This window comes from Micromys minutus (assembly GCF_963924665.1).
Source record: "Micromys minutus genome assembly, chromosome: 12".
Lineage (NCBI taxonomy): Eukaryota > Metazoa > Chordata > Mammalia > Rodentia > Muridae > Micromys > Micromys minutus.
In genome coordinates this window covers 9,378,128-9,954,843 of record NC_137981.1, presented here as the reverse complement: position 1 = coordinate 9,954,843, position 576,716 = coordinate 9,378,128, and the positions used below count along the sequence as shown (strand labels likewise).

General features: G+C 41.8%; 3 protein-coding genes and 2 pseudogenes across 5 annotated transcripts; 2 read left to right on the top strand and 3 right to left on the bottom strand.

Moving 5' to 3' along the window:
* Positions 1-104,124: 104,124 nt before the first annotated feature.
* On the bottom strand, positions 104,125-104,992 carry LOC308428026 (small ribosomal subunit protein uS2-like; the record flags this gene model as incomplete). The annotated part of the gene is made up of 3 exons (XM_080926316.1): positions 104,125-104,546; positions 104,590-104,811; positions 104,863-104,992. The coding sequence occupies 3 exons, from the start codon at positions 104,990-104,992 to the stop codon at positions 104,125-104,127; spliced, it is 774 nt and encodes a 257-aa protein (XP_080782442.1).
* Positions 104,993-330,129: 225,137 nt separating this feature from the next.
* On the top strand, positions 330,130-572,419 carry LOC308427799 (ubiquitin-conjugating enzyme E2 E2). The gene is made up of 6 exons (XM_080926017.1): positions 330,130-330,241; positions 335,253-335,436; positions 347,396-347,446; positions 519,484-519,616; positions 546,087-546,234; positions 571,654-572,419. The coding sequence occupies exons 2-6, from the start codon at positions 335,261-335,263 to the stop codon at positions 571,749-571,751; spliced, it is 606 nt and encodes a 201-aa protein (XP_080782143.1). The 5' UTR covers positions 330,130-330,241; positions 335,253-335,260; the 3' UTR covers positions 571,752-572,419.
* LOC308427980 (aurora kinase A-like) lies at positions 368,625-379,390 on the bottom strand (annotated as a pseudogene). Its single transcript has 3 exons — positions 379,316-379,390; positions 370,875-371,018; positions 368,625-369,623 (listed from the first exon to the last, which is right to left on the bottom strand). The product of its transcript is annotated as an aurora kinase A-like (transcript).
* On the top strand, positions 538,871-539,074 carry LOC308428184 (protein transport protein Sec61 subunit gamma-like; the record flags this gene model as incomplete). The annotated part of the gene is made up of 1 exon (XM_080926571.1): positions 538,871-539,074. The coding sequence occupies one exon, from the start codon at positions 538,871-538,873 to the stop codon at positions 539,072-539,074; it is 204 nt and encodes a 67-aa protein (XP_080782697.1).
* LOC308427979 (large ribosomal subunit protein uL23-like) lies at positions 554,187-554,661 on the bottom strand (annotated as a pseudogene). The gene has a single exon. The product of its transcript is annotated as a large ribosomal subunit protein uL23-like (transcript).
* Positions 572,420-576,716: the final 4,297 nt, after the last annotated feature.

Here is a 576,716-nt window from a genome sequence, read left to right as displayed (position 1 = left end):
ATGAGGATGCTTGTAGCTAAACATCAGAGTGAACACAGAGACCCCAAGGAAAGAGCTAGAGAAAGGACTGAAATAGCTGAAAGGTCTGCACCCTCATGGGAAGAACAACATTATCAGCCAAGGCACTGAGGTGGAGAGGGTGAGTGGGAGAGGGAGCACCTTCATGGCACCAAGTTCAGGGGAAGGAGTGAGGGAAGTAGGGGGAGGGTACAACATTTGTAATGTAAATACAGGAAATATCCAATAAAACTGAAAAAAAACTCAAGAAATCACATGACTGCAGATGCTGGCAAGGATGTAGAGAAAGAGGAACACTCCCTCCATGCTCAGTCTGATGGTTAGCTGCAAACATCCTCAACTGTATCTATGTGACTCTGGTAGAGCCTCTGATGAGGCATCAGTATCTTGCTCCTGGCAGTAAGCACTTCGTGGCATCAGCAATAGTGCTTGAGTTTGGTGGCTTCATATGGGATGGATTCCCAGGTGAAGCAGTCTCTGAATGATCTTTCTTCAATTCCTGCTCCTCTATTTGTTCCTGTATTTCCTCTCTTGAGTGCCTTATTCTATCTTTTAAGAAGGACTGAGGCATCCACATTCCGACCTTATTTCTTTCTGAGCTTCATAAGGTCTGTGAATTGTTTCGTGGTTATTCAGAGATTTTGGGCTAGTATCCACTTCTCAGTGAGTGCATACCTCATGTGTTCACTCAGGAAGATTTCGTCAAGTTACATTCATTTGCCTTGGAATTTCATAAAGTCATTGTTTCTAATAGCTGAGTAGTGCTCTCTTGTGTAAATACACCAGAACTTTTATATTATTCCTCTTTTGAAGGAAATCTGGGTTCTTTCCAACTTCTGGCTTATTATAAATAACACTGCTATGAACATGATGGAGCATGTGTCCTGGTTATATTTTGGAGTGGTTTTTTGAGTATATGCCCAGGATTGGTACAGCTGGGTCCTTGGGTAGTACTATGTCTAATTTTCTGAAGAACTGCCAGACTGATTTCTAGAGTGGTTGTACCAGCTTACAATTTCATGAGCACACATGCAGAGACCAAAGGCTCCAGTTGCATATGTAGCAGAGGATAGCATTCTCTGGCATCAATGGGAGATGGGCCTTTTCATCCAATGAAGATGCATTTTTCCCAGTGTAGGGGAATGCCAAAGCACTAAGATGGAGAGGGTGTTTAGGTGAGGAAGCATCATAATGGAACCAAGTGGATTGGATGGGGGATGGGAGTAGAGGGAAAGTGGACAACATTTGAAATGTAAATAGAAAGAATATTCAATTAAAAAATCAAAAAAAATCTATGTCTGAATGATATGATTTCCAAATATTGAACAGGATCTAATGCTTTATGAAAATACAACTGGACAAAGTCAGTCATATACCAAAACACTTTTAGTTTTATTTTAGCACAGGAAGATACTTAATAAATATTAAGCATTTCGATAAGCATCAGCAATCTGTATAGCTAAAAGAAAAGAACTAAGTCTTTATATTTTCAGGGTTCAAATAGCCCAATAAGAGTAAATTATTATGCCAGTATAACAGTAAATTGAACCAATATTGTGCTGGACTGATAATCACTGTCTATGGTCACAGGTTTTATTATATTTAGCCAAAGATTATACACAACTAATCTTTCTTTGGTTTGAAAATAGATAATTCTTCATGATTCAGAACAGTTTGTAGAGGCAGCCTTAGAAGGAATCGAAAGGTTATCTTAAGATATTCTCTATATTTTCAACTTCTTGAAGTGCTTTATAAACAGAAATACTCTGACATACTATCAATCGTGTGTTGAATGCATGTGACATATCAATAAACTCAACTAAGAGACATTGATTTATGCCCTGACATCACTGGATTGAAACATAAAGCAGCTAAAAAAAATAAACAAATTTTGTTCATCAAATATATCACAACCATATAGTCCCAGTGTAATGAGTCGTTCTCTCCACTCAAATACAATGTTTAAATGGGTATTATTTTAATTACATATATCCTCCTAACATCCTTTTTCTGAAGAGAAAATTCTTTGCTACTTTCAGCTGAGCTTCTCTGGACTTGGCTCCTAAAAGCAGCCAGTGCTGGCAGCTGAAGCTCAAGGTACAACTTTCACAGCATCATCATTTGCTTCCATAGGTCATATGGGCCAAGACTCCATTGGCCAAATCAAGTCCTCTGACATTGTACAAAGTCAGTTCCCAGAAATGTACACCAAACCCTGATGCAGGTGGAAGGAAGAAAGTGAACATTTGCTGAACAACTGCCTAACCAATTTTAATAACCTGAATAAAATCATTTTTATTTAATCAAGGAAAATTGAGAAAAAATCTAAAGAGGGGAAATCACTCTAAGAATATCATTAATCTAAAGAAAGTCTTTTGATGTGGTTTTTGACCACATGATGCACTTGACAACTTGGTAGTTCTGATCAGGATAGAAAACGAGGAAGAAGCACAGAGTCTCTGCTAACAATTGTCTCAATAGGAGCAATGTTAACAACACGTATATAGATTCATCTGTGTCATGAGAATAGTAATTGAATTTCTTTTCATACCCAAACCTCTTTATTTCCTTCAATATCTTATCCAACAAACAGCACCTCAGCTACAACCTCAGCCCAAATATGGGAGGCCAGTAATAAACGAAAGATACTCTAAATACTGACAACTTCTGAGATGCTTCTAATTCAGTGGACACCAATTAATACATCACTTTGGAGTTGCTATTGGAAATCCCATAGAGGTTGATTTTTCTCATAGCAAAATCTTCAAACCGTATCACTTTCCCAGTATACTGTTTCCTTGTTTGTTTTCGTGATTTTCTGTTTCCCTGGAAGCATGATCATCTTTCAAAAGCTGTTGATCCCAGAGTTGAGTTTTGTGTCCCTAAATGAAGTGACTATACCTGAGGCCATCTACATTTGTGAAGAATTGCATCAGTGCACTTTGGACCACACAAGGGAGCAAATTCTCACTCATTCCTCGTGGCCACTTAAGAGATGGGCATAGGGGCCAGAGCTAAGCTAGCCTTTAAAATAATCATGGGCAAATTGTGAAAAGTCTTGCTTCAAATTTCAACAAAATAAAAGTGGAAAACTAAACAAACAAAACATTGGAGGTATTTTCTATAATTTCATGTGTTTCTATCACTCCCATACTTAAGAAGAGAGAGTGGTTTATAACCCACACATCAAAACAAAGTCTCCATGAATAAATAATGTTATCTAGGAGAGGGTGAGAAAATGGGGACCGTAAGGGAATCATCATTTATTACTGCATTAGTGTGAGCTGCTAACCCAGAATCCTGCCTAGTCCAAATATATTATATAGTTAATGACTAAAGATTGAAGCAAAATAACCATTTTAAAATGGGAAATATTTGGTAGTGGGGTGTTTTTACTTCAGGAAGAGGAAGATAACCATTTTTCTCACGCCTAAACATAAGGTCATCATTCTCCATTTTCAATTCAGAAGACATTTGTTGTCAGAATAGCCTGCATAAGCCTTGCAGGTCTGAATGAACACAACGCTGTGCACGCTTCAGGCTCTGACATAATGAATGTATAACTGCTTGCTTCTGAGCTATACCCACTGCTAGGCTAAGAACTTTCCAACTCAGTTTGCTTTCTATCTCTTGCGTCAATATAGATGGTTCACATTAATGCACGCTTGGAGTCTCAAGGGTTGGAAGAACAAATGCTGGGGTTCAACAGTGCATGATATGAATGCAAGCAACTGAAATTGATGTGAGGGGAGGTGAAACAAAACTGACCAAAGGTTTTCAAAATATGTCCTGACGCATAGGGACTGTGGGGAGCTAGGCGGCCTTATCATTATCTTTTTAGTCCATGGAAGTGCTCTGTTGTTTAGTTCTATTTTTAAGTTGTCATTAAAAAGAAGAAACCTCAAGGAGTCACCTAGGTCAGATTGGCCTGTGACTGAATCTTTAAGAAGCTGTCTGTGGTGGTTTGGATACACTTGGCCTAGGAAGTGACACTATTAGGAGGAGTGGCTCTGTTGGAGTAGGTGTGGCCTTGTTGGAGGAAGTGTGTCAGTGTAGGGGTGGATTTAGAGACAGCTTCCTCCAAGCTGCCTGAAGATGCCAGGCTTCTGTTTGGATTTAGAACAAGATATAGAACTCTTAGCTCCTTCTTCACTACCATGCCTGCCTGGATGCTGCCATGTTTCTTGTCTTGATGATATTGGACTGAACCTCTTGAACCTGTAAGACAGCCCCAATTAAATGTTGTAAGCAGCACTTCTCTGTGGTTTTTCCTCCAGTCACCTGCCTTGAGGATTCATCCTAACTTTCTCAGTCATAAACAGCCACCTGGAAGTATAAGCCAAAGTAAACCTTTTCCACCCCTATGTTGTCTTTGGTTGTGAGTCTTACAACAGTAACAAAAAAGGACCAGGGCAGATCCACGACATGTGCACAATTTCTAATGCACTATTCTGGCAGAAGACAGAATAGACCTGTATCAGATTACCTCATTTCAAAACGCAGTTAAAATACTGGCTCCTCAACTGAGTTTTCAAGCTCTCGTGGCTCTTTCTTCCTCACAATAATTCTCAAAGGAAAGACACTGGATTCCCTTGATTCTCTCCCTAGGCTGCGCTTAGTGGTAGGCAGCTGTCATCCTGGAGCGATTAAGGCAGAATGATCATTAACTGGAGGCCAGCTTGGGTACACAGCAAGTCCTTGTCTTAAATTAAAAATAAAATTCCCTTCCCTGGAACACCTTTACATTAGATACCTGGGGGAATGGAGAGATGTCTCAATGATCAGGAGCATCTCCTACTCTTCCACGGGACCTGAGTTCTGTTCTCAGCATACTCTATCTAGTGGCTCACAGCTTCCAGTAAGTCCACACCAGGGGATCAGACACATCCTTCTGCCCTCTGGAACCAGTTTCACACATGTAGCATATATTCATGAAGACACATACACATCAAATTCATAATCTTACTTGTTGTCTTCATTTTCATTGCTGTTGGTGTGTTTTGTTTTGTTGTTGTTGTTGTTGTTGTTTTAAATTTTGCTTTATTTTTTGTATTGGTTTTTTTTGTTTTGGGGGGCTTATGGAGAGATTGGCTTTTGTTATTTATTTATTTATTTATTTATTTATTTAGGTTATCTGAGATGAGGTTTCTCTGTGTAGCCCTGGCTATCCTAGAACTTGCTCTGTAGACCAGGCTGGCCTTGAAGTTCAAGATCTGCCTGTCTCTGCCTCCCAAGTGCTGGGATTAAAGGTGTGCACCACCACTGCCCAGCTAAAATAAATCTTTAAAATTGTTTATTTTTTTTAATTTTCCTATAACTCATGAATAAAAATCTCTTTCTTGGACCTGACAAATAAAGCTGTTCCCATGACTTGTGTAATGTTTCTCATGATATTTTATTCATTATGTTATAAAATGAATTTCTTAGGGAACACAAACATACTGATGACTGGCAAAGGCCTTAATGTGTCACTACTACTTATAAACCCTTCCGCTGTCTGTGTTCTTTTGTTTCCTGTGGTCTCCTAATGGAGGCTGACTTTTGACTATTTGTCTTATGGTCCTGACATGAATAACATGACTGAGATTAGCTCTCCCTGTTCCTGTGTCACTTGCAGAGGCTTCAGACCTGGTAACCTATGCATTGTCCTGTTGTTGTTTTAACCCAAGCTGAAGTGCGGATCCAGCTTCTCTTTATGCAAGTCTACCGAAATTATCTACATTTTCACTCTGGCTGCACGTGAAGTGAAATGGAAAGCAAGATGGAATTAAAACTTCTTTTTCCATTTTAAGCAAATCCAAGCTCCATGTTTTCTTCTAAACCTTGTCTCTAATGTGTTCTGGTGTGAAAGACGACATGTTGCCTAGATTTTTATCTGACAGGAGGTCTGATGGCTACTGTTTGTATTTAAGTCAATTGTCTTAGCATAGAGAAGAGGTGGATGTTTATTCAGAAAGCATGTTTGCAAATTAAAATGATGTATGGCCTTAATTTTGCTGCTGCAAGATACAGATAACCCGGACACTACCTAGTGTTATATCTTCTGACAGATGCTGAGCAGTTTCTCCAAACTGAATCACACTCTCTCTTTGAATGTGCATTTGCTCACTGTGGCCAAGAGCTACTATTGTCCAGACTCAGTCTCCTGAAGCTGGGGCTATTCTGCCATGCAGTGCTCCTGGTGCCTGAGAAACTGCAAGTCCCCAGGGAGGAGAGAACCGTGAATACACAAAGAGAATGGGAAAAGCAAGACTCATCAAAAGTGAGGTAGCTATGAGAGAGAACCTCAGGGCTTCCCTCTGGTTTAGCTAAACCCATTCTTCAAAGACCACCCTTTTCTGGGCCTGCACACCCTCCTCTGGCTTTCTCCCCTTTTGTTTTATTTCTGTGTCACCAGTTGTCTCTTTGTGGAGCACTTCATAAATGCATCATCTAGACATGCATTCTACAGTAAGAAGAAGTGGTTCACTGGGGAAACTGTCCAAACACAGTCTATATGACAAAAGTATTTTGTGACTGTCACAAATCATTCTGTCATAATAAGTGGTAAGTTTGTTAACAACATAATTATTTTGCTCTAATTAAAAAGAATGTCTTCAGCTATGCATGAAAATAATCAACATTTTATCTATCAAATATGTTAGAGTAATTAATAAAATACATTGTTAAATCACAAAAGTGGAAATAAAATCACAGTATGCTAAATATTGACTACGAATCAAAGAAAAGAAAAAAAAATTCATATAATTTAATTCTTACAGTTGAATGTCTATACTCCGTCCCTAATTCAAATGTTGTTACTACCCAGTCCAGCTGTATCTGGAGGATTTATAAAGAAGGGATAATGTCATCATGAAGTCATAAGGGCTGGTTCTTATCCCAATAAGGTTAAAGCCTTTACAAGAACAGGACGGGTCTCCAGGGCTTGTCTTAGCTACAGGAAGATGCTTCAAGGTGGCTCCCTGCAGGTCACTAAGGTGAATTACCCCCAACCACATTTCTCACCACATCAATAATAATAGAATGTAATGGTCACTGCTTCATCAGCATCACCAAGATCCTGGGGAAAAAATTCAAACGGAATGAATTTGTTTTACTCGTGGTTTCAGCAGAGTCCTTCCATGCTGATGGAAATGGTATTTCAGAAGCAGGGCCATTCACATCATGGTAAACAGGAAGCAGAAAGGACAGCTGGCACTCTAGATGTCCTCTTTTGCATTTAGTTTTATCTGGACCTGCAACATAGGGCATGAAGTCTTCATAAAAATGACAAGTTATTATTTCTGGCAACACACTCACAGACACACCCAGGTATGCTGTGCCTCCTTCTGCGCTGGATAGTCTTGTGTCAACATGATATAAGCTAGAGGCATCTGAAAGTAAGAACCCTCAATTAACAAAGTGACTATAAAATTGGGTGACAGGAAAGCCTATAGGGTGTCTTCTTCTTTTTTTTTTCTCTTACAACTTTATTTTTAAAAGCAAACATAGATACATGTACAGATTATTAAAAGCATTTTAGTGTAAATATATATGAATATATTTTTGTCAGTACTCGATTTTTCTGTTAAAGGTGTGACAGTATGCATTTAAGTCTTACTATTTACAAAGATCATAAAGTATATGTAAAACAAAACATAACAGATTAAACATAATGATTTTTAACTACCAAAAATTGCCACAAGGCTATCTTCTTAGCTCTTGAGTTATTAATGATTTAAGGTCTAGGTGTACAGAATATCTTCTTAATTAGTGAATAATAGGATAGAACTTGGCCCATGGTGGATGGTGTCATCCCTGGGCTAGAGGGATGAGTACATCATGAGGAGCAGGCCAGGAAGCAGCACCCCTCAATGACCTCTGTATCAGCTTCTGCCTCCTGATTTCTTCCCTGGTTGAGCTCCTGTCCTCACTTCCTTTGATGATGGACTTAATGTGGAAGGGTAAGCCAAATATACTCTTTTTGTTCTAATTTTTTTTAATCATGGTATTTCACTGCATCAATAAAAGGCCAGAATGCAACAACTTCTTAGGCATTTTTTATTCCAATAAAAGTTGACCACCACATGGGTTTCCCAGCCTACATAGGCAGAAGAAAAAAACATATTTGTTTTTTAAGCTACCAAACCTGTAACAAGTAGATATGATAGCCTATGTTTAATAATGCAATATGTATTTGTATATATTATAAAAACAATGATATAAATCTTAATGTTAAAGTACATCATGATAATAGTAGATCAGAAGCTCTGGCACAAAAAAAAAATACAAAGAGTGACTGATAAGACCAAAAGCATAAACACATCAAAACGGTTATCCATCATGATCAAGAGTGCTTCATCCCAGGAATGCAGAGTAGATTCACTAAATGGAAATCTATCAACGTAATCCACTATATAAAAAACTCAAAGAAATAAACCACATTATCATTTCATTAGATGCTGTAAAAGCATCTGAAAAAATTCAAAATCTTTCCATGATAAAAATCTTGGAAAGATCAGATATACAGGCCCATATCTAAACATAGTAAAATCAATACACAGCAAACCAGTAGCAAACATCAAACTAGATGGAGAGAAACTTGAAACAATGCCACTAAAATCAAGGACTAAACAAAGTTGCACTCTCTCCCTACCTATTCAATATAATAATTGAAGTTCTAGCCAAAGCAATTAGACATCAAAAGGAAGTCAATGGGATATAAATTGGAAATAAAAAAAGTCAAAATATCACTATTTGAAGATGATATGATAGTATACTTAAGTGACCCCAAAAATTCCACCAGAGAATTCCTAAACCTGATAAACAACTTCAGTGGTTGATATATAAAATTAACTCAAACAAATCAGTAGCCTTCCTCTAGTTAAAGGATAAACAGGCTGTGAAAGAAATTAGGAGAAGGACACTCTTCACATTAATTACAAATAATATAAAATATCTTTGTGTCACTAACCAAAAAAAAAAAAAAAATGATCTGTATGACAAAAACTTCAAGACTCTGAAGAAAGAAGTCAAAGAAGACCTCAGAAGATGGGAAGATCTTAAATGCTCATTGATTGGCAGTGTTAATATGATTTAAAAAATGCCATCTTGCCAAAAGCAATCTACAGATTCAATACAATTCCCATCAAAATTCCAACTCAAATCTTTATAGAGTTAATAAGCGCAATTTGCAAACTCACTTGGAATAACAAAAAACTAGGTATAGCAAAAACTATTTTCAACAATATAAGTAGTTCTAGAGAAATCACCAACCCTGACCTCAAGCTGGATTACAGAACAATAGAGATAAAAATCCCATGGTATTGGTACAGAGACAGGCAGGTAGATCAATGGAATAAAATTGAAGACCCAGAAAGAACCCACACAACTATGGTCACTTGAGCTTTGACAAAGGAGTTAAGACAATCCAGTGGGAAAAAGACAGTATCTTCAACAAATGGTGCTGGTTCAACTATTGGTCAACATGTAGAAGAATGTTAATCAACCATTCTTAATCTTCTTGTACAAAATTTAAGTCCAAACAGACCAAGGATCTCTACATAAGACCAGATACATTGAAACTAATAAAATAATAAGTGGAAAAAAGCTCAAACATATGGGAACAAGAAAAAATTTTGAACACAGCAAAAATGGCTTATCCTCTAAGATCAAAATTCAAGAAATGCCTCATAAAATTGCAAAGCTTCTTTAAGGCAAAGGACACTGTCAAGATGACAAAATGGCAACCAGGAGATTGGTAAAAGATCTTTACTAATTCTACATCCTATACAGGGTTATTATACAATATATACAAAGAACTCAAGAAGTTAGACACCAGAGAACTAAATAACATTATTTTAAAATGAAGTACAGAACTAAACAAAGAGTCCTCAAGTAAGAAATACCGAATGGGTGAGAAACACCTAAAGAAATGTTCAACATCCTTAGTTATCAGGGAAATGCAAATCAAAACAATGCTGAGATTCCACCTCACAGCAGCCAGAATAGCTAATGTCACAAACTCAGGTGACAACAAATGCTGGCTAAGATGTAGAGATAAAGGAACAGTCCTCCATTGATGGTTGGATTGCAAGTTGGTACAACCACTCTGAAAATCAGTCTGGTGGTTCCTCAGAAAATTGGACATAGTAATACCTGAGAACCAAGCTATACCTCTCCTGGGTATATACCCAAAAAACGCTCCAACATATAATCAGGACCCATGCTCCACTTTGTTTATAGCAGCCTTATTTATAATAGCCAGGGGCTGAAAAGAACCCAGATGTCCTTCAACAGAGGAATGTATACAGAAAATTTGGTACATTTACACACTGAAGTACTACTCAGCTGTTAAAAAAAAATCACGTCATGAAATTCTAAGGCAAATGAATGAAACTAGAAAATATCATTTTGAGTGAGGGAACCCAGTCACAAAGGAACACACATGATATGCCCTCACTGATAAACTGATACTAGCACAAATGCTCAGAATATCCAAAATACAATTCACAGAACATATGAAGGTCAAGAAGAAAGAAGACTGAAGAGTGGATACTTCAGTCATTCTTAAAAAGAGTAACAAAATACTCAAAGGAGAAAATACAGAGACAAAGTATGGAGCAGAGACTGAAGAAAAGACCATCCAAAGACTGACCCACATGGGAATCCATCCATATACAATCACCAAACCCAGACACTATTAAGGATGTCAAAAAGTGAATGCTGACATGAACCTGACATAGCTGTCTCCTGAGAAACTCTACCAGAGCCTGAAAAATGCAGAGGTGGATGCTGGTAACCAACCATTGGACTGAGAACAGGGTCCCCAAAGGTGGAGTTAGAAAAAGGACTGAAGGATCTGAAGGGGTTTGCAATCCATAGGAAGTACAACAATATCAACCAACCAGACCCTCTCGAGCTCCCAAGGATCCATCTTCCAAAGAGTGCACATGGAGGGACCCCATGGCTCCCACTGCATATGTTGGAGAGGATGGACTTGTTGGGCATCAATGGTTGGAGAGTCCTTTGTTCCTAGGAAGGCTTGATTCCCCAGTAGGAGAATGCAAGAGCACAGAGGCAGGAAGGAGTGGATCGGTGGGGGAACAACCTCATAGAAGTATGGGGGGAGTGTGAGGGGGGCTTCTAGAGGGGAAACTAGGAAAGGAGATAACATCTGAAACATAACTAAAGAGATATCCAGTAATAGAAAAAGACCAAAAGCATAAAACTGGAAACCAGTAACAGAAGCATAAGCATGATGCACATATAGAGAAATTCAACAACACGTTTATAAAGAAACAACAGGAAAAAGGAAAACTACGAATTAAAGGAACTGCCGTTAAATTAAGTTAAAGCAAATGGGACACATTACTAAATATGCTGTCACTTTGAGGTATTCAGTTGAAGAATTTTGCCTGGACAGTTGTTCTTAAACACATTAAAACCAAAATCATAGCATGGATTTTGTTACAAAGAAGTGGTTGTAATTGTCACAACTCTGGCTTGTACAGTAACTTAATTAACAACAACAAACTCTTAAGGTATTCCATTTGTCTTTATATTTTTTCAGCAAGAATCAATGCTGAGTGGACACAGAACTGGAAGCTGGGATGAGGTTAGCTCAAAATCACTGTGTATTGGAAAGTATAAAAGGCCACATGTGTAGGACAGAACATAAGCCACTATGGCTTTGACTAGAACAGTCACCAAGACTTTATAATTACCCAGCAGTTGATTTGGTGGATGTGATACCAAAGTTCATATTTCCAGTCATGAGATACATTCAGGGGCTACAGATGGGAAATGACAAGTGTTTGCAAAATCAAAGCATGGGAAGTGTTACAATAGGCTGCAGTGTTTCTTGAAATAAACACCCACACATTCAAAGAAGTAAGATTCATTTTTTTTCTAAAAAATCATTAAGAACTTTTCCAAAGTCAAGAAAAGATGAAAGCTAGGCCAAGCTGTCCTCAGTCACTGTCATACCAGTTATCAGTGTGAAGAAGTCACGTCAGAAGCCAAGAGCAGGACTCTCCTGAACTATAACTGCAGAAGTTAAGAACACACTAGTAACCTGAATCTCAGGACATGTAAGGGCAAATATTCACCAAGATCCCCATGATCAATAGGATTTACCAGTAGAGTGCAAATTTACTGTAATGTGCAGTTTTAGCAGGTAAAGGACAAAATAATGAGCAATTATACCATAGAAGTACCCCAGTAAGGAGCAGAGAGCTCCCCCAACCTAGCAAAGAATAGTCATAAAAACATCAAACTTTTGAAAAAGTCAAGTTGGTAACAGTAACTTTAAGAATATAACTTCAAATACCCCTGACAATTAGATGCTGTCTCTAAACTCTATACGCATTGAAAAGAGTCAAGGTTTTGGGGGGAAATGACAGATTTATTCCAAGCCTGTTGACAGGCAATGAACACGCAGAAGTCAGAGCACACAGGAAAAGAATCTTGACAAACACTGAATCCTCATCTGAAAGTTTTGAAGCTGAATAGAAATTTTAACATATATAAAAATGCAGCTCAGATGTTGAAAAAATTTTAAATCCATTAATTCATAGTACTATGAAAATCGTATTACTCACTTTTGGAGAAAATTAAAATAGAAATAACTAAATGGCAAAGTTAAAGAAAATATCAAAGATTTCAGTTGCCTTTTAATATATAATCAGATGAATAATCAATTAAAGACTGTACTTAAGAAGCAACATGATTCTAAATACATTTAATAAAATAATGACCATAATAATAACTAATAATTATTCATAATAAGGCTTTCAATTACTCCAGATGGAAGTAAATATCATAAAAATCATGTCTGAGCCTGACCAAGCATCTTATAACCAACTGATTAAAACTACAAAAGAGAGAAAACGGTTAAACACAACAGACATGGACCAAGCAGACCAGAATGTAAGAAACTGCAGAAATTTCTTCAGAGCTGATGATCTATTTTCTTCAGCAAATACCTGACATATAGTACAAAAGATATGAGGGTAAGGCAGATGTATTTGTAAATATGACTTTTGTCACTGCACTTACTATGACATGTCTGTCAAAGTTAAACTATAACAAATTACTAAGAACAAAGGAAAGAAGGTATGATTGATTGCCTCAATGGATATTTAATGGAATCAATAATACTCAACATTGAGAAAGGAAACAAGAGAAGATATGATAAATATAAAGACTATAAAAACACAGAAATCTAAACTCATTTATTGCAACAAGTATGTAAAATAAGACTATTTGCACACCTACAAGTAAATTTGAAGACTTCGGATTCGTTACAAAAACAAGATCAAATGATAAAAAGCATAAGGTGGCCAGTTAAAACTGTACTTTTGAAATACTAATCATAAGAAAATTAGAGAAGCTGCATTAAGCATCAGATAGAGGACATGGCAGGAAAGGAAAGCTGTCAGTAATAGGATTATTTCGCAAAGATCAAGATCCACTGACCAAGGAGACATCTCAAGCATGAACACACACAGTTGTTAGAGGAAGACTTTGAAATGGGTAGCCTGAGCAGAAAGGAGAAACTGACATGGACAATTACCTTAAAACCTTAACACCCTCCTCTCAGGAATAAATACCATTGGGATGCAAAAGTCCAAACATGGATGGAATACCTTCATAGCTCCACAATACAGCTTCCTCTACCACATCTCAGAACCCTTTAACCAGCTAAATGAACAGGCTTCTTCCAGATGCAGATGGAACATCTACAGATACAGAGTCTGATAAAACACATTTTCAAAAATTGAAACCACGTAAAGCATATGTGATAACTACAAGAAAATTTACCTCAAATCTAGTAACAAAAGTATGAGGACATTCTCAAATACTTGGGACTAAATATCCTGTGGAACAAAGAGAAGCCATAGAGAATTGAGATACATTTTGAATTGAGTGAAAAAGGAAAACACTTGTCAAAATGTTTGAACTGCAGCTGAAAATAATAAAGATAAATTTTAACATTAAGTATGTAGGTGTGAATCCGAGTGCTTTAAAAATAATTCTTAAAGATAACTTTTAATATAAATATGTAAGTGTGAGTCAGAGTGCCTTCAAGTCAATAACATTACCTTATTATTAGGACAGAGAGGGAAGAGAGATAAAGACAGACAGACAGACACACATACACACACACACACATTCACAAGAGGGAGGGAGAGAGAGAGAGATGCAAAGCAAGCAGTAAAATTAAGAGTAAAAAATTCTTAAAACCTGATGACACTAAGAGGTTGGCAGCCGGTTTTGGAGAAGGACAGATGGTAGGTGGCATGCTAGCAAAGCTGACAAAGGAAAGAATTGACACTCCTAGAGAGGATCAAAAAGCATCATATCCCGGAAGTACCAGAAGAATCATGAGGACTGATTTTTATGCCAGTGAGTTTGAAACTTAAATAAAATAAATTTCTTACAAAAAAAAACATATAAAAGATCACTCAAACTGAAGCAGATAAAATGAATAACCTTTTCTCTATTAAAGGTATATGATTTAAAAATCTCCCAACAAAGAAAACTCCAGGCCTAGATGATTTCACCAGAGATTATTGCCAAACATGGAGAACAAACCCTTAGAGAAAACCGGTGGAAGAAAAAAACCTCCTGTCAGCTTAGATGTTTTAAGCAGTACTGTGCCAAAAGAAAAAAAATCACATAATATGTCCCAAGTGATAAAAATAGACACTTAAGAAACTAAACTATTAAATTAAACTTAAGATTTATGTTCACCATAAGATCCATGTAGATCACTTGGGTCTGGATATTAAGATACGAATAGTTTTATACACCATAATAAATACACAGTCCAATCTTAATACCTTCCACCCAATTACTTAGCACAGGGCATGGGTTTAGTTTGCAAATGAGAACAGGAACTCCACCTGAACTTCACATAAGGGCTATTTAGCACCTCCCTATTAGGATAGACAGAATGCCAAATGATTTGTTATTCTGGTGTTTTCTACATCAAAGGGCAGACATATTTCTCAGTGAAAGGCAGATTGATAGATAGACAGTTGAGACTTTGAAGATCATGCGCTCAGTGTCACATGATCATGGGTGTGTGTGTGGTGTGTATGTGTGTGTGAGTGTGTGTGTGTGTGTGTATGTGTGTGTGAGTGTGTGTGTGTGTGTGTGTGTGTGTGTGTGTGTGTGTGCATGTCTGTCTGTGTGTGTCTCTGTGTCAATTTTATTTTCAGTATTGTGTCCTTGCAGCTTGGTGATTGTTTAACACCTTGTTTACAAACTTTAAAAAAGAAGAAATGAAAATTTCTCAGACTTGAAAGTGCAGGCCACAAGCTGAACTTGGGACTGGGCTAGGCCATACTGTCTTTTCTCAGTCATCTGGCCTAGATGCCTTAATAGGCTAAGGATAGGGGACAACGTGGTCAGGCCTGACCAGAAAGCATGATCCTCACAACTGCTTCATCAGAAAAAGCAAAAAGCTGGTATTTTAAATCTTTGAAAGCTGCATATAATCCATGACTTCAATAACAGTTAAAGAAAGCCACATCAAGGTACTGAACACAGACAAGAGAGTCAAAAAGCTAAGGCAATTTTCCTGTCCTAGAGTTCTTGAAGCACACAAAGTCAAGGCTGTGCTTAAGCCTTCTCCCCTACTCAATTACCTGCATGTCATAATGTGAGCTGTAAATTTAAATCATGCAGCAAAGTACATACATACACACACACACACACACACACATACACACATAGTTGTGCACATACACACACGCACACATACATACATGTATGCATACACACACACATGCACACACTGCTCAAGGACTTTGTATCTATCTTCTTCCATCCCTGGCACACTTTCCCTCATTGCAGAGAGTTCCTTGGCAGGAAAGCAGAAGCAAGAAGCAGTGTTGGGGTTCCTTTAGGCCTTGACATCAGGTCTCAAGTCCACAATAGAGACAGTGGGTTATCACTTCAAAATGCCTGACTTGAAAAAGAGCAATATAAAGAAGTCATCAAAGATGACAGTCCCCTGAGGTCTTGTTCTACAGAAGAAAGGGAGAAGATGAGGGAAAGGATGTCTGCCTAGATGCATCATCTTCTCTCTTGATGTGGATCGCAGAGCTCAACTTCTCTGAAAGGACCAAGATCAGCATCCTAAGAGTTGGTTGTGCCAAGAACATCCACAGGAGCTTGCTGGTCTTATTGTTCAGCCAGCAATACCGATACACATGGTTAAGAGAATTTACTTTTCGAAAGCCAAACTAAAAGGGTGAACAAACTAGAACCACTTAAGACCCTTCTGTCACCCCCTCACAGGCATTCCCTCCAACAAAGACTAAGCCGGACTCCTGCCTCCACGTGTTGCCTGTGAATGCACAAAGGACTCACCACTAGCAAAGAGCCCAACAAATCTTCTAAGACTAAGGTTCTGAATGTCTGTATTACATCAGCCCCCGACCTCATTCCATCCCTAAATTCCCAGAGTGACTTGTTTTGTAAAGTAAATCTTGCTAGAATATACTTTAAAAGCCTCATTTGTCACTAACAGGAGTTCCGGATAGGCATCTCCAACACACCTGAAGTCCCCTGGGTATGCAGTTCACTGCATCCTCACCGCCACACTGGGAACACACTGCAGCCAGCAGCTGGTTAATTCACTTTCCCAAGGTCACACTGCAAGTAACAAGCAGCGTCAGAACTAAGTCCCCTCAGGCCAGTGCCAACGTGTTCTTTCTGCTGCAGCACGCCCACAATCAAATATGCACAGAAAAAGAGAGAGCAGACCACACTGTTTCCTTAAGGGCTCTGTTTATTTTGTGTAAAACAAACCGTCTACTCGAACAAGTGGTTGACTATTCCTCTTCAATTTCTTGGCCTAGAACTAAATATAAACTCAATTTGTTTTGCTTATAATGCTGGTCTTTTACAAGTAACTTGTCTTATTAGATTAGGTTCCTGGCATTAATTACTTGCAGTAATTCCCAGCACAGGGTTCAGATGCATAAATACTGAGAAACGAAGCAAGGGCAGAAAGAAGTGAGCCGTGGAAAGGAGACCGTCAGTAACTGAATTTAGTGACAGAACAGATACAAGTGTCTGCCAGGGATACACGGTCGACTTCACATAACAGTGTAAAGCGGCACTCAGGATTTTACAAACCGGTTTGTTCTAATTTTTGAGTCAAACTCCCTGTATGGAGCAACATTACTTAGCTTTATCCATGATCAATTTAACTCGTTGGTTAATCTGACCAAATTCAATTATGTCTTTCATAGCCCAGGGAAGGCAAATCAGCCTTCACCAGTGCCCCCAAGTGGTCACATGTCTGAAACATTGTGGTATTGTTTACATTGACCAATTTTAATCAATAAATCTAAAAATTAATGTTTTATGGAATCCCCATTGTCATCATCTGTAATGGCTTCTTTAAGATAGCATTACACTGTAATAAAAGAGTTTTATGTTTTTAGAGACCATAGGCTCTGGTGCTCCTTCCAGTGAGCCAGAACAGGTTTTAAGGTTGTACTAGGCTAATAATGTGTTTTGTTTCTTTGCCAGAATCACAGAAATGTACTGGAGTGACTAATGACAAACACAGGGAATAATCAAAGAGACAGAATCTGAATTCCCCTCAGCACAAAACGAAACAATTTTTTTTCCATCTGAGTTTACTCAATCTCCACCGCCAGATTTTCACCAAGCCACAGGGTGATTGTTTTTTAATCCAGCACAAATAAGAGGATGCAGCAGCCATGGGGTGAGCAAGTGCTCGGCACAGCACCCAGATGGCAGGGTCATTCAGTCTCTGTGGAAACCAATCAGCATCAGTGTCGTGGAGGTTATAAAGAAAGATAAAAGCCAGGTTCCTAATTTTGTGCCTCTGTTTTACACTCTGGGAAACTTCCCGGTGCCTCTGTAATGAATCTCCACGGCACACAAACATCCGTCTACTTAAAACATATGGGTTAATTTTGAGTTTGGGTTTGGTTTTATTTTGGTTTTGTTTGTTTGTTTGTTTGTTTGTTTGGTTGGTTGGTTGGTTGGTTGGTTGGGATAAACTTCCCACCTCTCCCTCCTCAGTAATGCTGAAATTACAAAAAATACATGACCTTTCTCAATCTTGATATACAAAGCTGCCCCATTTTAACTTCGTGCTCACTGTGCTTTTTAATGAAAGTTTAAGTAGCTACAACTGACATTCATAGGGATTCACAGAAACATGTTGGACCAAGTGGATGGCATTTGTAAAAGCCACAAGAGGCACAAGGTTACATAAACCAACACTTTTCCCCCAAGGTCTACTCTGTCGCTGCCCTTCTTATCCGGCTAGATATGCCCACACTTATCTGGCCAGGGCCAGGCAGAATTCAGATTTGGCTCACTCTAGCACGTAACTAACTCCAGCCCAGTATCTCTTGATATCTCACAGGTAACCAATACATTCTGAGTGAGGAGACACAAAACCTCCTACCAGGTTCTGACCATGCAGATTGGGAGCACTACTGAGTGATGCTTCCATCTTTTTAACCTCTGCTGAATATCTACTTCAGAGCCTACTCCCCCATTTCTTACCAAATCCAATTTCCATTTCATTTTGACATACACCCTTAACCCTTGAGTTTACTCTCCCTTAAGCTACTCTACAAAGGGATCAACTTTCAAGTCTCCATCCAAACTGGAAAGTTGATACACTCCTGGGCAGGTGCAGACACATACATCTTTCCTCTTCAGTGTAACTCTGGCTTTCCAGATGATGACCCAAGCAAAATGTTCATTCTGGGTGAGTCACTTGCTCAGTTTCAACAGTACCAGCTATCTGTGACTGGCTGGCCACCATAGAGTGGCCCTTTCTCTGCTCTCCTCAGCCTTGTGTTCCAAACACTGAGCAGGCTCACTGACCTGGGACTCGTCCTATTATTTTTGCTTCTGCCTATCATGTTAAGACACAACCTTGGAGAGCCTCTTGGTCACAACCCCAAGTTCTTCTCTTCTTCCCAGTGAACAGTGTGGGCAGCTGTGGGAGTTTTATGAGAGTGGGCAAATCCGATGTCAATGTTAACAAGCTTTGGAAATTTCTTCAACTGAAATAGAAGTATTAGTGTCTTGATGGTCTTACCTGTCTACACGATGGCGCTCCAGCATCCATTGGGAAGGTTTTCAGGAGAAAGCCACATGCACAAGCACATTGTTTCTCTCCATACCTGCTGACAAGGCTAGAAAAAAAGAAAATGAAGTTTTAACCTTCCACTGCTGTACCCAAAGCCACTGAACATACATGGCAGATGTATGCCAATTGGTTTTCTAAATTAGCTAACAAATCAGATGACAGATGACACAGATGTTTGAAAAGGTCCCTTCCTCAGCAAACGTGCCTCATTTTTATACTTAAAAAAAAAAACATGGTGTTGAAATATGATCCAATCTAAGAAGCTTTTCTTCTTTTAGTGTGTGTATGTGTGTATGTGTGTGTGTGTGTGTATGTATGTGTGTGTAGATATGTGCACATTAGTGTGTGGGTACCAAACTTAGGTCATCTGCAAGGCTGTGTGTGTTCATAAACACTGGCCCTCTCTCTAGCACCCACAGTGTCTTCCATCACGCTTTATGACTCTGCAAAGAAGAAAGCACAATGACTTTTCCAGAAGAAGATTTGTATTTGGGGAAAGCCCTGCATTCTGCTGTTAAATAACTGTGGCTGAAACCCGGATAAGCACCTCTTAGAAATTCCCACAAAGGGCTTTGCAATTGAAGCCACAGGCTCCTCTGAGAAACTCTGTTTCAGAAGGTTTTTACAGCCCCATCTGGCTTCACTTCCAGACTGAAAGCATCTCTGATGTGATTTTCCACTCATGAAATTCTATGATTTCATGAAAGAACTGTGGGAGAATTACAAGGAAATTTAATGCAAGGCGTGCAGAAAGACACGATGGAAAACTCAGCATATAAATTTAAGACCTTCAGCTTTACCAAAAAAATCGACAGTATCCAGTTTACATAAGATTGTGAACCTAGAAGGAAGATGACAAAGTATCTCTTCTATCAAAATGTTTGTGTTTGCCTAAAAAAAACCTTGTAGTTTCATTACCACTCGTGGGAGGCCTTTCATCTCTGATGACATTGTCCTATACTGGTCCCTTCTGTCTTTACTTCCGTGCTTGGAGGGAGCATGCTGTCTTAGATCCTCTCTTCTCCCACTTCCACACACTTTCCACCAGGTATATACAACTCTTCTCAACATGAATTTACCCACGAGTCTGTCTAACTCCAGACCGTCTCTGTAAAGTGCTGTGCTAAGCCCCTGTAGATTTGTGATCACATGACAAATTATTGCCAGAAACAAGTAAGGAAGATGTTACTTCCAGCAAAATCCACTGACGTGGGAAGGAGGGGCAAGAAGAGTTATATTCTGTACATGTTGGTGAGTGCTTTCAGCAGTTAGCCCCTGAGCAGGAGTTAGCATGAGGCAGCCAAAGGTAGCATTATCCAAGACTTCACCCACAGTGACTCATTTCCCCAAGCTGTATCTTACATACTAAAGATTCCACGGTTTTCCAGAAATGAGAAACTAGCTCTGAACCAAGTGTTCAAATACATTTCTTATTATAAGGAAATTTTAAACTCAAATGCGAACAAATTTTTATATTGTACATGTTCCAAACTGGAAAGCCAGCTCTCCCCTTGATTATATGCCCTAGGGAAGGACATTCTAATTTTTCTAAATCAAGAAACCTGTCTAAACCAACACTAAACCCTACCCCAGTTCCAAGAGCTATCAAATCAGTAGATTTTGAAGATTTTTGTATGAGTCAGGGTTTCCTAGAGGAGCAGAACTGATGTAACAATTAGATATTAAAAGAGAATTTATCAGACTGACTTACAATTGGAGTATTCCAATAATATCTGTCTTAAAATGGAGAGGCTCTGATTCATAGGACTGAATGCAAAATCCCAATCTGGTGTTAAAGGCCTGAAGGGTTCCTGGGAAGCCCGTGTTTCAGTCCTAAAGAAGTCGGTTCTTACTCAGCAGAGGAATGAGCAATAGCAGCAGTAACAAATGTGCCAGTAAGAATAGATGTGCATTGACCCAAGATAGCAAAACTTTCCTTCTTACACTTCCTTTCAGCTAGGACACTATCAGAAGGTACCAGCACAGTTAGGGTGGGTTTGCCTTCACTTCAGGCAAACCAAGCCAGTGCCCCAAAGACGTGCCCACTGGATAACAGGATGCAAACAGTTCTCCCTTGGGTTCTGTTCTAGGGGATTCTAGGTGGTACCAAGTTGACAATTAAAGTTAGCCTTCAGACTCTTCTTTATAAAATGCTTCTCTAATGTGTATAACTGTCTCCATCTTCTACCCAGCTTGAAGCAATGCCTGAGAATCCTCCTGAGTTCAGGTCTTTTCCTACGTTCATTCTAGAGCATGCACATTCTTAGAGCTAACCTGATGTACCAAGGATGTTAAGTTCCTTGTCTACACTCTAGCAATAAGTTCCCAAAGAAGAAGCTCATAGGATCCTCCAGGTTTCTGCAGTTGGATTAAGAGACCTCACACAGGAATGCCCAGATTTCTAAGTGGGAGTGAAGAACCTTCTTGGAGACCCTTTCTTCTGAACATTCAGAACTCCCAGGGTGGCCACCCCTACTTAACCACACTATAACATAAAAACAAGGTAGAAAAAGCCAGGATGGAAAGCCTGAAATAGATAAAAATCCTTGATAGAAAAAAAGGCAGAAAAAGAGAGGCAAAACAGTGCCTCTGTGTTTCTGTGGACAAGTCAAATAGGTGGAGAATTTAGTTTGGTTTGGTTTGGTTTGGTTTGGTTTGGTTTGGTTTGGTTTGGTTTGGTTTGGTTTTATTGGTATGCAGTCACAAAATGATGTAGATTTTTAAAAATACATATTTTAAGAACAAATCAGGAACGTGCTTATAATCTGAGCACCTAAGAAGCTGAGGCAAGATAATTATATTGTGAGTTCTAGACCAGACTTTGTGCATCATGAGACTCTGATTCAAGACAGGGAGACAGATAAATACATGCATACATTAATGCATGCATATATATATACATACATATATGCATTCGTGATAGGTAAATATAAATAATAGAGGTAGATAATAATGATGATAGAGAAATGATACATACATACATAATACATACATAAATTATAGATAAATATAGTAAAATGAGGGAAATGATGATGCTGATGACAATGATATATTGATGACTGATGAGTAGAGATAAATATATGAGAGATAAAGTATTGTCTAGTGAAAAATAAGCCATAAGCTGGACATGTTTGAAACCAAACCTTTGCTCTACCCCCTACTAAATGCTAATAACATGCATTTCCTCTGAAGTTCAGTTTTCTCTGCAGAGAAAACAAGAAGAAAAAAGAAAGTTAATTGGTTCTGCAAAAGAGCTGTAACTTACTGGTAGAGGATAGAGAGGGGTGAGAAATTCAGAATGGTGGAAAGACAGAACCACTGGTCTTGTAGGGAAGGAAATTAAAACAGATAAAAACAGTTCAAGGACAGTCAGTCTGTGGTTTATAGGAAAGGCTGGACCTTCCCAAAAGATCTGCTTCTGCCCTGGCACAAAACACAGAACACAAAACACTTGTGCATCAGGGAGAAGTTGTTGAAGAATCCTGTAGTAGCATTTTAGTTTTCCTGGAAGGTGTGGAGATAACATTAATTTTAAAAAAAGGATGCCCAAGCTTAGTTGAGCTTTCTGCCTAGACCATTGCCTACAAGAACAGAAAACTATATTAGAGTCATGTAATATGATCTTTTATATGTCCTTCAGGAAGTGCTTCTAACTGTGCTATCAAACGTGTTAGTACTACTTAGCACAGTGTTTGAGGACTTCAACTTGGAGGCTGGGCATCCTAAATTTGAATCTCAGCTCCACTTGCATAGTGCATTCACACCGCATTCTTCCCAGAACTGAAGAAGATTGCCATCCCAGCTGTGCTCAATGTTGCCGGCTGACGTCAGTCAAGTGGCTTTCTCCTAAAACTATGCTGTGCAGCAGAGCACTGCTTCTCCAAGATCACAGCACCTTCCAGAGAAACTTTCATGGATAAAAGCAAGACCGCCTGTTCCAGTTCTTTGGAAAGTGGAGGAGCACCCCTTGTCCCAGAGGTCACCTATGGGAATAAGAGATACCTCTGTTGAGTCTGCAGAGCAGCCAAAACATGTCCACTGCCCACATCACTTCCAAAGACCTAACACCATGTAGAAACCTCCATGGTAGATTTGCCTTCCTAGGACATACCTGCAACAGCAGCTCACTTATAGTCCTTGTACTAACTCAATTTCCCTGTATCTGGATTTCCTATCATCAAACAAGCATTACTTTTTAATTGGGTGATTTATTTATTTATATTTCAAATGTTATCCCCTTTTCCAGTTTTCTTTCTGGAAACTCCCTATTACATTCTTCCTCCCCCTGCTTCTATGAGGGTGCCCTCCCACTCCTGCCTTCCTGCACTAACATTCCCCTAAACTGGGGCATGAAGCCTTCCCAGGACCAAAGGCTTCTCCTTCCACTGATGTCCGACAATGCCATCCTCTGCTACATATGCAGCTGGAGCCATGTGTACTGTTTGATTGGTGGTTTAGTCTCTGGAAGCTTTGGGGTGTCTGGTTGGTTAATTCTGTTCTTTCTATGAACTGCAAACCCCTTCAGCTCCTTCATTCCTTTCTCTAACTCCTCCACTGGGTACCTGGTTCTCAGTCCAGTGGCTAGCTCCAAGCATTTGCCTATATATTTGTCAGGCTCAGGGACCACAATAGATGCTTGAAAAACATTTATTGAATTAATTACAGTTGCTGAATGTGGGGCACTGCCTGCACATTCTCCATTAACAAGATGGCGCTGACATCCGGCTGGAGTTAGCAGTAAACAAGTCATGTGCGCACGTGCTGGGTAACTTTCCACTCCTTGAGCTCTGCCTCTCCTGTGGCGTCATAGGGCCTGATGAGTTTCAACCAATCAGGGGGCTCCACATCCAAGGCAAGGACTGATCCCTTTATAAGGGGATGGGCTAGATAGTTCGGGGTCTTCGTCTTCACGTGTTGCAAGCTTATGCTCTGCCTCTAGAGAGCATTAAAGCTATACTGCAGAAGAATCCTATTTCATGTGCCGCGTCGTTCTTGCTGGCGAGACGGTTGCACGGGACATCTGGTGCCTGAACCCGGGAACTCGAACACTCCATCGTCTGCACCACTGAAGACCCCCTGTCTCCGGGCAGGGAGGATCCAGAACTGCGGGGAGATAAGTTCGGCAAGGTATGTCTGACCCTGGATCTTTCTTTAAATTTGGTTTAAATCTTCCACGGCCGTGGGAAGGGTCTGTAGAGGCTCTGGTCTTTGTTAGTGCAGTTTTTATTCTCTTCCTCTTAATTTCTTACTGTGTCCATCAGGGTCGGTGTTAATTTTGTGCTTAAGTCGGACATAGATAAGCCGCGGCACCCCTGCGTTCCATAAGTCTTTTGTAGATAAAAAAATCGGAACTTGCTGAGACTTGCCTTTCAGTTTCACTTTGTGCCACAACGTAAATAAGCCGCGGGCATTACATCGCTGTGATGGGCTCTTCACACTCGACTGTTACAGCCCTGCAGTCAATTCTTTAGCAGAGAGATGTAGATTTGCCCACTCGCATCTTACAGAGTTTCGTAAAAGAGGGAGAGCGTGCTGCCCCTTGGTTTGCAGTCTCTGGGTCTCTCTCACCAGCCTCATGGAAAAAATTGGGTAGAGATTTAGACTGTGCGCAGACTGCCAGAGACCTCGGGCCCGGAACCATGGCCATTTGGACGATGGTACAAAATTGTTTAAAAGATGAGAGTTGTAGGCCTGCTACCGCTGCGGGGCAAGAGGCATTGAGTGAAGACTATCAGAAGCCGAACAGAGCAAGAGGATGGGCGCGCGCAGGAAAAGATATCCCCCCCTAAGGAAAACGGACCTCCAGGTACGCTGTACAGCGGGAGAGTTGTTACCCACAAACCTTCAGATTTTCATTCCCTTATGCCCTCTAATATTAAGAAAAGTCAGCTTGTACCCTGTAGAGGACCTTGAGGCTCTTAACATTGATAGCCTTGAGACTTCAGATGATGATGAGCGAGAAGGCTTAGACCCAGAAGAAGAAGCAGAGCTAGATAAAGAAGCTAGATATGAGGGGAAAAGATACTATCCTGATGAGGGGCGAAGGCCCATGCGCTTGTCCCCTATTGTTCCGACAGCGCCTCCTTTACCCGTACCCCACCCCTTATGCAGCAAGCACGCCTGTAAAATCCTTCTCGTTCCTCCCGGAAAGGGTGAGAAGGCAGATGCATCTTGCTTTCCCTGTGTTTGAGACAGCTGAGGGTGGCCGCGTTCATGCCCCCGTAGAATATAATCAAATAAAAGAACTGGCAGAGTCTGTCAGAAAATACGGGGTAACCACCAACTTTACTATCACTCAGCTTGACAGATTGGCTATCTCTGCCTTAACTCCCTCTGATTGGCAGGCAGTTGCCAAGGCTGCTCTACCGAGCATGGGACAGTATATGGAGTGGAAGGCTCTTTGGTATGAGGCTGCCCAAACCCAAGCAAGAGCCAATGCTACGGCCCTGACTCCTGAACAACAAGAATGGACATTTGATCTGCTGACTGGCCAAGGTCGCTATGCAGCAGATCAGACAGCTTATCATTGGGGTGCCTACGCCCAAGTATCAAGCACAGCCATTAAGGCCTGGAAGATACTTTCAAAAAAGGGAGGGGCCGATAATCAGCTTACAAAAATCATTCAGGGATCTCAAGAGCCTTTTTCAGATTTTGTAGCCCACATGACCAAGGTGGCAAGAAGGATCTTCGGGGATCCTGAGCAGGCTGCCCCTCTTATTGAACAGCTTGTTTTTGAACAGGCCACCCAAAAATGCCGAGCCGCTATCGCCCCTAGAAAGGGCAAAGGTCTTCAAGATTGGCTTCGAGTCTGTAGAGAACTGGGAGGGCCACTCACTAATGCAGGTCTCGCGGCAGCCATTTTGCAGTCCCAGAGGGGCCCTCCACGAGCCCCTGATAGACGGATCTGTTTTAGATGTGGAAAATCTGGACACTTGAAAAAAGATTGTTGGAGGGTCACTAGAGACCCTCCACCCCTTTGCACAAGATGTGGCAAGGGGTACCATAAAGCTGAACATTGCCGCTCTGTCAGAGACCTCAAAGGCCAGCTCCTCCCTCCACTAGAGAGCCAGACCGCCCAGACCAATGAGATGCCAAAAAAACGGGCCACTGGGCCCCCGTTCCCAGGGCCCTCAAAGATATGGGAGCAAATTTACCAAACCCCTAGGGGAGAGCAAAGTGAGCATACAAACAGGCCAACAAGAATGGACCTGCGTGCCTCTTCCTCACTGGTATTAATGCCTCAGATGGGCGTTCAGCCCATCCCTGTAGGAGTGGTCACCTTGCCTCCAGGAACCCTAGGACTGATCCTCGGACGAGGATCCCTTACAGCACAAGAACTGATAGTCCACCCAGGCATAGTAGACAATGACCACTCCTCTGAAATACAGGTACTGTGCTCCAGCCCAACGGGCATATTCTCTGTAACTCAGGGCAACAGGATTGCACAGTTATTGCTCCTCCCTGATAACTCTGATAAAAAGACTAAGGAAAAAGCAGAAAAACAGATGGGTTCCTCTGGGACCGACTTAGCCTATTTAGCAGTATCTTTGAATACCAGGCCAAGGCTTAACTTGTGGGTTATTGAGAAGAAATTTGAGGGCATCCTCAATACAGGGGCTGATAAAAGTATTATATCCACTCATTGGTGGCCCAAACACTGGCCTGTTGTAGAGTCATCACACTCCTTACAAGGATTGGGTTATAAGTCCTGCCCCACCATTAGTGCAGCCTCACTCACCTGGAAAGTCCCTGAAGGCCAATGTGGGCAATTTGTCCCCTATGTACTCCCTCTTCCAGTTAACTTATGGGGGAGAGATATAATGCAACAAATGGGGCTAATTCTATCCAATAAATATTCTGCACAGGCTTATGATATTATGGATAAGATGGGATATAAAGAGGGAAAAGGCTTGGGACGCTATGAACAAGGATCCCTAGAGCCTGTTTCACCTAACCCAAACAAAGAAAGGCAGGGTCTGGGTTTTTCCTAAGCACCATTGAGGCAGTACGGCCCATACCATGGAAAATGGAGGATCCAGTATGGGTTCCTCAATGGCCCCTTACCTCCGAAAAATTAGAAGCTGTTACCCAATTAGTTAGAGAACAACTACAATTGGGTCATGTAGAACCCTCTACTTCACCTTGGAATACCCCCATTTTTGTGATTAAAAAGAAATCAGGAAAATGGCGATTGTTGCATGACTTGAGAGCCATCAATGAACAAATGCATTTGCTTGGCCCTATACAATGTGGCCTACCGGTTCTCACGGCGCTCCCAAAACATTGGCCTTTAATGATAATAGATATTAAAGATTGTTTCTTTTCCATACCTTTACATTCTCAAGATAGGCCTAGGTTTGCCTTTACCCTTCCTTCTATTAATCATGCAGAACCTGACAAGAGGTTCCAATGGAAGGTCCTGCCTCAGGGCATGGCTAATATCCCGACTATAATATGGCAAATAGATGTTACCCATGTCTCCTCCTTTGGTAAGCTGCAATATGTACATGTATCCATTGACACCTGTTCAGGTGTAATTGCAGCCACTCCCTTATCTGGAGAGAAGGCCTCGAACGCCATCCAACATTGCCTAGAGGCCTGGAGTGACTGGGGTAAACCAAAGTTCTTAAAGACAGATAATGGTCCTGCTTATACCTCACAAAAATTCCAACAATTTTGTAGCCACATGGCCGTGACACATCTCACAGGTTTGCCTTACAACCCACAAGGGCAAGGCATCGTCGAACGTGCTCACCGCACCCTCAAATCCTATTTAATAAAACAAAAAGGGGGAATTATGCAAGCTCTACCCCCTGTGCCTAGAACTGCAACTTCCATGGCACTATTCACCTTAAATTTTTTAAATCTTGATGACCACGGCCATACGGCAGCTGAAAGGCATTGCCTACCCATGGACAAACCAAGAGAGATGGTGAAATGGAAAGATGTCATAACTAATAAATGGAAAGGACCGGATCTTGTGTTGATCAGATCCAGGGGAGCTGTTTATGTTTTCCCTCAAGATGAAAATAATCCCTTCTGGGTCCCCGAGAGGCTCACTCGAAAAATGGTGGAGACTCCTGATGACAGCCCTGCTCCTGATGCTTTGGAACCAGAGAGTCAGAGGAGAGGTGAGATGGTCGATTCTGTCGGCATTCCCGAAACCAATTCCAGTGGAACATGATGCTACAGTCTTCCCTAAGTTTTTCACCACCGATATCAAATTGGGTGGAGGTGGGACTCTTTAGAGCAATCCTTTGCTGCGGACTTGTGTTGCTTCTCTGGCTGGTTTGTAAGCTCAAGGCCCAAACAAAAAGAGAGACAAGGTGGTTATTGCCCAAGCGCTTGTCGCTCTAGAACATGGAGCATCAGCCGATATCTGGTTGTCTATGCTTAAGCAGTAGGTCGCCAGCCAGACAGCTCTTGCACTCCTAGAACTTCGGTTCATTGCACAGGATTAGAGTGTCTGGTTTGAGCAGCCCATGAGGGATGCCGAGCAAAGCATGGCACTGAGAGCCCCTTGTCGCAGGGTATCTCTGGGAGATATGTCATCTGGCGTGAGGGTTGCCTGCCCCAGTGTCCCTCCCTCAGAAAAACGGCAGAGTGACAGGTCAAGAGTACTAAAGGCTACAAAAAGCCTAGCGGTTACTCCTGTACATGGTCTTTATACACCTTAATGAGGATTTGACTTCTATCTCTGCCCTCCTAATATGGGTATCCTACTTTGCTTAAAGAATAAAAGAAAGGGGGAGAGACAGAATTAGCCCCATTTGTTGCATTATATCTCTGATGTCCCGTGCAACCGTCTCGCCAGCAAGAACAACGCGGCACATGAAACAGGATTCTTCTGCGGTATAGCTTTAATGCTCTCGAGAGGCAGAGCATGAGCTTGTAACATGTGAAGACGAAGACCCTGAACTATCTAGCCCATCCCCTTATAAAGGGATCAGTCCTCGCCTTGGATGTGGAGCCCCCTGATTGGTTGAAACTCATCAGGCCCTATGACACCACAGGAGAGGCAGAGCTCAAGGAGTGGAAAGTTACCCAGCATGTGCGCACATGACTTGTTTACTGCTAACTCCAGCAGGATGTCAGCGCCATCTTGGAATGGAGAATGTACAGGCAGTGCCCCACAACTGAAGACTAAATATTCAAGTCTAGACCCAGACCAAACTGACAAAGATAGAATCAGCTGAGACGGCTATGCTTGGAACACCATGATACTCACTCTAGTGTATGCTATCTTATTTTATCTAATTCCCTGCTCTCTAAAATATACTGTGAGTGACACATAACCTCAATGTTTTTATGATCTCAAATTTTTAAATTATAGAAATAAACTGTCAAGAAAACCAAGTTCAAACTGAGAGAGAAAAAAAGATTGGCGGATGGGGGAAGAGTGTCAAATTTAGAACTGTCTTCGGAATCTGTCCTCTTCCTGTAGTCTAAAACGTTGAAATCACAAATGCTCATGTGTGTGTGTGTGTGTGTGTGTGTGTGTGTGTGTGTGTGTGTGTGCGTGCACACACTCTCGAGTGAGCATGCACTCACATCTCTCACACATAAATATGATTGGTCCTGAGACCTCCTTGAGTCACATAATTATGATCTGTTTGTATGAACTAGTTGATCACAGGCATCATACTCAACAACTCTGTTTCAGCTTTTCTCTCTGCAGGTAACTGCTGTATCTATGTTCCTCACCTTCAAGAAGATGGTAGGAAATAAAAGGCATTTTAAGAAATTATTTGTAGGCCATCCCAGACTCTCATCAATAAAAACAACTTTCCAAAGGTCAATTTCATTGTTTCCTTAGAATATAGAAAACACACCAGATTTTTTAAAAATAATATGTTTTGTTTTGTCTTGTTTTGTTTCCTTTGGCTCACTAACTATGAAAAGAAGGGATTGTACCAGATGGCCTTCAAAATCTCTGCCAACTTGAACCTCCCAGAAACCAACAGAGTGGAAAATATACAGGCTTTGAAGTAAATAGCCCCAGATTGTAACAGTTAAACTCTCTCAGCCTTTACTATTATTATTGCGTAAAATTGACTTAATAAATTTAATCCTAAGAGTAGCTATAGAGACTAATATGGTACTTAGCACAAGGCCCTAAACACAGGTATTTTATAAGTGATGACCATTATAATTGCTATGAAGAGATTTGTTTTCTCCTAACATGACAAATTAAAGCACCAAGTTCATAAAAATGTCATCCTACTTAGAAATGATATTATTGCAGAGATAAAAGTTCAGATGAAGTCATTAGACTAACCATAAACCACTAGAACTGGTTTACATATTTAAGGGTGAATCTGAGCACTGGGATCAATGAAGCAGAGGTTGATGATGACAAGAACAGAGGTCAGGGTGATGCCACCACCAAAGAACACCTGGGTAGTCGACAGCCAGTCCCAGGAGCCAGGTAAGAGGCCTGGGTAGAGTATCCCCCATCTTCCTCATGGGGAATCAACTGTCCTCCCCTTCATCTTGGACTTCTGATCTCCAGCCTTTTTAAACACAAGTTCTGGTGTTCAAGCTCCCATTTTTGAACACTGTATAGTGATACCCTACAAATTAAGACATGGCTTGGAACTGCTCATTCTTCTTGGATTTGTAATGTTTTTTCACTTTATAGTTAGTATTTGTCAAGGTGTTTTGACAACCAGCTCTACAATAAAAGAAAAGTATTTTACTTGACTATATATGCATATATGTGCACACACAAAATACAAAAAGACTGATAAAAAATAAAAAAGACTTTTCATTCTCAAAAACACTGATATTTTCAGCTATAATACTTTTTAATCTAGTCACGAGCCATAACTTGACATCACAATCCCCATGTGAGAGATACTAGCAGGGCAAAAACTCCTGCAGCCTGTGGCTGTGCCATTCATATTAGGCTCTCCATACCCATATGAGCCCCTGGCTTCTCAAGCCAGCACATACTTGATGCCTCTTTATGTCACAGCTTTTGGGCTGCCAAGATACCCAATGTCATACGTGCTGATGGCTGCTGGATGTTCTTCGATGTTCAGATTATACTATGGTGAAAGGACATATTAGATATTTGCTTGATACACAAGCTAGCTATTAGAGATGATACTGACTCTCTCAAGTGATCTTCAAGTAGTGTGATGAGAAAAAATATCATCGTTTTGTACCAGGTATCCACTTTAGTAGCATTGAGCTCTGATCTGAATTTCTGAAAATCCTGAGCCATTACCCACTCTTCAGAACTCTGTAGCTTTTGTGAAATGATTAACCAGTTGCTCTGGCTTCTGTGCACTCACTTATCACTGTAGGCAGGGCACTGAGATATCAAGTAACATAGCTGGCAGCATGAGGCAGTTCTTCACATCCCATACAAATGGAAAGAAATCATAATTTTCAACTTTAACCTTCCAAATACCCATTTCCATGCAGCATGACTCTGGTTTGCCTTAGAAACCATAATCCTTCCAGCAATTGTTACAAATGTGGCTAATTATAATTGATACTGGGTCTGTGGTCTTTTCCTGATGGCCTTGAATGCCATAATATTCTTAGAGGCACCAATGACATTCTGAGGGACCCCAGACTCAGATATGGGGATCCAGGTTGGCCCCTAAGTAGGTGCAAGTCCAAGAGTAGCTTGGAGGACCAGGGGATACTGAGACCACAACTACTACAAAGTAAAGACAGTAGTCAGGCCTTAGACAGAGCATGTGCCATGACTAAGAGAAAAAGTACTGAACAGCCGCGGGCTGGAGTCAGAAAATCCCTGGACTTGGAAGCCCAGGGAGCCTCAGAAGGTGACCATTAAAACAAAACAAGAATAAAAACGGTTGGCTGATACACATTCTTAAGACAGAACTGATTGATCAGGGAGTTGTCTTCTTTCAGTCATCTGGAAAGGCTAACTAACACACACTTTAAGACAGGACCAGTTGGAATGTTATCCTGAGAGTCCAGACATCTGGGGAGACATTGGGGAGATCAGACACAAGCATAGACCCAGTCTCCAGGGCCAGAGCAAGAGACATACTCCCGTCTCCCTCGTTTGGACATATGAGTGAAGTTGGCCATTATATGCCCTTTTGCCTGGCCTCTGGCTGCGTGAAAGTTCTAACTTCTATCTCTTGGGGTTTATTTGTGTCTGGTAATTTTTTATTTTTATTTTTTCGGGGGGTGTGCTTATAAGTTTTGTTGCAGAAATAGGAATCTGACAGGGTACAGCCAAGTTGCCCCGGACTCGCACCCTGCAACATTCCCAGGAGTTTTTCCAGGTAGACTGTGAAGTTAAAATGTCTTCTAAAAAGCTATGCACTCCCTATGAGCTAGAAGGACCAACTTTATTTCTTCTCTAAGCTTTTCTATACCTTCTTAGACAAAGTTTCTTTATAAAATTACATAATAGATGAAACATTAAACAATAGGGGGGTTACAGAAGAATATCAATAGTAAGTTCAAAGCAATGTTTCATTGTATAAGTTCATTATATAGAAATGCTGATTAAAATGTTTCCAAATTAACACATGTGAGACATGTTGACTACAGTTATGTTAGCTTATGTACGTTGCATCAAACACACAGGGAGAGAGAGAAGTGCATGCTTGTGGCAAAAAGGAAGTATTCAGTATTTCATATCATATTGGTGTATGTCAAATGAAACTGCATAAAATCAGCATAAAACAGGTGATAACAGTAAAAATAAATGTAAAACTAGACTTGGACATGTTTTCAAATATTTCAATATAAAAGGAACTTTATAGAACTTTTTTGTCAAATTTAACAATCTCAAAACTGTATGTATCATTCATTACCAAGCAAAAGTTGAAGGTTGACAAAGGTTTTTAATGATCTAAAGATAAAATATGTCAATTACAAAAAGAAAAGGCTAATGTGTCTTTTTGTAAAGAGAATCTAGACACGGCGGGCAAAAATAAATTCTAGAGATATGTCAAGGAATATTCTAGAGACAATTCTAGCATTGTCTATACAGGGTCAGCCTGAGGCAGGAGAATTCAGAAAATACACCCAAAATCTTCCATGAAGGATGGTTTTCCCTGAATAGTAACCTACACATTTGCCAGAGTTCTCTGAGATTAGAAAGACAGAGAGGAAGAGAGATCAAATAGTCATGAGAAACACAGGCAAAAGGGTTCGAGGATAAGAGTGAAATATTCTAAGGTTAGTGCATTTCAGAAGAACACCAGGACTTAGCAAATGTCCACAGGTCGCTCCTGCAAACAGCAATGCTGAGAAAAGCAATCCCTTCTCTGTGGCTCTGTGAGCAAGTCCTGAGACAACAGCGCTACAAAAGGTATTGGCAAAAGAACAGAGTCTCAGACAGAAGCCTTCCTAGACTCAGCTCTTGTACTAAGGAATAACAGTTACCAAGTATTTAAAGAGTGTTAATGTTTGGGTTTTCTACAAAACAAACTCACAGAAACAAAGCAGGAGGGGAAAAAAGACACAACCAATAAGGAAGGGATGACAAGAAAAACTTAAAAACAAAAAGCATTATATAGATAAGAGAAAAACAGGACCCAATTTTAAAGTCATGGAAAACACAACAAAACAACAACAAAAAGAACTTCAATTTCCTTGGACCAGCATTTTTCTATGTCCCTACTCTAACCACTGCCCTTACTTGACTTTTAATCTCCAGGGCTCTTCATTCCTAACTGACCTGAAAGTTTCCCAACAGTCTGGGCTTAGTCAGGAAAACTAGAGACCTCTCCAGAGCACAGAAGTTACTGTCATTGTGCAAGCTAGGAACCCCGGAAACTACCCACCACATATTTTAGCCTCAGAGAATGCTTTCTCTGGCCCTCAATTTTCAGCTTTGCAGCTATAACAGTAAGTTAGTGTTTGCATGCAACTTGTCAGTGGCTATAAATCAGCATCAAGACAACTTCAATCAAATAAAAAAGAGAGAGAACACTTCCTTTGTTTAGAAATTATTAAAATTTCAAAACGGTCAGAACAGAACTTAAAATGCACAAAGGATTGTGAAATATACCATACCCATATAGCTGACCCTGGCTAAAACTTTGATATAAACATGTAGTTATAAACACTAAATCCTAATCAACTTCACTGAGGGAGTGGAGAGAAAATTACAGTAGCAGGCAATACCAAGGGCTTAAGCATAAATTGTAGTTTGTTAAAACATAAAGGTCTCCAGGTTAAAGAGATGGCTCTGTGACTGTAAGCACAACATACACTGTGCATGAAAAAAGATTCAAAGTCAACACCATACAGCCACAACCATATCAGGAAGTTCATAGCTTTGGGTAATTTCAGCTCCAGGGAATCAATACCTGCTTCAGACCTCTGTTGGTGCATAAACTCACACCCAGACAAACACATATAAACAAAATTTTAAACATAAACTATGGTGGCTCTCATCCTTGGGAGAGATTCGTGTTCTGTCTCTCAGCAGTTACTAGTTTCCTGTTGTTTTTTCTATGAATCTTCTCCCCTTCCAGATAAATGTTATGCCCAGATCTCAAAGTACCCACAGACCACCAGACACTACCAGAAGTCCAAACTGGTATGCAAAAGCAGAAACTTCATTCAAGCTTGAACTCCAACCCTCCAATTCTCCAAGACAATGGAAGGTGTGGAAGGTCCTGATCTGGAATAAGTCTTGCCTATTTATCATAGTAGCAAGGTGAGGAACTTCCCAACTTGGCAGTTACATGATTGGTTGACATTTGCTTAGTGCACTTCTATTGGCTAGTAATGATTTCAACTTGGTATGAACAATGGCTGGTAACTTAATCAACCTAGTTAGTTTCCTCCTAAGAACCAATTTGTTGTTGTTAGGACTAGCATGGCTTTTTGCCCAGGGATATTGTGATTGTTACCAGTGTGACATGGCTCCTGGGAATAAATTGTGATTTTTCCAGTATCTGAGTTTATTCAGAGAGTAAGTTAATCATAAAATGGAGTCTGAAAGCAAAATGGTGTTTGTAATGTTAAGGGTGGGTCCTTCAAGCTGGGCCCTTCAATGACCATGTCCACTGATATTTTAATTATTCCTCCTTTGTTTTTTTTTCTCCAGCCATTTTTGGAAGAGGCCCTTTCACAGCAGACTTTCTGGTCTTCAGATTCTTACAATCTTTCTTCTACTCCACCCCTGCCTCATACAAATGGCCAATAAAAATAGACTTGGCAGGCTTTATTATTTGTGCATATAACACACACACACACAAAATAGTAATAATAATAATAATAATAATAATAATAATAATAATAATAATAATAATAATAGAAAAAGAGCTACCAACTTGAGAGAGGAGAGGAGGAGAAGAGGTGAGAGGCCAAACCCACTCCATCTTGGGACTGACTTCCACCTTTAAAAAAAACAAAGCCTGAAAACTTGACCTGCAGCAGAACCCAAGCTGTACCCTTTTATTAGGATCCCAAAGCTTGTCCTTGGCCAGAGTTACTCCCTAGCCACTACCTAGAAACAGCTAACCAAAGATTAGTCTGATTATTTCATATGTACTTTCAGACCATTCCTACTTCAAAGCAACCACCTGTAGGCTTACAGTCATTCTGTTAGATGCTTGCCAAACTGGACACTCCCTCCCTCACCCCCTAACTTGCTTCTATTTTTCTATTTTAAAAAAAGAAAGAAAGAAAAAAAACTTGTCCTACTGAGGGTTTGGGCTGCTCTACATTCCCTTCCTGTCTTGTAGGTTGGTTTGGAGGACAGCCAAAGCCTAAGTTTCTAATAAAGAGACACTAATGCTACTACATTAGAAACCACTCCTTGATGGTCTTTCGACATTAATGAACGCTTCCGGAAACAACAGAGGAAAGGCAGCAGGGGGAGGCTTGAAGAGTGAACGGGGAGAGTAATATAATTCTCTTTCAATTAAAAATATATTAAATAATACAAATCTTTTAAAAATCATTAAAAATCTAAACCAAATATAAAAATTAAGATTTGATAAAGCTAGGTAGTAATATTTAGATGCTTCTTATACTTTCTACCGGTTTATTCTATTTTACAGTAATATCTGACTATAAACAGATAACAGTTTTCCAATAAAAGTTAAAATATTCCATAGAGAGCTCTAAACAGATGCAATTTAGCAGACACAATCAAAAAACCTTGTGATAGGTTTTAAAACATCATGATAGACTTTTAAACCAAATTAAAAATTAAGGGAAATTATATTAAAATATGAAACAAAAAAGAAAATAAAGATTGTCAGAGGCATGAGGGAGGAAGAGATAGGGCAGCTGCTGTTCAAGGGGAATTGGGTTTCAGTCATGCACTGTTAAAAGGTCCTGTGCAGAGACAATAGCTCAGCAAGGACAGACACCTGCCACCAAGCAAGATGGCCTGAGTTCAAGTTCCCAGAATCCACTTGGTAGAAGACAGCACTGACACTGGTAAGCTGTCCTCCAACTCCACAGGCATGTCATGACATGCATACTCATCCTTTCAACACACACAGAATAAATGGATACACAAAAGTGTAATTATAATTAAAAACTCTGAAGACCACGCTGGACATCATTGTGTTGCTAGTCAGCAGTGTTGCCTGGTACACTTTAAAAGCTAAGAGACGGGAGAGAGGATGTGCCCGGTCCTGCAGTCACTTGATGTGCCAGGCTCAGTTTGTACCCAGGGGGCCTTCCCTTCTCAGAGGGGAAGGGAATGGGGGATGGGTAAGAAGGGGTGCTGGGAGGAGTCATGCAGCTGTAATCAGGATGCAAAATGAATAATAAATAAATGAATAAATTAAATAAATGGATGGATGGATAAAAATGTGGGAAAACTTTGCTAATTGAGGTTGAAGGTTATCATGATTGGGTAGCCTCTGAGCTCAGAGAAATATGGGAGACTCCCTTCTTTAACAAGGTTTCTTCTTCTCTGGTCTTGTCTGGGGAATTCTAAGCCCCCATATACTCCTTTACTTGATAAACGTTACATAACTTCAATTAGTTTATAGAACCAATTTCCTTTCTCCTGACAAAACCTGTTCAGTCAGCAGCGGAGATTCCTGAAATGCTTCCACTCCCTAATGAGACTTTCCAGATACCTTAAGCACCAGCTAATACCCTTTGTCCCTCCTAAATGTCTCTACCCTCAACCCCCCAAAACTTTATAACTCCTGAATCAATAAGTAAAGTTGAGCTGTTTACTGACTGCTGGTCTCAGTGTAGTTTATTCATCATCCTAAGGACTCACAGAGCTTCCAAACCTCTAGACCCACTTGCCATCTCTGTTCCCCTTCCCCATGTAGATTGTATTGGCCAATGAGCCACAAGAGTGGGGAGACACACAGGAAAATGAATAAATAAATAAAAGCTAAGAGGCTAGATTTTACGCTGTGTGTATTTTTACCTAAATAAAATTTAACCCCAAATCAGAGAATGGAGCAGAACCCCCAAGCTTCAATTTGAGAACACTTCATAGCACTCTGCTAGGAAGTAGATGGTCATGCATTGGATAGGGAAACAATCTAGAATAAAAATTTCTGTTGCTGTTGAGACAAACCCTAAGTTCAGGTGGGACTTGTTTTGGCTGGTGGCAATGGAAGTGGAAAATTCACTCCTGCAATTTCATTTGTCTGCTGAATGTGGGGATTCACCACCACCTCTGCTGCTGTGGTTCACCCTCTAGTTCCCTACTATAGATGACCTTTCTAGATACCTGTATGGTATACAGCTATCCAGGAAAACTGTGGGGAGCTGAGAGATGACCAGCACTGCATGATATGGCATTAAGAGTCTCAAGCAAGAATTTTCCTGTCACAGAGACCTGAAGTGTGGAAACATCTCACCCACACTGAGTGGCAGCAAGGTATGAAGACCAGGCAGCTTCCAATCCACCATGAAGAGAAGTCAGAGCAGGAACTCTGGGCTTGGAGGCAGGAGTTGGTGCATAGGCTATGGATGGGTGCGGCTTACTGGATTGCTTTCCATGGCTTCTTCAGCCAGTGTTCTATATAACCCAAGGCCCGGGGTAGTCCTGCCCACAGAGATGAGCCCACCCACAGTAATCATCAATCGAGAAAATGAAATACAGACTTGCCTTCAGAAAGATCATTTTTCCAGTTGAGAGTACCACTTCCCAAACGACTCTTTTGCTGAGTTGTCATAACACTAACCAAGACAAGTACCATGATATTCTCGTCAATATACCCACAGAAACTAGTTGCAGCAGGCAAAACCAGGACAAGTTATAGTGAACTTTTCCTTACTTGGAATTAAAACAAAAACATATCCTTATAATATTTCTGTGCTTTTTTAAAAAGAATTCTGCTAATGCCCCTTGACCTTGTCCTCTACATTCAGAGACAAATATGGATCCCCACGATTGCTAGCCTAAGGATGCTAAGTTTCTACTTCTCAAGACATTCACCTTGAATGTCCCACTGATGTCTCCTTGGGAGAAAGGGAATGAGAGAAAGACAAATACAATATCAAAGCAGGGAAGAGACACAGGCAGAAAGATCCCCATCAGGGACCCAGTCACCCTTCTCCTCCCAGTAGTACTAATGTCTCTTCTATTGTGAGGAAAAGCATCAGTATCAAATAAAGTCAATTAAACAAATCATTATGTATATCACATTTAATTATTGCCCACTTTAGAAATTTTTGTATTTTGCAAAATGCTTTGTTTATTATTATTATTATTATTATTATTATTATCATCATCATCATCATCATCATCATCATCATCATCATCATCATCATCCCACTTTTCATCACTGCTGGAGGAAGCTAACTTTATTAAGAGAGTTTATATGGGTCATAGTTTGGGTGGCTCAAAGCCCTATTGGGTTGGTGTCTAACAAGCAGAAGGGTGTGGGGTACAGTGGCAAAGCATGCCAGGAGTTCATGCAGTGACTATGGAAGATTTCACAGCAGCAAACAGTCAGCTGGAGAGACTGGGGTCCTGCAGTTCCCTCTAAGAGTGCAGGCCCCATTGTCCGTCACTGCCATGGGCAGACGTGAATCACAGTGGACCCTTTGAGGACACGCAGAAGACAGTTAAACTGCTCCCAAGCTCAAAGGTCACCTTGTCATTTATAATTCACCTGTCTCAGATCAATGAAAACACACCTTGGTGCCAAATAACCATGTGCCTTCCAACAATATACTTCCAGAGGAGGCAAGAGAGCTTTGGGACTTAAAAGGCATTTCTGTGGCACCAGATCTACTTCCTACAAGCATCAGCTTGCCTGACTCACTCTGTGACCTCACTGGACAAACCATGGCTTTCTCTTCCTAGCAGCCTTTACTGAAAAGTAGAAGAGGTACATTTACATTAATAATGTTCTGTGCTCAAGAAATTGCCCTTCCTACTCTCAATTATAAACATAAGGGCGATTTCCAGGAAGCAGTTATTCCCTGTGGTTTTTATCTTCTTTCTTTATATATAGAGCCCAGAGCACCACACCCCCAAACCTCTCCCCTCTCAAGTCCCTACCCCGAGCACCACACCCCCAAACCTCTCCCCTCTCAAGTCCCTACCCTGCCCATATATAAACTGGCTGCCAGGATAAGCTTCCCTTTGATGAGTCAAAATTCTTGGTGGCTTTCACAGGCACGCTTAGAGAACTCTCACACTGCTTGGCATCAGGTGGTTCTGTCTCCTGCATATGGACTGTTTTTGCTTGAACTTCAGAAATCTCAAAATGGAGACAAGTATAAAACAAACCTCATTTAGTTATAAACCAAAAATTGAGAGGCCTGACTCTCTAAATATTTTCACCCCCAAAATAACTGTAATTTTGGATTTGAAAGGGTTTTCAAAATATGTGAACATTTGATGCCACACTTAGAGTTTACAATGCTCCCAGGTAATTTTCAGGGCTTTCTCTCTTTGGAGCTTTCACTTAAGTTAATTGACATGAATTATCTTTGTTCTACAGCAGAAAGCATTCATGAAGATGTTTTGTTTGTTTGCATATGATGAGCCACAAAACATCTCCATTTTCAGAGGGATCATCAGACAAATCTGACTCACAGGCCTGAAAACACTCCCAGGAGTCTCAAGAAGAGTCCTGACTAAATATACAAGTGATTAAAATAATTTATCTGTTTTCTTTCACTTTCTAAAGTTTCAGGTCTGGAAGACAAGGAGCAGTAAAGAGTGATATTGTTTTCATGGCAGTAGTGAGAGTCACATCTTTTTGGAGTGAGATTAGATTTCCTTTTGGAGTGCCTTCCCTATTTGGCCAAAGATACACTGTCAGTGATTAAACAGGTCTGCATCCTATACTATGGGTTGTGTTCTAGTGTCCTCCAGTAGATGATCTCAAAAGTACTGCTCTGCAGAATCTCTTCACACCAGGACACTGGATGCTGTGTGAATTCTGGGAGGCAGCCCACTGGGAAGAAACAGCCTTCTCCCATCTGAGCTACAAATCCTGCAGGGTTTATGACACAGCCGAAAGTGATCAGGCTAAGCAGAGAGGACTCGAGATGCCCAAAGGTCATGCTAAGCATACAGGGCTCATAGCATATTCAAAGACCATAATTCTAATCAGAATCCTAGGGCCATGAATTTCCATCATGTCCCTTCTCTTCCATCCACAATGACAAATCTTCAAAATGATGTGACTGATAGGTTGATGTTGCCATGTAAAAATATAGACCAAGTCTCATTTTACACCTGACTTTAGGGGTCATGGCAGTGACAGAGCTGGGACAGAAAGCCAAGCACTATAGTGGCTGGAGAGGTGGGCCAACTGTTAAGAGTGCATGCTGCTCTTCCAGAAGACCTGAGTTCAGTTCCTGGCAGCCACACAAGGCAGCTCCCAGCCAGCAGGGACTCCAGGTTAGGGCATCTCTGCCTTCTACTGGCCTCTGCATGTTCTATGTTACAGCCACACAAACAAACATAGACAGAAATGTGGCTTTAAAGTAAATCTATTAAAAGAGCAGATAAATCACTCGGAATCCATGGTCTTTCATTGGCCTGCAGCCATCAAGAAGTTCTCTGGAGTGATGACACTTGGCTCAGCCTGTTACACAAAACTTTGTAAAGATAAAGGAAACATTTCTTTTCTTGATGAAGAAACCCATCTGATTTTCTGACGACTCCTAAAGGAAACATTGATTTTTCAAGAGCTCGGTTTTTATGTTTTGTGTTCTCCGTCAGGAAGAAGTTTCAATAGATAGTACACGTGGTTTTAACAATACCCTAAATTGCTCTTGTGCCAGAGAAACTAACAACAGCAAAGCTCAGACTCTCTTATTTCTATTTTAAAGCCTCTCTTGTTCCCACAACAGATGTTGAATCTTACATCAGAGCAACTATCCCAATTTTGATCCAGAAAATAAAATGTGACTCAATCTAATTGAGACGTTAATGTGCAAGGGTGATAGAAGAAGTGTAGAGGGAGCTTCAAACTGGGGTACCTCAAACATGAGGACACCAGGAGTTGGCTCCCTCCCCACTCTCAACCTGCAGCCATAGAGCCACCTCCCAACCAGCATCCCTAGTAAGAATTTATTACCCTGACAGTTATCAGGCTTCACTTCCTGGCTGACCTTATACGACGCCCTTATAGGCTCTGACCTCATCTTCCCCTCCACCCTTCCTCACCGTGGACCCTGAGTATCCAGATGAAATCTCTTCCAAGACCCTTGCCCTGACCAATGGTGCCTTGCTCCAGAGAACCTGTCCATCTCCCCAGAAGTATCAATACCTCTTTCCATACACACTTCCCCCAATAAACTGAATCTGTTGTCCAAGACTGTTCCTGGGTGTGTTCTTTGCCATGCACTCACGACCAACGAAGATCCTGCATTGATCCACCTGCACCCTGATAAGCGTCCCTCCCCCTAGTCCAGGTGTTCAATGGACCTGGATACCTGAAGGAGAAGCTGACACAGGGCAGCAAACCTATGGAATGACAGAAGGTGTATATGAAGAGGGTTTCCGAATCTGTTAGATGCATGTGAATAGCTTGAGACAGTGAACATGTGGATTGTTCACTATTTCCTTATAGCACTTAAGAGTGACATAAACATAATAGTGTCTAATAGTTCACAAGTGTGGAGTGAGTGTCCTTAGTGTATGCAACTGTGCTACACATCTCTGATATTTCATAAATGCATCTTTCTTAATGCATACAACCCAAGATAGCTGAGTGAATGGAGAGACGCCTCAGTGGTTAAGATGTTTGCAGTATTAGCAGCTATTTTAAATGGCCATAATGGCATTATAACCTTCATATTTTGAAATAGCTATCAGTATTTGCTAGGCATGGAATTCTGTCTCCTATCTAATCCATTTCATGGTTAGTCCAAAGATTTGTTGTTACATCTGTGAATGGATCTGAGATGTTTATCATGTGAATAACACATAAGAACTAATAAAAACTGGATTGTAACCCTTAAGGAAATACTGTAATTAGCTGTTAATTTAAAATTAACACTATATTCTGAATTGAAATAAAATAAATCCAATGGCATATACCTAAAGCAAAGAAGTTATCAGTTAGTAGTAAATATGAACAGAAATATGACCATGTAGGTAGGCTTCCATATACATCTTGTGAGAACTTGATTACAGTCATAAGTATAAGGTGTTAGTTTCCAGAGATACCAATCACGACGATAGCTGAGTGAATGGAGAAAAGTCTCGGTGGTTAAGAGCACTGCCTGCTCTTGTAGAGGAGCTGAGTTAAGTTCCCAGCAACCTCATGGCAGCTGAAATTTTTCCAGCCTCCATTGGCACTAAACACATGTTGTGTACAGACAATACATGTAAGTAAAACACCAATAAGTATAAAATAAAATAAAAATAAATAAATAACAAGAAGACAGCTGAAGTCCCTTGAATAAGAACGCCCCCCCATTTGGGATCCTTCCACCATGCTTATAAACAGAAACAAGCTACAGTACTCAAAAGAATATGTGAAGAAACTTGTATACACGGATGTGCATGAGCATGAAATGACCCCATGTCCATGTACACACAGACCCACAGAACCGCGCACATCCTGAGAGAGGTTAGGTTCAGTTTCTGAAGATCTATATGAAAGGTGAAGCAGAGAAGAGACAGCTGTGGTCTGTGTTCTACCACAAGAAAGATTAGGGTGCTTTGTCTGCTTTGACATCATACTGAACACATCCAGAGTGGCTTAGACACAAAATCACTGGAGCCCTGGGTACCAACAACCCCACAAAATTGGGGTGTAATCCTCCTCTTCCCAGACCTCACTAACAGTACCCATGCTCTTCCAGCAAAACTCTTGGTCTGCACAATTTTGCAACTTTTGTGAAAATAGCAAAGTGATCTCTATATAATGTTTATCTATATGAACTTACTTCTCTGCCCTTTAGTTAAATATACCTGGTTACACTCACTGATTGGCCTGGGTTCTCCATCAATCTGAGTCTACTATTTTTAGTTGTCATTACAATGATCAAATAATCATCCAAGATAAAAACCTGCCAAAAAGCTTCACTCTGAAATGTCTTATTATGAACGTGCTACCCACTTTGAAGACTCCGTAACTTTGCATTTCAACAAACTCTAGGAAAGCCTCTGCTCCAAAAAGCCAACAAATTACTGCTGTTATAGATATTACTGTGTGAAGAACACATCACTCTATGACCAGGCAAGAGAACAAACTGGGTTCACTTGTTGCATGGTTATAGAAGGCAAACTCAAACATGCCAGGACACTCATACTGCCGAGCCCAAGATCAGAGGTTAAGGAAATCTATACTGGGTATCAGGCAATGACAACAGGAGTATAGACAAGGAGGATAGGGGTGTGGACAAAGAGTAGAAATGACAGAATCTGTCACAGCCCACAAGCCAGCTAGAGGAAACCATGTGAGCAAACAGAAAGCCTCTATTCAGGTTCCTGTTTATTCATCCAATACCTCACTTGCCATCCCCCTGAGCTCCAGGTGACTGCACCAAAGCCTTGGCACTAAGGAGTAGGAAAAGTGAGGAACTTGTAGGCTCATCACCACTCACCTCAGACAAGTCCTGTATTCATCCTGTTCATGGCCTTAGGAGCCTGAAGACTGAGTGTCAATATTTGACAGTTGGCTTCCTCTTGAACAGTAACTCATCTCAATCAATCTTTCTCCTACTGTCTGGAGGAACCTACAATTAGCCTCTTTTGTGTGTCTCTCTAATCTTAACATTTATCCTTAATCCTTAATTTTGAAAGATTGCTCTAGAAGGTCTCCTGATTTTTCTACAAATTAGACTAATAGTTTTTTTCTAAAATATTCCTTCTCCAAACTGCCTTCTAAATCTTTAACAATTTCCTCCCCACTGGTTAAATTCATTGAAAGATCAAAATCTTTTCTTTTCTATTCTACCAATTCACTTAAGCAAGCAAGATTATCAACAGAAACTACCCACGGTGTGGAAGTGCTTCCTTCCAGATTTGTGACATCAATCTTTTTTTAAAGGCCATACACTTTGTCTGCTCACATTAAATAAGCACTTGAGCTCTATGTTGGTGTGGAGATTTTTGCCCAGTTGAAAGGTAAATGAGGAAAAATAAAAACAAAGTAAAAGAAAAGAATATGACTGACCCGTTTTCAGTTCTTAATAAATTAGAAAAAGAAATAAAAAGGTAAAGGGCATGACTGCTCCTAGGTATGATGGAGGAGAAAGTTTATTATAGACATGTGGGAAAGCAGAGCCAGAGAGAGCATGACCTTGAGCCATATGAGAAAAGTGGGAGGGAAAAGGAGAGAGGAGAGGTGAGACCAGGTACAATGTCAGGAAGCCCAACATTACAAAGACAAAGAATAACAAGAACTGGTTAGACTATATCAGAAAGAGCAACCCAGCCCCTGAGGCTGAAGGTTCCAGGGTAAAGGGCAGGATATGTCTGTAAGGAGGATCCTGTAACAGGTAGAGACTGAAGGATGCTGGGAAAACCTAGTAGTCAGGTTCCCTTTGATGTTGAGTATGTACCTCCACAGTTTGTCATAGGTCTGAAGCCTAACAAATAGAAACCAAAGGTTCATATTAACCTAACATAATGATGATATTTGATAGCTTACTTGTCAGCTTGATAGGACATCAGTCAGTTCTCTGTCTAATCCAAAAACTATTTCTTGACTTTCTTCAGTCAAACTGCTTAAAATATCCAGCTTTCCAATATCCCCAGAAGGAGCCATACCTCACCCTATACTCATTAAGAAATGAGAAGAGTGAAGCCTTTGATAATTGTTTGCTTCTAATTTGTAAAATAGCTATGAGGTTTGTTTTGTTGTTGTTGTTGTTGTTGTTGTTGTTGTTTTAACTTATGTGTACCCAAGTTTGTTCTCTGTTGCTGTGGAACTGAACTCGGGTCCAGTGCAAGAGCATTCAGAACTCTTAACAGATGGGCCATTCATTTAGGTTACTGTGTTTATTGCTAAAAGCTGCATTTTAATGTTTGGAAAGAATGCTGTTGTATAATCTCCTTCTGAAAAGGTTTTGCTCATTCCTCCTCAGTTTCTACCCACTGGGGGGTGGAGCTTCCACTTCTCATGCCACTCAAACCCAGCCTATCCTGTTCTTCGCGAAGCCTCAAATCCCTGAAAAGACCTTTGGGCTGGTCAGACTTTGGTAGCCTAGATTATTACTTTTGCTTCTTTGTGATTTTGTTTAATTTTTAATGTGTATTCTGTTTCCTTGATTAAATGAGAACTCAGCAAGCCTCCTGCTAAATTTTTAATTATAACAAAACAAATTAAAAGTGTGTTTAAACACTCATATTCATGAGTACACAGAAAAAATAATTACTATGAGACATTTCACCAACTTCTGGGAAATGTAATAACTGTTATCTTGGAATCACAGTACAGAGTACATAAGAAAGAGGTGGGGTAGAAACAAGCAATCTTATGTCAACTGTGTACTGTTTAGCAGGTTTATTCCTCTTTAAACCTTTCTAGACCTTGCAAAGAAAAAGGGACTCAACATAGGCCATGAGAGGGAGCAAGACACAGCTGCAGACTCAATTGTAGTGAGAAGTTTTCTTTTAATGAGTGTTTGGAAATTTACAAAGCACCACATCATGTTTTTCTTGGGGGGAAAAAACAGCAAATTCCAGCCAATCCCAGAACCAGAGGCACAGTAAACCTGAACTTGATCCTGGATAGACGGATGCCTTCTGACTGTATGCTGAATATCAGTCACCCAACGAGCTGGAAAGCAGTGGCCTGGAACAGTGGGAAAGCACACGACTAAACTTTAATTACATTTTCATTAAAACATCTTCATTATTAGGTAGATGTTTCTACTGAGGATATAGTTAAGAACACTTCCCAATATGAAATTGAGAGGCTGAAATTTGGGCTGGAGAGATGGCTTAGTGGGTGGGGAAAAGAAGAGAACTAATACTCAAAAGTCACCCTCTGTCCTTCACAGCACTATGGCATGTGTTTACAAATATATGTGCAGACAAACAGACAGACAGACAGACACACACACACACACAGAGAGAGAGAGAGAGAGAGAGAGAGAGAGAGAGAGAGAGAGAGGAGGGGTGAAGAGCTGGAGTGAGAGAAAGAGGGAGGAAGGGGGGGTGAATGAGAGAGGGATAAGGTGTTAGTTAATCCATCTCTGTCTCTTGACTTCACCTAAGTATAATCATCTTAAAATGTGGATCCCCATCTTTAATTCACTAAATTCCTCTTTTAAGAAACTTGTGTGACATTTTAATCAACTCTGAGTGCATTTGCTTAAAGGAACTTGAGGAAATGGAGGGAGGTCAGAGCCACTGGTAAAAATCAGGTTTGCAATCTTTGTGGGGGGATTTTATTAGGAGTAATGTCAGGACAATTACTCTGAGGGAAGGAAGGAAGAGGGAACTGACTCTAGGGGAACTTGGGCAGTGGAGGAAGCAGGCTAAAGCCTGGCTTCTGGGCAGTCTGTTCATCCCAGAAAGGAAGCCATATTTATACTCTAAAATTGGATGTGTGTCATCCAGATAGGAAGGACCTAGGTTGGGCAGTTGTCTTTAGTAGAGTAAGCTCTAAGAGAGAACCAAAGAGACACCTCAGAAGGCAATCAACAGCTGAGAAAATAAACCCCTGAACAACATGGCTGATATGGCACGTCTAAGATACCAGTTCATCCACTGTCGTACTTCACACAAAGGTTTAGTTTTTCTTAGTTTAACATGCTAAAATTCTGGGGGAAAAAGTTCATAGTTAACACTGGTTTTGAATTTTCAGTCACTATGTATCTTACGCATGACCATGTCCACCAACATACTTTAATTCAATGAGGCAAACAGCAATCTGATTCCTGTTTCTTATAGAGTTTCACTTGTTTTGGAACATGCATCATGGAGATTCCCTTGCCCCAGCAGTGCTTTATCTCTTCCTCTATCCCCTTGGCTGTGCTGCAGAGGATGACGCCTGGTAAGCCTTATGGCTAGAAAGTAATGATGCAGCCACAGGAAACACAGCCAGTCACCTTGAGAAACTCTTTTTATTCATACAGAGCTTTCTGAAGTTCAGCAAATATCTATGAAATTTGAACGAACAGGATGATCTAGTGTACAGTGTGGGCTTATTTGTCTCTTTGAAATAACTGCTCAGTTTCGAGTCTTTGTATTAGAATCTATAAATTATTTTATTATAAATTATTTTGTCACATTGTCAGTGGTTCATAGGTCTTCAGTGATTTTTTTTTTTTAACTTCTCACAGAAGGGAAGAAGGAAACCTTGGATTAGTGGCCCCAGTATAAAGCATCAGCTACCTCCACTATCGCTGTGAGATTGTCACAGATCTTAAGACAAAAGTCACAGGGAAAGTCTGATCTACATTTATGCACAAGAAAGCACTGTCTGCACAGACTTTTCTCTTGTTCATCGGTGCTCTGAATGTCTCTCTCCAGCATGACAAAACAGCTCACAGAAGAAACCGGAAGGCTTTGACAAGCCCATGAGCATGGGTTTTGTGTGTGTCATACTTGAGGTGACTTAGTGACATGTAGCAGGGAGTTACTCTGCAACCACTAGTATTTCTTTACATTTACATTACATTACATTTACATAAACAGATCTGGAAGGCTCACTGCATTCACTTCTAGAATGCCTTTCCAAAACAGAGCTAACTAGGATGGAGAGGGGGCGCAGCGAGTAAAAGCTACACTAATTCTCACAACAGAGATAACCATATGCTCTTTCTTCTAGCACTTTGTAGCCTGCCACTACGCATAGTCAGATCTGCACCCACATCTCATTATTTTCACTCTTTCACATGTTTCTGTGGCCCAACAGCACTGTACAAAATGTTAAGTTTAGGAAGTTAAACTCAGAGCACCAGTGAGAATACTTGTATACTAGAGATTACAGGATCAACATCCCCATCAAAGTGCACTGTTGTACTAGAATAAAGAGGAACAGTACCAAAGGAACTCGCTTCACTTGTCCATCAAGAACATTGGGATATAATAAACTTGCCATTATCATACACAATTCTGTTTTTGACAAACAACAATCTCAAAAATAGCAGAAGAATTCTAGTAGGCATTGTAATCTGTAGACCTGGACAAGTTTTATATTAGAGTAAGACTTTCTCAGGGGCTGGAGAGGTGCCTCAGTGGTTAAGAGTACTGACTGCTCTACCAAAGGTCCTGAGTTGAATTCCCAGCAACCACATGGTAGCTCAAAATTATCTTTTATGTGATCAAATGCCCTTTTCCGGTTTGTCTGAAAAGAGCTACAGTGTACTCAAATTGAATAGATGATAGATAGATAGATAGATAGATAGATAGATAGATAGATAGATAGATAAATAGATTGGGGTTTCAGAACCCTAAGCAGTCTCTATTAGGTGAGGCACAGTTCTTGATTACATACAACTTAAAAGGAGCCTACCACCAAACAACTAGTGTCATCACTATTAGATGATGAGAGGACTCTTATCACTAACTTCAAAATCCAGTCAAAGCAACAGCAGCTCTTAAGAAAACTCATCTACCAGGCAGGTGGATTATGGGGGCCTAGCTTAGAGAAGCAGCACCCTCATTTAAATTCTTACCCAGGTCCACTATGACAATGATTGCAGTATATCATGGAAAACTTGAATGCTCATTGAGCTGAGCTTTCTAAATGTGTCCTACTCTATCTCAGATTATTAATTTGCCCTCCTTCCATGAATGAAGTGTGCAGAAAGAGACAGAAAAACAATGAGATTATGTGTTTACTCCATGGGAACAAATGTAAATGGGTTAGTGAAAATTTCAACAAGAAAGTTGAAACAGTAGGCCAACCAATTGGGAGAGACTTGGGGTATTACATTTCCAAGTTTTCAGCACACCTCAGGGACCTAGCTAGGATGTTGATAGTATCACAACCCTAGCCCAGAACTGCATGGCAGGGTCTTTGACTTTTAGAAGGTCCCCAAATGTTAAACAAGCTGCCCTACTTAATAGCCAAAGTAGCAGGTCTCTGCCTTTCGTGTCTGTTGATTCTCATACTGGAACAAATCTTCCTTGTAGCTGAAGCTAAGGACTTTTTAAGGGGGTGTCTATCTCTGAAGAGTCTCTAAAGACTCTTTGGCTTTCTTCCTTGAAGAATATCTCCAGCTAGGAACTGGACAGAGAGCAAGACTGCAGTTAGGAGACAGAATATTAAAAAAAAAAAAAAACTTACATGTATTCTTTTATAGAGTCAAGTGTACTCTGATTGGCTAAGTGCTTGTATGAAAATGAAGTATGAAATAAGCCCAATCTGGAAACAGTGTCAAATCTGATGTAGATAGGGAGACCCAAACCATTTGGGGTCTTTTTGTTCCATTTCCCTACTTGGCACTGATAGGGAAGCAAGTACCTAGCAGAGAAGCTCTCTCTGAAGGACAGTTTGAAAGGGTTTGCTGTTGCGGCAACGATCACCTGTATCAGGAGCTGCCCCACTACTGCCACAGTTGGTTCTAATAAATGTTTGTTGCTGGGCCCTGGGGTCTTCGATGGTTGATATGGGTTATCAATCAAACTATTCATGTTTCCAAAGACTATGAAAGTTCTACAATTGTTTTTTATGTTCCTTTCTGGATGATACTTAGATAACAGGTAAGACCCCTCCCTGACAACTGTAATCAAGTACTTTATAAGTATCATTAATAAAATCATTTATAGGAAGTATATATTGCAATCCCATGCCCCAAATGAGAATGGCTGAGGTTCACAGAGGGTACAAAATTTTAGATGCCTAGAGATGCTGAGTTCCAGAGCTGGCACTTGACTTTCTCCTCCCAAATCCCTTTTCTGTGTTGTCACATGGCAGATTGTGAAGTTGATCAATACATGACTTTGCAGAGTACTAACACACTTCCCAGTCTGGACGTGAAGGTATGTATGATCCTGTTCCAGACTTTATTCATACAACAGAGTAAACCACATCTTGGTTCTCAGAAGGATCGTGATCTGAGGAAAATCTGTTCTAATTAACATTGAACTCTGTATGTAAACACTTTTTTTTCCTTTTTATTTCCAAACTTAGACACGGAGTCTTCTTTCAGTAAAAGACAGACTCCACTGGTTAAACCTAATATCATTCAAAAGATAACCAAAAAGAAAAAGAAAGAAAGAAACACTGTCTACAAAAATAACAGAGCAATTAAAATTTGGATAACTAAGTTCTGATGTTTTAGTACTCCCAATGTAGCCTTGCACTGTAATAATAATTCTCCAAATGTGATGTAATCATTTAAGAATAGCCACACGTGTCCTTTCAAAATAAGAGTGGAGGAATTACAATACAAAAATTAAAAAGTCTGATAATTATATGGATAGTTAAAGTAACAATTATTTAAAATCTCTGGTTGGCCACTCTACTCCTAACCATATTTACAATGACTTCTCAGGGAAGTTATTTTACTATTTTACATGGGGCTAATGTGATTTCAGAGGAAATCAAGGGGATACAATTTTGAACGGAAGAATTCAAACTACCATTATTTGCAAACTATATGGTAGTATAAACAAGTGACCCTAAAGATTCCACTAGAGAACTCCTATCCTTACTCTCAGTTATGGTTTGTGTTAAACACTCATGTAGTAGGCCCTTAATTATGTAGATTAGTTGCTTAAAATAAGGGTGTCCAATAAAAATGTAATACAAGTCACAATGTAATAATACATTCTCAAATATCCACATTTTAAAAAGAAAGAAGGGGCATCGCTGCCGCTGGTCTCGCGTTTTCATCGCAGACACTTCTACTGCAAAGATGGTCAATGTACCTAAAACCCGGAGGACTTTCTGTAAGAAATGTGGCAAGCATGGGCCTCACAAAGTGACCCAGTATAAGAAGGGCACGAATTCTCTGTCTGCCCAAAGAAAGTGGCACTAAGACCGGAAGCAGAGTGGCCACAGTGGACAGACAAGCCGATTTTTTGAAAGAAGGCCAAAACCACAAAGAAGATTGTGCTCGGGCTGGAGTGTGTGAGCCGGATGAAGGGGATGCTGTCCATTAACAGATGCACCTCCCTGCTTTCATGTCTTCTTTATCAGTGTTTTATTAATTTATAACTATGCTCACTCATTTTAATATGCTTTTTACTAGTTTTCTAACACGAAATAAGCACATATATCTGTAACTTTCCTGTTAAACTAGGATTTTGATACTTTAATTTTATCATTCTTTTCAAAATACCTATTTTTAAATCTTTTAATTTTTTGTTTAGTTTGTTTAAAAGCTACATTCATTTTGCTGATCTTTCTATTTAATTATATTGTATTCTGAAAACATTAAATGAATGTTATCTGTTCTCTTAAATATGTTGACTTATATTTCATGGCTCAGACTAAAATCTATTTTGATGTTTCTCAGGAGTTACTAAGTATAATGTGTGTCTGGTTATTTCTTTTTCTTTTTTTTTAATTAAACAACTTTATTATTAAAAACAGACATAAATGTACAGATTTTAAAAGCATTTTTGCATAAAAGTACATGAATACATTTTAGTCAGTACTTGATTTTTTTAAAGGTTTGATACTATGCATTAAAATCTTACTAGTTACAATGATTACATAAAGTACATGTAAAGCAAGATGTAACCTGGAAATAGTCAAAGTTTTCTTGGTGTGTAAAGATTAAGCATAATGATTTTTCTTTTTTTTTTCTTTTTTTTTTTGGCCTTTGTTTTTCTTGAACTTCATAGAGTCTGTGAGTTGTTTCTGGGGTGTTCAGAGCTTTCTGGGGCTAGTATCCAATTATCAGTGACTGCATGTTATGTCTGTTCTTTTGTGACTGGGTTACCTCACTCAAAATGATATTCTCTAGATGCATCCATTTTCTTAAGAATTTCATAAAGTCATTGTTTCTGATAGCTGAGTAGTATTCCATTGTGTAAATGTACCACAATTTTTGTATCCATTCATCTACTGAAGGACATCTGGGTTCTTTCCAGCTTCTGGCTATTATAAATAGGGCTGCTATGAACATTGTGGTGCATGTGTCTTTGTTGTATGTTGGAGCTTCTCTGGGATATATGCCCAGAAGTGGAATAACTGGATCTTCAGGTAGTAGTATGTCCAACTTTCTGAGGAATTGCCAGACTGATTTCCAGAGTGGTTGTATCAGTTTACAACCCCACCAACAGTGGAGAAGTGTTCCTCTTTCTCTGCATCATCAGATCCTACTACAAAAGCCTGTACTCAACAAAGCTGGAGGAAATGGATGGATCCTACGCCAGGAATCGTACTGTCCACATTCAGGCTGGATCTTCCTGTAACAATGAAAATAACCAAAACAATCCAGATCTCCACAGTCCTTCATTAAGTATCTCTGCCTGGGTGAGTCTAAGTTGTGTCCATCTGACAATTAAAGGTACACATAACAGTGTTCATGTGGAACTTTTCTGTTGTTTTAGTTATGGACTCAAATACTTGGCACTGATAATCCTTGAGAAGCATCACTGTTCATTCTCCTAACAAAAGCAACAAGTAGATTTAGAAGACAATCAGACTGCTGGTCCTGATTATGACCATGCTATGGTGTTTCAAGTCAGCAAGTTAAAATGTGAACTCAGATCTGCTCCTTAACAAATCAGGGGAACAAATGGACATTCTCCTCATTCAGGCTTTGGGAGAACTGAGCAGGAGAAAGATGTTCTGGGTGCCTGGGAGGCTGCCCAACACAATGAGAGCACATATTTTAAAATTAACCTTCCCAAACATCCTTCTATGGTCACTTTGGAATATTTCTGGTTACGTATGATGCTGCTCTTTGGCTATTTTTTAGCAGTCTCCTCATGCAAATTGCATCCAGTGAAAGCTGCTGGTTGGCAGCCAGACCTGTGATTATCTCATTGTGTGTAATTCATTTTCACAACCTAATGTGCTCTCATCTGCTGCAAGAAAGAGCACAAAAAAATAACGCATTTAGCATTTAGCCAGTATTAAATGTTATGGAGTCTTGCAACCTGAGCATCAGGCTTAGAACAGTCCCTTAGATGAAATTCCATACCCTGTGCTGCCCAAGGCCATTAACTTACTCTGTATAGGTTACTCCAGTCTGAAGCTGTCATTCCTTCCTTAAAGTATTAGAGCCAGCAACAAGCTACACAGGAACCAAACCTGTTTCCAACATCTGCAGGCTTATAAGAAATTTAGATCTGAAGGCCCCTTATATAGCTGAGAACAAAAACCTGCATTTTGACAGAAATCATCTGATGTTTTGAACAGGAGTGGCCCCCATAGCCTAACATATTTGAATGCTTGGTCTTTAGGAAGTGGTGCTATTTGGCCATATTAGGAGGTATGGCCTTGTTGAAATAAGTGTGTCACTGGGAGTGGGCTTTTGGGTTTCAAATGTTCATGCCAGGCTCAGTGCCACTCGCTCTTTTGGCTCCCTGTGAATCCAGATGTAGACTCTCAGCTCCTGTCCAGCAGTATGCCTGTCTGTGAGCCCTGGTCATGAAGATAATGAACTAAACTTTTGAACTGTAAGCTAGTCCCAATTAAGTGTGGTATTTTATCAGAGTTGTTGGGGTCCTATTGTTTCTTCACAGCAATAGAACTATGACTAAGATAATTCCCAAATAATAAATTGTGTCTAAGTTTGACCTGTTCAGTACTGAAGCACCAAACAACATTCTTCTCAGGTGTTGTTTGGATGCTGGAGATTGATCTGTGTAAGGTAGATTAGCCCCTTTCTCATAGCACTTACTCTTCTGTCTGTCCATAAGTCTTCAAGCCTTATCTTCCCATCCCCACTAATGAACTGAAGCCCTTGCTTTTGCTCCTATCTTTGACTCTGCACCCGTTGTGGCTTAAACATAAGATTACAAAATGATAATAATGATGTGTGAAAAAGGTCATAAGGAATCACATTGTCTGCTTATTAAAATTACATGTAATACACGCACACACACACACACATATGCACACACATATATATATGAAATTTTTCAAAGTTGACCGGCAATGCTCCCTAAAGGACTTTTCTTTTGCACTTCCACTTCCTTGAGGTAGTGCAGCTTCTGCTGACTTAACCATTAGGTCTTGCCAGTGCATGAATCCAGACTGGGAAGCATGGGAACAAACCGCAGCAGGATGCTGAGATTAAGTCTGGGTGTGCAAACTCTGGCCTAAGCTTGTAAAAATAACGGTAAGCAGGGTGCTGAGACTAAGATCCCATGCCACACCAGGGCGTGTGAAACCCAGCCTGAACCCTCAGAAACAATACTAAGCCAGTGAGGGACCTCGCACAGGGCACAGAAACTCTTGGAAGCTCTCTTGGAACAAAGAAACTCAAGCTGAGGAAAGATTTCAACACATGTCCTTTACTTTCATACTCTGCTTCTCCTTTTGTACAGTTTGTAAAACAGTTCCGGGTTCTGACCACTAGCTTCCCATTGAGTTGCCTCAAAGATTGGGGAAACCTTGCTTACATATTTTAGGTGGTCCTCTTCTGTCTAGGGCTTACTTAAAGTCCTGTCTGTGTACAGGGGAGGGACTTAGGGAGTGGCTGATCTGGCTAAAGTATAAGTCACATCCCCTTATGCAGGCAGAACTTGGGGGTGCGGCTGGTGCTTTATGGGCTGACCATGGATTTTATGAATTCTCACACTCATAGGACGCTCCTTCTGTGTCATGTTTTGCATGCTGGGGGCTGTCAACCAATGTTGATTCAAAAATCAGCACTCCAAACATAGTCTATTTGCCCCACACCAACCAGGAACATCCAGGAAATCCAGGACACAATAAGAAGACAATACCTAGGGATAATAGGTTTAGAAGAGAGCAAAGACTCCCAAATAAAAGACCCAGTAAATATCTTCAACAAAATTATAGAAGAAAACTCTCCTAACCTAAAGAAAGAGTTGAACATGAACATACAAGAAGCCTACAGAAGTCCAAATAGATTGAACCAGAAAAAAATAAATAAATAAACTCCTCCTGACACATAATAGTCAAAACACCAAATGTTCAAAACAAAGAAAAAATACTAAAAGCAGTAAGGGAAAAAGGACATGTAACATATAAAGGCAGACCAATCAGAATTAACTTCTCAATAGAGACTATCAAAGCTAGAAGATCCTGGACAGACATCATACAGATTCTAAGAGAACATAAATGCCAACCCAGATTACTATATCCAATGAAACTCTCAATTACTGTAAATGGAGAAACCAAGAAATTCCAGGTCAATACCAAATTTACACAATGTCTGTCCACAAACCAGCCCTACAAAGTATAATAGATGGAAAGCTCCAACACAAGAAGGGAAACATACCCTAAAGAAAACAAGAGAATAATTTTCTTGCAACAAACAAAAAGAAGAAAAGCATATAAACATAATTCTACCTCTAGCAACAAAAATACCATGAAACAACAATCACTATTCCTTAATATGTTTTCATATCAATGGACTCAAAACCCTAATAAAAAGACATAGATTATCAGATTAGATACTTAAACAGGATCCAGCATTTTGCTGCATACAGAAAACTCATATCCCAGACAAAGACAGACACTACCTCAGAGTAAAAGGCAGGGAAAAAAAGCTTTCCAAGCAAATGGTCCCAATAAACAAGCTGGAATAGCCATTCTAATATTGAATACCATAGATTTTTCAACCAGAAGTTATCAAAAAATAAAAGGAAGGACACTTGTTACTCATCAAAGAAAAAAAATATGTCAATACAAACTCTCAATCCTGAACACCTATTCTTTAAATCCAAAGGCACCCACATTCATAAAAGAAATCCTACAAAATCTGAAAGCATACATTGCATCACACGCAATAATAGTGTGAGACTTCATCACCCCACTCTCATCAGCGGACAGATCATGAAAGCAGAAACTGAATAGAGACACAGTTAAACTATCAGAGGATATGAACCAAATGGATTTAATAAACATCTATAGAACAGTTCACCCTAAAACACAAGAATATACCTTTTCCTCAGCACATTACTATACCTTCTCCAAAATTAACCACATAGTTGGTCACTCAACAATGGGACTCAAAAGATATAAGAAGATCAAAATACTCCCATGCATCCTATCAGATCACCATGGACTAAAGATGGTCTTTAATAACAACAAAAACAATAAAAAGCCCACATTCACGTGGAAGCTAAACAGTGCCCTACTCAATGATAACATGGTCAATAAAAAAAAGAAATTTTTTAGAATTTAATAAAAATGATGGCACAACACACACAAACTTAGGGGATCCAATGAAAGCAGTGCTGAGAGGAAAACTCATAGCTCTGAGCACCTCCAAAACGAAACTGGAGGGAGAATACGCTAGCAGCTTGACAGCACACCTGAAAGCTCTAGAACAAAAAGAAACAGATACACCCAAGAGGACTAGACCACAGGAAATAATGAAACTCAGAGGTGAAATTAACCTTGTAGAAAGAAAAAGAACTATACAAAGATTCAACAAAACCAGGAACTGATTCTTTGAGAAAGTCAACAAGATTGAAAACCCTTAGCCAGACTAACTAGAAGACAGAGAGAAAGTATTCAAATTAACAAAATCAGAAATGAATGCAGAGACATAGCAACAGAAGGTGGTGAAATTCAAGAAATCATCAGATTCTACTACAAATGCCTATACTCAATAAAACATAATTTTTTCATTTTATCCAAAACAGCACAGCATCAACATCCTCAACAATACATAAACCTATATATAAAATATAGAATATCTTCACTATTTTTTATATGGCAGCATGAAAGTATATGCAAGTGAATATGCTGTTGATAGGACCCACAAGGACCCTTAGCTGAGGAATGTCCCAGTTAGTCAGTTAGCATTCAATGGCCAGTAAGAGCAACGGTCTGAAGAGAGTTTCTGCAAAGCTAGGTATACCTCATTCTGCACCCTGCCATTTCCTACACAGCCTGACTCTTCCCGATCACACCTCTTAGCTTTGGAGTGGTACTATAAAGAAAATGCCTTCCTGATACTCATTTTTCACCAAGAAAATTCAAAATGGCTTAAAAAAGAATATACTGGATTTCAGAAGTTATTTACCTTCATCTGAAAAAAAATTACCATAAATTCTTCCAAAACTACAGGGCTTATAACACCCTGCATTTAGGAGTAAACATTTGCATTGTCAAATTGTTTAGTAACTTCTCATTATCCTTCTTCTCTGTCAACAACAACCTGACTTCTTTTCTATCTGCTGCTGTCCACTTTTAACAATGGGAGAAAGAACTGCCATGTTCTAAGTCAGCTGCTTTTTCTTAAGTCTCAAAGTTTATGTTCTGTTTCAGTGTTACCTTATTGTATACATGCAGAAGCAATCTCTCAGCTATCAAAAATGGAACAAAGAGCCTTCCAGTTTCAGGTTTTACAAAGGGAACCCTTATTTAAACAATTTACTTTAATTTAAACATATAAGACCAACCCAAGCAAATTAATCTATTTTTTTTCTCCTTGTACAAAACTCACCTCCAAGATGATCAAAGACCTCCACATAAAACCATGTACACTGAATCTAATAGAACAAAAAGAGGGAAAAACTGAAAACATATAATTATGGGGGAAAGTTTCCACCCATGTCTTATGCTCTAAGAGCAAGAATCGACTAATGGGACCTCATGATACTGTAAAATTTCTATAAGGCTAAGGACACATATAATTATGGGGGAAAGTTTCCACCCATGTCTTATGCTCTAAGAGCAAGAATCGACTAATGGGACCTCATGATACTGTAAAATTTCTATAAGGCTAAGGACACTATCAAGAAGACAAAATGGCAGCCATAAGATTGCTAAAGAACCTTTACAAATCTTCATCTTATAAAGGGCTAAAATTCAAATTATACAAAGAACACGAGAAGTTAGACTCCAGAGAACCAAATAATCCTACTAAAAAATGAGGTATAGAGCTAAACAAAGAATTCTCAACTGAGAAATCTCAAATGGCTGAGAAGCATCTTTAAAAATGCTCAACATCCCTAGTCATCGGGGAAATACAAATCAAAACAACCCTGAGATTCCATCTCACACCAGTCAGAATGGCTAAGATCAAAAACTCAGATGACAGCAGATGCTGGCAAGAATGCAGAGAAAGAGGAACACTCCTCCATTCCACACCTTCAATTCAATGGTGGAATTGAAGACTGAAACAAACACTCTGGAAATCGGTTTGATGGTTCCTCATAAAATTGGACATAGTACTACCTGAAGACCAAGCTATTTCACTACTGAGCATATACCCAAAAGTCACTCCACCATCAAACAAGGACACATGCTCCACCATGTTCATAGCAGCCTTGTTTATAATATCCAGAAGCTGGAAAAAACCCAGATGTTCTTCAACAGAGGAATGGATACAGAAAGAGTGGTACATTTACAAAATGGTGTGCTATTTGGCTATTAGAAATAATGACTTTATTAAATACCTAGGAAAAGGGATAGAACTAGAAATTATCATCCTGAGTGTCGTAATCCAATCACAAAAGAACACCCATGGTATGCAATCACTGATAAGTGGATACTAGCCCCAAAAAGCTCTGAATGCCCCAGAAACAATTCACAGACCTTATAAAGCTCAAAAAGATGGAAGGCCAGAATGTGGATGCCTCAGTTCTTCTTAGAAGGGAGAACAAAACACTCACAGGAGGAAATACAAGATCAAATAAAGAAGCAGGAATTGAAGAAAAGATCATTCAGAGATTGTTTCACCTGGGATCCACCCTATATGCAGCCATCAAACCCAAGGACTATGGCTGATGCCAAGAAGTGCTTACTGGCAAGAGCCAGATATAAATGCCTCATCCGAGGCTCTGCCAGATTCATACAGATATAGTTAAGGATGCTTGCAGCTAACCATTGGACTGAACACAGGAACCCCAATGAAAGAGCTAGAGAAAGGACTCAAAGAGCTGAAAGGGTTTGCAACCTTGTGGGAAAAACAACATTATCAATCAAACAAACCCTCAGTAACTCCCATGAACTAGGACAACAACCACTGAGCACACATGGAGAGACCCATGGCTCTAATTGCATATGTAGCAGAGAATACGATTGTCTACTATCAATGGGTGAGGAAGCCATTGGTCCAGTGAAAGCGCATTTTTTTCAGTGTAGGGGAATTTCAAGGCACTGAGGCAGAGAGGGTGACTGGGAGAGGGAGCACCATCATGGAAGCAAGTGGAGGGAGAAGTAAAATGGGAGTGAAAAACAAAAGAAATAAGTTTGAAATGTAAATACAGAGAATACCCAATAAGATAATAATAATAAAATTAGTGGGCTATTGGATGTAGGATTAGTAAAGATCTAATCCCAATATGTTGATTTCTATTTTGTCTGATTAACAGAGTCCTGCTATGGATTGTCTTACAGCTGTTTGTATTTTTATGCTAATTCCACTTCCCCTAAAAAAGCTGCCTAGTCACATACTCAAGTGACTTCATCAGAACCTTCTTCCCATTTTAATTAGTAAAATAAAGGTGAGAGCAGGTGATTGGGCAGGGGAAGGGAAGGTGGAAAGAGAAGGTCTGCGAAGGACGAGAAGAATGTGGAAGAAGATGGAACTGGAACATGTGGCCTGGAGAAACTGCAAGTTATAAGAGATCACATAGCTGGGGAATAGAGTAGTGTAGTGGTGGATCTGCTCAATCTAGGCACACATCTTGTATTCATATTTATTGAGTTGTGTTTTCTTTGCTTGGGCTTATTTGGGTTGAAGAGGTTACTGCAACAAATTGGTGCCCAACCTATGAATTAGAACTCAACTATCCTGAGTCTGAAGTTCACTGCCTCTCCTTCATCTCCCAAATAGGCGTCTGTCAGGGATCTGGGCTGGAACAGTATTGAACTGAATGCTGACTGGGTCTGAGGGGCCAACAGAGAACTGCAGAAAGGCTCCTTTCCCCAAACCCTAGGCAGAGAGTTACAGTCAGGTGCAGCATCAGGAATTGCAGGGAGGGACAGGAGACCCTGAGGTACAACTGCTTCTCAGGTAGTTTTCTTACACACAGAGTGAGCAGGTCTGGGCATCTATGCTCTGGAGAGCCTTGCTGTGTGCGATTCCCCGTATTCCCCTCACTCCCAAGTCTACAGAGGAAACAAACAGTCAGACTGGGTCTCTGGACTGCAGGTTGTCTGCACACTATCAAGCGCTGCCAGCTGCAACCTAAAGAGTTGCCCCTCTGGGAATATAGAATCTGTGAGGACCACAGTATGCTGAATTGTACAGCAGAGAGAGTGAAAGGTACAAAGAGCTCTGGATCAGGTATTTTAATATTTAAAGATGAGAAACACAATAAGTATACTTTGGGCTTTATGGGATGATATTTTGAATGGTCTAACAGAAATGGATCTTAAGAAAATTGACACCTTATCATTTACCATTACTGTAATATTTATTCTCCTAATTTACTATGTCTTCTCAAAAGACAGGGCCCTAGAAAAAAAAATCCTTGCCTTAGAAAAGAAATTACAAGTAACATTAGAACTGAAGGCACAGGATTTTATAGCTTGGCAACACGGCCTAGAGGAACTAAAGGTGCAGGATTTCATAGGTCAAAACAAGCAACAGGAAAAAAAAGAGTGAATGCTGGAGACAGAAGTTAAAAGAGATGCTAAAATAGAAATTCCTGAAGTTTATAGATTAGTCTGAGCAACAGAGAGATAAGCTTAAGACTTGGCAACATGGCCAAGAGGAAACACTAGAACTAATGGTTCAGGATTTCATAGGTCAAAATAAGCAACAGAAAGAGGAGAATGAAGGCTGGAGACAGAAGCTAGAGAGACTCTAGCAAAAAAAGAATTCAACAATTCACAAATAAGACTAAATGACAAAGAGATATGGATAAAATTTGGAAGCAAAGTCTAAAGGATAATCTACTGAAGCTAGCAAATCAAAATAAGGCAGATGCTGCAATATCAGAATTGCAACATAAAGAGCAGCTAAGATTGTGGAAGCAAGGCTTGGAACAGAAAATACAAGAAATTACAGAGCAGCATGAACAAAAGAAAGAGAAATTTAAGACTTGGCAACACAGCCTAGAAGAAACACTAGAAATGAGGGCACAGGAAATTATAGATCAGAATAAGAGACAGAAAGATAAAAATGAAGGTGGGAGACAAGAGCTGGAAAAAGAGAACAAAACATACAGCAGCTCAGATATCAGACTGAGCAACAAAGAAAAAATAATGAGGTTTGGAAGCAAGACTTGGAGAATAACTTTTTTAAATTAATCAATCAAAAAACAATGGACAGCAGACTATCAGAGTTGCAATATAAAGAAAAACTCAAAATGTAGAGGCAGAACCTTCAACGGAGAATACAGGAACTCAAGGAACAGGAGGAGAACAATAAGATATATATGAAGCATGGACACAGACCTTAAGAGGGGAACTTAAAATTTCAATTAATGAAAATGCTCAGGTAGAGACAGAAGATAAGATTAGAGAAATCCAAACCAATGTTGTTAGAAAGCAAACTTTAGACTATCTGGATAATATACAACAAAGACCTCTGGGTGATGATCATCCACAGGGTTATAAAGAATTTGAATGGCAACCCATGGATGTGCTAGAACTGAGGAAATTTAAGAAAAGTGTTACTAATTTTGAAATGTATTCTCCATTTATAAAACAAATCCTAATTTCTTGGGCTATTAAAAATAGAATAATCCCCCAAGACAGGAGAGATATGGCAAGAACAATACTAGAGCCTGCTGCAAATTTACAGTGAATTTTATGGTGAGAAAAAGAGGAGAGGGAGATAGCACAACAAAATAGAGCCAGTCAGGGGTAGAGAGATTTCCACAGATCAGTTGCTTGGCAAAAGTCACCTTGCTGAGGTAGAGTTGCAGGCTGTGTATGATGAAGAAACTCTGGGATTATGTTGATTGTCAGCCTTAAAGGCCTGGGACAAAGTCGAAGAATCAGGGAAAAAATCTTGAACCATTCACTCAAATCATACAAGGTCCTAAAGAAACCTTCCCTGACATTTTACAAAGGCTAACCTCAGCTGTGAAAAGGAGTGTATCAAATTCAGCAGCAAGAAAGCAATATTGAATCTTTGGCCTTTGAAACTACAAATACTGAATGCAAGGAAATAATCAGACCACGGAGGGCAAGGTCAGCATCAATATATGAGTGGATTAGATAAACAGCTGATGTTGGATATTGCTTACCTAATATAACTGTAATAGGAGAAGCTGCCACTAGACAGGTAGAGATAACCCCAGATTTCAAAAGTTTTAATTGTGGTGAGCAGGGTCATCTCAGATATAACTGCAAGAAAACCCAAAATAATACTGGGGGGGGGGGGCTATGCCACCTAGAATATGTCAAACATGTGGCAAAGGCCAACATTTGACTGGGGAACGTACATCAATAACAGACAAATGGGGCAAAACCCTGCCAAAAAAAACAGCCAGGGGTGCTTCTTGCACGCCCCAATGCCAAGTAGGGAGAGTTTTCTTCCTCAGAACAATTAAAGACGTTCTGAGATCAGACAAGGCTGAGGCAAGTTTTGTGGAAAATTCCAAAAGCCTCAAATTGAGCCAAAACCAAATATTTTGGCAAATTTCTATAGAGGATCAAAGTCCAAAACTGAAAATACTAGTAAACAATATTGAAATTGAAGGAATGGTTGACACTAGAGCAGATGTCACCATCATATCTTCAAAATCTTGGCCTGCTAGTTGGCCACTTCAAGAAGTGGATATACAATTTCAAGGTGTTGGCACTTTATTTTACATAAAGCAAAGCACCAGGTGGCTTAAATGTATAGGACCAAAAATTCAAGTAGGGAAATTGAAGCCATACGAGGCTGATATAGCCATTAACTTATGGGGAAAAGACCTATTACAGCAGTGGAAAACCAAAATTAATATCCCCTCAGTTTCAGTGTCTGGCCATGAAAACCATCATACTCCTAATAAAAATTTTAAATTAGTCAGGGAGTGTTATCAAAGGCAGTTACAGACTGTCCAAGCTGTCCATAAACAAGATACAACAGAGGACGACAATTTAGGTCTAACCCAAGGAGCCATGGCTGATAAGACACCAGCAGTCTTGCCACTAAGATGGTTAACTGACCAACCTATTTGGATTAATCAGTGGTTTATGGCAAAAGAAAAATTACAGGCCTTAGAACAGCTAGTCCAGGAGCAGCTAAAGGCTCAGTATATAGAAGAGCCTAAGAGCTCTTGAACTTCTTTAGTATTTGTCATTAAAAAAAAATTCTGGCAAATGGAGGATGTTGACAGATCTCAGAGAAATTAATAAGATTATTCAACCAATGGATCCGCTGCAGCCTGGGATCCCACTGTCTTCCTTGCTACCTAAGAAATAGCCTATTATAGAGATTGACCTGAAAAAATTGTTTTGTTTTTCCCCGCAGTTCCTTTACATGAAAGTGATAAGGAAAGGCTTGCTTTCTCAATACCTACCTTCAATAGAGATTTCTCAGTAAAAAGATATCAGTGGAAAGTGCTGCCAGAAGGAATGTTAAATAGCCCTACCTTGTATCAACATTTTGTACAACAGCCATTCTAAATGATTTGCAAACAATTTCCCCAATCTATTATTTATAATTATGTAGATAATGGCTGATTCTTATATAAATATCCCAGAAAGAATGTTTGATGAAAAAAAGAAAAACCTTTCCTTGTTGGAGACTGCAAATTTCCCCTGAAAAAATACAAAGAGGGGGCTCTATTAATTATCTAGGGTACCAAATAAGTCTGCAAAAGGTTAGGTCACAAACAGTGCAAATTAGAAGAAACAAATTAAAATGATTTTTAGAAGCTACTGGGAGATATTAACTGGGTGAGGCCTTCGATTGCCTTGACCACTCAAGGGTTAAGCAATTTATTTTTCAAACCTCACAAGGTGATAAAGATTTAAATAGCCCAAGGAAGCTACTAGCTGAGGCTGTGAAAGAGTTAGCTTTGGTAGAAAGGAAATTGCAAAATGCACATCTAGATCATATTGACCCAAAGATAGCCTGCATCGTAGTCATTTTACATTCCCCCACAGGAATTCTCATGCAGAGGGAAGATTATATCTTAGAATGGATATTTTTCACACATAAGCAGAGTAAGAAACTAAAAGTCTACACTGACAAGGTCTCTGAATTGATACTAAAAGGAATAATGAGTCTTCGACAATTAGTTGGAATGGATCCGGCTGAAATTGTGGTACCTTTTATTAATGCAGCAATTGCCTGTTATGGGCGCAAGTTGAACACTGGCAAAGAGCATGTTTGGGAGAGAGTAATAACAGATACCCTAAAAGCAAGCAACTTCAGTTTATAAAAATAACTCATTGGATTCTCCCTCATATAATAAAAGGAACTCCAAAATTTGAAGCCCCTACATTTTATACTGATACCAGTAAGTCAGGAAAAGCAGGATACAAATCCTGCTTTTAAGTAAGGTGGCTGAGAGTCCCTATAATTCAGTTCAAAAATCTGAATTATATGCAATACTCTCAGATTTTCAAGACTCTCTTAATATAATAACTGACTCACAATATGCAGAAAGATTTTTTTACACATAGAAACTGCTGAACTTATTCAGGATGATTCTGAATTGACTTCATTACTTATTCAACTACAACAAATGATCAGAAATGGAAGTGATCCAATATATACAATGCGCATAAACTCTTATACAAGTCTGCAAGGTCCTCTGGAGCAAGGTAATAATGAAACTGACCAGCTTGGTAGGAAGTTTACTAGATGCTTCAGAATTTCATAAAAAACGCCACGTTAACAGCAAAGGTTTAAAGAAAAAAATTCTCTATCACTTGGCAACAAGCCAAGAAAATTATGAGGCAATGTCCTACTTGCTCATTATATAACCAAACTTCATTGCCTATAGGAACTAACCCCAAAGGCACACAAAAAAATGAAATTTGGCAGATGATGTCTTCCATTTTACAGAGTTTGGTAAATTGAAATATACGCACCATACTATAGACACATATTCAGAATTTCAATGGGCAACTAACTACCTTAGCATCAGAAAAGGCTGTTTCTGTAATTACACATTTGTTAGAAGTTATAGCCATTATGAGAATACCCATACAAATTAAAATGAGCAATGGTCCAGTGTATATCTCTAATAAGATGAAGCAGTTTTTTAAATATTATAAAACATGTTATAGGTATATCACATAATCCTACAAGTCAAGAAATTATAGAGCATAAGACTTTGGTGTTTGTTGAGGAAATTTTTTCCTGTGCCTATCTTTTCAAGGCTCTTCCCCATTCTCTCTTGTATTAGTTTTACTGTATCAGGTTTTATGTGGAGGCCTTTGATCTACTTGGACTTGAACTTTGTACAAGGAAATAAGAATGGGTCAATTTGCATTCTTATACATGCTGACCTATACTTAAAACAATACAATTTGTTGAAAATGCTGTCTTTTTTCCACTGGATGGTTTTAGCTCCTTGTTCAAATTCCATAGGTGTCTGGGTTCATTTCTGAGTCTTTAATTCTATTCCATTGATCTACTTGCCTCTCTCTATACCAATACCATAAAGTTTTTTTTATCACAATTGCTCTGTAATACACCTTGAGGACAGGGTTGGTTATTCCCCAAGAAGTTATTTTATTGATGAGAATAATTTTCTCAACCAACAAATTAGGAAAAGATCTTTACCAATCCTACATCAGATAGGGGATAATATCTAATATATACAAAGAACTCAAGAAGTTAAACTACAGAAAACCAAATAATTCTATGAAAAATGGGGTACAGAGCTAAACAAAAAAATCTCTACTGAAGAATATCAAATGGTCAAGAAGCATCTAAAGAATGTTCAACATCTTTAGTCATCAGAAAAATGCAAATCAAAACAACCCTGAGATTCCACCTCATACCAGTCAGAATGGCTAAAATCAAAAACTCAGATGACAGCAGATGCTGGCAAGGATGTGGAGAAAGAGGAACATTCCCCCACTGTTGGTGAGATTGATAGCTGGTGCAACCACTCTGGAAATCAGTCTGGCAATTCCTCAGAAAATTGGATACAGTACAGCCTGAGGTCTCAGCTATACTCACTCCTGGGCATATACCCAAAATATGTTCCAACATATAACAAGGACACATGCTACATTATGTTATACTGCTATGTTATAGAATCCTTATTTGTAATAGCCAGAAACTAAAAAGAACACAGAAGCCCTTCAAAAGAGGAATGGATAAAGAAAATGTGGTACATTTACACAATGAAGTAAAATTCAGCTAATAAAACTTTATGAAATTCCTAGGCAAATGGATGTAACTAGAAACTATCATCCTGAGTCAGATAACCCAGTCACAAAAAAACACACATGGTATACTCTCAGCCCAAATACTCAGAAAATCCAATTCACAGATCATATGAAGATCAAGAAGGAAGACCAAAAGGTAGATGCATCAGTGCTTCTTAGAAGGATGAACAAAACATGGGGAAAAGTACAGAAACAAAAAATGGAGCAGAGACTGAAGAAAAAAATCATTCAAAGACTTCCTCACCTGGGCATTCATCCCATATGTAGCCACTAAACCCAGTCACTATAGCTGATGTGCTTTCATACAGGAGCCTGATATAGATGTTTCCTGAGAGCCTCTCCCATAGCATTACGTATACAGATGAGGGTGCTTGCAACTAACCATCAAACTGACCACAGGGATCCCAATGGAGGAGTTAGAGAAAAGACAAAAGGAGCTGAAGGGCTTTATAACCCTATAGGAAGATTAACAATATCGACCAAGTAGAACCCCCACATCTCCCAGGGACTAAACCACCAACTAAAGATTACACATGGGGAACTCATGGCTCCAGCCCCATATGTACCAGTGGATGGCATTGTCTCACTTCAATAAGAGGAGAAATCCTTGGTTCTGTGAAGGGTTGTTTCCCCAGTATAGTTGAATGCCACAGTGTTGAGGTAGGAGTGGGTGGGTGTAAGCATTGTCATAGAAGCAGGGCAGTGAAGGAGGATGGGAGAGGGCAAAGGGGATAACATTTGAAATGTAAATACATAAAATATTTAATTAAAAATGAATAATAAAAAGTAAAATGGAACCTGCACATTAAGAAAAGAAGTTAATGGGCATTAATAATGAAGATGAAGCTGGCTGTTGCTCCATTAATGAAGAAAGTTACAAGACTTTGAAGAAACAAGAAAAAGGTTGTAAGGCTGGATATATGGCTCTGCCATTAAGAGCACTGGCTGCTCTTTGAGAGGTCCTAAGTTCAAGTCCCAGCAACCACATGGTGGCTCACAGCCATCTGTAATAAGATCTGATGTCCTCTTCTGATGTGTCTGAAGACAGCTAACGTGTACTCATATAAATAAAATAATAAAACTTTTTTTTCAAAATCTTGATGCTCTGTATGAAATGGCAAGATCACAAACTCACACAAAAGGAGGAATGTGTTCTGGTTTCACAAGGATGACACCAATAGTCCAAAAGACTTGTTAATGTGAAAGGGGGAGATCCTACAGAGCTTCAGCTTAGGCCAAACACTGCAGGCAACTAAGGAATTTTTGGAGCTGGTAAAATAGTCTTTCCCAAGGAAGAGAACACTAATTAGTTATCTAATACCATGAAATCTTACTCCTCCCCTTCCTAAGACCTCAGCTTTTCCTAATTCTCATTTAAGAAGCCAACCCTCCATTCATAGACTATAATTTTCAAAATCCCTAGCTGCTGCCTTTAGGTGGCCACAGGATGGCTGTCATGAAAAAAGCCCCTGGGATAGTTTGAGGAACCCACACCTCAATAGCCGGAGTAATTATTGTAAAACTACTGGAAACTCAAGTAAAAAGGAGTGATTTGAGAAATTCTTTCCCACCTTCCCCCACAAATGGTCCCAATGACCAACTGAAATATGATTTCACCAAAGGTCACTCTAAAGAACCAAAACTTAATTACAACACATGGACAATGAATTACTTGTAAGAGCATACAAAGCAGCCATGCTGGAAAATCTTTACCCAGCATGGATGATGTCTTCCCTATATCCTCATATATGGAACTCCTCTTTAACTAATCTCCCTCAGACTATATATTCAGTGGCTCCTGAGACCCTGAGACCATGTGCAAGAGAACAGAATTGAATAGGAATGACAGGAAGGACTAGCTGTAATCTCAGTGGATAGTACAATAACCTTGTCTACCTCACCCCCTTCTATGAGAGAGTGTTACCAATCAGCAGTCCAAATGGTAATAGACACTTGCAAGCAGATATGGTTGATCTGATGAAGATGGTGGCTGTTTTGCTTAGAGGCCAAATTCTAGAGCAAGTAGATTCTTTCTCAGGTCACCAAGCTGCTAAGATGGAAGTCTAAAATCTCTGACTACTCCTGCCTCTTCCCAGAGAAGGCTGAGACACAATACAGCCAGTGTAATTTAACAGCTTCAAAGTGAATCAAATACCCACAACCTTGCTTGAGCTTCTGGCTGTTCCCACCCATATCAACATATTCTTCATAGGCAGCATTCATGAGAAGAAAGTTAAGAATTCATGCATTCTCCTAAAAGAATGGCTTGTGGGTCTGAGGCCAGCCTATAGTGAACCACAAGCTCTTGGTTATTTTTTCTGCCTTTTTGACTGATATATTTCCTAAGAACTCCATGTTGGAGACTTCTTTAAACTTAGTAGAGAAGAGTCACCTTGCAGCAGTGTTGCTAGAAGCAAAGTAACCCTCAAAGTTTGTAATGTTCTTTCTAGAAGATCCATTTTCATGTTCTCCACAGGCATCAGGTAACAGCTGTTAAGCAGACAGTATGGCTCAAAAATACTTGTGTCTGTGCCCTAGTACTAGTGTCTGGACTCTCTAAGTCAATAGGTAATTTTCTACTAAACATCACCCTACAAATCTTCATATTCTATAGACCATGACTGTCATATGAGGTTCATTATTTAATGTATGGGGGTCTCAAAATATTTGACAGCAGTAAAATAATTCTAAACAAACAATAACCAAAAATAACTTCAAAATCAAATGTAACAAATCGAGAGTGGTTTTGGCACTATTTACCATGTTGTGTCATGTGACTTTATTTCAGACTTGGTTCTGAACACACAGTATATGCTCTGTGCACAGCACATCTTACAATACCCCAAATGTCTCAGGCAATGTTTTTACTATGCAATACAAAGTAGAATGTTTCATTATTGGAGAAGAAGGGAGCTCACAGTATTTTCTTACCACCATTCTTCAGCATATAAATATTACATTAGCATATTGTTAGATTATATTGTTAAGCCAACAAGCACACCTAGCACATTCCCATGCCAATTTTCTTTCCTTTTCAGTAAATAGTAAAATTATCTGTATCTAGAAAAAAATGTTTTAAAGCGTATTTCTTTTTGGCTTATGATCTGTAAACATTTAATGTGTGTTTTTTTTTATCCCTGAGTCTATAGAAAAAACTGTTGGGAATTAGTAGGAAGACTTTAAGAAGCCTTATCCCAGTATACAACTCACATACTCATGTACAAACGCATAGCTCAAGTGTCTTGGAAATATCCTGGCCACGGGTTGTCTCATCTGTCACAGCGCCTGGCTTCTTGGGAATAACAGTAAATCTGTCTTACTTGGCCATGATCCTCTTAAGGACAACTAAACATTCAAATTCACAAGAATTTTACATATGTGGTGATTAATTTCATCTGTTTGGTATAAACTAGAGTCACCTAGGAGAAGGGACTAGACCATCAACTGAGAAATTGCCTCGATCAGGTTGACCTGTGGGCCTGTTTGCTGGTTGGTTTTAGTCAAATGGACACAAACTTAGACATAGCTGAGAATGAAAAATCAAGCTGAGAATATGCCTCGATGATATGACTGTAAACAAGTGCATGGAGGCATTCCTTAATTAAGGATTTATGTGAGAAGGCTCAGACTACTGTGAGTGGTGCTACCCCTGGGTAGGTACCCAGGGTTGTATAAGCTGAATGAGTGACAGAGAACAAGCCAGTAAGCAACATTCCCTCATGAATTCTGCTTCAGTTTTTGCCTCTACATTTCTGTCTTGAGTACCTGCCCTGGCTTTCTTTGATGGACTGTGACCCAAGTTATGTAAGGCAAATAACCCCTTTCTTTCCCAAGTTGTTTTTGGTCATGGTGTTTTATCCCAGCAGCAGAACCCCAGAAAAAGACAGCATTTCCATAGAACATTTTCCTGAGTAATGATTGAGTTGGGAGGGCCCATCCCACTGCACAAACTGACACCTCTGAGCAGGTATGACTGTGTTATAGAAGGAAAGCTGAGCAAGCCATGGAAAGTCAGTCAGTAGGCAGAGGTTTTCCTCATTCTCTGCTTCAGTTCTTTCCCAGAGATCTCCATTTTTTTTTTTTTTTGATAAACTATGACCTCTAAGCTAAAGAAATCCCTTTCTGTCCCCAGGTTTCTTTTGGTAACAATATTTATTTATCACAGATGCAGGAACTAAGAATCTAGGTCATATTTGCAATGGTCTAAGGGCTATAGACAAAAATCCAGTGCTTTCCAGAAGGATAGTCGCAAGCACTCTGTCCATAAGACTTTAATAACAGTCTAGTAGGTCAAATGAAAGGAAATAAAACCTCCATCAGGGAGATATAGATCTACCCAGCCTAAAGCTGTGATTCATAAAACTCATGGTTTCCACTGTTCTTACATGTTATACACACAGATTAAATAGATGACACTCTGTAAGAAGCCCAAATGACAGATTCTCTATTGAGCATATATAACTCTTTACAGCTCTTCTACTCTTGATGAAATTTGCCTATCAAAAGATACTTCCTTACAGAGCAATGTTGCCTAAAATACTGTTGTCATTTTGTTCCTGATCAGTTCACCAGGTGAACTAAGCTGCAGAATTACACAAAGGGCAAATTCTCATTCAGAAGGGAAGTGGGGTTGTTAAATGTGTAGCCATAAAGTTTTAAACATGAAAATCACCATCTTATAACTTAAAGGGAATCTGTACTTACTGCTCAATCATTCAGATGGGAACAGCAAGCAAATAAAAGCATAACCAGTTCTCATTTAAAAGAGCATTGATTATCCACGTGTGCTGGTTCATGTCTGTAATCCCAGCATTTGAATGGTAGAGGTAAGAGAATCATGAATTTGTGGTCACCTTAAGCCAAAGAGTGAGACCTCTCACAAAGAGACAAAAGAGAGGGACGAGAAGGGGAAAGAGGAAGACAGGGAGGAGAAAGGCAACTTTGTAGTAGGACTGGGATTCTCTTTATGAGGTCACCATCAATAAAATACTCCACTCAATCAAGTTTCTGTCTTTTAACCCTAAACAAAACAAATGATATGCTACTTTTTCACTAAATTTACCCTAAATACATCATTAAAAGTCACTTGACTTTGGGGTGGTTATATAACTGGACTTGTGCCATAGGTTGTATCTGCTGCCATTAAACCAACTGAAGCACCCAAGTTAGCAATGAAGGCAGAAAATGAATTTTATTCAGTGTGGCCATGTTAGGACAAAGAGATCTAGTAACCTCCTCAAGTTCATCTTCAGGGGCTTTAAATGAGATTAAAGTTTAAATAGTGGATCAAAAATGTTATGCTGGCTAACTTTATATGAACTTAGCACAAACTAAAGTCATCTGAGAGGAGAAAATTTCACTTAAGAAAGTGCCTCCATAAGATCAAGTTGGAGGTAGGCTTTCTCTTAAGTAGTAATTGATAGGAGATGGCCCAGTCCATTGTAGGTAGGGCCATCCTTAAGCTGGTGATACTGGGTTCTATAAGAAAGCAGGCCTAGTAAGTCATGGAAAATAAGTCAGTAATCAGCATCCTTCCATGGTCACTGCATCAGCTCCTGTCTCCAGGTTCCTGCCCTGTTTTAGTTCCTGTCCCAACTTCCTTTGATGATAAGCAGTGACGGGAATATGTAAGCTGAATAAGCCCTTTTCTCCCCAAGTTTCTTTGGTCATTGTGTTTCATCTCAGCAGTAGTAACCTTAACTAACACAAATGGACACATCTAAGTAGTCCCAGTCAAGGTGTCGTCCCTTCCAACACTAACCTGTTCCTATCTGGTTTTTAGTCTCATCCTATCTGTTTGTCTGACCTTTGGATAACACAGTTAAAATTTCTTATGTATGAGTTTGTGTATATTCCAGGAAACTTCTTCAGTAGTAGTTTTCATAATTTTTCCAAAAGGTCTTTAATAGTCTTCCCTTTATAAACTGAATTGAAGCATGGCGGAATTTTTGTTTTGTTTTTCTGTAAGACTATGAAAATCAGTCTGTTTCTTGGGTAAATGTGAACAAACATCTAGTCATATCCAGGGTTCTGTGGAGCTTGAGGGAGTCAGTGGATCTTTGTTTGCTATGACTATACTGTCAATATCCAAGCAAAATAGGACTAGATTACCCCAGCTAATGTTGACCTCCACACATGCAATGAAATAGCTACAAATCCCCCAGAGCTTCCCAGAACTCTGCATGTATGCATGTATGTGTGCTTAAATGTGCATATACAAGACACATATACAGTATTTCCTAGCAGTTTTCTCAGAGAAAACAACTGTCTTGGAAGGAACCTCTTGAAATAAACAATTTAAAAGTTTCAAGAAGTCCCTGAAACTTACATGATGTACAGTAATTCTTCCACTTTAGCTGATATACTTGGTCCCACCCAGTTTATCTAGTCAGTAATCACTGCTGAGAGACACTCTCAGACCAGTTGTGCTACCTGGAAGAGATAATCTCAAACCTCTCAAGCTGTTTACAAGTTGTGTAGTGAGCTCTCAAGTTTTGGTTTACATTAACTATCATTTGTGATTGAGTTGGCTTTTGATAGTACAGGTACAGTTAACTTATTCATGATTCTCTAAGTAACCTCTCATCCATAATTCTGTCATTAACCCAATAAAACTCGATGCACGGCAAAATGGCCTATGGTGGCATCTTTACTTTCATTTATGTTCATATCCTTATGTGGAGTAAATAAGCATCTGTGTGCACCTCTCCAGGAAGAGTGCCACACTACAAACAGTGAAGAGAAACTCCAAGTATGTTCTCTGGCCTAGTAAGAGAGCAATAACATTACTTAGCTTCCCTAGAAATGGAGTAACATTGTAAATTCCCATCTAGTTATCAAACCATGACAAGGACTGTCAGACAATCTGCGTTTCTCAACTTTTCACTTGGGTAGTTGTATCACGTGCTGCCAATACCTCCAACTGTCTGAAAGCATGAAGGCAGTTCAAAGAACAGAAGCAGCAGGGCCACTATTAAACACAGTGCCATGAATATAGCCAAATGACATTTAGCTCCTGGTTTTTATACCCACAGGACTACTCAAATGTAAGGTAGCTACTATAGTCAGCTCCATAGAAGTATGTCTAAAGCTATACTATAGTTATGTGACCCATCCCTGTGTGCTGACTAATATGTCAACTTGATGCAAGCTGGTGTCACTGGAAAGGAGGGTGATTCAATTGAGAAAATGCCTCAACATAATCAGGCTACAGGAAGGCCTGTCTGGTATTTTTTAAACTAGAAATTGATAGGGAAGGGCCCAGTCAATTGTGAGGAGGGCCACCCCGGTCAGGCAGTCTGGGTTCTGTAAGAAAGCATACTGCACAAGCTATAGACTGTGAGTCAGTAAGCAGCATCCCGCAATGATTTCTCAATGATTTCAGCCCCCACTCCAAGTTCCTGCCCCATTTGAGTTCTTGTCCTGACATCCTTCAGTGATAAAAAGTAATATGAAAGTCTAATACAAATAAACCCTCTTCTCCTTCTCTTGCTTTTGGTCAAAGTGTTTCATCATTACAATAGAAACTGTTACTATAGATAACTGTAGATGAATATTCTCTTGACCTCCATCACTACTACTCTCCTGCATTCTATTGATACTGCCATTTAAACACACACATATAAATATCCGAAGCTAGAAACCACATAGGAGAGATGTCTTAGTTGGGTTTCTATTGCTAGTGTTATGATTAAACACAATGAACATAATCACTTCAGAGAAGAATATATTGCAGTTTATACTCAAGTCACATCCCATCACTGAGAGAACTTGGGCAGGAACCTGAAGGCAGGAACTGAATCAGAAAACAAGGGAAATGCTGGTTACTGACCTGTTTCTCTCTGAGGCTCTCAGACTGCTTCTAACAAAACTCAGGGCTAGCTGTATAACACTGACGCCTCTCACAGTGGGATGGGCCCTTCCACGTCAGTTATTAATCAAGAAAATAGCCTACATTCTCACTTGAAAGCAATCTGGAATGAAGCATTTCCTCAACTTGGGTTCTTCTTCCCAGATAACTCTAACTTATGTCAAGTTAACAACAACAAAATAAGAAAAATTGATCACTTGTCAACTTGACACACAAACACATCACTATTAAAACTATAACCTTTCCTTTTTTGTTGTCCCAAAAAATGTCATGTTAAAATTAATATGACAATTTAAAATATTCCACCTTAAAAGTCTCATTGTTTTTAAATCTTTCAAGATTTAAAAGTCCAAAGACTCTTTAAAATATTCAAAATCCCCTCTGAAAAATCTGAAGCCTTCCTAAAATATCCAACATCTCTCTAAAAATATTCTAAGTCTCTCTAAAATATCCAGTGTGTCTCCAAAATACCCAAAGTTTTATAACTCTGGGTTTCTGTAAGATCAAAATAAGTTACATATCTTTGTACTACAAGAAAAAAACAATCAGTGCACAGAAACGCTCAAATCAAAGCAAATGGAAGTCCAATAGTATAAAGCTCAGTGTCTGACATCTGGGACTCACTCCTGATCACCTGAGTTCCAAAGGGCTTGTAAGGCCATCTTCTTCTCTGGCTCTGCCATTTATACCATGCATAGCTTGTCTTGTAAGCTCACAATAGACCTACTCTATAACAGATGGTATACTTGGCAATCTTCCCATGGTGTTGGCATCTGCAAATCTTAGGGTCTCTACTGAAACTGAGGCTATACCTTCACTATAGCTTCTCTTGCCCTCTTCACAGACTCAACTCCTGACACACAGAGCCAAGTCACAGCCTCTTTCCATACTTTGGTTCCTGGGTTTGCAAAGCAACTGAGACTGAACCTTCACCAGTGACCTCTTCTGGTCACTCTTCAGGAATTCCAACCCGCCACATAGAGCCAAGCCTCAAATGTTCTCTGTGACATCTTCAATCCTGCAGCATCTCTGCTATCCAAAACTGTGACTCTTACAAAATTACCAAGTTTGGCTGCCATCATGAGATGCAGCTTTGGCTCCATCTAAACCAAAGCTTCCATGTACTAACACTGAGGGACTTTTTCCAGAACACTTAGCCTTAACGATGCCATTCTTCTCTCAATCATAGATGATTGCTCATCCACAGCTAACCAGTGTAAATTGTCCCGGTGAACCAAAGGTTTTACTTCAATGGTGCTAGTCTCTTCTTAATCACAGTTAATTTGTCAGTCTTAGCTGATCAAAACCATGTTTTCTCAATTTAAAACATAACATGAATAGCATCAATATAGTCTTTAGGGGACTCTTAAACTTCCCTCTGAAACTTCATAAAACAGGCCGACATCCTTTGTATTTCTCTCCATACTTTTCGAAGCTCCCACAGAACAGATAACTGAGCTCTGACCATTCAACAACTTTTCCAGACCAGAAAAAAATGCTACCATAAGAGATGATGTGTGGCATTTGACTTTCTGGGACCAGGTTAATTCATGATAGATGATTACTTACAGCAATATTCATTCAGAAATTTTATAAATTTTTTCTTCACTTTTCTTTGTAATTGAATAAATTTTATGCATGCCCCGTATTTTCATTATATATTTATCCATTGGTGGACTTTGAAGCTGCTTCTATTTGCTGGCTATTGTGAATAAAGAAGATGATAAATGTGGATGAACAAGTATCTGTATAGTAAGCATAAATTTCTTTGCTCATATGCCCTACAGTAGTTTAGCTCAATCATACAGTAGATTTATTTATGATTTTTAAAGGAACTGCCACACTGATTTTTACAGTGACTATACCAGTTTATATTCTCACCAACAGTGACTAAGCAATTCCCCTTCCCCACCTCTACGTCAGCATATTTTTGCACTCTATACCCATACCCATACCTGGGGCATTTCTCGGCCCTCATCAATGAAGAGTTTTTGCATTGTTTTACTTTGTTTTCAGCAACTGGCTGTTAATATGGATATTGAAAACTGGTCACCGAACAGAGAACAAAGCCTGGGGAGTGCTGAGCTCTATCTGCAATATCAGTACCATTCCATCTTCACGGGGCTTGGGAACCATTTCAGAGGAGAAGTAGGGAGACTGTGAGAGGCAGAAATAATCAATAACTGTAAGAAATGCTGTTTTCTACACATGAGAGGGCTGCTGCACACATGAACTCATGGGAGCTGTGGCCACATGCACAACATTTATACAAAACCAAGCTAGAAAAACTACACAGTCGGGGAAAATCAACAAGTTCTACTCCTGAGGAGCTATCAGCAATCAATCGATGCTGGAGGCTTTATCATTCTCTGACTTCTTCTCTACTTCCCACTGACAAAGAGGTGAAGAAAACTTCTCCATTGTATAGTTCTGCAGCCAGGACACACTATTGCCTAAGTAGAGAATCACACAATGATGGACTGAACACTGAAACTGTGACCCAAGATAAACAAATATTCTCTTTGTTTTGTTAGGTATTTTGGTCACAGTGATAAAGATCTAAATAACACACTTTTAGAACTAAAGCATTTAAATTATATAGAAAATAAAATAAAATTTCCTTCTAAGTTTACAAGACAAAGGTATCCATTTTAACATTTATAGTCAATATACATTTTAAATTTATTTGGAGAAATTGGGCAAGAAAATGAAATATATGTGAATATAGTGATAAAGGAAGTCAAAGTCAGATGAAATGATTCTATACATAGAAAACCAAAAATAAAATATTTGAATATATAAGTTCAGTAAAGTAGCAGAATAAGCATGAAATATTCACTAGCTTTTCAATATACTATCAATGAAATTTGCCAAAGTAAAGCCATGAAACAAATTACATTCATAATATCCTCAGGAAAACATAGCACTTAGAAATAAATTTATCTAAGAAATTTAAAGGTTTCTATAATGAAAATTACAAAGCACAAGAAAAAGAAAGAAATTGAAGAGGCACTAAAATATGGAAAGGCTCCCCACGTCCATGAATTAGAAGATCTTAAAATGTCCAAACTACTCAAAAAAATATGTTACTTATTTATAATAGTCATCAACATATCAATACCATTCTTTACCAAAAAAAAAAAAAAAAAAAAAAAAATGGAAGAGGGAATCAATTCTAAAAGTTCATGTGAAAACACAGAAGATCCAATTACTCAAAACATCTTAAACAAAAACAGCACTGGTGGTACATTATAATGACTGATTTTCAGACAAACTACTGAGTCATTATAACAAAACAGCATGGTGCAAGAGTGAAAAAATACCATAAAATAAATAAACCAACATGGCTACAGTTAAAGGCAGAAAGAGAGGGAGAAAGGGAGAGGGGGAGAGGGGGAGGAGATGGGGATGGGAAGGGAGAGAGGGAGAGCGTGCAACCTTTAAGAAATGTATCTGGAAAACTAGATATCCATAGATAATTAAATTTTAACTCATGATGATTTATCTTTATTGCCAACTTAACAGAACCTAGAACCATAAGAGAGACAAACCTCTGGTAACATCTGTGAGGAATCAACTAGTTTGGACTAAGGTGAGAAGACCCACTCTAAATGTAACACTAGGGCTCTAACGGACATAAAAAGGAGAAAGATAATTAAGCATTTGTGTTCATGTGTTCATAATGTCTGACTTCTATTTGTGGATGCTATGTGACCAGCTGCTTCATGCTTCTTCTGCCCTGGTGTCTTAGTTAGGATTTCATTGCTGTGAAGAGAAGCCATGACTCAGACAATTCTTATAAAAGTGAACATTTAAATGGGACTGGCTTATAATTTCAGAGGTTCAGTCCATTATCATCATGGCAAGAAGCATGGAAGTAGACAAGTACCCAGGGTGTTGGAGGAGGAGCTGAGAGTTCTACATCCCGATCTGCAGACAGCCAGTAAGAGACTGACTCTACCACACTGGGTGAAGCTTGAACATAGAACTACAAAGCCCACCCCCACAGTGACACACTTCTTCCAACAAGGACACAACTACTCCAATGACACACCTCTCAATGGTGTCACTCCCTGTGGGCCAAGCATTCAAATACCATCTATGGGGGTCAAACCCATTCAAACCACCAAACCTACCTTTGTAGCCATGATGGACTGTAAACGCAAACTGTAAGCCAAACTAAACAATTCTTCCCTGAGTTTTTTTCTCAGGTATCATGTGCAGCAATGAGATTAACTAATAGAACTCAACTCAAAACAGCTCAAAACAGCTCAAAGATTCTAATATAAGCCAGAGAGCATACAACTACCAGAGGAAAACATGGGGAAAATATTATAAACTACTGATACAGGCAATGGTTTTCTAGGTGGGACTCTAAAAGCATAAAGAAACAAAAAAAAACATGGAAATGAGACTAGATCAAATTAAGCTTCTGCGCAACATATGGAACCATTAGTAAAGCAAAGAAATTACCTACAGAATGGAAATTGTTCATTAGCAGAACATATAAGAAATTCAAATGACAACAAAATGTAAGTAAATCAAATTGAAAAGAAGAAATGATCTGAATAAGTACTTCTTAAAAGAAGTAATAGAGATGATTGGCAAATATATGGTGGAAAATGCTCAATAAAATTAGGTAAATACAAACCAAAACTACAAGAAGACTACATCATCTTACCCTATCTATCAAAGGTGATAGATGATAAGTAGATAGATAGAAAGACAGATGAATAGATAGATAGATAGATAGATAGATAGATAGATAGATAGATAGATAGATAGATGGATGGATGGATGGATGGATGGATGGATGGATGGATGGATGGATGGATGGATGGATGGATGGATGGATGGATGGATGAACAAGATGATGGATGGATGGATGGATGGATGGATGGATGGATGGATGGATGGATGGATAGATGGATGGATGGATGAATGGACAAGATGATGGTTGGATGGATGGATGGATGGGTGGATGGATGGATGGGTGGATGGATGGATGGATGGATGGATGGATGGATGGATGGATGGATGGATGGATGGATGGACAAGATGATGGCTGGCTGGATGGATGGATGGATGGATGGATGGATGGATGGATGGATGGATGGATGGATGGATGAATAAAGAATCCTGTTAACAATGTAAAAAAGAGAAACTCTTATAGTTGGTGTAAATATTCATTAGTGCAAACACTATGAAAAACAATATTAAAACTCTTCAAAAATCTAAAAATAGACCTACTGTCAGACCCAAAATAGGTGTCTGGGTATGTGACCACAGAAATAATCAGCACACAGAAAAGATAGCAGCATACCTGAGTACTGCTATTCCGCTACCTGAGATATGAAATTAGGGGCCCTCCAATGAATGCTAAAGAAAATAAAGTATATATTCACAGTGGCATACTATTCAATTGAAAAGGAAAGAGAGAGAAATCCTGTAATTAGCAAGAATAGAAAGATAAAGCTAGGGGACATTGTGCTGAACTAAATTGAGCCATACACAAAAACAGAAGAATCAGCTATTCTTTTCTGTGTTTGAAATCAAAGAAATAAATCAGAAGGGTCAGTAGGAACCAGAGCATGATAGGACAAAGGTTGCGGACACTAGAAACCTGAAAGGCAGGAAAGTATTCATCCCAAGCCCCTGCAGAAGGCTACTGTGACCTCAGAAGCAGGGATATGGGGAGAATGGGCTGAGAGCAGTCAGAAGGAGGCATGGTGACCTGGAGATGCACTGTTTGACCTCTATAGAAAATGCAGCTTGGCAAGACTGTGAGTCAACAGAGCAGTGTCTGGTAGGGAAAGATCCCTCTGGTCCTGGGTACAGAAGAGATGCTGCCTGTATTACCATATTTATTTACTGATTCATACAAGCATGCCAACATGAGCACACAGAGTGGTGCTAATTTTAGCAAAGACCGAAGAAGCATTTTGCCTTTATATTTAAGTAAATATTGCTTTAATACATTATCAAAAGCCAAGTGCTGCAGAAATTTAGGTTTTGTTAATTTTTAATTTGATGTTTGAGCGCCTCCTTGTGGCTGGATATGAACAAGCTCCTTGATAAAGTCAATTTTTTCAGACAGCAACAAAGAAACTAAAAAACAAAACAAAGAGCAGCAGCAACAACAATCTACCTTCTAAGTAAAATGTGGGAAGCTCACAATATAGCTGATATTTAATTAGGGATAAAGAGAATCTTACTGTCAGCTTTTGTACATAGATAAGATGCTATCAGTCTACACGGCATAATTCACATTGCGTGGAATACATTGTGTGGTGTGTTGTCCATGCTTGCTGTTGTCCAGGAAGCCTTCTTGCTGACATCTGCTACAGATTAAAGTTATATATAAAATATGTGTCCCTCTCTTCAAAACTAATTTCACCAAATAATAGAATGTCTTTAACAAATCTGCAACGAGTCAGAATGAATAAATCTGAATGCTCCATCTTCTTAGTAAGAAAGAGTATGATGTTATGTATTTATTGACCCAGAAAACACAAATAAGAATAAAAATTCTCTTTATTAATCACATTCTATAGCTGGTGACAGACTGAGTTGTGAAGAAAAATGTAAGTAGTTGGGAACCAGGGACTTTCTCACTGGTGTATTCCCCACTTAATAAGGATTACTACCTTGAAACTTGCTCTCTGAAGGCATGTCCACTCCAAAGTATCTCATTTTCACTCACTGTGGTGTGTAGAAAGCTTCCACACAGTGCAGATAAGAGTGGGAGAAGTGGTTGAGCTCTAGAGAGCTGGAGCAGGTTACCTGAGCATAGATTAGATTTTTGTCAACTTAATTCTCTGACTCTGTCTTCTTGGTTCTATTTAGTACTCCCTATGTATTCCCAGTATATTTAGAAATTTCACACAGAGGCTGTTAAAGTGATTTAAAACAAACCCACTGGGTAGATCCTGGGACCAATAACCAGAAGATAACCACAGAAATGGTGCCTTCCCTTAGAAGAATAGAAATACCATGAGGAGCGATGCTTGAAATCTAAGGAGGTCCTCAAGGCTGCACTGCAGTCAGAGACTGTCTAAAGTAAACTAGCACATCAGGTGTTACACGTGTGTACTGCACATGACAGCACATTGCATGTGCCCATCTTCTGGCCAACTTTGTGAACTACCCTGGGTGATGTACGGAGGGAATTGAACTTGGCCATTGAGACAACATTAAGTGAAAATGCTACAGAATAGTTTCCAGAACTGACTCATGAAGACGGCCGTAGCCTGAAGAAAAAGACTTGTTGTTGTCTGCATACAGACACTGAGAATAGGAGGAATCTTTATGATGCAGTTCTGGTTTATGTTCTATAAAGTGCAAAGCAGCACAACCCCAGCCTTCGCATCATTCTGGCTGTCACTGCCCTCTAGGGGTTCATATGTTGGTCACCTGGTCCTCAGTATGTCACTGAGGTGGTGATAGGAGGTGCAGCCTATAGTTTTCATAGTACTGGCAGGTGCTACCCACAATGCTGGGGAAGAAAAGTCTTCAACACTGTTATGGAGCTGTGAACACTGCAAACCATGGTAACAGCTGGGATGGCAAGCTAGGTCCATAAGAGGGAGAGTGGTATGCTGGTCACGGGAATAAACAAGCCCTTTCTGATTGGATGTAAGCCCAGTTTCACAGAAGAAAACACATGGCTAGAGAGCTCATGGGCCCCAGTGGGAAACCTATTGCTATTGTTTGCTAAATAGACATAGTATTAAAATTCACTAAAATTTGTATTCTCTGTACGTATGTTAGTAAAGCTCTCAGACTTCATCAAAGAAGCTGCCTCCCGCAGTGTGAGATTAATGCAGATTGCTTAAAGTATGAACAATAACTATGCAATGTTCGGCCACAGATAGAGGACATCTATGTCATACCCCTTCTTGCATGGCTTACGCGCTATCATAGAAAGGGGAGTGGAAAGATTGTAAGAGCCAGATGTTCTAAAACAGTGTCTTCTGGGTGTGGCAGAACTGTATTCATGACTTCATCAGGTGTGGTTGCCTGCAGAAGGCCTGCACGTGATTGAGCCAGTCAACTTCCACTATGGATGAGATAGGGCACACAAGCCTCCACTTCATGCAAAGGCAATATTGGCAGTTGAAGGCTTTGAGGGGAGGAAGAGTCAGTTTTCTTTAAGGGTGTGGTCCCTGATAAGCTGACTGTGTTCCAGGGGATAGCTCCGCACCCAGTAGTATGTGAGTACAAAGATGGGCAGGTTGATTTTTGTTCTACAGTGCCTGGAGTCTCCACTAGGAGGACCTTAGTTAACTCAGTTGCCATGGTAACTAAGTCTGCATGTGGCTTAAGATTCTCTACCTTCAGAAGCTGTGAGGGAGCATTTCTGGTATTCCTGTTGTACCAGAGCTACTAGACACCCAGCCACATTTGAAAAGAAGGGACTCGAACTCAACTCCTGTATTGAAGGGACAGAAAAGAAGCCTTGTCCCTGTTCTTCAATTTTTGGTTACTCCATCTCAAGGGCTACTGTGTGGTATGTTTTGGGCTCTAGCTGTGGTATTGAGTTCTCCACTTTCTTCCTGCTCAGGATGTCCATGAAGGATAAAGTAGATCCCATAACAGCTGGAGTTCTGCAGGATACTGGTGTAGCTGGGAGTGAATGCTGGGGGAAGAAAATGGGGCAAGGGGGTGGAGAAGGCCTTCTTCAATGATCTTAGTACTACAGGTCTTTCAGGTAAAGACCTTCTTCAGTGAACTTCAGTGAAACAAAAGCTATCTGAATCAACCTTAGCTTGTGTATATGTCCTTATTCAAGGTGGGCTTGTATGCATAAACTTTATTCAGAGTGAACCAAGGCCATGTAGTTTTGGGAAAGGCAGTAGAATATCCAGGGTGTGCAAAAGCCATTGGCTGAAGGCTAAGGTACTGAGATGCCTCATTAGCATGGGGGAGGTAGCTCAGGTGCAAGGCTACAGGGCATTCCTCAGGAAGGCAGTGTGAGTCATAGGATATCCCAGGTAAAGAGGCCCCTCTGACAAAGGGAGTCTACCATTTTGCACCAAGCTCAAGGCTTCCCAGTAATGTCAGACTTTAACCTTAGCAGCAGGGTTTTTCAACACTACGGAGACATCCCAGGTAGCAAGTGCATAATTGTTTATTGACATGGTGGATCCCCACAAGAGCTTAGCCAGTTTGTAAGGAGATATTAGGTGAACAAAGGTTATACCTAGAAATGATTAGACTCATAGTATCTCTCATGGCCAAAGGTCCAATATGGACAGAATAAACAAAATCCAAAGGCATCGGCATCTTCTTCGTAATAATACTTCTCCACTTGCAAAGACAGCTGGGAAAGTCAGAGCAAAAGTTGGCAGTTATTGTTCTATGAATAAGAATATAAACTGAGATATTTGAATACTCGGTCCCCAGTTGGTGGCACTGTTTAGTGAAGTGTTTGGCCTTGCTGGAGAAACTGCACCACTAGGGGCAGAGTTCATAGGCTCACCCACTTCCAGTTTAAGATCTCTCTGCTTTTGCTTCTGTTTGGACATGTGGTCTCTAGGCTATCTACTTCTGCCAGCGTGCCTGCTGTTTTCTGCCAAGCCCGTCCACCCTGAGAAACTCTGATCACTCTGAAACCGTAAACCAAGGCAACCTCTCACTTACTTATGTTGTTTATCACAGCAAAGAAAGGTAACTAACTCAGGGAGACAAAGCATACACATAAAATTATTCAGACAGGGGATGAAGAGATGGATGAGAGGCTGAGAACACATAGGGCTCTTCTAGAAGACACAAGTTCAGTTTCCAGCACCCATGTCAGGTGGCTCACAACTACCTGTAACTGGAACTCCAGGACAGCTGATGTGCCCTCTTCTGGCCTCTGCAGGTTTCTGCAGTTAGCCACATAATCATACACAAATAAATAATTGAAAATGAAAAAATCTAATAAAAAATAAGAGAATGTTCAGACAAAACAAAGTAACTAGGGCAGGGATGCACAGAAACCTACAAAAGACAAAATTTTGAAGTCCTGCTTTATGTAATGACTCCCAAATCTGGATGACTCCAGATTGAAAACTAGACAAGCCCTTTTGCTTCATGAAAACAAGGAAACAAATAGATTTTCTTATACCAGGTCTTTAAACCTGCCTCAAGTCTAGAATCCTAGGCATAATGTTTTTTGAAATGGCAGCCATGAGGGGTTGTGGAAATGCAAACACCATGTGCAGAGTTGAGGAAAGGCTTTCAACCACACCTCCATGCATCTTCAAAACTAAGATAAGCCAGACAAAATAGATGGTCAAGCTTTTGAACTTTCTGAAAGATCGTAGACAGTTGGGGCTGAAGGAAGGAAAGTTAGCTTCACTCCAAAAAGAACAATATTATCTGTCCCATAATTTACGGAAAACAAAAGCTACCCAAGCCAAGATCTCCTGGCTGTGTTGTTTCATCTAATTAAATGGTTATAGGAGCCTCAGAAGGCCGTGTCTCTTGCCAAGTGACCTTATTCCCACGGCCTTCTTTGCACAGAGTTTGGAGGAAGAGGATACTTGAGAAAAACATTACATTTTTTTTTCCTTTAGCACTAAATTCTACCAGGTTATTTATTTATTCACAGACCAAAGTTTTTCTGGCTCCTTCTCACAGAGTTCCTTCCCCAACCCCCTTATCTTTGAGAGGGTTGCCCCCACAATGTCCACCCCACATCGATCCACCCACCCTGTCACATCAAGTCTCTTCCAGATTAGGCACATCCTCTCCCACTGAGACCACACAAAGAAGCCATAGAGACTGAAATACATGGTGACTGCATATGGGTTGGGGGCCTTGTTACAACCCTGTTAATTCTTTGGTTGGTGGCTAAGTCTCTGAGAGCTCCCAAGGTCCAAGTTTGTTAACTCAGTTGGTCTTCCTGTAGAGTTTCCTTCCCCTTCAGGGTCTTCCATTCTCCCCCAAACTCTTCCATAATTGTCCAGGAACCCTGGTCAGTGTTTGGCTGTGGTTATCTGCATTTGATTCAGCTCACTACTGACAGAGCCTTTTGGAGGACAGAATGTTAGGCTCCTGTCTTCAAGCATGACAGAGTATCATTAATAATGTCAGAGATTAATATAATAATAATGATGGTGATGATAATGATGATGATGATGATGATGATGATGATGATGATGATGATGATGATGATGATGATGATGTGAGGGATTGATGCTTACACATGTGAAAGGTTTCCAGTTGGGCTGGTTCAGATATTGGTTGCTATTTCCCTCAGTCTTTGCTCCCTACATTTCTTCCAGACAGAACAATTTGTTTTAATTTTTTTATTGGATATTCTCTGCATTTACATTTCAGGTGTTATCCCCTTCCCCCAATCCCATTTACCCTTTCCTTCCTATTGACTCCATGAAGGTGATCCCTCTCCCAACCACCCTCTCCCACCTCAGCACACTGTTGTTCTCCTACACTGGAAAAACGAATCTTCACTAGACTAAAGGCGTCTTCTCCCACTGATGGCAGACACTGCCATCCTCTGCTACATATGCAACTGGAGCCATGGGTCCCTCCATGTGTGCTCATTGATGGGTGTTTTAGTCCCTGGGCGCTGTTGCAGGTTTGGTTAGCTGATCATTTTGTTCTTCAGTCCTTTCTCTAGCTCTATCATTGTGGTCCTCATGTTCAGTCTGATGGTTAGCTGCCAGCATCCTCCTCTGTATTAGTATGGCTCTGGCAGAGCCTCTGAGAGGCATCCATATCAAATTCCTGCCAGTAAGCACTACTTGGCATCAGCAATAGTGCTTGGGCTGCATATTGGGCAGATCCCCAGGTGAGGCAGTCTCTGGATGATCTTTTCTCCGATCACTGATTTTCAATTTGTCCCTTTATTTTAGTCCCATAAGACTTTTGTTCTCCCTTCTAAGAAGAACTGAGGCGTCCACCATCTGGTCTTGCTTTGCTTTGAGCTTCATAAGTTCTGTGAATTGTTTCTTGGAAATTCCAAGCTTTTTGGGCTAATATCCACTTCTCAGTGAGTACATACCATGAGTGTTGTTTTATGATTGAATAAACTCACTCAGGATTATAGCTTCAAGGTCCATCCATTCACCTAAAAAGTTCATGAAGTTATTGTTTTTAATAGCTGAGTAGTACTCCATTGTGTAAAAGTATCACAATTTCTGTATCCATTCCTTTTCTGAAGGACATCTGAGTTTTTTTCAGATTCTGGTTATTATAAATAAGGCTGCTATGAACATGGTGGAACATGTGTCCTTGCTAGATGTTGGAGCTTCCTTTAGGTATATGCCCAGAAGTGGTACAGCTGGGTCCTCAGGTAGTACTATGTCCAATTTTCTGAGGAACCGCCATACTGATTTCCAGATTATACCAGTTTACAACCCCACCAACAGTGGAGGAGTGTTCCTCTTTCTCCACATCCTTGTCAGCATCTGTTGTCACCTGAGTTTTTGATCTTAGCAAATCTGACTGGTGTGAGGTGGAATCTCAGGGTTGTTTTTATTTGCATTTCCCTGATGACTAGAGATGTTGAGCATTTCTTTAGGAGTTTCTCAGTCATTCGATACTCCTCAGTTGAGAATTCTTTGCTTAGCTCTGTTCCCCATTTTTTAATAGGATTATTTGATTCTTTAGAGACAAATGTCTTAAGTTCTTTGTATATATTGGATAGTAGCCCTCTATCAGATGTAGAATTGATAAAGATCTTTTTCCAATTTGTTTATTGCTGTTGTGTTCATTTGACAATGTCCTTGCCTTACAGAAACTTTGCAGTTTCTTCAGGTTTCATTTGTCAGATCTTAGAGCATAAGCCATTGGTGTTATGTTCAGGAAATTTTCTCCTGTGCCTATGTGTTCAAAGCTCTTCCCCACTTTCTGTTCTATTAGTTTCAGTGTACCTGGTTTTATGTGGAGGTCGTTGATCCACTTGTACTTGAGTTTTGTACAAGGAGATAAGAAAACATCGATTTGCATTCTTCTGCATGCTGACTGCCAGTTGAACCAGCATCATTTGTTAAAGAGGCTGTCCTTTTTCCATTGAATGTTTTTAGCTCCTTTATCAAAGATCAAGTGATCATAGGTGTGTGGGTTCATTTCTGGATCTTCAATTCCATTCCATTAATCTACCTGCCTGTCTCTGTACCAATAGCAGGCAGTTTTTATAGCAGTTTATCTGTAATATAGCTTGAAGTCATGGATTGTGATTTCCCCCAGAAGTTCTTTTATTGTTGAGAATAGTTTTTACTATCCTGGAGGTTTTTCATTTGTTTGTTTGTTTGTTTGTTTTTGTTATTCTAAATGAATTTGTAAATTGCTTTTTCCTAATTCTATGAAAAATTGAGTTGGAATTTTGATGGGGATTGCATTGAATCTGTAGATTGCCTTAAGCAAGATGGCCATTTTTACTATGCTGATCCTTCCAATCTATAAGCATGGGATATCTTTCCACCTTCTAAGGTCTTCAATTTCCTTCTTTAGAGTTTTGAAGTGCTTGTTATACAGATCCTTCACTTGCTTGGTTAGGGTCACACTAAGGTATTTTATATTCTTTGTGACTATTGTGAAGGGTGTTGATTCTCTAATTTCTTTCTCAGACTGTTTGTATTTTGAGCAGAGGAAGGCTACTGATTTGTTCAAGTTAATGTTATATTCAGCCACTTTGCTGAAGTTGCTTGTCAGCTGTAAAAGTTCTTTGGTGGAATTTTGGGGGTCACTTAAGTATACTATCATATCATCTGCAAATAGTGACATTTTGACTTCTTCCTTTCCAATTTGTATCCCTTTGACCTTTTTTTGCTGTCATATTGCTCTGGCTAGAACTTCCAGTACTATATTAAATAGGTAGGAAGAGAGTGGGCAGCCTTTAGACAGAACAAATTTGAGGGCAGAAAGGTTTGTGGGTAGTTTGGTGTCCTTAGCCCTCCACTGGGGGTTCTGCCTGGCTATAGGAGGTGGCGTCTTCAGGTTCTCCATTGTTAGGCTTATTGACTACTATCACTAGAATTGATTCCTGGGACCCTCCCCTATCCCAGGTCTTTGGGACTTCCTGGAGATTCTCCACCTCCACTCCCCATACCCAACAGTTGCAGATTCCCATGTATTCTCCTGGTAATCTAGGCATCTCTCCTCTCTCTCCCCACAACTGATCCTGCCTCTACACTCAGTTTCTTTCCTTTTTCTGCCTCCTATGATGATTTTGAGTGAGACTTAAGCATCCTAGCTTGGGCCTTCCTTCTTGTTTAACCCCTTTGGGTCTGTGGGATGTATCATGAATATCCTGTAATTTAAGGTTAATATCGACTTCTCAGGGAGTATATACCATGTATGTCCTTTGGGGTCTGGGTTACCTTACTCAGGATGATATTTTCTAGTTCCATCCATTTGCCTACAAAATTTATGATGTCCTTGTTTTTAATAACTGAGTGGTATTCGGTTGAGGAGCATCTGGGTTGTTTTCAGATTCTGGCTATTGTAAATAAAGCTGCTATGAACATAATGGAAGATGTGTCCTTGAGGTATGGTAGAGCGTCTTTTGGATTTATGCCCAGGAGCAGTATAACTGTCTTCAGGTAGAACTCTTTCCAAGTTTCTGAGAAACTGCCACATTGATTTCCAGAGTGTTTGTGCCAGTTTGCTATCCCACCAGCAATGGAGAAGTGTTCCTCTTTCTCCACATCCTCATCAGCATTTGCTGTCACCTCAATTTTACATCTTAGACATTCTGACTGGTGTGAGGTAGAATTTCATGGTCATTTGGAATTGTATTTTTCTAATGACTTAGGATGTTGAACATTTCTTTAAGTGGATCTCAGTCATTGAAGAATCCTCTGTTGAGAATTCGGTTTATCCCTGTGCCCCATTTTTAATTGTATTATTTCGTTTGTTGGAGTTTAACTTCTTGAGTTCTTTGTATATTTTGTATATTAGTTCTCTGTCAAATGTAGAGTTATGAAGGTCTTTTCACAGTATTTGGGCTGCTGTTTTGTCCTGTTGGCAATGCCCTTTGCCTTTCAGAGGAGTTTCAGTTTTGTGAGGTCCCATTTATCAATTGTTGATATCATGGCCTGAGCCACTGGTGTTATGTTCAGGAAATTGTCCCCTCTATTAATGTGTTCAAGGCTATTTCCCAATTTCTCTTCTGTTAGATTTAATGTATCCAGTTTTATGTTAGATCATCCAGTTAGATCAGCACCATTTGTTAAAGATGTTATTTTTTTTAACCATTATATAGTTTTGGCTTCTTTGTTGAAAATCAAGTGTCCATAGGTGTGTGTGTTTATGTATGGGTCTTTGACTCTATTCTGTTGATCAACCTGTCTTTTTCTGTACCAATACCATGAAATTTTTATCACTATTGTTCTGTAGTACAGCTTGAGGTAAGGAACGATGAATCCTTTACAGGGTCTTTTAATGTTCAGGATTGTTTTGGCTATCCTGGTCTTGTTTATTTGTTTTTCCATGTGAAGTTGAGAATTGTTTATTGAAGATCTGTAAAAAAAAAAATGTGTTGGGATTTTGATGAAGATTGCATTAAATCTGTAGATTGCTTTTGGTAATATGGTCTTTTTCACTAAGTTAATTTTACTGATCCATATGCATGGGAGATCTTTCCATCTTTTAATATCTTCTTCAATTTGTTTCTTGAGGTACTTGAAGTTCTTTTCATACAAAACTTTATTTGCTTGCTTAGAGTTACACTAAGATATTCATGGCCATTCTGAATAGGGCTGTTTCCCTAATTTTTTTCTCTGCCCATTTATTATTTGTATAAAGGAAGACTACTGGTCCTTTGTGTTAACACACACTTTGCTGAAGTTATCAGCTGTAAGAATCCTATGGTAGAATTTGGGGGATTGCTTATGTATAGTATCACATTATCCACTAATGGTGATACCTTGACTTCTTTGTTTCCTATTTGCATCCCCTTGATCTTGCTTTGCTGTCTACTAATTCTAGCTAGAACTTCAAGTACCATATTGAATAGATATGGAGAGGGCGGGCAGCATTGTCATGTCACTGATTTTAGTGAGACTGCTTCAACTTTTCTCTCCACTTAATTTGATGTTGCCTATTGATTTGCTGTATATTGCTTTGATTCTGTTTAGGTATGTGCCCTCTATCCATGATTTCTCTAATATTTTTAACATGAAGCAGTGTTAGATTTTATCAAAGGTTTTTTTCAGCAGCTAATGACATAATCATGTGATTTTTTTTCTTTCAGTTTGTTTCTATAGTGGATTATGTTGATGTATGATAAACCATCACTGCATCCTGGGATGAAGCTGACCTGATTGTGAAGAATGACGTTTTTTATGTGTTCTTAGATTTGGTTTGTGAAATTTCTATTACAACATATTTTACTGGGAGTATTTTATGTATATGTTCATAAGTGAAATTTATTTGAAGTCCTTTTTTTGAGTCTTTGTATGGTTTATGTATCAGAGCCTTACACAATGTATTAGGTAGTATTCTTTCTGTTTCTATTTTGTAGAAATTTTTAAGGAGTATTGATATTAACTCTTCTTTGAAAGGATGGTGGAATGCTGCACTAAAACCATCTGGCCCAGAACTTTTTTGGTTTGGAGAGTTTTAATGTCTGTTTCTATTTCTTCAGGAGATATGGAACTATTGAAGTAGTTTACCTAATCTTCATTTAATTTTAGTATGTGTTATCTGTCTAGAAATTCATCCATTTCATTTAGAATTTCCAGTTTTGTGGAATATAGGGTTTTTACATAAGACCTAATAATTTTTTTTATTTTCTCATTTTCTGTTGTCATATCTCCCTTTTCATTTCTGGTTTTGCTAATTTGAATGCTGTCTCTGTGCATCTTAATTAGTTTACCCAAGGGTTTGTCTATCTTGTTGATTTTTTCAAAGAACCAGCTCTTGGTTGTATTGATTCCTTATATTGTTCTCTCTGTTTCTAATTGATTGATTTCAGCCCTGAGTTTGATTATTTCCTGTCATCTATTCTTCTTTGGTATGCTTCTTTTTCTTCTTGAGCTTCCAGGTATTTTTTGAGTCAATAATATGTGATCTCTCCAAATTCTTTATGAAGGCACTTAGTAATATGAACTCTTAGTACTTAGTTTCCTCTTAGCAATGCCTTCATTTTGACCCATAATTTTGGGTATGTTGGCCTTTGTTTTCATTGAATTCTAGACAGTCTTTAATTTCTTTCTTTATTTCTTTACTGACCAAGTTATCATTGAGTAGAGAGCTGTTCAGTTTCTAGGAGTACGTGGGCTTTCTGTTGTTTCTGTTGTTACTGAAGTTCACCCTTAATCAATATTGATCTGATAGAATGCAAAGGGTTATTTATCTCTTGCTTTGTGCTTGATTGTGTGGTCAATTCTGGAGAAAGTTTCAAGAGGTGCTAAAAAGAAGATATATTTTTGTTTGTTTGTTTGGTTGGTTGGTTGCTTGGGGTGTGTGTGTGTGTGTGTGTGTGTGTGTGTGTGTGTGTGTGTGTGTGTGTGTGAAAGAGTCTGTAGGTATCTGTTAAAACCATTTGGTTCATAACATCTCTTAGTTTCAGTTTCAGTGGTCTATTGGTGAGAGTGAGGAGTATAAAGGCCCCAAAAGTATCGGGTTCAATGTGTGCTGTGAGCTTTAGTAACAATTATTTTATAAATGTGGATGCATTTGGGGCATAGATATTCAGAACTGAGACATCATCTAGTTGGATTTTACTTTTGATGAGTATGATGTGTCCTTCCTCATCTCTTTTTACAACTTTTGGTTGAAAGTCTATTTTATTGGACATTAGAATAATTACTCCAGCTTGTTTCTTGAAACTGTTTGCTTAGAAAACCTTTGTATGGCCCTTTACACTGAGGTAGCATCTTTCTTTGCTTCTGAGGTATGATTCTTTCTTTTTTATTGAAAAGCTTTATTTTAAGAAACAAAGATAAATGTACATTTTTGCATAGAAGTATACAAATACATTTTTTAAGGTTGTAATTAAGTATCTGTGGGTACATATACATACACATATGTATATATGTAACAATAATATAGGAAAAGATGGTATTAGTTTGAGGGGATGAGAGAGAAACTGGGAGGGGTTGTAGGAAGGAAAGGTGGATGTTGTATGTAGCAGAATGTTGGATTCTTCTTACATATCCAGTCTGTTAGCCTGTGTATTTTTATTGGTGAATTACATCTATTGATGTTGAGCAATATTAATGATCAATGGTTGTTGGTTCTTGTTATTTTGTTGTTGGAAGAGTGTGTGTGTGTGTGTGTGTGTGTGTGTGTGTGTGTGTGTGTGTGTGTTTTATTCTCTTCTTTTGGTTTTGCTATGAAATGATTACTTTCTTGTGTTTTCCTGGGTGTGGTTACTTTCCTTGGGTTGGAGTTTTGCTTCTAGTGTCCTCTGTAGGGCTAGATTAGCAAGAAGATATTGTTTAAATTTTGTTTTGTCATGGATTATCTTGGTTTCTCCATCTATGATGATTGAGAATTTTGCTGAGTATAGTGGGTTGGACAGGCATCTGTGGTCTCTCAGGGTCTGCAAGACATCTGTCCAGGATCGTCTGGCCTTTAGAGTCTTTGTTGAGAAGTCAGTTGTAATTCTGATAGGTCTGCCTTTGTATGTTACTAGGTCTTTTCCCTTGCAGCGTTTAATATTGTTGTTGTGGTTGTTGTTCTGCACACTTAGTGTTTTGATTATTATGTAATAGAAGGATTTTCTTTTCTGCTGCAATCTATTTGGTTCTTTGATTTTTGTTGACGATGTTTTCTGGCTCTTTAACTGGGAATCCTCACCCTCTTCTATTCCTATTATTCAGGTTCAGTGTCCCAAATTTCCTGGATGTTTTGAGTTAGGGACTTTTTACACTTGTAATTGTCTTTGATACATGTAACCATTTCTTCTATGGTATCTTCTACACCTGATATTCTCTCTTCCATCCCTTGTATTCTGTTGGTGATGCTTGCATGTGTAGTTCCTGTCCTCTTTTCTAGGTTTTCATCTCTATGGTTGTTTCCATGTTTGTGGGGGGGGTTGTTTTTTTTTTTTCTTTTTTCTTTTTGCTTCTTCTATTTCCAATTTTAGGTCTTATACCATTTTATTCATTTCTTTTGCTTATTGATTATATTTCCTGTATTTCTTTAAGGGATTTATTTATATCTTCTTTAAAGGGCTCTATTATCTTCATGAAATAAGCTTTACAGCCACAGTCTTGCTCTTTAAGTATGTTAGGATATCCAATGCTTGCTTTAATAAGAGAATTAGGTTCTGATGGTACCATAGTGTGTTGGTTTCTGTTGATTATGTTCATGCACTTGTCTGAATGTCTTTACTGATGTATGGCCTAGGTATCTCTAGTTGGAGCCAGCCTCCTGGGAAGCAGGCAGAGCTGTGGGTGTGCTGACCTGTGACTGCTGTAGGTGTAGCTGTGGTCAGAAGAAAGATGGTGCTCTAACACAGCAGAGCAGAGCCAGGGCTGCTAGGCTAGCTGGGGTCCAAGCAGGTGGTTGGATTGAATGGAAGAGTGTCTCACCTGTTTGTGTTGGGTTAGAGCTGGTCTCCTGGGAAGCAGGAAAAACTGTTGGGTGAGGTACAGTGCACTGATCTAAGACTGCTGCTAGTATAGGTGCTGACTGGTGGGAAGATGGAGCTCCAACAAGGCTACTAGGCTTCATTCATGAATTTTTCAATCATTTGAATATATTAAATATGAAAATAGCAATACTTTTACATATAGATACCCATATGACCACCTTTCCCATCAAGGTACCGTATACTGCTTGGAATGAAAAATATATTTCCAGAATTGTGAGCATTTTCATATTTTAGTTAATGTTAGATTGCTATGAAGAGATTCTATGGCAGCATTTAACATGGGCCTTGCTTATAGTTTCGGATAGTTAGTCTGTTATTATCATGATAGGAAGCATGATATAGGCAGGCATGGTGCTGAAAAAGTAACTGAGAGCTCACATATGATCTGTAAGATACAGACAGGAAAAACAAGAAACTGAACCTGGTATTTTGAGCCCAACCCTCCCAAACAGTTCCACTAACTGGAGCCAAGCATTGAAATATACAAGTGTATGGGGGCCATTCTCATGCAAACCACCACACTGCACTTACAGAGGTTCAGTCCCAACACATGTATCAGTACCTGTTTGTAACTTTAGTTAAAGGAATTCCAATGTCCTCTTCTAACCCTCAAGGGTACCAGGCACATACATTATATACATATATTCAGGTAACACATATATTGTGTGTAATCTTTAAAAGCAATGCTTTCTCCTTGCCTGGTGCTAAAGCCTGAACACGCCAATGGCCATCTCACTCAGCCCACGTGGTTTCCTTTGCCAAGTCATGCTAGGTTTCACTCAGCTTTACCAAGCCACCACCTAACACTTTTCCCATGGATGCCAGGAGCTACAATAGCTCTCCACCCCTTGGCTAGCTCCACCAAGCCACCAGTGTCCACCTGGTTGTGTCTTTTCTCTGCCCACCTTTTCAAAATGGGCTAGATAACACAACTACTGGACTCAGAATCTATTATCCTAAACCTATCAGTATTCCTGTATCAGAATTGTGCCAGTGGCTGCTACCGCTTCTAATTGTCCTCAGGCCTTACATGGCGTTCATGCTCCTCCCACAGAAGCCTGTTTGAAAAGCACCACCCCCATCTCATGCCCTCCTCTTCCTCCTGGGACCTGGAAATTCCACCTTTTCTCCTTTGCCCAGCATTTGGTTCCCACTATCTTTATTGACATAATTAAGAACCAATTATGAAAACAATACCTCCACCTACTGACATATAAAAAATGACAAATTAAAATGTAATTAATAATTTCTTAAAGTAGAAGTTTCTTAAAGATACAAAATCTCCCCAGCATCTACAAGGTCCTCATAGGTCCCTTCCCAATAAAGAGCCTCCATTAAAGTATTTGCCTTTATGACTTTAGCCACCATAGATTTCTTCTGCTGTTCGTAAACTTCATGTAAATAGAATCACATGGTTGTTTCATTTACTGCCATGACTCTGAGACACACTCATCCTGTTGTGATGTATGAATATTTAGCAGATTGTTGTGAATATTCAGTAATTATTATGAATATTCACTACCTTGTTGTGAACACTCAGCTGCTTATTTGGAGACATTTTACTTCAGCAAGTTGACTCTGCTTCTGAGAAAGCCCTAAGATTTTCTCTCCATTGTTTTTTCTTTCCAGATCTAAATCCTATCAACAAGCTTTCTCTAGAGTCTTCTTGAAGTTTTGAGTTATGCTGAATTCCATAAGGTGGATGGATAATGAGGATATTCAAAGTTTTGAACCTTTGTATTAAAGGAGCATTTTCCCTAGAGTCTTCCATGCATAAAACATAATAGTTATGATGGTTTGTTGTGATGGTTTGTGTATGCTCAGCCCAGGGAGTGGCACTATTTGAAGGTGTGGCCCTGTTGGAATAGGTGTGTCACCTGTGAGTCTGGGCTATAAGACCCTTATCCTAGCTGCCTGGAAGCCTATATTCTGCTAGCAACCTTCAGATGAAGATGTAGAACTCTCAGGTCCTCCTGTACCTATATGCTACCATGTTTCTGCATTGATGATAATGGACTGAACCTCTAAACCTGTAAGCCAGCCCCAATTAAATCTTGTCTTTTTTAACAGTTGCCTTGGTCTTGATGTCTGTTCATAGCAGTAAAACCCTGACTGTGGCAATAGTAATAATAAAACAGGTTAATGTTAATTTTTTTTTAGAGTTTAATTCACATATCTTCCATTTTATAGCAAGAATTTTTCAGGTTCCAGAAACAAGTCATGTGTGGCAGTTATAGGACACATTTATACATTGGTGAAAAAAATCCATGGACAAATTTAAATGTGGCAGTAATGTGTAATAAAATGCCAGGAAAGAAAAATCAGTCTATAAGGAAAGCTCAGAACAACAATAAATGGGCAACTTAAGGAAGATTAGGGGAAGCCATGAAGAGGAAGTCCAAACAGGGAAGGTAACAATGCCAATGCTCTTAAGTGAACAATGAGTTAAACCTTAAAGAACAGAGAGCAGGCTCTTGAGGCAAAACAGAAAAACGCTGCAGAAGATAAGGTCAGGGAGGGGCAGAGATCCCTGGAGGAGTTCAGAGGTGGGGTAAGAAACAGAAGGCGTTGAACAGGAGACAGACTCTGGAAATTGATGGGCAATGGTTTGGAATGGGTTAGGAGTAGAAGAAGGTGCTAACAAAGAGGAATTTCTCAACAATGGAGAGGGGAGGGGAGAGGGAGAGAGAGAGAGAGAGAGAGAGAGAGAGAGAGAGAGAGAGAGAGAGAGAGAGAGAAGAAAAGGCAAAGAACTGGTTCACAGTGAGGCAGCAGATTGTGCTGTGGAAAGATCTGCCATATGCGAAGGACATTTCTGTCTTCTCGCTATGTCTTATTTGAAGCTCCTTCTAACTGCTGGGATGCTAGAAGAAAGGAACTAAAGAAAATTAAAGGAAAAAGCCCAACTTCCAGTAATAAGTTCTGTTGTCTCATGACACGCACAGGTTGGTCACATATATACATTCTCATTTCATTCCTGTGACAATGTTATAAGGGGAGAAAGAAGGTGTAATGAATTTACTCTGACAAATAAAACAAATCCCTAAAATTTGCAGGTAATCTTAGGCCTAGCACAAGGACACACATTTACTAAGTTATCAGTTCAAGGTTACACACACCCTTCATAGACCTCTCTATGTTATCAATTGTTATCTAGAGATATTTGGTATAAGAGTTGTGATAAATTTTATTGTTCTTCTTATCTTTGACATCCAAGTGACTCTAGATATATACCATTCACTTCAGTACAACAAAGGAAGTGCCATTGTAGCTTGCCTTACTTTAGAGACACGTGAACCTAAGATTCTGAGAGTTTAAGTAAACTTTTAAAGCTTTCACACATGTTAAATGCTGGAGCTAGATTTCAGGCAAGATAAACTCTCTCAAAGGCTGCTTGGCCATCATAGAAGTAAGCTATTACAGATTGAAAAGTTCGATCTGCTCAAAGTCCATTTTTCAGTCTCTGGTATAAGAGCATAGACTCGGAGTAATGCCAAATGCTAATATTCTCTCAGACCTTCAGTAACTCTATACAGACAAATGAATACACAAAGATTCCAGATATTTTGCTCCTCATTATCAATATTAACTAAGAAATATATTTTGGTAGCTCTTCTCTTTACCCTCTTCATAACTGTCAAGACACAGGACTGATGACCCACACACACAAACACACACTCACCTTTGATCCCTAGCAACATCTTTCTAGAGTCTCCAGTGTAATCGTAGAAGCTCTGAATTACCAGGGCTGGCAGCAAGGCTGGCTTTGTAATTTGCTCAGAAAACATAAAACATCTGTTACGGAACCAACAATGTTTGATCATAAGCATTTCATAAAGACATAAGTTAAACAACAAATGTGCCAGCTCACCTGGATATAAAAATAGTATTCAATAGACCTCCAGGGGGTTTTCTGTCTTTTAGTCAAACACTGCCAAACACTCTCAGAATTCCTCTTGTGAAAAAATAATTTGGGTTTTACAAATCCTGAGTCTACTCTTCCAGTTTATTCTGTCAAATTATCATCCGCCCAAAAGTGGAAGATGTCAGGAAGAATAGAATCCAATGACCTCTAGTGATAATCAGAGATGGTTGGTCTCACAGTATTTACTCTTTCTGTTCTAGGGAGGCTTATTATAAAACCAAGATGATGGTCCTGACCTCTGAGCAGAGCACAGTCATGGCACTGTATTCCCTTTGTATGTATTCCCTCCCCTTGCACATTAACAATCTGCCTCTCCATAGAAAAGGGGGCCAGACCTTTAGCCTTTGGTAATAGAGTTAACCGCACAGCCATCTACACAAGATTTTTACATACTTTTGAATATATAAACTCTTGAGATCCATTCCATCTGCTGTTACTTTGACTTCTTTCAGTAGGATGGGTCATTCTGCTATTGTGTGTCCAGAGAATTCTGTTCATGTCTCAACAGTGGTCACATGCATTCTGCTAAACTCTCACTTTTACAGGCCTTGAGCTCATCATGATAAAGGTTGACTTAATCCACCTTCTGTGTTACAGCAGCACACATGAAATACCGTGCTTCCTGTCAGCTTCAAGTTTCTATGATAGAACACCTGAAATAAACAATTATAAAGTCATCCAGGAAGCAAATAGTTGACAAGGTACCACTATCCCTTTTGTTGACCAAATGGTAAGAAGTCTGCTGGTCTGCCTGAGGCGAGGTAGTCCAGGTTGCTAGGCAGGTAGCAGCTCTTCAGGGTACCAAGAAAGCATAGCTGGTGAGTGGACCTGCAGAAAGTCACAGTACCAGTGTCAGTATGAGGCTTAGCTCACACAATGTCCCTCAGAAGACCTACAAAAAGCAAACTGCTGAAGTAAAGGCCAGCAGAGGTCAGTGGAGCATGCAGATGAAGTCACGAAAGATCACGATCATGCAGAGCTTTACTGAGCCAGGTACCCTTTTAAGCCCAGGCTGGGTCAGCAAAGTTGGTGAAGGATTGTCCACCTAGATGCACACCTGAGGCAGAGCACTACCAAATGTCCCTAATACACACATTGCTGAGTTAAAGAAAAGAGACAGCAATGAAAACCATAAACAGAAACAAATCCCTTCTCCTTGCAGTGCCTCCCCAATTCTGTTCACTTAATATGTCATGGAAAAATAACACAAAGTGTCTCTATACATTTTCTTCTCGGTAAATTGTGGACAGTGTGTTGTCAGTATGAAGTCAACAGAGGCACTTAGATCTGTAACAACCAACGCAAACTGGCTGCTTACAGCGGTGGGGTTTACCATTTGGAAATACAGCGTGAGATTCAGGGTACCTGAGTTCTGCTCTAGCACAGCTATGAACTGATGCTTACATGCTATCCCCACCCTAACACTGAGACCCGGTCTCTGCTGTTGTAAGGTAGCCCTTTCCTCTTTTTAATTCCTATGTTCTCATTTCACATGCCCAGTATCCGTGACCTTGCTCCCATACCACAGATGAACAATGAACCTAATGTTTAGAACAACAGATAGAAGGCATGATACGTTGGATGCTATACTAAAAGATTGAAAAGCATCAGTATTGTGGTTTTGGAAACCTTGCTGTACTAATTTTATGTCAACTTAACACAGCCTAGAGTCATCTGAGAAGAAGAAACCCCAGTTTAGGAACTGTCTTCATAAGATCCAGCTGTAAGCCAGCCTGTAGAACATTCTTTTTAATTAGTGATTAATGTGGGACGGTTTAGCCCATTGTGGGTGGGTTCATCCCTGAGCTGGTTGCCCTAGGGTCTATAAGAAAGCAGGCCATGTCAACCATGGGAAGCAAGCCAGTAAGCATCACTCCCCCATAGCCTCTGCATCAGCTCCTGCCTCCAGGTTCCTGCCCTGCTTGAGTTCCTGTCCTGACTTCTTTAGATGATGAACAGTGATGTGAAACTGGAAGGTAAATAAACCCTTGCTTTGGTCATGGTGTTGCATCACAGACATACTAAGCCTGACAGAGACACTTACATAGCCAGAATATTTTCCTCGGACATTTCTGCTGAGACATTTTTCTCTTAATAAAATTTTGTTGACCAATTAGATATTTTAAAATGTCAGTCTCAACTAATCACAAAGAAAATGCAAATCAAAATGACAATGAGATATCACCTCCCTCTAGTAGAAACTACTATCATCAACTAGACAAAGATGTCTGCTCAGAAGTGGGAAGATTGTTTAAGAGAAAAATGGTGGACATCAAAGAAACACTGCCTGCCATTCATAACAGGAATGATGCACATAGTACCTCACAGTTATTAAGACAGCCCACAGAAGCCATGTACAGGGGGAGTTAGCCAACCCAGAACAGACTCCAATGTGGGGTTTGCATGTGTGTGTGTGTGTGTGTGTGTGTGTGTGTGTGTGTGTGTGGTGAAGAGTCAGGTGCTCTTTGCATGGCTTGATTTGGGAATTTTTGTCTTGTCTGTTTTTTGTTTGTCTGTTTTACACTTTGATTTTTGTTGTGCTGTTGTTGTTTGTCTTTAGAGGCTTTTTTTCAGGGAACAAAAAAACATTAATTGGGTGAGGAGGGAAAAGAAAAAGAATGTCAAAATATATAGTGTGTAAAACAGTTAATAAAAATTATATTTTAGGGTTAAAGATGGCTTAGTGGTTAAAAACACTGACTACTCTTCCAGAGGTCCTGGGTTCAGGTTCCAGCAACCACGTGGTGGCTCACTACCATCTGTGGTGAGATCTGATGCCCTCTTCTGGTGTGTCTGGGGGCAGCTATAGTGTACTCATACATAATAAATAAATCTTTTTAAAAATTATATTTTAAAAAAAGGTCCCATGAGGCACATCGCAGCAGGCCAGACGCCTGAGCTCAGTCTCCAGACACCCTTGACAGAAGGAGAAAACGGACTCCCACATATGTTCCCTAACCTCCGTGCATGCTGAGGTGTGTGTGTGTGTGTGTGTGTTGGCATGGATGCAGAGGAAGAAGAGCCCTTGCACACTATTGGTGAAATATATTTTGGTACATGCCATTAATGGACTGCAGATGGCTCAGCTTTGGTGGATGTGTACAAGGCTGTGGACACACTGCTGCTGAACTGCGCATCAGAACATGTCATTGGTAAAGTGTATAACAGTGCAATCCCATTGGTGGAATGTGTTTCCGAAACATCATTATAGATGCAGCCTGGGTTCCTCGGAAACACAGAATAAGAACTACTGGGTTTATGTCCACATGAGATGAACTTGTCAGCTTGTAAGCCTAGTGTCTGAGGCCTTCCAAGGTGTGCTGCCAAGGTTACGAACTGTAAGATCATGCCTGCCACAGACTGCAGTAGGTGGCCAAAGTAAAAAGTTTAAAAAGTAAACGGGAGTAGCTAATAAATATTTTTAAATTTCCCATGTATATAGAAGAGAAATCAGCTATTCCATGGATTTCTGTAATAAAAATATACCCATCTTAATATGAGAATTACTGGAATAAGATGGTATGATCCTCAGAAGGAAAATTATGTTCCTGCTATTTTGCCAGTAACGATATATCACTTTTGCTTCTGAATCAAAGACTTAGTATCTAATTAATTATTCTTTCCTGTTCTTCCATTCACTTTCCATTTCCTTGACAATAGATTTCAAATTAAACATAAGGAACAATTTTGAACATTCAAGCTTTACAAAGAAAGAGAAACTTGATTGATTCAAAGTTTTACTTTATGTACCTACAATTTCCCAGTAGTCCTATTTCTCAATCAGAATTTGAATAATCTTTACAACACATATTCCCCCAAACTCATATTTAATGACTCACTGGGTTCAGAAGGAGAAATAACAGCTGTAGCTTGTCCCGCCGCGCCATTCAGTAATGACAATGTTATACCACATTAGCAATTGTGACATTAATAAAAAGGAGCCCACAGGACTAACCAGAGACAGCTGACTGTAGTCAAATGTAGGTCAGGCTTTGTTTGCTCAGAACCTGGTAATAAATTCCCAGGTAAGTGCTCTCGTGTGTCATGTATATATGTCAGGAGCATAATTCTAGCCTTACTAAATGATTCACACCTTTAAGTTCCTGTAAGCCATTTTTGAATTATTGTTAAGCATTTAATTCCACTGCCAAGCCTAGAGGCTCCTTAAAATTATTAACTTATGTGACATTACAGTGTGATTTTCCTTTCAGCAACACTCCAGAGCACGTTAGAGGGTTCCACATTCACATCCTTGATCCTGAAGTTTGTAGTAGAAGAAGCTAGGGGGGTCACCCCTAATTTACAACATAATCATGGGAAAATAGAACTCATACTAAGAAGACATCTGTCATTGCAGAGTGTTCATTGTCTCAGTCTAACCTTGATGTCACAATCTCTACATATCCTTTCAATTACATGTCCATAAAACAGGCACAAACACAGATGTTCTTAGCCACTGGATTGATAACGGCTCAAAACCAGAAGCAACCCAATTGAACAGAATAGGGGTAACAGTGACACCCCTCACACAGCAATAAAATACAGACCCATGTAAAACTCAATGAAAACTTTACACAGTCGGCAATAGTAGGAAACCACAGAACCGCATAAGAATCAGGATAAGTCTCTAAAATCATTATAATCAATGAAGTAGCTACACTCCAAACACTATGCACTTTGAGTGATGCCGACCAGTGCAGAGCAGGCATTGTCTGCAAGGAGCAGGACAGCCCTTTGGGGAACCGGGAAATGTTTTAATCTTGTTCAAGTGATGTTATATGAAAGCATATATTTGTCAGACTCAGCCAATGACCTGAGATCTACAGCTAAACTACACCTTAGGGAAAAAATTTAAATACAGTCGTGATATGAGCCCTTCAAATCTACACTGACACTATCTTAAGTAAGCTTCCTCCATTAAATCCTTGAGTAACTCTAGAGCATTAGGCAGTCTTTGGCCTCATGGAGCAACAGGAGATGCTTCTTGCTCCTGAATTAACAACCCAAGAGAGTAAGTGGTATCTTTAAAACGTGAACTAAAGAGACCATTTCTGTTAACACGCGTTTTCATTTCTACTACTTGTACATGGAATATGTAGATACACCAGAGGCTAGAAGCAGGTAGCTTTTGCTATTTTGAAAATAAGGTATAATTTCAGTTTTAGAAACCACAGAATGGTAAGGAGTACGTCGATATGAGGCAAAAAGAGTCTGGTTTACAGAGTAAGAAAAAATAATAAAAAACACATAAAAATGGACAGTCTGTTCAGGTATGTACCAGAAATAAAAAACAATGTCCATAACCAAGCGTACATGTGCTGCTTAAAGAAGCCTCATTCATCCTAGCCACAAATAGAAACAATCCTAACAGGAAAATGGAGAAAAAGAATATGTCTGTGCCTACCACAGAAGATCATGGGGAAATAAATAGAACTCTTTTTACAGGGTGAAAACATGTGTGGGTTGCATATCATAACAAAGAGTAAAAGAAATCCCAATACAAAAATACATACACAATGTGAGTGTATCTCCAAGAACCCTATCTTATGGTGTCTATTGATGCAACAAAACCCCATGACCAAAAAGCAAGTTGGGGAGTAAAGGATTTGTTACACTTATCTACACTTCCATAATGATGTCCGTTGTTGGAGGAAGTCAAGGCAGGAACTCAAACAGGCAGAGCCCTGGAGGCAGACACTGATGCAGAAGCCACCGAGGAGGCTGCTTACTGTCTTGCATCCTGTGGCTTGCTCAATCGTCTTATAAAACCCAGGACCACCAGCACAGGAATGGAATCACCCACCATGAGCTGGCCCCTCTCTGATAACTAATTAAGTGAATGTCTCACAGCTGGATCTCATGGAAGAATTTTCTTTTTTTCTTTCTCTTTCTTTCTTTTTATTTTCCTTCCACCTGTGTTTCCTTAGGTGTATGCAGAGCAGCTCAGGAGCACTCCGTGGTGGCTCCAACCCATTCAGTGGCCTGCGCTGTGAGAGCTGCTGTATTCAGTGGCTGGCTGCGCACTCCTGTCTTCTGTGGGGAACTGACAGAGGGCACCTGCCCACCCTCAGACCAGTCTGCCACCTTGGGCTGAACAGCAGTGACCTCAGGAGCTGGTGCGGTCCATTCACCCTGGAATTCCTCCTTGGTCACAGCCTTCTCAGCAGCAGCCTGTTCCGTCTTCTCAATCTCCTCTGGATCTCTGTAGAAGTAAAGATCAGTCATAACCTCCCATGGGTGCTCACGGGAGATAGTACCTCGCATGCAGAGTACCTCCCGGGCCAGCATCCACCCCATCAGACCCCCTGAATCATCTTCCTTGTTGTTGCATGGGATGTCAGTGTCCACATAGAGAAGGGGAGAACCTGTGTTACACAGAGCAATGGTGGGTAGGTTGACATAAAAGACTTGTGAGGGGCTGGTGGTCAGCCCCGAGATCAGTCACCACAAGAAGCCGTGGCTCCCTGAAGGCTGCTTGGATCTGGTTAGTGACGGTCCCAGGTGTGAGGTGGCCAGCAGTTGGAGTGGCTCCTGCGGCAGCAGCAAACGTCAGCACAGCTCGCTGGCCAGTGTTCCTGGAAGAGATGACGCTGACGTCGGCGGGGTTTTCAATGGCAACAATAGCACGAGCTGCGAACAACAGCTTCTCCCGGGTCCTCTACAGACTTATGATGTGTTTACCGTCTCTTTTCCTTCTGTAGATGTGCTGCTCCATCTGAAAGTCAAGGTTGGTGCCATCTAAGTGGGTTCCTGCAGCAAGGAATTTGAGGACATCCTCCTTCATCTGCAGGACCTCAAGGGCTCCGGACATTGTGTAAATCTTTCTTTTAGGTTACAATGGGAACCAAGAACAACGCCATATGGACTTGTCCCTGGGTAGCGCGGAAAAAGCAGGAGAATTTTAACTGAGGTTCCTCTCTGAGCACTCTAGCTTATGTCGAATTGACTCACAACCAGTCAGTATAGACCCCTTCAGGCTGCTTCCCCGCCATAGTTCCAGGAAGGAGATCAATGATTCCTGTTGAAGCTAAGGATAAGCCAGGCTGCCAAGATACTTGGGGGAGAAACGCTAGGAGACAGAATGCCCTGCCTCTTGGTCACAACGTGGTTTCAAGGGTGTAGACATAATTCCGTGAAAATTCACTAGATTGTAGACTTTAGACTGTGCGTTCATTTTTTTTAATGTAGCAAAGCTGTATCTGGTAACTACAACAGATACAATGTGTCTACAGCTCAGAGAGATCTGAGAGAAGCTGACAGGATGTGCTGCTCGACTGAAAGCAAATAAAACAAAGAGTTAAGTAAGCATCCTATGACATCCCAAACTCCCGAGTCTTGTGTTCACCCTGACTAACCTTTGTAACCTTTAAACTCGTCTGAAAAAAAACCTAAGAGCTCAGACATCAGCTCTATGTTGAATGAGCAGGAGTGTGTTAGATGCACAGTAAGAATTTAAGGTTTGTGACAGGCTAAAATGTAGCTTACATAGAAGACCCAAGCTTAGTGAACAACTTCTTTCCCCTTTTCTGTTTTCATTATGTTATCATGAAGCGTGGGCAGGCTTTAAACTAATTGGTAGCTAAAAGATCAAACTTCTGATTCTTTAACTTCCAAGTATTGTGATTACTGGCAGGGATCACTACTCCCAGTTTAAACACAAATTCATTACTATACATCCCAAACTGAGGCAAAATGTAGTTTCCTAAGTTCATGCTGAATGTACACATATTGCCTTGAGGGTATAGATAGTTATAAGGTCATTGACAACCACGGATAAGTTGTAACATCTAAAGAACTTAGCAAGACAGTAGGTTATATCACAGTATAAAGTTCAACAGAAAACAGAGGTCTTGTTATATCCACTATAATAAAGTTAATAGTTAAGTTCTGAGTAAGCAGCTGAGTTGGGGAGTAGATGAGAATTAGAACAGAGGGGGGAAATAACTAATAGCCTTTGTATCTTTAAGCTCCCTAAAGAGAAACTTCATATTCTACTGGCTCAGAACCACTGGTACCTGACTTCATTCCTGATATGATCATAAAGAATGGTGTCCAAGGAAATAACGTTGTTTCCTGACTCAGCTTGACTAGATATCACATAAGTAATGGAAAAGTGACAATGGTCTCTTCTCTAAAGAATAGAAGACAGGAAGGGAGTCACTGAGATGGATCTGTTAGTAGATCCAGAATCCTTGTTACTTCCTCCAAACAAGCTATTTCTCCAGCACCTGAATCAAGGCTGAATCTGTCACTTTAATCAACTAAGTGAAGGGAAACTTGTTATCCTGACAGTTCTGAACCCACTGGTGTAAGAAAACTGGAAACATTCATTCTCTATTACCTGGAAGTCCATCCACCATTGTATAAGGTAGCCCGAGCGGGCACCAGGGAAGGGTCATGATTGGTAGGATTAAAATAACCAAGCCACTAACCAATCTGATCATTTCTACCAAAACACAGAGGCCACTCAGCCCATGTAAAGGGATTGGAAATGGCCCCATGGCTTATCCAGCCACTTTATTGAGCAAATTCACATTCTCCTACTGAGTCTTGTATTAAACTTTTAACAAAATGTTATGTTGTATAAAAGTACTAGTAGCACAGTTGACATTAGGCAGTCTTTTGGAAGTAGCCTCTTACCTCATCAAGCCATCAACTACAAAATTTTACCTTTTCTACTGAGTCTTATATGAAATGGTTAGTTAAAACATCATTTGTGTAGTATAAAACCGAAAGTGAAACTAAAACTGAAGTGGGCTGTAATGCAGCAGGAGACAGCTTTAACAGTAACCACCTAAGATATAGAAAAGCCACCATTAGCACCTTGAGTTATAATAGGAATCAATGTACAGTTTTAGGGTCAATTTATGTGTTGTAGAAATTTCTTCCAAGATTTCAACTGTCCTCCTTGAAGGAAAGCCTTAAGAAAGATGGAGATAACACAATGGAAGTCTTGTCTCCAAAGGTAAAACATTCCATTCTGTAGGAAAGATCATCAAGCCAAGGGCATAACTACTCAAAGTCTTCAGAAGTCCCTGAAACTGACCATATTCACTAGGTTCTTCACCTTAGACATATCCATGCAGTAAGCACCACTAAGATACACTCTTGGGCAAGCTGAGTTGCCTGAAAGTGGTTCAGACCAACTGAGACATGCGACAACCTGTAGAGCCACCTGCAGTGTGCTCCAACTTTCCAGTTTCCTTGAACTGTTACCTTTGTTTGGTGGTCTTTAAAGGTATTGTTGTCTCCAAATCATTTCTTCTTCTGTAAGGATGTCTCACCAATTGTCCTCATTGGTTTTATTTTCTTGTCACCTTGACACAGACAGAATTATCCCAGATGAGAGAATCACATCTGAGAATGCTTCCCTAATATTTTCCTATAGGCAAGCCTATGGGACAGTTTCTAGATAGTAAGATGAAATAAAGGCTTTGCTCCACAAGTTGCTTTTCACTAGTGTTTTATGATGACAGTAGAGACACTAAGATACCCATACTCCTGTAAGTATCCCCAGTAAAACTCACTGGTTCACTGGTTCATAAAGTTGGACTTTGGTAATATCATTGCTTTGGGCAGTTCCCTTTCTGGGGTGAGTACACACTCTTCCATGTCTCCACAGAAACGCTGTCAAATGATTCCTATGACACTTAGTGACTTTCAATGAGAAGTCTGGAATCACAAATAGCAGACCAGGCAGACACACTCAGAAGAGAGTTACAGAACTCGTGTGTACTATAAGTAGTCTCAAGGAAATAAGCCAAGAGTACAGATTAGAGTACTCAGAGGGCTAAGATTCAACTCTGATGCTGTCAGTGCTCGATGGTACCATGTCATGGCGGATGTAGCATGACAGTGGTAGGGGGCAAACCATACAGGTTACAGAAAGCCCATTCACTAAATAGTGAGGGACAGGAACAAGCCACATAGCTGTCTAGTTCTTGGTTAAGGCAACATTCAGAATGGGAAAACAATCCAAATTCCCCCAGAGAATCAAAGATTCATGAACCAGGCATGTAGAGAAGAGACCATGGGGGTAGGATGGGGACTGTGGAATGGGACATACCTTAGACCTTCCAGTCACCACACACTATCTTCATCCCAAATGTTGTGGTGGGAATGCTGATTCTAATGTGCTATCAACTAATTTAGGATTGGCTCAAAAACCAACCAATTGAGAGATTGTTTAGGGAACCAAGATAGACAAGTAGATAGGGAGGTAGAAAGGTTTTTTACACCCTTTAGCTGACTAGGTCTAGGACAAGATCTTTCCAAGGGGAGCTAGGAGGCACAGGTTTTTAATTAATGAAGCAATATCCTTTTAATTTTTAAATTTTTACTTATTTGTATGCATGTGTATCTGGGGGTGTGGGGGATGTACCTGTGCATGAAGCTGATAGTAGAAGCCAGAAAAGGGTATCAGATCCCCTGGAGCTGGAGTTACTGTTGTCAGATATGTCTGATAGAAAACAAACTCAGGTCATCTTCATGAGTGGTACATACTCTTTACTGTTACTTCATCTCTCTAGTCCCAGGATGCACTTTTTTAGTCAGAGGGATATGACCCCATGATTATAGAAATAAGGAGTTACTGCCAGATGGGAATCTACAAGAAAGATACATTCAGCTGATAAGAATAACCCCAAATTTTAACTTTGTTTTCAACTCAAGATTTTTTTGGCAAATACCTGATGTGAGAAGCAACTGAATACATAAGTGTTCAACAGGGGAAAATAGATGCATGAATGGATGGATGCATTGATGGGAAGGCAGATGGACAAACAGATAGGCACATAAGTGGATAGATGAATGGATGGATAGATGGATGGATGGATGGATGGATGGATGGATGGATGGATGGATGGATGGATGCATGGATGGATGGATAGATGTATGGGAGGGCAAACGAACAGATAGATTGGTGGGTAGGTAGATGGATGGGTGGGTGGGTTAATGAATGGATGGATGGGTGGGTGAGCCATAAATACATTCTAGTACCAAATGTCTAGTGCTGCCTGTCCACACTAAGAATAAGCTGAATCACATATAAAACAAATCAAAATGCGTTTTTGTTTCCAAGAACCAGCCAACCACTTATCTTTGGATGGCCAGATATATGCTTCAATTTTATGCTTGTAAATGTAATTTTCTAAGAAAAATGAGAACTTCATATGAAAATCCTCTCATTTGTTCTGACTGACTCGAAGCCAAGGTCACTGTGGCCTTGTCTCCTGTAAAACTTGATGCACTTAACACAGCACTACTCTGTTATGAAGCCAGACACCAGGGGTGCTGAGTGCAGCCAGAGTCCTCATTCCCCATCACCTCTCACTCTTCCTCCTTCTTCTTCCCATATTGGACATCACACGCCTTGGGCCTCTTTTCTAAAATAATGGCCAGTCAGCAGCATTTTCTGGGATTTCACACAGATGGAGTTACTTCATATAGGTACTTTTTGTGCTGAAATTTCTTCACTCTGTGTTAATAATTCTGAAAGTCAACCTATATTGTCACTGTCAGCAGCATGCTCTTTGATGTGAGATGTTTCTTCAGGCCTCTGGCCAATGTGCACTGTTCTCTCAGTAATATGACTTTTTATTTATCTAGGTTCTAATTCAATAGACTTTCCAGCCCTTCAAACTTAGTATATTACTCTCTCTAAGAGTTAGGTTCTCATACCCCAGAGACACTTTAATACACAACAAAGATATATGCACCACAATGTTCATAGCGGCTCTATTTATAATAGCCAGAAGCTGGAAGGAACCCAGATGTCCTTCAGAAGACGAATGGATACAAAAATTGTGGTACATATACACAATGGAATACTACTCAGCCACCAGAAACAATGACTTAACCAAATTCTTAAGAAAATGGCTGCATCTAGAGAAGATCATCCTGAATGAGATAACCCAGTCACAAAAGAACAGACATAATATACAGTCACTGATAGTGGGATGCTAACCCCAGAGGCTTGCACTCCCCCAGAAACAACTCACAGACTGTATGAAGTCCAAGAAATAGAGAAAACAAAAAATATACATATATTCACAAAGCAAGAAGACTTTGACTATTTCCATGTTTCGTTTTGTTTTGCATGTACTTTACGCTTATTGCAACTAGTACGTTTTCAATGCATACTGTCAAGCCCTTGAAAAAAATCAAGTACTGACTAAAAAACATATTCACATGGTTTTATGTAAAATTTATTTTAATGTCTGAAAAAACAGTACTGACAAAAATGTATAATTTTAAGCAAAAAAAAAAAAAAAAAAAAAAAAGAATACCTGAAAAAAAAAAAAAAAAAAGATAGGCTTGTAAAAAAAAAAAAAGAGTTAGGTTCTCTGTTCTAAGTAGTGGTATGCAAATTTTGGTCACTAGGAATTAGATTTTAAAGTTTACATTTGTTATCACAATCTAATACCCAGAATATAATGAAAATTGTATTTATCTATTATATACTTTCTGTTCTGGTATTATCTATTCTGTTTGACTTTTTTAAGCAGCAGTGAGACCCCACTAATTTGAGTTTATGGTGAATGAGTACAGAGAGAGATAGAAAGTAAGAAAGACTCTGTCTGGAAGCAAAGGAACTTTATCATATAGCAACACTTACAGGGGTTATGGCAGAGGCCAGGTGCCCCCAAAATGCACTAGAGACAACATTCTAGCCTCAAAAACCTACAAATAATGTTGCCACTTTTAAAAGAAAGAAACTAGAGTTCCTATATAATAGATACAATAAACTAAACAAAGAGCCACCTTTTAAAAAATCTAGAGCTGCCGAGATTTCAAATAAATCTGACTGCAGGTTTGTGAGGGTCTTCAGGGGTTATAATTGACTGTGGTTCAAATGGCTCTCAGAGATTCATATGTTGCAATATGTGGTTCCCAGCTGGGGCAGTTTTATGAGGTTGGAGGACCTTTGGGAGTTGGCCACTGTGGGTGGCCTTTCCAGTTTACAGAAGTTGGTTAACTTCGTAGCCTCTCTCTTTTCCCTGTCCTGGTGGAGATATGATCAAACAGTAACTACATGCTCATATACCAAAGAACTGCTGCTACTATTCAGTCCCCTGATGACTGACCTTATCCCTTGAAAGCACACACCAAAATGAACCTCCCTTACATTGCTGCTTGTAGAGCATCCGGTCAAAAATGATGATGAAAAATAATATATAACTCTACTGTGAAAATTTGAAATTGATGGTTTCATATTCCTTTATCTGAAAAATATCCCCCTTACTAACAGAGTAACAGACACTAACAATTACTGGGTTCTGCAAGTTGGAAGTCAAAAGGTAAGAACTAACCAGGTGTGGCTACATGCCTGTAGTTTCAGTGCTCACAAGGGGATGGTAGAAGGGTCATGAGTTTCAGTCATAAGCTCAGCCTGGGCTACACAGAGTTCCAAGTCAAGCTGTGTTGTGAGACCTCAAGACGGAAAAAACACACAGACCTTTTAACAGGGAAAATAGGACTATAGCTCCTCATTACATCACCCAGTGTACCTGGCAATTGAAAGCCAAAGGGAAAATTGTGCCTAAGGCACTCAGAGCTTAGTGACAGCCACCTGCTTCTCTCCACCCATATCCACTAAGCATTGGAGAATTTAGACATCAGCTTCCCTCCTGTGTCTTCTAACAAGGGAAGAGCGCACTGTTCAGCTCATCCAAGTGTCTCATCTGCATGCCAGCTACACTTCTCCTTGTAAATTAATAGACAGGGATCTTGATTAATACATGTCAGTCTCATGGGTTTGATTACATGATCCTTTCTGTGCTGGATAAAAGTTTAAGGCTGTGGAAGCACTGAAGCAAGCCTGGAGTCAGACAGCACTTCTAAAGTGATGGCACTCCAGAGAGAGACATGCGGGCAGCCAGCCAGCCTTTCTCAAAGAAATCTCTCTCTCAGCTCTATCACTCTGCTTGTAATGAGTTACTCACGGTTGTATGTGACAAACAGGATGACAGTGTATTGGTGTCCAAGAGGGAAGCCTTGGCTGAGGATCCCTGCAGCAAGCTAGAGTAAAGAGCTGGCCCTGAACTGCTGACTCGCCACTGCCTGGTACTTTGAAAAGAAGAAAGATTGTGCCTTGTAGCCTTCATATTTCTAAACAATATGTGGGCTTAATTTTTCATTACTTGTCGTGATGTCATTTATGCACTGCATAAACGCTCTGTAGAACCTGTGTTCGCTGGTCACAAACCTGATAGTGGCTCAAGGGGCCATAAGCCCAGAGAAAATAAATAATTACACATCAGTGTTAGAAACAGTGCTATGTATAACATAAAGTTAAACTGAGAAAGCTAGACTGAGTCCATGACAGACTTCAAACTGGCAGTTTAGGAGACCAGGCCTAAATTTCTGTTTGCAGGCCTCACACCTGCCCTGCTGCCTGGCCCTAGGCAAGGACAATGGGTCAGCAGCAGTTTCCAGACTTCCCTAGCAATAGTTTCCAACATCCCCAGGCCCCAGCAATGGTTCTGAAATATTCTTAGAGACAGAGAGAAGATTAACATAAAGGTCACCCACCTTTCACTGGAATTTCCCTAATGTGCTTTAAATTAAGCCTGCGAGCTCACATCAGGGTCTATCTTGGTATTGGGAGACCCTAGCATGCTGGACTCCTGCAGAAAAAAACACTCTCTGTGTTTACATACTAGTTGAGTCCACAGGCTACCATTCTTCAGTGAATCATGGACCCTTACAAGATCAACTCAGCCAGAGCGAAGTTCATACATATAGTCTCAGTTACTGAGAAAGCTGGGGCAGGAGGATAACTTAAAGCCCAGAAATTTGAAAATAACTTGACCAGCATAGCAAGACTCCTATGTCAAATAAAACAAAAACTTAGAAAAACAAAAAAGCAAACAAGATGAACGACTTCATGGAAGTCATGGAGGAAGACTGTGGAACAGCTGCAGGTCTTGAAGCAGGCTGGTTAGAGAACAGCCAAGACAGGGCAACACGCAGGAGTCTGGATTAGATAACCAGCCATGGATGCTCTAAGGAAACACATTTGTCTTTAAAAATTTGCTTTAATTTTGAATAAAATAGTGTTGTGATCAGACTTGGACATTTCAATAACCCTCCAGGCAAAGTAGTGCCTGAAATGGAGTACATTAGAATGCTAGAGACAGGGTCCAGTAAGATTACTTAATATTGAACACATGATGCTTGCAGGGATGGAGGCTATTTAGAAGCTAACACAAAAAAACAGAGTTGTTTGTCTTGCTTTGGTATTATGGTTTCTAACAAAACCAAAGCTACAATTGATAGGAACTCTTGCACTGGGACACACAAGTGTTTCTGATAATGATAGGGACATTAAAATATATTTATTGCTCATTTTTAAATGTATGATTTGTCTGTTTCATACAATTTTAAGGCATGTGATTTTTGTAAAGGGGGTACTGGTTGGAAGTGTTGATTCCTACCTAAAAAGTTCTACTGTGTTTGTTAAACTACACTTTAGAGGACCAGCCTACATGGCTATCACATACACTGGGATCCAGCAAACTGTGAGAACAATATGTATCTAAGTCAGTGCTGTGTATCCACCGGTACAGTTCAACTTGCAACATACCATAGAGGAAGCCATGAGTATGAGGGTAATAGGTGGGACACAGGTCATTAGTTAAAAGCAATGGCCAGGATCACAGGCAGTGACATTTTACCTCGCAGAGTAGAATCCCCTGTAGCAAGTGGGTGACACGGAAATAATCTCTCTGTATGGTTTAAAGGAAGGCATGCTTCTGTCAAACACAGACCCTGTTTCTTACTTTGTGAAATTAAGTCCTTTTATGGTAGCAGAAATAAAATGTAACTAAGCTATTCATTTCTAAAATCAAAGCATAATAAAATCCAAGAGCAAAAGAAAATTGCATTTACTTAACATTCAAAGCCTGAATATTTCCTAGAACATATTTATAAGTTCCTTGTATGTATCAAAATAAATTTCGAGTAAGATAACTTCCGCTCTGATGTGGTGATGAGGCCAGGCAAGCTGCCACCTCTTATTTGCCCTTGCATTTATTTCTTAGCTTGATTTCATTAGCCATAACTTGTTCTATGAGGAACTAGGCAGTTTCTTCAAGTGAACAAATTCAATACTTCATATTCCATCTTCTTTAGCTATGTATGGGTTGAAGGCTTGAAGATCCTTTATCCAAGGTACAGGGATATATATCCACCTCATTCACATCATCTAAAGGTAGCCATATATATCATCATTTGTACAGATGCATTTTTTAGGGTCATGTGGGGTCAGATACTGAATTTTCTTCTTGTGTGCCAATGTTGATGCTCAAAAAGGTTGAGGCTTTAAAACATTTGGGGTTTTGAATTTCTAGAGTAGAAATGCTCAGGCCATAGCTAAGACACACAATTAATGAATGTAAAATGTGTTTAAATAGCCTGGGGATGATGGCAAATATTTGGTCCCCATGTTGGAGACAGAAAGAGAAGGAACACTCATGTGACATCAGAGCATCTATCTCACAACTGCCATGTGATGGCTACATAATAAATAGGTAGACAGATATGTAGAATGATCAATTTAAATGAAAAGATTGGATTTAAACATAAACATAAAATACTATGGCACTAAGAAGAACAGCGCTTAATGTAACACCTTCATGAACAATGTGTGTAGTTGCTGGAGGTGTTGATTTTCTATTTGAACACTTGGATGAAAATAAAAAGGCATGTTATTAAGAACAGATTTTATCAGAGTAGTTCAATAGATAAATCAATAGGAACAAAGCATTTGAGAATCCTGACTGACATGCTACATAAAAGTGATTTTGAGGATGTGGATTATTTTCTTGGATCTTAAGAGTCTTGTGTAAAATGTCAGCCTATGTTAAGGTGGCTTTGTGCTAAGCCTTAGAGTGGTACAAAAAATACTTACTCCACCTTTCCTAAGGCAAACAGCCTCAAAGCAGCCCCTGGAAGCTCGAAGTGTGGAGAAGAAGAATGGAGAGGCTTTTGAAAGCAGAAATCACAAGGTCCAAACACAGACACAGAGGACACTTGGAAAGTCCCTATGGACACTGCATTTCTTTCTAAGCTTTCCAGGTGATTTAATACACGAAGTCCTTTTACTTTTAAATTTTGCTTCATTGTTTGAGAGTTTTGTACATGCATGTAATTTGTTCAGTCAAATGTACTCCCCATCACAAATTCCTCCTCATCTCCCATCACCTCCACATTCCCAACTTTATGTTGGTTTTGGTTGGTTGGTTGGTTGGTTGGTTGGTTGGTTGGTTGGTTGGTTGTTTTGGGATTTGGGTGTGTTTTTGTTGTTTTGTTGCTGTTTTTATTTTTGTTTTGTTTGTTTGGTTGTTTTGGTTATTCAACACAGTGTTTCTCTGTAACAGTTCTGGCTCTCTAGGATTCATGCTGTAGACCAGGCTGGCCTTGAACTCAGAGAGTTTCACTTGCCTCTGCCTCCCAAGTGCTAGGATTAAAAGTATTCACCACAACTGCCTGGAAACTTTATGAGTCCACTTGTTCTTCACGGATATAGAAACATCTACTAGAACCTGAGTAGCCTTTCAGAAATTGTATCCCAGAAGAAAACCGACTCTCCCTCAGCAAGCATCAATTACCAAAGGCTCCCCCTTGAGTGTGGGGCTTCATCAGCTCCTCCCTGGCCATGCACCTTGTGCAGGCATCTCCTTTCTAGAGTGTTCATAAAAGGTTGAGATATCATTTTAAGATCTAATTCTATTATGTCACTTACAGAATTTACTTTGTTCTCACAACATTTATTCCTACCTGGATGATTTCTGTAAAAAGAAATCAAACTTGTATTTCCTCTGCTCCAAGACTTTTTGAAACCCATTGAACGTTGCTTACAGTTTCATGAAATGCAGAACAACCAATAAAAGAAACTGAAATAGGAGGGGTTTACATTGGGTCACAACTTGAGGATGCAGTCTATCGTGACATCTAAAGCCAGGATGGTTGTTCACGTCCACCCAATCAGGAAGCAGCATGATAAAACATGGTACTTTGCTCATGTTCTTCTTGTTCATTCTAAGATACCAGCCTGTGGAGTGGTGGCACTGATGGTACTCACTCAGTTAAATCTCTACACAAATGCCCTCGCAAACATGCCTTCTGAGATATCAAATCCAATAAAAATGAACTATCATAGTAGTCAACTATCTCGAAGGCTAAGGAGTAAAGTAAATATAGTGCTTTCGAGTTGCCCCTGTAGACTCAAATGCTTGAATGAAAATGGCCCCTGTAGGCTCATTTGTTTGAACACTTGGTTTCCAGTTGGTAAGAAAGATTAGGAGGTGTGACCTAGCTTGGATAAAGAGTGGGCTTGTTTGAAAATATGTTATTGGGCATGCGTTGGGGTTCTAAAAGCATACACCAGCCTGTTTCAAATATTTTTTTCTGCCATGTCCTTACGGGCAGGACGTAAGCTCTCATTCTGCCATGATGATCACGATCAACCTTCTGAAACTGTAACAAGTTCCCAGTCATGCTTTCTTTTATAAGCTGCCTGGGTCATGACATCTCTTCACAACAACATCATGGTAACTAAATCAACTCCCATTTTTAATAAGCAAAATACTATTAATAACAGCTACTGCTCTGTACCCTAAAACTTACAAATGTAGTGGCCTCAAAGAAACAAATAATCATTTCAAAGTTTCAAATCAATAGCCCTTAAGTCTACTAAAGAAAAGATTGAACAAAACCTTTGCCATTCTTAATAAACATATTTTAGGCAAAAAATACACTTCGCAGTGACAAGATAATCACATTTACATAAGTGACAAATGTACAGTATAAAGATTTCTTCTTCCTTTCTAATCCTCTCACTGCTTTGCACCTCAGAAGTGCTTATGCTAATACTTCCTTGTGTTTTTTATTAGTTAAGACCAAAATTCCAACTGTAAATTAGCAAAAGGAAAATGAATGAGTCTAGAAAAGAAAACAACCTTATTTCTGCACTAGCAAATATCATTTTACTCATTAAAATAAACTGAAAAAAAAGACCTAGCAATATAGTCTTTCCTGTTTATGATGAGTACACAAACTTATGGAATCTTTTGAAAATGTAGCAGGATAGACTAATGTCTCCATCCTGACATCTATTGTTCTGTTAAACATTGCCATCAGATAGATGTTATCCTATGTTCTTCTGTAGGTATGGAGTTGGGTGATTTCTGTCTTTCAGGAAGCTCGAGTTGGAACCTTGGCCAGGGCTGAGTTCATCTAAAACATTTTCTGTGGCTATCGTGTCTACTTCTGAAATATCTCACTGCCTAGACTAGGGACAAATAGGAGACTGGAAAAAGGTGATTACATGGTTCTTTCCACAGGCTCAGCGTGAGAAAAGTCTTCAGCATGCCCTGAAACATGTTAGCTGGCTTGCACAGGACAAATGGCCAGAAGCAGTCTACTGGATTAATGTCCAATGTCATGGTCTCCTGCTTTTGCCACTGTTTGTTCATTGGAAAGTGGGTCAGCCAACTTCTCACACTCAAGAGGAGAAAACAGAGACCACTATTTAAAGAAAAGAGAATCAAAGAAATTTTAGACAAATTTTATTATCAGAACAAGCTGCTATTATATAAGAAAATGTAGATTAAAAGTCTTAAAATGAAAGTTAAGACATTTAAAATTAGTCACCTTTGTGTATTGGAATTGAATGATCATATTACCCATCAACTTTCAATATTCTGAGTCTGGAATACACTGCTATGCAGCCTGTATTTGATGTTCTTTTAAGACTTGCAAGTGTTACATTTGTTTCAGAAGTTTCCTGTTACTTAAATCTTAATAAAAAGATTCCTCTTTTCTATTTTAAAATTATCCAATCAATTTCATGATTTAAATTAGAAAATCTCAACCCGAAGGACACAACAAAACAGCCATTTTAAGTTATTGCCAGAAGTGAGGGGAAGTCATGTATACATGTGGATGAATACCCACAGCCTCACAGGTCCTGTCAGGCAGCTGAGAGGAGAGGGGAGGAGAGGAGAAGAGGAGAGGGGAGAGGGGAGGGGAGAAGAAGGGAGGAGAGGAAAGGAGGGGAGGGGAGGGGAGGGGAGGGGAGGGGAGGGAAGGGCAGGAGAGGAGAAGAGAGGAGAGGAGAGGAGAGGAGGGGAGGGGAGGGGAGGGAAGGGGAGGGGAGGGGAGGAGAGGAGAGGAGAGGAGAGGAGAGAAGAGAAGAGAAGAGAAGAGAAGAGAAGAGAAGAGAAGAGAAGAGAAGAGAAGAGAAGAGAACAGGACAGGACAGGACAGGAGAAGAGGAGAGAGGAGGAAAGGGGAGCAAAGGGAATGGAAGGGGACAGGAGAGGAGAGGAGGAGGGGGAGAAGAGGGAGGTGAGAGGAGGGAAGGGAGAGGAGGGGAGGGTAGAAGAGGAGAGAGGAGGGAAGAAAAGAGGGGAGGGGAGGGGAAGAGAGAAGAAGAAAGGAGAGGGAAAGAAAGGAGAAGGGAGGGGAGGGAAGGAGATGAGAGGACAGGAGGTGAGACATGATGTGATTGGCAGCTGCAGGCCAGGTCTCTGAGTATAGTTGAGGTATATAGCCAATCCCAGGAAAGAATTTCTTGACCAGAGGCTAGAAGTGATCCCTTGTGCCAGCTCCCAGGAGCTTACACTGGAATTCCTAGAGCTGTTCCTCCGAGCACTGAGAGCTTTCCAGAAAAACAGGTCTGCAGAGAAGCACTGTGTGATCAGACAAACTCACTGTCCTCCTTCTTCCACAGTACATCTGCCCATCTGTTCTACCCTTGTTCCCACTGTGATGTTGCACAGACCTTGCCTGAGCTCTGCACAGCCCTCTGGACTCTCTGACCAGTGCTGAGTGTCATGCCCTGGCTCCTGGGTGGTTTTCTTTTGGTGTGCATTCTCAGAAAAGCTTATAGCTACTATTGTCTTCAGAGATAAAGATTTCCTTTGAGCTGCTGAACCACTTTTCCTATAAGTAAGTACAAGCAGCTGAAAGTCTTGTACACGTCTGCCATGACCCTTTGCATGAAAATACATATACATACATACACACACAGCAACCACACACACATAAAAAATGCCATCAATAACAACAACCTTGCATTGGAATATCTCAGCCAATGACTGCTGAAAATAGGCCTTGTGTCAAGCCTGTCTACACTGACACACCCTTCTTCTTTCATTCTCCTCTGATCCACTTGCCTCCTGTCTGTCTCAGTTTTCCTGGGATCTCTTCCTTAATAAGCTCTCTGCACAAATTTTGCTTCCAGCGTTTGTTTCTGGAAGTGAGAGCAACCAAAAGGACTAAAAGCCATTAAACCATTTGGAGGACAGAGATAAGACTTCCAATGCACAGAACATTCCACATAGAAAAAGCATTCCAGACTTCAAAAGGCCATGGCATTCAGGAAATTCCAGGAGGGAATTTCAACCCTGTCCCAAAAATACTTTCATCTAGGTTCTAAAGAACAAAACTAGAGTTAACTTCAAAATTTAGACTTTATTGGGGAAACAGTCTGCTGACTGTGAGGGAAAGAATGCCTAGAACAGAAGAGGCAGGCACCAGAAGAATGTGATGGATAGAAACCACAGGGAGTGTTTCTTAAAGAGGGACTTCCACCTATATTTGATGATGCTGAGGTCAAAGAAGAACAGAGAACCACTGGGAGCATCTTTTAGAGGCCCTGACACATGCAATTCTATAGAACAGTGTGTAGGTTGCAGAATGATGAAGCACAGGAGAGAGGAGGCAGCTCATGACAGTGATTGCTGGAGAATCTGAGACCAGAGGAAAAAATGTGTGAATGTTGAAGGGTGGAGCCAGAGCTCACAAACATCCTTAAACCAAGCCTGGCTTCTCCCCAGCTTACCTCTGTATGGGTTTCAAAAAACACTTACCGTCCCTAAGTAACAGACTGAAGTTAAGCTGCACATGGGAGGTTTACTTTATTCCCTATGTGGTCAAGGCAGGCAGGAGACGGAGGCCTTGAAACTAAAAGAGTAAATTTTTCCTCCCTTGTTCCCCATGGTTTTCTGTGCATAATACATCTCACTTCAGGAAAACATTAGCTAGCTGGGAGGTAGTGTGTGGACAGCATCTTTGTGATCCCAAATGCTGCTCATCTCCTGGACCCTCTCACAGAGTTCCTCCCTCCATCCCCTCCTTTTCAATTCTGAGAGGAAAATTCTTCCCCCACCATGTCCCAGGCTGGGCATTAAGTCTTCTCAGGATTAGGCCCATCATCTCCCACTGAGGCCAGATATGACAGCCTCTGCTACATATGTACAGAGGCCTCAGACAAGCCTGTGTATGCTCTTTGGTTGGTGGTTCAGACTCTGGGAGCTCCCAAAGGTCCAGGTTATTGACGTTGTAGGCCTTCCTTTGGGGTTGTTATCTCCTTGCGGGCCTTCGATCCTTCCCCCTAACTCTTCCGTAGGGGTCCACAACCTCCATCCAATGCTTGTCTGTGGGTATCTGCAACTGTCTCAGTAAGCTGCTCAGTACAGCCTCTCAGAGGACAGCCATGCTAGGCTTGTGTCTCTGCCAGCTGTCCTAGAGGACCCCAGCTTGCTCTTTTTAAGCAACCCAAAACCAGTGCCAGGGCTAACACTACTCACATGAGCTGCGCCCTCCCACAGCAACCGTCAAGCAAGCAAACGCCCAGATCAACAGGCTGAAGTAGTTTTCAGTTGAGGGTCCCTTTTGCTAGATGACTCTAGCTTCTGTTCAGTTGACAAAATTCTAGCCATCACGTTCCCAGAGCTGCATTGCCATCTTGTAACTATCCCTCCCATTTCATACTTAGACCCTGATCCCAAGAGTCTGCCTCCTTTGTGATCCCTCCATTAGCCTCCACAGATGGACTCCTATAATGAATCTTTCACTCTTCAAATTCCACATTCCAGAAACTCTGTTCCCTGGAGATCACAGAAAACACAAATTCCTCCTCCTCTGGAGACCCAGAATGTGCTTAACATTAGTTAACCTGCATGGCACCAGCGTCAGCCTTTCCCATAACCATACAGCATTGGTTTTCAACTAAAGATTTGGCACATAGGAAGTGTTAGTTTTTCATCATTTCTAGAAGTAGATGATTAAAAATTACTGCTCTTGGTAGCTGCGCTCGTTTGTAACTGATTGTCATAAATTCTGAGATCCTGGCGCCGGCTTATTGCTCTCTATTCCCCACTGGATAAGCAGAGCTCAATAGACCATTATTCTTCCTGTTTGCTCTTTTCCAACACATGAATCACAGTGTACAGCTGCCAAATGAATGGGCCAGAAGAATGACATGATACAAAGGCAGGAAAACGTGCCACCTAAGCATCCCATGTCGGCGGGGACTTTGGCTACAAGCACTGACTTTACTTAAGCAGGGAGGAATTTAATTTATCAGTATCATTGAGGGTGAGAAGAAGAGGCCTGAAAGAATCAGCGAGGAGAAGCAAGCTTGAGAATTTTCCATTTTTCTGCTTCAGGGTCTTTTCACTTGTTCCTCTCCCTCGGGATTAGAATAGTTCAGGGCACCAGAGCAGTGGTGATTCCTCCCCACAGGAGCCGGACTCCACCGAAGCCCCAACCTTGTGCTCATTCTCTTGGGTTATGGCCCGAAGCTGGTTGGTGTAAATACTTAATTCCTATTCTCCCAATGTCCAGTGGTTTGAGAGGAAGCTAAGGGCATGCCCAGGAGAGAACTGTCTGTGTCTTGTTTCTCCCCAGGATGGGGAAGCTACACTACTTCCAGCTTTCTACTTCTGGAGATCTATTTTTGCCAAGCCTTCGCACCGAGTAATCGCTAGTCTCTGGCTGCTCTTTTCTTGCTCTTTCTGCCAGCTTCATCAGGAACAAGTTATACCACCCTACCGGTTATCACCTTGAAGATTCAATCTGAAGCCAGCTGCTTCCCAGAGGTGTTAATCCCAGTTCTCTGGGGTGCAGAGAGTATAACACCCTGTTCCAGTTTCCTTTCTGTTTTTGTGATAAAACACTCAGACCAAAAGCAAAATTTAGAGACACAAAGGGTTTGTTTGGCTCATACTTCAGGTCAATGTCCATTACTGGAGAGAAGTCAGGGCAAGAGCCAGAGCAAGAACTTGAAGTAGAAATCACAGAGACACGCTGCTTGCTGGCTCACAGTTTGGCTCCTTCAGACTCACATTCATGTTCAGCTAGCTTCCTAGACAACCTTCCCAGGAAATGACCCCACTGATAATGGCTGGGGGGGGGTCCTACCTGATTTAACAGTCAAAATAATCTCTCACGATATGCTTCCGCACTCACCTGATAAAGGAAATTATTCAGTAATTATTTTTCAGATGACTCTAGGTAGTGTTAACAATTAGCGCTAACTAGAACAGTCCCCAACAGCATGAGCCACCTGAGCCTATGGCACAATACTGGGCGGACTGGGATGCAAACATGTAATCAGAGGTTATTTCCATGTGTTCTGAATGTCAATACAATACCATGATGTGCTATGGCCATTGCCTCATAGGAAGGGGTGGTCTTCAAATCCTAGGGTTTTGTTTTGCCACTAAAGAAGACTGTTGAACAACTACGAACAGAAATTGCCATAAGTGGCTGCTTCAGCCAGAATGGTGGTACAGTTGGAGCACTGGTCCAGTGGTACAAGAGATCCCCAAAAGTTTATCAGTGGCTGCATTTTTCAAATCTATAGTGAGTAAAGGAAGTCCTTGCTTGTGCCTAGCAAAGCATGTGAATGAGAAGGAAGGGTAAGCGTTGCCAAGCCCTAGGCAGAGAACCTGAGGATCCAGGATAGGCTCAACTGAACATTTACTCATTGGGCTCCCTCTTGGTTTTGTTGGTTTTGTTTCACTTTGTTTTGGTATCCAAGGCTAGAATTGAGAGTGATGAACTTGGGGTTTGCTTACAGACACTTTGACAGCTCTTGGACTGCTATAAGCACCATGTGCTTTAAATCATGAATCCCTTCTCTCAACATGTCTCCTACAATCACCTATAAACCAACTAGAGTTTCATCTTGCAGTGTTATTGGTCCTTCCAACACACATTTAGTCGTATGTCCTTTCAATGGTGTGACAAAGCCAGAAAGTTATCTGATCTGATAGCCAAAGTTCTTACCTTCTATTTACTCCTGCGCCTAACTGTAGTATCCTAGGCCTAGCTACTGTGAAACACGGAAGCTTAGATCCACATGACCCCATTGTGCACAGACTCAGACAATCCTTTGGAATCAAACCTCACCTTATGAAATGAAGGTGTTCTAGTTTGCTATCCATGAGACCATAAGTGGGAGCTGTCATTGTGCCTGTGTCATGAGTGGCAGGTGAGAAGAGTGTGTGGCACCTCTGCAGGAACAGACATTTACCATTATCACATCTGTGTCATGAATGGCAGGAGAAAAGAATATTTGGAACCTCTGGAGCCCCACTCCACCCGATAAGTTTCTGTTGCTTGCCCTCTCAGACTCTTGACAATATTTCTAACTTGCCACCCAAATTCGCTTACTCAGTCTTGCAGGATTTTCTGCTGCACACATGATATACCAACACACACACACACACACACACACACACACACACACACACACTGACTCTCCTCTGGCCTGCATCTCTGGCTCCTGCCCTACTTTGCTTTAAATCCTTGGCTGAAAGCCAGACTCTCTCACTCCCACACCAAGTCTGGAAACACTCTGTGCAGATCCCCGGAATTTCCAGTTACCTAGGAGAGGAAGACAAATATAGGCAAGGAAACAGGGCCATGGAGGCAGAGCATTCTCTGAACATGTGACTGAAGCCCAGGCAGGCACAGTCTGAAATTCAATGAAGTCACACAAGCTGTGACCTTGGGGAAGTGTCAAATCCTGAATATGTCTCTGTTTCTCAGCTGCATAGAGGACATGGTGATGAATCATTTCTTTCCAGAGGCAAACATTAAATACACTGTGTGTCAGTGAAGTGTAAGGGTAATGCTGGGGTTGAGCTAGCTGTCATAAATGCTAACTACCATTATTACCACTGTAAGGTCAAAGGATGATTAGATGATGGGGCTAAGAGCTGGATCTTCTGCCTTTTATCTTTAATAACATGCAATTACAAAAAGTATATGATGGTGCACAGACACAGTTACTAAGTAGTTCTTGACTAAATATGGATACATTGATTAAGAGCTTGTTAGAAGTCAGGAAAATATTACTTGACCTAGATAAATAATACTGAGAAATTTCTATCAGATTTTCTCTTTTAGGAGACTTATCCCGAGTAAACAGGAAGAGTGATCCTCTTTCTATGGGTCTTTGATGTTATAAATGAGCACATAATATTGAATGTGATGCTGTTTTTAGATTCACAATGTCACACTGTGGAAAGTACTCAGAAGGAGGGATTTCTCCTCTTGCAGATATATTTTTCATAAATGGAGTCATAAGGTCAACTAACATGAGCAGTTTGGGGAGGTTGAGCTTGGGCCAGCCAAGGCATCAATGTTTGTGACTACCCTGAGTCACAGAGGCCACTTCAGGATTTTGCCATAAGAAGGAATCCATTAGCGTACAGGTACACATTTGAGCTCTCAGGCCATTTGAAATGCAACATCCACTGAACCCCATGAACTCAAGGCTCTTTCTTAGATCTTTGGAATTCTCACCTTCATAGGCAAACAACTACAGCTTTTCAATGTTCCTAATACTAGTCAATTTTTTGGGCTTGGGCTTTGTTTTCATGATAGCATTTATCAGTCCCAAACATATACATATTTAGTTATTCACTCACCCCATTTTCTCCACCAGGAACAAGCTTCAAAATAATAGTTGTCCTTCCAGTGTGCAAAATCCTCCTCTATAAAGCAATGCCTAGAAAAAAACCTATATGCTAAGTGTGAGTGGATTAATGGATGCATGACTGGGTGAATGAACATATGAATACATAAATGAATAAATGCTTGAATGAGTCAATCAAAGAAATTTTCCCATACAAAGCCAGGAGGTGTACTGAGGACATTAGTGGCAGTTCTGCATCTAAAGAGAGGAAAATCTAAAAGCAGCAGCCTCCCAGTTTCCACACAGAGGTCACTAAAGGTAGCAAGTTAGAAGTAGAAAATAACAGCTTGGTGACAGTTAGCTCTCCCTTGCTACATAGGCCATGTAGGACAGGGCTACCCCGTTTCAGTTACTGCTGGGGAATTCTAACGATCCTATACATCATTTGTATTCACTGTTGCTATTCTAAACATGATGCTTTACTTGTGTGGAATTCATTCTCAAGAACAATGCACCCTCTCTGGTCTTCTGAATCCTACCCCATCCTCTGGGTTTAAACACTGGTGTCCCTGGGGGAATGGGAAGCAGAATATTTTCTGCCTTCAAAGGCAGCGTCTCTGCAGATTAGCACCATGCTGTATGAGATTCCCGCCAGCTTCCTACCAGGCATGTGCAGTCGGTGTCTGTGCTTAAATCATAGGTGAGCCATTTCTTGCATTCTTTGAAGCAGATCTATTATCCTCCATTCTGGTGACAAGCTGAATATCGGCCTAGGCTTTTAATGTTAATCTCCTCTTGCTTCATACTGAGTGTGCAGAGCCATCAGGAGGGACTGGAAGAAAATCCATTAGCATGGATTTGCACATGCATTTGAAAATGCCCATACCCTTTCATATGCAGAGCTATGGCCTGCCTACCCATCTTCAGGCTCTTTGCCTTTTCCCCTTCATCTGCCCCTACTGGTTTCTCTTTCTCATGAGACCATTTTTACTGTTGCTATATTATTTTATTGTTGAAACATTATTTCAATAACTTAAAATAACAGTTGAACTCAAAGGATTTTAATTAATGTCTACCCATGTGTCTTAGGTTTTATACTGCACTGAACAGACATCATGACCAAGGCAACTCTTATAAGAACAACATTTCATTGGGGCTGGCTTACAGGTTCAGGGGTTCAGTCCATTATCATCAATGTGAGAGCATGGCAGCATCCAGACAGGCATGGTGCCGGGGGAGCTGAGAGATCTTCATCTTCATCTGAAAGCTGCTGGAAGACTGGCTTCCAGGGATCTAGGATGAGGGTATTAAAAGCCCACAATGACACACTTTTTCCAAAATGGCCACACCTACTCCAAGGCTACACACACCTCATTAGTAACCACTTTCTGGGACAAGCATATTCAAACTCTCTTGAATGCCTCATATCAAGGTAAATATTTTTACGCCTAAGGATATCTCTCCTTTGTGCTCACCCTCTCAACAGCAGCTCAACTGTTAACTGTCAACTTCTAACACCACAGAGCATCTTAGTCCTACTGTTCTTTCTTGCCATTTTTAGAATGAAGTACTCCAGTTAAGATGCTGCAGTCTCCCCACCCTGCCATAAAAAGTAAGGTGATATGGCTGAGAAGAATGTGCAGTCTCTGTCATTCTGTTCTCTTACAGCAGTGCCTCTGGACTAGGATCTCAAGAGTGGCAATATCTATATACAATTTTCACAACTGAAGGCTGAGGATGTGAACACTGCACATACCTAGTGGTCAGACTCTGCTCAGCATCTTTGCATCTTTGGTGCACAAGGCCGAACCCACACTGACCCAGAAGGTAAGGGCACCTGCTGCTAAATCTGATGACCCCAGATGGCCTCGGTTGGATCCCTGGGACCTACGTGATAGATGAAAGAACAACTCCCTCAGAAAGTCCTCAGAACTTCACATATGTGCTATGGCACACACACACACACACACACACACACACACACACACACACACACACACACACGAGCACAAACACACACTAAAATGAATAAGAAGAGTAACAGAGTCAGTAGTACCAACGTCAATGATGTCAAGGTTGAGAAACTGAATTAGAGGCGACTTTTCAGTATACGTGGCCTGAGAGTTCTGCTCTTCCCTTCACTTTAGAGATGCAAAAGGAGGGCAAGGGGACATACAGTCCAACTGTCCTACTCTCAGTTCACCTTCATCGATGATAATGGCTGGAAATTGCATCTGAAATTTGACTTATCTGCCTTTAAATTTCCTCCTTGGCTGTCCTGTCAGTTTGGACCTTTCCTGGTCGTCTTTTCAGATATTGTGCCAGGTGTTAGGAGAAGGTACTTTTTTATTGTTCTCCCTGTTTATTTATTTGGTTTTTGAGACCAGGTTTCTTTATGTAGCTGTCCTAGAGCTCCTTCTGTAGACCGGACTGGCCTTGAACTCCCAGAGATCTACGTGCCTCTGCCTAGCAAGTGCTGGACTTTTCCACGATCCCCTGGCAGGAAAAGGTTTTACAACAATGGTTGGGAGAGGGGTTATCAGACATCAATACCTTGCTATGTGTTGATTGGCTGTTCTTGGTTGTCAACTTAGCTACACCTGGAATTAACTAAAACCCAAGGGCACACTTTAATCCAGGTCTTGTGAGTTGGTAAAACCCACCTTTAATGTGGGCCATGCTTTCTGCTGCCATTCTATATAAAGGACATGGAGACACTTGCTCTCGCTGGCAAGTCCACTTCTCCACTGGCATTAGAGCTTTCTTCTTCTTCTTCAGGATTCTAGCATGTACTGAAAACCAGCTGAGCCATTCACCCTTGTGGACTGAACACCTACTGGATTCTTGGACTTGACACTGATAGACAGCCATTGTTAGACTAGCTGGACCATGTCTTGTAAGCCATTCTAATAAATCTCCTTTATATATAATAGATAAATTCATTTAATCTGTTATGTTCCTCTCAAGAACCCTGACTAATACACTAAGATATATCTGTAAATTCTTATGTATGACTTTTACATTAAAACAAAGTTAATATTAGCAGCATTGTTTTTAGTGAAATGCTTTTGTATGAAACAGGGATCTATTTCATCTGACAGGGATTCCAGAAGAATAAATCAAATTAAACAAATTGTTTTCTCAGCTGTCACGTGCAGCTTTTCATACAGAAAGACTATTGTGAGGCTCCTTTTAACAACATATCATGGACCAGGTTTCTGAGATCTCTAGCTCTGCAGTGTGGGGCCGACTCACAAGTTAAAAGTGATCAGTGATGCCTCTTCTCTAAAAGACCGCCACAGCCAAGGATGATTTGTTCCCCTTTCCTCTCCTGCACTTTAGGAGCTTCTCTTGAGTCTCCTTTTGAGATGTAATTTTTTGTGGTTGTTGATTAGGTTTTGGTTTTCTAAACAAACAAACAGGGCTTCTCAAACAGACTCTGTAGAACAGACTGGCCTTGAACTCAGAGATCACCCATGTCTGTCTTCCTGAGTGCTCAGAATAATTGCGTGGATCACAATTAGAATAAAAAGGCTTACAGAACCAATTATTCTTTTGTTTTATGTCTATTTAGCCTAATCAAAACAAAATGGAAACATGCTAACAGCAGCAAAACAAACCATCTTCTCTCCCTCACCCTCACAGCAAGTTCCTTTGAATCTCCATTGTCAAGCATTACTGAGAAATGGAGTGCTGGGACTGGAGGGAAGTCTCAGAGTTTGTCAGTACCTTTTGCTCTTCCAGAGGACCCAAGTTCAGTTCCCAGCACTCACACTATGCAGCTCACCTCCATCGGCAAACTCCAGCTCCAGGGGGTTCAATATCCATGGATCCAAGGACACCTGTACTCATATGTACATACCCATGCAGACAGACAGACAGACAGACAAACACACACACATACACACAATTTAAAAGAATAAAATTGACTCCTAAAAAGAGGATTTTTTTTTATAAAAAGAGAGAAATGTGATGTTTTATGTAAACAAACTTTCCACATAGATGAAACTTGACTTTTCAGGTCAGGAGAATATAAATGATTTTTTTTTAACATGGAATGTTCTTGTCTGCAAAGCACCAATTCTATTTGTGCTTCAAGACCCCTTCTCTTCTTCATGAGAAGACTTACCACATGGGCTTCTGGTGGAATTCTTATGGCATCTCATCATTTCCATATGTTGTGTCAGTTCCGAGTATGAGTTCAAAACCATGAATAGACTAAGAGTTTTCTCGTGAAAATAAACCATGGAACCAACAACACGTGACAGACAAAATGAGACAGAAATAGACGCTTGGAAAAGAATAAGGTGGGCACATTCAATGTGCTTACCTGTGCCCGGCACGCCACACAAGTAAATGCTTCTGACTGCGATTATTGATTATGTTATTAGACTTGAGTAACACAGACTCTTCGTGGAGAACAATGTGTAGCTGCAGTGGGAAGGAATGTGTCCATCAGCTGGCAGATGTCCACCCTTGAAAGTCAAGACAAAAGCGCTGGAAGCCATTGCTGGTTGGAGTCATGCCAGCAGTGTCTGGGAGAGGGAGTCTTGACTCAGGAGGCAGCCTGCCCGACTAGGGATGGGAATATCTGATGCTCATATGGAAAATCTCATTCTTCTTGTTTCATTCCATACTCACTGCTCTGATTTATAAGTGTATTTTTCCAGTTGAGAGACTTTGTCTGTGCCCAGTGGATGGCAATATGGATCTAATTTTCAAAAGCTTGACCAGTTGAGATTTATATCATAATTTGGGTTAGATCAGTGTTAGATGAGCTGAACAGAAAGTGACAATTGGATTTTGTGTTGACCTTCTGGAATGGCTAATCTCCTGTCTATCATTAAATTGACATCTTACTTCAGGTTCTGTGAATTCTCTGGGTTGGGAAAAAATTCACTAAGGTATCCTGTGTGGAACACTTCTTCCACTGCCAAAAACACACCTACTCCTCCTTCAAGTTCAGCCAGATTTGAGGCACCATTTTGGCCGCTTTGTATTGCAACCATTCATATGGTCACATTTGGTTGTGAACTCCAGAAGAATAATCAGCATCCTTGTTAGCATTACATAAGGTTTTCAATACATAGAGTGTTGATGAATATTGCTATACATTCATTGCAGGCATGTACCAACTGAGAAACATATTAGACATGAATTATCAAGAATTATATGTTCACACATTTTGACAAATTCCAGCACTCAACATGTATTTAGAGAAAAAATTATAATTGTCCACAATAGATGTGAAAAATTCTGAGGGTTAATAAAGGAATGGTTTCATCAGTAAAATATTTGCTACAGAGGCATGAGGGCCTGAGTTCAGATTCCCCAGAACATACAGAAAGAGCCAGGTGTGGCAGCAATCCCAGCACTAGGCCAAAGGAGACAGGAGGATCCTGGGAAGTTTGGTTCTCAGCATCCATATGGTAGTTTTCAACCAACCATAACATCAATTCTGAGAAATCCAATGCAAAAGTTTGGCTTCTTTAGGCACGAGACATGGACATAGTGTGCTGACATATATGTGGGCAATAAATAAGATGATTGAGAACATGCACATGCATGAGCATACACATATATGCATACACTCACATACAAAAATGCAATTTTGAGTTATTTACATCTTATGAGATGTTACACACCTATCAGCAGACAAACTACCACATATCCCTTCTGTTACATGCTAGTGCCAAGTTTAGAAGAATAAAAGAAATATAATGTGCTAACACTGAAAAATCTCTAAGCCAAAATTTTAAAGGCATATGCTGGGGGAGGGGATTTGGAACATGTAGACAAAATAAATCATAAAAATATCAAGATCCTAATCTCTTCTGGGTATATGTACCCATATGTCAATGACCAGGAAAGTTTGGATTCTATTGTTTACCTCCCTAATTGCCGAGATTACTGACAAGAAGCAGTTTAAAGGAGAAAGGAATTACTGTGGCTCATAATTGGAAGAGAGATAGTCCATTAGGGCTAGGATGACATGGTGGCAGAAAGGAGGGGCACAGCATTCTCAGTCCGGACATGAAGGAGATGGGCACTGTCACTCAGCTAATTTTCCCCATCTTATTCACTCAGCCCAACACCTTAGCCCAAGAAACGGTGTAGCCACAGTGAGGACCAGTGTGCCCACCTTAATCACTCGCATCTAGAAAACCCTCTGAAACATACGCAAGTCTACAACAAGCATTAGTCATAAGGAAATGAACACCTCATACTGCTAGTGGAAAGAAGTCTTTCAATGGGAAAACGAAAGCATAACTTAATTTTTTTTGTCATGTCTATGTGTTTTGATAAAGAGTTCATGTTCTTGCATGATGTGTGGGATCATAATTAACTGTTGAAATTATAAACAGTTACATAAGAGGGTAGGGAAATAGATGAAGTGACATCAGAGCTTGCATGGAACACAACTCATCTGAGTTCCACATCAGGCAGCAAATTAATTTACAGAGCTTAAGTAATTAAAATTAATATTCTAGCTATTTCTGAAATTTATATAATACTTATATGATTAAAATACCCAAACCCTTCAGATAGATGGATTTTTAAAGTAATGCTATTATGAGGTCTGGCAAGATGGTTACTCTGGATGGATTTATGCCAGCTATACACAAGCTAAAGTCATCTGAGAGGAAGGAACTTCAATTAAGAAAATGCCTTCTTAGACATTTAGACAGGAATGTATACAAGCCTGCAGATTGTTTTCTTAGCTCGTGATTGCTAAAGAGGGCTCACCATTTGTGTGTGGTGCCATCCCTGAGCTGTTGGTCCGCAATTCTACAAAAAAGCAGGCTGAGCAAACCATAAGAAGCAAGTCAGTAAGTAGCACCCCCCCCCCTAAGACCTTTGCATCAGCTCCTGACTCTGGGTTCTTTTTTTTTTTTTAACGACTTTATTTTACAAAACAAAGATAAATGTACAAATTTTAAACATTTTTTGCTTTAAATTATACATTTTTGTCAGTACTGTTTTTTCAGACATTAAAATAATTTTTACATAAAACCATGTGAATATATTTTTTTTAGTCAGTACTTGATTTTTTTCAAGGGCTTGACAGTATGCATTGAAAACCTAATAGTTATAATAAGCATAAAGTACATGCAAAACAAAACACAACATGGAAATAGTCAAAGTCTTCTTGTTTTGTAAATATATGTATATTTTTTTGTTTTCTTTATTTCTTGGACTTTATACAGTCTGTGAGTTGTTTCTGGGGGAGTGCAAGCCTCTGGGGTTAGCATCCCACTATCAGTGACTGCATATTATGTCTGTTCTTTTGTGACTGGGTTATCTCACTCAGGATGATATTCTCTAGATGCAGCCATTTTCATTAGAATTTGGTTAAGTCATTGTTTCTGGTGGCTGAGTAGTATTCCCTTGTGTATATGTACCACAATTTTTGTATCTATTCATCTTCTGAAGGACATCTGGGTTCCTTCCAGCTTCTGGCTATTATAAATAGAGCCGCTATGAACATTGTGGTGCATATATCTTTGTTGTGTATTAAAGTGTCTCTGGGGTATATGCCCAGAAGTGGAATACCTGGGTCTTCAGGTAGTACTATATCCAATTTTCTGAGGTATCGCCAGACAGATTTCCAGAGTGGTTGTATTAGCTTGCAACCCCACCAACAGTGGAGAAGTGTTCTTCTTTATCCTCAGCCTCGCCAGCATCTGCTGTCATCTGAGTTTTGGATCTTGGCCAATCTGACTGGTGTGAGGTGGAATCTCAGGGTTGTTTTGATTTGCATTTCCCTGATGGCTAAAGATGTCGAGCACTTTCTCAGATGTTTCTCGGCCATTCGGTGTTCCTCAACTGAAAACGTTTTGTTTAGCTCTGTACCCCATTTTTTAATAGGGTTATTTGATTCTCTGGTGTCTAGCTTTTTGAGTTCCTTGTACACCTTGGATATTAGGCCTCTATCTGATGTGGTTTTGGTAAAGATTTTTCCCATTCTGTTGGTTGCCGTTTCATTTTCTTGACAATGTCTTTAGCCTTACAGAAACTGCAATCTCATTAAGTCCAATTTGTTAATCTTTGACCTTAGAGCTTGAGCCATTGGTGTTTTGTTCAGGAAATTTTCTCCTGTACTCATGTGTTCTAAGGTTTTCCCTACTTTCTCATCTAATAGTTTCAGTGTATCTGGTTTAATGTGGAGATCTTTGATCCACTTACACTTGAGCTTTGTACAAGGAGATAAGAACGGGTCTATTTTCATTCTTTTGCATGCTGAGTGCCAGTTGAACCAGCACCATTTGTTGAATAGGTTGTCCTTTTTCCATTGAATATTTGCGGCTCCTTTGTCAAAAATCAGGTGACCATATACATGAGGGCTCATTTCAGGATGTTCTATTCTATTCCATTGATCCACATGCCTATTTCTGTACCAGTACCATGCAGTTTTCAGAACAATTGCCTTGTAATACAGCTTGAGGTCAGGGATAGTGATTCCCGCAGATGTTTTTTTGTTGTTGAGGATGGATTTCGCTATTCTAGGTCTTTTTTTATTCCATATGAAATTGCACATTGATCTTTCCAATTCCATGAAGAACTGGGTTGGAATTTTGATGGGGATTGCATTGAATCTGTAGATTGCTTTTGGTAGGATGGCCATTTTTAAGATGTTGATTTTTCCAATCCATGAGCATGGGAGATCTTTCCATTTTCTGAGATCCTCCTCAATTTCTTTCTTTAGAGGTTTGCAATTCTTGTCATACAGGTCCTTCACTTGCTTAGTTAGAGTCACACCAAGGTATTTCATAGTTTTTGTAACGATTGTGAAGGGTACATTTTCCCTAATTTCTTTCTCCACATGTTTGTCCTTTGAGTACAGGAAGGCTACTGATTTGTTTGAGTTAATTTTGTATCCAGCCACTTTGCTGAACTTGTTTATCAGCTGTAGGAGTTCTCTGGTGGAATTTTTGGGGTCACTCAAGTACACTATCATGTCATCGGCAAAGAGTGATGTTTTTATCTCTTCCTTTCCAATTTGTATCCCCTTGATCTCCTTTTGCTGTCTAATTGCTCTAGCCAGGACTTCCAGTACTATGTTGAATAGGTAGAAGGAGAGTGGGCAGCCTTGTCAAGTCCCTGATTTTAGTGGGATTGCTTCAAGTTTCTTGCCATTAAGTTTAATGTTGGCTGTTGGTTTGCTGTATATTGCTTTTATTATGTTTAAGTATGGGCCTTGGATTCCTGTTCTTTCCAGGACTTTTAACATGAAGGGGTCTTGGATTTTGTCGAATGCTTTCTCAGCGTCTAGTGAGATGACCATGTGATTTTGGTCTTTGAGTTTGTTTATATGGTGGATTACGTTGATGGATTTCCTTATGTTAAACCATCCCTGCATCCCAGGGATGAAGCATACTTGGTCATGATGAATGATTGTTTTGATGTGTTCTTGGATTCGGTTTGCAAGGATTTTGTTGAGTATTTTTGCATCAATGTTCATAAGTGAGATTGGTCTGATGGTCTCTTTCCTTGTAGGGTCTTTGTGTGGTTTAGGTACGACGGTTATTGTAGCCTCAAAAAATGAGTTTGGTAATATTCCATCTGATTCTATCTTTTGGAATAGTTTGGCGAGTATTGGTGTTATATCCCCAATAAATGTCTGATAAAATTCTGTACTGAACCCGTCTGGACCTGGGCTTTTTTTGGTTGGGAGGCTTTTGATGACTTCTTCTATTTCTTTAGGTGTTATAGGGTTATTTAGATGGTTTACTTGGTCCTGGTTTAACTTTGGGACCTTGTATCTGTCTAGGAATTCATCCATTTCCTCCAGATTTTCCAATTTTGTGGAGTATAAGTTTTTGTAGTAGGATCTGATGATTTCTTGAATTTCCTCAGTTTCAGTTGTTATGTCGCCACTTTCCTTTCTGATTTTGTTAATTTGAATACTCTCTCTTTGCCCTCTAGTTAGTCTGGCTAGGGGTTTATCAATCTTGTTGATTTTCTCAAAGAACCAACTCTTGGTTTTGTTGATTTTTTCAATGGTTCTTTTTGTTTCTATTTGGTCTATTTCTGCCCTAACTTTGATTATTTCTTGCCGTCTACTCTTTTTAGGTGTATCTGCTTCCTTTTGTTCTAGGGCTTTTAGCTGTGCTGTCATGTTGCTGATGTGAGTTCTTTCCAGTTTCTTTTTGGAAGCACTTAGGGATATGAGTTTTCCTCTCAATACTGCTTTTATTGCATCCCATAGGTTTGGGTATGTTGTGTTTTGGTTTTCGTTGAATTCTAGAAAATCCTTAATTTCTTTCTTTATTTCTTCTTTGACCCTGCTATCCTTTAACAGAGCATTGTTTAGTTTCCATGTGTATGTGGGCTTTTTGTTGTCTTTGTTGTTGTTAAAGACCAGCCTTAGACTATGGTGATCTGAGAGGATGCATGGGAGTATTTCAATCTTCTTATATCGATGGAGGCTCGTTCTGTGTCTAATTATGTGGTCAATTTTCGAGAAGGTACTATGGGGTGGTGAGAAGAAGGTGTATTCTTTTACTTTGGGATAGTATGTTCTGTATATATCTATTAATTCTAGTTGGTTCAAAGTCTCTGCTAGTTTTGCAGTGTCCTTGTTCAGTTTCTGTTTCCCTGATCTTTCCATTGGTGAGAGTGGGGTATTAAAGTCTCCCACTATTATTGTGTGGGGTGAAATGTATTTTTTGAGCTTTAGTAGGGTTTCTTTTATGAATGTGGGTGATTTTTTATTTGGAGCATATATGTTAAGGATTGAGAGTTCCTCCTGACAGATTTCCCTGGTAATGAGTAAAAAGTGTCCTTCCTTATCTTTTTTGATAACTTTTGGTTGGAAATTTACTTTATTCGATATTAGAATAGCCACTCCAGCTTGCTTCTTGGAGCTGTTTGCTTGGAAGTTTTGTTCCCACCCTTTTACTCTGAGATAGTGTCTGTCTTTGTCTCTGAGATGAGTTTCCTGTATGCAGCAAAAGGCTGGATTTTGTTTATGTATCCAGTCTGATAGTCTATGTCTCTTTATTGGGGAGTTGAGACCATTTATGTTAATAGATATCAAGGAATAGTTGTTTCTGTTTTCTGTCATTATTGCTTTTTTGGGTTGAGGTGTGTCTGTGTTTTTTTCTTCATTTAGTTTTCTTGTTTAGGAGTTTTCTTGTTCTTATTAGGCTGTATTTTCCCTCATTGTATTGGGTTTTCCACCTATAATTCGTTGCAGTGCTGAGTTTGGGGTCAGATATTGTGTGAATTTTGATTTGTCTTGAAATATCTTCGTCTCTCCATCGATGGTGATTGATAGTTTTGCTGGGTATAGCAGCTTGGGCTTGCACTTGTGCTCTCTTAAGGAGTGCATGATGTCTGTCCAGACTCTTCTAGCTTTCATAGTCTCTTTTGAGAAATCGGGTGTGAGTCTGATTGGTCTGCCTTTATATGTTACCTGACCTTTTTCCCTTACTGCTTTTAGTATTCTTTCTTTACTTTGGGCGCTTGATGTTTTTACTATTATGTGTCGGGAGGTATTTCTTTTCTGGTCCAACCTATTTGGAGTTCTGAAGGCTTCTTTTATGCTCGTGGTCATCTCATTCTTGAGGGTAGGGAAGTTTTCTTCTATGATTTTGTTGAAGATATTTACTGTGCCCCTTAGTTGATACTCTTCTTCCTCTTCTATTTCTATTATCCTTAGGTTCGGTCTTCTCATTGTGTCTTGGATTTCCTGGACATTTTGGGTTAGGAGCTTTTTGTTTTTTGCATCTTCTCTGGCTGTTTTGTCTATGTTTGCAATGTTGTCTTCTGCCCCCGAGATTCTCTCTTCGATCTCTTGTAATTTATTGGAAATGCTTGCTTCTGTGACTCCTGATTTCTTTTTTTGGTGTTCTGACTCTAGGGTTATCTCTTTTAGTGTTTTCTTTATTGTGTCAATTTTTGTTTTAATTTCCCTCTTCCATTCCTTTATTTCTTTGGTTCTGTTTTCCTCTCGTTCTTTGAGTGTTTTTCTTGTTTCTTCTTTAAAAGCTTCTGAATCTTTTTGCTTTTCTTCCCTTTCTTGTTTAAGTAACTCTATCAGTGTCTTGAGGCATGATTTCAGGTCTGTGTCTTCTTTTTCTGGAGTGTTTGGAATTCCGATGTTTGCTGTTATGGGAGAACTGGGCTCTGGTGTTGCTAGATTGTCTTGGTTCCCTTGGGATATACTCTTTCTCTTTCTTCTTGCCATTTTGTTGCCAGTGATATGTTCTTACCTTTCCCTTGTATCTGGTCTGTGTCCCTGGTTCTCCACTGGTTGAGGTGTCAGATGGGTCAAGCCCTGTTTTATGCCTCAGAGTTGTCGGGTGTGAGCAGAAGTTCCAATGTTCTGTTTCTGTTTGCTGGATCAGGCACAGCAGGGCAGGGCAATGCAGGGGGTGCACTTTCCTGGTGTACTCCACAGAGATCTTTCTGCTCCCCTGCAGCCCAGGTCTCCCACCTACCAGTTGCTCAGCTTCTATGAGCCTCAGTTCCGGGTGGCAGATGGGCCAGGCTCTGCTCTATGTCCTAAAGTCGCCTCCGGGCAGAAACAGAAGTTCTAATTTTCTGTTCCCAATTGCAGTTGCTCAGCCTTTATGAGCCGCCGATCCGGGTGGCAGGTAGGCCAGGCTCTGCTCTGCGTCCGGAAGTCGCCTCCGGGTGGAAACAGAAGTTCTAATTTTCTGTTCCCAATCGCTGGATCAGGCAAGGCAGGGCAGGGCAAGTTATGGTGTGCACTTTCCGTGTGCACTCCGCAGAGATCTCTCTGCTCCCCTGCAGTCTTGGTCTCCCACTCACCAGTTGCTCAGCCTCTATCCTGACTCTGGGTTCTTGTCCTGTCTAAGCACATCTTAAAATAAAAAGTCCTATCTATTTTTGAAACTTATATAATAATTATATGACTAAAATAGCTAAACATCTTGATGTAGTTGAATTTTTTTAAAAATAATTCTATTATAAGATCTGGCAAGATGGTGGTCCTTTAATGGTGAACTGTGATATGGAAGTGTAAGTTGAATTAACCCTTTCCTTCCCGGCTGTTTCATCACAGCAATGGAAACCCCAATCCAAAAAGACAAATTGGTAGTAGAGTGGTGGGGGTGGTGGGGCATTGCTCTGACGGACTGACTGTGTTGATTTGGGGAAGATCCTGAGAGGACTTTGGAACTTTGGGCTAGAAGAATCACTGGGTGTTGAGTGCTCAGTGGACTGTGCTGTTTGAATTTGGGAGATAAGACTTTTGAAAGCAGTGCAGACAATGGAGACCTGGCTTGAGAATTTCAGAGGAAAATGGAGATTCTACTGGGCCATTTGTGTGAAGAATCCGTGGGGTTTGGTCAGCTGGAGCTGAAGGACCGTCTGTAATTAACAAGAGAACATAACAACTGAAGTGAAACCTTTGCATTGCTGGGACATGCTAGTCATCTGGGGCTGAGAAAATGGTCATCAGAAGAGATGAGCATCACTGAGGTGACACTTTGGGGAAGTGTTTTCTGAGAGCCAGCATTCAGAAGCTGTGCTCCATATCACAAAACTTGGTAGTGTAAATGCCACATGGGTAGTACTGGATTTGGAGGCATGAAGGAGCTATGGTGATCACCTAAGTCTTGTCACTATGGGAAGTCATGAGAGGCCATCAGGGATGGTATAGCCTCAGTATCAGCTGAAAATCCAGGATTGAAGGGGTCACGCAGAGAAGTTGAGGCTTGGTACCATGGAGAATGCCTAGGAGAGACTGTTGGTAAAAGTACACCCAGTTTCGACAGAGGACCCACGTGTTTGGATATACCAGTACCATGAGATGGACAACAAGAACAGTGGTGGGGAGAAAACTAGCCTGGGCTTTAAGAGAAGAGATATTTGCTGCAGAGGGCAGAGCAGAAAAAGTTATCTAAGCCCTTTGGTAAGAGCCAGAGGCCTTGTGCAGATCCCAGAGACTGGGCATTTATTCATTTGTACTGTTTGTTAGTAGGTTGATTTAGCTTTGATTTTATTGTGCCCTGGTTTTTCTCTCTTGAAGTAAGAAACTATTTGACTTAATTTTGATTTTCATAGGAGCTCAGTGAAAGATTTTGAACTTTTAAAAAAAAGTGTGGATTTTTAAAGAGACTAGACATTTTAAAGAGACTCACTTTTAGTATGTTTTATTTGTAAAGACTGTGGGGCTTTTAATATTATTTATGTTCTTAATGCGAGGTTTGAGGGATAAATGAGAAAGAAAAGATTATGGATTAATGGTGATGTGTTTGTGTTTTGATCTGACATAGAGTAAGTTGTGCAGGATAGTTTGATGTCAATTTGACACAACTACTGTTGTCTGAGAGTAAGAAGCCCCAGTTAAGAATATGCTTCCATAAGACCAGCTGTATACAAACCTATATGGCATTTTTTAATTAGTGACTGATTGGGGAGGACCCAGCTTTTTGGAGGTGATGCCAACCCTGGGCTGATGATTCTGGTTTCTGTATAAAAACAAACTGAGCAAGTTAGTAAGCAGCACTCCTCCACAGCCTCTGCAGCAGCTCTTGCCTCCAGATACTTGCCCTGTCTGTGTTCCTATCCTGACTTCCTTCACTGATAAACAGTGATAAAAAAGTGTAAGCCAGATAAAATTTTTCCTCCCAACATGCTTTTGGTCATGGTGTTTCATTAAAGCAATAGAAATTTAACTTAAAAAAAATCTACATCTGATAAAAGCATTTTTCCATTTGTCTGAAGACCTAAGTTCAAGGCCCAGAACTATCATATAGGAGAAAACCAACACCTCTACAATTGCCCTCTGTCTTTCACATGTGTGCTGTGGCACTTGCATATTTGCACAGAAACTTACAAATAACTATCACATCTACACAGACATACACACAAAACACATAAATAATTAAAAATCTTTTTAATGATGTCATTGTAAATAATTTGAATTATTAAACTAGATTATAAAACAGCAGAATGTTAACAATGTGGAAAAAAGTGAACCCCAAAACATGCAAAGGAAACACTGCAAAAATAAGAACAAAAAAGGATAGTCCTTTGATAAAGGACAAACATGCTGAGAAAGAAATTAGGGAAAAGGTACCCTTCACAATAGTCACAAACTATATGAAATACCTTGGTGTGATGCTAACTAAGCAAGTAAAGGACCTGTATGACAAGAACTTCAAATCTCTAAATAAGGAAATTGAAAAAGATTTATTATCATATATCCACTTAATATACATGGGAAGAGAAATAAGGAAGAGGAATATTATGTGAAATTAAAAAACTCACTGGGATATAAAGAAGGAAGCATGGTAGTTATATAAACAAAAAAAAAAGAGACCTACTGTATGAAGGTCGATGGGAAGTGTTGCTTTTTGGATAAAAACTGTAATTTGCGTAGAATATTTATGACTTAGAGAGAAATTGCTATAAGTTTCTTTCTTTCTTATTGAAATAAAGGAGATGTCATGTCACATAGAAGAGTCACACTGAGACAGAATGAGTAGAATGCAAATCACATATTTGAGAAGGAAGAATGATATAGTGCAAGGGCAATCACAGTTATTACTGCATGAAGAGTCTTAAAAACAAAACTCAGGACTCTTCAAATTCAGAAAACAGAGGATCTACTTAACCAGATTAGAAAATTGTGCTGAATGTTCAAAAATAGAGAATTGGATACCATTAACATACAGAAAACATTGCTGTACTCAAAGACAATGATCAACAATTTCTTGCAAGGGAAGATGTTCATGAGATACTTTAAAATGTCATAGCATAAACAATAATTTCCTTGATAACAAATCAGTACACATAATGTAAGCTTTGTTTGGGTAATGAAAAATATGTATGTTTTCTCTATATGTATTCTCACAGGAAACACTTGGAAACTGTGTTCATTAAAGAGTTTAAAATGGTTGTTGAAAAATGGTTGAAAAACATGGGTCTCTCCCTCCCTCCTTTCCTTCTTCTCTCCCTTTCTGTCTTCCTTGTTTACTAAAGGCCCATTTTAAGAAAGACCATCTTGACTGCCTACAGAGGACAGTCTCCTGCTGCTGTCTTTGGATCAAGATGAAGAAATCTCAACTCTTCCAGCACCATGTCTGCTTGCATGTTGTCATGCTTCCTGTCATATGATATTGAACTGAACCTCTGAAACTGTAACCAAGCTCTAATTATAGGTTTGCCTTTATACCATATGCTTTGGTCATGGCGACTTTTCACAACAACAAAACCCAAACTAAGACAACATTCTGCTTTATCTATTCTTGGGAAATCCAAGGAAGTTTTTTTCTGGTGTTATGGTATAAACTGATAAGAACTGCTTTTAAGAAAGTTTCTTGACCTAGAAGTAACAGCATGTAATAGATACAAGATGATATAAATGAAGATCTGGTGAGAGTTCAAGAGACTCTGTTACAGATTGATGAGGTGAGAACTGTGTTACTAACATCACTAGGATGTTTTCTGTCTTTTCTAATTTTTCTAATGCTCAATTATAACTTTATAGATTACATTATTATAGACTCTTTCTAATATAATGGAAAGAAATAAATCATTGTGCATGACTGGGGTTACTGACATTCAATCCATGGCACTAAACGAATTATTTTGTTAATTTTCTTTAATAGCATTTTCTTCTATGCTGCCAATTATAATGCATTGTTTTTAAATGATATAGCAGAAACGTTGCTAGTCAAAGAAAATGTCTGAATCATTAAAAAATACTTGGATATAAATAAAGGAGTGCTCAGATATGTGTTCTCTATATGAACTCCCCTCATCCAAAGCTCAGGAGACTTTGAGGAAAAGGAGGCAGAAAGAATGTAAGGGCCTATGTGAGAAGAGCTATAAAATGATGACCTCTAAAAAGGACATCAACTCACAGTAAGTCTAATTACTCACAAAAGAACTGAAAAAATTAAGCCAGTCAAAAAGTCTACTATAGATAAGGAAGAGGCTCCTGAAGATGCACACCGAGAGAAAGAGCCCTTGGCAGTCATTGTCTCCTGAAGGAGGAGGGATCAGTACCCTTTGTGGACAAACCTACTAAACTGCTCATGCCCCATGAGCAACAGGCAGCAGTAATTGGGTTCTAGGTGCTATTAATAACAGTCAAATAAAGCTGACATGAAGTTACAAGAGTGAACGCACCCAAAATGGTGGAAGAAAGATAATGGATAAATATGGTCACTATACATTTTATAAATGTATGGTATTTTTAAATAAAAAATATATTTAATGATACAGATTCCCTGTCTCTATCTGTCTGTCTGCCTGTCTGCCTGTCTGTCAACCTGTCTATCTATCTATCTATCTATCTATCTATCTATCTATCTATCTATCTATCTATCTATCTAGATGGTATGCTTAGCTGCAGCCTTCAACTTGAGTACATTACAGGTCATAGTTAATCTTGTAACATATTACAGTGGTATCATTAAGGTTCAAGAGCTGCTGGCAAGGTGGGTCCTTGGGATAACATTTTATTAATTGCCCACATTGTTTTAAATCAGTAGCTAACCCCTAATTATCCTGAAAGTTTATCCTTAAGCATGCACACTTTAAATAACTTTTATTATTTTTTCATATAAAAATTAATAGATGTTGTGTTTGAAATTATATTGAACACTGAGAAGCAAAAAGAACAATTCAAGTCACATGTGTGTCTCTCCTCCAGTTAGGTATTTTCAGATTTTGGTAAATGTTCTTTTAGTTGTTTTGACATGAAAATTTATGCACACATTCTTCTCACATAGCATGCACACTGTAAATGTATGCACCCATTCTTCACCTATAGTGTGAGCACCATTTTGTAAATTTGTCTTTCAGCAGTATTTTCCAAGCATGCTTGTTTCAAGTGTGCACCTTGATTAGTGTTCACATTATTTGAAGTTCTCTAAACATGTTCCTACCACTTCCTTAGCAGTGGGTTGTCCTGCTTGACTGCAGCAACATCTATTCTGTTTAATTCGATTCAAGGTAAGACAAAGTAAATATGATTGGAAGGCAAAAGTATGAAAGATTAACAATTCAGAGTTGCTAGTAGGCTGGAGTCAGAGGGGTCATAATATGAACAAACATGTATGCCAAGCTTCACCCCAGTATCTGTGAACCCTTGACTCTTACCTCTATTTTTACATGGACAGAGAGCAGTCAAAGCTATGCATAATGTGTAGAAATCCTAAAGTTTTAAGGCCAAGCTGTGTTTTAAAATATATCCTGCCCATATACATACCTTTCCCTCAGACAGGTTGAAGTAATGTTTGATTCAGGTCCCTTGATATTCAGGATGCATGATTGGGGATAGTGAGGAAACAGGCCATTTAGAAAGGTTCGTCTTTGCTAAAATCATTGAGAACAGGATTTAGAAGCATTGAGTCACAGGGAGAAGAAACAGTACTTTGAGAATAGTAAAAGTTTTGGGTTGGGAGCCCAGGGAGTACACAGAAGTGGACTACTCTTTGAGGAAATGATTTATTAGGTGAGTTTGAATGCCTTTGACAGATAGGCAAATAGCAACATAGCACAAAACCCACATACAGCCTTGCTTTTAAGTTTCAGAAGAAATGGGAGGCTATGTGTTTAGTAGTCAGTAGTCTGTGCTTATAGTCAGGGTGTGTCTGACTCAGCTATGGGGGTAGGAGGGAAGGCAAGAATCTAGACAAAGAAGTCACCTTGATTCTGGAAATAAAATTAGAGGAGTTTGGGGGATTACCACAGTTGACAAACAATGGAGAGGTTTATGAAATGGCTGACTAAAGGATCTGCTCTAAACCTCTCTGGGTCAGAGCCCAAAGCCCACAAGCAGACTCAAGCTCTTGAATGATTGAGTTGGGAGGAGCTCTTAGTTGGTCACTGGGCTCTTAGTGATGAAAGAGCCAGTCTCTCACAGTCCCTGTCTTTCGATCCATTGTCTTCTATCTCATACAGAAAAACACCTCATGCATGCTTGGTTATTAAAATCAGAGCTTGCTAAGAAAGTAAGGTCATATAGTCTGTGAAAAAAATGTTTTCTGTACTTTTTGCAGAAAGACAGTATTAGGGGCAAGGAAAGCAAAGTGAATGGAAAGAGAAATTTTCTGGTAAAGAATGGACACTAGGTATAGACACATCATTGTTAATTGTTTAGCCAAGGCTCCATGCTTCAGGAAGGAGAGACTGCACCTGGAAGACTAACCTTAAGCTGTGATTAAAAACTAGACAATGATTATCCCTTTAGTAAGATACTGTATTCAGAATTCTGCCTCCCTCTGAGTGGCAGCTTGTCTCCAATGTATCAACCCTCTATGCTAGTTAAATATGAGTTGTTTCCTCCTTTTCTCTTCCAGCCTGCTTAGGAGTTTTTCTTTTAAACACTAATAAAATTGTCTTTCAGCTTCCACTTACATCTGTTCTTAAATTCCTTTTATTGATGAGACAAAGAACCCCATGAAGAAACTCCAGTTTGTCTGATATCAAAAGGGGAGAGAATTCACATTTGTTAAGAACCAACTAGTAATCACAGAATTTAAGAGGCTGAGGTAAAAAGTTAAAAAAAAAAAAAAAGGTTAGAGGCCAAAAGGTTAGATCATGCCTCAAACAGAACACACCCAGACATACCAGCTGATTCCTAAAGATCTCAACGGCTTTCTCTGCCTACTCTGTGGGGAGATGTTAGTATTTTCACATTATAGAGGGTTACTGAGGGTGAGAGATACTCGAAAAAGCAAGCTTGAAACTGTAATTTAATTACTTCAAACCTCTTCACTTCCAAGTGTCCAACTTAAGGACAAGGGAGGGGAAGGCAGTGAAGGACACTGGATTGGAGGTGAGGGCTAAGACCAAAGGAGTACTACTTCTAATATATTTTTAGATTGGCCTTTATGTTTGTAGCTCATTGCAGCAATATATCTAGAAGAAAATTACAAATATGTGATTTCTGATTAATTAGTCACCTGACAAAATGGCAACTAATTAGGACTAAATCCATATCTGTTTCTCATGGAGCCATATTCTTTGCATTACTATAAGCATTTTATAATAATTCATCGCATCTCTACCCACCTACTAAGCTTCTATTTACCTATTCATTTTTGCTGTTGTCTATTATTTAGTACATATAGATAATATAAGCATTAACATACATTTCAAAGACCAATTTTACCCCAGGAGGCATCTTCGGTTTTTCTACATTGTCTAAAAATGATGCAATATTTTCTGTCTACAAATATATTTTCCACTGGGGAATAACTTGAAAGGGCAATGGAAGTAGAAATCACTTGAATAGAATGAGCTGGCAGACTCAACTATCTGCATTTCAGTAAAGTTTCTTCTTTCTAAGCTGCATAGGCACTTTTTGTGTTGAGATGAGTATAGAAACTTCGAAAGTCGATGTGATGAGAATAATACGGAGTGTTCAGTATATACTTCGCCAAGTTAAGGTCAATAGTTACATTTTATAATAACTATATCACAGTACTAAAGCTCTGCAGTTAGCAATGGTGTGCTGTGTGTACATAATCCAGTGCCATCTACCCCATAGATCTGTGGAACCATCACAGGACAATTCTATGTAGCCTTGATTTTCTTTACACTTGCTGTGATAAAATACTCCTTCCTGCCAAACTACATTTAAGGAAGAACGGGTTTGTTGCACTTATAATTCTAGCTTATCCTGGAGGGATGCTAAAGCCACAGGAACTTGAAGCAGCTAGTCATAGTCACAATCAGGAGCAGAATGCATGCCTGCCTGACATCGCGCAATTCATCTATTTTCTCCTCTTAAAAACCAGTTTAACCTTCCCACCACTTAGTATCATCAAGATAATTTCCTACAAACATGCCTGAAGGTCAGCCAACTCCAGACTGTCCCTCTCAGAGACTCTTCCCAGGTGACTCTATGTTGTGTCAAGCTAACACATCACATTTATGTATTTTTAAATTAGGGGCTAGAGATATCAGTGGTCAAGAGCACATTCTGCACAGGAACCTGAAGATCTTTAATAGCACATATATTGGTGACTTATACCCACCTGATCTAGGTTCTCTTCTGGCTTCCTCAGGAACTCACACTCAAATGCACATACACACACACAGACACAGACACATGCAGACACACACTCACACACACACACCACCACCACCACAACCATCAACAACAACAACACATACACACACACAAATATAAAACTAAAATAAATCTGTAAAAAATCCATATCATACTGTATAATTGGTTTTACATTTTTTTCTTGGATGATTGCTTTAGAAGACCTGGGATCAGGTGGCTAATGGCTAGGGATGGTTTAAAGGTACTTGCTGAGTATTGCCCAGTCATTTCATGGGATACATCACTTTATGCTTAAATGACCAAAGCAATGCCTGTCACTACTTGGTGACTTGGCCACTATGAATACTTGTGTTACATTAGTACCTACTTGACTGGTGACAAATGTTATTTTTATTCTGCTTAAACTGCCTATATTGAACTAGTGAGTTGACTACCTAAGTTCATTTAAAATGTCTATACCTTTTAATGAACTTTTCTTCTTGTATTTCAGTCACATTTTTGTATGAGAGAGTTTTCGTTCCTTCATTCAGTGTTTGTGGGTCTTTTGTGTGTGCCGTTTTGTATGTGTAGTGCTTTTTATTCGCCTCATCTTTATGTTGCAGTTTTAATTTTGTTTATAACGATTTTGCTGCATAGAAGCTAAGAATATTTGTGTTATCAAACCTATCAATCCTTTCCTTGTGTTTGGTTTTCGCCTTTGGAGACTCCTTCTCCCAAACTGAAATAATGAAATTGTATTCTCAGTTTGCTCTTATATGATTATCTTGTTTTGTGTATTAAACTCTTTAAGCCATCTGCTATCTATTTTATTATATGTTATTTCATAAGCATCTAATTTAATTTCTCGAAATTTTTATCTATCACAATAGCAGCTATTAAAAACAAATCCTTTTCATTGATCCGAAATGACCCATTTATTGTATATTAAAATCATGTGTGTACTGCATCCAGGGTAGAAAATGGATTAAATTTTTCTCAGATTCATTCGTTCATCATCGGTTCCTTCTCTCATTTGTCCATCCCCAAACACTTAGCACCCACTGTGTGCTTTCTTGTCTTCTGTTGTGCTGGGATCAAAGCCAGGGCTCCGTTGGGCTAGGCAAGTGCTCTCCCTGGGTGCCACTCTATCCCTTCTGTGCTTCAGGTGCAGCGGATACTGTAATGAATGCAGACAGACAAAGGAGGTCTTTCAGTTATCAAGGGAGAAGTTGGAGAAGGGAAATTTATCTCTGAGAAGGACTTAAATGATGAAGTGAGATTTTTAAACCCTAGATCCAGTTTTAGAAGAACCTAATAAAGATCTTCTAATGGATCCAAGAGTTTGTCCATCTGCAGATATAAGATATTCAGGAGTGGCACATGTTATATCTGCATGTGTAGAGGCTTGGTAAGCTTGTAATGTGAATTCTGGTCCCCCGGTGGTGGTGTTATTTGGGGGTGTTCTGGAAACCTGAAAGGTGAGGCTGAGTTGGTAAATTCATGTTCCTTTCCTTTTACCTTAGAGGTCAGTTTAACTGCAGGATTCTGGTGTTAGCCAAGCGGTCATGGCAGGCTCTCTGTTGATGTAGCAGTTTCCTGCAGGAAACTTGGGATCCTGATATGCCCAAGGGGATAATCTTACCATCCTGAAGATCAAAGGTGTTAATAGGAATAAGACAAAGTAGCTCCTCACCTAACTGCAGAGCCATTGGTGGTTAATGGCTGCTGTGGTAGGAAGAGTCAGTTTTCTCTGGAGATGTAGTGACACATAGGTTTCAAATGCTCCAGTGGATTGTGCCCCACATGTGTGCAGATGTGCAACACTAATCCCACATAGTGGATTATTTAAAAAGGGACATGAATGTCAGGGGATGTGGTGGCAATCTAGGAAGAATTGGAAGGGAAAGTAGAAGGGAATATGATAAAAATACATTGTATACATGTATGAATTCTCAAACAATAAATGATATATGTATCTAACTGAGCTTCCCACCAGCATTAATCTCTTCTGTGTTCTGACTTTGGATACAATGTGAATAGTTATCTCATGGTCTTGCCGACATCCCTTCATGATGGATTGAACTCTCCAATTATGAACCTAAACAAACCATTCCTGTTTTAAACAAAACGAGTGATTTATAGATTAGTCTCAATGCTGGAGTCTCCCAGTAGAAATGACATACCTGCTCTACTTAGGCTTAGAAAGATTTGTCTGGATCCTAAGTGAAAAAGGAACTTTGTGAAGAATCCAATCTCTAGGAGTCAGCACTAAAAATACACATAAAAACACTCAATGGAATCAGTATGCTGCATTTCTAAACATGTTTACATACATTATATATATATATATATATATATATATATATATAATTAATTAATGTAAATATGCATATTGTGTGTGTGAGAGAGACAACAGTAATTAAATACTAAGAGGCCATAAATTTGAATTTGAAAAGTTGGAGGCAGACATGAGAGATTGGAGGAAGAAGAGAAAAATGGTGTCATTGTATTTGAATTAATGAATAAATAAAAATAAAAATAAACCCTAATGAACCAATTCTGCTCCCTATGGACACATTTTGAAAAGTTATATCACTTTATAATTCCTCTTGATTCCCTGCCAAGAAAGCTGATGGTATGTTTTTTCCATTTTTTGTTAGGTTTTATTAATTTTTTGGTAGAGTGAGCTCTAACATCTGCAAATACGATGATGTAACATGAGGAATGTTTTCAAGACTTTTATTTTTATAAGTGTGTGCGCAGTGTGGCTGGCTGCCCCATCAGCATGCTCAGGTTAATGAAATTGTGTGAAAATGAGGGTGACTCTACACTTATGGGCTCAGAGGTCACTGGGATGGTCCCCCTAGCTCAGTCATGACAGGGACTGCCAGCTCCAACTCAGGCTGCTGACCAGGAAGTAACCACATCCTATTTGGGAGATGAAGAAGTCCTCATGAGGCATAGATGTAACATGCATGCACTGATACTGCCCTTCCCTCCCAAACTCCTGCTGTCCCCATTACCTAGCATTAAGGACAGTGTTACATCTTGAATCAGAGACCACAGACTTGCCTTTCTTCAGAGAAAGGACTGTGCCTTCTTGGTCCTGGCAGTTTGTGTGTCCTTCCTGAAATATGGAGTTCTAACCTTAGGCTCCAAGGACACCCTCTACCTGCCAGCTCCTTTCTGCATCCAGAGGAAATCTCCGCCCTCAGCAGCCACATAGTTGACTCAGTGGTTACTCTTTGAGAGAGGACTGTACTTAAGCCCCTCCTGAGTCCGAGTCTACCTGCTGCTGCTAGGCCCCCAAAGCCAAGGGCCTTTCCTAACTACCCATTTCATACAGGACTAAAAGCCGAGGGATAGGCTTGGGCTCTGCTATTCAGAAAGGCTGATGGCTTCCTGGAGAGATGGAGGCATCACAGGACAGGGGAGACCAGGCAGAGTCCAGATTGTGTTTCCTTCAAATTGTATAGGCTAAGGCCAGAACTGCTTGCTGTGGGCCTGCGCTTCTGCTCCAGAAGACAAGAACCCATCTGACTGGGGCCCCATCCCAGTAGTCACTGGGCTTCTCTCAAAGGCCATCCAGCACATGTCTCTGTTACCTGCTGCACTGACCATGAAGCTGCTGGCCACTGCCCTGTGTGTTGCACACATGACATCATGCCCTTCCTGATGAATACCCTGCAGGAAGTCACCCAGCTATTTCTTAGTCCCAGGGCTGGTGGGTGTTGGTTTTGGATTTGTGTTGACTGTTGATACTGTAAAAATATAATTTATCATATGTATCATAAAGTAAGTGTGTGCACACATGGGTGCATGAACATGCATGTAATAATGCCCAGAAAGGCCAGAGAAGGATGCTAGAACCCTGGGGCTGGAATTATAGGTGGTTATCAGACATTTGAAGTGGGTGGTGGTAACTGAACTTCGGTCTTCTGGAAGAGAAGCAAGTTCTCTTAACTACTGAGCTATCACTTCTGCCCTTAGCAGTTTCACTGGTTCTTGAAATGGTCTCAAGGAACTTTGACATGCTGGGAAAGCTCTTATGAGACCATACTCTAACCTCTGGATTTTAAAAACAGGATTTCCCTGTGTAGCTTAGGTTAATGTGTTGGTCCTCCTGCCTCAGCCTGCTGAGTGCTGGCATTGCTAGCTTGTGCAACCATGCCCAGCTACACTGGAAGATAACCAGAGCCTTGTGCACAGATGCTGGGCTACAGCTGGCCAGTGATGTCCCAGATCATTTCAAAGCCAATCTTTACTACTGTATTATATTGTTTTATGATTTTGTAGAGACAGCTTTGTGAGGGTGCTTACTTTTCATCCTTAAGCTTTCACCTATCTAAGTGGATAAACCAGTGCTTTTTAGCATCTTCACCAGTTAATGTAAACACCAGTTTTGTAATTCATCCATTCCCATCACATGAGGAAAAAACCTTGTGCCCACTTTCTCTCTTGCTTCCAGTCACAGGCAGGCATCGGTCTATTTTCTGTCTTTATAACCTTGTCTTCTGTGGACATGTCATGGAAAAGCAATCATGCAGCAGGTCCGCATTTTCTCAATTATCCTAGTATTTGTGAAGCCCATTCACATATTAGCATATATTAGTGCCTCATTGCTCCCCATTGCTGAGCAACGTTCCACTGTAGGTCTCCAGTACATTCGCTTAATATTCACTGTTTGATGGACAACCGAATTTTATTGCTTTAGGAGCACACCCCAAAGAAATCCATGTCCTTGCTCACCAGAATGAAGCGAGGAAAACATTCATGGGAGAGTCAACCCTGCTTTCTTTTTATTATAATAAACAGGGCACTCACTACAGCTGCCATGTGATCTCCAGATAATTGAAATGCACAGGATGGATATATTTATATTTGGAAACACTGCTGGAGATACTGAAGAACAAAGTGCTTTATGTGCAATATGATTGAGCTAAAGCAATCCCAGTCATGAGCAAATATTAGCACCACACCTCTCTTGGCGCCACAGCCAGTCCTGCATACCAGCAGGTTGTTCCCGAGAGCTGGATGCTTTGGCAATGTCTTCACACAGCATTTGGACCTAAGATCATATTTATATGCATCTGAGTATTACAGTGAGTTTCCTATTTGATAATTAGTCCCACTAAGGATCAAACCATCATCTTAAATTACAGTTGATAGCACCTTGAAACCCACTTCATTTATTTTAAAATACAAGGTCCTTGCTAAAGTGAATTAAACATATCAGCAGCTAAAACTATGGGAGCAGAAATGGTTGTTCTGTGATATTCAAACCTCTTGTTCCATAGAAGACTATTTTAAAGGCAGAGAAATTACTCCATATGCCGTGTGTGTTAGAATGGGAATATAGGGAATATCTTCCTTCTTAAGGCTATTGGACTAAATCACAAATTGAGCAGTAAGAAAAAAAATACTCATGTACACATAGGAATTATTTCTCAATATTTGAAACCTGCATTACACGAATATATTTTTTTATCTTAATAAGGTACAATTTCAAAAGTATTGCAAAACCTGGTTTCACATATCCATACGTTTAAGTGTAAACTAAGCGTGGTTATATTGGGGATGGCATTTTCTGAGATCACATTTCAAAACATAAGGAAGCAACATTACAGCTGGGTTGTCTTGGTTTTAAAACTTTGAATATCGCTGTAAAAACAAACTTAGCAATTCTTCTTCTCTCAGAAGGACTCTGCACACCAGAGAAAGGAAAACACAAAGCTTTGTGTAGGAAGGACAAATGCAGAAAGACCAAGCACATGCGTTCATGTGTGTTCTCACATGAAGCGGAACTGCTGAGCCATGCAGAGGTTAAATCTCTTCTCAGAGTGCATTCCTGGGATCTAGGAGTACCCAAGCTCTGCTTTCCTGTGATGGGTGCAACTGGCAAGAGCATTTATGTAAGAGCAGCAAAATGGATGGATAAAAATTGAGGTCTTAGTTTGTGTGGGCTGCTGTAACAAAATTGCCTGGGTAAAATTGCTTTAACGACATTCATTTCTTAGAGTTTGGAAGCTGCAATGTTCAAGATAAAGATGTCACCAAGTCAAGAGTATGGTAAAACTCTATTCCTTGGTTCATAGACAAATTCCTTTTATTTCAGTGGTAGAAGAGGAGGAGGAGCTCTGTAGAATTTCTTTTATAAGCTTCAATCCCATTTCTTGCTGTTCCACACGCATGACTTAGTCACCTTCTCAAGGCTATGCTAACAAAATGGGGCTTCAATTTTCCACTCAGAAAATTGGGGTAGGCACAGAAGAATTTAGTCTGTGGTTGGTGGTCTATAGAAACAGCAGGGAACTACACAGCGATGAAAATTAACTGTGTAAGTTTGAAAAGACAGGAATGAATTTCAAAGGTACGTTAGGAGACACAAAGTGAATTGTGTTATGTGGTTCTAATTGTGTAAAGTTCAAAAAGATGAAACGGTGTTAAAAGTCAGAGTGTTGATTAATTTAGGGTAGGTAATGAGGATTATGGCTCAAACACACAGAAGAAGAATTTCTGAGAATTAATAGTGTTCTGTATTTGTTTATTGTCATTGATTCATTATAAAAAGGAATTGGTTCCGTGATGGCATCTTGGTATAATGTAGTGTCTTGGTTAGGGTTTTATTGCTGTGAAGAGACACCCTGACCAAGGCAACTCTTATAAGGGCAAACATTTAATTGGGGCTTTCTTACAGCTTCCGAGGTTCAGTGCATTATCATTATGGTAGAAATCATGGCAGTGTGCAGGCAGACATGGTTCTGGAGTTCTACATCTTGATTGGAAGGCAGCCATCAGGTGACTGTCTTTAGCAGGCAGCCAGGAGCAGGATCTCTCTTCAACAGTGGGCAAACATGAACATTCTTATGATCCCTCAAAGTCCTACCTCCACAGTGACACATTGCCTCTAAATGGCTACACATCCTCTAATAAGGCTACTTTTCCTAACAGCTGCTTCCCATGGGCCAAGCGTATTGAAACCACATGCAGTGAGGTCATGCTCATCCTAACTGCCTTCTCTGTTCCTCTCCCACTGGTCCTCTTTCCAAAACACCCCCTTTCTACCTCCATGCCTGAGGATCAATCTAAATTCCACAAATGAGAGAAAACTTGACATAGTTTTCTAAGTCTGGCTCACTTCACTCAACACGATGCTCTACTCATCTTCCTGAGAGCACCTTGATTTTCTAATTTGTGGTGGATTAATCCTCCTGGTGATGATAGACTGCATGCCCAGCAGCTTTTCTTCAGTTCTAGATGGTTCCTTGAGCTATAGCTTATGATTCTTTCAGCTTTATGGAGAAAAATTCAGCTCAGACTGAATAATTTTATCTTGCTTTAATTTAATTGTAACATAGATATGAGCTTAGGTAGAATCAGAGAAATAAAACTTATTAAGATTTTATTTCAATGTTTATATATGAAGATGGGAGTTTCATTCTTTATCAAAGAACTGTTTTTCTTCCTTACAATTTTTTAAAAAGATATATGTACAGATTTTTAAAAGCATTTTGGCATAAAACTATATGAATATATTTTTGTCAGTACTTGATTTTTTTTAAAGGTTTGATAGTATGCATTAAAATCTTACTAGTTACCATAAGCGTAAAGTACATGTAAAACAAAACGTAACATGGAAATAGTCAAAGTTTTCTTGCTGTGTATAAATTAAACATTATGATTTTTAAATACCAAAAATTGCCACAAGGCTATCTTCTTAGCTCTTGAGTTATTAATGATTTAAGGTCTAGGTGTATCCCACTCTGAGTGGGTGCTATATACTTGTTGGTTTTTCTTTTTCTAAGTAGAACTGAAGCTTCCATTTTTTGGCCTTTCTTTTTTTGAGCTTCATATGATCTGTCAGTTGTTTCTTGGGTATTCAGAGCTTTCTTTGGCTAGTATCTAATTATCAGTGGCTGCATATTATGTTGTGATTGGGTTACCTCACTCAGGATGATATTCTCTAGATACATCCATTTTCCTAAGAATTTCATAAAGTCATTGTTTCTAGTAGCTGAATAGTACTGAATTGTATAAATATAAAACAATTTTTGTATCCATTCTTCCCCTGAAGGACATCTGGGTTCTTTCCAGCTTCTGGCTGTTATAAATAAGGCTGCTATGAACATGGTAGAGCATGTGTCCTTATTGTATGTTGGAGCATCTTTGGGGTATTTGCCCAGAAGTGGAATAACTGGGTCTTCAGGTAGGACTATGTCCAATTTTCTGAGGTATCGCCAGACTGATTTCCAGAGTGGTTGTACCAGCTGACAACCTCACCAACAGTGGAGGAGTGTCCCTCTTTCTCCACATCCTCTCTAGCATCTGCTGTCATCTGAGTTTTGGATCTTAGTCATTCTTACTGGTGTGAGGTGGAATCTCAGGGTTGTTTTGATTTGCATTTCCCCTAATGACTAAAGAGGTCGAGAATTCCCTAGATGCTGCTCAGCTATTCGATATTCCTCAGCTGAGAATTTTTTGTTTAGCTCTGTACTCCATTTTAAAAATAAGATTGTTTGATTCTCTGGAGTCTAACTTGTTGAGTTATTTGTATATATTGGATATTAGACCTCCATCAGATGTGGAATTGGTAAAGATTTTTTCCCAATCTGTTGGCTGCTGTTTTGTTTACTTGACAGTGTCCTTAACCTCACAGAAACTTTGCAATCTCATTGAGTCCCGTTTGTTGATCCTTGATCTTAGAGAACAAGCCATTGGTGTTCTGTTCAGGAAAATTTCCCCTGTGTGTATGTGGTCTAAGGTTTTCCCCACTTTCTCTTTTAATAGTTTCAGTGTACCTTGTTTTATGTGAAGATCTTTGATCCACATGCACTTGAGCTTTGTACAAGGAGATAAGAAAGGGTTTATTTTCATTCTTCTGCATGCTGAATACCAGTTGAGGCAATACAATTTGTTGAAGAGGCTGTCCTTTTTCCATTGAATGATTTTAGATCCTTCCAATCCATGATCATGGGAGATCTTTCCATCTTCTGAAATCTCATTATTATGGTACCATTATTATTTTTAAAATATACTCAACCTATTGAGTTGTGTGTTTTACCAGTTAATTAACCAGTATGTAAGTCAACAACATAAAGTCTCAGATAAATTATTCCTTAATTTTTCTAAGCCTTTCAACATCTCTGTTCCATATGCTCCTGTAGGCTTTGTATTCCCTCTCAAACAATTCTTCAGATTTGGGCTGTTTCGTTTTTTGGTTTGTTTGTTTGTTTGGTTGGTTGGTTGGTTGGTTGGTTGGTTTTGCTTTCTTTTTGTCACTTCTACTATTAAAAAGGACAAAGAGACTACATAACATGAGCTTTAAACACCCAAACGAAAAAGGCAGATATCTCATGAAAGTCAAAGAGAAGCCACACACACACACACGAATGGACACATGGAGAATGATAATGTGTCTATATCAAAAACCCAAGAAATGAGCTAAACATCTGTGAAATGTTTTTTACAGGAGGACATGGCAACCATAGAGGGCAAGAGAAAAAACACAATTGCTTTTAAAGGCATGGGTACTCCTCTATAAATTTTCTCTATCATTTTTAAAGGCATGGGTACTCTTCTATAGATTTCCTCTATCAATCATTTCACTTGATGCATGGTACAGGGAAATGGTGATGGTTACCAATGAAATGGGGCCTTGTGGACCATGAAGCACATAAAATTCTGAAAAGTTTGAAAATGCACAATGCAGGTGGTACAGTAGAGGATGGTAAAAAATATTCTACTGAATATGATGCATCTGTACTGCATAGGTAATTGGTTTACAACCCCAAGTTCTCATAATCTGCTGCTGTAAAACATGACAAACATTAAGTCCCAAAAAAAGAAGAGGGCTCCACCCATAGAACTGTGCCTTCCAATGAGAATTGCTCACATAGATTTGCTCAAAAGACGTGCTGGCACACCTCTTTAAGTAAAGCACCAAAGAGACTGAGGCGCAAGGATCATGGGTTCAAGGCTAGTCTATGCTACTTAAGAAGAAATTCTCAAAAAAACAATTGTCAAAGTTACCTCACCTAAGATCCCATTTAAATCTACATAAGAATTGTATCTACTTTCTTGCTTTTTCTTCAGACAATCCTCTCATCAAATAGCATAAAATATCATCAATGTAAATTTTAAATTTAAAGTAATTATGTGAACAAGTATGATAGTTAATAAAATGACTACTATTCTTCAAATATCTATTGTGAATAAGGCAATCTCAAGCACTGTCCATGGACAAAATTCTATGGAACAACTGCAGGGAGTTGGCCTTAGCATGCTTTTACACAATAAAAGGTCAACTCTTAGGTAAAGTAGCTTTGACAAAGAAAACCTGTGCACCCATGTCTAATTTCCAATGGGTAGACACTACATCTGACTCTATCTTGTGAAAAAAGGGTGGTGTTGCTGCAGAATGTTATTAAATTATGGTTTACCTACTGACATGGAAATGGAGACTCATTCACATGGTAATCACTAAACCAACTCCAAAGAATTACACATAGAGTAACTGTGGTGGTTCAAGTAAGAATAGCTGCTATAGGCTCACATATTTGAATGCTTAGTCATCAAGGGATGGCACTTCTTGAGAAGGCTTAGGAGGAATGGCCTCGTTGTAGTAAGTGTGATCTTGTAGGAGAAAGTGTGTAACTTCCAGTGGATATTTCAAAATCTCATGCCGGACCCAGTGTCTCTTTCTTCCTGCTGTGTGTGGTTTTGGATATGGAATTCTTAGTTACTTCTCTATCACCACCTCTGCCTACATACCACCATGCTCCCTACTATAATGAACTAAGCTTCTAAAACTATAAGTAAATCCTAATTAAACGCCTTCTTAAAAATAAGAGTGGCTGTAGTCATTGTGTCTCCTCACAGCACTAAAACAGTGGCTAAAGCACTAACTAAACCCAAATAAAGATAAAGCATTTCTCTAAAGAAGGATGTCTACCTTCAAAATAGATATTAAAAATGATACATTATTATCTGACTTAGAACTTTTGCATTCTTTTCAACTTAAAACATTTGAATCTCAAACAAAATCCTATTGGAAAGAATTCTGTAAAAACTTATCTATGTCTACCATATTGAAAGAATTCCCTGTTCTTGATCCACTGAGTTTTGAAAAACCTTTTTTCTCTTATGTAAAAAAAATAGACCTGACCATGTCCTGTAGCTAGCCAGTGGCGTACATGTACTTCTAGGCAACTACTTGGTGGCTAATGAGATCCACACATATAATTCCAGAGACATGTTCTCATTTAAAGAAAGTTTTGATGAGAAATAGTCAATCCACATCCAGTCTTGTCCAGCGGCCTTATCTCACAACAGAAACTTTACTAACACAGCTATTTTACCACCTACTAGAAAGCCTTTAGCAAAATTATACTCTCTTAGTGGTAACAAGAACCAAAGTCAATTCCAGTCCTGTGAAATGAATAACCTTAGTAACCCAGAAAAATCTTACACAAAATTTTCTTTGATAAACTAACTCAATGCTAAAAATTCTTCTAATTAAATTATTGACAAATCCCATCATAACCATTCAGAAAAGGATCACTGATATATGTTTGCTTGCACTAGGCAAATCCCCATAGTTAGCTAAGTATTCCTAATCAAGCAATAAGCTGCCATTGAGAGACTAAACTACCAAAAAGTAATGTTCATAGTCAGGCACAGAAGAACTGCCATCTACAGAGTATCAGTTCCAGGCATGGCTCTGCATGTCTTCAATCCAAGCATTCAGGAAGCAGAGGTAAGTGGATGTCTGTGAGTCTAAGGCCAGGAAGCACTACAGAATGAGCTCTAGGCCAGCCAGAGCTGCGTAGTGAGACTGTGTTTTAAAAAACTAAATAATATACATAAATATAACTAGCTAAAAATCAGTAAAGCAAATGTTTTGCCTACTTTTTCAGAGAGCATTTACTGTGGTTAAGATTCAGGAAGGAGAATACATTAGTGTGGTTGATATGCAGGTGAGGGCAGGCACAAGATAAGTCAAGGCCTGTGATTGGGCGATGAAGAGGGCAGAGACAGAGTTTTGGAAAGGTGGATGAGAAAGGAGGGGAAGAAGAGAAGATTGAGGATGAAGATGATACACCCCCATATGGCTTTCAATAGTTACAGGTAGCTATGAATATCTTATAAGGGATAGATTATTACAGGACAGTTTGTCTTATCTAAGTAGGCAGTTTGTATCAATATCAACTGGTTCTGAGTTTATTATGTGGGCATTTTGTGGAGTGGGAATTTACTGATATAAATCTGATTGATACATTACAAGCTTCTGGAGTTCTTATTTTACCAGGTTACTGGGAATGTAAGCAGAGTCCACAGCAGGGAGCTACAGGAAGGCTGCCTCTGCTGGGACCAGAGAGTAACCTGCAGCAGAAATTAGGGTAGAAATTAGGAACTTAGGGAGTCCTTTAGAGACGTTTCTGCTGATTGATATGAAAATACCCTGCTAGTGCCATATGGTGCCAGCAATAGTGAGGGCTGGTGTTCCTTCTTCTAATATTTACCACTACACATTAGTTTGCATTTCTCAACAATTTCTCTCATCTCTCAAATAAAATTACTGCTTAAAAAAGAGGCATTTTCATTGGCACATAAACAATTTCACATACAAACCAAACTCTGGCTCATGCACACATTGTACAATGACTCAGAGCAATAGAAATGACTACATTTCTCTATACTGATCAACAACCTATTACGCTGAGTAACTGGGAGGTGCTGCACCCTATCCAATAAAAAGATAAATAAGATGCTCCACACCTGCCTCCAGGGTGTCATTTAATAAGTACAAGGAGGCTTTGAACATGCACACAACCATCATTAAGCAATAAGGAAGGCCTTATGATAATGCTGCCTTATTTAGTGCTTATTTCAGGCATGGAAAATCAACTAGATATAAAGAAGAGGCTCACAAATGAGCCACTGGTTCATTAACATTTACAATGTGAAATGAATAGTGTGGCATGGGAGCAGAGGAGGCAAAGGGTTCACAAAGCTCAGGACAGTATGGGGACAGAGCGAGCAATGCGAAGTGTGCATTTAGGTATTGTAGACTCAGCTGGGGGGGGGTCTCATTTCTCTTTTAAAGGTGTCAAGCAAGAGGAACATGTTTTTACTTGTCCATAATGAGGTACTTTCATAAAAGAGTACCAAAAGGCCTAAAACTGTAAGAGGTCAAAAGTCTAGAGAACCTCAGCCAAGGTAATGATCAAACATATTCTAAGTCAAGCTACCTAATGGCCCCATGTCTCAGTGGTATAGCGTACATGTTCACAGCATCCTTCGGATAACTGAAATATTAACAGGGAAAGCAAAAGTCCATTAACTGGATTTGGGATGCATATTCATCTTAGTGAACAGTAGAAAGGTAAGCAAATAACTCAGAAAAGGAGTTTCCCTATCTGTAAGGGTTTTGTGCAATACTAAATTAATATTTGTGCAATTGAATTAAAGAACACTTTGGAGGGTTGAGAGCATGAAGGAGCTCACATATGAGCCACTGGTTATGACATTTGCAATGTTATTCAGTGAGTTAAATATTCCATGCTAACCTAGAATTCACTATGTAGACGACTTTGCCCTAAGTTCATGAGCCTCTTGACTCTTCTTTTAATACTAGTATTAAAGAAATATGCCACTATGCCTAAATAGCAGTTATTCATATATTAAAAATAATAAATATGTATGCTTTTAAATTTTCTCAAGTTAAGATGCAGGATTGATTTATTATAGTAAAATTTGCTCACCTTTAGTGAGAGCTTTAAAAAAATCTAGGGTCATTCAAACTGGCCCTTTTATTTATTTATTTTAATATTCTTGTTTCTCTGCTAAATATAAATGTGAGTGAAACTGTTGTTTTTAAAAATAAATAATTTTATATATGATTCTCTTTTCTCTGAATATTACCGTGAGATGCCACAATTATTTGGTAAGATATATTGTATAAATATAATGATTTTAGAAGTAAAAGCCTATTAAATATATATGAATTTGAAATTTCACCCTATAATATATATAACTCTGGGTTAATGCTGAATCGATGGCTTAGTCACTGTAAAGGTGATGGTTATTCTTGGTTTTCAACTTGGATACATCTGGAAGAATAAAGCAAGAAGAAGGAGGAGGAGACGGAAGAGGAGGAAGAGGAGGAAGAGAAGGAAGTCCAATTTATGTTTTTCACTGAAGCATGCTCAAATTCCTAGTGGCCAGGCCCTTAAAAAAAAACTAAGTTCTTCCCTACCCTCAACCTCTCCAGAAGCCATCAACTATGAAGATCTATACTTCAGCATCCTTATCACTATTTTTAAGAGTTATCTTCCATGGCTTATTGTCTAAATTGTTTATTTTTTGGATGGTAAAGAAGAGAAGTTGTCACAAAAGCCTTCTGTCTCTTGTTTTCAACTGTGAGTGTACAGTCATCAATACCACACAAAAAGAAACTTTCTTGCCCTTTACCATAAGCATGAATCATGGATGTCCACATGTGATATGACAGCATGAATCACAGACCTCAACAAAACCTCCAGTGGCACTACAGACCATGGGCATTAATATGGCCAAAACAGACACTATCATGGCCCTTGGCAGCATTACAGGTCACATTTTGAAGAACGAATGTGTGGTGCAGATATGAGAAAGATGGGGAAACAGACTGCCTATGCACACACAAGGGAGAATAATCTAGCTATGTGACAGCGGTGACAAAAGTGCAATGTATCACACTGTATATTGCATATATTATTTTACACCAGTTCTACATGCAAATACTCACTGCAGTAAGTCATTGGTCTGGTTCAAGCTTTCTGATTTCTGAAGCAAAATAAATTCTGGATCATTGGCAATTCTGGGATATCCAGCTGTTGTCCAAAGTTAGAGTGATCTTGAAACTTGGGAGGGCATGGGGACAGGATTATAGCAAACTCCCAGCATGATGCACAGCAGCAGTGACTTTATGCTGAGACTGAGGACAAGTCCTATTCAGTAATGCCATATTCTTTGTCGACTATGTCCATACTCCCATATTCTACCCATACCTTTGACGCCATTTCTCTAGATTCAACATTTACCAATGTGCTTGAAGTCCTGCTTTCCTTTCATTTTCATGAGTTAAATTTTTAGAACCATCTTCCCATAAGTCCTGCCTTTTAAAAAAGTTGTCCTGGTGCCAGAGCACTCTGTACCCACACCCCGCTGAAAGAGAGCCTGTTTCTCAGATGAGCTGACACATCATAGAGCACAGGAGAGACCACTGCCCCTTCTCAAATTTGTGTACCAGGAGGAACCCACCCTGAGCACTCAGAACACTGGAACCAAGGAGCAGTCTGGGACAGAATCCTTCTGATTTCCATCTGAGTTGGGAGCTGACCCTGTGCTATAGGTCTTTATACCCAGACTCCACTGGGAGTGAGCTGGTCTCCCAGAAGTGCTGACACACCTGAGAGCACAGGTAAGACCACCACTTCTGCTCTGTGAGTCCTGCCCAGAGCCCTCAGGACACAAGAACAAAGGAGTGAGGAACAGTCTAGGACAAGATCTTTCAGGTTTCTGTTTGTGCCCTGTGCTGATCCTGTGCCACAGTTATCATTATGCAGACCCACCTGAGAGAGAACGAGTCTCCCAGTAGTGCTGACACATGGGCTTACAGGAGAGTCAAGCCACTGCCAGAATCAGCAAGACCAGCTAACACCAGAGATAAGCAGATGGCGAGAGGCAAGTCCAAGAAATTAAGGGACAGAAACCAAGGCCACATAGCATCATAGGAACCTAATTCCACCTCGACAACAAGTCCTAAAAATCCCAACACAGTGGAAAAGCAAGATTCTGATTTAAAATCACAACTCATGATTGTGTTAGAAGACTTTAAGAAGGTCCTAAGTAATACCCTTAAAGATATACAGAACGTGGGTAAACCAGTAGAAGGCCTTACAGAATTTAAAAAAAAAAAAAAGACAAGCAAACAGGTAAAGTAATTGAACAAAGCCATCCATGATCTGAAAATGGAAATAGAAACAATAAAGAAATCAAAAAAGGAGACAACCCTGGAGATAGAAAACCTAGGAAAGAGGGCAGGAATCATAGACACAAGCATCACCAACAGAACACAGGAGACTGAAGAGAGAAAGACTCTCAGGGGCAGAAGATAGCATAAAAAACAATGACACAATCGTCAAAGAAAATGCAAAATGCTAAAAGCTCCTAAACCAAAACATCTAGGAAATACAGGACACAATGAGAAGATCAAACCTGAGGAAAATAGGTATAGAAGAGAAATAAGATTCCCAATTTAAAGGGCCACTATAGAAATTATAGAATTCAACAAAATTATAGAAATAAACTTTTCTAACCTAACAAAAGAAATGCCCATAAACATACAAGAAGCCTACAGAACTCCAAATATAATGGATTAGAAAAGAATTTTTTTTATGTTACATAATAGTCAAAACAGCAAATGCACAAAACAAAGAACGAATACTAAAAGCAGTAAGTGAAAAAGGTCAAATAACATACAAAGGCAAACCTATCAGAATCACACCAGATTTCCCAACAGAGACCATGAAAGCTAGAATATCATGGACAGAGGTTATACAAATCCTAAGAGAACACAAGTGCCAGCCAAAGATACTATTTCCAGCAAAACTTTCAATTAACATAGATGAAGAAACCAAGTTATTTCATGACAAAACCAAATTTGCACAATATCTTTACACAAATCCAGTACTACAAAGGGTACAGATAGAAAATTTCAACACAAGGAAGGAAACTAAACCCTAGAAAAACCAAGAAAGTAATCTTCTTTTAACTAACCCAAAAGAAGACAGCAACACAAACATAATTCTACCTCTAACAACAAAAATAACAGAAAACAACAATCAGTAGTCCCTAATATCTCTCAATATCAATTGACTCAATTCCCAAATAAAAAGACACAGATTAATGGATGGGATACATAATAAGTTTCCAATATTTTGCTATATACAGAAAACATAACTCAGGGATAAAGACAGACACTACCTCAGAGTAAAAGGCTGGAAAACAATTTTCCAAGCAAATAGTCCCGAGATGAAAGCAAGAGTAGGCATTCTAAAATTGAATATAATCAACTTTCAATCAAAAGTTATCAAAATACACAAGGAAGGACACTTAATACTCCTCAAAAAAAATCCACCAAGGTGTATAATCTCAATTCTGATATCCATGCTCCAAATGTAAGGGCACCCACATTCTTAAGAGAAACCTTAATAAAGCTCAAAGCACACGTTGCATCGCACATAGTAATAGTGGAAGACTTCAACACACCACTCTCATCAATGGATAGATCATAGAAACAGAAAGAAAATGGAGACATAGTAAAAAGAACAAGTTATGAACCAAATGGATTTAATAGACATTTATAGAACAGCTCATCCTGAAACATAAGAATATACCTTCTTCTCAGCACCTCATGATATCTTCTCCAAAACAGACTATATAACTGGTGACAAAACAGGCCTCTATACCTACAAGAATATTGAAATAATCCCATGTATTCTATCAAAGACTGGTCTTCAATAATAACCAAAATGACAGAAAATCCACATGCACATAAAAAACTGAACAATGTTCTACTCAATAATAACTTGGTCAAGGAAAAAATAAAGAAAGCAATTAACAACTTTTTAGAGTTTAATGAAAATGAAGGCACAATATACCTAAACTTATGGAACACAATGAAAACACTGCTAAGAGGAAAACTCATAGCTCTGACTACCTCCAAAAAGAAACTAGAGAGAGTATGCTCTAGCCATTGACAGTACACTTAAAATATCTAGAACAGGAAGAACAAAAGGAAGGAAATGCACCCAAGAATGTATACGGCAGGAAATAATCAAATGTAGGGCTGAAATTAACCAAGTAAAAACAAAAAGAACTATACAAAGAATCAACAAAACCAGTAGTTAATTTTTGAGAAAATTAAAAAGATAAATGACTTTAGCCAGACTAACTAGAGAGCACAGAGACAGTATTCAAATTAACAAAATCAGAAATAAAAGGGATGATATAACAACAGAAACTAAGGAAATTCAAAAAATCATTACATCCTATTACACAAGCCTATACTCAACAAAGCTGAAAAATTTGGATGAAATGGACAATTTTCTAGACAGACACCAGGTACCAAAGTTAAATCAGGATCAGATAAACCATTTAAACAGTCCCATAACTTTTGAAGAAATGAAAGCAGTCATTAAAATTCTCCCAACCAAAACAGAACCCAGGATATGAGGGGGTCAGTGCAGAAATCTATCAGACCTTCATAGAAGACATAATACCTATGCTCTCCAAACTATTCCACAAAATAGAAACAGAGGGAACTATACCAAATTTATTCTTTGAAGCCACAACTACACTTATACCTAAACCACACAAAGACACTACAAAGAAAGAGAACTTTAGACCAATTTCTCTCATGAACATTGATGCAAAAATACTTTTAAAAATTCTTGTAAAGTGAATCCAAGAACACACCAAAACAATCATTTACCATGATCAAATAGGCTTCATCCCAGAGATGATTCAATATGTGGAAATCCATCAATGTAATCCACTATATAAACAAATTCAAAGGAAGAAAAAAAATGATCATCTCATTAGATGCTGAGAAAGCATTTGACAAAAGTCAACACCCCTTCATGTTAAGAGCCTGAGAAATATCAAGAATCCAAGGCCCATACCCAAACATGGTAAAAGCAATATACAACAAACCAGAAGCCAACATCAAACTAAATGATGAGAAACCTGAAGCAATCCCACTAAAATCAGGGACTAGACAAGGCTGGCCACTCTCCCCCTACCTATTCAACATAGTACTGGAAGTCCTAGCCAGAGCAAAAGGAGGTCAAAGGGGTGCAAATTGTAAAGAAAGAAGTCAAAATACCACTATTTGCAGATGATATGATAGAATTCTTAAGTGACACCAAAAATTTCACCAGAGAATTCCTACAGATGATAAACAACTTCAGCAAAGTGGCTGCATATAAAATTAACTCAAAAATAAATCAGTACCCTTCTTCCACTCAAAAGATAAACAGTCTGAGAAAGAAATTAGGGAAATTACACCCTTCACAAAAGTCCCAAATAATATAAAATTCCTTGGTGTAATTCTAACCAAGCAAGTGTATGATCTGTATGACAAGAACTTCAAGTCTCTGAAGAAGAAAACTGAAGAAGATCTCAGAATATGGTAAGATCTCCCAGGCTCATGCATTGTCAGGATTAATATAGTAAAAAATGTCCATCTTGCCAAAAACAATCTACAGACTCTACACAATCCCCATCAAAATTCCAACTCAATTCTTCATAGAGTTAGAGGAATTTGCAAACTCATTTTGAATAACAAAAAATACAGTATAGCATAAACTATTCTCAAAAATAAAAGAACTCCTGGCAAAATGGCCATCCCTAACCTCAAGCTATATTACAGAGAAATAGTGATTTTAAAAAACTGTATATTATTGGTACAGAGACAGGAAGGTAGATCAATAAAACAGAACTGAAGACCCAGAAATAAATCTACACACCTGTGGTCACTTGATCTTTGACGAAAAAGCTAAAACCATCCAGTGGAAAAAAGACAGCATTTATAACAAATGGTCCTAGTCCAACTGGTGGTCAGCATGCAGAAGAATGCCAATTGATCTATACTTTTCTCCCTATACAAAGCTCAAGTCGAAATGAATCAACAATCTCCACATAAAACCAGATACACTGAAAATAGTAGAAGAAAAAGTGTGGGAAACCCTTGACTACATCAGCACAAGGGAAATTTTCCTGAACAGAACACCAATGGCTTATGCTCTAAGATCAAGAATCAACAAATGGGGCCTCATAAAATCGCAAAACTTTTATAAGGCAAAGAATACTCTCATTAGGACCAAAGGTCAACCAAAGATTGGGAAAAGATCTTGACCAATCCTACATCCTATATAGGGTTAATATCTAATATATACAAAGAACTCAAGAAGTTACACTCCAGAGAATCAAATAACCCTGTTAACAGAGCTAAATAAAAAATTCTCAGCTGAGGAATATTGACTGGCTGAGAAGCACCTAAAGAAATATTCATCATCCTTAGTCATCAGGGAAACTCAATTCAAAAAGGCCCTTAGATTCTACCTCACACTAGCCAGAATGGTTAAGATCAAAAACTCAGATGACAGCAGATGCTGGCAATGATGTGGAGAAAGAGGAGAACTCCATTGTTGGCAGCATGCAAGCCAGTACAACTATTCTGGAAATCAGTCTGGAGATTCCTCAGAAAATTTAACATAGTATGACCTGAGAACCCAGCTATACCACTCCTGAGCATATACCCAAAAGATGCTCAAACATCTAACAAGAACACATGTTCCTCCATGTTCATAGCAGCCTTTTTTATACTAGCCAGAAGCTAGGAAGAACCCAGATGTCCTTCAACAGAGAAATGGATACAAAAAATGTGGTACATTAACCAAAGGGAGTACTACTCAGATCTTAAAAACAATGAGTTCATAAAATTCTTAGGCAAATGGATGGATCTAGAAAGTATCCTGAGTGAGGTAACCCAATCACAAAAATACACACATGGTATGCACTCACTGATAAGTGAATATTATCCCAAAAGCTTGGAATACCCACGATACTATTCACAGACCATGTAAAGCTCAATAAGAATGACAACCAAAGCGTGGATGCTTCAGTCCTTCTTAGAAGAGGGAACAAAAATATTCTCAGGAGGAAATATGCAGACAAAGCTTGAAGCAGAAACTTAATGAAAGGCCATCTAAAGACTGCCCCACCTGGGGATCCAACCAATATTCATCCACCAAACCCAGACAATATTGCAGATGCCAAAAAGTACATGCTGACAGGAGCCTGATATAGTTGTCTCCTGAGAGGCTCTGCCGGAACATAACGAGTACAGAGGAGGATGCTCACAGCCACCCATAGATCTGAGAATGGGGTCCTTAATGGAGTAGTTAGAGGAATAACTGAAGGAGTTGACGGGGTTTGCAACCCTATAAGAACAATAACACCAACCATCCAAAAGTCTCAGAATTTACACCACTATCCAAGGGTACACATGGAGAGACCCATGGCTCCAGCTGTAACAGAGGATGGCCTTGCTGGGCATCAATGGGAGGAGAAGCCCTTGGTCCTGCCAAGGCTTGATGCTGCAGTGTAATGAAATGTCAGGGCAGAGATGGGGGAGAAAATGGGTCATTGGTTGACCACCCTTATAGAAGCAGTGGGAGGGGAGTATGAAGGGGAATCTGGGAAAGGGGATAACATTTGAAATGTAAATAAAATATATCCATGAAGGAAAATAGTTGGTCTAGAGCACTTTGGACTTTATAGACTCCCTGTAGTTAGAACATACCCACATCTTGTGCAAGTGAGTTGGCAGTGAACAGGCATCACACAGGCACCTAAGGCTTAGGATCTGGCAGGCTTCTAACTGTTTCTGCTGGGCAACCCACATTCTACTTCCTAGATGGCTAGCCAGGCAATGCCTTCAGGAGATTGTTTTTCTAATTTAAATCATTTGGAGTGGGAAGACCCTTTTTTTTTAAAAATCCAGAACTGTTGAGGTGGGAAGATACAGTTTTAATCCAGATCTTTTGAGGTGGGTAGAGTCACATTTTCTCTGGGCCACATCTTCTGCTGGCAGCTTATATAAAGAACATGGAAACAGGAAGCTTGCTTTTGTTCTTGTTCTCTCTGGCAAGTCCATTATTAGATGGTACTAGAGCCTACTTCTTCAGGATTCTAGTGTATACTGAAGACCAGGTGAGACATCAAACCCCATGGACTGAACACCTGCTAGGTTCTTGGACTTTCAGTGGTAAAGTTCAAGCCATCGTTGAACTAACTGGACCACAGCATGTAAGTCATCCTCATAAATTCCCATATATATTTGTTATTCATTATATGCAATATATGTTCATTCTATAAGTTCTATTTCCCAGAGCAGTGGTTCTCAACCTTCCTAATGATGCAAGCTTTCTTACAGTTCCCCTTATTGTGGTGACCCCAACCAAAAAATTATTTTCATTGATACTGCATAGCTGTAATTTTGATAGTGTATGTAAATATCTGTGCTTTTTGACAATCTTGGAACACTCATTAAAGTGTCTTTCCCTAGGTTGAGAATTACTACTCTAGAGAACAATAGCCCTAACTAATCTGACAAATATTAGGAAATATATTGAACTTCTTTACAAAGTAATGACTTTAAATTTAAATTTGCTGATGAGTTTTTAGAAAAAAAAAGAAATAATTCTTTTCTCACCCTCTGTATTAGTCAGAGTCTCAGAACTTATGGAATGTCTATATATTAAAGGAGTTTATTTTAATGACTTATAGTCTGTATTTCAACTAACTCCACAATGGGCAGCTGTGAATGGAAGTCCTAAACTCTTCTCAGTCCTAATTAGGCTCGTAGAACAATCCCATGAGGCTGGCTCCAACAGATGTGCTGGCTGGCAAGTATGTGCAAGCAGTTGAAGAAGGGAATCTTCCTTCTTCCAATGTTCTCATGAAGGCTTCCAGCAACAGAGACATTTCTTTCTGGTCTAGGTTCTTTAGCATTCTGTAAGCTTCAAGTACTTTGATAGGCATCTCCTTCTTTAGGTTAGGGAAATTTTCTTCCATGATTTTGTTGAAAACATATTCTATGCCTTTTGACCTGTATTTCTTCTCCTTCATCTATTGTTGTTCTTAGATTTGGTTTTTTTCAGCTGTCCCAGATTTTCTTGATGTTTTATGCCAGGAGTCTTTTAGATTTGACATTTTCTTTGACCAGTGTATCTATTTCTTTTATTATGTCTTCAATGTCTAAGATCCTTTTTTCCATTGTTTTTTTTCTTTTGGTGAATCTTGTCTCTGTGGCTCCTATTTGAGTTCCTGAAGTTTTTACTTTCTGATTTCCCTCTGTTTTTTTATTTAATTTTTTCCTACTGTTTATCAGTGTTTTTATAGATGGCTGGTGCGTTCCTTTTGTTCTCTATTATGTTAATACTATATATATATATATATATATATATATATATATATATATATATATATATATATATAATACTAAATGGATCTTTTGAGAAAAGAAACAAAAAAATTCAGAGAACTAATGAAATAAAAAATATGATTGAGAAACTCTTGTCCAAATTAACTCAAAGTCAGAGAAAAAATAACCAAATTAACAAAATTAGAAAGAAAAGGGAGGACATAACATCAGACACTGAGGAAATCCAGAGAATCAATGAGGTCACTCTATAAAAACATGTACTCCACAAAATTGGAAAATTCTAGAAGAAATAAATAATTTTTTCAGTAAGTACCATTTACAATTAAATCAAGAGCATATAAGCAATTTAAATAGACCTATAACCCCTAGTGTAATAGAAACAGTCTTAAAAGTTTCCCAACTAACCTAAAACCAGAACGTTTTAGCTCAGTATTCTAACAGACATTCAAATACCAATACTCCTCAAAATATTTCACAAAATATGAACATAAAGAGAGCTGTACAGTTCATTTCATGAAGCCACAGTCTCCCTGAGACCTACACCACATAAAAATTCAACAAAGAGACCAATTTTTCTTATAAACATAAATGTAAATATACTCAATAAAATACAGGCAAATCAAATCCAAGAACATATTAAAATCATCATCCAACATAATCAAGTAGGCTTCATCACAAAGATGCACAAATGATTCAATATATAAAAAATCAATAAATAATAAAATAAATATAAATAAAATATAAATAAGCTAAAAGACACAAACTACATGATAATCTCATTTGATGCAGAAAAAGCCTCTGGCAAAATCTAACACTCCTTCATAATAAAAATCCTAGAGAGATTAGGAATAAAGAAGAATAGCTCAACATAAATGCAGTTTACAGCAAACCTGTATATAACTGAGCAGTTCTACTAAAATTGAAGAACAAGACAAAGTTGTCTATTCTTTTCATACTTACTCAATAAAGTCTCATTTAGACAATAAGACAACTGAAAATCAAAGGGATACAAACTGGAAATAATATGTCAAAATATCTTTATTTGCAGATGATATAATAATATAGTTCAGTGACCCTAAAAATCCTACCATAAAACTCTACTTTCACCAAAGTAGCTGAATACAAAATTAACTCACAAAAATCAGTAGCCCTCCTATTTACAAATTACAAAAAGAAATTAAAGAAACAGCACCTTAGCCTCAAATAAAATAAAGTATCTTGAGATAATTCTAACCAAGCAAGTGAAAGACTTAAATGATAAAAATTTCAAGTCATTGAAGAAAAAAATTATAGAAGAGATCAGAAAACAGACTGAATTTCTTCATGTGGAAGAATCCAAATAGATCCATACCTTCACAAAGCTCCAAATGAATCAAAGAACACAATATAAAACCAGTTATACTGAACCTCAAAGAAGACTAAACAGGGAATAGCTTTGAACTCATTGACACAGGAAAATACTTTATAACAAGAAAACTATCAGCAAAGACACTAAAATCAACAATTAATTGTGGAGCATGTGAGCTGTGTGACCAAGGCAGCTGACCTTGCTGGAGATGTTTCCAAATCCCAAAAATCTCATTATGAGATCTGCAGGAGTATGAATCGCTCTCTCCCCGCTACAGGTCTGCATGTCCCAGTGAACATAGACTGCATGAATCTTACCTCTGTCCTTCTTGAGGAATTCACTTAGCCTCATAGCCAAATGACAGGTTTAAGCACCTGGAATTATAAATGAAGCATTTCCAGGACCTCAGCCCCAGCCAATAATGTTCACTCACCCTGAAAATCTCTACCCATTCCCCAAGATTAATATAGCCATTGCTACCCCATAATGAAGGAAGAATAGTTTCACTGAATATCTACTAGGAAAGTTTTGACATTGAAAACCTCAGAGAAGGCCTCTTCCCCTGGCCCTCTCTGGGCTGGACTAATGTCTGGAAACCCACCCATCTGGAGAAGCTTCATTCCTTTCATTACAGCCCAGCTGGCAATGGTGCCTGAATACTCTAAGAGAAGAAGCAGAGCCAGGCCTGCCATTAATAAATAGGACCTCATGAAACAAAAAATCTTATGCATGGCAAAGGATATTGTCATTCAGGAAAAGTGGCAGCCTACAGAATGAGAAAGGGTATTTACGAAATTCATGTCTAATAGAGAGTCAATATTCATAATATATAAAGAATTCAAAAAAACTAGATATTGAGAAAACAAATAACCCAATTAAAATTATGTACGAATTTAAATAGGGAATTCTTAATATAAGAAACTCAGATGGTTGAGGAACATTTAAATAAGTACTCAACATACTTAGCTATCGGGGATACGCAAACACAAACTACTTTGAGATTCCATTTTACAGCGGTCAAAATGGCTAAGTTCAACAAAACAAGTAATTGCTAATGCTGGAGAGGATGTGGACTTAGAAAAGGCAATGGATGCTTTGCTGGTAGGAGTGCAAACTTGTACAGCACTATGTAAATCACTGTGGCAGTTCCTCAGCAGATGAGAACCGATCTACCTCAATATCCAGCTATAATAATCTTAGTCATATACCCAAAGGATGCTTCATCCTACTACAGAGACACTTGGTCAACCATGTTCACTGCTGTTCTCTATATAATAGCCAGAAATTTGAAACCTAGATGTCCCTCAACATAAAGACAGTTGAAGAAATTATGGTATATTTACACAATGAAGTATTGCTTGACCATTAAAACACTGACACCATGAAACTTGTGGGTAAATGAATAGACATAGAAAAAAACCTGTCATTCTGAGTGAGGTATCCCAGACCCAGAAACACAACATGGTGTGTATTCATTTATATGTGAATATGAGCTATTAAGTCAATGATAACCAAGCTACAATGTGTAGAACCATAGAGGCTAGGTATAGAGTAAGAGACTAGCATAAAAAGATAAATCTTGTAAAGAAAGGGAAATAGAATAGATACAGCATTGAATGGGCAGGAGATGCTGGAATGAAAGGATAGAATGGGGAAAAGAGACAGAGGCCCAACTGGTCATCTCTTGTCAACAAATGAAGCTTTCAATACTGAGGATTATGTTACATACAGTTGAGTCATTAGCCAAGGGGGGCCCACAATTATCCCCAAACAACCCAAGTTGTTGTCATGACTGTAGGTTTCTCTCTACTAAATGATAACAAGGCCCCAGTGCTGAAGACAACACCTGTACAACTCATTGAACATGAAGAGCTGGTGCCTACACAGCCCTATATCCCAGCATCTTTGGTATGGAAAAGTGCTCAGTACAGTAAAGAAAGGGAGTGGGGAGAAACACCAAGCCAGCCATAAACCCTTTATCTACAGTAGTGTACTACCTATAATGATGTCTAATAATATTCTGTTGTACTCAAAGATCAGTGCCTGTTCAGTTAACGTCAGAGAAGTTTCCTCCTGCAGTACATAGAAACAAGGACAGAGACCCACAGCCAGTCATTAGTAAGATGATCTAGGGCAACAGTGGCACAATGCTTATAGGAGGAACCAACCAATGACTGATTTGACTTATTCACTGATTTGACAATTCATAAAATGGAACCTGTATCCATCACTGCTTGCTGAACAACAACCTGAGACTAGATAGCCCAGGGACTTATGGTAAAACCAAAAAATACTGGTCTTAAAAGTGAAAAAAAAAAGAGTAATACAGTGATAAAAAGACATCTAGTGATATTCAGTTGTACGCAAAGAACAGTGCCTTGTTCAGTTAATATCAGAGAAGCTTCCTCCTGCAGCACATAGAAAGAAATACAGAGACCCACAGCCAGACATTATGAATAGGGTAAGACACCTTGGAACACTCAGCCCTAAATGAAACGTGTATCAAATCTCTCCCCTCAGAGCCCAGGGAACCCTGTAGAAGAGGAAGCACCAAAGAGTGTGAGAGCCAGAGGGGATGAAGGATTCCAGAAGAACAAGGCCCTCTAAATCAAGATGATCAAATGAGCTCATGTGAACTCGCAGAGACTGGTGCACAGGGTTCTCTGGGCTTATGTTATTTATGGCTTCTAGTTTAGTGGTTTTATGAGGTTCCTGAAGATGCTAATGTGTGGAACCTTGATTCTTGGGCCTTCTCTTGGGCTCTTGTTGGTTTCTCTTGTTCAGCTTCAGGGTGATAGTTCTTGTTTTATCTTATTATGTTCTATTTGGTTATATTTCTTGAATGAGTAAATCAATAAATGAATGAATCGATGAATGAATTAAGCAGTCAATTAATGAAACTAGGATCAAAATTAGCAACTGAACTCTGTCATTTATACCTGCTGGGAGAGGAAAAATAAGTTTTCTCCAATGGAGTGACACAGGGTATATCAACTCCAGAGCAGGCCTCGTGTTCAAGAGTAATTGACCAAAATGTAATGGACTCCATGGTGTGTGTGTGTGTGTGTGTGTGTGTGTGTGTGTGTGTGTGTGTGTGATTTATTGTGTTTTTATTTGATTACAGTTTAGTGGGGGTTTTTGTGGGGTTTGTTTTGTTTTGTTCTTTTTGGTGGTGGTTTAGTTTATTGTATTGGTTTTGGGAGGTTTTCCTTTTGTTGTTGGTTTTTCTTTGCTTGAGAAAAGTGTAAATTTTGGTGGGGAGGGAGAGAGAGAAGATCTGGAAGGCCTTTGGAGAAGAGAATAATGTCAAAATATATTTAAATTTTAAAATTGTTTTAAATTATAAAACAAAATAAATGCAAAAACATAAAAGTTTTAATGTGAAAAAATAAAAGTGCCATGATGGCAATGAAATTTTCTTTTAATTATAAGTAACAATTGTGCAAAGAATGGGCGATGAACTTTAAGTAACACATTAAAAGCCAAGCACATATACATTTTCTATATAAAAAAATTCAAATTAAAAAATACTGTTTTCTATGAAATAGCAAATGAATATAATATAGTACCAAAGAGTAACCTAAGACAATTTGGGGTCTTGGGAAATGATGACTTTGTTTAGAAGAGCAAGTATAAAAAATTGGATATTCAGAACTATTCCAAAAAAAATTATGTGAGAAAACACATTATGCCAGGTTTTGAAATATATTTGAAAACTACAAAAATTAAAGGGGCTTGATAAGGGAGTCAGAACAGACATGAAATCACTTAGCAAACAGTGGCATGAAGTGGCTGATGGTGCTAAGAAAGACCTCTGAACCCGAAGCCTTGTGGGTGTCAGAGGCATTGCTGGAGGAGTTGAGAAAGGCATATAAGATGTTAAAAACCTTGTACTTCATGCATTCCCTCAGTGGGAATAAAAGCCAGGTGAATTTATGATAGAAGCCCAGTTCATTCAGAAATATAGAAGAATTAGCTTGTATGTCTGTACACATACATACATTATAAATATTTATCATCAGATTGTTTATTAACATGAGAATATTGTAATAACTAAACATCCATTACTGGGAGAGTGATTAAATATACCACTGTATTTATAAAACGAACTGGAATGTTTACAGTAAAATTGACTAAGTTCATATTCCTTAACAGGGAAAGACAGTGGCAATGAACCATCCATAGGAAAAAATTACTATATAGAAGAAAATATGTGCAGAAAACAAATCACAAAAATACATGCCCAGAGGAAACGGTGTAATTACAGACGACTTCATTGATTAGGTTTATTTTTCTAGGTATGCATGTTTTCAAACAATAATATTAATTATTACTGAACAGTATTCATTGTAGGGAGAAAAAAAGTGATGTGAAAGTAGCTCTAACTATAGATATTTGGGGTACTTCTCGATTTAGTGTCTTGCTGGTTTCTAAAGGAAAATGTGTGTCCTTCGCTATTGACCCAAAAACTGCAGATATTGCCTGGTCATTGAAGGCCATAGTGATTTGAGCGCTAAGTGAGAAAAATATAAATATTCATGAGAGAATGGTGGTTGGTGAGGAGAGAAGATGGTTTTAATGATTGGGGAAAGTACATTATGGTGGTGCTTCTCCCAGAAAAGCAGCAGGACTGTCCCTCATAGATGAGTTTTCTTTCTGCAGCCTCTAGATACAATGTCAGCCTCAGCGCTCAAAGCCACCCTAACTGCAGTAGTAATTTCCCGATAAATCAAAACAAGATTAGCAAAGCTTAAATGTCAGGCAGCATGACACCACCTACCACACTGTTCGTATTTATGGACAAGCTGAGGTTCTGAGAAAGAAAACCCGTACTGTCAGCACTATCAATTAGATTAGCTACTCCCTTTTTACTATTAGAGAAAGGCAATTTATTCATAGAGGTAATAAGAAAATTAGTCTATGAAATAAGATAACGCATTTCTCTGGAGCCTTTGTTTAAAAACACAACTTCCAGGTCCAAATTAAAGATGACATTGACCAATGTGGGGTTGCAAGGAAGCCTTGTAGAAAAGACAGGTACTGGGAACAGGAACACTGCACAACATGTGGAAAGGCAGCTCTAAAGACAAGGCTGAGCTTGTGTCAGAACCCCTAGATGGCTGAGAATTAGAAGTTAAGTCATTGGAAAAGGAGTGATGTGTAGGCTAAAAGTAGCAAGACCAATGCAAGTAAATATGGCCACCATTTTCTAAAATGGCTTCCATGCTTCTTACTTCCGTAGCTCCTTCCTGGATTAAATGAGAGGTGGTCTTATGTGACCAGCAGAATATAGCAGAGATGACAATAAATGACGTCTACAGAAAAATCATTAGAGGATTCCAGCTTGTTCTTTTGACTCATACACTCTGGAGAAGACAGGTGTCATGCTATGTGGATTCCAGAAGCCTCCCAAAGAACAAAGGAGGAGATGAGAGGGACAGAGTAAAAGGGAGAATATCAAAGGGACAAGGAAAAAAGCATGTACACAAAGCAACAGAAATGTTACCGAAATCAGGGCAAGAGTGGCCAGATGTCCATTATGACCCAACCCATCAAGATGACTATAATCTTGCCTGGGGCATGGGGATTTTCTCTACTGGGGAACACAGAACTCCAGCTTCGTGCCTCCAACCCTATTCTAACCCTCTACCTCCCACTTCCCACATCCCAGCCTCCTACCCCACCACCTCTCATCCCTCTCTGTCCTCTCAGAGACCCCTTGTCTTTCTTTGTACTTTTAGGGAGACTATTCCAAAGCTACTGCCTAGTATCTTTGGGGAGAGACGTTTGATGACAATAGGCACAAGGAAGCTGGGCCTCAATGATAACTTGTCCAAGTCACAGGAGTATCAAAAACAAGCTTAAAATGAAACTGTGGGTCTCAGTAGCCTTCGTCCTCTATCGAACCTTTTAAACCCTGACCTTCTAGGAGCAAGGGCCTGACCAGCCAAAAAACCCAACACTCTGGCCAGTCTTCAGTTAAGTGTAGACAGCCTGGGTTTCACTGCTGGTATCCACTTGTAGTTTCTTACAGGAAGAAGAAACATTGCACGGAAATCCACATGCCTTGTGATCCTGGAATGCATTTGTTTCATAAAGATCATATCCAAGCACCTTAGAACCATTGAAGCAATCACCTACAATTTATCCTGAAACTATCATCTTCAGCTACTAGGGTAAAAGTGAAGTTCTGGGGATTTGAAACCAATGCCTTTCTGGAAGTGATGTACAGAAAGCATACTGGTCCTCAACCAGTGGTTCTCAACATGCCATGACCCCTTTGGGAGTCCAACAACCCTTTCTCAGGGGTCACCTAAGACTATCAGAAAACACAGACATTTACATTATGATTCACACTGATAGCAAAGCTACAGTTATGAAGTAACAAGATAATATGATGGTTGTGGTTTACCACAACATGAGGAACTGTATTACAAGGTCTCCACATTAGGAAGGTTGAGAACCACTGTTCTGGGCAGGGGGTGAGGTGGTTATGAGCCTACTAGAACTGGACACAGCAGTGAGACTTGAGAAAGAAGACCCTGACTGAACTGCTTGAATTAGCAAATCGAACGCCAGTCTAAGCAGCTGCGGAGCCAGTCTGGTCTGTACAAGCTCAGTTACTAGAGTTCATTGGATTATTTATTCTCCACACTCCACAAACATCTCCTAAACTCTGACTTACATCACTTCCTCACTTAGGAGTTAACCTTTTTTTCTCACCCAGTAAAACAAAGAAGTATATTGGTTAAATTGCCTTCCAGATTACCAAAAAATTTACATTGATAATGCCAGGTTCAATGATATTTTAATATAATACTAAATTGTCTTAGATCTTAAGAATAAAGGTAACATCTGTTTATTCCCCTGTCACCAAGAGACAGCACTAATAGTCATACATTTGCTAAAACAAAAAGGTTAAAATGTTTTATTGTATATTGAATTAATTTTATTACTTATATACAGAATTGTGTATTTTAATAAGCTTCTTAAAACAAACTCTTTTTCCTATAATTTATTTTCAAAACAAAGAGAATATCATCAATATTATAAAGTTATAAAATCTTATGGCTGATTACTCAATTTATCAATATTTGAAATGTGCTCAATGACCATATTCCCAATTAACAGCAACATCTTAGATGTATAGATCCAGCCAGGACAGAGCCAAAAAGAGAGTTCACACTAATGACTACATTCAGTTTGAGCCTCTGTCCTTAGCAGATAGAGTAATATGGTCAGCCAAGCACAGAAGTCCCCATTCTGAGAACATACCCAGAATAAAAGCTCTAGAAGGATAAAGCTTAGGACACTAATATGCGTTCCTATGGAGTATATGTTACTGAGAACTGGCAAGAGCACATGGAGGGAAAATTGAGATATGGGTATGTTTGCTCTAGATATGGTTGATCATCATAAAGATGGAGTAAGAGAATCTAATGTCCGGAAACATGCTGATAACTGGGAGGCTAGAGAGAATCTAGGTACACAAATGAACTAGGTATTGAAGCCAGATATGCATATAGCCATATTAGTATAGAGAGATGTGATCATCAGTTAGGAGTGCTTGCTTGCTCCACAATCTTGAGGACTAGGGTTCTGATTCCAGATCCTGTGGAACATGCCAGGTGGCTCTGCAAACACATCTAACAGCAACTTCGACTGAATTGAAGACAGAGGAATTGGTGGGGTTTGCTGGCTTCCAATATAGCCTAGAGAAAGCCCCAGATTCAAGGAGAGACTCTGCCTCAAAGGAACAGGCAGATAATGATAGAGGAGGACCCTACACTGGGACATATACTGGCAAATGTGCAGTATCTTACACATAAACAAAGCTTACAGAATAGAAATGATTGGGCAGCTATCTAAAGTAATTAAGAACCCACGGTAACAAAAATCACTTTAAGCACAGCCTTAATCTTCCTAAGCGTGGAGCTTTGTGCCAAAAGCCTTACCACACAGAGTGAAAAGCTACCCTGACAGGAAGTGTGTGTTAGCTGGCAAGTTGCTGACAAGAAGCATCCGTTTCTTTTGTTTAGTTATCATTAGAATAATGTTATTTTTTTTTTCTATATATTGAATTTGTTTCCAGTTGGCAATACATTCCTAGGTGACAAATAGTGGAATAAACATTGTCTTGGCAACATGAGCATTTTATGACCCCCTGAGAAAAGATGCCCCACTCTGGAGCTCTTGGCCTCAGTCCTGCCAAAGTACTGTTACCCAATCAGTCACCACATTCCAAATGCCCACCCCTTACCCCTGTAGATGCAGATCCAGTGAGATTAGCCAGGGTACAGGGCTTGACGGCCTTTTGTAGCAGCAAGAATTCCAGTGTTGAGTTTGACTTCTGGAATCTAATTTTCTTTCAAAAATAACAAATTTTCATGACTTAATCATGACTGCATGTCCTGTGCAGGGGAGGTGCACCAGTTTGTGACTTTGACTTTTATGTTCTGTTTTGGGGTTGTTTTGTCTATTTTTACCCATTAAATTCATTCCCTTCAAAATAGGAAATATCCAGGCTCTGTTTTTGTGCAGTCAGATAATATTATGCCTGTCCCAAGGCCAAGAAGAAAGTTTATAAACAGGGACTAGGGAATCTGCTGAACGAGTGATGTGTCATTTCTATGTGTCATTGAGACATTGCCTGGCACACTGTTCTGGGTGTGTGGTTCCAGGGAAAACAAAATACTTGCCTTGCAAATCAAAGATCTTGGGTTCTATTCTTACCACTGCAAAAACAAAAATCAAACAAACATGATCTCAAGTGGTTTTAAGTGGAGTTTGTTGTTTCCATCCCCCAAACTGATTAATTAAAAACAGTGTGACATGTAACTGGCAATCAAATGGACTCACTGACAATATCTTTGTCCAGGCAAGCAGAACACCCATCATGGAATCGTTAGTATAGGTTTTCTGCCATAAAGCATCCTTGTAGATTCTCACTCCCAAGTGTGGGCTATGCACTGGAATAGTCTGTGGGAACAAGTTCCTGACGCTGTTCCCCAGCTTGCTCTTTCTAAAACTTATAGCATCTGTTTGTGTTTCTCTGTTCTTAACTTTAGGACCAAATAACTCTTCATTCATAATGTTTAAGTCTAAAGAAAAACATCTCAATTCTTAGCAAGTCGTTATTTTAATTTGATGTCATCTTCAATCTGGCTTCCAAATCTTAACAAGATGTGGAAGGGTGGTTAAATAAGTGTTTGGATGGTATATAGGTTTTTGCTAGTTATGCTGTGCCATCAACCCTTCAAATGACCTTTAAACTGTTACCCATTCTATTCCCATTCCAAAAGAGAGAACCATGTCAGACCCCTGCAGAGCAACTAGTTCAAATTCAGCTCACCAGTGTTCATCAACCCAGAGGTGAAGCACAGTGGATAAGGGGAAACTTTCACACAGGGGAAAGAAAGATCGGAAAGATTTACCTATCTGAAAAGCCCTTACCTTATGTCAGCTGATGTCTCCGATGTTTCCAAACTGCAGTAACAATCCACCAAATCAAGTAATTATCTCCCTTGATGCTCAGAACTGGTGGGACATTCGGATAGAGCAACCACGGCAATCTCTGTACACATAGTGCAGATGTAGACACGCAGGTCCTTCCACCCGAGATTAAGCCACAGCTCTGTGCATTTCAGCAAGATTCTAGGTGAGCTGTAGAGTCATGCAAGCTTGAAAGACATACTATAGTCTAACCCAACCCTTTCCTAGGTTGGTTCAAGGTAGCATGTCTAACCTAAGCAAAAAGACCTGTTGGAAGGTCAGAGTGGATCCAGGTGTCTCCAAGCAGCTGTAGCCCTTGATCCTTGATATTTATGTCCAACCCTTTATGGCTTTCTGCCATGACTTCTCATTAGAAAACTGGAATGCCCACTCCTTAGTTTACAGTCTATAAATCCCACATTGAAAGCAAAGCACTTAGGAAATTTTCTGGGTCAGAATTTGGTTATCACCATGAGCTAATCATGATATAGATATTTAATATATAAATTTAGGTGACACCAATCATCCCAAAGGTAGATGGCTCCACATACAGAGAGTAGCATCTCTCTGTAATGGTCTAGGGAAGTCTCAAGAATTTTGCTGGACACTCCTGTAGGTAGAAAGTTTGCTGGAATTTAACTTTATTTCACATGTGAACACAATTTCGCAAGAATGCTATAGTGTGCAAATTAAGGGAAATATAGTTTCTTTTAACCATTTTTTTTACCAATAATTGTGAATTGTTCATAAGGATAACACTGTACCTAGTAATTGAATGGCCGTTCAATGACTTGTGCCAGCCTACACATGCAGACCTTTCCTTCTGCCGTGCAGTACTTTGATGCTGCCATGGTTGTGAACTTAGAAAGCTACTAGAAATGCATTCCAGGAGACCATGGCATCAACATTGCCCATGAGCTTGTTAGAAATGGAGACCGGAGGCCTGCCCCGTGGCCACTTGTGTTAGCTAGCTTTGTGCTACTATGGTAAATAACTGAGATAATCAATTTGATAGCAGGGTTTTATTCATAATTATATGGTTTATTCTTTAATAATATCAGGATAAGAGGTTTATTTTTTGGTTCACAGTTTCAAAGGTCCATGATTGATACCTGTTGCTCTGAGCCTGTGTCTGGGTAGCCAATGAAGGGGTGGAATCCAAGAATTCCCTCCAAGGTCATGACCCCCATGATCTAAATCATTCACTAGGCCCCACTTACTAAATGTTCTATTACCTCCCAACTACACCTTAGCCTAGGGACCAAGTCTTCAATGCATGAGCCTGAGAAAGATAACAAAGATTAGTACAGAAATTTGTTTTTTAATGTATATAGCATAGAGTTGGGGAAGCATCGTTCCAATGTAACTGCAAACAAATATTATAATATATATATATATAGCTTTTAATTTTTGTTTCTTTTTTTTAATGTTTTGGGTGTTATTGTTGTTGGTTTGTTTTGACTTGTTTTTGGTTTTTTGGGACAGTTTCTCTGTGTAGCCCTGGCTGTCCTGGAACCCTCTCTCTCTAAATTTTGTTTCTGTTTCTATTTTGATTTTCTATCAATTGACTATAAGTCTAGACCTAGGGGATCTAGTGCCTTTTGTCCTCCATGGGTGCATGCAGAATGCACACAAACACACACTCCATTATTGGGAAAAGCCAAAGCAGGAACCTTAGAGCACCAGAACCGTTTGCCCAGGGATGGCATCACCTACACTGAGCAAGTCCTTCTATACCAATCACGGATCAAGAAAATGCGCCAGAGGCTCTCCCACAGACCCGTCTACTGGCAGCATTTTCCATGTGAGTCCCTCTTACCACAGGACTGTAGCTTGTGCCAAGTTGCGCCAACACAAACTGAACTGGCACAACTATGAAGTTTGACCTTCCTGTCTCTGCCTCCCAGCTGCCACCGCCATGTCTGGCCTTTGAAGCTTTGCTTCTGTTGTTGTTGCTGATATTGTTGCTATTGTTGCTGTTGTTGTCTTTTTTTGTTTGTTTGTTTATTTGTTTTGGGGTTTGGGGGGTTTTGTTTTGTTTTGTTTGCCCTCTCTTTTTGGCATGCTCTTTTCTTGAAGGACAAACCTTTATCGAAGTTAATCTCACTCTGCTACAAAATGTTCTTCTAAACCCATTCAATCTCCTCAGTCCCCAATATACTCTACAAACGATCCCTCAGGAGTGAGGAAAAAAATGTGAACATGGCCCACTTGTATTCAAACTCAATTGATTCTTTATGAAATTTTCTGCTGCTTTCACCTGCATCCAACTAAACAGGAAAATACATCTTCAAAGCAAGATATGGGTGATTTGGCAAGGTTGCCTGTATTAGGTAACAACACTTGTGTGATATGTCATCTGACTGTGGCATAAACATTTTTTATAATTTTAGAAACCGAATAGATTGATCAGGGTTTGAGTTTTTGATGAAGAAAATTTGCAACCTACTATCTGAGTTTGTGCACAGTATTTCAAACTTGTAGTTATTTCTAAATACATTTAATGCATATATTAGGCATGGTAAGGTTATTGCAAAAGGAAACTGTGGGGCTTATATAATGGTAACACTTTTGTATTACCCAAAGCCACGTCGTTTTATTTTATGTATTTTTCAGCAATCATAGAGAAATGAGCAATATTCCATTTTCATATTCTGGGTGTGAGCATGTTAAAAATCATTTACAAGGGTATCTTATGTAAATTTTTTATGAGTATTAGAAATTTTTTAAATTCTAACCTCCCTATTCTCAGTCACCTTCAGACTTGTGGCTGTACCAGGCAGAGCCCTTGTTTCACAGAACAGACTGAAGACGTCCAGACAGGGCTGGAGAGACAGCTTCAGTAGTGCTGAGCACTTGTTGCTCTTCCTGAGGACTTGAGTTTGAATTCTAGCACACACATTGGGTGGCTCACGACTGAGTTCCAGAAACTCTGACATCCTCTTCTGGCCTCTGCTGGGTCACATAAGCACACATACAAATAAAAATAAGAATGAGCCTTTAAAGGACCTCCTAGGCTGCACAGCTGTGAAGCAGGAAAGTGCATTTTAAAGTCAGGCAACCAGTGCTCATTTGATTCTGTCACATGTCAGTGATACAAACCGGTTTTCACTTTCAGTGCAGAAGAGGATGGATCAAATGTTTTCAGCCTCCTTTTCATCTGTCTTACAGTTTCCAATGCTGTGAAGAAACACCATGACCAAAGCAACTCTTCAAAGAAGACATTTAATTGGAGCAGTAGGAGACTGTATGCCACACTGGGCATAGCTTGAGTATATATAATCTCAAAACCAGCCTTCACAGTAACACACTTCCTCCAACAAGGCCACACCTTCTACTAGTGCCACTCCCTGTGGCCAAACATTCAAACACATGAGGCTATGGGGGGGGGCATACCTATTCAAACCACTGCACCATCCTTGCCACTTTGTGATTATATCCAAAAACCAAGCATTTGGATGTGTTTGGTGCACTGTCAAGCAACATTGCCATAGCTTAAGCTCAACATTGATAGTCATTCACTTGATTTTTTTTATGAAAGTTCTCTCAAGCTTTGATAATATTTGCAAGGTTATACATGACAGAAAAATTATACAGAATCAATTGCTGAAAATGGTGTTTTAGCATTTTACCTTCATGAAGAAAATTAGCCTTTCTAACTAAGTAGAGTTCAGAGAGGCAGGCCTCTGCAGGTGGGCCTGGAACCCCACAGCAAAGGGAGGGTGTAGAACAGACTACCATGAAGAGTGTTAGGGAAAAAGTAATGCATGCAAATTATGTAGCTATCCTCCTAAGCACTAAGGGTCTAAACCTGATCTGTTCAAGAAAGCCTAATCATACAAGTTATCAACTAGGCTTTTTTAATTCTAAAGGTTGCTCATAATTGTACAATAACATCAAATAGATGTTTACCAACCTCTTTTTGGTAATACAAAAAAAGAACCACCAAAATATAAAGTACACAGCCCTTGACTCAGCTAACAGCTCTGCTTTTTCAACTCCAGTCATCAATAATTCAGGTTCTTGTACAAAAAGCTAGGTGTGTGGGTGTTTTCTGTAGGAGTGTAAGAAAAAATGGGAGACGGTCAAATAAAGGGCATGCAATAAATCAGGTTTCACCTAGGCTGTGAAATACTCTACAATTAGTACAAAGCATTCTTGTATATTCTCAAAGACATGTAGTTTGTATTCATGTGTCTTGCATATGTGAATACATACATGTGTCTTCAAATATATTTATCATTTACAGTAAAATGTAGAAACTTGTTTCTCCTTGTGTTTCATTATCATATCCTCCACTCTTTAATAATTCCTTGGCTTTCTTAACTTTTTGTGTCTCTAATATTTTATAATCTGGTTATATTGTAGAATTCTCCTCCACTAGAATATGTCTGATATTTGCCCATGATTAAATTATATGGCCATTTCCATTTAAGTATATATATATGAAATGACATTGAAGACCTCATGATATTTTGCTAATGAGATAAGGCAGCGGATTTGTTCTGGTCACTGCAGGAAAGGATTTATCTGTAATGGTTTTAATGAAGAGACAGGGTCTTTGCAGAGGACAGGGTTAAAAAAACATCATAGTTTGGGGAAATCAGTACAAGATGATAGTATCCTCAGGGACTGGCCACAGTGGAAATTTTTTCAAGCCTTAGACTGAGGGAAAGGAGAAAGGAAAAATAGTGGGCTTAAACAGACAGACAGACAGCAATGGCTGTAACCACGAGGATCCTGGGTTAAAATGGAGGACCAGGATTATAGACTCCTGGCTCCTCATCTACCCACTCAGCAAATCTTCTACCTGTGCCTTTCTTTAGTCAAAACTAACCAGATGTAAGAAGGCCAGGTAGTCTATAGAAGTCAGCTTTCTAGTAGACACTATATGCATAAAAGCTAGGAAATGAATCTTGGCCACAGGACTAGTGTGAGAGCTGATTCCGCTAACTAGAGTTATGAAACAAGATTTCCACTTGTATTTCCTCATCGTGCTGAACTCCAGACAAAGGTTAGTGCTAAAAGAAGAAGAGAGGTTAGGGGTAAGTCAGACTCCATATCTTCTGCATCACCTCATTTCCTAGAGATTTTAAGTATTTCTTTAATTTTGTCAATTATAGGGTATCCGGGGCAGAGAAAAGCATATGTGCACATGTGTGCACATGCCTGCAGACCCCAAAGGCCTCAGATTATTTGGATCTAGCGTTACAAGCAGTTGTATGCCATGAATGTGAGTGGCAGGAATTGAATACATCTCCTCTGGAACCCTGACACCTGATCTTAACCACTAAGCCATCTCTTCAACTATCTCCTTCAGATTTTAAAGGAAGAAATTATGGATAAATACAGAACCTCTCTCTACCAGAGTTCATAGCAGCTTTAATTATAATAACCAGAAGCTGAAAACGACCTAGATATCCCTGGACTGAAGAATGCATTTTTTAAAAAGGCCTTATATTTACACAGTGGAATACTATTCCGATATTAAAAACAAAGACATCATTAATTTTACAGGCCAGTGGATGGAACTTGAAAATATCATCCTGAGTGAGGTAACCCAGATCCAAAAGTGTGTGCATGGTATGTACTCACTGGTAAGTAGATATTAGCCATAAAATAAAGGATACCAACACTACATTCCACAGACCCAAAGAAGCTAAACAAGAAGGAAAACCCAAGGAAAGATGGTTAAGTCTCACTTAGAAGGAGAATAAAATAGCTGTAGAGGCAGATGGAGGGAGAGAACTGTGTGGGAGAGAGGATGGGGAGGGAACTAGGGGGTGCAGGATCAAGTGTTCAAAGAAACAAAAGAGAGGGTCAGAGGGCCAGGAAAATTAATAGAAATCTGCAGCCGGCAGCAGTTGGAAGAGTGTCTCGAGGATGTGTCAGAGACCTGGGATAAGAGAGACTCCCAAGAATCAATGGGGGTGACATTAGCTGAGACTCACGGCACTGCACCAAGGCAGGAACCTCCATGGAGGGACACCAACCTGACCACAAAACTTTGACCCAAATATTTCTCTTTAAAAGAAATGCAGGGATGGGGAATGGAACGGAGCTTGAGGAAATGGTCAACCAATAACAAGCCAAACTAGAGATCCATCCCATGGGCAGCACCAATCCCTGACACTATTAATAATACTCTGCTACGCTTGCAGACAAACGCCTACATCACCATGCTCTGAGAGGCTCCACCCAGCAGCTGACTTAAACATGCAGAGACCCCACAGCCAAACATTGGATGGAGCTCAGGAACTCTTATGGAAAAGTTTGGGGAAGGACTGAGCAATTTGTAAAGGGGTGGGAACTCCACAGGAAGACCAACAGAATCAACTGACCTGGACCTGTGGGGCTCTCAGAGACTAAACCACCAAAGAACATACACACCCCACCCCAACAGCACATATGTAGCAGATGTGTAGCTCAGTCTGCATGTGGGTCCCAAGCAACTGGAGCTGGGGCTGTCCCTAAAGCTGCTGCCTGTCTGTGAAATTCTTTCTTCCAGCTAGCCTGTGCTGTTTGCCCTTAATGGAAGAGGATACACCTAGCCCTGCAGTGGTTTGATGTGCCAGGGTTGGAGAATACCCAACGGGGCCTCCACCCTCTCAGAGGAGAAGGGGAAGAGGGAAGAGATTGTGGGAGAGAGACCAGGAGGGAAGGCAGCAAAGAGGATATAAAGTGAATAAATATATTTTTTAAGGAAAATAAAAAAGACAACAACTTTAAAACAAACAGAATGTTAATAGCAAAACCAAGTCACTTACAGACTGAGAGTTACAGTAACACAAAAGAGATTTCACTAAAGAAAGTACACAGAGCCTAACTAAAAAATAAATAAATATATAAATAAATAAAGTGTAAATGTCACACTTAGGAGAAAGAGATTTCTCAAAAAGTAGTTTCACATTTATGTTCAATGAATTGTGTTCAATAATTTCATCCATCCATACTTAAAATGTTAAACATTGCTGGGTATAGTGGCACGTGACTTTAATCTAAACACTTGAGAAGCAAAGGCAGGTTGGTGGATATCTGAATTCAAGGCCAGCCTGGTCAACAGAGCTAGAACTATTCGGAGAGACCCTGTTTCAAAACAAAACCAAACAGAACAGAGCGAAACAAAACAAAAACAAGTTAAATGTATCTAAACTTATTATACATATAAGAAAACTGTTTCTAGTTGCTGGTAGTAATTATACACCAGAAGGAAAGGAAGATTAGGGCTAAAGATAAATCTTCTTACCCCTGCTCCTCTGCCATTTGAAGCTCCTTTGTCTATTACGGAATTATTCTAAAGGAAAAACAAAGGGTTTTCTGGAATTTTCCATTAGACATATTGTAGGCTCAGGTACTCGTACTGATTTGTGGGGTCAGAGGAGGTGACTCATGACAAAGCCCTTAGCATTAGCCTTGGTAGGAAAGGTGTCCCCACTGGTTCTTCGCCCTCATGCCCACCACCCCCATTGCTCCTTTCCATCTGCACCTTGCCCAATATGCCATAATTCTTTTACATGGTATTTTTAGAGATCAATAATAGACATATTCTCCATCACTGAACTTAACATTTTCCCATGTTCTTTGATGTCCCTATTCTCACCAAAGTCTCCTGGCTCCTCTTCCCTACTTGGTTCTCACATTCCCACTCATCCTGACCAACCTTTCCTCATGAAATCCTAAAGGCCAAGCACGTGCCACTGGAAGAACATACCAGGAAACCTCAGCCACTTCTTCCTGTATTTCTTCTCTCATGACCTCCTCAGCTGTTCCTGCTTCCTTTCCAAGATCACATAAAGATTATATATACTCCCGGCATTCTGTGACCAGCTGCCTGTGGCATCAACTGGAGCCACCCTGTGACAATCCTACAAATAACTATGGAAGGCGTAAGAAGTACCCAGTCTGGTCTAGAGGTAGGGAGATAAACAAAGTAAGCCCAACTCTTGCAAGCCACACAACTCATGTTCAATCTTTCAGGTCAATATGGTCTAGTCTCCACTGCTCAGCATGGATACCATCCCTTTAATATACTGATGTCTTCAAAAGTGGATGCCATGGTGATATTTGGTGTTAATAGGATAGCTTGTATTGATTAGCAGAGAGAGAGAGAGAGAGAGAGTTTCTATTTTCTGCCTATGATAGCCTGTCTCTTGTGATCATAAAATGTTGGCAAAATGATCCTATTTTGTGAAAGCTGTTAACCATGAGTTCTAATGGATGTTTAACATAAACCAAGATTTTTGGCACAACTGTAGCTACGATCTTTAGTAATGGCAGTCACAATTGCCAATAAATATTTACAAGTTCAATTCAGTTATGCGATGAAAGTCTTTGTCACAGAGGTACTTGTGGGATGTGAGTGTGACTCGGGGCTTTGTGCTGTGGTGGTGACTGAGCACAGGGCCAGACCACAGCTCTGCTTACCCAGCCTGCAGTGTCATCTTGAAACAAATGGTTTATTGATCATCCTAGCATTCTGCTAATCTGTGCTTTTGAACAAAATTTTATATTAATCCAGATGAGAGCATCTTTAATGAACTTCTAATTAATTCCTGTCTTATCAAAATGAATCTACTGATAAGTTGTTTTTCTACATTTAATTTCTTTCATTTGAGAATAAAAGAAATAAGATTTCAAGAAAACGAAATTAGTTTAGAAAAAAATAGATATGACTACTTGCCACGGAAAATGGAAATGCACCTCTGACTCTTTCTATAGGACAGACATTGAGAGGTGTCTGTATAACGGTCATCTTTGAGTCCTATGTGGTGATAGACAGTCTTACTGTGTGTTTCAAAAGTCTGATCAGGGTGTTTTGTGATTCCCTTTAGCAATTAGCCAATTGTCAAAGAATAAATAATACTTATAGCTAAACTGAAGTCTTTGTCTGGCTGAAGCCATATCAAGTACATATGATTTGCCATTTTAAGACTACTGCTCTTTCTGTCATCTCAAAGTCTGTTTCTATCCCCTTCCACTCATCTGGGGCTGACAGTGTGCTCTCCCTCTTAACTGGGGATCTGTCCAACACTTGCTCTTCCAGCAGCTCTCACCAAACTGCCTTGACAAGATTCCCATCGTGCCAGACCAAAACTTCCAAGACAGGGAACATGACTGTGAACCAGAGCCTTATCTTTTTATTGAACAGAATAAAATCCACGGCTATTGACCTGCCCCGAGTCACGCTCACAGCCAACATCACATGCATGAGTTTCCACTAAGACAATCTGGAAATGAAATACCCCAGGTAAAAAGAGCCACATGGAACTGCTAGGCATAACAGCACTGCAAAGTCCTGCAACAAATTTAATTTAGCCACCGAATTGCAACCCGTAATTGATAATGGAAGTTAAAAAAAAAAAAACTGCACAAGCTGAACCTTAGGCTTTATGCTTCAGATAGATATTCAATTATAGCATGAAAAATGCATATAATAAAATATACCAGGAAATTAATTCTTATGAAACTATTAGCCTCTTCAACATCTAGTCCATTTATTTCAATATGTGTAGCAAAGCATCAAATAGAGATGAACTCATTTGTAACCTGCAAAATTAAGCATTACTTTGTATGGTACATGCCTGTCAACCCAGAGCTCAGGAGCAGAGAAAGGCCGAGATTCAGGCTAGCCTAGGCTACACAGGAATTCCTTGTCTCAGAAAAAAAAATTAGTTGTGATCATAGTCCATGATCATTCTAGAGAATGCAAGTAGTTGACAGGATTCTTTTTGACCCCAGTAAAAGCACAACCATGACTTGAAAGTATAGCTTACTCACAGCAGTACTGATTAAAATCTCAAAGGAATCGCAGGAGGGCTGGAGACTTGCCTCAGTGCTTAACAGTGGGCACTACTTAGCAGGAAACCCAAATCCAGTTCTGAGCACACAAACCAAACAACTCACAATTGCCTTTCACCCAGATCCAGGGGATCTGACTTCTCTAGACTCTGTGGGCATCTGCACTAATGTATACACACCCATACACAAACATATACACAAAGACACACACATACACACAGACACACACACACACATACAAAGACACATATGAACACCCCCACACACATGAATATACACAAGTATAGATATACACAAACACATACACCTATACACTCACATACAGAATGTGATGGTTTGTATATTCTCAGCCCAGGGAAGTGGCACTATTAGAAGGGGTACCCCTCCTGGGGTAGGTTTGGCCTTGTTGGAGTAGGTGTGTCACTGTAAGTGTGGGTTTTAAGACCCTCATACTAGCTGCCTGAAAGCAGTATTTTGCTAGGAGCCTTCAGATGTAGATGTAGAACTCCCAGATCCTCCTGCACTATGCCTGCCTGGATGCTGCCATGTTCCCACCTTGATGATAATGGACTGAACCTCCTAACCTGTAAGTCAGCCCCAATTAAATGTCTTTATAAGAGCTGACTTGGTCATGGTGTCTATTCACAGCAGCAAAACCCCAATGCAGATGTTGGTACCAGGGACTGGGTTACTGCTGTGATAGGCCTGACCCTGCTTTTGTTTGGCAGACTGTTAATATGGAGACTTTGGATTTAGAAAGCAATAGAATGCTGCTGTAAGTCAGCTGTCTTAGTTGGGGTTTTACTGCTGTGAATAGACACCATGACCAGGGCAAGTCTTAAAAAGAACATTTAATTAGGACTGGCTTACAAGTTCAGAGGTGCAGTCAGTTATCCTCAAGGCAGGAACCTGGCAGTGTGTGCAGTTATCTCTAGGCAGGCCTTGGGCAGGAGAAGCTGAGGGTTCTACTTCTTCATCTGAAGGCCGCTAAGAGAGTACTAACAATACAGACAGCTAGGATGAGGGTCTTAAAGCCCACACCCACAGTGACACACCTACTTCAACAAGGCCACACCTACTCCAGCAGGGGTACCCCTCCTAATAGTGGCTGCTGTCTTAGTCAAGGTTTCTATTCCTGCACAAGACATCATGACTAAAAAACAAATTGGGGAGGAAAGAGTTTAATCAGCTTACACTGTTCACACTGCTGTTTATCACCAAAGGAAGTCAGGACTGGAGCTCAAGCAGGTCAGGAAGCAGGAGCTAATGCAGAGGCCATGGAGGGATGTTACTTACTGGCTTGCTTCCCCTGGCTTGCTCAGTTTGCTTTCTTACAGAACCCAAGAGTATCAGCCCAGGGATGGCACCACCCACAATGGGCTGGGCCCTCCCCCTTGATCACTAGTTGAGAAAATGCCTTACAGCTGGATCTCATGGAGGCATTTCCTCAACTGAGGCTCCTTTCTCTGTGATAATTCCAGCTTGTGTCAAGTTGACTCAAAACCAGCCAGTACACTGCCACTCCCTGGGCTGAGCATATACAAGCCATCGCACCAGCCCCAATTAAATGTCATCCTTAAAAGAGTTGCCTTGGTAATGGTATCTATTCACAGCAGTAAAACCCTAAGACATATAAACACCCAAAGACACACACAGAGATACATACAGCTACACACATACACACACACACACACACACACACACACACACATACACATATAAAGCAACATACACACTCATACATATACATATATACATATACAAACACATGTATATACATACAGAGACATCCACACAAAGACATACACGCACATGTACATAAATACAGAGATATACATGGACACACACACACAAGACACCACATATATACACAGATACACAGAGAGATATACACACCTACACATATATTTATTTACACACAGACACATATAGACATAAATACACAGACACATGCACATACATGCAGAGATCTAACCACATATACACATATAGAGACACACATTGACACTTCCCCCCAAATAAACATATACCACATGTACACATAAAGAGACACACAGAGACATGGATATACACATAGAAATACATAAACACACAAACACCAAAACACACACACAGACACACACCCACACACAAACATGCATACACATATACATACATACAAAGATACAGACAGACACTATACAGATACATGCACACATATACACAAAACAGCACACACATATAAATACACAGAGATACATGCAGACACACAGAGATACCCACATTCACATACATACTTACACACATACATAGACACACACAAGTACATCCACACACATTCAGAGACATACACGTACATACATACCCACAAATACACATGTATACACACACAGATACACACACACACACACACATATACACATACACACACACACACACACACAGAGAGAGAGAGAGCTACCTCACACACACATATACACATATACACACATACACACATATACACATAAAGAGACACAGAGAAATACAATACAGAAATAAAGTATTTTTTAGAATAAGTCTTTTTTAAAGAAAATAAATTGTCAAAAGTACAGAAGGCTATGGGAGACTACTCAGTGTTGTACTAAACTGTTTAATGAATCAGAGGTAGAGTCTGCAATTCCAGTCAAATTGTAGCCAGGGAAACACTTGAGCTACTTCTTAAAATGTGAAATTAGCAGGTGAAAATTAATTTTAGTAGTATACTTCATTTAACTCAATGTATCCAACTATCAATTCTTTAAAACAAAATTCTCAGTATTAATGAAAGTCAGGCATAGTGGCACACATCTGCTGGCAAGCCTGAGACAAGAGGATTACTTGAGTGGAGAAGTTTGAGGATAATGTGGATTATATAACAAAAGCCAGTCTCAAAAAAAAAAATTAGTGATCTCTTTCATTTTGTGTTTTATGGTGTCTTAAAAAGTCTCAAGCACATTTTCATAGCTACTAACTTATAATCTATTGCTCCCAGCTTAGTACTAACCCTGATTCTCATGTCTTGGGTCATAAATTTATTAGAGGTAAACATGAGAAGCAGAGACAAGGCAAAGGGGAAAATATCGAGGAAAGGGAACTGTGGTAGGGAGTTGCCCACACTTGGACACAAGTATAACTAAGTGCTCATCCACCCTGTTCCTTCATCTTTCTGAGGCAGAGGTGGTCCGTCTGCATAAGGAGAAGGACGTGCAATTCTTCTTTCATCTTCCATCTCATACTAACCACAGCTCACCTCTAAAAACTGCAGAGCACTGACTCCTACCTATGCTCAACTCCAACTCACCTACCTGATGCTGTTCTGACTCCACCACATCTCAAACACCCTGAGGACAGTCCAAGGCGGCCTGCAGAAAATCCGCAGCAGGTAGAGCAAGTGCAGAGCTACGGGGTGGTACACGGGTAAATCCAGTTGCCACAACAGGTAAGGAAATATCCCACAGTCCAAGGAACAGGGATGCTAGTGAGATTAAAGGGCGGGGCTGCCACAGCTGGAATAAAATACTGAAATGACTAAGTCACCACGTGTGCCTGCAGGTTACCAAGCAACCTCATTCCAGTTACAACTTGCCTGGATCTACATCCAACCACCATCTGCTTACTCTTTCAATCTGGTCTTTGTGACATGGTTCTCAGCAGCAGCCGTGTCTGGGAGTTCACCATGGCCTCAGATGGACAGCCTGGCTACTCCATCTTTCAAATCAAGTCTGCTTGGTTCTCAGTGCCTCCACATAAGATCCAGAGGAAGTGGGAGAGATGATGCTCAAGGTAAGCGTTGCTCAACTTTATTTGAAGCCCTTGCTGTTGACTTTCCCTCCCCTGAAACAATGCCTGTTGTATGGATTTTGTTTTGTTAGAAGTCTGTGGTGCTCTTTGAAAGCAGCTTTGCTCACATGATTCCATAAATTGATCTATATGTCCCTTTTCAGCCAGGTTCTCAGTTTGTAATACTCTTGATTGGAATACAGCTTCCTCATCAAATGCACATAAACCCAAGTGGTTTGTCCTTCCTTTAATGGAGATTACTGGTGCTCACTTTACACTTGACCTTGATCAAATCACTAAATGTCTATTGAAGGTTACAGGAGAGAAATCAGTATAAATGGGGCTATGGAACTCATAGATCTTAGGTGACTGACAACCTTCAATCACAATCTGTAAATAGTATGGAGTACAATCTTGTGACCTTGGTCTCCTGATACTTGCATATCTATTGTCCTATGGTACCTCCATGAATCAGCACCTACAGTAACCAGTAGTGCTTCATCAATGCTGGCTTTTGAAAATATTATTAAAATTGAGTTGTTATCTATGGATGACAACCTTTAATTCTCTCTCTCTCTCCCTCTCTCTCTCTCTCTCTCTCTCTCTCTCTCTCTCTCACACACACACACACACACACACACAGTACTGAAACTCATAGGCAATTTTGTAGATTTAAAACCTGTATAGACATAAGATCCATACTAGCCAAAGGTTAACTACAGCCATACATGGCTATAATCTGGTGTGTGTTATGTGGGTAATTCAAATTAAGGTAAGCATGTATATATGTAAAATGTACGCTGGTTTGTAAAGATTTGGCACAATATGTATAAGATCATGAATCATTTTATATAGGTTGTTTATTATTAACTTATTATTAATTGCGCATTGTATATTAAACATGAGACTAGATCTTATCTGATTTTTCCGTCTTTAAAATGGTTGTTAAAACTCTAATTCCATGTATGGACTAAGTATGTAGCTCATGCATGTTTCTATTGCATAGTCACTTCCATACCATCAATTCCAGATCATCACCAGGACTCTTCTCAGAGATTCTTGTTGCCCTGTGTCACAGAGACACAGCAGCTTACAATCTGCACAACTGACCCTTTTAGACTCTCCGGCAGATCACAGAAAGGGTAGATGTTAGGGACAGACCAACTCATAGCCCTGGATCTGGGCCTCAGTGGTAGCTGAGCTGGTCAGTCTGCCAGCTCTTTTGCACCTACACCACCAGGACAAATTCTGCAGTACTGCCCTGCCTAGCTCACCCAATGCTGCAGCCAGCAAGAGGCAGGGATAGCGCTCCTGCTCCCATGCCCTTGGGACCAGCTCGCCTGCACTCATACCTCCAGATTCAGCTCTACTCCCAAGTACTACAGCCAGTGAGGGGCAGGGTCGGGTCTTGTACATCAACATGGTCCCATGTGGTAGCCCAGCCAGGGACATCCACGGGCCCTTTGGTAGCCATATGAGCCACAGACATCAGCATAGTCCCCTGCTGCTGCACAGGCTTAGACTAGACAAGATCCTCAGCAGTAGCAGGGGCTGGGACTTCACCATGGCCTCAGAAGGCCTGGCTACTCACAACAGGCTATTCCTCTCCACCTTACATCCTCAGTTCCATCTCTGTTCATAATGCTCACACTGTTCCTTCTCTTTCTCTCCCATCTGCCCACCATAGACTTGCACGTTGTAGTGGCTCTTGCTGCAGGAGGCTCATGCAGCTGTCAGGTCTCTAGGTATCCGTTGTCTACCTACACTCCATGATGTGGCTGTGGATGGGCCTCTGGATGTCTTTTGCCTTAAAATAATGAACCTTACAGAAGTTTTAAAAAAACTTGATCTGGGTTACAGTTAATAATCAGGAAAGCAAATAAAATCATGTCCCGTGGGCTCTCTGTTCTCATTCATATTGTGTGCCTGTGGTGTGGGGCAGTTGTCAACTGTCTATTTCATCTGTGGAAGACCCATAGAACTAGCAAGGGTACCAAGAAATTTTTCTACACATAGTGGACTTCGGTAGGAGGTTTCTTAGAGGACTCATCCTCATGAGTGTGCCCTAAATGTATAGACCCATTTCTAAGTGTGTGTGTGAGAGAGAGAGAGAAGTGGGGGGAAGGAGAGAGACTGACAGAGACAAAAAGGAAGGAGGGAGGGAAAAGAGAGAGGAGTAACAGGATGTCCTTCCAAGATTGGGTAATAAAGACTTTGCAGGCTCTATCTTACATGATAGCTGGCTTCTGTTCTCTCTCTTTCTCCCTCTCCCTCCCCCTCCCTCCTCCCTCCCTTCCCCCTCCCTCCCTCCCCCTCTCCCTCCCTCCCTCCCTCCCTCTCCCTCCCTCCCTCCCTCCCTCTCTCTCTCTCTCTCTCTCTCTCTCTCTCTCTCTCTCTCTCTCTCTCTCTCTCCCCCCTCTCTCTTATTCTCAATTGTCACCAAGCAGTAGGTAGTGGGGTGTCTTTTGCCTTACTACAGACGTGGACTCAGAAAACAAAGAATTGAAAATACCAGAAGCAGAAAATACTACTGGGGAAAGTGAGGCAAGAAAAAGGGACCAGACAATAAAGAATGTGGGAACAGATAGAGCCCAGACCGTTGAGGCAGCCTTCCCAGAGCCAGGGGGGGTAGAACATCAACAGCTAACTGCTGCCAGTCACCTTAGGGAGACCATTGATTCTCCTGCTTCTCTCCCTTTGAAGCCATGCAGATGCCAATAGAGTGCCAAGGGACCAGGAGTGTGACAGCAGAGCCTCTGTCACAGACAGACCTCCTGACACAGCATACAATCATTTGATCAACAACTACACAGTCTCACTGACAGCAGCCATTGAAAGCTCTTACGGTTGGTGAAGGTGGGAGAACGGGCGTTCTCCAGGCTTGCTTTAACTTTTTATTTTCTGAAACATTTTATTCTATGACTAAGTACTGAAAGAGATTTTAGTGTTACACTAGAAATTCTTACCATGCTGGAGTGGACAGTTTAACTTTGGTATAGAAAGCTTAGATGCAATGTTTGTATAGGAAGAACAACCTGGATTTGAAGAAACTGACATGGTTACTAAGTGCCTGCTGTATCTTTTACCTCTTATTATAACTGCCGAGGAGCTTGTTTTGCCTGCTGCCCTGGTATTTTACATTACTATACTTACAGAGAGTGGAATATAACCCAAAATACTTTCCTGGAGTCTTGAAATGAAGCTCTGTTGGTAGATGCACTCACAACTGTGAGTTCAGTCCCTCAGAGGACATGGAAATATGTCAGTTCATACCTGACATCCTAGCTCTCGGGAGGGTAGGACAGGAGGATCCACAGTTCAAAGTCAGGCTAGCATGAGCTACATGAGACTCCACCTAAAAACAGTAACGAATTTGGTCTATCTGTGGGAGGCTTGCGTGGGGGCAAGTTCAGGTATTTTCTTATACTAGCTCTTCTAGTCTCCCTCCCTTCTGCTGTGCCTCATTGCTTTCAAGTCTCTGCTGTTCTGTCCATTTGTCTACTACAGTGTTTGTTAGATGCTTGCAAAACTTTGAAGTCAGTGATGCAAAGTCCAAGTGAGCTGGGGCAGCAGAATTTTCAAAGTCACATGACTAAAGGGTCTCTGGAATGCACACTTATGTGCTCCTGTGCACATACCAACAATAAACTCGTCACTACTTAAAGGTCTACCACTTACTGTATGAAGTTCTTTGGAAAAGGCTATTTCTAGAATAATGGCTCTGACCTATTTGCAAAGAGCATGGCTTTGTTTACTTTGTGATGTGTGTGTGTGTGTGTGTGTATCTGTGTGTGTACATGTGTGTATGTGTGTATTTGTGCATATGTATATGTATGTGTGTGTATGTGTGCATGTGTGTATGTGTGCATGTGTGTGTATATGTGTGTGTATGTGTGTGTATGTGTGTGTATGTGTAACTTCTTTTTCTGGTGCTATGTCAGTATCTCTTTTAACTCCTGATTTGTGTCAGAGGACTTTGAATGGATGTTTAATACAACAGATTCAAGTCTTCTTACTATATTAGATCATGTGCGGTAGAAGGGGTATTTTTTAAGAAGTGACATTCAGGCAGATATTACTCTAAAAACACATTAAATGACAAAGATGGTTTGATGGGGTGACACTTTCAATACAAAAGAGTGCAGGGTGAAATGCAGTATCATTTCATAGTAGGCAGTTGTGAGCTTATTACAAAATGCTAACAATGACTGTAAGTCTTGAGACACTCTAGAGGTATTATACAAATGCCTCCTGGTACTTTTCTTCACATTCCAGTGTTCAATAAAATTAAAAATCTAGTGATGCTTTCAGGCATATCAAAGCAAAACATTAGTATTCCTTCATGCTTTTTTCTGCGAATTTTTCTTTCATTACAGCTGTTATTTGTAAGTCACACAGTCAGAATGGTCAAATGTTACATTCTGGTTATTTAAAATAAACTGTGAACTTTATTTTTTTTATAGTACAGAATAGAGTTTATTCAGAGCACGGGGAGGGGAATTAAAGGGGTAGTAGAGGCACAGAGAGAGAAGATGGAAGAGAAGTAGAGGAAGAGAGACCAACCATGAGCACTTAGAGAGATGGGGGGGAAGAGAATGGAGAGAGGAGAGGCAAGGGGAGAAGAGCAAGAGAGCAAGAGGCCAAGAAACCAAGAGAGCAACTTTTCACTTTAAAAATGAAGACTGACAATGTGTGTGAGGACACAGCTCTGTTGTACGGTGCTTACTATTTTTGCAAGCATGAGGACTTGAGTTCAGTACCCACCCCCAGCATCCACATAAGAAGCTGGGTGCCTGAGAACATGTCTGCAGTCCTGATTCTGGGGAGGTGGAGGCAGGCGTTTTCCTGGACCTCAGTATAGTTGAATAATGAGCACCAGGTTCAGTGAGAAACAGTGAGTCGAAAAATAAGGAGTCAGAGATTGAAGAAGATACGTAATTCTGACCTGTGGCCTCACAGGAGTGTGCAAAAACCATGCATCCATACAAACAGGGACATATATCTGCAACACATGAATACAAAGAAAGACAGAGAAAATGGATAAATGGCAGCTGGCATCCTTACATTGTAAAGGCATGGGAGCACACCCGCAATTGACCAATAAGTGGTTTAGAAACAGTTTGAAGCATCTCATCTACAGTCTATGAGTTTGCTTCTGGAAACCACAAAACTAGAGATAAACTTGAATTAATGAAAGGTGGCCGAAGAAACCAGGCACATTTAATTGGTTAAAACAAATAAAGGTACAATGCTTATCTGAGAAATGAACATTATATTCTTGTAAGTGTCCCAAGCTGCACAAAAATGCCTCGAACACCCTGAAAATCTGTGATAAACAGAGATGGTTTGTAAATCACAGCTGAGTGTAGTGGCATAGGCCTTTAATCCCAGCACTTAGAAGACAGAAGAAGGCAGGTTTCTGTAAGTTGAGAGAAAGCCTGGTCTACGTAGAGAGTCCAAAGACAACCAAGGATACACAGAAGTCCATGTAATAATAATAATAATAATAATAATAATAATAATAATAATAATAATAATAATAATAGTCATAGTAAAGTTACCTAGACCTACTGTACTTTGATAGTCAGCAGTATTTATCTGTGATATTTTGTTTACTTCCCTGGAGTCCCCAGCCCTCTGACATTGCTAAAACTCATGAGTTCTCCTCCATTCATGGGCGGGTCTGCATGACTGTTAGAGGAAGAGACCCAGACAAGGATTTCTCAGGCCCACCTCCAAGCCAAATCAGCCCAAGCCCCGGTAGGGGGTCAAACAAAGTTTTTGGAGAGCAGGGGGCTATTTATTTAAACATAGGCAGAGCAATAAGGGTCGGCTAGCCTGGGCTCTACCTTCCACACAGCTGGAAACAGGTCTCAGGGTTCCACAAACGGAGCCTGGGTGAGCAAGGGAAATGAAACGACTGAGAGGTTATGGCTATAGTCCCTAAGGTTTCTTCTTGAGACAGTTTTTTTACTAAAGCAGGCAAAACCAAGTTAGCAGAATAATAAAAACAACAATAATAATAATAAACAAAAACAAACAAACAAAACCACAAAGTTTCCTGGCAGCTTCTGCTGCTGTCCTGTGTGTGAACCTATCATGGGACAGGGAGACAAGAGCTCAGCACACTCCCCAGTTGCTTTCACGTGGGTTTCATATCCATCAGACCTTATCCGTTAATCTTTCCTGGAGAACATCTCATTGAACATGAGGATCCCTAACTAGTAAACAGCAGTCTGGTTTCCGTATCCAAAACTAGAGAGCGAGACATTGCGTTGCCACTTTCTAAAAATAAATGAGGTAGCCCAGCACAGTTCCACTGGGGATTCAAAGTCGGGAACACCCACTGCTATGCTTTGCCTGGCCTCCTCCAAGCTCATCCTGAAGTGACCTGCCAGCCTGTGACTGTACACTGTGCTTGTATGTCAGTGATCACCAGTGGCCTCCCAGGATCCTTTCATCAAATTGTTTTCACAGAGCTGGAGACAGTTCTATTTGGGGAGTTGCTAAGTAGCGTTGCCCTGATCATCTTGGGTTCCTGTTTGCTGGGGCAGTGAGCAGCCCATTCACTGTCAGTGTGGCAAGAGCTCTGTTCAGACACAGCCATTAGTTCCATTGGAGAATGCCTACTGCGCCATGTTTTACAAGAGGAGAAAAGGAGAAAACGCTAACTACTTCTCTGGCCTGGCATTCCCCTTGGTGGAAATGGTTTTATTTATAAAACATTGATATAAATTTAAATATGGTTAAATACTAACATTATTCTGGAGACCCCCTTGCCACCGGGTTAGCACAGTGGAAAGCTACAAGTATGTGTCTGTCTTCTAGCAGATAGCTGGATGATTCCAACTACTATGTTCAGCCCAACACAACACCAGTAACACCCTGGTCTGCATTTGCTACCAGCACAGTCTACTCTGGTGAATGGCTACTTTTATTGGTTTAGGATTAGTTTTTGTTTGTTTTGGTTTTTGGTTTTTGGTTTTTGTTTTTTTTTTGTTTGTTTGTTTGTTTGTTGCTTTTTGTTTTGTTTTGTCCGTGTATCCCATGGCTATGATGAAATACCTGACAAATACAATGTAAGGGAGAAAGGGCTTATTCTGGCTCACAGTTCAATGGTATAGTCTGTATCAGCAGGGGAGTCAAGGCAGCAGGCCCTCTAAACAGCTGGTCCCAAGTCAGAAGACAGGCCATGAGCTTGCTTTCTCATTTGTGTTCAGCCCAGGACTCTGAACCCAGGGACTGGTGCTGCCACCTGGTTCTTCTTGAAGGCATGGTTAGGAGCCTGTCTTCAGATGATTCTGTCCACTTAAGAATTAACATTTCCATTACTGGTCATAATAAGCAAACAACAACAACAATAAAGTATTATTTGTTACCAAAATATTTGTTTGCTTTCAGTGCTAACTATAGAGCTTAAAGGAACAGTCAAGAATATGAAATCGTAGCTCACTTTTCACCAAGAGATCTTATTTCAATATAAACACTAACCACCATTCCACACCCCTAGCACACAAATCCATCATCATCCTCTCTGTGAAGCCAAATGAGCACTGTCTGACTCTTTGCCTTTGGTTACGACACGGTGACCTGCGGATCAGACAGATACTTTAAGCCCAGATATTTAAATTCCTTAAACCTACAAATCCCAAGCTACTAAACAAGTCTCAAAGTCCTTTGAGCTTCAGTTGAATTGTCTGTAAAATTTAAACGACTCATGTAAGAAGCACTGAGTGTTTAATGAACATCTATCACTTTAAGGAAGCAAAGAAAACAAGCAATAAAAAAAAAACTCTAGGCAGTCATGAAGGTTAATTTTTGTTGAATTTTTTCAAGATTGTCTGGACAGAGTACAAGAAATAACCTATCACAAAAAATTATTACCATATAGTAGACATGTAAAGTTGGTGTTAATGTCTATGTAATAAAAAACCCCATATGCTAACACATAATAATAATGTTAACATTATAAACACATAGTAAGTACATGTTGCTATTACGAGTTTTAAAGGTACGGAGTGCTGGATTGCTCAATCTCCTACACACATTTCACTGTTTGATAAGAGGAAATGATGACACAGAGCCCAGTGGGAATAGAAGCTGACAATACACAATTTTTGTACTGATATCAGTATATCTTATTCAAATTTCAACTTTACCCTATTCATACAAAATCAGAGCCTTCTAGACAATTTACTCCTCTTGACCATTAATCATATGAATAAATTTTATTTCTAACCTTTAATGTGCTCATTGAGGAAGCCTCCGGTATTGATAACAAAGGTAACATGTTTGTTACCAGTAGACACTTCTGAAGGGTATTCCTTAATTTAGTACTCCTTAACAACATCAAGATGGTATTTGCTGGCAACTATAGCTGATAATATTAATTAAAATAAGCATAAATATATGTGTTTATTATGCAAACAGATTGAACACTCTCTCTTTTTTATTTTCTTTTTTTGGATATTTTCTTTATTTGCATCTCAAATGTTATCCCCTTTCCCAGTTTCCTCTCAGGAAACCCCCATCTCTCCCTGCTTCTATAATGGTACTTCCCCACCCACCCACTCCTTTCCACCTCCCTGCCCTGGCATTCTGATACACTGGGGCATTGGGTCTTCACAGGACCAAAGGCCTCTTCTCCCACTGATGCCAGACAATGCTATCCTCTACTACATATGCAGCCAGAGCCTTGGGTCCCTCCATGTATGGTCTTTGGTTGGTGGTTTTGTCCCTGGGAGCTCTGAAAAGTCTGGTTGGTTGATATTGTTGTTCTTTCTATGGGGTTTCAAAACCCCTACAGCTCCTTCAGTTCTTTCTCTAACTCCTCCAAGTGGGGTCCCCATGCTCAGTCAAATGATTAGCTGTATTTGTATCAGTATGGCTCTGGCAGAGCTTCTCAGAAGACATCTATATCAGGTTCCTGCAAGCACTTCTTGGCATCAGAGATGGTGACTGGGTTTGGTAGCTGCATATGGCATGCATCTTCAGGTAGGGCAGTCTCTAGATGGTCTTTGCTCTACACTTTGTCTCTGTATTTCTTCCAGTTAGTATTTTGTTCCCCCTTCAAAGAAGGACTAAAGCATCCACATTTTGGTCTTCGTCCTCCTTGAGCTTCATGTGGTCTGTGAATTGTATCTTAGGTATTCTGAGCTTTCAGTGCCTTCCTGAAATTCTTAGGCAAATGGATGGATGTAGAAAATTTGGTCCTGAGTGAGGTAATCCAATCACAAAAGAGCACACATGGTATGTACTCACTGATAAGTGGATATAAGCCCAAAAGCTAGGAATACTCAAGATACAATTGAACACTGTCTTAGTTACAGTTCCTATTGCTGTAAAGAAAAACCATGACAACTCAAAAAGGAAACCATCAGGTCTGGCTTAAAGTTCATTGTCATTGTCATCACAGTGGGAAGCATGGGGGCATGCAGGCAGCCACGGTGCTAAAGAGTAGCTAAGAGTTCTACCTCTAGATCAGCTGGCATCATGAAAAGAGAGAGCCATGCTACTGGGTCTGCCTTGAGAATCTGAAACCACAAAGTCCAACCCCAGTAACACACTTCCTCCAACAAGGCCACATCTCCTAATAGTGCCACTCCCTAATGACCAAGCACTCAAATATATGAGCTATGGGGCCATTCCTATCTAATCTACCACAAACACTTTTCTACAGTTTTACAAATCAAGTATCTAATTATCAATAGTTTGAAAAAAAAATCTATTAAGTCTTTAACCTACTGTTTTAATTAGGATTGCTATTACTGTAGATAAAACTTTGGGCCAAAAGAAACTTGGGGTGGAAAGAGTTTATTTCAGGCATAGTTCCATATAACAGTTCTTCAAAAGCCATGAGGGCAGAAACTCAAGCAGGGCAGGAACCTGGAGGGAGGAGCTGATGCAGACACCATGGAGGGATGCTGCTTATTGGCTTGCTTCCCATGGCTTACTTAGGCTGCTTTCATATAAAAACCCAGAACTACCAGCCTAAGGATGGCACCATTCACAATGGACTGGACCCTCCCCCATCAATCACTAATTAAGAAAATGCCCTACAAGCTGGCCTCAGCCTGATCTTCTGAAGGCATTTTCTAAATTGGGTTTCCCTCCTGTCTGTTAACTCTAGCCTGTGCCAAGCTGATATAACATTAGCCAGCACATACTCATAGATTGGTGCCTAGCACAATTGTCATCAGAGAGGCCTCATGCAGCAAACAGTGAAAACTGATGCAGAGACCCCTCCCCCCCCCAGCCAAACATTAGGCGGAGCTTGGTTCAGAATCCTGCAGAAGACAGGGAAGAAGGATTGGAGGAGCCAGAAGGATTAAGAACACAAGAAACCTATAGAACCAACTAACTAATGTGGGCTCATAGTATTCACAGATACTAAACCACTAACCAGGAAACCTGCATGGTGTGATCTACCCTCTCAGCGTATGAGCTACAGTTGTGTAGCTTGGTCTTCTGGTGGGACTCCTAACAGTGGGAATGGGAACTGTCCCTGACTCTCTTCCCCGTTTTTGAAACCCTTTTCCTCCTACTGTGTTGTTCCAGCCTTAATAGGTGGGGAGGTGCCTAGTCATGCTGTAACTTGATATGCCATGTTGAAGGAGGGGTGGATGGGAGGGAGGCTGGAGGAGAGAGACTAGGAGGAGAGGAAGGATCGGAAACTGAGTTATGATATTAAATATGAGAAGAATACTTTTTAAAAAACTCAAATAAAAAACCTAGCCAGCACACCTACCATAATATTTTTGAAAACCTCTTATATTCATCACTGAAAAATATTGCTGAAACTTTTACCACTGAGTTTGGGTCTTGTCGTTTTCCCCTCCATTAAATGGTACTTTTGCAAGCTTAGATAATCCCCACATTTTAAAGAAGTCAAATCCAGGAAGGAGATACTGTCATCCCCTGTGTGTAACATAAAGGGATATAGTTTTGAAAAGCCTGTCTTCAGTAGCAAAAAGGACCAAAGATTGTTGCATGGAAAGATCAGGATGCAAACAGATACAGAAGAGGATAAAGTTGCTCTAAAGTGACAAGCTCGTGTGTGACAGACATTAGCACAACACAAGTCAAGCAGTACAGCAACTGTACGAGTGAGACCGGGATCTTTGGGCGGAGGTTTTCATCTGCCAACCTGGTATCGAACCAGTCTCAACTGTGTGCTTCACTGCCTAGAGAAACACAATTGAAAGGAAACTGGAAATGCATGAAGGTTAGTGCTCACCTGACCCTGTGAAACAGTGACTCAAACAGTGCAAAAAATGCACAGATAAAAACATGCAACTACCATAGACAGAAAGTCCATGAGTTCTCCGAGAAAACAAGGAATGATTTTCTTATAAAAGAGAACCTGTATTGTGCAAAGAGACTATCTCTTGTTCTCTGTGTAAAAATCACTCACCTGTCAATAAGAAAAAAAAAAAAAAAAAAAAAAAAAAAACCTTTAGCTAATGAGCTAAGGCAAGAAATTGTAGGTGATAGTTCCTGCAGAGAGGGAGGAGAACAGATAAACAGACAGAAAGAGGGAAGGGAATTCTGGGAAATAGACATGGGAAATTTGCCCTGATCTCTGAAAAGGATACAGATGTGTGATACTGAAAAAAAAGATAATTAGGCATGTAGCACACTTAGAGTAAACTAGATTAGTGAGACAAGAACTAGTTAGGGAACAGAGGCAAGGTTTGGTCTAATCATTTATTCATATGTAAGAAGCCTCAGAGTCGCTATTTCAAAAAAGAAAAAGTGGATGACGAAGCATGAAATCACAATACTGCAATCAAAACAAAAATAAGTTGAGTGTCTAGGACTAAGGGTAATCAGGATTACAGTTTAAAATACCTTTTTTTTTTCTTCTGGGATATAGTTAGAATTTCCTTCCCAGCATCCCTTGTAGCACATAGGGTCATATTGCTATGGCCTGACAGTTGCTGATGAATGTAATAAACTTCATTTTGTATCTTACCAATCTCAGACACCATAGCATTTACCTTAGCCTGAAAGACTAGAGAGGCCAGAAAGCTGTGAGAATCTCAGTCACAACGAAGCTGGGTTTCTGAGGGAGAAAACACAAAGAAATTCAGTGTACAAAAAAAATTACGTCTACCTATTAATGTAGCTTTAGAGATAACTTTTTCACTTCTTTTTTACTTCCTTCACCTCTCAAAATTTATATATCAAACACCATAAGAGACGAGTGTTATTGGCTAGTAATTTTAATAAATATTAAAATAAAAATACTATTTGAAAAGTGATTGTTTTGTCCTTTGTGAATTTTGATGTGCTTAATCATAATATATTTCAAGAACTCAGAAAAGGGCCAAGAATATTTTCAGTAAATGCAGTTTGAAGGAGTAAATAGATTCTAATGTCTTCAACACTTTGTTCATTTGTCAATTATCCACTGAAAATATTTCTTCCTCAACTAAATAAAATGGTGCAAACAAAGATTACTTAGACCATATCTTGACAGGACAAAATGTCCTGCAACTGTTGTCCTTGCCTCTGTCTGGTATCTACAGAACAGTCAAATACAGCTTCTGGGATTCTGGGTTTGTCTATCCTTAGAGGACATCACAGGGCCCACTCTTGTTGATCTTAACCAACTAAAACCTTCAAGTCTTTTTCACACAATTTGCCCATTTTAGAAGATGTAAAGATTGACAATCTCCTGTTACTCTTGGAGGCTCCAAATATTATTCATCCAGATTGAGTGATCTCATGTGAAATTCCCTCTGTATCCTGAAGTACTTTTCTTTTAGATGCATAGGTGACTAATGCTATATTGCTTAGCAGCCCCCCCCCCATGCCAGTCGGCCACTCCCTAAACTATCCTTAACAAGTATTCAGCTTGGTTGCTATAAAATCCAAAAGAAACTCAGAAACAGCTAGCTATGGTGCCTACTAACATACCAAGTGTCTGTTGGCCTTCAAGCTCATTCAGTACCTGTGGCTCCTCTAAGCCCTTCTTACCCTGCCCCCAAACCCAAGCTTCTCCAGTTCATGGGCTTCCTTTCCCCCAGCTTCTGATTCTGGTCTAACCCCGCCATCTCTGCCATGTGCCCTTTTTGATCTCTTTTCTTCCTATTGACCCCCACCTTCTTAGCCCCTCTCTCTCTTGGCCCTCTACCTCTTGGCTCCTTCCTCTTAGTCCCCTCTCTGTTGACCTTTTCCCTTTTGTCCCCCTCTTGGTCATCTCTTATCCTTCTCTCACCCCTGCCTTCCTTTTATGGTCTGGTTCACTCTGCTGACTATGTTTAATCTACTACTTTCCCTACTCTGGACTCTTCCAGATGCCTGTCTGCACCCCACCCCCACACCGCATGTATAGCATAAAGAACTTTTTCCTAACCATACCTTGGAGCAGTCGTGTTTCTACTTCTTACAGGAGGAAAGCTAGAAGACCACCTGGAACTGAGCACCTTGCTTCTCTGACTCTGCCATCTGTAATGCTGTGTTCTGTGCCCCATGTAGCTGCTGCCTTCCTGTGACCAGTACCTGATCGCTGGCAGTTTCATTCATGCTGTCACTACTAAACTGAGCCTGGCCATGAAAAATCCCATGGCCTCAGAGGCAGTAGGCAAAAGAAAGAGATGAGTTCTATGACAGGAGGGCTCATCCAGCCCCATGCCTGACCCTGGAGTGGAAATAACCAAGTTCAACACTGAAAACCCACAAGGCTGTACTAAGACATACTTGACTACAGATACTGTTGATACTTATGAGTTTCTAAGGCCAACAGTTAAGTGAGTGGTTGAGTTCACTGGGCCAGATAGTTCATCATCACCACCGATTGTACATATAGAATCGAGGGGAGACAGGGTTTTCAGCTCAGACACTGAGCAGGGCAACCAATGTAAGACACCTAAGGAGAGGTACAGGTTTAGGCTCAGAAAAGAGTCCTCTCTTGACCCATGATAAGTTCATTATTCTGGTGATCCTGTCAAGAAAACCCTGAAGATATATGTAAGGTAGAGGTCCCCAAGAAAGAGAGACGCCACGCCTCATCAAATCAGCTGAATAAAAAAGCAGTCCAAGGAAATATTTAAATGTTACATTTAAAAAGCTAAGATGGGATCCTTCTCCTGAGTATGTACCCTAGCAAATGGCATTAGGCAGTCACTGAAGCACATGATTTGTGAGCCACCAGCTTCACTGCCGATGCCAGAAACTTCCAAAGGTAGCATGGAGCCCCCATATACACTTACAATGAATCAACTTAGTTTTCTATGTGCTTTTAGTCCCATGGTCTATGTTCAATGGGAACTTTACCTGTATTTTACTAGAAAGCTGAGTTTCACTTGTAAAATATTTCCTTTTCTACTTACACTTCCTTTTGCCCTTCCACTGAAAAATTATAGTCATTAACTCTAAAAGATTAAAATTTAAGTTATTTTTTATTAGATACTCTGTATTTACATTTGATATTTTTTCCCTTTACCCCCCCTGCTCCCATCCACCTTCCCCTCCAGTTGCCTTCTCCAAGGTACACTCCATTCAGATCTCCCTCTCCACCCCACTGCCTTGGCATTCCCCTACATTGGGAAAATGTGCTGTCTCTGGAACAAAAGACTCTTCTCACATTGATGCCAGACACTGCTATCTTCAGCTACATATGCAACTGTATCAATAGATGTCTCAAAGTTCACACAAAGGTTGGTGTTTTGCTCCATGGGAGTTTTGGGGGATTTGGTTAGTTGATAATGTTGTTATCTGCCCATGAGGTTGCAACCCCTTTCAGCTCCTTAGGTCTTTGTTTAGCAACCTCATTGGGATCCCAGAGTTCAGACAGATGGTTTGCTGCAAGCATGATCAACTGTATGTATATGATTCTAGAATAGTCCCTACGGGGGCATCTCTGTCTGGTTCCTGCCAGTAAGTACACTTTGGGATCAGCTAAAGTGCTTGGATTTGGTAACTGCATATGTGGTGGATTCCCAAGTGAGGTGACTTCTGAGTGATCTTTTCTTCAATCCCTGCTCCTCTATTTGACTTTGCATTTTCTCCCATGAGAGCTTTGTTCTCTTTTCTAAGAAGGACTGAGACATCCCCATTTTGGCCTTCCTTCTTTTTGAGCTTCATAATATCTGTGAATTGTTTCTTGGGTATTGAGTATTCAGAACTTTTGAGGGCTAGTATACGCTTATCAGGAAGTGCATACCAATTGAGTTCTTTTGTGACTGGGTTACCTTACTCAGGATGATAGTCTCTAGTTCCATCTATTTGACTTATAATTTCATGAAGTCATTGTTTCTAATAGCTGAGTAGTACTCCATTGTGAAAATGTACCACACTTCCTGTATCCATTCATCTGTTGATGGACATCAGGGTTCTTTCCAGCTTCTAACTACTATACATAAGGCTGCTATAAACATGGTGGAACATGTGTCCTTGTTATGTGTTGGATCATATTTGGGGTACTGGGTATCAGTAGTAGAATAGCTGGGTTTTCAGATAGTACTTTGTTCAATTTTCTGAAGAACCCCCAAATTGATTTCCAGAGTTGTTGTACCAGCTTACAACTCAACCAACAGTGGAAAAGTGTTCCTCTTCTCATCCTCACCAGCATTTGCTGTCACCTGAGTTTTTTATCTTAGCCATTTTAATTGGTGTGATGTGAAATCTCTGAGTTGTTTTGGTTTGTATTTCCCTGATGATTAGGGATTTTGAGCATTTCGAGCATTTCTTTAGGTGCTTCTCAGCCATTCAATGTTCCTCAGCTGAGAATTCTTTGTTTAGCTCTGTACCCCATTTTTTTTTGTTGCTATTCGGGTCTTTATTAAAAAAAAAGTTTGTGTAATCTATGTTATGCCTCTGATTTTAATGAGTAGTTTTGAATATGTGTTTTTTTAGGAGATTGGTTTATATTTTCTCTCTCTCCCTCTCTCTCTCTGTGTGTGTGTGTGTGTGTCTTTATCTGGTTGGGTATCAGGATAATTGTGGGTTTGTAAAGTGAATTTCATCATGTTCTTTCTCTTTCTACTTTATCGAATGGTTTAAGAAACATTGATGTTGCCTTTTTTTTTTTAAATGATCTGGTAGAGTTTAGTAATAAATTTATCTGTGTCTAGGATTTTCTTTTCTTGCAAGATTTTTTTTTAATAATTGTTGCTCCATCTGATTGCTTGTTACAATTAATCTGAGTTGTTTATATCCTCTTGGCAATATTGGAAAGTAATCTATCTATCTATCTATCTATCTATCTATCTATCTATATCTATATCTATATCTATCTATTTATCTATCTATCTATCTATCTATCTATCTATCTACTTAAAAATTTAACTGTTTCTTCAACTGTCCCAAATACAGGTTGTCAAAATGCATTCCAGTGATCCAATGAATTTCATTATTGTCTGTGATAATGGGCCCCTTTTACTCTAATTCTGTTAATTTGGACTCTCTTTCTCGCTCTCTCGCTCTCTCAGTCACACATTTTCCAGTCATGTTTATATTTTGAAAGAGTCAACTCTGTCTCATTGATTCCTCGGATTCCTTCTACTTCCCTTTCATTGTATCTGGATTTGGCTTGTCCTCCTTTTACTATGACAACAAAGAGCTGGATCCGTAAGGTATTCATTTAAGGTCTCTGAGACTTGGAAATGCGGGCGTTGGCAGCTCTATGCAGCCACTTGTAAGGATGCTTCCCTTGTATCGCTCAGATATAACAGTATCTGCCATGGTACATTTTCACTTGACTCTAGGAACTGAGAAGAATGACTTTTGATGTCTTTAACAACGCACTAGTCATCCATCAGTGTGTTGCTCAGCTTCTGTGAAGTAGTATGTATTACACAGTCTCTCCTGCTGTTATTTCAACTTTAATTCTCTTTTAATCAGATTAAAAGTAGAACAAGTTACTTTAATTTTTCTGTATTTAGAACGATTTACTTGGTGTCCTAAATATACCGTTTTAAGAGTAAGTTCCATGGGCTACAGAGAAGACTCTGTATTTTATTGTGTTTGGGTAGAGTTTTTTGTAGATATTTGTTAAGTACATTTTAATCTATAATTTCACATATTTATTTTGGTTGTTCTTTATGGGTCAAACGACCTTTCACCGATGTTGCCTAAGACCATCAGAAAGCACAGATATTTGTATTATATTTCATAACAGTAGCAAAATTACAGTTATGAAGTAGCAATGAAAAGAGCTTTATGGTTGGGAATGACCATAACACGAGTAACTGTATTAAAGGGTCTCAGCATTAGGAAAGTAAAGAACCACTGCTTTATTTATGTATATGCATGGCTGTGAGTATGTGTTGTATTTACATGTGAGCAGGTGTGTGTGAGCACTTATAAGGGTCAGAGGTTCACACTGTCTTTCTTAATCACTCTCCACCTTAATTTTTGATAGGTCACTGATCCAGGAGCCTACTGATTTGGGTATAGTGGCTGGTCAGTGAGCCATAGAGATCTTCCAGTCTCTGCCTCTCCAGTGCTCGGGTTACACACGTTTGCTGCTTCTTTTTATATGGGGGTTTGAGGATCCAAACTCTGGCCCTTGCGCTTGTGAGGAATGTTACTGACTGAGCCATCTTCCTAGCTGGCGTTTGATACCTTCATAGTCTTCATTCAGTTATATGTGCTTTAGTCCAAGGTCTCCATTCCTCAGTCCTCATGCATGGGCTCATCTTCTAAGTATCTTCTGCAGTGTTCTGATTGCTTATGTATTTCTCCAGCCTCTGTTCATCATGGACAATCTTCCTTTTTCCATTGGTGAGCTCAGCTTTGATGGATAGAATAATCTGAAATCAACAGTGATTGTCTTGTAGAGTTTGGATGCATCATTCCATGCCCTTCTGGATTTTAGAGGCTCTAGAGACATTTACTGGTGTTCTGTGTGCGGTTTCCCTCTACTTGTGATCTGGTGTTCTCTCTCCCTTGAAGCTTTTAATAGTTTTTCTTTGTTCAATATGTTCACTATGTTAGCTATGGTATGGCATGGCATGTTCTTCCCGTGGCCTTGCTTCCTAAGTTCTAAGTGTTCTAAGTGCTTTCTGTATCTGGGACATCTCTTTCTTTACACTGGCAAATCTTCTACTATAATTTTATTGAATATATCTTCCACCATTTTAGCTTGAATGCCTCCCTGCTATGTCCCTGGTACATAGACTTCTCTTTTAATTTTTATTTTTATTAATTAATTTATTTATGCATATTACATGCCAATATTAGCCCCCTCTTCTCCCAGGACCTTCTCTATGACATCCTATATATCTCAAACATTCTGCTCATACACTCATTATTTTTGTCTCTGTTGTCAACTGAATGTCCTAATTTGGGCACCTTGTCTTCATGCCCTGATATTCTGTCCCCTATTGCTACTTCACTGGAGAAGATTTCCATTGAGTTTTAAAATTCAAGCTGTTTATTTCAAAAATTGGATTTTCAGAGTATTTCTGCCTCTGATGGAATTTCCCTTTCATATCTTGTATTGACTTTCTTATTTTCTTTAGCTGTTTGATTCTGCTTTTGCATTGTTCAGGAGTTTGTCTTTCCCTTTGATTGTGCTGACACTCTTTGTAACTATTCCTTTGAGTTCCTTATCATATTTTTTCCTGATTCACAGCCACTGAAGTCAGTAGATAACTCCCTTTTAGCGAAGTCATGTGACTTGAATTTTCTAAGTTTTTGGGTTTTGTTGTTGGGACTTATGTATCAAGGCTAAGGTCATTGGTTTCCTCTTTTCATTTCTGTGTGTGTGTGTGTATGTGTGTGTGTGTGTGTGTGTGTGTGTGTGTGTGTGTGTGTGTGTGTGTGTAATTTTTGTAGTCTTCAGGTGGGACTGGAGTGCCATATAGTTGAGGTGTTATTTCTTCACACTGTACCAGAGATGTAGCTCAGTCAATAGGACATTTAACAAACATGCTCAGGACATCAAGTTAACCTCCAACACTGCTCAGTCAACTTCTCTCTCAGAGATCTGTGGGGCTGGAAAACCTGGGGTCCTGGAGCACTTTTGATTGGAGTTCGCTGCTGCTGAGATGAGGAAGCAAGTTTCAGAGGTTCAGTCCATCATCATTATGGCCGGGAGCATGGCATTGTGCAGGCAGACATGGTGCTTGAAGAGCAGAGGGTTCTACATCTTGATCTGAAGGCAGCCAGGAGGAGACTCCTGTACCCCATTTTTAATAGGATTATTTAATTCTCTATAGTCTAGATTTCTGAGTTCTTTTTATATATTGGATATTAGCCCTCTATCATATTTAGAATTGGTAAAGATCCTTTCCCAATCTGTTGGCTGCCACTTTGTCTTCTTAACAGTGCCCTTAGCCTTATAGAAGCTTTGCAATTTCGTGAGGTCCCATTTGTCTTGATCTTAGAGCATCAGCCATTGGTGTTCTGTTTAGGAATTTTTCCCCTATGCCTATGTGTTTTAAGCTCTTTCCCACTTTCTCTTCTAATAGTTTCAGTGTACCTGGTTTTATGTGAAGAACTTTGATCCACTTGGTCTTGAGCTTTGTACAAGGAGATAGGAAAGGGTTGATTTGCATTCTTTTGCATGCTGACTGCAAGTTGAACTAACACTATTTGTTGAACAGGCTGTCCTTTATCCACTGAATGTTTTTAGATCCTTTGTCAAAGATCAAGTGACCATAGGTGTGTGGGTTTATTTCTGGGTTCTCAATTTTGTTACATTGATCTACCTGACCATCTCTGTAACAATACCATGCAGTTTTTATCACAATTGCTTTGTAATAATAACTTGAGATCAGGGATGGTGATTTACCTAGAAGTGTTTTTACTCTTGAGAATAAATTTTGCACTTTTGGGTTTTTTGTTATTCCAGATAAATTTGAAAAATTTCCAATTTTATAAAGAATTGAGTTGGCATTTTGATGGGGATTGCATTGAATTTATAAATTACTTTGGCAAGATGGCTAGTTTTGCAATGTTGATCCTGCCAATCCATGAGCATGAGAGATCTTTCCATCTTCTGAGATCTTCAATTTCCTTTTTCAGAGTCTTGAAGTTCTTGTCATACAGATCATTCACTTGCTTGGTTAGGGTCACCCCAAAGTATTTTATAGTATTTGTGACTATCATGAAGAGTGTAAATATCCTAATTTCTTTCTCAACCTGTTTATCCATTGCATAGAGGAAGGCGGTTGATTTGAGTTAATTTTGTAGCCAGCCCCTTTGCTGAAGTGGTTTATTAGTTGTAAAAGTTCTCTTGTAGAATTTTTGGGGTCACTTAAGTATACTATCATATCATCTGCAAATAGTGATATTTTGACTTCTTTCTTTCCAATGTGAATCCTTTTGATTTCTTTTTTTTTTTTTTTTTTTTTTTTTTTTTTTTTTTTTTTTGTCTTATTGCTCTGGCCAAAACATCCAGTACTATGTTGAATAGGTAGGGGGACAGTGGGCAGCTTTGTCTAGTCCCTGATTTTAATGAGGTTGCTTCAAGTTTCTCTCCATTTAGATTGATATTGGCTACTGGTTTGCTGTATATTGCTTTTATTATGTTAAGGTATGGGCCTTGGATTCCTGATCTTTCCAAGATTTTATCATGAAGGGTTGTTGAACTTTATTGAATGCTTTCTCAGGATCTAATGAGAGAATCATGTATTTTTTTTTTTCTTTGAGTTTGTTTATATGATAGATTACTTTGATGTTTTTCCATATAATGAACCATCCCTGCATCCCTGGGAGAAAACCTCCTTGGTCATGGTGGATGACTATTTTGATGTGTTCTTGGATTCAGTTTGCAAGAATTTTATTGAGTATTTTTGCATTGATGTTCATGAGAAATTGGTCTGAAGTTCTCCTTCTTTGTCTTTGTGTAGTTTAAGTATGAGCATAATTGTGGCTTCAAAGAACGTGTTAGGTAGTCTTCCTTCTGTTTCTATTTTGTTGAACAGTTTGGAGAGTTTAGGTATTAGGTCTTCTATGAAGGTCTGATAGAATTCTCCACTAAACCCATCTGGTCCTGGGTTGTTTTTGGTTGGGAGGCTTTTGATGACTGCTTCTATTTCTTTAGGTGTTATGGGACTGTTTAGATGGTTTACCTGATCCTCATTTAACTTTGGTATTTGGTATCTGTCTGGAAGTTTTTCATTTACTCCAGATTTTCCAGTATTGCTGAGTATAGGTTTTTGTGAAAGTACTTAATTATTTCTTGAATTTCTTCTGTTTCTGTTGTTACATCTACCCTTTCATTTCTGATTTTGTTAATTTGGATACTCTCTCTTTGCCCTCTAGTTAGTCTGGCTAAGGGCTTATTAATCTTGTTGATTTTCTCAAAAACCAGCTCTTGGTTTTCTTGATTCTTTGTATAGTTCTTTTTGTCTCTATTTGGTTGATTTCTGCTCTGATTTTGATTATTTCTTGCCATCTACTCCTCTTGGGTGTATTTGTTTCTTTTTGTTCTAGGGCTTTTAGCTGTGCTGTCAAGCTGCTAGTGTATGCTCTCTCCAGTTTCTTTTTGGAGGCACTCAGAGCTATAAGTTTTCCCCTCAGTACTGCTTTCATTGCATCCCATAAGTTTGGGTATGTAGTGGTGTCATTTTTGTTAAATTCTAAAAAATCCTTGATTTCTCTCTTTATTTCTTCCTTGACCATGTTATCATTAAGCAGAGCATTGTTCAGCTTCCATGTGTATGTGGGCTTTTTGTTATTTTTGTTGTTATTACAGGCAAGTCTTAGTCCATGATCTGATAGGATGCATGAAAGTATTTCAATCTTTTTGTATCTCTTGAGGCCTGTTTTGTCACTGAACATTTGGTCAATTTTGGAGAAGGTACCATAAGGTGCTGAGAAGAAAGTATATTCTTTTGTTTTTGGATGAAATGCCCTTTAGATGTCTGTTAATTCCAGTTGGTTCATAGCTTCTGTTAGTTTTGCTGTGTCTCTGTTCAGTTTCTGTCTCCATGATCTGTCCATTGATAAGAGTGAGGTGTTGAAATCTCCCACTATTATTTTGTGTGGTGTAATATATGGTTTGAACTTTAGTAAGATTTCTTTTACAAAAGTGGGTGCCCTTGTATTTGGAGCATAGATGTTAAAGATTGAGAGTTCATCTTGATAGATTTTTCCTGTGATGAGTAATAAGTGTCCTTCCTTATCTTTTTTGATATTTTTTGTTTGAAACTCTGTTTTATTTGATATTAGAATAACTACTCCAGCTTATTTCCTGGGCCCAATTGCTTGGAAAGGTTTCCCCCCCCCCCAGCCTTTTACTATGAGGTAGTGTCTTTCTTTGTCTCTGAGATGAGTTTTCTGTATGCAGCAAAATGCCAGGTCCTGATTACATATCCAGTCTGATAGTCTATTTCTTTTTATTGGGAAATTGAGTCTATTGATGCTAAGAGAAATTATGGAATAGTAATTGTACTTTTGGTTTTCTTGTGTGATTTTTTTTTTTCTTTGCTTTTCTTTGGGTATAGTTTCCTTCCTTGTGTTGGATTTTTTTCATCATCCTTTTTAGGGCTGGATTTGTGGACAGATTTTGTTTAAATTTGGTTTTGTCCTGAAATATCTTGGTTTATTCATTCATGGTGATTGAGAGATTTGCTGGATATAGTAACCTGGCCTGGCATTTTTGTTCTCTTAGGGTCTGTATATCTGTCCAGGATCTTCTAGCTTTCATAGTCTCTATTGAGAAGTCTGGTGTAATTCTGATTGATCTGTCTTTTTTATGTTACTTGTCCTTTTTCCCGTGTAGGATTCTTTCTTTGTTTCAAATATTCAATATTTTGACTATTATGTGTCGCGAGGAGTTTCTTCTCTGGGTCAATTTATTTGGAATTCTGTAGGCTTCCTGTATGTTCATGGTCATCTCGTTCTTAAGGGCAGGGAAGTTTTCTTCTATGATTTTGTTGAAAATATTTACTGTGACTTTTAGTTGATATTCTTAACCCTCTTCTACACCTATTATCCTTAGGTTTGATCTTCTCATTGTGTCCTGGATCTCCTGAACATTTTGGGTTAGGAGTTTTTTGGTTTTTGCATCTTCTCTGACTGTTTTGTCTATGTTTTCTATGTTGTCTTTGGCCCCTGAGATCCTCTCTTTCATCTCTTTCAATCTGTTGGTGATGTTTGCATCTGTGACTCCTGATTTCTTTTTTCAGTTTTCCATCTCCAGGATTTTCTCTTTTTGTGTTTTCTTTATTGTTTGTATTCCCGTTTTCAATTACTTTATCTGTTTGGTTATGTTTTCCTGTAGTTCTTTGAGTGATTTTTTTCCTAGTTCTCCTGTAATTGTTTAAGGGAGTTATTCATGTGCTGCTCCAAGATCTCCATCATCATCATGAAGTATGATTTCACGTCTAAGTCTTGTTTTCCTGGTGTGTTTGGCAATTCACTACTTGCTGTAGTGGGAGAGCTGGGTTCTGATGTTGCCACGTTGTCTTGGCTTCCATTGCTTAGGTTCTTTCAATTTCCTCTTGCCATCTTGTTATCTGTGATTATAAGTAATCTTGTTGTCTCTGAGTGGAGCCTGTCTCTCGTGTGGATCTGAGGACCCTTGGACTCAGGAAGGAAATTGCTTCTGGGCGTTTGGCTTTTTGTAGGCAGGCAGTGAGTTCTGATTGCAGTGACTCCATTCTGTCTCCTTAGGCTCGGGTGGGAGAGCTCTTGTGAGGCTATTCTGGGAGCTCAATCAAGTTCAGGCAAGTCCTGAATCTTGATGGCTGTCACCCTGCCCTCTCACTGGGCTGAAAAGGATCTGATCCAGGAGTGCACCATGCTAGCTGTTCTCCAGGGACTCCAGGCTATCCCTCCCAGGGCATCCTGAAGGATGTGTAGCAAGCTCTCTATGGGCTCAATCAATCGGAAGAGCACTAGCAATGCTGTTCCAGGATCTCAGCCATCTGCAGGCGGGCACCGAATCTCACATGGAATCAGGTGGGAGAGCACTTGCACGGCTTCTCTGCAGGCTCAGTCATGTGCAGACTGGTACTGAGTCTTCCTTCTGCTTAGGATGGAAAGCGTTCCTGGCACTTTTCCCAGCTTCCACGGAGCTTTCCGCAGGCGGGCCACCCATCCCGATGCAAGTGGGCCAGATCTGGTCTTGGTCCGGAAGTGTGCATCCCAGTTCAGTTCCGCTGCTTGAACCTCGAGAGTTCTGGGTAGCCTTTTCCGGGGTAGAACGTGGGCAGAAGTTGACTCATCCTTGTGCTTGGGATGGAAAGTGCTCCTGCTGCTCTCTCGAGTTCCCAGTGACCTGTGTACAGGCGGGCCACCAGTCCAGATGCAAGTGGGCCAGGTCTCTTAAGTTATTTTTAAAATCCCTTTTACATTTGTTTGTTTGCTTTGTGTTGTGGGGGAAGGGAGACGATTGCAAAGCAAGACTACCATGGCACATATGTAGTCAGAGAACAACTTGTGACAGTCTGCTCTCCGTTCCACATGTGGGTGCCTGGAGAAAGCTTGGTGGCAGACATCTTATCCAACAACCCATCCCCAGGGCCCATAAGCTAAGTTCCTGGGGAAAGAGGTGATGATGCTCACAAGCTGTGCTTAAAAGTAGATCTTAGTGAAACAGAATGCATTTATAATATTAAATAGAGTGGGGATAAGGGAAAGTAATAGAAGTATCGATATGAACAAGGTGCAGTGATGTGTGCAAGGAAGTATCATAAGGAAATCCATTATTAGTCAGTCTAATAAAAAACTAACTGAATTAAATATATGCATATAAATAGAGGGTCACTAGCAGGATGTGGGACTTCTCCAGTTTGGGTTAAATCTCGGGTGAGTCCACATTCTACAACAGTGAAGAAAGGGCAGGAGAGATGGCTCAGGGGTTAAGATGCTATTTGTTGGAAAGGACCTGAGTTCAGTTCCCAATACCTATATCAGCTACAACCACCTGTAACTTCAGGTCCAAGGAACCTGATGTCTTCTTTTGGCGCCTACGCACACCCTCCCCAACAACTAAAGCTAAAAAATGAACGGACATCCAATTCATTTTAAAATGACTAAAAAGCTAGTCTGAAATTCCTATTTCCTAAGTTTCAAATATAATTGCCTCTTTCTGATTTTTTTTCCTAACGCTATGGCATAACACAACATGCAAACTTAAACAAACAATTAGAAGAGAGCATCTGCCTCTTGCCCTATTATCCTGCTTCTCACCCGCTTTCAGTGCTGAAATATTTGCATAATTAGGATTCTCCCTTTACTTGCCTCTGTCTCCACAAGCACCACCCTTAAGTTTCATGTGCAGAAAGCATCCTTGGAGCCAAACAGCCTCTTTCTCCATCAGTCTTGCCTGCTCACAGGAGATCATCCCAATAAGCACCTACTGACTGCTGATATTCCTCATAAAATAAGGAGACGGGGCTGAATCCTCACCTCAGATTGCAGCCACTCCTGCCAACCGTCTGTATGCCCAAATTGCTCATAGCCTGGTACTTCCATATGTAGGCTGGTAGGGGAAAATAGGAAGAGGTTCCATCCATCTATGCACCAATGGGAATGCCATTATCCATGCTGTGTCAACCCTTCCCAGTACTGTTGCTTTGGGGTCACCCATACTCCCTCCAAACATGTTCTATGAATTAGTACAATAAACTAGATAAAAACGTTGTTGAAATTGTACTTTGTTTTTTCTATGGGACCTTACGAGGAAGGGATAAATGTTGTTTACGTCTCCCCAGGGAAGAAATGTTCATGCCATCCCCTTATCTAACATAAAAGTGAGCATGTTTGTAGTGCGTGCACCTCTGTGTCTATGTGTGTTTCTGTGTTTGCGTGAATGCTTGCATGCATAGCTGCATGAATGTACATGAAACAGAAGGGCATGGGTCTACTTATAGGGAAATCAATCATTCATAATGAAATAATCATGTTTTTCCTTCTCTCCTAGACAACATAAAGGAGAGAATGCATAACCCCAGAGCTAGCCCAAAAGTAATTCTCACTTTAGCCTCTAAATATGGCCATTAATTGGGAATCAGAGCAATGTTTGTTCAAATAACTACAAAACAATTTTTACTTAAGATCTCTTATAAATACGTCTTCTAGGTCATTTACAGACTTGTGACACAGTTCTTTCTCCAGATGAAAGCAGTTAAGTGGTTATAGTTGTGTTTTTGAATATGGCCCTTCCAGGTATACAAAAATGTGTCTGTCTATTGCAGAGAATTTTTTATTCTTCGATGATTCCTACTGTGTGTTAGCCACACTGGATTTGGCTTAATGTAGTAGTTTAGGTTAGTGGTGTAAATCTCATTCCCACATATCAAACATAACCATTTGAGCAACTCATTTGAAGTTAGGACTAAGCAGAAATTAGTGATGGACTGGGTCACTCTGGGCAAGGTGGCTGTTTTCCAGTCAGAAACGATGGTGTTACTTTATCGTTGTGTGTTAACCTTGTGAAAATAATGGCATTTGACATTGGACTTGCCTCCCTCCCAGAGAAGGGAAGGACTGGGCTATTTGAAGGTAATACTAGCCCTTTTAGACTGTCTGAGATGAAAGCTACATGGTTTTTTAATCTACACTTCAAATGTTTTGTTCACTTTGGCTTTTGGCCACTACTAAGGCTCATTAGATTTATGTTTGCTTTGTAAAATATACTAAAATTCCTTCATGAAGGTCACTAACATATAAACCAATGGTGAAAGAATACTATAGTCTGTTCAGTAGTCCACAGCAAAAAGACAGAACTCAATTCAGAAGCAAGGCAATTCTGTAAAACCTAAAGAGAGCAGTTTTCACTTGAAATCCCAGGTAAAGGTACTTTAAACTCGGAAAAACCAGGGATATTACATTGAAGCACCCCCCCCCCCACACACACACACACACCTCCACCTCTGGGTACCAAGGCATCACATGACTTTTATTCTGGGAAACAATGGAATTGATGCTGTAGATCAGTGAGCATCCTTGCGTCTTTACACTTGCATTAGTCACAGAGGAGCTTGAGAGCAGGAGCTCACAGAAAGTCTGCATCTGCATCCTCTGTAAACACTAATACGCTTACATCATCTGTCTTGCCTATCCTCCAAGCATAACTCAGAGGTGAATGTGGAAAATTATGGGAGAGGGGTATAGCTAGTAATGGGATTTACATATTTTTAAGAACAATTTCTGACAGAAACAAATGTTCCTGATGGAAGTTTCCTCTCCACAGATAAAGCACATCAAGTTGAGGTGGTTGATTTAAGATGCACATGGAAAAGCTTGCTTGCAAGAGGCACAAAATTATCAATCAAACTGAAGGCTGCAGTGGCTGTTTAGAACAATTCTTACTGCAAGCAGCATAATCACCTTTTGGTACCCACGGGAGGCTGGCTCCAGGACATCATACAGACCGCAGACAAGGGGCTGCTTCAGTTTTTATAAAATGCCATCATTTTTTAAATTAACCTATGCACACCCTATACTTTAACTGCCTCCACCCTACCCAGATTCCATGCAGTATAAAACCTGACATTATGTAAATACTTGTTATGCTGAATTATATAAAGAATTAAGAAAACAAGTACAAATGTTCAGTACAAACATTGTTTCCTAATATGTTTTTTTTTCTTTTTGCACTTGATTTAATGCATGAATTTAGAACCATTAATATAGAGGGCTGGGTTGGCTATATTACGGATATATTTGTATATGTTATATATCTGCACATAAATATAGATGAATTCATTCTTTAAAAAATAATCCTGTTATCTGGGAGAAAGGAAACATGTCCATTGATAATTCTTGCACAAAAGGAATGCTCTGTTGAGCAGTAAAATGTGGAAAACAATGTGTCAATGAATCTTTCAGGGAAGAGAGGCCAGCATGGGGTGTGAACCATCTGACCCATACCTTCCAAACCCTGATAGCTGGTTGGCTTTTGCTAGGGTGTGAGAACTTATTGAGAATAACTCCATTCATATGCTGTTCGACTGCTCTTAGCACTTTCATGTGATTACTGTGAAGTATTGGACTCTCCCTCAAATACTTGCTGCCCCTCCCTGAATGGAACCTCATTCGCCAAGAGAGAGCATCCCTTTTGCTCCTTTGATGTTAGCAACAGCTGCTTTGCTCCCTTCTCCATCTGCTAACAATGCTCTACAGGGGGTTCCCAGAGTGAAGATTTCACCAGGCACCGGGTCCCTGTCACTAGCCACAGCTTCCTCTCCCCTCCATAGATTTGTGGCCATTAGTCATATAAGGGCAATGCCCCAAGTCCCTCCACATGTAGATGAGGAAAGGGAGGTGACCTCTGATCACATAGGCTCAAGACAGGTCTCCATTCCATACTAATGAGGTTCCTGAAGGTCTGGAGAGCATAGCCAATAAGCTTCCCTTCCCAGAAACTCCTCCTTGCAAATGGTATTTTATCTGAGGCCCACCCTGAAAAGTGGAGTATGGTTTTACATATCTACTTTCCAATTGATAAAAAATGCCTTAAAACCACAGACAGTCTCTTTTTATCAGGGTCCACTGTGGGGAGCCATAGAGAAGGCTTTCACCTACAGAGCTGCCTTCTAGTCTCCCATAGAAGGCACTCCCAGCCACAACCACTTGGCAAAGCTTGTATCACCTTGGGACCAGCTGGAGCTCCTCCTTGTTTCCCCCACTCCTGGGGAGCTATATTCAACCACCCCCTGGGGAGGCAGAGGTCTCACTCCATTCTCAGCTCTTCTGTGGCTTCCAGTGTTGCTTGAATGTCCAAGAGTCAGAGAACCAGATGACCGGGACCTTCTTGCAGTCCCGGGGACCCCCCAAGCCGCCTCCGGCTGTCCCATGCCCAAAACTGGTGCTTCTCTAAGGTCCAATACCTGCCCCTGTGACAGCGTGGGGTAAACACTGTCAGCTTCCTGCATAGCAGCTTGAGTCCTGTGGCGGAGCAGACATGGGACCCACAACCTTACAGAGCCTCAGTTATGAAACACTGTGAATTGAGGTGGAGCCGTGAAGATTGTCATTAAAGCAGAACAGCCTAAGCTTGCTGACACAATCAGACTGATGGGCTGGACTTTCAAGTGAGACTCAGAAAAACGAGGCTTTCATGTTCCCAGTTACCCAGAGGAAGTGGTTGGTCTTGGCCTACCTAGGATTTTCTACTTCAGGCCTTCATTTTCTTTCCAGTATGTTCAAGGAACTGTAAGACATCACCTGTGAGCTCACTTCATTTCCCACCTTCTATCTTTGTCTAATTTCTCCTTCCAGACTTGGGCTCTGAGGGGATGCTTGTATAATATTTACTAGTGGATTAAGTTACTATGAAGGAAACCACGGAAATTACTTTTAAAATTCTACAAACGCTACAGGCAAGTTCTCTAACATGGGTTCTCACATCCTGCTACTCTACGTGTGGACGTGTCGATCAACCACAGGCTCCACTCCGATTGCGGTACATGCTCTTCTGTAAGACACATGGGGTTTTTTCTTTACCATCTCTTTTATGTGCTAAGCATCCTTCAATAAACACTTGCAAAACTTGCCCCTTAACAAATAAACTCGTCATTCAAAACCAAGGACTGGGCTCAGGAAACTGAGGCAGGAGGACTGCCATTTCAAGGCTCCTTGGGCCACTTAGTGAATTTGAGGGCAGCTTGGGGTACAGAGAGACTGTCTTAAAAGAGAAAGGAAGGAAAGAAGGGAGAAACAGATGAACAGATGAACAAATGAAGGAAAAACTGAACAGTTTTGTTTTGTTTTAAGGATGCCAGAGCTATCCAAGAATAAAGCATGGGTTGTGAGGACTTTAAGTTTGGTATAAAATTTTGTCTATATTCTTCCAATCATCTAACTCCCTCCTGTTGACGTAGATGTGGATCTGAGCAAGGCTTGGAAGCTTGTGTAATACAGTAAAAGCAAGTCACTCGGCGTGCCATGATGCTTCCAGACCTGTCCATCAGAAAGAGTGACACTGCTTCCCCTATTCCCAGAAACCCTCACTCTCAGAATGTGAACACTTTCAGTTCCCTGCCAACCGATGAGGACCAGGCCACAGAAGAGGACACAGGACAACCACCCCAGGAAACTGCCCCAGAAGAGCCTAAGTTTGAGATCATCTCAGATATATACCTGAAGAAGATTCTAGAGGATTTCAGCATTGAGGTATTATGTCATGCCCAGTTATTTGAAGCTTCCTAGTATGTGTAACAGATCTTTCCTCTGCCCTGTGGAAATCTCCAACTCATAAGGTCCTTGAGTATAATGAAATCATTGTTTTACATTACTAAACTTGGGGTTAGTTATGCCAGGGAGGGTAACTGGAGCTGCCTGTACAAGGTGACCTGAAACAGAGCATCAACACAGACAACCACAGGAACTGTGTGCACACATGGTCTTTTGCTTTGTTTATTTTGACTGGGATGTAACAGCCTATTAACTATGGGGCAAATACTCCCTAGTAAGAGCAATCTGGAAAACAGGAGTTTTAAAATGTCAGGCAGAGACACAGTTGGATTATTAGCAAGTTCTCACAGCACAATAAAGGAGTAGGCGCAGACAGACTCCCAGAGCCTATTACTTCATCCCACAATTGCAACCTAAGGAAAACACCAGTCAGAGATGTGCTCACATCAATGAAATCAATACAGCCCCTAAAATACATTACAGAGCACTTTAAAATAAATACATAAAACCTGCTTTAAATTGATTCTAGCTCAGTGTGGAGCAAAACTGTTGTAACACTGTTTTACATTAGAAGTCAAGAATCAAAAACAACCTGCGGCAGTTCATGAAGATGTCCAGCACTCCCTTTAAACTCACTCTGTGACATGACTGTGTCCTTCATACTGGATACTGATGTGTGTGCTCCAAAATTCTACTTGAGAGAGGAGGAAAAGCAGCCCATTCAAATTAACAGGTAAGGAGTGGAAAGAAAGGCACATGCTCTTTCATGTTGGTTCAGTTTGCTAAAAAGACACACAGAGGGAATGATCAGAGCTTGGGTCCTGGGTGTGGCTTTGTGTGAGCTTCTTTTTCCCCAGACATTGGATTTAGTTTATGTGCACCTTCCATGGGCTTCCTGCAGATCACACAACAAGGTTTTTTTCCACTATGACCATGGTGGTCAGAGCATGACCTAGGCCTCAGGTTTGCATATTAATGTAGGTTAGTGTGTAAACTGAGGATATGACCACTCCAAGGTAAGGTTAAGAGGGAGGTTTTTATTGTAAATATGAGAAAAAATACAGCCAGAGGCATCAGGAAGAGTCCAGAAAAAGACAAAAGGCAGTAAACAGAGCGTGACTATGGTGGAGGTGGGGGGGATCAGGATCAGGAGTGGGGGTGGGGTGATGGTGAGTACAGCAAGAGCTGAAGACAAAAGAGAGGATTAAGAGAGAAGACCAGAAAGTGCAGGGCCAAAAGTGTAGGACTATTTGGGAATGAGAAGCTGGGAGAAGAAAAACCTCTGAGCTAGAGAAGGTAGGGTAAGGGGCAGGGTCAGATGAGCCAGGATGGCAGTGTAAACTCTCTAACAGGTGCTCTCAGTGCTGAGTGTGCTTGTGGCCAGCATGTGCTTTGGTTTGTGAATAGGTACCACAGCTATTTGTTCTGACAGTGAGACAGGTGAGGCTGTGAGTAATGACTCCAGCTAGAGAGGTGTCTCAGCAGTCTTTCAAAGGACCGGAGTTCAGTTCCCAGCAGACCATGCTCAGTGATTTATTATAATCCCCTGTAGCTCTGGCATCAGAGACTCCGACCCTCTCTTCTGGCCTCCCAACACACTGAGCTCATATGGGCATGTCCACACAGAAGTAATAACACATAAGAAAATCAATCTTTTAAAAAACTCTGATAGAAGTAATTCCTGTCCAAAATAGGTATTAAGAGCTAAAAGAAAGAACTATTTGCTAAACAAGGGGAAGTCTGTCTCTCAAGGATTGAATTCAATCTGGACAATAAATTGTGCACCTCATATACTGTAAATCTATGATATCAATTTATACACACATACACAAACACCATACTGACATATACCCACACACCACACCATACACACACACACACACACACACACACACACAAATATACTTCCCTTTTAGGATGTCAGCTTTCCCAGTGTTTGAAGTCCCTCGAAGTGTCCTTCAAGTCTCTTGCCTAATAGCGGCACACAGTAATTATTAATCAGTGAATATGGAATATTTGATGTAACACGAATAGAGACAGCAGCCCAAGAAAGCTTGAATTTCGATGTCCCCAGTTCTCTGAACTGACTACCAAGGTGTGTTGCCTTTATGACCTTTGTTATTTGATATTTCTCATGAGTTGTGTGATATGAAGATTTAGTTCTTGGGTAAGCAAATGGTATTAAGCTTCCTGTTGAATTTGAAATCCCATCATAGACAGCGGAGGTGAGTTTCATCTGCAAATATGAAGAGCCCAGCTTTACTGTCCCGTTCGCAACTGGAAAGGAGACTCCCACAAAGGGTTCATTTAGTGTCTCAGGCTTAGCAAAACCCTTTTAGATGTTTGAGCCCTAATGAAACTATAATAGCAAAGCTGCAAATGAAAAATGGTTACTGAATGCTTCAAAGCACAACATTCTATCACCTAGGTGACCACACCTCGGTGCTTATAAACATGTTCAGGATCCATATTCAATATGAGCTTCGTGGAAGGACCACGCCATCAGGATTCCAGAAGCACTGCCATTTGTGGCCTCTGATCCCATCACCCCACTCTCTTAGAACCCCAATATTTCTCTCTAACAAGGTTCTTCCTTTCATTTGATTTCCTTTGTTGCTTTGCTTGTTGGCTGTTGTAGGGATGGAATTCCCTAGTGCATGCCTTGTGCATGCTACAGAAGTGCTCTACTGCTGAGCTATAGACCTGACTCAGGGCTCTGATTTTTCCAGATAATCACTGCCCCCTCTTCCTCAAAGCAGCTACATCATCAGCTCTTGAAATAATCTTGAGTCCTCTAAAGCTGCTATCATCACCAGAAGTGACAATCAATTTAATTTGTACTAACAAGATAGAAAGAGGATCCTGCTGGGGGCCTGAGAAAAAGTGTGGTACTTACGAGCACTTCCTGCTTTTAAAAGGACCTGAGATCAGTTTTCAGCAACCACTGCTTATTGGCTCACAACTGCCGGTAACCCCAGCTTCCAGGCATCCGATTCCTTCTTCTGATCTCTGCGATACACACACATACACATAAGTAAAAATAAAATAATGTTTAAAAAAAAAAAAAGGAAGGAAGCCTATACAAGAAGACTGCTTTGGAGAAAGTTTCTTCTCGTCTTGAAGAGAGATGGTTCCTTGGCCCTTGTGTGATTTGATGAGATGTCCACAGTAGTCTCAGCATGAATACTTGGCCCCAGGGGGTGGTACTATTTGGGGTAGCTAAAAAGGCATGGCTTTTGTATAGGAGGAATGGCAGTGGAGGACGGCAGAGTGAAGACTTGCCATTGATAGTGTGTGCTCTGTACTTGGTATCTGCTTTTCAAGCTGTAAGCTCTCAGCTTCTGTTTTTGTCACGCTTGTCCTTGGCTGTCATTGTAGACTCTTGGAGAACAGTAAGCAAAAATAAGCCCTTCCTTGTACAAGTCATCTTGGTGACGATACTTCATCAGAGCAATTGAGGAGTATCTAAAAGAGCCCCAAACTTGTTTTCCTGGGCAGAATGCGACATCTGTAACTAGGAATAAATTATGCCAAAGGCTGAGGGCCATCTCCACTGAGGATGTCTGAGAGACAAGAGAGAAAACAAATGAGTTTCTCTTTTCATAGACAAGGCACCAAGTGTTCCTGATGCAAGGTCATCCTCGATCTCTGTTTAATCCAGCTTCGGTATATCCCTGTTGCTTTATCTACCTCTGCCCTGTGAACACCCTTTCTATCACAGACAGGAAGGGTCCTAGAAAGCTGGATATACCTGTGTGTCTAGGTAATACTCTCTCCCATTCTGCTGCAGTACAGACATGTGGGGCAATATCTAACTTCAGCCTGTGGCTGGGTTCAGCAGGTCAATCTGCACTGGATGTACCCAGAGGACCACTAGAATTCCCTTCACTTTAAAGCATCTCCATCAGGTACCCACCATTAAAGCCACATTACTGCAGCCTAGTGCAGTAGGAGCTGCCCCTGACTGTGACCACTGGGAGCTCACCTGGGACTGAGGAACTGTGTGATAACAAGTGGGCACTATAGGAAGTCACTATGTTTATAATTTGCCGTATGGCATTAGAAAATACAATGTAAACCATGAACAACAGTTTTAAAGATACAAAACTGATAACACACCTGGGACCAGCGGCCTTCAGTACAGCCAAGACAGGCTAAATCTTAGAGAGTACACAAGCAAAGAAAGGTTCACACATTTTCAAAGGTGTGTAAAAATTAAGAGGAGCTGGAGAGATGGCTTAGCAACTAAAACCACTTGCTACTCTTACGTAGGATGTGTGTTCAAGTCCCATGTCGGGTGGCTCACAACCAAACATAACTGCAACTCCATGGGATCCTGTACCCTCTTCTAGACTCTTCAAGCATCTGCACTCACAAGTACACACACACACACACACACACACACACACACACAGTTAAAAATAAAAACTCCCTTAAGCTGGAAAATAAGTGTATGTACCAGAGACTGGATGTGGTCCACAAGACCTCTCTGCAGAAGTCCACTGGCTCTGCAGAAGTCCACTGGCTCTGCTAGGTGGTATGAGATGTGGTTTTCCCTGTAGGGAAACGTGTGATGAAGCTTCTTGGACACTCCAGACTCATAGCATTCTCCTCTGGGTTACTTCCCAACACTTCACCAGTCCTAGGAGGCTGGTCTATTGAGGACCAACTTAGTGTCTGTGCATTCTGATTGGGTATATGGCCCACTGCCAGGAGACCAAAGGGTGGGTGAGGATAAGTGTTGGGATTCTTCAAACCACACCCCTCAGTTACCTAGCAGCAGCCAGGTAAATCCCACGCCTTAGTTACCTAGCAATATCCAGGTATGCTCTGCCCTAGTGACCTGACACTATATAAAAGGAGCTGCGTGCCCCCTCCACTCTCTCTCTCTTGTTCTCTCTTGTTCTTACTCTCCCACCCTTCCCCCTCCTCTCCTCCTTCCCTTCCCCCTCTCCATATGTACATGGCCGGCCTCTACTTCTCTACTCCTCTATTCTTCTATGCCTCTCTTCTCTCTCTCTCTGCCTCTACTATCCTCTTAACTCCCTCATTACCTAAATAAACTCTATTCTGTACTATATTGTCGTGTGGCTGGTCCCTCAGGGGGAAGGGATTCCAAACATGGATCCCCCAGAGGCATTCCCCTGGCCCCCAGTACTCACTCGCTGAACCCCCATGGGCCATATCCCCACCCCACCCCCCCACTCTCTTCATCCTTTTACTAACATTGGTGCTGAAACCTGGGACATCATCTTTTAACAACATTGGTACCCACTAAGAGTATTCCTCTGTTCACTCTCTGTGACTGCCTTAGAAAGGCTATGTCTTCAACCACCAGAGGCACTATGTGAAGGATGAACACTCTACATAAGTCTACGGATCGCAGAAAGAGTAATGCTGAGAGAAAAGCCTGTGATGAACTATGAACTCTAGGCTACAAGGATGTGCTAACACAGGTCATTGATGTTAAAGAACAACTTTCATCAGGGATGATAATAAATTGGGAAGGATAAGTGTACGTGGGGGTTGGAAGCATTTCAATGTATGAAAAATGGGTTTCAGTCAACTGCAAAAGTCAATGGATGTTTTTCATTTGTATATGGGAAGCAACATTTAGGTGCAAAAACTTTATAAATTAAATTAAAATTTTAACGTGTGTCAAAAATAAAAATTAAATAAATAAAAAACAATCTCAACCTATACCTAAACTCTTCACAGGGCCATTAACATTGTGATATCCATTGTGACTTTCCCACATTCAGGCACATGACTGTAATGGTCTCTTTAATGAACGCTTGCAGCAAATCATGAGGAAGGTGATGTCTGCTTCTGGCAGTGCCCTGACTGATAATAATCACTTATAGTGGTGGGATGCGACCAAGACATGGCGGGATGGCTATTCTTGGTGGTCAATTTGATTATATCTGGAATGAACTGCAGTCCAGAAATGGAGGGCACACCTGTGAGAGATTCTCGGCTTGGTTTGAAATGAGGGAATCCACTTCTAGTCTGAACCTTTGAGGGAAGAAGATATACAACTTTCATCTGGATCTTGAGGCTGGAAGACATGGGTCTTTAATCCAGATCTTGAGGAGGGAAAACACACTTCTAACCGGGGTCCCACCTTCTGTTAAAAACCCATACAGGGATGTGGAAGAAGGAAGGTTTTGCTTTTTTGCCTGTTTGCCCTTCCCTGCTGGCTAGTCTGTCCCTTCACTGGCATCCCTTAAAGCCTTCAGGACTTACAGCACATACAGAGAACCGGCTGAGACACCCAGTCCTGTGAGACTGAGCACCTACTAGATTCTTAGACTTTCTGTTTACAGGTAACCATTGTTGGATTAGTTGGACTCCAGCCTGTAAGTCATTCCGATATACATACATACATACATACATACATACACGCATGCATGCATGCATACATACACATATGTAGTAAGCTTCAAGTGCCAGTGAAGAAATGAGTGTGCAAGCAAGGAAGGATAAACAGGCAAAGAGCTAAAGCTTCCTTTTTCCATGTCCTTATATAGGCATCCAGCAGAAGGTGTGGCCCAGAATAAAATGTGTCTTACATTATGTGTGTGTGTGTGTGTGTGTGTGTGTGTGTGTGTCCCGACACTATAACTAAGTGGAAGTATCATACCAGTCAGGGCACTGCAGGAAGCAGATGTCACCCTCCTCATGATTTCCTCCTGGGTCCCTTAAGTTCTCAGACTCTAGAGAACCCTGACTAATACACATGGGAAACAGAATAACTGGATTCATAGCATGCCTACCCTTCAGTTACATAAGGGCTTGGATTTTAAAAGGGCAAATTTTTAACATTAACTTATTCTGTGTGGCATACACAGATAACATTTCACCTGGTATTGCTTCATGTTCTAATGGTTTCAAGTTAAGGCTTTGCCATCTTACTGATTACTCTGGTGGTTGATGCTACTTTTCTGAAATTTTTAAAAGGGTAAGTTTAAAAGTGACATGGTTAATGTTGACTACTACTGTTTGATATTTACTGTGTGATATGTTAATAATAGTATACATCATTTATTGGGGATGCACATCCATTTACACAGTACATGTGTGGTGATCAAAGGACAAACTGAGGTTTTGGTGATCTAACTCAGGTCAAAGGTTTAGTGTCTTTTTCTTCTGATATACTATTCGGGGTCTCTGTCTGTATTTAACACCCACAGTGCACCTCAGCAGCCCCAGCTGGGCCTTATTAGCAGGAGTAACTTTTACATGGTCACTTGTTTATCGTAGCCAGTAGCTCCCTGATCCACAAGGCTTGTCCTTCTGGTCCCACGGCAGCCCAGGATATCTCCACAGTGCATTTCCACAGCTCTGTCTTCCTGGACCTCCTCAGCAGGCTCTGTGTGCTGTTTGGGGAATGAAGTAATCAACTTTCCCTGCCAGCACTTATAAAGTATTCTGGCTTTGTGGGACAGCATCTCCTGCTGCTTCAGGCGTGCATCCAGTTAAAGCAAAATGTGGAAGGAGCAGCAGCAGAAAGGAGTCTGTTCTATAACCATTGTGCTTAGAACAGTAGGGGGTTGAATTAGGTTCATGGTGATGAGAGAGAGGGGGGGGGAGGGAGGGAAGGAGGGAGGGGGGAAGGGAGGGGGGAGGGAGGGAGAGAGGGGGAAGGGAAGGGGGAAGGGAGGGAGGGAGGAGGTGTCTTTGGAACATTTTTTTTTTCCTTAAAAAAGATGACTATTTTGGTCTAAATGAAGATACAAACAGAACATGCTTATATATTTATGAACTTTATATGTGTGGGAAGACAGCCACCCTGACGCACAAAGGTTGTACCATCTCTTCCCCTACTGCCACACAATGCCATCATCTCTACCCAGGCTGACCCTTCTCCCCCGGTCTTGCTCAGAGAAGGCTGAATTTTAGGAAAAGGCCTTCGGTGAGTTATGGGGACTCAGTGCTTTCACATGTACTTCATTTTTTACTAGCTCTGATCAGATTTTTAATCTTCATACAAGAGAAGCCAAACCCATGCAAGAACAACCTGTCAAGAATACGTCCAGTGTCATAGTTAACGCTCTCCCAAGTGTGATTAAATCAGCACGGTGCTGCTGAACACACATAAGCAGGCAATGCCAGTGCTACAGGTTGGTGCCTCTGTGAGCACTGCAGGAGGCACTGTAAAAGGGAGGACTGAGACCAGTAGTTAGCATTTATTAATCCTGGGTGTCGTGTTCGGCTCCGAAGAATGAATCACCAACAAAAACAGATGGCCTCTGGAAGCCTGTGCACTCCTTAACAAGAAGGAAAAGGCCTTCACTGACTCTAAATAAGAATACATAGCAGAAGCATCCTGAATCCATAAACAAAGACAGAAAGTAAAATAATAAAAGCCTAGTGGATTACTGGTCTTGGAATCCTTCAGTCACAACTTACTTTGTGTACAGGAAAATCTGTTGTGTGTAGATGATGGGTCAGGCAGACACAGCTTGGGACTGTACGTCAGTTTTCACGAAGCTTCCCAAGAATGCATCCGTTTGTTTGCAGATTGTGTATGACAGAGTTGAGGGCTTGTGACAGAAATAGTACACCAGGGGTGTACAGTTGCCATCTGACCCTTTACAAAAAAGGTTTCTTGACCTACTTGACTAGAAAAAAATCATGTTTTCAATCAATGATTTTTTATAGATTAATACAGTAACTTGTATATATTCATTCAAAATCAAGACCCAGTTTAATTTATGAATTCACCAAGAACATGTTAAAAAGCCTGTGTATTAGTGATTAAACTGGGGATGCACACCACAGTAACAGCTAACAAGGGGTCCATTAGAATAAAGGAAGTATGACCACTCTGTCCTTATGGAACTATGATACTATTTCTGCAACCTGAGACTCAGGAATTTCTAATGAGAAACACTTAAGACTCAGGAAGTCAACAACTTACAACTCTTAGGGTGTCCCTGAAACTTACAAGATGCACAAGATCCCACCCTCCTTCGGGTTAAATAAGCAGTAAGGACTGCTGAGGAGAGTCTAACTTATGAAGCTGCCCATAACTTATGCAGGGAGCTACAGTATTATAGCTTCACAAGTTGTTGCTTATGTTGGGGTGTGCTTTAATGCAGCTGCATTTGAGTCATCTATGTTCCTGTAGGCAACTTCAGTAAACATTGGTTTACCAAATTAAACTTTGGTAGTATCTTTGCTGCTGTCTGCCATCAGTTCCCTATATGGGGTGAGGAGACATTTGTGCACATCTTCCCAGGAACCACGTCATCACACAGCAAAGATGTTCTCCCAGACAAAGCTAGTTGGCCTTTATCCTATTTCATGGTTTGAATAAGATTGTCCCCCACAAGTTTAGATATTTAAATATATGGTTCCCAATTGGTGGGACTATTTGGGTAGGTTTAGGAGGCTTGACCTTGATAGAATTATATCACTTGGGAAGTGGACTTTGAAAGTTAAAAGCCTGTGTCACTTCCAGTTCTTTCTCTCTCTCTCTCTCTCTCTCTCTCTCTCTCTCTCTCTCTCTCTCTCTCTCTCTCTCTCTACCTCCCTCCTTCCTTCCCTCCCTCCCTTCCTCCCCTTTCAGCTTTGTACTTGTAGTTCAAATTTTCAGCTCTCAGCATCTAGATCCTGCTACTTTAACTACTGCCTGCTACATGTTGTCCCCACTATCCAGGGCCTTTGGAGCAGTAAGCCCAAGTAATCCTTTCCTCTTCTAAGTTGCCATGGTCATGGTATTTTATCACAGTAGTAGGAAAGTACCTAAGATCCTTTCTCTTTAAAAGCCCAAAGATCTGGATATACACCTAAAAGAAATACAAGCTCATCTCAGATATCACTTTACATAGGATAACAAACTGCCTAAGATTTAATTTCTAGAACAACTATAAGTAGCACTTGAAAATTATTCAAGCACAGAGATACTTATAAGGATTAGTTCAAGGTCTGTGAGCTCTTGAAAAACAAACAAACAAACAAACAAACAAAATATGTCATTTGCAATCTGCTTGTTTAGCCTGTGGTGATAGTGTCTGAGTCAGGAACATGATAAAATCAAAGGACGTTGTTTACTCAAAGGTCACAGATGGCTTTCTTTATAGGAATGCAAACATTGCTTAGAAAGTTCTAGCCTGAAGGTTTTCTCTTTAAATCTTCTTTGAAGAATTACTTTTATCACTTCAACAAATGTAGGGCATTGGAAAACTCCCTTTTATCTGAATAAGTGAATAATGGTTTAAGTCTTTCAGACACTGGAAGGGATGTGGCAGCTGCTTCTCAAGCTGAGGTGAAGCTTCAGAGCTGTAGTTGGCTCTTCAAATACCAAACTCTGAGACTTCATTTCCAAGTTTAACTCCCAGGGATGTGTTCAAGGTTTCTGACAGCTCTCAGGTGCGTCCCGTGGCAACTGCATAATAAAACCATATAGTTTGAAAAGGGAAGAAAAATCAAAGCTTTACAGGCTCTGTTGCATCGTGAAACCATTTTAAAAATAAATATTTCTTTATTTTGCAACAGTTTTTAAATTTCCATTTCAATGGGTTACCTCTCACATCAATTCTGAACATAGTCACTTTTGCAAAAAGAAAAGATATAAGTATTCTCAGATTTATTTAATGTGTGTGTGTGTGTGTGTGTGTGTGTGTGTGTGTGTGTGTGTGAATATCTGCATATATGTATGTTTACCATACACATGTATGCTGGTGTCTGAAGAGGTCAAAAAGGGTTCAGGTTCCTGGAACTGGAACCAGTTGTGAGCCACCATGTGGGTCCTGGGAACTTAATCCAGGTTCTTTGTAAGAGCAACAAGTAGTCAGCCTGTTCTCCAGCCCTGTGCTTGTTGAAATATGCTTGGCCCAGGAAGTGACACTACTGGGAGGTGTGGCCCTGATGGAATGGGTGTGGCCTTGTTGAAGTAGGTGTGTCGCTGTGGGTGTGGGCTTTAAGACCCTTATCCTACCTTCCTAGAAATTAGTCTTCTAGCAGCCTTCAGATCAAGATGTAGAACTCTCACCTCCTGCACCATGCCTGCATAGAAGATGCCATGCTCCCACCTTATGATAATGGACTGAATCTCTGAACCTGTAAGTCAGCACCAATTAAATGCTGTTTCTTTGTAAGAGTTGCCTATAAATGTTTCTTTCCACTACTACCCCACACAAACATTACTCAAAGGCCCGGTAACTTTTCATGCAGGTTTATATATTACATTCTCCAACCACAAACCCTTTATAACATAAGAGTACATCAAATAGACAAAACTTTCATTTTATGAGATAAAAGACCTATAAAATTCCTTAAAATATTCATATCTACCTAATGCCAATTACAGCCACCAGGATCCAGGTCTGCTTTCTCCAGCTCCATCTTGATATTTTTCTCTATTCAATCTCTGTTCCTCTTCTGTTTTCCTCCCTTTTCTCCACCTACCTTTTCACTGTCCAATCATGTATAGCTTTAACATAAATCTACATTAAGGCACAAGAAACTTATTTTCTTCGCACAAGCTTTGACATTTACTCTATGACTGTATCATCCAAACAAATATAATTGAGGATGTTTTAAAATAATTTAGAACTATATGGAGCACACAGCTCAACACAGTGGTACATCTCAGTCACCCATAGCATAATAAAACAGAGGTCAGTCAGGGATGCCTAAACAAAGCCTTACAAATTTAGTATATGACAAAACAAGTTAGCAAAAGGTTAGCTCAAAATCCTTGGCCCCTGGCCAACTAAGCCCAGCTTATGCCCCAACATAGGCACAAAGGCACCCCAGAATGTCCCAAAACACCTCTGACTCATTACAATACTAACTGTATAGATCCTGGGTCTTCAAGAAGTTAATGAGACATGTGATGCATGAAGTTGTATGTATAACTACATGTAACAGAGCCTAGTCCAGAAAGTCCACCCTATGTAGATAAGCCATGAATCCCATGTTCTATAGCATAAAAACCCTCATCTTTGCCCAGCAGTTGCCATTTGAGCTTCTGACCTTGAGCTTCTGAACTTTCTTTTTGTCCTCTCCAAACCTGCCTCTTCTCTTAAAAGCAATCATGTTCTAGTAAGTGTTGCTTACAGATAGATAGTGCTCCTATCTGTGTGTCTCTAATTCCTTGTCCCAGAACACAAGAACCTAGAACTCCTGCAGGCATACCTACTGAATCCACTGATATCACTATGAAAAATTACCCCCCAAAATAGAAGGTTATTGGGAAACTTGACTGATGAACTTAATTTAATTAATAACCAGGTTGGGGAACTTTGTCGGAATGACTTGAAGCCTTCAGTGTCTCTGCTATCAGGAAAAATCAGGATCATCCAAGCAAAAAGAAAACAATTAGGCAGCCCATCTTTGCATTGCAGTGATGAAAAGCCCTCAGGAGGTGAGGGGTCTCAGAGAGACAGAAGTAATCAAAATCAGTCATCCACATATTACATTCAACCATGGGAGTCTGAGAAAAGGGAAAATGGCTGACAGTATCTCAGATCAACAGTAGCTGGCAGTCCACCGTAGAAAACTCAGATAACTCCTGCACTTTTGTTTTTTCATTTTATAAGACTTTTTTTTTTTTTTTTTTTTTTTTTACGTAAGTGGCCCAGACTGGTCTTATGCTTGCAATCCTTCTGCCTCAGCATCTTGCGGGCTGGAAGTACAGGTGTGTGCCATGATTTTAAGCCTAAGCAATCTTTATGATATATGCTTCCAACCCCACCCAGATTACAGAGCTGCAAGTGACCTGCTGTGTGGCTGCTCTCTGTGCTATTGCTCTTCCCGCCCTGCTTCCTCCCACACAGCTCTGGATCTCTTTCCACCGGCTCTAGACTCTCACACCAACTGTGCCCATACACGCCCATTGCCTCACAGCACTCTAAGTCTTCTATTTTCTTTAACCTTTATTCCTTAACAATTTTGTGCATATGTATACTGATCCACTCCCCAGCACACCCCCTTCATGTTCTTATTTCCTATTGTATCCCACCAAGTCTACTCAGTGCTGCCTGCTGGAATGTTGACTAATCTTACAGGCTCCCTCCTATGCAGGTCACCATAGTTACAGTGGTTCATTTGTGCAAGGACCACGTCATGTCCAAAAGATGGCACCCACCCTCATGCCCTTCACATTCTTTCCTGCCTCAAATAGCTCATCGTCTTTCAGCTCTCCGCCTGAAGAGCATCTCAATGGAGCTGTCTCTTCTGTTCACCAATCTAAATAAATTCTTTATCCATGTAAGTTTTGTGTAGTGTCACAATTGTTTATTTCTCCACACATTTGAATGTGCACTCCATGAAAAAGCTTGCAGTTTTTCCACTCCATACTATGTAGTGTGAAGAGCACATACTAACCCTTGTTAAAATTCTAAGAAAGAGTTTATTTATGACAATTGGGGTAAGGGTTAAGACAGGACAGGAATCAGATGTTACTTCAAATAAAGCCAGGCCCAACAGCAGACTCAAAGCCAGGAAATAGAGTGACAGAGTCCACAATGGAAAACAACTGAGAAGGACATCAAGGAGATAGATCCCTGCTGGATTCTTGTGAAGGCAAGCTGAGGTGATCAGAGATCAAAGCCTGGAAGAAAACTTCATAGGCCTCCAACATGGGACTGGGCTTCAGGAATACCAAGGTTGAGTCAACCTAAGAGGAGCATGCAGAGAATCTAACTAACTTAATCAAGTGGAGAATCTTTGTTAGCAAGAAGTAAATGCTCGAAATATCTTAAGTTATGGATGAATGAACTGTTTCTTTTGTTCCAAATTAAAGGAATAAAACTGTCCTTAAATATTTATATTGTTTTACTTTCTACTTTGACCTCAAGCCCATTAACAGGGGTACAAACTAGAGTAAACAAGGAACTACAGCCAATTAATAAACTGTCTATGATATTGCAAAACAATACTCAAATAGCTTAATAATCAATGATACCATTTATTATTCAACTACTCCTCAAGTGTTTGTAGAGAACTCACTAATACAATGCACTGGTTTCGTTCCAGGCAGACAGGCAAATCCAAAGGGAAGAGTCTGTCTTGAAGTTCATTATCTACTAAGAACATTGTTATTATTTATGAACAGATAGGGTTCAAAAACAGTGTGACTGAGGTGAAGAACAGAAGTGAAAACTGCTTGACAATGGGAAAGAACATGATTCCAAAAAAAAAAAAAAACCATGGTGAGAATTTCCTAAGCCAACTGCCTATGAGGCAACCAATATCAGAAATTATAAGCAGTCCTGTCCATCTTCCATAACAGCACAACCCTAAGTTATGGCCTACATGAGTCTCTTTCTCCAGAAAGCTAGGACAGGGGAAAATGGGTCGAGTCAATGCTTTGTGTTGAGTTTAGCAATGGAGCAGATGTTTTTCCGTGCTATGTTAAAACTGAAAATTATGATTAATTGTGAATAAGATGGTCCAATTGTTGCACAGAGTCAAAGCAGAAATCCTGGCCTACCTACCCATAAGAACACAGCCTCCTAGTAAATTCAGAGAGGCAGGCAAGGAAATGAACACCTCACACAAGGTCTTGTCACTGATAGATGTCCATACTCCCTATAAGAGAACATGACAGGAGGGAGGATAGAAGCTGAGGTGCTCAGTCCTGGTGCATTCTTTGCATGCTTCCTGTTCTCCACATAAAGGAGATGCTGGAAAAAAATGCCTATGCATTTTAAATTTTCAACATAACAAATATCAATTATCATGATGTTTTCTAATATTTAGAATAAAAAGAAGATTCCTATGCTTCCCTGCTTTATTTGAAGAGTGTCACAACTCAGTCACTAGATTCCAAACTGGAAGAGTAGAAAGACTCACAAGGAGAAGACTCACTCTTTGCGAGAAGCAGGACAGATGGCAGCAGTGACTTCAACACACATTTTTGGGAAGACTGTTGAGTAGAAGCTCTGATTCCCCCAAGTGGAAGCAACTAATAAGAACTTGATAACACTAGTACAGGTATCCGAGCCTCGGGAGGAAATTACAGATGGAATAGATACCTCTGGGTATACACAAGACTTTTAAATCTAAATTGAATCTTTATTTAGAAATCAATTTGTGTGGGTAGACTCATGGCCCAAGGGTATTTGTTTGCTAGTTTATGAATGTTTCAAACCAGTGATTTCTTTTCTTAAGGTTATAAATGCCTCTAACTAAATAAAATATGAGCATAGATTTGTGTAATAAATATGCTCTGACATTATCTATTTGTCCTTTGAAATATACAGACTCTATCTCATAACAGTTATTTAACTATCAAACCTTTTATTTTATTAAATTACATTGTCTGTAAATAGCTCGTTTTCCCCTGTGGCCTTGAAAGGAACTAAAATCATAGGACTTTAACTTATTCTGAAGGTTGTGAGATCAACCTGAGACCCAACTCCCAAGTAAAGGAAAACTGTATAGAAGATTTAACCTCTATTTCATGTAACACAATAATTTACAGAATTTATTTTTTAAAAAAGGATTGGTAATTATCTCTAAATCTTTAGGAATTGGCTCTTTTTAAATCACATCTTTAGATTCTGAAATCTGTAGTGTCCTGGAGGCTGGAGAGGTGACTAGGAGGTTGGGAACTCTGACTGCTCTTCCCAAGGACCCAAATTCAGTTCCCAGCACCCATCTTGGCTACCTCAAAGCTGCTTGTAACTCAAGATTCAGGGGATTCTGTATCCAAACATGCACACATACACACAAACAAAAATTAAGTAAATACAGATTTTAAATTTAAATCTTATTCTGGCTACATCTGCCTGTTGTTACAGGCTAGTGGGGAAGGTGTTCTCAGAACCACACAGAACAAGAGCTCTGGGGCCAGGTTCCAGGGCTGCCAGTAACCAATGCATGCTTCCTTTGCCTAAGAAGACAACTGCATCCAGTTGACATGGTACCCAAGGAGTTTAGAGTAGTGCAGATCAAGTTATGGTGGCCTCATAGGTTATCGTGTCCAACTGGCTTAGGAACAGAGTGGATGGAGAGTGGAGATCTGCAGAAAAAGCATGTCCTCACTGGCTAGACAAGATTACAGCAGAGATATGTGGTCACAGAGGGATTTGCGCATACATGAGCAAGGCAACCTCACAGCAGCAACAGTAAAGACAGAATCCTCATTCCACTTCTCACTCTCACCAAGTCATAAAGGAGTGCTCACTTAGCGATCTGGGATCCTGTGAGAACACATAACATGAAGCCTTCCCAAAATACAGTAAGAAAACATCAGCCTCCTGGGGGGGGAAATGTAGAAACCAGAAAACGGAGCAATAATGTATCGAGAAAATAATGGATTTTGAGCTATTCTCTCCAGAAATCAGAATGATGGGTGCTTGGTGCTAAGCCCAATGTCAAGGCTTGCAAAGCCCCATTTCTTCCTCAACATCAATTTTTCTATTTAAGGTTCTCTTTTCCAGAAAAATCTCCTGCTGTGCTTCAGTATTTCTTAATTACCTAGTCATGATTTCTGCTACCATGGCGGAGTGCTACAGAAAGTAATTATAAAGCTAATAAAAGAATGAAAACCTTTAATTTTCCCAAATGTATGCACACCCAGGCAAAGCTGCAAACAGAGGCTTATATCATTTGTTCTGTATTTACTTAAACACAATATATTTTTGATATGTTTATAAATATGGACAATATCAACACTCGATGAGAAGAAACAGCACCACCCATGTGCTCATTTCGACACTGAGGAGTCATAGTAACCTTAATTGCTTCATAAATGTTTTCTTCTCACACAAACTGTCAACGTGTCCTTGTGCCAAGTCTTCTACAGCAGCGTTTTATTGGCTACAACCTATTTTAATAATAGAATATTATTTATTTCAGCTAATACCTTATTATATATAGTTTATTTCCAACTTCTCCTTATTTTATATGTTCTATTTTATATATACATGCTTCAGCAAATATCAATATATCTTAAAATTATATACACACATATACACACACACACACACACACATATATATATATATATATATATATACACACACACACACACATATACATACACACACACACACACAATCATGGCTATTCCTTCAGGTTACAGTCTTAAATATAGCATAACTAAAATGATACCCAACTGTGTGACACTTGGCTCAGCTGGGCAGAACAAGCCTGAGGTGACCCCAGCCTGGTGTTATGCAGGCCCAGGTAGACAGATCACACCAAAGATGACCCCTGCCCCTATAGCATAGTGTTCCCGGGGTGACATCCAGAGGACCCTGATGTCTCTAAGATGAACAAAGAAGTGGTGGAGAGATAAAAGAGAAACAGAAGGATGTATGCATAGCTAAGAGAGATGGAACCAGATATTAGAGGGGAGTGACAAACAGCTTGATGTTAGGAGCCAGTGGTGCTACTTAAGGCCATAATAAGGTCCTGGCCTAGGTTGTCACTGAGGGCTATGTCTAGGTCCATGGTCCTGCAGCAGAGGGGGATCTGTTACCACCAAAGGCCAGGACACATCCAAGGTCTGGGCTGCCACCTGGGGCTGGATTGATGTACGAAGGCAGTGCGGAGCTGGCCCTACCCCTTGCCTGAGCATTGTTGGAAAGCTAGCTCTAAAGATATGAGAACAGAGCTGACCTCACCCCTTGACAGCTCCTCCACTTGGGAAAGCAGGCTGGCACCTCATCCAGGAGGCACAACAGAGCTGGCCCAGGTTGTGGGAGTGGAGGGTGGGGGTGGGGTGAAGGTGTTGCCAGTGAGCAGGCTCCAAGGACAAGAGCACAGATGAGCTGGCCTTGACAGTCATCTGCTATAAGGTGGCAAGGGAGAGACAGCCTCACCCCTCCCCACCTACTGCAAGAGAACAGGCCCTGCCCCTTGCCTGAGCAACTCAGCAGAGCTTACCCTGATGGCGGGGCATGAGTAAGCAGGCTAGAAGGAGCATGGAAGAACTGGCCCTGAAACTTATCTTCTGTGCAGTGGCATAAACGAAGAAGAGATCCCCTTCTCCCCATCTCATTCCCCACCACCTATGGCTGACTGGTGAGCTGGGCCCTAAGGTCATGCATGAGAACTGGCCTCAGCCTTTATCAGCTGCAATACTTGGGAGAGCAATCCTGTACCTCACTGAGGCAACACAATAAAGCTAATCTTCCTGACAAGAGGGCAGGAGCAATGGCTCTGCCCCCTTGCCGGCTGCGGCTGCTGCATTTGGTGAGTGAGGCAGGGCAGTACTGAGAGCTTGCCCTGCTGGTGGGGGTGTGAGAGATCTAGCAGGCTGACCCGCTACTACTCAGGCCCAGGACTTTGAGTCCTTCCCCCCAAAGTGTACCACCCCCCATCTATGAACCGCTAGAGCTGGTGAGGAAGCTGGTCCTGCAGATCCAAAGCTACAGTGTCTCCATGATCCTACAACAACGAAATATCCAAGAGGAGTCCTGGTGAGGCTCTGGTATTAATGGTGTAGCAGAAGCCAGGGGTCTTGAACCAGACAATGACTCATTGCAATAAACATTTGCAAGTAAAGAATGGTGAGGGAAGGGGTGTGCTGTGGGACACATTAGAGCTTCCACGATGAATTTTTTTCTTTTGGGGAGGAGGGCGCAAGGGTGGAAGGTGGCTATGAAGGGCTGAGTAGGTAAGCAGGATTGGGGTGCATGAGGTGAAATTCACAACAAATCAATTTTAAAAAGTTAAATTTCTTAAAACATAGCATAACTACACTCAAGGACATGTGCGTGTAAACCCTTTGCTCTGTATTGGCCAATCACTTTTCAAAATGGTTGTGCCGACTTACGCCTGCCCTCCCCTGTAAGGAAAAGGAAGAGGAGTGTCCATCTTCTAGTATCAACCGTAACAGTGACTTTGTTGCTTAAAATTTCTGACAAACCGGTAAAAGACAATATGGCATCACTTGCATGTGCCCTGTCATAAATCCCAGCTGAGCCGTTTCTTCTCTCTCACCAGCCAGACTGATCTCCTGTTTACCAACCTACATACATCTGTTCCAGTTTCATTTTCCTTGCTAGAATAAAATACCCCCAACAAAAAGCAACTTCGGGGAGAAAGGGGCTTATTTCAACTGGCAATTCCAGTTTACGGTCACTGTGGGGAAATCAAGGCAGAACTTCAAACATCTCCACATAACTAGAGCCAAGGGCAGAGAATGGATACATGCTCACTCCCTTGCTGGATTATCTGTTCATTTGCTTATGCTAAGCTCATTCCCTCACATTTATACAGTCGGGGACCTAAGGGATGGTACTGCTCACAGTGGCTTAGAATACATCAATTCATTTAAGACAACCCCCTACAGGCCAACACAGTGTAGACATTCTTTTGTTGAGACTCTCCTCCCAGGCAATTCTAAGTTACATCACGCTAACAACTAAAGCTAACTATCCCATGTCCTTTGTCACCTCCCCAACCTTCTTTCAGTCAGGGTCATACTGTAGCTCAGGTTGACCTGGAACTCACTTAGTAGACAGATTAGAGTCAAACATGATCCTGCAATTGCTGCCTCAGTTTCCTGAGTGTTGGAATTTCAGATGAGCCTCACCATGTCCAGCCCCAAGATCATTTGATACCTGCTAACACTTCCCTCTTTAAGTTCTCTGGTAGTTCTGGGTTTTGTATTTCATCTTTTATCTATCTGGAATTTATGTTGGCCTTGTTTTATCAGGATTTCAATTTGATTTCTTTCTTTATCCCTAAACACTTAACTATACACTTTCTATTCCTGTGGTTTTTCGAGCACATTTTAAAAATAGTTCGACACTTACTTCAAGCAAAATCTTCTTACACAGAAGCCATTGCATATATTTCAAGTGATAATGAGGCTGCACTAGCTGAGGCAGAAATAGGTGATGGTCAGAAGGGACTTATCCACTGGTCTAGGGGAGTCTACAGACTCTGTCTGTGGTTCATTAATTCTTACCTCATCCTTATACGAACTTTTCCTAGGGAGATATGAATAAATGTCTACGTATCCCTGATAGAATGCAATGATAAATCACAGTTTGATTCAGCCAAAATCCAGTTTGGCAAACAGATTAATTTATTGGGCTTTCTTACACAGCACTAGTGAAAAGTGACTTACAGGCGTGTATTCCTCCAAAGCAACCTCACTGCCAAGTTCTCACCCCAGCATGGATGACTATTTTCCCACAGCTGCATAGGCAGAGCCCTTCAGTAAGTTAACCTTTAACAGACTATTCACCTCCTAAGACCACCTCCATGGCTTGGACAGGACGATACATGGCTGAAAAGAAAGCACAGGACAGGAAGCTAGAATCTCCGGCAACAGTCCTCCTGCAGCCCCTTCTATGAGGGAGGACCTCCGTGCAGACAATCAGAGGCACTAGTGACAGTGAAGTTATGTCCAAAGAACAGTTGTGTCCAACAGTCACAGACTAAAACTCCACTGCTGTGTTACATTCTTACCGGGTTTGGATCTGTTCCAATCTTCACGGTTTATCCAATTTGTTATTCGCCTATAATTTTGCCAGTAACCCCATTGCTTATACACGTTTTCATGTATACTGATACACAGGGCATTCTTTCGAAAAATATCTTTGATGCTGTGTTCTGTCATATTTACATCTAAAATTTTTAATCAGTTATTGACCACAGAGCTACTATGATGGTTTGACTAGAAATGGTCCTCATAGACTCATGACTCGTGTATTTGGATGCTTAACCCATAGGAGATGGCACTATTAGGAGGTGTGGTCTTGTTGGAGGAAGTGTGTTACTGAAGAAGTGGGCTTTGAGGTCGTCTGGGCTCATGCTACATGCAGTTGCCTTCTGCTGCCTACAGATCAAGATGGAGAACTCTCAGCTCTTTCTCTGGCATCATGTCTACCTAGACACTGCAGCGCTTCCCACTAGGATGACAACGGAACCAATCTCTGACACTGTAAGCCAGCCCCAATTAAACATTTGCCTTGTAAGACTTGCGGTGGCCATGGTGTCTATTCACACCTGTAAAATTCTAACTAAGATGGTTATCAATAATATTGCAGGGGCTAGAGAGATTAAGTGGTTAAGAGCACCAACTGCTCTTCCGGAGGCCCTGAGTTCAAATCCCGGCAACCACATGGTGGCTCACAACCATCTGTAATGGGATCAGATGCCCTCTTCTGGTGTGTCTGAAGACAGCTACAGTGTACTTATATATAATGAATAAAACCTTTAAAAATAATAATAATATTTCAAAGGGATTACACCGAGTTCATAAATTAATCGGAGACTGCCTAACATCCTCATTTTGAGTCTTTTGATTAAAAACAATAATCTGGTGATGCATTTTTGTTTCAACTCAGTTTTCCTTTCACAGAACTTAAATACATTTTATGGATTTTTTAAATTATTTTTCTACACTCAGACTGGAGTCATTATGAAACATTACCCATCTTGTTATTATCAGTTGACTTAAGGGGGGAAAAAACTATAGTTCTTTATGTTTTTCTTAATGATTATCAAATTAGTGTGCTTTTCTGTTTCAGCTCAGTAAGCAAATTCCTATGACTCTGCTGCTTCCTTTTCAAATCTAACTTCATATTACATCGTACAGGTGCTAGCGACAAGGGTACCTCGGGGTGAGCTACTAGCTGCAGTATGAACTGTTTGAGATAAGCTTTGTAGAACATTTGCTGAGACATACTTTTCTACCCTAATGTCTCGATTGGGATCTCTATTCCTGTGACGAGACACCGTGACTTACAAAGGGAAACATTTCATTGGGGGCTGGCTTACAGTTCAAATGTTTAGTCATGGCAGGAAGTATGATGACAAGAAGGCAGACATGGCACTGGAGACGGAGCTGAAAGTTCTACATCTGCATTCGCAGAGACTGCAGGAAGGGAGAGTAACACTACCTCAAAACCTGCCCCCAAGGACACACTTCCTCCAACAAAGCCATACCTCCTACAAAGTCACTCCCTATGGGCCTGTGGGAGCCATTTCCACCCACACCACCACACCTAACTTTAGCCTTTTTTTTTTTAATTTTTAAAAGAACTAAATGGGAGGTAGCAATACTTAGGAGGTACTCAGCTAGTAAAGTTTTTGCTTAGCAAGCATGAAGGACCCCAGAATCTAGGTGAGGGAAAAAACAGAACAAAACAGGAATGTGGTACAGGATTGTTATGCTCAGTTCTGGAGAGCAAGAGACAGGAGGATTCCAGAGTTCACTGGGCAGCCAACCTAGCCTACTGAACAAACCCCAGGTCCCAGTGAGAAACTGAGAAAACACTTCTTGAGGAACAACACCAGAGTGACCTCTGGGGTACACAGATGGGGGTGAAAAGAAAAACAGAGATGAAGAGAACAAAAGCAGTATGGTGGTTGGTGGGTGACTGGTTGGTTGGTTGGTTGGTTGGTTGGTTGGTTGGTTGGTTGGTTGGTTTGAGTTAGGAACTCCCTATGAAACCACTTTGCCTCCAACTCACAATTCTCCCATTTCAGCTTCCCAAGTGCTGGGATTAGAAGTGCATGCACTCCCACACCTGATAGACAGTGATTCCTGTCAGATCCTTTCCCCACAGGTACGGGTGTGATTAATCATGTTGATATGATAAGTTATTTCTCCACTGGTGAAATAAAACAAATTAAGCCATATTTTAAAATATAAATGCAGATTTATTGAAAATCTGTTCTTGGGCAGTTGAGTTCACTGTCCCTAAAAGAGGAGGCCAAGGAAGTTGCCATGGGAAGAAGAGAGGGGAGAGGGAAGCAATAGAGAGAAAATATGCACAGAGAGAAGGAAAGGGGGAGGAGGAAGAAAGGGAGGACATGGAGAAACCAAGATGCCAAGATGTATGGGTTATATAGCAAAGAGCCTTTAGGGAAAGGGGACAGGGTATGCTAGGTAAAGACTAAGGGATGCTGGGAAAACCTGGAGACCAGGTCTCCTTTGATTGTAAAATCTGCACCTCACCTCATTGTCCTAGGGTCTGAACCCAAACAGATACCTTTCTCTCACCAAATCTTCTCTAAATTTCTGGAAGGCATTGATTAATTTCATACTGTTCTCTTAATGCTGGATTTTATTTGCTAGACCAGTTAAACAAATTTTGATTCTCTGTGTGAAAGAAATGAGCTAATGACACCTGAGTTTTGATACTTTGTTAGGAACTCCTATTACTGTTACATTAGCTCCTTAAAGGATTTAGGAAGCTAAATTTGCCAGCATCATTTTAATGAAGTATGCGCTTCGAGGGTAAATTGCAAACACTGCTCATTATCAGTTAATGATAAAATATTCTATTTACATCTAAGAAGTTCCATAAGACAAAAGATTTCCTGGTGAGGCTAGGCAATACATTGTCCTAAAGATAATGGGGGAAACTGAGAGTTATGAGAGTAGTCTACCATAAAAAATGAGTATTAAATCTGAGTTGTGATTTTCAGGCATGCGAACCTTTAGAACAATCCAGGTTCACTGAAAGGGTAAAAATAAAAGTCACCATGAAGTGATGTACTAGTTGTGAACAGATTATACTGCCTTCAGGGTGCTTGTTGAATACAGTTGCCTCCCTGGATACCTTCCTAAGCCTCTGTGACAGTGCCATGATATCTCTTGGGACAGTTGCCTAAGGAGGCAGAATTATTCTGTGGTGATGCCAGACATGCCAAGAGTCCATTCCCAGCTAATGTTATCTGCTCTGGGTTCAAGATGCCGTGACAGAGAGGCTCCCAAGTGCAGACAAGGCAGACAGCACCAAAGGGAAGGGCTGTGAAGATCCAGTTTCCACTTTCATTCTCTCCTTCTTCAGACATCCTGAAAATCGATCAGAAAGAAGCATTTCCTCTAGGGTACTGGCTCTTCTCCTCCTCCAGGCAAAGTTTTAAACAGGAAGAGAAGACACGGCCCTTCTCCAAGGGCTGTGATTTCTCAAAGTGACACACTGTGGGAAAACACATTTCCTTTACAGCTTGATGATGAAGCTTGAATGGGAAAGGAAAGGAGAAATAGTGAGGAGAGGAAAAAAACGAAACAAAACGAAACAATAACCAAAAAGCAAGATTCCTGAGCCCTTTCTCAGATCCAATAAGCCTTATTACAGAAGTTCTGGCTTCACTTTCATCTTCAGAAAATCCAGGAAGCTCTTGTTGCAAGAAATACACAAGTCAGTGGGCTGCACTCAGGGCCCTTGGCCACCAAGCCAGGGACTAGCTTCCAAGGTCTAGGCTTGAGAGCCTACACTGGAGGGGCCAGGATATACCAACAGAGGATACTCCTGAGCCACAGCCCATTCTGAATTTCTTTCTAGAGGGGCTCAGAGGTGCAGCTCAGTCCTATAAACTGGGAAAGTCTCTTGAACGTTCCTTGTGAAGCAAACTCTGTTTCCACTTGATTATATGTTTTAGTCGAATGACTTTAAGAGGCTGGTGGGAATTACAGAGAGAGACTAAAGCCACCCTGAACCATCTGGTACCCTACCTGCCACAGGAATTGAGCCCATTTCCCAAAATAAACTGAGTCAAAAATAGCCTGTGCTTTCTGTTGCCACAAAAAGAGCGCTTTGCCTGCACCACAGAGCTCAGAATGGAAGCAGGGAAACTTGGGCAAGAGCGATTCCTGTTAGGTCCCCATGAAATGGGTTGTTTGGGACCAATAGAACTGAATTAATATATTTGAAAAGAAATTGAAAGGGACAAAGGGGGAGTGTGTGGAGAGAGGAGAGGAAATCTTAATACAGCAAATTAGCCAAGAAGAAGAGTCTGGAGGTGGCTACCACTGGGACAGAGCTGGGTAAGAGCTGGCAAAGGGGACAGTGCGCATGTTAGCAAATTTTCCCTGCCCATGTGACCAATGCTGACTCAGAGGGAGCTTATCAATAAAGTCAGCATTCAGGACAGACACTGGAGCTGTTCCCAACCTCGGATCTGCTCTGGGTGTGTCCACAATGACCAAATGGCCACTAATCTCTAATCTTTCTTTACTCAGAGCTACTTCTAAGTTCAGGCCCCAGCCAGATATTCCAAATAAGCAAGCAGCTCGACACATTTCTTCTGCTTCTCCCAGGAAACCACCGATCTGGGTTGCCAAGGAGCTGTGCTGCTGCCCCATCAGGTCAGGACTGACGATTGCTTTCAAGTGCCCCAAAACCCATGAACTTGAATACGGGCAGGGCAATGAGCCACTTATTTGGCAGATATAGCTGCTCTCCCATACACTAGCTTTCTTGGGAACAGGCCAGGAGCTGAGCAGCTGTCCTGGTACCAGTAGTTACAACATTACCAATCCTACCTGGAACTAGTTAGAAAGACAAATTTTGCAGCCCCGTGTCAGCCACACTGAAGCAGGAATTCTCTGGGCAGAGGCCCAGCAATGTGAATATTAGCATATCCTTGAAAGGATTCTTCTATGTATGCTAAGGTTTATGAGCCATCGTGTTGGAAGAGGTCCAGTGTCCACTAGGCCTCCCTTTCTGGCTCCCTAGGATTGCCCTTAGGGAACTACCTTTATCTAAGCCAATTTCTTAATCCTCTCTATCCAAGTTGTTTTTTCATTAACTGTTTTCTCCTGGAACAAGGTGAACCCCTGACACTCAGCAGCTGAGTGCCTTCTCCAGACTTCATACCCCATTGTCAAGTTAGAGGAGGACTCCTGACCTCAAGGTAAGACTCCCTTTCCCTTTAAACACAGCCTCAATTTATGATCATTGCTGTATCTTCCAACACCAACGCTTTCCTGACTTTACTGCATCGAGGGTCTCTCAGATTCATATGGACCGACAAACCCCATTTTCTGATGTCATCTTCTCCCATTCCCCTACTCCTTGAGGATACTTCTATAGGACCCAGAAACTCATGGTGGCCAGCAGTAGCAAAATCTTCAGAAACCTTGCCAACCCACCCCACCCTCCAGTGTTTGATCCAGTGTGTTGTGGTGACATGGGACCAGCATGAGGATTTTCATGTGATGGAGCTCACGTCCCTGGGCTTGCCACTCCCTCCCATCTCCCTGACTGAGGGTCCTCAAATGCCAATACCCATTTCCTGGGCCACTGTTGTCACCTTGTCCAGATTGTCATGTTCACACCTGTGACATGTATGACCTTCTCCATAACCTGCTCTTTCAGCTCTCTTAGCACTTTGCTCACATCATAAATATCATAAAGACCCATGCTACATCTATTCCATGACCTCAGCTCTTGTCTCCTACTCTGATCACCACTTTCTATCTTTCCAGCTCACTTCTAATCAACTTCAACTGCACTTCAACTCAACCAGGACCTTGTCCACCTCATGCTGTGCCTTTGCTTTCTAACCAGCCTACGATTTTTAGCCTGTTTTAAAATGACTCTTCTACTCACACACAATCAGCTCTCTTGTCCTTCTCTCCTCTGAGACTCTCTCAGTGAGAAAAAGAGAAGTACAGTTGAATTCCAGCTATTGACAGGCATGATGATTAGTGCTAGACCTACATGGAGTCTTGATGCTGCCCATAAATCATATTGTACCCTCCTGTCCATTGTCTCTCCTTCTACCAAGTAGAACCCTTTTTAGGGGGTCTTCCTTTTTCAAAATGGGGTGTTATGCATTCTAGACTGACCATGAATTTGCTATGTTTTCAAGGATGACCTTGAGCTTCTGGTCCCACTGACTGAGGTGAGACCACAGGCAAGTTGCCAACACACCTCATTTCTGCATTTCTAGGTGTGCGGGGGGGGGGGGGCAGACAAACCTAAGACCTTGTACATGTTAGACAAGCAGTCTGCCAGCTAAACTATCTCCAACTCACACTATTTCACATGCTCTCCTTGTTCTTCAAATCACCAGTGCTTCTTTATTATTTTATGTTCCTTCGTGCTCAGTGACTTTGCTTTCCATTATTGAACAACAAAAGCAATGAGAATAGAATATTGTTTTAAGATATAGTCTTGTGTGGATGGAGAGATGGCTCAGCAGTAAAGAGCACTGGCTGCTCTTGCAGAGAAGGTAGGTTCAATTCCTAGAACCCACTTGGTGGCTCACAAGCCTTTGAGGTTCAATTCCAGAAGATCTGGTATCTTCTGGCCTCTAGAGGCACTTCACACATGTAGTATGCATATATGCATGTAAAACTCACATGCATAAAATAAAAATAAATAAAATCTTTTTTAAGACATTGTCTTTCTACATAGCCTAGGCTGACTAATTCTCTTTCTTCAGCCTCCCACGGACTGGGATTATGAATGTGACATCTAGAAAGGAGAAAACTGATAAAGGTCTCAACCCTCCACTTGTTCACTGAATCTGTGTCCGTGTTTATGCAGCCTCTATGCCTAAGTACTAAAGCTCATAGCAAGAATCAGCCTTAGACATGCTCACCAGGTCCCGTGTCCTCCACCTCCAAACTTCAGGAGACTTCCGCTTCAGTCTACTTCTTCCTATCTTCCCAGCATCCTGGGTTCTTCCCATCCGCATTCCAGCACATCTCCCCAAAACCTTCTCTTAGCTTTCCCTTTCTGGCCACACTTATATTCTCTTCCCTTCCCATCTCAAGTCCTTGGGAGTGGCACCCTTCCTCACTGAAAGCATTCTTTTCAAACCAAGTGCTGACAGAATTTTACCTTTATCACTCGACTAAATTGCTACAGTCGGAGTCTGTGACAATCAGTGCTTGGCATACGTGTTACCTTGACCAGGCTGATTGTTGCTTCCTCATACAGCCCCTGTATCATTTGGCCCCTGGACACTGTGCATTCTGATCCTTGATTTTCATTCTATCTCACTGGTCATGACTCCATGGTCTCCTTTGCTAATTGTACCCAAGTTCTGCCCATGCTTTGAGCCATATACTGGTCAAAGTAGGTGGAGGAGACAGTACCAGTTTCCTAGACTCCATTGTCTTTAGTGCAAACCACCTCCCTAAAGAAGATCTATAACCAAGTAGCTCCTAAATCTTGGTGCTACTCCTACTCCAGATTTCTGACATCCTAAAAAAGATAGAAATGGTTTTTTTTTCCATTCTTTGACAAGATCACATACAAGTCAGAAATAAAGATGTTAGAGAAATACTAAAAGGCTCAGGGAAATGAGAAAGAGCCACTAACCTTAGACTTTTTGGTAGTTACATAGACAAGTTGTCTTGCTTCCTATCTTTCTAACTGCAGATGAGCCACAGTCACCAAATAGAGTATTTGTGGCTTATATATTGAGTCTCTGGAATGAGACAGTCAGAAACAGCTTTTGACTCAATCTTCTTCTCACCATAAACTCTAAGAGTTTTCTGCCCTCCATTTGGTTCCCATTAGACACAATGATGGTCCCCCTCTTCTTAGATTCCATTTGTCTTCCATTTGTGTTTTCCTCCTGGATTCCCTATTCCACACACATAAGACTAGTCCATTTGTCTCCAGATCTGCATCCTAAATGACACATAGTTAAAGCAAAACAAGATTCTTGTTACAAAAAGTAGTGGCCTTCTGAAGTAATGATGTGTGCATATTCCTCAGCAGGCTGAATGATTCTACAATATACTTCAAAACATATAGTATGCAAAACATGCATTGCAATGGTATCAGTTGATTTAAAAATAAATTGTGGATGGTGTGCAAGGGCTGTAAAGGTTGTAAAGGTGCATAAGTTAGACAAATAGACATTAGTTCAAATTCAAAAAAACAAGATCACTTTAAAGTTAGGATTGGTGGAGCCTGTTTTAAAAATTAGATGGAGGTGGAAAAGGAAAAAGAAAGAGGAATAAATATGACAGTCACATCTCCCACAAGCTGAAGGAAAAGGATGCCTCCCTCTGGGATTCTGAGAAACACTAAAGTGGCCAACATTGAACATATTTTGAGACACATGGCTCAAAGTACCTTATACACACTGACTCTATTATGATACTCACAATTCTGGGAAGTATAATCTATGATTATTCTTCTTTGAATCTTATTCTACAGATGATATAACACAGAGAAAGATATAACAACTTGCTGAAGGTCAAAGAAGTACCAAATGATGAGTCTAGACAGTTGAGTTCTAGCAGTAAGCTGCTGAATATATAACTGTCAATTGCAGATGTAGGGACATGTCACCAGGTCAATATAATGGCTAAACTGTATGAGCACTCTCTCTGAGTCATCTCCATTTTCTTCCTTAAAAGAAAGGTTCAGAGAATTTAAAGAGGTGTTATGCAACAGAAAAAGAATGTGAGTCACGTATGCCAATTTTAAGTTTCTAAGTAGCCATGTTTCAAACATAAGAAAAAACAGGGGAGGTGAATTCTAACTTAACCTGTCATATATAAATGTCCTATTTCTAAGCAACATTTCAATATTAGCTTAGCAATGTTGTATCTATTATTAAGACATTTGTCATCTCTTTTTTTACAAGTCTTAGAAATCCATTGCATATTTTAAACTTATAGAACATCTCAATTTAGAACAGGTATATTGCCAGTGAGCAATGGCTGCCACATGGATTCGAACAATCATTGTTTGGAATAGTGAGAGTGAAATGAAGATGTGGATAAAGCTGAGGAAGTGGGGAAGAAACGTAAATACCTATAGTTTCTTTAGCTTATTTAGTTAGGAGAAACACATAATAGGACTAATAAGGAGAACCAGGTTTACATTGAAACAGGATAGTATAAACCTACATAAATATGTATGTTTGTGTTCTATGGGAACACCATCCATAACTAGCAACTGGTATAATTGAACACCAATAGACATTACATATTTGGGTTACCCAATTTTTGCTATACAACAAAATGCCTTGGAAAATCAACTTAAAGAGGTAAAGGTTTATTTTGGCTCACAGTTTCAGAGACTTCTGTCCATGATTGACTGGATCTATTGAATTTAGGCAGTCAAGAACAGGAAAATGAAAGAGGGAGGGTCTGGAGACAACATATGTTTTTGAGAAATATAGCATTCGTGATACTTCTTCCACCCACAACCTGCTTCCTAGTTTCTATCATCTTCTAAAAATGCCATCACATTATGAATCTATCAGTCAATTCATTCATTGATTAAGCCAGTGCTCCTATGGTACAAATACTTCCCTAAGTATTTGTACTTTGCCTCTGAGTATTGTACTGGGGTTCAAATCCTTAATACCTAAGGACATTTAAATCCAAATCACATCTTGTCCCCACACAGTCCCTTGAGCAGCCTATGATGGGATGAAGCCTCTGTATGGGGAATCATCTCCTGTTGTGTCATACATTCTTTGTCTAACTTCCAGATTCCCTGGGCCTCTCGCTCCACTATAAATAGTAGCTCTCAGAGTTTAAAACCCTGACTACCCTGTGACTTCCATATTTCTCTTCAGTCTGTTGAGCATGACTGTTATCTAAACACCTATGGATTAATACATGATCACAGGCATGCCTTGACACTACATTTCCACTTTGAATCGTGTTTTATCTGTAAAACCACACCTTAAAGAAATGCACTGGAGAGAACCTATTAATATCCACCATCCAGCATGGCACCCTTCTTCTGATTTGACCTCTCTTCTTTATTCAAAGCTTATCATCTTTTTAGCAGTGAGTGTTCAGTGAGAATCCAAGGTCCAGAGAGCTGCTCAAACCATTTAGGTTAACAAACACTTGGCAGCTTACCTGGATAGAAAAATCATAAGACAAGATTTGGAAAGAAATCAAAATGGCTGATAAAATGTAAGTCTATAAATATATTTGAAACAAGATAGCAATATAATAGTGATAAAATTGAAACTTCTTTCCTGGGTAAGTAGCATTGTAATAGGTTTTGGTCAGAATCACCCCCTTTCCAAGCTGAAGTTTATCAACCTTTGACAGAAAAAAAAGCTAAGATCCTTTCATTCTTCCTACTACAGTCTATGCCTCCATTTCAAAGGCTGCTCACCCGTTTTGACCTCATATCAATCAGGCTGACCCAACACAAAGAGAAAGCCACCTTACAGAAACTGTAGCCTCCTTTCTCGAAAGTTCAGACTTAAGGGGCCTATCCTGCTAACACACTACTACTCAATACAGAAAGATGGACATGGGGGCATGAGAAAGGCAGTTTTGTGTGGAGAAAGTACAGCATCTACCCAAAGGAACCAAGATAAAATTATGGGGGAAAGAAGTTGTCTGATAAAGCTCGATAAATTCTTTCATTTCTGACCCAATTGCTCTTCTAAGACCAGTATTTCTTAAAAAATAAAATAAAATAAACAACAACAACAACAAACCACCATGATATTGCAGGAGGTACACATTGAACTAGTCAAGAGCTCAAACATGCAAAACTATGTTTAGTTACATAATACACGCCAAGACCTGCACAACTGTCCTCAAAATGAAGCAAGACAGAAGTTGAAAAGGCAGATCAGCAATTAGGAGCACCAGCTGCCCTTCCAGAGGACTAGTTTTTAATTCTCAGTGTCAGCATGGAGGTTCACAGTCATGTGTAACTCTGGTTTCTGGGGAACTCAATGCCCTTTGCTGGCCTCTAGTGACATTATACACTTAGGTAGTGCCTGGACATTCAAGACAACACAGCCAGTGGCACCAAGTCTCAAACAGAAGAAAGAGTGACAGGAATCAGGAGTATGTCTACACTGTATCCTTGTTGCCAGACCCCAGCACATTGATTCTCCTGCCCTACAGGCTTTAGCCTAGGCAATTTCCGTGTGTTCTCATCTATGGCTCCCTCCTCAATGGAAGCAGAAGAGTTGGCTGTGAATGCCAGAAGAAAATGCCCAACAGCTCAAAACGTTTGTTTTTACTTTATCCGTTCTGTGCATATCATAGATGGGAACCATCAAAATAGTGTGTGTAATGTTAATTGTCTCTGCCTAACCCCCCAAAATAGGCTATATTTCCCATGTTGATAAATTTAACAATTTGCTGGATTACTTATTTAGTGCTACAGATTTAGCCACAATGGAACATTTTATGTGCGATTATTAAATCATTTTAATTAGTTAACTTATTTAATTATCTATTTAGGGTGTGGGTGTATATAGACACAGGTGTATGCAGATACCTGAAGAGGCCAGAAGTGACTATCGCATCCCTGGAGCTGGAGCTGCAGGTAGCTGTGGAGTACTGGGCTGCCCAACACATCTAGAAGAGCAGCAGTTAAACCCTGAGCATCTCTCCTGCCTTTCTACGTGTGATTGTGCTGAGTCTTTAATACCATTCACATGACTCGTCCATAGTTTTGCTCAACAAAATTCAGCAAAGGACAAACTGGAAGCCACACACCTTGTAGGACAAACTGGGCTGCAAGCCTAGCACTGGGCAGCTTAAGAAAGGATAGAGAATTGGAAGGCAGCAGGGCTATGTGGGGAGTTCAAAGCCAGCTTGTACTTGCTGATAGATAGCAAGAGTCCATTGAGAATGGAGGGGACGGTGGATATAACAGCTCGCACTGAGCAATCATGAGCAACTTATTTCATTTCTTCCCCATGTTGGTTTTGGTCTTATCCTGACACATTGCTCCTGTTAGAATCCAGAGGACAAGGACATCTTCCATAGGCAACTGGGATGATGAAGTATAGGGTCCCCAGGTAGCCTCAGAGGTGACTGATTGTAAGGGAAATTAATCCTGTGATTAGTAGGTAGGAACCTTCCTACTATCTGGGAGGAAGGGAGGGAGAAAAGCTGAAGGCTGGATTGATAGATCAGTTGTCAATGACTTAATCAACCAAGCTTCAAAATGAAGCATCCATAAAACCCTAAGAACAAGTTCAAGGAACTTCCAAGTTGGTGAGTAAGAATGCAACCAGATGTTAAAGCACCTCAACACTTTGAAGAGGAACTAGGGGGCTCCTGTGTTCAGACCCTTCTAGGTCTTCCTCTGTGCATATCCAGTCTGTTCTTTCTTCCATCGTCTTTAAAATGTCCTTGTCTATGGGTCTGAAAATGTAAGCAGATGGTGTTCCTGAACTCTGTGAGATCCTTAAAAATTAACCAAGCCTGAAAAGGGGTTCAAGAGGACCCGAGCCTATAGCCAAATGGTCCAAAGTTTTGGAAGCCTGGACTTGGGAAGGGCAGTTTCTATGACTGAGCCTTTATCAGGTTGATGGTGTCAGTACTGAACTGAGTTCAAGGGCACAAGCTACAGTCCACAGCAGAGCAAAGTGCTTGCTAGATGTGGGGAGACCCGGTGCATTTTATCACAGAAGCAGGGATGTTGTGGAAGTAAACTAGGAGTGAAATAAAATTCACCTTGCATGTCTTTTTTACAAATAAATTAATTTTAGCCATTTTTAAAAGTAAAAAGAGCACACCCTCACTGGACTCACACATCACACACACCCACATTCTGAGCTGTGTTCACTTAGAATTCATTCACTCTTTCCCACATGCCATACAAATGTTTACAATTTTGCACAAGATTGTCCTACATTTTACAAAATAACACTTTGTGCACTCCTCCGAACAATTTATATCTTGTCATTAAAAATGTATTGTGCACATCCCTATAGATCCAGAGATGTGCACTGCAGTCAACTTTAGCAAATTCAATTTAAATATTTTTCTGGAGATGAACATTAAGGACGTGTTCTAAGTTTTTGCTATTTACTGTAATCATTACTGTTATTTAGTAACAGTATTATGTTATGTTAATAATTAGTGAAGAAAGCCTGAGCCAGCGAGCAAAGGCCTGAGTAGACATGTATTTGACAGAGGCACAGCAATGTCCTCAAGAACTCCATGAGACAGTTTGCCAAAACCATTATACACATGAGGCAAGTCCTTGTGGACGGTGAATGTTGATATCTATGATCAGTTGTGTGTGTGTGTGAAGACTAGCAAGGGATGCTTTCTTCCCCCAGATGTTACAGCATGAGACTGCTTACCTAGAGAGAGCTACTACCAAGATGAGCTAACTCCTACCCTAGTGCTGTGAGTGCTGACACTCCAGGTTTCAGGGGGAGTTGTTGCAGAACCCACCTGGTCCCGGGATCACTGCATGTGTGCATGAGTATATGTGTGCATGTCTGGATGTGTGCATGTGTGCATGGGTGTCTGTATTTCTTCATTTTCCCACCACCCCCAGAGGATTCCAGGTCCCAGTCTAGGCGCCTCTACCACAGATTTCCTTGCATTCATGCTTTGCATACACATAGTGGGAGCTGTGGTACAACAAGATATAGCCTGAACACAGCAATAGTTCAGGAGTGGTGTTTATAACAGCAGTATTAATTATTACCATGTATATAATACAGTAGATGCTGACAAACTCCTACACAGACAGAACTGATGGTCTCTTTTCAAGATGCAGAGTATGTGTATCAGCCAACAAAGTTCCATTATGTTCCTTCCTAGTCAAACCCGCCTCCACACTGCAGCTCAGCCATCACTCCGACATTACCTGCTTTTGTCATTCCCTACACAGAAGTCATAGTTTGCATCCTTCTGGTCTGGCTTCGTTTGCTCGACACATTAGTTCACTCCACATTACTACATGGCTATAGTCCTAACATTCATTTCTCTGTTTTCCCTTGTGAATGCAAAGCAGACACTCATCCACTAAACTGCATTCTAGTTATTTTTTACAAAACCTTTTTTTTGGGGATAATGTTTCCTACATTTCTTAGGCTGACCTAAATTTATGGTCTTCCCTCCCCAGCCTCGGAGTAGCAGATTACAAGATGCACCAACACCTGCCCTCTACAGCATATTGACAGTGCTTTGTTGAGAACAAAAACTATTTTTGATATTATAAGATGGCAACTCTGCCACAGGAAATAGTTGCCTGAATAGCAGTTTAACCCTTTAAATATTTAATTTTGTTAGATACGGTCATCTACCCTCTTGGGGATTCACAATCTCACTATCCCATTTCCCCAAACTTGTTTCATCTAATAAACAATGGTGGTCTTGAGCTATCAAGAGAATTTACAATATCAAGCACCTGAAGAAAGGGTTTCCTTGGACTAATAATTTAGAGAAATGAAATCATCATGGATGGGAAAGAACAGCAGCATGGGCCAGCTAGACCACAGAAAGGGGAAGTAGAAACTGGGAAGTTAAAAAGGGGCCACCTCAGGGCCTAACTGGCTTAACCCCCCCCCCCCCCCCCGCGCCTTTATTTAGTCTGGAACCCTTGCCATGGGATGATGTAACCTGTATTTAGAGTAGCTCTTTCTTTCTCGGTTAAGCTTCTCCAAACAGCCCAAATTGTACTTCATTAATGTCCTAAGACAGAGCTGCTTCTTCATTCAAATAAGGCTGTCAACTGAATTAACCATCACAGAGACTGCCAGGTGGTAAAAAGTCAAGTGAGCCTTGTTTCTTGTTTCTGAATAAAGAGACCCCAGAGTTATCAAGAATAAAGGTTTTCAAGTGATATGACAGAGAAGGAAATGTAAGAGGACCAGTTAAACATGTACTGGTTTTGGAGAAGGATGAACTGGATTAAGGGGGTGGGCATAGTGGCACATGCCCTTAATCCTGGCACTCAGGAACAGAGGCAGGTGCATCTCTGTGGAGTCAAGCACAGCCTGGTCTACGCAGACAGTTTTAGGTCCCAGGACAGACAGAGCTAAACAGTGGAACCCTGTCATGAGAAAAAAAAAGAAACAAGCAAAAAAAAAAAAAAAAAAAAAAAAAAAAAGGAAAAAAAATAAAGGGGGAAAGAGAATTCTAGACAGAAATATGACTAGTCAAAGCTGTGGGGCACCGAAGACCTACGTCTTCTACTAAAAGGAGAATGTAGGGATAGGACGGAGTCATCCCCCCCCCACACACAGGCACACATATTTACACACAGATAGGCACACATGGTCACACATGTGTGCACATGTATGCTTACACATAAATGCTGTATAAACTGGTGAAATTTGAATGACATCAATAGAGTAAATGCTATTATTATATCAAAGCTAAGTTTCTTGATTTTTGGTAACTTCTCTATAAATGAGTGCCTTAGTTTTCACTAAACATCCATTTTTCAACTTAAGAGGTAAAAGGAAAATAATATTCATAGCATGTCCTCAAAGAGTGACTGAAAAGACAATAAAGAAATGATGATAGATAGATAGATGATAGATAGATAGATAGATAGATAGATAGATAGATAGATGATAGATAGATGGGTAGATAGATAGATAGATAGGTGGGTAGATAGATAGATAGATAGATAGATAGATAGATAGATAGATGATAGATAGATAGATATAGATAGATAGATAGATGATAGATAGATAGATGATAGATAGATAGATGATAGATAGATAGATAGATAGATAGATAGATGATAGATAGATAGATAGATAGATAGATAGATAGATAGATGATAGATAGATAGATAGATGATAGATAGATAGATGATAGATAGATAGATAGATGATAGATAGATAGATAGATAGATAGATAGATAGATAGATGATAGATAGATAGATAGATGGGTAGATAGATAGACAGACAGACAGACCACAGAACAAATGTAAGATATTGAAAATTCATGCATTTAAGCAAAGAATATATGAGGGCAAAGACAGTGGCACATGGCAGCTACTCGGGAGCCTGTGGTGGTAGGGTCACATGTTCTAGGCCCTGTCTGGACAGCTTAGAATGCCCTGTGTTGTTTCAAGGTTTAAAAAAATAGTGTGTGTATGACTTAGTGGTAGATGGAGTGCCTGCCTCTCTCTAGTAAAGGGCAGAAGATGGGGGCAGGAGGAGGAGAGAAACAGAGACAAATACTTTTAATTAATACTCAGAATACAAAACCCTAATGTGGTGAGACAAGAAGCAAGACAGCTCCACAGAGGCTTACGTGACTTAGTTTACCAAGCCATCTTCAAGGGTGCTAACCAAGTGCTGAGAAAACTGGGGAACACCTTCTGGCAGTACAACCCCCAATATGACCAACGCATGTTCCCAGCATATGAATCTCACTCTGCTCATTCCCCAACTCGCCAAGGAGCTCCAGAACTTGGAAAACCCATGTGGGAACCCAGCTTGGCAGGGAAGTCATGAGTAGAAGCACCACTGTGACAAACGACTGTCCCGGAAAGCTTTCCTCTATTCTACCACTGCCACCACAGCATTCTCTAAACACATCTCGTTCTAAAATTTCTTAAGAGACAAGGTGCTGAGGACATAGCTCAGTTGGTAGAACACTTGCCTAGCATGCACAGGACTATGAGTTCAGTCCCCTATATAAATTCAGCCATAATGGCACATGCCTATAATTCTATATTCAGGAGGTGTGGGTCAGAGAATCAGTTCAAAGCCAGTCTTAGGCACATAGCTTAGAATTAGCCCTGTTCTGCACACACATGTGTATATGTGCACAAACACACACGTGTACACATACACACAAACACATATGTGCACATGTACACACACACCAAAAGTAGACAAAGTTATTACAATTTTATCTTCTACCTTAACCATTCACTATAACAGAATTTCAGACCAAGTAATGATAAAGAACACTTTATTTTTACTGTAGCTGGGATGTTCAAGATAAAGGTCTGAGCAGATCCCACTGTCTGGTAGGAATAGTTGTGTGCTTCCACGTCCATACTTCACGGCCATATTGTTTGAGGGTAGAAACACGGCAGAGGGAAGAGCATGCGTGGTTACTGTGTGGCTGGTTTGGCTTCTGTGTCTCATGAGAGGTTCCTCACATTATTGCACAAGCGGGCCTCCAACTCATCATCTACCACTGACAGACTCAGCTTCCCAAGTGTTGGTGTTATAGGAGCATACCACAAACTCAGTGTGAACCCTTATTATTAATAACTTTAGTTTTACTATTTTATAATCATGAGTAGGTGTGTGTGTGTGTGCATGTGCATGTAAATATACATACCTAACGATCCTCTGGAAGTGAAGTTCCAGGCTGCAAGGCACCTAGGATGATTCCTCTAGAAAAGGGGTAAGGTTTCCTATTTGCGTTTTTTTTTTTTTTTTTTTTTTTTTTTTTTTTTTTTTAAGAGACTCAATCTCATCTATGAGGAGAGGAGCCTTCATGATCCATTCACCTGTTAAAGACCCCACTTCCTAAGACAATCACAAGGGATTGTTAGACAAGATCAAGTTCAAACCCTACCAGCCACAATACAAGGGATGCCATCTGCCTAATCCCCAAGGAAATAGACACACCTTCCCCACCACCAAAACCACAGACCTTAACAGCTGCTTCAGATAAAAATCACACAACCATAAGATAGAGATATTTTTGTCAAGCGCAGCAGTGGATTTGTGATCTACAGTGCGGTTCACGGTAGCAGCTAAGCCAGAAGGGCAAGATGATGAGGGTCTGCCTTACCAGCACCATCCCAACAGCTCAGACACAGCCATCCAGCCAGACCCCAGTGAGCTCTACAACACCAAGCAAAGCACTTTCTAAATCTGACTGTGTTCTACCACATTTTCTTACAGCCGAGAGGAAACAGGGGGAGTGGCAAGGTGGGCCAAACAAACTGATTCTTGAGTGCCCAGGATCTGAGAGAAAAGTGTAAGAAACTTTAAATATTTCTAGACTTCTAAATAGACATTCTAAAAGGCCTCCAACTGGTTTGTACATCCAACCGTGAAACAGAAATGAAACATATGAAAGTGTATTTAATCAGAACTATAATAAGGACTAAAATTGTTAATTACTGTTAGAAACTGTGTTGGTTTGATGGGATCGGCTCCTACGGATTCATATATTTGAATACTTAGTCCTGGGTTGGTGGAGTTATTTGGTAGGAACTGGGATTTGTGGCCCTGTTGAAGGTGGGGTGTTAGTGTGGGCAGCCTCTGAGGTTTCAAAGCCCATGTATTTCCAGTTACCTCTGTTTCCTGCTGCCAGATCAAACTGTGAGGGCTATGGACCGCTCAAGTGCCATGCGCGCTGCTGTAATGCTCCTCACCGTAATTGGCATGGGTGCTAATCTTTTCATACAAACTGTCGCAAGTGGTCCTCTTCTATAGGTTGCCTTGGTTTTGGCATCTACAGCAATGAAAATTTAAGACAGACTGGAAGAAAAAATTCAAATAAAGAAGTTATAAGGAAAAACTACAGAGCTCAATATGGACAGCACGAGACCCTGCCTAAAGACAAAACAAAACGTAGAAAAACAGCAATGTGCAAGCAATGCCATGAGTTTTAATGTGGAGTATGAGATCAGGTCAGACAGGAAAGGCTCCTAACAGGACAAGGGACGTGAGGGACGACAGAGCACACTGCTGAGCACTGATGGAAGTGACCGGGAACGTGCAGAGATCTTGTTTCCTTAAGCTAATGTTTACAATCCAAAACTAATAAAACGGAAACGCTTAAAATGCCTAATATTGTTAAAGTATGTGTAGTTGTTCCAATGATAATAAATTTGGGCTGGGACCACAGCTGAAAGACCATCTATCCAACTGGCTGGAGCCCTTGAGCTTCATCCCAAGCACAATAATCAATTAATCAATGTAAAAATAAATGAACTGAATACACAAAAACAAAATCTATATCAATTGCCCTGTAAAAACAACCTCTGGTCCTAGTCTATTTTCCCAAGCCATTCTGATCCTTTTCTTATTCTGTGTATTAATTTTCCCCTTGTATTTTAGACAAATTTGCACTTTTTAAATAAAATTCCTGCATTGTCTTTTTATTTAACATACTGAGAAAGGCACACTTAGAGATAGCTAGAGACCCAGATAACTTCCCTTGGGAAAAACAATTTATCTCCTTACCTGTACAATAAACGTCTACCTCCCCCAGTGTGGGAGAGACTAAATAGCCCAGCTTAGACCTACAGGAAAAGCTCCTCTGTCCTTGAGTTGATCTGTCAGGGGAAAACTCTATTTGCCATCTCAAGCATATGCACAACTGCAGTGTCTATCTGCTTAAAATTATGGAATGCATACATAGCCTATTTATACACAAATGGCCCACAGTTATGTAAGAGCCCACCTGTCAATCAGAATATGAATCCACGCCCATTCCATCCCTTGCAACCTACTCTCCAGATCCAGGAAGAACCCCAGAAAGGAAATGGGGTTCTTGCGCCCAGCTGGAGCCGAGTACCCACACTTTGCAGTGTGTGCTAGTTGCTCTTACCCTTGGATTTAGTCAATCAACGCCTCTGCTGCTGCTTTCCCCCACCCAGTTAAAAATGAAAGAAACTCGGACTCTGTCATAGGAGACCTGGGAGACCCCTGAAGAACCAGACTAGGAACCTTATCTCCCTGTGGTTTAAAACTCCTCCACGAGGATCCTGAGGGCTGAAAACAATGACTTTTGCTAAGATGTTATCATTAGACTTGTATATGTTTATTGCTTTCTTGCCTCTGAAACCACCACGCGATTCACCTTCTTTGTCCATTAGTAATTTTCCGTTTGGGGGGATTTTCTTTGTCCTCGTTGAGTTACCGTGCATGAGCAGTTTCACATGGAACAGTGCTGGCCTGCTTTCCCAAAAATTATGCCACCTACACTTAACACCAAGAACTTGAGAGGTTCCCCCTCACACTGCACCCCTGCCAGCGTCTGAGTGAGTCACGCCCTTTAAGAACTGTGGGATGACACCTTAGACAAACACAGCATCTCAGTTGATCCATCTGTGAACTACTGACAACCTTACAAGTGAGCATTACTTCCATTTCCCGATCTAGATCACCCCATTCACACGGTATGTTTTATTTTCTTACATTAAGCTTTAAAGATCTCGTACAGGAAAAGCATTTAGTCTCCTGTGGCTGTGATCGTCATGTGCTGCTTTTCATGCGACTCCAGAGCTGAGCATTACTATGTAATAAAATACTCTGACATTTTCCCTTTTTTGAAAGCTTCATGATTCTTTAAAAAAATTATTTTCCTAATGTTAACAATCAAACACTCACTGTAGGAAAGTTGATAAAGGTATTTAAGAAAAAAAAAACATTTTCATTTCACACTTCTTTTTAGAAATTCAGAACAAATTTGATATTAGGAAATCTTTTAATAAGGTTATATTAATAAATCAATTAAGAAAAATCACATGATCTTTATAGATGTTCCCAGATAATAATAATAGCAGTAGTCTTCAGTATAAAAAAAACAAATTGTGTATAAAAATAAAAGTAGAGAAGGTAAGATTAGCGCAGACATAGGAAGCAGAGTAGAGAAGCAACTGAGGACTCAAGTAGCCAAAGGTGGCTACGAAAGAGTCAGCAGAGCTGAGGGTTAACCAGACTGGCAATAGTGGGAACGCAGCTGAGAAGAACATGACGATGACCTCACGTAAAGCACAGATGGTAAAAGGAAGTCCATGAGCATCTGCTTGGCAACAAGTGATAACTCAGCTGGATGAGCAATAGATTCCCTGGAAGGCAGACACCACAAAACAAATTCAAGAAGCAGAAAAAGAAAGTGAAACTACAATTCAGAGATTAGGTCAGAAATCGAAGACTTGCTACACAGAAACTCCTAACATTGATAAAGAAAAACTAACACTGTTGTCCACCATCACTATCACCACCACCACCATCACCATCACTACCACCATCACCATCACCATCACCATCACCATCACCATCACCACCACCACCACCATCACCATCACCATCACCATCATCACCATCACCATCACCACCACCACCACCACCACCATCACCATCACTACCACCATCACCATCACCATCACCATCACCATCACCATCACCATCACCATCACCACCACCACCACCATCACCATCACCATCACCATCACCATCATCACCATCACCATCACCACCACCACCATCACCACCATCACCATCACCACCATCACCATCACTACCATTACCACCATCACCATCACCACCACCACCATTACCACCACTACTACCACCACCACCACCACCACCATCATCATCACCACCACCATCATCACTACCACCATCACCACCACCATAACCACTACTATCACCACTACCACCATCACCACCACCAACATTGCCATTACCATCACCACCACCATTTCCACCACCATCACCAAAAATAAATAAATAAATTTAAATAAATAAATAAACAAATGTCAGAGCAGTAGGGACCATTCCCTAATTAACTCAGTTCCTGAAGTAGGAGCCTGATAACCCAACCAGTAACACCACATAGAAATGAAATTACAAAGCAATGTGTGCTGTGAATATAAATACAAATCTGCTCACTCAGATGTGAAGAAAAGCTCTGTGTGTGTGTGTGTGTGTGTGTGTGTGTGTGTGTGTGTGTGTGATTATGCTTTTATTCAAGTCAGATTTACCTGAAAATAGCTTTTTTCCCAGCATACAGAAAATATGTCTATATGATATACCATGTTACAAGATTAAGGAGCAGAAATCAAATCATCAGCAAATGAACAGAAAATATTTAACACTCTAGGAACTGACCTGAGCAACAGGTATCTTTTCTTTGTCCTTTAAAAATATTTATTATTATTATTATTTGTGTGTATGTGAGTGTGTACCCACAAGTCTATACAGGAATTTTTCAAATGCAAGTGGTGGCCAGAGATATAGCTGGTGTCCTGACTCAAGCTTGAAGTTTCGGGTTATAAAGTAATGAATCATATATGTTACCAGTACATAGCAAAACTGTAAAGACACCACAGAAAGTAAAAGAATGTGCATTTAATTACTCACCATTCCTGCCAAGCAACTCTGGTTCCCAAAACTACTACCAGTGTGGATTCTGGGAAGTTCTATAGGAAAGGATTCTTCTTTGCTGTAGATGGTGGCTTAACAAGGCTCAAAGTACTGTTACCATGTTAAGCCTTCATGAACCAATCATGATTCTGAAACTCTAAGTATTGTTTCTGACAATAACTCAGCCATTGCTCCAGCTGATTTTAAAGAAACTCTGGGAAATAAACTCTGGACTTTATCAGTCTGTTTAAACAAACCTCAAAATAAGATTATTAGCAAGGTGCTAGCTGCTGGTGGGGAGGTGATGGTTCATCTTTTTTATTTAATCAAGCAAAACCAATTTATATTCATTATTCCTAAAAATAAAATGAGACCTTTGGAACCGTTGACATATGCATTTAATAATATCTTCTAACAGAAATAGAGATGGCTCCTCTTTCCTGTGAACCTGAGTGGGTTTGGAAGCACTTCGGATGGTTTTGAGAGTGTTTCCAGATAGCTTTAGCCGAGGAAGGAAGACACCATCCCAAGAATTGGGATCCCAGCCTGAATAAAACAGAGACAGCAAGCTGAGTCGACACCCGTCTCTGCTTCTTGTCTGCGGGTGCAACAATACAGCCTCATATTCCTGCCCCGTGACTTCCCTGTCACGATGGACTGAACCTTCAAATTACAAATTAAATAGACCCTTCTTCCCAGTGATGCTTTCTCTGGGTAGTTTTTATTTTCCATAGCAACCATAAATGTAACTAATATGGTCTCGCCGCTCATTTGCTGTGTCCCTCTGAAGAGAAGTGGGGCAGGGTCAGAGGTGAGTGAGACAGTCCTGGAGCTCTGCTGTGGGAAGGAGTCTTCTCGGAAGATTGTGTTTGAGTGTGGCAATGAATGGAGGCGGGGTACGAAGAACAGTATGTGGGTGCGGGGTAGGAGAGTTCATCTTTGTTCTTTTTGCATGAGAGGTAACCATGGACTACTTCATCCGGACTTCGATACTATGATAACAAAATTATTTTTGCAGTTTTATTGAAGCATGGTTGACAGGTGACAGTCTATATATTTAAATGACACTATTTGATGTTCTTTCTTGTACCTATATGCGCCTGAAACCATCATAATCATAAAGACAACAAGCACGGCCACCACAAAGGTGACTGTGCCCTTCACGATCCCTCATGTTCATATCACGTGACTCCCTCATCCCTGGACCACTCAAGGCTGCCTCCAGCACCAGTTTAACTAAATTGGTTTGTACGATAGATGTTTTTTGCTCTGATTTATTTTGCTCAGTGAAATCATTCCGAGACTTGGCCATGCTGTTCAGTGTAGTGATGGTTCATTCCTTTTGTACAAGTGGTATTTGCTTTATGGATAAACCAATGTCTACCTATTCTGCTATTTAAGAAGTGGACATTTGAGCCATTTCCAGTTTGGAGTTACTACAAAAAAGCAATAGGAACAGTGAGGAAGTCTCTGTCTAGTCGTATGTTTTCCTTCTTTAAAAAAAAGTCCTCATAGAAAAATGGCTAGATTACTGGCAGCAAATGCCTAAATATTATTTAATGTTAGTCAGTTTCTAGAATATGTATACCTTTTTATGTTTCTGCCACCAGTGTATGACAATTTTAATGGCTCCCCATACTGAGCAAGATTTAGAGTGGTCATTGTATCTAACCTGAGCATTTCAGTGTGGGATAGCATGCTGGTACCATTTTATTTCTAGTTTATGGTGTTATGTTTATAGGACTGCTTTATTATTTTTATATTTTCTACTTCTCTAGTGACTGATATTTAACACATTCGTGTACTTATTTGCCATCTGTATATCTTCCTGGGTATAGGACTTATTCAAATCCTTTACCCATTTTAATTGGTTTTTTTCTTGCTTTGAATACTAAAATCCTGCCTACATACTAGACACAAGTCACTTATTAAGCAAATATTATTTTCCCGAGTCTATGGCCTGTATGTTTGTTACTCTAACACTCAGTTTGAGAAGCAGAAGCTTTAAGTTTCATGAACTCAATCTTCTTTCCGCTCATCTGTTGTATTATTCTTGCTAGCATATCTAAGCAATCTTTGTCTAGCTTAAGGTCAAAGGATATTTTTATATCATCTACAAGTTTTATAGTCTTACTTCTAGGTCTAAGAAAGTCATCATGCGCTAATGTTGGTATCTGAGGTAAGCAAGGTACAAATCAAAGTAGTTTTTTTTTTTTTCTAAACCTTCCTTTTTAAGTTTCCATATGGGTCTAATTCTTCCAGTCCTATCAGTGGCCTCCCTTCTGCACTGCATTGCCTCAGCCGGTTTTACGAAACTCATTTGTCACTAAATGTACGGGACTATTTCAAAATCCCCTCCGTGGTTCCCGTGGTCTATTGTTAAACTTGGTTTCAATATCCCACTGTTGTATGGCCTGTAGTTTCGTACAAAGTCTTGAAATGAGGCATATTTGAGCCAAGCAGCCACTGTTTGACAAAAACATAATCATTAGCAGTCTGATTAATCCTAGGTATTCCTAAGCAACAAATCAAACTATGAAGCCCATCATCAGGCAGGGATTCTCCAAACCTGTTCATCACTTGAATTCATTCTAGAGTCAGGCAGTGCAGCGGGCACAGTGGACAGGTGGACCTGTTCTTCCTATTTGCTTATTGCTTTCCTGGGCATCGCTCTAGCACTGACCTTTCAAACCAGAAGCTGTCGTGCCTCCCGTGCTCGCCAGACCAAATCCCTTACATGTTACACGTGTGCACATCTGTGGTGGATGCCCAATTTTGCCAGCATCATCCTTGAGCAGCCGGTCATTTCCCAGTGTGATAACTTGGTCAAGACATTCTATGGTCTTCCGTTCTGTGGTTTTTGTCTATGTGATGGTTGGTATCATCAATATGGCAGGACCTAGCATCCTTTGGAAGATATGGCTTTGGGCCTGTCCCTGAGGGATTATCTTGATTGTGTTGAGGTGGAATGAGATGCTCATTGGGGGTGGAGGCATTGTTTCCCAGGCTGGGGCCCTGGGTCATATGAATGGGGAAAAGAAACTGGGCGTCTAGATGTCTTTATCGCACTCTGATTCCTAACTGCGTGCAGTCTGACTGGCTGCTTCAAGTGCCTGCTGCCTTCATGTCCTCGCTGTGGTCAACTGTGCCTTGAACCTGTTAGCTAAAATAAAGCTTTTAGCCTTCATATTGCTTTTGTCAGAGGTAACTTACTACAGCAACAGAAAACAAAAACACATACAAAAGAGAAAAGCCAGGTAAAGACTGTCCACATAGCTGTCTTTCCGACTGGACTAGGCAGTCTTCATGTCACCTGGTCTTGTAGGACGATTTGTGCTAGGGTACTGTGATGTTCAACAGTGGACCTCTAGGCATCCATGTAAAATCTTAGATTCCTTGTTCTGAGACATTATTTCTAGTTCTGAGAAGAATGACATTAGCAATTTATTAGGAATTGTGTTAAATCCACGGATTACTTTCAGTGCTATTAATTCACATTGTTGTGAGCCTAAAACTATCCTAAAATTACTTTAAAATTTTAACTCTAAGCAAAATTCCACCAGCTTTAAACTGTCAGACAGTTATACAACACTAACAATGAAGTCACCGTAAAAGACTGAGGCCAGTGGGTTTCAACCGAGGGCACAAACTGGCATCATGTGTGATATTTAGGATATACTGAAGCTCTGTGAGGCTTATTGTAGCCTATCAGAAATACTAAAAACCAATGAGTCAAACAGCAAAGTGAAGCTCCCACCAACCATGGTACAAGAGTAGAAAGCTTACGTTTCTACCTTCAAGAGTTATTTGTAGGGATAAATATATAGCTCTATTGGGGAAAGGTTTGCCACATGCTCAGAATCCTTCATTTGGTCCTTAACATGGGCCTACCGGGTGCATGTCTGAAATCCCAGAGTTTTGAGGGTGGAATCAGGGTGGAGGGTCAAGGGTTCACGGTCATTCTCAGCTACAAAGTAAGTTCTAGGCCAACCAGGACTACATCAGATGCTATTTTTAAAAATCAATCATTATAAAATATTCATGCCCAAGATTGATTTTAAAAGATAAAATTAGTTTGGAACTTTTCTTTGAATTTTTAAGGCTTGGTATAATATCTTGAAGATAGCTGGTTAATTTCTATAATTTTAGAATAAACTCTGAGATTTGAAAAAGATAATATTGCAATGTGATCTCTCTAGAGCCTTGTGTTCCCAGGCTTCTAAATTGGTGTAATACTAGTTCACACACACTTACTGATCTCACCATTAGTTCTGAAAACACAGAAGCAAAGTGGATCACACACGGACCTCTCCTCCTCTTCCTTTGTTTTTAAACTAGTGGAGTGGTGCAGTGTTGGTTCTGATGAGTCGGTGACCTTACGAGAACAAGCCTTTCAATCCAGGAAGCTTGACTCTCACTTTGAAGGGGAAATAAAATAGTCATGAGAGGCAGAGGGAAGGAGGAAACTGGGAAGGAGGGGTGGGAGTTTCAGGATCAGCTGTCGGAAGGACAGGAAAGATGGACAGATGGCCATGAACATGAACGGAAATCTGCAACAGATAGGGGTGAGGAGTTGGGAAGCAGCTCCAGAATGAGACAGAGACCTGAGATAAAGGAGAAAGCCAAGAATCAATGGGGGTGACCTTACCGGCACAACATTGGGCATATGCAACCTGAAGAGGCACCTCCTGTAGCAAGACGGGAACCCCAGCAGAGTCAAAGAGACACCAACCCACCCACAAAATTTTCAACCTAAAATTTATCTGGTCTATAAGAAATGCAGGCACAGAGGATGGAGCAGAGACTGGGAAAATGGCCAAACAGTAACAAGCTGAACTTGAGACCCATCCCATAAGCAAGTACCAGTCTCTGACACTATTAATGGTACTCTGTCATGCTTGCAGATAGGAGCATGTTGTCCTCTGAGAGGCTCCACCCAGCAGCTAACTCAGACAGATGCAGACACCAACAGTGGATAGAGCTTTTGGACTCTTATGGAAAAACAGGAGGAAGGATTTTAGACCTTTGGGGCTCTCAGAGTCTGAACCACCAACCAAAGAACATACACAGACTGGACCTAGGCCTTCCTGCACATATGTAGCAGATATACAGCTTGATCCTCATGTAGTTCTCAAACTACTGGACCTGGTGCTCTCTCCAAAACTGTTGCCTGTCTGTGGGATGTGTTCTTCTAGCTGGGCTGCCTTGTCTGACCTCAGTTAAAAAGGAAGCGTATAGCCTCACAGAGACTGGAAGTGCCAGGGTGGAGGGATACCAAAAGGGAGTCCCCACCCACTCAGAGGAGGAGAGGGAGATGGGTGAAGAATTGTAGGAGGGTGGCTGGGAGTCCCTCTGTATCCTTCATCTGCTCTACTGAATGGTGTATGATATTTGAAAAGGTGCTCTCCCCTACAGCATGTAGAAATTAATACCTTAACCTTTTGATTGTTTTAAAAATTAAACATTTTGAACAGCACTGTTGCACTCAATAACAAAAGTTATTTAGAAAGGGTTACACCCCATTTTCCACAGCCACTAAACTGTCATATTTATTCTACCTCATCTAAATTAAGGAATCCTGCCCTAAACAACAGTTCACTCGGACTGAGTGGGCTGTCCCAAAGCATCGTGCGCATATGCTGGCTCTTAGCTGGGATATCTCAATACCACTACTGTGCTAGTCCTAAGAATAAAGCACCAGCAGGCTACCTTGTAGAGCTGACGGCAGTGATGCTGATGTTTATAACAAGATTTGAAAAGTCATTTAAGAGTGCACAGCCTAGGCACACCCATACTTCTACTATGCAGAGACAAAGGCAGGAGGATTGCAAGTTTGGCACAAACCCGGGCTACCTTGAAAAATTCAGTTTCACAAATAATCTTTAGGGCACCAGCAAGATAACTCAGGATAAGGGCCGTCTCAATGCAAGCCTGGTGAGCTGAGTTTGTTCCCTAGAACCCATGTTAAGGTGGAAGTAGAGAGCCAACTCTGAAAAAGTTGTTCTCTGGCCTCCACATGTTGCATGTACGCATGTACATACACATACATACATCATACACACAATAATAATACAAATATTTTAAGTATAATGAAAAAAATAGGATAAGAAACTGTTCTGCCAGTCATCCGGGTGTTCTAGAGATCCCTGATAACTGGAACAGTGCTGGCGTCTGACTAGGCAGGAATACCACTGAGCACAGACTTGCACCCAGCTTCATTGTAGAACCTGCCATGGGAGGGCGGTGGCGTCTTCAGGGCAAAATCACCCTTTATCATACATGGTATTGAAGTAAAGGACGGTAATTTGGGAAAGAAAAATAAGAAGACAGACTAATTCTTCACACTGTACAGAGTGCAGATGCTAAATGGATCAGAGGGAGTAGCCAGACAAGCGCACATCCTCTTTAGCTTGGGTAGTAAACATTTTTAACGACAAAAAATATATAAATGTAATCAAGAGAGAAACTTGGTGATTTTTTGAGCGTGTTAATACATCTGCACAGGGGAAGAGAAACATACATCAAAAGGCAGCAGGCAAACTGGGACGAAGAGTTGTAACACACCACACTCAAAGACATAATAAAAATGATTGACAAGCAGACGTAAAATTGAGGGACAATGGGCCAAAATCCTAAAAAAAAAAAAAATTAAATAAATGTGTAAAGAAAAACTAGACTGTAAACACAGTCATTGGTTGGGAAAGTCCTTGGGCCTTATGCTGATGTTCCGACATCTGGGCTTTTGTGGAGGGTGGGTGGGGGTGGTTAGCTTACTATTGCTGCGATGAAATACTGTGACCAAAAATAAGTTGGGGAGGATGAGGTTTATTTGGCTTAAACTCTTACATTGTTGTTCATCATCAAAGGAAATCAGGAGAGGAACTGAAACAGGGCAGAAACCTGGAGGCAGAAGCTGATACAGGGGCTGTGGAATGGTGCTGCTTGGGGCTTGCTTATTCCGCTTTTTTATAGAACAATGACCTGGGGTGGTGCCACCAACAGTGAGTTGCCACCCCATCAATAACTAATTCAGAGAATGCCCTACAGGCTTGCTCACAGCCTGATCTTCTGGAGGCATTTTTCTCAGCAGAAGCTCCCTACTCTCAAGTGACTCTAGTTGACATAAAACCAGCCAGCATGTGAGGTCACACTCTGCGACCCTTGAAAGAAGAGAACGTGGCACCAGATCACAGTAGAAAAGACAGAAGTTGGGTTCATGATTCAGGACTAGAAAGGCAGCTTCTGTCCTATTATACCAGATCATACCTGTTTGTTCTTGGAAAACTGGAGGGCCTGGATTGAGCCATGTGGGGCCTTCAGTCATTCCTAGTGAGGGCAGGGTCAGGTAGGAAAGTGGAAACATCCTGTAGCCAAGAATAACGCCAGCACAGCTCCTGGTATCAGTGCTGGAGTTAGCTTTGGAATGGAAAGCATATCCTTACTTGTGCTGAATGGGAAGCCACTGCTGGACAACTACATCTCCACCTGGGGCTTCATCTCAGTGTGATAAGCTGCATGCTAGAATGTCAGTTCTGAACTAGAATAAACCTGAAGACTCTGGGCAAAGAGTTTTCTAATCCAGCCCCCTGCTGTTAAGGCCTGGCCTATTACCCTTTATTGACAACAGAGTAAATACCTTCACCAGCGGGGTGAAAGGTGCTCTTCCAGCTGCTTTGTCTATACTAACTGTGCCAAAGCCTGTGTTTACAAAAGTCTGGAGAAGGAAGGAATCCAGGTCCTGGAACAAGATGAGAGCTAGGGCCCAGGCTTAGAACTGTGTTGTTTATTTATGTATTTATCAGGGCAAAGTTCTGGGTTCTATTTCTAGGTTCTATAATCAAAACCCCAAGGGATTGTCACAGAAAAATTGAAGGTTTGTGTTGGGAATTAGTTCTAATGCTTTGTCTAATTTGGCTCCTCAAATCACACTGGAATCTACTTGTCCAGACACCGAGGGTCCCTGTCCTCAATTGGTTTTTGATTGATCAATAAAGAACCAGTGGCCAATGGCTAAGCAGGAGGACAAGGGCGGGACTTTTAGGATTCCCTGGGGGTTGGGGGGGACAGTGAAAAGGGCTGAGAGATCAGATTTAAGAACTGCAGGAGAGAAATTATCAGGCAATGTAGATGCAAAGGGGAAGCAGCCCCATGGGAAGGCTGCCCAGAAGGAAACAGTTAACTCAGAAACACTGGAGGGAGTGTGTGCTCGCCTAGGGGAGGTTTGGAAGTGCCCATCCACTGAGCTATTTAAGGCAGATTAAATATAAAGGCTGTGTATGCGTATGTGTGTCCTTGATTCATGAAGCCAGAGCTCTTGGGTAGGTGCAGAGCCACACATGCGCCAGCCAGAAGCACAGAGCAGCCTTCAAAGATTTACCACACAGGTTTGAGAAAGTATCTGGAATCATGACTGACATTATAATAACCCATGAATATCAATGGAGACACAACTGTAGCTTCCCCTTTCCCCTACCCTACCTTGAGACCATAATTGGGAACTTCACAACCATTCACTTATGTTATTTAGATTCTGCCGTATGACCCAGAACACAGGACAGGATTATTACAAGTAGAGTGCTTGGACATACTTCCAAGCCCTCTGGGACCATTTATTCACCACCAAAAGCAGAGAGACTGGAATTCTGCATTCTCCCCAGTGCATATTCTATGACTTCGTAATGCTCCACCAGTTCAAGGCTGATCTTCCTGTGGTCACTGGTGCACACGGAGGAGCTGTGAGTTTCTCAGGTTCCAGGGACCACGAATAATGAGAGAAGAGCATTTACACCACATCACGGAGGGAAGTCCTGGAAGGAAGGAATGTAAGACTGAAAACATGAAAGGACTCTCTGGGTCGCAGCTAGCTTTCTTACGAAGCCCAGACCCACCACCTACATCAATTAGCAATCAAAATAATCTCACAGACATTTGATGGAGGCAACTCTTCAACTAAAGTGCCCTCTTCCCTGGTGACTTTATGTTTTGTACAGTGGTCAATAAAAACTAACCAGAACACAAAGGGAGACCTTACCTCAAATAAAAGCAATCTTTATGAACTGATATAAATTTATTCCTAGGCTATATTGACATACAAAACTAATGTTATGTGTAAAAGACAACAAATTAAACATGTAATATAGATAGATACACAGACTGACCATCATCTTCAAGCAAGAATTCATCGGTGAGCACTAAATCTAAGGGAACACTTAATGAGGGGCAAAACCCTGCATGACCCTAATGGTCCTTACCACTGGTCACCTGCTGAGCCATTCACCAGCCCAGCCATGGCTTTGTCTTAAATGAAACAATTCTTTATAAGCCTCACACATTGTGATTTTAAAAGCTTCTCGTTTATATACCATAGAAGGAAAACATAATTTACTTATTCATAAATTACTATATATGCTTCAGACAAATAAGTCATTTGTCCGTTGACCTAATAAGCTGCGTCTAAATAGCCCTTAGAGGCCACAAGGAAGTAAAATTGTGTTTGAGGTTTCTTTCTTTTTTTTTTTTTTTCAGTTTCAGTCTGCATTGTACAAATAAAAGTTACATGGGCTATATGCAAAATACCACCGAGTAAAGCATGGAATGGAGAAGTTAACATTGAACTTCTTGTAGTTATCTGTACGATCAGAAGGAAATTCCGACTTGTAAGTTTTCTGTTGTAGACCTCAGGCCATGTTCTTGCAGCTATAATTCACTTGTTCCCATTGGTCACTTGTCCCCATTGGCATGTAATGATTTCAGTATAGGCAAGGAAATAAGCGGAGAAGCAAACATGAGGCAGGGGTATACACACGTTTGGGGATGTATGCAGACGCATGTATGCATACACACATGGGGAGCAAGGCCCTGGTGCATACAGGGTGGAAGACATGCATGCATCCACACTTGAGGGGATGCTTGAACATGTACACATGTGAGGGAAGGCACATGTATATATACATTAGGGGTGGCAGGAGAATGCATGCACACACACACACACACACACACACACACACACACACACACACACCTAGACCCAGTATACCATTCCTGGGCATATACCCCAAAGATGCTCCACCATCCCACAAGAATATGATCTACTATGTTCATAGCAGCTTATTCATAATAGTCAGATACTAGAAACAACCCAGATGATGCCTCTCAAGTACAGAATGGATATAGAAAATGTGGTTTATTTACATAACAGAATACTACTCAGCTATTAAAAAGAAGGCTTATCATGAATTTTGCAGGCAAATGGATGGAACTAGAAACCATCATACGAAGTGAAGTAATCTAGACCTAAAACATGCATGGTATGTACTCACTTAGAAGTGGATATTAACTAAAAAGTACAGGCTACCTATGCTATACTCCACAGACCCAAGATAGCTAAACAAGAAGGAAGCACCCAAGCAAGGATGCTTGAATCTCACTTAGAAGGGGGAATACATGGCCATAGGAGGAAGATGAAGAGTAGGAACTGAGAGAGAGAAGGGATGAGGAGGGGAATGCAGGAAGAGTTCAGGATCAAGTGTGGAGAAAGACTGGAGAGCCAGAGCAGAAGTATGCACGGGGAGGGGGGTGGATCTCTAGGACGTGCCAGAGACCTGAAATGGGGTAGGCTCCCAAGAGTCCATAGGGGTGACTTCAGCTGAGAGTCACAGCAGTAGAAATGCAGAACCTGAAGTGACACCTCCTGTAGCCAGGCACGATGTCCAGTGGAGAAATAAAGACACCAACCCGCCCACAAACTTTCAACCCAAAGCTTGTCCTGTCTATACACAAAATGCAGGGACAAAGATGGAGTAGAGACTGAGAGAAGAATTTCCTACCAATAACTGGCCCAATTTGAGACCCATCCTAAGGACAAGCACCAATCTCTGACACACCATTAATGATACATTTTTATGCTTGCAGACAGGAGCATAGCATCACTCTAAGAGGGTCCACCCAGCAGCCTATGGGAAGAGATGCAGAGGCCCACAACTAAATACTGGATAGAGCTCTGGGCATCTTATGAAAGAGTTGGGAAGGATCAAGGGCCCCACTGGGAGACCAACAGAGTCAACTAACCCCAACCCCTGGGGGTTCTCAGAAACTGAGCCACCAACCAAAGAGCATTTATGGGCTGGACCTGGGCCCCCTGCACATAGGTAGCCTATTTGCAGCTCAGTCTTTATGCAGGTTTCCCAACAGCTGGAGTGGAGGTTGTTCCTAAAGCTGTAGCCTGTCTGTGGATCCTCCCCTAACTGGATGCCTTGTCTGGCCTAGACTGGAGAAGACACAATTGATCTTGCTGAGACTTAATGTGCCAGAGCAAGGGGGGTGGAGGGGTATGGAACCCAAGGGGACCTCCACTCTCTCTCAGAGAAAAGGAGGGAAGAAGGGGGTGGGACTGTGTGATAGGGAATCCGGAGGAGGGGGTCAGCTATCCAGATGTAAAGTGAATGGATGAATGAATAAATGAGTGAATGGAAAAAAAGGAGAAAAGAAAGAAGGGAGGGATGGAAGGAGGGAAGGAAGGGGAGGGGAGGGAATGGAAAAGGAAAAGGAGGAACTGGGAGGTAAAAAGCTTTTCCCTACAGGGCTGTTGGAAAGTCCTATGACAGACCCACCTTGTTCATATTTTGATCAATGGAAGCGTTAAATTCTTAATCACAGAGGGCAGTGCTTTTAGCCTCTTACATTGCCTATGTTTGCTTAGCATCAATTTGTCTTATGTAGGTTAAGATAAAACAGGGTTGTACAAAGGCATTGTTTAATTCTTGTACAGGCATTAAGCACTTGCTTTAGAAACGGCTGTTAACCACTATATTTGCTGGGCTGTGCAGCATGCTTGGAATCTGTAAGGACTGCCAGCTATTAACAAAGGGGTTTCCTTCCTATTGCCACTCTTTGGATCAGCCATGTATTCTTTGTGTGACAAAGCAAAAGAGTCTGTTGGGCGTTTTCATTTTATTTTTTCAACTTCACTCTGCATTGCATATGTAATGGTTTACACAGGTTATATGTGACTTCCTCTAATCACACTCTCCTGGGATTACTTGTGTATAAATGTCTCTAAATGCCAGCTTGGTAAACCCACACCACGTGCTCATGATGTTTGACCTTCTATTGCTAAAATGTACTCTGAATCAACTTGTAGTTTGCTGACCATCAAGCCTAATAAATGTTCAACGTGGAAGCAGAATCTCTTATTTATACCCGTGTTTTAATTGATTAATTATGGGGAAATAATTTAAAGGAACTGTCTCAGCTTGTCTTGGTGTTTATATTATTTCCTTTCAGTATTTTAATTTATGATGAAGTATAGGAATAATTCAAAATAAGTATCACAACGGGTGTCACCGTTTATATAGTGCTCCAAACTACATCAATTATCATCCAATACTGAAAGCATTAGAGGATACAGCAAAATCAATGAGATTATTTAAAGGCAGCTGTAGAAGACAACAAAATTCAATGTATTATTTTATCTAAAAGTTAATTGTGTCAGGTTGTATCTTAGGGATCCCTAAGGTCACAAAAGTTATGGAATCTACCTATTAAGGGAATATATTGTAATGACTAACAATCAGTAATCTAACTAACGTAATAATGGGCAGCTGTGAATGGGAAGTCCAAAACTCTAGCAGTTTCTCATTCCCATAAGGCTACTTGTTTCACCTGATCTTCTGTATAAGTTGAAATTCTGAAGACGTAAATTTCAACAGATGTGCTGACAAGTAACCATAATTGGGCAAAGTGAGTCGTCCTTCTAATGTCCTTGTGTAAGCCTCCAGCAAAAGGTGTGGTCCAGATAAAAGGTGTATACCACCATGCCTGGATCTGGAATTTGCTTTGTTCCAGGCTGGCTTCGAACTCAGAGATCTCCTTGCCTTCATCTCCTTGGACTAAAGGTATGTCCTGCTTTGCCTGGACCTAAACTTTACATAGCCACTATGTCTCAAGATCCCCATGACAAGATCTGGGTCAGAAGCCTGTGTCTTCCAGCCTCATGATCTGGATCACAGCTGTGCCCTCCATTTCTGGATTGTAGTTCATTCCAGATATAGTCAAGTTGACAGCCAGGAATAGCCATCGCAGACTGGTAAGATGCCCAGATTGGTAAAGGCATTTGTGGCCAAGCATGATCACCTGAGATCTACTTCTGTAAGCTGTCCTCTGACTTTGACATGCATACCATGGCATGAGCATGCTTGCAAGCACATGCATGAACACTCATATTCAACACATGTCAAATGAATTTTTAAATAGAAGTCATTTTTCTCCTTCAAACTTCAAAACAGTGTGTATATTTTTTAAATACATTTTTTTTCTCTGGCTTTGAAAGCACTGACTTAAAGGTTAAATGACAAGGCCACTGAAGAGTTGCACACAAAGCCTTCAGACACATAGAACCTCAGGGATGACTTTGGTGCTTTGAATAGACATTATCCAGAGAGTGGCAGGATTTGGAGGTGTGGCCTTTTGGAGCAAGTGTGTCATTGTGGGGGTAGGCAATGAGACCCTCCTCCTAATTACATGGGAGCCAGCCTTCTTTTAGTGGCCTTCTGGTGAACATGCAGAACTCTGAGCTCCTCCTGTGCCATGCCTACCTGGAAGCTGCTCTGTTTCTGCCTTGATAAAAATGGAGTGAAACTCTGAACCTGTAAGCCAGTTCCAATTAAATGTTGTCCTTATAAGAGTTGCCTTGGCCATGGTGTCTGTTCACAGCAGTAAAATCCTAACTAAAATAATGACCAATGAGTCTACTCATCGATGAGTTTGAATACATTTAGAAGCCTAGAATAAACTAGAACTGGGAGTTGTGAGGGTGGTGGAAAGACAAATATAGATGGGAACAGTAATGAAACCCAGCAGAGCTCTGTACAAGCTAGGCAAGCTCTCTATCACTGAGCCACATCCTCAGCCTTTGGTGTTTGGAGACAAGGTCTCACTAGTCATCCCAGACTGTCTCCACCTCCTGCCACTGCCCATGTGCTGAGGTTACAGTTAAATTCTCAAAACCTTGCCTCCAGGATGGCCAGTAGGAGCACTTACAAGTCCTAGCATAACACTCCATTGTCCATTCTGTCCTTAACAGTACCACAAATTCAACAGAGTCACAGTGCTGGTTATGATTTTGTTAACTTGACCCAAACTAGAGTCCGTTTGAAAAAGAAAATGTCAGTTCAGAAAGTGTCCCTAGAAGAATGGTCCATGGGCAAGCCTGATGACAACCGATGGGGAAGGGTTCAGTTCACTCTGAGTGCTGCCACTCCTGGTCCTGGGTGCTCTATGAAAGCAGGCTGAGCAAGCCATAGAGAACAAAGCAGTACGCATCACTGGTCCCTAGTTTCTTTCTCAGTTTCTGCCTCCAGTTTCCTACCTTGACTTCCCTCAATGGATTGTGACTAAGAATAAGTTAAATAAACGTTTTCTTGCCCAAGTTGCCCAAACTAAAACAGTCAGCACTGTTATTTTATCATATATCAGTATCATAAATACATCCTTATTACATTTTTTTCTTGACTACCCCACCCCAAACATCACTATCTGCCTTTTAAACAGAAGGCATCTGAAGTAAATTAGAGAAAGGTAACTTATCAATCAATTAATTTAGGGTTCATTATAATTTGTAATATTCTTGATGCTGCATTTAAAGCACTAAGATACCATTTCCTCCTGTCTTTGCTTGTGACACTTCTTGAAAATAATACTAAGATTAGTTTAAGAACTTAAATCAGAGTTAAATGCATGAGAACACAGAAGCATAGAAAAGGCACTACAGAGCTGATAAAGACTTGAAAGATACCACACTCAACATTTAAAAGGAATATGAGACCCCCCAAAAATTGTGAGCTCTTCCAAATTTTGCATACCTAGTTGAAGGAATAAACCATGAAAAAAATAGGCAGAAAGAGGCTGACTTCATTCGAGAAAATACATAAGAACGGGTAAGAAAATGAAGTCTGAGCAACATAAGAAACTAGGCAGCATTCCACAGGCCACAGTGGACATTGATGAGTACTGCCCAGAAAATGCCCTGTGGCGAGAGAAACAAGAACCCAGAAGGACAATGTTGCTCCTCCCCTACAAACAGTAAATGGGCTCCCAACCATCATTATGGAATTTATCTCTAGGCATTCTTTGTAAAAAGCAAGCACACTAGACTACTTAAAAGTTTATCAACAGATAATAGTAGCCCTAGATAGTCATGGTAACTCACATGTGACCTCTCACGTTGCTCATGAAACTCTGGAGGCTGAAGCAGGAACAGCCAGCTCAAAGTGAGTTCCAAGGCAGCCTGGGTTACAGAGTGAATTCCAAGCCAGCCTAGGCTACAGAATGAAATTCCTGTCTCAATAAAAAGAGGGGGGAAAAGTATGTAGTAGCATAGTGGCCTTTAATCAAATGCATAGGTGAAGATATTTCCAGTAATATATCTATGACAAAAAGCAACTAAAAAGAGAAAATGGTTTGTTTTAATGCACAGTTCTTGAGGGATTGCTATGCATTGTAGGGAAGACACACCAGCAGGAGCTAGAAGCCAGGAAGTTAGGAAGCAGAAAGATTTTATTTTATATTCACACAAAAGCAGAGCAAAAGAACAGGAAGTGGGCCAGTCTATAAAAACCTCGAAGCCCATCACGGTGTTCTTCCTCCAGCAGGGCACTATCTCTTAAAGGTTACGTAACATCCCCTAACAAGGCCAACGACTGGGAAGCAAGTGTTCATATCCACCAGCCACCACACTCTCCAAGTGTTTCCATGGTGTCACTAAGGCAGCAGGGTAGGAATGGGGACAGGGACATAGTCACCCTATGACTAAGAGTAAGCAGAGAAAACTGTTTGCCCTCAAAGTGAAAATCCCTTTCTATTTTAAGGAACAGTCCCTTACTTTAAAGAATCTCACAAGTGAGTCACCATTACATCATATTCTCCAGAGACAGATGCTTTCCAAAGAACAAGCCTCTTAATCTTTGATAAGAGAAGAAGAAACGTAATCTGACAATGAGGACAGGAGACAGACCTTTGCAAACGCCCTGTCTATCCCGGCCTCCTCAGTCCACACAGCAGGCATGACTACAGTAGGGGCAGCGATCTCTCTGGGCCCTCACAAGATCTCTGCAACTACTGATCTCTGAAAAGCCTTCTGCTTTACCTTTCCATATTATTTCTCCAGGGTAGAAAAGCAGACATTGTGGTGCCTTGAAGATTTGCAGTTTTGAAGATAAAAGCCTAAGTGTGCACACTGAGGCAGGTTGGATAAAGATATATATGAATAGCTGCTGTTTTCTCTTTCAACCAATGAAAATGCAAATGATAGTACCAAAATTTACCACGGTCAACACTCCAGATGTTCCCATCATTTAACTTGCTGTTCTTGTCCCTTGGATCCTCTCTTGTCTCTCCAAATTTATCCTACAACAGAGCCCTCATTGTGAAAACTACATGTTTCGTTTTTCCACATTTAAGGAATTAGAATTTCAAACCCCTCATTTTCCTAAGTAATAAGAAAAATGGATCTTAATTATCACATCCACAAAAGCAATTATAAAGAAATAAATTAGCAACATATAAGTCAGCAGACAACCCATTTATGAAGCTACGTTGATATCGTTGTAGAAATATAGGTGGCCCAGTTTTCCTCAATAGCATGCAGTGAGAGATCTTGATTGGCCCCTTAAGAAAATAACTAATGTTCTTTGATTAGTTCTCAAACCCTCAAGTGAGATCAACTGATTGTGTTTTGAACCTCTTGGGCATACACACAGATACACACATACCAAAGCCCTCAGTTGGCAAGTGAAGCATAGGACATGTTTCTAAGAACAAGGGCCATTTGTTTATTTGCCAGCTATCACTAGGGAATTTCTGTGAGTAACCATCATGATAACATGAACAAGATACCACACTTGCCTTCAGAAGCAGAGTCCAGAAGAGGAAATTCATCATTAATCAACTAGTTGTTTAGGACTCTGAATTCTATGTGTTCTGTACTAATTTTAGAAACACAGGGAAACCTGGATACTCTGACTAGAGAGAAAAATGCTTTGAGTCACTGTCATCTCATGGTGCCGTGATGACTATTCAGTGGATATGCCAAACACCCCACCTCACTCGGGACTGCGGTGTTCACTCCGCCCAGGCAGGTGAGCGCTCTGCACTGTTGGCAGAAGCAACTTCAGAAGAGCTTAAGTTGAGAATTTATGAGCTCAAGAAATAATCACTCTAAGTGTTTGTGGCATGATGGAGTGGCCAAAGTCACCAGCTACTCCAGCACTTCACAGAGGGACTAGGCTGATTTCAGTTTCTAAGGAGAGCTCACCTTATGGTGGAAACAAAGCCACTACCATAGGAACTCCAGGCTTGCCTCAGGAGCACAGGAACTTGTATAGTCTTGGCCAGGGCTCAGAACTGAAGCTAACTTAGCATGAAGGAGGTCAAGGTCACTCTTACACATGCTCTGACCACAAGGATGCAATGTGTTCCTTAGCTAGGCCAGTAGGTGATCTGTAGAAGAAAGGATTCTGTAAAAAGGTGGGTGGGAAACGGGGTGCTGGTGAAGATATTGCAAGGCTGAGTGTGAAAATGCTGAAATAAAGACCATCACAGGATGTTGTAAGAATGTAGATACAGGACATGTGTCTGCCTTTCCCATCAAATCAGCTGTGTCCGTTTTTGACATTTGATCACAATTGTCTTGCAGACTTGATGCTTCCTCAGAGAAAAAAAGAGTAGGGAAGATCTTTGGAAGTTCACCTGAGTGCCTAGCTATTTCTTCCAGCTATGTAAATCTGCCCAATTGTACCATAAGGATCTCAGTCAGTGGTTCCCAGCTTCCTAAAACCGCAGCCCTTTAATACAGTGTCCTGCTGTGCCAACCCTGCCAGAAAAGTATTTTTCTTTCTACTTCATAACTGCAAGTGTGCTAATGTTATAAATCCTGATGTAAATAAATATCTGATGTGCAAGATTTATATGTGATCATATTTAATAGGGGGGTCTATATGTGGCCCCTATGAAAGGGTTGTCTGACCCCCTCAAAGGGATTGCAACCCTCAGGTAGCCTTAGGAAGACTAGAAGAAAGTGGTCCATGTTTGCAGCTAGGTAAAGCCGTCACCATGACGGGTGGATATCTGTCTTAGTCACTGTTCTATTGCTGTGAAGATACACCATGACCAAGGCAAACCTTATGAAAGAAAGTATTTAATTGAGGGCTTGCTTATGGTTTTAGAGATTTAGTTCATTATTGTCATGGTGGGAGCATGGCAGCGAGCCAACTCTGGAGTGGTAGTTGAGAGCTATCTCATGGTCTGTAACCAGAGGGGGTGGGGGCACAGAGACACACACACAGAGAATAAACCTAGGCTTGGCATGGGCTTTTGAAACCTCAAAGCCTATCCCTAGTAATGTACTTCCTCTAACAAGATAGCACTTGCTCCAACAAGGCCACACCTCCTATTCCTTCTAATAGTGCTAATTGTTGGTGACTAAATATTCAAATATATGAGCCTATGGGGCCATTCTTATTGAAACTACAACAATAACCTTTCATTGTGCCTGATTTTTAATTACCCATGTTTCTGTTAGAAACCCCTCACCCAGCCTCTGTAAACAAGCGCAATAAACTCATTTGGTCCTCCTGGGTGAGTATGGATGAAATTAAACTTTGGGTTGTCATTGGGACCCTCTGAGGAGGCTGTTGATGTTGTTTATGTGTCTTCTCAGAAAGGAATCCTAACAACCGGACCATTTCCAAAGCAGCTGATTCAGCAAAAGCTCCCGAAGCTTCCTGGAATAATTAACCATAGTCATCCCAAAATCCTGGAAAGCCACAGTTGGGTACCTACAAAAAGCTTATGCAGTCTGTGAATTCTCATAGCAAGGCTACTACTAATACCCAGAATATCATCCTGTTCCAAATGCTCACCACCTGAAAATATGGGTTAATAAACGCAATATATTTGTCCAGTGTGACACTATATGACCATAGAGGGGGGTGAAGCATGGATGTGCATTATTAGGTGGATGCCACAAGCATGATCAGAAACTAGACTCAGAAGGTCACTTACTCCATGACTCCTTCCATATTTCGTGTCTAGAATAGGGACACTGAAATAGAAAATATTCCTGTCGTTGCTTCAGTCGGGGTCTGGGGTGGGGGTGGAAAGAAAGGGCAGGGAGATAAAGGCACACAGCTTCTTTAGAGAGGTGAAAATGTCTAAAATGGACTGGGGTTTTAATTGTCCATTCCTATAAATAGGCTAAAAATTAACGAATTGTATATTTTAGCTTTGGTATCCATTTTGAATGTGTGACATGCTGGGATTAAGCCCAAGGCCTCGAGTATGAAAGGCAAGCACTGCCAGGCAACAGCCTCACCTGACCTCTGCATCTAAACGGCTGGGTTGTTTGTGTTGTGACTCACATTTCAAGTGCTAGTTTTACAAGGTAATATTAAAAAGACTGGCAAGAGCTTGACATGAGTAGTGTCAGCTTAAGCATGCTGGGAGCATGACATGTCACCTGATGTGTCACCTCACTTGGTTGGCCAGAGTGGTCATTATGTGACTCTATAGTGAGTGCTGTGGTGGGAGGACCAGGCTCACTTTCCAGAGCTAAAGCATGATGTTCGCAGCATCTGGAAGTGTACCTGCTGCTGTCTCCGATACGTCCTCTCCAGGAGTGGTCCTGCCTTGTCAAATCCCCCCTCAATGCTGGTTATGAATAAATGAAGACTCAGAGATCTATCAACAGGAATCAGAGCACTCTCTGAACCCTCTTATGTGTAAGAACATGCATGTAGGTGGTTGAAGCCTGTGTTGACTGCATCAGATGCTAATGCCCCATCCTCTCTCTCACACTTCCTTCTCATCCCTTCCCCCACAGCCTTGTTTGTATTGTACCCAATTCTCACCTAGAATGCTGAGGGATGTAATTAAAAGATGAGAAAAGTAGACCAGGGCTATACTCTAGAGGGCTTTAATGACCATGTGGAAGAATTTGACTTTTAGTAGGCTATGGGAAAGTCTTAAAATTAGTGCGGTTGGGGAAAAACAACTCAGGAACTAGGTTTTAACAAGCCTAGAATAAGATGTGACAAAAGACAAAGACTCGGGTTAATAGATCAGGAATGTGGGTCAAAGGAGGTCATTGGACACAAGTAGGATTATGGAATTTCAAATAAAAAAGAAGGTAGATGATCTTAGTTAAATACTTGGAACCACAAGACTGAAAAGAGAGAACTGACTTCATCAAGTTAATCCTCTGGCTTCTACATGAGTTCACATACACAATAATGTGAAGAAGGTGGAGAAAAAGGAAGAGGAACAAAGGAAATTTTGAGAAAGATTATAATAGAATTGACTGGCTTTGATGATCAATGAGGTAACCTAGAAAGAAAGTGGGAAATGAAAAGTCTACACAGTTCTAGCCTCGGAGTTGTCAATAAGAACAACCCAGTACAGAGGGGATCCTTGGGGTCAATCCGAAAACAAAACTCACCCACTGATGGGTGAATATGCTTGTCTTAGGGCACAAAACATCATGACCAAGAAGCAGGTTGGGGAGGAAAGGGTTTATTCAGCTCACACTTCCATATAGCTGTTCATCACTAAAGGAAGTCAGGACAGGAACTCAAGCAGGTCAGGAAGCAGGAGCTGATGCAGAGGCCATGGAGGGATGTTACTTACTGGCTTGCTTCCCCTGGTTTGCTCAGCCTGCTTTCTTATAGAACCCAGGTCTACCAGCCCAGGGATGGCACCACCCACAATGGGCTGGACCCTCCGCCCTTGATCACTAGTTGAGAAAATGCCTTACAGCTGGATCTCATAAATGCATTTCTTCAACTGAGGTTTCTTTCTCTGTGATAACTCTAGCTTGTGTCCACAAAACTAGCCAGTACAATGCCTAACTGATGAAAAATAGTATATAGCATGGCCAGGGTCAGTACAACAGAAGGCAAAATGATCTAGTAAGGAATCCTGGAAGTACCATCTGTGGTAGCTGAGGGTCTCCCTTATCTCTGGGGTGACTGGCCACCAATCCATGAGGACAAACGGACCAGAATTCATGAATAGAGTTTCGGAGAACCTGTAGGAATGAATGGTAATAACAACACAGGGCAACCAGATTCAGGGAGACATGTCAACTTTACTTGGCATGAGTCAAGGAAAAGTGGGTAGGAATATCTAGGGTTGGCAAAGGTCATTGGCTGAAGGCTAAGGTACTGGGATGCTTTATTAGTATAGGGGGTCATTCTAGGATGCTCAGGTGCTTATTGATCAGGTTCTTTCTTATTGGGATAAAAGAAGTTGAACCTGTATTCTAACCAAGGCTACATGGTGTTCTAGGGAGCGGGGGCTTGAGCTCCCCAGACAAGGGCAGAGAAGGAGAAACAGTACTGGGAGTCCACCATTTTTCACAGCGGTCAAAAGGCTATCTGGACAATGGTAGACCTTGGCCTTAATTAGCTGGGCAACAGTGGCAGCCTCCATTCTGAGGTCCCAAAAGGGAACCTGGAGTTGCTAAGGTAGCAGTTTGAAAACAGCTTCTCACAGAACTGAGACTACACTTCAGAGAGAATGTTCTCAGCTGATGCTACAGCTGCAGTTTCTTTATTTGAAGATTCCACGGAGCTGGGACCCAAACCCTTGAAGAAGGGAACAGAGTTCCAACCAGAGATGCTAGGGCTGAACTGGAAGGATTCAATAAAATTTGATCTGTTAGTGTTGAGAAAATTACACAGAAGGACTTACATCTGCTACCATAACAAACGACCTCTGCAAGTGTAATGAAGCATTGCAAAGAGGAAAGGTACCATCCCCACAGCTACATTCAAAGCCACCACCACAGCCGCTCCTACAGCTGCTGCTCCCACATCACCAGAGCCACCAGCATCATCACCATAGGCACCAGCACAGTCTCTACTATAACTACCTGTCACCACCATCCCCATAGTCACTACCATTATCACAGACACAACTACCACCACAGTAACAATAGTGACTACTACAACCAAGCCATGATCACTACCACAACCATATCTAGTCATCACAACCACCTCAGCCTGACCACAATCACCATCACCACCAGAGCCTTATTGGGGCCCTTTGGTATTCCTGAATACCATTCACTTCATCCCCATGATCCTTTGTTTCCTCATATTATGAGGGAAGTTCACACTGGTTCTTAGAATATTTTGGAAAGAATTAGCAAAATGACCCATTCAATGTGGCCTCCAAGGTGAGCTTCTCCCCCAAGAGGGAGCAGAAAAAGAGAGAAGTCAGAAATGTTAGTGTTTGTTTTTGAATGGGACATAGCTCAGGCCAGGCTGAATTTTTTAGGGATATGTGAGTATTCCCTGGATCCGTTTTATTTGATGTAGAAAGAGTTGGAAGTGTATGTGTGGACTTGCCTGAGATAAGGCTGAATTGTCAGAAGAACAAATTCTGAGTCAGGCCATACAACTTCATTACTACAGAATTTTGCAGAAGCCATATCTCCTGGCTAGTGTTTTTTCCCTTTTTAGCCACAAAGCCCTAGTTTCAACTCATAGAGTACTTGCCTAGTACACATTGAAGCTTTGTTTAATCCCCAATATTACACACATCAGGTGATGATGTATACCTGTAAAACCAGGACTCGGGAGACAGAGACAGGAGGATCAGAATTGCAAGCTCACCTTTTGCTATATAGTTAGAACCCATCCTGGAATATATGAGACCCCTGAAAGAAAAAAAGAGTCCCTATTCTTTACCTATCTACCTATTCTTTTGGCAAGTATCTCTTACCGAGCCCATGCCATCTACAATACAGATCTCAAATGCCACAACATTTTGCTGGTGATAGCCAAATATACAGGACAATGAACAGGGAAAAATAAATATACCAGGATCTTGGGGAGAAGTTTTGAGGAAAAGAAAAGACAATGAAGTCCTGGTCCTCCGTTTCTAGCATACCAGGAGGCTGATGAAGCACTTGCCTTTCAGAATCATGGCCATAGGTTCCCTGCCCAGCACAATACAGCCATAATCTAGCCCAACCAGAAGCACCTAGAGGGCTGTTCAAACTGAAAACAGTCACATTCCTAGGGCTCTGGACTCAGAAGGTCTTGATAGTAGTGCCTGAAAAATATACATTTGCAGCAGGGTCCTGGCTGATGCCAGGCATGAGGTAGCAAAGGTCCAGGTCACTCAGAAAATCTGCTATTTTTGAAAGTGCCACCCATGGGCTGGATGAATCCTCATATAATGACAGCCCTCTTGATGGGAATGTTCCAGAAAAGACACCCAGGTTTTCCACACACTTGATGGCTATCCCCTGTATTCATATACCAAGTTATTCCTTCTTCCTTTTTCTCCCTGTACTCTTCCTCTCTTTTCTCTCATCTCTCTTCTCTCTTTTCTCTCTCCCCTTCTTTCTCCACTGCTCCTTGTTCTATGTATGTAAGATATGCATCACAGAGAACTATAGACGTATGCAGACATAGCTATGCCTGGTTATATTATGACAAGAAAAGAATCGGTGATGGTGGCCTGTGATTCCAGCACTGGGGTTATAGAGTAAGGCAGGAAGATCAAGTTCAAGACCTTTGCTTCAAAAATGAAAAGTAGAAAAATGCTCTTAAAAAAAAAAGAACCTTAGGTGTAGAGAGAAGAGCTGGGCAGGCAATGCCATGAAAGGACATGAAGTGGTACCCAAGACAGAGCTGCAGCACTCAAGAAAAAGAGAGAGAGAGAGAGAGAGAGAGAGAGAGAGAGAGAGAGAGAGAGAGAGAGAGAGAGAGAGAGAAAGAAAGAAGAAACAAGACCCCCTTGCTTCTCCATGTCCTGCTGAAAAAATCGTAAGGAAGTCTTCTGTCTGTCCCCTGAGTATAAGATTGACATTTGGATGTCGGATTGGATTTGGAGGGTTTTCTTTCTTTGCTCAGACATCGTTAGCACAGTGGGTACCTATGTAGCCCAGGCTGCTCCTCCCTGAGTGTGCTAGGAAAGCAGGCGTGTGCCACCATATTCAGCTGGCTAATATTTTAACAACTAAAAAGAAATTGTGATCACCTAAGGAATTTCTGCATATCTGAAAATCACTAGAATAAAACGCTCTCCAGCTCTTGCCAAACCATGGGGGGAGAGCATGGTGTCATTGTTGAAAAGCTCTTTACAGACAAGCAAAGCCAACTCTTTCTTGTCCTTTGCCTGAATTTGTCTTACTTTATTTTGAAACAGTGACACCAATGTCTTGGTGCCGCAGCTCTGTGGCTTTCTTCTTTGCTTGAGCTTGCTTTGGTCAAAGTGAAACCTGTAGAATCTTTTCTCTTTTTTCCTATACCACATGGAAGCAGAAAACTTAGTAGGGAGCACCTGAAAGGCAGAGCTAAGCTAGAGTCCCATTCTGGGAAAAGAATACTTATTTATTGCTTTTGTTATGGAAACAGCAAGACTCTAAACTACAGCAGTGGGGTTGTACTGATAGCAAGAACCATCTCTGAAACTCTGCTAAGATTTCGCAGACACAGCCAAGTGTGTTGACACAGACTTACAATCCCAGCACTCAGGAGGTGGAAGCAGGAGGATCAGGAGTTCAAGGTCGTCCTCTACTGAACAGGGAGTTCAAAGAGCAACAAAGGACCTTGCTTTACCAAAAGAAGAGACCAGAAGAGCAAAGTGTTTAGTTTTGCCAATTTTATGACATCATTACATGTGCATGTTGGATTAATTCTGCTCTGTGGTTCTCTTTTAGTTACAAATGCTATTTCCGTTTCAGAGGAAGCCGATGGGCTATAAAATGACCTTCGTGTGCTATGTGGGTACATCTATTGAATCTAGCTACAGCCCACTGTACCAGCCCACCCTTATCAGGGCCGAATTATTACTTGATACTAACCAGTATGCACATGATCTCACCCACTGTGTTCCAGGCAAGGTTCACGGAGGCGGGGGCATGTGTTACTGCTGTTGCTGTTGAGAAACATTTTTCTCCTCTGCATCCTTCTTGGGAAAACATTTTTTTATCATTTGTTTTAAAGATGGAAGTTTACCTTTTAATATGAACCAAAGACCCCAATGTTCAGACTGACATACCAGGCCTGTCTGTCACTGTTGAGAGCAGCCGTCTCTGTCTCCCAGAGTTCTAATCTAAGCAGTGTGCTTTAGGGCGGGCAGTTCTCCCACATTCATCGGTTTCATTCTTTTTAAAACTAAAGAATGAAGGGGTAAAAATACTATTTCTATGTTATTTTAACCAAAGAATATGTATGAAGAACAGAAGTTCTATTTTCAAAGATAGCATTTGAAATGCTGAATTAACTAAGCTTCTAGACACACGCCCACTGCCGCCTTTCTAGAATTCTCCTCTCTTTTGTTTAATATTTCATTGGAAAAAGTCAGTGAAATAAATTACTGCTTTTACCATTCAAAAACGAGCAATGCAGTTAAAGTCCTGGGTGCCCCATCCCAGCTCCAGAGGTCCCGCGGCACTGCTGGCTGCTGGGGCATCCCAGCTCCTGTGTTTTTGGTCACCTCCCTGGGAACTAATCCTGGCTGTTCTTTCCCCCTCAGCCATATTGGAACGTGAGAACATAAGCCTGCTCCCCATCCCCCACCCCTTCTATTACCTCAAAGACAGCAGCCTTCCGGAAATGGCCTGGCCTGGCCTGAGGGTACCACTGCAGCCTCTGCCCCTAGGGGTCCTAACTTGTGTTTCCACTCTTCCCCTAGAGAATCTCCTGCCAGCAGTCTCCTAATCTTGCCTGGCTCCTTCCACCCGCTTTTGTCCCACTAGTAAGCTTCCCTTCTGGTAGGAGCACTTCCGCAGGAAATCACACCAAAACCTTGGTCCTGAGCTCTGCTACTAAAGAGCCTGATTTTAGAGATGCCCTAAAGGCTTCAAAACAAATATGGCTGTCTGTGTCTGGAACTAAACTTCAGAAACCAAACTCCTCTGTCCCATGTTTTATACAGAAAAGCTATATTTCAATCTCTATTACATTACAACATTAATCATATGATAGTATTAAGTATACTGTATCAGGAGATTCCAGAATTCCTTCACGAAAAAAATTAAAGAGGTAGGAAATTACCCAAATGGAGGGTACTTTCCTTGCACATACAAGACCCTGAGTTCAAGTCACAGAACCCATAACTGAATAAAAAAATAGATGGTGAAAGAGTCGACCAATATTTAGGAATAAGCAGCTAAGATATGGCAGTTAAACGATGCTGTGATAGAAATGAGGCTGGACACAGAGTAAAATTCCTAGATGTGGATTTAATTTTTTTCCTGCAAAACTTTTAGGCAAAAGAAAGAGCAGTTTCATAGAGAGCCCATGGCTTCCAACTGCATACTGACTGACCATGATGAACCCTAAAAATGACTTTGGATATATGTCCAGCAGCAAATGAGACAATAAGAAATCGCCCAGTCCTGGGGCTGCAGTTCCAGTGCTCCCACAATGCCGCAGCCCTCCTGAGCCGTCGAGTCCTTTTATAAAAGAAGAGAAATATTTGGAGGGAATTTTCAACGTTTCAGCTTGAATGGAAGGACTATTCCGTCCACAAACATTGATTTGTTACCCCCCAAGTGCTTTGTCATGTGTTGCATGGAACTCGAAGGAGGTAGGTAGAACTGATACCAGAGTCATGCACAAAACCAGGTAACCATACTGGGCTTAGGCATGTTGTGTCATGTAGGACCTCAACATGTCAGCTTGGTAACATGTCTACTGTCTTTGCCTCCCATGTTCTTCCTCTGTCTGTTCAGTTTTCTCCAGTGCCTTACCATTTTCACCTCTGTCATATCCAACATGCTTCCAGAGATGGATCTGACTGGAGGTAGCAAGGAACGGAGATAAACAGAAATATCCAGAAAAGCTGGATTTGGGCGCCCTGGGCTCCCGATGGAGAAACCGCAGTAACTAAGAAGCTCGGCGTGTTGATGATAAGCAGTTGACTAGGGAAGCTAGGGTATTACATGTAGCTGGATCAGGAAGACAGGCTTAGCTAATCTAAGTAGGAACAGTCTCTGTAGGGCTCACTCTTCCAGCCACAAGTAACTGGGAGAAGAACGCTTTGTGGGCATTCTCTCTGCACACACTGCCAACACCCACACATAGACCAGAGGAAGGCTTTCCTGGCCCTCTGAGCCTCACTTTGTGGGGAAAGCTTTTCCATTTTCCCATAAATCTGATGCTTTGAGGTCCTCAACTTGGCTCTTCCCATATCAACATACAGTCACTCAGGATTTTATTCAGTCAGGTTTTCTTTGCTCTCCACATTTCTCTCAGCTAAATTATAGAGAATTACCGCCCCTTAAAAGACATGCATAGCATCCTGTACCCATGATCCTTTTTCTATTTTATGTCCTGTCTGTGACATGGCATTAAACCTCTTACGTATTTCCTTTGGACAAGAGAGTAAATAGAATAATCCACCTTACAATGTTATGGATTGTCTAGCCAAAGAATAAGAAAGTATCTTTGCTTCTGAAAAAAATTGTCCAATTGCATGAAAACTAAGCAGCTCTTTTAACATTTCTAAACTCAACGTGTGTCAAAGGTGGACCTAGTGCATATGACAAAAAACAGTTATTTATGTCATGGAAGAAGCAAAGATCATACTCGGAACAGTCTCTGGAGGGGCTCAGTCTTCCAGCCACATATCTGGGAGGAAAGAAGCTACAGACATTTTCTGCACATGCAATCAACATCTGCACTGGAGAACACCTCCACGAGACCAGTCTTCTTCCTCCAGGCAGGCGTCTCTTCCTCAACAGTTTACAGACTCCCAAAGTAGTGCCACTTGCTAGCACCGAGCTTTCAATGCCTGATAGCTGTGGGGGAGCAGTTCAGATTCAAACCATGGCAAGTAAATTGTCCTGTAACAAGAGAAAAGGCAGAACATAAATCCACATTTTAGCTTTCTTCAGAGTCCCTACTCACACTTGTGGGATATCTGTATCCCATAAGTTGCTTTCTCCCCTCCGTGCTTCATCCATTATTAAAGCTAGCAATAAAAAAAAAAATAAAATAAAATAAAAAAAAAAAAAAAAAAAAAAAAAAAAAACCTATCCTTACCCAAAAAAAAAAAAAAAAAAAAAAAAAAGCAAAGTTTTGGAATATTTCCAAGAGCTGTACAGCTCTACACTAGGCAAATCTTTAGATAGTCGGGTAGATAGTACATGGATCATTACTGTAGGGACAGTAATTATTAACTGACTTTCTTTCTCCCCCTCAGTGGCAGGCAGGGATGCTACAATACACCACATTCTACAGACAAGAATGTCAGTAGGTGCTATCAGAAATGAGTGAGAGAGATTGATATGTAGCTTATCTTCCTAGTGTTTCAGTCACTGGTTTTTCTAAGTGTCCCATCATATGGCAGGGAGAAGTGCAAGAAAGTTCGTGATAAGATGTACTTGGGTCTGTAGGCGCATCCTTTATTTACTCTCTGCTGCATGACTCAACTGCTTATTTTTTTATGAGAATCATGAAGGAGATGGAAATGAATGTCCTCAACTTTGGCAAGCTAGTCAATTCTATCATTAGCATTAGAGACTACTTCTTCAGGATTCTAGTATATACTAAAGACCAGCTGAGACCTAACATTGCATACTGAGCAAATACTGGTTCGTAGCCTGTCATTGCTGGACTAGGTGGACCATGGGCTAATATATTCCCCATCTGTTTTCCTTCTCAGCAGTGCATTTGAGAAAGGAATTGGATAATATGGCTTCCCTAGTTAGAATCACTATTGCTACGATGGAACACCATGACCAAAGCAACTTAGAAATGAAATGGGCTAATTCTACTTACATTTCTCTATCTTCCATATCAGAATTCTTCATCAGAACAAGTCAAGACAGGAACTCAAACAGGGCAAGAACCTGGAGGCAGGAGCTGATACAGAGGCCATGGAGAAGCACTGTGTATTGGCTTGTTCTTCATGACTTGCTCAGTCTGCTTCTTTAGAGAACACAGGACTATAAAGCAAAGGGTGGGATCAACACATGACCTACAGGTTTGCCTTATATAGCCCAATCTTAGGGAAGTATTTTCTCAACTTAGGTTCTCTCCTCTCAGATGATCCCACCTGTGTCAAGATGATGTAAAACTTGCCACTATGGTATCATTGCTTACTAAACAAATGGCAGTTGTGCAAAGAGAAAGGAACCTTTGTAGTGTTGCAATTTAATAAGTTAGTAAATGAAGAACAGGGTGAATACATAGTATTTACTCTAGATTTGTCAGATGTTAAAGTAATGAACTGCTTCTTTTCCACCCTTCAAAGATGACAAAAGCATTTCTTAAAGTACTGTCCATGTCCAGACTCTGCCAAAGACCTACTGAGTTGAAGTGGCCAGAACTTAGTGCTGGTTTCCATGTATTTAGATCTTCCTGAAGAATGCATCCACTCTGAATAATTCTGAAACATGGGCCAGAGAGCAGCTAATAATTCTGAATCAGGTGAACACTAAAACCCACCCTAGGATGAATTTTTGAGTCTATAATGTGCCGTTAAGTATAGATTGCTTGCACTTCTACCTCTTATTTTATAGCACAACTGATAAAGAACAGTGCCAACTGGATGTTCAGGCAACAACCAGACATTCTCAAGAGCATAGGAGACAATTCCTAGAGAGATCTGCATGGCTGGCCCAGTATACTTTTATTTTCTAATTATAGGATGGAGCTTGTGTTATGCCCACTGGGTGAGATTAAGACAACTCCACAATTTGAAGGAAAATTTAAAGCAAGTTTTATTAAATACTGGCTGGGACAATGAACATTGACTAAGTCCGTACCCAGGATTCCCAGAGAATGGCCATGAATTTTGTTACACTGGTGCTTATAAAGGCAAAACTTTCTACCTTTATCAGATTGAGACAAGCATGTGTCCTGATGTATGTCTTGCCTCCATACCTCCCATCTAAGTGTGAAAAAGTGCAGTTGGGACAACCAAGAAAAACATGTGATTCATCATATTTACATAAACAACACTCCCCAGAACCACAGAAAGTTATTTGTCCTTGGGTAAGTAATGCCCAATAGGTAAGAGGCATTTTTGTCTTATAGATTCCTTAAGCACAGTAACTTAAAACACAACTTTAGCCCACTTCGTACTTCTGCATTTCAGTTCTGGATGCCTCAGGCCTTTCAGACATTGCAGCCACTGCTGAACTAGCTCCTCTTGCCATGAGGCAAAAGGTTGAGATTCAGAGTTCAAGTCAATGAGTCATGATGGTTATCTGACCACTGAAATCTAAAAATTAATTTATTGGAATCTGGGGACAAATTCACTCGAATTATGCCTCTCCCACTTGAGATGTGACTGATGTCAGCTTACCCAATCACTGTGTCTATACCAAGTGAGAAGTTACCAAAGGGCTCAAAGCCATGATTTGTCTATTGATGGCCAAATACTATCACTACTATTATTCAAAGCCAGAAGTGTCACCTGGGTGATAACTTAAAATCAGTAACAGGGTAGTTGATGACAAACAGACCACAGACTTTGGTTATTGAAAAGATTTGCTCATTATTTTAAGCACCCTAAGGTTAAGAACAGTATGAATGCTCAGTGTAAGGTAAAATCCCTTTTAATTATGATGGACGTGGCAAGTTGCTTGGGGCTCAATATCTACATTTCTTCGTTAACACAATCCAAACTGCTATTACATCTTTAATCCCCCACTGAAGTTCAAAGTCCCCTTACCATCCCAACAATATTTTCTGCAGCTTCATGTGACCACCATAGACTACAGCCTCTTGCTCTTAACAAGCAGCCATGACTCACATCATATCAACACAGGCAACAAATGCAACCCTTTCCTCCGGTTACATTCATTGTCACAGGGCATTCATGGAGTTAACAGGATGTTCAGGCAATTTGGGAGAAGATGAAAAAGAAGTTTTCCCGAAATCATCACAAAGAACCTGCTGCCATTCCATAGACAAAGCGTCCCTTGAACTGCCCTTTGACTTGGTGACGTATGATAGAACTCCCTATTGCTAACACTGGCCACACATGGCTTTTGGACACTCTGAAACACTGAAATTGAGCGTTATTTAATTCTAACATGCCTAGGTTTAAGTGTCAGGTCACAAGAAAAGTCCATTTCCCCAAATTCTGATGGTTGGACAGAAGTCAGCATTCCTTAGGAACTTGTGAAACTGGTTCTCCTAAAAGGAGTCAATCTTATCTCTTGCAGAAGTGACAGATGGCTCTCCCAGGAACACATGCCTGTGCTACCTATCTGCATAGCAAGCTCCATGCTAGCCTCAAGGCTCCCTCAGTCTCTACTTGCAAGCTCACAGCCCAGCTTTCAAGCCCCACCCCCTATGACCATGGAGATTTCCCCTCCATTTTCTCAGACTTCCCCAGAGACAGCGTTGGCAATTTGGAATAAACAGTTCCCTTTCCCACCCACGGAGTGGCTATTTCACATTGATTTGGTTGAGAAACCTTCAAGGAGGGCCTACATGGATCGCTTTCCAAAGGGCCCCGTATCTCGCTGGTTTGAGTCTCCTAAGGTACGCACTGACCATTTGTTTCCGCTGGCTTCTGCTACCTACTGTACACAGTGCTGCCTCCTCAGCCACTTCACACCTCCAGACTAGTTTTTCCCGGAGCCTCATGGACTCTGTGGGCCTACTGAGATTATGATGCCATGTTCTGACTTGCCTCCACAATGGCTTTTCCCCCTCACATTCGATATTCTCCTCTTCTGTGAGGTTTCCTGACCTTGGAGAGAATGGTCGACAAGTCCTGTTCAGGACTGAGCACTCTGCCGTGTAGTCTCAGCTCACGAACCGCGAGAGACTGCCCTCATCACTGTTTGTTGGGAAGACAGGCCCCATACTTTTTGCATCTTTTTCACCCTGATCCTTCCACAATTCCCCAGGCATTTTTTTCCTTCTATGCAAAGCCTCAGCATCTGTTGATAACTATCCTAGCCAAAGGCACTCTTTGGCAAATAACTCCATTTTTTTTGTCTCTAAAATGGGTGTTATAACTATTTTATCTAGTTAACTTGAGAATAAATAAGTTCACACTCACATACATACATACATACATACACACACACACACACAGATGCCAAGATGTGTGTGTGTGTGTGTGTGTGTGTGTGTGTGTGAGAGAGAGAGAGAGAGAGAGATTGAATGTGAAGCCTGCTCCACATGAGGAGGTCCATGCCTGGAGCTCTCAAAAACCCATTGTGAGGTAAGTAATAGCCCCTAGGAGGGAGGAACTTAATACTGTCCGTTAGCTAAGTTGATGTAGTGTCCGATTGCCTTCTAAATATTGATGGGTTTTACCCCACCACTTAATCAGAGGAGCTACTCTTTCTAATCAGCAGCGATGAGGGGAGTCTCTTGGTGTCCAGTGAATCTGCTGACAGTACTCAGTTCTAAACAGGACTTTTAGGCCATTCTCCCAAAGGTCAGGAAACATCACAGAACAGGGAGCAGAACGAACGTAAGAAGAAAATAAAATAAAAAATAAACCAAAAAACCACCCAGCCATCCTGGAGGCAAGGCGTGATGCAGCACCATAAACTCAGAGCAGCTGCGCATGTCTGCACTGGATCTATACAAGAATAAGCCTGAGAACAGTCATGCGTGGATGGAGGAAGGGCTTAGGGTGCCCTACCCCCGCTGCTGACCCCTTTGCTGCTAATGGAGAAGGAGTCGTTATCTTTAGTTCCTGGCTAAAGTAAATGGGTCACAAATTAAATCCCAAAGTAGTAAACCTTGGAAAGGAGCTGGCAGGCGTCAGATTATAGGGATGGGAGTCAGATTATACAGATAAGAGAGCATGTGGGGGGGGGGTGTCAGAATGCATTATAAACACGTATGAAGTTGACAAACTAACTTAGCTGGTTGTTAAAAGGTCATCTCAAAGAAGAACATTTTTAAAGTCTGACGGTGGTTATCTGACAGCTGTTACCTCATTTTAGGCTACACTTTCACATGCAATGGCTGTGACCCCACATGGCCATTTCAATTTCACTTTTAGCTTGTACCATTAACGAGCCTGACACAGTCACATACACCTGTAAGCAAGCACAAGCCGAGTGTGGAGGCAGGAAAATTGTGATTTTGAGGCCAACCTGAGTTCCAGTGCTCCAGGGCAGCCTGAGCAGATTCTAAACAGGCTGCCCCAGCCCATCTCTCACCCCAATTTAAAGTTCATGTCCTTGTATTCCAGATATGCAATGGATACACATGACTAGGGACCATCAAACTGAACATACTGTGGATAATAAAGTCCTATCGGCAATGGCTGAGCGTTAGCGTTCTATTTTTTGTTGTCATCCTTACTAGTTGTAGTATTAGTATTAATGTTCAAGACAGGGTTTCTCTGTGTAGCCCTGGCTGTCCTGGAACTGGATCTGTAGACCAGGCTGGCCTCAAACTCACAGAGATGCGCTTGCCTCTGCCTCCTGGGTGCTGAGATTAAAGCTTGCAGCATCACACCTGGCTCATTTTTATATTCTTAAACATGGAGCTGTTACCACGGAGCAAAAAGCCGATGAAACTGGAGAAACCCAGCAACAGCAGGTTTGGCCTTTCTCAGCCTCACTGTACTCTTCCTTCATTTATCCCCCTTGCTGCTTCTCCTGTCCTAGCAGTACACATGGAATCTATTTAACACGTAACCTCCTAGGCCTAATTGTAAATGTTACTAAGAAATCTTCAGAACGTAGTATCTTCTAAGGTTTCCCAGCCCAGAGGATTAAACTTTCCTTTGTATTAATACCATGTCACCCCTAGAGGAGCCACACGGGCAGTCCCATCTGCATTCACATCCACTGCCTAGTTAGGCATAAAGATAACAAAATAAGCGTCGTTTCCTTAGTCCCTTTTGCTCATAAATTGATACGGGTTAACCTGAGATGGTAACAAGATGGGAGGACGAAAGGAAAGCCAGAGGTACCCCCATGTGTGCCTGGTAGAGTGTGCCTGTGTGTGTGTGTCTGTGTGTGTGCCTGTGTGTATGTGTGTGTGGTGTGTGTATGCCTGTGTGTATGCTTGTGTGTGTGTGCCTGTGTGTGCCTGTGTGTGTGTGCCTGTGTGTATGTGTTTGTGTGTGTGTGTGGTGTTTGCACAGTGTGAGTATATATATTTATGTGTGTTTATGTGCCTATGTGTGGTTGTGTACATGTTACATGTTTGGTGTATTTATATATTTGTGTATATGTGTGTATATGTGTGTGATTGTGTGTGGCATATATATATGTGGTATGGTTGTGTGTGTGGTGTGTGATGTTTGAGTATATATATAATATGCTCAATATTATAATATAATATATACAAATATATATGTATGTGCATATATTTATGTTTGTATGTGTGTCTGTGTACTATGTGTGTGGGAGATGTAGGTATGTGTGGATGTGTGTGGATGTGGTGTGTGTATACATGGTGTGTGTGTGTATGGTATGTGTATATGTGTGGTGTGTGTACATGGTGTGTATACATGATGTGTGTGTGTGTGTGTATGTGTTTGTCCATCACTGTAGCAGGCAGGAAACTTGTCTGGCCAGTTCCTGGAAGTTCTCAGCAAGCTTGTATCTCTAAGGCATCCGCTCAGAGGTGAATGTGATTATCCGTGCATGATGGAAACTTCCTAAGTCACAGAAACTTCTTGTGCTGCTTCACTGTGCTGTGGCAAATATGCCTCTCAGCGCTGGCTGACGGTCGGTCTGCTCTAGTCTTGGTGACAGCACAAATAAAGAAAAGTGTTCTCGGTGGACAAAATATCAGGATGGGCTACCATACTGACGAGGGGTGCTTTCATTAGAGCAAAACAAGAATGAGTGATACGGGTTTGGCAGTGCGCCTCGGCAGTAAGGATGCTGCACAGTGTGAGGCCCTGGGTTCTATCGCAGAACTAATGTACATAAGAAGAAAGGTTGGGGTTTCAGAAGAAGGCTTTGAGACTTGACTCCATCTGCAGACAGACGTTATGAGAGAAGGATGGAGTCATGGGATCTGAACCTTCAGCCCTGGTGGAGAGACTGCAGTGAGCGCACAGTCCCTCTGGAGGAAGTAGGGAGGGGAAGTTGTGCCATGAGTAAGTGGGCTCCAGGACAGCTGTCATCACCCAACTAGACTAAAAGACACCGTTTTCCTGTGTTTCTGGCTGAGGCGGGTGTTTGAAAAGTCCTAAAGACATTGTCAAGATAGACGGCATCCTGCAGAACAGAGCGCCCAGTTTGTATGACATGGACAGTGGTCACGTGTCCGACTTGTAGGCTGTCGATCTTCAGACTGTATGTATGGGGCTCTAAGGAACACAGGATGCCATTGAAAAGAAATGGGTTACTGTGAACTGTAGCAGCTCTTCACCTGATAATCCAGAGCATGCTGGAGCGAGCGCAGAGCTTCACAGTTGCCCTAACTGAAGATAAGGGAGTCTGCATTTGAACCCCTGCAGTGACTAGCCATGCATGCCTCAGGGCTGGTCTTTGGACCATGGCAGTTCATAGGAATGGATGTACACTTCCAGCAGCTACAGAATGAGTTTCTTAGTCCTAAATGAGAAATCTGGGCATCTACTCTGAAGACCAAAAATCGTTTTATATCCTGTTGCAGGGTGATGAGACATTTCTCCCAGGTTTGTGGTCTGGGAGACCGCAAGGGAATTACAAGGGTATACAATGAAATGGAATAGACCCATAGATAAGTGTCTCTGAACATGATTTCTAAGGCAATGTCTCCAAACCAAACCAATAGGAATGGTGACCAACCACCAATATCCTTGCCATGGTCCTATAGCTGGTGACATGGGCTCAATCCTACAGAAGAGCCTGGAGGGCAGAACAGGGATTTCTTCTGTTGGTCCCCCAATGGGCACAGCAAGGGAGGTGGCATATTCTTACACTCACATTTACTAGTCATTGGTCAAAGAACTGCTTCTTGGAGAATGGACTCTTCAAGACACTTCTAAGTCTCTGAATACAAGCAAATTGGAATCTGCTAAGGGAACCCCTTCAATGGAGATGGAAAACCATGCAGAACCCCAGTGCCATTAAGATGGAAAATAGTGTGAGGGTAGAAAACTCAGAACCCAAGTGCTATGTTGATGAGTGAAGACCAGTGTTTCTCAGGTGTGAGTGAGGTTTATCATTCTGATTCTTTATCTCAGCCATGCGACAGCTCAAGAGAACAAGAGAAGGAAGCTATTGTATATCCAAGCTGGTCAAACAACAAGACTTTTGCTTCAGCCACCTGAGTCCTAAGGCTGTAGGTATATGGCACCATGTTGAAAGCAATGTTGCTTTTTGAAACAAGGTCTCATGTAGCCTAGGCTGAAATGGAACTCACTATCATAACTAAGGTTGACCTTAAACCCCCGATTCTCCTGCCTTCACCTCTCCAGTGCTGGGATTACAGGTGTTTGGCACTACTCCTGGTTAGGACATCAGACCATATTCACAAAACACATTATTATTACATGACTATAATTAATCTGGAGTTCACCAGTTCTTTATGAAATGCATAATCTTGAACTTGGAAATTACAACCTTTTATATCCATGTGTGTGTATGTGTGTGTGTGTGTGTGTGTGTGTTTTGTTATTTGAGATTTTATGCTTATTTGCATAATATTTGGAAAGTTTACTTTCGTTTTACCCTATTAAGTGTGTTCTAGATTATCTTTCGGCTGCAGTAACTTGTAAATAGCTTTTTAAAGACTTTAAGAACATTTCAGAATGCTATTTAATACAAGTATTGGTGAGGTTGTAGTTCCCAGTAATAACTGCCATGCATCTCTGCTAAATCTCTGCTTTGCCTCCTAAGTGTACTCTAGTTCGTCGGGGTTTCTATTGTCATCCAAATGTTGTGTCACATCTTATTCCCAGGATATCATGCTTTTTAAAAAAATGTAGAGAGAGCAGCTGTATTACAGAAGATCTTCGCACTTCCTTCTATGGAGGACAAGCTGAAGGCACAAGCTCTGAATTTTAACGATACAGGAAATGAGAAGAAGCCACACTACCCACTTAGGCACTGGCATTCTTTTGCAGAGAAAGATGGGGGTGGGGCACCCAGGAAGACAAGCTTTATTGGCAGTGCTGTAAACATCTGGCCCTTAGGGTCTCCTGGGACATTATTGATCCTTCCTACAGAGATCTGCTGGCAGCACGGAACGGAACGAAGCCAGAGGACAGGGTTTATGTGCTGCACTTCATGATTGTTTTAAAGAAACCACTTAAATGCAATATCAAGCTTCTACTCTGACATCGGTAAAAATAAAATATTCTCTTGATTATCTTACTAATTTTATTATAGTTGATAATATAACATTAAGCACGTAGTTTGTAAGCCGTCTAGATGAAAATTCTGTATATACTTCATAAAACCATAATTTATAAAGAATCAGTCCATTTCAATGAAAGGCCCCTAATGCAATAGTTTCTACTGAGATTTATAACCAGTACTACAAACAAAACAAACACACACACACACACACACACACACACACAGAAGAAAACATTTTTCAAAGGCCAGCTGCTAATTAAGAGTATATATTTATGTATTTTGAAGTGCTGAGAACAAACTGGAGACTGAAGTAAAAATTTATACATACAGTTTAAAGTGTATATAGTTACTCACGTCTGGTCAAGCATGTACCATTCGGAACGGTCCAGAGAGTAAGAAGGATGGAACTATATATAGATCAGAAGGCATATAGGACTACCTGCAAATTAAGAACTGGGAGAAACTTGCTCAATTTCCTAAATATTGTTGAAATATTGGTTCTGTTTCTACATATTATACTATTAAGTCTATAAATGTCTATGAAACACAGAAGAAAACCTTAATAACCAAAAACCTGGCATGGGCTGAGACCATTTAGTTCTGTTATAATTCAAATTTTGTATCTGTGGAGAGCAAAGACACAGTGCCACATTGCCTGCCTTTATCTGATTTTGATTGGGAATTCAGCATGTTTCTTATTCTGTTGAATTTACGCTGAGACCAGACAAAAGACCTGAAGGTAACAAACAGGAAGCAGGTATTGATTTCCCTTATCCACCCCAGACTCTTTGTATCTTCCTGTATTGTACCATGATGGATTAGGCCAGCAAGTGGTTCATGGTTGCTATCAATTTGATGGGCTTTGGGGAAAACGAATTTGAACCATATTATCATGAGGAGAAGAACCCTTAAAGCCTGGTCTGGAGTGGTGTGATAAGTAGCAAGATGTATGCTCCTTATATCAGACATCCCCTAACCTTCAACCTACTATCAGATGTAACTCTCCCCTCTCATATCAGACATCCCCTAACCTCCAACCTACTATCAGATGTAGCTCTCTCCTCTCTTTTCGATACACATGCTCACTGTGCATGGACGTGTGTGTGTGTGTGTGTGTGTGTGTGTGTGTGTGTGTGTGTGTGTGTATGTGTGTGTGTCTGTGTCTGTGTGTGTCTGTGTCTGTGTGCATGCTCTCTCTCTCTCTCTCTCTCTCTCTCTCACACACACACACACACACACACACACACACACACACACACACGAGAGAGAGAGAGAGAGAGAGAGAGAGAGAGAGAGAGAGAGAGAAGAGCACACAAGTATCAGCATTTATTTTAGTAAACTCCTTCTCTCCCTCCCTTCCCTTCCCTCTCTCCCTTTCTCAACCCTCCCCTTATCCTCCCCTGCGTTCTTAACAGTATCTCACAGTGTTGCCCAGGCTGGCCTCAAGCTCATGGATTCAAAGAAGCTCCTGTCTCAGCCTCTCATGTAGCCAGATAACCGGCTTTACCATGCTAGATTTCTGAAGATTTTTAATGTTTCTTCTGGTTACTTCAGTTGCTTTTTCTCTGGAGTGAATATAGTTCTCAAATGTATGCTTCCTTGTGCTTACTTTTAATATTCTAGACAGAATTCTTCAAAGCAGCATCCATGAAGCTTGTACTCCAAATAAGCCACAGGTACAAAACCAATGTCATCAGAGTACTAGGGACTAGACCCAGAAATCTGCGCTGAATCTTTGACACGTTTAAGTCTGGGAATCATTATAGATTCTTATCTAAGATTTGCATGGAGCTTGGGAGTTTTTTAGGCAGTTTGTGACTCTACTTTCAGGGAATCCAACAGCTTATTCTGGCTTCTGTGAGCAACTATATTCACATGGTACACACACACACACACACACACACACACACATACACACACACACACAGGCACACACACACACAGAGGGAGAGACGGGAACATGGGAAGGGTTAGAGGGAGGAAAGGTGTTACAGTTATATTTTAATTAAACTTCACATTTTTACTATTCTTTAAAAACTCCCTGGAGCTCTTTGATATTTATTAATAAAAGAGACACGTGGGACTAGGTGGTACTAGCACACCAGCTTACCTGGACTCCCGGCCATTGCTGCCTGCCCCTACTCCTCTAAGGGCCCCCTCTCTTCTCTCTCAGCAGTAAAGTCCTTACCATAGAACTAAGCACTCACTACGTTCACCCTGTCCCATCCCATTCTTTCGGAGTCTCCTGACTCTTTCTCATTCCCATTTCATCTCTCGGGAGAGAAGATGACATCTGACCGGTTGAAAAACCAAAGCAGAACAATTAGCAGTGACATGAAACTGCAGGTTGTCTGTTTCTCAGCCAGATGTCCCCAGAGGAGACAGTGAAGGAGGCAGTGAGTTTAGATGTCCTCCATGGCCAGGTCCCCTTATGACACTTCTTTGTCACGTGCTTGTCCCTGGTATTATCCAGTCACTGAGATTTCCTGAGAAGGCAGGTGAGCCACGTTTTCTCCTGCTAAGTGACAGAGCCACAATGCTCTGCTCATTTCTTTTCTGCGATGCTTTCCCCCTGCCTGTGAGTGTTTTAGCTCTGCCTAGTATGTGAGCAAAGCTGACAACAAACACCTCAAAGGGAACAATGATCTCCGGGTCATTTTTCATCCTATGTATTTTCTTTGAAAACAGCTCTCACAGAACTCAGGCTAGGCTCACACTGGTTATGTAACCAAGGCTGGCCTTCAGCTTCCAGTCCTTCCATCATTACCTCCCAAGTGTTGGAACTACAGGCATGCACTACCTGACCGGTTTATGCAGTGTTGGAGACCAGACTCAGGCCTTCACATATACTAAGCAAGAAATCTATCTATTGAAGCGAATCTTAAGCCTCACTGTTTGTGAGTTGTATTTTAAAACAATTCTTTTCAAATATAATCTTTATGCATCAATACCCACCCATCTAAGGAAGATAGTGCAAAGTGTCTTTGACATTATGGACCTGTGTGAATATTTCTACAGCATACACACACACACACACACACACACACACACACACAATTATGCTTTGTCATCCCAGTTCCTTTCTGATCTTTTACAATTGAGCTTACTATCTATGTGACCTCTTGACCACTTCACCTCTACTATCAATCAGCTCTTAGTAGTGACTTTCACCTGCTCCCAACCTCCTCATACTAACATTCTTAGACAGTTGAACCATACTGTGGACCGTGTGTGTGTGTGTGTGTGTGTGTGTGTGTGTGTGTGTGTTTGTGTGTGTGTGAGAGTGTGTGTTTCTGTGTGTGTTTCTGTGTGTGTGAGTGTGTGTGTGTGTGTGTGTGTGTGTGTGTGAGTACGTGAGTGTGAATGGCTCTTCCTACTCAACATGATGCTTCTGAGGTGTGGCTATACTACTGTTTGTGAACTCATGTTTTCCTATACAGATAATTCAGCTTGTCTCCAGTTCAGAACTATCTTTAACACAATGCTGCCACTACTGTGTACAATTTCTCTTGGGCATATATTGTCTTTGGGGAGCTGGGGGTGGGGCAAACACAGATGTCTTGGAGAACAACTGCTGAGTGTCTCCCTAGCTTAATTTTATAATAGTCTAAACAATTATCTAGAGTGGTTCTATCATTTTACATAGCCATCAGGAACGTTTGAGGGCCCTAGGCCGCCAATAAATAGTATGACCCGTTCAATCCCAGCCATTTGATTAGGTGTACATTGGTTTCTGTGTATGATTCTAATGTGCATTTCTCTGATGACAAATGATAAACACCTTTTAATTGTTTCTTATTATCATTAGTACAGTTCCATTTCTGAAGTAGCTAGTAACATTTTTTACTTATTTTCTTTAGATTTATTTATATACGTTCTTTTATGTTTAATGTGTTCCATATACGTGTAGGTCCCCATGGTGGCCAGAAGAGGTTGTCAGGTGCCCTGGGACTGGAGTTACTGGTGGTTGTGAGCTACCTGATGTGGGTTCTGGGAACCAAACTCAGGTCCTCTCTGAGAGCAGCAAACACTAACACTCGTAACAGTCACACCATGGCTCCGCCTGCATTGCACCCTTTTAAGTGGGTTATTTATTTGATCACACACTATATTTTGATACTGAACTCAATCAAGTGCTTTGTTCTAATAGGTATTAGATACAGCAGGCAGGGTGAAGCTGGATTTTGTCAGTAGGAGGTAGAAGCTATGGAGTCTGGTGTGAAGGTGTGTCTATGGTTTGGTAAGGCACCGTGATGGGCTCACAGACTCTGGGGTCTTGCAGCTGTGCTCCACAGCTGGCTCCAGCACTTCTTAGAAGCCTATAGTTGAGTAAAGTGTCCAGTTAACCTGTGCCTCAGTTTCCTCCACTGTAAAGTACGGTTGAGATTATCCAGATGGTCCTTAAGTGGAGTAGCATCCCGATAAACCCATCATACCCTGAGAATTTTTGAGTATCCTCGGGGATATGTGGTTGACTGGGAGCTTTGGCTCTTTCCTGCTGCCCACTGTCTCTAGAGAGCCTGTCCACATGCAGCTGGCATTTAAGATGGTGAAATGTGGGTGGAGAAATGGCGCAGCAGCTAAGAATGTTTGCCGCTCCTGCAGAAGACCCAGATTGGTTCCCAGCACACAGCTCACAACCACCTGTAATTCCAGTTCTGTGGCATCTGACAACCTCTTCTGGCCTCAGTGGGTACCTGCACATATATGGAGCACGCACATCCATGAAGGTACAAACATACAAATAAAAATGAGTAAATACATCTAAAACATAGGTAAAAGATTTCAACAGGTATTTCATTTCAGAAAGGGGTGTGTAAAAATGACAGTAGGAATCAATTAAAACACGCTTATCATCTGTCACAACTCGGAATCCAAATGCTGATCATGGGAACAGTGGCCTAGGGCAAAGCCTTAAGCTGAACCATTGCAAAGGTGAAGACCATCTGTATTGACTTCACAGATGACTGCGGTCAAAACACAAACAAACAAAACCCAGCAAAGCCCCTTAATGCACCTTGCAGAGTCTAAAGACAAAGTAAGCATGCAGAGACGGTTTGCTCATCAAGACACTCACCCAAACTCACACCTAGAGAATCCTTATTAATTCAACATCACCGCTCCCGAGGTACTCAGTTCCAACTCTACAACCATATCCTAGATCAGCAGCATCTGATGTCTTACTTTCCTCTTGCCAAGACAGTAGAAAAGGTACAGGCAGGTTTTACCTGATTGTGTTGTCATTTTGTACCAACGAATACCAATTTTTTTTCTCTGGAAATTTAGTTCATTTTAGAATATTTTAGCTTTCCTGAGAAAGCTTAAAGCTCATAGGAAAGAAAACAAGAAGTCTGGCTGAGGTCTGGAGCCAGAATATTTGACAAACTGGTTATTTTATGACAGGGCAGAAAAATAGTTTCTCCTAGAACAGAAGTCAGACTTTAACCACTTTTGGCTTTGAACTTCGGGGAAGCTCCAAAACTTTCAAGATGGACCTTAGAAAAAAGAAATAATTAAGATGTATTGGGATACTATAATAAAAGACAAAGGATATGTGACAATATAAACAGACATAAGATTTTGATATAAAAACCCCAACACGTAAAGTTAATAAAAAATGTTAAACTAAGAAAAAAAACTTGAACTACCTCAACATAGTAGTATTTTATCAGCCAACATCATACTTCACTGTGAAAGATTATGTTTTCTTCCCAAGTTCAGGAAAGAGCTGGTCTAACCTGGCATCTCCCCTTCCTGTAACAGCTTAGCTCCTTCACCTGCATGTGCTATGCACACACATCCCTCTTCAAACTCCACACACAGCAACCTCCGAACCTCTTGTTCTCTTCTGCCACCTCTGAAAAGGTGTGTATTTTTTCTAGCCCTGATTGACAGCTCTCAAATTTGCACAGTTTCTACTCAAATGAATTCCCAACATATCCAGGTATAAGAATAGAAGAATAGATCTGGCCTGAACTGTTTTGGGCTATTGTGTCCTCTATTAACCTTTCATGGAGGATCCCCTGTGTGATTACAGTCTGATGCATAATGAAATGGAATATACACAGTGGTAAAATGATTATTTATTAGTCAAAATAGGGATTCACTCAAGTCATGCTCCTTTGTAAACAACCATGCCCCTCAAACACTAACCACACCTTGTAGTAACCAACTCCTTTTGAACTCATGAGAGGAAGCCCTGGGAAGTGAGCAGGCCCTCGAATATCTTCAGCTAATGTTGCTACTGCCCGTCTACGGAGCATCTGCCTTTAGCATCTGCTCTATCGCGTGGATACGGACAAAGTATTTCATCTTCTGTGGCACATCTGTGTTAACCTGCTCTTCAGTTCTCTACAGAAGAGGCCAAGAACCCAGAAACACCAGACTCTAGCCCCAACCACTAGCAGCTGTTTTCAACACTTTTATTCAGTCATTTTACTGAAATTTCTATAGCTAACGCCACAACAAAAAATAAAGTCACTTTTTAAAAATTAAGGGCATTCAATTGGAAAGAAAGAAGTAAAATAGTCTTTATTCTTAGATGACATATTTTCATGTGAAAAGCTTAAAGTTTTACTAGACTTTAAACTGACTATAGTAAGTATATCAAATCAATGCAAAATTAAGTTGAATTTCTATAGGCTTTAGAAGTTTAAGTTATGAAAATAACTGTCACAATCACAGTGTGAAGAACAAAACACTGGAGAATAAATTTAAGGAGGAAAAAATGTAAAATATAATCACTGAAAATGATTAAACATTACTGAAAAAAAAAAACTAAGGGATGTCTGCGCAAGGGCAAAGGTACTTCATACTCATGAACCAGAAGATGTGATATTGTTAAGTGTCTGTTCTCACACTGGTAAATTCAAAGACATCCATATTAAAACGCCACTAGGAAGACGGACTCAGGGAAAAAGCGCTCAGGGATCTATGAGGCAAGGAAATTCCATAGTCATGTTTCCTGGAGCACAACCAAGAAGTTGGGACATGGTCTCTAACTGAGTTCATCGATGTGGACCTTTGGACACTTCAGAAAGAAGCCACAGAGGTGCCTTTAAGACAACACTTCTCGAACTTTACCATGTGGTGGACCACTGGGGCTCCTGTTAACGTGTAAGCCGAGCCTTTCTAATAAGGCTCCAGGTGATAACTGGCACTAAGCTAGGAGCAAGGATCCTGCTCAGCTACCAGTAGGAGCAGAACCCAGAAGTGCAGTGGGATCTACGGACTGAAGATGCTCTAGAGCTGCCAGGGCTTCACCACCCAGGTGCCAACATTGGTCATAGCTAACGGGGAGTCGGTGCATAGGGTTTGTAGGACTGGCTCTTATAGAGTTCCTGGTCCTTATATATAAGCGACCTTTTTTTTTTTCCCAAGGCATCACTTAATAAAGTATACATGAGAAACACAGGAGAATACATGAGAAACACAGGAGAACACGTGAGAAACACAGGTGGCACAACAGAGATGGTGTGATGTGGTTTCACTTCTGCTGCTGTGATTAAATAACCTGACAAAAGCAACAGGTGGCGGAAAAGTTTTAGTCTTGCCGTGTTGGAATATAGTTCATCATGGAGGCAGAACGAAAGCTGGAACTTTCAAGTAGGTCACATTCTATCCAGCCAGGGCAGAGAACAGTGAAGGCAGATATGTTCGTTGGTTTGCTTGCTTGTGCTCAGCTTGATTTCTCAAATCTTATGCAGTCTAGAAACCATCTGCTTAAGGGATGGTGCCACCCATAGAGGGCTGGTTCTTCCCCCCAGCAGTTAATGTATTCTCCGAGACCATCCCACAAGGCCCACAAAATAGAGATGTTTCTTCACTGAGAATTTCTTCCTAGATGATTCTAGGTTGTGTTGATTTGAAAATTAAAGCTAACCACCATGTGATGACTAACTGTTGGAAGAGCACATCAGAAAGCAGTAACTACACAGAACACAGAAAGATGATCTGGGTTTCATAAACAGAGAGATAAGGATACCGACACAGGAAACAACACGTCTATATCAGAATGTATTTTACGAGATGAACACAACATCTTGCTAGTCCTATTATTCCTTCTAGAAGCTTCCCATTCCGTGACCAGTGGAGAAATCAAATTCCCTCCTCATGCAGTCTTGATGGGTTCTTGGGGGATGTTCCAGTGAATAGCACGTGGGAGGTGACACTGTGTGCTAATGGGCGTACGTTAGAAAGCACTCAGTGTTCAATTTGCTTTTCTTGAGATGCTTGCCTTGAGATGAAGTGCTGTGAGGAAGCCAAGCACACTACAATCTAGTGAGGAGGATGTGAGTTCTCTAACGGGACTCCACTAAGCCAGCTCCAACTTACCAGCCACAGGAACAGAACATCTGGAAGGCAGGTCTCCGGCCTTTCGGTCAAAACTCCTCATGTTATACTGCAAAGAGCAGAAATACGCCATTTTCATGCATCTTTAACCAAGTTTCATTTCGTGAGAAAAACAAATTGCTGTTGTTTTAACCACCAACTTTTGGGATAGTTAATTATGTAGCAGTAGATTTCTAGAACGATTTCTAAAGGTAAGAGGTGTGAGACAAGCATGGTTTAATACAACACAAATAAATAAGGGCACGTTCACACATAACTCAGTTATTAGAATTAGGAACATAAAACGTGGGAAGTGTTGGGAATGTTGAATTTGTGTTGTGTGAAAATAAAAAGTTTGGTAAACAAGCCATTAAATATAATATGGAATAAGGCTGTTTTGTGCATTCAACCATGCTTGGACTAATTATTATTCATGATGGTGCCAGAAAGTACTCTAGATATAAATGTAAACATATTTATGTAACAAAATTTTCTTATTTTAATAAAGAAAATGCTTACTGAAAAAAAAAAAAAAACATTAGGGTCAGAGCTGTGGCTTAGGGTTAAAGCACTTACCCAGAATGTACATGGCCCTGGGATCTATTTCCAGCACTGGGGTAGGAGATGGGTGGTGGCACCTAGGTGGGCTTCTGCACATAAACCCGTTAGTCTGAAAGGAGCCAGTCCTTTGTTTTTTACCACTCAAGTAGAAACATGACAGCCAAAGCTCAGAGGAATGAAGTCTTTCGCTGGTCCATATGCGGAGAGTGCTCCACTGAGACTAACGGAGCCAATTTCTCGATCCAGCTGTGTGCTGCATACTCTCCGTCTTTGTTTTCCTCTATGTAATATCACTGCCTCTCTGTTCAAGTCTTATAATAAACACCAAGTTTCCAAGGTGCTGTGGTCTTCCGTACATGTAGTAGGCTCTCTCAGCTACATGTGAAAGCCTAGGCCACCTGATCCCAGCTTCTCTGTTTGTCTATCAGTCTGTCTGTCTTTTCCTCATTCCCTCACCACCCTAGTCAAGCCAATCCCGTGCAAGGGCTTGGCAAAGCCTCTATATTTTTGGGATAAAAGTACATAATTTGTCATTAATACCTCTGTTTTCCCCACTAATACACAGTTTTATGAGTCAGTCAAGAGCTTATGAAAGAGGTAAAATTTATGACTTTCTTTTTATTTTATTCTGAAAACCTTATTTCCATAGGCCATAGGTATATACTAAGCCAAGAAGTAAACACAGCAAATTGATGTAAGACTATTTTTCTGATTTTTTCTCTTTTCCTGATTTTTCAGTCTCCTAAAACATTTTAGAATTTATTTTGGCCCCGAGTTAATGATGGTTGAAAAGTTGAAAATCATCCACTGGGAATGCCAGGTTCAGGGTTCGGGGAGAAGCAGGGGGCTCTCAGCTCCCTTTGTGCTCTGCTTAGCAGACTCCTCCTGGAATACCATGTCCAGTTCACTGTACTATATTTTAAGACACACATGGACAGATTAGAGAGACTGTGAAAGGAGTAACTTAAATGACAAGGAAGCACTAATCCATGTCACATGACGGACAAGTGAGGGCAAAGATGTACTAGCTTCGGCGAACAGGTCAGCCATTTTTAAATGAGGCAACCTCCATACAGAAGGACTATTATCATCAAGGCTCCACAGCCCCCAAAAATACGGTGAAGAAAGGAGTAGAAAGATACTCAGGGCTGGACATACCTCGCAGTCAGCAGAGTTAGGCAGTCTCTGCGCAGGAAACCTGCACACTTTCTGGAATGGAGTGTAACTCAGAGAATGGTTGGGTTTCACATGCTACACAGTTGTCTCCACTAGTAAGACCTTAAACCTCCTTACAAGTCTCTGTGTGCCTCCTATCCCCCACAGAACACACAATACTTTCTTGTTTTGACTTTGGGGCCCCAGGAAGTGGTTGCATTTCCAGAAATGAAATCCCACAGATAATGGGCTCGCTACAAATGGCTAAAGGCCAAATACACATGGTCTCAATAGCACGTACTGATGGCTCCCTGGGTAACCCTGCCACTGCCACTGCTGTCACATGCCAGCACGCAGCTTCCTCCCTGTGTTGAGCACACAGATTTTTGCCAGTAATAGCTGTTAACTCTTAATCATACAGTCTTCTACCTAGGCTTAAATAAGCATTCACAGGGTTTGAGTTGGGATAATCAGGAAGCAATAGGTCGTATGTCTTGCTTAAAATTACCTTTATCCAGAATGGTCTTGCTTTATCTTCCAACAAACCTATGTTTCCTGTCTTCTTCTGCTTCTCCTCCTCCTCCTCCTCCTCCTCCTCTTCCTCCTCCTCCTCCTCCTCCTCCTCCTCCTCCTCCTTCTGAGTCTATTCTCACAGGACTCCTGAACCCATTCTACCACCATCAGGAGCATGCTCTATTGAGGTTCAAGAGACTGCATCCGTGGTCCTTCTGCCTTCTTTCTGCCTCTGCACACCCATAGAGAGGGCCACAGAATTCATGACATCCTGGAAAATGTTCACAAGTATCTACTCTGAGCTTGTGGGAAATACTAGAAAGCTTCTGTAGTCTTTGGAATGGGTGTTGATAAAGTGATTTTGAAATAATGGTCCCCACTCTTACAGCTCCATAATTTGGGAAAGGAGATATGTCCAGTCTCTTTGCAATCTTGTGGGTGATGTCTCCTTCCACTAAACCAGAGAGAGGAAAATGGTCAAGGTGTGGTCTCTGGATTGAAGAGTCACTGTAAAAAGAGCTCAAGGGACTCCAGGCAGCCACAGTTGACTGAGCACAAGTGTACTCTTTACATTTCTTGTGTCTGTAACCAATTGCCTGGTGAGAATCAACAGAAGGGGGTGTATTTTGGTCTATGATTTGAATGGAACAACTTCAGGCTAAGTATGGCAGCTAAGGATGAAGCCAGTTGCAGAATTCACAGTCAAGAGGCAGAGAGCCCCTAGGAAGTGGGCCTGCCTATGAAACTTCAAGCATTGTTTCTGGTCTAATTTTCTCTACCTAGGCACCATCTCCTAAGAATTTCACAACTGTTTAAAACACTGTCTGACTAGGGACAAATGTTCAATCACATGAGCTTAGGGGAGGACATATATTAAATGGCATATGAGATATATGACTAGCTGCTGGGGATGGATGGGGCATGATCTCATACCTATCAACATGCTAAGGATCTCACAATGCTTCAAGTGCTAGTCTAGGGGCCTCCTGTGGTCTTCTTTAATAGGATTTCTTACTATGTTCAAGAATGAGATACTAAGAAAAGTCTTGTTTTTAGGGAAGAAATGGGAGCCAGGAAAAGTTAAACCAAAGACTCAGGATATACACAGCAAGACAGGAGAACCCTGGAGCCAGGCTCATGGATACAGACAGCCAGGGTGCTAGAGTATCTCTGCGCTCCTCAACCCAGTGCAGGTTTTCCACCCCATGCCCTTGTTCCCTGAGGATTTTTAGGTTGAAGGCAGTTTTATTTATTAAACTAGCAATGTTATAACAAGCATCCCAAAGATGACTTTATCTTCAACCACATTGCTCAACAAAGGGCTGCCTGCTGCCTGTCAACTCAGTGTTCTCTGTCCCAGCTATCTTAGAATAAGATTGCCATTCCTTACTCTTTTATGTCTGAGAACCAGTTTTCCTTCTATCTATCCACAACCCCAGCTCCCTCAGAGAATCTTTAGACACATCTTAGGACACACACAAGCCCCTCTATCTTTGTTTCTGGGATGTTGGAAACTCTAGTCCATTTCAGGAGAATGAGATTTCTTGCTGTGGGTGAACTGTCACAGCTGAAGGATCTTTGGCACAGAAGACTGGAGGAGATGGCCCCGACATTAAAGAGGAGAGAACATGGCATATCATCTACTGATGTGTAGCAAACTTCCCTCAAAACATAGTAGCTAAAAACAACACACATTTGTTGGAAAGGTGGGAGGGACTTAGCTGGGTGTTCCTGGTTCATGGTCTTTTATGAGGTTTTAGATAAGATAGTCAGGGTTTCTTCAGATGAATGCTTGATTGAAGGTGGGGATCTGCTTTGGAGATTGCTTTTGCAGTTGAGTGTCTAGGCATACTAGCTTCTCAGTGAGGCTGCTTACAAGACGGCAGGTGGCTTCTGACAAAGTGAGAGATGAGAGAGAATCTGAGCAAAAGTGAGAAGGAGGGGGAAAGGGAAGAGGGAGGGAGAGAGAGAGGAAGAGAGGAGGGAGGGAGGAGAGAGGAAGGGAGAAAGAGGATGGAGGGCAGGAGGGAGGGAAAGGGGGACGACAAAGGGAGGGTAGGGGTGCTATATACACTGAAATGTAAATCTAGCATCTTTCATAAACTAAGCTCAGTCATGACCAGTATACTTTGCAGTGCCATCTGAACCCTGGGATAATGATATGGAGGGAAAGACATAGAAGTGTGAATTCCAGAGACGGACATTTGTTAGGAGCATTGAAGAGACTCGATGCTATGTGCACACAGGATCTAGGGATGAAGGAGTCACTCTTGGACATTCACATCTTTTGAAATCTTTACAAATTTGTTTATTTACTATTGTGTATGTGCATGATTATGGGAATGCATGCATGCCACAGCCAGCAGTTGGAAGTCTGATGACAACTTTGTAGAGTTGGTCTTCTTCCATCTTTATGTAGGTGTTGGGGACAGAACTCAGGTCACAAGCTGTAGCTGCAAGTGTCATTATCTGTTGAGCCATCTCATGAAGGCTGGTGTTGGAACTCACTGTGTAGCCCTGCTGGCTTCTAACTCATGGGAATCCTTCTGACTCAGCACCCCATCCCGATATATTGCAATACAGGTATCAGCCATCATTTAAAAAAGTTTGTGTATCCCTTCTTTAACACCTAAAATATTGTCAGTGATCAAATGTGTCTACAGACTTTAATCAAAAGATCCCTCTCTGTCGTCTTTCTGTCTTCCAGATTTCTTAATTTGCTCTTCAAGTTAAGGATTGAACCCTCAGCCTTGGACAGGCCGAGCAAGTGCTGATCCACTGAGCCACAGTCCCCAGTCTGAGGCTCTCTGAGACAGGGTTTTGCCAGCTAGACAAATTCATGATCCTTGTGCCTCAACCTCCCAAGTGCTGGGATAACAGGTGTGAGCCACCACACTCAATCACAGCATTCTAATCACCAGTAAATCCAAGCTAACACTAAGTCTCCTCCCCACAAGGAGTAAAAATCTAACATCTCATAAACCCTTCTCATTAGGTGTCCAATAAGAAAGGAGGCTCACCAGTGAAGGAACCACACTGTGATGCCTCTGCTGAAATCTAGTCTTGGTACCACCAGAGAAATGTTCCTATCACTCATTCAAAATGGGAAATAGTGAGTCTACCTTCTTCTGAGCTTTTCTGTGTCAAATTTAGAGGAGCCCTTCAAAACATTCCTAGTTACCAATTCTGCTGAGAAGTGAATCCACATTAAAGCTCAGAGACAAGGAATGTAGGAAGAAAGAGTAAGTTCATGACTATAGTTAAATAGTTTTAATTCCAACCCGGAGCTTCTACCTTTCCTTTGATCATTGAGTTCTTGGAAAAAAGACACACCTTTATATTTATAATAGGCCTTTATTAGCACTAAGGCTGGGCAGATATCTAAGGCTTGGCAGATATCTACTCTCTATGCTATTATTAAAATTTATTTCCTATTAATAACCCCAAGTTATTACTTACTATGTTTCATTTGGGCCACTCTTAACTCCAATTGGCTAGCCCTCATGGCCTTGCTTTCTTGACCCCTAACCCATGATGTCTTTCTCCTCTTTTTACCTTCTTTCTCCTCTCATAGTCTCTTCTGACCCAAAGCCAGAGAACACCAAACCCTGACTATCTTAATTCTGCCCAGCTATAGGCCTCATTATTCATCAATGAGAAGTAGCTTGAGGGCAAGGTAACATTGCACCGCTTGGTTCTGTGCGGACTCTCTTGTCTTTGGGACAGCCACTGCCTTAGGCGCTGGTAATTAGCACTACAATACATAGCAACAGACCAAACCTCAACAACCTCCGAAGGCTATAACAGAACTGGAAACGTAAGGTCAGCGAGCTGTTTGTCTTCGTGAGTAAGGCTGAGTCTCCAGGAACAGGGAAGAACCATGAACATATAACATGGATTCCTGGTAAGGTATCCTAAAGTTCACAGACACAGAACCAAACCAAATTGCTGTTTTCAAATCCAATGCCGCCTGTGAACAAGTCACTGGATAATCGGAATCTCATCTGGGCAGCAGGGTTGTGACCCGGTGCAGGTGAAAGACCCCCACTTAGCAACAATAAATGCCATGTCTGTAAGGCTGTGCACACACGGCAGGCTAGGTCAGGATCCCAGGTGGCCAAGCAAGATACCGGTTGGTGGCTAGCTTACAATAGACAAAGAAAGGAAGACACTCAGATAAGCCCAGCTTTCAGATAAGCTGCAGCCCCCAACTGGTACCAGGAGTTACTTCCTTGGAGCCATATTTCTGCCACCATTCCCACACTTAGATAAGCCCAACACAACTATCCTCGGAAGCTGCATCCCCAACTGGTACCAGGAGTTGCTTCCTTTGAGCCATATTTCTGCCATAGTTCCCACACTTAGATAAGCCTAACACAACTATTCTCGGAAGCTGTAACCCCGGCTGGTACCAGGAGTTGTGTCCTTAGAGCCATATTTTTGGGCTCACTCCCTGGCCACATTTAAACTAGCCAATTAGAACCCGGTTACTATGTTTCTGCTTCTGAACTTTGCTTCTGCCCCCCAAACCCTATAAAAAGAAACTGTCCCTTGGTCTAGCGCGCCAGTCCTCTAAATAGGCTGTCGCCCACGGACGTCTGTGACCAATAAAACCCTCTTGCGACTTGCATCCAGTGGTCTCGGCTGATTCTTGGGTCCTGGGGTCTCCTCAGCTAAAGGTCCTCTCAACGAGGGTCTTTCATTTGGAGGTCCCACCGAGATAGGCCCCTGACCTATAGATCTCCGACTCACCACCGGGAGGTAAGCCGGCCGGCACTTCTGTTTATTGTGGAGCGCTCCTGTCTATTGTCTGTGTGTTCAGTGTTCAGTGTTTCTTGAAATCGGTGTACTTCTCAGATCTGAGTTGCCCTGTATCTGGCGGGCCAGGGAAGGAGCTGACGAGCTCGGACTTCTCCCCCCGCAGCCCTGGAAGACGTTCCAAGGGTGTCTGGAGCCCGATTTTTCGGTGCTCAGCCTGTATCTGGAGCCCGATTTTTCGGTGCTCAGCCTGTATCGGAAGGATATGTGGTCCTGGTAGGGGACGAGGGATCCGGACCCTCTAAGTCCCCATCTGAGTTTCTGCTTTCGGTTTTACGCCAAAGCCGCGCAGCGCAGATTTGTCTTGGTCTCGTTGTTACTGTTTGTGTTTGTATTGTCTCTCTGTTGGTGTTCTTCGAAGAAACTATGGGTCAGACAATAACCACCCCTTTGAGTCTTACACTAGATCACTGGTCTGAAGTGCGTGACCACGCACACAACATGTCGGTGGATGTGAAGAAGAGAAAGTGGCAAGCGCTGTGTGTGGGAGAATGGAATTTAATGGGTGTTGGGTGGCCTAAGGAGGGTACTTTTAACTTGGATATTATTTCCCAGGTCAAGGAGCGAGTCTTTGACAAGGGCCCGCATGGCTACCCTGACCAGGTGCCATATATTGCTATCTGGGAAAACCTGGTTCTGGAACCCCCTCCCTGGGTGGCTCCCTTTGTACACCAAAGGGGGCCCTCATCAGTAACAACAGCTACTGCAACTGCCCCTGCCCTGACCTCCCCCTCTTCCCCAACCCCCTCTTCCTCTTCTCTCTACCCTGCCCTCACTAAACTCCCTAAACCTCTCACCCCCTCCAAAGAAGTGATTCCCCCAGATCCTAATACCCCCCTTATCGAACTCCTTTCTGAAGAACCCCCTCCCTACAGATCCCAGGTCCCACAAGGAGCAGGGACCGCTGGGCAAGGGGACCAGCCTAGGGAGCCTCCGGCCCCCTCCCCGGTGGCTGGGAGACTCAGGGGAAGACGTGAGCCCCCGGCAGAACCCCCCTCCCACCTATTGCCCTTGAGGGAAAATCCAAATGGCCAGACCCAGTACTGGCCCTTTTCTGCCTCGGACCTCTACAACTGGAAGCAGCATAACCCTGCTTTCTCCAGTGATCCCACAGCCCTTACTAACTTAATTGAGTCTGTTCTAGTCACCCATCAGCCCACCTGGGATGATTGCCAACAGTTGCTGCAGGCACTCCTGACCTCTGATGAGAGACAAAGGGTCTTCTCAGAGGCCCGCAAAAATGTTCCAGGGGAAGACGGCCGTCCCACTCAACTGCCTAGTGAGGTCGATGCAGCTTTTCCCTTGACCCGACCAGACTGGGACTACCGCACACCTGCAGGTAGGGGAAGCCTACGTCTTTATCGCCAGTTGCTCATGGCGGGTCTCCGAGGGGCAGGTAAGCGCCCCACTAATTTGGCCCAGGTTAAGCAAGTACTACAGGGACCAGATGAGCCACCATCAGTGTTTCTAGAAAGGCTCAAAGAGGCCTACAGGAGATATACTCCCTATGACCCAGAGGATCCAGGGCAGCAGACTGGCGTGTTGATGTCATTCATTTGGCAGTCGGCCCCAGACATTAGAGTAAAGTTGCAGAGACTGGACAATCTGCAGGGATTCTCAGTGCAGGATTTGCTTAAAGAGGCAGAGAGAATCTTTAACAAGAGGGAGACGCCGGAAGAAAGAGAAGATAGAGTACGTAGAGAAAGGGATGAGAGAGACAAGAAGAAAAATAGAGACCTGAGTAAGTTGCTAGTCACCGCCATGCAGAAGGCAGAGAGAAAGGGAGATAGGGGAGATGAGAGGAGCCGACCCAAACTAGACAAAGACCAATGCGCCTACTGCAAGGAAAAGGGACATTGGGCCAGAGAATGCCCTAACAAGAAGCCCCGGGAACCCCGGAAGCAGCGACCCCAGACTTCCCTCCTGGCGCTAGATAAAGACTAGGGAGGTCAGGGCCAGGAGCCCCCCCCTGAGCCCAGGATAACTCTCCGAGTCGGGGGGCAACCTGTCACCTTTCTGGTAGACACCGGAGCCCAGCATTCAGTTCTTACCAAGACCCCAGGCCCATTAAGTCCTCGAACAGCCTGGGTCCAGGGGGCTACCGGCAGTAAGAGCTATCGATGGACTACTGATCGCCGAGTGGAGCTGGCCACTGGGCAGGTAACACATTCCTTCTTACATGTTCCTGACTGCCCATATCCCCTGCTGGGGAGAGACCTCCTCACTAAATTACGGGCCCAGATTCACTTTAAAGGGGAAGGGGCGATAATCACTGGACCCAAGGGGAGGCCCCTTCATGTTCTCACCTTAAATCTCGAGGACGAATATCGCCTCCATGAACCTGAAGCCACCGAGGAGAACTCAAATCCTGATCTACAAGACTGGGTAAGCAAGTACCCCCAAGCTTGGGCCGAGACGGGAGAAATGGGACTTGCTGTATCGCAGCCCCCATTAGTAATTGGTCTTAAGACGTCAGCCACTCCTGTCTCAATCAAACAGTACCCCATGTCTCACGAGGCTCGCTTGGGAATTAGACCTCACATAAAGAGACTGTTAGATCAGGGTATTCTAGTGCCCTGCCGGTCTCCCTGGAATACACCCCTTCTACCAGTAAAGAAGCCCGGGACTGGGGATTACCGACCAGTACAAGACCTAAGGGAAGTCAACAAGAGGGTCGAAGATATCCACCCTACAGTCCCCAACCCCTACAATTTGCTTAGCACACTGCCACCCTCACATCGATGGTACACAGTATTAGACCTGAAAGATGCCTTTTTCTGCCTCCGATTGAGCCCCCAAAGTCAACCAATATTTGCCTTTGAGTGGAAAGATCCCGAGCTGGGGATCTCAGGACAGCTAACTTGGACTAGACTTCCCCAAGGGTTCAAAAACAGCCCCACTCTTTTTGATGAGGCCCTACATCGGGACTTGGCTGACTTCCGGGTACAGCACCCATCCCTCATCCTTCTTCAGTATGTCGATGATCTTTTGTTAGCTGCGCCCTCCCAGGAAGAGTGTACTCGGGGAACTGAGTCTTTACTGCAAACTTTAGGACGATTAGGCTATCGGGCCTCAGCCAAAAAGGCCCAGATATGTCAAACCCAAGTCACCTACCTTGGGTACCTATTAAAAAATGGACAGAGATGGCTAACACAGGCTCGTAAGCAGACTGTGGCCAGCATCCCCGCCCCCAAGAGCCCTCGACAATTAAGAGAGTTTCTGGGGACAGCAGGGTTCTGTCGCCTCTGGATCCCTGGGTTTGCTGAAATGGCAGCCCCTTTGTATCCACTGACCAAACAAGGAGTGCTCTTCCAGTGGGGAGCTAAACATCAAGTGGCCTTCGATAACATCAAAAAGGCCTTATTAACCTCCCCAGCGTTAGGACTCCCGGACCTGACCAAGCCTTTTGAACTATTTGTGGATGAAACCCAGGGCTTTGCAAAGGGAGTCCTTACTCAAAAATTGGGACCCTGGCGACGTCCAGTTGCCTACCTGTCCAAGAAGTTAGACCCTGTAGCTTCTGGGTGGCCTCCTTGCCTCCGGATGGTCGCTGCCATAGCAGTGCTCATCAAAGATGCCAGCAAACTAACTTTGGGACAGCCTCTGACAATCTTGGCCCCACACGCAGTGGAGGCTCTGGTCAAACAGCCGCCCGACAGGTGGCTATCTAATGCCAGGATGACTCATTATCAGGCCCTCCTGCTTAATGCAGACAGGGTGCAGTTCGGGCCTGTTGTCACCCTAAACCCGGCAACTCTACTCCCTCTCCCTGGAGGAGCAGAGCCCCACGACTGCCAACAGATTCTAGCAGAAGTTCACAGAACCAGACCAGACCTCACGGACCAACCAATGACGAGTGCTGACTTCACCTGGTACACGGATGGCAGCAGTTACCTTGTCAACGGAGAACGGAAGGCTGGAGCAGCCATCACCACCTCAGACCAGGTAGTATGGTCAAGTGCCCTCCCAGCAGGGACTTCTGCACAACGCGCCGAACTAATAGCCCTGACCCAGGCACTCCGGATGGCAAAAGGTAAGAGACTCAACGTCTACACCGACAGCCGTTATGCCTTTGCCACGGCCCACATACATGGAGAAATATACCGGAGGAGGGGGCTGCTCACGTCAGAAGGCAGAGAGATTAAAAATAAGACTGAGATCTTAGACCTCCTAGAGGCCCTCTTTCTGCCAAAAAGACTGAGTATTATGCACTGCCCTGGCCATCAAAAAGGCAATGATCCAATAGCAAAGGGAAATCGCCTGGCAGATGCCACAGCTCGGGAGGCAGCTATGGAAACAGTCATCCTGGCCCTCCAAGGAAGAGCGGGCCTTGACGATCCCAGACCTATCCCATGGAAATATCGCCAAGAAGATGTTCACACGCTAGAGAAAATGGGGGCCTCCTATGACCCGTCACTACAATGCTGGGTCTATAAGGGGAAGCCTGTAATGCCTGAAAGCTTAACTTTTGAACTCATTTCTCATTTACACAAACTGACCCATCTAAGTCCTAAAAAGATGCGAGAACTGTTAGACCGAGAAGAAAAAGGTCCCTACCTCTTAAACAAGGGAGGAGCCCTCCAACGAGTGGCTGAAGAATGTCAGGCATGTGCTCAAGTCAACCCTGGAAAAGCCAAAATAAGACCTGGAATAAGGCCCCGAGGGCACCGACCTGGTGCTCACTGGGAACTGGACTTTACAGAAGTTAAACCTGGAACGTATGGATACAGGTATCTGTTAGTTTTTGTAGACACCTTTTCAGGATGGGTGGAGGCCTTCCCAACAAAAACTGAAACTGCCAACACGGTGGCCAAGAAACTGCTAGAAGAAATCCTGCCCCGGTTTGGGGTACCACAGGTATTGGGTTCTGATAACGGGCCTGCTTTCATCTCCCAGGTAAGTCAGGCGGTGGCTAAGATACTGGGGATTAATTGGAAACTTCATTGTGCTTATAGACCCCAGAGTTCAGGACAGGTAGAACGGATGAATAAAACTATCAAGGAGACCATAACCAAATTATCGCTTGCAACTGGCTCTAAAGACTGGGTTCTCCTCCTACCCTTGGCTCTATACAGAGCCCGAAACACCCCGGGACCCCATGGGCTGACCCCATTTGAGATTGTCTTTGGGGCACCTACGCCCTTGATCAACATGCTGGGATATAAACTGCCCTCAGATGTTAACCCCCCTTCTCTGGAAGCTCACTTACAGGCCCTCCAGATTGTGCAGAAGGAGATCTGGAAACCCCTGGCTGCTGCCTACCAGACCCACCATGAAGTAGGAGCTCCACACCCTTTCGAGATTGGAGATTCCGTGTGGGTACGACGGCATCAGACCAAAAATCTCGAACCCCGCTGGAAGGGACCCTACACCGTACTGCTCACCACGCCCACGGCCCTCAAGGTCGACGGAATCGCCTCTTGGATTCATGCTTCCCATGTGAAAAAGGTGACTCCTGGTGAAAAAGACACTCTTTTTGATCAGCCATGGCGAGTACACCGGACTTCCAATCCCCTAAAACTCAAACTCTCTCGGGACTGATCCTTATCCTGTGCTTGAGGCAGATGACTGCTGTAGATCCTAAAGATAGCCCCCATCGAGTCTTTGATGTCACTTGGACAGTCTCCAACCTAATGACCGGCCGAGTAGCAAACTCCACCACTGTCCGGGGGACCCTGGGAGACGCTTTTCCCACCCTGTACATAGACCTTTGTGACCTGGTGGGAACTGATTGGGATCCCTCTAGCGCTAATCCCGTAAACCCCAGTTATGGGTGTAAATCTCCCTCAGCAAAACGAAAAAGTAGAGACCATGATATTTACGTATGTCCCGGGCATAAGCTGACCAGCCGGTGCGGGGGACCTGCTGACGGATATTGCAGTAGCTGGGGTTGTGAGACCACTGGGGATGCCTATTGGAAACCCTCCTCCTCTTGGGACTATATAACTCTTAGTAAGGCCCCCGTGAATCTCCGGTCAGGATGCACAGCCAATACTCCCATGGTTTGTGGTCCTTGCTATGACTCACAAAGTACCAAAAATGTTCCGGGTGCCACAGTCGGAGGGCGGTGCAACCCCCTGGTCATCAAATTTACAGAACAAGGAAAAGGAGCCCCCTGGGACGCCCCCCTATCTTGGGGACTACGACTATACAGAAGTGGTGGGTCAGACCCAGTGACCCTTTTCTCCATTGCTAGACGAACTGTAGCTCCTGTCACCCAACCAGTGGGCCCCAACCCGGTATTGCCTGCCCAAAAACTTCCCTCTCTCCCAGCACCTGTTCGACCACTAGCGGTACCTGTGGCTCCGAAGCCTACCCAGGGTACAGTAGGCAATAGGACTGAGGTCACTCAGACCCCTACCACACTCCAGCAAGAGACCACATCCCACGCTCCACTGGGAACAGGTGACAGGCTCCTTGGCTTAATTCACGGAGCTTATTCAGTCCTCAATTCCTCTGCCCCTGACAAGGCTGCCGAGTGCTGGTTATGCCTAGTCTCCTCCCCACCTTACTATGAGGGAGTGGCAGTACTAGGCAACTACTCCACTCTGAGTAGTGTTCCAGCCAATTGCACCAACACTCCCCGGCACCGCCTGACCCTCTCGGAGGTGTCAGGCCGAGGACTATGTTTAGGGCTAGCTCCAGTGTCTCATCAGGCTCTCTGTAATCAGACCCATAACGTTACCAACCAGTCGGGGAAATATTTAATAGCCCCCCCGAACACTTATTGGGCTTGTAATACTGGTCTCACCCCTTGTATATCTTCCACTGCCTTCAATCACACATCTGAATTTTGCATCCTTGTTGAACTGTGGCCCAAGGTAACTTATCATCATCCTGAATATGTGTACTCTTTTTATGAAAATAGATATATTATAGAAAGGTCCAAGAGAGAACCGGTTTCTTTAACTCTAGCCCTACTTCTTGGAGGAATAACCATGAGAGGCATTGCTGCCGGGATAGGCACAGGAACCACTGCCCTAATCAATCTAAATCACATAGGGCAACTACAGGCAGCCATGCATAATGATATTAAAGCTCTAGAAGAATCAGTGACAGCACTAGAGCAGAGTCTTACTTCCTTGTCAGAAGTAGTCTTGCAGAACAGAAGAGGACTAGATATTTTGTTCCTCAAAGAGGGAGGTTTGTGTGCCGCTCTAAAAGAAGAATGTTGTTTCTATGCAGACAAGACAGGATTGGTCCGAGATAGCATGACCAAACTCAGGGAACGACTAACCCAGAGGCAGAAACTGTTTAAAAACAATCAAGGGTGGTTCGAAAGCTGGTTTTCTAAGTCCCCTTGGTTGACCACCCTGCTCTCCTCCCTGATGGGACCCATAGTGATCTTACTCATGATTCTAACGTTTGGGCCCTGCATCATCAACAGACTCCTACAATTTGTCAGAGAAAGAATTTCTGTTGTCCAGGCACTGACCCTGACTGAACAGCACTACCAAAGATTACAACAGCAGGATACAGAGGTACCCTGATACTAAATAAGTGAAAGATTTCCCTTAATGCAGAAGAGAAAATGGGGGAATGAAAGACCCCCACTTAGCAACAATAAATGCCATGTCTGTAAGGCTGTGCACACACGGCAGGCTAGGTCAGGATCCCAGGTGGCCAAGCAAGATACCGGTTGGTGGCTAGCTTACAATAGACAAAGAAAGGAAGACACTCAGATAAGCCCAGCTTTCAGATAAGCTGCAGCCCCCAACTGGTACCAGGAGTTACTTCCTTGGAGCCATATTTCTGCCACCATTCCCACACTTAGATAAGCCCAACACAACTATCCTCGGAAGCTGCATCCCCAACTGGTACCAGGAGTTGCTTCCTTTGAGCCATATTTCTGCCATAGTTCCCACACTTAGATAAGCCTAACACAACTATTCTCGGAAGCTGTAACCCCGGCTGGTACCAGGAGTTGTGTCCTTAGAGCCATATTTTTGGGCTCACTCCCTGGCCACATTTAAACTAGCCAATTAGAACCCGGTTACTATGTTTCTGCTTCTGAACTTTGCTTCTGCCCCCCAAACCCTATAAAAAGAAACTGTCCCTTGGTCTAGCGCGCCAGTCCTCTAAATAGGCTGTCGCCCACGGACGTCTGTGACCAATAAAACCCTCTTGCGACTTGCATCCAGTGGTCTCGGCTGATTCTTGGGTCCTGGGGTCTCCTCAGCTAAAGGTCCTCTCAACGAGGGTCTTTCACAGGCGAAGTGCTCAGAACTTTGTCTTGCACAGGTTGCTCGCACCGTAAGCACCATTTATAATTATGGACGGTATGGCAGCAATGGAAAGCTTTTGGTTCCCCTCACCTCACCAGCGCTCACGGAATGTACGTAGCAGTGAGCCAGGCAACAGAATCATTTTTCCAGAGGTGCTGACTTACAGGTCAGGACTAGGGGACTAAAACCAGTAGAATTACGTCACATGGTTGTGCTGAGCAAAATAAGGCAGAGAAGAAAGTTCTGCAGGAGGGAGAACGTTCTAGGAATAAGCAACAATGAGTAGAAAAGTCTGGAAGGCTTGTTGGGGCAACAGGGAGAGGAGGAGGAAGAACACGAGGAGGAGGAACAAGAGGAGGAGGGAATGTAGCTATTAGGAGAACGCAGCTCTTGCTGCAGGATGCAAAACCACTGGGACTTTTGAGAGGAAGAGGGACATAAGATAGCCTATGTTTTAGTGTTTTGTTGGTCTCCCCCACCCCCAGAGAAGCCTTCAGTTTGGTATCTCCCTACCCTTGTTTTCTGAATATTGAGACTACAAGCCTGTCCTGCCATTCTGTTTTAAAAACTCACATTTCTCCATCTCTATGTCTCTACCTCTGTCCCTCTGTGTGCGCATGCGTGTGCATTTGTCGAGACAGTATAGGAGTTGAAAGAACAGTTAAGGGGCTTCCACAGTTGCCCCCACCAGGGAATTAGGAGTAAGTAGCGATGGGAAGGCATAGACATTTCTTGGGGGCTTTGCTTTGAGAATTTCCTGTATGAGGTCAATGCATTTTCATCTTATCTTACTTCCGGCCCCTCTCTGAATCCTCCTGTCTCCACCTATATCCATCTCAAATCCCAAGTTTATGCCCGCCTGTTCTGTAACTCACATGCTCCGAGGCACACTGTTGAGTGCAGATAGTTAGTTACTCACGTATGTACATGGATGTAGAATTGACCACTCGGGTTTGGGCAACCTGTCTTGTTCCCGAAGAAACCAACCCTGCGTCAGGAGGCCTTGAATTCCTGTAGCTCTGCACTTGGAGGTGGGGCTTCTGAGTCCCCGCCCCCTTCCATATTGGCATTTTGATCCACGTGGTTCTATGCAGGCAGCCACACTTGAGAATCTATAGGTGCAACATCCCTATCGTGCCCACGAGACATTGTCTACTGCAGTCCTTCATGTCTTATGGCTCTTAAAAGCGTTTTTCAGCCTTGTCATCTTCCTTAGACTTTCTTGGACTTCCAAGACTCAGGTCTTGGGGTGTAGAAGTTGAGTTACAAATGTCACATTTTGTAATAGACACTCATTGTCATAATGTACCTAAACCCGGGGTGGTGGCTTTCTGGAATAATGATCAGCAGACATTTTGGACGACAAGATCAGCAGAGTTCACTAGTGGTTGAATGTGGAGTGTAAAACTGACCAGAGTAAGGAACAGGAAGTCCTGTGAGGACCCACTTTCCTTTTCAGTCACAGTTCTATTCCTACTACCTAGACTCGATGAACAAGCACCTGGCCCATGAAATTTAGTATTCCTGGAATGAATGATGAGGGTGAATTGGACTTACAGTCCTGTTTTGTAAAATATCAGCTAAAACATTTGCAGATCGGCAAATGCAGCGAAGTTCTTAGATTGTATCCCCTGGGTGGAAGCTGACATCACTGCATCCTCATGCCTCAATGCCAGCGGCTGATGCAGAAGGCTGCTTCCTGATGAAAAATTCACTGTAAGCACACACAGACGCGTAGGCTACCAGAGGCAGGCTTACAGCTCAGTGGCGGAACTTTTATGCCTGCTTAGCCTGTTGAAGCTCTGGGTCAGATCCCAGCATCAAAACAAAACAATTTTTAAAGAGTTTCGAAACACAGCCAAGGCTTTGCTATTTCTGTATTCTTGAAACATCATCAGGAGAATGAGAATATGCAAAGATTTCATGAGGGGGAGATAAATTATATACACACTTAAGACGGTCTATGAGATGCTGTATTTAATCATATTCTAAATATGATGCATTTCTGCTAATACACTGCACTCCTAATACACCAGGACACGGCTGTTAAGTGGCCACACAAGCCAGAAAACCAGGTTTCACCCATTTCTAACCTCCCCTCCCATACATTCTTGAGTTGACATTCCTAAGGACGAAGGTGTTATTTTTCTTCAGTGGTGAGTTCCAGGCTAGCCACCACTAGCTGCTTTGGCAGTTTTCAGTGACATAATTAGTTAAAAGCCAGTTCTTGAAGAATGCATCTCGTGAAGTATTTTCTGTTCCAGATGCAGGTAATGGGTCTTGCATTGCTCCAGTCTCCAGGGTCTTTCTGCACTAGTTCTTTAGGTTGCTTGATTGACTCAGGGCTTCACATTCCCATGGTGGCCTAGAGCACCTGGTAGGCTGGGTCCCCCATGGTTTCCTATGTACTGGCTATCACAGTTCAAGTAACTTGGACCATACTGGGTCTTCCTTTCTCATACTGGGAATGGAAGTCTGAGCCCTCTCTGCTGGGCAGGACTATTGCGTGGGCCCAGCTGCTCCCAAGAATCCTCACAGAAGTTAATAGTAGTCCTAGATCTCAGATGTGATGATAGGCTGGAGGGGTGTGTGTGTGTGTGTGTGTGTGTGTGTGTGTGTGTGTGTGTGTGTGTGCTGTGATGAACTGAGTTCATGGGCGCTGAGTTAACAAAGCATATGCAGCTTTTTTTAAGTGGCTATTTTGGTCTACAATGACAGGGAAACCTGATATACCTCAGGCCACCCACACCACAGCTACTGTCCCACACGGGTCTTTCAGGCACAGTGGCAGCCTCCCACTCCTTCTGATAATGCTGCTCCCTTAGCCCTGCCCCTCCGCAGCCTCCCAGAGTGGCAGCCTGCGTTCCTGGACTGAACTAGCCACAACAGGACCTTTCCTGCAGCAGTTATGGGGTAAAACGAGGCTTCACCCGGCCACACGCAAAGTTTTTCAACCGCGGTGCAGGTGGGTCCTGCGCGAGCACGAGCACGGGCTGATGGGTGCATGGTGATGTGTGTGTGGGGTTCTCCCTACCCCGCATCCCACTACTCCGCACTGCACCCTCCCGGAACGCACCTCACCCCTTAGCCCGTGTGTCCCTTTAATGCGTGTCCCTTTAATGCGCGCGCTCGTCTAGGTCCTCGCGTCCCTCCCATCCCGCCGCCGTCGAGCCTCAGTTTCCCCCCTCCATTTCCCTTCGCCCTAACTCGCCTTTGCTCCGGCCTGCCCGGCCCAGGACTCAGCTGTCACTTTACTTTTGCGCGCGCACCTTACTGGTCCCCGCGCGGGCACGCGCCGGCGGGGGCGGGGCTAGAGCGCGTCGCGGGCTCGCGGGCGCGGCACCGCGAGGCCGACGTGGGGCTCGCGCGGTCGCGGGCTCTCGGGGCGGGCAGGGCGAGCGCGCGCTTGGGAGGGGGAGCGCGCGGACGGCGGGCGGCGGCGGCAGCGGCGGCTCGCGGAGGCGGCGGCTTCACTCCGGGACTCGGCGTCCGAGCCGCGGCTGGAGCGCGGGCGGCGCCGCGAGGTGAGTAGGCGCGGGCGGGCGGGCGGGCGTGGTTGCGGCCGGAGCCGCGGCGTGGGGCGCGCGGGGACCCCACGCGGCGAGGGGCAGCCCGGCGAGATCCCCGCCCCCGCCGCGGCCTCGGCTCGGGCGCGCGCCCGCGGCCCCGCAGGCCTCCCTGGCCCTGCGCGTGCCCGCTGGGGCCCGCGCGCCCCTCCCCCCTCCCGCAGAGTGTGGCCCTGCTTCGCCCTCGAGGACCTGTCTTCTCTCCCCTCCTGCGCCCACCGCAGCCAGGAACTAAGTCTCCGCAAAGTCCAGGATGGATGTCGCGGTGCAAAGTGCCCGGCTGTCCCGAGCTCTTCCCTAATTGCATAATTGCTACACGAGGTGTCCGAGCGGGCGAGGGCCCGCCCTGGAGTACCGGCTGACTGTGTGCGTGATGCCCCGGGGTGGGGGGCGTCACACTGGTCTTTTATGATGCCTGGTGCTTGGCACAGTTTGGCTCCGAAGCCGGTTTTCCTCTGGCTTCTCTGCAGCCCCCACTGGCCTGATTGGAAACTGGATTCCCCCTGTCCCTCCACCCCCACATACCCCCTCTTCGCTCCTTATGTTTTGATCCATTTGCCTTTTTCCAATTCTAATGAACATAAAGCCTGGCTTCTTGTGTCTCTTTTCCCACGACTAACCAGAAATGCCCCATCCATCTTCCCTAAAGGAAATTAAGGCCGCATTAGAGAGACATCATCACCCTGGGCTTGGTGGCAGCTCTTGGACCCATTTGCTGGTTTGCAAGACTCTTACCCTCTAACCCTGTATTGTGTAATTTTGAGGGTCTCCTCGAGTATTTCCATTTTAAAGTACAAAAGAATGGGCTAGGACTTACCTCTGATTACCTTACTGTTCAAAAAGATTTTAAATGCTCGTCTTAGTTTTAAATCCTTGGATTTTGAAAAGCACACTCTAGAAATGCGATAATCAAGTCTGAATCTTGGGAATCTAAATATTTGTCTTTACTCAGACAGTCGGGATGCTCCTGGGTGCTTTGCAGTTTCGTTTGTGGTCGATGATGAAGATGGAGTGTTTTCATGTGTCATACTGTGAGCTCTTTCCCTAGGGTACAGCACTTCCCCCAGTCAGGTGCTCCACTTTTATTTTCCGAATAGATATCTTTTCAGTCACTATGAAAGCCGGATAGCGCTACATGTTCCGCATATAATATACAATATTTCACGTTTTGGATAAGTTTGGAAATCCCAAGTAGAAAAACTGGGATGTCAGTGACAAGTTCACGTTTTCCTGTCGTAGCAGCACAAATAAATACTTGCTTTTCTGAGTTTTTAAAAAAGTCTTGACATTTGATGATTTGAATAGTAATGTAGACTCCAGTACTGTTGGTTTCATCGGTGGGGTTTGCAGCCAGACCCGTCAGTTTTTCTGAAACAGGCTACTTTCACTCACTGTGTGCTGGGAATTTCCAGAGCCCGATGACATCACAGAGCACACAGTCAATAAAGCTTAGACAATGAGTGTATTTAAATTCTTAAATGTAATGCGTTTGTGTTTAGTTAGGAACTGAGGTTTACTTTGAATCTGAAGTAGAAATACCACGTTAGGTGTTTTAAGAACTTCGAAGCTGTCATTGGAGTATACATTTGTGTTTAGATCCCTGGAATTTAGCTTCCTTCTAGATTAGGGAATTAGCTCTTTAGGAATTAATTTTAAAATACCAGTAAAGATAATATGTAGAAGATTTATTTCAGGGACTTACTCATTTAAACGTGAGAGAGACAAGACACCAGTTTTATCCATAGCTCATTTGAATGATCTATAGAGGATTTCCTGTCATATGAATGAATTGTTTCAGAGCACACAGTCACGTTGTCCCCTTTGTTACTGTAATTAAAGATACAGAAAACACTCAGCACAAAGTCTCTTAACTCTTGACATCTGAAAAGGAGATACAGAGCCTTTGTTTCTAAATGATTTTTTAATACTCATCAGTGGCCTCTGGAGGATTTGTCATTAGTAGGTAAAACTTTGGATCAGATAATGTCTCTTAGATCAAAAGTAGAAACAACTTTTTTCAACTGTTAAACTACAGAGATTATGCTTCTATTTATCCATTTAAATAAATTCTGGGGAAGTGCTCTGGACTGAACCCAGGCCTTCACAGATACGCTTGGCAGGTGCTCTGGAACTGTGCTCCACCCCACACCCCCAGACTTCCAGACCTCCAGCAGTGCTTCTAGTAGTTTAATTTTCTGGAATTCTGCAGTAGTTGAGGAAGTTTCCGTTTCAGATTATGGCCAATTACATCACCGAGAAGCCTTTTCAGTAACTGTATAGTTTACACATTCTTAGGTGTGTACATAAAGAATATTGAAACAAGCGTGCACTTCACGACTGCCTCAGCACACGGCAGTGACCTGCGGCTGCAGAGTGTAAGGCAAGGACTTTCTGCACTTCTCCTGTTGGCTGTGTGATGCATTACCTCAGGTTCAGGATACATAGAACAATTTCTCACCCATTTCACATCTCTTAAAAGTTATCCTTCCCTGAGAGCGTCTAATCCTAAGAATGCTTCTTTCTGTTTCCTTATACACCTGAGTATCTAGCATGCTATGGGGTGCACACTTATAAGGGTTTTAACTTTGGGTATATTTTAACTCAAAGAAGCAAGCCAAGAAAGAATACAAATATTAAATCCAATAATAAGAACCTTAAAGTCAAATAAGGAGCCCTAAGATCTACACTCGGTCTTTTAGAGCTAGGCATGAGCATACTGACATAAAATTTCAGTATTCTATTAAGTGACTTTATTGCTCATAAAACGATGCTCTCCATTTACAGGAGGGGTGGGAGAGCAGTCCGGATGCCCTGTGAGTGTTGGGGAGCTGTTTCAGCAGTCTTACTGTGTGTCATGAGCAAAGGGACTAGGGATGAGGGTGGTGATGTCATAGGTAGTGGCTTTGATGCTTCATCGCTGTGCTTCTTGGTTCTCCCAGCACTTGCTGTGCGTGTCTGTCGTAGAAAACCTTCAGACTGTTAAAGCAGTTAGAAAAGCTACCATGCCTTTGAACTGGGTAAGGGCGGTAATACATTGTGTTGGAAGTGAAGTGATATTCCTGTGCATTGAAGCTTGGCCATGTCAACAGCAGTTTTATTTCAAAGTCTTAATTTAAGGGTAACCAAAAAGGGTCCTTTTCAAGAGGACTTGGATAAAACACTCCTCCCCTATCCCTTTCCTCTCCAGCATATGTGTGTGGCAGTGTTTTGTTGTGTGTAAGTAGTGAGGGGTGTTTTGCTCTTGATGATGATGGTGGTAGTAGTGGTGATGTTGGTTCCAGTTATAGACAGTCTCATTTTCCAAAGACATGTCTGAGCTGTAGGTAATGCTACCCATAGTGATTTCTGGGGGCTGGGGGCCCTGTAGTGTTGAGGATGACTTCTGCCAGCTCAGTTCTGGGTCAGACAGGATGTGATAGGAAGGATCACACTGGGGCTGGTTGTGATGGAATGGGATTGGAGAAGGGCTGTCTCTCCTTTTCTCTCAGTGCACTTTTGTGTCTGCTATCTAGGTTATAAGGGCGACCTAGGTATCGAAGTGTTGAGAAAATTGAGTTGGTAATCAGAGCTGCTACAGGAGCATGGACTCTGAGTTTCAAACCCTCTAGGGAGATTTCCTCCAGACTGGGGAAAGGAATCCTGCAGTCTCTGTCCAGTCTCTATCTCTTGTGCAACAGGGTTGGCTAGTGGAGCTGGATCAGTGGCCACACCCTCCTAAGCCTCAGTTCTTATTTGGGATCACGTGGCCTCTGTTCCGTTATCACAAAGGTCACTTAAAACAACCTCCCAGCTTAAAGGATTTAAGCATGGTCCAGCTCTCAGCCCTGTGCCTTTTGGTGCCAACTTGTCGGGACACTTTGCACATCTCTTTACCTGTCTGGACTTCTTATAGATGAGCACAGAGAGCTTCCCCAGTACCTATGAGACTTAGGCTCTCGGTCCTTCCTCTCTCTACCTCCCCCACCTCAAAGACTTATGTATTACATATTCCGTGTATCGATGCTTGTTTGCATGTATGTCTGCGCCTGGTGCCCAGGGAGGCCAGTGAGGGTGTCATACCTGGACTGGAGTTACAGCCCTTTGTGAATCACCATGTGGGTGCTAGGAGTTGATCTCAGCCTCTCTGGAAGAGCAGCCTGTGTTCTTAAAACCTGAAGAACTCTCTCTCCTGCCCCTTCTGGTTTATCCTGTGTCAGTCCTTTTGAGGTGTAATTCGCCTTATAAAAGTAACCCCCTCCAGGTGTGTAAAGGCTGGAGCTTGAACTCCGCTGAGTGTGCACACTGCCCAAATCCCACCTCTAGCACCAAGTCTGCCATTTTAAAGTGTACAGTGTAGTACAGGGGTTGCAGGTAGCGCAATGGTAGAGCACTTGCCTATCATGCCAAGACCCTGAATTCAGTCCTCAGCACCATAAAGCAGAACAAGTCTGAGGCTCTTCTACTGTAAGCACTAGTCAGTTAATTTAAGAATATTATTATCACTCGACGGAAACTTCCTGTCCATTAGAAAACACTTCTGTGTTATGTGTCGGCGTTCCCATGGATGTGCCTGTCTGGACATTCTTTACAGATGGGCTTGAACATTCAGGTCCTTCTGACTGGCTTCTCTCACCTAGCATAGATTCAAGGTCGGCCTGCTGAAGCATGTAGGTGCCAGACTTCATTTGTTCTTGTGTGAGGTATATTGTCATGTGGATGCACTGTGCTTTACCCATCAATTAGAGAACATTTGAATGGTTTTCACTTCCTGCCTTGTGAATAAAATTGCTACCAACATTTGTATCTAAGTTTTCTATGAATGCAGAGAAGAGAGGCTTTGGCAAACCCCTGAGTTATATTAGTGGGCAGTTCTCAGTTTTATAACGATTACACTTCTTTTGTTTCTCAGGCTTCCTTTTCTCCCATTCTGGTGTAACTTGTGGTAGTCCCTCCCACAGCAGGGTGATTGATATGTTGCTCTTTAATCCAGGATCTAAGATGTCCACCGAGGCACAGAGAGTTGATGACAGTCCAAGCACTAGTGGAGGAAGTTCTGATGGAGACCAGCGGGAGAGCGTTCAACAGGAGCCGGAGCAAGAGCAAGTTCAGCCCAAGAAAAAGGAGGGGAAGGTCTCGAGCAAGACAGCTGCGAAACTGTCAACCAGTGCCAAAAGGTAGCCAGCTGCTGTCCACGCCTAATCTTCACATTGTCCCTGTACTTGGTCGTTTTTCTGGACTGAAGGTCATAGAGTTTATAGATTTTTCTCCCCTTTTGTATGACGTGGTCTTTTAAAAATGTGGTTTTTTAAATTATGAAAACCCTTTTAAAGTCATGGCATATTATAAAATTGACACTTGTATATTGATATATTTAATTCTTGATAGAAAAACATGGGCAGAACATTATACAAGTATAATTTAATTTATGGTTATTTGATCGTGAATATATTTTCTTGTTCAGTAGCACAGAATTGGCATTGAGAATCTCTTGACGAGGCCTGGGGAGTGGGGAGATAGATCAGTGAGAAAAGTGCTTGTTGCTGAGTTCGGATTAGTATCATCCATATATAAACTGGGAGGGATGTGTACATCTGTCATCACAGTTCTCTAAGCAGAAGTGTGTGTGTGTGTGTGTGTGTGTGTGTGTGTGGTGTATGGTTTGTGAGCATTTGAGTATGTATGTGTGTGGTGTGGTGTGTTAGCATGTATGTGTGTGTGTGTGTGTGTGCTATGGTGTGGTGTGTTAGCATGTGGGTGTGTGCATGTGGTGTGTGTGTGTATGTGGTGTGAATGTGTGTGTGTGGTGTGTGTGATCATGTGAGTGTGTGTGTGTGGTGTGTGAGCATATGAGTGAGTGTGTGTGTGGTGTGTGAGCATGTGAGTGTGTGTATAGTGCGTAGTATGTGTGTGGTGTGGTATGTGAGCATGTGAGTGTGTGGTATGTGTATTTGGTATGATGTGTGAGCATATGAGTGTGTGTGGGGTTGTGTGTGGTGTGTCTGGTGTGGTGTGTGAGCATGTGAGTATGTGTGTGTGGGGGGGGTGTGAGCACGTGCTGGACACAGGTGGGTCCTGTAGCTCACTGGCAATCAAATGTCATCCAGTCAGTGAGCTCAGGTTTAGTGAAGAGATCCTGTCTCAGCAACAACAAAAGTCAAGACGAACAGGGAGTGATAGGCGAGATAACTTCTGTGTCTAACACTTGCATGCACTTGAACACACACACACACACACACACACACATACACACACACACACACACACTCACACACACAATCTGTTGAAATTATTGAGTGATAATTTAGTATCTAATCTTCCTGTTGGTAAAGTCAGAAATGCTAGTATTAATGCATCTTGATTTCATTACATTGGGGGAGGGGAAGTTGCTCTTGATGCCGGTTTCTGTTTCCCTAGAGGGCAGATAGATCTGCAAGGATGTACTTGGATGATGTTCTCTTGCTACTTTAACCTCTTACAGTGATTGGCATGTCAGCGGGCTTAGAGGGAATCTGCTTTGATAGGTATAGCCTGGTGCTTGGAAGATAATTTAAAGGCAGATTGCATTCAGTGGACTCATATTTGCTTGTGATTTTATACTCTTTAATAGCTTTTTAAAAATAAAAATAGCAAATAGGAAGTGTGGCTAGCAGCTGTATGTAGGTGTTAGTGTAACGTTCTTTTCACTACACATAACTTCAGGTACAGGGACTCTGTGAATGTTGGATGGCAGCCTTTGGAGCCATTGGATGATGTGAATTAGGGAACTCTTTTCCTATTAAAACAAACACTGTGTGTCCTTTCAACTTTGTCCTATCCACAGGCCAGGGATGCACCTTTGCAGCCCTCTGTGGGGAGTGCTGGTGGCTGGTCAGCAAGCTGTCATAGATGCATGAAGCCTGTCCGTGTGATGCCTCCTGAATATTCACCTTGTCCTTGCCAGGATCTCTTACCACTGGTGAGGGAATTATAGAAAGTCAGATAGCTCCAGATATTCGAGTTTACACTGGAACATGATAGGCCAGGACAAATGCTTCTGGTTCTTTCCCTTGTCATACCAATGCCCAAGGAGACTTGGCACAGAAATCTCTGTGACCTGCTCCCACTAAGTGGGATAAGAAAGGCCAGGAGTGGAGACATCCAACGTTTAGGGAGCTGGATGGGTAAGACTCTTCAAACTAGGTCTTAAGCAGTTTCGTCTCGAAACACACATCCAGCCCTGGGCTACTGCTTTCAGGACTACTTCAGGCATTCAATGAAGGGAAGAGAGAAGAGAGGGCTAGACAGGTCTGTGAGGAGCAGTCCCATTGGACTGTCCATGACTCTTCTGTGATCGATTATCTCTAGAGATTTCGCTTTTGTCTAGCCAGGAGCATCCCTACAAAACAAAACAAAATAAAACAAGTCAAGACAAATTCTGCCTGTGAAGGAAGGTGTACTTTCAAGTTTACAGTTCATCTTTTAACCCATTTACCACAATGTTTCGAAAACACTTCTAGCAATTACATGAATAAACTATGGAAGGCAGACTGTCTCCAAATAGGAGAAAATCTGACTTTAGATATGTTCTCTGTGCCTAGTCCAGGGTAGTACCAGATTGATACTCAGTAGGAAGTAATACAAATACCACTACAGTAAAAGGCATCTTTTAGCTGCCTCCCAGAAAAAGCAGACTCTTCACTGGCAAAATCATTCTGTTGAGCCTGCGATCGATGTGTGTCTTTATAAGTTCCCTGATGATTTGCAGGTGGCAGTGTGTGAACCCATTTACTGTGTGGTTTGTGTGTTAAAATCCCACTTGTTTGCTAAGCGGTTTACGTAAAAAAAGTAAGGTTTGATGTCCAGGTTCCAAGAATGTGGGAAAATTGAGAATCGTGGGAGAAAATAAGGACCTACCTTCATTCCTACACAGCAGCACAGCCAGCTCGCTTGCTCATTTCTCGTCTTGTAGCTCTGACCTTGTTGCAGGAACAAGGCTTGTCTTGAGTAGCAGAGTCTCAAACTAAAATTTGAATTTATATTTAAAAGAAATGAAGAATCAGTATTTAGATGAAAAGTCTTTCCAAACACCATTCTCTGAGATAAACAGTAGCAATAAAAGGTTCAGGTCAGGAGAGAAGCTGCACTTGGTACCTAGGTTCTGATACTTCGTAGCACTCTGACTTGAACATAAATTATTGTCTCTAGTAGTACCTTCCTCTTGGTTCAGTGTTGGGGATGTGTTTGAGATACACGGTGTAGCCAAGACTGGCTAGAAACTTAGTATACAGCCCAGGCCAGCTTTGAACCTGAGCTCCTCTTGAGTGTCCCAGGCGCTAGCATGCCCGGCTGACTCAGTGTTCGCTTTTGCTATGGTGAGTTTGGACTGTTGTATTTTGCTTATAGTAAGCTCTAGAAAATGGGTGCTGTCAGTTGGCCTTTATGTAGCTTCCTGCCGTGAGGATACCCTCGGTTCCATTTGGTACGAGCACTGACATGGTGAAGTTGCTCTTAACCTAGGACTCCTCGGATGCAGTCATTAATGCATTTGTCGTAACTCAGGTAAAGTGCTTTTCACTTAGGGGTTCAATTACTAAGTGAATTGTAATGCTAGGATTGCTGGATTAATAATTACTATAATAAATCTACAATAATTGTAGAATTATTGTGTTTTAGGAATGTTTCCTTAAAATACCTCATTTTTGAGGTGTTGCAAAAACAGTGAAGTGTTGAAACAGTAGCCCAAACTTTTGTCTTTTTCAGAGGGAAGGGTATATATGGTGCATTTGCCTTTGAGAACAGTTTTATCTCAGAGCCTAGAGTGTTCCCACTGCAGTTGCTTCTCGTAAAGTGCCTGCATCACTCTGTGGTATTTGCAGATATGTAGTTGGACAGCTACGCCATGTCCAACATGATGAATGTGTAGGTTTGATTATATTACTCGTCAGTTCCATAAAACGTGTCTTTCCAGGTTCTTGCTGAATTGACTCTGCCTCTTTCACATTGGTGTTTCGATAAATAATGAACTTTAAATCAGATTTATTTCAAATTAGTTTCTCCAGAGTTGATACTGTACCGTTGCTGGGATTTTGGAGAAGTGCCGACCTAGGAGGAGTGTTTGGTTTTCAATGTCATAGTGTTGTTCGGCCGAAAGGCGGGTTTCAGCAGTTCCAGTGTGGTCTTCCATTTTATGATGGGTTCATTGAAGTTTGCTTGTAATGACTGTGGTTTTTTTTCTTGAAGTGTACATTTAAAAGCTTTTCAGAGTTTTGGAGCCGGCAAGCATTTTACAGTTGGTGCACACGCTTAATTGACGATGTGTCTTAAATCAGTGGTCTTTTAAAATGACAGGTGTGTGGTGCACAGCATTCAGAATTAAATTCTAGGCTTAGGTGCAATGGGAGGCTTTTTTTTTCCCCTAGAGACTATTTCGTCATTAAAATTATGCAATAAAATTAATGTGATGCTTTCTTGAGACTTTCTGGGAAGGAAATGTTTAGTTGGTTGGGAGTGCTGATGTGTTTTAGGCACAGTCTGTAGAGATTTCGAAAGTCTAGGTGTCGGGGCTGGAGAGAGTCCCAGCACCTCCACCAGGATGGTCACAACCTGTAGCTCCAGCTTCAGAGAATCTGACCTCTCAACACAGCATACATATAAATGGACATACACAGACATAAACATTTTAAAAAATGGTTCATCACTGGGAGGCAGTCCTGTGAGCTTTAGGCCAGCTAGGGCTACCAGTGAGAGTTTGTCTAAAACAAAAATTAGGAGGAGGAGGAAAACAAGGAAGGAAGGGAGAGGAACGTGCAGGCATAAAGGAAGGTCTTAGTGACTAACGTTCTAATCCCCTCAACCTCATACTCATGTGTGTTCTTGCTGTGCTGAGACCTGGGAGGGTGAGTGAGCTTTCTTTAACCCAAGACTTGTGTGTATTGTACATGTGCACTGCTTCATTTTTCTGAAGTGTGTTCCTATATCTCCCGTCCTGTCTAGTTTTGGTTCCTCAGCTGAGTCTGAGTGGATTATGACTGGTAAGCACCCCCTTTGCACCCCTTTTCTTGAAGGCACCACAGTCTCACAGACTGTGGATTGTGCACCCTGCAGCGCAGCTATAAGTCAGGTAAACAGGCAAACAGGTGAACACTTCTGTGACTCCCTAGGGAAGTATGCACATTTACTGTGTATCACTGAATTGGGGATTATATCCTATTGGACAATGGGAATTGAAAATATAGTCATTTATCTTGATGGTTTATGGCTAAAACAATTATCTGTTAAAAGGTCACCTTTTAATTTGCCTTAGAATATTAGTATCTCATTCTTCTTGCTTGTGTATAGTAAGTAATCAGTCTTATCTTGTAAATGAGGACAGATAAAGCAGTAACAGACAGATTTGTTTAATTCACTCTTTGGGGGGTGTATTTATTTATCTATTTTAAATGTTTTATTGATTCTTTGTGGGTTTCCCATCATGCACCTCTGTTGTGCTTGCCTCCCTGTTCCTTCATATCTGACCTTTGCTTTTGTAACCAACCCCCCAAAACAAAACACACACACATTCAGACACACACACATACACACATTCAGACACACACACACATTCAGACATACACACATACACACATTCAGACACACACACACATTCAGACAGAAACACACACACATTCAGACAGACAGACACACACACACACACATTCAGACACACACACATTCAGACAGACAGACAGACAGACAGATACATACACAGACAGACACACAAATAAAAAGACAAAGCATAGAAAGACATCTATCTCATCATGGAAGCTATAGTGTCCCACAGTGTGTCCCTCTGTCCATGTACCTTCGGATGTTCATTACAATGGGTAATTGGTCTCTGGTTTAAGGTTTCTGGCTTCTGTAACCCCATTAATACTGAATCCTCATCAGGACTCCTGCAGTTAACCTGCTGTTGCCTCGTATAATGGAGACCCTGCAGCTTTGGATCAGCAGGACTGGCCCTTTCCTGCATCCCACCCATCCTCAGATAATACAGATTTTGGGGTGTGCCAGCTCAGAGGCCTGGATCTGGGCCTGGGTGGTAGCTGAGCTGCTCAGGGTTACTGTCCCTCATCCACAGTGCCAGGAGAGCTCTCCAGCAGGGCTCTGGCCATGCAGTTCCACGCTGGCAGGACGCAGGCTCTGCTCCCCTGCTCTCCCGCGTGCAGCAGCCTGGGAAGGGCTTCATTCACTCTTAGTGGCCTCAGATCATCAGGTGACAGGTCTCCTTTAAGGGCGAAGTATTGTTCACTTTTTCCTCACCCTCGGGGCAGTACTGCCTTTCTTATTATTTATTCCCCGCAGAAGTGTAATATATACCATCATTATAATTCTCGGAGAATTTTAGAACTGGATTGCTGTCATTTAATTCAGCAGGACACATTTCTGTCCAGAGAAACAGCTACACTTAGGTAACAGTAGTTCAAAATATATAGAAATATATTGGCTTATTGCTTAGAATTGTTGAATTTATCAGGAAATTATTCTTTGAAATGAGTAATTTGAAACAATGGAGTCTGGGAGAGACGTGTGGGTTCTTTTGGGGAATTCTGTGACAGGAAATTATGATTTATTAAATACTTATTTTGGCATTTTCAAATTGGGTATTTGAAAATCCCAGTCAAGTTCTTTTAGATTAAAACCACTTTCCAGCTGGTACAAAACTATCCTCTTAGCACGTCAGAGTGTGAGTTCAAGGTCAGCTGGCTGCATGGCTGTCCCCTGTCTGAGGTACAAGCATCTTTGGTCAGTTGAGGGTACTTTTTGAATGTTTCTGTTTTCTCATGTGGAAAACGGTTTATAAAAGTCCCCTGTGAGTGTGAGAGATGGCTTAGAGGTGAGGAGCTTGAGCTGCTTTGGAAAGACGCATTTGTCTCTCAGTACACACGTGAGACAGCTTACGACCGAAACCTGATGGCGAGTGTGAGGGATTGGCTGCCACCCTCTCCATAGCACCTGCACAGATACTCGTGCATATACGTGATTAAAAACAAAAGAAATATTGTAAACGTCACTTACCTCTCAAAACAAACCACCCAAGTCTGGGAGTTGTCTTTTGAATGGGGAACAATCCTTGTTTTGGCCATCCCTCTTTCCCAGATTGTCTCAACAGTTTTAATTTCTTTTTGATATTTATTTTTATTTTGTGTGTCATTTGCCTGCATGTTTGTCAGTATGCCACAAGCATGCCTAGTGCTAAGGGGGCCCCGAAAGGCCACCAGCTTCCCTGGATTGGAGTCACAGACAGTGGTGAGCTAGCATGTGGCTCCTGGGAATCAATTAAAGCTCCTGTGGAAGAGCAGCTCTTAGCCTCTGAGTTGTCTCTCTCATCTCAGTCCTGATAGTTTTTGAAGAAACCTCGTAGATGTCTCCCGTTTTAACTCTTCTGTTGTATTTTTATGTAACTCTAAACATTCTTGTTTTTATTTAATTAGCAAATAATATATTTGATACCTTGCTCTAAAATATTAGGCTTCATTAGTTTACCCTCTCCTTTTAACTAAAAAATTCTTTGGCTGTCTTTATACTTTAAAGAAGATATTAAACTTCCATTTCCTTCACATTCCTGTAGTACTTATTGGTTCCCATTTTGAAAAATGGAGATATTAAAACTTTCACTGTGTCATCTGTGTTATCCCACATTGACCTGCAGCTGTTTTTTTTTTTTTTTTTTGTTTGTTTGTTTGTTTTTAAGATTTGTTGACCTTTATTTTAAGAGCTTAAGTTTTGCTTCCTTTGGGGAGGCCAGAATAGGGTACCAGATCCTTGGAAACTGGAGCAACAGATGTTTGTAAGCCACCTCCTTGGGTGCTAGGAACCAAGGTCTCTGCAGCAGAGCCCAGCTGACCTGTCTCCCCAGCCCTCCGGGCTCAGATGCATTAGCTGTAATTAATTTTCCATCTTCAAGGGCCAGCATCTGTCATGCTTACAGTCCAGCTACAACCTGTCTCTGTGCACTGACCACCAGTTTACAGTGTGGATGGTCAGTGCCAAGCTGAACAGCATGTTCAGGTCAAGTCAGAACATTTAGACAAATAGATTACATGAGATGTTATTCGATTAAAATTTGATAGCACTTAATTTTCCTTTATACTTCATTTATGATTTTCTTACAAGCATTTTTTGTGGGGGGGATTTATTTATTTTTCTGTCCTTGATCTTTTATTAATTAATTTTTATTTTTGTTGGTACTGGGTGTTGTGTTTTATAAAAAGAAGAAGGGATATGTTTGGTGGCCACACGGTATGGTGTGGGGGAAGAGGATGCCTCTGCCTCCCCCCCAGGTACCAAAAGCACAGCAATATAGTATAGAATAGAGTTTAATAGAGTTTATTTAGGGCTTGTGGAGGGAGTTGACAGGGTAGTAGAGACAGAGACAGAGAAAGGGAGGAGGGAGGGAGGGAGGGAATGGAGGGAAGGAGAGAGAGGAGGGAGGGGAATGGGGAGAGAGAGGGTAAGGAGCAGGTGCAAGAGGAGAAGAGAAGGGAGCAAAGAGTGAGGAGGGGGCAAGCAGCCCCTTTTATAGTGAGTCAGACACACCTGCTGTTGCCAGGTAACTGTGGGGCGGAGCCTACATGAAATGCCAACACTGGGATTCAAACCCAAAGCCTTAGATATTCTGGCCAGGTTTTCTACTACAAAGCTACACCCCCATCCCGTTTGAACCTTTTTTCTTATACACTCTAAAACTTTATTTTGCCAATTACAACCTGTGCTGTTTCCCGCTTCAGGCCCTTTTCATTTGTAATAATTTATTCTCCTGCATTTTCTTCCTCCACTTCTCTGACAGGGTGTGTGTGTGTGAGTGCTCAGCCTGCCAGGGTTAGCCTGAGCTCACAGGAATGTGAGTCTGTGAGTGTTCAGCCTGCCAGGGTTAGCCTGAGCCCACAGGAGTGTGAGTCTGTGAGTGCTCAGCCTGCCAGGGTTAGCCTGAGCTCACAGGAGTGTGAGTCTGTGAGTGCTCAGCCTGCCAGGGTTAGCCTGAGCTCACAGGAGTGTGAGTCTGTGAGTGTTCAGCCTGCCAGGGTTAGCCTGAGCTCACAGGAATGTGAGTCTGTGAGTGTTCAGCCTGCCAGGGTTAGGCTGATACTTCTTTTCAGGCCCTTGATACTTGTTGTGTTTTTAAGTTACACTTATTCATATGCAAATAGTAATATCGGAGTAATAAAGATAAAGCCATCCTTGAGTTTGTCTTTCTTAGTCTCTTCACTTTATAGAACAGGAAACCGAGCACATAGAACATTTGTTTGTGGACAAAACTAATGTCCTAAAGTAGAATTAAAATGAAAGGGCTTGTTTATTTGCTTACTTTCTCAGTTTTGATCTCTGTCATGGTGCCTCAATCCTGAGTCATGCAGATTAGAGACATGAACATTATGTTATTGGTGTTGTTTCTCAGCAAGTTAGTGGCAGTCCTGTGGGAAGACTCATGTTTTCTTTACTGGTTCCATTTGTTGGCTTAAATCTACATTGAAAGAGGGCTGGCAATATGGCTTAGCAGATAAAGCACTTGCCACCAAGCCTCACAACCTGAGTTTGATTCCTGTAACCCTCAGGGTGGAAGGAGAAAACCTGGTCTTCCAAGTTGTCCTCTGGCCCTTCTGACCATGTGTGTGTGTGTGTGTGTGTGTGTGTGTGTGTGTGTGTGTGTGTGTGTATAGTAAAGGTTCATAAATAAATCAAACAAAGACACAGAATGAAATAGTTTGAGCATGAATGTCTGTTACTGCAGTCCTCTTTAAGGTACTCAAGTTAGCGGCCACTCATACAGTATCTTAATTAGAAGCTCTGTTAATAATTTCACTAATAAATAAAGCTTCTTTTGAGAGTGCTTTATTTGCCTTTACAAATTTTAAGTTTAGGGAGGCATGAACCATAGTTAATAGTGCCCTGGGGTATTCACAGGCGTGCCAGGGACACACTGCATGTACTTAGGATGTTAGGTATGGTTACAGATCAGAGTAGAACACTATGTGTGAATGGGTTGTGGGTATAGCTCATTGGTAGTGCTGTGCTTAACATCCGTGAGTCCCTGGGTTCCGTACCTAGCAGCTCTCATCCCCAATAGCATGAGGACGTAGGCAGGTTTAAACATACTGTCTTTGTTCATGTCATGCTCATGCAATGGCATTAAAATACCAGATGCAGAATTCAGGTTGCATGCATGCACTATTCAGAAATGCTTTTTATACTTAGTTTTCAAAAATGTCAGAAATCCATAAATTGTGACATTTAATATTATTTATCTTTTGTTGAGACATATCTGCTCCTTTCAGTTTCCCTTTGGTGAATTTAACAAAGAAATTGAGTATCTCTACCTCCAGGTGAGGTTGTACTTAATGATAGGCAGCCACTGGGCAGAAACTGCCTGTTTCATCGACAGACAAATATTGTCCAGAAAGGGACACATTATGCAGAATAGTCGACAGATAATCTTTGCTGAGCCAAAATTATCAGCCCTTCAAGATTTCTGCATTTCAAAGTCTGTCAGTGATTCTGAGCCAGAAGGCTGAAGACTTACTCTCACATGTTGCTAACAGGGGACTGCTATGGAGATCTGTTTCTTCAACCTCTCTCAGCTCTGGAAGCTGTGTTAGGTTTCCTGTGTTTTTAGACATTTGACCATTCTCAGATTTCTGGCAGACTTGAAGACTAATTTGGTTTTATAGCCTACCCAAGCTAATTAACTCTGAGAAGACAGTCATTTAGAATATTTTCAAGTGGTAATAGTTGTACACAGCTTACATTTTAAGGTAAAGTTTTCTGGTTTTTATTTTTTTAGTAAACAAAAAGGGTGACATGTAGATTTATGTTAAGGCAATACATGATTGGACAGTGGAGAGACAGGCGGAGGAGGAAGTTCGAGGAGCGGAAGTAGAGGAGGAGTAGGAGGAGAAGGGGGAGAAAATGAAGATGGAGCTTGAGAAGGGTGATCTGGATCCAGGTGGACTTCATTGGTGTTAGGTAGCTATGAATATTTTTAAGGGTTTCCGTAGGTCTTTTTATGTCATATAGAAGCGCAGTTTGTATCTTTGTTCATTGGATATAATCTTATTATGTAGAGGTTTTGTGGATTGAGAATTTAATATATAAACCTACATGAAAAACCAATCAGGCTTTAGAGTCATGTTTATGCCGGGCGGTGGAAGAAAGAAAACACCAGGGTGGTCATATCCACTTGGGACAGAAGCAACAGGGTGGGCGGAGGAACTGCCTGGGACATGAATCCCCTGGAGAGGACAGCTTGTAGCAGGAGTGATGGAGTTCTAGCATTCGGCTCCATACTAGAGCAGCGTCTGCAGTGCGAGACCGCCAGGGGAGGGGGCGATAAAGAGATAAGCCAGCCTTTAAATATTTACTGCAACAGGATTCAGCTTGTTGTCCCATATGGGAATGTTCTAAGACAAACCAGAAGTTAGAATTTGTAATTAGAATTCTTATGGCCTCTAAATAACATGGCAGCTGTTTGTAATTAAATTAAAAATTTGTTTAGTGCTATTAGTCTTTTTTAATTATCTAAATCTCTGCAATGAGTCCAGCTACTTGCCTATCTAGAAAGACAAAACACGTAAAATGTATAAAATGGAAAAATTGATTGATTGATTTGGGCCCAAACTGAGCCGAGATTCTTTCCCAGTCTGCCTTTATCTTCCGTTGCATGACCAGCAAGTGTAGATAGAGTAAAAGCCAGAAGTGTGCACATAAGGTTCAGCCTTAAGCCTCCACTGATGAGCTCAGGGTGATGCCAGAGCTTCAGGGTGGGATGGGGTAGGGATGGGGGCATTTGCCATCTTGTCCCAGAGCTGTTCCGTGAAAGGAACTACTTGGAGAAAAACGATATTCTGTGTTGGAGACAACAAAATCCTCATATTAAGGGCTGACTAAGCCCTAGTGTCACTTCCACATTATCGTGGCATGTAAGGTGATGGCCTGGAACCCTGTGTAGGTCCATTTTCAGAACTGGAGTGCCTCTTTCTTACTGTGCATACCTCCCCCAGGGATAGTTTCTCACTAGACGTATATGAGTGGGAGATGCTCCTGTTAAAGTGCAGCGTATTTGATGAAGCAGGTTGAGCGTGGAGACGTTTGAACATGACTTTCCTTGTCTTCATTTTAAAGAATTCAGAAGGAGCTTGCGGAAATCACGCTGGACCCCCCGCCCAACTGTAGGTAAGTACCCCGGTTTCATTTACTTGTGTATTTTGTAGACGATACATTCGATGAAAGAGTGAAAACAGCTTCGTGGCTGGGACTCGAGGAACCAGAGCACAGGGTAGTAATTGGCTGTTCACAGAAACCGCATGTAGCTGGAGTGACTGTTGGAGTGACACTGCCCACTGCGGGGCCGCGCCCTCATGGTGTGTCGGGGTTATATATAATTCTGTCTCACAAGAAGAGGTGATTGTTTTGGCTTTAAATGGTATCGTTAATGTTATAGACCAAAAATCTGACTTAAATATTTGCCATGTGATCGTTGCTCAGTTGTTGGGCATTGATTCTCAAAAGCACCAACGTTTCCTGGGGCTTTTCATGCTTTACACCTTATCCTTGGTTGTTGGTTGTGGCTGAGTCAGGATGGACAGTCTGAGGTGGGAGTACCAAACATCTTCTCCCTGTGACTGCATCTCCCCTGTTTTTCTGGTCAGTGTTTCTCTGGAGGAAATAAAAGTATTTGCCCAGAAGTGATTAGTAATAATGTCCTGCCCGTGCTGCTCTCTGGCCAGCGTGATAACTGGATAATGGCTGTTGGGCTATTTTAAGGTCTTTATTTTTGTTTTGTCGTGGGGTCAGTGTTGGAACCAAGCCAGCATGGAGTTTCCTTGCTTTAAGTTGATAGTCTCAAGCATCCAAGGGGAGAGGGCAGATTGAAAAAAATGATAGTGTTTCCTACAGTGAATGCCATTGGATTTATTTAGAGCGATTCTGATTTTGTTGGCCTTGTTTTCCCGTGAAAACGAACCTTTTGCAGATGGTCACACAGATATGTGGTTTGCTGGTGACTTATCTTGGGACAGGAAGGAAAAGTTCTGATGAGGACTCTGTATGCAGTGAATCTGTTTGTTTTCTTATGAGCATCATGTATGGTACACAGACTTACAGGGGTAATGTTAAGACTATACCCTTGAATATGTTTGTCAAGACCATTTCATGTCGGAATCTGTCATGCTTGAGACTCAGGGTACAGTGGCCTCAGGTGACTGAGATTTACTTGGGGAAAATTAGATTTTTAATAATTCATTTTCCCCCTAGGATGCCATTTGCTTTAATAGTGTTACTTTTAAAAGCAACTTGTTGGTAAATGTATGAACTTCATATATATTTACTTGAATTATCATGTATAAATCTGTCCATCTCTATTCCTTTTCTTTTCTGTTTTTCTTTTTTTAAAAAGAATCAACAAGTAACTCAATCACTGGGCGCAGCAACTATCATCCTAATTTGTAAGCCATTCTAAGATTAATCCTCTGTTAGTAATCCCAACAGATTCGCCACCTGAGTGGGGGTAGGGAAGTTGGGGGGTCCCCTAACTACACTCTGGCCTCCACCTTTTCCCCCATCCAAAAGCAAGTCCTCTTTCCTGCCCCCCACGTCCAATCTCCGACCGGAAGTCCCGCCTACTTCTCGCCCAGTGATTGGTTCCTAGAAATCTTTATTCATAGGGGAAGGTTCATAGGAAGTCAACTATGTGATTCAGCCTTTGTCCCAGGCAGCCATTCTTGGGGAAGCCGACTTAGCATCAAAATACAAATAGCACCAGGAATGTCCACAGCACTTCCCACTTTCTGCCCAATTAAAAGGTTCTTTTCTCTCAAATATAAGTTGAGCACAACTATCACCATTCTGTAATTTACAGAGTACCACATATACCTGACACCCAGTCCATCATTTGTCAGTTAAATAGAACACTGTGTTATCTATCCCAATTTAAGAAAGGCTTAGAAGCCATACGTTATGTCCTGGTTAGCTTGTATACTATCTGAAAACTATCCTCTTAATATATTCTCTCAATGCTAAAGAGCCTGGGTTGGCTATGAGACTATAACTAGTCTTTCAACCCCAGCAGAAATCCAAGAACAACCAATATTATCTGAAAATACAGGGAGCCTAGCACAGCTTCCAGAACTGAGACAAACTGTAGAGACAGCTGCCTCCCTATACAGCCCCTGTATTGTTAGGAAGCTGGAGCATCTGTCTTCAGCCTTCTGGCCCAGGAAACCTGACAGACCTTAGTGAAACAGGAATGACTAAGGACTAGCTTATTCTGTCTCTGCAGAACTAAGTAGTCCTAACCTGTAATTTGTGTCCTCTCATGAACAGTACAGGTCTCTAGGAGAAATAGGTAATTTGTGCCCAGTGGCTACCTCGCCACAGTGTACCTCACCTGGAGGTGGAGATGCTCAGCTGCTTCTTTGAATCCACAGATGGGGAGGTGTTGGGAGCATCTGTGTCTCAACAAGTGAATAAATAACTTCAACTGTCACATTCTGTGGATTTTTGACATTTTTGAAAACACTGGAAAGTAACTGGATTGTTGTCTGTTAACTACTCTCAGCTATTTCTAATAGAAATATCTTGCAAACATCCTAGTAATTAACTCAAAGCCACGAATTTGCTATCCGGCCCTTTTCCCATATGCTTAACCATCTCAGATCAGTTTGTAATGGCATTTATAGAAGGACTGGGTCTAAGCCTTGTATTTAAAATTTTTTGTAACAATAGAGAACATTTATTTCAATAAAAACCCTGATTCTGCATTAAAACAAATTCTGTACCAATGTGAGAAAATATAATGTGAACTTAGTAACATTGAAGAGGATTTCTACTAAATAAGATTATGGCTCCACAACCAATTCTAGATACTTCCTCCCTGTTAACTTATGACCATTTCTAAATTCCCCAGAAAGACAACCTTAAACAACTACCTACAGCCCCCCAAATTTAGGGAGCCAGTGTGGTGACTCTACATAACTACTTCCAGCTGTAGATGGGGATCGGATCTATCTGTAGGGAAAATGGGGGAGTTGTTTGGCCACACCACCGATTGTTGTCTCTGATGTTTGTCCTGACTGGATCCGGCTGAAAGCCTCTGAGATCCGGAGTTCAAGCAGGTCATTTCAGCATGTCTGGATCTCCCCAAAGCTATGCATTCTGTAATGTTACAAGTCTCAAAACAAAGAAGTATTATCAAGATAACTGTGTGGGTTGTATCAGTCTGTGCAGGGTGTACAGACTGGTTAGGATGAAATTCTGTTCCTTTGCTGTTTTCTTTTCTTGAATCTCGTTCTTCTGGGGGGTCTCCCTCTATCAAATCTGATCCACATAACTCTTGAAGATGTCCAGAGCCTAATCAACTTTTCTAAATATACAAAGACAAAACCTTTCTCCCAAATCAGTATGTCCTTGAGCCAGTAGCCAGAAAAACCTTTAGCTTGACCTCTCTCCCAGAGGAATAATAATACCACAAACTCAGAAGCACAGCCACTTTGAAAATTAAAATAATCCTAAACAAATGAAGTAAATGTATGAGCCATCATTTAATTAATCAATCAATTATTAATTAATTAATTATTTGTGGCCCTGGACATGGAACTTGGGGCCAGCTCCTTCCGGTGACATATGTCCCCACTCACTGGGTTGTTTGCTTGTTTGGTTGGTTTTTAGTTTTGATTTGAGACAGAATCTCATGTAGTATCCACGGGCCTTTGAACTCTTCCTCAGCCTCCTGAGCACTGGACTCACAGGCTTGTTCCACTGTGCTCGGCGTCCCCAAATACAGTTCACTGAAAATGTGGTTCACACCTTTAAAAAGAATGGTCTACCGACTAAGGAGCTAACTTACAATAATATAGCAAGTCAGTGCTGCCTGTGAGCAGCAAGGCCAGAGTCCCTCTCTGAATCTGAATCCAGCTCTCATTTCTGAAGAACTCTCTGTTCATTGTCTCCTACAGAGCAGCTACAAGGGCTTGTCCTTTGGTTCCACGGACAGTTTATAGTCAGTTCTCACAGAGGGTGGGAGACAGGATGCCCGAGGGTCTTCTGGTTCTGATGACCCTTAGGGAAGGGACATTTTTTCTATGGCTGTCTGGCTGTGGGTAGGAGTGTCACATTTTACGGAAAACTATGGTAGAATCCCATTTTCTGAGACACTAGCAGACAGTACACAGCTCTGTCTGTCTGTCTTTCTTGCAGGCTAGCTATGGGGGCTCTGAGTTCTGATGCTCCTCTTAGAGTGATGTCTAGGTAAGAAACACTGGAAATCATGTCAAAGGAAGAAATAGATGTTTTAAGGATCATGTGATCCTTGAGTGAAATATTTATTTTTCCCAAACTACATATTCAGTGAAGACAGTCATGTTTATGTAAGCCGTTTCTGGGGATGATGTCTCGTATACTGTTGGCTCACTCCAGCCGACCCTATAGGTTTTGAATGAACCTAAACCTTGTCTTTTGGTAATTAGGATGAAATACAGTATTGAACATGTAATCTCCCACGGAGCTCTCAAATAGTTACTTAAAAGAGCCTCCGCAAATAATTTAACAGACTAAATTATCTCATGTAGGAAGTACATATTACACACATTAAGGTTTTATTTGTATGTTGTATTCTTGAGAACGGTAAAAAAGCGTGTTTTTAAAGAAAAAGCTGAAGGTAGTTCTGTCTAAATTACATTTTAAAGTATAAATGTTTCAAAATCACTAACTTTATGATATAGCTAAGAAAAAAGTCTCTGCTGTAGAATCTGTCCATGGGATTATGGCTAGAGAAAAATTATCCGTCCTTTTTGAATTAAAATTTGGATATGGTTTAAGATTAAAGTTCAACTCCAGTTTCTCTGGTTGTCCAATACCATTTGTTAAGGAGGGCTTTCCTGTTGAATTCTCTGGTTTTCTCTGCCTCTCTCATTGTTTTCTAAGTTGGTGGATAAATGATCCTGTTATGGTGTTTTCATCCGTGTATGCCATTATACTCTGTTCTGATGTGCCCTGGCCTGCTCTCCCTTCCCGTGACCCCTGCCCTCCCATGGACTCCTTTTCTCTCCCTAAATCCTCCCTCCTGCTTTCAACCACATAGATTACTTTATTCTCTCTACAAGATGTTTCCTCACTCCCTTTAGGATCCCCTCTTTTTTGTTTCATGGCCTACATGCATGCATTTACATACATACGTACAAATGCACACACACAAGCAGATATACACATAACTCTAAGCCTGTGTTCTACATGTGAAAGAACACATGGTCTTTATCTGAGTCTGCCCATTTTTTTTTTGACATAATAATTTCCAGTTCTATGCATTTCCCTGCAGATGTTATGATTTCATTTTTCTTTACAGCCAAATAAAATTCCACTGTGCAAAATGTGCCACGCTTTCGTTATCGATCTGTTGATGGACATGTAAGCTGTTTCTTCCTGGCTGTTGTGAATAGAGCAGCAGTGTGTCAGATGTGCATGTCCTGCTCGGGTGTGTTGACTTTAGAGTCCTTTGGTTATACTCATGTGGCACAGCTGGGTTGTATGCTACAGTGATAGCTGTAAGTTTTTGAGGACTCTTCATACTGATATACCATAGTGGCTACGCCAGCTTACCTATCCACCATATACTCTCTGGCATTTGCTTTCATGGTATTGGCCATTCTTCCTAGAGTGACACTGGCTCTCATAGAAGTTTTAATTTACATTTCCTTAATGGCTAAGTGTATTGAACACCTTTTTACAATCGTTTATTGGCCATTTTACCTCTTCTTTTGAGAACTATGTTTTCATCATATTAGCCTGTTTATGAATCACATGATTTATTGTTTAATTTTTGCTGTTCTTTATATATGTGTGTTCTAATATTAACCCTATGTCTGCTGTGTAGTTCGAAGATTTTTTTCTCATTTTATAGGCCATTTTTTTACCCTAAACACAAATTCCTTTCTACTCCCATTTGCCAACCGTTGGGGTTATTTCCTGTGCTTCTAGTGAATTATCTTAACACCCTTGTTGGAAATCTTGGGGCTGTAAATATGAAAATTTATTACTGAACTCTCTGTTCTTTCTTGTATATACAGTGCACGTGTATGTGTGTGTGTGTGTGTGTGTGTGTGTGGTTTCTTATGCCAGTAATGCACAATCTTTGTAGTTAGTATGTCTTTGTAGTAATCTTGAACCAGAATGGGTCCATCCTCCGGCTAGTTTGCTTCCTGCCCCATTAGTTCAGATGTTCTCACTTATCTTCTGTGACAACTGGTTAGAAGCTCTTACTGTGTTACTGTGCTGATGAAGGGCCTGGCTTAATGGAAGAAGAGTATTTTCTAGATCTAGTTACTGAAACAGTATGAAAGGAGGTATGGTGTGTGTGTGTGTGTGTGTGTGTGTGTGTGTGTGTGTGTGTGTGTGTGTGCATGCATACAAGTATGCATTATATGTATGTTTATGATGTATTATATGTTTATGTGTATGCATGACTGGGTATGTGTATGTTTTTTGAAACCATATTGTAGAACAGGTAATCTTGAGATGTAAGGAAGACACTGTACCTGTCTGGTGTCATCTCTAGGAAAAGCATCCAGTTTAGAAGCTCAGTTCTCATAGCTTCTTTCCCTTCTGGTTGTTGTAAGAGCTGAATTAAGTTTGTGGTTGTTGGAGATACATTGTGCATAGTTTGCACTCTTTACTGTTTGGAGCAGAAGTAACTTGGTCAGCATTGCAGAGCTAAAGGAGGTGATTAGATTGAATAAATTCAAGTGGTTTTTTAAAAAAAATAATTAGTTTTTGTTCTTTGGAAGTCTCACACATTTGTCCTGTACCCTCTCCAGCTCCTCCCAGTGCCCCTTCCATGTCTTGCTTCTAGCTTCATGTCCTCTTTTTATTTTATTGTCATTAATTCCCTGAGCTACTGCTGTCCGTAAGTAAGCTCCTGTGTGCACACATCCTCTGAGACAGAAGCAACACACAATGACCACAACACCAACGGAGAGTCGCCCTTCCCACAGCGGATGTCTGTTGCAGGTAGCTCCTCTGACAGGAGTGGCACCCCTTCCCCATTGGGGTGGAGCTTTGACTGTCTTGATCTAGCACACCATGAGGCATACTGTAGCCACACCATGTCCAAAAGCCAGTATTCCCTAACTCCCCTCCCCGGGGCGCTGCTGGCTGTTTGTGCCACCTCCAGAGCCTTGAGGGCTGATGGAGAGGACTGTCCCCAGCTCTGCACTCAGTTCCCTGTGCTCAGTACTGGCCGGCTAGAAAACTACAGTATCCCTGAGGAGCGCAAATCTGTGACTCTAGATACTTAGAGTAGGGCTGGACAGTAGGATCATCTAGAACAATAGTAAGTTCCCATTATCCATTCCGGCCTATGATGGTCCAAGTCAAGGGTTTTAAGTCCTTTAGGACGGTGGTTCTCAACCCCTTTGTGGGTCACATAGCAGGTGTTTACATTATGATTCGTAATAGTAGCAAACTTGGAGTTATGAAGTAGAAATGAAATAATTTCATGGTTGGGGTCCATCATGACAAACTGTATTAAAGGGTCCCAGCATTAAATAGGTTGAGAACCCATGCTTTGGGAGTTTAGGTGTATACTTTATGTTTCTTTACCTTTTATGGTTTTAAAGATGGCCCCTTTGATTGCTGGCAGGAGTGTGTGTATTCTTTTACCTTTCCTTTGAGGGTGATTTTTTATCCACACACAGTCAGCGCATGGCCTTTCAGTGTATGCCTTTTTGCTAGTGGGGCCTCATGGGTACTTATGTGCTGACTCTTACCTCAACATGACAACTGATGGACCATCCCTGTAAGGATGTAACTCCTTTCCTCTCCAAGTTGCCTTTGCCCATGGTTTCTTCCCAGCAACAAAACCTTTGTTGAACCAGACAAATCCAGGAAGCAATACTGTTGCCCTAAAGTCACCAAAAATATTCCTCCTCGCTTCTTCTATTTAAAAATGTTGTTTTCAAATCTTCCTTTATTTGTCTTTTAATCAATATACTGCATACGAAAGGGGCTTAGTGAGCATGGCCGTTGCACATCCTTTGCTTTGCTTTCTCCTGCTTTACGCCCATGTGAGAATGTGCTTGACAGCAGTATTAAGTAATCACACTGGGATTGCAGTCTGTAATGACTGTGGAACATTTTATTATTTAGTGGGCTCACACATATAACTGTACAGTATTATTTCAGGTTTATTGCCTAAGTAGTTTAGATATAAAGTACCATATTACTGTGTAATGTGCAGTATTTTAATTCCCAGAGTGCCCTGTATTTTAAGCTAGCTTGAAAACTGTTTTGTGCATCTAAATTATTTCCTTACAGTGAGTATTATGTTCCCAGTTTCAATTTATTTTTATCAGTTAATCATTAATTTACTCCAAGACAAAGCTTCCTGTTGTCACATTTAATTTTAAGAAGAGTGGAAATTTTGATATTTGCATTTGTTATTAAAACTTTTCTTTCAGATTATTTTTTTAAATATGAATTCACTTAAAACTGTGAACTTGAATAATGAGATAGTTAAGGTTGTGTGTGTGTGTGTGTGTGTGTGTGTGTATGTGTGCACAAGCAGCTGCTTATTCTAGTGCCTGTGCTGGTTAGTTTCTGTCAACTTGACATACAACTAGAGTCAGCTGGGACAGCAGAACTTCAGCTGAGGAGTTGCTTCCGTCAGATTGGCCTGTGGACATTTTCTGATTAATGATTGATCTGAGAGCCTCCCACCCCCATGATCAGTGCCGCTCAGGGCAGGTGGGCCTGCTCTGTAAGAAAGCAAGCTCAGCAGGCCAGCAAGCAATGCACGTCTGTAGTCCTGGCTGTAGTTCCTGCCTCCTCCTATGCTGGTTTTCCTCAATGATGGACTCATAAGTCACATAAACCCTTTCCCCTCCCAGCCTGTGTTTGGAATGAAATCTAAAGAGAACAGTCTCGTTGAACCAGGCACATCTGTGGGCTACAGTCTGTCTGGTGCTCCAGTGCCAGTAGGTGGATGCCATGTGCTCCTAACTGTCTGAAAGCAGAGATGTGATCGTGACTTGAAAGGACCAGAAGAAAAGAACTAATCCTCACGAGAGGGCCTCTGCCTAGGTCTGCACCCCTCCTCCTGAGCCCTGTTGCTGCCTCTTCTTCTGCTGCATGGATTCAGCCGTTTTCTGTGTGTTGCCAACTTGGGTGCGAACTCCTCTGTCATTTCCTGTTTCGGATCTTTGTGTGCCGTTGGTTTTCAGGAGGATGGGAGAGAGGGAAGGGAGCATGGTCCTAAAGCAGGTGTGGAATGCTCCCAGCCTTGCAGGCAGCGATGTGCTCTATTCCCGTTTGATCACTGTGGGAGCCAGTTGAGGTTGATGCTAGTTTTAGACATAGTTCCACAGATGGGACAGTCCCCAGGGCCACCTACCATATGGCAGGCCTAGGCTTTCATCCTTCGTGTCTCTGTCATCTGAGCTTGCTCTGATAGCTGTGCTGTTTCTGTAGAATTGCCATGTTGTGATGCCCTTTCATTAGTAACAGAGCTATGTGGAGTAAGGCCGGAAGCAGAGAGGAACGACCCAGGAGCTGCTTGTAACTGACGAACCAGAGGAAGGTGACAGGTTAAGCTTGGAGCCCTGAAAAGGAAGTGTTGCTTCAGAGCTAGTCCAGGAAAGTGGCTGAACAGTTCACTGCACCAGCAGCTTAGTTTCAGAGTGGGACTCTATTCCTGGTGGATTGGGAGGCTTTTCATCCTTTGAGGTTCTTCTTGGATAAAAGTTTAAAGAAGAAGGCGTAGAGGACTGTAAGTGATAAGCCTCCCGTGCTGAAGTCCAGAACAAACACTTAGCTGCGGCCAGAGCATGGCGTCCGTGTTAGCAGCTGCCAGACTCTTGAATGTCCAAGTCTCTTCCGTGAGCTGCTGCAGTAATGGCCTGTAGACTGTGTGCCCGACTTTGTGTCACTTGCAATGTCAGCATAGTGACAGTGCTCCCTGAGTGGTGGTTGTGCTGTCGTGTTTAGGAAGTAATGACAAGCAAAGGGGCCTTTGCAATGAGAGCAGAAACATCTCACCTCCTGCTTAGTTTCTTAGCTGAATGCTCAGATGCAGGGAGGGAGTGGTCCAGGTCTTCATGCTGTAGTGTTTAGGACGTGAGAAGTCCTGGTGTGGCTGGGTCAGAGGGGTGTGGGGGTGACAGCATTGGTCAAAGGGATGTGTCATGGGTCAAAATGAAGTTGCAAAATGGGTTGGGGCCAAATAAAGCAGCAAAGAGGATTCAGAGCAAGTCCTGAAACCATAGCAGTTTGTGAGGGAACCACAGCAGCTAGCTGTCTTTATTAGGATTGCTGTTACTGTGATGAAACACCATGACTAAAGAGCAAGTTGGGAAGAAAGAGTTTATTTAGCTCACACTTCCACATCATAGTCTATCACTGTAGGAAATCAGGACAGAAACTCAAACAACTGGAACCTGGAGGCAGATGTTGATGCAGAAGCCATGGAGGGGTGCTATTACTGGCTTGCTCCTCATGGCTTTCTCAGCTTGCTGTCGTTTAGACCCAGTACCACCAGCCCAAGGATGGTACCACCCACAGTGGGCAGGGTTCTCCCACTAACTAAGAAAATGCCTTACAGCCAGAGCTTATGGAGGCATTTTCTCAGTTGAGGTTCCTTCCTCTAGCTTTTGTCACTACTAGCAAGCTGGGGATATGAGGGAAGCCAAGGCGGGTTGCATGAGTTTGAGACAGAGGACACAGCTTTTATTGAATACCACCCCCTCAAAATTCTCCATGAATGAGATATTTAAGTAACCAATAAAGCAAAACAGCATTGTTAAGTCCTCATTCTTCTCAGCTGCCTGCTTGCCTTGGCAGGTCAGGAGTGGCTGCTTTCATGGTACCTATTCAAGCAGATTTTGTAATTGGGCTCCGGAGGGAAGCATTCCCATTGGGAAGCAGAACTCTCCATCTGAATCCTGACCAATCAGGCTCAGGAGCCGAAGAATGCTTTTAAGAACTCATAGATCATTTTCCTCCGTAGACTGAGCAGAACTGGTTGGATATATATCATGATTATAGTCTTTTTCTAATAAAGTGTTTTCCCTGTACAGAAATTGTTGCTAGTAGCCTGTCAGTTACATACACATGGCTGGCTCTCATCTCTTCAAAATGAAGTTAAGCTTTTACTTCAAGAGAGAAAGAGCTATTAGGAACATTCTAAGTGCAGGTTAAAATACTGGCTTAGGCATGCTCTTAGATTCTTCCCATAGCCTGTGGAGCAGAGGCTGGAAGCCTTTCTTTACACCGATAGTCAGCTGTGACCTTTTCTCCAGGTAGACTTCAAGGCCTGCCTCAAGTCCCACATCCATTTGGTAATTTCGACTGTGCTCAGGATAGTCACGGCACCTGTCACTGTGAGATAGAGGCAGTGTGGCACAGTGGTGGCTCCTCAAGAGACCAATAGGCTGCTTCTGTATATAACCTGGTCTAGACATGCGACTTCTCAGGACTCGCTTTCTTTGTCTGTAATAGCCCATTGGGTTCCTAGAAGATGATATAAATTAATGTCGGCAGTCTTTTTGTTAATTTTGGCATCTTTAATAAGTTGCAAATGCATGTGTTGTCCGATGAAGGCATGTCATGTATTCATGATCTTAATATAGCATTATGTGTATAAAAGACACTGTTTTCTACTTTATGAGGTAGTGAAAACCTACATGTTTTGCTCTAAGATAAGTATGACATGACCTTTGGTTGTCAACATCTTACCATAAAGGTTTTGCGTTTGCCATCTGTATGGGGACAGCGAACTCACCAGCTGCACCAATGGTAACGAAAGGAGGGTGATTAGAAAATCCATCAGGCAGAATGTACTAGTTTGTCATCTCATTAGCTCACTAGGTTTTCCATGTTTATAAAACTCATTAATTGAGGTTATGTTTATTGTCAGCTGAATTTTTCCCCTGAAATATAATTTTATGTTAATTATACTGTATGATGTATTTGTTTTATCTTTAAAAGTATGTGAGCCATTTTGTTCTAATATTTCTTAAAGTATCAGAGAGTTTTAAAAGATAAGCTTCTATGTAAGAAAATACGCACATTCACAAACTATGTCCTTAGTTTATTTGTTGGTATGTCTTGAGAAGGAAAGCTTTAAGTTAATTTTTAACCTCTTAGACACTTTCCAAGTGGGAAAAGATTTAATATTTTTTTAAAAAAGTCTTCCAGTTTATTCTTTGAGGACATAGCTCAGTGACCATCACAATAGTCTGTATTCCTGGGTAGCCTGACATTTTTGTTGCTGTGGAGACGGGGAGTGTGGAAAAGGATCTCAAATTTTCTTGTTGCACTTGCAGGAGCTTATTTGAAATAGAGAAAGATATCGGGAAGCATAGAGATCTGTGTTACAGAAGTGAAAGAATTCCTTTCATTTAGTTACCAAAAACCTAGCGGGTATTTTCTTTCCTTTGGTGTTAAAAAACTTTGGGCTTTGAGTCAAGATCTGGCATTTGAAGCTCAGCAAGCCTTAGTGCCTGCTTATGTCAATAGTGAGCTAGGGTGATGTGTAGATGGAAGAGTGAACTGCTTATGTCAATAGTGAGCTAGGGTGATGTGTAGATGTAAGAGTGAACTGCTTATGTCAATAGTGAGCTAGGGTGATGTGTAGATGTAAGAGTGAACTGCTTATGTCATAGTGAGCTAGGGTGATGTGTAGATGTAAGAGTGAACTGCTTATGTCATAGTGAGCTAGGGTGATGTGTAGATGTAAGAGTGAACTGATTATGTCATAGTGAGCTAGGGTGATGTGTAGATGTAAGAGTGAACTGCTTATGTCATAGTGAGCTAGGGTGATGTGTAGATGTAAGAGTGAACTGCTTATGTCATAGTGAGCTAGGGTGATGTGTAGATGTAAGAGTGAACTGATTATGTCATAGTGAGCTAGGGTGAGGTAAAGATATAAGAGCAAAGTCTTCAGAGTTTTGGACAGAGCACACATTGTGGTAGCAATAAGAGGAACAATATGGTAAGGGCTAGAATGACCGTGGGGCCTCAGCCGGAACTCTCTTTGGGAAAGCAAGGGTCTTTTAGAAGTCAGTGTGTAGGGTTAATAGAGTGGCTGGGAAAGGGACAATTTTAATAAGGTGGAAAGCAGATCCAGTGCCTTTTACAAGATGAAGTGTTCTATTTGGGTGCTTTTGTTGAACAACCAAAGTCTATCAAGATCTGAACGTTTATATTTCTTCCTTTAAGATATGTTTTAAATGAGTCTTCAATTTTCTTCTTTCAGCAGTCTTGAGTGTGATGTCTACCTTGTTTGTTTAGGACTGTGTTGTGAATTTCAATAATGATCTGTTCTCTACTAATCAATCAGTCTCGGAGTTACTCAGATACTAAAGTACATAGGTCCCGGTAAAAAGGGACCTCACACTACTATTATTTGAAAACCAAAGGATTCAAACTCATAAAAGTTTCCCCTTTAAAGTGTCTGATTCAGTGTTTACCACTTAAAAGTACTCACAAAAATGTATACATGACATTACTATTACTTTGAAATTATTTAACCACCACATGAAGGAATTTGGTTACCTCTCACTCCAGCCTTCAGTGTATCATCTGGGGGGAGCCCTTCTGCATCTGCCTTCTTTAACTTAGAATGGCAAAGCATTCAGTCTTATGACGAATGCTAAATAGTGAGGTGACAGAGCTGTCTCAGTTAGGTTGGGACCTTCATGAGGAAAAGCTTTATTTCAGCTTACAGCTCCACATCACAGCTGGCCATTGAAAGAAGAAGGTTAGGAACGCAAGCAGGGGCAGGAACCTGGGCACAGGAGTCTGATGTGGAGCTTACTGGCTTGCCCCCACCCCCTGTGGCTTGCCCCCACCCCCTGTGGCTTGCTTGGCCTGCTTTCTCATACTATCCATGACTATCTTCCCAGGGGTGGCACAACCCTCATGAGCTGTGCCCTTCCACATCAATTGTTAATCAAGAAAATACTCCACAGGCCCATCTGATGGAGCATATTTTCAACTGAGTTTCCCTTTTCCTAACGGACTTTAGCTCGGATTACATTGACCCCAAACCAGCCAACACCTGTAAGACGTTTAAGTGAGAGAAGATAGAGAGAGGGGAGGTAGGATGAAGTTTAAATCAGTAAATGCTAAGCATTTGTAAGCATGGCACTGTGCCCAGAGTGCCAGCTGATTAGTAGACTAAGGTCATGCTAGGGACACAGTGTAGCTCATACCTGCCCAAAGTATGGAGGTCCTGGATTCAGTGCCTACCATTGCAAGTGAATGAATGAATAAAAAGCATTATTATTAATAATAGTATGATAATGGCCAGCTAGTGTTTTCTTTGGCTGCTGATGTAGATTTTGAATAGGAAGTGTGGTTCTGTCTCTGTGACACTGAGAGCCGGGCTGTCATGGACTCCTGTTTCAGTCTGCCAGGGTCTCACAAATGGGAGACTCCTCCCCAAGTGACATTCCTAGCCCCTCTTTTTTATTTAATTTTGAGGTAGGGTCTTGCTAAGTCTCCAAAGTTGGCCCTGAACTCATTCTGTACGTTACTTGAGCCCCTCATCTCAAAGTCAAGCAAACTATCTGAGATTATAGCTCTCTGCCACCAGATCTGACTCTTTTGTATCTCTTTGAAACTACATGTCTCACTTCTGTTCAGTTTTCAGACACTGAGGGTTTAGGTCACTTGCCCAAGGTGCCAGTGCTATAGAGTCGATTAGTAAATTTTGGAAATTCAGGGACTGGAAAATAGGAATTTTAATAGTCTCATGCTAGCTGATCATGTCATTCTTAAGGTTATACAGTGATTTTCTAAACAAGCACTTTGCCTACTGACAGCTCCCTTTCATGAACTGCATGGGGCAAACGTCCCTCAGCCCCTTTGACTTGTCTCTCAGTTTTCATTCTTGAGTGGTGGTTCTTACAGGGCTTATACCTGTGCTCATGAGGTAGCCATTTGAAAGAATCTCTCGTCCCTGTTTGATAAAGACCTTTGTCGGTCAGTGACTCCTAGTTCAGTATTTGTAACTGTTACAGAATCATAACTGCAGGATGCATCCAAAACTGACAAAACATGAAAGCGTGGTGTAGCTGGGAGTGGACGGAGCTGTTATCTGGTCAACCCCTAACTTGGGTTATGTTTGATACATGGCGGCATGTGACTGTTGGCAGTTTGTCTTAGTTACTTCTTTATTGCTGTGAAGAGTCACTGCAAATGAGTGTCTTAACTTGTAGAAGAGTTTATCAGTGCTTAAAGTTATGAAGTTAACAGTCCATGACCGACATGGCAGGGAGCATGGTGTCAGGTAGGCAGGCATGATATGGAAGCAGTAGCGGAGAGCTTACTTCTTATCCACAAACACAAGGCAGAGAGCTAATTGGGAATGTTGAGACTTTGGAAACTTCAAAGCCTACCTCCAGTGGCTCACCTCCTCCAATAAGGCCACACCTCCTAATCCTTCCCAAAGAGTTCTAGTAGCTGGGGGCCAAGCATTCAAATGTATGATCCTATGAGAGTGATTATCATTCAGTCACCACACAGTGTGACTGTATTAACTATCAATATGCTGAGGTTTTTAAAAACCATTCTATCTTTAAAGATGATATTTGTTAAAGGTGAAATTGTTGCCGATTAGCCTTGTACCTGTGGAGCACTACATTCTGAGTCTGCAGAGCTTACTAAATCTACAGTGAACACTGCATTCCAATCCGACAGAATCTGTTGGCATTTTATTTCTAATCATTATAGTTTACCACAGGGGTGACTTGAATCTTTTATATTGTTAAGTAATGATTTAGTCCATTTTCTTCATTTGCTGATACTCATTTTTAATTACTCAGTGAGTGAAATTATTCTGCTAGGATATCTTAAGAGTTCAATGAGGGTTTTACTAGTGCTCTGGGAGTTTTATGGTAGAACATTACATTGATGGACTAAGTGAAAGTTAATAATGGAGATAATGTGTTATATTGATTAGTCGAATAAATGTTAGAAGTCAAGGTTTCATTTTATTGATTAGACTTTATTTTTGTTTAGCTGTCTGTAAAATAAACTATCATCTAAAATTTAGCAACTAAATATAGTTGCCTACTCAGTCCTTCATTTGCATGTCTAGTAATATTTCAGAAGTAAAAACACAAATTGAAATCCCTGTCTTTGTGACCTGTAATCACTTTGTATATTTGGTTAATAGTAATTCTGTCTTTCCAGTTAGGCCAAAGACTTTGGGGTCATTGTGGGCTCACCAGTGATTTGCCCTGAGGATCATCCTGAGGGTGTCATCCACCCACTTGTCAGTGGGCTCTTCCCAGCTTGCCCACCCTGCCTCTCTTTTCAGTCCAACCTTCTGCTGGGTCAGGGCACCTTCAATCTCAGCAGGTCTCCCTGCGCTACCTTCCTCTATACACCCTCGGCACAGCAGCTGGACCAAGGCTTCTGTGGTAAAAGCCAGCAGCTCAGCTGCCCGTCCGTCACTGGCCTACTGACATTATGCCGCTTATTCACCTCCGCACTCTTGGACAGTCGGTCTCTCCTCCTCTGTCCTCTCCTCTGTGTGTCCAAAGGGGCCTTCCCCTGGCTCTTGCCTCCTCTTAGATCGTTTCTTTCCTGAATTGGCGCATGATTTCCCTCACCTCCAGTCTTTAACTGTCACTTCCTTCAGGCCTTCTAGGGTCCCCCAACCTTAGCATGGCTTTCTGTTGTTCCACTCTGAGCTCTGTTTCACTGAGATGTAACACTGGACATTTCTGTCTTGTTCAGTGTTGTTCTCTGTATTCTGGGCTCTCTTTGAGTTAGAGTGTGTTTGGAACACAGCAGACGTTTAATAATCTCCTTTTTGGCATATATTGATAATATAACAAATATTACTAGCATTTATAGAAGACTCTCATCTTTGTCCATACCTCTCAACAGAATTTCTTTTTTCTCTCTGGCAGTGGTAGAGCTCAAACTGGAGTGCCCCACATATTAAGGGTAGATGCTCACACTGTTACACAATAAGACCTTAAGTGATGGCTTTAAAGTTATTTTTAATATAATTATTACTGCCATACAAATAAAGCACGTTTCAGAGTAATGGACTATTGTATAGAACTTTGTTCCTAGTGTAAGTGTAAGTCAGTGATGCCTTTTCATGCTGCATTTTCTAGTAAGGTCATAAGCTTTCCACAGAGCCAGGGTATACATTGAAACAAGGACTGGTGGTTGAGTTTGTGGAAGAGAGGCTTAAATTATCCCTGAAACCTTTGCCCTCGTGAATTATGTGTCTAAGGGATGACAGTTCCCATTGTTTTATAAAAACTGTTAGTATTCTGATGGTCATTTTATATGGTTGAAAGTGTAGAGGATTATGGGTATCAAGTTTTCATACTGAAACATGAAGTTGTACATTCTAACTCACAAGTTCTTCTGATGGAAAAACTTTACGTGTTAGGTTATCACATTGGTTGTATGGGAGTTCTCACCGTACTCTGATTCTTCACCAAAGTCCCTGGTTCTGGTGATGTTCCACAAGTTCTCCCAGATTCTGGGAAAGTGCTGTTAGCTGAGATGCTCCTGTGTCCTGGCCAATCCTCCAGGTCTTTAAAAAAAATTGTACTTTGTGTGTGTGTGTGTATGTGTGTGTGTGTGTGTGTGTGTGTGTGTGTGTGTGTGTGTGTGTGTGAGTTCATGTGCTGTGGAGACTAGAAAGGGAGTCAGTTGTTACAGATGGCTGTGAGCTGCCCAACATGGGTGTTAGGAATGGAATTTGGATTCTCTGTAAGAGTAGCAAGTGCTTTTAGCAGCTGAGCCATCTCTTTAGCACCCCAAACTCCCAGAATCTTGAATATCATCATAACTGCTTCATTTGTAAGTAGTTGATTAAGTAGAAATAGCCTTAAAAAGATTAAGCAACAATTTTAGTCAAAGGACATTGCCCTGATCAGGTGTTTTAGTATATGGAATAGTTTGCCTACCTAATTAATGCCGGTACAATGGAAAGATGATTTTAATGCTGCTAATAAAGTCATTCTCAGTTGAGCACCTTTGTGTCAGATCACAGGTCACACTCTCAGCTTTGATGATGCCAGCAGTTTGGCATAGCAGATGATTTAACCTCATTTTCTCAAAATCAGTCCCACCTCATCCTGGTTTGTCTTACTCTCTCTGCCTCGCTCGGGACATAGGACCGGTCCTCTTGGTGCTGATAGCAGCATGGGTTGCCTTTCCTACATAATCACATGGCCTCACAGGACCGCAGTTGTGTGACCATCGGCCTGGACTGTGAGACTGGGCACTGGACAGACTTGGTGCCCTGAGCCCGATGCCCGGTGGGTGGGTGGGTGGTCTGCATTTTCTGTGTGCCATATTTCCAGTTAGTTTATTGTGTCACAGTCTGACTACAAACAAGGAGCTGTGTATGTATATTCCGTCCTGAGCCTCAGTTTCCCAGTCAGACATCCCCACCATTTTCCCCTAGCCCCTAGATTCTTTCTAGGTTTTACAAATTTTATATTTTATGCTCTGAACTTTCCATAAAGATCAGCATATACTTACTTTAGGATAATGGCTTTACTTAAGAACTTAGTGATTGCTAAGAATAATACTGTTTTATAGTTCAGCTAAAAGTTATCCCACTATTAGTAAGAGCACAATTATTTTGGCATATTTACTGACTTTTTTCCCCAGGCATTAATTAAGCTAATTAAATGTCTGAATAACTTTGTGATACCTAAAACATGTAAGGTGGTTCTCACACAAGTACTATTTCTTTTTCTTAGCCTTTGGGCCTTCATGATGAAATATTTCCACGTTACATTCCTGAAAATATTAAGTCTTTAACAGAAGGCAATGACTTCTGTTTCACCTCAGGTTAGATTGGAGCATGTGAGTTGGCTCTTCACCTGACTTTCCTGAGAGTGTCAGGGAGAAGCTCCAGGGTGTTCCCTGGCCTCCCCACCTGTCCACTTCGCTGGTGTCTCTTTCTTCCACTTGTTTACCATGAGATCAGCGACTCATCTGTAAGATTCCTTTCCCTAGGATGGGCCATTCGAAAGTCTCTGCAGCCCTTACTAGTTCTTTTTCTTTTTTATTAATTAGGAAAAAAAGTGTGTGTGTGTGTGTGTCTGTGTGTGTGTGTGTGTCTGTGTGTGTGTGTGTGTGTGTGTGTGTGTGTAAGAGCATCTTGAGAAAGAGATTTATTTAGTCTAGGCTGATTTTTAGTTGGGATGCTGGTAATACACCAAGCCACTTACTCAGCAAGAATAAATTCTGAAACCAACTTACTCTTATTTTAAAATGTGTTTAAAACAGCAACAAAATGTAGGGGAGATTTTCGAGTCGAAAAGCATTGTGCAGAAGGTTTAATCAGGAAAGACCAGGCAATCTTTAATAATAACATTCCACTGAGTGTTGTCAAATTGGTATTTGCATATAAGATAGATTAGTTATATAGCTTTGTCTGAGTTTAGTGTGTGTAAAACCCTTTCTTTTGGCCCAGGCCTGTCTATGTGGTGGGCTTTCTCTGTATTAACCTCCTCAATAACGAGTTTCACAGTCAAAATGGAAGCTGGCCAACTTTTTTATTGTTAGTGCGGTGATGCAATTAACCAGACAAGCTTTATTTATTAGGGCTGAATCCGAGAGCAATGCCTCAAAGAAGAAAACACAGCTTGGTAAACAGCCACCTGTGTGTGAGAGAGAATGGTGCCTTCTTAGGATGGTGCTAACATTTGTAAATACTTGCTTAGATTTTACAGACGATAGCAGCCAAAATACTTCATTTTAATTGCCATTTTTATTGAAGTGTTGTAAGGAAATAATGGTATCTTGCTGGGGTGAGGGATGATATTGGAGAAGTGTAATACATACTTCTGAAATCTTTTGTGTCCTTTCTATAAGCAGTGTACGGAGATAATGAATACTGTCTGCTTTGCTGAGTCTGCCCGAGGCAGAATGCTGTGCTGCAGTGCTGAACTTGACAAAGGTGTGGAAGCTTGCCCCCGTCCCCGCCCCGTCCCCACTCAGCCTTGTGCACACTGCACATGTGTTAGGTCCTGACTTCACTTAGAGAAAAGTTCTTTTCTTCTTTGTATGTTACTGCACGTAGGAGTTGGGTCGCTTAGGGGTATTTGAACTGGTCACCTTAATGTGATTAATTAGTGTGAATAGTCAGTATGGCTTTGTGAAGTTACTCAGAAAGTTGATCGATTATTTGAAAGATACTAAAATTTCAGTTCTCTTTTCATAAAACCTTGAGGATATAGTAAAATAACAAAACCTTAAGCTCTACAGAATTCTCGTCTGGTAAGGAGAGTCCACAGTTTAGACACAGCTTAGAAAAAGGTGAGAAGGGACATTAAGTTCTCCTTCAATGCTAAACGGTGCTATCTCCCTTATTCATACTCTGTGGCATTCTTATCTGCCACGTTTTACAGCCAAGAGACTGACATTCAGAGAGCTTGTATTGGAGAAGGTCATGGAAGCAAAATTGAGATCCTAACTTGAAATCTCCTTGTTAAGTCACTGTTAGAAGCCAGCAAAGCTGTAATTCCTTTAGAGTTAACAAAACTGGCACAGGGTATTGACGTTCTTAATTAAAACTACACTGAGCACCATAAAGATGTTTTCTTAGGTCTCTGCTGTAGCAGTTCACATAGTAGGGACTTCTGATACTCAAAATAATTACATAAATAATTGATGTCACCAGGATAGCCAGGCAAAGTCTGTCTAATAGTGATAAATTACATTAGAAAAGCATTTTACAGTTTTACAGAACACTTCTTTATCTCCCAGCAGTTTTCCTTAGTTCTGCCAGATAAATGGTTGTGCCCCATTACAGTGGTTGAGGATCAGATCCCACACAAACTGCAGAAGGCTGAAAACAAAAGAGCCCTGAAGGGGATACCACATAAATAAAAGGAAGTCTCTACAAATCTTTATTTTAGCATTTAAAAGAAAATACATACTCATTCCAACAGATTTCACAAGCCTTGTGACCCAGTAAGCTACACACATACTCTGGCACTTGAAGTCTACAGTGCAGGTGATCACTGGTAACTTTCCCACAGTGAGACCCCCACAAGAATGCCTTGGGGCATAGGCCATGGGGACAGCTGCACTGGAACCTTTCTTCAGATTACTAAATCAGGAAAAGCAGCATGGTTCTTGAGGGTTGGGCAGAGCCACACTTACCCAGGTGGGGCTTCCTGGATGCAAGGCCTAGGATTACCTGCTTAGCAGCACACCCTGAGTGCAGCAATGATGGTCTGGGTGGTCTCAGTGGCACATTTCTCATAGCTGCACAGTGCCCATGGCTCAGGATTCCCTAAGAGGATTTGCTAGTTGGCTCTTGGTGTGGCCAGTTGGAAGTTTGGAGGAATTAACTGTGATCGAGGGGTGTTCAAGGACTTCTGCTTATGTGCTTCAGGCTAGAGTTCTGTTTTAACAGTTTTGAAATGAGGTCTCTGGCTCCCTCTGCCACAAAGTTAAGGAATGTGAATTCAACTCATGATGTCCTTTTATAGGTCTTCTGGTGCATGTGTGCCTCAAAAAGAGGCATCCTTACTAGAAACTCATGGTAGAGAACACTCCAGAGCACACCTTCTTGTTGTCCTTCCGGTCCTCAGTCATCTCCAGGGGTCACACAGTTCAGGCTGCCACACAGCATGGTTCTCCTGAAAGATGGAGTGCATACGGACTATCCAAATTCTTCAGTCTTCAGCTCTCTGTCTGACCCAGGAAGCAGGTTCTACAGCTAATGTCTCTGGATGACTCTCTTTGAATGACAGTAAGAGAGTGTTTGCCCACTGGGTGCTTCTTTCCTCATCAAACTTGCAGAGTTTTTGAGGCTCTCTATAGACTGTTCGTTCCAAGGGTCACGTATTCTAGAATCGGATAAACTCTGGTGGCATTGTGGGAATATCCATACAGCACAAGGATGTTGGGGTACTGCAGGTGGAACTGTATCTCCGCTTCTCACAGCTCATGTTCCATTCCTCACTTCTCCAGCTGTGTTTTAAGTAGCACCTCCATGGCCAGCATAAACTTACTTTGCTTAACCCTTGCCAAATAGACATTTCGAAACTTTCCTTTACCTAGTGAGTGGCCACTGTCAAAATCTTCCAACATTCACTGCCTTTTTTTCTTCTTTTTCTTTTTTTGAGTTTTCAGTTTTCTTTGTTGCATGTTCCTTTTCAGAATAACTTCCAGAGGCTGGGCACTGTGGCTGCTCACTCTTCTGGGGGTTACTGAGACAGGCTGGCAGTTGGCAACTGTTTTAGAACTGGCTTCTGACATGAGACAAGTTTCTGTGCTTGTGGACACACTGAGAGGATTTGGAAGGACATAAGACCCCCTGGGCCTGGCCACTGCTTGCTGATCCTGGGTTCTGAGAAGGAATCTTCTCAGTCACTGCGACTCATTTCAGACCGAGGGGAACTGTGGTCTTCACAGGTCTGGAAACAGTTTTCTTTACATCTGTTCTTGTCACTCACAGGTGGGATCCTGCTAATGACTGAGGCCTCCAAGTACCCAGTAGCTCCAGTTTTTAGCCTTTTGATCTTTTTAAAATGAAAGAGGGACAAGCCTTGGGGATGGCCAGGAATGTTTGTGTCACTTCTTTCTTCCTCCCTCCAGACTCTCAGCCCAAACCACAGACACTGTGGTTAAATAGATGATCAAAGATAAGCAAATGGAGGGGTCATGAGAAGCTTTAGATAGGTCCCCAGAAGCTGCTAGAAGTCAGCAGCTACATGTGAGCACAGAGAGAAAGGAGATTATCAGTTAAATGTGAAGCACTGTTGCCGGAAAAGTTCTGATTGCAAACCACTGAGGCTGCTGTTCGGCACAGAATAGATTTTCAATCAGTGCCTACTAAGTAAGTGAATTCCACAGTGGAGAGTAGATTTTAAATTATTCTTTATACTAATCTCAAAAAAGCCAGTTTCCGGAGAATGCAAGAAGAGAATTTGTTGCTAAAACATTACAGAAAGACTAGTTTTATATTATCGATCTGATACTTTGTTGTCTTATTCTTTGTTATTGATATTTACATAAAAGCATTATGGCTTTATACTATATCTCTGAACACACCATTAAAAAAGAATTATTTTAGACTAAAGGGGAAGACTTCTGCCAAAGTATGGTAAAAGTGTTTTTGTTTGTTGGCTTTTTGTTTTTGCTTTTCTCCAACATTGAGGTGAACTTGGAGTCTTTCCAGTGTACCTTCCCACGATAGTAGCTTATAAGTGAATCCAGATATTTTCTCCCTTTCTCTTTTTATTAAGGAAAGCAACTTGTGTAAAGTCATTTGCACGTTCAAATGTGACTTTCTAGTTTATATCCAGGTAGCAGCTCTAAAGTCCACATTGTTGTTAATTGTGTTAATGGTGAGCTGCCGTGTGAGTACTCTGGCTGACATAAGGCATTAGAAACCTGTTGCAGATGCCACGCAGGTACATTTTATCTCCGCCACAGGTCTTTAAATGCATGCTTCCTTTCCCACTCTTGTGCAATCACAGATCGCATTGCTATATTTCTGCAGCTGATTTCAGTTTGTTTTTTTTTTTCTCCCAGAAAAGCAGTTACTGGCTGAGCAGACCCTAACCTCACTTTTCTACAGATACATCAATTAGAAGACATAAAGACAAACCACCCTGGGCGGGACGCTGGGCGGGACGCTGGGCGGGACGCTGGGCGGGACGATGGGCGGGACGATGGGCGGGACGATGGGCGGGACGATGGGCGGGACGATGGGCGGGACGATGGGCGGGACGCCGGGATGCTCATTAAGCAGCTGGGACAGGATCACTCATACTCTCATGGCTTCCTCTCCTGAGTCAGTGGGCTAGTGCTTCCTTGGCTCTTTATGAAGTCCACTTTTTCCCTCTGTCATCCTGCACCAAAAGGGTTAAGGGATCAGGTGAAACCTGAGTTCTGACTCCAGGAGATAAGCTTAGGACAGAGACCAGAGTTCAATCCCCAGAAGCCATTAGAACAGCCAGGTATGGTGACATTCATTTGCAGTCCCAACACTGAGGATGCAGACTAACCAGCCCAGCCTTGGAGATTAGCAGGCCAAAGATAGAACCTGCCTCATAAGCAGGTGGGTGGCCTCTGAGGAATGATACCAACATTTGTCCTTTGCCTCCCCCACACATATGTGCATATATAAATATCACTTGCCACATTAGAGAATTAACTATATGCAATATTACTGTTGTATGGCGCCAGTCAGACTCAGGAAGAATTTTTAAGGGAAATGTTACCTCATGTGAGTTGCATCTTCCATAACCTGTATAAATTCCCTCCTTGCAAAACACTTAACTAAGGACATGTAGAGTGCAGGTGAGCTCCGTTCAGCCTCTTTGTGCTGATGGGTGGATATATGTTCTGGCATGCTGGGTGGCAGACCTCTCTCCTCTGGACCATGCTTTGTGGTAGAAGCAGCTTCCTGAATGTGAATGTCACCTCTCCAGAGTGTTCTGAGCTGAAGAGACAGCTGTCTGACAGAACTCAAACACATTGTTGGGCCTTATGGAAGAAACACTCTTTGTAACCTAAGGGATCAAAGGGAACAGGACTGTGTAGTTGTTGTTGCTAGCATGACTTTTGAACTGAATTCTGGAGAAAATATAAAGAGAATTCAAAATGAACTAAAAAATTAAATATTTGGTAACTTCTGTGCAGAGAAGTTCTAATCAAATAGTTATCTCCAGACTCTTCCTATTTCCTGGTTTTAAAGTTTTGGTCACTGAGAACAAGAGGTAAGTAAAGAATGGACTGAAGAAGACTGTACATTAGCTGAAGAGAGATTCCGCTGACCCCATAAACGCCTACATTAATTGAAGTCTGTGTCTTTTAAATTAGCCTTATTGTTAAGGGAACTTCATTTGAAACAGAACACTGGCCCGTTCTTTCAGGAGTGCACACCGGCTGTACGCTAGACAGTGGTATGTTAGCCTGCACAATAACCAAGGGTGCACGTGTCCCACGTGGTCCAGCTGGCTGTGGATGCTGTTCTAGAAGCACTGTGTGCATCAACTCACTCGGTCCTCAGCCACCTTAGGGTCAGTTGCAAATAGAAACTGAGCAAGCAGTGTTTCACAGCTCTTCAGTAGGTGAGCCATGTCTCAGATTCAGCTGCCCAGCATGGAGCTCTGTTTTTGTAGCCCGATTCTCCTCTGTATAACTACCGAGTATGTGGAGTTCAAATTCCAATCCAGATAACTGAGAATGGTTGTTTGGAGGATTCTGAGTTGGAGTCTACCTTCGGCAAAAGCCTTTTGGTTTTTGTATAGAAGTCACTTTATTAATGATTATTTGGAGAGTGATATAATAATTTATCTCTAATTTTATACAGAGTGGATTACTAGAAAACCATTTACTCCTACATTTTACACTTTGAATTGGATGCCTGTAAAGGATGTGTCCAGGTCTTCCCTGTGTGCGCCTGGTTTCAGTTTTGAGCAGTAGGCATCTGAGCCTCAGGGAACGGTTGAGATAGGCTTGGTAGATTTGGAAGGTGCTAAGGTTGTTATCATGGGGAGAGAGAATAGTGGGTACCGGGAGAGTTCCCCATGGAAAGAGGGACTGTCTTTCTGCATCCTCGGTTGTTGGTTTGTAATTGTGAGGCAGAACATTGATTTGGGGTGGGCATGAGGGGTTGATTTGTTACCTGTTGGTGGATCTTGTGTGTGTCCTTTGGTTGTGGCATGCAGCTATTTAAAAAAGTCTGAGTATTTTATCCATAAAAGATATTTTGGAATAAAAATATTCTTGCATTTTCTATAGAGGCCTAGCACGCCATCTCTTGCCGTGTTTAGATTCCATCATCAGAGTTCACATAACAGGCTTCGAGAATTTAGTTTCAGAAGGCGTCCTTCCTACCTTGTGATCTGGCAAGCTCCCTTCAACTTTCACTGGGAATTATGTAACTCATGTTTTCTGTTTGCTTTGGCTTCCAGGAAGCTGGGAGCTGTGCTTCCTTTTAATTATAGTAACTTTATTAGCCTATGCATTTCATGAGGGGAGTTTCTTCTCCAAGTCCCTGCAGCAGAAGCTTTGATGCATCAGCTGTGGACCAACTCAAGAAACTCATGAGTGCTACTGAAGTCAATGGTACAATTGTTTGCAAGCGGCGTGCACTTGGCGGGTAGAGTGTCCTCGGCTTCTCCCAGATTTTCAGTGACTTCTGCCAGGGATCCCCTCACACACACAGATCCCTGAGAACCACTTTCTGGTAGGTGGGGGTTTTTAGTGGCCTGACTGTAAGCCTCTGCTAACCTTTGACAGCAGTCAGTCTGTCAATCAAATGTTTACCTCATATCATCTCACCTGTCAGTTTATCCAGGACTTAGAAGGCAGTCACAGACATCTTTAATGTCACAGACATCTAGTTTGGAAAACATCAGAGGGTTGCTGATGTTTACATGCCAAGTACGGAACAAGTGCGTTTATTTATTATTATTATTATTATTTTAATATTTGTTTTTACCATTTTTTTTATAGTTCAGTCATTATCCTCCTCCCAGTCCACCCCTGGACCATTCTTCACACCATTACTCCCACCACCCCCCTATCCCCTATCTCAAAGAGGATGTCCTTCCCACATCCCAACACCCACCAGGCCTCTCCACTCCCTGGGGCCTCAAGTCTCTGGAGGGTTAGGTGCATCTTCTCTCACTGAGGCAGACCAGGCACCACTGCTGTATATCTGTCTGGACCTCATACCAGCTGGTGTGTGCTGCCTGGTTGGTGGCTCAGTGTCTGGGTGATTTCGTAGGTCTGGGTTATCTCTTTTAAAAAAGACTTCTTTTTATTTATTTATATATTTATTTATGTGTGTGTTACTGTCTATGTTTATTTGAGTGTGTAGAGAGATGTTTGTACACAGGCATTGAGTGCCTCTATATGTACAGAGATCAAAAGAGGATGGGTAGCCTCTGCAGAGCTGAAGATGCAGGTGCTTATGAGACACCTGACTTGGTATGAAGGTGCTGGGCTCTTAACTCCAGCCTTATTAGTAGACTGTTTGCACTTCACTGAGCCATTTTTCTAGCCCAGGACCTAACTAGTGAGTAGTGACTCATTCCTAAATTTTATTTATACTCAACACGTTTCAACCTTAATAAAAATCAATATATGGAAAGACTCTTAAATTGTCTTCTTTAGCTTTAAAGGTAAATAGATTACATATTTCTAACCATCTCTCTGGTATATTTGTGTGTTAATTAGGATCTGTAATGGTCTCAAAATGTACTATAGAGTTACTGAAATTATTTGACTTATTCATTCATCTATTTAAAATAGGCAAGACAAACTTACTGTGACTAATCTTAAAACGGAAAATGTGAAGTGCTTCAAAATCCAGAGCAGTTTGTAGAGAACCCACAGCGGCTTTTCCTGCAACTGATGCCTTAGGATACAGCTACCCCAGAGCCGCTGTCGGAAGCATCCTTTAGCTGTGTGTAAAGGGCGCATAAGGAATGTAAGTGAATCTGTGTTCACCTCCAAGTGACCCATTATGGGTGTAAAAATATTCTCAAATCTGAAATCTGAGAAGGATGCCCATTCCACCATGGCTCTGTGCCCCAAACCTCACCAAGATTAAACTCCACAGCTGCCATCTTAACTGTTTTTGTGGCCACCCCCGAGATGTAGGTTAGATTAGCAGGTATTCTGCACACATGTTGCAGCCTAGGGAGCACATGTATTATGTTCTGTTTTATTGGTGTTTCTTTGTTTGTGTTATATTCTTCCTTCCTACCTTCTTTTTTCTTTTCTTTTTTCTCATCAATTCCTTGAAATAAGAAATTATAAGTGGACCTAGCAAGAGGGCTCAGTAGGTAAGAACATTTGCCACACAAAAGTGAGAGCCTGAGTTCAGATGTGGTGACCACATAGAAGCTGGGCATCGGTGCCCTCTAACCGGTGCTAGGAGACAGAGCCAGGAGGATCCAGCTAGCCCAGCTGAAATAGCAACTACCCCATTCAGGGGCAGCCTTGTTTCAGAAACAAGACCCCAGGTATACAATGGAGAGGAGCAGAGGAAGGTGCCCGGTGTTGCCTCTGTTTCTACCTACACACATGGGCACAGCTACACAACATAAAAAGTAGGCTGGGAAAGAGGAACAGAACTGCTCTTTATCGGGTGATATTTGGGTATTTAAACTTATAAACCGCAATTATATTTTTTCCTACTGTGAAGTGGGTAATTGACAGAAACACGACTATGCTGTCACAGCGGTGGTGGCTGGATGTAAGACTTGCACAGCAGTGTGAGACTCTGAGCTTTGTTCTTTACTACACACAATACACGTGGCAGTGATCTGAGGACTGTGACTTAGCAAAACAAGTACCACACATCCTCCCTTCTTTCACACTGCTGACCATGTGAAAGGGAGTTTGTGTAACTTAATGACGATGTGAAAATGCAGCTTGCCAACAAAAACAGCTTTTCTTCAACCATGTGCTTTCTGTGTGACACCATTCCAGGAGAAATGAACCTTTTCTAGATGGTTGGGTTAGTCTGAGCATGCCTCTAAGCAGCATTCCTTACTGCTTATATAAGCTTTGGTAAGTTTCTGATAAGTTTCAGGGACTTCCTGAAGCTTTGGCTTGTTTGCTTTCTGAGTTTTGAGGCATACTCATGGCAGAGGCAAGGTTTCACCTCCCTTGAGAACATTCTGGTCTGAACAGGCTTCCCTGAAGCATGTGGTGCTTCCTGAGGAGGAGGTGCTGCACGTCGGGGCCTACTCCAGCAGTAGAAGAGAAACAGATCTGGAGGCTGTCTTGCCATTGAGTAATGAGCAGTTCATCCTAGCCTCTTACCTAAGCTGCCTGTTGTTTAAAGCTGGTTTTCTTCTTTTTCCTTTTTCAGATTTATTTATTTTATTTTATGATATGAATGCTTTGCCCACATGTATGTATATACCATATATGTTCTGGGTGCTTACCCTGTAAGCACCTCAGGAGAGGGGGTTAGATCCCTGAAACTGGAGTTTTGGGTGGTTGTGAGCCACCTTGTGGACACTGGGAACTGAACCCAGGTCCCTTATCCAGCTTACCCCCTTCTGCATGTTTTAATGAAAAGGTAGGCACTTCCTTTACATATATATAAAAACATGTTTATAATTACTGTGCACTACATAATTGGTCAGCCCAGCCACCCGCTTGTCACATTTCCTCACTCCCGGCCTTGGTGTTTTTCTGACCCTGCATCTTCCTGTGCATAGACTGAGTTTGTGGGGAAACTGTGCTTTCTCACCTTGGCCGGGGAGTAACGAGAGGGGTGGATCGATGGCATTTGTGGCACAAGCCTTCTAACGCCCAACCTTTTAATGCAGTTCCCCCTGCTGCAATGACCTTACCTATAACACTACCGCTGCAGTATTGCCAGTTACCAATCATAATGTAAATGATTTTGGACATAGAGGTTTGTAAAGGGGTGGTGCACAGATTGAGGAGAACCACTGCCTCCAGTCTGGGGAATGTCTCCCTTGTTAGCACTTTCCCAGGAGTGGAGCATCCCAGTTGGCTCTGTAACTCAGGGATGGTAGAAAGGCATTGGGCTTTCTTTCTGTATTATCTGTTTCCCTGTGCAAAGGCCGGTGGCAAAGGCAGCCATGTCTGTATAGTGGGGAAAGGAACGTCTGTTCAAACCTTGATGGTCTGATGGAATCCATTGAGTCTGAAACAAACTGTCAGTAGACAGACAAGAGAGAAGGCATTCTGTGTACTAGTTTCAAGCTTATGGTAATTACACAAATCATTACGCTCAAACAAAGGCCAGGTAAGTAGTTGAAGCTTACAGGCTCCTTTCATAGAGGAGAAAAAGTGGGGCGTATGCAGTATGAAAACAGGATAAATAATCTTTTACAGAGAGAGCCAACAGGATGCAGCTACTGTGTCTGCCCTGCTCCTTGACCTTCTGGAGGATCAGGCTGCTAGCTAGAGACGGTAACTTCAGAGAACCCCCTCTGGCAATTCAGAGGCAAACATGCCAGGGATGGGGCGGGTGGGAAGAGCTCCCATCATAGCAAAACATTATACTCTGGGTTGCTGTTCCCAGGCCCTAACATTGTTTAAAGAACGCTGCTTTTATTTACTAGGTTCCATCCGCCTATTTCCTCTTTTTTTCTTTTGAATTTTGGACTTGTGGTTTATGTGATGCTATGCATACGTGCTACATACTGATTATATTATTTTATACATCAGAATTGCTTTTCACCGTTTTCATTTTTAAATTTGGCAAAAATAGTGGCTGGAAGATGGTTCATCAGTTAAGGGCACTTGTTGCTCTCTCGAGTGCCCAGGTTAGCGTCCCAGCATTCACATGGCAGCCAGAGACTGTCTGTAACTCAAGTTCCAAGGAATCTGATGATGTATGTGTGGATACACATACATACATGTGATCAAAACACACTTCCACATTAAAAAAATAAAACTGAAAACGTTTTGAGAAAATCAGTGGTTTGTATACAAAGTTAGTATAGAGGCTGACAGTTACCTCAGCTTTCTTAGTTTTCTGTTAGTATAAACTCAGTAGTTAGAGCTTCAAGGGATCTCCTTCACTTGCTTGACTGCTTAGGTTATTTTTTATTTTAAAAAACTTTGATTGGTTCTTTGTGAATTTCACAATATGGAGCCAAACCCACTTATCTCCACCTCCTTTCATACCCTCCCTCCACCCTTGCAGCATCCCCCCCCAGAGGAAAACTCTGGAAGCTATAATGTGTCCCACTGTGTCCCACAGTATACCTTTTTTGTCTACAATTCTTTGCATTGCAATGATTTGTTGGTCTAGTACAAGGCCTCCGGCTTCTGCTACTCTATTAATACTGGAACTTCAGTGGGACTGCTCTTGGAGGCCCTGTTGCTGTCCTGTGTTGTACTGTAGTTTTGGATCTGTAAAATCTACCACTTCACACTTTCCAGGAGTTCATTGCTGGTGTAGATGTTAGGGTGGACCAATTCAAAGCCCTGGATGTGGGCCTGAGCGGTGTCTGAGCTGGTCAGCCTGCTGGCTCCCCTGTTCTCACATCCTCGTGGTGGCTCACCAGCATTCCCCACAGCCAGGACTAGCTCTGCCCTGCTGCCCAGGTGAGATACGGGGCCTGCTGTTCAAAGTGTTGTAGCTGGTGAGAGAAATGGTCAGTTCTCCCACTCTGGTGACCGGGGCCTAGCTTTCTTCCTTGCCATAGGTGATGGGGATGAGGATGGAGGAGGGCAGCTCTTCCACGTTCACACCCTTGAGGTTGGCTCTCCTGTACCCCCACCATCAGGGTCAGTTCTATTGTGCTGCCCAGGTGAGGTGCCGGGGCCCCTCACCCAAGTGTTTTAACAACTGAGGAGCAGGGACTGCTCTCCAGCCCCCATGACCCCATCTTATATTTACCTCCAGTAGCAAGGGCAAAAGGGAGGGGAGTGGGCCGCTCTCTTGCTCAGGCCCAACCCAGCAGGCAAGAGTCAGAGCTGGCTTTTCCAAACTCAAGCCCACAACCCCCACATCCAGGGCCAGCTCTACTGTGCTAGTTAGGTGAGGTGCGGGTCTAGCTCTCCCAAGGGCTGTAGTAGGTGAGAGACATGGGCAGCTCTCTTGCTCCTGTGACCCCAGGGCCGACTCTCCTGCCTGCAGTAGGTGGCGAGGGGTCTGGGTGGGGGGCACATCTCTACCTTGGAATATCACTGCACAGCAAACAAGTGGCAGGGTTAGCTATCCCAGCTCACACCCTCAGATCAGATCACCTGACCCCCTGGTACACCAGAGTCAGCTTTTCTGTGCTGTTCAAGCGAGGTGCAGAGCCCAATCTCCCAAGTGCTGCCGTTGGTGAGGGACAGGACAGCTCCCCTGCTCTCCTCCTGCAGCTGGTGAGCCTCCGGGGCCAGGTTTCCCACAAGGCCTAGGTGAGTGGTGGGACCAATTCTGTACAGCCCTCAGACATCAATATGTCCACAGGGATGTCTGCCTGGGCTTTGGTAGTAAGAAACTCCTGTTGCTGGAGAACTACAGACTCAGACATGGCCCCAGGTGACAGCACAGGCAACACCCCTCCCCCACCATGGTCCTGGATGGAATCACTGGCTTCTCACGTCAGGCTGTTCCTCACGACCACAGTCTTCAGTTCTGCCTGTCTTCACGTCTTTCTGTTTCTCTTTCTTCTCCATTTCTCTACCACTCACTTGTCTGGGGTTGTCTCAGGAGTGCCATGTCTTGCCTGTGCATTATGGTACCAGGAAGGGATCATCTCAGGCATGGTTTGCCCCCTACCCCCAGGCCTGCTTGGTGTCACACTGATCTTAGGCTAGGTCCTGTCTGGGCCCCATGGCACCAGTGTGGTGGTCTCAGGCTTGCTTCTTGATTGGGCTCACCTGAGTAGCTCCACTCCAGGGTCGTCTGTCATGGGCTCGTTCTTCTAGTCTTGGGTTTGTTCCTGTGTGGGAGCCCATCCAGGCCTGCCTGGCACCTGACTGAGGGTTGTCTCAGCGAGTGTGATGCTGTTAATCATTCAGATGTTCATAGGTCAGGTCACCGAAAGTAGACAGCCTCTCTCCTCCCTCTGCCACCTACTGACACACACGTGGCACAGCAGCCAAACCTTACTGACAAAGGCTTGCCTTCATTCCATCTTTGTTTTATCCACTCAATAGTTTCCGTTGAAAATATCCTGTGTGAGATGACTTAGAAGACAACTTATAAAGAAAAGATGGATTAAAAGGTGACAGTAATGACCTTGAGGCTTGTCTGTAAAATATGAATATTAATACAACAGCGGAGTCTCAGCCTGGCAGAGCTGGGCTTGGAATGCTGACAGGCCAGAACAGCAGCTGCACATGCAAGCTCGGCATGGTATAGCACACTGAGGGAGAGACCGAGGACTTAGGAGTGAAAAACTGGAGCCACGAATATGAAAACGGTAACCAGATGACAACTGTGGGACAAAAGGATAGAGTGTGGGAGAGGATGAGTCCTGGAGGAGAAATGACTTTTATTACAAACCAGAAAGCATCAGGGCTTCAAGGACGGCTCAGGTTTGGAGCACGTGTGCTCTTGCAGAGGACCTGGGCGCAGTTCTCCGCACCTGCATGCGACTCACCACTGCCTGGAGCTCCAGTTTCAGGGCATCTTATGCCCTCTTCTGGTTTCCTAGGCATTCACACAGACTTTTAAAACCCTAAGAATTAGGCTGGGAATATAACTCAGTGGTAGAGCATCTGTCTAGCATGTATTAGGCCTAGGGATAAATTCCCAGTACCATGAAAAGAAATATAAAGAAAAGAAAGAACGCAGACAGCTTTAATGTAGCTGGGAGTAGAGCGACAGAGAAAACATGGACACATCCACTGACTCTAGGGTCACTGTCATGTGCTGTTTCAGTGTAGCATCAAATATTAGATTATTATGTCATTTATGAAACCTGTGGTTACTATTAATCTCATAAAATATAACCCCACAAAAGGAGAAGTTATCTGTCTTAATGTTTCTGCTATAAAAAGCACTTTTTCTGTGACATGGGACCTTTGGCGCCTTATCTCTTTCCTTAGCGACCTCTTTTCTTTCCTCTTGTGTTTGTAAGATAGGGCTTGGTGTGCTGCCCAGACCAGCCTCACACTCCTGATTCTCCTTCCTCCATCTTCCTAATGCCAGCTAGGATTGTTTTATACAGGAAGGACTCCCTTCCTTTTCTGAATGAACATTGCAGTGGGGAGGAAGTCACAGTGTCACTTGCGATTGCAGAAGTGTGGGGTGTGGCGTGCAAGTTACTAGGCAGCTCTTCTGTGCTTTCTTCTCTATTCTGTGCTCCTGGCGGACATGTTAGTCACAGCTAAGCTAGACCTCCGGTCTCTGGATTTCTTGAGTTTATTAACCATAAACCCAAAGAGCCACCCAAGAGCCCTTTCTTCTAGCAAATTAAGCATTGTAGTCGCTCTGTATCCAGCATCTCTAAATTATTTATTAGCTGGTGAGTGTTGCTGGTTGTTTTTATAAAGTCTTACGAAGGGAAAATTAGGCATCTCCAGTGGAGTCTCACTGAGCGTACGAACCATCCTGCAAGGCAGGCCCCAGGCCCGACAGTAGATGGCCAATACAGCATGAACTCACTAGGGTATTCCTAAACTTTTTATCTCAGATTGTTTGTTTGAGCACTTTTTATTTTTTGTGTATATATTTTAGCTTCTGGTTTGTGTTTTCCGGGGGCGGGGGGGGGTGTTGTGTGTGTTGTGTATGTAATTTAGCTTCTAGTTTGCGGTTCTTTGGGGGTATATGTATGTGTTTTGTGTATATATTTTAGCTTATGGTTTGTGATTTTAGGTTATATCTGTGTGTTTTATATATGTATTTTAGCATCTGGTTTGTGGGGTTTGTGTGTGTGTGTGTGTGTGTGTGTGTGTATGTGTGTGTGTGTGTGTGTGCCACATATATATGGAAAGTATTTATTGTGAGGAATTGGCTTGCAGTTATTGGTGCCATACAGGGCCTACATTTAGTGGTGGTGACCTATAAAAGCTGGTAATGAAGCTCTAGACTGAGTCCAGAGCAGCCATGGGGAAGTCTTAGTGGAAAGCCCATAGGCCGAGGCTCAACAGGAGCCTGCGATTCACTTTGAAAATCCAAAGAAGAAAAAGACTAATATTCCTGTTCATTCAGGTAAAGACAAAAAATTGTTTTGCTTTTTGACCTTTTAGCTGTTGCTTTCAACAGAGTAGTAGGCACTACTATACCCTTGAGGCTCTGCTTTACCTGATATTCACCCTTCACAAACCAGCTCCCAAGCAAATCCAGAGCACTGTGTGAGCAGACATGTCTGCATCCCATTGCTCATCAGTAACAAGACGCCTTCACAGCTACTTTACAGTTTTGAAGCAACTTTATATAATAAACATGATTTTTTTTGAGAAATAAGATGATATACCTACCCCTCCTTTCCCCATTCAAATCCCTGTATGTTCCCCTCTACACCTCACCTCCAGACTTCGTGCCTTTTTTGTTTGTTTGTTTGTTTTGTTTGAGAACCCACTAAACCCACTTGGTGCTGCCCATGTGTGCAAGCGTATGGGACCATTCACTGAAGCACAGGAAACCTAGTAGTAGCCTTACCCTCAAAAAAAGAAAAAAACCATTCTCAGGTGGGAGAGATGGCACCGAAGCTAATAGCACTGGCTGTTCCTCCAGAGGACCCAGGTTCAATTCCCAGCACCTACTTGGTGGTTCACAACTGTCTATAACCCTAGTTCCAGAGGACTCAGTGGCTCCTTTTAGCCTCTGCAGGAATGCATGCATGCAGAAAATCATCCAAACATATTAAATAAATAGACACCTTCCCAAGCGATTCTTTCTTCCCCCAGAGACTATCTCCTGCCGTAGCTCTTCGGTAAGGGCAGACAGAAGAGGTGAATGAACCTCCAGTACTTAAAGTGTAATGTCTGATCCAGATGTTAACAAACTTGACTGTTCACAACTAGATAATCATTGCCCAAAAGTCCTTTGATTAAAATAAAAAAATACTTTTGATGAAATGTTACCGATATTATTTTAGGGCCGTGAGTCTGGCTCAGTTTTAAAGAGAGAACTTGTCTTTAATGAGTAAGATCAGGTTTCAGTTTCAAGCATTACACAATAATTATTTTTAAATGTTTATTTTATTTCTTTTGATTATATGTTTTTGGGGGTGGGGTGGAAAGGGGGTATGTGCACATGCGAAGAACGCATCCAGTGCCCTGGAGTTGGAGTCAGTGAGCCACTTGCAGTGGGTGCTGAGAGACAAAGCCAGATCTTCTGGAATGCTCTCGGCACTTAACCCTTGACCCTCTTCCAGATGGAAGCACTTCTCATGTCCAGAGCTGTGAACTGCTGAGCTGCTCCTATCCCTACATGTGGTGCTGGTATCTAATCTTGGAGCATCTTTAAAGCCAGGGACAGCCTGTAAAGTGGCTTGTTTGTTGTTATTGTTATGAAAATTCACATTGCGAAGAAATTCCTGGGATAGTTAAGAAAATGGATTTCTGTGTCTGTAATATTCTTGAATCCATATGACCCGTAATCAATCTCTCATCAGTAAGTAGAAGCCCCTACTTTAAAAACTGATGGTATCTTAGATATAATTTTATTAGTATTCTGCATAGTTCTCATTCATTGTTTTTTATCATTTTTAAAAATACATTTATTTTATGCTTTGGGGTGGGGGATCAGTGTGCATTTGCCATAGAACACATCCTGTGAAAGTCAGGGACAACTATGCTGTGTGCGTCCTAGGATTTGAACTCAATTCACAAGACTTAGCAGCAAGTACTTTTCCTACTTAGGTCCTAAGTATTTCTTTATAATAAACACCATGGATTTCATAAATAAGTGGAGTGGAGCTATGGCAGTTATCTGGTTTTGAAGAATTTTAATAAATGCTACCTAATCACTTTTTGTTATTCAGTCATATAAAACAGCCAATGTGTTGAGTGGTGGGCAGGCTTTTATGTGAATTAGACAATTTAATGCTCAAAAGAACCTTATGAGGGATCTGCTGTTAGTACCCCATCTTGGAACATCTGGATTCCAGCTGTGTGCAGAGCCTGGTGCTCATCAAGGTCACACTGCAGTGAGCAGAACCGTCGATGGAGCCTTACCAGGAAAGAACTGAGCTAACAGACTCTGACGAAGGAAGTTGGCAGAAAGGTTAGGAAGAGAAACTTGGGCTACTCTGACAACATGGCACATGGGGTGATCTTTTGTTTTCTGTTTCTTTTTGAGATGGTCTTACTGTGTACCTCAGGCCTGCTTCAGAACCAGTCTCTTGCTCAGCTCTCCAGTGCTGGATGACAGGTACATGTGCCCATACCCAGCAGGAGATTGTCTCTGGGAGAATGCCTCTGGAGCCGATGTAAGGGAAAAAGGCGGAGGCAGAGGGGTCACTGTGGTAAGATATGAAGAAGATGCACTGCTGAGCAGGGAAACCGGAGCCCGGGATGCCAAGGCCCCTAGAGTAGTTCAAGGAAAAGCCAGAGGCTGGGCTGCTGCCATCTTTTTGGCCAGGTGAAGGATATTTTTCCTTTTTCTAAAAGCCATGGTGAGCCTTCGAAATGTTTCTGTGAGCCGAGTCCCAAGAGAATGGATATCTGAAGAGCTCTCTTCTGCCGGTATGGAGACTGAACTTGGAGTGTGTGAAATTGTTATCACCCTGGCCTAGATGTGTTCATTATTGTCAGTTCATGAATAGAGAGCACTTACACAAAATTTTAAGTTCATAATTGTAGGGTAGGGATGGGGTGGGGGTAGATGGGGACGGAGGACCAAATTGTGTGTCATGGGACCCAAATGCAAGAATTAACCCACAATGTAGAATTTCCCGCCCACTTTGCCACACCGTTGGGAGAACTGAATCTGTTGGAAGGAACAGATTCTCATTTATTAAAAATTTGACTTTTATGTTTATGTTCATTGTGAATCATCTGATTTCCACAAACCACATGTGAGCCTGTGTCTGGGAAGATCTCAGTGGAAGGTCCAGAGTGCTTCCTAGACCGATGGGTTTGGTGCAAGGGTAGGCATGCAGAGATAAGCGTCTATTTCTTTTCAACAACCTCTCTGTGCTCCTGGTGGAATGAAGCCTGTGGTTGGTGTGTGCACAGGCCTCAGTTACTAATGCCTACCCACGGCCAGGCTGTACTTCTGTAAAAGGTGTATTTCTTCAATATTTCTTTTAGTTTTAACTACATTTATATACAGACATTTTATATACATTGTTGATTAAAATATGATGACATAATCTTTCCCCTTTTCTCTCCTTCTCCCTCTTCTCCCATATCTTTTCATCTAACTCCATCGTGGTGTTCCCACCACTACTCTCAGATTGATAACCTTTTCCTCCCTTACTTCACACACACACACACACACACACACACACAAATTCTGTTTTGTTCTTCATGTGAACATGTTTTCATAGCTGACCACTTTGCTTTGGGTAATCAGTTTGGATCCTCTTCCATTGGAGAGGTTATCCAGTCAGTCTCCTGCCTGAAGTTCTGGGGGAGGGGGATGGGAGGGTGGGGGAGGGGAGGGTGGGGATGACATGGTAACATTTCCCCCTCTGAGTTAGCATGTCTATTGCTATTTCTATTGTTCAGACCTTGTTCATGCAGCCATTTCTATGAGACACTATTTGGTAGCAGACTTCCAGGCATTATGGCTCTTAGACTCTTCCCACCCTGTCTTCTGTGGTATTTCCTAAGCTTTAGATTCATAAGCTGTGATGTAGATGGGAATGGGGCTCCCCATGGTCCACTTATCAACCTCTGCATAGTGTCTAGATGTGGTGTTCTGTGTTGGCCCTCATTGGCTATAAAGAGGAGTTTCTTTGATGGCGGGTGATTATTACTACCTGTAGGTATAAGGGTAACATTTCAAATGTAGTTTGACAGATCTAGCAGAGACCCATAACCTCACTTGTCCCAGCAAGTTTTTTATCGTGTTGAGTGGGTCTTAAGTCCAGTTGGACAGCTGTTGTTTACCAGCTACTTGGTGCCTCTACTCACACCTTTATGCCTATCTTGCTAGGCGTGTTGTTGTGGTTCATAGGTATGATAGCTGGGTTTACTTGTCCCCCATCACCCTTTGCAGCTTGCAAAATATTTTTTTGGCACTATGGAAGTTAGACCACAGAAAGAAAACTTGGTCCAGATGGACTCATCCAAATCCCGTTTCCTCGTCTTGTGATATTTTCAACAATGGGACTTTACCGTCAGGAGCAACAGCCATTATTTGGGGAATCACTTGGATTACCCTTGCCAACCATTCTAAATGAGATTTCTTATGCCTAGTTCTTGTCTGTGTTTTTTTGTGAGCAACATGGTCAGTATCAGTCCTAGTGGCATAACTTCTTCTGAGTGAGTGATACATACATATGTATTGTATATGATTTTAGTTGTGTGTGTGTGTATTAGTTATGCATGTGAGGTTATAATCAAACAACCTTAGTGTTACCTGTTCCTCTTCCCTCCTTCTCTTTCTATATTAACCTCCTGTTTTTATTCTTGTTTTATATTTCCTATGTCCTGCAAGTCCCCACTTGATGCTCTGCCCATCTCTTTATATTTTCCTGGTTTCTGGTGTTGTCCTATGTGTACTCACATCTGAGGATTTGGAGCTAGAAACTGCAGGTGAGAAGGCATATGTGACAGGCAATAAACTTTTAAAGTTGAGTATAAAAAACTAAAGTTACACTTTTTGTGGAGAAAGATAATCCTGTTAGAAAAATTTTTAATGTAATTCTTGGTTTTTTTTTTTTTTTTTTTTTTGATCAAAATCAGAAAGCCAAAAAAAAAAAAAAAAAAAAAATTAAGAGTCATGTCTGCTCTTCAGACAGCCTTCCCTGGATAGCTGCGGGGGGGAAAAAGAGCTCTGTCGGCTAAGTAATTCTTGGGATGTTAGAAATCCTATTAGAAAAAGTTTTAAGAGAACTGTGTTTTCTCTCCATGGATTTTCCAACTAAAATAAAAAATCCTGTTAGAAAACATTCTTGAAGAGCTGTGTTCGCTCTCCAGAGATCCTCAGACAGCTCAGCTCTCTCTAGAGAAAAATCTAAACAACTGTTACCACTCTCTGCAGACCAAGTCCAGGTTTATTTACATATCAATTCAGTTATTCAGGATCAAGGGTTCCTCTTGATCATCCCACGAGTTAGCAGTCCATGACCGTAGCCCCCTTACTCTTAGGAAGACACAGGAAGCACAAGCACAGACAGTGAGGTAGCTGGGTGGGATCCTGTTATGGAATTGCCATTCTGACCACACCGGGACCTAAATTTGCTCTGTCCCAGGCTGACTTTGAAGTCAGGAATTTGCCTGCATTTGTATCTGCCTGTCTTGTATTTTTCTGACAAGCTCCTGTAGTGCCTCTGTTCCTGTTGAGCTCTTTATACAGTTCATAAACAGCCTTTAATTTCCACATAGTTGAGAAATTCTGTATTTTTTAAACCCAATTTTTAGAGTTCTTTCCCACAGCCTGAAGGACTGTCCTGAAGTTCATAGCATTTACCATTTTGCCAAGGCATTAGCCACACCTTTGCCTCCCTGACTCATGTTGTCTCTGATTTTGATGGAGTCATTAACATTAACAGGAAAGACATTCCTTGGAAGAATGTGGAAATGTGTACATTATTATAGAAATAAGCCTAACACACCCAGTAGCCATCAACACTTGTTAAGGCCTATTCGTGTTGGACCTGTCCCAGGGGCAAAAATTATGTTATTCTGTTCCTACCAAGGTGATGCCTGAGTCGGCAGTTAAAAACTAGTCTTTGCAGGGAAAGAAGGGTAAAGGTGCCTGCCAAGCTTGATGACCTGAGTTTGACCCCAGGATCCACATGGCAAAAGACATTCAGGTTCTGCAAGTTGTCCTTCTGACTTCTACATACGTGCTGTGGTCCATGTGTATGTGCCCAAGTGCACACACAAATACGTAAATGTTTCAATAAGAAAAGTTTAAAATTGTAGGTGATTTCAGAATAATGCCTGCTCCCTCTAGGACACAAGTCTTCCCTCATGGTGGGATGAAGCTAAACTTACATGTCCGTACACTGCTCGTCCCTTCCTACAGTGTGCAGCCCTATATAAAAGCCATGGGCAGCGTCTGTGGCTTGTGTCCTGAGGTTTTAATAACTATAGATTAAAATTGAAAGTACCTTTTAAGGTTTTACTGGTGAAAAATTGTAGTTTTGTTTCTAGTCTTAAACTGTTATTTTTAAAAAATTTGTCATGATATAACTAAGAATTGAGAAAGGGAAATAGTCCTTAATACCATTCATATTTTAGCAGAATGATTTTTGTACCTGCCTAAGAAGGAACACTAAGGCCTCCTCTGCCTTTTTTTTTCATTGTACAAACACATGCGAGAGCGTGAGTTAATTTTAAGCAGTTGTTGATGGGAACAAAGGTTTTATCTGTGTATTGTCTTCACCCTGTAGACCTTTCAGGCACCCAGCACGGCCAAGAGCTGGAGCCCAAACCAATACTTATTTTCCCTGGGTCACAGCAGCATTTCTCAAAGAAATAAACTAGCATTTCCCCTTCAAAATAAACATTTCCTCATCTGTTATCAAAAATGATTATGAAAAGTTAATCACATAAAAAATCTTATCATGAATTCAAGAAAGTCTGGTGAGGGGACAGGAGGAGTTGGGGGTGGGAAGGATGTAAATATATTGTCCTCACAAATCCACACTTCAGTAAAAGCCTTAATCAGAGATGTGTGACTTAATTATAAATGTGCTGTTAAATGTATATATATATATGTGATATCTTAGACCTCAGAGTTTAATGACACGATCTCACTAAATGTTGAGAGAATTCTAGCCATATGTAGGCTACTTTGGGCTCCTGACTATATTACTGAACAATCTGTAAAAATCGATTGCTCCAGTCCAAGTACTGTTTCTGATGTCCTCAGAATCTACAGGCTTTGAGAACACATGCTGAGAGACTGAAGTCTATGCAGTGCTTTATACTCTATTGGATGTGCTATCCACCTTCAGATCTAGTGGTCCAAAGCACTTGTAAGACTCCTATATGTAGATGTTGTCCATGGGCTTATCATTTGGGATTAAGGCGAAATTAGGTGATTGATGAACAGGGAGACACTGCAAAGAATAAGAGCAAATGCCCAACATTTAGGAAAAGAATAGCTTCATTCAGAGACCAATACATACAAATAAATACCCATCAGGTGCACAGTTGTGTTCATGTGTAAAACACAATACATATCAAATACATCATATCAATTAATATTTGTCTTAAGTACAGTATCATTTAATTTGTGGAAAATCATCCATTTCTTCTATTAAGGTACAGTTGTTCTTATGGAGTCTCCACTGTAAGACAGTGTAATTGAAGAGGTTTGAAAAGTCACTGGAAATAGGAGGCTAGGTAACTCACTCAGCCGCCTTTAAACTGTAGTCGGCTATAGGACTGAAAACATTTCAGTTTCAGGAGGAGTTATTTTGAGGAGTTTAAGTGCCAGTAAACAGAAGCTTACAATAAACACATCTATTTAGCTGTCACTGCAGTCTGTTTTTAAATGTGTAATTTGTCTAGGTCATGTTGTATTTGCACAGAAACATCTATTGAATTGAATTAAATGTCTGTTTCCTAAATGTAGCTCTGAGGATGTATTGACCAATTGTGCAACTACATTAAATTATAAGCAGCTGTCTCATAACTATTAATTAATGAAACCTGAAACCAATTTAGAACAATAAGAAGAATTGATGAGTGTAGGAATTCAGCAGTATGTTTTGCATAAATAAACTGGGAAGACCTGAATAGTCCAAAAGGCAGCAGTGTGGAACCAGACATGGAAATTGTAAGGGATTATTATGATTTGTGGGTAGATTTATTTAAACAGATGTGCGAGTTAACTTGCTGTTTTGTGTGCATTTTTAAGAATGAATTTTACTTGGAATTGACATAAAGTTTACTGATGAAGTTTTGAATCATGGTGTAAAATTTTAAGGCTTATGGGTTAGATAGAATAATCTCATTTAAATTATGTTTTTCAATTATAAATATGGCTTTTACATGTTTTTACTCTTGACTTAGCGCACCATTCTTTGGTTCTAAGGTAACTGGCACATTTGGTTCCATAAGGGATCATCTGTGGTTCCAAAACTGCCAAGGCTGCTCTCTGTAGTACTACTTGGATGCTTAAATCAGTTAGCAGTGGTCCCTGCCTTTCAGTCCTCTCCAGAAGTCCAAGTGCAAACTGATTTGTGGGCAGGGGGAGACACATTTGGCTCATCACCACATTAAGGTCCACACTACTAAATCATGTTCTTAGGCAGCTTTGAAGGAGTTTAAACTCTCTCTCCTAGAATCTCGTTGGTATTCAGACTGTACTCCTAGTACAGTTAGTTAGTGTTGTGAGTTTAGATAGTGTTGTGTTTTTCAAGAAACCTTCAGTGGCTACTACTGATGGCTTCGAGGTCTTCAGGGATTGTGAATGGGTCTAGTCTCCACTGTTTTACACACTGGAATTGGCAGTTGAGTTTGGAGGTTGGTATTTACTTGATAGGCCTGGTACTTTGATCTGTTGGCTGCTTTGCTGAGCACTCCTTTCTTTTCTTTGGTAGAGTCTCACTACATACCCAGGGCTGGCTTCATACTTAGAGTCCTCTTGCCTGTGCCACCTGTGAGTGCTTATTACCATCTACCGCCATGGCTGACCTTCTCCTTTATTCTGCATTGGGACATTATAGCAACTGCCACCCTTGTCATAGTTGTCTAGATGTTTAGCTTGGCTCAGTCCATATATGTTGAATAAAGGAGTAAAGAGAAGACTGACTTCTGCATCTGTTTCTTGTTCCTTTTGGCTGATTGTAGTTTTCTTCACTACTGCAGCTTGTCACATTGAGAACTATTTTAGACAGCATCTCAGTTTGTGTTGCAGTAACAATGTAATAGACTGAGTGACTTACAGTTTGTGTTGCAGTAACAATGTAATAGACTGAGTGACTTACCTTTTGTGTTGCAGTAACAATGTAATAGACTGAGTGACTTACAGTTTGTGTTACAGTAACAATGTAATACCCTGAGTGGCTTACAGTTTGTGTTACAGTAACAATGTAATAGACTGAGTGGCTTATACACAGACATTCATCCCTCACAGCTGCTGGCACATGTGGTGTGTAGTGAAGGGGCTCTTCTGGCTCATGGGCTACCTTCCTTGTCTGTGTGTTGTCACACAGCTGAAGAAGACCTTCTCTTCCCTCCCTCCCCTTCCCTCTCTGCCAGCATCCAGTCTGAGGTGATCTGTTGACAAACCCTCACAATAGCTATCACCAAGACCTTAGTTGCTCCTTTGTTAAGTGTGTGTGTGTGTGTGTGTGTGTGTGTGTGTGTGTGTGTGTGTGTGTTTGTGTGCGCGCGTCCGCTTTGAGGCTTTCACTGGGATGGAATGCCTTGTTGACTATGACTTGTTTAATACATTTCTGGATCCAGAGCTTAAAGAATCAGTTATTCACAGTTGCACAGGCATTGGAGTGATTGATGTTAGTGAAAGTTAAATGAAAAATTATAGAAAAAAAACCATACTCAACCATGAACTGATTATTGTTAGTGCTGAATGTAAAGATAATTACTTTCCTTCCCCCCCACCCCTTGCCCATCTCTCTTTCCTTTCCTTCCTGAGTTCATTCTCTCAGTATCTTGCCTTCCATGCTCTTTGCTGATTTCCGTTCCTTCCTGATAGTATCTGACATTAATCCTCTATCCCTGACCATGTCTGCCCATGAGGTGCAGGGCTAAATAGACCAAGGAAGGACACAGGTTATAACTGAGCAGATCTCTCTTCACAGGGACAGAATTTGGTAGAAAAGTTTAGCTGTAGTCAGGGCTTCTAGCAACCAAAACAAACCAACAAACAAAAAACAAAATACATGGGAAGGGTAGGTTTTTCTGTGAAGTACTGAAGATTTCAATATTGTTAGTCCAAGTTTGGGAATATGCGAGTGGAGTTTTGAGCAGTATTGTGTTCCGTGTGACCATAAACAGTGGTTCTGTGAGTTCTTTCCAGCCATGTCCTCATGGCTCCTGTAATTTGTGAGAGAGACTTTATTCTGAAGCCAGATGTGAGTGTCTGTGGCTTAGGGAGCACAGGTTTAGGTTACCCCAAACTCCATGCTCCAGTGTAGAAGTTTCATGACACTTTTACAGGAACAGAACAAAAGAATTGAAGCACATGTGTTGGAGGAAACATTAAGGAAGTAGAGGCGAGCAGAGCAGGGAAATAGCTGCCTCGGGCCACAGATGCTGTCTGTCGGGCTTTGGTTCTTGGAATATGGTGTGTATTTTTACCTTCTAAAGGGAATACCTAGTAGTCACAGGGCTGTGTGGTCAGGTACAGGAACACTGAAGCTGCCTCATGAAGAAGCCTGAGAGAATGTCACTCTGAACGTGAGCATTCCAGGGTCACCTTGGTTATTAGGTTCTAATCAATTAGCCTTGTTGGGGTTCAGTGGAGGATAGAGTCTTTTTTTTTCTTACATATATTAATGCCCCCAGGATAAGTATGTTGAAAGTGAAATACTTTCTTTTCCTTAAAAAGGTAAGTTGCCATCTTAGAAAAAAATATATGAGTCATTAATTTATTCTCCTGGATCTAAATCTTGAAGAATTCACACACACCCCTTTTTAAGGATTTAGATGGTAGTCACTTGAAGTGGGGGTTTCTGGCCTTCAGGCCTTTTCCAGTTCTGAAGTCAGCTGTTGTAGTTTTAGTGAATTGTTTCTTACCCGACCTTGTGTGTATTTCCAACCATGTCTACAGTGTGTCAGTTTCATGTCTATTGTTTCACCTTTCACCAGCCTAATCACTGCCTCAGCTGTTCTCCATGCAGAAGAGCACTGCGGCTTCCTTTGTCTTTAATGTCTCCATGCTAATTCAGACTTTTGGAAGGCTGCCCTCTCATCCTTGCTCTGTTTCCTGGCTACGTTATTTCTCCTCGTTGAGCTGTCTCTTCATACTTTCCTTCCCAAGGCCTGAGAGAGCTACTGGTGTCTCCACTAGTTTGTTTCCCAGGCAGAAATGCCTCCTTTAGTCATATATAATCTTTGTTAGGTAGAAATCTAATCATCGTATTTCTCTTTTCAAAACTCCCAGTAGTTTTTGTGTCCTTTCTGATAAATTTGTTTGTCATGAAACTTTCAAAGGTTCCACTTGCTTTTACCCCATCCAGAAATGCTTTCTCCCAGGCCAGTGAGTCTCACATGTGGGTCACAGCCCCTTCCTGTGACCCTTTCATTGGGTTGAATGTCAGATGTCCTGCATATCAGATGTTTACCTTACAGTTGATAACAGTAGCAAAATTACAGTCACGAAGTAGCAACAAAAATAATTTTATGTTGATAGAGACCTCAGTTTACCTATACTGCTCTCCCACCAGCAGCTAGACGTGACAAAAGTGAATGGGATGTTATTGCAAAAGTCGTTTTTACTTTTTTGACATCTGAAGGTCCCTGGGATTCACAGAAAGCAGAGCATATCACACTGAAAATTAGTTCCATCACCATCAGAAGCACTGTTTCCCTTTTCTTTAACAGTTTGAGCTCACAAAGATTCTTCTATATTTTCCATTCATTAAATATGGTTTTTTAAAGATTGGTACTATAAAAACTAATTTTTCTATCACTAGACTTTTACTATTAATTTTAATATATTGTTCAAGTGTTTAAACAACTTTTTTTTTAAGAACAATTCAGCAAAATACAATTCCAGTTTACTGTTGGGCAGTGTTTCACATACATCAAACAGGCCAAAAAATTACACAGCAACTTAATAGACAAAAAAAAAAAAAAAAAAAAAAAAGGCAAAAAAACTTTTTATCTTTGGCCTTTTAACCATCTCATACAAACCAACTACTTATAATACAGCTAGATACATACACAAAATAAAATTACTGGAATGCTCAGAATAAGATTGGTTTTTGTTGTTGTTGTTGTTTCTGGGTTTGTTTTTTTACAAGTTTTTTTTTTTCTCCTTTGAGAGTATAATGAACATGGTCACACCACAAGTAAAGTCTGAAGTAGGACAGAAAACGCTCTGAAGGATGATTCTGTCACCCATTATCATTAAAAATGGCTGACCCTTAACAATATGTACAAAAATATAAAATAGAAATAAAAATACAGACAAATTTTCCCTTTAAAGTATTTTTTAGAAAAAAAGCAGGGCCTGGGGAGTTCTGGTTTTTTTTTTTTTTTTTACTCCCATGTTGCTAATTCATGTTGTGGTTTTGGTGGGGTGGTGGAGAACACATGTCATCTGTGGGTGGCACTGCCCGCTGTGGGAGGGGGGTCTGCTTCTCTACCTGAAGGTGACCACGTTTGAATTCTGAGACGGGAGGTGGAGGGTGAGTAGGTCACGGTGCTAAGGTCAGCTTTTCCTCTGCTGTCTGGTCATCCTCATCAGTCTCTGCTTCTCGGTGCCAACATCCTCATCCTCGTTATCCTCAGCTACCTGCTTGTCCGTAGGAGCCTCAGCTTTACCTCCTCTCCCTGTATGGGTCTCAGGAATTCCTCTGTTGTTTTGACATGACTTTGGATGTACTCTCTCCCCATATTTACTGATTTACATGAAAGCGCATGCACAGTTCTTCAGCTGAAATAAAGTGTGGAGGCAAATGCTAAAGTCATTATGACAGTTCAAAAAGTACTTTAATAACCACCCTTTTATTTTGTAGAACTCAAAAAATAACCATGACCTCTGATAAATGATCATGTTTATGGTGGTTCTCTTACAAGGTTGTAGTATTTTAAGATTAAATTGCAAGTTATTAAATTTCTTCCATCTTTACTATGATTTGGCGGATGTAGAACTTCTTGGTTTTCAGGATGGAGCACAGCGGCTGAGGTCTCAGACAGAGTTACAGGAGGACAAACTTAAATATGTGTAATGAAGTCTGCGCTTACATGTTTCCGATGTAACTGCATGTAAGGACTGATCCGGTGGCCCTTTTAGGAAAAGGAATGTTAAGAACTCAGTCTTGAGTTTTCAAAAATACCCTAAAATACTATAAGTGGCAGTAAGGTGATCAGTGGGGTGTCCCCAGGACCTGAGTCAGCTCTATCTGACTTTTGAGCCTGGCTCTGTTGCCTGTTAGCTGTGGTCCAGTCCTCTGAGAGTGGGTGATAGGTATCCGCTCTTCCGTCACATCATCACCTGTTAAAAATGTCACTCTCCTTTACTGTGAAGAATCCTTTGCACACCATATTGAATTGCTAATAGTCAGAAGATGACTTTATTAAAAGAGAAATATACCATTAAACACTAATGAAAGTCATTTAATAAAGATGCTTGCAGTCTTTTTAAAACTTGCTTTATAGTGGAAAGTAGCAAGTTTTGGTCATTGGATAACAGGTATTCTTGCGTTTGATATCTATTAATCTCAGATTTGTATTGTGATTGAGACAGATACTTAGCTGGCAATGACAGGCACAGTTCAGCAGCTGTGTTCTGGGTACTGTGCATAGTACCTCATTTTCTTCTCTGTCGCTGGGCTGTGAGGTCCTTACCACTCTGCCAGCTGCAATGACAGCAGGGAGACATATTAGCTCTTGTCTCTGTGTGACACACTGACCTGGTCATGCTGCCTGCATATTGTTCTAGGAGTGTGGGCATGGACACTGCTGAGCTGGGCTGCCACCCTTTCTCATCTCTCTGGAGGTCACTGCAAGGATATCTGCTGGCACCTTTCATAGTATTTATGTGTATGGAAGCATTATGCTGTGTATACTGAATAGTTGTTATTTTCCTTGAACAAAAAGTGATGTGTGCTGTGAACAATTTAGAATCATATGAGGCTTGGCTAGGGCTGGAGTATTTCAGCCTCTTGCAGGGAGGTAAAGAGGCAGAGGAAGAAGGGAAGCCCCACAGGCTGCCCGTGCCATCAGAAGCAAGTTGCTTTCAGCAGGAGAGGGATAAGTGCTTCCTCAGAGGAGGAGTATCACAGTTCCCACATATGGGAGTGGCAATCATCCGGTGTTATGAAACGCATGATTTAGAGTTACTTTTGTGATGATAACTAAAATGGAAAGTATGTGTGCAGAGCTGGCTTTTTAGAAACTGTGTGGTTAATTTGCAGGACTTTTGAGGTGTATGTTCTAGTTTTAAATGAGCAGATTGTAACCAGACTCACTAGTCTGCCTCAAACCAGTTTCCTGTTTGCGTTGTGGCAGTTCTCCTGGGCATTGAGTTGGGACAGGCCTTCCTTACTGACCTTCCTCCTACCTGCCTGCCAGCACTCCTCCAGAAAGGCTCATCCTGTTCCTTCTTTACCCACCTCACCACAAGTAGTTTTCTAAAGGTGTACACTCTTCCTCTTCACACAGTCCACTAAAATGGTTAGCATTTCTTTGTCCCGTTGTCATTGTCCTATAACCCAGACTATGTGTTTGTTTAAGCTCCTCAACTGTTAAAAGTCTAAGATCTGTCTCTCCTGCACCCTCCCTTCTTGTTTTTGTTTGTTTGCCTGTCTGTTTCCTTTTTTCTAGCTTTCATTTTAGCTTTCCTTTTTCCAACCTAAGTCATAATTGAAAATAGAAAGATTCAACCAAAGGAAGATAGTGCTGACCATTTGTAGGCACAACCTGAACTCCTATATGTAATGACATGTAATTTTTAGGCTGTCCTATGACCCAAAACTAGCCTCTTTCCCCATGATTTTAGTTGATACTTTGGTTGTACCTGATCATAAACTTTAGTTAACCTAGACTTGATGGGTAGGCATTATGATAGTCAGAATTGATTGGCAACTTGACAAAGTCTAAATCACATAGCAGATAGGCTGCTAAACATATCTGTTGGGGGAATTATTTTATTGTGTTAATTGATGTGAGAAGACGTGTCTATTATGGGTAGCACCATTCCCTAGGCTAGGACTCCTGCACTGCATGAACAGAGGAAATGAGCTGAGAAGATTGATAATGGCTCATTCTATAACTGTCTTTAGAGAAGCATAGTTGTCACATGGTCATGGCAACAGCCATGTCTGAAGTCTTCACCCAGTGATGAAACAGATTGGCATGTTGGGTGAGGAGCATATGTTGTCATACTGTGTAGTTGTTATAAGCTACCCCCTTTTAATTCCTCACATCTGATCCACAAGTAATGCTACTGGCAGAATTTCCCTTGAAATTCCTTTCTTCTTTGTGCATATAGGCAGAATTTAAGCTGTCATCATAACCTTGAGCTCTTGTGAGCTGTAGACCCACGCTGCAATCTATACCTCTTAGATTTTATTTCATTCTAGTTCCACACAGGCTTTGGGCTGGATAGTTGATGCCCCTTCCCTCTTTCCCCTCCTCCTTTCTTACTAGCCTTATTAAGAAAACATTCCTTTATCATTTATGAAATTCTAACCAAAAGAATAAGAAAAAATCCCATATTCTATAATTAATTCATACTCCAAAATATATGGGGTTAATTTAGTACATTCACACAACTGTCCCTTTAAGAAGATAGTCTGTACTCAATTACTTTTAGTTCCCTACAGCTAGGCAGGCTTCTTTGGTTCTTATAGATGTCTCTGCCACTGATGCTTTGAGTAGAGCAAAATAGCATGCTGTGTATATGTGTGTCTAGTTTAGTTTCTTTTATATACCATATTTCAAAATTGACTGAATACGAAGGGCTCTATTTGCCCCCCCCCCCCAGAATGCATAGCCTGGCCACGTGAATGGAATTGTCACTTTAACAGTTTACTACATCCTTATTCTCTAAAACCTTTAGAGAATGTTTTCTCATTTTCTCTGCCTTCTGGTATTTGCTGGATGCCTCTCCCTCTGAATTCATGATTACTTCCTTGTGTGATTGTATATGTCTATCTCTGAGTATGTCAATATTTTATAAGGTCTCCAGTCATTAGACAGAGCCACTCTGTACCTTAACTTTGACTGGCTGACATCTAGTAATGCCATGTCCATGTAAATGGGCTATCAATTTGGTAGAAGTGTCAAGGTCTTAGCTTTTGCAGTGACACAGTTCACCTCATGACATGAGCTGCTTGTGCCTTTATATTAGAGACATGCATTGCTTCACAGTCTGACCCAGAGAAAGCCTGGCTTCTTGGAAGGAGTGGGTGGTGCCCATCTATAAAGCATGTGTGCGTGTTCTCCTGGGACTTGAGTGTGGAGCAAGAGCTGCACACTTCTGATGCCTGTCCTTCTCTGGGACCCAACCTGAACCCATATTATGAGCAGGTGAGTGTGAGCATGTGGGAGCTGGAAGCTGACCCTGCTACCCTGCCCGAGGTAGGCTTCTTCGGCACAGAGGTTGGGAGATGATACATGCTCATGTTGCCAGGGATCTGAGAGATGATGAGAACAACTGGTGGATGGACCTATGAAGGCCGTTCTTCTATGAGAGGAGCTGGGGGAGGGGGCTGGGAAAGCCCCTGGTTGAAATAGCTGAGCTCCCATTGGCAATGGGAGTTTATCAAGATTTTGTTGAGTAAATGCTTCATAGTTTTTTCAGGCTTTTTGATCCTTCTCCAGAGATGGTCTTACTGTGTTGAAGGAGGAGCTGCTTTAATTTCCTTGCCACCACACTACCCATCCTGCCCTTGGATGGTTCTTAAAGAACCACCCAGAGAAACAGCTGGGGTGACATGAATTGTTCAGACTGTAATCCTGCAACATTGATTTCCATTGATGTTGGTGTCAATTTCCATCCTATTCAACTACTGAAAATTTTTCACGACCCATTATCACAAAGGCCAAATTTTTCCTAATTCAGCTGTAAAACATGAGAAAATGTAAATATTTTGAGAGGAATAGTGATAACATTTCATTTCACTAAGCAAAACTTTCTTGAAATAGTGAGTCACATCAGGAGAGCTAAGTCTTCTTGTAGCTGGACAGTGGGGTTTTCCACAATGAACTTACAGCGGTGAATCTCATACAGCCACCAGCACATGGGCTGTGGGTTTCTAACTGACTCGAATGGGCTAGCCGGGTTATCAGGGCAGCTTACTAAAGAATATATTCATGTGAGTTATTCTCTTTGTACTTCCTGGGCTTATCTAAATGCCACACTGTAGGTAGAGAAATCTGCCATGGGGAATAGTTCCAAATTTCTCTAAGTTCACCCTACGGAAGCACTGCTTTTTGATGTAATCACAGAGTATCTTTGAGGTTTCCCTAAAGCTCCTGAAGGACTTGTGGGTAATGATTATTTCCCTGTGTGCATTGGCTGCCAATGCTCTTCAGTATCAGACACGTGTGAGCCTTAGGTTGTATGTCCTATCACTCTGATGTAGTAAGTGACCATAAAGGTCATGAAATTTGCTGACTCGTGCATGTACTGAAAGAAGAAAACCACAGTATGTCTACTAATTCATGATGCAGCATATATTCAGAAACACAGGAAACACCATAGATTATCTTTAAAATCCATCATAATTCCTTTGTCCAGCATTAACCTGACATCTATTTGATATAATTTGATTGCTTTGAGGCCTAAGAATTTTTTGGATTTTGGTAAGCATTTCTTATCTTAACAGTTATGGTTCAGTAAGACAGAGACTAAGTTACTAATAGTTAGCATAAAGTTTTATGCATCTTACAGTCAAGATTTTCTAGTGTCAAGCTTTATGAGTCTGTAACAGTAATGACTGAGTCTGTTCATAGACAGGGTGCTCTGTATATAACGTGTGGCTTGTCTGAGTGTTGGCGGGAAATATGTCTGATGGGAGTGTTTTCCAGATAGTGGAATATTGTATACACTTTACATTCCAAATACCTCAAACTCTGAAATCCAAAGTCCAGAACTTTTTCTTGAAAGAAATTGATTTTAAAAAAAAAGAATGTATGCCTCTAAAGGTAGCCCAGGTGAAAGAGTCAGACTGGCTGATGGCTTCCTCCTTTAGCAAACTTGTATCCTTTATGTGCAGCTCCCTGTCTCCTTCTAAGCTGCTTTGCCACAGTACCCTTGACCCACCTCTGCCCTCTTCCAGTCCCCGTCCCTCTCGTCTCTTCCTGCCGTGTATCACTGCTCTTCTTCACTGCTGTGTCCCCTGAGACCTGGTCTGAGCGGTCTCACTGTGATGTTGCATATGTTCAATATGTGACTCTACTAAAAATATTAGTCCTGCAAGTTAGTTCTTATGAAAAATAAGGTTTTACTGTTTGAGGGTTGTCATCTTTGTATCAATGGTTATGTTGCTAAATTTTTAATTAGTAGGATGCTTCATTTTTAATATTGTTTAAATTAAATTAATAATTTAATATTTATAATATAATATTGATAAATTTTAAAATATGTTTAATATTTTAAAAAATTCAGTCTTGACTGCCCCAAGTAAGTTTTGAAAGGACCAGACCTCCTGTGACTTAGGCAGGGTGTTGGCAAAGTTGTGTCTCAGGCAGCATGATGTAGGTCTGACTCTGTTCTGCTACTTCCCTACGCTGTCCAGATACCACTGTCACAGCCCCCGTTATCCAGATACCACTGTCACACAGCCCCTGTTATCCAGATAACACGGTCACAGCCCCCGTTATCCAGATACCACTGTCACAGCCCCCGTTATCCAGATACCACGGTCACACAGCCCCCGTTATCCAGATACCACTGTCACAGCCCCCGTTATCCAGATACCACTGTCACAGTCCCTGTTATCCAGATACCACTGTCACAGCCCCTGTTATCCAGATACCACTGTCACAGCCCCTGTTATCCAGATACCACTGTCACAGCCCCCGTTATCCAGATACCACTGTCACAGCCCCCGTTATCCAGATACCACTGTCACAGCCCCTGTTATCCAGATAACACGGTCACACAGCCCCCGTTATTAGCTGCAAGATCAGAAAGTGGGTTAGAAAAGGAGCTTCACATAGTTTAGTCTTGTTACATGCTGCATACAGTTACTTAAATTTTAGATATGAAGGAAATTAAGAATAAAAATTACTATCTGTGCCCTCTTTATTTCTGCCTCCATGTATCACAGGTAAGGATTCATGTTGAAATTTTGGAACTCACATAACAAAAAAGAATAGGAAATGTTCCTTGAATTCCCAAAAAATTTCTCTTCCGCATCTTTCTTCAGGGAAGAATTACAAGGAACAAAGTCCTTTCTGACTGTTATTTGTACATTTGTGTTTTGTTGAATTGTGCGTTTCATAATGAGTAATAGAACTGGGCACACATGATAAAGACTGTGGCTTTTATGTCTGTGCAACAAACCACACTGGAACGGAAATGAAGCCATAAATATTTTAACATGAGTTGCTTTCCGCCTCCATCTAGGACCAGTCCTGGAAAAACTAGATTTGCAAGCTCACCATTAATGGGAAGCAGAGAGGAGGGAGGAGGCTTCAGTTGTCTGGGCACACAGGAGTTTGATCACACACAGTTTTAAGAACTGAAGGAGGAGGGCACAGCTCAGTGGTAGCTTGCCTAGCAGGCATGAGGCCCTGGCTCAGTCCCCAGTATTTTCAAGGCCCTGCATTCAGTCCTTGTTACCTACCAAAGGCTGAGGAAAAACAAATAGAAACCCCCAAATATCAAGTCTCAGGAAAAGAGAAGCTTTTTACTTTTGAGGGGTGGTGTCGGGTTGGGTTTAATAATAAAATGTACATATTGTGTAGTAGATACATACTCAAAAATAATGTAGAAAATGACACTACTCACTCTGTCCTTTCTACAGTTTGCCAATTAGCTGATCATGTTTTAATGGATAACTGAAATTATTTCCTCTCTTCTCTGATAGTTCGGGAGTATGGTGGGAAGCAGGCTTTCCGATTTTTAAATCCAGATAAAGTTTTTGGTTGGTTCTATGAAATGTAATTGTGGATTTTTCTTCTATTTCTTTATATAATAATTGATTCATGTAGTTCTTCAATTAAACTGGATGCTGTTCATAACACAGATTTGGAAGAAAAGAAAGGTTTTCTTTTTTATAGCCTAGTGTGAAAATACATGCAACATTTCTGGATATTGTGGCAAATAAAACTAAGGCATGTCAGTAATTGTGACAGCCAGATTTCCTGACTTGTGAGAGACACGATTAAATAATTCTCAGATATCCTGTACAGCCATGACTTTGAGTCTGTAAATTAGCCCTCTGTCACTGGGCTCTAAGGTGCTGCCTCTGTCAGAAGTCCTCTAGGTGTCCACACTGGCTAAACGGAAGACAGTGTTCACACTGTTCTGCTCGGCTGGCTCCTGCTTGCCCGACTGGAGGCTAGTCTCCCAGTCAGTCAGCTCTGTCTCCAGGATCCACACCTACGGTGGTCAGATCAAGGAGAGAACGTGTTATTGGGCCTCACGGTCTTGGGGATTCGGCAGGGATCATTTGTTCCTATGGCCAGGCCTATGCTCTGGCAGCTCCTTTGAATAGGAGCATAAGGCATAGTAACCTGCTCACTTCAAGGTGGCTAGAAAGCAAACACAAAGAGAGGAAGGGACAGGATCTCAGTGTCCTTCGTGGTCCAGCAACTTAACTGCCTTCCTCTAGGCCCTACCTCTCCGACTGCTACCTCTGCCCCCGAACAGGGCCAATTCTTAATTGCATGAGGAACGTGGAAGATTTGAATTAGAAATTTCTTTTTTAAATGTGCAGGGTTATTTTTGATGGAATTTTTAGTGTGTACTGCTACAACTTTTAATGTAATAATTCATACATAAGTGATTTTTGTGTGTGTATGTTTCATTTGTGTGCATATACATGTGCATGTGAGTGTGTGTATATATGCACTTGGGGCCAGAGTTCTAGAAAGGATATTTTCCTTGATGACTTTTTTTTTAAACAACTTTATTTTACAAAACAAAGATAAATGTACAGATTTTAAGCATTTTTGCATAAAATTATACAATACATTTTTGTCAGTACTTTTTTTTCAGATTTTAAAATAATTTTTACATAAAACTATATGAATATATTTTTTAGTCAGTACTTGATTTTTTAAGGGTTTGATAGTATGCATTGAAAACTTAAGAGTTACAATGAGCATAAAGTACATGTAAAACAAAATGTAACATGGAAATAGTCAAAGTTTTCTTGTTGTGTAAAGATTTTTTTGTTTTTTTTTTTTTTTTGTTTGTTTTGTTTTCTTTATTTCTTGGACTTCATACAGTCTGTGAGTTGTTTCTGGGGGAGTGCGGGCCTCTGGGGTTAGCATCCCACTATCAGTGACTGCATATTATGTCTGTTCTTTTGTGATTGGGTTATCTCACTCAGAATGATATTCTCTCAGAAAATGGAAAGATCTCCCATGCTCATGGATTGGAAAGATCAACATTTTAAAAATGGCCATCCTACCAAAAGCAATGTACAGATTCAACGCAATCCCCATCAAAATTCCAACACAGTTCTTCATGGAATTGGAAAGATCAATGTGCAATTTCATATGGAACAACAAAAGACCTAGAATAGCGAAATCCATCCTCAACAACAAGAAAACATCTGCGGGAATCACTACCCCTGACCTCAAGCTATATTACAAGGCAATTGTGCTGAAAACTGCATGGTACTAGTACAGAAATAGGCATGTGGATCAATGGAATAGAATAGAAGATCCAGAAATGAGCCCTCATGTATATGGTCACCTGATTTTTGACAAAGGAGCCGTAAACATTCAATAGAAAAATGACAGCCTATTCAACAAATGGTGCTGGTCCAACTGGCACTCAACATGCAAAAGAATGAAAATAGACCCGTTCTTATCTCCTTGTACAAAGCTCAAGTGTAAGTGGATCAAAGATCTCCACATTAAACCAGATACACTAAAACTATTAGATGAGAAAGTAGGGAAAACTTTAGAACATATAGGCACAGGAGAAAATTTTCTGAACAAAACACCAATGGCTCAAGCTCTAAGGTCAAAGATTAACAAATGGGACTTAATGAGATTGCAAAGTTTCTGTAAGGCTAAGGACATTGTCAAGAAAACAAAATGGCAGCCAACAGAATGGGAAAAGATCTTTACCAACTCCACATCAGATAGAGGCCTAATATCTAAGGTATACAAAGAACTCAAAAAGCTAGACACCAGAGAATCAAATACCCTATTAAAAAATGGGGTACAGAGCTAAACAAAACGTTCTCAGTTGAGGAATATCGAATGGCTGAAAAATATCTGAGGAAGTGCTCGACATCCTTAGCCATCAGGGAAATGCAAATCAAAACAACCCTGAGATTCCACCTCACACCAGTCAGATTGGCCAAGATCCAAAACTCAGATGACAACAGATGCTGGCGAGGTTGCGGAGAAAGAGGAACACTTCTCCACTGTTGGTGGGGTTGCAAACTAATACAACCACTCTGGAAATCAGTCTGGCGATACCTCAGAAAATTGGACATAATACTACCTGAAGATCCAGCTATTTCACTTCTGGGCATATACCCCAGAGACACCTTAGTACACAACAAAGATATATGCACCACAATGTTCATAGCAGCTCTATTTATAATAGCCAGAAGCTGGAAAGAACCCAGATGTCCTTCAGAAGATGAATGGATACAAAAATTGTGGTACATTTACACAATGGAATACTGCTCAGCCACCAGAAACAATGACTTGACTTTCTTAAGAAAATGGCTGCATCTAGAGAATATCATTCTGAGTGAGATAACCCTTGATGACTTTTTTGAGACCAGGTTTCTCACTGAAACTGGAGCTCACCAATCTGACTAGCATGCCTGACCAGTGTGCCTTAGTGATCTTGTCTTTGTTCACCAACCTCAACTCACGTCTGGGGTTATAGCTTCCAGTTTCTGCCTTCACCCAGAGCTGATCCTGTACCACAGCTCTCCATACCCAGAGCCCCACTGAGGGAGAATGAGCTGGTCCCCCAGAAGTGCTGACACATCTTAGAGCACAGGTGAGACCACACTGTCATTAGGACAAAACGCCAGCCAACGGATCGTTAAATTCAGCCACTTTGTTGAAATTGTTTATGAGCTGTAAAAGTTCTCTGGTGGAATTTTTGGGGTTACTTACATATATGATATCATCTGCAAATAGTGATACTTTGACTTTTTCCTTTCCAATTTTTTTATCCCTTTGACTTCCTTTTGTTGTCTAATTACTATGGCCAGGACTTCCAGTACTATGTTGAATAGGTAGGGGGAGAGTGGCCAGCCTTGTCTAGTCCCTGATTTTAGTTGGATTGCTTCAGTTTTTCTCTCTATTTAGTTTGATATTGGCTACTGGTTTTCTGTATATTGTTTTTACTATGTTTAGGTATGGGCCTTGAATTCCCGATGTTTCCTAGACTCTTAACATGAAAGTGTGTTCAATTTTGTCAGATGCTTTCTCAGTATCTAATGAAATGCTCATGTTGTTGGTTTTCTTTCCTTTGAGTTTGTCTATATAGTAAATTACATTGATGGATTTTCATATGTTGAACCATCCCTGCATCCCTAGGATAAAGCCTACTTGATCATGTTGGATGACCATTTTGATATGTTTTGGGATTCTGTTTTTGAGAACTTTATTTTATTTTTTTGCATTGATATAATTATAAGTGAAATTGATGTGAGGTTCTCCTTTTTTGTTGAGTGTTTGTGTGGTTAGGTGTGAGGGTAATTGTGGTTTCATAGAACAAGTTGGATAGTGTTTCTTCTGTTTTCATTTTGTGGAATAATTTGAAGAATATTGATATTAGGTATTTTTTTTGAAGGTTAAATAGTATTCTACACTAAACCCATCTGTTCCTGGTCCTTTTTTCCCCCCTTTGGTTTGGAGACTTTTGATGACTGCTTCTATTTCTTTAGAGGTGATGGGACTGCTTAGATGGTTTATCTGGTCCTGATTTAACTTTGGTACCTGGAATCTATCCAGAAATTTGTCCATTTCCTTCAGATTTTTCAGTTTTGTTGAGTATAGGATTTTGTAGCAGGATATGATGATTTTTTGGATTTCTTCAGTTTCTGTTGTGATGTCTCTCTTTTCATTTCTCATTTTGTTAATTGGGATACTCTCTCTGTGCCCTCTAGTTAGTCTGGCTAATGGTTTATCTAGTGATTTTCTCAAAGAACTAGCTTCTCGTTTTGTTGATTCTTTGAATAGTTCTTTTTTTTTCTACTTAGTTGATTTCAGTCCTGAACTTGATTATTTTCTACCTTCTTCTCTTCTTGAGTGTATCTGCTTCTTTTTGTTCTAGAGCTTTTATGTGCTGTCAAGTAATTGCTTCTAAGATCAGAACAAATTTAGAATCCTTGCCTCAGAATACACATTTGAGGTTACATTGTCTCATCCAAAGAGCTTAGTTATTATCCTTCAATGAGAATAATAGATAAGAATCAATTTGACAACACCAAGAAAGGTTAGAATGACTTTGTTTCACACTGAGTTATTTCTAACTATCCTTTTTTGTCATCTGTAGCATATGGTAACTTTTGCATTGGACATCTTTATCAAACCCAATAATTTAAAGCTTTTAAAAGCTTTGTGTTCTTTTCCTGCCTCTGGTATCAGTCAGGAAACCAGTTCCTATTATGCCATGGTGTCTCCTCAGATTCTTCACGCACACACACACACACACACACACACACACTTTTTTTTTCTGATCAGAATTTGCTTTGGGAAGAAAAACTACAGTCACTGCCATTTTCTCAGCTCCTATCAAGGGCAAGAACGGCCACAGTGCCATCACTGATTGACAGTGTTGAGTTTGATTGTCATATGAGTATATGAATTTGGTTTCTATAATATCTAGCAGCCCACCCTTCAGTGGAGACTCTAAGTTCAAAAGTCACTATGTGTAACCCACATGTGATGAGTCAAGAGTTATGCCCCACCTCACACAGTTTAACATGTGTGTTTTCATTTATACACACAGCTCTTTATTTTTCTTCTTTGACTTAGTCAGTACTGTCTTTGGAAAATGCATTATTCATTCTGTATTGCTTGAAGACTTTCCCATCGTGTATCTAGCAATTTTGAATTTGATTCATTTAAAATTGAAAAGACAGTCTATGGTTTTAATACATTTCAATTTTTGAAAGTTTCTTTAATGACACAGGGGATATAGCCAATTTTGGTGACTGCTTTTATAGGCTCTTAAAGGTATAATTACTGGTGGAATATTGTGACGCTGTAAGTGCATCCTGCTGTTTGGCTCCTTGCTCAGTTGCTTTCCTGAGTTTCTGTACACCATTTTTGTTTGTTTCCACGCACACTTTTAGATTTATCTTTCTTTATTCTATCTTGGTAAGATACTGGTACTTTCCCCCAAGACTGAGATTCTTCTGTTATTATGAAGTTCCCTGTTTGCCTTTGGTAATTTTCTTTCTTTTAAAGTTACTTTATCTGACACAAATATAGCCACTTCATTTTATTGTTGTCTTCATGATTTATTTCTTTCTACCCACGAAGTCCAGTGTGTTCCTTTGGACTCTGACAGTAAATCAAAGCCACATTCAGGGCCAGAACCCTGGCCCTTCTCCTGTTGTGCCCTCCGGAATTGAAAGCTGCAGCTTCTCAGTTACATTGTAAGTAACTGAAGACAAACAAGGTAGCCCAGTGGATAAAACACTTGTCACCAAACCTGACAACCTGACTTTAATCCCTGGTACACACTTGATAAAAAGAACTGACTGGGACAAATTGTCCCCTGTTCTTCATATACATATGCCCTCCCCACATACACATAAACACATACAAATAAATAATGTTTTAGAAGATAAAAGAAATGGAGTTGATCAGATAACTTCCTTCATTTTTAAAACTGTCTATCTATCTATATATCCATCCATCTACATTTTTACCTTAAATTGATTAGAAATAATGATCTTTAATTCTTCAATATATGGGAAATATTATGGAAAGATGTGTCTGCTGAGATTGCTGTGTTTCCCATGTGTGCAGTGTATTGTGTCGTTTAGACCCTGCCACTTCTGAAGGAAAATGTGTACATGCTGATGATTAAAGATAAGTAATTGAGGGAACATTATATTCATGTAATCACAAATTCCAGTGGTCTTTGTGGTCATTTAGAGAAAGACTAGCTGGGCCTAAATAACAGTAGGAAGAACAAATGTTGTGACAGAAACCTGGACTAAAGAATGTGCTGCACTCCTGGAAGGTGAACTGTGAACCTCCTGGCCTCCTATCACACCGATACTGTTTGTTTTATGTTGCAGTTATGTTACATTATGATTCTGTTTGAACAAAGCTGTCTAGTTACCCAGGGAATATATTGTTTTACTGAACCATCAAATCCTTTTGATAATTAAAGAACAAAAACTCAGCACCTTGTAAAAACTGCTCTGCAACTCAGTGCTTCTAAAACTGATGTCTGACACATGTGTTCGTCAGCTGTGGGAAGTGCAGCTGCACACTTGGCTACAGGTAAGGAAAGAGTGACTCTAGTGACCACTGTCCTACTGTCATACATTCAGCCCCGATTGGAAGTAGGAACTATCCCCAGGTAGTGGCCTGAGACCTTGCCTTCCAAGCTATGCTTGAATGATTTGGGGGGCTAGATGCTCCCCAACTGTCAGTGGTGAGCTATTTGAACTTTGAGAAAATTACCCTCTTTTCTCTTGAAATATTTCCCAACTACCACATCATGAGTGTTGCAGTAAATATTAAAATGGATGGCTTACGCTTTATTAGCCCCTGCGATCTCACTCCGTGGACACTGTTCTAGTATGTAGCTGAATGCATGGAGCTGAATGCATGGACTCTGTCAGTTGGTCCATAAGCCCCCCTCTCCTGGGGATTCCTTTACCAGGCGGTTTACTCCACTCACCCTGCTGATTCTGTCTGGGGTGGATATGACCGCCGGAGCCTTTTCTTTCCTCCACTGACTAGTACAAACATTCCTCCAAACCTGATAGCTTTTCCTATAAGTTTATGTATTAAATTCTCAATCCACAAACCCCCTATACAATAAGATTATATCCAGTGGACAAAGATTCAAACTGCCCTTCTATATACATAAAAAGACATATAGAATCCCTTAAGAATATTCATATCTACCTATCACCAGTCACGGCCACCAGGATCTAGGTCTGCTTTCTCCAGCTCCAGGTTGAATTCTCCCAGAATCTCCCCCTCTTCTGTTTTCTAGCCTTTTTCCTACCTACCTCTCCACTGTCCAATCGTGTATCGACAACGTCAATCTACATATGAACCCAGCGCTGTAAACACAGCACTTCCATTCTCTACTCACTTTTCTTAATTGTAAGAGAAAACAAGACACAGCAAATTCCACAGCATTCCATTTGTTTTAACAACAGCAATTTGAGTGATGCATGACACAGTAAAATTACCTGGAACTGTTCATGACCATACATAGTACTAGTCATGAGTAATAGTGTCTAGAAGTTACAGAGGCCAGTGAATAGCACCCATTCAACAGATGGCTAACGCTGACCTCACAGGTTTGCTACCTAAAAAGAAGATGCCAGTAGTCATTGGAGCCCGATAGTTAAAGGAAGATCATTTCAAAAGATGTTCAAAAGTTCAAGTGCATTGTTTGTTAAACATTTCAGTTGCCTGTTCTTTTTGTACTCATAGGACAGTGAGCATTGCGTGGATTACTCAGAAGTAGACAAGAGACAGCGTCCCAAAGAGGACGGTGTGAAAGTGCTGCCTGCCATCTAGTGATGAGACACTTACATTTAATAATGAAACATACTGACTTTTCTCCCCAAAGGGCTTTAAAGGGGCTTTTTAGGGTTGGGAAGGTAATGATACAGAGTTATTCTGTAGTCCAGTTTGGCCCACAGCTCATTAGATAGCCAAGGATAGCCTTCAGTTTGTTGTAGCCTCTGGAACGCTCAGATTATGGGCATAGGCCGCCTGACTTATTTCATTTTTTAAAATTATTTTAGTGAAGTTTACTAATGCTTATAGAGAGAGTATTCTATTGGCTTTTGAGATTTTGGAAAGGTTGTCATTAAATCATTTTTTTCTTTCTGTGTTTCCCAAGTCTTCTGTCTTTATCACTTAATAACATGACTGCTGGTGTGTATCCATCTATCAGGGTGCGGGGAGACACATGCACACATGGATGTCAGTGTATAAAAAGCAATTGAGGTCTCATTTCATTCTTAAAGAGCACAAAAATTACAACAAGATATGTTACATTAAAAAAAACATAGTCTATTTCCAACTTCAAAGAATCCTCTAAATCATGTACAATGTCTTTGCTACCATTAGGCACATTTAATAAAAATGTGCATAAAATCATACAAACATTCACTAAACTATTAGCTTGTATAGGGATCCATTAGAGATCAGAAAAGCACTACACTGTTCTTTGTGCTATGGTGCTATTTGTCTGTCCAGGAACGTGTTTGGCCATAGGCTTTGGAAAGGGGCAGTTATCTGTGTGATTCAAGCTGAGACATTTTCTACAGAGATGTGAATTATCCAGTTTAGATGTCTTTTCCATTTAAAATTCAAGTTATTTTTATTTTTTCTTTGTTTATAGAGATTTTAATGATACAGTAAGTCATTATTGCATGCAAGTTTGATAAAAATTAAGTCTTTGGGGCATCAAAAACTGTGGTCAAGATCACATTAAATCAACACATGAATGAGAAGAGCTCCGGAGATCAATAAGTTAGCCATGTGCGCACAAGGACCTGAGTTCAGTCCCAGCACCTATCGGATAGATTCCTCCTGCTTTCTGGCCAGTCATCCAAGATAACTCTGATCCCAGGTCCCAACAAGAGACTCTGTATCCCAAACAAGATAAATGGTTCCTGAGAACCACAGCCTAGGTTGAACTCTGACCTTTACACACACACACACACACACACACACACACACACACACACACTAGCTCAAAGAAGTGTTTTCTGGTTCTTTGGCTGTTCTAGCCGTTTGTGTTGTCCTTTGGGCATCTTCATTTTCGTTTGCTGTTTGTGATGTACACCCTTTTATGATTTTAAGTGTACTTCCTGAGACCTTTGGTGAATCCTAGTAGTTTGAAAAAAGGAATTGTACCATTATTTTATTATATCAGGTTAACTCAGTGAGGGGTTGTAGATACTGCTGTAGCTACAGCTATTCAAGAGGAGTGTGGGCAGTTTCCAGTACTCCACTGTGATGTTTTTATTCTTTCTCTATATAGATTTTAAGATAAATGTTTATTGTAACCAAGTCAAGGTAGCAGGTGTTTTGAGGTAGATTTCTGAAATAAAAACTGCAATACAATTTTTTTTGGATTAACAGGCAAATATAAACCATCGTTTTTTGGAGTGTTAGAAATTCTTAACATAAACATGGTTCTGTATTCACAATGTTGGAATATAACAAGTTATATAAATATACACTTATAAAAATACACTTTTACTGCACCGAGCATGCATATGAATGTTCACTGTGAAGAACATGAAACAATCATTTTAAAACTCAGAAGCTATTTATACAGCCTCATTGACACAAATTTAAAAAACAATTCTACCGTTTAAATTGGTTTAAAAGCAACAATACTCACCATAAACGTTTGTATTGAAAACTAGTGATTAATTATGGTGCATGGTAGCACATGCCTTTAATTCCAGCATTCAGGAGCCCAAGAAGAGTTCCCCAGGGCAAGTTGGCCCACTGGACTAGCTACAGCTAGCCAGCTTCAGGTTTAACAGGAGACCCTAACTCAACAGAGAAAGTGTAGAGTGATCAAGGAGGTCACCCAGTATGCACATACACACATGCATACACATACATGTAGACACATTCTACACACATACACACACAAGAGAAAAATAAGGATGTTTGTATGAACTGAGCCAGCCCGCTAGTGAATCAGCATGGAGTGTACCAACACATAAGGAAATGCTGTGATTATGTGTAAAGAGCCTGACTTTCACCCAAAAAATCATAAAAGAAAAACTAGCTCCACGTATTACAATAACTGCATGAATTATCATTTTAAGAATTACTTGGTTTTGAATGTGTTTCCATGTGTTGAGCTGATAGTTGTCGATTTGACATAAAGTATAGTCACCTAGGGAAAGGGACCCTCGGTGAGGAATTTCCTCCATCCTCTTGGTCTGGGAGCACGTCTGTGGGTTATTCTCTTGACTAATGATTGCTGGAGGGGTCCAGCCTACTGCTCTCTTCATTCCCCAAGGTGATTTTAGTCCTGTTGTTGGTCACAGCAACAGAGGCAAAATAGAAACTGAATAATTTGTAGTTATTTTCTGAAAATATGAATTATTATTACTACAAACATGAACTTTTTATAAATACATGTGTGTGGGTGTGTATGGGTGTGGGTGTGTGTGAAGAGAGACACACAGGTGAGCACACACAGGCACGCACACAGAGGATCCAAACAGGGCCCTGTTCTTGTTAGGCAAGTCCTATGCCTCCAAGCAGCCTCCTCAGTACTTAGAGTTTGGTTTTTTTATTACAACTTTATTTTAAAAAGAGAGATACATGTACAGATTTTTAAAGGCATTTTGGCATAACACTATATGAATATATTTTGTCAGTACTTATTTCTTTTAGAGGTTTGATAGCATGCATTGAAATCTTACTAGTTACCATAAGCATAAAATACATGTAGAACAGAACATAACATGGAAACAGTCAGAGTTTTCTTGGTGTATATATATTAAACATAATAATTTTTGAATACCAAAAATTGCCACAAGGCTATATTCTTAGCTCTTGGATTATTAATGATTTAAGGTCCTTGGTCTTGGGATTACAGGCTTACGATCATGCCTGACTACCTAATATTCTTCTGCATGTTTTGATTCATTTTTAGGTGTTTATTCAGCATTAACTGAGCTCTGTTCTTGTGACATGTGTTCTCTGTTGGGCCTGAGATCTATTACAGTAAAAAATGCCAAGTCTGTGTCCTTGGAAAGTATCAATTGATAAAGAAGGCTGGTTTTGAAGTAGTTACAAACATCATTAGCACAGGTTTCTAGAGAATTGCCAAGTGCTTTGGGCTGCTGTAGGCTGGGGGTTCAGGGACTTTACCAGAAGGTGTTTAAGGGAGATTTTTATGATGTTTAGAGTTGGTGGGACTGGCCTGGCGTCGCACCTCTAGGATGGTGAGAGCACAGTGCACAGGGCTTGGATGTGAAGCAGAGCTCAGAGGAGGATGTACGGACCATCACAGGGCCTGGGAGGGCACACTGACAGCTAGAAGCTGGCAGATAGGGAGAAGTCAGAATATGTAGTGTCCGTTTAAAATTGTATATGAGACAAAGACTGAGGTAAACAGTTAGACATGTGTTTAAAGCCATACACACAGCCTGAGCTCACGCAGTTGGGAGAGAGCAGAAATGGCTTCGGACAGCACATCATCTGAGAGCAGGGTTGCTGTGGACAAAAGCAAGCAGTTTGAGGGCTGCTTGGAGCTACAGTGGGCAGGCCTTGGTCACTGAGAAGAAATGACGTCATAGTCTTCCTGATGTTGCTGTGTACTACCAAATGGGAAAGAATGAAAGTGATGTTTATTGGGAGACTTCAGGGATGGATGGAGGAGCTTCTACTTTGTGAAAATTAGGATCAAATACAGTCTACACAGATTGTTAGAAATCTGACAGGTAAGATGATGACAGTTGTAAACATTTTATATACTAATATTGAACAATTAACTGTATTGTGGTTATTAAAAGTGAGTTTTTATATCAGAAAAGATGAGATAAGGTGTTAGGCTACAGTGGTCTATCTTTATAAATAAATTGGACTATATGTAGGGGTGTGTGTGTGTGTCTGTGTCTGTGTGTATGTGTGTGTGTGTGTGTGTGTGTGTGTGAGAGAGAGAGAGAGAGAGAGAGAGAGAGAGAGAGAGAGAGGAGAGAGACTAGTCTACATAGAGTTCCAGTACAGCAAAGGCTACACCTTGAGACCTTATCTCAAAAACAATAGAAATAACAACATCCAGTTGTTTATTACTAGAACTACCCACATAACATTTTAGACTGTGAGTGGTTGGTGAAGGAAACTGAAGGCCCTGGGTAAGATGATTCCAAAGGGTGTCATGACCCTGATGGTTAGAGGAAGCAGGTATCCCAACCACATACTTAAAAGGGCTGTGACACATGTGGATGCCATGTGCTATCTGACAGGATGGTTTCAGAAGGATGGTATTCGTGGGATTTTTGGCAGACATGTAGTTCCAGAAAATAGCAAATTCAAGGTTCTGAGTCATCGTAAATTGAGTTGTGCTTATGAAAGCAAGACTGAAGATGACCCGGCCAGCCAGAAGGACTGAAGAGTTGGCAGCTAAATGCTAAGCAGGGTTCTGTATGTGATCCCCAGTCAAGAAATGAGTCAGAGGACAAACAGCAGCCAGTCACCCCTGGCACAGCAGACCGGTTGCCAGTCACCCCCTGGCACAGCAGACCGGTTGCCAGTCACCCCCTGGCACAGCAGACCGGTTGCCAGTCACCCCCTGGCACAGCAGACCGGTTGCCAGTCACCCCCTGGCACAGCAGACCGGTTGCTAGCCTTGTGGTGCTGATCAGCACACTAGGTGAGGAGCACAAGGCAGTCAGTCCTATCCCGAATACTTGTGCAAATTTATACCTTTTTGAAAGATTATAACTATTCCAGACCTCAAAATTTACAAGTCCAGAACTGTACAGTGATACAGTGGTGCTAATTCAGTTCATTTTACCCTCAGTTGCGTTAATTTCTGGCATTACAATCTTCAGCTTTGATGTTTTTTCTCCTGGATGAGAATACACTGCCCGTTCTCTTTATAAACATGGATCTGTGAACCGAGTGTATTGCTCCTGTTGGCAGCAGCATGTACCTTTAGAATATATTCTTAAGGTTTAGTAACTATGTTCCAAGATCAGCTTTTAAGTTGTCTTTAAAAAGTAAAATGTGGTTAATTTTGTTTTAGTTATTTTTTTTAACTGTTGGGGAAAATGGGAAATACAGAAGTGAAACAAGGAAAACAGTTAATAATATTGTCAATTCCCATTTATTATAATGATGTGTAAGCTGGGCCCTCTTACCACTTGACTGGGCCACATCTTTAGCATATGTTGAAGGTGACATTTAGTTTTCCCACTTGTAATAAAAGTATAGCACATCCACACAGTGTGCTGAGCCATCCCTTGCTCTGTCGTAAAGTGTTTCCTTTCTGTGTATTTGGAACTGTGGTTTTCAGACTGTAAGATGTTCAGTCTTTACTTACAGGCATGCTTTATCTGAACTGTGAAGTATTTACAGCTGGATTTGGAGAAGGAATGAAGACAGTTTGCATATCCCCCATACATGGCCTTTTCCTATTTTTGTCATGTGATTGCAGTTGCTTGATGGGCTTTTGAAAAATTATGAAGTATGAACAGCTGATGATTATAAATATAATTACAGGGTCACATCTAATAGTCAAGAGAAAATGTATTTACCTACACTCCAAAACATGCTTGAAAGTCTTGCATACATTTTCTTTCTTTTTTCTTTCTCTCTCTTTTTTTTTTTTTTTTGGACAAAAAAAATGTATGAACAATGGTACAAACAGTAAAAATAAATAAATAAAAATAAACTCTCTAACTCTGAGACCTCTTCTTGACCAGCCCTGAAAATACATTTTTTAAGTATATGTATATAAGTCAAAACCAGGCAGCTAGAAGACTGGGAGCATTGTGTGTGTAGGTTCACCTTGCTAATGGCCCAGAAACCTCCCTGAAGCTGCTGTGGTAGGGATCAGTTTTAGGGCAGACACATGAATTATTTCTCTCCGTCTGTGCATGCAACACACTTTCCCTTCCTAGGACCTCTTTGTGTTTCTGTGTGTTTGTCCTGCTCACCCAACCTTAACTCTGGAGACCAGGAACAAGGAGGGATCAGCTCTGCAGGGAGGTTTCTTCCTTGGGCCTTTTCACTATCTGGTTGATTGGATAAGATTATCTTCATCCACAAAATGATGAGTGCTTCCTTTGAAATGCATACTGTATTTCCAGGAAGCACTTAATTGGAGACTTGAAGTGTAAAGACAAAAGTTGCCAGTGGCATAAAATTCTGGGTTCCATACAGCTGTGGCATTAAATGCTGGAAATAGGGCATCATCCTGGACCTGCTGCTGATGTCATCTTGGCGGCGGTAGCGTTGGTGGTGACAGCTGTGAACTGTGGGTCAGTACGTGCTGGAAACTGTTTTAAGAGATCAGTACCTATGAGTTTCTTTAATCTTTGCAATCCACTTACTCATCCACTTTTTATGAATGAGGAAAATGCATTGTTTGTGAGGGAGCAAAGATTAGCGGAAACAGTTCATGCACATAGCTTTGGGGCACTTGGTTTTAATCTTCCAGGCTGTTTCGGTACAGAAGAGAGGATGGTAAAAGCTCTCCCTGAAGGAAGCGTTCTTGTACTGCTTTATAAACATTTTATTTTAATCTCTGTTGATTTTATGAACTAGCCTATGCCATATATTAAACTTGAACTCTGTAAGCCCTGCCTTCCTTCAGATAATGCATGTGTATTTTGTAATGCAACTGTATATCAATTTATTTTATTATATATTCCCATGTGTATTTCTAAGTTTTTAATGGTACATCTGATAGCTAGAGTATATACATTTTCAAATGGGAAATAATAAGGAACCTATGTTTGATATTAGATTAGCTTGAATTGATAACATAGACTTTCTAGAAATGAAATGTCCTTTAACAAGTCCCAAGCCCATGAAAAGAATTTTGCATCATTTTCTCCATTTTAAAACTGTAGATAAAATACAGCAGCCACCTTCTTCAAGACAAGAAATGTGCAGACACACATTTTCTCTGGAGAGCTTGCCTCTTGTTGCTGCTAACATGTTGGATTAATGGGGGATTTATTGTGTTGATAGCGAGTTGACATGGAAATTATTAAAAAGGTACCGTTCACATCCTTTTTCAGGGTATAGCCTGGTGAGTCTGTATGACCCTCCCCTCGGTGCACCCTCCCCAGTCTGGCCTAGCCCGTCCGTCTCTTGTGTGCTCGGCAATCAACTACTAATATTTAGTCTGCATGCCCTGACCTACAGGTCCCTTCCATGGCACATCCAACCTTTTCCCAAGCCAGATCTGTCCTGCACGCCAGCCTTGAACCAGGACACACATTCTGCATGCCAGCCCACCTCCCCTTGCCCACCTGACTCCATCCACCCAAGTCACTGCACACCTCAAGCCCCAACTTGTCCCTTTCTATTAGGAAGGGAGGAAAATGAATACAAAAGGGGAGATAGGGCAAAAGAACAGTAAGGTTGTCTTAATGTACCATTAATCATCTACCTAAATTAAACCCTATAATATATATTTGTGTATAATTATACATACATATTAAATAACATTTTACCACCTGGGCTAGCAATGTTCCCAGGACCATCTATCGAAGCTTAGAACACCAGGCATGAGAAGTCCTCCTGTTAGTTGTTGGTCAGGGTTGTACAAGAAACCGCACAGCAGTACAGGTTATTGCTATGCCCTTGGTTGTTCCACAGAGGGAGAAGGTAAGTCCCCATCACTGAAGATACTCTGCACTTCAGACACAGGGTTCAGAGGCTCCTGAGCTGGAACTGACCTAACTGCCTCCTCCCTGAAGACCAGCTTTCCATGCAGGCTTCCAAAGGAGAGAAGCACCCAGCCATGGTCTATCCTGCTCTAACAGCAGTGAAACACAGCCAGCAGAGCAGGGTGACTCTAGGGCGCAGTAGAGGCACACATACCTTGGCTGTAACTAAACTAAACAGATTTCAAGCCTGTCAGCGTAAGGGAACTGGTACTGGAAAATTAACCAGGGCTACTGAAGTCATGCATGAATCTTGAAAGAAAACCTATGACCACTACTGTACTGAGCCAGCATATTCTCTAACTATATCTAAATATTTGTCCTTTTGCCCATATATAGGTACAGTCCTTACCCCTCATCAAGGAAACTTCTCTGTGTAATATCAGAGACCATTGCAAATAACCACAATCAGCTAAAATGCATAGTTGTGGAAATGAATCCCAAGAATGCACTTAAAAACAGTGACTGTACTGGAAGGCCCAGCCCAGGGAGCATTTTGAAAGATGGGGCAGAAAGACTGAGAGGATCAGGGAGTCTGGTGTGCCGAGATTTTGTCTCTGGACTGTTAGAAGCTACATTTGTAAAGTCTCACTAACATGGCTACCTAAGCATGAGGTGAAGGAGAACAAAGGACAATGCTAATGTGGAGAAGAGAAAGCCCAGGAGACCTCACCCTTCACAAACAACTACAGACAACGGATGCTGAGAGTTGGAGAAATTTTGCGTGGAAGCGCATACCAATTGGTGTTCCAATATCAAATTATCACATCTGAAAACATACATACAAATAACATTATACAGCCTGAGCAGGTTGTACTTGTGGAATTTTATATATATATATATATATATATATATACATATATATATATATATATATATGTATATATATATATATATGTATATATATATATACACATACATACATACATACACATATACATATCTATTCATATTCCTTGACCTGGAAGTTCCTGTTACCTAGAACAGATTGTGGCCACCACCCCCTTCAGACCCCAGACTCTTGAAAAGCTTTCAGGGACCTTATGCAGAAGCCACATAGTGGACAGCCCCTGTGAACTGTAGTAAGCAAACCACAACTCCTGGGAAACAGCGGCAGCTCACACCATCATAGTTGGTCATTGGTGGATTTGGGGCAGACGTTTATGTAGTCGACTAGTGTCTCAGAACTTCTAAAAGATCCAGGTGCTCTTGAGCATAATTACTTCTGCCTGGCAGCTGCCTTCACCTCCACTGTCCATCCATCCATTCGAGTAGTTTCTTCCTTAAGAAGAAATTGTTCTCTCCTTAAAGCAGTGAGTGGGTGGGGATGGTGGTGAATTCATGCTTGGGTGGCGGTGAGACAGCAGGGGAGGTAAACACAGTCTGGTGTGGGGCAGTGGACCATGAGAGGTAGCCTGGTCTTGGTTGAGCTAAGGCTTTGAGCCCCCAAAGACCCTGAAGGGATGGTAGGAGCTTCCCCTGCTCCTGGGCACCAGGCCCCTGTCACAAGCTTCACCCCCCCCCCCATAGATTTGTAGCCATCAGTCCTTTTTTCCTGCGCTAGCGGAGGGAAGACATTGCCCCAGCTGATAACCCGCCCAGTCTGTTCACTGCACAGGCCAGCTCTGTCTCTCTGTGAGGCTCAGGGACACTCGCCCCTGACTTCCTCAGGAGTTTAACTGCAGGGTTGTAACAACAGCGAGGGAGAGAGCACCCTCCACTCACTCTTTCTTTGGAACTGACATTAAAGTCAGGGAACAGTGACATTCTGGCAGAGTCATGACAGTATTGTACCAGATTCAGCTGCTCACAGTACTTTTTGTAATGTATCATTTTGTATCCTACATTTTACTATATGTAGGTTAAAATAGCATCACAAAACATTTTTCAGTTTCAGTTGCAGTAATTACCATAAACCATGTTTTAGATATCATGTACCTAAAAATGAGTGTGAATGCCATGCATAATTACAGATTTAATAGTCATGGAAGAAAATGGGTGTGGGAAGACGGTCGCTGAAGCAAAAGATTACACACATCAAAACTGAGAAACGCCACAAGATGAATTACGTTCAACATTTAAATTGCCTTTGAGAATATCCTTCACAGTGCTTTCTGAGCAGCTGCCGTGCTGTATTGGGTTCTTTCCCATTCGGTACTTAAGGCTGGCAGAGCCTCAGGCTCTTAGGACAGCTACAGGCTGACACTAGACTTGAAGAGGGGAGGAGCTCCCTACAGCTGCCTGGAGGCCTCTCTGGACTGTAATCTGCTCTCAGGTTATGTTTAGGCTGGGTTCCCTTCTCCATAAAAGGCATTTTCTAACAGTGTGTTTCTTTTAAAGCTAATAATTAATAGTGAAAGAAAAGCTGCCATTGTGTTTCATTTCAACAATGGTTAATCTTTACGGGACATAGACAAATAGTGTTCTTTGTTTGATTAAAATGAAACCGTCAGCAATGTAGAAATACAGCCTGTTTCTTGAGTGTGTGTATTGCGTCATTTTGTCCCAGCTACACTTGTGTGGTGTGGTGTCAGTCACTGCTGCCACCCCAGAATCTGCAGCCTGCACGGTGGCACTCTCCTCCACATTGGCACTCTCCTCCACATTGAGATGTGGCTTCCGTGATGTACAGAGGGCTGTGTAGGGCAGTGGGCAGTCCATGAGTATAAAGCAACTGCGTGATCAAGAGTCTTAATGTCTTAGCTGTCAAGTGCCTGTTTATTAGGATAGTCTGTCTTTCACTAAAGACTGTGCCATGCAGTGCATATAATAATGTGTTCTTGTTTAAGAGCTCCAAACTAGATAGTTTTCCTCTGACATAATTAAACTTTAAAAACGCACTGGTAACCCTAGAAACATATGGGACGTCTATATTTTTAGATTTTTTTTAAGTTGTCATGAATAACAGTTGAAAAAAATGCTTTGTCCATTATTTATTTTAAAACTTACAAGTGTGTGTGTGTGTGTGTGTGTGTGGGTGTGGGTGTGTGGGTGTGTGTGTGGGTGTGTCAGTGTGCACATATGTGTATGATAGATACTCAAGGAAGCCAGGTGCTGAATCTTCTGGAACAGGAGTTACAAGCAGATGAGTTACAACATAGGTGCTGGAAACTGAACTCTGGTCCTCTGCAAGGACAGTTTGTTCGTAATTGCTGAGCCTGCTTCTAGTCCCTACTTACTATAATTTGAACACTTGGTTAATACCTTACCTACCATTTGACCTGCTTTCTATAGCAGAGACTCAGGAACTCCTGCTACCTTAAATAGCCCCAAAGTGGGTGATGCTGGCGCTAGCCTGTGACCCCAGCACTCAGAAGGCTGGAGCAGGAGAGTCCTATGTTCACAGATAGCCAGGGCTGCATAATAATGCCCTCTCTGGCACAGAATAGAATAATAGCCCATAAGTGAGAGGTTTTTTTAAATGTATTTGTTTGTATTCTATGTGGCTGAATATTTGCCTGCATGCATATATATATACCATGAGCATCCTGGTGCCCACAGGGCCAAAAGAAGGTATCATTACCCTAGAACCAGAGTTACAAGCAATGTAGACGGCCATGCTAGTGTTGGAACTGAACCAGGGTTTCAAAAACAGCAAGTGCTCTTAACCTCTGAGCCATCCCTCCAGTTCCCACAGCGGAGTTTTCACCTGACAGAGACCGTCTGTGGAGAAATAAGTTTATCATAATTATAATGGGAAGCATAATTTTAGGTTCCATGGAAATGTCGCTGCTCTTATAACATCTAGGTGGGCTGCAGTGTATAGGAAGAGTGGGCCAGGCTCTGTGACGGTGCTTGTGAGCTAAGAAGGAGCTGAGTTCCTGCAGCCTCCCTGGTCTCTGGGCCACCTAGAGAATTCCCAGAAAGGACAGAGCGATCGCTGAAGCTTCAGCATGGTGTTGAGTTTTCTTAGTATGGACTACAAACGCCAGCAGCCTTGCTGTAAGTCCTATGGTGAGGGTGAATTTCTTGGGTGACCACCTTCTGGCTTGGTAGTTAGATGCTTTGGTTCTGTGCATAGTAATGCTGCAAAGATGAAGAGGAGAGAGGCGCTCACATTCCTGCTAAGTGCACTGACAGAGCAGAGTTCAGTCCCCTGACCTGGCTCAGATGTTGGTGAACAGAAGTAGTTTGCTTGGAGAAAGTGTAGTTAGTGTATTCAGCACACAGAATCGAGAACCCACATGAGTAATCGGTCTCAGCACCTATTGCTGGAGCAGCGGCAGATCACCTCTGAGAAGCGAGAAGCTGTTGGCCGCCCTTGGTGTCTCTTTCCCGCCTGTCCAGTCTGATTCCTCTTCTAATTTTATAAAGGGCTAGTTCCCATTGAGAGAGTTGGGAGGGTGCCAGACCCTCAGTTGTATATTTATGAGTGTGTAATTATTTGTAAATGTACACATAAGTAAGATGATAAGAACACCCATAGGAAATGTTTAAGTTAGTGGTTCTCAACCTATGCTTTGAGACCTTTAGGGGTTGAATAACCCTTTCACAGGGGTCATCTAAGACCACCAGAAAACACAGATATATATATTATGATTCATAGCAGTTGGAATTGCAAAATTACAGTTATAAAGTAGCAACAAAAATAATTTTATGACTGAAGGTCACTATAACATGAGGATCTATATTAAAAGGTCACAGCATTAAGAAGGTTAAGAACCAGTGGTTTAAGTATTCAAGTCCTCGGTACCTAATACATGTTATATTAGGTCGATTAAGGGTTTTAAAGGAACTCTGTTGCCTTAGTTCTATGGTTGAGTTTCAGTTCAGAGGTTTCAGGTATTCAGGCCCATTCAAGCCTTTGGTTCTTTGCAAATCTCTCAGACAGTGGCTACTATTTTATAAAACAAATATCAACTAGTGAGATCATCAAAGGAACAGAGAAAGTAAGTCTGCAAGGTCTGACCTATGACCCTGGTGACTCTGATCTGAGAACACACAGTCTTGCCTGTAGCCCCTCTGATTCTGTGATCTGTGACCACACAATTGACACAGGTACAAATTCTTCCTTTGAAACAGACCTTCAAAGATGAAGGAATCCATGTAGAACCACTTGAAAAGAGTGTATGTTTTCCAGGTAGCCTTGGTAGCTCTGTCGGAGCTTCTGGGTTTTATTTTGTTTGATGTTGTTGTTTGGTTGGTTGGTTTTGGTTTTTAGGACAGACAAGCCTGTTTAAATGCCCCTATAAAGTATGAACTTGCTCAAAGTGAAAACACAACAAATATAGTAAAATAAATAAAACCAGTTTTGCTTGTGATATTTCCAAAGCCAGTGTTGCTTGAGGATTCACTTAAGCCCTGGTAATAAAATACTCTAAAATATTGAGTATATTGTCATTGCAACATGTTCTGTGTAACAAATCTCTTTTTAAAAAACATGAAAGCTTTTTAATAATGCCATCAAAAATACTTCTGGGGGCAGAGGGAATACCCTGAAGTAATAGTTGTGGTTTAGGGGTTAAAAAATACCTGTCAGAATGACATTATATGGCTGAAGACAGTTTCAGTTTCTGTTTTGTTTGCATCAATCTCTTCTTTTGTAAAGCAGCTGTTATTTCACAAGGGAACTGAATTTTTTTGGTTTTGCAAAGGCAGAACAGCACTTCTTAGGTTTTAGGTCACAATGCCACCCCGACCAAGCACTGCCTGCATCAGAACCCATTCCTTATGTGTGCACAGTTGCTCATTTAATCTTGTGATCATGTGATAATTGAGACTCAGATATTCAATGGAATATTAAATGCATATTTAAGAAAATTTCAAGGGTACACAGTGAATGGTGGAAGCAAAGCCGGGCCTGTGAGCCTGCTTTCACCCTGTATTCTGGAATCCTAAGATTTAGGGTTGAGATTGGAGCACAAGAGCTGGAAGCAGTAGGTGATGGATGACTTTCGTTTCCTATCATGCTCCATCCTCCTTTCTGACCATGCCGCAGGGCAGACACTGGTCCTTCTAGCCTCAGTGCTGCCGTCTGCTTCCCTGCAGGTTTGGGGATCAGGCCAAGAGACAGATGAGGCTTATGTCACGCTGCCCTGAGGCTGGGACACCCATCTGGGGGCACTGGTGTCAGCAACTCCTCCAATCCAAACACCATCTTCTGCATCTTCTTGTTCTGATGAAATGAACGTGACATCAGAACAGCCTCTCCCAGCCACTCTGACTGGCATCTGCCCACTGGGAGCTGCTCTGAGGCTGACATATTTAAAATAGGCTTTGATCCATAACATAAACCTTTCTGTTAAAAGTCTGTGTTGATAGGAAGGACTTTGCTTTGTCTTTGACTGAACGTTTCTAATTGTATGTTTTTATCTCCATGTAATTCTTAGGTGAGTAGTCAGAAGATTTTGACTTTATATAAAATTAACGATTGGGGCCAGCATGATTGATCAGTAGGCAAAGATGCTTACTCCAAACCTGATGACTTGAGTTCAGTTCCCATGACACATAAGATTAAAAGAGAGAAATGACTCCCGCAAATTGTCCTCTGACCTACAAATGAACTCTGTTGTGTGTGTGCGCGCGCGCGCACACACACACACACACACACACTTCTCAATAAATAATCTTATTAGTTTAAAATTACAGTTTCATCTTTAGTACATAACAAAAATTAATGAAGAATTTTGTTACTTAAAAATTATACTTCTGTCATCAAGATACTTTGAAATTTTGAATTTCCAGTGTATGGGGAGCAAGGGGCCAGGGTGGGAGAGAAAATGGATGTAAGATGAAACAGGTTTCTAAGCTCTGAGTACAGGAACTAGAGTGTGTGTCAAGGACGTGCAGGAATGTGCTTGGTCTGAGCTGCTGCCCGCGGGTAACCAGCCATCCAGGGCTGCCCTTGGAGCTCTGCCCAGCTTGCTCACCTGGGCAGGCCCTGTGCAGCTTCTGAGTGTCACTGCAGGTTAGAAGACACATCCAGCAGAGCAGATCTTAGTAGATGGTTCCTGGGAAGGGCAACCAAAACGTTTAAATATACCAATGCGTCCTGATGCAGCAGACCAGGTATTGGTGTTTCAAATGAGGGTCGGAAGTCATTCACAGAAGTTTGCGTGTTTCTGTACTGTGTGGTAACGTTGAGAAGTTTAGTGCCACAACTGCTAGATTTAAAAAAAAAAAAAAAAAAAAAAAACGTATGTGGGAAGGGGAGCAGTGGATTGGGCAAGGAAGAGCAATGAGATGAATAGGAACAAGGCACCCTGATAGAAATGAATGGGAAGCTGATGATCACAGTGGACTCCTCATCTTACAGTCTAACATAGACAGTATTTAGGAAGAAAACATCCTCTGTCCTCCATCACGTTATACTCCTACCTCTCTCTCCCAGGTGCTGGGCTTAAAGGTGTGGACAACCATGTGTGACCATGATATTACATCTTAATGGGTGTGCTAAATATGCTACCAGAAGCATGAGAGACAAAACAGCCTCCAGAGAGTGTGGAATGCTGATCAGGCTCAACTTTCTAAACAGATATATGTATTCATATAATATATATATATATATACACATATACATATAGCCACCAGTTTGTGATTTCAGCTTGTTGATACTTATTGTTTCAATTTTTATATTACCAAAGAACCTTTATGTGAAGTTATATATTTGAATATAAATTTTAATTTTCAACAATTTTATACAAGCTTAATTTTATATATTGTCTGTAGATTGTCCTGTCTGAGAATAATGCCATGGAAAATTTTCTCAAAGTAGTACTTAAAACTGGGTCCAGACATTCAGAGTATAATGTTTAAAAAGCTAAAAAAGAATTTATAAACAAATAAGTTGACCATAGTTCAGTCAAGACAATGTATATTATTGGAGTAGAAGCTGTTTTCTGCTAAGCAGCTTAGCAGGGAAAAAATAAAAGCCAAGGACCAGGTGTGGCACTGCGTACCTCCAATCCCAGCACCGAGGAAGCAGAGGCAAGTAGGTCTTTCTGAGGTGGAGGAAGGGCAAGGGTAGAATCTGAGTATTTTCCTCGGCATCATTTTGTGTGCATGGACAGCATGTGGGTTTGTTTGTTTGTATAAAAGCACATTATGTTAACTAGAAATATTATGGTTATTTACTTCTTCTAAAGGTTTCTTTTCATCCTCTGAGGACAAGTCATGCTGAAACTTGAGATGCGGTCGCCTTTGTTAGCTGTTCATCTCTCCCAGGCTTTGCAAATGGCCCCGGAGGTCTTTCACCATCTATTTGAGTTTATGACTCTCTTGAGTAAATTCTGCTTTCACTTTATGATTTAACTTTTCCTATATTTTTTGAGAAACTGTTCTCTGTGAGAGGATGGAGGGATGGATACGTGTGTGCATACACGTGCACATACACACATTTATATTTAGTATCAACGAGGTTAACTACCCTGGAGCTCTGACTGGGTAGTTCAAACATGGCACTGGAATTTGGGAGTTAACATACAGTCTCACAGCACCACTTGTTTCTGAGTGTGTGGTCTTTTTAACTGTGGGAACTAATAAAGTAGAGTATATTTAACTCGCAACAGATCAAATCACTTAATCTCCTTCCTTTATTTTTAATGTTATGTGTACTTTTACTTCATAAAAGTTATAGTCCCAGATACAGTTGCATGGCACAAATGGTCACACCTTGCCTGTGGTCACAGCAGTGGCTGGCATCTATGAAGCTTCTAGTTGACGCCGTATGCACTGCCCAGCTGTTTATATGGCACACTTCATGGGTAAGGGAACAGAGGAAGTGCATCTGGGTAATGAGGCTCTAAAAGGTAAGCTGGAGTTCTTGAAATGCTCACTGTGGCCTTTCCACTACATTACTTCTTGTTCTTTGCTAAGAAGATGCATTCAATTTAACATTTTCTCTTCTTTGATGGTTCGTGCATGCCAGCAAGCAGCTTCCTCCATGGGGTCTGGCTTTAGAGTGAAAAATAGAAGAAACTACTGGAACAATCAATGCTGGTTAACTGAAGCTAAGAAATTAGTGGTCATTAAGAATGAGACCAGCATCACTGAGGTGAAATCTTCTAGGAAGTGTTTTCTGAAAGCACAAAGAAGCTGTGTTCCAGAAATAGCCAAGGTTGTATCTTATGATGCTGGACTTGGTAATGTAAGAGTCACCCAGATGGTGCTGGTTTTGAAGGCATGAAGGGGGCATGAAGAGCAGCTTAGGCTTGGCACTGTGAAAGGCCATGGAAGACCATTGGTGAAGGTGCAACCTCAGTTCCAGTTGGTGGCCCAGAACTGAAGGGATTATGCAAAGGAGTTGAGGTTTGGTACCCTGAAGAAAGTCTTTGAGAGCCTACTTGCATCAGAAGACCCTGGCGTATTGGAGATGCCAGTGCCATGGGATGACCAGCAAGAACAACATCAGCAGAGGAGTAGATCAACCTGAGCTTAGAGAGCTACAGAGGGCAGAGCTGGAGAAGTGACACCAACCCTTCAGAGGAGTTCAGAAGTTCATGTGTGGATCCCAGAAATTGAAAGAAGAAGCTGTAACTTTGAAGTTGCCTTGGAGACCCCAAGATGTTCAAGATGCCAGAGCTGTGGGCTGTCTGCTGAGGAAAGCTGCTAACAAGGGAGTGGAACCAACCCAGGAGGAAGAAGTTTGTTGTAGTCAACAAAGATGAAAAAGGAGTTGAAGATCTGAAGGCAGCTTTGACATCAGACATGGAGATGAGGTGTTTGGAGTTAACCAGTTGTTTTCCTGTCTTGCTTTAGTGATCATACTTAAGTGATTGAATAAATCTCAGAAGAGGCCTTAAGCTTTGGACTTTTAACATTGCTGAAACTGCTATAGACTACTGGGACCTTTAAAGTTGGACTAAATGTATTTTGCATTATACTGTGTTTAGGTATGGCCCCTATAGACTCATATGTTTGTACAAGCCTATGGAGGCCAGACAGTGGCACTAAGGTGTATAACCTTGTTGGAGTAGGTATGTCATTGTAAGTGTGGGTTTTATTACCCTAGTCCTAGCTGCCTTTGGAACAAGAGGTGGAACTCTCAGCTTCTCTACCCCATGTCTACCTGGATGCTGCCATGCTCCCACCTTGATGATACTAACTGAACCTCTGAACCTGTAAGCCAGCCTCAACTAAATGTTCTTATAAGAATTGCCTTGTTCATGGTGTCTGTTCACAGCAATAAAACCCTAACTAAGACACCTTCCAAATTAAATTTTGGTTTTGGTGTACAGTATAAAATTCATGGGGCTAAAGAAATGGCTCTGAGGATAAAACATTTTCTGCTTTTGCAGAAGACCGAAGTTCAGTTCCCAGTACCCTGGTCAAACTGCCCCAGCTGTCTGTAACTAAGCCTCATCTTAGTTTTTGTAGAGTTTTCTGTAACTGGAAACCCTGGGATATGAGATGCTAACCTCAGTTCATCCTGTAGTGAGTTGTCAATGTAATGAACATTTTACTCCTCAGTCCAAGCATAAATTTGGGCTTGGCCTTTGGTTCAAAGATGCTGTTGGTATTGTCTTAAACAAAACAAAACAAAAAACCAAAAACCTCGGTATGAAATGGTATGTGAGGGAGGAACACAGAACACTGTGTCTTCCTGAACTCAGAAGTTACTGCTTCCTAAGCTCTGGTTCACTACAGCTTCTACCTGTGGTTAAATAAAGATGTGTCACTCTTATAAGATGCCCCAAACTTGTCTTTCACATTTACATCTCTTGTGTTTTCTCCAAGAAGACCATGGAATTATATTTCTTTCTTTTTTAAGTTACCTGATTCATGGATACTTCTACACATATCTTACTGTGGTTTGGGTTCAGCACTGCCTCAAAACTTGCTCTCTTGTTGTTCCTCTCACTTGGCACACTTCCAAGCTACCAGAGCCACCCAGGCATTCAGCAAGCTCCTTGGGTTTGCTCCTAGGAACACGTGGTTGCCATTTCTTTGCCATTTCTGAAGGCAGACACCCAGCCTTCTTTTTCTTTTTCTGCGTTGAATACATGTCTGTCTAGCATCAGACACAGGCACTCAGGCCCTACTTGGACTGTGACATACTGAGGGAGAAATTTCATTTTGATTGGTGATCTCTTTGTGCCCCGAAGCATGAAGACTGATCTTTTATAATTCTGGCACAATCAATGTAACTGTAGCTGTGTTCTTACTCATATAGGTCCCTAAACCAATTCTCTATAGTGGAGATGTTAGGCTAATTTAGATTACTTTCGTGTAATCATTAAAAATAATCTATAGTGTCTCTTAGATACTTTATTATGTTAGCCAGTGTTTGTTTAAAACCCTCTGTGTGAAGTGGCAAATGTTATTTAGCTTTTGGTGTTGTTTGGGAGTTTGAAAATGTCTTGAACACTTCTGACCCTGTTTCAGATCCTCTGTGGTGTTTGTGTTTGGGTGTTTGCTTTCTTCTGATGTGGAATACCTCTCACAATCTCACTTCTTCCGAGTTTATTCTATTTTTTTTCTCTTCTCATGTCTGTTTTATACTTCTATCAAAACTTGCATTGTCTACTTTAAAGTCCGTGTCTGCTTCCAGTCACCCATCAGCTTTCCCGTGACACCCTCAACTGTCACCTGCCACCTAGAAGCTCAGAGTGGAGCCATGTGGAATGTGTGGCTTACAACAGGTCATGATAGTTTTATACACAAACTGGCGAAGTTGAAAACAAGATAAACTCTGTGATAGAATAAGAATGTCAGATTGAAAGATGCCTCTCTATGTAAAGTATCACAGGAGACAATCTATACTAGCGACATGGCACACGCCTTTGATCCCAGCACTCTGGAGGCAGAGGCTGGTGAATCTCTGGGAGTTGAGACCACATGGTCTCACATGGTGAGTTCCAGGACAGGCGGGGCGACACGTGAGATCCTGTCTTGAGACAATAAAACATTGAATCCATGCTTAGCATTTATGGATAAATTTGACTGTGTTTTCATAGGGTTAGCGTAAAAGCAAAACTGGGAAGTAGAAGCTGTGAGGATTTGCTTCCCTGTTTATGAATTCCCTGGTTCACCTCATTAGGAAATGAAGGGTGTTGTACTCTGGAAGTGAAGAGAGTCAGAGGCTATGCCACAAGGAAGGTTCCAGGCAAGTGAAAGCAGAACCAGGCAGGACTCTAGTAAATAGGAATGGAGTGAAGAGAAGAAAGAAAGACCATTGGGGTGACGCTTACAGAATTAACTCAATAACTAGAAGGGGCTGGTGATTGTAACTGTGAGTCCCCTTTATCGTGGTCAGATGCAGAGTCAACTGCGAGCCACACAAGCGGCTCCAGAGCCCTCTTCATCCCCTCAGCATCAGCATCTTTAGAGGATGCTTTTTGAGTTGTTACATGACCACGCTCTTCACCCATTCCCTCCATCATTATGCTGGTTGCTTTTCTTCAACCAGCGCCATTGTTTTCTTATATTTTCTGAACTGTGTGTTTTCAGAGTATGGAGTTTGCCAGTGGGACACTTATTGTTACTTAGTTGTAGGCTTGCCTGGGGATAAGAGCTGGTCTGCCTTCTCCCTCCCCACTCCTTTCCCCTTTCCTCCCTTTTTTCCCCTTCCTCCTACTTTTGTTTTTCTTCCCCCCCCCCACCCCCTTTATTCCTCTTTATGGGTCTTTGCTTTATTTTGTTTTTCCATTCTTCAGAACTGGGAATTGAGCCCAGGATCTGATCCATACTAAATAAGTCTTAAAGAGCCTTAAGCACTCTACCATAGAACAGGATCATCTTCCTTTAGACATTACTGTTTCCTTATGTTTAGAAATGGTATTCCTAAGCTGCCCACGATATCTTTAAGTTTGTGCCTCTGGAGTAGCAAAGATGACAGCTGTGGAGACCATTCCTGCCTAAGCACTGTTTTTCATTTAGCATGAAGAACTAAAGCTGAAAAGGTCAAAAGAATTGTTCTGAAAGTACACTGAGGAGAGGAGGCAGGCTCAGCAGGCTGCAGTTTTCAAGCAGGTGTTCCTGGGCAGAGAACTGGAGGTGAATTGAGAGCAGCCACATGCTGAGACGTGCATAAAATGGACACACTTTCCAGTATGTGATCATGTGGGGTGCTTTGCCCTGCTGCTGATATCTATATCTATATCTATAGATAGATAGATAGATAGATAGATAGATAGATAGATAGATAGATAGATAGATAGATGATAGATGGATGGATGGATGGATGGATGGATGGATGGATGGATAGCTTTTAAAAGTCACTGAGCTCTATAAAGTCCAGATAGAACATTTACACATTTTACTGAATGTTAATCAAAAACAGAGCAGGCACACACAAATTCTTATCACTGTTTCTGCTTGATCTGTTTTTTATCTCAGTTCCATAGATGTTACTATCATCTTTGTTACTTTTAAAGTGTTCTTAAAATGATATCTAGGAAGAGAAATAAGGCAATACATTTTATTTATAGCTTCCAGGAGCTGAAATTTCCCAACACTACCCTGGGTCTTAGGTCCCTGCTGCTGCCTCTGCACCATTGCTAGTGTCAGCAGGGGGTTAACTGCACTCAATTTAACCTTGCTATTTGTATTCTGGTTTAGAGTTTTTCTCTTTTCCTCATTCCACTTCCTTCCATCATCTCTGCACCATGGGGTCTGTACAGTGAAAGAGGAGTGCAGGTTAGCACACAATAAAACACATTTGGTGATGGTGCTGCACTACCAGGCTGCCTTTCCGTGTTCCGGGGAACAGGGAGGAACAGCCCATGAAGATTATAGACCCACTTAGCACGTGGCGACTGTGGGAGAGTGGATTACATGTAAGTTGCATGTTCGCGTGCTGGGATGTCTTGGGCGCTGCTGTTGCTGCACCCACTATCCACAGAGGGCATCTCATCTACAGCACTTCCTCACGCCTGCACATCAGCAGAGTAGACTTCATGAGGCCTGGGACTACTGGGATGTCAGTCCCCTCTCAGTGGTGCCACAGACTGTGTTTGGCTCTACAGTCTTTATATATTAAGCTCGCTGTGTAACTAGCCTCAAGCTTCCTGCTTCTCTCTGGACCAAGTGCTGGGGCTACACATGTATGCTGCCATACCTGGCTTGAATCTGTTCAGTATTAAATAGTATTTAGCCCAGGTTAGGGAGAACATGTAGCTGAACCCAGGACTAAAACCAGGTTCCCCTTTTCCCCTTTCTTGTCCTTCATGGAAACCATCTTTTCCAAGTCACCTCTGGATTTTGGTGACCTGAGAGACTTGCTTTGTGCCCTGAGTCCCATCCTGTCCTGTCTCCACTTTCTGCTCCCTCCCCCGTACATTAACCACTGTGCTGCTACTTTTATCTTGTAAAGATTGTTCTTTGAGTATTTTAAACAATGTAATTTGATCGTATGTACCCCTCCCAACTCATCACAGATCTGCCTCCCAACTTTGTGTCCTATTCTTTCCCCTCCCTCTCCCATTGCTCCCTCCCTCACTTTAAACCCAACAATCCCAGTTCCCACTGCCAGTGTCCATGTGCTTGTTGCCCTATGGCTGTCCACTGAAGCTTGCTCTGTCTTCCAGTCCTCATACATACATACATCTGTTGCCTAGGAGATTTTTCCTAGTGGCCAAGTGCTGAACACTAACATGACAACAAGAAACACCTGTCATGGAGTTAGGGGAATCCAGGTCCCACTGTGTGGCCTACGCATGTACACACTCACTATCCCTGCCAGCCACTGTGAAATAAGTTTAGAGCTTCTTAGCTTGGGAGACGAAATTGTGCTGTCATTACACGTGTCCACCCGGGTGCTGGACATGAGTCGCATCCCATCTGGCCTAGGCTGTTGTCCTCGCATAATTATTACCTTTTTCTTTTCTTACATAAGGTCTCACTATATAGCCTTGGCTGTCCAGGAAATTACTATGTATAGACCAAGCTGGCTCCAAACTCCAGATGTGCACCACCATGATCAGCTATGACATAACTATTTTTGATAATTTGCTTTCCAAACATTTAGATGGCAAATTATATAGAGAATGTATAACAGAAACTCTAAATGTACACAAAAGTGATTTTAAAGTATATTATAGTTAAAATGGTACACATGGTATTTAAATACCACAAATGCAAATGTGCATTAACTGTTCTTTTAAGCAGCATGTTTTCTGCAAAAACGCATCTCTGTGATATGCTACATGGTGCTCAGAGCATTACTCACACTGTTACTGTGAACTAACACTTCATGTTCAAAACCATTAAGTCATAAATGATGCCATAATCTATGACAGAATGCTCAAACATTGCAGTTAGAATTTTTAATTCTAACTTATAAAATTAAATGTTTATTTCTGTTTACAGTGCTTTATAATCAAGGGGAACCAATCACTGGTCTTTGTTTTGTGCATTAAAAAGAATCATGTTAAACATAGAAAGAAACAAATAAAATAGATAACGAGGCCAGAGAGATAGCTCAATAGTTAAGAGCACTTTTGCCCTTGTAGAGGATCTGGGTTCAGTTCCCAGCACCTGCATGATGGTTCCAGTCATCAGTAACTCCACAGCATGGATCTGACCTCTACAGCTACCAGGCATAAATGTTTTAAGTATATATAATTACAGACAGTCAAAATACTCATTCATAAAATAAAAGATATTGTTGTTAAATAAATATTTTATATTTATCTTTGCCTTTTGAAAAAACAAATTACTTTATGTGACTACTCTGTATTTTAATTATGAGGTTACATAGTTAAAGCATGCTTTACTGAGATTTCTTCCTACAATTCTAATGAGTCATTGATGATAAAATCTGATGTAAGAGGTATACATTACAATCATTAAAGTTCATGGTCTCCAGGATTCTTAATGTACATAGTATAGGATATTAATCATGCAGAACCCACTTATTACCACCTATTAATATTGACTCAACATTAATTTTTCTTCATCCAGGTTGAAACTTCAGCGATGAACCAATTGAAAATCATTAACTTCCTACTCAAAATGTTAATTTGTTAGCATGCCCATAGACAGATAGGATTGGACCTTCAGGATGGATTTGCCCTTGGGGCTTGCCAAGTGAAATTATTAGCTTTGTTCATCTATCATTACTAATTTTTTATTATCAGGGTTACATAAAAAATTGTGTTTCTTATTACCATGTTATATGTCTTTAACCATTAAATCAATGGAGACTTATGGTATTCTACAATATAAAGCACACAAAGAAACACTCATTTTTGTTTGAACACTATAAGGTAAAAGCTGGTATCAGGCCTTGTACAGTAAGAATATTACTTACGGCAGTGTTCTGTGATATGCATGAGGAGAAAATGATGGTTGGTTTATAAGAATGTATTAGAGACGCTGACCCCATCCTCTCCTGTACCATTCTACTGAAATCTAATTTTATCAGAATGCCCATGGGAATCAAACTCAGAAAAATTAATTTGTGCTAACCAAACTCACAAGAGATTGATTTATAAACCACCAAATCACTTTTTAATTTACTGTGGGAATGCTACCTAGCCCAAAAATGAGAGTTTTTTTTCTGTTTTGAAGTTCCTACCACCTTATAAGAGTGATCTAGATGGGAAACACCAATCCTCCCTGCCCTACTCTGACTGTAATCAACATGATGTGTATGTGCTGATTAAATGTGGGGCGGAATTCCCTTCCTTTCTGTATGAAGACTCATAGTTGAAGGCTGGTTACACCTGAGTGAATGTGTTATTTTAAGTGTAATTTTCATGAGCTATTATTGAATAACTTACCTCTTTTTTCTGCAAACCTGTGTGTTGACCATGAAGAGCCATCTTTGATTATAACACACATGCTCAGAGACATACTTCTTTACAGAGTTTTAAAGACTGCATTTCTAGATCTCTGACAAGCTTGACTCTCACTGCCATCGCTCTGACAAATTGTCTTGTGTTGCAGAGATGTACCTAAGAAGAGTCTCAGTAAGATTGTTTACATTGGGTTGCTCTGTATGTGTACAGGGAATTGTCCTAATGAGGTTGATTAATATGGGACGATCTAGGCCACTGTGTGAGGCTCCATTCCCTAAGTAGAGTGATATGGATTAAAGTGGAGAAATATAGCAAGTGCATGAACTTCTCCCTCCTACTGACTGTAGACGTATTAGAATTAGCCCTTTGAGGTTCCTGTCTAACTTCCCCATAATAGTGGACTGTAGCCTAGAATTGTTAGCTGAAATCATACCATTTTCTTCTTTTATTGCTTTGTCATAATTTTTATAGCAGCAACAGAAATGAAACTACAATAGTACATAAGATAAAAAGTGAATTATGTATAGTCACAGTGCCCATAAATTCCCCACACACCCGTGGTCCCAGGTAGCAAGAGGATCATGAGTTCAAGGGTCAGTATGGGCAATGTTTGTGAGCCTGTATGTCAACAACCAAACAATTAAGCAAGAAGCACACATTCTGTAAGTAGTTTATTTTAAAAAGTGCATTTGGGCTTTATAAAATAGTGTTTAATCATAAATATAATGTTTGCAATAAGAAATTTGTATCAGTGTTTGTGATGTGTGTCCTCTTTTATAATGCTCAAGTTTGTGGTTTATCTGAAAAGGAAATAGAATTAGTGAGCAAAATATTCTCCAAGCTGATGACATATGAGGAAGGAAAGAAAGGCCAATGTTTACTTTAAAGCTGTGCATCCTGCTGTGTCAGCACTCATGGGCACTGCCATTCTGACTACCTCTTTCAGTTCAGGGTTATGTGTCCCTCGCCTGAGTCATTTTCTTATAGTGTGAGCTGTACCCTGAAAACTGAACATATGAAGCAAAAGTTAGGTGCTTCCAAACAGTAGTGGCATACAGGCCTCTCACCAGAATATGCACTCTAGAGAGCCAAGCAAGTCACATCCCGGGTTTTGGTGTTTTGTTTGTTTGCGTGAGTGGTGATGTATGATTGTCTTGGTGTATACGCTAAACATTAGTAGTTGTCACCAACCTTTTTGTAATGTGCAGAGACTGTACTGATTGCGTTGTTACTTGCACAACAGTTAGCTTCTGTCACTTGATATTTACCTGTCACCTCCATTTATTCTTTTGCAGTGCTGGGATGTCTGTTGTATGTACTGAGCAAATTCTCTATGAGTGGCTACATCCCCTGACCTGTATGTCAGTGTATCTTGTTTATAAATTAGGCATGGCTATAAACACAAGTCTGGTTTTTCTTGGATCCTTATTTGGCCTCATCTTTTACCATTTTCTAAACTTTGATGATACATACTTATGTTGATGATATATACACATATATATACATATATAACAGTGGTAAATACTTATATTGGTGCAAATATTTACATCTATGGTACATGCTTATATTAATACACATACTTATAATGCTGCTTTATACATACACTGTAAGATTTGTTTGTTTGTTTGTTTGTTTTTCTTAGTCCTAGAAACTGAACCTTTGGGTATATGCTAGTGTTCTACCTGTAAGCTACCATTATGGCCTGTTTCTCTAAATGTCCTGTACTGTTGTATCAGTAGGAACACTCATGGGCAAGAGCATCAAGAATTGTATGTGACCGTTGACCAAGTGCAGTCTTTTGAAAACAGACCCAGTTTCATTTAATAGGAAACCAATAATAAGTTAATGCCACAAGTCATCTGCCTTTGTCAAGAGGAAATGGAAATTAGTCTCGTGGATATTAGATATGTTGTCAGAGTCAAGCTTGTGTAATTTTAAGTTCTGTCTTACAGTGACTGGGTCACTGAACCTCACTGGGGACATACTCCCAGACTAGTTAATCCTGCTTAATGATGGTTAAATCATCTTTTGATCTGAGCAGCAATTATCACTGTATATCTGCTTTTTACTGTAAAGCAGTTGTTTCAGGACATGCCTTTCTTGTGGCTTTGCTGTAAAGGGATCGCTGTGTACACAGGATTGTTTCCTGTACACCATGACCTTCATCCTGTGATCTCACATTGAATCAGGGCCCTTGTTCTCTGCCTGGATTATGGTCCCCTGTTTTAGACCACCATGTGACAGCTGCCCCTGTAGCCTTCTGAGATCTCTTGAAGAAGTGACATATGTTCCTTAGGGCTGCAGAGATAACACATTCCTGGACTCACACTAGGATCCTGCTTTTCATTTAATGGGACAGCACCTCACAGCTGACAGCAGCTGAACTGCTTAAGAAAGCAGAGAGAATCCTTACTGGGCCCAATGTCACTTCCATCTGCAGGGTTAATTCTGTGTTACTCAATCCATTCATGACAGTAGCTTAACCATCACAGAGGGGACACAGCATATAGACCACAACAGAATAAAACTATTTGCACATGGTTTGGTTCTGAGCTTATTTGTAGTTGATATGAAAGCAGAACTGTTGCACTACTTGTGGTAGTTTGAATATTCTTGACCCAGGGAGCGGCACTATTAGGAGGTGAGACCTTGTTGGAGTAGGTGTGTCCCTGTGGGTATAGGCTTTAATACCCTCATCCTAGTTGACTGAAAACCAGTCTCCAAGCAGCCTTCAGAGGAAGATATAAAACTCTCAGCTCCTCCTTCACCATACATGCCTGGATGCTGCCATGTTCCGGTCTTGATAATAATGGACTGAACCTGTAAGCCAGCCACAAGTAAATGTTGTCCTTATAAGCATTGCCTTGGTCATGGTGTCTGTTCACAGCAGTAAAACGCTAACTAAGACACTATTACATTAAGTTTGGTAAACCTGTTCAAATTTATACCATTTTAAAGTACAAGGAGGGCATATTGAGTGTGTTTTCACATAGCAACAGCTATTGTCAAATGAGAATTTTTGACATAGGTTACTTTGGGAAATTTACTAATCAATACATTTAAAAAATATTTCACACAGTCTGATTAAAAGGAAGGATTTTGAATTTGAGATAAAAATAAGTGTTTTCCTTCTTAGATAAAGAGGGCTAAATCCTAAGATATTTTTCTGGGTTTTTATCTTTTAAAACTATATAATCTTGACTTGTCAAACTCCATATCTTGCTATTTGAGTCAGAAAATATTGCCAGTACTGACAGTCCTGCAACCCAGCGTTCTGAGCAGCTTCCACTTGCCGAGATGTGTGATAAAGCATTTTAGAGCATTGCTATAAAAACATGGAAAGTATCTAGGGCTGATCCTTCCAAAGGGTTTGTGCTTCAGGAGTAGAGTTGGGTTCATAATTGAGCAAAGTATGGACCGTGAGAAGTGCCAAAGCCGTTTGGTTCTGGGGAGATTTAGTGCAGTGTGTTTGGGTTAGGGTATACCTGATGCACATGCTCCTGGTGCAGGTCAGATTAGCAGTGACTACAGGGTCCTCTTACAGAACATGTAACATTATGCCCTTTATATTCAGTTTTAGTTCATTGCAAAACGTGACTTAGGCTGTGTTTTACTTATATGTCTCAGATAAAGTTTATGCTTCTAACCTCTGAAATCTGCTCTATGGCAGTATCTGTAGAAACAGACTCTGTGTATATAGCCCAGGTACAGCAGTTCCCAGACTGTGTATATAGTGTTGTGAGACTCCAGGCTCTCCTGAGTGGAGGAACTGAGAGAGAGTCGATGACAGCAGTCTACATTCCTTAGAACCATAACTGTCAGGAACACTCTCTTCTTTATCTGTGTAATGTACAGCCCTACCATGCTTGTCTTTTCTTACCACAATCTCTACTGACATCCAGTGAAAGCTTGTGGGAAGCCCCTCCCCCAAACCCTATCATTCTTTGTTGCCAGAAGCTGCTGTGGCTCCCTTGCAGTAGGACCTGGGTACTTGTGTCTCTTTTGTCGGCTGCTTTGTTTTAAGAGCTCAGTACATGATGTGAGTTTGAAGTGCCTGGCAGGTTGTTGCCGACAACACCAACTGCAGTTGGGTGAAGTATCTGGTTTTGCTTTGGTACCTCTGTGCGGTGAGCTCTGTAAGTGCCCTGTCAAACTGTTCTAAAGAGCAGTGGCCTGCTTTAATGCTGTCACTGGAGTCCTGCCTTCTGAGGCCATCTATAACAACAAACTGGTGTGTGTCGGACGGTTGGACACAGCAGCCCCATGTCTTTCAGAATTACTGTGATTAGGAGTAGCCAGCAAGGCAGAGTCTCATAACCTGGAAAACAGAACCCGAGCTTCAAGTGAATCAAACATGGCCTCATGCCTACTTCTTCCCCACACTGCCCAGAAAACCATCTCAGAACTTTGCCAGTCTCAGGGCAGCAGGACATGCAGAGCTGAGGCTCAGCCCCAGAATTTGCAATCTTGGTTCTTGCTGACTTCAGGAGACCATGTATTAGGACTGCTGGAGTTGCCACACGGCTCATGTTTGCTTCCCTGGTCACATCTCAGTCACACTCTGACCACATTAACGGATGTAGATACTCCGTATGTGGAACTCTGTTAGTCTCTCTTAAAACACTGATGTTGGGGATATGCTAATTAACTGTTCTCATACGCCTCCACCACACTGAGAGTCTTGTTAATTAGCTGACATTAACAGGACAAGATAATTTACTCTGTAGCTCTCATAACAGTATGAAATCCAGTTATAAATGTATTTTATTGAAATTAAAGCTAATATCAAAGAAAAATCAGAGAAAATTAACATATTTTATTGATACTTTATAAATGTACAAAGTTACAAAGCTTGTGTTGATACTCTAATGTTAATGAAATGGTTCAGATAATTTTGTGTATTAAAAAGCACCAAGTTGTCAGTTTCTGTTCTGCTTATTTTAAATATTGAGCTCATATTTGATACAGAAAGTGGAAATGCACCAACACAAAAATCAGCCTTGACAATTCTTCCTTCTTGTGCTCATATTTAGATGCATCTCTGTGTGGCCCACAAGGTAACTCATCACTAAACTTAAAACATTTTTGAAATATGGTCTGATACTGAGAGTAAATTTATTAATTTCTTAGAAGTATTTCTGAGTCCGAAATGGAGCTTCTGCTGTTACCCCACTAGCAGCTGTTCTTCTGGGACATCATTCCCAGAAGCCCTTGCAGCACCACTGTAATGCGTGTGGGTGCTTGTCCTCAGCTCACTCGGAAAGCCCTGTACACAGAGAATGTGTTCTTCCCTCCGGTGACGCTTGAATAATTCTCAGCTTTGAGTTTTAAATTGAAAACTGTACACACATTTTTAATATTGCAGAAGTGAGATTTTGACATAAAACTTGGAATTGACTTGATACCCAATTCATGTGTTCAGTGTCAAGTGCCTTAAAGACATGAGAACTCCATTTCTCTCGCAGCCTTTAGACATTCTAAGCATGTTTCTCTGCCAGGGTGAACTGAAGAGATGATCGATGGAACAGTCGAAAGAATAAACCCTCGAGGCTTCTCTATCCAAATAGATATCTCCTGCTTCCAACGCTGAGCTAATAGAGGGTCATGTGACTGATCACATAGCGCTTGAAATCCAGTGATGCTCAGACCTACAGAAACGTGTGGGAGCAGGACAGACCATACTTGTTTGAGGATAGACTCGAGAACAAATTGAAATTTGACATATGAGATAAAGGGGAGAAATCCTTAGTGGGTTATACTATTTTGAACATAAATCTATAATGAAAACTTGGATGTTTCTTAGTAGTTGACCTATTGGTAATTTTACTATTATACTTTACATTTTAGCCTGCATAAAAGTGATATGCATATGTCATTAGAAGCCAGAATGCCTACTGTAAGAGCATGTATCAAGTCAGACATTAGTAAAGTGAAACACTTGTTTTGTTTTGTTTTGTTTTTTTGCATCAGAGAATAATGAAGTTTTGTTAGTGGTCAGCTTTTAGAAGGATGCATCATTAGTAACATATAGAACCTAACTATTTTAGTTTAATGGCACATAAAGGAGAGAAGCAATGGGGCTCCAATTACAAGAGGACATCACGGAAGAACTGAAGACAGTAGAATAATTGGGGTCAGATTTAGGAAGCCTGGTCTGAGTGAGCTGAATCCTCACACTAGGAAAGGCAACAAAAACTGGGACACTTAGTTGTTTCTACGACAAGCCCTCTTGAATTTCCATCTTCCCATACACAAGCATTTTAGTTTTCAGCTTTTCATTTTCGATACAGGAATATTTTATGCAGATACATTTAATTACTTAAGTAAAATAACAGAACATAGGTGGCCACTTGATAGAGCTGGTTTCCATGTGTGCTGATAGGATTAGAATGCGCTTCCTTACAAGAGGAGAGCACAAAGGAAGAGGGAGCACAGGACACACTGTGGCTGTTGGCTGCAGGGCTCAGCCACAGCTCAGCCGAGCTCACGTGGTCATGTGTGACTGCAGTCCAGGCGCTGGCCCGACCTGCCCCACACTCTGCTGTGTGACTGCAGTCTAGGCGCTGGCCCGACCTGCCCCACACTCTGCTGTGTGACTGCAGTCCAGGCGCTGGCCCGACCTGCCCCACACTCTGCTTTCTTGTAAGTAGAGTGGTGCGTACAGCCGACTTCTCCCAGCAGGGAAGAAGTCCTGTAAGGTTAGCATTGCCGTGTGTTGTCAGAATGAACTCACAGTGCTTCAAACTTTATTTCCTGCTCTGTCCATCAAGAGACAGAAGCGGGGCCCTTCTGGTGCCAGGGAACATTCCTGGTGCTGGCTCTCGCCCTCAGATCATCAATCCATAGACTCCAAGGGAAAATGCTAGATTTTGCTAGGAGGAGGTGATAGTGGTATCCCAGGATCTTTGAGGCCAGAACACAAGTTTCCAGATAAAAATGACACTGTCCAAACATGAGACATCTTGGAATGACAAGGGCACTGACTGTAATCCATTCAACATAGAACAAAGCCCATCAGTTTATATTCCACAGCTAGGTCTCTGTTTTCTTGTCACTGGATGACCTTATTTAAAACGTACAATTAGGATATTTATTGTGACTTCTTTGAAATACACATGCATTCTAAGTTATCATTGCTTCTCTTTCCAGGGGTAAACAGAGTCTGTCCTTTTAAAGCTGAAGTATTTGCTTAATTTGCTGTCTATTGTCTCCCTGCTTTCTTAACTGTTCTTTAAATAATATACTGGCCCCATAAAAATCCTTACTTCTGTGTGCCTGATTTTAACTGCAATGTTTCTGATCTACTGTAACAAAGTCAGACATCTGAACACAAATTCATTTTGTTTATGAGATTTTTTTAATTGTGTGTTTGTGTGTGTGTGTGTGTGTGTGTGTGTGTGTGTGTGTGTGTGTTGGGGAAAGCAGTGCCTGAACATGTGCACTGAGGTTTCTGCATGTGAGCGCAGAACAGGTCTCAGAACCCCTGTAGCTGGAGTTCTAAGTGGTCATGAGCCTTACGAAATGTGCTGGGAGCCAAACTTGGGTCCTCTGCAAGACCAGCTGCTCATAACCACTGAGCCACCTCTCTAACCCCACAGATAATGTCCTAATATGATGACTAATCTTCATTGTCAACTTGACTTTGTTTAAAATCACCAAGAACGTTGCTGAGCACCCCTAGGTGTGTCTGTGATTAAGGAATGGAGAGCCACCCTGAGTGTGAGCAGCTCCTTTCCAGGAGAAGGAGCATGGGGTGGGGAGAACAAGGCCAGCTTAGCAGGTGTTCTCTCTCTTTGCTTCTAGGCTGTCATGATATAAACTGCCTTCTCTTGCAAGGCCCTCCCTATAGCAAAGGTCTGAGGTTTGAAAATATGAGCCAAAATGATCTCTTCCTCCTTTGTGTCAGGTATTAGGTCACAGTGCTACAGAAGCAACCAGTGCAACTAGAAAATAGTTCTCAGTGCAGAGGCAGCTCATCAGAGTGGAGATAGAGGTTTGAGGACTCCTTGGGCCTTGTAGGTATGGGATCACCAGGAGATGAGAGACTGCTAAATAACCAGTAGACATGAAACACACCTGCTTCTAACTTTACTAGAACTAGCATTAAGTGTGTGGACATATTTTCTAATTTAAATGGGAAGTACCTGTCCCTCTGAGTACAGCTGTGCTGGCCAGAACTTTAGCATCTTGAAGACTCAGAAGTCAAAGTTCAGCAGAATCTAGGAATATGAATAAGAGCACCTTGGTTGAGAACAGCATAACAGTGTCTTCTAGATTCTTGGCTGTGGGTCCATGGATGTCTGGTTGGAAGGAGCTCATCTAGTAACCTATTTATGTCATACAAATGTCATGAGGTATGAGTTACAAGTATTCACTTGAGAGTAAAACTTCAGACAGTCTTAAGAATAAATAAAAAGGGAGGCAAATTCACAAAGACAGAGAGTAGAGCAGAGGTCTCAGGGCCCATGTGAGAAGTTGTTACTTAGCAAGTGCACAGTTTCTATCTGGAGTGATGAAAAGACTTTTGTAAGTACATAATTGTATTGTTTGTACAAAACTGAGAATCTATTTTGTGCTGGCTACTTTTATGTCAACTTGACACAAGCTATAATTGTTGGGAAGAGAACTTCAATTGACAAAATGTTCCCACTAGATTGCCCCATGAACAAACCTGTGGGACATTTTCTTAATGATTGGTAAGCAGTGTGCCTCCATGGCTTCTGCATCAGCTCCTGCTTTCAGGCTCCTGCCCTGACACCCTTTGATTTGAACTGTGATGTGGAAGTATAAGCAAGTGAGGCCCCTCCCCCAGCTGCTCTTGTTTGTGGTGGTTTATCACAGCATAGAAACACTATGACATACTGACGGCATGATACAGAACTGTGTATTTAACACTGTAGCACAGTAAGTGTTAGATGTTGTTTACAACAATTTTTAAAAAGTACAGTCATCTTGGGCTGCCTTTTTTGCCCTGAATATGTTCTATAGTACCAAACTTATATACCTGTGCTTTTTCCTGTGTGTGTGTGTGTGTGTGTGTGTGTGTGTGTGTGTGTGTGTGTGTGTGTGTTATATCGTGCATGTATGATCATACATATGATACAGTTTAACTTATTACTTAGGCATTAAACACATGAAAGTTTAGTAATAACTAACATTAAAATATAGCAATAAGAACAGTATCCTGGGTGCTATAGATAGGGTTTCTATTGATGAGTGAAACACCATGACCAAAAGCAGCTTGGAGAGGAAAGGGTATATTTGGCTTATCCTTCCACATTATAGTCCATCATCTGAGGAAGTTAGGACAGGAAGTCAAACAGAGTGGAAACCTGGAGGCAGAGGTGATAGAGAGGCCGTGGACCAATGCTATTAACTGGCTTGCTCTTCATGGCTTGCTCTGTCTGCTTCCTAACAGAACCCAGGACCACCAGCCCAGGGCTGGCACCACCTACAATAGGCTAGGCTCTTCCTCATTAATCACTATTAAGAAAATAGCCTATAGCCATTTCTCATTGAGGCATATTCTCAATTGAAGTTCCCTCTTTCAAATAACTATAGCTTGTATCAGTCTGACATAAAACAAGCCAGTACTATGGCAGACAGGGTCTGTGTTGATATCTGTGACCTGTTACCACTGAAAGCCATGTGGATGGTCATGGACTGTGCCACTGTCTGAGCCATGTTGAGGTTTATGGGTCATGCTGTCACTGGGGGCTATTCTGATCTGAGTGTCCTACACTGCCATCTGAGGCCATGTTTGTGTCTATGGTCCAGACTGCCTCTGAGGGCCTTGTCTGGTTCTGGGGGCCATGTTCATGGACTGTACTCTCACCAAAAACTGTATGGAGGCCCATGATCCATATTCCCATTGTCTGTGAAGAACAAGGAAACTTCTATTGCTATGATACTGATCACTGCAGACTCACTGTGACAAGGGAGGGACATGGGAGGCTTCTAGTGACAACCCTAACTTCTCCAACACAAAAATAACAGCCTGCATGGGAAGCCATGGAAGAGAATTCTTTAAAAAGTATGATGGAAATGCTGAAGTGTCGCTCCCCACAATTGATGGCTTCTAGTGGGGTGCAGGAGGGGAAGGACTCTGTTCTAAGGGGCAGGCAGGCCACTGAGCTTGACCATGCTCCAAAGAGGATACAGATAACACAGATTGGACTGTTCATTTTCATGTATCCATGTTCTGTAATCTTATTTTTATTTTCACTTTTTTTGGAGGGGTAGACATAGAAGGACTGGAAGGTGAATGTGATGGGGCACATGATAAAATTCCTGGAGAGCCAATAAAAATACTGTATTAAAAAAAAAACTCATAGTCTGCATTACACTCTGGGCTCTCAGGAAGTACTTCCTGGAAAGAAATTAAATAAATCCGAAAGTGAAAATTTGAAATGAAATTCAATGCTCACTTTTATAAGTTTTAGATAAATGTGTTGATGTGTCTGTGTTCCACTCATTACTTATGAAAAAGTTACTTAGGTTTGATGATGAAAACCAGCCATCCCAAGTGGGAGCCTGTGGCAGGAGGGTAGGGGATGGATAGGCAGACAGACAGGCAGACAGATGGATAATACATAGACAATAGCTGACCACCTCTTTTGTATAAAATTTTTTCTAATGAGCTAACTTTTTGTTTTTCAAAAAATCAGTTTTATAAGGTGAAAAAAGTATAAGCAAGTAATACCTAGAAAATAGAAACCTTATTTTGTAGTAAATTTTTTGCAAAGGGAAATTTACAGCATACATATTTTAAACCTACAACAGTGAGATAGAAGATGTGCATCCAGTCGTGTTCCTACTGTGAAATAACAGAAGCAAATTCCCAACAGACTCAGACATGGCATGTCTCAGATTATCCGTATCCACTGGTTTTAGTGTCAGCTCATTGTAAAATGTTAGGGGTGGTAAACTGCTTGTGAGTTTTCGTTTTCAAATAAGGTATTCTTATAAATTAAAATAAAAACCAAACAACAAAAAGAAAACAGGCCAGCACACACTCAGATAATAGTTAGGTGACTACTATGACCACTTCTGAGTCAGATTAATATCAATCAGTCTCTTTGAACTAGATTGAACTTGTAATTAAAAACATGGCTGAAGAGGGTTTCCTGCAGCTAGAATGCATTAGAGAAATGATCCAAGTGCCAACTGAGTGTACGACCCCTGTGGGCCAGAGCTCTGTGGTGTCACAAGATGCCTACATTCAGGGCATCCTGGACTAGCTTACAGGTGTCCTTCAAACTTGATCCCCAAGAGGGCCACTTTATGGAACCTGGATTATTTATTCTGTTTAATTGTTCAGACAGTTTGAGAGATGAAAATAGTTTCCTAAGACCTTGAAATGCTCTACTCCAGGCTCTGTTCTTGTGTTAATGGCCACAGTCTCAAGGTTCTACAGCACAGCCCTGGGACATGTGCAGTGCTCACATAATACAGTGTCCAAGTAATGCTTCTGGACAAACCTTGTTTACAATGATAGAATGTGATTCATTTTGTACAGAAAACATTTCCTTATGGATATGAAGGTTTCATCCACAAAGTCTTACATTTTCTTTAACTGTGTGTTTATCCAGAATGTGTTGTTGAACAGATGCCAATATGATTGTTTTCTTAATATCATCTCTTTGGAAAACATTTTCTTGGGGGCTACAGGGATTACTCAGTGGTTAAGAGCATTTTTTGTTCTTGCAGAAGACCCAAGTTCATTTCCCATTGAGATGGTGGTTAATAATCTTCTGTAACCCTAGGTTTAGGAAATCCAGTGCCCTTTTCTGACATCCATGGGCACTGTACATATCATCCATGCAGGCAAAATATCCATACACATAAAAGTAAATAAATCTTTTGACAATTTTCTAGTTTATATATAATATATAAATCTGGTTTATAGATAATCATGTACTTCAGACATCTGTTCATGAAAGGGTATTTAAAATTTAGATTGACTGTTGTTCTTGTTTTCCACATATTGTAAATTGACAGAAACGCCATTATGTTTTGAACATTAGTCATAACCTATAATCTATATTGTAATAGCTATTTTTAAGAAACTAATAATAAATAACTATATATACAAGGTTATGTCTGTGTAGAGCAATAATTGCATAGCAATCAATGCTGACTGGATATCTATTTGCTTTCCATACATTGAAAACATTTAATTCTCAATAATCCTGTGTGCTTGGCATATTAACTTTATTTTGTACATGAGAAATCTAAAATTTTTGCATAATATTTTACTTTTCTAAAATCATCCACCTAGCAAGTAGCATTGATAGTACTTCATAATCAGAATTCTTTTAATTTCTCTAATATTTTTATCTTTGTGTATATACACATACATATGCCATGGTGCCCATATGGAGGTCAGAGGACGGCTTTGTGGAGTCATTTTTTTTCCTTCCACCTTTATGTTGAGTTCTGGGGATTGAACTCAGATCCTCAGGTTTGCACAGCAAGCACCTTTATCTGACCAGCCATCTTGCCAGGCCCAATAGCCAGAGTGCTTATTTGTTACTATAAGTTAATGAACAGCTAACACTAGAAAGTAAGTGGTCATATATATTAACTGCTAGTTCCATTATATACTTAAAATTGCAATAATGGATTCAAAGTAAATTTGCAGTGTGCAGGTAAGACTGAGGATGCTGCTGTCTGTGTTCCCACACATTCATCCAGCATTTCTATTAGAAATCTGGTAGAAAGATAACATAAGAATTTAGAACTATGACCATTGTCTCCAGGAAGCTTAACAGTGTAGTTAGATTTTCTCAGCCTCTCTGCCCTCCATTTCCCCATAATTCTATTGGATAAACAAACAAAATGCCATACTTCTGAAATCCAAAAATAAATTTGGACATTTCTTTCCATCTGTTTAGAATCAGAGTTAGTACAGTGGGACACACTTTGTTATCTAAATATTTTTGTCCAAGTTCCCTTGTCTAGTGACTTCATCTGAAAGCTTGAAGAGCAAAGAATGTTACCCCTGCTCAAAGAATCTCCCTGTCTAGTGACTTCATCTGAAAGCGTGAACAGTAGAGAATGCTACCCCTGCTCAAAGAATCTCCCTGTTCACTCCCTGCCCTGCGAGAGAGTCTGGGAGAGTTTGCATCATGAGGGATTTGCTTATCACAGCTTAAAATAATAAAACAACAGTAAGTAGAAAGGAATGTTGATTTAAAAACCCAATTACTCTGGGCTGGGAATCCGGCTCATGCAAGCCATGACCTTTCTTCCTGATGCTATAAGGCAGTCCTGCACACATTGTAATTCCTGCGCATTGGTGTTGTTTTGTGGTAATATACCTTGCCACACAGATCTCTTCTCTAAAAATAAAGCAACTGTTAGGCTGCTTGTGTTCCTCAGTAGCAAAACCCTACTTGGTTCACATTCATGAATCACTGGGTTCCATCCTTAACACCACCAAAAAAAATATACATATAAATAATATATATTAAAAGATATTATTACCAATCTCTCTACCATTTTCTATGATCCACCTTTGAATCTAAAGAGTCAAATGAGAATTTCCTATTTCAAAATGATCATTCATAAAAGTATAATAGCTAGGTTATGTCATCTGCTCTTTAAACCTTGCTGGCTCACATTTACATGTGAGTAGGCGGAATTGTTAAGCATCTAGCTATAATAGCTGGGTATGAAATAAATTAAGTCTTGGCCTTTGATGTCTGTGACAAGGTGTATCTGTTAAGTGTTGCTTCTGAGAGCAGTGACAGACGTTTATGAAATACCTTTTATGAAATAAGCCCTAATGACTCAGTCTAGTGAGCAGTTCATTTAGGCATTCTTTCAGTATGCTGTGTTCCTTTTCTGTGCTCGTTTCCATCAAGTTCCTCTGCGTGGTGCCTGGCATTGTGCAAATAAGCTCCAAAGCAGTAGATAGAGTCTTGGGAAGATGCTTGGCTTTGTATTCTGGCTCTTCTGCCTGCTGTTTGAACCTTGAATCTCCTAAGGCATACATAGGTTTCCTAGTATAAATGTAATGAAAGCAGAGGAAGCAATCAGGGGAGGGGCTGCAAAGTGCCTTTACACTGTGGTTAGAAAAGATTAAAGAAGCATATGGAGCTTGGAGTAGTACCTAGGTGTGTGCTACTTTAGTTATTTTAATGTGGAGAGGATACTTAGAGAAATTGCACAGTGGTTGAATCTGCCTGGCCTCTGAGTGACTTTGGGTGACTTTCCAGAGAATGTGATTTAGGCTGAAGAGGTGAAAAGGTAAATAGCGTTAACTGAGTAGGGACAGGAGTAAAGTAAGAACATGGAAGGCTGAAGACTGTGAAGATGCGTGAGCATGTGATGGGCTGGCTTTCAATAAGAGCTAAGCAGGGATCGGGAGAGGAGACTACGGTGGCTTCAGGAAGCAAGGGGTGCCTTGATCTTATATTCATTTTGCAGTGGTTTCTCAACATGGTTTTGCAAGATTATTGAGTGGGATAGAGTGGGTGTGGGAAATAGAATCAGAAGCCTTATAAAATTAAAAAAGAATTCAGTGGAAACAAAGTGAGGTGAGAGACAGACACAGATACATTAACACATTCAGGGCTCAGTGAGTCCAAGCCAAATGTTTTGTTTATATGTAGGATGAAGGAGGCGGGAAATGTCAACAAAGATTCCCAAAGTATCAGGCAGAAGACAGTTTGCAAATCCATCAAGAAAGTGGAGAGAGTAGTCTAAGAAGCTGCAAATGACCCAGTTTCTCACTGACAAAACACTGAGGGAATCTGTGTATGAGCGGGGAAGTCTGCTTCTGGATAGCAGGAATGTCACTCCTGGTTACCCGTTCTGATGCTCTAAGATTATGGGAGCATACTGCATTGGAGAACCAGTAGGGAGGCCTGTTCACCTCCTGGGGTCCAGGATCTGAGAAAGCACAGGAAGGGGCCAGAGACCCTGTGCTCTTTTGAAAGGTATACCCTGGTAGCTTGACTTCCCTTCATTAGCCACCTCCTAAAGGCTTAGTGCCATAGGCTGGTGACCGAAAGTTCAAGCACCTGCACCCTTGTGAGAAATTCCAGATCCTAAGTATAGTACAGAAGATATTCTAGAGTTTTCTGGTAACACTGAGAAGTTTCTAGGGCAGTGGCTCTCAACCTTCCTAAAGTTGTGACCCTTTAATACAGTTCCTCATGTTAGGCTGACCCCAACCTTAAAATTATTCTGTCGTTACATTATGGTAATTTTTCTACTAATACGAATCGAAATGTAAATATCTGATATGGAACATATCTGATATGGAGGATATCTGATATGGAGGATATCTGATATGGGGGATATCTGATATGGGGGATATCTGATATGGAGCATATCTGATATGGAGGATATCTGATATGGAGGATATCTGATATGGGGGATATCTGATGTGGAGTATATCTGATATGGAGCATATCTGATATGGGGGATATCTGATATGGGGGATATCTGATATGGAGGATATCTGATATGGGGGATATCTGATATGGAGCATATCTGATATGGGGGATATCTGACATGGAGCATATCTGATATGGAGGATATCTGATATGGAACATATCTGATATGGAGGATATCTGATATGGGGGATATCTGATATGGAGCATATCTGATATGGAGGATATCTGATATGGGGGATATCTGATATGGAACATATCTGATATGGAGCATATCTGATATGGGGGATATCTGATGTGGAGTATATCTGATATGGGGAATATCTGATATGGGGGATATCTGATGTAGAGTATATCTGATATGGAGCATATCTGAAAAGGGGGTATCTGATATGGAACATATCTGATATGGAGGATATCTGATATGGGGAAGATCTGATATGGAGGATATCTGATATGGGGAAGATCTGATATGGGGATATCTGATATCGAGAATATCTGATATGCGACCCAGTGTGACTCACATTTGGGAAGACTGATGGTGTTGTGGCTCATGGACTTCACAGATGGAGGACTACCCATTGTTCCTCTCCCTTCACAGCCTGCTTTACTGTTGGCACCTTCCACTGCTGTGAGAGCAGTACCTGAGGCAAAAGCTTCCAGGTCAGTTCCAATTTGATTCCTCCAGGTTCTGTATTCAAATTATGTCATGTCTTGAACAACACAGTTTTACCTTTAACTTCTGGAAGGTAACCAAGAGCAATGGCAGCAGCCCATTTTTGTTTTGGAAGATTTTATAATGCCCCAGCCAACAACTCAAGGGGAGGTTTCCCACGCCTGACACTGAGATTTTGTTAAATAGTGTAATTGCTCCCATCCTTCAATATTAATATACTTCAGTGCATAAGAAAGGTAAAATGTATCTCCTCAATGATTTCTGATCTGCTGGCAAATGCCAAAAGACGTACTATTGCCATATACAAGTCTAATAAAAATGTTGTATATAGGCCTTATGAAATGTTCAGTGTGGTATCACAGGATTCTCAGCTTATTGTTACAGACTTGCAAAACTACCGAGCTTGGATAATCATGTACCTGGCAGGAGAACAAAGCATGACTGTCTCAACAGAGCCATTCAAATCCTTGATTGATTTTATCTAATTATCCATGTATGTTCAGGAAGGGTGGCAAAGGAATGAAATAATTCGGTTTATTTAATCTGTAGTTGGGAAATAGTACTTGGCTTTCTGTTTTCCGTGACTTAGAGCAAGTGGTTAATAATTGCCTCTGAGGTCTCTTCTGAGATCTGCGCAGCTGTGGAATACTTGGGCATCTCCTGCTTGTTCCTTCTGTGCCGTTCAGTACTATGCAGGTGTAGTAACTCATTTGTACTTCACATACACTGATACCAAACCCTCTGTCTAACCATAAGGACTCCAACCCATCTCCATACAGGTTCAGACCTAAGACCTTCCCAAAGTGTGTATTCTCCAGAGGGCTGAGGATCCACCCGTGGACAAGTCTGCTTGCAATAAAACGGTAGTGTAGTGTGAACAGATGCTAACCCAATAAGGTGGTATCCATTGTGAAACTCCCTAAGTAGGTAGTCAGAACAAGGTTCTCCTGAAGAATTTGGGGATGATTAGTGTGTTAGGTCTTGTTGCTATGACCAGGTATTTAAGAGAAACTAACTGAGAAAATGTATTTTGACTTGTGGTTTAGAAGACCCAGGCCACAGCTGGGCTGGCCCATTGCTTGGGCCTAAAGCCAGCAGGACATCATGATGAAGAGCTACGCCCCTCGTGACAGCCATGGAGCAGAAAGAAGGGTCAGAAACAACAGACTGTCCTTCAGAGTCCCTCCCCAAGTGATTTTCTTCATCCAGCTGGCCCCAGCTCCTAATAGATTGTTTAAGCATGACGTCATTGATAAAGGCAGTACTCCCATGATGCAGTCACCTATCAATAGCGCACAGCCAAGTAGGGCCAAGCGTTCAACACAAGAACCTTTCGAAATGTTTTATACAAACCATAGCAGTTGGCCATAGAAGACCTCATTCAGAAGGTGAGATTTTAAAGCTCAGATGAAATTTCTAAGAACAGTCATGTTACTATCTCTGGGTAAAACATTCTTAGCAGAAGAACCAGCTAGAGTCCGTGGCAGGCATCTGCTCTTCTCCATAGAAAACAGAAGGGAGAGAGGCATTTCATAGGGAAAAGCAAGTACAAGCTGAGGCCGGGGAGTGGGCTGGAGGCAGTCATACATCATCTGGTAGGCTGGCTAAGAAGCATGGGCAGAGGTTACCCCAACCTGGGTAGCACCAGTGGCTATTGGGTCTTGATTCATTATAATGCTTGCCAACTACCCTGCTAAGCACATTGTCCTAGGCATTCAAAGCTATAATTCCCAAACCCCTCATGGGTACATATGATCAATTCCATTTTCAGATGTTAAAGCCAAGGCTCAGAAAGATCTCTCTCACTTAAGGTCAGATGGTTCATAACAGGACGATATTGTGGGATTTATTTGAGTTCTAAAAGTTATGCTCTCAACTGTTACAAAGTACCTGTTATTTCTCACCTCCCTTCCCACTTTTCTCCCTGCTCCTTGGTCCCGTTGGGTCGTGCTGTCTTCAGTGTCCCTAGTCCCAAGACACAGTGGAGTGCACTGTACTGCTGGAACTGATTACCAGTGTTATATTCTCTTTTTAAATTATTTCTCCCATTCTCTTCCTGCTTGATAATGTCATTTTTGCTGCATCTCTTTGCAAAGAACCTTTGGGTTATGCTGAGGCATTGAAGGGCGGAGTCCCGGTGAGGCCGGACACAGGAAGAGCCCCTACTTGGTGGTTAAAAGTTCATCAGGGTGAGTTTGTCACAGAAAACAGAATTAGGAAAGAAGAGAAAGAAGAAGAATGGCTCCAACTGCTTTGAAATGCCCCAGTGTTAGTTAACAGACCTGCCCCAAGTGAGAACTAGGTGAATGTCAGGATTGATACATTTTCATTAAGGAACTGAAATTCAGTAACTCAGAAATAGTTTCTTTTAGCACGTGACTTGAAGATTCTCAGCATCTTTAGTTTGGGAGTTTGTAAGCAACATAAATGGCTGCTTCCTTTAGATGCTGACAGAAAGGGTCACATCCATTTGTCTCTGGGTGTTTGGCTCTGCAGTTCTCAGTGGTGGGGAGGGCTAAGTGGTACAGCACCGAGGCTTCCATCCCTCTCCTCAGCAGTGACCTGAGGGGATGTCACACCCACAGGCTGCTGGGGAAGAGGGTGGGGAAACCTGCAGCGTGTAGCAGGAATTGTAGAAAGTGAGTAGCAGACTGTCTGCCTGAAAGGCCCCAGGACTCACTCGGAATCAAACTGACAACACAAATTCATGGAATTAGCCAAAATAAAAAAGTACGAAAAAACTAACATTAATTTGGCTTTCAGAAGAAGTGTAATGATTTTTGCAGTTTTCTTTTCTTGTGTACTTGTAGCATTTTCTCAGGGTTCAGAGAATTTCACATCTTCAGACATTCTGTTTTGATTTTCTAGGATCCAGGAAGATTAGTCGTTAGCCATTCATTACTAACACTGACCTTGTGCTTTGTTTGTCTGGGAAGTGATGTTGTGTGGAGCAGTTCTTTGTTGGCCCTCGGTGGACATGGTTGGCTTTTCTCTGGCCAGCACTGCAGTCTGTAGCCTCACTGACATCGTAAGAACTCTAACGTACATGTGACTGATAACAGACAGTAATGACTTTGAAAACAGAGCGAACACTGACTTAAAAAAGCAGGACACCTGAGGAACCAGGAAGTGGACCATATTGTATCACCAGCCTCACTCCTGTGTGTGCCAAATGCCCCATACACTGAGGGGCAGGCTCTGGGTCAGAACACGGTGACTCTGAGATGGATCAGGCACCTGCCTGTTCCCACCACACTTCTCTTTGGACTTGACTTACTGAGAGAACAATATCAAACAGTGTGCCCATACGGAAACATTAGCCATAAACACAGAAGCAAGAAGACTCTGTGTAAGGATGACACTTTATGAGAAATGCTCCCACCAGTATTTGTTGAACACTGGCTTTTAGATAACTACAATTAAATTTTATGACAGTTTTTTGACTTCTCTTCCTGTTACACCATTTCCTTTTATTTTTATGACATGGCACCAGTCTATTTATAAAAAGTAAACATCCAGGCTGTAGAGATGGCTCAGGGGTTAAGATCACTGACTACTCTTCCAGAGGTCCTGAGTTCAAATCCCAGCAACCACATGGTGGCTCACAACCATCTGTAATGAGATCTGATGCCCTCTTCTGCTGTGTCTGAAGACAGCTACAGTGTACTCATAACATAAAAAAAGAATAAATATGTTTAAAAAAAAACAAAAGTAAATAAGTAAATAAATGTCCATGCCAGGAGTATGGTGCTGTAAGGGTCCATCATTCACCGAAGAATGATATTCTAGACTCAGGTAGTGTGTAAAAGCAAAGAGTGTTTTATTCTTCAGAAGTCTAGCATGCTGGAGTCTCTGATTACCAAGATAGACACACCCAAGTGAGCTCCTAGGCCTGATTAAAGCACATTAGGGAAGTCCGGGGTAGGTGACTTTTATCTTGCTCCATTTCTAGAGACATTCCATTACTAGGGCTTGGGGCCTCAAAATTGTTGCTAGGATGGTCTGGAAACTGTTGCTAAGGAAATCTGGAAACTGCTGCTGACCCACTGTCCTTGCCTCAGGCCAGGTAGCAGGCAGCTTCTAAGGCCTGGATTTGCCTGGAATTGCCCAGTTCTTAGAAACAGAGATTTAGACCTCATCTCCTGAACTGCCAATTTGAAGCTTGTCATGAAGTCAGCCTAGCCTTCTCATTACATACCTTTGACTTGGGAGGCGAAGGAAGGCAGATCTCTGTGAGTTCGAGACCAGCTGGTTTATACAAGTTCTAAGCCAGCTGGGGTTACATGGTGAGATCATGCCTCAGAAATCAAACAATTTTTTCATCTCAATGGACTATTTCTGTAATGATATTAATCACTGAGCCTCATCATTCAGAGCCTGCACTCCTGGCATCACTAAGCTGTATGAGATTGCTTAATGATCTCTACCGAAGTAGAGATCGGAAACCATGAACTTACTTGTTGTTGTTTGCATGAATGTTGCACTTGGATAACTGTTAGAAACACAGCATTTGAAATTGTGTAAGTAATATATTAAGACTTCCTAGTGTTTTCTTAAAATTGTTGTTAATGGTTTTATTTATAGCCTGAAGTATCTTCTTTTCACAGGTTTTTGTTGAAATCAATGTGCTTCTCAGATTTAAAAAAAAAAAATCTGTGCTTTGTGTTAAAAAAAATTGTTGATTCTAGCATTCAAATATTTGCCCAGCTTAATATGTCTACATTCTGAATTCCTATGGCAACAAGAATAAAGACTTTTCCTGTGAATTTCATCACTTTCAGCACCATCAGATTTTATTATATTGCAAGTTATTACAGACAAGGTACCTGATCTGTACATAGTTAGCTCAGTCCATTTTTGCAACTCTGCTCAACTGGGCCACTTGGTAATAAAATCTCCCATTTACACTTTGACTCTGGTTTCAAGTCGTTTTTCTGATTTTGAATAATGTGGAACAAAGGTAGGTAGGTCTTTACTGATGGAGGATGTTGTTACAACCAATATGTTTTTGAAAAATACCTTTCAGCAGCCATTTCTTATATGGAATGGTTTGAATGCAAATGGCCCAAGTAGGCTCATATATTCACATACTTGGTCCCCAGTTGATAGGCTGTTTGGGAAGGATTAGGAGCCAGGTCCTTATTGGAAGAAGTGTATCACTTGAGTCTGGCTTTGATGTTTTACGAACCCATGTCATCTCCATTTACCTTTTTGTGAGCTCTCCGCTCCTGCTCCAGAGTCACGTGTGCCTGCCTTCTGCCATGCTCCTGCCATGACGGTCATGGACTCTAGCCCCAGGAACTGTGAGCCCCAAACCCAGCCTTCTCTCTAATAAGTTGCCTGTGTTACAGTGTGTTGTCAAAGCTACAGATAAATGACCAAAACACTATACAATGTCCTTGGGATCTCTTGTATTTTAAGATTTTACAAATAGGAAGTTATACAAAATAGTTTATTGGTTTTGAATCCCAAATCTCTCCAAATTTGGACTTGATATCCAATTCTCTAGACTGTTCTGTGAGTTATGTGCTTCCCTCATTAACTTGTAAGAATGAAATGAGGTTGATTGTATGAACAGTGGCAACCGTTACTAATGTGTCCCTCTGTTCTGAAGGTCCCAGAGCTGTTGGTGCAGAACAACCACACCCACCCTCCTGACATGCTCAGTACACCCAGGGGTTCTCAGGTTGTGTGAAGAGTTCTGTGTGGCTAGTGTCATACAGAGCTCAGACTTGTTTTCAAATTAACTTTTTCCCAGATATGTATGAGACCCCAAGTTTGCTCCCCACACTGTAAAATAGAAAAAACAAAGTTAAGAGACTTTCCTCAGTGGAATACAGTAGAAGCGTACAGGGGTCCAGGCTCCCCACTGGGCAACAAAAGAGGAACATCAGGTTCCCTGAGGCAGACAGGCTCACTTGGCACAGAAACTAAGGTATTATATGGAGACTCCAGTTTCCAATGTTGTCCACATTAGGGCATTTATAAATTTACATACCCTTCCTTTTTGAGACACCTTTTAACCCCCAGTAAAATTATATGCAAATCAACAATTCATGGCAGACTTACCTCTGATTATAAGAGTTCGTCCCACAGAAGAGTTTCTGGGACCATGCTAAAACTCAGCCTCTTTTAATTGTACATTCTTCAGTGAAGATTTTCTAAGGATTTAAACTATGTTCATTAAAACATATTGTTGTTCAAACAATAAATGAATAAGTTATAGGGGCCTAGGGAGAGGGCTCAGCATTCAAGAGTACTTGCTGCTCAGGCACAGGAAGGTGAGTTCAGTTCCCAGCTACGGTGGTGGCTCATCATCAGTTAATCATCAGTTTCGGGAGATCCAGCGCCCCCTTCCAATGTGCAAGGGCACTGCATGCTTGTGCTGCGCATACATGCATGCACCCATGCATAAAATAAAAGCAGATAAACCCTTTTGTTTTCAAGTGCACAGAATGGGGTGAGTGGAGTGTAGTATGCCTGAAGCATCAGGTTTGATCCCCAATGCTGTGAAAAATAAAGTAAATAAACAAAGGTGAATAAACAGACACAAAAAACTGGAATTTCAAACCAGCTCACTTAGAAGTGCTTTGCTGTTGTTTTTCACACTGGCTGCCTGGAAGGGAAAATCACGTTCATCCCTTTTCAGGGCTACCCAGCGTGGAGGAAGTCACTAGCACATTCTTATTTGTGACACCACTACCTTATGTCAGTGTTTCTCGATTCTGTTTTTAGTTTTTCTTCTTTCTAGAGATGATTCCAGCATGTGAGAAAACAGCCTCTGGGCCTGTCAGCTCCTGTCTGTTACATACTTGGTGTGTGAGCTCAGGTTGATGTATGTAACCTTTCATGTTAGTGACTCTTGTCTTGCCTCTGCTCACTGCCTGTGGCCTTTCTTAGCAGATATTTCATACTCCTGCTGTATGTAGATTCCTGGGGTTCCGTGGGAGCTGTAGCCTCATTCCCATGGCTGCCTGGCCTGTTTGACAGTGCGGTGCACATCTCTGATTCAGTTGTACTGCTGGCATTCTACGTGCCCACAGGACTGGCATCATAATCCACATGCCTACAGGACTGGCATCACATTGATAGTTCCAGCTTCCTGCCAACATGGACTGTACCCCAGGGTTCCCTCTAACTATTGTACTCACAGGGTCCCCACTAACTGTACAACCTTTGTGTGGCTAGAAAGCTGAACACAGGGGAACAGACCCTAGGGAGATCATTCCTGCATGTTCCTGTGCAGGGAGGGTCCCCTGGAACTGTCTTCCCAAAAGAAGTCTTGGATCTAAAGTCCCACTTTCCCACTGCTTTCTCCTGTCTGTGGATCTGGATGTAGAACTCACAGATACTTCTCTACAAACATGTCTGTTTGATGCCTCCATACATCCTACCGTGATGACAGCAAACTAAACCCTCTGAACCTATAGACCCACCCCAATTAAACATTCTCCTTTCTTGGTTGTGACGTCTCTTAACAGCAGTAGAAAACTGTCAAAGACAGAAGTTGGTACCAGGAGTACGGTATTGCTGTAACAGGCCTGACCATGCAGCTAGTTGGTGAAATGTGACTCTAGATTAGGGAAGAATTTGAACATTTTAAGCAGAGCTTCCTAGACCATAGTAGCAGGAGTGTGGGAAGTAGTGTAGATAACAGTGTAGACCAATAGAGATAATAATGAGTCACTTGAGAGGTTTTGGCAGGGAGGAGTATGAGTAAGTCAGTGGCCTAGAGACCATTCTTGTAATACTTTGGCAAAGAATATGGCTGCTTTTTGTTCTTTTATGAAAAAAAATATGGCTGAGGAAAATTAATAAAGGTTTGGATTCGTGACTGTAGTAGAGGAGATTTCAAGATAGCCTAGTATTGATGGTTATTGATGGTCACACTTAGGTAGATCTACAATGAAAAAGAAGAAGCTGAGCAAGAAAAAATACAAAATGTACAGTTTGAGGAGAGACAGAGCACCAGGAAATGTGATGGAGCTAAAGAGATAAAAAAGTCTAAAGAAAACCTGATGCTAAATGAAATAAAAAGAGTGTAGTGACCTCAGGGCCAGACCCCACCCAGCTGAGCTTCCAGCTCCTGGAAAGGTAAAGAAGAGCTTCAGTGGTAAAAGGAACCATCAGAACGCTGCTGCAGATGTAACTGAATGAAGATAACTTCCAGCCCCAGCCAGCAGCAAAACATGGCAGTTTGGCTACATTGTCCTAGATTTAGACTCAAGAATGTAGGGAGGAGGAGGTGGACTCTCCCTTTTCTGCTAAGGTAAAATGGCTGAGGTCAGGTGTGTGTCAGGGGAGTCCTGCCATGGAGGCCCAGAAAGGCCATTGCATATAAAGCTGTGAAGGTGAAGCCTGTATTATATTGGAGACCCCAAGATATTTGAGATAACAGAGTTGTGGGACACTGGCCCAGGAGAGCTGCTAACGGGGTATAGATCAAGTCCAAGAGAGACGTGTGTTGCAGTCAACAAAGCTGAAAGGAATTGAAGGTCTGAAGAGCACTGTGACATCAGAAACAGAAATGAAGGATTTGAAGTTTGCCCGCTGGTTTCCAGTCTTGGTTTGGTCCCGCACTTCCTCACTATGTTCCCTTTCTTTCCTTTGGAATGACACTGTATATTCTGTTTCACTGTATATTGGCAATAAGTGATCTGCTCTTTTATTTTGATTTTACTTATGGTTACAGTTAAGATGTTGCCTTAAGTCTCAGAAGAGACATTGAACTTTATACCCTTAAACAGTGTTGAGACTGTTATAGACTATGAGGCTTCTGGAGTTGGACTGATGCATTTTTACATCATGACATGGAGTGACCCAGAATAACAGGGCATCATGGTACTCTACAGAGTGACCCAGAATGATAAGACATCATGGTGTTCCTACAGTGATGATATAGATGCCACCCTGGCAGTGCCTGGGATAGCTTCGTACCTGGCTTACTGTCTGCCCTTGCTCACGGGAATCAAGATGAGGGAGGACAAGCCAGCACTGTCAGAGCAGAAACTGTGTTCCATCAATTGGGGATCCACAGCAGTGCACTGCTGAACTTGGTAAGTTGTTGTAAGTTCAGTGAACAAACTGTAAAAAGTAGTGAAAAGTAGACAGTAGTCACTGCAGAATACTGGGCAAAGTAGTGTTTTATTCCATCAACCACACACTGGGCTGGAAAATTGTGTCTACTGCTTCCTCGGGGCTGCTGAATGCCAGATGTTGCTATAATAATATATGTTTTGGTCATATGATTATATATATTTTGAGATTTTGACATATCTGTGTTAACCATTATTAAAATGAATTGTTCTTCTAATGGGAACAAAAGTAAAAATCACAGTTTTATGTCCTTGATATATGTAAGAGTTTTGTGTGTGTGTGTGTGTGTATGTGTGTGTGTGTGTGTGTGTGTGTGTGTGTGTGTGTATGAGAGAGACAAACAGGCGGATAGAAAGACAGAGTGTGTGTGTGTCTGTGTGTCTGTGTGTCTGTGTGTGTGTTAGGCAGTGTGTTTAAATTTACTGAGTGACTTTAAAATGAGTTGTCATAACAAGATCACTATATAATGATGGTGTGGAACCCCATATGTAACCAAAAGTAGTTGGTAAGCTTCCTGGAGATGCGTCATGATTAGTCACTGATTATTATAACCACGGTGATCTACAGAGGATGCAGCATGTGTAATGGCGGCCTTTATTGATGAAGCGTACAGCAGTTGCCTATTCTTCTCACTCTCATTACTTTGGAACCTCGCTGGTGTTTTCTAAAGCAAAACATAATTGCTTGTGTTAGAAATTCTTTCACCTCATGTAGGAGCTTATTGGCTCCCAAGTCATTTAGGAGGACAAGGTTACATTTGACAGTCAGAACATCTGCAGGGCTAAGCAGGTTTTAGAAAGTTTTCCAAGGCTCAGCACTCCATCGAGATGACCATTCTGGGAGCCATCTCTCTGTGCAGTCATCTACAGAGTGCCAGTAGAATTCCTACTAGACATTCAGACAGCAAGATTAGAATGTCACTTTCCCAAAATTGTTTGAAAATACAATTCATCTTCAGATCTGGACTTGAATTATATTTGTGCGCATGGCTCTCATTACCCTGTCCCTGTACTCAGGTTCACTGGCTACTAGGGCTGTGGTGTGGCCGTGTGGTCTCGGGACTCTATCTGGGCCATTGAAAGCCACACTGAGCCGGGAGGCAGGCACCTCCTGTGTCAGCAGCCTGTCAGGTAGATCTTCTGCAGCTAACACTTGGATATCATCACTTCTTCACAGCGATGACCCCTGGACAACGATATGGACATTTTGACAAATTTGAGGATGTGTTTCATCATAGAGAACCAAGATGTAGGTACTCATTGAAAAATTAATCTAAGAGAGATAGGATAAGAGAAGAGAAAAAAAAGAAAAAAAAAACTTAATCTAAACGTTTTAGTTTAATAATCATGGAGTCAGTACTCCCTAAGATAAAAAATTAAAATTCCTTCATCTTTGTAACAGAAAACAGCGCTTCACCTGCTAACATAAAAATACAGATCATGCTTCGTTTCTGGAATAGCATAGCATCATCAGAATTATAAACCTTGAGGGGGAGACTGGAAGTGTTAAGTTTTATTTCAACCAGTTATTAAAACTGTTGAGCCCTTGTCTTTCGGCATCTTTCTGCCTTGTCCTGAAGGCCACTGACATTAGAGTTCCTTCTCTCCTCCATGATTGGCACATAGGGGACACTGAGGCAGGTCCTTGTTACACAGCCTGGGCTGACTACACCTGCAGCTTGAGGCCACCAGAACTTTCCAAGTACTGCAATTACAGGCTCGCACCACATCCACCTCTTAAAAGAAAAGGGTTTTCTTCCTTGGGGACCTCCTTGACTCATTCTTCCCCCCAGCCAGCTAATTTTGTCAGCTTCGGTTTAAAGATTACTTTATCTGTCTCTGTGAATCTGAGAGCTTCACCTTTCTCACTCCACACCATTATAGAGGAATTGCTATGCTTAGCTCTCAAATGTAGAAGAAGCTGGAAAAAGTCGGAGATTATCCTCAGCTGCTCAGGACCTACCATGTGTCAGACATGCAGCAAGCACTGAAAGAACTAGCAACTAGCATTCAGCAAAGCAAAGTGGTTATACATACATACATACATACATACATACATACATACATACATATTTTTTCCTATGTATTCTGTGTGTAGCTTGGTGTTTTTCGCCATCTTTTTGTGTTTAGAAAGAAACTCATAATGGCTCACTGCACCCCTTCCGTAGGACCTCTTTGTGCTATGTCTCATCCCTACGTGTCTGTGTAAGGCCCAGGTGATGGTTATCCCAGTATTGCAACAACATGGCAGGAGGACTTCCACCTCAGTCTGAAGGAGCCTGACGTGTAGCTCTTTCCTTTGCTGGACATGACTAGTGCCTTCTAGATTCAGGGCATCCATGACAAACTCACAAGATCAAGATTAGAATCATGATGGGCTGCTCTGTGTTCCCTCCTGAAGAAAATGGAGCAGGTCAGAGGTCAGATGGCCTTCATTAAGTCCTGAGATGGGCACTCCCTTCCCCAAGAGTTTATGAAACACACACTTTTCTGGGGTATGGCTCAGTAGAGCAGCTACTCCTAAATTTCCCAAGAGATTTGCTGGTGACATTTGAATTAGTCGTGCTCCAATATGTAGCCACATTAAGCTCATTACTGCCTGAACTTGCAGGGAATGCCTTCTCTGATCAGTTGCTGTTCTCCTTGTATGGAAGAATAGTGCCCCCTGCCCCAAAGACACATGACAGAGCCTTTGTTGGTCTGGGACTTGATGTCATCACCTGTGGATTGTTCCTCAGAGGACATAGCATCACCTGATGCCTTGATCATGGGCTTCTCGGCCTCCAGCATGGTAGTAAGTCTTCACTGAGGTGTTTGGTTTGAACAGCCAAGAGGTCTAACAGTTGTAGTGTTTGAAGCATGATTAAGACCCGAAGACAGAGCCAGACAGTGTGTCTCATGCCTGTAACCCCAGCAGTCCCCAGGCTGGGGCAGCAAGATTTTAGTGAGTTCAAGGCCAACTTGGGCTTCATTGGAAGCTTGATACTTATCTGAAAGCAAAACAAAGAATAACGAAGAAACACTAAGAGTTTCCAGAATCTCAGATTTAATTCAAAGGATGTATTGCCAAGATGTAATTCCATTCCTGTCCTGCTGGGTGGAGGAACGTTTCTGGTTTCGGCCAGTCCTGGTTTTGAAGACTGCTTGTTTTCCCTGGGTTGGTTCTTCCATCTTTTACTGCTTATAGATGAGCCTTTGGTGCAAATGCTGGTGCAGGTGCACACTTTAGATGTCTCTGCCTCTTAGTTTGAACCCTAGTGAAGTCCATTACTTGCTCTACAACCACTGCCTGATTCAGCTCCCTGTGTAGAGTTACACTGTTATCAGAACAGTTTGTCTTTAAATCTCAGGTCTTACCTGTCAGAATATTGTGAAATTAAATAACACAACCTACATATTTTATTGCTTGTCATAAGTATTGGGTTTTGTTTCTTTTGGATGTATGTATCTAACTGGATGGTCTTAACTATAATGAATGTGTCACTAGAAAAGTGCTTGAAATCAGTGCTACTTTACAGTAAGTTTCAGATGATGTAGATAAATGTAGTCTGTCTTGAGAATGCAGTGGATTGGGATTTATGGCTTCATGGCAGTCATTTCAGTAAGTAAACGTCATCTTTTCTGATTTCTGAAATCACATTACTCTTCCAGCAGCGTTGTCAGGCAAGATCATAACTGGAAACACTTTGTTGACAACCCCAGGACTTTAGGCATTCTGTTCACAAGAGACTGTGGTGGCGGTGAGAGAGCTTTCTTCTTCCTACCTGTGCAGACACCCTGGTCTTCAGAGCATCAGAGGGAGATGGGGTGGGGCTTCTGTGACTCCCAGAGTGCAGGCTTCAGGTGCTGGCTGTTGAAGGATTCAAGTCCTGCTGTTTCTGTGCTGATTTTAAATATGGCTAAGATACTTCTAACAGTAAGGCCATCTGGGCAGAGTTTAGCACTTCTCCGGCTTTCTGTTTCTTTGTTTTGCAAATGTTACTTTCTGAACTAACTTGTGATTCCTAAGCTTTGCCCTCTCTGGCTATGCAGAGCTCTGTGCGGACAGTGATGACTGTCTGCACCTGAGGAAAGAGCTTTTTTAGGATCACCACAGCACTGCAACCTGCAAAGCCACCTAGACTCCATTGCACAAGGGATGCCCCTTCAGAATCACCCTGGAAGGGTCTAAGAAGTCGTGGGTGTTGCTTGAGAACTTCCTTGGTTGGGTAGCCTCCTCCTTGAGATTCTTTTCCCTTTGCTTGCTGTTCATATTCTTGAAACCACCCGGGGCCTGACTGTGGGCTCGGAGAGCAGGAATATCCCAGTTCTCCTCAGCTGTGGCTTCTTGCTGGGTGTGCTGCTGACAGAGATAAGAATCCTTCTCTCAGGACACTTACTTGGCCAGCAGATCTGAGTTCCCTGCCGCTATGTGCAGTGGGGAAACTCACTTGCCCAGTCTCTTATCAAGTCTGCCAAAGCTGAACAGTTCTATAATATGATTTTAAAACCTGGGTCAGACAGACAACTGCTGTTGCTGCTCATTCCTGGCTGCACCCACAAGAGCTCACTCTATGCCTTGGGCATTTTGATGGAGGTACTTAATAAAAGATGGAGTTCTTGATGAAAAATGGAAATGAGCGGCCATCACTAATTATATAACTTGTAAGTTTATAAGCATAGCTTGCTTATTGGGCCTTTGAAGGCAGTATCCATGTCTGTCCCTAAGTGTATCCTCCAGATTCCTGTGTGACACTGGAGTCAGTGTGGGCCCATAGAATGCCTATTGCAGACACCCTTGGTCAGATCGCCCAGAAGAAATGCTGTTTACGAAAGAAACGAACTCACAAACTTCAACTAGAAGTCCCATTTTTCTCCCATCATAGTGCTGTTACTTGGAAAATTAATCTTAATTGATCATCTATCATTTGAAGGGCATCTTATTCTTAAGATGTAGATCGAGTTTAAAATAGGGAAATGGAAGGTTTATATTTTTCTTGTTTTATTGTTGGTTTTTGTGGTGGTGGTGGTGGTGGTGTATGTTTGTGTGTGTATAGATACTATCATAGCACGTGTGTGGATGTCAGAAGACAGCTTATGAGAGTCAGTTCTTTTCCTCTACCATGTGTATCCTGGGATCAAATTCAGGTTGTCAGTCTTAGCAGCAAGTATTGTCACAAACTGAGACGTCTAACTTCCCAGATGAGCCTTGTCATGTAGGTTTTAGAACTGAAGCCCAAACTGACTGGAAACATGAGAGAAAACATCAGGAGATAATACTTGTAGTTAATGGTGCTGGCCAGTCTGCAGCAGCCTACTTTTGGGGTTTGTGTTTTAAGGATAAAGATGTGACTTTTAAGATCCTAACTCGTCCTTACAATGGTCCTTGCAGACCCAGCTGTGAAGAGGCAAGGGTGCTTACTGCCGTGAGTTTTGAAACATCTCTTATTTATGCTTAAAGATACTGCTGGGTCCCATTTCTTATAGGACCCCTGATATTTCTCTCAGAAAGAAGATATCTTTTTATATGACTCTTCTTCTCTGCATAGAGAAGAATGGAACCTCAGAACTCCCATTGGGGTGTTGTCTGGTCAGGAACTGTGAGCTGAGTGAAAACAACTGTTTTCAGCATGTAAAGAGAATCACAGGACCTGGAGAGGAAGCAGCAATCTGCGTTCCCCTCACTTCCAAATGCTTAAGGGCCCAGTGCACAGCAAACAAACTCTGACTTCAGTCAAAAGGGAGGATTTTGACTCCTTTTTGAAAGGGGAAGCTCCCTGAAAGAGGCCCTAGGAAGAACTACACTTCTGTGAGAATCATTCGCCATGTGGAGTATTTGGTCTGAGGTAAACTAAGTGACCTGAGACCAATTTTTGAGGGCACTCGCAAGGATTTTAGTCTGTGTTCACAGCAAGCACAGACCCCTTAGTGGGTATTGGCTGGTATCTGTTACTATCGACTATTACTTAGCTTAGAGATGAAGCACCGGGAATAAATGCTAGTCATCAAGTTTGGTGCTCCCAAAAATGGCATAGTTCCTGAGAAGATGACTCTAGAAGGCAGCAGGGAATTTATTGGTCAGAGAACCAAAATGTTACAGGAAGCCAATAAAAATGAATGGTGTCTGAGTTATTGGAGCCATTTTCAGAACTATGGGTCTGCGTATGTGTGTGAGGCCATGCAGTAAGTGAAAAGTGGGGCCGTGTTGATTAAGCCAGAGAGATAAGTCCTGTAAGTGATGCTTTTTAAGAGCTCATTTTCCCAGATACTGTGGAGAAGAGGTGAGGAAATACAGAAGAAAGGGGGATAGGCAGTCTTAGATCATGTGGGCAGATGGGGATGCCATCAAATCCTAGACAGAACACCCGTGTCCCAGCAGAGTCCGTTCTTCTGGCTGCCACTGGTCCAGAGTAGCCAGAGCTGCTTTTTACAAGAAGCCAAGAAACGATGATTCGTGATGAGTGTTTAAAAATACTGATCCAGTGAGCAAGCGTGCTGAGAACTGAGTGTTCTTTCCTATCAGCCTGTGGCCTCTGTGCGTTCCAAGCTCTCAGCACTACGTAGGGAGAGTGAGAAGACCCTGAAGCTGCTTCCTTCTGTGGCTTGTGCAAGATGGTTCTGTTTTCCAGCCGATGGAACAGGAGCTAAGGTGGAAACTGGAAAGGGGAGACTTTGGCCTGAGGAACCCAGCAGAGCAGGCTGGAAAGGGCGTCAGGTGGATGGCAGGTGACGTGAGCCTCGACTGTCAAGCCACGGGGTTAGACAGAGATCCGTTTCCAAGGGCTTGTCGAACTTTCCTCTCCGTGTTTATGCTAAGCCTGTAAGACAGCACCCTCCATGAGACAAGAGCAGTTATTATTCTTAAAGACACATTTTTGTCTGTGTCCACTTATATATGAAGAAAAGAGTCCTTGGTCTGTGATTCCTGTGACAAATGTCCTTTCCATGGTAAGGAGTCACAACATTCATGATCAAAGCTACAGAATCACTGACATTGTCCCTAAGTTCTCCTAGAGCAGAGTAGCAGCTCACACTGCAGTGAGGGAGGGGTGGGATGGGGGGAATCTTATAACACTGCAGCTCCTTTCCTTGCTGTACAGAGGGACAGCCTCACCGAGAATCAGAACTCTGCCATTACATTTTCAAACATGTGTGTGTGTGTGTGTGTGTGTGTGTGTATTCTTTTTCCAACACATGCACATGCGCACACACACACAACCTATAGACAAAAATAATATAGAAAAAGGAAAAATGTTAATGTAGGTATATGCCTGCTTTTATGTTTCAATGGTTGGCAAATGTTTCACTAGGATGGGAATTTGTGTGTTTCTCATGTGTTCGCCAGCCTAGATAAGAGACCTGCTCCCTCCCCTTTGGTGTAACATTCTGTTTATGGGGTAGTGGGTGGAGGTCGGACAGTGACTTGCATTTCTCTCTCTCCACCATGTGGATCATAAGGATTGAACTCAGATCCTCACACTTGCCGTGTCTTTGCCCACTGAACCATCCTACCAGTCCCTTAATCTCTTTCATACACTACTGTTTTAAGTCCTGAATACACACCGATGCTGTAGTCTGTATGTGCATGGCCAGTGAAGATGCTTGCCCTAAATTAGTACCATGCACTAGGGGTGAGTGTCCTACTAAATCCCACATCTCATGAATGTCATCAGTTACAGCAAGGTCTCAGGATACCTTTCCTCAGAACAGGGAAGATCCTCCCATAACCGCTTGACTGCACTGCCCTCTGCACTGGTGGGAGGGAATGCTGCAGACAATTTTGAGGTCGCTGAGTGTGAACATGCATATGTCTACATTTCCACTGTCTTTGTTGATGACTGGTTTGGGACATAAGCAATGTTTGGTGACTTTGCTGTAATTAGCAGATATTTATTCTGGCAGATTGGACAATACCAAATTGTATGGAATATAAGCCTGTAAAACTTCGTTCTTATATTCAGACAGGTAAGCCAAAGGAGGGAAAAGAAACTCCATGTAATGTGCAGTATTTAATGAAAAGCCAGCAGAGGTATACAGGAACACAGAGGTACAGATGGTTTCCTAACTGAACTCAGTTATCCACAGCCAGCCATTAAAAAGCAATCGTCATCTGTGAGGCAAGTGTAGCCTTCCTGAGTACCCAGAAAATATTAATAAGTGTGACTACTCTTGACTTTTTTTTTCCTTCTTTGATGCGTTTTCTTTGGCTTCCTATTCTGCATTCAGAAAAATTTAATCCTGCTATTTAGATTAATGAGCGTTCTTTTTTAACTCTTGGGCAAATTATAGAATTAATGACATTTTCTCTGCTGCAGGCAAAATATTTCATTTGAGAATGAAAAAAGGAAATTGAGCTGATGTACTGTGTAAGAGATGTGTCCTTAGGCAGTGATGCTGGTTTCCTCTCACCTGGGGCCAGGGTGTTTTGATAGTTGGAGGCCTTTAATTGGAGTTCGGGAAGTCCGGTGGCAGGCGTGAACAGTGTGTAAATAGGACAGTTTCCTCTGTGATTGAGGAGTTGGCTTCACCTGTGATTTGCTGCTTGCACTGGGCCAGAGATCACTTTTCTCATTTTTTTAAACTGTTTTTATTGGATATTCTCTGCATTTACATTTCAGATGTTATCCCTTTCCCACAATCCCCTCCCTCTCCCCCTCCCATTGCCTCCATGAAGGTACTTCCTCTCCCAACCACCCTCTCCCACCTCAGCACCTTGGCATTCTCCTACACTGAGTAAATGAGCCTTCACTAGACCAAAGGCCTCTCCTCCCACTGATGTCAGACAATGCTGTCCTCTGCTGCAACTCATTGGTTGGTGTTTTAGTTCCTGGGAGCTGTGGTGAGTTTGGTTAGTTGATAATTTTGTTCTTCCTGTGGGGTTGCAAACCGTTTTAGCTCCTTCAGTCCTGTCTCTAGCTCCTTCATTGGGGTCCTCAAGTTCAGTCTGATGGTTTGCTGCAAGCATCCTCTTCTGTATCAGTAAGGCTCTGGCAGAGCCTCTGAGGAGGCATCCATATCAGGCTCCTGCCAGTAAGCACTACTTGGCATTGGCAATAGTGTTTGGGTTTATTGGCTGCATTTGGGTTTATTGGTGGATCCCAAGGTGAGGCAGTCTCCAATCCCTGCCCCTCTATTTGTCCCTTTCTTTCCTCCCATGAGTGTTTTGTTCTTTCTTCTAAGGACTGAGGCATCCCCATTCTGGTCTTCCTTCTCTTTGAGCTTCCTAAGTTCTGTGGATGGTTTATTGGGTATTCCCAAGATCAGAAATGAAACTCGGACAAGATAAACAAATCAGAAGATGTGTATAATTGTGTGAGACAGGCTACAGATCTCTGATCCTAGGTTCCGGTAAGATGAACAAAATAACGAGGTGCTCCGTATCCACAAAGAGCATCACCATATTCTCAGGATGCTTGCTGTGAGATTCGGTGCGATCCGAGTAAGAATGTCGGCAAATTCCTCTCCTTGCAGACAATTTGTATGGATTGGAAGCAGCAAGATGAAGTCCTTCCCAGCTGAGTGTCAGTCAGAGGCTCTGATGACCCCGTGGTACAGTGAAAATCTTCATGGATGAGTGAGCACACTCCTAATGCATCATAGTAGGAACCCATTCTGAAAAGGACAGGGTTCGGGGCCTTAAAATGAGAGATCAAAACCGTCTGTGCAGTATGTAAGAGTTCAGAGTGTGTGCACAAACTGCCTAGGTTCATCTCCCCCGCCTGCCTTCCAGCTCTGGCCTCCAGTGTGTTATTAACCTTTAACCTTTTGTTTGCACTGCTCGGATAGTGATAAGTGTTGGTGCAGGGATTAAGGTAGAGCATTAAAACAGCATCCAGCTCCCACTGAACTCTTTAAGTTGTTTATGGTTGTTTGCTGCCATACATAGTATTTTACGAACGTCAGTGAACATCAGAGCCAAGCAGGGAAATCGTGAAAGGCTGCACTGCTCTGCCAGAGTGTAGACTTTTCCAGAGTGTCTTAATGAATGTGTGGTGATATTTGGCTGTAACTAATCCATGAGCTTCAAAGACAAACTGCAAGGAGCCGGTGTCAGTAGCTGCTTCTACGGTAATGGGTACAGTTAAAAATAAAATAAAATAAAATAAAATAAAAAAACAGTGGTCCCTTGGGCAAGAACAATCTATTTGTATTTTGATAGAGAACTGGAAGTTAGAGTGGAGACATGAATAGGTCTTAAGGTGGATGCATGTGGCATAAACAGGATTTGGACAGCCTTTCCTGGGGAATACCATTTCAGATTTGGAGCCTCTTGCACTCTGAGAATGCTCTCACCATGGAAAAAACAAGACTTAGAAAGGTTTCCTCAAGACTTTTTTTTTTTTAATGTAGTATGATCGAAGGCTACTTGGGTCCATTCAGTGGAACCCTTGTTTAAAGAGGGGACCCAAAGGTTTCTCCAAGAGAGAAGACTCCGGCAGCATCCTTCACTTGATGTCTGGCTGCAGTGCCGGGACAGCAGCAGTTGTTACTTGGATCTTAGTGTCATGGTAACAGCTCTCCATAGGAGGCCAGTGTCATCTTTCTACCTGTTGAAGGACAGGCTCCAGGCTTCCTGTTTTTCAAGTTAGACTGTAGTCAGGGTGTGCTGCAGAGGTGAGCTTACCTGCTGTGTCACTGAGCAAACACTGCCTAACTATGCTCAGCACGCCTGTGGAATCTGGGTAAGAACTTTTGTTCACTCCTGGCTTTGGTCCTGTCCCAGGGAACAGCGGGTGGAGAACGAGTCAGATGCTGCTCTGGCGCTTTTATTGATTAATGAAGAAAGTTAATATTTCAGTATTTCAGCTTTCATACCCATCTCTTCTTAGGCAAGACATCAGACTCATTTATTCCTTTTTAATGAGAGGTATCGTTTTTCTCTAGACTGATCCTATTTCTCCTTCTTCTAACTTTACCGTTGCCAAAAAAAAAAAGTAACCACAGGAAAAAATCCTGTCTTTTTATATAATCATAGAAAGCCAAAAATCTGGTCATTAAAACATAAAAATAGCCTTCATATCTGAAAAAGAACCTAGTATTTCAGAGGCTGGGAGTAAAACTCAGAGTCACAGCTATGAGTTAATCATGCAGTCAGTCTAGCTGAATTCCAAGTATTCTGAGATGTTTTAATGTATTACTCAGCATATTTTATATCATCTAAGGATTGAGTGCATGTGCAAACACTGGGGAGGGTGTTTAATTGAACCTGATGAATGGACTCAGCTGCACATCACATTCTGAGAACCTGGGAAACATGGTGAAAGTAATCTGTGAATGTCAGCCACTCCTTCTTTTACTACTTTCATGGGATTAGGTTTTCTTTTAAGAATGTAATGTATAAAAGTACATTTTTGGGAGTGGCTGGAGAGATGGCTCAGTGGTTAAGAGAACTGTCTGCTCTTCCAGAGGACCTGAGTTCAAATCCCAGCAACCACATGGAGGCTCACAACTATCTGTAATGGGATCTGATGCCCTCTTCTGGTGTATCTGAAGACAGCTACAGTGTACTCATATACATAAATAAATCTTTAAAGTATGTATATATATATATATATATATATTTTTTTTTTTTTTTTAAGCCCTCAGCAACTGTGAACTTATGAGCTCCTCAGGTAATGTCAGCCTCTCATGGCTTTCTAGAGACTCTGGAATCCTCACTTTCCTGCCGCTCAGTCAACAAGGCTGAGGCAGGAAGGACACGGACGCCATCAAAGAAGTGCATTGCTGCTGGTATCTGCCCGCGTCTCCTGAAAGCAGTTTTTCAGTGTGGAATCTCTTAATGCTCCAGCATATTAAGGGCAGTGGGTACTAGAGGAGTGGCTGGTGATGTGACGTGTATTTCAGAGCCCTTTCCTCCTGAGTCCCTTCTGGACTTTCACTGGCTGCTTTCAGTGCCCTGCAGTATATGGGAGAATGCATGCGCTGGGGCCTGCGGGAGAAGAACGCACCACAGAGAGTAATCAGAGATTTGATCCGAAACTCCAGAATGGTAGTCCCAGGCTTCCCTGCTTGGAGCATGGATACAGAACGAAGCCTTGCTCATTGACAGACTGCCACCTCCTGAGTCCAGGAAAGGCCCATGATTACTCTGGACTGCTCAGACTGTCCAGTGGGGAGGGACACTTGCCATGAAGCCCAGCAACCTAGGTCTAATCCCCACGACCCACATGGTAAGAGGAGAGAGCACTCCTTAAAAGCACTATCTGTGCCTTCTGTACTGGGCCATGTCAGTGGAGAATGTATGCACAGACAGACAGACAGACAAACAGATGACAGATAGATAGATAATAAGTAAATGAATAAAACATACAAAATAAAGTTTAAAAATCCATTGCCCTCTACCAGAGCCATGCTTTGCTTTGATGTGTGATTTGAGTCTGGCCTGCTGTTTAAAAGATCTGCCTCCAGGCCACAAGGAGGGAATCAGAAGACTTCCGAGGTTTCACAGTTTGGGAAGCAGAGGTTTGTGGGGTGGGAGTTGGGACAGGCGCAGAGCATGCACCAGAACCTAGGCTCGGCCCACACTGGAAAGAGGAGAATTAAGAACCTCGGGTGATAGGCTGACTCCTTGGAGCGTCCAGACAACCTGCCTCCTCTGTGCTGCTTCCTCTCAAGTCCCTGCTGTGCACAGAAAAGACAGGACTGCAGATGTCTGCTGCCTGTGGGAAGAGGGCACCCATGGATAGTGATAAAGACCCCTGTAAGTGCTGCTTCCTTCTCAGATACGCATTTGTACATCTGTGGCTACAGTTGTGGATACATGTAAAGGCCAAAGGTAACTCTGGGTATTACACTCCAGAATGCCACCTACCTTGTTAGCCTGGAGAGCCTCATGTAACATGAAGACCGAGGTTATTAGAGGTTATAAGCCCATATTGCCTTGTTTTTATATAACTTATTTTTGGGTTCTGTGGATGAAATGCAGGTCTTTGTACTGACCTGTCTCTGCAGCCCTCTCTACCAGCCCTTAAGTTGTATACATCAGCTATGAATTTTCTTGTTTTTTTTCTAAGAAAACATTTCATAAAGTATCTCATAAACTACAAGATGTACATTACATATTTATTATGGCATCTGGCACTGCAGACTTCTTTTTAAAAATATGAAATGGGCATGGGGAGGTGGCCCACTGAATGAAGTGTTGGCTTACCAAGCCCCAGGGTCTGAGCTCAGGTCCCCAACATACATGTAAAACGCAGGCAGTAGTGCCCGTGCCTGTTGCCCCAGTACTGGGCAGAGAAACCTGAGGATCCCTGAAGCCCACTGAACCTGCTTCTGTCCTCAGTTGCTCACCCGAGTGACCACAAGCACACAGGAGGTCTGGGCCCACACTAAGTGAGGACATTTTCAGAGGCGCAGTTAGAGTGTGCTTAGTAAAAACTCAGTCTCAGTGGTGTTAATTTGAAATATTTTGAATTATTATGAAGCCAGGTTGGTTACATACTGTATCACAGGTGGAGAGATAGCAGTCAGAAACGTACAGTTACTCAACAACCTCACAAGTAAATGTTCTGCAACTATGTGCAGAACTCAGTGATTTCTGTGAAATATTCTCTGTATGTTATCAGATACCAACCACATCACAAGTAATGCCGAATTCTAAATGTTATATAAAGAAGGGGAAGGGAAGAGTGACAGATTGCTACAACTTAAGGGTGACAAAAACACTTTTTTTTTAAGTTGGTGTTTTACAATTGTGGGCCAAACGGCACCACAAAGTACAGATTGCTGATTATTTGTATAAATAAGCTTCATGATTAACAGACACAAAGAGGAATGACCAGAAGCTCAAAGTTATCACTGAGACTGTCAGCATTAAATACATTTCCGTAGTGTCTGCTGGATTAGACTCTGAGCTGGCTTTCACATCAAAGCAGATGACTTCAGAGTTGGCCAGCACTGGGCAGGCTCTCATGCGTAAAGTTTCCAGCTTGCACCTTTCAGCAAAGGACAGTTATAAGAGTGATCCAGGTTTTCCTTTTTTATGTTTTGTCCCAACAAGTTTAGTACTAAGAACATTCCTCCCGGTTTAGCAGTCCTCTTGACTGTAAAGTGTCAAGTTCAGTCCTGTTTAGTGTGCCTCACTACTTTGAAGAGCATGCTCGCTAGCCCCTAATGAGGGAAAGAGACTAGATTCATTCATTTGAGACAAGATCTCACACCATACCTCAAGATGGACTGGTATCAGTGTGCAGCCCAGACTATGGTCACACTCACAATACTCCAACCTCAGCTCCCAGGTGCTGGGATTACAAGTGTGAGCCACCATGCCTGGCTGGTCTCAGGTGTAAGCTGTAAAGAAATGACCCTCTCAGAACCTGTCCACGTGTTTTCGTCTTGCTCTGCCTTTATGAAGTGGCCATTTGGCTTGTTTGGGGAATTTTTTTTCCTTGAATTGATGAAGGTTGGCACAAGTTGCTGAGAACTAGTTTTAATGAATCATAACATGTGATTTCTAAATGTTAGAAATATACAATCTTAAGAAACAAAAATAATGTGGTTTTGACTCTTGTTTATTTGTTTGCTTGTTTGAGACCAGATTTCTCTGTGTAGCCTTAAACTAGCTTTGTAGACCAGGATGGCTTCAAATCCACAGAGATCTGCCAGCCGTCTCTGCCTCCTGAGTTCTGGGACTAAAGGTGTGCACCACCACCGCTAGACTTGTCTTATTTGTTTTACTGACCCAAGTGTTGAGCTTATTTAATATCCTCACATAAGTCACCCCAAGGGAAAACAGTTGTTCACAGAATCAAGTGAGATGCCTAGCTTGGGCTGCCTCTGGGTGCGTACGGCTGGTGGGAGACAGAGCGTATCCTGATGTGCACTTCCCTGCGACGTAAGATGTTGAGGCTCACATAAACCAAGTACGATAAAAATGTCAAAGAAAACGGCAAGGCCTCTTTGTCTTCCTCATTTCTGTTGAAATTACTTCTCAATGCTGGGTGAGGTTCTAACCTATGTGAAGGTCTTCTTTTAGGGCACACAAACAGGGATTCCAGTAATCTGGGGCGAAGGATGGGCACTGTCTGTAGCTAATGAAGAGCATGATACAGCTGTCGTTTGAACAGGAGCGACTGCTGCTGTGCCCAGCTGATAGATTGAACTACCACACGTGATCAGTTGGTGTTCTGCTTGTGTTACAAGATTTATGACTGTATCATTTTCCTACCTGTTAAAAATAATCCACTTCAAGCTAGTGCTTAAATATTTATTGAATAAAGCATTTACACACAGTATATTAGCTCCTAAAAGGTATCTTATCGTTATAAATTAGTACATCATTTGCATATCCTGATTCATGGAGTCAAAGCATTATTGAGAGTGTTCAGTATACTGAAAGCAGTCTATTTGTGTCGTATAAATTCTCCTCAGGGAAGTCTTCTGTTCTGGTGGCTAGAATTGTTCTTTTTTAATTAGTAAACCAGATGGCTTTTCAAGTCAAATGTGGCCCTTTGTCAGCATGCATCCTACCTGTTGTTTAAACTCTATTATCGGCTGCAACAGTGTTGGTTTTAAATGAGTAGCAGTTGTGATGGTGGCAAGAGAAAGCAGTTGGGTAAGATGGTACTTGTGAGACCAGCCATCATGGTAGCCTTCCATGGGGAGACAGAGCACACATAGCCTCTAAGGGAAGTGTCAGCCCTAACTCAGAAGAAGGAACACAGAGATAAAAATGAAGTCAGTTGGGCTCTCCGATGGCTTAGGTTGGAATTGCTGAGGGGAGATGTATGCTGAGAGGCAGTGATGGCTGAGCACACCTTCCAGGTGAGACGGACGGACAGGGTAAGGATGAGTCAAGCACCCTCCCCGCTCAGGGAGGACACCGCACGCTTACAGGCCCACAGGCATTTGGAACCAGGCTGTGAGTGGCAGACTTTGTAGTGTGTAGAGAGTGGGGTGTCCACCCCTTCTCACAGAGGAATAAACCTTGCTGGGGGCAGCAAGCAGAGGCTTTGAGATGAAGCAAGAAAGCGGTGGGGATGGACTAGAGTTAGTGACCTGTGGGTTAGGTCACTGGAGGCTATGCCAAATGTCAAGGTAGGACAGCATGTAAGTTTAGGTTTGACCCCACCACAGCTAAACTGGCCTTCCGAGTGTAGGCTGTCTAGCTTCAGAGCCCGGTTCACTCCACTGTTTAAGGTATTTCTTTGTGTTTGCAAGGGGCCGTGTTCACACCTTTAAAATAACTGTCATAGTTAGGATTCCTTCTGCTCAGATAAAACACTATGACCAAAAGAGCAAAGGGGAAGGACAGGGCTTATTTGGTTCACACCTCCACCTCACGGTCCACCATCAAAGGAAGTCATAGGAGCTCACACAGGCAGGAACCTGGAGGCAGGAGCTCACGCAGACATCATGGGGCAGTGCCACCTAGTTACTGGCTTGCTGTTCATCATGGTTTGTTCGGCATACTTTCTTCTAGAACCCTGGACCAGCAGCCTAGGCATGGTACCATCTGCAATGGGCAGGTCCCTCCTCCATCAATCACTAATTAAGAAAATGCCCTATATGCATGCCTACAGCGGGATCTTATGGAGACATTTTCTCAAAGTTCCCTCCTTTCAGATAACGCTAGCTTGTGTCAAGTTGACATAAGCCTAGGCAGCACAATAATATTTTTATTCATAATGTATGAAAGTGTCATGCATGTATTCCATGTGTGTTGTTTATATCTACCCACCACTAACTCCTTCGCGCCCCCAAACTCCTCCCAGCAGATCTCCCTCCCAGCCTCATATCCTCTTTATTCCCTGTGTTATTAGCAACTCTGAGTCCAGTTAATGCTATTCATACAGACATGGATTTCTGGCCACATCCCCAACAGCTGCAAACTGCCAAGCTCCTCGGATAGAGCTGGGCAAGTGGAGAGCCCTCCCAATCCACGCTAGAGCTTTGCCTGCAACAACCAGGTCGTGTCCAGAAGTGAGCATTTCACAGCTCTCCTTGCTACCCACTGGCTCTTGCTTTCTTTCCTCTCATTCTTTTGAAAAGTTCCGCCGCTGACCAAGCTACTTTAGCACTTCCATCTCTGTGAGCCTCTCTCTGCCTTAAGCAGTACCCACTGGCCATCTTGGGAGGGGCAGAGTTCTCCTCCCTAAGTACTTCCACAGTGAAGAACGGGAGAACGCAGCCCGTGCACCCCAGCTCTGGCTCACATTCACATTTGTTTAGTAACTGTGCATTTTCTGTGCTGTTAAGAATGTATAGGCTATAGCATCTGCTGAGTTAAACCAAAAAAAAAAAAAAAACCACTTTTATTTGAAAGATTATTCCAGGAAGTTTTCCCCTTAAAAGAAAGATAACTGTAAATCCTGGTTATATCTGGATTTACTTTCCTTCTACATATATTTTTCTTTTCTTTCACAAATTCTGCCCTCCACCCTCTAGACAAAGTCTTGTTTCTCCATGTTCCTCGCTATTTCCGTTGGGCCTTTCCTACTTTCCCTCAGCAGCCTTAAATAACAGGACCCTCTACTGTCTCTGCAGTTGCGTTTCCTATACCTTGTCAGCCTCTTCCACAGTATCATTCATCCCATTTTTTAGTGTAAGGAGTAAATGTCCTGTAGTGCACTGTTTGGAATAGTGTAGGCTGGATGCTGCTGGAGGGTTTGTTTGCTTGTTTGTGTGAGCTGCTTTCTGCCATGAATGAAAACTGTTCGTACATCCAGAGCCCCGCTCCCCTGCAGCCCATGCCTGGCCCACAGCTGGCTTCTGCCTGGACATCTCAGCCGCTCCCCTCCTCCTGTCACTTGGCTCTGAGATTGACCAGCTCCCTTTCCCACTTACACTCCCCTGGTAGGTTCCTCCCTCAGGACCTTTGACCCTGCAGTCTGCTTCCCCTACAACAGTCTTCCTTTAGTGGCCATTTGTCTCCTTGTGGGTCTCATGGCAGTGTGTGTTCTCACAGATTGGAGGTCTTCATCCTTGCCTTCTGGAAGCATTATGGACCATACAGTGTACTGCTGGCCATTTATTTGATCAATGTAAGAAAAATTGAGAGATGCTATGAAATCGAGTATAAATGTGAGTGCTGTAGATACGGTGGGCACAGAGCTCTTAAGACCAACCACTTGAAACGGGCACTGGGCAGGCCCGGGCAGTCCTGGGCAGGCTGTCCCCCGCACTCTTGAGTTGGCTGCCGAGTTCCTTTCATTCACAGCAGTTCTGGGCATTGTGCCAAGCCCTGGGCCAACACTGTTATGACAGTTTTATGGAGAGTGGAGAAGGAAGGGTGCTTTCTGACACAGGCTCCGGAGCACACTAGGAAGAGGAATGGACAGGGAGGGTCCGGAAGTGAGGCTGTCGAAACACAGGCCTTTACACACTGGAGTCAGCGGAAGGGAGGCTGCAGTCAGGATGAGGTGACAGCTGTCATTCACTCATTCTGTAGAGATGTAGGAGCCTGAGCAGAAGGGGACTCAGAACCAGAGCTTGTGTTCCTTTGCTCTTTTAGATTCCACACGTTGCGTGTGTTTGTGGCGTATGTACATGGTACATGCTCACCATACATGCAGTGACAGAGGTCATAAGTTGACTTTGCTGTCTTCTTCATGCAGTGCCTTACCTTTCTTATATACAGGCTCTCTGAGTGAGGTGCTTCAGCACCCAGGCAGGCCCGGAGACCCTAGGACCCTCCCATCTGCCTTCCTGACGCTGGAGTTGCAGCACACTGCTACGCCTGGCTTTTACTCCTGTGCTACAGATCAAAAGTCAGAGCCTCCTGCTTCTCCATCCCTCACTACCCAGCCCACAAATCCCCTAAATCTAAATGTGAAAAGTCTAGGTTAAAGGGACAGTGTTCTCAAATCACGGACTTTTCACAATAGTTGTCTTAGTTACTGTTTTGTTGTGATGAGACCTCATGACCACTCAGAGGGTGACTCCAAGACCATCCTGCCAGGGACATGACAGCAGGCGGGGAGGCATGGCTGGCTCTGGAGAGTAGGTGAGAGCTTATGCCCTGTCCATATCCATAACGCAGAGCACTAACTGTGGATAGTGTGGGCTTTTTAAAACCCAAAGCCCACCCGCACTGGCATACCTCTTTCCACAAAGCTACATCTCCCAATCCTTCCTAAGTACAGTTTTACAAGTGGGGACCAAACCTTCAAATGTCTGAGCCTGTGCAGGCCAGCCGTTCTCTAACCACAGCAGTAGCGTGTTTGGATCATTTAGCTGGTAGGAAATTATTGAGTCAGACAGTTAATAACTGGCAGCCATTTGGCTCTCCATGGTCTTTAATTGGGTAATAATTAAAATATGTAAATTTGCCTTTTCACTATATTGCATCATGGATCAAGGTACTCTTGATGTAGTTACTGAATTGGTTACTGCTGTCTAGGGCCCTGCCCCATATTAACGGATGGAAGCAACTTAAGCTGTTTGAACTGTATTCATCCTGAAACCACGAAAGAATCACCACACCGGCTTATGACTGTGGTTTGCCACCTCAGATACAGATTCTCTAATTACCAACCCTCAGCGTTCCTTCAAACATGCCTGAAAACTCACCGCATTGCACACCACCGTCTTTGTGTTTAGATATTACTGACTTTGACCCAAATCTCTTCCTGTTACTTCTCCAGGAACATAGTCTGAGACGAGGTTTAGAAGAGGAACCCAGTTACACTTATAACTAGGTTTAAAAGAAAAGAGATTTATTTCTTGACACCGGGTCTATATAATGGTATTGGTTATGTAGGGTACACCCACTTAGAATAAGTGTTCCCCAACCTGTCTTCCAGCAGCTGCCCCTCCCCTACGAGATGCGGGCCCTGCTGTTGGCCCAAGCTTCTGGAAATTGAATGGAAAAGATACTTTTGCTTTCCTGTGTCCAGTAAATTATGTTTCAGCCAAAGCACATTGTTCTTACTTGTCCATGGTGCCATCAGAGGGTGACTAGAGTGTGGCAGCAGCCAGCCCATCCTTCCCTTGACCTTCACAGCCCTGAACCCCAGCAGTCCCTCTGGAAGAGGCGCTGGTGGGACAGAAAACACTGGTCACTCTAGGCATTCTTGTCTTTCTAGAACAAATGTCTGAAAAGCTGTTGATCTGAGTCATCGCTCCAACCTCATGATGTGTGAGCCGAACTCTTTGAACAGCGAATAAAAACTGTTTTCTTACAGAAAGGAAGTGGGGACGGGTCATGGCAGCCAGATAAATCTGTCAGTGGTTTCAAGTGTGGAACCCTTAGGGGAGATGCAGAGATAAAAAGATTGAAGTAAGAGGAACCTAAATGTTTCTGTCAAGTCAGGTTTACATTACTTAGAAATTGTACTTGGGGAGAAATTGCCTTCAGACTTGAAATAACCCTGAAAATCGAAGTTATTCTTTCACTTTTTTCTTTTAAGGGAAGTCATAAGTAAAGAAAAGGGTCTTAGAGGTGCCTTGGTGGTTAAGAGCATATACTGATCTTGGAGAATACAGTCGTCTGGTTCCCAGTACCCATGTCAGGCAGCTCACAACAACCTGCACCTCCAGCTCCAGGGGATCTGACACCCTCTTCTGACCTCCTCACATACATACTTCCATTCAGGTGCAGATACCCACACAGACAAATATACACACTGTTCATCATTTAAAAAATGTTTAAGTCAAAAAGGATAAAGATGTTCTGAGCAGTTTTCTGCCAGTTTGCCTATACCTGTCCTCCTGTTCCCACACACACCTGCCCTCCTGCTCCCACACACACCTGCCCTCCTGTTCCCATACACACCTGCCCTCCTGTTCCCACACACACCTGCCCTCCTGTTCCCACACACACCTGCCCTCCTGTTCCCACACACACCTGCCCTCCTGTTCCCACACACACCTGCCCTCCTGTTCCCACACACACCTGCCCTCCTGCTCCCACACACACCTGCCCTCCTGCCCCCACACACACCTGCCCTCCTGCCCCCACACACACCTGCCCTCCTGCTCCCACATCTGTCCTTCTGCTCCCACACCTGTCCTCCTGCTGTTCCTAAGCATCACTTGCACTTGCTGACCCCTAACCCTGCAGCTGAACATTTAAATCCCAAGAGACCTGTTTATTCAAAGCCAAGTTCATCAACTCCTCAAACTAGAAAAGGAAACTTGAAACACTGGAGACTTTTAGAAACTCTAGTCACTGGCATTTTAGAATTCTGAAGGGATACTAGACTGGTGAGGCAAATACTGAGGTCTCATATAGAAGTACTAGGGGCTGTAGGTCCAGGTTCAAACTACTGTAACCATTGACCTTGTGTTATGTCAGCTGGGCGTCCAAAGCATACAGTATAAACCAACATCTGTGGGGGCGGGAAGCAGTTGTTGCATTGTTTCCGCTAATATGGAGAGAGGAATTCCTGAAGTATATCTGCCCTTGTGTTTATGGAAGGACTTGGAGAGCAAAGCTTGGTATGTGAAGGCTATGCTACCATCTTTGAGTAGGGCAAACAGGGTACTATCCAGTCCTACAGACTTCCTTAGAGAAGCCTATAACTCAGGCTGATGTTCCTGTGGCTGAATCAGGCCCTGTATTGCTCAGGCAGCATTGATCCTGTGGTAATTTTGATAATAACATGAGCCATATGACATGGTTTTTAAAGGCATTTGCTAATTGTACAACATTTGAGGCATTATTAGGAGACAAAAATTTCACATGTCATATTTATTTATTTATTTATTTATTTATTACTAAACACAGACAAAAATAGGAAATGACCACTTGGGATCTTCAGAATACAACATCTATCCTTGTGACATTATGCTCAGGAATGTCTCATATTTAAGCTTATTATTATAAAACATTGCTTTGTAATTTAAATGGAAGCTCGAAGAGGTTCATATTGTTCATTGTAAATTTAGATTTTAGTTCCTGGCTTTCTGCAGTTAGTTATAATTGTAAGGTCTGCTGCAAAAATAGCATCTGTCTACAAGTGCAAGAATGAGGAGGATGTTTTTAAAGAAGAGAGAATGGGGATGTGGCTCATCAGGGTTGCCAGGAGTGCAGGAACCCTGCCTTCAGTCCCCAGCTGAGGTACACCACCCTGACACCCCACCCAGAGGGATCAGCTGACTGTCCTGCCTCCCTGGACTACTGTGTGGTCGGTGTGGTCGGCAGTGTAGGCAATTGCAGTAGCAGCTTTTCCACAGGGGTGAGAGGAAGCATCTTCATGGCTCTGTGCTGAGCCCATTGTCAGCCCTCTGGTGACCTGAGTGGGAGGTTGGCTGACAGCCACAGAATGAGTCACCTTCCCAGCTCACTGTGGACAGTGGAGATGCATGTGCTAGCGTTTGATGCACACCGCCTCGTAAACATTAAGACACACAAAAGCTCCTGATCTATGTCTAATCTGGTTTTCCCAGGTGTCCTGATCCTTCAATAATTCTCTCATATTCCTTAGGTCCCTGTCCAAACAACAAAACCACCTTCCTTCCTAGCAGTCAGGAATATCGCTGAGGCCATGCGTCCTCCCATTGTGCAGATGAGCAGGCATGGGGCTCCAGCTGAGCTGAACCTGCCAGGCTTTCTCTCCAGCACTGAGTTAGGCTACAGCACAGCAGCGCCCATCTCCAGCTAGTTCTGACTTCCTTGGCATCACTAGTCATGAAAAGGAAGGTCCTGAAGATATGAGAATCTGAGCTACTTGTAAATGTACTTTTCTCAAGCCTTTTAAACATCTGCAGGCCTAGTCGTATGTACCATTTCCATTGTCCTGCCTACTGGCCTTATGCCTATGTAACCACTGACCTAGTGGGGACTTACAGTCAGCCACAGAATCTGCTCACCTCAGACACACCAGAAACATTTTAAACAGAAAGTTGTTTTCTGCCACAGACTTCCAGTAATATGCGTGTAACTTCTCTGTCTCACTGCGTAGACCAGCCTGAAGTCAAAGTCACCATGTAACCCAAGCTTACACTGAACTCAGGGTCCTTGTGTGTCAGCCCCTACCACTGTGAAACCATCTAAGATTTCTTTTTGGTGCTTGCGGGATTCTCCATGATCTGTTATCGGTAATGGACAAGTCTTGTGCCCTTTAATCCACTGCAGAGGTACCGTGGCCTGAACCTACTAGAGCATATTCTCAGATACATGCTGTGTGTCTCTTGTCAAAAGTATTATAAAATGTGTATACACAGCCTCCTGAACACATAGCCTTCAAAATACTTGGCTGTTTATCTCTTTCTAGATAGCGGATGTGAATAAACACAAATGTTCTTCACCTGAGGATCTGATCTGTGTCACTCAGAACGTCCTTAAATACTTGAAATGCATGCTGTATTCCTTCATTTTACTGAGTGTGTGAAAGATGTGTTGAAGATTGTCTAGGTTCCTTTCCACTTCTTGATCATGAGATCAAGATATGTGATTGTCACTTTAGTGACATGTGGAGATGAACCAGGAGATATCTAGAGAGTTGGTGGTATTCCAGGGTAAGGCAACTAGCTGTGCCTGCCAGCGTGACAGTGATTGATCTGCTTTCGATCCTGATATGGACTGAGAAGAAAAGTCCTCTAGCAGTACCTAAGCACACAATGCCGAAAGCTCTTTTAAGACCCTCTCTGGCTTGACAGCTGTTGTGAGGACTCTACCTGTTTTCAGAGTGTAGGTCTGTCTTAGGTAGGGTTTCATTGCTGTGGAGAGACACCATGACAACTCTTATAAAGGCAAACATTTAATTGGAGCTGGCTTACAGTTTTGCAAGGTTTATTCCACTATTGTTATGATGGGAAGCATGGCAGCATGTAGGCAGACATGCTGCTGAAGACGTAGCTGAGAGTTTTTCATCTTAATCTACAGGCAGTAAAAGGGTCTGTGTGCCATACTGGGTGTAGCTTGAACATAGGATATCTCAGAGGTGTCAGGGAGCTCACAACCAGCTGTAATGCCAGCTCCAGGGGACGTGTTGCCCTCTCTAGCCTCCATGGGTACCATGGAGTTGTGGTTTATGTGCCCAAACACACAAATAAATCTTTTTAAACTGGGATTTCCCCCTTCCTTAGGGCAGTTGTCCATGCAGAGTTCTTTGCTGCTTTCTTATATAGGCTCAATCTTTTGTCTTGCCTGATTCTTTCTCCCCCCCGCCCCCCACCTGACTCAGGCATTGAAGTGTGGTGGTTCGGTTAAATGAGTTAAATGTTACTGACTCTGTGCCTACTTTTGGTAGTGTTCAAAATTTGTGCTTCCTTAACACCAGCTTGAAGGTCATATCAGTGCCTGACTTGTGAATTTCCTTCTTTCTCACTCAAGGCCTGGGTCATAGATGTTTAATAGGTGTTTAGGCAATGAATGACTAGGTAACAAAAAGTGGAGAGAGGCAGCCTGCCTCGACATCAGAGCCGCCCGCTGACCTAAGAAGTCAATCTGAACATTTCTGTCCATGCTCAAATGGCCACTGATACTGTTATCTCCCATGTTGGCTAGCGCACACACACACACACATGCACACACACATGCACACACACGCTCGCGCACTCGAGCACAATTAACCAAACAGAATGGCAGCAAGTTGGAAGAGTATACCCAGGGCAGTGGCAGAGCCTCACTCTGAGACACACAGAGGACTATATTGTGGGAAACAGCTGTCCCAGACTGAAAGGAAATCCCAAAGCCAAGGCTCTGAATGGGACGATGCTTTTATAACTGTTTATTTTACTCACATAGTCTTGTCTGGAGTCCAAGATTAAGAACTATTACAAACATCCTGACCTCACTGAAATAAAATATGTATGTATGAGAAGAAACCACTGTTGTTTAATAAGGTGGTTTTGTTTTATGTTTTTTTTTTTTTTTCCGTAGTTTAATCTGTTTATTGTAGGCCAGGCAAGTCTCAGATGGCAGGGCTTCTACTGGCCTTTCAGCTCCTTCAGTTTTCTGATGGCAGACTGCACTGTGCCTACAGAGGTGGTATTGTAGGTCCAAGCCTCGCCAGCCACTGTTTACATTCAGGAACCACAGTGCCAGATGCCAGTGGCCTGTCTCTTCATCTTGGTCTTGCCACAGAAGGAGCAAGTGTACTTGCATGCTGACTGATTTCAATGTTCTTCACCATTCTCCAGAGGGAGGCACCATAGTGGGCCCGTATTTCCCGATGATCCCAACCTTCTTGGTGCGTTTAGACACGTTGCCGGAACCAAATCCCAAGCCCAAAGAGCAAGGTGGCTTTTTAGTGCTTCATGAAATGACTTAGAATTTTATGGCCATTGAAATCGTACATTATATAGATATTCAAAGGTTTCCTTAACACATGTGATCTATTATATGGAATTAAAAAACACATTTCTTTCTCAGGCCAGACAGCTACATAGTTCTGCATAAGGTGGCAGATCTCAGCCCCTCTCCAACATGCCTTGGGTAGGGGCATGGGAACTAACACATCTGGCAGCTCCAGCTCTTGTCACAGAGGTGTATGCTTACAAAGAATAGTTCTGTCTGAGAGAGCACTGTATATAGATTCAGATATTGGCATGATGAAGAAGGCTAATTACATGTAGAAAAGCAGTGACTATTCAGCAAAGTGGTTGTCAAGTTCAGCAGAGTAAGCTTCGGTTTCTAAAACCATTCTCCTTAAACTAAGGCAGTGTTTTTATTTTAATGGTTAGGACTATTGTGAAGAAATGTTTATCTGTGGCTATCAGGGTACTTGTGGATAGACAGGAAGCCTTTAAGAATTTAATTTTGAATAGGTCTGTCTGGGTCAGTGACCTCAGAATGTTTTCAGAATGAAGCTTGGCCATGAAGCACTAGTGTGCCCCGCCTCTAGGAACTTGGTTAGTTACTGAAAGGCATTGCCTGCCTTTCATGTTTGATAAAGACCTTTATTTCTATACCTTTGGCAGCATTCCTATCTGAATGTGTACTGGAGCTGTCCATACTGATGGTGTGAAGACTGCAGTTGTATAACCCTCTGTTTGCAGAAGTGAACCTGATGTGACCCAAAAGGTTGAGGTTGAGAAGGAAGTCTGGACTTTTCTATGTATTAGTCACCTTTCTCATCGCTATGCCCAGCCACCTAACCGAAGCAGCTTAAGGAAAGTGTTCATTGTGGCTCATGGTTTGAGGGGATACAGTCCATGGTGGTGAAGGCGGGGATAGCATGACTGCACTCTTATTTCTCTACATCCGAAGGCAGAGAAGAGAATGCCGTGCTCATGCACCTTCCTCCCTTTGTCCATTTTATCTTGGTGTTGACCATATTTCATGGTGCTACCCACATTCATGACCAGTTGTTCCCGATTACTTAATCCTCTCTGGAAAAGTCCTCAAAGATGTGCCTCATCAATACCCTAGCTGCTGTGTCTCTGTTCAATCAAACTTGCTTTCAGAATACCCATCACATGTTCCAGGATATGTAATCACACTGTGAACCCCAAGATTGTGTTATTTACTGGAAAATCCTGCTTTTAATTGTGGTGTGGCTCAGCCTTAGCACACACCTTAAATCCAGGAGCTTTCTGCTTGAATATTGTCAACAGGATTAAATAGAGTCAACCATAGATCAAGAGGTGGAACAAGCAGCCAGCTGACTCCATTGGTAAAATCGAACCATTGAGAGTAGTTTAAAAAAGAAGAAGAAGAAAGAATAAAACAATCACAGTCTACTAAATTAATATTTTTTTCATGGGCAGTTTATCTCAATTTCTCCAATAGCCAAGTCAAGACCAACTTTAAACTAACAGTAACATTAACCACTTTGCTTCCAAATACTTTCTATCTGCAGTCAGCTGCTCTAACAGATTGAAAGGTATCATTTATCTTCCTGTCTGTATGAAACCTGCACATTCCCCCTCTATCCCTTTGTCCTTTCTGCTGTATAGACAGAGAAGTGCAGCTGACAATAACTCAAACTCTGATTACTGCCGGGCCTCGGTTATAAAAGAACAAGCAGAAAAAGCTTGAACTGGGAGCATTTAAGGTGACTGTCACAGAGTCACAGAGTATCCCTGGAAGGCACCTTTCACTGTCTGTAGTAATACTGTGTTGTACCTAAAGCAATGACCTGTTCATCTCACAGAAGTAGAAAACACTTGGGAAATAGAAGGGCTTATGAGGAATTTTTATTGTTACTTACGATTTTAGATGTCAGCCAACCGCTTACATGGATTTCTTTGAAAAGGAAGAAGAACCCTCAACCCTTCTTGTTTTTATTGGCCATTTCATCAGTGCCATATCTCAGTTAGGGTTTCTGTTACTGAGCCAAAAGTTGAGGAAAGGGCTTATTTTGCTTATACTTCCCTATCACTCTTCACCATCAAAGGAGGTCATTAGAGGAACTCAAACAGGGCAGGATCCTGGAGGCAGGAGCTGAAGCAGAGGCCATGGAGGGAGGCTGCCTACTGGCTTACTCCCCCTGGCTTGCTCAGCCTGCTTTCTTATAAAACCCAGGACCACCAGCCCAGGGTCCGCACCACCCACAGTTGGCTGGGCAGTCACCCATCAATCACTAACTGAAAGAATGCCTTAAAGGTCTTATGGAAGCATTTTCTCAGTCAAAGCACCCTCCTCTCAGCTGACTTTGGCTTGTGTCAAGCTGACTTGAAACTATCCAGTACATGCTGTTTAGTATCAAGTTACAGAAGTCAGAAACAGATGACATTCAGATGTTTAGTTTGGGCTTCAAGTCTGATTTCAACGCTCATTGCAATGAGAGTGGCAGGCAGTGAACTGGTCGAGGGTTTTTTGCTGATTTTCTAAACCACTGCCCTTTACTGATAGTGAAAGCACAGTTGTCCTCACTTCAGATGCTGATCAGAACCATTGCCTGGTTCAGGTTATGAAGAAGGCTAACGGCGAAACCTACTATTTTCTCACCCACAAGGATGCCCCACCCCATGTGGGAACAGTTCCAACAGGATGGAGGCGTCACACCAGGGACCTTCCCCTAGTGAATTTGTAGCTTGGAACAGAAGAAGAGCCTCTCTGGTCCCTGGGCTCACTGCTAACCTCCTACTTGAGTTCATCAAAAGCTTTGAGCACCTTAGCAGTTGTTCTGTTTCGTGGTGGCTATGGTGGTGGGAAAACAGTCTGGGAAGGAGATACAGCCCCTTTCCTCCCATCTTTTTCAGTAAATTTAATTTAAAAAAAAAAAAGCAGCCTGAAAAAATAGCTCAGTGACAAAGACAGCTTGCTGCTTTTCCAGTGGAGCAGTTTCCAGCACCCTATTCTGGTCTCCATGAATACTTGCTTACACACACACACACACACACACACACACACACACACATACACACACACACAAGAGGGACACATAAGTAAAATTAAGATTTTTTTTTAATTGCTTGGCTGAGAAGCTACGATGGTTAGTTGAGGCTCTGTAGAACTGTAGACTCGTACAGAAGAGTCCTTTCAAAAGACCTTTCTACCTTGGTGGGAATGTTCTAGGTTGTGGTCTCAAACGTAGTCAGCACCAACCAGGGGTCTGACTAATATTTTAAAAGCACCTACAAACAAAATAATTTGCTCTTCAATTTGATTTTGATGAACTTAATTTGAACTTAATTCACTACATGCCTATGGCCACTAGGAGACAATTGTATGTTCTTTGCTCTGTCTGACATGTCTGCCTCCCCAGCATTTCTACATATGGCTTCTTTGCCTTTTTCCTTGACACCTTAGAAAATGAGCCTTTTATTAATCATAAATATAATCCTCTAAGAAAAAAGAAATTTTTAAGAATTTTCATTTCAAAATTTATTCACCAGTATTGACCTTTGTTTAGTTATTTCATAATATTAAGAAAATTTACTCAATCTTAAAATTACGGACTAATATCTATTTAAATTTCCCAGGTTTATTTTCTGTTTTACATATTTTAATTTGCAGCTTCAATATCTATGTAGAAGTAATTACATGCATTAAAATAACCTTTTCATTTTATTATTCCTTTTTAATGAGACTATGAAATGCAGTGTGTTAGTGCAGGGCTGCAGTGCTATGACAGAACATTAAATTACCGCGCACTAATTACAGCATGATCCTTGGAGGGCTCCAGTCTGATTCTGATCTTAAGTTTTCTATTTTATTTTACCTAGTCACCGGATAGCCTTCCTCTTCTGAGCCAAACTGATAGTCAAGTTTGCCTGTATCAGAAAATGTTGATAAAACTGCATGGAGCACACAGGAGCTCAGTCTGAGCTTTTTCTATCAATGTAAAATTGCTTAGAGCAGCAGCTGTGCCGGTGTCCGGCTGTAATCTGTGCACTCAAGAGCCACAGTAGGGCCGTTGTGAGTTCCAGACTGAGTCGCATAGTAAGACTGTTGGAAAAACAAAATAAAAATCAGGACAGACTGTCCACAGAAAAATCGCACATACTGACGTCCCTATCTGTTTGGTTTCTCTACCTAGTGTGTAAACATCTGAGAATCTCAGGTTGTTGCCAGGGCCTCCCATCTTATCAAGGGATCTCATCACTGTCTGATACTCACAGCCTACAGGTGAGGCAGTGTCGGTAGAGAGTGGACAGGGACTGAGCTGGTCACGTGGCATCCTTATGCCTCTAGGAGACATTGATAGAAGGTCTGGTCTATCTGCTGTCATCTGGAGCAGGACCAGCTAAGCCACACAAAATCCAAACAAGCCCTAGTCAGTAATCAACCACTCCAACCGCCTAAGAGGCTGAAATGAGCTTTAGTTTGGCGGAAGCATCTCAAACATAGTTCTCATATGCAGGCTCGTCGCCGTGAAGGATGTCTTTCTACTCTCTTGATAAGAAGTGTCTGTGGTCTGTTTGTTTGTTTTAATACATTTTCATTTCCTGAAGGTAGCAGAATGAAAGAGATAATGAATGCAAAAATAAACAAACAAACAGACACCCAGATGCAGCTGGTTGTCTCAAGATAACTTTGTCAGGAACTCACAATGGTATGTGGCTGATGGTTTCTAATGAAATTACTACAGTTGTTTAACCATTGTGCCCGTTAATAAATGTCATTCTTCTAGGATGTTAAATTGGATTGTTAAAATGTAAATACCGGAAAGCTGTCATCAGCTATTGGCCCTCAGGGGGTATCTTTGGATGACAATATGAAATTTAAAGTAGATGAGGGTTGCTGTGGCAGTTGAAGACTGTTGAAGAGGGAAAATATTGCAGCTTGTGTATTAACTTAGTGCGTGCTACCTGTCCGTGCGTGGACTTGTTCAGCATCATACACTCATGTGTCTGCCATACAGACTCCAGGCTTGCTTCGAGACCTGCGTGTCAGAGCTTCTTTCTGTATCACGCCGGCCTCCGGTGTTCTGGCCAGTGTCAACCATTTCAAGGGTCTCAGTTAAATCCTCTAATTCTACTTGTGGCACTTTCTGTATATTAAAAATATTGAAATTTAGATTGAAGTAAGCAGACTATTTTAAAGTTTATCTTCTCCACTGAAAACAACTATTTTCATGTCTAATTCCTGCTTGTTGTGACAGACACGCTACAAAAGCGCACTGCATCTTTAACTGATTTTTTAAAGGAGCTTGGGATAAATATGGTTTAAAGGAAGTAAGACAGAACAAAATTCCCAGGTATTAACTAAAGAAGGGATGGGATGCCTAAGAGCTATGCCCCAGCCCTCCTTTCAGAGTGCTTACCTAGCTCCTGTGGACCTCTGGGCTCTTGGCCAGGATCACATAAGCTGGGCGTGGTAGCCCACATCTATAATCTCAGAAGGACCACAAATTCAAGGTAGTTCTTCACTACATAGCTAATTGGGTGCTACATGAGGGCTCAAAATTATGACTTAATTAAAAATAAAAGAAAGTTTAAAAGAAAAACTAAGATTTGTTGAGCATTGTCTTTTTCTTAATGTAGTAATTTCTCCTTTGAAAATTGTATAGGTAAAAAGATTAGCACTGACGTGTAGACACCTGTTACTTGGGATATTTAAAGTTCCTGCTGTGTGCTTTTTTTTGAGTCTGAAGAGCCTTCCGGGTCATAGTGAAATACATGAAGTACTTGGGATAAACAGCTTTGTAAATCTGTACACTGGTCAGTACAGATTCTCCAACCCTCACACCCAGTTCTCCTCTGGAGACGGGTACTGCAGTTCTCCACTCCAGATGTGTTCGCTCACGGTGCTAGAACACAGTGCCAACAGGCAGTGAGAAGATGCCCCCACCAGACTGGCCTGAGAGCAAGCCTGTGGGGCATTCTCTTGATTGGAGGCTCACTGTGGATGGCGCCTCCCCTGGGCTGGTGTTCTCCTGAGCGAGCAATGAGGAGCAAGCCAGTGAGCAGCATTGCCCATGGCTTCTGCATCCGCCTCTGCCTTCAGGCTCCTGCCCTGTTTGTGTTCCTGTCCTGCATGATTAATTACATGCTGTAACATGATATAAACCCATGGCTCTTTCAAACTGCTTTTGGTCATGGCATTTTATCACAGTAATAGATACCCTAACTAAGACACCCATTAGATGCTCTAAAACTAATTTTAAGTGTATGAACATTCTTATCTACACAATGTGTCTATTAATTATTATTTTATAGTAGAATTTCTTGGAGTTTATTACATTAGAAAAACAAAGCAAAGTTAGGAAAAGGATTACTTATGTTCTGTATTGTACCTTGAGTCTCTCTCATCCAAAACTATAAGACCATAAACTATAAAATAAATTGTGAGGAAACCTAAGGCAGGGCAGCAGGGTAGAGGAGGGGAGCAAAAGCATGCTGGGAAATGAGCGTTCTTCCCTGTGGGTTCTCTTAAGCAGGTGACTAGAAAGGTCAGCTCCTAGCAGACCATGCACAGTGCTCAGCCTGCACACAGCAGGTCATTCCCTCTGCAGGTGCTATATAGATGTGAATCCCACAAGAAGTCACACTAAGACTGAGGTGGAGCACCTAAAGTTCCAGTTCCTTCTCAAACAGAATGTAAGCTAAAGAAAACCCCAGGCTGCTAAGCCAACTTGAAGGCATACATGCTGGAATTAAATACTTTTTCATACGTTGTGGTATATGATATTTACTGAACTGAGAAAATTTTGAGTTTAGCTGAATTACATTCAAATTCTCACCCTTAGAAGCATTGGGATGGGCTGGGGGGGGGGGTTCACACAGGTTGTGATACACTTCACAGTTACATGTGTAGCATTTTTGTGCAGTTATCCCAAAAGTAGGGACTGCCTGGTGTTTTCTGTGGAATTCCTAGTCCAGGCCTACAGCAGGGTTTGTTCTCAGTTCTTTCTGAGATTCATGAAGCTTCCTTAGCAAAGAGAAGGAATGGCATCCAGGTGTGACTAACCAAGCCCTGTCTGCAGCTCAGCAGGAGCACAGTACCTGTGTGCATCCTGTGTGTATGGGGGAAGGAGTGCCAGGGAACCGGAAGGCTGTGATCACCCAGACCCCACATCATGCTTCTGTAAATGATGATTTGAAGTGGATTTTTATTTGGCTTCAATTGTCCACACTATTTACATGGGCCGTGTATTTAAGCTGAACACAGATCTGCCGTCACACAGTTTTTGCCTCTTATGCTTTCAGAGTTTGCCAGAGGCTTTTCACCAAGCACATCTACTCCTTCTCAAATGGATTTTACTATTCATTTGGGGGTTTTTGTAGCTAATAAAATGATTTTTTTTCTTTTGTAAGCCTACCCAGGTAAGATCAAAGAGGAAATTACAAGTGATAAAACTGATAGGCATTGTAAATTATCCCATAATTCATTGCATGGGCACTAAGAGCTATGTGATAACTGTTAGCTCATTTCCAAGTTGTAATTACGAGAAAACAGGTGGGGATAAACATGTCATCACCGTGATGAAACAACACTTAAAACTACCCATAATTTGCACAGGAAAAGAGGGGGATGGAGCTGTGTGCTATGTGTGTGTTCACAGACACCCAGGACCTCTGTGGTAACTTGCTTCCTGACCCAGGTGTGTCACACAAGCCCCCTTCTCTCAGGTCTGTGTCAATTCATGTACTCTTGATTAGCACTTAATGTTTGAAAAAGAGAACACTTTGGACCAAACAGTTTTCTTCTGACAGTTGAAAGCTCCCACCCCCCCCACCCTCATTTCAGGTCTAGTGGGCTTTGGTAAGGGCTAATGTTCATTTCTGCCTCACCAATGAGATGTCCCTGACAGGAGGCAAAGTGACTCAGCCATTATTGCTCACAGAGCACAGCCATGCCAAGCAGCCACAACCCAGTATGTGACACTTCTAGCTATTTGTATTTGAGCCAAGATTGCCTAGTTTGGTGGCCTGGGTCACTGAATTGCCTCTCCAAGGTCATCTGATACATAGTTGGAGTTAGTATAAAAGCCAGACAGACAAGAAAAGCTGAGCTCCGTCCGGATCTGGTTCAAGACGCAGCTGCATCACAACCGCCTGGGTTGACCTAGCCTCTTTGCCTGCCACAGAGTGTGCTGCAGAGATGGCAGTACCCACGTAGACCAGCACTCTGCTCTCAGATTCCTTCCTTGTCTGTGGTTTATATAGAAAGCTTTGCATGATGCTTTGCTAGTGCATACCATCTGTAGATGAGCAGGACTTGGGAGAATGCTGGGATCACATCATAGAAACGGGAAGCTGCATTCATCTCGGCAGCAGAAGACAGAAGCACAGGCATCATCTCAAGATCTCTGGGAGCCCTGACAATTACAAAAAGGAGAAAATCATCTCATGGGGTCAGGTTTGGGGGGTGAGGGTCTCTTAGGAGACAGCAGCTTGGCCCTAAAGGATAGTGAATATTGGATACACCGAAGCTGGGGGCATATTCAGCCTTAGGGAAAGTGGAGGCGTGGACATTCTTGGGGAAAACAAAAGGATGCAGAAAATAAAGTGCTCTGTGTTGTTCACGTGAAGAAGCTGTGACCTTTCAGTCATGACCTTGTAACTGCCTGGAAGAATTAAGAACAGACTCCATCTATCAAGCACTGAGGAAAAACTAAGGCTTGATTGTTTCCTGGTCAGATTCATTAATAAACTAAATGATCAACCCTCAGGTTTTCCTCAGTGTGATCAGATAGATTCTATTCTTAATTCTTCTCTCACAAATACTTGGAGGAAAGGGATATGAATTTTTACCTGCTGACATTAGTTTTATAATTCCACATACAGTAACATCACGAGTGTGACTGTTTGTTTAATGCTATACGGATGAGGATAATGATGCGTTTGTGATGTGGTGTGGCTGCTGGAATAAAGCCCAAGTACTCATGGCTTTTCTTCAGCTGTCCCAGGCAAATATCTCTGGTATTAAACAAATACAGTCTATTTCCCATGACCATGCTAGTTGAAGTATATTACATCTAGAATATGAAGTTAACATATTCTGCGTGAAATGTCTTGATTGCATTACATATTCTAAAAACTCCAACTACTGCAATAAAACCGCTACCTCAAGAATAATGTGACACAATGATGTGACATTTATATTAAATGTGATTTTCACCTATTGTGTCGAGTTTTCTGAAATTATAACAAACTGTAATTTCATCGAGCTCTGGTTGCCATGTAAACTTGAGAGTGAGCTGAAGTGATCTGTCATAAATACCCCACTAAGGAATTTATTTGAAATGCATTGTAGCATTTTTAATAATACAAGCTTAGCATCATTCAGGATGAAGCATTATATTGTTACATAGCATAATTCAGAAATGTTTCCATGTTGCTGTCACTATATTGTATTAATTTCAACTTGATGTTTTCATTGTTAACACTTTCCATACTTCGTATGCTGAGTAGGCTTCGTATTGCTGGGAACTGTGTGTGAACATAAACCATGGTTTCTGTGGATAGACGTATCAAGGGAAAGACCCAGGACTTGCAGACTACAAAGACTATTGCAAAGATTACGATGTTCATGATAAGTTAAAATGTGCAGAGTCTACACACTGACCCTGGGCCCTGTCTCCAAGCAAGAGGCTTCTGTATCATTCTCATAGCTGATCTGCACTTCTGGTCATAACCTCCTCACCTGTCACTAGCTAGAAAAGCACAACCAGCTCCAGCAGAAGTGCTTGGCCTGACAGGAGCAGAAGGGATAGTCTGTGAGGGTGAGCAGGGAGAAAAGGGGTCTTAGATCACTAATGGAAAGTCGGCTCATTAATCTGTTGTTAGAGGGCTATTTCTTCTTCCCTCCAAAGTCTTCAATGTTGAGTTATTAAAGGCAGTGTTATACCATTAGTGCACTTGAACTGTGGGGTGGTTGCAGTGCTCGAGACTCTCCTCTGGAGCAGTGGGTCAATCTATAAAGAAAATTTCTATAACATCTTAGTGATATCAGCTATTGATGCAAAGTCTACCACTGTCCAGATAGTCTTCTGGGCTTGGAGCAAAATGGAGCACTCCCTTCACTAGCAGAGCTTCCCCTTCTCTGACCTTAACCTCCACACCTCTCTCTACCTGTGAAATGTCATATGGCCTTGGTTAAGATTCAACTTCCTTTCTCCCTAAAAGAACCCATGCTAGCATCTGAGATTCCTGGAATGTCTCTCTATGGTAATGAGGCATCTGGTACCTTTGCCCATCCTGGATATTCTGACCCCTGTCACCATAGCTGTATAAGCTTTGAGTCACTCCCAAAGTTAATCTGTCTCCCCGCAGCTGGTCCCGGGTGTCATCATCACTGTGGGCTCACAGGACTTCAGAACCCCCATCTGTCATCTCTGTGCCATTTGATCTCATGGACAATATCACTAAAGATCCCCAGAGGCAAGAAGGTTCACACCTAGATTAATATTCCCACACCTAAGATCAGTGGATGGCTCCAAATATGAAGATATATCACATGTGACATAGAGAGCTATGCATTTCAGGTCTGGCATCACGAAAGGATTTAAACTACTAACAGGATAATAGTCAGGAAAGGATCTGATCACTTTTTCCTCATTGAGGGTTGGTGACTGTTGCTATAAATATTAAAAAGTTTCTGTTGTTATTGGCACCTCAGTCTCACTCCTCCGGAGCTGCGCTAGTGCCAAGCTAGGCATCTGGACGCTGTCACTGGATCCTCCAGCTGCCCCCTTCACTTGGTTCACTTCCCAGGTGGTTTTACTCCACCCACCCATCTCAGACATTGCTTATACACACTGTCTGCCACATCCTGGTAAGAACATAATTCACATCCATTAACTTATCAAACAGGTTTATATGTTAAATTCTTACTCCACAAACCCTCTACACAATAAGCTTATAATCAATGGACAAAGATAAAAATTGCCCATCTATATGAGGTAAATTAGACCAATTTAAAAAGAAAAAACTTAAAAATAATCATGACAACCTCATCAAGCTAGAGATGCGCCAAGAGGAACACACACATTGGCTTCCATCCTTTCCTTTGTGAATCCCCACCTGTTTGATAAGTTAATGGAGGTGAGTCATGTTTTTACCAGGCTGTGGAGAATGTGAGCTAAGTTCTCAGCTGGTGGGAAGCAGCCGGGCAAGCCATTTAAGCATGGTGGCCTGCAACTCCACACAGGAACTGGTAGTCAAAGTTCCAGACTAAAAGTGAGACAGGCAGTGTGGGGACCTCATGGTAGAGAAAAAGCCCAGGTGCTGGCACCAGCACGGGATAAAAGGTTTCCACTTTTTAATATTTACCGCAACAGGTAACAAATTCGTTGCCTGATTTTAAGATGAAAATGCTGAACTAACTGCCTAGCCTCTCTGAGCCTATCAGTGGTTATGTGGTGCCCAATTTGAAATTCTATAGTAATAATAACTACCCACAGAAAGAGCCCACTGACTCCTTCCTGCCTTCCTGGTGCTTTCTACAGAGTGTATCTCAGCTCACTCGCCTGTCTTCTTCCCAGCTGGCCTTTTTGCTTAAATGTTAAATGGTGTGACTTGGTTACAGAATTGCTTAAACCATTCCAGTTGAATACCTACTGAATCCCTCTCAAACAGACCTCAAAGGAGGACTGAATGTTCATTCTCACTAACCATAAGTTATATATTGGGTCTCTCTCTGTCCACTGCCACCCCTTTTTTGTAGGGTGCAAATCAACCCCAGGATTGTACATCTGCTAGGCAGGCACTCTACCTCTGAGCTACATCCAAACCACCGTAAAATGTTCTATTGACTTGGCTTGTATGCTCAAAGTATTTTGTGAATGTGTGCTTTATACTTAGGTCGACCTCTATAACAGAAAGTACTTTAAGGTTAACATGTGCATGTGTGCGTGTGTTTGAAAGTGTCTGTATATTCGTGAGTGAGTGCTGGTGTTCATAGGGCACTGTATTACCTGGAGCTAGAGTGTCAGCAGGAGAGCCACCTGGTATGGGTGCTTGGAACCAAACTTAGATTTTCTGCAAGAGTAGTAAATACCTGAACCACTGAGCCATCTCTCTAGCCACAGAACACATTTTGAGGACTGACTTTTATCCCTAGAATGGGAAACCACTTGCAAAGATATTGCCAAACGGGACCTTACCCATTCTCAGAATGATTTCTGGTAGTGAAAAGCAAACACTATTAAAATTTAGAATTGTATGTGTTAACTTTAACCTATTGTAAGAAAACACACACACACACACACACACACACACACACACACACACACACAAACCAGGACTCCTAAAGCCTTCTTTCTCTTTGGTAAGTCCAACCCTCTACATTTTGATGCTCAGCAAATGTGTGCCCACTCCTCCCCATCTGGATCTTGCATCTTACTTTCTCTGTTAATTGTCCTGCTGCTGTCTGCAATTGCCCCTGGAGCTGAAGGGGTTTCTCTCCTTCCGGTCAAATGTTATTCTTTGGTGGGGGTGGGGGAGCAGTCAGTACCTAAGGAAGGAAGTACACATATCCTTCCACACCACTCACAGCTGTGTGGCATAGGGCCAAAACCAAACAAATGATGTTAAGCAAGACACACTGAGAGAACAGCACAGTATGCACTCAAGTATATGCTGAATTCAACAAGCAGTCTCAAGATTCATTGAGTGAGTCACTTGGCTTGGGGACCATTACATTGAGTGACAATCACCAAGAAATAGTCCTAGATGTCTGCTTAGTTGACAGGAATCTGACTACCATTAACAGAATACCTCAGAATGGAGGAAGGTAATGTAACCTGGTATCAGAAGACCTGGATTCAAGGTCTTCTGCTGTCTCTTTATGACTCTGAGCAAGGCGCACCAAAAGCAGGTGTGACTTGGTGGGGCAGTGGGAAGGAAGAACAGAGCAAGCACACTGACACAAGAATATTGGCCAGAACTGACATGCTGCTTGCGTGAATTTGAGCCAGTCATGCATCTCTTGATTTCCCTGCTCTATAACCTGAGCATGATGGAATCCATCTCATAGCCTGTTGGGTGGGACTCCATTATAACATGGTATCTGGATGCCTGGTGTGCTTGAGTGTACTCGTGATCCTCAAATCTCCATGCCCTCTTTGGAGAGCGGAGGTTGGTAGTGGGGGGAGGGAGAGAAAGAGAAAGTTCTGAGATAAGACTTCACAGTGTTGCTCACAGGCAGGTCTCAAAACCCTACAAACAAGTGATCCCATACCTCAGCCTCTATGTGGCAGGGACTACAGGCACACACCTGGTGTCCATCTGTGTGACAGGGACTACAGGCACACACCCGGTGTCCATCTGTGTGACAGGGACTACAGGCACACACCTGGTGTCCAGCTTAAGATGAACATCATATTGATCACTGTAGTCCCTCAGAGTACGTCTCAGTCCAACATCAAATCACAAACTGCTGGTTGACTCAACAGCAGAAACTTCTTTCTTACAGTTCTAGAATCTGAAAGTCAGTTCAGGATCAGGGTGCCAATTCTCTAGGTTCTGCTGATGCTCCTAGCTTTTGCCTTTGTTTTTGAGGGTGAGTGCACTGTCAGAGGTTACTTTCAAGTTGGATCCCATTCACCAGGACTGTGACCTCCCAAAGAATTTACTTCCTACTAACACAACTACACTAGAAGCTGTGACTTCAGCATATGAATTTGTGTGGAAGTAGACACACAAAGTTCAGTTCATAACAGGGACAACCTATGTCAGTCACCTTGCAGAGTGTAACAAGGAAGGAGTGGAGATTATTTTTAAACTCTGTGGGGGTTCCTGAAGGAAACCTGTAGTGAATATAAAGAGAAAAATGGCTCCATCTCAGCTGAATGAGGTACCAATAGGATATGGTGTTCATACTATGACTTTGCCTTTGAAGTGACGCTAAACACTGGGTGTCTTTGTTTGATGTTCTCCCCTGTCAGTAATAAGCTCCTGTATTGTACACAGGGTGTTCACATGCTGAGTTGGACCCTTCAAGCTGATGGGTGGTTTCACTGAGTCCTATTTTATTACGCATGCATCAGGCTTGACTTCTCTTTATATCATATATAATTAAATAAATTTAAAGAGGATGTAATATTGATCTGCTCTGTTTTTTAGTGGAGGGGTACATCTATTGAAGATAGATGAAGTCTGGTGCTAGGTTAGGTCGGTTTTGTTGTTGTTGTTGTTGTTCTTTTTTTTTGGTTTTTTTCCAATTTGAGGTCCTCCACCTTCTAAAATAAATGCATCAATCTTTAGAACCTATCTATACACAAACACACCCCTTGAATGTGCTCTTATCTGGCAGATTGTCAGGTTTCCAGAGAAGGCCTTGTTTACAATATGAAGGTCCAACTCATACTTTAGAATCTGCCAGTAAATCTTAAAGCTCTGTCTCCAGAGCTGCAGCTGCTGTGCCTTTGCCTTCCTGGCTTACTACAACTTCCAGTGTTCTTTTGCCCTTTCTACTTCACACAGATCACAGTGTCCCTAAAGGGGAAAAGCTCCTAAGAAGGTTACAGATGCTGTCCTCTTTGATTAGGTTGACTAAGGGCCAGTTTCGGAGCTCTGACTCTGTGGGCATGTGGATCACCACAGTCTATGCCAGAATATTTGGCTTAATCACAGTGAAGCTCTGTCTGTTCTCTCCAGACAGCTATATTTGGAGTTGAAGGTTTTGGGTTGTTTGGGGTTTTTCTTTTCCCCTAAAATTATGTTATTTAGCATAATACATTCATCACATCTCTTGAAGGACCTTGGCATCTTGAGTAAATAAGATTAAGTTAGAAAATGTAACTTGGTTGATCCTTTCTGAGATTATGTTTTAAGTCTGTAATCTAATTTGAATTTTTACATTTGATCTTTGAGAAGAGTTCAGTTTAGAACCGCATTGTTGGGTTCAGTGAGTGACAATCTGATAGCAGAGGTTAAAGAAGAAATGAAAGCTGTGACTTGCAGCAGTGTGCTGGCAACTGCTTCCCTTTGAAAACAGGAGCTGCTTTATTTACAAAGCTCTTGCTGGAACTCCAGTCCTTGAAATCCACATTTTTGCCCCAGTTTTGTCTCTGCAACACCATTTTCTGAAAGCCAGTTTACCCACTGAGACTTGACTTTCTTATCTACATCCTCAGTGGTATTTGGCTTTAAGCTGTTTGTCATTCCTCACATAAGGCATTCCAGGGAGTCAAAGGGAAACACACTCTGCTCTAGTGAGGAAAAGGCAGCTGCCACTCTTCCACAGCTCCAAAGATGGCCTGCAGTCTCTAGAATTCCCTACCTTTCTGTTGAAACTGATTAGCTTGAGTTAAAAAAGAGGAAGAGGAAGAAGAGGAAGCGGAAGAGGAAGAAGAAGAAGAAATACAAGCAGCAGAAAGAAGATGGTGGCAGCCACACAGGTCTCACTCTGTTCACACAACTCCCTTCCCTTGGCAGTTTTCCTTTGCCTTCCCTATTGCCTCCATCCCGGAGTGTTTCTTTACCCCAAATCCCAACACAAACACAACTCTATAGCCCCCTAGCTTTTTATACAGGTTTATGTATTCAGTTCTCAATCCACAAACCATCTGCACAACAAGATTACATCAAATAGACAAAGATACAAACTGCCCTTCTATATGAGGTATTAGACCTATAAAATCCTTAATGTTCATAGCTATTTAACACCAATTAAGCCCACCTGGATCTAGCTCATCTTTCTGGAGCTCTGTGTTGGTGCCTCTCTTTCCACCTCCCTTTCCCCCTCCCCCCCCCCCCCAGTCACTGGCTCTTCTTTATTTTTCTAATTAAAATGGGAAGGTTCATATGAAGTCACCTCATGAGTATGTGACTGGGCAGCCCTCCTTGGGGAAGTGGAATTAGCATTAAAATGCAGACGGACGGCTTCAGGACTACCTACAGCAGGTGGGTAAAGGCCACAGATGCTGTAGTTCTACCCAGAGGCCTGACTTGCTAATCTTCCCAAACTAAAAGAGAACTCTCAGATCATGATGTCAAAAACTGTTCTGAATTATCTTTAACAAAGTACTAGGAATTGTTTTTATTAAGGGGGGGGGGTTAAGCCACGTTTATATAAGAAAAAAAAAACAAAATAATATTCTTACAGGAAAAATCTGTAAAATTTTTCACAAAATAAATGAAGATTGTCACCTTTTATTTCAAAACAATAAAACTCTTAAATAATATAGTGTCTGGAAAAGAAACAAATAATCATAATATATGAGAAGTTAGGTGCGGAATGGGTCCCTTGTCACCACAGAGCCCTGTTTGACTCATAAAGCACAGTACAGCCCTGTGACCTGGGTCTCACCCCACAGGAGACATCGTTACTTGGACACCCTGTAAACCCACTTCATCATTTCATCATGCTCCATGCCCCTGGTATCTCAGCTCTGAGTCTGTAAACTGCCTTTCCTACCCTGATTAGCAAAGAGAGGGAGAGAGAAGAGGGAGAAGGGGAAAGTGAGACACACACTGAGCTTGTTTTTGGTGAGATAAGGGTCTCACTGCAAAGCTCAGTCTGGCCTGGAACTAGTCCTGCAGGCTTTCAGGTGCTGGGCACCCACACTCAAAGCACTAATCTCCCCTCTAATGTCCCACTATTACCCATTACCCACCCCTGTTTTATTGTGATCTGTGTAAAGGAAACATCTATTCCAGTGTGTCATTCTTTCTAGAACTTGTCAGATGTCCCTTTGCCCTGAGGGCAGTGACTGGCAAGAACAATCTTGATGCCCACCCCTTATCATGCTAAGCCTTTATGTGATCCAGTGTTACAGGGTGGGTTGAATTTACCCCCAAACACCTGCCACCCCACTAATACTAACTTGCCTAGGCTTTTCCTTTCCTGCCTTTCTCTCTTTTTCTCTTTGAATCTTAGGTAGGTAGTCACCACCCCTAAACCCCTCCCAAATCACTGCAGGCTCCCCCTAGAGCTAGCACTTACAGCAGTATAGGCTGTCTGCCCCTGAGTTCTTGGACCCCGAAGGAGGAGCAGCCTTGTCTGACACCTGTGTGTCTACAGGACCTGGCATACACCTGATTCTTCTGATGGACAAGTTGATGCATCCTGTTTAGTGTTAGTTTAGGCTTTTACTGCCATCGACTTTATAAGGCAAGGGTACAGCTGGTCTGTGGGAGCTAGACTGTAGTTTTCTTACTGGTAAGACCTAGTGCTCTAGAAACTACATAATTGTGGAACTGTTCCTGAACCTGTGGAATAAAGGATACTGTTGATGTATTTACATCAGTGTTGCCTTAAAAACAGGTATCTCAACCACAAAGGCCACAGATGCTATTCCAAGTAGCGGGTGGTGAGTGGATATCATGCCAGCAGCTCTGGTGGCATCATTGTCGTGTGTCCCATCGTTGGCACATGTCAAACTCTACCTTTTCGATTGCCTATGGAGAGGCTGAGGATTATTTTGCCAGGGTTGGGGGGGTGATTTCTGTTTGTTTGGACCTAGGGTATCACTCTAATGCTATAGACTCTGGCCTCGAACTCAGACAGACTTCAAACTGATGGCAGCCATGCCTTAGCTTCTTGTGTGCTGTGACTACAAGTGTTCTCCCAAGGCCTTCAGGACATGGGGTTTTCATGCTTCTGAGTGCTTTGTCAGCTTGAGGAAGACAGTGACACCTGTCCCTCGGTATCTCTTCCATCCTCCCAGTGATCACTGTCTCCCAGGTGGAGCCTGAGCACACTGTTCAGTGTCTTTACCTCTGTCCCTTGTCTGACCCACACCTGCTGCTCTCTTTCCCATGGGCCCTTTTTTAGGGGCAGTGTTCTCTGGTCCACATTATTTCTGTCTAGTTCATAACCAGAGCAGCCTACTCACCTGAAATAATGAAAGCCTATGCTTCTCAAGCTTTCTTGATAATCGTACATTGTTTTTAGCATATATCAGTTATACAAAATGGATCTCATTATTTTTCATGCGTGTATACAAAACAATCAATCATACTTACTTTGATGTTCTTATGACGTCAGAAAGTCCAGACCAATTTGACAGTCTCATCTAGATCCTTCTGTCCAGGTGCTTAGCACATCTTGAGCTTTTGCCTCTAAGCCAGTAGTTTTCACCCTTCCTAATGCTGCGACCCTTTAATACATTTCTTATGTTGTAGTGACCCCTGGCTATAAAATTATTTTCATTGCTACTTCATAACAGTAATTTTGCTGCTGTTATAAATTGTAAATAAATACTTGTGTTCCTAATTGTCTTGGTGTTTTCATTAGGGTTTTATACTACTGTGAACAGACACCACAACCAAGGTAAGTCTTATAAAGGATAACATGTATTTGAGGCTGGCTTACAGGTGCAGATCTTCAGTTCATTTTCATTAAGGTGGGAGCATGGCAGCATCCAGGCAGTCATTGTTCAGAGCTGAGAGTTCTGCATCTTCATCTGAAAGCTGCTAGTGGATGAGGGTCTTAAGCCCACTCCCACAGTGACACACCTACTCCCAACAGAGCCACGCCTTCTAATAGTGCTACTCCCTGGGCCAAGCAAATACAAACCATCACATGGCACTCCCTGGCCTTCATAGGCTTGTTCAAACACATGAGGCTATGGGGGGGGGGGGGGCATGCCTAAACATAGCATAATGCAAACCATTTAGTCTAGCTTCCAGAGTTCCCACAGTCTACAGCAGTCTCAGCAATGTTAGAAGTCCAAAGTGCAAGGTCTCTTCTGAGATTCATCCAATCACTTAACTGTGATCTCCAAACCAGCTGGGCAAACTCCAAAGTCTGCATCTCCATGTCTGATGTCAAAGCAGTGTATAAATCTCCAACTCCATTTTCATCTTTGTTGATTGCAACAGACTTTTTTCTCCTGGGCTGGTTCCACTCCCTGTTAGCAGCTTTCCTCGGCAAATAGCTCATGGCTCTGGCATCTGGAGTCAGGAGCTGTCCGGGGCTGCACTGTGATGTTTCTACAAGGTATCTGGTGATTCTAAGGGAAATATACTAGTATGTCAGAGTTTTATAACTGGTGAAACAGGTCCTTACTTATTGCTGGGCACCATAACGACAATGTAAAGCCAGTAGGCCTACCTGTCAGAGTAAACCTGAGCATTTATAATGTGTCTACCAAGCGGAGGCTTTTGATGTAGTGGTGTAAAAAGCGTCAGTTGACCAGTCCTCTGCTTATAGACTTACAATGAGAGACGACACTGGTCATGTGCTGGTTTGGATCTTGAGCGGTAACAATCCCTGGCAAGCAGGGAAGTCCCCGAGGTTCCTTCAGCACAGGGAGTTTGGGTCAAGTTCTGCGTGGACCCATTTGCCTCCCCACTCCCCACGCTGTTTTCTGCATTGCTTGGGAAACAGGTGGGTTCTTATTCTTTTAATCCAAAATTACTTATCAGTATTGGTTTGCCTTTCTGTCCGCTAACCAGTGGGAAGGTCGCCTGTTCTGACACTTTACTGCTGGCAAAGATTTTCAAGTCATTTGTGCTGCACAGACAGAGCACAATTAGAATACTAGATATTCTAGGGTTTGTGGCATTGGCGGCCAAACCCCGCCCACGATGCAAACTTAGCCAATCCAAATTATTTCCTTTCATTTTTTAGCACATCGTGTTTAATAAGTTCCTATCCTGTGTATTATTACGGTCATGTGACCTGCTTGGCATCCAGAGTCTTCAAGGTGTGATCAGACTGGGACGGAGCACGGCGCCGACTGCCTGGTGCTCAGGGTGATGTCACTCTGTCAGCCTTATCTAAGTTCCTTATTGTCCCTTTTTATTAAAACAAAAATCCCTTGTCTGTGTTTTTACATTATCTCACTGAACTAAAGAGATGTAATCATTAACCAAATTGCCGTTTTAAAAATTACATTGTGAGTATTTAACATGCTCTGGTTATAAACAGTATAATTGTGTTTTCAGTGAATAAGCTTCAGCCTAAAATAGAAAGAACTCTCACATGAATTAGGACAGAATTTTTCTTGATATTTTGCAAACCCTTAGCCAGCTGTGAATACAGAGATGTTCTTGCAGTTCAAAGATAAAGCTATGTCAGTCATAGACTGACAGGATTTTAGCAGCTTTTATATGATTCATTTTTAATGGACACATGTAACTTATGGAAGTAATTCCATAAACTAATACCTAAATACCCTTACACAGAATGTTTTAAGGATTTTAGTTGGTTAGTTTAAGAACTATTTTTGTATCACCACCATAACTCACTCTCTGATTTGTGGTCATCCCTTACCTCAACTCTACCTCTACATCTATGTGCACACCTGTATTCACACATCTGTGTGCACACATGTACTCACACGTATTTGCACAAGTGCATTCACATTAATCTTTATGCATATGCACAGCAGACTAATTTACTTACTAGAAAACTTGCCCCATGAATAAAGCCTTGGAGGTATTTACCACTAAGTCTACAGCACATGACTCATAGAAGGATCTTAAAATCTATGTGCTTTAACTGTTTTATCATTTGAGAATTTTGCATATAAAATGTGTTTTTCTCAAATGTCCCCCCTGTCCGCCCCACCCCCAACTCCTCCCACCACTGTTCTTTCTCTCCAGTTTCATGTGCTCTTTTTCACACCCACCAGTATCTGAAGGGGTGTGGGGCCTTTCACCAGAGCCTGTCAGACCGAGTCCAAAGAAACCGACTGTCCAGCCCCAGCAGCCTTTTCAGCTGTAATCTCCAGAAATGGTGGAGGACTGCTGTGAAGCAGTGTCTTCTGGGTATGAAAGGCCGTTGCACACATGAACTCTCAGCCCCTGTGGTTGTGTGCACAAGATCTACACAAGATCAAGCCAGCCAGAATCCTGGCAGGATGTCTGTGAGCCCTCCTACTCATCCCTGCTAGGGCTTTACCCTTTACAGTCTCTGCCCCTTTGCAGTGCTGCCCTTGGCCTTCTGAATACATGAATACATTAATAAGAGAGTCAGTTTTCTGGTGTACTTTTTCACACATTTTGAGAATTTCTCCTTTTTTGGGGGGTAGCATTGGTTGGTTGCTTGCTTGCTTAGTTTTTGGTCTTTTTGAGACAGGGATTCTCTGTGTAGCCTTGGCTGTTCTGGAACTTGCTGTGTAGACCAGGCCTGCCTCAAAGTTCTCAAGCTCTAACTGCTACTGTTTGCCAAGTTCTGAGATTAAAGGTGTGTGCCACCACCGTCTAGAGGATTTCCTCATGTTATCAAACTTTAAAAATGCACTTTGGGGGCAGAAATCATGGTACATTCTAGCATAGATTTGTACTTAGATATAAATCAAATCCAATAAAGGTAGTTAACTGGATATTCATTAACTTAAAATTGTGAGTGACAGTCTATAAGTCTTAAGCTCATATCCATCCTTTTTCTCACGAAGAACCAAAGTGTTACAAGCTGATTTTTATTAGTGAAGATAAAGCTCTGAATGAAAAGCCCTTTTGAAAATGAAAATAAAAACTGCTCATCACCCAGTGGAGGCAGTGTATATGTGTAGACACTCGGTGACTGCCCTGTGGTGGAAGCTCTCCTGGCAGGGAGGTCCACTCTGCAGTGAGAACAGGCAGTGACTTGCTTGAGAGAATAGCCGCTACCTGAGCTCTTTATTGGAGAGCAATTGGATGAGTTTCTGCAGCCCTACCTCATCCTCCCTCCCCCACAATAAAACACTTGCCCAGTGACTTCTGTGTCAGTGAAGCCATTGCTTTGCTAGATGTATGTATTCCTTGCATTAATGTATAGGAACCTGATATCCCTTGTTCTGGTAAACTTAAATAAGGGTCCTAATCAGTAACTTCAAGAGAGTTTTGTCTTCCCTCTAAGGCCCGGCCAGCTTTAGATGGTTGTTGTGACTCGTCTTCTTGTGTGTGTGTGTGTGTGTGTGTGTGTGTGTGTGTGAGAGAGAGAGAGAGAGAGAGAGAGAGAGAGAGAGAGAGAGAGACCCACATACATTGTAATTTTATCTAAACAAAGTAGATTGTATGTTCATTAAGACTTTGGAATTAGAGATAACATTTGATTCTACCCGAATTTAAAGTTTCAGCAGTAAGTTAAAAATTTGTGCTGCCCCATTTCATGTTCCTACTTTGACTCCTACTTTGTTCTTTAGGGGTTTTGTTGTTGTTGTTTCTTTCCTTCTTGTTGTTTAGCCTTCCCTCCCCAAACCTTGAAGAAGAGACAAAGCTGAGGGCACAGGTACACAGCAGGTGCTGCAGGTGCACAGGTACACAGCAGGTGCTGCCGACCTGCTCTAGCTCTGTCTAGGGTTTCCTGAAGCTCCCCATTCTCAGCGTTCCCCACTCTGTACTGGTCTTCACAGTCACATGTCATCAAGCAAGTGCAGGGAACAAAGGGACCCTGAAACCACTGAAAGTTATAGGAAGGGACATCCAGACACATGTGGCCTAGACAACAGAACTATGTGACCACTAACCAGATCTTAGCTATCTTTGTAGTTGAAAAACTCAAAATTTTACACATTTACCTCAGACAAAACCTCGGCGGACCTGACTCTGCTGTTGTATCTGAATAAGGAGAGTGGTATATTTGGTGAGTCCTATGACACCGTGATCTAAGGTACTGAGAGGTTGCCATGAGGATCCTAGCTAACCTTATATTCTGTATTTAATGTCGTGCAGTATACATTATTGTATTCAATATATATGGGGGGGGAGATTTTTTACAGTATATGGGCAAAATCTCTACCTGTGTGTCTGAGTTTTACCCTGCCAATGGGGTGTGAGGAACACCTCTGGGAAGATGAAATTAGGGAAGTGCTAGACTGCATTTACCCTGTGCCACTGTTGTCAGGGGCTGAGCTTTAGAGAAGAGCTGAGACACCGCTCAGGGGGTGGGGAGTTCCCAAGGTCCTGGACATCCAAGTCACTGCTGGGACAGGGGCGCAGCACAGCGGAGTCAGGATCAAAGCGTGGACATCCATGGGCCTTCAAGGACCTGGGGCTCCCAAACTCCTGGACATCCAGGTGCCACCAAGTCTCAAGAATTGAGAGAATTGGGGGCCCGTGGGCTGAGGACAGCGATGAACCTGGACCAGGAGAAATGGGAACTCTGGCTTAGCTATTGGTGAAAGGCCTTATTTTGGTGGAGGGTCGTCTGGGAGCACGGAAGGGACCTTCTGCAGGAGACTTAGGCTGTGGCTCCGTAGTCAAAGGCTTTCTCTGTGCTCCCCACTGCGATTCTTCATGAAAGAGACAGTGAGTGTTTATACATACCATTTATTGACTTCATCATAAAAAAATGGGTGCATGCCACCTTCTTGGGGAAGACCAGAAATTAAATACCTTCTGCAGGGAGGAATGTCCAGGAAGGGAAGCTTATTGGCTAAACCCTCATAGCCTCTAAATACCTCATTAGCATGGAGAACTCAGTTTTGGGCTATGTGACCCCAGGTCACATTTCCTATGTGGAAAGAGTGTCACATGTTCCAGGCCAGGAATCTGGTAGGGAGTGAGAGCCACCTACCCTGTCAGGTGAGTGTCTGAGCGCCAGGACTCTGGACCCACTTAATCTTACCAAGTTTCCTGACATAGTCCACTGCCCCACATCCACCTAAATACATGACCAAAGTTCAACATACAGGTGTTTTCACTTAAAAAAACTTGGGGTGGGGGAGATTTTTCTCATTACCAACTTCTTAAAATAACATCTTATTTCCTAACAACTTCAACTCTGGAGGAAATTCAAAGACAACATAGAACTTCTTCCCAGTTCTTCCTCCATTCCTCAACTTAAGTTCTAAAGAAACATGACTACTGCTGCTAGGTTTCAGTGAGTGTCTCCAGCCAAGGTCATATGGAAGTTAGTCCCCACTGAAAGGTGTGTGAGGTGGGACCCAGTAAGCATAGCAGGCAGAGATGGGGCTGCGCTTCTGTGAGATACGCAGCTCATGTGGCCCACAGTGGATCACACTGCAATGGGTCAGCTCCAAAGCCTGTGTGGTTTGGGTTTCTAGAACTTCCCTCTCTCCACCTGCTACCTGCTGCCTGCACCACACTGTGATTCTGCTAGCAAGAGCAGCACTGCTGGACGACCTGTGACCCTTGGCCTTGAACCATAAGCCGACATAAATGTTTATACTCCTCCTTCTGTGGTTTTGTGACATTGACAAGGAACATGACTGACAGCTGCTCAGTGTCCTGGATGGAAACTGTGAACAGAAAACGACCAGCAGATAAAAATACAGGAAGTCTGGGTTCTAGTTAGTCAGAGACCATGACAGAAACGCTGGAACGGCAGAACCTAAGCAGTGAAGGAATTGGACCTGTCATTGCAGTGTTGCTATAAGCATTTCTTGTGCTGAGGATCTAAACCAGAACCTTGCCTGTGAAAGCAAGCGCCCTCTGTGACAATATCCAAGTTGGCTCTATTCCAGCCCTTAAAACTAGAACTTTTGAAATAGAAATTTGGTTTTTAAAGATGCATATCCAGGAAAGGGAAAGGATGTCTGTGATGATTTTATAGAAAAGAAAAGAGAATGTTAGGAAAGGATGATGTCCCGGGGTTCAGCACAAATGTTAGTTAAAAGATGAAGAGAGTGGAGGGGATGTGCTCCATGGAGGTGGCTCAGGCCTGGGAGCAAGGAGGATCCCTCTGGGGGACCCATGCCCGGAATCCCTTCCTGCTGAGGGACCAGCCACATGAGGACAGTATAGTACAGAATACAGTTTATTCGGGGCATGGAGAGAGGAGTTAAGGGGGTAGTAGAGGCAGAGAGAGAGGAGTAGGGAAACAGAGGCGGGCCATGAGCATGTGGAGAGAGGGGGGAAGGGAATGGGGAGAGGATGGGCATGGGGGAAGAACAAGAGACCAAGAGAGAAAGAGTGAGGAGGGGGCATGCAGCCCTCTTTATAGTGCCAGGTAATTGGGGCGGAGCATACCTAGCTGTTGCCAGGTAGCTGTGGGGCAGAGTTTACAGAATCCCAGCAGTCTGGCTACACACATACCCACTCAGGACTCAGATGTGGCTTCCGTGTCAGTTCACACCCTCAGCCCCAAGGTGCCTAGGACTGGAAGGTGAGGCTGTCAGTGGAGCTCTGGGGGAGCTGGGGGCTGGATGGGCAGACTGGTCCAGTCTTTCTGTCTCCTGCCAGCTGCTAATCTCCAAGTTAGGTACACAAAATTCAGAAAGCAGCCAGGGATCCAAAGGAATCAATTTTTTAAAACTCATTATTTTAAATGAGTAGATTTGCTCGGTAGGGGGTTGAGTCTGAGTCTCCAACAGTCCACAGCTACATTAGCATCCTGATCAGGGCACTGAAGGTGCTCTGTCCAGCAGCAGAAGGAAAGCACTCAGTGCTAGCAGCCACTGGGGGAACGTCCCACTGTAAAAAGAGAATCAAATATTATGCCTTGTGTTCTGTTATGAGGGAGACTATCCTTTGGTTTAGGGGAAGATTGTGTATTTGCTGAAGAAGTCAAAACCATGAGGAGAGGTCCCCAGCTCTCTGGATAAATGGTGTGTTCTTTGATTTAAAACAGACTACTGGATGGTGATGTTGTTTTAACATAAACCCTCAATGCCGTTTTGTTATCTTAACACAGAAGTATGATACATTTGCTTTAGAGTGTTGATCCTCCCAACAGAAAGTTAAATCCATCAAAGCAAAGAAGGGCATCTGGCTGTGCACTCTAAAGACTAGAGGGACAGCTCCTATGATGCTACCTTCTACCCTTTTTTAGATGCTGCTCCAGCCAGTCCCCTGGGTCTGTGTGGACCGAGACAGGAATGCCCCTCTCAGGAGTGAGATGTGTTCTAAGACTCACACTACCCTACTTCTTTTGAACTAATCACTTGGCGCTCTTCCAAGCTTTGCTTTTCACATCCTGCGTGCAAGTGGCCACCCCAGGTCCTTAGTATTTGTTGCTGTTGAACACAATTAGCCTTTTAAACCTCTAGGTTCAGTCACAAATTAAAGCTCCCCTGGTAGTCAGGGGTTGGTCTTCTTGAGGTTTTAATTATTCAGCCCTAGGTTTGTTTCTTCCAGCAGCCTGGGCTGCACTTTCTTGTTGGGAGGTTAATGCAGACTGGGATGTGGATAGATTAAACCTGCCTGGCAGCCAGCAACCACTTCCCCTCCCCCAGCTCCACACTGTGAGCTGGAGACGGGCAGTTCTTCCTAACACCACAACACTACCTAAAATCTCAGCAATAGTCCTTCTTGACCAGAGTTGAGGACATCGCAGAGCAGCGGCTCTCAAAGCAAACCTCAGTAGGATCTGTTTGCTTCACCTACAGACAAGAAAGACAGAGATGCTGAGTTCTGAAAGCAGTAATAGCTGCTATAGAAAATTTATGTCGACACCATGACTAATGAACTGTATGGAGACTGGGCTAACAGTCACTTCTCTAAATGTTTTACAAGGCAGGTTGTGGAATTGCACGTGAAAGCCACAATGTACTGGGCAGTCCTCACTAAGCTGTTCTAGCTTTTAACCTCATTGAAAACTGCTCTCAGAAATGCCTGAGAGCTGTGAGGAACTTACCTCTGCTTTCCTTTAGAAAGCACCCTCTGTAACTTTAGTTTTTTTCAAAGCCTATTTTTAATGATGAGTCTTAAACATTTTAACCTCCCTTGTAGCTCATCACCCCCCAGAGGTAGTGGGAAAGAAAGGATGGGAGGGGGGAGGACCTGTTTAGAAAGGTTCTTTGGCAGGGATGGAGAGATGGCTCAGTAGTTAAGAGCACTGACTGCTCTTCCAGAGGTCATGAGTTCAATATCCAGCAACCACATGATGGCTCACAACCATCTGCAATGAGATCTGATGCCCTCTTCTGGTGTGTCTTAAGACAGCTACAGTGTTCTCATATATAATATAAAAAAGGTCCTTTGGCTCAGTTCCCATCTGTGCTGCAGTTCAGATCACAGTGGTGGTTCAGTCTACTTGCAAACATTTGGTAGAGCTGGGTTACTAACAGCGGTGACACAAGGCAACACAACCTAACAGACAGCCAGGCCTCAGCCTTGGCACAAGTCAGCAGGAGAGACCAGCAGGAGCACCAGAAGTCCTAGGCTGTCCCTCTCTCAGGGGAAGCAAAGACCAGGAAGATGCAGGACCCACATCTGTCGAGGGGTCTGTCCTCATCTATACCCTCATGTCCTCCACGTGTCCTCCACATGTCTCGCCGTAGCACCTGCATCCAGTCAGCCTGAGTCCAAGGAATTGGCAAAAAACCACAGCATACTACCCAAAGCTTTTTGGTGTGTTTCTCTCTATGTAGTCCTTACAAATGCGGCTCAACTAAAGAATGTCAGGCAGACCAATACATGTGTGCTGTTAGCTGAGAGTCCTTCATCCTGTGTCCTTTCATGTGCTTGCTTTATTCCTGTGTCTGCTTCAGCGAAATGCTCCTTTACAAATCCGCCTTAGTTTTTCACACCTGTGTCCACTTTAACGAAACTTTCCTTTATGTGTCTGCCCCAGCAAAACACCATCTAACCGACTTTCCAAAGACCCTTTGAGTTTCCACTTCAACCCTCTTCAGGGTAACAGTGAAGTGTTGGACACTCCAGAGAAGCTGGATAGAAACGCGCACACAAATGATGGGTGCCGATAGCTTATCTTATTAAGGAAAATAAAGCCACGATAGCTGCTTGGTGTCTCGTTTGCGTGCCCATCCTCTTTCCCCTGACGTTCCATTTCCAGCTGAGACAGCTTTCCACAGTGCTAGGCACCCACACCCAGCCATTCTGGTTTTTACTCCCTTCAATCTTATCCTCTCCAAACAGCACACAGGCCTCACCTCCCTGAAGGCTGGTGGGCCCCAGAAGGAAGGGATAGGGAATGAGACCTGCAGGCATGATTGTTTTGTTTTAAGCATGGGGTCTGCGTTCATGAAAGGTACTGAAGAGCTTTGGGAATCTAGGTCTACACTTATTTAAAGAGGAACTTCGGGAGGAAGAAGTGAGGCACTTGAAGGTAAAGCTATCTCAGAGCTGTAGTGATAAAGGAGGATGCCCACACAATGCCTTGTCAGAGAATGCCCATGAAATGCAATGCCGGATAACTGTTTCACAGGCAGCTAAATCGCTGAAGGTCTCGGTGGTGTTAAGGCATGATGTCTCTAGTGTGCCTTTAGGGGACTTGTCTGTCATTTTTGGCCAGCTCAAGCCTCATGTGCAGAAATGTAGGGAACTAACTTAGCTCTTTGTTGGTTGTAGACTTTCACTCTTTCTGTGGGACCATCCACACAGAGTCTCACTGTTGGTGTTGGGTGGTCACATGTGCTTGCGTGGTTTTCAGGTTGGAATCAGTTCTAACGCTTACCTGGGTCACTGTTGCTAAGCCCTTGGATCTCTTTATCCCTTAACTTTAGAAACTGTTGGAGTTTACAGAGAAGCAACAATTTGAAGAAGCTTACCTCAATTTCAAGTTGCTACTTTTAGTGAACCAAATGTACTGTGAGCTTCTATAACCACATAAGTTTTTGTAATGTATTTAACCTAGCATATCCCAAATATCACCATCTGAGCTGTAACTAGTATCCTCGATGAGCAGTCCCCAGTCTGTGCTTTATGACCCATTTTGGGATTGAACAACACAGAGGTCACCTAAGATAGTTGGAAAACACAGGTATTTTCATTATTATTTACAACAATATGAAAACTTCAGTTATAAAGCAAAGCAGAAACAATAGTAAAGTGTGGTTGGGAGGGTGAGTCCCCAAACATGCCGAACTTTTTTAAAGGGTCGAAGCATAAAAAAGTCCGTTCTAGATTGCTTATTTATACTACCTCCTCCCTTTGCATTCACAGTTCATGGCTTGTGGCCCTAAGCACATTTCAAGCGCTCATTGCCTCGTGGCTGCTGGATTATATAGCACACTTCAGGAATTTCTTTTTTTTTTTACTCCAAGGGGTTCTTGCTTGCAACATGCCAATAGGAATGAGGTGGAGACCCCTGTAGCTTGAGTACCGCTCTCCTAACTGTAGAACTGTAGGAAATGTAGCCTGCTTTCTAAGGGCAATCTGTGTACTGAGCAGGCAAATGGAATTCATGTACTTGGGAAACACCCATCTGTTTTAAAGACAGTTTGTTGCTACTGACAAACATTCGTCAAAAGATACACCTTGGCCAGATAATGCAACCCAGGGCAATAATATCAGCTGTGTTGATTTAATCCACCTTCAGCAGTATAGACAGCTGACTTCAAGATGCAAGTCTGTAAGCAGAAGCTGAGTTTAAATAGTCTATTCCACGTCGAGTGCTGGCCGCTGAGTCCCTCTCTTGATAGTACTGTGTGGTGACAACTTACTTGGCCCTACAATACGTAACTGCCTGTGGTTTCCATTCCTGGAAGATCATCTTAAAACTTCTCAAAATGACTTCACATTTGAAACTCTTTGACACACTGTTTCATAGCTGTGTGTTTATTAACTAAGTTTTTCCATCTGTCTTGAGATAATGTTGTAACTATAACTTATAATTTACTCTCCTTAAGCTCTTCCTCCTGATAAACTTCTCTTTTCACCCTGGGTTTAATTATAGCTCATAGTGGAAGTATGTGTCTTACTCATCTGAAGAGTGTGCTCTTTTGGCAGCAAGAGGCTGCTACTACGAGAGCACCTTGTCATCCAGCCGTAGGAAGGATGGGCAGAATGTTGTCTGGTCCCTTACTGACTCGCTGTGCAGTGTACTTGATTGTCTAACTGTGATTTTACTTACTATATTTTAGAGAAAGAGTTGCTCAAGAGAGGTCCTGTGAAGTGAGGACCTCTTCTGGGACCGCTTGAGTGACCAATGCAAAAGCAAGAGGAGCTTTATTATCCCAACCAATGGGTTCATCCTTCTGGAGGAAGACGACCCTGAGCAGATTCTAACAGGGATTATATACCTTTCAAACAATTGGGGCATATTTCAAACAGTAGTAACTAGGCAGGTGCTATGTACTACTGGTGGAGAGAAGCAACCTTCAAACCGACTAACACAATGGACCATTTAGGACTTTCCAAGGGAGGTCAGTTGGGAGTTACAGGTGGTTTTGTTTAACAGTCTGGGTTGTAGCTGTTCCAGGAACTAAGCTGTCTCTATTCTTCCTGGAAGGGTCCTTGTGCTCAGAGGTTCATGGTGGAATTTTCCCACTGGCCTTAGATTAACCACTTTCAGTCCCAGTGGTTGCTGCTCTTCCAAAGAATCTGCGTTGGTTTCCCAGCACCTGCATAGCAGCTCATAGCTATCAATAGCTCCTGTTTCAAGGGATCCAGCACACCCATCAGGCACACATATGGTACACATACTCACATTCAGGCCAAACACACGTAAAATAAAAATAACCCTAAAAACAAAAGAAAAAATAGAAAAGAGAGAGACCAAATACTTGAAATAAAATCAAATGTGGCTTCATCTTTATTACTAGATCTGTGTGACTCAGCTTCCCAAGTCTAACTTAACCCATGTTCTCACAGTCACTTGTGAGCTGAAGTCCATCTTTCTAGCCATGTCTTTTCAAATATATTTGTTTATGTATAGTGTGGGAAATTGATCACAAAGCTTCATGCTCAGTAGACAAATGCTCTACCAATGAGCTATACCCTCAGACCTGGGTCAGTTTTGTGAATTTAATACATGAACATTATGGTTACATCATTCTCAACTCCTTTACCTCTTCCAATTTCTTTCTTTCACCCCCTCTCAAATTTATGACCACTTTATTGGGGTGTGGTAGGTGTGTGTAAAACTTGCTAACTTTCAGTGTTCCCATCTGTATATATGTTTAGGGCTGACCACTTGGGATTGGATAATCTATCAAGGACCTTATCCCTGAAGTATACTTATTCCCCCTCTCAACAGCCATTAATGCCTAGGGCTCTTCATCAATGGATAAAGCCTTGTGAGATTACCCCATCCATAGTTGTATGTCAACTCATGCTGTCATTGTACAGCTCTTGTTTAGTCAGCCATCGTTTGGTTCTTTTTTATTAATTTTTTTTATTTAATGGGTGTAGCTACCTTGTTCATGTAGTAGACCCTACTGAAACAGGTGTCCAGGTCTCTCTCTTACTGTCTGTCCCCCTTTCTATGGTGTTTCCTGAGTCTTAAGTGTGGGGGTTGTGTTATGGATATATGCATGGGATTGGGGTAACCAAAAATGAATTGTTCTCTGATTTATGACTAAATGTGGATGTCTGTAATTGTCTCCAAATGCTGCAAAGAGAAGCTTCATTGGGAAGAGGTGAAAGCAGCACTTATTTGTGGATATCAGGATCAGTATTTAGAATGCAGTTGGGAATTGCACTGGTTTAAGAAACTGGCCATTGCAAGGCTCTCCCCTGTGGCCCACGATCTCAGCAGCCATGAGTAGCTGTCTGAGTGTGCGGCACCAGGCATGAATTCCCTACACTTGAGGAGGCCTCAGTCTGTCTAAATGCTGTAAACTACTCTTAAGACATGTAAGTGCCACTGTTATGCCCCTGGGGCATCTTACCAATGCTACTTATTGTTATAGTTGATAAACTGTACAGGTGGAAAGGTCACTGGACCAGTTTCTAACATGCAGTAGATCACAGGACTTGCTCATTTCACATAGCAGCCTATAGCCCTTTTAATATGTTTTTTCCAGTTCTTATTGTTACTATATTTGTGTTTATTTTATGTACATGGATGTGTATATGCGTGTTTATATACATGGTCTAGTGTACATATGAAAGTTCAGAGGATACCTTGCAGAAGTGGGTTCTCTCCAGTGTATAATTCCTGGAGAATCAAACTCATGACATTAGATTTGACAGCAGACATCTTTACCAACTGAGCCACCTCACCAGCCCACATACTTTTCTTTTTGTAAAAATTTGATACATATAAAAGAACATACTTGACATTATATAATTAGATTATCAAAAATTGCTTCTAAGCACACCACACAAAATAAAAAGTAAGGTATAAATGAGAATGTTTCCCATAGGCTCATGTGTTTTGATACTTGGTCTTCAACTGGTTGTTTGGAAAGGATTATTGGGAGGTGTGGCTTGTGGGAGGAGATTGGTGGAAGAAGTCAGGCTTTGAGGTTTCAAAGTCTACTACATTACATTTCCAAGTCCACTACTAGTGTGCTCTTTCTTTCTCTCTGTGTGCATCTTTCTTGGGAGCAAATGTGAGTAAACTCAGCTGATTCTCCTGAATCATGTCTGTGGTCATACTCCCTACTATGATGGTCATGGACCCTAGCTCCCTGGGAACCCTGGGCTCAAGATTAAACGCTTTTTTTCTTCCTGTTGCCTTGTTTGTGGCGTTGTGATCACAGCAGTAGAAATAGAAGAGATAGAAGTCCAAGAACACATTCCTCTGAACTCTTCCTTTGTTCAGTTCCATTTTTACCCCATAGCCATGTTAACAATATAGTCTCTTTGTGCTGAGTTGTCTTGTGCTACCAGTCCAGCCACTTTTGGATTTGATATATTCCCGCTCATGTACAGGGTCTCACTGTAGATGGCTTTTCTCTGGGTAAGGTCATTCGTTTCCAGTCAGGATGTAGGTGCTGCCAGCATTGTTGTTGCAGTAGACCCTCCGTGTCTGTGGGATGTGAGTGTAGACACTCTGCTGTATAACAGAGGTATGTTCAATGGAACTGAAGTCTGCATTCTTTATTAACACTTTTTTATTTAACTGAAATGGTCATTATACATATGACAGAGCACAGTGTGGCACCTCAGTATGTCTGTGTGTAGTAGTAAGGACCGTAGCTGATGTGTCCTTTACCTCAGACATGAGCCATTTCTTTGTGTTTAGAACATGAAAAGAAAAGGTTGTTTCTAGATACTTTGAGACATTTAATGAATTCTTCTCATCTAAACTTGTGCTCTTACAAAGCAGGACATTCAGACTGGTTCCTGTTACTCAATTGTACCCCTGAAAGATACCATTCAGGGAAGACTTATTTCTGAGTTCTTGTCTTTTCAAAGGAAAGAGTACTGTCAAGAGACACGGTCAGTTTATGCAGAGCTTTACTTAGCAAAGCAGAGCGACTCAGTGTGTACTTGGGTTTGGAGTGCCTTGAACAGGAGCAGCACTCCATGTTGTGTGGTGTAAGGTCTTGTGCCTGTTAAGTGGGTGGTATGCTGATGGGGTTAAATGAACTTTTTCTTTCCCAAGTTGTGATGGATGGTTTCTCTCTTTAAAAGGGTTTCTCTGTATAGCCCTGGCTGTCCTAGAATTCTCTGTAGACTAGACTGGCCTTGAACTCTGTCTCTGCCCCTCGGCCTCTGCCGAATGTTGGGATTTAAGGCCTGTGCCAACACTGCCTGGTGATCCTCTTTTAAAGACTACAGTAGAGGAAAGGAAAAGGTTAGAAACTCAATGCAGATCATAATGGAGCCACAGTCTTGAGGGCACACCCACCTTAGCATGTGTGGCAACTAGGAATATGTCTACTGCCTTAGTTCCTGATATAGCAAGAAGACCCTAACCGGAACTTCAAGGAAGTCTAACCACAAAAGTATGACACAGCTGTCAAGATATGACTGCAGTTTCCTTGGCTCCTTCTTGTCTATCTCTTTGCCCAACCAGGAAACACTGTTCTGGTGATACGGCTCCATTTTGTGGGATCACTCACATATAAAAGTCCTTATCTACCTGGCTCATACCCACTAACCAGCCTCTCTCCATACTCTGCTCTCAAAGCCACTGTTTTACCCTCTCCCTCTGAGACCAGTGCTTTAACTAACATAACAGTAAGAACACAGCATTTGTTGTTCAATACCTGACTTTGCTGAGCTTAGCACCTCCAGGCCCACCCACAATGCTACAAAGCACAGAATTTCTCTCCTTCCTGTCTTTATGAAGAGCAGTGTGCTCTAGCACATTTGAGCATGTTTGTCTGCAGTGTGTAGAAGTCAGGTTCACCAAGTCCTCATCACTACTACATTTTTCTGTTAAGCATTCATTTTTACCAATTGAATTGTTATTTTCCCAGTTGATTTTGATGAAACTAAATATTTTACTTTTGATTACCACCTTTTATAAATGTCCGCTGATGTTTTTCTAATGGATTATTCATCTTTTTCCTGTTAATTGATATGAATTTATGACTTGGTCTAGGATTTGGTCAGTTTACATGGTCTAAATATTATTTCTCAGTTTATAAACATGAACTCTCACTCAAACTGTAAAGGTTTTACTTTTGCATGGAAGAGAAGGGAAGAGATTGTAGAACAAGGAGAGTGGAGAGAGAAAGGGAGAAGAGAGAAGGGGAGGAAGCCTCCTGTACCCTGTGAGAATAACGTTTTCTCTTCTACTTTGATCGCTTAGTGAGGAGAATTACATTTAAAACTTTTATCACTGTGTAGTTTTATCTTGGTTCTGATCGATTTCGTTGCAGTGACTTTTGAGTAAAGTCTTTCCCAAGCTTTCATGATGTTGTCTACTCCATTACATGATGGCACTGTCACTGGGGATAATAACCTGATAAAACCAAAGAACCCTAAGAAACCTTTCCAGTTATTTTGGGTTTACTTACACACACACACACACACACACACACACACACACACACACACACACTTGCTTCTCATGGACATGGGAAACAGTGGCTTTGATGATCAAGTATACTGAGCAAATCCTGTACCAGTGAGCTAGGCCTTCAGTACCAAAAGCCAAATTAAACTCATACTGTGGCACTGCTGCTCGCTGGAATGAAGTAACGCCATTCACATTCCTTAGTGAATTTGCTGGAGACAAAGGTGTATGTTGGTCATTCACAGTCATATAACCTGCCCAGTCACTAGTCTGTCATTGTGTAGTAAGTACCTAAAATCTATCCTCAAGGAATTTTTATTCTAGGGAGGAACGGAGACGTAGTTATAGAATACAATCATGAAGCAACATGTCTTATCAAGGAGCTAGAGTAGCAGGAGGAAGGGGCTCTGATTGACAGGGTGATTGACAGGGTCTTCTGAATGGTGGCTGTTTCCTGGTAGCTGTCAAGAACCAATGCTCTCAGTGCTTTGAGGGTTTAGGTGGCCATTCTGCATTAGCCTTTCTTACTAGACATTCTCTGTCATTGCCCCCAGGGCTGTGTCACCCTTTTCAGGTCTTCAGACATAATCTCATATTTATACAAGGCTAGTGTCCTTGGAAACATGTTCCATAGTGTTTGGGATGTGAGCAATACAACTTTTGGCTCTGCTGGATTACATAATACCAGCATGTTTTATTCATACAATAATGATGTTCACAGGAACAATATGATAGATAAAAGTAATGTATTGACTTTATTGTTTTATAAAATGGCTCAGTTAATTACTACCATAAATATATATTTTCAATTCCAAACTTCATGTAATTTCTAAGTACATCTCATTTGTGTGTCTTATTTCAGTGCTGGACCCAAAGGAGACAACATTTATGAATGGAGGTCAACTATATTGGGACCCCCAGGATCTGTCTATGAAGGAGGGGTGTTCTTTCTTGACATTACCTTTTCACCAGACTATCCGTTTAAACCCCCTAAGGTCAGTATGATGTATTCATCCATGTTTAACAATCTATGTTGTGATATGTACATGCTAAACATGTGTGTGTGTGTGTGTGTGTGTGTGTGTGTGTGTGTATCTGCTCTGTTGGTGTAGGCAGATTCCCCGTACCCACTGTGCTTAAAAGGAAACAGAAATGTGAGAAAGTAAACATTGTTCCTTTACCTTAACTTTACACGGGTTTCATTGCTTTTTCTCGTTATCTCTTTTCTATGATTAATAGTACAGAAAAGTATTATAGAAAATACCATGTTTTAGCTGTGTATGTGTAAATAGAGAAGTGGAATTACTCCAGGGTCAGGCAACAAAGCCAGACTGTGGGGAAAGGAAGCTTCACAGAGAGCCTGTCGGATGCTATGCCGCCATGGTCCAGCTGCTCCCCTGAAGCCCAGAGAAACTGTAGTGATATCTTGATAATTCATTTGGAAATACATTGAGAACTGGCATCATAAGTTGTTGGTGAGATCCTGGGTTTAATCCCTAATGCCAAAATTTGTGTGTATATATAACATATTAATAAAATAGAATTTCTTTCATGCCTAACACGAGTCAAGAGTACAGTGTAGTCAAAACATAGGACTTTTCTCGTGTTAAGATAAGGTTGTGTACTTTAGAATATCTTCTCGTTCATCTGTACTGCCTCAGGCTGTTAGAGCTTATGCTGCATTCTGGCAGAGGGAAGACCCTGAGCTCACTGGCTGTGCCTGTTAGTCACCAGGGGAGTCTGTGTGCATCTGACACAAGCATGGCTGGGTTATGGGTCGGTCTTCACACTTCCCGTGCTTCTCCCACCTCACTTTTCTTACTGATGTCCAGAGAGCATTTGATGCCAACAAATGTAACAGCTGCAGCAGCGTGTCTGCACTGTGCAGGGGACTCACCAATCAGGCTGTCCAGATCTGCGTTGAGGATGTCAACCCCAAACCTTTGTTCCTTACCATATTACACAATGTACTTATGCAAGCCTACAGGACTGCTGGCCACGGCCACCTAGACCAAGGTTTTCAGAACAGAGCCATAGAGAAACTCATGCTACTGTCTTCCCGAGTGGACAGGAGCCACTTATTCTTCCACTTGACTTTGGAATGGCCTGTTAGCCACCTGCAGGGGCATGTGGGCCTTTTCTGGCAGCCTCTGCAAGTTAGGGTGCAGTGTGAAAAAGAGAGAGGCTACAGCAAGGCTTCTATCTGGAAGGAGCCTGGTGTGACCTGTTTAGTGGAGTGGGCATCTCAGGTGTGTACCCACGGCTTGCATGACCATGAGTTTTAAATTGAGTAAAGCTGCAAGTGAGAGGTACCATATCGGGTAAAAGGGTTTCCTTTGAAGAGGCCTTGAGACGGTGCGAGGATACAGGAAAACTGCAGGATGGGTCAGGCTGGAGGGATGGGATGGCTCAGTGGCTAAGAGCCTGCTCTTCCAGAGGGCCCAGGCTCAATTTCCAGTACCCACGGGAGGTACCAGTTGTCTACAACTCAGTCCCTGGGCATCCAGCTCTGTTATGCTCCATGGTGCTGCCTGCATGTGGTGCACAGACATGCGTCCAGGCAAAATATCCATATGCATAAAATTCAAAGAAAACTATAGAGATGGGGTTTGCCATGTCTAAGTATGAGAATGGGGGTGGGTAGTCCTGATCAATCAAGATAGAAAGGTGAGACCTCCTTTATATTCATATAAATAGAATTCATGGGCTACGAAGCTGGGTTTCTTTAATGAAACGTTTTTTAGGAGTGTTTTAATTTATCTTGTCGCTATAGGAATGTGTGTTGACCTTTGGAATGGTGGAGGTGGCAGGTCACAAGCATTCTTCATTGCTGATGTCCTAAGGGGCATGCCCTAGCCTTACTGCCCTCTGTAGGGGACTCACATTCAACTTAGCAAGGTTTCCCAGAAGTACAGCAGCCTTCTCCGGACCATATTCTCTGTGGCAGCCTGGAGGGTTCACTGTTGAGAACAGAGCATGAAAGGAATGTGCTGTCTGCCCTCAGAGGTACCAGGTCTCCAGCGTGGACCAGGCCAGACACTAACCCGGACGGCCCAATGGGACAGAGGTAGAAACACGAAGCTGTGCGCTGCAGGGATATAGGTGATTGTTCTTCATGAGAAAACCTCACCCACTTTTAAACAGACCACGTCCATAACACTGGCTTCTCTTAGTCCAAAGTGTCCAAAGAAAGCTGAGTTACAGTTACCCCCAACCACACTGCCTGAATTGGGCTGGACAGCCTGGAAGGGAAAATTGAGCTTTGGCAAGTGGAATCACAATTTCAGTGTTCATTTTCCAGAATCATACAGGAAATTTGAAAAAGCCAAGTGTCCCTTTCTAAGTTACCAGCTAGAGCTGGGTTTCAGAGGCAGAAAGGAGAAAGCAGTCCGTGGAGATGGGGCTTTTGTTCACCTTGAAAGCATGTGTCCACACTGTGCCCACCTCTGCTTCCCATGTGGCCACATTCTGTGTCATCTGTGTCCTGTGCCCTGCTGTATCACTGTGGGTTCTTTTTCTGCTTGATACGACATTTTTTCTTTGCAATCTGGAAAAAAAATTTTCTTGAAGCAGCACTTAGGAAAATTATTGATGAGAACAGAGATACATAAGTAAATATAATGCATTATCTACTCAGCTATCCGTGCCAGCAAAATTAGTCAAACGGGATACATTTTTGTTATTGCTGTGGCAAGTTCTGCTTCAGTCCTGCAGGAAGAACCATGGCCCACACTAACTGCAGGTCAGGGAGGGGTTTGCAGCACCATGTCTTCCCTGGGACTCTGAGTCTGGAGGTACCGCATCAGCTTGAACAGCAAGTCAGTTGGTCACGAGCACACTTGTCTCTCTGTATGTTGCTTGTTAAGTTGAGTGGGCTCTGTCTAGGAAGAATACGGTATGGCCAAAAAGGGAAGTAGAGTCAACTGATGTGTCTAATGGTTTTCAGAGCCACTTCTTGTTTTTCGGTACAGAGTAATATTTCAGTGTTAGGATTCAGATATTTGTTTATTTATGAAGTAGACATAGCTTTGTATTTTGCTGGAAATTTATTTTCTTAGTCACATTGCATGTATTTTTGTTCTTAAACCCTGTATATTTTCAAATTTTAAGTTAGCATTCTACATATTTGTTACAGAATAAAGTGCGATTGTAGCAAGCAAAAGGAAAAAAATATACATATAATTTAATCTCCAGACTATTCACACAGTTTTGATACATCTATCTGGAGTTTTTTATCTTTTTTCATGTATGCCCAGATTGATATATATCATGCTGACACACATGTACAGACTTTGACCAAAGCTGTCCCTCACACCCCATGGCTTCATGGTTATCGGTACACACGTCCAGTGAACGTGTCACTATAGTACAATCGTAGAGCACGCATTGTGCTCCATTGGACAAACAGACAAAATAGAACTGCCCCCCTGTGCTCGGACAGCGGTGCCACCTGATAATTAACGTACTTTGTGTTCTTGTATTCTAGTCACATGAAATGTTTGGTTAGCTGGCACAGTTACAGAGTTTTTGGTAAAGGTTGACAAATTTACCCTCTAGGAAACCTGTAAGTTTACATCATGGCTGTCATCTCATGACTGTGGAACAGAATGTTGCTACTCTTTAATCTCTAACAGTCTGAAATGTGAAGATAGTCTCCTGTGTGTTCTAACCTGCACTCAACACAAGCAGGGAGTGCGGTGGTTCAAATTTTCATGTCCTGTTCTCTAGTTATCCATTTGGGGAAAGAATATGAAGTACTTTCTCTTAAAAGTCCCACTTCACATAAAACCAGCAGAAAATGTAGAACAGACTCTGTTATATTCTTGTACATATACTTTCTCTTTTAAAAGGAAACAAAAACATAAAACAAGACTGTTTGAAAATATCATGACATTCTTTCTGATGTTTTGCAGAGATTTTAATGACGTACATGTTAATTAAAGGATGAGGTTAGGTAACAGGTCAGATGTTTGTCCGTAAAATAGAAACACACAGCTTTCTCTGCCTTCCCTGGGGATCTGGAAATTTTATTCAAGATGAGTGAGCTTTCGGGTACATGGGCAATTAAGTGTGTTTGTTATTTTTCTTGCTCAAGCATCCTGTGCACATGACAGACAGGCTGTCAATACCTGCACCTGTTAATATAAAACACCATTTTAGGTAACAGTATTTACCAGCAGATATTCTCTGGAAGGGATGGTAGAATGTATACCTAAGGTGTTTTTAAAATAATATTAAAATTACATATATGCACAGAAGTATTTGTATATGCAAAATTAAGAAAAATATCAGTAAGCTGACTCTGTGGATACAAGTGCTTGCCACCAAGTGTGACAAACTGAGTTCAGTTCCTGGGACCCACATAGTAGGACAAGAGAACCAACCTTGCAGGTCGTCCTTCGACCTCCAGTCATGTTCAGTGTACATACACTCTCATGCACGCCCTCTAAATGTTAGGATGCAATCAAGTCTCAAAGAATAATATTAGAGCTTTTAAAGATAGTTCTTATTACAAAAGGTCCCAAGTACATCTTAAAATACTTCTGAATTAACTTGGAGTGTAACTTATTTTGAATGGAGCAATGGTCAGTAATTTCCTTTTCAGATCTAACCTGGATACTTAATAATGGAATGTGATCTGAAAAGAAAAGATGTTGACTATGCTACAACAGCAAAAGAAATCATTTTACATGTATATTTGTTCTTATTAGTTTTTATCTTAAGGGACAGGTAAAGGCTCCCATTGAAAAAGGGAAGTGATCAGTTACAGTAAGAAATGGTGACATTCAACATTTGGAAGCCCAACAGTTCTCTAAATAAAGCTGAGAAAGGATCTGTATCACCACGCCCTGCCTACATGATTGTCATGAGCCTGCCATTACTGCCCACAAAGAAAAAGAGTGCATGTGTGCCCTTAATTTTCACAAAGAACTGTGTAAAGCCAGCTGCCTACCCCTGAACTCCAGCCTTGTATCAAGAACACAGGATTGTTATGAAGTAGCATATGTTCTTTCTAGTTTGGCCAGGATGCAGTCTCTTCTGTGTATTGAACTATCTACTTGGTATGTCTATGTGAATGCCAATGGTCCTCACAAATTAGTGCATCTTAAGAAATACTATTGACCTTCACCTCATTCCAGCAGACCAAATCTCCCCATCTTTCCCTTCTCAGGAATGGCCACACCACTTCCCTACTGGCTCAGACTAAAAGCTCACAGCGATTCCTGCTCTCTCGGGCAGACTGTTCTGACTAGATCTTGGCTCAGTCCTCAAAGACAGTAATGAATCTTAACAGTCTCCATTGCCTCTCCCTAGTGACCTCTCCCTAGTGACAATGTGGCTCAAAGGCCATCCACTGCTCCCCTTGTCTGTTGTAGCCTTTTATCCGGTCCCTGCCTCTGCAAAGCTTGCCTCTGCACAACTCCACCAAGTGGTGGAAGTCTCTGTGTACCAAGCTTTGCTAAAACCCTTCAGTGGCTTTCAGCTTGTTCCGTGATCACAGGAATCTCCAGTTCAAAGCCACTGTCCTCACCTCTGCTCAGACCCCTCCACCTTGATTCTTCCACAGGCATTTGTCTTTGTGCTTCCTGCTTCCTGCTTCCTGCTTCTGAATACCCCCAGAACTGGATCTGGCTTGCACCATTTCCCCCTTCATTGCTACTCAAATGCCACCTCAAAGAGGGTTTCTTATGTGAAAAATCTAAGTGTCCCTAGGTTCTGAAACTTTGCTCCCCTGACCTTCGGAGCTGGCTTTGGCTCTGGCATATCTTGCTCACACACTCTGTACTTCTTGGTTTATTGTCTTTTCCTCCCCGCAGTTCTCACCGAAACCTCTAAGAACGGGATTTCTATCAGACAAAGCAATGTCCGCTAGATCAGACCTTTGTGGGATTCATTTAACCCATACAACTCTTGCATAAAGAGAATGTGGATCATTTGCCACTTTGTAGATAAGAGAACCAAGGCCCTTTGGGGGTAAGTGGCACACAGGAAGTGGAACACAACCCGTTCTAAACTAGGTTTTCCATTCCCAGTATCAATTCCTTAAATCCTTAGAGAAGGAACACTCCTTGAGTTCCACCTTCTGGTTTCCCTGAGTATGTCAGACTGTGGAAGTGCTGACTGGGCAAAGGAAGGCTGGTTAAAGGGGAGTTTGAATATCTAAAGAAAGGCTGGTTAAAGGGGAGTTTGAATATCTAAAGAAAGGCTGGTTAAAGGGGAGTTTGAATGCCTGCTCTTGAATTCTGCCCCAGAGCCCATTTTTAGAAGCATGGGGAAATGAATGCTGAAGAGAAGGGTCAGTGGTTAAGAGGACTTGCTGGTCTCCCAGCCTAACCTACATGCTGAGTCTTGAGACAGCCAGGGCTACATAGAAAGGCCCAGGACAGCCTGGTGTACATAGAAAGACTATGTTCAAAAAGAGAAAGGGGAGGATATGGAGGAATGGGGTTTTTTCTCAAATATGTTTCTGATTTTCAGAGACTGAGGCAATTAAATGTATGTTGAATGCTGAGTACTGGTTCCTGAATTATTTTCTAGCCCTAAGCTAAAAGGAAAATCATTTCCTGTCTTATAGGCTACCTTCATGTTTGGTTAATGTTAGAACTTTATTCTTTCCTTCTCAGTATCCGGACAGGTCAGGGTGCTGCTTTCATTCCGTGGGTCAATACTTGGTTCTGATCTGTAATCCTCTAGGATTTGGGACAAGAGGTTTATGCTTGTGTTTTTGACAAACCCTAGGAAATGTCATGCTGTCACTTACAGTGGGAAATGTTTAAGTAGAAGAAGGTATATCCATGGTGGGCACCTCTCATCTCAGCACTCCGAAGAGTCAGGAGGACCATGACTTCGATGCTGGCCTGGGCTATCTGTAGTGAGATCCCGTATCAGAAGAGAAGTACTACTGTCTTCATGCTTCTAAAACTGCACACATAGTAACTGTGTACTATACCTACCCCCGAAAAAGACCAACACTCCAAGACTTGATGCCGTGTGTTCAAAGAATAGCAGCTTTGTTATTACAAACCTAATTAAATATGCCTGTATCATAAGAAGACATTAGCCACTTGGCTGAGAGAAAAATAGAATTAGTATGTCTTGGAAGGACCATATGTGTTTCTAGTTTTTTATAGTATGTTGCAGTTTGTAGTTTGGGAACATATAGTCTCCTACAAGATGCTTATTGCCTAAGACAATGTCAAATATTTAGGCCATTTCTACCCAGCCCCTCTGAGCCCTGAGGCCCGGCATGGACGGTTACAATTACCAGCATAACTGGGCTAAGCTCTGCAAAGGATACTCTTGCACAGGGAAGTTCTGTGAGCCCACGACTGGGGACATTCAGGGAACTGTTTACATGATGTCTTCAGTGTTCCACACACAAGCTAGTCAGTGCTTTCTCCTTAGTCACGGGAACAGTTGTTTTATGACTGTCCCTGCATGACAGAACAAAGGCAGTAAGATAACACCAAAAAAGCTCATCTTATAAAGAAAAAGTCCTTCGCTAGAATTAAGTTGAAGCAGCTTCAAATTTCTCAAACCCTTAGAGAACAGCCTCTGGGCCCAGATCAAGATTTGGAACAGACCCTGTGTTAATGGGCTGTAAACTTCAGGTGAAAACTTCTTTACTGTTCACTTATGAAATGGGATAAGAAACAGTACTGTACATGTAAGGGAAGATAACACTCCCCCCCCCCCCCCACAGAACGTGGCATTTGCTTGGTTGTGTGCAGTGTTAGTGTGGCTCACACCTGGAGACTGGGCAAGCTGAGTTCATTTCTAGGACTACTTGTCAAGCCCAGTGCCTTGATTAGTCCTATCTCAGATTTGGAGCTGGCTCTGTTGATGTGGTGGCAGCCCTTTGGAGTCTGGCTCAAGCAGCTCTGAGAGGACAGCGGGAAGCAGTGTTGCTTATAAACTGTTCATGTGCAGGTATTACATGGGCTTTGCCTCATAGGAAGTAAAGAGAAACAGTCCGGATGAAATGATGGTGGGTGGTAGGCCCAGGGCGTTGGAGAAGAGCCATTCTGCCATCGGACACTTCTTTATGACAGTCTCCACATGTTAGCAGAGACCTGCCCAGATTTCTGATTGTTTGCTTTTTAAAATACCTTTTAAAGGCTAACTTAAAAATCAGACATACCTGAGCCCTACTACTCCCTAGACCTTCACTCTGTGTGAGTGTGGTGCAGCCCAGGAACGTGGAGGCAAAGAGAACATGTTGGGGTTGGAGCCATGCCAAGGCCAGAGAAGCAGCGAGGCTGTGAGACTCAAAACAAGAGCAGTGTTCAACGTCTTCCTTATCTTTATTTCCACAAATGCCTAGCATGTAGCCATCCTGATGCTGAGCTTACAGAAGTAGGCAAGAGGAGGCCCCTTTGAGAGTAGAGTTCACAATCAGGATGCTACAAAATAGGCCGTTCTGAACTTGGACACCAAAGAGTTTTGAACATGAGAGCCATGTGCGGGACAGTGTCCCTTGTGAGGTAGCACACAGAGCCCCTTCTCTGGTTCCTGCCCACACTGTGCCAATGTTCATTTCTTTTTGCCTCCTTAAGACAGATGTGTCCTCAGATGTCAAGTCTGCACTGAACAAGCTGTGTCGTACCTGGCTGCACACTGTTCTCAACAGCAGTCCTGAAAACTGGCACCTGACTGGAGACATCTGTAGGACTCTCGTTTCTGACCTCAGTGAAAAGATGGGATTTCTTCTGGGGAGTTCACTGGGCACTGGCACTTGTTCTGAGTGTTCAAGATGCATTCATGAAAGTCAGTAGGGATTTGAGGCTCAGACTCAGGAATCTGACCCATTTAATTATGCTGTTGGTGACCCGAACTAAAAAATTTTTGCACCTCTAAATTCTTAGAATGAATTTCCCAAAGGAAAACACTGGTTATTGGAAAAACTAAGAAAGTATCATTTTCTGTTTTTCATGTTATCGGTAGTTAGAGATTAGAAAGATATTTTTCATATGAAGTATTATTGTTGGCAGACTTATACAACATTACTTAAAATACCTTAGTAAAATGAATACCTTACTGTAATAAGTTATGAAAGTCAGAACAACTGGATCAGGCTGATACCTTCTACAAACGAGACTAAAAGTAACATACTGCTGTCAGAGTAGATCTCTGCAAAGGAACAAACTGTATGACTGACCTTTCTCAGGCTTTCTGCTTCACAGATCTGATAGCACAGGAAGGTTGGTCTTACACATAGAACGCAATTGCAGTTCTGTCTTATAGCTAGGAAGTAGCAGCCCAGCGACGGGACCTTCTGGCCTCCTAGTTTCTAGTCCTGAGTCCCTACTTGGCATCTTAACCGTCTGAGCCAGGAGGTCCTACAGGCGACAGTGCTGACCTCACAAATCACCCCAGCACCCATTTCTGAGCCAAATGGGATACATGTGCTTGGCTTCTATTCTAGGGAAGAACTAAGAGTTAGGTACGGATTTGCCTTTTCATTTTGGTATCTACCAAACTGTGAATCTGTGTGTGCAGGGTTTTCCATGACGTTCCCTTTACCTCTCCCTGTGCTGTGTGGAAAGCAGCAGAACTCAGACTTCCTTTCCTTCGTGAACATTTCCTGTAAGTAAAGTGTGCACTGTTGTTAAACAGCCCAAGGACCGTATGGGACTATTAACATCCTTGCCTTGTTCTGGTTTCCATATTCTCTTACTGAGTGTCCAGAAGGCTGTCCCACGCATGAGGGTCTGTGTCATGTTGGCTTAATATTTTTTGAACCGGTGCTTTGTCATCATAGCAGTCTTCCTGATGGGTAATTACTAGGTTACCCTCCCAGTCATTAAACTAAGCAGTCGCAGCATCGCTCAGCCAAACCCTATTAGCCACTCCAACAGGGAGGGAAGAATGTGTGTTCATAATTGCATTCTTACTGGGAGCCCTTTGAGAACGCACTTCATTACATAAATGTACGCAATACAATTTTTCCAGTTTAGTAGATTTTTTTTTTGTTTTTAAAGATTTAATTATTTTATTTATATGAGTACAGTACCTTCAGACACACCAGAAGAGGACATCAGATCCCATTACAGATGGTTGTGAGCCACCATGTGGTTGCTGGGAATTGAACTCAGGTCCTCTGAAAGAACAGTCAGTGCTCTCAACCACTGAGCCATCTCTCCAGCCCCCAGATTATTGTTTTTAGTTATTGGTACTTTGATTTATGTAGCCCAAGCTAGTCTTGAACTTGCTGTGTCACCGAGGATGGCCTTGAGCTCCTTATACTCTTGTCCCCATCTCTGGAGTGCCCCACTGCTAGTCTGTGGAGAGCTGCAGGGCTTTGGGACACTGCCCCTGCTGAGTATTGCAGGGCTCTCCTTGGTGTGCTGGAGTCACTTGAGAGAGACCTGGCAGGAATAGATGAAATGCCTACCATCCTGAGGTCTGGGAGTCCTGAGGTTTCTGAACCCACTCAACCTCACCTAATTTCCCAGCATAGTCCACTGCCCCACACCCCACCACACCCAGCTTGGACTTAGTGTTTTCATAACAGAAATAGACAGTTCTTATCACATGACCAACATAGTCGTGAACACAGTAGTTGTGGCCGCCTGTACAAAAATGACATGGGGCAGGAGGTGGACTAGATGAGCAAACACAAGACAGCAGGGGTGACAGTAGGCAACAGGCTGTGAAAAGAATTTCAGTGCACTCCAGTCGCTTGTGACTGTCACAGATAATTGTAAACATGAAAGAAGGGCCAGGTCACCCGTCTGTCAAGCCCCTTCGTCTCATACAAGAACACCCAGAGTTCCTGCCCACAGGGCCCTGTGCGCTCTTTCCACCTGCCTCACCCCGCTGATCTGTCTGACCTCTGAGTCGTACATGTTGCCAACACACGTCCATCCATGTTCATTCAACAGCCTCATCTTCAGGGTTCTCTCCTCTGTGTTCCTGAGAACTTTACACAAATAGACAGCCCATTACATTTTCTTTCTACCCTCTCTCAACTCAGTGAGAACAAAGACCTGTCTGTCTTGCAGATAGTAGGTTTGATAAATGAATTAATATTCCTCTTCCTTGTCATTTCTCAACTTTTCTAAAATCTGTTTTATCTATGCTGGGTTTTCTTGTATTTTATAATGTTTAAATATTCTGTCAGCATGGTCTCTGACTTCTCACCCTGTCTTCTCTCATCTTATCTCTACTCCGCTCTTTTTCCCAGAGACTCAGATACACATGGAAGACATGAGCTTTCTTTTCTTCAAAGTCCTGTGCTCTTGTGCCATTTAAAAGACCGAGCAGAACGTAGACTGTTTCACTTTAGAGTATCAGTAGCCATACGGTCCATCTTTAGCTGTTTAGAATTTAGTGTTACCAGGACTGGCAACAGTCTTATTGTCTGTATCAACAAGAAATTAACCCACTTTAAAGAAGTTTGAGAGCTTCTTCACTTCCATCTTATTAGAAATTTGATGTTCTTGGTTTCTTTAAAGTATCTAGGCAATATTTATGGAGACTATCTGCTGACAAAACTATAAACAATTGGCAGTTCTCAGGATAGGTTTAGGTCCTCAATACACTGGCAAAACTTGGCAAAGCAAGATAAGAACCCAGGAATAAAGTATTTTCTTGTATGGATATTCCCTACAGTATAAACATGCTTACGTTACAGTACCATTTTTATAGCTTCAGAGTTTGAAGTCACCTCGTGAAAGCTCAGTGCACATGCTAATTCTCCAAGCTCAGGGTAAGTGTGCGAGCTTTGTCTTCACCTCCACGTCTCTATGTCACAGCCGATACTTGGCTTTATTTGAGCAGAAACTTGCCTGGGGAGAGAGCCACAGTAGCACGGGAAGATGCAGTGCTGCACTCACACCGTGAACAGGATGTGACTGAAATAAAGATGTGGGGGAATCTGCAACACGTGGGCCTCACAAGCATGACATGCAAATAAAGACGCCATGAGATTATTACAAGTCAAGGAGCAGGGAACAGAATGGCGGCTGGCTTTTCGGTTGGTTATGACAGGGAAGAGGCACAAGGAAGACAGCTCCTGAGGAATCGTGGGTTACTGGCAGTGTTGTTTCCATCCCTGCAGTAACTGTTCATCCAGCTTTGTTTTCCACACCCAGCCCATAGTTTTCATGACTCTTCCCACTGGAAAAATGCTCAGCAATCCAGATGTGTAAGTGGTCTGAATATCCTCACCAAAATTCATACTGAAATGTAACTGCCACAGCGAGGTTTCCTGAGGGCAGGAGCTCGGTCCAGCTGTAGTATCTGAACCTTTGGGGATGGTTAAGATGGAGAAAGTCTCATGAGCTCAGAGGTTCTGCCTTACCATGGAACCTTTAGACTGGGAAGACTGCCCATCAGCAGGAAGGCTGTCACCAGGCACACTCTTTCAATCTCCTGGCTCCCAGAACCAAGACAAGGCAAACTCTCTTTATAAACTGCTCATTCTCAAGTCTCTCGTTACCATGACAGGAAACAGGCTAAATTTGCTGTCACGCCTACTCCATGTCTCCTAAGCTGGGATGCTGTGCACCCTGGAGAGAGTTCTGCCTGTACAGATGCACTCAAGGGAGTACAACAGCCCATTGACTTTAGATCCTATTGTTTACGGTCTCCTTGGTCATAAACAATACTTCCCCAGAAAGCTCCGGTTTATGATTGCCAAGTCAGTCCTGTGCTTTAACATGCCAGCACATCTATTCCTTCATGGGCATTGGAGCCTACATCTTTGGGATTTCAGCATATGCAGAAGCCCTGAGACATCCAGGCTTATAGATTGAGCAACTACTGGATTTTTGGACTTTCTGTTTACAGTTACATTAGCTAGACTGCAGCCTATTAGTCATTCCAACAAATATTTATATATATATAATACACACATACATGTATATATTTATATTTACATGTATCTATATATATATATTTATATATACATGTATGTCATGTGTATAAGATTCATTCTACAAGTTCTCATATGCTAGAGAACCCTGAATGATACAAGCATCTTTATGAAATGTATTTATTATTAATACTTGTGCACGGTTGGCGAGTGAAGGTGTGAGTCCGTGGCATGTGCTTGGAGGTGACAGGACAACCTAGCAGAACTCCCCATGGGTCTTTACATAGGTTGTGGGACTGAAGTTAGGTCGTCAGGCTTTGCTGCAAATGCCTTTCCCCGCTGAGCCATCCTACTGGCCTACAAAAATGTCTTCTTAAAGCAACACCAGAACCTCAAGCTTCTGAGATGACTTCAGCAAGATTGTGCTGTGGCCACGGACAGGATTTGCAAAGCAGATCAGATAGTGCAGGAGCATCTCCCTCAGACCCTGTCAGCGAGGCAGGAAAGCCTAGCAGCTCTATCACAAAAAGACCTAGCACCAGCAGAATCCCTACCAAAAGCATCTTCATGTGAAGGAAGCGGACGTACAGCGCAGCAGCCAGCACTTGTGATAATGGAGCTCCTGCTTCAAGCTGAAGGTGTAAAGTGTGTGACTTGGGTGCAGCTCAGTGGTGCAGCAGCAACGTAGCATGAAGCCCTGGCTCATGCCCAGTCAGGCGGTAACAAGAACAACTCAGAGTGTGTGTGTGTGTGTGTGTGTGTGTGTGTGTGTGTGTGTGTGTGTGTGTGTGTGTGTCAGAACTGCGCAGTCTCCTGTGTACCCAGGCACCACTGGCATACTTCTGGGAATTGGGAACAGGGTCCCTGGTCCATGTTTCCTCTTTGGGTGTCCACATGCCAGACAGGAAGGGGAAGGCAGAGCCCAGGAGCTGGGGAGGAAATCCAGTGTGATTCTGAGTGAGTGCTGAGAGAATGGAGGTCCAGGGAGAGAGAAGGCCTTCTCTGGGAGATTTAGGCATAGCTCTTTATAAAGCTCCCCTCCCCACTTGGATCCCTGGTGAAGAGATGGCCCTTGCTTGTCTAAACTGCTTACATTGATGGTGGATATGAATGTGTACACCTCACCCAGGGTGAGCCAGGGATTAAATGCCTTTTGAGGGAAGGAATGCCCAGAAAGGGAAGCTCAATGTTCAACATTCTAGATACCTCACTAGCATGGAAAACTCTAGGTTTTTATGCTACGTGACTGCTTGTCATGGTCTTCTCAATAAGACATCATGGTTATGTGTTCTAAAGCTGATGGAGTTTGACAGGGAGCTGGCCCTAGGCTGACCATACTCAATTCGGAGTTTCACAGAGTTTGGGCTTGCTCAGTGTTACCAGTTCTTCTGTCTGGTGGCACAGTCCACTTTGAAGAAGGTCCCACAAACTTCAACAGTGAGATTCCTTCAAGAATCAAAGATCTTTCTGGCATGGACCTTGAAAATACACGTGGTGAATTTCTGACGGCTGATCACAGTGAAGGAAGGGAACAGGGTGCTGTGGTATCAGGGAAGCACTAAAGGGAGAGGTACATGCAGCCCGAGTTCCTGGGTTGCTCTATCTTCAGATTTTCATGGTTAGTAGAAAATATAATTACTTCTAGTCAGACCAAAAATACTCTATCATATGCCTATAAAGTAGTTGATACAGCTTTTAAATGCATATTTGGAAAGCAAGTCTTGCTCATTTAGTTTTACAGTGTTCAAGAAGGTAAGGCCATCTGTGTAGCTGTGAGACTATTAACATGCATATTCCTTTCAACCTTATTAGTGTGACACGAGCATTCTCTTTACTGTTCTAATATAGTTATTATTTATTACAACCAAGAGGTTGGTTTCTTTATTCTTGTCTTAGTTAGGGTTTTATTGCTGTGAACAGACACCGTGACCAAGGCAAGTCTTATAAATAACATTTAATTGAGGCTGACTTACAGGTTCAGAGGTTCAGTCCATTATCAACAAGACAAAAGCATGGCAGCATCCAGGCAGGCATGGTGCAGGAAGAGCTGAGAGTTCTACATCTTTATCCAAAGGAAGCCAGGAACAGACTCAGCATCCTCAGGCAGCTCAGAGGAGTGTCGCCAAGCCCAGCTCCACAGTGACACACTTCCTCCAACAAGGCCACACCTTCTAATAGTGCCACTCCCTGGGCCAAGCATATGCAAACCATCACAGTTCTTTAATTCATATGGTAGTAAATAATGCTAACAACAAAAAAAAGATATGAAAAAGAAAATAAAAACATTGACCATACCAGCCTCTGCAAAAACGTACATTCTTCTAATACAGTCAGAGTGGAGTGCAAGACTGTCCTGGAAAGGTAGGCCTGTTTGTTGGTCTTACCTCTCAGTGTTTGGTTCCTGTTTAAAGTAGATACAATGTAGTGACATGTGACACACTTGTGGGATATCTCAGTCTTCTATCTTCTAACACAGTTATTCATTTAATCTTAAAGATGCCTGTAATCTCTACAAGCTAAAATATTAATCAGAATTTTGCCCTAACCTAAACCAAAACTTAAGAAACAAAACATAGTTTCCTTGAGGAAGTTACTGGAACTGTTGCTCTCTTCCTGACAGATGCTCTTAGTGGGCTGTGGCTACTTGTAATTATGGTACTTAAGGCCTTGTTGTAAAAGTAAATACTCTATATTTCCAGTTAATTTATTCATCAAACAAATACTTGCTGGTAATCTCCTCTTTCCTAGAGGCAATAAAAATCAGTATGGTTTATAAATTCTTTCTATAAATTCTTAGGTAAAGTTATCCTCCCGAGAATAAACATCTTTGCTAGCCTGTCTACAGAAATTCACTTCCGAGATGCTTGTTTAGTTAATACACACAGCTATGGGTTTTGTAAAGCGAAGCCAATGCTGTTTATAAAAGCGCTGCACCATGCGACTGTTTGCTTTCAGAGGTATTATTTGCTGTTTCTCTGTAGCAATTTCCTCCAATACAAAGATGTATGTTACAAATCGCAGGAAGGAGGAAAGCAGCCTGGTGTGTATTTAAGATGACTTAGGATTTCCCTAGGGACACAAGAGTCCTCAGGGTGGCACAGTAGAAAATGGAGTGTGTGTCTTTCTATACAATCCTCAGTCACTGCAGTGTGCCTGACCCTGCCACCCCACTATGTCTCACTCTCTTTCCACTTAAAAAACTGTTACCCTGTGTGTGAAGGAGACGGGGGCATGCATGCAGCCTTAGGGAAATCTTATCCATTTTTTAGGACAGTAGTCTTACAGAAAATATGGGAAGAAGGAAAAAGTTAAACTCAAGGGCAGGCTTTGGAATTCTTGGAACGTGAATGAAGCAAGCTAACCTGTAAGGTAGAGATAAAGATGAGAGAAATAACGTCAGACAAAAGAGAAGGTGAGAGGGCAGAAGAGGAGGGAAGAGACTTCAAAGACAGGTAGGCATGGGTGTGTAGATGGAGCCACAGTCATGGCCTAGAGTCACCTGGGAAGAGTCTCAGCGCAGGTCACACACAGTCTCGAGGGCAGGTTGGCTTGGAGGCACGTACAAGGGATTATCTTGATTGGCTGACATGGGCAGCATTCTGTAATCACAGGTCCAGAGCCTCTGAGAGTGAAGAGAATTAGCTGAGAGCAAGCTAGCAAGGGTGTGTGTGCTGACAGGAATGATGCCGTGTGCTGAAGTTCTTCCCCTCTTCGTTCCTTGCCTATGGGACACAAAGAAGTGTGTGGGGAGTCAGCTGAGTTCCTGGTGTGCTCTCAGACCCGCTGATTCTGCTGAGGAGGATGGGAGTCGGGAAGCATATTGTCTTTGCAGCATTTGTCTGGCTCACGGTGGGTCTTCACCTCCCTCTTCCTCCCTCATCACCTCAGCCCGGCAGCTGCCCAGAGATAAGCCGGCCATGCCAAAGTCAGATCTGCATTTCATTCCAGAGCTTAGACTGTGGAGAGAGTTGTCTGTCTTTTCTTCATTCTGTCGCTCCTCCGTTCATCTCTTGGTTTGGTCAGCTGGTGGTATCCAAAAGTTTGCATCATATATGTCATTAAGATAATATCTGCTTTAAGTGACAGTGGCCACGTGGGCAAATATGTTTGACTACTCGGTCCCCAACTGGTCAAACTGTTTGGAAAAGATTAGGATGGCCTTGTTGGAGGTATGTCACAGAGCTGGTTTAAGGTTTCAAAAGACTCACCATTTCAGATTGTTTCTTTCTGCTTCCTGTCTGTGGTTTGGGAGGTCTGTTCTTAGCTGTTCTCTGCCATTACGGGCTAAAACCCTCTGACATTATAAGGCCAGTTACACGCTTGTCATCTTGGTCATGGGTATTACATTAGCAATAAAAGCTATTACAGATACCATTTTGGAAAGACAAGTTAGTGGCACCTACCTCAGAGGAGCAGGTCCTTGAGAGGCCAGGTGGCGGGACATTATATAATGGCCCCATTTTGAGTCCTAGCGAGCCCTTTCCAGTCCCGAGCAAGTTCTGCCCCCAGAGCTCTCCTGCAGTTCGTCTCCAGCCTCATCTCATAATCACTAATGAGAAACCAAGTCACTCAAAGCAGGTGCTTTGGGGCCTGACGTTCAATAGTCCTCAGCGAGCCTGGGGAAACCGTTTCTTCTCTTTACTAGCAGATCCCTTCCTAGAGAAGCCGGTGGAATCTCCGTCAGGCGATCGCCTCACAGCACTCACATCTGTCTGAGCTCAAGTCATGTTCTCAACTAAGTTGTCTTCCCATATGCTTGGGGTCTGGGTCAGTGTAAGAGCCTGCGCAGCTTAACCACACACGCTCCTGTCTCATCACAACTCCATCCAGAAGAGCTACTGAGAGACCCTCTATTAGCTTTCCTAGCTGAAGTTAAACAGTGGAGACCTAGAACTTTCTCGCTTCTTCCTGTAGGGATAAGGGCAGGAAGTTAACGTGTTTACGTTCTCCCGCCTCTCTGGGCTTTTCTTCCTGTAAAACTCCACTCCGTGGTGAACAGCTCACTGAGTCATTCAGGCTGTAACGCAGCCCCACTCTTTACAATTAGGGTAATAATAATATTTTTGGTGAGTGAGTGAAAATTAAATTGTGCAATAAATGCAAGCTCAAAGCCTCAACCATAAACATTTTTACAGTTTTGGCTGTCTCATTTGTATTCGGTTACAGATTTCTGTGATGAACACATAGCACTTTTAAACTTCATGCTGTAAATAAAAGGCAATATCACTCTGGCTCCCAATAGACATGGAAACTCTCCTAGTATTTAAAGTACTTCCCAAAAGAATGTGTCTTTTGAGCTGGGGGTAGTAGCACATGCATTTAATCCTAGCTCTGGGGAGGCAGAGGCATGTGGGTCTCTGTGGCTTTAAGACCAGCCTGATCTGCAGAGCAAGGGCCAGGCCAGCCAGGGCTATAAGCCCTCAAGCCCCTCCCCCACAAAAGATTGTCTTTTGTGTGTTATTTAAGCATTTACCAGGAGCACAGCCATCAGGCAAATTCTGTATTGTGCCATAAATCTACCATATTGTTAGTATATTAGGCACTATTTGATTTTAAATCATGCTAAAATATATTTTATTTCTATGCAGCTGTGGACATATAAAAGGTGAATCTTCCCTTCTAGCCAGTTTTTACAGTGTTTTGTGTTGTGCTTTGTGTGTATTAGACTGTTGGTCTCTTAGGATAAAAAACTGCTGCCTGTGTGTCTGCAAACATAAAACTTAGTATTTTTTTTCTGACAGATAATGGGATTTTGTATAGTCCTTCCCATTTACATTTAGATGAATTTACATTAGTCTGTAAAGGTCTTAGGGTGGCCCATGTGTCGTCAAATGTGAACAAACAGAGAAAGGACAACTCCTCTCCAAGCTTCTGCTGTTGTCCATAGCAGCAAATAACATGTCAGTCATTTTATTTGGCATAGAGTTATTTTCTCAGATATTAGGTTTCCTAATAATTGTATTATTACAGTTTGCACTTTAGAAGCAGAAAGGAATCAACTTGTCTATGAGTTGTAGGTTTATTGAATATCCTCCTCATTGTCTCTGTACGGTACTAATTAAAATGTAAGTATCATTGGCATTATGCAGGAGTTGGTGTTGCAGTGCCTGCTATGGCTCTCCACGCTGCTGATGGGAAGATTATAGAAGCTATGTGTCTGTCCTTTGATGCTTACCGTATGTGCCCCACTCAGTGAATTAATGCTGGGAATGCATTCATTCTTCTTTGAACCCTCCGAAGCCATTTGTATCCCCTGGCCCATGGCACCTTTTTATATTATATAACACACCCCTGATCCTCCCCCCACCCCCAATATTGAGATCCTTATGAATATATTGGGTCCATGACCTATGACAAATCGTCCAGTATTAAGATTCTTACTTTGGCTAAGCTACGTGTCTCTGCCCTCTCAAACCGCCATCCCACAAACATGGATCAGGTAATGCAGTTTGTTGAGCCAAGTTGGCAGTCTGTAAAGGACTCAGTTCGGCTGGTTAAAAGGTGTACCAAGCCCGATAGAAAAGGATTCCAGAAGATCGCCATGGCCACAGTGATAGGATTTGCTATGAGATTCACTGGCTTCTTTGTGAAACTGATCCACGTCCCTATTAATAACATTACTGTGGGTGGCTGAGTCCTTCCTCATCCTGGGACTCATGAACCAATGAGGGGGTGTCAAACTCATGAAGTAAAACGTTGCCTGGGGGGAAAAAGATTTCTTATTTTGATGGGCCATGACAGCATTCCTGGGTCCCGGGACTCTAATGTGCATGTGGGAGGGAAGGCCATTATCGTGTCTGTTACACACATGTGACTTAAAACCATGCCCGCCAAACCCAGGAGTTAGCTACTTCTGAGTGAACTCACTTTCTGTGTCATCCTAGTTAATCATGTTTTTTAAGTGCCTGGATTTATAGGGAGTGTTCTAGAAGTTACTCCCTCCTGTCTCCTTCAGGAATTGAGGGCCATTGCTCCATCAGCAGGTGAGCTTTGTCTGGGGACAGCTGTAGGTGCAAATGTAGGTGAGAGTTATTTGGGGCACAACTGATGCTGGCACATGCTTTGTGGTCATGTCAGAGTTAGAAGAGAAGGGTGCACAGACGCAGCCTCCTGAGCAGGGGAGGGGGATGTGAGCCTGAGTTGGGAGATGGGGGCGGGAACTTTCACAGCCTCTAAAGTTCTTGCTGTTTGTTGATACTGTAAGCATCCTTCTGAAGGTCTGACCTGAGACTGTACTCCCTTATCAATTGTGCGGATTCACACGTGTTTCCCTGTGTTTCTCGGGATATGGAATGTGCTGGCTTTCCAGACATGTCACTAGCAAGTTTTTGCCTCTGTTGCAAACATTCTTGTTCATGTGACTAGACCATACATTTTTCTCTCTCACATTTATAAATAAAAAATAGGAACAGTAAAAATATTAATATTGAATGCTTACTAGATTTCTATTACAGTTTAATTTTTATGACATATCTTCTGAAATGATCTGCTGGGAAATTTAGGAAAATTGCATGGGACAGGAAGATGTTCAGAGCATCTTCCTGGCCAGACCTGGTGTCCATGGTACTTGCGTACAATCCAAGCAATTGAAGGTGGAGACAGAAAAGTCAGCAAGCAGTTCAAGGCCAGTCTAGACTACACAATTAGTTCAAGGCCACCCTGGCCTACGTGAAACCTTGTCTCAACAAACAAACAACAACAACAACAAAAAATAGCCACATACAACATCCCATGCCTTGGATCACATGCCTGTATCCCAGCATCTGAGACTGAAGCAGGAGGATCTTAAGTTCAAGGTCAACATGACCTACTTGTGAGACCCTTTGTCAATAGTAGTAACAGAAAAGATTCCTGCTCCCTCCAGGAATTTTTCCCAGTTTTCTGAGTATCCAAAAGTCATAAATCTCTAAGGAACACTAAGACATTAGACTCTGCCTTTGCACACATGCTCTGGTCCGTTTCAGATTCACATCTGCTCAGCACACAGTCGGCTCTTGATTTGTGCCAGGCACTGCAGTGGGCAACAATTGAAAGAAATCACTTCTATAAATAATTTAGTAGAATGAGGGCAGCCATGGAAAGCCTGGGAGTTGAAGAGGGCTGAGATCGGGAAAACCTGGGGAGAGAGATCCTAGGTCACACCACAGAAGCAGCACCTGCTTCAGACTTGGGATCATGCACCTGCCCACTTCTGAAAGGTGGGGCTAAGAACACCATTACTTCAGAACAAGTGTGAGCAGCCAAGATGTTGGTTTAACTCAGTGGCACCTGTCAAGATAGAAGATGACCCTCCCAAGAGCATATCTCTTTGATGAGCATTTACAAACACAAGTAAAACACTCACTGTCCAGAACATTCTGAGGACTGTGCAGTTTTGTGATTCATTCTTTTATAAACAAGTTTATCTGTGTCAATTTTCAATGAAATGTCTCCATTTAAAACACTGTTAGAACCTGAGTCTGGTAGCACAAGCAGGAGGATCATGAGTGCCAGACCAACCTGGTCTCCATAGAGAGACCTTGTCTCAAGAAAAGCAACCACTAACCAGATACTATTAGACTCGTGGATAGAGGAACAACAGCACTCAGACAGCCTTAGAGAGAAAAGAGAACCGAGCATGAAGGTTACTGTATAGTACGTGAGCACATGGTGTTCCACTTCATCTGTAATGGGAAATGCACATTGAAACCACCACACCCAAAAAAGGAGTGACACCAGAGGCTGCCATCATGCAAAGAAGCTGCATCATATTGCCTGCCACTGGAGTTATTAAATTGTCAGTCATCTATCTGACCCACCAGTTCATTGTACTCTTAGATATGTATCCCACTGATAGCAAAGCAAAACGAGTTCAGGCAAAACACACACACACACACACACACACACACACACACAGAGGAAGGGGTACTGGGGGTGGAGAAATATTTCCAACAGCTTCGTTTGTCATAGCAAAGTCCTAGAGAATGACAGATTGGAATAAGAAGGCTAGCTATTGATCACTGATTTACTCCAACATGCCAAGGCAGTAAACTCTAGTGATTAGGGTTCACGAGCTCCTGAACTACCCAGCTCATGAAGGTGGGTGTCACCCAGGAACATCACACCCCTCCCCCACACCTGTGCTCTCTTTAGTGTGGCCTTTCACCAGCATCTTCTGCGGTGGCATGTGTGACATAGCAGGAGGGGTGGGGTGCAGGCTTCCTGGAGTTCCAGAAGCTACAGAAGCAGGTGAATGAACTCAGGACTCCTGCTATAGGTGGTTGTGCAGGCCCAGACTGGAGAGTGAAGTCTGAGGGAGACCATTGTTTTATTTTGTCTTCTGAACATCCAGATGTCCTTTACTTAGTAAGTGGTTCTGATGGTTTGAATTGACCGTCATAGGCTCATGTATTTGCATGCTCAGTTCCCCACCCCACCCCGTTTATGAATTGTTCGGAAGGATTAAGAGATGTGGTCTTGCTGGAGGTGTGTGTCTGGGGGTGTGCTTTAAGGTTTCAAAAGCCCATGCCATGCCTGCTGCCTCTAGATTAGAATCTAAAGCTCTTGGCCACTGCTCCAGCGCCACGTCTGCCTGCCATGGTGATAACAGACTAGCCCTCTGAGAACGTAAGCCAGCCCCAATTAAGTGCTGTCTTTTAAGAGTTATCTTGGTCATAGTGTATCCTTACAGTAACAGGACAGTGACAAGCTGACACAGCTGTGCCGTGAAATACTACTCAGCAATAGAAACTAAATTATCGGGACATGCAACAATGTGGTGGCTCTCGAGGGATTACCGAGTGAATGGAGCAGTTGGAACGCTTCAGTCTGCATAATTCCATTGTTGAAGCATTCTGGCCACAAGAAAGAGAGCTTCGGTGGCAAGGAAGTAAAGAACTAAGAGAAGACAGTTACTGCTCATATCAAAAGGCCGCACATTCTGTCATTACGCCCAGGCCTCAGAGAACATGAAGGAAGATGGGGTAGAAAGGGTGTGAGAGGCAGAGGCTGTGGGAGGTGATGTGCGATTCTGCCTTCTGAACAGGACTCGCAGTGGTAAGACCCGCAGTCAACCCACCAAGACAGCCCACGCTCCAGCAGGCTGCTGGCGCTGGGCTCAGCGGGTCACAAGAAACAAAATGACAGGTCGCGAATGTGGGACAGAGAAATGTCCACAGGAGGAGGGAGAGTGGGAGGGGATACGATCCAGATATATCAATGTATGAAATGTCGAAGAGTAAAATTTTAAAAGATAGTACTAAGTATTTATTCGAGTCTCCTTCTGTGTCTTAACTGTGGACACACACACATGCGTACACCTAGAAATAAATGTGAGTATAAGATAAAGATAAGACCCAGGTTTCTGCAGTGGAGGATACTTCTGCAGCGTACGCAGTAGTAAGAGGCTGGACAGAGGATGCATGTGCTCTCTCGGTATTAGTTCTTACAGTAGAATTTAGCAGTACCCCAGAATTAAAGGCAAAGTGTGAGTGGAGGGCAGAGGCTCCAAAGCTGCTGAGCATCAGCCTCAGTTTCCTTAATGTTACAGTGGTTTGACACTTGCCTCACTGGCTTGTGTGAGAATAAACCTAGAGTAATTAATTAATTCTTGACAGGGTGTTTTCTATGTCACAGGTGCATGAGCCACTCTTCACTCACGGTGACTGTGACAAACATTAATTCTAACACTTGGGAGGAGCAGGCTGGCCTCTCATAGGGTTTGTAATAACACTGGGCGTTCTGTGCTTACTGACTTCTGTTCATCTCATTTTTCTTTTGTCTTTTATTCCCTTGTTCTATTTTTCTAGGTCAGATACTTGGCTCATTTTTCAGTGAGCTTCTCACTTTCTAACATACACACTGAAAATGCTGTGTGTCTGTTTAACTGTTTGCTGTTTGGGCGAGAAAGACAGGGTTTTATGTTGCCAGCCCAACATCTTCTCTCTCATGTAGCTTAGTCTAGTGCGGGTGGGTGGTTTGATTTTAGTCAAAGAATTACTTGCATCCTGGTCTTGGTGGGGGGTGCTAGTTATCAAGCAGATGGGAAGCTGGAACAGGCTGAGCAATAATTTGAGGCCAGCCTAGGCTACATAGCTAGAATCATTTTCAAAAACAGGAAGAAGAAAAGGGAATTATTTGCAAATATGTTTTCCTGTTTCCAAACATGACCAGGGGCACAGAAGGTTCTTTCATGTATAGCTTCTGATCTTGCATTATGTTTTAATATCCATTCATTGGAAGACCTTGGGTTTGCTCTGTACCTAGGCATGTAGCCAGTGTCTATAGGTAGGTGTTTCATGCATGATTGACATGAGTTTGTTCTTTAATTATCAAATGTTTGTCATTGCTCAATCCCTTGACTTTACTTGTGGCTTAAATTTTCAGGATCCCTGCCAAGGTTTGGTCTGGTGACGGAACAGTGACACAGTGAAAGTGAAGATTCCCTGTGATCATAAATGTGTCATTTCCTAGTTGTCTGTCTGTCAGCATTGATCGTATAGTTTTCAGCTGCTTAGCTACAACTGATTCCAAATTGTTATTTTCCTGATGCATTCTATTATAATACAGTGCACCCTTTACAGCAGCCCCTTTTCAAATATTTGTTCCAGTAGTTACGGAGTAGTGTCAGCTCTTTAGTGGGGTGTGTGTGTGAGTCTGTGTGAGTTATTGTTTCTCCCAGTCCAGTACTCTGACTTTTACCATCAATCCCCTTGCTCTCTCCTCTATGGCATCCACTTCCTGGAAGATGCGTCACTGAGGCATCCTGACTGAGGTACAGGATCTGGGTTTAAACCCCTGGCCACAAACAGGCCTGAGATCTCTCATCTGCCTTGTCTGCGATGGTATCGAAAGTAAATCTTTCATTCTGTGAAGCCTGTCTGCCATCCTTCCTCCCCTTTCTTGTCCCCAAACCTACCCCAGCACCGATACTGCCTACTTATGGTTGACTGATGGTTTGGATCTTTAGTTGTGGCTTCCAGAAATTATCATAGCTCATTCAACTGTGCATTTTGAAGAAGGTTGGTTCTACTTTCTTCAGGGTTTCTGGACATTTGAGATCTGTGTTGCGGAGTGGCCTAGCATGGTACTGGGTTCTGATCTGGCCAAGGATAGGGTGTGCTGTAAAGCAACCATTGTTCAGCCTTCCTGGAATGTGGCATCATAAAAATTGCATCAGCTCCTAATCTTTGAATGGATATTGGATCCCTGATTAGGTGGTAGATTCCACAGAAAGCTGTCTGCCATGTGTTTTTTCCTGGTTCTGAGCCATTAGGAATTCAGAGTGCCAACAACTGCTCCTTAGAATACCAAGATTTATTTATAAATTGGAGAAGTATAAATTTATAGTCATATATATTAAGTAGCATTCAAACCTCACTGCTGCTCAGCCAAAACTAAACTGGACTTGTTTTCAATATCAGAGATTTCTTCTGAGATTTTTATTTTATTTAATTCTATATGTATAAGTATTATATCTACATACCTATGTACCTGGTACCCTTGAAGACCAGAAAAGGGGATTTGATCTCTGAGAATCAGAGCTGCAGTCACCATGCAGTCAGTGCTGGGAACCAAGCCTAGGTCCTCTGCAAGAACATCAATGTCTTAACCACTCAGTCTCGTTCCTCCCAGAAGTGTTTCTATATCATAGCTTTCCAAATTATATGTAAGACAAGTACAATAGTGATCTTACTGTCAAAGAAAAAAGACTGTATTAATAGCACACTCAAAATATAAAGTTTAGTAAGGAATATGTGTGTAAATTATGATAATAGTAAGATAATACAGTTAATCAGAAACAAATACAGTGATAGCATACACTTGTGTGGATTGATGTTAAGGTGATACATGATTGACGGTGGAGAGGTAGGCAGAGAAAAGGTAGGAAAACAAGAGGAACAGAGATGGGGCGGGGAGATCAAGATGGAGCTGGAGAAAGCAGACCTGGATCCTGGTGGCCATAATTGGAGTTAGGTAGAATTGAATATTTTTAAGGGATTCTATAGGTCTTTTGTCTCTTATAGGAGGGCAGTTTGTATCTTTGTCCATTTTATGTAATCTTATGGTATAGAGGATTTGTGGATTGAGAATGTAATTATAAACCTGCATGAAAAGCTGTTGGGCCTTAGAGTCATGTTTGTGCTGGGCTGTGGGGTAAAGAAACGCACCAGGGCAGAAGCACCAGGGCGGGTGGAGTGAACTCCCTGGGAAGGAAATCTGGTGAAGAGTGTGGCTCGTGGACCGAGTGACAGAGTCCATGCTCCTGACTCCACACTGGAGCGGCGTCCACAGAGTGACACCCTGGGTGCCAATTAAAGGATAAGCAATCATGTTTAATATTTACAGCAACACACTTGTTTAAAAAAGGGCAGGTGACATATTTGCATATCTTCATTCATGTTTTAAAACCATATTAAAGAACATTTATCTTTGCATTATTTTCAACCTTTCTGGTTTTGGGATCTTGTAAACGTTAAAAAGTAAAGCAACTAAAATCTACCAATTTAAAATATATATATATATATATTCTCAAGTCAAAGCCCATTTCCTGTTCATAGGCATTCCTGTGCTCACACCAACTCCTCAGCTGCACGCAGGGTTCACCCCCAGAAGCACTGGGTCCTGATTTTGCTGTGAGTGTTACAGCAACTTTGTGTTTCTCCTAGGTCACCTTCCGAACGAGAATCTATCACTGTAATATCAACAGCCAGGGTGTGATCTGCCTGGACATCCTCAAGGACAACTGGAGTCCAGCCCTGACCATCTCTAAAGTCCTCCTGTCCATCTGCTCACTCCTCACAGACTGCAACCCTGGTGAGTGCCCTGGGTCTGGTACTAGGTTGTAGCAGAGCACAGCTGCCTTGGAACCTGTTGCTGCTGCTGGCTGTCTACCCTGCTGCTCACTACTGTTGATTTTAACTTTCTGTACTATGTAACTGGGTTCTTTTCTAATTGTTTCTATTCTTTTGTCTTTTCAAACCTATTATTTACCAAAATGTCTTAAAAGATAATATGATTAAAAATTAACAAATAATCATTTTAAATGAGAGCATGCATTTTTAGAATGCATTAAATCCTCCTGCCAAATAATAATAATAATTCAAATTGAATAGCTCAATCTTTAATTAGATACCAGTAGACATGTTAATTTGAGAAATGTGGGCTATTAAAACCTTATGACAGCCAAGGCGGCACCGCACAGATGTGACTTTCAGTGAAGGAGCAGCCGGAATCATGGTACGCTGTTAGCAAAAGCTGATGGCCCTGAATCAGGAAGCAGGCTTGCCAGGAAGCCAGTGTAACCCCCTGCTGAGCTTAGTGCTCAGGTTCTTAGCCCTGTGTCCTCTGCATATGACCGTGTGCATTTGATGACTCTATTTTAGCTACAGGACAGAGCGACTGTGGGTAATCCTCATCCTTGGGTTGACTCTGGAAACACAGAAATCCCAGAGTAGTTTTTGTTCATGTTTCCCATGGAGCTTGGTTCTTTCGGTATTTTGTGAGATCGTTTTAGTTACCAGATAGTAAAGTACACTTAGGTGACACTCAGTGACAGCTGACTGTTGCCGCAGGCCCACTTCTGCAGTGCTCACTGCCTTCTGTCTCATGATGTTTCAAGAAGCTTTCTTCGTTCTTGCTTCTACTCCGGTGGTGTGTGGCCTGTTAACCCAAGTCTTCGGTGAGCGCCTGGTTTCAGAAGAGGCATCCTGGGCCGTCTCACCTGCCTTCTGTCTAGACAGTGCTTCCGGCAACTCAATTGGGGCCCAGGAATCCCCTCACAAACCACATGAGCACTGATCTCAGTCAGACAAGGATAGCTTACTGAGCATATACCCCAGGATTGTTTGACCAGGGCCATGGTCCAGATTCAGCAACTGACCATGACCCCAAGTTAAGATCCTACAGGGTTTTTAAGCTCGGAATCCACAAACACCTATGTCAAGTTATTTCACCATCCAGGATTTTGGGATGTTCCTTAGGAACATGTCTTGGTTGTACAGTTATCCTGCTCCCTTTGGTTGGGGCATTCAACTGTAGCAGGGCTTGTTTTAACTTGTCTACCATGATACAACTTGTCTAACATTCTTGTCTTAACTTGCCAACTGGGATGTCAAGTTACTCACGCACATGTCTCTTCCTGCCAAGTAGGATGTCAGTTCCTGAGGAGGTCTTGGGAACTTAAACACACTCAAAATGCAAGTAATATTCCAAATAGTTTCTTATATTGGTGCAGGCGTCTCTTTCTTGTTGAAGCCATCTCGGGGGCAGCATATAAGGGCACATATCATAAAAGCTTATACACAGGTGCAGGAAGAGCTGTTAGGTTTGAATCCAAGCTAATTGTGGGTAACTATACAAAACAGTTCTACCGATTTCTATGGTGATTGGTTTCCAAGGCTACAGAACATAACAGACTATGTAATCAATCTTGGCATTAGAGAGTTTTCTAGTAACAGCAGAAACATATGAGAAAGTTTCCTTATAAAAAGGAACCTAGCCAGAAAACTGTTACCTAGGCCTTAGCCTTCTATCCAAGCCTTAATATTTTCTCTAGGTCCCATCAATTGATTGGGCTTTCTTATTAAGATGGTCCTTCTATTAAAATTTGCAAGGGGCTAGAGAGGTAACACTTGCTCTTGCAGAACTCAGGTTGCACTCCCAGTACCCACTGGGCGGCTCACAGCCAGCTGTAACTGCAGAGGCTCTGATGACCTTCTAGCCTCTGAAGGCAGCAGGCATTCACATTTAATTTTAAAAAATTGAAATATTTTTCCAAGTGAAGCATTTAATTCCACTTGCATCTGTTGCTTTGGGAGCTCAGGGTCAGCTGGATTCTGCTCTTTCACACTGTGGTCTATTGTGTGTAGATGTAGTCAGGCCTCTGCTTCTTACCCTGGCTTTGACCTTGTGCTTGGCTGTTTCCTCTGCCTATTTTCCTCCCCCACCCCAGTGAAAATCCACACAGAGATTAGCTGTTGCTACACGAATTTTATTGCTCTCCCTGTAGCAGGTCTTTCTAATTTTGTCAGTTTGGAAGTTGCCTACATAAAAAGCTTTTCCATCTGAACGTAGTATTAAGATTCTCCTGCCTGCCTTTACCACGCACTCTGTTAGAGTTTTCTGCCTGGAAACCACCGCTTATATATTTTTAGTTTCTTTTATTATGTTATTCTGCTGGTTTTATTTTAGTGCTAAGAATGGAGCCAATGTGCTGCCAATGATGACTTGATGTCAGTACTGGGCAGCCTAGATTCCCAAGTGCTGACTCACTCACTCATTGTCCCACACTCAGGTCTTCCCCACCACAACCAAGTGCTGACTCACTCACTCATTGTCCCACACTCAGGTCTTCCCCACCACAACCAAGTGCTGACTCACTCATTGTCCCACACTGAAGTCTTCAACGTCACCAGTGTCTTAGATGTTTTCTTCTTCCAAATTATCTAAACCTTTTGTGTCTGAACTCCATTAAGGAACTGAGCAAAAGAATCAGAGCTGTGCATCTGGCTACTGTTAAGAAGACCCAGAAAACACAAACAGTAAGAGATTGTTCAGTGGAACTTTCTTACAATCCCTAAATTTGGGAGTTGAGGCAGGAAGATTGTCAGTTTGCAGCTAGCCTAAGCTACATATTGAGCCTGTGCAGGGGGAAAAATGAAAAGGAAAGAAGAAATTGGAAAAGAGAAACAAATCCTCAGTATAAACAAAGACCCTTTGCTCAGTCTGGTCTGTCTCCTCAGGGCTGTTCATGGGGCAGCTCACCCAAACTGCCTGCCTTAAGAATGTCTGAGGGGTGGAGAGTATTTGGACTGGATGTGTTCCTTGTTACTCTTTTAGTGAACATAATTAAAGATGCTAATATAAGACCTCAAGTTGCTAATTTGTCCCATGCTAGGGATTAAAGGAACTTTCTTTTTTAAGTAACAGGTAAGAATTATGTATTTTAAGTCAGAGGTCTGTTTTTTTATTAATATATCTGAGTTAGCACTGTTTTTCTTAATTAATATATCTAAGTTAGCATGCGATTTTTTTTCCTTGTTTGCTTTGTCTTACTCTGACCATCAGATAGCATGGCCCTGTTCTGATCACCCCGCAGTCCTACATGGACTCTGTAATAGAACGCCTCCTTTCCTGTAGCTTATTCAAGCTTTTCAAGTAGTTTTTGCTTCCGCTGTCACTGTTACTCTCACCAAATGTGCTTCTTTGTAAGTTATTTGACTGTTGTACAGCAAGGGAACTGTATACACACAGACTAAATGTTTGGTTTGTGGGCTCAAAAACCATGTCATAACCTCCCTGCCCTCAGCATTTGTGTTTATTTACAACTGGGAGAGTCCAGCCTTTTGACATTTATAACACCTGTCATCTACAAGGTTCAGGCTTTGAGAACCACACATTGTGGGTTTTAAGTCTCGAAAACACATAAACACACATACAGTCTCTTAGGTTGGAGAGATGTCTCTGCTGTTAATGATGTCTTCTGCTTTTCTAGATGACCCAAGTTCAGTTTCCAGCTCCTGATAGGGTGGCTCACAACCACCTGTAAGTCCAGCTTACGGAGATCTGATGGCCTCTAAGAGCATCTGTACACATCTCTCTCTCTCTCTCTCTCTCTCTCTCTCTCTCTCTCTCTCTCTCTCTCTCTCTCTCCCTCTCCCTCTCCCTCTCTCTGTCTCTGTCTCTCTCTCTGTCCCTCATACATACAGATCAGCAATAAATAAAAAGTAATTACAATAAATCTTTCTTAATATCCATGTTCAAGTAAGCTGAGCACTTTATTCCGGGCAGTGCATATGGCCACTCCTGGCTGCATATTGCCCCATGGCTATGGTTTAGACTCAGTGACATCTCTCAGGAAAGATGGCAGCTGTCAGGTTATATGGGCTGCAGTTTTGTCCCAGTGAAATTTATTATCTTATGTCCAGTTCTAGTTGTGAAGCAGGCTCTTGAGCCACATAAGCAGAAAGTTTTTAGGTGCTATACATAAGCTAGGTTTGCCATGTGCCCCTGGCTAAAGGTTCTGGAAGCACTCTGGAGTGCACAGAGGAGCCAGTGCTTACCAGGTACAGACATGGGATTGACTATCAGCACCAAAACGATACACATAGAAAGTCAAAATAAAATCCTGAGCTTAGTGCCACACACCTGCAAGTAGAAGCGAGAGGATCAGTAGTTCAAGGCCTGCCTGGGCTATAGACAGCCTTATCTCCAAAAACTGAAGAAAGGAAAGAAATGAGATACAATATATTCAGATGCAGATACTATGTAGCTTGTGGTTGTCCCGTGTCCTTACCACTTGCCACTTCGGAGACTCTAAGTGCTATCTCTCTTGTTAATTTGTTTTACAGTTTAATTTTGTCTCCCTTTAACCCATACTGTCCTGTGGTTTCTCGTTGGTGGAAAATGATGTCACTCTAGTCGAAGTGACTATCAGAAGTGTCTGCACTTGGCTAATAATATTGTAGCAGGAGTTTTCACTTTATATCAGTTTAAAATCTGCTAAGAGTAAACTGAGAAAGATTCCCAAGCCGAGTGGCCATGAGTCTTGAGCCCTCTTACTGAACAGAGGGGCTTCTTTGCCTGAGTGCAGTGCCGCTGTGGTCATCACATCCCCATCTTCCTCAGCCTTCCTGAGTCTCTTACTGTCTCAGGCTACTTACAGCACCCACCCAGAGAGCGGGGGACACCAGCTACACTGGTAAATGCCCCACCAGGCTGTGTGCATCCCCAGACTGACTCTTCAGAGTCTTTGGCCTGGCAGGTTTCTTACTGCATTTATCCCGTGGTTTTATTAGTGGTGTCCAATGTCCTCGGGGCCTGGGTATGAGAACAGAAAAAGATAACACTGTTTATTCAGCCTTCAGGCCTGTGGCCATGGCAGCATGGCCGGTTCTCACATTCTCCAAGTGGCCCAGGACTGCCTTCTGTGTATCTCTTTCCAGAATCTCCATAGAAAAGGCAGTTCAGAGAAGGGTGAGCCATGCCCTATGCCACAGGAAAGGTGATGTGCCTGCTGTGCCCCTCTGCTCTGCTTCCCTTACCTGCTCCTCTGTGACCTACGCTGGAAGTCCGGGGCTCCCCTCACGTGTTAATCAGTAACGCAGCTCAGAATGTGTGTGATCCATCTATAGCACTCACAACCCACCTCCACTCCAGACCAATCGCTCTTCACCTTGAGCCCCATGGGTGACTGTCCCTTGCTAGGAACCCCTGGGCTGCAGCCCCTGACTGAACAGGGAGCAACAGTACCCCTTGCAGGAAAGTTTATGGCACCTTGCAGAGCTCTGCCCCTCTGCCTCTTCTCCATCTGCCCCCCTCCCAAGCCCTCCCCACTTCTGTGGCCTCCCCTAGCCCCCAACCTCCTCTTCTCTGCTCTTCACCTCCTGATCTGCTGCCTCTTCTCATTCATGTTATACCAATTTCTCCTTCACGTTTCACTTTCCTACTCTGTTCATGGACCCAGCAAAAGTTCAAGAAACAAATGAAAGAATAAATAAACTTCAGGTGTGTGTGTATGTGTGTGTGTGTGTGTCTGTGTCTGTCTGTGTGTGTCTGTGTCTGTCTGTGTGTGTCTGTGTGTGTGTCTGTGTGTGTCTGTGTCTGTGTGTGTGTATCTGTGTGTGTCTGCGTCTGTGTCTATGTGTCTGTGTGTGTGTGTGTCTGTCTGTGTCTGTGTGTGTGTGTCTGTCTATCTGTGTCTGTGTGTGTCTGTGTGTGTATCTGTGTGTGTCTGTCTGTGTGTCTGTGTGTGTGTGTGTCTGTGTGTGTGTCTGTCTGTGTGTGTCTGTGTGTGTGTGTCTGTGTCTGTGTGTGTGTCTGTGTGTGTGTGTCTGTGTGTGTGTACATGTACATGACATGCCTGTGAATGCAAGTGTAAATACCAGAAGTTGACACTGAGCGAGTTGCTCCACATATATGATGACTATGGGTGTTTGTCTACATGTATGTCTGTGTACTACATGTATGGCTTGTGCCGTGGTCAGAAAAGGGTGTTGGCTGTTAGATCCCATGGGACTGGAGTTACAGACAGTTGTAAACTGCCTTGTAGATGCTGGGAATTGTACTCTCTTCCTCTGGAGGAGCACTCATATATCGAGACTTTTATTTTTGACACAGGCTCAGTGAATCTGGATGTCTGTTTTAGCTAGACTGGCTGATCAGCAAGTCCTGGAACCAACCTATCTCCTCCCCTACCCTCAGCACCCGAAGTGATGTTCAGCCTTTATGTAGGTGGAAGGATCAGAACTCGGGTCGTATTCTTGCACAGCAAGTACTTTACCACTGAGCCTTCTCTTCGGAGCCCTGCACCCCTGCTAGTTTCAGGATAGCTTTAGTCATCAAAGGGACTTTGGCCATCTCAAGCGTGTCAAGCATGGCTCCGACAGGCCTTGCCTTTCTCTCCCATTCCCTCTGCCTTTCTAAAAACTATTTGACTACATTTATAAAACTACCATAGTCTATTTTCTTATTCAGCCACTTCTTCCTCCTGAGGCTTACTACCAAGGTAGTATTGATGGGTTGGTGTAGTGGTGGCCAGAAGTCAAAAGCACCAATTAAAGTTAAATACTTCATCCTGACACAGAGTGTCCCCATGTACCTTCATAAACTGTCATTTGCCTGTGGCCACATCTGTCTCCTTCTGTACAGGGGCAATCCTTTGACCTACTCTCCCTTGTTCCCTTCCTCTTCTCCCTCATCCTCAATCTCCTGTCCTTGTCTCTTAGTCCCTGCTCTCCATCCCTGTGGGGCAAATAAATCTTTTTGTGAGAACTTGGTCTTGGGGGTCTTGAGCCTGTATGGTTTCTTACAGTCAGTGAGCTATGTGACAGCTACACATTGGATAATACCTAGTAGGAAGTTGTGTCTTTGAACTTGAAGGACAGCCATAACTTACAATGAGCACATTCTCCACACAGAGGTGTGCATTGGACAGTTATACACTATTATTTTTCAAACATCAGCTATATCTGAATGACTTTTGTTTTTATAAGTAACTATGATGTAGCAGGAATTACTTCTACATGTTTTATGGCTTTAAACAAATGCTTTAAAAGATAAATAGTAACTTTACTAAATAAAACAACAAATACTTTCATTTTAAAATATACTTCACCCCAAAGAAAAACCATCCAATGTAGTTCATACTTATTTTCACTTCCATTCTTATACATTTTAAAAGCAGATAAAAGTGTACACCTCCATGTGAAATAACCGAGAAACAGCCTGACTGCAGTCTCTTCCACTTTGCAGTCTGCTGGCATTGCGCTTTAATTACTTGTTATATGAAACTTCAGCCTCCTTGCTCTGCACACGTGTGTAGTCCACACCCAGCCACTCCCCCGTTGGGCTTTCGTCCTGCACCAGGCTGGGTACACCAATCTTCTGCATCCTCAGTCAGAAACCATGGAGACACTGGGGATCCTCCTGTCTGAGTCAGCACATACTTCCTTCTTGCACGGCTCTTTCTCACCTAGTTAGGGAGTGTAAACATGGAACACCCTGCTCTGTAGACTCTCAGCAGTGCCATCCACCTGACTCCAGCATCTCTGTGACACTGAGTCTCCTGAGCACAGAGAGCGGAGTCTTACACGGATATGCAGTGTAAGATGTTTTTATTGCCTGGCTCTAAGCTGTTGCCCTGATATTCACTACACTTGTGCCTGACTTCTCTGAAACTCATTGTGACTTAGCCCCTTGTGTCTTTTCTTTTCTTTTTTATGGTGAAAGAAAAGGTGTATATTTAGAATTAGCCATCTGGACTCAGTTTAGAGGATCCCAATCTTGTTGGCAACATCTAGAGCATCATAATCAGGAGCCAAGTGAACACACGCCTTCTTCTCTCCATCAGGCCTTATCAGGGGATTGACTTTGGCCACATCAATGTCATGCAGTTTCTTCACGGCCTGTTTGATCTGGTGCTTGTTGGCCTTGGCATCCACAATGAACACAAGAGTGTTGTCCTCTGTTTTTCTCATGGCTGACTCAGTAGTCAGTAGAATTTGGTGATAGCATAGTGATCAAGCTTGTTTCTCCTGGGTGCACTCTTTCGAGGATATTTTAGCTGCTTCCAGAGCCACAGATTCTTGGGCCGCCGAAAAGTGGGTAACGTTTGGATCTTTTATTTATTTGTTTATTTATTTAGTGGCTGTGGACGCCTTTCAACATGACCTTCTTAGCTTACAAGGCCTTTGCTTTGGCTTTGGGAGGGGCAGGAACTTCCTTCTTTGATTTCGACATCATCTTGGTGAAAAAGTTTGTGTGTGTCTTTTCTGAGAACCTTGTAATTCCCCCCATATCACACCATGTCACACAGATGAGCCCAGTGCAAGGCTAAACCTCACCATGTTAAAGGAATGAAGTGAGGGAAGACAGCTTACACTTGGAAGCTGTGGGAAAATTAGTCCTGTCCTGACTCGAACTAACCAGCTGCTGGCTTTACATAGATGTGCCCATTTGTGAGTTCACGCCGGTACCCCTGAGCCCCCCACAGGGTGTATGTAGACCTCTGAAAACACTTTGAAAGCCCAAGTGAGTATCAGTGCTTAAAATGCATTCAACAGAAAGCCCATCCTAGCTATGGGAGATTAGATGACAAAGCCTTTGAAATGCTTAAAACAGCAATTTTGTTGTCCTAGATTTATAAGTATGCGGTTCTCATCTGTGATAGATTTTGTTATCTATAAGGAAAATAAATAGAAAAACATTTGATTAAAAAAATAATTCGATTATTACATTTTGCTTTTGTCTTGTAAGCTTGTATTCTGGGTCATTTAAATATTCAAGATAATCCTATCAACTAAAAAGTAGTTAAGATCTGCTTTTCTATTTCCAGCGCCCACAATAAGCAAACCATCCCCTCGTGCAATCGCCTCTGACTACACTGAGCAGTCAAAAGAACCTTATTTCAAACACCAGCCTGGATACCCTACTGTATTGTTCTTGTTAGCTTATATAGCATATGTGTCATGGGTCTAAAAGACAAAATATGCCAGACTAATAACCAGGGATATAGTAGTTCTGGTGGAATGCTTGTCTAGCAAGAACAAGGCCCTGGTTTAATCCCTATTAACCCCTCCCCTACCACTCCTCCACCACACACACACACACACACACACACACACACAATCTGTATTACATTAGATAACAAATTTCTTGAGGTCAATAAAACTAGTTATTTACAGGGAGGCTTAAGTAAATGTAGTTAACTAAACTGGGCGCACTTTAATATTTAGATTGTTTGTTGTTTTAAATTATGTATGTGGACACATTACAAGTAATAGGAATCCAGTTTCCATATCTGCTTTAAGCAGCTAGAACACTAGATGCTGGAAAGCAAGCAACCCAGCACGTGCTCTGGCTTTATGCCTAAGGTGCTTGCCAGCTTATAGTGGGGCAGAGAAAACTGGAGAGAACCCAGTGGCCTTTTCTGATATAAGGACATGGATGCCTAGGAAAACCAGACAGAGTTCCAGTAAGGGGGTGACACAGGTCCCTCCCAGGTTCAGTCCCCTCCAGCCCTTGGTTAAGTCTCCTCAAACACTTTCTGTCCTAACAGCACATGAACTAGCTGTGGAGGGCCAGACAGCACCTAAACAAGACTCGCTCAAATAGCATGAAGCACACAGCGTCGTAAAGACAGCCTGCTGAAGCCCCTTCCTGGGCTCAGTCTTGAGGATCCATATGGTGGAAGGAGAGATATGACGCCTGCCCATGCTCTAACCCCACATGCGTGCTGTGGCATTTGCTTGGGCACACATGCGTATACACGTAGAGGTAAATAATAAGTTTTAAGAGAAATATAAGTCTCCTTGTGAAGTGTCCAGTCAAATATCACCAGCAGCTTAAAAAGCAGGAAACCAAATTTAGAACCAAAAGAAAACAAATGGAGGGAGAGCCAAGTATTGGATTTCAGTTGGCTAGAAATGCAAGCTCTGCAGACATTATGGTAGTTTTCATTCACAGTTGTTAATTGTTCTTATCACAAAACATGAAGGCCTAAGGGATGAATTGTCTCATCACCTCAAGGTGACCCAAATCCGGCCCTGCACCTGCTGTTGTGGAAGTGTGTTGGACATTTAGTCAACTCTGGCGGCCTCGGCCAGGCTGTGTTGAGCAGATGCTCCTACACGTATTTCTAGATTTCTCATTCCCCAGTGCCTGTCTCTTCCAATACACAGCAGGCACTGCTGGCTTGGTCCTGAACTTAGGGTATCTCTTTCACCATGAGCAATTTGTGTCTTTTCTACTTTCCTATACTGTGTTAATTTTATACAGAATCAGAAAATAAAATAACACTTTCAGCCTGTGATTCCAGCATTCAGGAAGCCAGGGAGTTAGGTTAGTTGAGTTCCAGACTAACTGAGGTACATAGAGAGTCCTTGTCTCCAAAAACAGAGTTAGTAACACATCGTAGAAGTAAAGGAACCATAGCTTTGCTGAATTTGAGATGTGGCGTTAGGGAGCCAATGCTGAAGCTGACTATAAGCATCCACGTAGACCCTGGGAAAATGCAATCCTCTTGTCTTTTCTGTGTCTTCCTGGTAGACAGTCTGAGTTCTTCTCTAGGTTTGGAATTGTGTTTAAATGTGCACTGTTTCTTTTGTACATCATCCCAAAGATCCACGTACCTTTGTGTGCGCCAGCTACAAGAGAGAACAGAAGCAAACCAATAGCCGCAGTGTCTCCCTCTTGCATACTGTCCAGCCAGTGGCTTTAAACAGTTGCAAAGGTCCTGGGCATTTCGAAGTTGAAGTAACTGATACTGTTGCCAGCCCCATGCTGTCGCCTGGCCACCTGACAGCTTGGTTAGAGTATGGACACAAAGAAGTCTCTTATTACACCTTAGTTCAGTATCACATGACCTCAGTAGGGTTTTCTCAATCACCATTTCCTGCTTTCACTCCTGATGAAAATAAAGTTTTCATCGAAAGAAACTTAGGCCAAGCTCTTAGGAGTCTAGGTTAGTAATAGAATTTGGGGACTGTGATTACTCTGGGTCTCCAGTGATCAGAGAAGAGTCTAGTGAGTCACAAGATGTTGCTCTTCAGAAGTCATGTGATAACTGTCCTGGTTGTCAACTTGACTGCATTTGGAATTAACTAAAACCCCAAAATGGAGGACACACCTGCCAGCTTGGTCTACATAGTAAGTTCCAGGACAATCAGAGCTACATAGTAAGAAAAAAGAAAAGACAAAACAAAAAACAACCCAAGTGTGAGCCACAGAGAGATGGAGTGGATAGAGAGATGGGTGTGTGAGTGTTTGGTAACAATGAAAAGGCCAGACTATGGGGCAGGGGACGATGAAGCCCAGGGACTGGTGCTAAAGTCCTTGCCTTACAAACATGAGGACCCAGTTTGTTCTTAGAACTCATGTTTAGGAACCAGGAAGGGTGGCATTCACTTGTAATCCCAGCCCTGGGAAAACAAGGCAGGATCCCTGGGGCCCCTGGACAGCCAGCCTATCCTACTCAGCAAGATCCAAGTCAGCCAGAAACCTTGTCTCAAAAAAGACTATGGCATCTGAGGGTGACCCAAGGTTTTCTCTGGCCTTCACACACACACACACACACACACACACACACACACGCACACATGCGTTCATGCATGCACATGCAGAAGAAGCCTAGTTAAATATTTAAAAACTAATAAATGGCTTGGCATGTGCCCTGTTGCTGAAGCCCAGAGTGTGAGTAAGGTGCGTGTCGTACTTGTGAAGGCGGAATGCACGTGCACGGCCTGTGTGCTCTGGAGGAGCAGCTCCACTGCTCTGTTCTGCACATGGCAACAGCCCACGAATGCCCTCGATTTGTTCACTGATAATGTGAGCTATGGTCTGTGTGAATAAACTACATATAGTGTACATACACTACAATAAAGCACATTGTACATTAGCCACCTAGAAGTTGCCCCTTGTTTCTGAGGATCTGAGTTTGTTTTTCTAAATGCCTCTTTTCCGTTTGTATTCATTTTTCTAACCATTAACAGTGGTGATCTGGATTAAGACGTAGACTAGCTTTTTCAGAAACTGTGACAGTGAACCAAGTGAACTCAGCACAGGGTATAAAGTCGAGACATAACGTCTGGATGTTCTTATCTATAAACAATTGGCCGAACTGAAGAGGAAAGGAGACAATTGAATGTGCAGTAGCATCAAAAGGGCTGTGTAGAGGCTGAAGGGGTGGCTCAGTGGTTAGTGTGTGCTGCTGTTGGAGAGGGCCTGAGTTCAGTTCCCTTCTATAGCCCCAGGGCCAGAGGATCCAGTGTCTTATCCAGGCATCATGAGCACCAACCACACGCATGTTATGTATGCATGAATGAAGGCACTCATACATATACATAAAATTAGAAAGAAACAAATCTCTTTTCAAAATACTTAGGAATAATTTAACCAAGGAGGTTAAACAGCTTGACACTGAATATGCCTTAGTCAAGAGGAGGAGTTCAAAGGGCCTTTGTGGTTATGGCTCAGAATAATTCACATTAAAATGGCTTTAGTAGCCAAGGCAATGCCTTGGAGTCTTAACCTCACAGGACTAATGCAAAGGCAATTTTAGGGTATTTGGGCCATTGGAGCCTACAAAGATGATTCCTTCTTATACCTGTCAAAATGGCTAGGATCAAAAACTCAGTGACAGCTCATGCCAGTGAGGTTGTGGGGTAAGGGGGTACTCCTCCACTGCTAGTGGGAGCGCAAACTCACAAGACCACCATGAAAATCAACATGCCAATTTCTCAGAAAATTGGGAACTGATCTACCTCAAGAGGACTCTCTGTCCTACTGCAAAGACAGTTACTCAGCTATGTTCATAGCAGCTTTATTGGTAAAAGCCAGAAACTGGAAACAAACCCAGGTGCCCCTCAACTGAAGAATGCATTTAAAAGAAATGATAAAGTAGTACATTGACACAGTAGAGTATTGCTGGCCAATGGGTGGAACTGGAGAACAATCATCCTGAGTGAAGTAGCTCAGGCCCAGAAAGAAGAACACGACGGACACTCACAAGTGGATATTAGCTGTAAAGCAAAGGTTAGCCATGCTGCAATCCAGAGAGGATAAGTTCCAAGAAAGGCTTCCGAGGATACGCGGATCTCCCTGGGAATGGAACATGGAATGGAGCTGAGGGTGGACTGGGGGCGTGGAGCAGGCAGCAGGAGAGTCGGGATGCAGGATGGAGAGACGATTGGAGGGGGAATCCGAGTGTGATGGAGGAAAGCCCTTGGACCTAGTAATAGGGGCAAGGAGCCTGAACCGGTCATCCTCACTGGGACACCAATCCAGCCACAGAATCTCTGGCCTGCAGCTTTTCCTGCCTTCAGGATGTGTTGGTACCAGAGCCTGGCAAAATCCTCATCAGAGAAACTAGAGAGACTTTATCCAGCAACTGATAGGAACAGATGCAGAGTCACACAGCCAAATGTTAGGCAGAGCTCAGGGGACCTGCGGAGGAGGGGTAGGAAGGATTGGAGGAGCCAGAGAGCTCAAGGACATCACAAGAACATGACCCACAGAACCAACTGACTGGGACTCATGTGGGCTCACAAAGGAGGCCTGGTGGGGTCTGGCCTAGGTCCTAGGCACACGTTATGGTTGAGTAGCTGGGTGTTCTTGTGGGACTCCTCACAGTGGGATCAGGGCTGTCTTTGACTCTTGCCTGCCTTAGGACATTTTCCTTCTACTGGGTTGTCTTGTCCAACCACAATGTGAGAATATGTGCTGGTCATTGTAGCTTGCTAGGGCATATTTAGTTGATGGCCCTGGGAGGCCTGCTCTTTTCTGAGAGGAGGTAGGGAGTGGATCGGGAGAAAATGGGAGGGAGGATGGGAGAGAGTGGGAGGGAAAATCGAAATATATGAGAAGAATTTTTAAAATTGGGGGAAAACTGCAACTTTAATGAAAATAATAAATCATGCTTGAATTAAAAAGAAAAAACATTTAAGTGGAAAAGACTTAGACACCCAACATGGACCTCTGACCACCACACACATACCACATGTACACATGCATACGTACCTCATGGACTCTAGACTCCACACACATACCACATGTACACATGCATACGTTCCTCATGGACTCTAGACTCCGCAAGCATACCACATGAACACGTGCGTATGAACCACAGACACCAGAAACTAAAAGAAATTGCAGTGAGGTCAGCAAAACAAAGCAGAGGAAATTAATGCCTCACCAAAACACAGCAGCGTGTTTGCTGTACATGTGAGCTGAACATTGTTAACCTTAGTTTTGACAGACGAAAATCACCAGCTAATAGCATTAAACCACTAAAGTTTTATACTCATGTTTTCCCTGGAGATTTAATTATTCATCTTAATTTTAGCTTATAACTTCATTGTAAATTGAGGATGGCTTGTTAGCATAACCATGAGCCTTTTAAAAATTCCACGTGGGTTTGATTAAAAGCAGTTAGCTTTACTCCTAGGGGCAAAGAATCTCAGAACCATTGAGTAGGGAAGGATGCAAACACCCTGCTTCCTGCCCTGGAATCAACCAGGATCTTAACCTGTCCTCTTCCCTGCCCCAGCCCACACACTAAATTCCCCAGGGCTCTTCTCTCCTATGTCAGAAAAGCATTACAGAGGCTTCCGCTTAGTCAAAGTGAGAATTAGACTTATATGACTAAGCTAAATTTTGCCTCCGGTTTAATCCATTTACTTGCACCAGAAGTTAAAGCCAGCCAGCGTCCACCTAGAGCACGTCTTTGTCCTTCCTCCTCTGTTTTCTCTCTTCTGTGCTTTTAATACTATAGGATTGAGACACTAATAGCTGCAGGCCCCCCACCAGGAGCTTTCTAGTCTGGCTCAGGCGCTGGACAGGAGTCGACAGCTCAGTGGCTCTCACAGGTATCTTAAGGCAAACCCTGGTGTTCAGTGCTCTTCTCATCTTTGCATACATAATTAATATCTTACTGATTTTTGTGCTATTATCAAGCCAGGTAATTTAAATATGTAAGGCTCTCTAGCTGCTTGTTAAGCCTAATTTGCAAGAGAAAGACAATCACTATTTCTGCAGATAGCCTGGTCTCCTTTAGGACCCTTCCTCCTCCCCACTTTGTCCCTGCAGAGCTGAAGTTCATTGCATGTCCTGAGTGGGTCCTCATAGTCTCTTTTGATGCCTTTTCATTTTATCTGGACTGCATCCTTCAGTAAACTTCAAAGAGGCCATCTAAGGATGAAACAAGCATGGTCAGGAAAATATTCCTGTATGAAGTGCTGACAAATGGATATAGTTAAAGGGGTACCCACTCTGCTGATAACCCCAGCAGTTACTGAGGCACATAGTCCTGTAGCCTACGCATCTTGTTTGTTTTTCTAGACCTAAATGAAATAAATGTGGCTACCAAAATTCTCCTCAGACAGAAGTGGAGCCAAACTTTAGGCACAAAAGGTACTTTAGCCTTTCAAAACAAAACAAAAAAAAAAAAAAAAAAAAAATGTATTGCCATTCCTCAGAGCAATGAAGGCAGTGTTAAGAATAATCTAGACAAATGATAACTCACAAGTGAGAAAGTGTGATTGTTCATGCAGATGTAAGACTGGGATGGCAGGTTACTCCAGCCTCTCCCCCCACCCCCATACTGTGCTAAACATCATCTCTATGCAAATCCAGGAAGCATATTTATAACAGAACAAATGTGGTAAATTATAGAAAAATAGGTAGAGATATTTTAAGTATTCATTAAGGCTTTCAGGGCAAGAGAGTGACTCAAACATCTTAAGGCTGCTATAAAAATATCTATTTTAGAATTTAAAATGGGATTGTGTGATTTAGTTCGTGTTACCACATTTAATTTTGACACCAAAATGCAGCCTCCAAAACATATTCCAAATGAGACTCACTCAGAGTCTGTGAAGCTATGACTGCCCACCGCGCAAGTATTTACAAATGAGGACCTTAGCCCACTCTTTTTTTAAATGAAGAATTATAAGTGGCATGTGTATTTCTAGTACAAACTCTGTCATGGTACCTAGGCTCAGTGACAGACCATCTGTTTATCATGTACAAGGCCCTGGGTACACACACACACACACACACACACACACAAACACCCCAAATTTTATAGTTTGACCATGTAGTGTGGATTAAGACCTATGTAGGTGAAATGTGGAATTATCCTCATGGGGAATATTGTATTCACACCCAAGTGTATACAGTCTACTCTTACACTCCTCCCTCTCCCTCTGTGCTCCCCTCTCCTTCCCTTGCTTCTCTGTTACACACACACACACACACACACACACACACACACAAACACACACAAAGTATTTCTTTCCTTATTGCTGTTAGAAAATACCAAAAGAAATAGCTTGAGGAAGGAAGGTTTATCTTGGCTCACAACTCAAGGGGAAGTCCTGGCACCTGGAGGACGAAGACATTGGTCACATGGCATCCACTATCTAGGAACAGTTACCCAGCCTTGGAAATCCCTCCCCTACAAGCCTGATGTTTGTTTCCTTGGTGATTCTAGATCTTGTCTAGTCTATAGTAACTATCACAAATGCCCATTCTCCTTACTATATTTCTCTTTACGTTTCCCAGTGGTCTCTTGTTTTCTTAGAAGTACGTTCTTGTGGAGCAGATGGCCCTTGGGTAAAATAATATTATGATGACACTCAGAACATGAGCATTTTTCTGTGTAGAGTGTCTGAATCAGGAAGGGGCAACAGGCCTGGTAAACAACCAAATAGGAAGGGACTGGAAGCAACCAGATACAAGCTGGGCTCACCACTGTATATATACTCAGTCTATAGTCATCTGGAGGCTGGAGGGGCATCTGGAGGCTGGAGGAGTGTCTAGAAGACAAGTGACTTCTGAGGAAAAGGATGGAAATGATGAAATCAACTGGTAGGGATTGCGTTGCCGTAAATATACTAAAAACTAATTGGCACATGATTGTAGCTTGTCCTGAAGCTGTTTGTATTTTAATGTTAATTCCACTTGCCCAAGAAGGGCTGCCTAGTCACGGAACTCCAACTGAACCTTCCCGTTTTAATTAGGAAAATAAGGGAAAGCCAGTGACTGGGAGGGGCGAGGGAGGTGGAGAGGGCTAAGAGGTTGGAGCAGGTCAGAGGGCAGAGGAGGAGGTGGGGTCATGGCAAGATGGACGTTCCCAAGGACCAGCTAGACCCAGGTGATATTAATTGGCGTTAAATAGCTATGAACATTAAAGATTTAATAGGTCTAGTATCTCATATAGTAGGGCAGTTTGTATCTTTGTCTATTTGATGTAATCTTGTTGTGTAGAGGGTTTGTGGATTGAGAGTTGAATATATAAACCTGTATGAAAAGCTATCAGGCTGTAGAATTGTATTTATGTAGTATTTGGGGGTAGAGAAACACCCTAGGACAGAGGCAGAGAACAGGTGGTGGGTAGAAAACCGCCAGGGAAGGGAGTTGCATGGACAAGTTGGGCCGTAGGGTGGCTCAGACCGGGCACCAACAGTGCGAGAGGCTCCAAACTAAAACCAGGTCTGAGGAGTAAGACCTCAGGGCCAATAGAGAGATAAACCTACCATACTTTTTAATATTTACTGCAACACATGACCTTTAATCAGGAAAATTGTACAATATGTGAACTATATCTCCTTAATACTGTCAGGGTTTTTTGTTTGTTTGGTTTGGTTTGTTTTTTGTGTTTTTGGTTTTGTTTGTTTGTTTGTTTGTTTGTTTTTAGTATCTCTTCCAATATATTGACATTTTTATTTCCCGGTCTGCTTGTAGCATCTGAACCTTTGGGCTATAGAGTTTGAGTCAAGTAATGTGTGGGTCTGTTTTTGAAGCCCTATTGGGAAGCTTTGATTAACTAAGCCTAGAACTGCTACCAGTGGCTCTTAGCAAATGTATCATCTGTGCTGAGCTCCACAGATCTGCTTTTAACTGCACACTTCATGGTTCAAATCACATTGATGGAATGTGCTAACACAGAGACTTAAAGACGTTTTTAAAGTATATACTGTGTGTGCGTTGTTTATGTCTTCAGCTTTGTGCATAATGCATGTAGAGGCCAGGAGTGGTGTCAGATGTCTTCCTCAGTCTCTCTACCTGACTCTTTTGAGGAAGTGTCTTTACTTAGCCCGAACTCACTGCTTCAGCTACACTGACAGACCTGAAGCCCCAGGGATCCTTCTGGGTCCCCTGGAAACACATACTGCTGGGGAGCAAGTGTGTCCACATAGTTACAGTTATGTGCTGAACACTTTCCTAGTGAAGCTGTCTCTGGAGCACAGCAGTATCTTTGGAGGTTGTGGCTAGTGTGTTTTCACCATTCACTGAGCAGTTTCCAGAAGGCTCCTCAGAGCAGGCTTCCTTCCCTGCACACTACTGTGCTGTCTCCCTGACTCATGCTTTTCTGTCACAGGGTCTCTCTGATAGGTCCCAGAGTCATACTCAACTGTAACCATTTTCTCCTCCCTCTGTGTGGCTCTCAGATGCCTCTTTCCTCTCTCCAGGGCCCGGCTCCCCAAGGCAGGGAGCTCAGGAGTGTGCAAACGAAGATCCTGAGCCCACCCTCCCACAGTTACTATCTTCCTGGCATCTTTTGTAAACCCTGACATGTCCTCCAATCCTTCTGGTGACAGAGTCAGAGGCCACATCACATAGGAAGTTTCAAGCTCGATTCCCAGTTCCCTGAAATTCAGGACCAGATACTGACCCAAGCTCCTGGATCACCTCTTCCCCAGTAATGCCCTGGTAATTGCTCTGCAGCTGGTGGAGGCAGGAACTGTGAGTGGGACATACCTGTGTGTTGACGAATCTATTTCATGTTCTGCTAGGAAGAACATGAGTCCATGATCTGCAAACAAGAACACACAGTACAGTTCTCTTCATGCCGGTCCCATGTAGTCAAATGATTCTTCCAGAAAGCCCAGACTGCCTTTTTCTTCACGTGTCTTCCTACATCCTATGGCTATGTCTGGTTTTTTATGAATGCTGCGTGACATTTTCATCTAAGAAATGAGTCAGAGTGAAGCCCAGGAGGACGTGGGAGACAGACCTGTTAGCATCAGCACTGGTCCTTGTTCAGACACGGGCCCTCTTACACACGATGCTGTTTTCTGCTCTTGCAGTTACTGCAGTTGACTGCATTCTGAAACTGTTAAAACTCTGGAAATTAGCAGTTCACCGGCTTCAAGTTCCATGCTGTTCTTAGTAGCTATGAACACTTCCCAACCCTTCCTCATCCAGTGACTGCCCTCATTGTGGGTCAGCTGCCCTATTGCTTGGTGTACTGGCTGGTTTTGTGTCAATGTGACACATGCTGGAGTTATCACAGAGAAAGGAGCCTCAGTTGAAGAAATGCCTCCATGAGATCAGCTGTAAGGCATTTTCTCAACTAGTGATCAAGGGGGGAGGCCCAGCCCATTGTGGTTGGTGCCATCCCTGGGCTGGTAGACTTAGGTTCTATAAGAAAGCAGGATGAACAAGCCAGGGGAAGCAAGCCAGTAAGTGACATCCCTCCATGGCCTCTGCATCAGCTCCTGCTTCCTGACATGCTTGAGTTCCCTCCTGACTTCCTTTGGTGATGAACAGCAATGTGGAAGTGTAAGCTGAATAAACCCTTTGCTCCCCAACTTGCTTCTTGGTCATGATGCTTTGTGCAGGAATAGAAACCCTGACTAAGACACATGGCTTATGCTCAGATAGTCCCTATTCTACTTAGTGACAGACAGATGTGAATGCATGAGAATAGAGGTGACAAGTAAGTCCACATACACCCTGTGGTGCCGTTGGCCACCTTGTGAGCAAACATAGAAACAGGGTGTGTAGGCCTCAGTCCCAGTCAGTTTCGGGCCTCCCTGCATGTCTCAGAGGTGAGGGCAGACTTCTGTGGTAATGCTCAAGTTAAAATGTACGGCTTCTCACCACATAGCACACTGCGGCATGATCTGCACAGTCAGCCCGTGACTTATCACTCACTAGGATTGGCAGTCAGTAAAATGACGAATCAGGTCATTGTGCCAATGTCCAGCTATCAGCATGACCCTTATAGAATACACAATACACACAAGATGTCAGGAGACAGGCTGACTTTCCACCGTGCCAGTGCGCACAGAAGATGAGCACAGACATTGGCAATAACAGAAGGCAGGCAAACAAGGAGGGGTTCATAAGGTTTTGTTACCTTTGTTTTTAATATCATACGTCTATATAATTTAAAAGTAAAATTACATAAATTTTCAAATTCTTCCAAAGTTCAGAACTGCCCAGCAGATAGGCGTAGAGGCACACTACCCTTCCCCCAGAGCACTTTCCCACCAGTCTTCTTGCCACTGGACCACCCTCTGCCTGGCCTCTTGATAAACAAGCAAGACAGCAGTGGTCCTGGTGCAGCTGCAAATCACCAAGCCGGCCAGCTGCCTGCACTGCACACCTGACTCGGCCTCCGCAAGGGACCATGCGCGGTTCCCTCCTGCTGCGTGCCACAGGTGCTGCCCTCCAGTGGAGAGTCACCTTCTTTATAAAAGAAAGAAAATAGAGCACCCCCATGGCAGCACACACCTTACTCCCAAAGCTGGAGTCCCGCTCCATCTGGCTCCTTTGCCTGGTGTGATAAGGACTCCTGGAGTCAGCTCAGACAGGGCATCTTCTTCCTAATTAGTCCCAAATGGAAATATTACTGTCCACAGATCATGGAATGTGGGACGCTTCTTTTAGCATCCTTAACCCTTAAGTAATAATAGTACATCTTGCTAGGTGTACTCAGTTTTATTTCTTACTCTCAATTTAAATCTAGTTTTAACATGTCTACCATTTAACTAAAATCATTTTCTCCTTGATGTGGTTTGGATCTCAAATACCCACTGGAGGCGCTGTGGTGAAGGCTTGGTCCCTGACCCACGGACCTGTTGGGAGGGAGTTGGGGCCATTCAGGAGAAGTAGGTTATTGAGACATGCCAGGAAAGGTACATGGCTTCCTCTCTCCCACTCTCTGGATGCTGTGAGCTCCCTTCACCCTCCACTTCATTCTTCTTCCATGATAAACTGAGCCAACATATCGTGGACAACACCGTCAAGCCAGTATAAGCTGGAGCCTGAGAGGAAGACCTGTCTCCTTCTAACCTGTTTTTCTGAGGCATTCTGTTGCAGCACTTGAAAGTGAACAAGCTCGTTAGTTAAATCACTAAGTTGTACACCAGCACCCCTAAAATACAACTTCCAGACAATCTCTCTGCCTTACACTAGACCCCTAATTAATAGTGTAAGTTCTGCCAACATACAAAACCACAGCTTTTCCTGATAACAACTCAATCTTTTCCTAGTTTACCTAGCAGAGCAGAGGAGCGTCAGGGGCACTGCAGTGTGCAGCAGACAGGAGCATGTGGCCCTGGGGGAAAGAATTTAATTGCTCCAAAGCTGATCACATCAGTGTTCTGAACGTTCCAAAAGGGAAAGGAAGCGGGTATAATACAGACTCACCCACCCACATCTCAAAACCTACAACAGTGAAGTTCTAACAGGAGCCAGGAAAACAATGGGGATTGAGGTATGGCCCAGTACTACAAAGTATTTGGGCCAGAAGAGACATTACTTGAAGAAGAGGCTGGTGAGGTAACCCACAGGTGAAGGGTTCTTGCTGCCAAGCCTGGTGACCCGAGTCAGTCGCCAGGACCCACATGATGAAAGAAACTTAAAAAAAAAAGGTCTTGGCCTATGTGCCAGACTAAGAACCGACTGAGACCGCCTGTTTGTTTTTTTAATATTTCACGGAACAGAGAACTACCTCCTCCAAGCTGGCCTCTCACATATACAGAGAGAGAGAGAGAGAGAGAGAGAGAGAGAGAGAGAGAGAGAGAGAGAGAGAGAGAGAGAGAGAGAGGGAGGATAATAACTAAAAACAAAAACAAATAAAAAACAAACACACCCAAGTGCAGATCCAAATGCGCTCCAGTTTGGTGTCTGAGTGGATTTGGTCCGTGTAAGCATGACATCACACCAGAAAATATTAAAAAGAGACTGACTGCATCACTTAAAAATATTAACCTGTACATGGCAAGAGCCCTCAAAACTGGGTTAAAGGAAGAGCTAACACCACAGTTCAGATGGGAGATACGTTAGGGTTTATGGCGGTTAAATGCTGAACAGTCTGCACTAAGAACCAACCAACAGCCTAAGACAAAGTTAAATGTTCCCATCATAATATGAACTTCTGTGATTCAAGAAGTAGGAAATATAGAGTAAACTTTGGAATTTTATTATTAAAGTGTGTTTCTGTGTGTGTGTGTGTGTGTGTGTGTGTCTATGTGTGTGTGTGTGTGTGTGTGCGCGCGCGCGCACGCGTGCTATGTAGTCGTATAATTTCTTAGCACTGGGAGCTGCTATGTGGCCCTTCTTACGGTGCTTAACTAGAAACTGGTTTCCAGCTAATGGAAGGTTCGGGTCTGGGTCCACCTGTGTAGGACAGGTTGCTGTGGTGAAGAAGATACCTCAATCAGCAAACTTTTCTCCTGTGTCAACAGTGACAGGAAGGCGAGGGCTTCTCTCCTCTGGGTTGGCTGTTGGTGACAATAAAGGGTTAGTGAAGCTGTTCTCACCGACTCTCCAGCTGTTTGCTCTAATGTTTCTGTGCTTTTCCTGCCTTGCCCAGTCATTTTGTTGGCTTCCCATCCTAGACTTGCAGCCAGCTGCCACTGGTTATTAGCAAGCCCTTTCTGGGAGTGTTGGGATCTGCAGCAGACACTAGCAAGACCTGTTTTGTTCCCAAAGTCTTTTTTAGCACAGGGCATCTATTCTTCTGTTCACACAGCACTTGTGTAAATACACGTGGGACAGTTCCAAGCTAGGGATGTACCTCCTGGCAAACTGCTTGCCAGGCATGAACAAGGCCTTGACCTCAGTGTCCAGCACACAAAGGCCTTGCAGTCTCACATTCCACTTGGATACTTACCACACTTGAAGTTGTCTGTGTGTGTGTGTGTGTGTGTGTGTGTGTGTGTGTTAAATGTGACCATGGCTGGTGTGAACATGGTACTCCAGCCAGGAAAGTCAAAACTAAAGGAAACATTTGGCTCAAGTCTTCCAAGTGCAGAAACAGATACTGACTACAACCAATGTGAATTTCAGTCCTTTTTTTAATATCAGTGTGAGCCTTTGAAAATGGAGGACACAGCACACAGCTTACAGAACATGAGATGCCAGTTGTCAGCAAATGCAAGAAGTGTTAGATCTCAGCATCAGGTTAAACACAAAACCAGCAAAGACAGGTGCTTTTTTCTGTTAAGCTAGGGAGAAATTTTAATTAGTAATAGTAGGTTAGTGTCCAAAAAGAGTACATTTTTTTCTTTTATTGAAAAATGTTTAGACAATGCTTGCCAATGCTTAAAATGTGCACACTCTGGTCCTGTAGTGTGCATGTCTTGGCCATAACTTCCCTCCAGAGATCCACATACTTACTCCAAACTGGAATAGCAGCTCTTGTGTATTTGTTTGTATATCTGGGTTGGTTTGGTTTGGAGTTTAGTATTGCTGTGTAGCTCAGGGTGGACTTGTGTGTCCTGGGATCACAGATATGTGCCGCCTGCCTGGTGTGTAATGTTCTCATGTCAGTCAGAATCCAGTGTGATCAATGCAGAATGGGAAAGGAGGTGAACATGGCCTGTGCCTGCATCTGAAGAACACGTCCCCGCATCCAAGGCTAAGCATCACACCACTGTTGCAAAGGAGATGGCTCCAGAAATAGGGTGGGATGCATTCCATGTGAATATTCACTTCAGCTCTGCTGTTAGTGGCTCCTTTATGCCGAATCCTTTTGCTCTTCAAACCTTTTAACGTCAAGAGCTACTTTATTGGAGCCGAAGAGGTGGCTCAGCTGTTAAGAACACTGGCTGCTCCTCCAGGATAGTGGCTGACAACTAACTGTAACTCACCCAGCCACGGCGCTTGTGGGTAGGACCAGCTGTGTCACTAACACGAGAGCTGTAGAATGAAGCAAGTGTTCTGAGGGACCCTCAGCTTTGCATATCGGATCTAAACTGTCAGATCCTGGGAAACATCATTTAATCTAAGACAGACAAACACAGCACCAACTGCACTTTGGCCCCCAACAGTTGGTACCTGGCTTCAGCCTAAAGACCACAGTTTTAAGAAGTAGCCTGGCCAGTCTGCACCAGGTGACGTCTGTGCTTTGTGGATTCCTGGCTCCTGGCTGGGTGGGGTCGAGGAGGTGGTGTCAGTGATGTGGACGTGAGGAGGGGCACGGGAGAGCAGTGCAAACACTTCGGCTGTTGGCTTCTGTGGTCTGAGTGAATGTTTGAACCGCCCTCTTCCTCGGGGAATTATAACTAGATAACTCAGGCCCGGTCTTGGCGGGGCTTCAGAGCTTAGCTGATGAGGGAAACCTGATACTCCTGTGACATCTACCTTGCTTGGTCGCAAACGGTGCTGACCACAGATGTGCTCCACGCCCTCTACTGGTTTATGTTCAACCTGAGCCCCCCCCCCCCCCGCTGCCATTTTCCTGTTAATCTCTTCTCTGATAAACCCACATTTTCAACACCAAATACAGAGAAAATAAACTTGAAGGGGAAGAATGAAATGAGAGAACCAGAGGAGAGCGGATAAATGACAAGCTATCAGGAAAGCTGCTGATGCTGGGGAATTGCTTTCCCCAATAAACACCGAGACACCCCCTCCCAGAAACACACACACACACACACACACACACTGTGCCAAAGGGCAGCAGGCTGGCTCCAGGCCTTCCTGGGCCCCTTGCTTCCACCTGTGCATTTGACTCCTTTCTCTGGCTTCTTCCCCCTGCTAGCCCCTGGGAGATCTCTACAGTGGGTTTGTTAAGCAGTGACCAATATTTCTGTACTACTGAGCCGGGTGGCCTTGGACTGAAGAAGGAAGGAGGCATTCCCCCTCCTGTTTTGTCTGAGGAAAGAACAGCCGCTTCTTACTTCCACGTTCCCCTGAGCTGTGGCCATCCTCACCAGGTTTGAGAGCCACTGCTGTGGTGAGACCCCCACATCCTTTGGGGCAGCCCCCTCCCGCAGCCCAGCTGTGCTTTCTAGGAGCATGCGAGCAGGGGAACAGCCAGGGGTGAGGACAGGGAGAGCAAGCTTGTCAGGAAGTAGGTATTGGGGCACACAGTAGACTCCTCTGTCAGGCGGAGCAGCTGTGGACGTTAAACTCAGGCGGGTATGCAGGACACTCCTCCTGGGTGTCAAACCGGACAGACACTGGTGGTCACTGACTCCTGGCTCTCTTCTCTTCCAGCTGACCCTCTGGTGGGCAGTATTGCCACACAGTACATGACCAACAGAGCCGAGCACGACCGGATGGCCAGACAGTGGACCAAGCGGTACGCCACCTAGGGGCCTGCATGTGCCAGCCGTGTGCAAGCACATTCACCAAGTGCATCGATTCACCTGCCCCTCCAGACCTCTGTTCTGTTTCCTGTTTTTATTAAATTTTAAACTGTTTTGTGATGGTATGTCGTTGTCCCTTCTCCTTCCAACCGCCATCTCCCCTCCTTCTATCTGGCCCTCATTTTCCCTTTTATTCCCGTTTTAGTTTCTGTTAACTTGAAAGACTTGGGATCCCCACTGCAGTGGGGGTGGGGCTTCTGTTTTAAGTACAAACCATGTTGGAGCTGTACTAGTAAGACCTTTCATACAGAGCTTTATGTTACTGTGTGGTTTTTGTTGTTGTTGTTGTTGTTGTTTGTTTTATTTTTTTTCTTTTATGTGCTCTTTGGAGAAAACACACGTTCAGAATTATATCTCCTTTCTACTTAAATGTAGTGCTTAGGGTTAATTTTTTGTACTGAAGTCTTTACTGGTGGGTGCATGCTACTGGGAACAAGGTTTTGTACAAAAGGTCCAATCAGAATCACTGTGCATTACTGAGACCCTGTCTATCACGAGGCTTCTGTCCCCCACACAGAAGACTGTCAGACTGAACAAAATAATATGTATTTTGATTTACTTAAGTGCTTGTAAATTTCTTGGGGACCTGCCACTTTTGACTGTGGATCAGTTGATGTACACTTGTATTATTAATGCTTCAATAAATCACTGTGGCGCACCAGTGCCCTTCTGCCCCAGCCTCTGCTTCGTGTCCTAGTGACCCATGCAGCCGCACATGCACCGAGGCTGGTCTCTTCTCAGCGTGTTAGTCTTCTGTGTGCTCTTTACCTCAGATCATTAAGGCTCTTTGCAGTGGAGCTGCTTATTAGCACGTGGGATGTCTCCAGCTGCCTGCTGATTTCATGGTCACTTTACACACGGGCCCTCCATTCTTTCTCTTAGAAGCATCTTTATTCATCAGTGACAATATGACCATAATCACAGCCCGCCTGTGAGCGTGCAGTCTGTGCCTGACGTGTGGCCTTCTCCCGTTCTGCCTTGCCCTCCATAATTTTGGTATAAGCAAACTCCTCGGTGTGGGTCACAGTGAGTGGCAGGCACAGCGATCAGTGAGCTGCCAGAGACGAGGGACCAGAGACAGGGAGCAGTGGTCCATCCTGGGCTTAGCACTGCTCCGCAGGTGCTGTCCGGGCTCTGAGCTGATCTTCCTCCAGTCAGAGTACTCCATGAAATAACACCCTCACTGCCAAGTGGTAAAACTGGTGAAGTCTCACACCTCTTACTACCTCAACAATTAAATATCTATTTTTAAATATGCCGGTTTTGTTAGTTGTGAGTGGCTAACACGCTTAAGTAAATTTAAATATTTAAATTGATAAGTTTTAAATTTTATTTTAGGTGTATGGGTGTTCTGCCTGCACGTGTTTCAAGTCTAGGCGGCGGCCATAGAGTTGAGAAGAGGATATTGGATCCTTTAGAACTAGTTTTGAGCCGCAAGGTGGATGCTGGGATTGGACCTGGGCCCTCTAAAAAAAAATAGCCAGTGCTCTGAGATCTCTCCAGCCCCTCAAAGTGATACTTTTAAATGGAAATTCTTGAGCGTATTTTTAAGACTTATTTTTATTTATGTGAGTGTGTGTGTGTGTGTGTCTGTGTATATCACTTGTGCATGGGTGCCCACCAAGCCCAGAAGAAGTTGTTGGATTGGCTCAGCGTAGTTACCGTCAGTTGTGAGCTGTCTGGTGTGGGTGCTGGGATTGGCAGCAGCTCTGTGACTGTGGAGCCACTCCCTTCCCTTCTCTTACCTAAAAGCCTGTCCCCAGTCCCAGACTCTGCAACCACTGCCAAATTCTGTCACCTCTGCGACTAGCAAAAGGAGCCACAGAGAGTTCACCTGCTCCAACAAACCTCTGCCCAGCGCCATAGCAGGGGATGACTGTGGGTTTGCCAGTCCCGTATACGGGCTCGGTCATGGGACTGGACCAGCTCTGTCTTCACTATAAACACTTGCAGTGAACATTCTACAAGAATACGTCTCTCCAGCTGCCTAGAAGCTTTATTGTGCGTGTTTATTTCCACTCAAGGCTTCAAACTCAAGCCAGAAAACATTGAGCTTCTGGAAAGTTTGTTTTCTCCAACAGCAGACCCTGACTGCTATGGTTTGTACAGTATTTGTACCTGTCTGAAAATGCCAGCTCCGCTTGGCATATATTTTAAATAACTCATCAACTCTGTTACACTTCACATCTCCTACCTGTTCTGCTTCACATTACTTGACAGTGCCTGTTGGGGTTGCAGAGATGGCTTAGGCCTTAAAAGGGAACTGTATAGGACCTGGGCTCCGTTTCCTAGAACTGTCATACAGGACACAACTGACTAACTCCCAGGGACTCGGTACCCTCTCCTTTTCCACCTACGTGTAGACACAACACTTCCTTCACGTGCAAATGAATAAAAATAAATTAATTAATCTTTTTTTTTTTTTTTAAGGAAAAAGATTGTTATTTCAGAGGCAGAGATCCAGACAGTTCTCATAAGAAATCTTCTCCCAAACGTGTTTGCTTGCCTGAAACCATTTTGGGGTTTATGCCCATCAGATATGAAAAGACTATAAAGCACCCCCTCATCTTTGTGAGCTCTGAACACTTCGTGTCAAACTGTGCTCTTAGCATGTGAAAGCTAGGGAGGCTTCAGAGAGACCCACAGACCTGAGTAGATCCTGTGTGTGCATTGAATACAACAGGGCAATACAGTCACTACAGACAGCACATTCCCAGAAAGCTTTGGGAGCTGCTTTAAAAATGAGATTTGGAAGTCATTTGAACTCAGAGGACCGAACAATCTCACTGAAAAACATTGTGTACATTATATCTCAAAAATAAAATGTTGGGTTTTTTTGTACCCTAAATCTGCTAAATTTTCCAAATAAACTATTGGTAGTTGTTTTGTAGCTCTGTTAGATCAAAAGTTGGCAGATCCTCAGTGAGGCAAGACTGTCAGTCACTGACAACATATTTATTGGTCTTAAATCATTTAGAGGTCATAGCCTTAATGTACAGACAAACTGCAAATCAGCAGAGCATTCCACATTTGTCCTACAGGAACCCATTGAGTACAAACATAGTACATCTTAAAAGTCTGTCACTTAGACCCAGAAACTTACACATACTTGGCACAAATCCTACCACTGAGCAACAACCTAGTCTGAGGATTTTGTTGCCCTGATAAAACACCATGACCAAAAGCAACTCGGAGAGGAAAGAGTTCATTAGAAATCATGAAAGGAAGTCAGAGCAGGAACTCAAGGCAGGAATCAAAGCAGAGGCTATCGGGGGATGCCACTTCCTGTCTTGCTCAATTATACTTGGGGTACCACTTACCCAAGGACAGTGCTGCCCATGGTGGACTGGACCCCTTCCTCATCAAGCATCAGTCAAGAAAATGAATCTTCATTAAACCATCCCCTCAGGGCTAGGAACTCTGCAGAAAAGGAGATGGGTTATAAGAGCCAGAGAGGACGGATAACACAAAGAAAACCGTGTCTTCTAGACACAACATGATGACACACATATGAACTCCAGGGACCATGGCAGCAGGCAGGGCCTGCACAGGTTCAAGCTGGTCGGGGTTCCAGCTTGGGAATGGGGAAGGCGACATGAACTCCCATCCCTGTATAAGAAGCTATCTCCAAATATCAATTGCTTGCAAAGGAAAAATTCGTTTTCTCCAAAGGATGAGTCTCACTGAGATGTATAGATAGAAAGCCCCATGCCTAGCAGTGGTGGCCAAAAACAAAACAAACTCAATTATATTTTTGTAGATTTTTCTCTCATATTGTTTTGTTGAGGCTTTTAATCATTTGATTGTACTAGGTTTTTTTTTCTTATATATTATGTTTTTCAATTTTATGGGGTGGCTGTGTATGTATGTGTGTGTATGTAAGTATATATGTATGATATTTATAAAGATATTCATTCTATACATTTTGTTACTCTAGAGAACCCTAGACATAGACTAACATAGCCCTATCTCAGTTTCCTGTCCTGTTTATAGGACTGGCTTAGGGAGAGCTTACCTGACAACCTGGGTAGCTTTTGATTTTGTGTAACAACCTGTAACTCCACTCAGCAATGGCATCTCATCTACTTTTAAAAATTAGCTGGGAGATCAGAGTTTGCAACAGCAATAATACTCTGGATTCTCCTAAAATAGTCTGTTAAGCTCCACTGGCAGAAGAGCGAATGTCTTCCACAAGGTGCTTTAGAGCACAGAAAACGCAGCAGGAGTCTCTGATCCACAGTGCAGGGACAGTACTCAGGGGCAGGGTGAGGTCATGGTCTTCTGGGACAGCTGCCAGCCTCCACTCTGAAATTGCCTAGAAGTAAGACGAGCCCATTCCTGTCTGCTCAGAACAACAAACCAATAAATAAAGCTGATGGCCACCATGAACCATGACAGCTCCGATCTCCTGCCTGCACGCCACCAAACAGTCCCCAAACACAGTGATTTACAAGCTCTGAGCGGCCAAGAGAGATACAGGACTTCTGAAGGAGAACCCCCAGAAGCTGTCTGAGTCCCTGAGAGCCCTCATCAGCTACAGCCATATGTGAGGAATTTATTCAAAACCCAAGCATGACGCTACACTCTTCCTTAGATATGAAACACATGCCCATACTAAAACCCCCAAATTCCCTTGTAGGTTTTTTTTTTAAGATTGTGTGTGTGTGTGTGTGTGTGTGTGTGTGTGTGTGTGTGTGTGTGTGTGTGTGTGTGTGTTGTGGAGAGGGTGTCCATAGAGGCCAAAGAAAGCCATGATCCCCTGGAGCTGGAGTTACAGGTAGTTTTGAGCCACCTTCCCAGTCTTCTGAAGGAGCAGAAAATGTGACTAAATGCCTCAGCCACCTGTCAGCACTCGCTCCCATATTCTTGATGTATCAGGGTAGCCTTATGGGGCCAGATTTAAACTATGGG

Bases quoted from the DNA above. Each gene is read 5' to 3' on its own strand.
- LOC308427799 (XM_080926017.1), top strand. From the start codon at position 335,261: ATGTCCACCGAGGCACAGAGAGTTGATGACAGTCCAAGCACTAGTGGA. The intron at 519,617-546,086 runs GTCAGTATGATG...TGTTTCTCCTAG, and splicing joins ATCCGTTTAAACCCCCTAAG to GTCACCTTCCGAACGAGAAT. The intron at 546,235-571,653 runs GTGAGTGCCCTG...CTTCTCTTCCAG, and splicing joins CCTCACAGACTGCAACCCTG to CTGACCCTCTGGTGGGCAGT.